General features: G+C 46.8%; 2 protein-coding genes and 1 non-coding gene across 10 annotated transcripts; 1 reads left to right on the top strand and 2 right to left on the bottom strand.

The window, feature by feature from the left end:
• Positions 1–19,437: 19,437 nt before the first annotated feature.
• kmr (pleckstrin homology domain-containing family A member kramer) lies at positions 19,438–84,177 on the bottom strand. 5 transcript variants are annotated; one of them, XM_089565252.1, is made up of 23 exons: positions 83,739–84,177; positions 82,801–82,850; positions 82,677–82,708; positions 81,780–81,916; positions 79,081–79,181; positions 76,076–76,191; positions 73,998–74,856; positions 72,440–72,797; positions 63,236–67,120; positions 62,836–62,945; positions 62,533–62,625; positions 61,653–61,768; positions 59,937–60,099; positions 59,574–59,717; positions 58,820–58,982; positions 56,548–56,666; positions 54,306–54,609; positions 52,835–52,896; positions 51,666–51,845; positions 47,747–47,875; positions 46,047–46,180; positions 44,367–44,509; positions 19,438–19,862 (listed from the first exon to the last, which is right to left on the bottom strand). In XM_089565252.1, the coding sequence occupies exons 2-23, from the start codon at positions 82,813–82,815 to the stop codon at positions 19,729–19,731; spliced, it is 7,497 nt and encodes a 2,498-aa protein (XP_089421378.1). In that variant the 5' UTR covers positions 82,816–82,850; positions 83,739–84,177; the 3' UTR covers positions 19,438–19,728. The 5 variants fall into 5 exon arrangements, with proteins under 5 accessions (XP_089421378.1, XP_089421385.1, XP_089421380.1 ...); XM_089565259.1 differs by having other exon boundaries at positions 56,554–56,666; XM_089565254.1 differs by having other exon boundaries at positions 72,440–72,794.
• A 26,987-nt stretch (positions 84,178–111,164) lies between these two features.
• Positions 111,165–497,025, bottom strand: LOC149371319 (dopamine receptor 1-like). Of its 4 annotated transcripts, none has more exons than XM_089565238.1 (6): positions 495,686–497,025; positions 347,887–347,960; positions 271,460–271,604; positions 195,943–195,971; positions 128,409–128,616; positions 111,165–114,359 (listed from the first exon to the last, which is right to left on the bottom strand). In XM_089565238.1, the coding sequence occupies exons 5-6, from the start codon at positions 128,472–128,474 to the stop codon at positions 113,013–113,015; spliced, it is 1,413 nt and encodes a 470-aa protein (XP_089421364.1). In that variant the 5' UTR covers positions 128,475–128,616; positions 195,943–195,971; positions 271,460–271,604; positions 347,887–347,960; positions 495,686–497,025; the 3' UTR covers positions 111,165–113,012. The 4 variants fall into 4 exon arrangements, with proteins under 4 accessions (XP_089421364.1, XP_089421366.1, XP_089421373.1 ...); XM_089565240.1 differs by lacking the exon at positions 495,686–497,025 and adding an exon at positions 425,169–425,786; XM_089565247.1 differs by lacking the exon at positions 195,943–195,971.
• On the top strand, positions 330,011–330,082 carry TRNAS-CGA (transfer RNA serine (anticodon CGA)). The gene has a single exon. It is a non-coding gene; the product is annotated as a tRNA-Ser (tRNA).
• Positions 497,026–576,716: the final 79,691 nt, after the last annotated feature.

Here is a 576,716-nt window from a genome sequence, read left to right as displayed (position 1 = left end):
TGGTCGAAATTTCCGGAGCCCTCCACTACGGCGTCTCTCATAGCCTTAGTCGCTTTGGGACGTTAAACCCCACAAACCAAACCAGAACAATGATTTTTTTCGGCATAATCCGCGTCAAGCAGTACTGTGTGTAACATTTTCTAGCATCTCGTATTTATGGTTTCCAGACCTTTCTAATGGTAAGCACCATTTGATAGTCGCGTGGCTCCAGACACGTGAAGCCACAAACTATAAAACACTGTTTACACAAATGACAACGTATTTATTAATGTTGAAGCATCGTGTATGCCTGCAATAAATAAACTCAATTCCTGTGTGCGCAAAAACTGAACTCATTTGTCAGATGCTTTGAATTGACAATGTTTCTATCAATTTCTAAATACATGGCCTCCTGTTAAGGTGTTTATTGTTTCTACTTTTGTACACGACAAGCGAATTGTTTGTTTCGAGGCATACCAAAGTGTTTTAAAAGAGTTGGTAACCGCCCCTTTTGCTCTGCTGAAGCATGTGTATTGTACGAAAAGTTGCGCGACAGCCTAAAAAAAATGGCTTCTAATGTTCGCACCCTGCTCAAGGTCCGAAATCATGTGCTTTTGTTTTATTTTACGGCAGGTATTGCGCGCTGAAGTTCGGAACTGTGGCACTTTTGATAAAGTTTATAGCGCCTATTTTTCTCCGTTAGGTGCCTTAAATGCAATTTTAGCCGCCTATTTATGGCGACTAAAACGCGCTTTTTAGTGCCTAAAAATCCGGCCTCTAGTTATAACTTATAAATGGGCTTCAATGGACCTTTTCATTGTGAAACGGCTGCGGCAACTAAGGCTGTCTGTTTGAACAGCTGGCGTACGGTGGCGCACTATTTTAAAGGAGTCAATTTAAAGCAGTTTGGCGCAATTTTTCCTATTTTTATTAGGACTGCACGCACTTCCTTTGTCAAATATACGACTTCGATTATCAAAGTGACTAAATGCACGTTTGAAATTAATGCTCATATAGGATCCCCACTTTGGCCTTACGGCACGACATTCGATTGTTGTCTTAGTTCGTTTGAAAAAAAAAAGTTCTCCAGGTTTGGAAGGCGACCACCCTTCGAGACATCTGTTTTCCCTAAACACTGGGCGAAAAATCTTTCAAGGTAACTCATTAGGCTGTTTACTGCGCACTTCTAAACTGGCTAAGAAGTAGCCGCTCACAAATCTGATATGGCACAGCCAGAGCCACAAATAAGACCGTTTGTGCCTAGCACTTAGGTTACGGCTCTTAAAGTATAGGCTATAAAGCAATTGGCGACTGGCACCCGTCTAATAACTTTTTCTTTTCTTGCTTCTGTTCTGGATGCGCCCCACATTTGCTCTATCTTCCGTTCGATCCGTTTATATTGCTCCTCGAGGTCCCGCATTAAATGCACGTGTGAATGATCGAGAGTGCATTCTTGCTTATTACGGATCGATCACCGTTTTTATCACCGTTATCGCTTTTAATACATCCAAATCGTGGCGCATTTAATCTATAGAACAGTAGTCGTATACGCTCTGTAAGTGTTTGTTTTTAAGAGGATGGATTCCTTCAAATCAGCGAGAATTTTTCGAGACGCACTTTCGAAGACTTTGGGATTCCTTAAAAGAAAGGTAAAAAAAAAGGTCGGACTCTAAACCAGGTGGAAATACCACGCGGGTCACTACCAAGGACACCTTGCAGCTGTGATCGCGAGTGAGGAGTGTACAACGGTTAATAGAGAAAACCTTAGCAAACTTCAATTTGTAGATGATGTTGTTAACCATTAGGGCTTTTTGGCGGGCTAGTTAGTCCATGAAGTCAAGTGAAGGAAACAGCGCAAAAGACAAAGACGTGGCACAAGAACACGGGCGCTATTATTATTATTATTATTATTATTATTATTATTATTATTATTATTATTATTATTATTATTATTATTATTATTATTATTATTATTATTATTATTATTATTATTATTATTATACTTTCAGCTGTACTTTCAGCAGCAGTTCCAACGATCTTATAAAAATCCTGCAAAAGTGTGGTCTCTGATTAAACACCTTCAGGGAAATGATGGGAACCTGTCTTGTTCGGACGTTTTGGTAGACGAACTTGTGTCGAAAGGTGATGATTTGAATAAGTATTTCACGCTAGCGACCGAAATGGCAGCAGCACGGCAAGGCTTGAAATGTACACTAAAAAATTCTTTATCAGCTTCCGCATATCTTCCAAGGCTATCAAAGGACGATCTTGCCAGGCTAGTGTTTAGCTTCCGACGAAACAAGCCCGCCGGAATAGATGGTATATCGGCTGCGCTGGTACAGCGGAATTTTCACGCTCTTTCGGACATACTGCTCTTCTTGATCAGCGGGTTTCTGGAAAACGCCGTAATACCTGAAGATTTGAAAACTGCTATCGTAAGGCCGCTGTTCAAGGGAGGACAAAAGAACGCTATCGAGAACTACAGACCGATTTCTATCCTGCCAATTTTATCACAGATTCTAGAGAAATTCCTATTTGAATGTATGACTTCCTTCTTAAACAAATTCAATATCATTTCTAACCGTCAATGTGGATTCATTAAAGGTGCACTGAAGAGGAATCTGAACTTGTCTTTTTGCCGCGGGAACTCGATCTACACGTTCCTAGCATTCTTAGAAACTGCGACTTATTGCCCTGTGTGGCCAATTTCCCTAATTAAATCGAATTAACGTCCGGCTCCCGCCCTTTTTTTTTGAATTCCGCCTCGTACGGTGGGCGGAGTCGACCAACGCGTGGAGTGCCTTTCACCCAGTCCCGTGGCGGCTTGCCGCTCTGCCATCGGCGGAGTAATACGTAGTAGTCCGTAGTAGCAAATAGTCCGCGCGTATTTTTATTTCTGCGGGCTTATTTTGCGGCTATATTATCTGCGAATGAAACTATTTATTCATGGAAACCTAAAAAACAAAATAAAGCGAAAGCAAAGCCTCCACGGAGCTGGCTGAAAGGCACTCCACGCGTTGGCCGACTCCGCCCATCGTACGAGGCAGAATTCAAAGAAAAGGGCGGGAGCCGGACGTTAATTCGATTTAATTAGGGAAATCGGCCATACAGGGCAATAAGTTGCAGTTTCTAAGAATGCTAGGAACGTGTAGATCGAGTTCCCGCGGCAAAAAGACAAGTTCAGAATCCTCTTCAGTGCACCTTTAAGGGAAGAGGTACTACTTTATTGCTTGAGGAATTTGCTGATGAGTTGTATGCTGCTTTCAATGAAAACACGTTTAGCTGTGCTCTTTTTCTAGACGTTAAGAAAGCGTTTGATAAGGTTAATCATGCTATTTTATTAGAAAAACTGTACCTTCTGGGCTTTCGCGGTCCTTTCTATGCTATTTTAAAGAGTTTCTTATGTGGACGTTCACAAGTGGTCAGAATTAACAGCCAAATGGAGCACAGTGCAAAGCTCCCTGTAAAAGCGGGTGTACCACAGGGATCCATTCTATCTCCATTGCTCTTTAATATATCTACAAATGATCTGAGTTCAGTAACCTCCAAGTGCTTGATTTTTCAGTACGCAGCCGACACAGTTCTGCTGACGAAGCATATTAACTACGAGACGGCGGTGAATGTGTTGCAGGAAAACATTAATTATGTCATGAAATGGTTTTCCAAGAATGGAATCTCGGTGAACATAAACAAAACCAAAATGATATGTTTCAGAAATCCTTTAAAGACGCTACTTATAGACAGACAAGTATTCTTGCATGATCATGATTCCCTTCCCTGTTGTTGCAAGCCAATAGAATATGTAAACTCAATCAAATATCTTGGTGTTGTTTTTGACAGCAGCTTATCTTGGCATGACCACTTGGCATATCTGTGTGCTAAGCTACGGAAGGTAACATGGTTACTCTTCAATATGTAGTCTTTGGCGCCGATGTCAGTGAAAAAAACTATAATTCATGCACTTGCGTACAGTGTTCTCAGATACGGCTTAACTGCATTTGCGCCATGTCCTTCACGCTGGCATTGCCGCATTGATAGTATATTAAAAAATATATTGAAGAGCATTGTGTACAATTGTCACATGCCATCCGGCACGGACGTCTTTCAGTTCCTAGGTCTTCCGTCATTTCATTCTCTTTTTGTGCAGACAGTTGTTCACCGGAATTTTTGGAATTCAGACTTTTTAATTATTAATACTCCTAAACGGAAGTTAAGGAAAACATTTCGTTATTATGTACCACGGAGTGTAACTAGATACGGGAAAGCAAGGCGCTGTGCTTATGTACCTGAAATCTTTAATAAATTACCGGTTGAAATTTTTGCTGCAACTTCTATGCGTGACCTAAAGATGCATCTGAAAGCCCTGTGTTGATCTTTGTATTCTTCTGTTAGAGTGAAGTTATGCTTAAAATATTCGTTATTTCATTTAATTTATTATTTTTTTTTATTTTTATTTTGAAGTATACTCTGGGTTTAGAGTTGAATTTCTCAATACTTACGCTGTTAACCTGTGTTTTCCTATATGTTTTTATTTTTTTTGCTCTCGCTTGGGTGTAACGAGAAGCGTTGCTATATCTATTGCCTTTTTGTACTCCTGGCCGTAACTGCCGGGCCCAGTCACTCAAGCCTCTTGTTGGCTTTGACGGGCCTGAACCATACTGTATCATCTACAAAGTGGCAATAAACATTATTATTATTATTATTATTATTATTATTATTATTATTATTATTATTATTATTATTATTATTATTATTATTATTATTATTATTATCATTATTATTATTATAGCACATGAACACACAAACTGCAACGGGGAGCTCGGAAACTAAAGGAAGAAAACGAAACTGACACTGAACTGTATGGCTCAGAAAAAACTGTAGGGGGCTATCGCAAGTAGTGAAGAAGTACATGTACCTAGGTAAGATGGATAAAAAGAAATCAGCTGGATAATAAGAATGGTATTGAGTGTATTTGGGCACACACTGCCGAGTCACAAAGAGCAACTTACCAATATCTCCCAAAGGGAAAGTATATAACTGATGCATCCTGCAAATACTCGCGTACATGGCTTAAACTCGAAAGCTAACGAGAAAGATCGAAATTCGATTAGGAACAACGCAGCATGCCGTGGGAAAAGTAGGATTAAGGAGACAAACAGCACCGTTGAATAACGAACAGATAACCACCGGCCTGTTCGGACAAACGAGCAGGTATTAAGCGAAGATTATAATGTAGCCGGGAGCGGCCGGGAGTTTGGCGGGGAGATGAAATTAGGAGATGTGGTGGGATAGGGGTTGGCGGAAGACACGGTTATTAAGAGATTATTGGGAGAAGCCGTTGGCCTGCAAAGCATGGGTCGACTTACCCTGACAAATGGCGGTGCTGATAGTAAGCATTTACGTCAGTTTTACTAAAAGGCACAACGTTCTTAACATGAGGACCAGGGCCATGTGCAAAGCGTTCATTTATCTCTGAAAAATTGATTTTCTGTGAGTGCACGCATGTATGCCTCAACTCTGCTTGTTCTATTACGCACTCCACGTGTGTTACTTGTGGCATTTCTGTAATTTTTCGTCTCTGTGACAGTTGCATTCATCTCACGTAGCCGGCGTCACTGTAAGGCGCTAGCGGGTCCATGCATTAATGTCATTAAACAAACTAGAAGAAAACCGCAGCAAGTTATTGCAAGGCACTGCCGTCTGACGCGGTGCAGATATTAGTTTTATATGTATCGCTATAGCGCCGTTCAAAATAAAAAAAAAGTGGTTGGGGATTAACAACCTAAACCGAGGAGACGTGCGAAAGCATTTGCTAATTCTTCAATTGGACGGGTTGAGCTCCGCCTTAAGGGTATAACGCGATAGCTTTAGTGGGTTATTGTCAAAATTTAAAATTGTTTTTTGATGCAGTAACTGTCTCGCGTATCTCGGTGGACACCGGAACCACGTTGTAAGGGGAGGGATAAAGGAGAGAGTGAAAGAAGAAAGGAAGAAAGAGGGGCCGTAGTGGAGGTCTCCGGAATAATTTTGACCACCTGGGGTTCTTTAACGTGCACTGACATCGCACAGCACACGGGCACCTTTAGCGTTTCGCCTCCATAGAAACGCGGCTGCCGCGGTCGGGTTCGAACCCAGGCACTCCAGCTCGGTAGACGAGCGCCTGAACCACCCCAGTAAACCATAAAACGTCACATAGACATCAGCTAGATATTTACGCTGGACATTAGACACCTCCACTAGACATCCATTTTAGTACCGTTTATGAAAAATCTACGTACCTACAGCATGAAAATTGGGGTCCAGTCCACGTTGTAAGTACGTAATGCCGACATCCAGCTCGACATTTATCAGATATTTGTGAACATGTAAGTACGCCCAGTCTACGTAGTCTAGACGTCTATATAAAGAGAATATGACTATACATAGATCAATACCCAGGTGAAAATTTCTAACTGGTTCCAGTCCAACTGTTTTAAGGGACACATTTCCAGTTGTTGCAACTGGAAATTTGTTCCTTAAAGCAGTTGCGACTGGAACCAGCTTCAATACGAGATGCAGCTGACACCTGTTACAATTCCAGATGGAACGGAGACCTACTGCATCCCAGCCACAGACTTCCCTATGGAGTCGTCGGGACGTCCAAGCACTCCAGCTAGCTCAAATACAGTTGAGTAAGCGGGTACATGGCCATCACGGGAGCCCAAAATACTGCAGATGACTTCCGAGTGCGTCAGTGTTTTATTTCGCTCGGTGCTTTCACTGAATCTTCTCATTGAGCATAATCGTCAGGTTTACAGCTGCGGTGATATCAATAATCTTCTGCCGAGCCCAATAAGTCAGGGTTGCTGCAAAAGAAAGCATAATTGTTCACTTTTACAGGTGACTAGAGAATGGCACAGCAACCACAACAAACAAACCCAGTAATTTACGCCACTTTTACCGACGCAAGTCTATGAAGCGTCAAAGGTTACCCTTGCAGCACTAAAAGGCAGTCGTGCTGAGCGGAGTGTGCTTGCACACGCACATCGGCACACCATCCGAACGCATGCCCACATTTCGGTAGTAGAGGACAGTTGCATACATCACCAGTCTTTGTTTCAATACACAGCGAGTTTGGCAAAACAGCCAAACGAGTGAGCGTAAAAATATAACGTGCCGATAAATGCGTTAGATGCGATAAATGCGTTAGAATTTTTTCATTACGAACGCAAAAACAGCATAAAATACACTTCAATGAGTGAACTGAGACTGAGTACGCACCAGGAAAGGTCATGATTCCAGCCGGTGAAAACGACTTGTAGTCCTAATTCGTACTGACGGGTCCACTTCGCCGAGTAGTAAAAGCAAGCAAACTGTCTTCCTTCAGCTCCATCAAGGAAAGAACTGTTGAACAAACTCGCCAGCAATAATAAGGGAATAATTAATTCTGTGTCGAGGTTCTTCAAACACAACGTTCACACGGAACACGATGAGAAATCGCACACGCCGTGCGCTCTACCACTGCCGCCATGGCTGACCCTAGCCTCGTGCGGAGTGTGCGAAACTGGCACATATTTTGTATCGTCTCTTTTTTATACTTACTAGTATGCTTGCTGTGGCACGAAAAATAAGTTCATAATTTTTAAATTATACCATATTAATTTTTTCACAGCTGCAATCACCATGCGCAGTTTGCGCTATTATTGATAAAATACGATACGAACTACAACGCGATGGCGACGTAGACAATTCACCGCGCTTTCCCCGCCGCCGCCTGTCCGCGGCACAGATACAGAACAGGCATATGGGCAGCGCATGTAGCACGAAGGCAAGATAACCAATTATCAATAGGGTAACGGGCTGGATTCAGAGAGAAAGCAAGCACAGCAGAGAGGATCAGGGCAGGTGGGCAGACGAGGTTCGGAAGTTTGCTGGGATAAGGTGGCCGCCGCTGGCACAGGGTTAACTGGAGAAATTTTTGGCCTGCAGTGGACATGATGATAAAAAGCGGGACTCAAGAAGTTTATTCTCAAGAAATATGAGGTCACACATTCAGCTACACAAATGCCAAAGCTTTCCTCAGTTCAACATTCCAATAGTTAGTTATCATTGCTAGCGCGATTAGCAGATTTAACACATTTCTGAGAAAAATAACTCCCAAAAATTGAACTGAACCAATTTTTGTACTTTAAATAGTTGGAAAAGTTGAACAAAACATGCTTAATTAAAAAAAAATGGTTATTATAGTCCTGGCTGCTGAATAACAAAAAAGTTTTCAGTGTGTACTCACTTTCCGGTGTGGTTGAGATAGCTTGCAGGCTGTAGCACAAGGTATAAATTGAATGTAAGAATAGTAATGAAATAACAATGCGAATCCTGACCAAAGTGACTGGCATTTCAAACCAACTATACGATTTCAGCAGCGCGAACACGGTTAGGAAAAGACAGAAGGCGGACAGGACAGAGCGCTGAACTATCAACTTTATTTGAAGAATGCCCAAGGCCCCGCTCTTAAATACACACGCCACAGAAAACGCCCACCTGGGGGATTTATCTAAGCACAACACAATCAGAGCGCGAACGAGTAAATTATCACTTTTTCCCGGGTTATCAAGGATACAACGAGCATGAGTGCTAACAAAGAAAAGACTAAAAACCAGTGAAAGACATGTAGAAAGCATGGAACAACATTCCTGTCAATGTCATTCCTGTCAATGTCATTCCTGGAATGTCATTCCTGTCATTCCTGTGTTTTTTAGCTTTTTTATGCTTGTGTTTTCTTCAGACCTTCACGCACCCTCAGCCCTGTTGTTCCATGCTTTCTACATGTCTTTCACTGGTTTTTAGTCTTTTCTTTGTTAGCACTCATGCTCGTTGTGTCCTTGATAACCAGGGAAAAAAGTGATACTATGCTCGTTCGCGCTCTGATTGTGTTGTGCTTAGATAAATCCCCCAGGTGGGCGTGTTCTGTGGCGTGTGTATTTAAGAGCGGGGCCTTGGGCATTCTTTAAATAAAGTTGATATTTCAGCGCTCTGTCCTGTCCGCCTTCTGTCTTTTCCTAACCGTGTTCGCGCTGCTGAAATCGTATGGATTCCCACCAACTAGCCCGCCAGATTGTGTTATTCAAACCAACTGCGTACAGTTGAGTCAAAAGCCTGATGCGTGTGCATTCAGATTTGTCTTTACTACTTCCCGTATTTTTCTTCTTTCTAGGTAGGATAATGTTGCCGTGAAGCGAGCACGAAAACACACAAAAACACAGGCAGCGCTGGTCATGCCTTCAATTTGTAAACAGCGATTTCCAACTTTAAATGCAGTAAGGCAACACAAAATATTGAACGATTGAAAAATATGGAATTCTTAATTTATATCTCACATTCCCAGGACGTTACAAGTAATATCTACGATGAGTCTAGTTAAGGTAGATGTAATGTCGTGGGTACGTCTCCAGCTTTTCCACGAAAAAATGTTGGTAAATAAGACGTCTGAGAGATTTTGCTTTGGTACATACGAGGGGGTACCCAAAAGAAACCGGAATAATTTTTTGAATCGGCACAGCTTCTGTGGTACCGCGTTTTGCCGCTAGGAGTGCATAGAACGAACATTTCAGAGGCAGTAAGCCGAGTGCCGTCGCTGAAGGAGGTCAGACTAGTTTAGGCAGAGTTTTAGAGTGACGACTGTTTTGTGTGAGTGTCGTTTTTGCAATGGCTGATTTTCGTGAACAGCGTGCGCCGGTGAAATTCTGATTTTTTCTCGAAAAAAGTGGAACGGAAATTTTTGAAATATTCAGAAAGACGTTCAAGGACGATGCTATGGGGACAACTCATGTGTTCCTGAATTAAATCCTGAATCAAAGCAACAGTCATGCCAATGGAAAACTTCAAATTCACCTCGCCTCAAGAAAGCTCGTCAGGTGAAATCAAACCTCAAAACAATGCTAATTTGTTTTTTTTTTTCAACGTGAGAGGAGTCGTCCATTCAGTATTTTTTCCGCAGGGTCAGACAGTTAACCAGGCTTTCTGCTTGTATGTTTTGAAAAGATTGGGCAACAGTGTTCGGTGGAAGCGGCCTGATTTGTGGCAAACGGGTGACTGGTTTTTCCACCATGGCAATGCCCCTGCTCACACAGCCCTGTCTCTACGACAAATTCGGACCAAAAATGGCATGACCTTTGTTCCTCAACCCTCATACTCACCCGACCTTGCCACGTGCTACTTTCTTTGTTTCGTAGAATGAAAAAACAGGTGAATAGAAAGCGTTTCGCTGATGTTGCTGAGGTGAAGAAAAAAACGACGGAGGGACTGTCAAGCATCACAAAAGATGAATTTAAACAATGTTTTGAAAAATGGAATGAAAGATTCGACAAGCGTATCATTGTAAGTGAAGAGTACTTTGAAGGATATTGAAGGTCTGTACTTAAAATGTGAACAAATAAGTTCAAACAAAAATAAGTCCGGTTTCTTTTGGGTACCCCCTCGTAGACGTTCAGACTTAATCTGGACATCTATGGGAGGTTTGTGGATTGCTGGGACTGAGCCACCGCGGTGGGTAAATGCCCATATATGCAGAATTGGTCGTTCTCTGCTTAACATTTATAGAGCCCGGCGAGTCCTCATACCCCTACCAGCGCAGTGGCGCAGCGGTTAAGCGATGCGCCACTAGCAGCAGGTGGCTGTTTATATCACAGCCACCGCTACGGATTGTGCGACCCATGTTGCTCTTCCCGAGCCACCTCTCGCGACTAGTAATTAATATAACTGCCAACCTGTCAGGGCAGGTTGTGATGACGCCACAAAGTCACGTGACCTAGGTGGAGCGACGCGCTCCTTTCATTGGCTACAGCTTGCCCGACGCTCCCCCGAACTTACCTGAGCAGCTCGGGTACGGTCAGGTTGGTGTGGAGCACAAGACAAGAGGCAAAACACATGACAAGATTCTTGCTCGCGGTTGTTACGTCCCGAGTAGTGCTTTCGCACTAAAATGCCGCCTATAGCTGCCAGCTTATTCATGCTGTGTCGGATCTGTCCATGAATTTTCCAGCACGACAGTAGTGCCGCGCCATAGACGCACTGTGTCGCAGAAGTCCCTTCGCTTGCATGTTCACTGAGAGGATCACAATGGCTTGAAGTTTAACGTCTCCGCGCGCCCTCTGTTCACCCAAGGATATATTAAAGGGGCTCTGAAAGGAGCTTTAATACCAAAGCGGTATGGCTGTGATGTCAATGCATTCCGCTTCACGAATATTGTCCAGCATGAATTTTTTAAATGCGCTTTGTAGAAGCTAGGTTATCTGTAGTCAACATTTGAATTTCAGTGTCTTCGCGCCTTCCTCTGTCCTCTCGCCACTCTTTGCACGCTGGAAGGTCGCCGCTCTCCGCCGGCCACACCCCCGGGGGCGGAGCTTCCTGACCCGCCGGTGCTACGCGACTTATTGACGAAGGCCATGGTAGCTTCTTGATGTCTTAAAGAATCTAACCAATAGTCATCTCTCAACTTGTATACGCCGGTGCGAGCGACCGAGGAGGGTGCGTGCATGAAAAAGTCGCCGGGAAGGGCTCGCCAACTTTCGCGCGTGGTTGTAGGTTCTTTGCTGCATATAGAGGTGTATTACTTAACTCAGGTGTTCATAACAGCACAACGCAGTGATTGAGCAAGTTGATGGGCTCTCTTCGGAAGGTGTTTTAGAGCCCCTTGAACGGTAACCCCTCGAACGCGGAAATCTGTTTCTGAAAGAGCACTCTGAGAGAGATGTTTGTTCATATCCCTTGCGGAATTTCACTTCCAAAGCTATTCATCTCACGTGACCACTTTTCGGGGCAGAAATAACAAGCTTATCTGCCAGCTATGAGTGAAAGGTACACACCAAGCGGAAATTTAGCGCAACTTTTGTAAATGTTAACTACTGTTCATTCGTGCATTGCCGTGTGGCGAGATTGTTTACATTTTTAATCTCTGTGTCCTATAGTGCGGCAGCTATAATCTGTGGAAAGCTCGGCAAGTGCTTCGAATGTCTCAACTTCCATTGCACCGCTACAATTTCGCTTTGTGCTTTTATATCCCTGGGTGTTTTTTGTTTAGGAAATGTACATAACACAACGTGTGAATATGGTATAGATGTAGTTCCTGTAAGGGTCAGTGTACCGCATCTTGGACGTAACTCGCTTATGAAGTTCTTACTTTTTCACGCATATTACAGGGTAGCCTGCTCCTCTCTAAGCAAAAACAATTCGCCCCACTTGCTTAATCAATAAACAACAAAGCAAACAGTCTTTACCGAGATGTCGCTCCAAAGAACAACTGCTCGAAAAGGAAGTTGCGAAGTAAAGAGAGAAACAGCAGACAGTGAGCTTCGTACAAACTTTAATGCCGACCACGACAAACTTCAAAACAGTCCAGCAGAAAAGGGAACACCGTGATAATCACAGTAACAGGCACAACCCTTCGGCATTAGGTATCTGCGCACACCTCCTCAATACACAACCAAGACGCGCGACTTTCAGCTGCATACGCTTGCGCAAGCCAGCATGAAGAACGTGGCTCTGCTAACAATCTCATTGGGATGTATAGGGTAATAGGCCGCAGCCAAAGCGGCCGCTTGAAGTTGCACGTAGGATTAGTCGTGCATCGACAAGTGAGGAAAGAAACTGCAATACTTTTGAATGTTTGGCGTAAACAGGCAGCACAACACATCTCGTAATCAACAGCTAAAGGCCCGCTCAACACAACACGGGCGATCAAGGGGCGAAAAACATCACTAGAAACCACAGGTGTCCACCCACGTTACACGAGGGAATACAAGCGGCACACAAAGAATAAATTAGCACTGTTGAGTTACTTTGAAGGTAAAATAGTACTCCTAGGAAGCTTGCTTGCATAAGGAACAAGTATCACATTGCGGAATTCTGCAACCGCACATGAGACATCATAAGGAAGTCTGTTAAGGCATGACTTAAAACTATCTACGCCAACTTTTATCAAAAATTAGAGGCAAAACTTCACGCAGCAGCCCAGCTATTTCGTCTATTAAGTATATGTTTTTCTTTTTTTTTTCAGCGCTTAAAATTCAAAAATGACTAGCTTAATTGAGTAGTGACTTAGGCGGACTCTCGCAAGCACTTATAATAGCCTCGATTTCTCTTATCGCACCACAGTGCAATACAATTTTTTGCTTTATGCGCGTTAACATAACGTCCCATATGGTGTCATACAACATTTTCCAGTCAGAAAGCAACTGCTTTACAAAGCGAAAACAAATATATTCCCTCTGAACTCTTTCGTCCCTCTTTAAAAAGCCTAGTTTTTGTTGGTACTTTTTGTTGCAAGCAGCCTTTCGGTGCATTTTAAAAACACGATGAAAATTGTGAAACACTCCTTGTCTTCTTGCAAGTCACCCTGAACGACTATGAATGAGCAATGAATGAATGAAATAAATAAGTGAATGAGTGAGTGAGTGGAGTAAATATACCCTCTGTTCTTTTCTTTCTTCTCACGAACAATATACGTAGTTTTTTATTACAAGATAATTAAGAAACAGTGTATTTAATATTTCCAACGTCGTACCACTGCGCTTAACTTCACCAAGCCATCCCCAGAAAAATGTGTTTGTTCCCACGCTTCTCTTTCAGAAGCACGCACCTAACTCGTTATCTTGATTCTTACACACAACGCGAAGGTCATAGGTTAAAAAGTCATACACCAACACGTTAGTCAAAGTTGCTGCTAACAACGAAGCAATACCCGCGGGCAGAGCAGGGTGGTCTTTTCGCTCCCAGGCACTATCTCCTGACGAAAGCAAAATGAAAAGGTCATTTTAGCGTTTGCCCTCACTACTTCGGTGTGCTACTCTAAAGGCGCCAACTAGCTATAACAGAGTTAAACGCTGACTAAAAATTCAACACTGTTTCGGATACAGCGATCAAAAACTAGACCAGCCTATATACACGGTATACATACGCAACGATTGGCTGGAATTCTCTAAAGGCAGTGAAGTTCGGTGAGACTACGTCCGATAAACCGGAACCGCAGCGTTGTCGCTTCCTGACACGACAGAGTGCCGGTCTGATCTCGCTAAATGCAAGAGGCTTGAACAGCGTGGGACAAAAAGAAAACAGATACATATACTTTGACAAGGAGAGGAAGTTCACCTCCGGTGGTGAAGTGGAAGCTCTCGGAGGGGTATGTACACATATATACACAGCACTTAAGGAACGAGCCAGTACTAAAAACGAAAACATGAAACCGTGATGAATATCACGTCTTATTCTTCCCTCCCCCTTTTTTTGTCTCGGTTTTTTGTGTCATAATACGCGCATGAGCATAAGAGAGAACAATGGACGTCCGTTTTTGCTTAGCGCAGCTAAATTGTGGAGGACATAAGCTAGTCCGAGGCTAAAATGTCGTCGCGCTGTAATTGAAGGTTGCTGCCCGCTCGTCTTTAGTGGAGTGCGAATGGTTCAAAAACCTGATCAGCTAACTTACTGTCGTCCCGTATGAAGTCAAAGTCCCAACGGGCATTTATCAGAAACACTGTGGTGTGCAGATAAGTTCATTCAATGTGTGTTATTTCATGCGCGTTGTACAAGCACGCCACAAGAAGAGCATTAACAGTAACACTGCTGACAAATCGTGTCCGCACACCGCAGTGGCTATGTGCTCCTATGATGAAGACAAAGTCGCGGATCGGACAATCAGCCGCGACGGGCTCATTTAAATAAGGGCAAAATGCAAAAGTCACCCGTGTACTGGGGATTTTAATGGGCACTAAAGACTTCCGTTTGCTCGAAACTAATCCCGCAACGAGACAGTGTGAAATTGCGCCCGCCGGAGCCACGTACATACGTGAGTACGTGGCTCTTACTCGGCTGGTTGATGTGCCTAGAAGCAGCTTACTGTAGCGCTCGCTTTGGTCACCTCAGTTCCCGAGTGGAAAAGCACCGACCTGCAACGTAAACAGTAGACGATACCAAGACGTCTCTTTTGAGTATTTTTTTTTCAGACTGCATACCTCAGAAGCATAGGCACGTTGTCGCGATGGCTGCCGTGTGGGCCCGCATCCATTTTATTGGTGAAAGAATTGCGGATTAATGGTCTCAACCAGCGGCTGAACCATGCATAGAGCACGCACATGTAGAAAAAAAAGCCAGTTACAGAAAATTAAGACATGCAGCCACTGGTCGCCGTTTTCAAGGTAAGCCTACCCTCTATACTCTTTGTTCTTTATCGCAATAATTGGTCGCTGGAATTTTTGAAGAAGGCGCTGAACCACTTGCTTTAGCTGCAGAAAATTACTCAACTGCTATGAAGGTAGCCAGAAAAGCGAGAAAATTGAGGACCAAGACTATTTTCAAGAAAAATATCATTGTATAAAAGTATCCGTAAGAAAGGAAGCGCCGCAGCGTCCTCTCCCTCTCTTGTCTTCCTCTCCAAGCAAAAAAAAAAAGAACACTTGTTCCAAAAAGGAATAAACAGCGAACTCGCTTGAATCGTTGAAGGGCACCATGGATTTCTTAACAACGCTCTCGCAAACCTCAAAAACGTTGACACCTTTCGCTCCCGTTGGTTTTCTGCATAACAGACAGTGGCACGACATTTTGTACACTTGAAGTTAACTAAATGTATGGACATCTGAGAGCTCAAACAAAAGAGGCCTTGAGGAGTACTTTAAAAGCCACTGTCAGTCACTAGACCGTTGCTCCAAACAGCTCATTTCTTGCGAAATTGGCGGAGCGAACGGCTAAACAGGATACCTTTGAACTACCACATCAATACAATAGGACCGAGCCTGTAAATCTTCGTCACCGCGTCACAGCATGGCAGGTATGATCGCTTTGGTAAGCACGACACTCACACAGCCCTCACAGAGCGATGGTGCTCCCCTGTAACAATCACTACCGTTTCTTCAATGGCCCCATAAGACAGCTAAAACTCAGGTGGCCTGTATCTGTTGTCGACGTACTTTAGACTGTCATGGCGTCGCAGTTGTCCTCATCTACTTGAAAGACTAGCAGAAAGACGTTGCATTAGTTACGCTTCTCAATCGACCCGTACTAAACGCGCGACTTCGCGTATGGAAAATACTCTCTGATTTTTAAAGCTCCGGAGCAACTTAGAACTGGAGGTCCAAAGTCGAAGCTTTTGAATCACCTTGTGCAACTTATATTCGTGACACGTGCCGTCTTTTACGCGCCCGTAATGCTGTGCGAAGCCCGAAGTCGAGTACAGCGCGAGACAGAAGCGACGCAAGGCGCGCAGCATGCGGGGCCACCGCTATAGCTACATAATATAAACTATACTGTTTGGTCAGAGCGCTGCTTTGTAAGTACTACAGCGGCGTGAGATCGTATGCGCGCCATGACCGTAACGTCTGTTTCATCCATACACCCCTTCTTGTTCAGGCTCACCAAAGCGCGTCGATTTGCTCAGCTGAAAGACTACCGAACAGTTCTCTCTGCAGTACTTTTACAGCACTTCTTGCAATGCATGTCGTCGGCTCGAGTGGAGGGGATGTTTTGTCAGTTGAATTGCTTAAGGCCATCTCTGACAATAAAGTCGGCCATAATGTAGACATGGCGTACAAGTCATTTTCTTGAAAACAATGGAGCAAAGCCACGCTTGCGGACGTGGGAAGTTCGCTCCACTGAGCAAGCCTTTTTTTCTCGCGCGTTTCGCCGAACAGAAGCGAGAAAAGAGCTTTTGGGGCACCGACGGAGCAGAAGATAACGAAGAGATCTCGATGCTAGCTCTAAGCCTAAATGTGTCAAACAAAGAAGCCTGTGGAGATTACAAGACGTAACGTGCTCAAGTGAAAATACAGCTGCGGTGTGTATAGAGTAGGCCTCGATAAGCACTGGCGCCTTCTGCTTTCATTGATTCTGCTTTTAAACAGACCTACAACGACTGGAACATCGCACAACTGACGGACGCGACAAAAGAGTTTCGTGTCGTAATACATTCGCTTCGATCCGCAGAATATTTCAACAGAGGCGTTATTCCCTTCTAAGTGGGAAAGCCAGTATTTGCTCCTACCTGCCTTACGTTAGACTTCGTGTGGAATTTTTCGATGTTCACAACAGCGGTAAATGTGCCAAGGCACGTCTCTGGTTTGGCTGACTGGCTGATCGGTGCTTAGTTTCCAAGCTTGCAATGAAAAAAACTCATCCCCTTATTTCCGTTGTGTACATACTGAATATACGAATTTATCAAGTGTGTTTAGCAGTTTCAAATCAAAAGCGCGCATAGGAACCACCGCGCTTTCGTATTGACTTTTTTCGAGCTGGTACGAATGGGCATTGACAGAGCAAATTCAATTTCAAAATCTGCGTTCAGATTTCAGTGCATATTGAAGAACTCCAGGTGGTCGAAATTAACCTGGAGCTTCTACTGCGGCGTTCCCCAGAGCTCACAATGTTGCTTCGTCAAGCAAAAAAAAAAAAGAAAAACTAAATTACTAATCTTTCACTGGCTGTACTTCCATGCTTGTTCTCATGAACGTACAGTTAACAGTAAACACTTGTGCGATTTGCTTATTAAGGCGGAAGCCTTTAATGCCTCATCGTTGTAAGCAGTTTTTTGCTTGTACAGGTGCATTTGCGCTCTTTTTTGTTTAATCAGCTGTGCCACTTCATCCACATGGCAGTGATCTTTCTGTGCAGGCAATCCCCCATGCCAGTAGGTGCTTGATGGAGAAATTAATTCCGGGAGTCGAAAGCTTCGCACACGGGTCGCGCGCATTAAACTGTCTGATCCTGCAGTCGTGGCGAATAGGGCTTCGCGATCTCATGCAGCAAATAGATGCGCGTCCAGTACACATGACACCTTAACGCTGCGGAGCTGGAGCGGCACAAGCACAGCAAAACCAAATGTAGCAGACATGTGACAGTTTGCCATGCCCGACACCCCGGGAAAGGCGCCCCGTAGAAAACGTTAGCGACACTGGCCAAACAGCATGTCAGTGCACGTTAAAGAACCCCAGGTGGTCGAAATTTCCGGAGCCCTCCACTACGGCGTCTCATAGCCTTAGTCGCTTTAGGACGTTAAACCCCGATAAACCAAACCATACCATGTAGAGTTCGCTAACTGCCGATTTCTTCCTCATCGAGATATGTACGGCTGCAGCTCCAGGTTGTAACTACGCAAGCTAACGCATAGCAAACTGCACATGTTGAGATCATACAGCAAACGCCCATTACCTGAGCCGCCAACTTACGAGCATCATGAATATTTCGCTATACGAACTGTGCCCAAAATATAAACCTGAATAAGAAGAAATATGTGACATAACTGTGCATGTGCTGCCGTCGGATTTTAATCGCTGCTCCACGGCTAGTTGGCACATTGTTTGCTCATATAAGGTAACATATCCCTCACAGAGGATAAGATTGTATACAGCACGACTGCGCTGTGTCTTGATAACCCAAAGGCACATATATAAAGATACGATCAGTGTGATAAGAGAACACCCAGCTCTTACTCAAGAACGAAATTCATGTCTGCTTATGCATTGAGCCTGAAAAGACATTAAGGGACGGTGCGTCCAGAAGAGGATTATTTTAGAAGAAAAAGCAAAAACCATGCTTCTCACTCCTACGTGGGAGACTCCGAGTGAATAAAGTGTTTTCTTTTATCGTGATCCTAAGTGCACCCAACGGAAGGCTGAGATATCCTTCATTGCCGGAAATTCGGTACAACACCCAGCCCGTGTCGCTAGCGGGCTATAGCGCTTCAGTGGACACTCGGTATTCAGTGTCATCCTCCCTTACGTCGCGGACACGGTGTAGTCGCGGATGATTTCAACGCATTGTTTTTGAGCGTTTAAAGCCTTCCGCCACGTTGTGGCACCCAAGAAAACTAGAAAAGCTTGTCCCGAATTCCTGGTAATGATCGTAACATTGCTGTGTATACTCTCATTCATACCTTGACAAAAGTGAACGGAACGTGATTACATCATGTAAATGCGCTGCAGATCCATTATCAGTTCAAGAGCGCAGTGCTTCAGTGCAGTGCACAAATGTGCCACTGGCACGCTCACACGTCGGCACAGCTTGACTATTAAATGCCATAAGGTGGAGTGGCCCTACCCATTCAACGTGAGAACTGTGGTTCGTTTCCTCACGGACTGAATCATACCACGAACAATGCCATTAACTGCGTTCCATGACGACCCTGCAAGAGGCGAGACTAATTTTGAAAATGGCCTAGTAATTTCTACCCGCTTAACCACAGCCACAATTTTCACGCCTTGGTACAGCCGCTACAGCGTAAGAGTGGCGTAGCCAGGAGCATTTCTCGACAGTTTGCTGATGCAATGTAAGGAATTGCGCAGTTCGCATTTCGTAGCCGGGAATCCAGCAGAGTTCATTATATACACTCTTAACACAAAGGGGCAAAATGGGAGTAAGCTGTCCTCTAGCACACTTTCTTTTATAAAAAAGAATGCGCTAGATGACAGGCTACTCCTTATTTACTCCCATATCGGCTTATTCGTGTTTAGAGTGCACTAACCATCCTCTCGCAGTATGCAAACGAGCTCTTGGAGCGACTTGACGCACGCGGCACTTGATGCATCAGGCAATGTACCCTCCTACGGTGGCCTCAAGAACAAGGTGAAGCTACTGACGGCGAGAAGAAAATGGAATTTCTGGCAAACAACACGAATTTTTGTCCCGTATGTACACGGCGTCGTCACCTGAGAAGTAACCAGCCTTTGCGCAAGGCAGGGTGAACACAAGGGTGTTGGGAAAGCAGACAGTTATGGCGAGGCTTGCGGTCTCTCATGTGAGGTAGTTCTCTCTCTGCTGGTACAGCGGCAGCGGCTGCTCGGGACTGGAGTCCTGTTCTTCCCTCTCCCTCTGCAGCGCTTCTTGCCTGAGCACCTCGGGGTCCAGCCGCTCCAGGGTGGCCATCACTGCAGCCGCGGGTTCCGTGCGGGGCCGGATTGCAGCGACGGGGAAAAGAGATAGAGAGATGGGGAGAGGAGAAAGAAAGAACGAGTAGCAAGAACCATGCATTTATTATGCACTCTTACCGGCACCTCTCCACGCCCATAGCACTCCCGGACAACAGTAAACAACGGGCAGTGCCAACGTTCGTAGACGCTCTCAAACGTTGGGCGGCACATGCAGTTTTAGATAGGAGGGAATGAAATTCACTGCTCAGTGATTACAGACAAGAACGAGAGAATTAATTTGAAGCGCCTTCCGGAAACCAGTGTTCGAGAGCAGACTACCTGCTAAAAGACACTGCGCTGAATACTTCGTCTTTAACTGGTTAGCCGCGTTACTGGTTAGCCGCGTTAGCCGCGTTAACTGGTTAGCCGCGACACACGTGTACTAAAGATCATGGAGGTCGAGAAAAATTGACGTAGTTCCTTTCTTTCGCTTCTAAAGGCTTTTCAATACGAGAGTAAACCTGTATCTTAGCCAAAACTAACGTGAACCATTTCTAAAAACAATCACTGAAGATCACAAAAAGTTATATGACCGTATACGACACGTTTTCCCATAGTTAGTGCGAACAGTCCCACCTTTGTAATCAGTGAGATCGAGCAATTCGAGCATTACGTATGCTAACTTTCTAGACATAAACCTGCATCATGACATTCTAGGACATCATTCTTTTGGTATGCACTGATTAAAGCTAAAAAAAAATACGCTTTCAACCGCAAACTTCCAAATATAGCAATTACTGCAGCTAGTCGATTTGTAGAACGCGGACCGGTAGATCAGCTGCATCGGCACGGGACGTGCTATCCGCCGCAAGCAAGCATGAATTGACTGGAAAACACAGTACGGGTGGGAGCTGCACATCTCCTATTCCCAAAGCAGGTAAAGCCGTGACTACGGACAACTTGAGACCCATCTCATTAACCTCGTGTGTGGGAAAGCTCATGGAGACAATGGTTCGGGATCACCTCTCTCCATACATGGAGGGTAAGGGCCTCTTTGCAGACACTATGTTCGGGTTCCGCCCGCACATGTCTGCACAGGATGTCCTACTCCAACTACACAGGGACATAATACGACCCACAGCCATGCAACAAAACGACAAGACCATTCTCGCCCTCGATCTTAAGGGGGCGTTTGACAATGTTAAACATGGCACCATACTCTCTAACTTGAACACCACTAACTGCGGGGCGAAGTTCTTCGCCTATGTCAGTGACTTCCTCTCTGCGCGTCAGGCACTCCTACGGATCGAGGACGAGTAATACGGCCCGTACTCTATGGGTACACGAGGTACACCACAGGGGGCGGTGTTATCACCGCTCCTTTTCAACATCGCCATGATGCACCTGCCCGGCCGACTGGCTCAGGTGGATGGCATAAAACACGCACTCTACGCAGACGACATTACAATCTGGACCTCCGAGGGGAGCCTTGGGGAGATGGAGGACCGCCTTCAGCAGGCCGCCTCCATAGTCGAAGCATATGCTGCCGACTGTGGTCTCCAATGTGCTCCCGCCAAATCAGAGCTTCTACACGTCAGGACAAACAAGGACAACACGTCTCTACACATATCTCTGTCGGGCGGTCCCATCAGAGAAGTGGCGGAGCTCCGGATCCTGGGTCTGTTCATCAATAACAAACTTAGGCCGGACTCTACTATAGCGAAACTCAAGAGCATAGGTGAACAGGTAGGGCGCATGATCCGCCGTGTTTCCAACAAGCGGGGTGATCTGCGGGGCAGGGACGCGCTACGGCTCGCCTATGCCTTCGTGACCAGCCGGATCCTCTACGCCGTGCCGTATACCTACGCACCACCAAACAACAAGACGAGCGCATTGACGCCATCATCAGGAAGGCAACAAAGCGAGCACTGGACCTCCCGGTGGCTACCTCCAACGCCAAACTGAAGGCGTTGGGAGTGGTAAACTCCTATCAGGAGTTGCGGGAGGCCCACCTCGTGAACCAATATACGCGGCTATCGCAGACGGTGCCTGGGCGCCGCCTGCTAAACCGCTTACACATCCAACACACATGCATACCAGAGGGGACGGAGAACATCCCGGTGCTGTGGCGCCACATGCTCTTGGTCGCTCCGCTCCCGCGTAACATGGACATGGCTTCACATGAAGGCAGACGACAAGCGCGGGTTCGCACGCTTGAGAGGCAATATGGTTATAAAGAGGGCGTCTATTACGTGGACATCACAGGGCCGTCGCCCGCGGGATTCTTCACGGCTGCCGTAGTCCACCAGGGAATGAATGTCGATGGGCTATCTTTTCGAGCCCCAAATTCAACACGAGCGGAGGAAGTCGCAATAGCTCTCGCTGCCGCCGATCCAAAATGGAAAACGGTAATCACAGACTCTCGCCGGGCCTGTGAACATTATCTTGCAGGCGAAATATCACCTCTTGCCTCGCAAATTCTAAGACGCGCTCTCGCCGATCCAACTCGCACAAAAGTGATCTCGGCTCCTGGACACCAGGGTCTACGAGGCAATGAGGCCGCTGATGCGGCCGCCCGAGCGCTCACACACCGGGCTCCTCATCCTAGCTCTCATGGCTCAGAAGCTCATAAACCGCTTCTGCGGTTCCGCGAAATCCTAATTTATTATTGCGACAGCCACCGTCTCTACCCGGCACCCGCCAAGGGGCTGAGTAAGGCGGAGGAGCGAACTCTGCGGCGCCTGCAGACAGGAACCCTTCTCTGTCCTGCAATAGCAAAACACTTCGATCCGAACACAGATGGGCGCTGCCCGCACTGTGGAGAGATCTGCGATATCTTTCACATGGTGTGGGCATGTACTCAGAATCATCACCTTCCCCCCTCCCCCACCCCCACCCGAGAGGCATGGGAGACTGCCCTCCTCAACTGCTCCACACTGGAGTCCCAAAGGGCTCTGGTCAAGCGGGCGCGAGACGGGGCCTCGTCATGCGGTGTCCCGGACTAAGGATACCGACCATGCAGCAGGGTTTTTTTTTTTACCCTCAAGCTCTCTTTGATTAAAGTTTTTCACCACCACCACCACCACATCTCCTCACTCTACGGGTAACCGGAGGACAAGCAGACAACGGCAAGACCTGCCATCGGGAGAAAGGCAGAACTGCCACAAACTCTTCGCTCTTCGCCGTAACAAACTTTAAATTACCTTCAAACCTTTAGGCCAGAGTCAAACACAAGCATGAACAACACACACTGCCACATCATAGAGCCACAATCAACGGTGACCCTGCTAGCAACTTACTTGCAGGCTGCAATTAGAAAAAGGTGGCAGAAAACAATCTAATGAAGGTTACTGAGGATAAGCAAAGTAATCTCCCAGACTAATGTAAGGGATAGTCCCTTATTTGTCTCCCAGGCAGCAACTTATTTATGAGCAGAAGTAAAGGCTGCTGCATTCAAATGAAAGTTTAGAATGACCTTGTTGTCGGAAGCATGTCATGTCCTATATAATCACCGCCACCAGGTGTCAGCTAAATGTAACCAGCCTTTTAAAAATCACGGGATGTCCTAGCAGTCTGAAACCAAATGAGGGCTGTTAAGAGTCGTGTGATTTAGTCTGCACTATTTTTTCGTTCTTCAAGGTTAACTAATTAGTTAACTTAATTACTGACTTGAGGAGCAAAGCGTCAATGGAAAAGTTGTACATCGCTTTGAAAAACAGCTGACTGAACATTTGCTACTCACGTAAAGTAGTTTTTTCACCGGCTTATAACCAAACTACACAATAAGAAAAAGCTTCCACGTGACAATGGTGCCACTTTAACGTCCCAAGACGCGCCTTAGAGAATAAAATCCTGTTTTTTTCTGAAGTCCTCCCCTCGATGAGACTTTGGGTGCACATTGGGGCAGAGATGTGAGCGAGCAGATGGTCACGTGATAACTTTCACTTAAGGCCAACAAATAAAGATACGTAGATCATACCTTGATGGAAACAGCACTACTAGCGGTTTTTCGAGGCGATCTAAAACTTTTTCACTGACACTTTCTTCATGAAGTCAATAATTAAAAGGTTAGCTAATTAAGCTTAAGTAATTAATTAACTTTGAAGAACGAAAAAATGCTGAAGACTAGGCAACGCGACTCTGAACAATCCTAAGTTAGTTTCACTGGACTAGGACACTTGGTCTTTTTTAAAAGGTTGGTTACATTGAGCTGGGACACCCATATAGTTTCAGCATGTCACAGAAGAATGAGGGTGGCTTATGACAAGGCGCAGTCATGCGTCCAGGCACTCCCACTGCTTCGACGCCCTGCGACGAACAGACAGTTTCAACCTCGTTTCACAATGTCGAAAGCAATCGACGAGCGCAAGACCGCGCCTCGCACTCTGCACAGCTCATTCAAGCAAGCTGAGAATCCATGTATACTTGCTCGAAGAACGGCCTCGATTACTGGTTTATAAACGTATTTTTATGAGCTAAAGCAACACTGTGGGCGGTCAGGCACGGCGTGATAGAAAGCCTGAAGTGAGCCACTTGAGGTTATTTAAAGGGGTTTTGAAAAGGGCTGTAATAAAGTTGCAGTATGCCTAGATGTTAAAGCACCCTACTTCGCAAATACTGTCCAGCAAGAATTTTTTTTTTAAAGCGCTTTGTAGAAGATGAGTTATCTGTAGTCAAAATTTGAATTTCAGCGTCTTCGCGTCTTTCCCTCTTCTCTCGTCACTCTTTGCACGCTGGAAGGTTGGCGCTCCTCTGACGGTCCCACCCCCGGGGGCGGAGCTTCCTGACCCGCCAGAGCTAAGCGGCGTATGGGCCGCGGCCACGGTAGCTGCCCGACTTCTGAAACAATCTAACCAATAGCCACCTATCAACTTGCATACGCAGGTACGAGCGACGGAGGGGGGTGCGAGCATGAAAAAGTCGCCGGGAAGGGCTAGCCGACTTTCGCACGTTAATGGGGGTTCTCTGCTGCTTGTGGAAGTGTATTATTTGGCTCAGGTGTTCGTGACAACACACTGCAGTGATTGAGAGAGTTGATGTGCTCTTCTCGGAAGGTGTTTCAGAGCCCCTTTAATGCACACCGAAATCTCAATGCACGGGAGCTTTATGCGCTGAGAGACAAGGAGGGCAGTGTCATTAGCAATACGGATAAGATAGTTTAATTAAAGTAGCCGAAGAGTGCTACAAAAATCTATACAGAGCCAATGTAATCAGGACGTAAACGAAGGCGGCCAGTAGCGCGCAGCAACAGATGATATGCGAAATGCGCAGCGCCATCTTTTGGCACTGCGAGAACTAGGTCAGCCATGTTGGTTCGGTCGAGAAAACGAAGCAGCTGCCTAGCATTGGGTTACAACGGCTGCGCTTCGTTTTAAGCTCGAAATGCCGATGCGCTGTTGCGTTGAGCTGTGCACTCTGCGAGGATACTACAATTCGTGCGGGAACTAGGTGCACTTCAGCTTTTAATTCTTTTTACTCTGTGCCAACGTTTTAATAACACCAAATGCCACGCGAGGTATCATGTCTCAGCACGCAGACGAATTCACAGCTTTCGCTTTCTGCGCTTATTTTTCACAAAACATTGCAGGTGATTTGCATTTAAATTGAGATACGGACACAGTATTTGATGATCAAAATTGGGAGCCGATTTAATGCCTTTATTAACTCTCCGATAGCGCATGGTCGGTCGGACGTGAACATATCGACACGTACTCCAACAACGAAATAGGTTTTTTTTTTTTTTTCAGCCGGCCTACGCCTGTGTTGCGCAGGCATGTAGCCCAGTCGAAGCGCTTTCATTAATTTGCTGGCAAATCGTGGCCATAACCCATGGGCACTCAGTGCGCTCCGTCTACAAACCTAGATCGTGCCGTGGCGAAATAAGTGTATCCATAGAACCATACACCGATTACTGCTCAGTTTTCTCTTGTTCAGTTGAGTTTATGCCGTTTTCAGTTTTTAGAAGGACTAGAAAGCTCTCGACCGTGGAGTTTCTACAAGATGCCAAGCATTGTTTTGGATTTGCGATCGCGCCAGCATGTTGTGTGTGTTAATTCATATTTGCGATGTAATATACACTATGCATAAAAACTGAGGTGAGAATGTTTTATTTTTCAGAAATCCGTACAGTTGATATCCGCGGCGACGAAAGTGGGTAATGTAGAGGAGGGATGCATTTCAATGTTGCAAAGTATGAAAGTGCGCTGAAAACGTCAGGCTGTCTGGTTCTATTTTCACTGTGGCAACAGCTTGCCACAAGAAGATGAGGACCACTCAGCGCTGCCGCGCTTCGTCGCCATCGCTGGTGACCAGGGCGTGAGACTCGATCGTGCTGAAGCTGTTGTCTCTTGCTGGCTTTTCTGCCCCGCTTCGCCCTTACTGTGGTCTGTGTTGGCCGATCTATAAATCTCCTCTTCACTTGGTGGAGGTGCCACGATCCTTACCTCCGACGTCGCCCTGGAACTCCACAGTCACTCGGTATCCATTCCCATGGCGGAGACGAGCCAGCAGCCCCCGGCCCCGCTTCCGCCTGTCACCTGCCCTGGTACCTTGCGTTAACGAGACCTCGCTATCTTCATTTGCAGCAGCGGCCAAGATTTAGAGGACCGGTTGCAGGCCTACGAACAAATAAGTGGTGCAACAAGTGGGATGACGCTGTCAAGCTGAACAACGTCATATTCGCCAATCTGTGGTATCGGAACCAGGAGTCGGAAATCACCACCCGCCATGCATTCGAACCCCTTTTGCTGGGGTATTCGGCCGCCTTGCTGTTCGCAAACTTCGTGCTGAGCAGCATTTGCGCTCACGAGCGCTGCAGGTAGGAGAAAGCTTCGCGAGTTACTTAGAGGACGACGTGGACTTACGCAAACGCATCCAGCCGTCTGTGGTGGAAGAAGGTAAGATTCGGTACGTCTTGAAGGGCATCGATGATGGTTCCTTCAACATGATCATCGCTTATAGTCCGACTACCATTGCGACGGTCTACGAGCTCTGCCAAATTTGACGATCTACGCAAGCAGCGTGTTTTGGGTTCGCCACCCGGCTGGCGCATCGCTCGCAGGACTGGCCACGGACATCGAGTCCCTCTGCGCCGAGATCACAAAGTTTGTTCGCGAGGAGGTCGCCCATCAGTTGACTCTGCTGCCCTATGTAGTGGAACCAACATCATTCCTTGCGTCGCATGTGGGACATGAAATACAGCGGCAGTTCTCAAGGCTCTCTCTTCCCGCCATCTTCCAGCTCCTGTCGCTGCTCCGTTGCCGTTTGCTGAGACCGCCCTCCCTACATCTGCCCCCGCCGCTGCGCCGCCGAGTTACGCCGATGCCTTCGCACCTCATGCACCCCGTTCTGGCGGAGCCTCGCAGCGATGCCGAAGTCGTGGCTCGCCCACGACTTCCTTTTACAGTTTCTTTTTACAGTCGTGGCTGTAAAAAGGAACTCATAGATCTCTCAAGCTGTTTATACAACTTTTTCCCTGACTTTCCTCGCAACACATTGTTACATAATAAAAATGGTTTGGTTAGTTTGACTTATGGGGGTTTCACGGAAATTAGCGGAAGAGAGCTCGGGAAATTTCGACCACCTGGGATTTTTTAATGTGTACTGACATCGCACAGTACACAGGCATCTAGCATTTCGCCTTGAAATGCGATTACCGCGGCGGGGATCGAACCCGCGTCTTTCAGGTCTGCAAACGAGCACCACAACCACTGAGTAGGAAATCCTCCAAGCTCCGCCTAAAGGGTATGACTTGATAGAGTAATGGGTTAATTCCCATAAATGCAGGTCATTCTCTACTTAACATTCATAGATCCCTTGAAGCCATCATGCCTCTCCAGGCTCAGTGGTCAAGCCATGCGCCACTGCACTGCGATGGCAGGCGCTCCCAGTGGTGGGCCTTGTGCGGATAAGGTTGATCTTGCCGAGTGACCAATCAACTTAACTCCCACCTGCCATGGTGGGTAGTTTTCTCACTATATGGTGGGCAACTTGCGATGATGCCGCAGTCATGTGATCTAGGTGGCCCACCTGCCACTTATAGGGTGCTCTCTGATAACCGCCTGCCAGAGACATGCCCGCGATTTTTCGTTTACAACGCGTACACCGGATTTTCTGCGCAATGCCGCCTTTAACGGTGTCGCGTTAAAACAACGCCTTTGCTTACAATATTAACGCGATGGCGTTAAGGGCCCTGTTTTTCAGAAAATAGAATGCCGGCGTTGCTAGTGAAAACTCACGTGCAGAACTCTGTGCACGCTAAAGATCCCCAGGTGGTCCAAATAAATTCAGAGCCCTCCACTACCGCACCTTTCTTCTTTAGCTCCTTCCTTTATCCCTTCCATACAGCCCGGTTCCGGTGTCCACAAGATGCGAGACAGTTACTGCGCTATTTCCTTTCCTCAAAAACCGATTATTATTGAGTGGACATACTTTTCTGGAATCGTCAGCGGTTGAAAAGTACAGTTTTTGTCAAAAGTAACCAGGCTGCACGTTTTTCTTCTCAGTCGTATATTAAAGCTATTATGCCAGCCCTCAAGCTCGAAATCTCTGTATGGTAAGAAGAACACCTGTTCTCACCTTCAAATAACTTTTTGATCTTTAGGGAAGCCGTGAGGGCTCTGTTATACGAATGAGAAGCAAACCATGTAACCTGGTTACTTTTGACAAACACTGTACATACTCGTCTTACCACTAGGGGTGCGCGAATATCCGAAAATTTCGAATAACGAATCGAATACCCTCCTATTCGGTTATTCGAATGAATCAAATAGTGAATGTTCAAAATTATTGAAAACAAATATGTGCTAGACCTTCTGAAAACCTCTCGAATAATTGGCACGAAGTTCCTGTAAGACTCGCCATAATTATAAAATCGGACCCAAACCGACGTCGCGTACCATCCTGCCAGGGTTCACCGGCGCGACGCGGTCCATTTGTGTAGCGGCGTTCAAAATGCTCACATGTGGTCTCTAGCACTGGACGACGCGGCATGGCTCAGGCAAGTTCAGCAAACCTTGCCTTGTTGCCTTATCTCTGAGGACATGGCTCGTACATAGCTGTAACCCACTCGAGTTTCTCGTTCGTCTGCAAGAGCAAAATGCAGTTTCCTACACGTAAAACTTGATGATCATAGAGTTACTATACTACCTTCGTGTTGCGACCCCTTAGTGTAGATCAGTTTTGCGTCCTTTAGTTACAGCACCGTACCACAGCACTTTTGCCAGCGCTTCAATGTTTGACACCATTGTTCGTTTTGTACGAATTTTGTGCAACTAGGGAATATTAGCACAAATTTTCTCTTCATATTCGATTCGGTTCTATCACTATTCGATTCTGTTTTTAGCTAAACTATTCGATTCGGCAACGATGCTACCCTATTTGTATTCGATTCGGTTTGGAAAAAGTACTATTCGAACAAGTTAATGACAGAATACACGGACCCATAGTCAGTGTGTGCAAAAAAAAAAAAAGGCTTTTTCGCGTGTTGCGTAAATCGCGAAATTCAGCGATAGCTAACATAAACGATGGCAACTGTTTTAAAGTTTTCAACCTCTGCCCCTTTCAGTACTTCCACTTAATTCCCTCCTTCATGGAAAGGACCAGTGGATGCACACCTTGACGGTTTTGAGGAGGATATGTGAGGGGAAGAGGCAGTTGGCATGTGGTTTGGTTTCGGTTTATGGGGTTTAACGTCCCAAAGCGACGCAGGGTATGAGGGATGCCGTTATGAAGAGCTCCGGATAACTTCGACTTCCTGGGGTTCTGTAACGTGCATCGACCATGGGCGTCCGGAAGGGGGGGCAAGGGGGGGCGGTTGCCCCCCCTTGGAATTACGGATATTATTTATGCACTAGTAGAAAACAACTACATAGCTGCCGCCTCCCCCATAACCGGCCATCGGGTGCACCCCCCTGGAAAAAGTTCTGCGGACGCCCTTGGCATCGACATCGCACCTCTAGCATCGACATCGCCTCTAGCATTCCGCTTCCATTGAAATGTGACCGTTGCGGCAGGGATCGAACCCGCGTGTTTCTGCTCAGCAGCCAAGCGCCATAACCTCTGAGCCACCGCGGTGGCTAGTTGGCATGTGGGTGGGGGCAGCTAGGACAGGAGGGGCTGAAGCGCAAGCTAGGTTTATATTGCCTCTTTTTCGGTGCACCGGCGTCGCCCAGACCTGGCCCGTGCACAATCGTCCGTAGCTTTAACTGGTTGAGTCGGATGACCTCGACTTTCTAGCGCAGCCTTCCGAGGAATATTTTGTTTGTCGCTAGCCAGTATTAATTGTTTCTGTAGCACTAAATTCTGCTTGTGTCAGCACACAGCTAGTTCCTTGCGCTTACTTTGTGAAAACAAACAGAGCGAACGTTCCCGGGAAAGGCACTTGTGTTCATAGCCCAGGTCATAGCCACTCGCGCCCATGGAGGGGAGCGCAACCGGGTGAGAAGGTCGGGGGCACGGCCCCAGCACGGACTGGATCTTTCTGCGCGCAACTGCCTTCGCACACCAGCTAGCGCCGATTTCCCGTATTACCAGTTGTTTGGTTTGGTTTATGGGGTTTAACGTCCCAAAGCGACTAAGGCTATGAGAGACGCCGTAGTGGAGGGCCCCGGAAATTTCGACCACCTGGGGTTCTTTAACGTGCACTGACATCGCACAGTACACGGGCCTCGAATTTCTCCTCCAAAGAAATTCAGCCGCCGCGGCCGGGATCGAACCCGCGTCTTTCGGGCCAGCAGCCGAGCACCATAGCCACTGAGCCACCGCGGCGGCTTATTACCAGTTGTGTAATCGCCCTCCAGTTTTTTTCTTTTGCATTAATTTCACGTGTTTTCGGCATATATTGTACCAATGTTTTTGAGCGTGAGCATAATAGCCTCTTTTTATTTTTTCATTTATGTGAGTGTTCACAAGAATAACTTATGCTGTCAACTGCCGTCAATTATTGGGGCAAGCTGCCTCATCAAGCTGTTCATCAAAGCAGCGTTTTCACAGCTGTTCCTTTCTTTTGTATTTAAGAATAAAAAAAAAACAAATACTATTATAATAAATTTCCATAGAGAAAAAAAGCGACTTCCCACAGCAGTTCCAGCAATGCCCAATAACTGGTCAATGAATTTCTCCCTAAATCCGCTATGTTGGCAGAGACGTCCACACAGATACAACTCAAGAACAAAGCAGCAGATGGCCCTCAGTGGAGGCCTTCAAGCCAAAGGCGTCCACCCATTGCCATGATGACGCGGTTAATCACCCTTGCTAGCGTGGCATGCCAAGAGGCTCTGGTAAGTAAGGATTAACTAGATTTATCACGATCGCACAAGTTAGTCGACGCCACTGGCTAGAGCACAGTTTTACAATTTTACCTAGACGGAAAGCTGTTGGTGCTGAACTTCATCCATAATGGAGGTGAAGGAATGCTGGAAAGATGAAGTTGCGCATTTGGCTTGGCTACAGCTGGGCATAAAACGTGAATCCTTCAAGGCAAACCTTGAAGAAATGATGAGGAAATTTCCATACTGAACTTTTATTGCATTAAATTCATTTAAGTGCAAAACCGACAACTGAAATAATTAATCTGCACACAGAAGAAGAGAGCATCGCGATAGTCGAGGTTTTCCTCATTTGTCTTCTTTAATTTTCCACAGAATGCTTGAGCTCTGTTTTAGTTCTTGCCAATTCTGTTGGCACGTCACTCAAATCAATGGGATGTTGCGGAATCGCAAGAGGTAGCACTGACCAGCTCTTGATCTATTACCTACATGAGCAAGAAGTTTGATTTGAAGCTGCATAATGCATGACAGTATTCCAGCAACTGGTAGATATGGCACTGCATTTCCATGCGGCACTGATAAACTCTTAGCACAGCCATAGACTGCATTAATTATGTAGCTTTTCATTACACCACTTTGCGCATTGTTTGACATCACTCAAATAATGTAGTGTTTCAAAATAAAAAGCAGGCATGAATACCATGCTTATTTTTTTTTTAACAGATTGCTAAAACCATTTGTCTTTACACAAAATAACATCACGCAACACGACCAAAAACGTATATATGCCGTTTGGTACTTCTGCTCAGCATCATCGTCCCAATTTTTTCAAGTTGCTACAATGTAAGTATCCCTGTCGTCGCACAAGAAGCATATCGTTACAGCGCAGTGATGTATTATCGAAAGGCTTTTACACAATTCTCACTTGCAGTGCAGTTGACCGAGACATGCACATTTTCAGTTTTTGCGTTTTGCAGCGTCGTCCGTTGTAACCAGCTCTGCAGCCGTGGTAGCGCGCTTCTCTAGTTGCCCGCTCTCCTGGCGCCGTTCCTTCCGCAACTTCCCGATAACTTAATTGCTCTCTTCGCTTCTCTGCCAATGGCACCCCTGTGCGGCGGCAATAAGAGTGCCAGATCGGTGACAGCGGATCTTGATATGTGCACCGCCCGAGCCGAAACGCATAGCCGCCACTGCAAACCGCCTGCCTATATGAATAGTTTATTCTCTGCCAGTTCTTTCTGAGCCATGGGTGAGGCAACCGGTGGAAGCCCTTCGTCTGCCCCTGCTGCTAAACGAGCTGCCAGAGCAGAGGCCCAGTGCCGTCGCCGTCAGAATCCAGAGGTGCGTGCCACCGAAGCTGAAGCTTACCGTTGCCGCCGTCAAATTCTTTGCCTCAATCTACCGAAAAGCTGAAACAGCTGATGAGCTGCGCTCAAATTTCGCATTAAGAAGCAACGTACTTGTCAGCAATTTTTTTTAAGGGTGCTCCAAATGCCATCTGTTAAGCATACCATTGATTAGAAATGATTTTGCACAAAAGCCATAAAAATGGATGGGTTTTTATTAATCACATTAGTCTTTCACACAGTCACAGCCTTCGCAAAACTCATTCAGGCTACAAGCACTGCACTTTGTTTCCCTTTAGTTTTGGCTCACGCACTTTAGAGCACAAATTACAGCTAGTGCAGTTTCTAGCAAGCAGAGGCATATGCATGGAAGACCAGCCCATCTAATTATTTTTGCCTTGCTGCTTGGCAGATGAGGGCATGGAGTGCTGCCAGAAGCAGGCGTTAAAGTTAGGGGAGGGAGCAAAGAGTCAATGCAACTGGGTGGGCAATGTAAGACCATGAAACAGTAAAAAGTTCTTTCACAGGAGGGCATGAGATGTACGGAGTTAAGAAAAACGGTGGGGTCAAGAAGCAAGTCACGCTTCCAAAATGAAATAAGCCATACTGAAGCACGAAATTCAGGCCAGTTAGCCTACCCTCTCTGTGCCTCTAGCAAGTCTGGAAATGACTGAGCTACGGGGAAGGGGGGATGCATGGCAACAACCAGGCAACACAGAGCCCTGCAAACAACCATGCTGTAAGGTTTAAAAGAAGTTCTTCTGTGAGTGCACCCCAAATACTGGTATGTTACAATAACGTTGGTACAAGGCGGCATAGTTATGCCCCACATGGTATCACAGCTGTTAGCCTGCACATGTGATAACTCAGTGGGATCGACTGCATGGTACCGATGAAACGCATAGTTCTGCGCAAATTACATAAAGAAAGGCCACGTATCAAAAATGAAAGGTAGGGGGAGCTTCTCCTCTGCTGACAGTGTGAGCAGATGGCCGGATGATGGGACATGTCTTTCCAGCAAAAAGCTTTGGGCCATCAGAGATTCTACCATGCCATGGTTATGGGCAAAGTCCCCCCCCCCCCCCCCCTTTACATTCTTGCTTCCTGTGCCGGTTGCGACATATACTGCAACACTCAGTGCAGGCAGGATGTGGTTCCAGACCTCTATAATCGTTAGGCTCATTAACAGGTACAATGCTGTTTACTACATACTGTATCCTGAACCATGATTCTACACAAGGCATTGTGCGGGCCTCGTGTATTGTACAGTGTTCAGCAGGACTCAAAAGTAGCCATGAGCACGTGCAGTGAAGACATCTGGTAAAAACTAAAACAAAACAAAGTGCAAAACCACAATTGTAACCTCCTTGTTAGTAGCCACACGTATACACAGTTGTGACCGCGTCATTGGCGCTTAGAGATACAGAAGCTGCGGCGGCGTGCAGGCTTAGGGCAGAGGTGGATAAGCAGGCTGAGACTTTACAATACTCTACTGACTTTCACAGAACGACCGATTAAAGCAGCGAGCGGAAAAAGTCGATGGCAATATGTAAAGAAAGCACTTCTTGATAACACTTACATCTGATAGTCATTACATCTGATAATGGCAGATGTGAACATTACTATTAGACTGCTGTATATTGCTCCAAAGCTGTTGCAAAAACTTTCTTTCATGCTGAAGCAGGCTAGGCAAGCCAAAGAAATAAATTGGCACATAGCGTTTTCATAGATAATCACCATTTTCAAGGTGCATTTTAAGTACAAATGGTCCTCCTCTAAGTTCACATAGTAGGAGAGCATAGTAGCAAGAAGTCAGGAGGGACACACCATGTGTGTTTGGAGCTTAGCAAGAAACACGAAGACATATACTTTTGCAAGTGCTTCATCCTGTAACGCATGCAATACTGACCTATTTGAGTTCATTACGTTCAATGTTGATCCCTTGTAGTGCTCAGTTATGGTTGACTCTGAACAACAGCTGTGCTGCTTGATGTACTGTCATATAGCTGCCGCAGGCAGAGGGCCTCAAGTCATGATCTAAGGCCTCTTACATCTACCTATTCAATTGTTTTGATTCGAAATAAATAGAGGAATAAATGAATGAGATCATTATCACATATAGTATACAAAAAGTCAAGCGTAATTCAACTCATTCGAGCATAATGAGCAATAACTGCTCACAGAAAAATGTTTTTTAACAAACTACACTGGAACTCATTTCAAACACTCAAGCTTAAAATAGCCAAGGAATGTTATTTCAAATTCAAAATTAAGTAGTAGACATCACAGATCTGGTTGGTCATCTGAATCAGAACAGAATGCAGCATAAGATTAAAGAGTTGTACAGTACCAGCCCACACCTACAGCTACAAAGGACTCTATCGATCTACATCATTAGCACATGTGCAACTAGTGTGTTATGCAAACACTGCCAGATTACAACACAGTAGAACATGTGTGAAGGGACGCTTAAATTATGCAAGGAAAGGTGGCAATTACCTGATCAGCGGGTGCAAGCAATATGAAGAGAAGATTAGAGGCCTGAATGGCCACTGTTATCTTGATGTCGCACTGTTTTGCAAGCAGAGAGGTGTATAGAAGCCTACAGGATCCATTTTTGAAGAAGGACATCTAATTGTGCAAGCCACCCCGAGAAGGATTAAGAGCAGTGGGCACCTACCACAACACAATTTGCGCGTAGTGATCACATTTCCCAATACAGTCGACGACCGAAAATTCGGATGCCTGATTTTTCGAACATGCTTGATTATTCGGACTTTTTCGCGGCACCGCGACATGGCCCATAGAGCCAATGTGTAATTGAAATTTCGGACGCACCGCAACTGACCACTCGATTTTTCGGATCTCGTTCGCACTCGTCGCCAGTACCCAAGCCGCCATATAATGTGTACAGTGGAACCTCATTAATTCAAACTGCAGGAGAGATCGAAAACTTGATCAAACAAAATGAAATTCAAGCTAAAAGGGAGCCTCTTAACTTGCGACGCTGAAATTCTGCGTGAGTCGGCACATTGCGCTCGCGTGTTTTCGAATTCGTACTGTCCTTGAATGTCTTCCGCCGCACAAACTTGAACCGTAGTCCCGGAACTCATCTGTGCCGAGTCTTCAGTCCCGAACACGGAACGCGAATACGATCGCGGAGGCTACGCGCACGCCGTGGCCTCCGCGATCGAAGCGCGCGGCGCGCCGCCGGATCTTATCGCGGCCGCGATCTGCTCCGGCGCTGCGCCGTTCGCGGAGGCCACGCGCGCGCACCGGAGCTTCCAAGTGCCGTCTATGGATGGCGCCGTGATCATTATCATCAACATTTTTCTCGGTCGCGATTTTCCGCTGTTCACATCGGCATCAGTATCGCCAGCTCCAGCCTTTCGTGGCGTGTCAGCATGCGTGTTAGCGGGTTCGCCGTGATAGTGGCTTTCGCGTGCTGCCGCCGAGCTTCACAGTTTTAGCGCAATGGGCAAGCACCTTAAAGGCCTACTTGACCGAAATTTTTCAAACCGTAAAAAGGTTGTTTTTTCATAGTACACCCCCGTATTATGCTACCCACAAAACATTACTCTCCAGTTTCAAGCAGTTACGGTGAAAAAGGCACGCAAAAATCGGAGTTTTCAATACCGAAACTGGAAAAACGGGCGCCATTGCCGCCCGCCGGAAGTGACGCATGTTTGAGACTACTCCGGACGGTTTCGGAGCGTCTGCTCGTTGCGGCTCGAGCAAAGCGCTGGAAGCGGTAGCGCGTGCAGCACTTTGTGCGATAAATACTCGTTATATGTGAAAACACACATCTTGAAACGGATGAAACGCCCTAGAAAAAGTTTTAAACGTGTTTTATTTGCTGTAGTACTAGAAAAGTCCTGGCTCAACCTCAGTGAAGATGATCGCGCCGCAATGCTTGTGAGCGCTGTTTGCCTGGCAGTATTCGATTACAGCTTGTGCAAAGTTCGGATATAGCGGAGGAAGGAAGCATATTCAAATGGAGGCAAAGTAGAAGTGCTTGTATTATAGAGCCGGCTTTTTTGAGCGGGCACGCGCGTGCCAACATCACATGTGCGCTCTGCTGTGCGTGCAATATGGTTGTTGTCTTGATAAAAAAAAAATGACCTGCGTTCTCCTTTTCCTTCTCATTTTTCTCCCGCGTCGAAAGGTATTCCTGCCTGTGCACAGAAATTTGGAACAGGTGTTGTGAACGCCAGTTAAATCAATAAAAACAGATGGATGTGTAAAAAGAGAGCTGAAGAAAATTAAGTGCTGCGTAATTAAGCGAAAGAATATGCCAGAAGCAAAATTTGTGTTGCAAAATAAATATATATTTTTCTCTTCGAGGACCGGGGCATCAGTGCGGTGCCGATGGTGGGCTGGTTCATTTTTGCGTGCCTCGGTCGGGCAAGCCACTGCGCGTTGCGAAATACATGTAGATTCAAATGAACAAAAACTTATGCGTTGCGTTCATTACAGTATTTACCTAGAACCACTTAAAGCCCGTGTACTGCAGGGACGGAAAGGTTTTCTAATCTTTTCAAACCACACAGCTGGGCAGAACGACGTGGTTGCCGAACCCCAGTCGACCGTATACGCCCACCGCGCAAATTACCGTAGGTGTCTCTAACCAAACATATAAATTTGATATTTATATGTTATGGTATTTATATGTTATGGATCACCAACTAGCCCGCACCCTTACCCTACTGAATAAAATCAAAATTCTTTGAAAAGATTATCATTCAAATAACATGCGTGCAGTTCTCTGGGGTCTTGGAGACGCGTCTCGAATGGTAACGCTGAAGCTTCCTGTAATCGACCTCAAATGTGAATGGCGTGAGGCAGTAAGAAAGTCGACGTTTTCAGTAACGCTTGTGTGGCCTTCCAGGATTCTCAGCCCGGCCTGCAAATCTTCGAGGCAGCAGATACACTCGGCGCACGACGGCATTATTTCGCATTGGGCAGAGCTGTACCTTCAATAAACGGGTGTGCATATGTTGATTCCTTTTCAGAAGAAGCAGACCTCTCCTAAACTTCTGCCTGGTGTAAATAACGTGCCGTCAAAAGGGCGTTGCTCGATGAGCAAAGCCGCCCACTTTAACTTCTGGACCGGCTTAGCTAGCTTGTGACAAGCGGTTCCCCCCTCCTCTTTATTCTCCCGATTAGAAACGCCTGAAAGCCTTCGGTTCGTGGCATGCTTTGCCGATCGGGCCAGAAAGACGTAGGTGCTCTGATGCATGATGTAGACCGGGACAGGTCTATTGACAAAGCCCAACCCACAAAAGGGGTTAGAGCGAGGCAGTACGTCAGTCACCCACCATTATCTTTCTTGAAGAAGAGAGGGGAATTCACGTTAAAACCTGAGCTCCAGACAGCTGACACCAGCTTTCTAGATCGGGGGTGAAGGGCAGTGGCCGAGAGGTATAGGTACATGGTGCTTTCCGCATTCCTCGTATTCCCTTCCGCGGCCATTGACTTCGTCTACATGATGCCAGCAGTTTATTTTTCTCGGATACTATCGAGCTTCGCGGTGAAAACAGCCAGAAACGCGCCAGAAGAAGAGCTTACAAGGGGCGCGCACTCCAGAACGCCTGAAACTGGCGAGCCGGCGATGCCGGTGTCTCAAATGTGCGTCATTTCCGGTCAGGTTTGTTAGTTGTTCAGCACACCGCTAGGGGTCTGCGTCGTCTGCTACAGAGGTTTTTGAACGCTTCTAACTAAAATTCTAGACGCTTCAGAGCCCTAATATTAAATATAAATATTGTTAATAACATGCACACTATATCGAGCGCAAAATTAGCCGAAGTAAAGTTTCGGTCAAGTAGGCCTTTAAGCTACACGGCTGGGAGTTAGCTCTCGAACGCGGTCGGTAAGCGTGCGAAGGGCGGGAAATTCGACGTGGCCGAGAAGTGCGTCCGATGATGGTGCAACCAAAAGAGAAACACAAGCTGCAAAAAGCGCGCTTTCCGAGTCAAGCCGTGCGAGTTTCCTGAACTGGAAGAGCTGCTCCTCTATGTGATGGAATTTCGGAACAACGGCTACGCGTTGACAGCGGACATGCTGCGCGGCTTCTTTTGGCATGAGCGTGCACCAGAGCGCAGCACCAGCTCAGGAGTCTAAATACTTCGCGAGTGACGGTTGAACGTAGAATAAAAATGTCGCTCATTCCTTGGTTGGTGTGTTTTTACTTAAAAAATTTTTTTTTTCGCATATCGCGTGTATGGGCCGCACCCCGAAAATTGGCCCCCGAATCTGGAAAAAAAAAGTGCGGCCCTTATACGCCTTTATACGGTATTTCGCGCGGCGAAATACAGTCATGAGGAGCTTTAGAATGTGTGTAATACAATTGGCCGCTTTCTCCGGCATAGTGGTAATAAGTTCGTGATTTTTTCGGTGAAATTTGATTTTCCGGACTGCCCGATTTTTCGGTCGTTTTCGCGGCCCCTAGAGAGTCCGAAAAATCGGTCGTCGACTGTACATTGCATAATAACCTACTTCTGCTCAGCAGTTTATAAAAAATTAAGAAACGCCCTCAACCACCTCTGCCTTATAGCTTCTGCACGCCACAGTAAACCAGCACAACCAAGCCTGAGCAAAAATAAAAGCAGCTTTCAAACAAACAAACAAAATATATGCAAACACAAGACCAATGAGGAAATTGGTTGGGCAGGGAGAAAGTTTGGGGAAGTGTTAACAGGGCAACAATAGTTGCAGCACAAGTACTAGCTTACACAGACTGAATGCGGCTAATGTGGGAAAGCCACCTTCTGGTAACTATGCTTTAATGGTCAGAGCCAACGGTTTGTTTCTGACCGAGTTAGCGAGTCTATTGCTGAATGCAGTTTTGAGACAAGTACACACAAACAAAAACAGAGTTAGCTGCTTTGGCGATTAAAAAAAAGTAAAGGGAAGGTAGTGAAGAGGACACGAAAATGTGCATATACATGATAATCGTAACGAAAAAATACTAAGTAGTAGCAAGCTTTAATTTGCACCCGTTATCGCTGGTAAAAGTTTCGCATGGAATATAAGGATGTATACTATTTGTAAATCTATATATATAAAAAAGAGCCATGCATTTGTCTGAGCAACAGCAATTTGGCAATACATAGAAAAAAAAATGTTGCACAGGCCCTACACATAGCACGCTAGGGAACAGATTGATGATAATAATAATAATAATAAAAAAGCGGTAATGACCCTCTTGTCCGCCATTGCACATACGACAGCGAAAGGCCACTCAATAGTTAATACAACATGAATACTACCACACAGTGGCCTGGCTTTCAGGCACAGCACTCCACTTAGGACGCTGCAACATGGTCACGTTGGAGGCGAAAAGAAACGGACAAAGAAAAGCTTAAAAAGAGGATGGCAGTTTAAGTACTAGACGCAGCTACAGCCTGCTGTAAAGATGCAGTTAGCTATACGAAACGCACAGCCGCGTGTGATGTCACACAAAAACGGCACAAACGAAAGTGAAGATCTGTCATTACATTACGACACACAAAGTCGAGATGTCTGAGAAAAAAAAAAAAGCTATAAATCACAACGCTGAAGTGAACTCCATCCTGTCATGTTTAAAGTATGCTTGGCGCTATGCACCACGAAAGCTAAGATAGTAAGTGCTAAGGCAAGTACCAAGACAGTGCACTTATTAATAAGCTGGCCAGGTGTCACCTCTTTTTCTCACCCTTAAAAATCTTGAGCAATAAAAGAAGAATGAAGGTAAGTGTAAGGTACCTTGAACCTTGCATGGATTGTGATTGCGTACAAGAATGCCACTAGCAGTACTAGCTAATAAAGGAAAAAAAAAAAAAAAAAACTGAAAAGTGGGTCGGACCTTACCTCAGCCACTGTGACAATTAGGCGAGCAAAAAGTATAAAAACAACTTGGTCCCAGCTTAAAATGCTGCAAAAATAATACATTCACCACGTAGGCAGATCTTGAGGGAGGCCAGAGACGGCTCCAGCAAACATGTCAATGGAGTGCAGTGACAACCAACAGAGACGTAATATGAGAAGGCAGGCAGTAAGCAATGCATGAGGAACTGCCAAAAACTTGGGTACCGCATAAAGGTCGACACAAAAACAAGGCAGCTGCAAGTGCAACTCATTCAGGTGGGAGGGTTTCATCATTTGCAAGATGCGATACCAAGTAAGGACATGAACAAGCAATAATAGCACGTAAAAAAAAAGAAAAAAAACGCGGAAATGAACATGAAATGATGTGGGAGGCCTGAAAATACTGACGGCAATACCCTGCCCTTGTGCGTGTGTTGTGCGGATGCAGCACGGATGCGGTGAGAGATGAATGCAGAGCTCGGGTGTGGACGGCAACGCAAGAGGAGGTGCAGGAATCGGATGCAAACTCCAGGACTGCGTATGCATGTGTGTACGTTTGTGCGTGTGTAGGAGGGGTGGGAAAGAGCAAAACAGGGAGACACACACCACTACGTGTTTTCCTGGTAGGTCACGTGCGCTGAAAAGTAAAAGAAAATAATGCACAGCATGTCATGCAAGGGCTTTGAAATCGCACAAAAATGAGGAAAATAGTAAACAACAAATCCCGGCAGTGACAAAACTTAAAAACAGATAGGTGGGCAATGCTTGCATGCACTGGTGAAGTATTTCTGGCCACAATTAACGACAGTTTTTGTATTTTTTCCTGTGTATTATACTAATAGCCTATTACAGTCCAACCCTGCTACAACGTTTCCGTCACAACGAAGCATTTCTGATTCCCCATCAGTGAACCATATATAAGGCACTGCAATTATTTCCCCCCACAACAAATGTTTTTTGGAGTGAGGTTATGCTTCAACAAGGTTTTTGCAAGTAAGCAGCCGATTTTTTATTTTTGCGCATTCATTTTATTTATTTATTTATTTATTCAGGTACCTACAGCGCCCGTTGAGGGCATTTTTGTACGGGGGATACAGTTGCAAAGCATACATTGTCATTTATGTTTATCTTGTTTGGTTTTACCAAAAATGGCTGCCAAAGTCAATGTGCTTCTGGAATGGCATTGCTGACACTCCCCGCACAAACGGAATTAATGTGCAGGCATGTGCACATAGCAATGTAATCCAGTGCAAGGCTGCCTTCGATGGTTTTGCTGACTGCTCAGATTCCATGCATGTTACTCGGTGGCCGTTGCTGCGAGGGGCTTTTGGCTGGTTTACTTTCTCACTCGCTTTGCTCACGAAGGCATGAAGGGAAATCAGTTGTACGTTCACTTCAATACCAAACTACTGTGTCTGCAGTATCAGGCAAAAATCCTTTATAGCAAGTGGTGGCTAGTTCCAAAGCACATTCGCTGCAGCTTCAGTACAAAGCGTGTTAGGCCTAGTGACGCTGAGAAGGTGGCGCATAACCAATCAACTTTGCCTGGGCTTGTGTCATAGGTGAGTGTCGCAACAATTTTTCTTTTCCTTTCTGGGCCAAATGTCTAGTAGAGGTACTGATGCATAAGTGGCGGAGTGATAGTGGTCCTAGGAGGAGTCTCAGTAGAATGGCGTGTGACCATATGTTAGTACTGCGTGTCGCAAAATGTCTCCAAAGAACCAGAGCAACCATACTTCTGACTCGTTCAGAGCATCGATTTTAAGGTGCACACGACATCTATTAAACTCATAGTGATGTGAACACACTTATGCCTTGTTGACACCAAAATGCTGTCTCTCTCAGGACGAAAACAGCGGCGCTTTTATAATGCGCGAGGCAAAAACAAAAAAAAAAACTTTATGCATTTTGATAGCCAGTGTAGCAGAAGCGTTTATTAGCCAAATATGTCCACCGAGTGAGATTTCTGAATACACAAAATGACGCCATGGCGCTGGTTTCAAAACAGTGAAAAAGCAAAGCTGGCAGAATTTTGGAAATAAGCGTTCATAGCGATTTATTCCAACCTGTAAATGTTGTGGTCTAAGTTCAAAGCAATGAAGTTTGAGCTTCAGCAAAATTTTTCACAGGTATCGCAAATTTGCAGCGGGGTTCGACTGTATACACTTGGGCCCAGGTTTCGAAGTGATGAACACACCAGAAATGAGTGCACTCCATGCAAACTGGTGCAACAGGTAGAAACTATGCAGTAGTTGGAACATATTGTTCTCATGCACAACCACACAGAGCACAATGTTGCAATGTCGTCATAACTGGGCAGAAACAAGCTGTCACATTTCACTGCAAAAACATGCAAGTACCATGCAACTGTTCTGATCTTTGGAGATCTTTTTGGAGATCTTTTTCCCATGGGATGCCACAAAACTAGCTGGCAATTCTTTAGAAGCAAACCACATGCTTCAAAAACTATAGCATTAACTTCTTCTGCCCAGAAATCAACAGATGACAAACATGCAAGTGTACACAGGCATTTCAAAAAAGCTCCCAATAGTGAGTTGTATATCCCCAAGCTTTTAGCCCCAATGTTGACGAGCCACTCCATCCTTCAACACTTGCTTGATAAAGCGGCCTGAGGCAGCAACAAATTTTTCAGCTGCAGAAAAACACATCTGTGTTCCCAGAGGAGAATTTTCTACCTCTTCATTGCCATCGGGTCGAGCACTATCACAGACCAAACACCTTTTTCATGTGAACACTTATCAATTTTACAACAGCTCAAACAGCTAAAAATAGAAATGAGAAAAAAGGCGGAAACAACCTTTGCTTCACAGCAACCAAAACCACAGAACCACCAGAGCATAAGTGTGCACATGGGGCACCATATATTTAACAGTCAAGGTCCTTACCATTCCACACAATGCATTTGGCCTGAACACCCGAATGACAGGGGCGGCATTTACTTCCAAGGTGCGAAGGCTGCTCTTAGATCGACAATAACCATCAGCATCAAAACTATTCTGGCTGGACTGCAAGCATCTCCTATTTTAGTCATGTGCAAAAACGGAAACAGAAACTGAGAGCCTATGTCATCACTGAACGAGGGTTTAAAGCCTGAACTAAATACTTTCTGTGACATCTATTCCTCTCTCTACAGGGAAAAGCGTCAGACACCACGAGCCATTTAGAAGGCACAGGTTAGTGCCAGTTAGGCCATAGCCTAACTGACACCTATCATTGCTAAAGGAAGCTCGTGACAATCTAAAAAAGCCACATGCCTGGTGATGTGTCAAGTGAGGTGGCGCTTCACTGATTTTGAAGAACTAACTTGTTCAAAAATGTCAACCAGTTAAGCATATGACCAGCACCAACTTGAATCTCACCTGGCATCAAAAAAGGTTTTGAAACTTGTTCTAAGTAGCTTTAAACGAGGCCTTCAGGACAAATTTCTAAGAAGAGCATGCGAATAATACCAGCTAAAAGAGTTCCACGGTTAAACAAAAGCCTTGCCCTTTACCTCGTGGAGCTCCAACAGCAGTTTACCACCACACCGTCATTTTTAATGATGCACCCTGTGAATGCATTGCCCTCTCCTCTTGCAAATGGAAACCAGTCAATGGCAAGATTCAGTTTTCGTGGCACAAAGAAGGCCATCCTGACGAGAATCCACAAAAAAAGATGGCCAGGAATAGGGGATATTCAAAATTCCTCAAGTGCGCTTTCTCGCATAACTATGTTGCCAAAAACAAGATGGCCGACTTCGCTATAAAGCAACAACGTGGGCTACAGGACAGGCGCTAAAGGTGTGGATAGAATGTAAGAAACATATTTTGGAAGAATCAAACAAAAAACTAGTCTTTCTTGCTTTCTTTCAGCAGGAAACGCATGGTCAGCCATCTTGTTTTGGGCAACACTGTTATGCAGGAAAGCGCACTTGCGGAATTTTGAATATCCCCTATTGATAGGAACGCAGAAAAACGCCACAGGAACAATTCACTTTCAGAACTCACACACACACAAGACCCTTGAGTGATTTGCTCCCCCCCCCCCTGAACACTGGGACTCACCTGCGACCATCTTGCTTCGCTCCATCACCTCCTTGGCAATGGTGTGGCTGAGGGCGAGGAGGTGTGCTCGACGCCGCTTCTCCTCACCCACTTTGGAGCGCAGGGCCTCCACAGATCCCCGAGGGGCCCCCAGGTCTTCGTACCTGCCCAAACAGCAACAGCCTTGCACCCTAGCTGCATATTTCGTGCCCTCTAGTAGGGCCCCTGGTTGAGTTACTTTTCGTGGAGTGTTGCAAGAGAAAGAGCAGCTGAACTCTCACTGCCGCATGCAAGTGGAAGCACAAAAAAAATGCGACAGTGAGTAGATTAATGCTGTCTTGCACAACACGCAAAAACTTGGCTGCACTGTGTGTGACATCATTGCTATGCTGCTGTCAGATTTTTAGCATTTATGCACCTCACTGGCTCAAACAACCAACATGTTGAGCACCTGTACCAAACGACACTAATAATTACCATCACTGATCTGCTAACTTCAGTCTGTGAAACCAGAGAAACCTTGAAACCTCAATACAGTCAAGCATACCAAACGCACTGCCAAATGGCTTTAGCTATGCAACTATGCAGCAAATACGGAAACTAGGCCATGTGTAGTGGGCCATGTGCAGCTTACCACATTGAACCTGTGTGGAAGTGTTACGCTCCATAACAAATCTAAATATTAAGTGCAAAATGGCCAGCAAGGTTCACTGGTCGTTTATTGCGTTGTAAGAAAATTTCACTTCGTAAAAATGAGTTATCAAATACAGAAGAAATAATACACAAAGTCGCGAAAAACATTCATACCAGCAAAAAAAAACAACCATAATCTGTGTGCTGAAGCCCGAGAGAAACCTTGAAAGAAAATGCTTGATGAAAGCATACATTTATCGCTGTGTGCCAAGACTCACTGCTCGCCAGTGTGCACTGCATTACTGGTGACTATGGTGTTCGTGATGTATGGTCCCTGTGCCCCTGACTAATGCTCACAGTGAGCAATAAGTGACTGGCGATCGTGGCACTGGAGATATACGGGCCATGCATCACCACTTTGTGCTCGCAGAAAGTACTGCACAAGTGACGATCACGACATTGGCAATGTACAGGCTGCCCACCATTGTTCATTGCTCACGGCGAGTACAGGATGGCTGGTGATCACAATGTTGGTGATGTGGTGGCCGCACAACCTTGAGGGTGTGGTCACGGCCTCTGGACACTTAAAATTGGTTTCTCTCTGAGAGAAAGACCATGCAGCGCGCATTTCTAATTTAGAGATGGCTACGACAAGTGGGCTAAACAGTAACAAAAGAGTGCATCGCTTTGAGACTGACGATGAACGGGTGTAGCAACATGTGGGTCTGCAAATGTGGGGCAGACTGTGAACGCTACCACTGTAGCCTCCATCTCAGCCCTATATCAACATTACAGCTTTCACTCTCTTTTATATCCACATCCTTCCTCCCATTACAGCATCTCTCTCCCTTTACACAACGCAGGGCTGGCCCTGAACAAAACTAAGTAGATCAAGATACAAGACCAATCATCTAGTCACTGCACCACTTCATCACAGCTGTGTTTGTACGAAAACTACAATTACTGCATACCAGCAACCTTTGTACCAACCCTTTCCTGACCATTCTCAGCTTCGTTTTTTTTTTCGCATCTGTGAATACATGGATATTTTGCAATGATGGTAAGTACCCGACAGTCTCCGTGAGCATCTTGCGAATGTTGGCTGCCTTGAGGCTTCTTCGAAGCTGCTCCACAGCCGACACATTCTCGGACTCAACCTCGATGTACCTCTCAGGAATGAGGATCTTCTGTGGTAAGCCAATCTGCAAGCACAGCAAAAGCAGGTGAGTTTAGAACTGTAACTACGAACTAGAAACAATGCTGTCATTGGCTGCCAGTTATCTCCAACAGACATGAAGGTGAGGAATACAGGTAGACAGCCCCGGTTGAGAAAAGTTCTTGGATACATCAAATAAGGTGAGAGTATTTGGTTAGCTTTCCACTGATACAATGTGAAAAGATAATCTACTATGAGCCACATCCTTCGTGGCTAAGATGAACATTTATAGTAACTGTGAACCACGGAAACTCTGTGAAACTTGACTGAGATTGAGGCTCTATGTTCTGGGGCTGCAGCAAATTGAACAATCAGGCAGCAATGCCACACTGCCTTCTTATGTAACAACATACAGTACTTCTAGGTGTTATCATTAAAGGGCATCTGAAAAGGTTTTCGAGTTCGATGAGCTTAATGGGAGCAAAGGTGTGAAACATGCAGGTAAAGCATGCAGAATGTTTGTGCTAGCTTTTGAATTGGCAACATAATTGCCATTAGGACCGCGATCGTATTAAGGCTTCCCTGCAGTGCATGGCATCAGGTAATGTCATCAATGAATTCCAATGCAAAACAGCTTACTCGAAAGAACACATACCACCTGAGGTAAAGCTAGCAAAAGCGTTGCTTGGCAGCATTTGATGAGACACGGCAAGGCATGGGCAAAAGCAGCGAAAAGCTGAAATTTCACCATTGATGATGTCATCACAGCCTCTCTGCACATTTCTGATGCTATGAGAAGAAGCGTGAACATCGTCATGGCTTTAATTTGTGATTTTAAATGCAAGCGCCAAAAACTCAGCATGCTTTACCTACAGGCATCATACATTCGAATCCTTGAATTTTGTTGAATCCTCAAAAAATGAGTTTAATCGTAATTTATGCTGACTGCATGGCTAAAAGGTCTGCAGTATTCAGTGATTTGAAGATGATAAGTTCAGGTTAAACCTGAGTATGTTACAATGTTCTACTGTTGTTTATGCTTGCTAGAAGATAGCAGAAATACACCACTACAGTTTTCACTTTACAGTTCTGTCAGTCTGCAGTCCCCTTTGTGGGAAAGCAAGTGAATGCCACGGTAGGAAAATCTCAACGGCCTCATCTTGCCAACAACCGATAACCTTTGTTCTGTATCATACTGAACAACAGCATAAATTGTAAAAGGAACTTAAAGTGGCATTTAGGAAATTGATTTGCCTGTAATTGTGAGCCTATTATAATAAAATATAAAGGGGACTATTCCCCAACAAAAAAAAAAAAAAAACGTGTATCCAGCATCAACATGTGGGGCACCACACTCTTTCCCCCAGCATAAACACAGGTGGAGCCCTTGTCGTTCTTACTGTGTATCTTGTTCCACTATCTTTATCTCCACCTTTATCATGTCTTTCAAGACCAGAAACTCAGCCCCTGTTCCACACTAAAGGGTACGGACATCTGTCTTTTAATCCATCTGACACGTCATTCTGTACGGCAACTGCACGCTTGCAAGCAAGGATGCAACAATACAAAAAAAGGGCTTTGTCCAGGCAGCAAGCGCAAGCGAGAAGCTCACCTGCATGTCGATGGTCTGCTCGTCGTAAACATCAGACTTCTTGATGGTGGAGCGCACTATGTCAGGCGTGTTGACCGTTCTCAGGCACCGCTCCATGTCCATGTCATCACGAGACCGCAAACAAGCAGCCTGCATTAGTGGCAATGCATGCTATCACTTGAAGCCGAAAGCAAGCCTCGTGATGTGAATGCCTTAGAATTAATAGGGCATATGGTACAAATGAACCCGCAGATTTCATCCTCCTATCCAATGTAAGGTGTTGGACCATCAGGCCAGAATGTAATGCGAATAGCACCTATGAACAAAACAGAATATTTTGCCTTCCTACTTTCAGCTATAGCATACAACGTGGTGAAAGAAAGTGAGGTGCTCCGACGGTGGGGAAGGGTGAAGGAACGGCCACTTAGCGTGACTGGATGAGACTGTTGCCACTAGAGGTACTACCACATATTCGGGGGCTACGCTCTATGCTGATTCTGCAGGTACTTCTATGAAGCAGCGGCATCCAAGTGAAAAAGTTGCAACTTTTATCAGTAATCAAAGGCTCCAGCCTTGAGAGGAGCCTGCTTTCAGTAATTAGATGCCTAATTCTGAGCAGCTAGTTGCTATCATGCCGCTTACTGTCCAAATACCTCCATTACTGACCGCGCCGATTTGTGTCGTCCGCTTAAGTAGATGACATACAGCGCTTGCTGCCTTGAAGCCCGAGCTGGAGGCACGTCTAAAGATTAGTTGCTTTGCCTGGCTAACTGCACAACCATTTCATGACATCACACTGCTGAGAGCAATCCCTGATATGGTCATGAGGAAGTTCTGCTGAGAGGTGTGAGACCAATTGTGGAAACGTCTCGTGCTTCTGAACTGCATGCACACTACAACTCCAGATGTGTCCTCTGACCTGCTGTATTTAATCTCTAGTGTAGTTGGCTACAGCAAGAAGTGCATCGTTATGTGTTACTATGGGCAAGGAGTGCGCTGTACCCAGCTGCAACAGCGGCTACGCATGTTGTAAGATGAAAGTGTCGCTATTCAATTCTCCCGTAGATAAAACTCTCCTGGAGGTCTACCATGTTCTCCAGTCCACTGAATATGCGCGAGAAAAAGTATTTGACCTGTGACATGCATTCTTCACATCACAATGGTCAGCAGCTAAGCCACACGCAGTTCTTGTTTCTGCGACATTAAGACGATCTTGGTACAAAAAGCTGGCTGTCAGGCAGTCAAGTTAGGTCCCTTCTCCAACGGTTTCTGTAAGTCTTCAAATGTCTAGCTGCACGCAGTAATGCAAGCCTGAACAGGTGCATCTTGATGAGATTACCTTAAGAAACTACATCTGTCATCTAGGAAAAGCAAAAGCTTATATACTTTGCTGTGGTGCTTTCAAATACTCCTACTGTGTTTATCGTAGCACCATGCGTCCCCAGCACACTACCTATCTTGTGCTATGAATACAAAAGCATATGCAACAGACGCCGCATTCGCTGCCAGCTGCGAACGCCGGCACCGAATGTCTCAATTTAGCATTTCATCACTGTATCCTATTTGTTTAAAATGTCCAAATAAATTCAGGCAGTCATTAATACTGCGGCATTTCAAGTACTCAGTTATTTTTCCGCTTTTCTGAGTGTGTGCATGTGTTCTTTTTTTACTCCAAATTGTTCTTGAGCCACTGCGTCTTTTATGTTGACGTTTCACGTTAATGTTTTATGTTTGTAGAATAGTGATAACATGAACCCAGTACCTTGTATTTCTGCTTGATATTATTGACCAATGTACCATGTTTTGTGCTGCTCCCCCCCTTATGCAATGGTGTAACCGAAGAGCCTGTAAGGTTAAATAAATGATGATGAATCCAGGCCGATGGTTTTTTTTTTTTTTAAACACGAAACTCTTAGGTCGGCTTAGGTTCGAGAATTTTGTCGTATATTCATAAAATACGACAAAAATGCATAAAATTGCAAAAAAAAAAAGCAACACGCAGGTGATACCCCCGGAAATGCTGACAGAAGATGGTACAGTAGCCGCTACTATCCGCAGCAGGTGCAGATAAAAGCACAAACAAGCATTGGCGACCCTTTTGACCTTCTTTGTGCGGTGGCGTGGGCAAGTTCCGCGGCAGTGCAGGTTTTTCACAAGTGGTTTTTCAGCGACATAATCGCATCAAGCAGACAGCGCCATCATAGTGCCGCCTTCAAGCAAAAAGTTGTGCTCGCCACAGAGCAGTCTTCAAACCTGCAAGCCGGTCGGGACGTTGGGGTGGACGAAAAGAACGTTCGCCACTGGAGGGGCAGCATGATGAGCTTTTTGCCTGCACTGCAATAAGGAGGAGTTTCACGGGTCCAAAGAGGGGCCACCATCCCGAAATGGAATCATCACTGGCGGAGTTCGTGAAATCGCTGAGGTCAGCGGCACTTCAAGTGACCACAGAAGTGCTTCAGGCCAAAGTGAGAGAGCTGGCAAGAAAGCTGGGAAGAGAGCAAGGCATTCCAAGGGACTAGCGAAACGCGCGAGCTAACTCCAACATGCTGCATCAAACTTGTGTTATCAGGAGTTGTAGCTAGCCGGATTGCTGCAGCCTTTGTTGCGCTTGTTCCGAAAGTGCAGCATTTCCAATGCCCTCGATGATACAGAAGATTGTGTACTGTACGAAGCGAACAGTGATGAGTGACCGGGAGCAGGTTTGTGAAAATAAATGCCATTTGTATGCTGCCCCTGCTGTTTTGCTGAATTGTTTTTTTTGGCCAGCTTACATTCGAGGAATTTTTTTTTTTTTTTTGGCCTTAATTTTTGGGTGTCAGCCCAGAACTGTGAATGGTCTAGATTCGAGTAAATACAGCACTGCAGAACATGAGCGCCTGGCGCTTCGAACAGATGAAGTCAAAGTAACCAAGTGCCGACATAAATTTTTTAAATGGCATGGTTTATCTTCTATACAGTTTTATTGTGCACTTCACGCATGTGATGCCAGAAACATTTTAATTGCGTGTACCATCAAATATGTGCAAAAGTTCAAGCAGACAATGTAGTTGCGTTTACCCTACCATTGCCATGACAACATGATCATGCATCTCAATAGGTTTATGAATAATGGCTGGATCACTAAACGGTCTTAAAAAGGGTGGCCACTTATCAGTCGTTCTTGGTGCTCTCAGGGAGATGAGATAGAAAAGCCCAGAGCTCCATAAACTGTGAACGAATGTGCTAGACAACACAGAAACTATGATAAATTTGCTCAAATGAGACCCGCTCCGTTTGAATAGTCAACATTGTGTTGTCGAACAAAATGCACTTAAATCATCCTAGGGTTTCCCTTGGTACGTGTGAAATAGCAGCAAGCTAGGAAGCAAAATACAAGTTGCTGAACTTATACGCCAGCTTTAATGCACGAGCAACCTAGCCCGAGATTTGTCTAACGAGTGTCTACTTGAAGTCACGGGAGAGCACATTTTTTTTCGAAGATGCACATGATGGTAGGAACACATAAAAAAGATATCACTAATAGTGGTAAAAAACTGTCTGCATGAAAATGGCGGAGAATGTGCTGCTAATGTGACTGTTCTCGAAAATATTATTCACTGCGTTCACTAGCAAACATGACAGAGCATTACAGTTGCAATACCAGCAGTGCTAAATTCGTCTGAAGCAGAGAATACACTGCTAGGTGAAGCATATTTACAGAAAAAGTTGCTGATTTGCAATGCACACAGAAGTGTACAGAGCGCCTGAAAGGGCTGAGAAAAAGAGTAAGGCAACATCAAAGTCAGTTCATCATTAAGGCACCAAAAGACTAGCCAGAACACTTGCTTGAAATGGAAAAGAAAAAGAGCTTGTGTTTTGGCATCCTTCGAAAAATGAAATTTCGAAGTAGCAATGGCAGCAGCGGAAGCAGCAGGCAGTAGCGAGAGATTGCCAAGCTCACCATTTTGGGAGGTGAATGCTGCTCCAGGAAAGGATGGCTCCCAGAGATGGTGTAGTGCCGCCGCTTGTTGCGGCGAGACTCGTTTTTGACCGGTGTGCGCTGCCCACATGACGTGCTGTCTGACGATGATGAACTGGTGCTCCGGTCTTCTGAGCTGGAGGTGCTGTCCTGAGGTGGCTTCTGCATATAGTTCCTTGGCTCTCAAGATTACAAGCCCAAAAGAGGTGAACGACAGATCAAAGCATGGTTTTAAACGTCAAGAAGAGAAGTCAAGGATACAAGGAAAGACACAGACAGACAGCCCCCACAGGAGCATACACAAACTGTATGGAGTTTCGTAGCCTTGTCAGCCAACACTAGTAATTTTAACTGAAACGGAATTTAAAATGTGTCTTAATTACATTGCACTCGAATTAAGAGCCTTTTAATATGCTTGATGTAGACAGGACCAAAGTTAACTTCAGTAATAAGAAACCAGGAGTACCAATTAAGCAAGTTTTAATTAACGAGAGTTCACTGTGCTGAATTATTCACAGGCCGTCATTCCCGAATTACTAAGTTTGCATCACAAACCATCCTTCCAAGGTTGCTTGCATTTGCAGAGACATTTCGACAAGAAGGTATTGTAAAATTTCACTCACTAACCTTCATATTGGAAGTGTTAGAAGGACAACAACAATTACATTTAATTTGCAGCAGAAAAAGTCTTCAGAACAGAATAGGCTTGGTCAGGTTGGTAATTCATTCTAACACAGTAATCATAGCGTGGGAACAACGCTTGTCCCATCTCATCCTTGTCTTGCGTTGTTCTCGCGCTATGATTACTGTGTTAGCAGCACAAAAGCCAGAAATGTTCAGCATGCTGCCGCTGGGAAAAACAAAGTCATGAAAAGCCCATACCAAGAACACATGTATCTCCCTTTTACAAGCACAAGTAACCAATATATATACTAAAAAGGACCAGACACAAAAAAATACAAGGATGGTTTGCACACAACTTTCTAAACAAACTACACATGTAGCACAGGCTGTCACATGCCATGAAAATCAGGAAAAGCACTACGATAAAATTTGTTCAGTATTATGAAAAATGCTTCAGATTAATTTCATTGCAAAGCGCACACGTCGAGCACATTTAGCTTTGAACTAAGAGGAGCTTGAGAGGTCACCTTTGTTTCGAATGGAGACTCATATGTTGATCCAGCAGTGTCTGCAGGAGCTGTTCTAGCTTCTGGGAAAAACAATAAGAACAAAAATCGAAAGATGAACACTGTACCTACCACAAATACCTGCTTCCAAAGCATTTATAGGCATCATGAAGCAATACCTACTCCATAGGCACACATTTGGGTCTTAAAAAAAAAAAGATGAATGATTTAGTGTGGTTAGGCCAAATATGAACTAGGGGCGCTCGCACTTGGGTTTCAGTTCGAGGGTCGGCTTAAGAGGGCAATGCGATAGCGGTGTGCTTTGGATCCATTACACATGGATGGGAGTAGATGAAGACGACGACATCTAAAGCACAGTGCGAAACTGGCAGTTAAACACGCAGGACGTTCAGCTGTTGTGATGACGTGGTAGTCTAATGCAGTGTCCAGCGAAGCTGATCTGCTCGCGCCACCGAGGGTTCGAAACCCACTCAAGGTCACAGTCAAGGTCAAAGTGCACAGTGGGCCATAAAGCCTGCTGGCAGGTTGCCGCCTTCCAAAAGCTTTCCACAAACAAATATTGGCAAAATCTGACAGGGGGTTTTAGTGCCAGCAAAATAAAAAGAAAAATGCTCAAGCATAAGATCGCATTAAACCATAACCACCACACACAATTCATCTTGACTGAAGCAGTACAGCTACAGTAAAAATCACATCCTTCTCTGCTCTGCCATTTCTCACATGTTTTGTTTTGAATCCATGCTATCCTTTTTCTTGAGAATTGCAGGTGGAATCAACATCACGACCTTGTATCAAACAAAACATAAAGAGAGAGGTTTCAACACCAAATGCGGCCATCAAAATATACTATTTAAGGAGAGTATAATGTAAAGTAGGGCTCTTAATCACAGACATGCTGACACGAGATGTACTGCGTCAGCAGAACAGCCTTGCAGACCACAGAGCAAGTGGAATGAATGCTTCAGTCACCTTAAGAGTGGAATGTGACAGCATTAAAATAGCTTCTGTAGAAGAACTTATGAGTGAGTCTACGCTCCCCGTGGCTGTGGAGACACTTCAAGTAGGCCATGGATTCGTGCCAACTGGAACTGCCCGACACATGTCGAGACTCACCCGACGAGCAGCTGCACTCTCACAGAGGGGCCACTGCGGCTGCCAAGAACATTACCCAACCTAAATGCCTCGTCCATTTCACGGTTGCATGTCCTCCCCTTGCTTTTCAGTTTTTAATTCCTGTGACGTGGTCGGTCATGTGACCTGATGACGTCATCGCTCTCTTGATCAATCAGTGACTTTTATGACTTACACAGGGTGCGAAATCACATGATGTGAAGTATAATGCTGTTGCATTAAAAAACCAGAATGCTCCACAACTACACAGCTATGTTCAACATCCTGTGTCTGTCAAGGTATATGGCAGTCCTCCTTGTAGGTATCTACTAGACTCACAAAGCGAGAACAAGTTGCGTACCATTCTCCTCCTCTTCCTCGTTGCAGAAGACAGCGTCACCTTCCTCGACCACCCAGGGGAACACAGAGTCGTCGAGGCCGCCCTTGCGGCGGTCCTTGCCTTTGTTCCGGCGCTCAGACTCGCGCTTCACAATGCGCACGGTCTTGATCTCTTGCGCACGGTCGCGAGGCAGCAACCCATAGAACTTCTTTGTCCGGTCGTCTGCCTTGCTGATGTCTTGTGTCAGGTAGGAGGATCTGTCCTCGGCCATCTCACTTGGCTCTGGGGAGAAGCTCGGGGACTCCAGATCGGCAATCTGAGAGGCCTGCACATAGTGTAAGCGGGCAAAGCATGCAGAAAAAGCCAAGCACAAGCCACAGTTCATCGTCACCTAGGAGTCCCAATAGTAACAAAACCATGTATATAACCTCCGGCTGATATTTCCTTCATTCTCAAACTTTTCTTTGCCCCGAAGTCATGAAAACAGCCAAGCTTACCAGCCTTAAGTTCAGATGGTAGGTTCTTCTGGTTTTCTAGGCTTCTAGCCTAGAAAGTGGACTAAATTTCAGAATAAGACTCTCCTTATAATCTAAAACATTATTTCTACAAGACCCAGTTTCTATGTGCTGGAGCCGTGTGGGCCATGAAAAGAACGGGTAGGCATTGACAAAGCTGCTAGCTGATATGATTCACATACCGTATTTACTCGCATAATATGCGCACTTTTTTTCCAGAAAATCCGGCTCAAAGTTCGGGGTGCGCCTATTACGTGGGGTAAAATTTCCGGAAATTTTTCGACTCGCAAAATTGAACACACCGCGTAAACGCACTCGTGTACGGGCCGCACCCCGTTTTCGCGAAGAAAATGTTAAAAAAAAAAGATCCGTGTAAGGGTCGCACCGAAACTTTCCACGACACACGCGGGAATAGCCTTTGGAATGCACGCGCCGAGGCTTCCGCGATCGGCTCCGGCTGCGCGCAACGGGCGCGGAGGCCACACACGTGCACAGGAGCTTCCAGACGCCGCCCACGGAGGACGCCCAAGGCCAAGCTCATCATCATCATCGTTTTCCTCCGCCGCGAGCTTTCGCTATCTATATCGCGATCAGCATCTCCAGCTCGTTTTTTTTTTGTTGTTGTTGTTGCTGTCAAGTGCCGGGATTTGCGCGATAGTTATCGTGGTTTATGGCTTTGCCGTGGAGCGTTGCTGTTTTAGCTGTTGCTGTTTTAGCTCGACGGGCAAGCACCTTAACAGCTACACGGCTGGGAGTTTGCTCTCGAACGCGGCAAGCGTGCGGCAGGTCGGAAAATACGATGTGGCCGAGAAGTGCGGCAGTTGCGACTGCGGCGTCCCTAAATTTTCGTACGTGACTCTATGCGCCGAGGTTTTCGTGGGCCTAAGTCGGGAACGTTTCCGGCCGGAGATGAAGCTTTCCAAACAGACGTTTAAAGTGAGCATCCCTGAAAACTGTGTGCGGCTGTTCTACGCGATGTCGTTGTACGTGCTGTGGGTCCGCAGCAGCTGCAACGGCAGCAGCACTAGTAGGGACTAGTAGTCAGTTCAGCAAAAACTTTGTTAAAATAAAGATTGGGAAGCGGGGGGTGGCGAGGCGTCGGCTTGCAATCGTGTAAATACAGTACTGATCACAGTGCGAAGTTCGGGGTGCGCCTATTATGCGTGGAAATAAAAAAATCTGATTTTTCGCGCCCTAACTAGGGGTGCGCCTATTATGCGAGTGCGCCTATTACGCGAGTAAATACGGTATTCAGCTCACTCAACACACATTGGTGAAAGACTAAATGCCAGCCGTGTTGTCCTCGGTCTACACAGTGGCAGGCAAGCTAGTTGGCATGTGACAGTTGAGGCCAAGGTCTCAGACGGCTGCAACAAATCAACGGTTATAATGATGGAATTGCAGGGCCCCTTTTATTTCGTTACAATGAGGTTCAACTGTGCGTCCAACAGGAGACATGAGGAGGTCCTTTGCTTTGGCAACTCTACTGAAGCTAAAGGCAGCAGAATAAAGATGTTGGTAAGTGCAGGACATGTAGTGAACACCCGTGCCTCTACCCAAGAGAATACTTCGAGCACTTCCATGCTAAGCAAGATTGTTGCATAAGAGCCAAGCAGCATCAAAAATAAACGGTTTTTAGAGGTTTTCATACACAGCAGTGTGTTTTTTTTCCCTTTAGTGCGAAATCAGACAGCTGGGCAGGGGATGACAAAATGTTCATACCAAGATGTTAAAGATAGTAAACTCACATTGACCACATCACATAACGATACTGGCCGGCTGTCTAATGCAAGGTTGCTCGTCACTGAAGAGTCCAGGTCTGTCTCGTAGTAAGTCTTTTGGTGCCGCTTGCGCTCCGGAACACTCGCTGAAAACAGAAACGAGAAGATGCGCTAGCACTCAGAACATACAACAAGCTTTTTTTATTCACTTATTTGAATTACATAATAACTCTGTATAAGAAAGACAGATCCCCTCATAAACACACTGACTAGAATACTAATGAGACCAGGACGTTAACACATTACAGACCAGCACTGAACAGTAGCTGCAGTTCCATTAACTAATTATGTAATGAAAACAGACAGGAACTTTTTTCTTTTAGCAGGTGTACATACCATGGACAGATGTTACTGAAAACAACACAACTATAGTCATCATGCATGATGCTCAAAACCTTATTTTCTCAGCTTTAGACATCTTGCCTTAACTTTTCCTCACTAATAGGCAGGCTGCTGATATTCAGAGCTGCAATTCATGTACAACAAATACTGCCTTAATTTAAGAGAATGCCACAACAAATAGGGTAAATGAATTTAAATGTGGCGGGTACGTCTTAACTGCCCAGTCTCAATACCAGTGACTGCTGCCCTAACATTGCACCTTAAGCTATTATGCAAGATTTTTTGTTTATTGTCTGTTCTCTTCATTCAGAGAATAATAAAAGAAGTAACTAAATAGACAAACCAAAAGTCCCTTTTCCTAGTGTGCACCATATGTATGCAGTTCCTAACAAGCTGACGCCAGAAATTTATGCAGCAGTGCTAGACACCTCATTAGAAGGAACACGATACAACCAAGTATCATACCAAGTGTAGCAGGCAGTTATTGTCTATCAGCTCCTAGCGTATTGTACTGCATGGGCAAAATTATGCAACCATGAAGCAATTCTTTTGGTTGACCTTTTTTTTTAATTACTGGCTATTAAGTTAGGGGCAGGCTCTTACATGAGTATACACGCTATAAGTTATCCCAAATAGCAATGACATCGATGCTGCAAAACTCAGCTGGCTCAGAGAGGTTTCAGCCACTATCTTCAAACTATACCTTAAAACTGTTATAGGTGCTCAGGCCTCAACTTTGTAGCAAAGTGTACTGTTATCCTGCTGTTGACGCACAAATGGCTGCTGGATGCCGGAAAGATAAAAGAAAGCTAGAAAGGAAAGGGGAATGGGCATTTAAATTGAGGCCACCCCTCAAAAAAGATTAGTTGAGTATGGCACAAGACTCCATGGGACCTTTTGCCAAACACAGCCAGTCACTGGTCATTGGGCAATAAAACAAAAAAATGTAGTCTATCTCATTGTTGAAAGTAGGTGCAGGCATGAAATGCATCATAGGAAAGACGTAGTGCATCTAGGACGGCTCATAGATAGTGATAGCAACACAGCAGTAGGCCAGGGCCTCAGGGCGCTGAACCTACTGCTGTTTTCTGATATCCAAATTAGGCAGTATGCGTGGCCTCCTCAGCTGTTTTGCAGCTTGAGGAGCCAGCGCCATCAGTCACTTCACCATGGTTGAGCGGTTTTCTTTTTAATGATGGGCAGTGCTCAGCGTCTCTCACCGCTTACGCTGTTTCGCTGTACGTTAGCACTTGGTCACTCTTCATCCCCTGTGCCATGCGTTTGGTAACCTTCGTAGTTTATATGCAGCTACATAAAGCTACCATTGTCAACATAGTTGAACTTTTCTATCTGACTCAACCACCTCAATTACATGGCCACGGTAGTAGGCCCCGAGCATTTGCAAGGGTGAAACGATAGATGAAAGGTGAGAAAGACAACGTGAGAACACATGGCATGAAAGGCTACCAGTTAAAACATTCATTGCATCAGCCTGCGGCAGGTCTAATGCGTAAGAAAACTGAGGTTCTTTCTTTGTGGCAGGGTTATTTTGCATCCTGCTGCTCAAGGTAGCAGCGTGGTAAGTTTTTTCGGCTGGCCATCATTCCAACGGATAAGTTAGGAAGTCTTCAGATAGGTTCTTCCCCAGGTTCGCTATGATTTCGCCTGAAATTGCAAGAATAGGGGCCAAAAGCATTTCATGCTCAAAAAAAGTGCCAGAAAGACACTTTGCAATTGCTGATCGAGCCATGTATCAAGGAACTGGACCTCTGACGTCTTGGTTCCAAGGGCAGAGGCTGAGCTGAACAAGCCACAGGCCCAGCATGTACCCAGCATGCACTTCTGGCAACAAGACAGGCTGCAGTTTTTGGGGCAATGCTCTATCTGCCATGCTTACCAGGAGGGCTCAACTTTGACTCGGCCGGCTTAGCCTTCGTTTCAGGCTCTCTATCCAGGTAGATGTTTGGGGACATCTTGCTCCTCCTCTGGAGCATGTCGTTCACTATCTTCTGAAGCCTTTTCAACTCCACCTCCAGGTCATCCTTGAGTGGACTGCCACACTTAAAAACAAACCAAAACAAAAAAACTTTTAACAGTTGCCTTGAGTTCATGACACACTGAGTGTCAACATGGTTAACACTGATTAAAGCTCCCTTCCTTGGCAGACATTTACTGTTCTACCTGTCCTGGGCACACACAGTCAGCAAGGCATGGCAGCCATCATGATAGAACAATACACTGGGTGTTTCATCTAAGATGTTCTGCAATTTTAAAAAATGCACTTTTTGTGTTAGAACAGCGTTTTTTTTTTTTTTTCAGCATAGCTAGCAGTGCAGAGCATCACAATACAGCAAAGACCTAGCGACCAGTCCGAATAATCATGCATGTCCGAAAAATCAGGAGTCTGAAGTTTCGGTAATCAACTTATTACACACAACGTATTTTAAACAGTCAGAGACAGACATGCTTTATTCGAAGGACTATTTGTTGTCCTCCTTGGTCCTGACTGGACGAGTGAGCTCTACCTTTCACAGTGCTGTAAACAACTTGTGAGCTGAAGTATGAAATCCAATTTTTTTAGAGACTGCCACAACTTAGACCCTGCATCCTCCCTTAATATGACCACTGGCAGCAGAGCTACAGCCACTCACCGAAGTGCTTTCAGCAAGCATCTTCTGGATGTGCAGAATTTCCTTCTCGACCAACTGCTGCTGCTTCTCCAGTGTCTCTGCCTCTAGGGTGTCGGCATAGGTGTCCTCGTAGCGGTAATCCTCGCCTTCGTCCGTCTTCTTGGTCTGAGGAAAGAGAGAGAGAAAAAAAAGAAATCAAAAGTGAGAAAACACTTGAGCAATTCACAGCAAGTTGGATTTGCTGAATTTGCTTGTATGTTTACAAGTGAAGATTAATCCCCCAACGTGCCCTTGGTACCAACGCAAGACAATCACAGACAAGAACAGTGCCAACATAAGACAATCGTGCAAACACAAGAGGAGCACTTTCAGTCGTTCCCAAACCTGTTTGCTCATGCCGGCAACGTTGTAGAGGCTGCCGAGCTTGACCATGTTCTCAACTAGGCTGATGAGAGGCTGCGTCAGGTCGAGGTTCCTTGTCAGCTCATTGAGGCTCCGCTGAAGACCCACCAGCCGCTGAACGTCTGCAGCGCTGCTCTGGGTGCCACTGTGAAAGGGGTTAGAATGGAAGCAGTTGCACATTTTCAAGCGACATAAAATTCTATAGTGCAGGCACCTTGACAAGGTAAGGACATTTGGGAAGGTATCGTGCCCTATGTTGATAACAGCACTGCAAAAGTCACAGCGTGGTCAACTTAAATCCATACAAAAGCATGCTTGTGTCTCTTGCAAACATGGTGGCAGTAGACAGAGAACTCACATGGAACTTCTCCAATAACCCGAATAGCCATGAGTACAAGACATGCGACCAATTACCATTCAAGGTGGACATCAGTCAACAACACCCACAGTGACTATGACTGTCTACAACATGCCTCAGCATGGCTCACAGAAAGAGCATACCTGCTCTACCTGCTTGAAAATAGGTCAGCCATGAAGGTACACCCTCTAAATTGGCAACCACACTATGGTAAGAATACAGATTTCTATTTTAAGAACTGTGAGATACGTCAATGCAGTCTGTCCAGCTGGATTGTACAACAAGGCAGATATGTACCTGATATGAATCAGTAATTAAACAATTAACTGAAATTAACAGATAAACTTCTTACTTTTTATTTTGGGGGGCAAGGTTATATTGCAAAATTGATGGCCATCAACATTGAAGGTGAGTCCTGTTTTTAAATTTCCTTAATCGGCAACGTGATTCGAAATATCGAACGTCAAAAATATGCATTTGAAACGACTTTGAGTTGGCTTTACTGCATTGAATATTTAAAAAATAGTGCCTCTCACATTTCTTATGGACAAATATAGGCACAGTTGGCGTTTATGATGATGCAGAAGATGCTAACTTGATTTTGGCGTCAATATCACGTTCAACACCACTTTATAATTAGGTAATGTGGGAAAGCCAAGTCAACAAACTTTTGAATGCACATTTTTGGCGATTGATAATTCGAACCACATTACTAATTAAGAAAATTTAAAAACAGGGCTCACTTTCGATGTCGCCGGCTATCATTTTCGCAATTCAACCATGCCTCCTAAAATCAAACATAAGGTAATTACTGATATATATGAGGTATGTAATGTCTGCTTTGCTATACAGTTCAGCACAACACACTGCACCAATGTGTCTCTCACAGTTTTTAAAATAAAAATCTGTAAAGGTAAAAAAATATAACCCTGTATATCAACCTGTCATTTCATGAGGAGAGAATAAAATGCACAGGCACTCTTGAAGCAACAGCCAACAGCCCACGACAGGAAACAGCTGAGGAAAAGGAATGACAACTGGATTAACGGCGGCAATATGATTTTTAATGGATGACGGGCATGGCACATCACCTGAGACTACCTCTACAGCAGTAGCAGCAGCATAAACTGTTGCTCCAGTACTAATGATAATGACAATGTGTCTTTGAAGCTTGCATATAAAAAGAAATCAGCTCCTAAATAACCAACCTGCCCATCTTCAAAACTTTTACTATCTTATGTGATCAGAAAATAAACAGCCAAATTATTTTTTTCTTTTCATCAATCCAGCTTTCTCGTAGAAAAAAATAGAGCAGAATTCTGAACTGCCAAAACACCGACCTCTGGACAAGGCTTTGCTTCAGTTCCTGCATCTCTTCCTTGCACTGAAGTTGGCACGACAGTAAATTGCTTTGACTTCTTCTCAACTGAATCAGTAACAGGACCAGCTCTTCATGCTGTAAATAAAAAAAATAAAAACATTAGAAAAAAAGCAGAGAAAACACAGCCAGAAAGCTGACATTACGAGCATAACACATGGAGCAGGAGGGTATAGGAGTTGAAACTGCACCCTCTGGCAACCTGTAAAAGCCCACTAGGATCACAGTACCCCCTAGAGTCACATCATACAGTACACTGCTATCTTCCAATGCCAGACACAAACATATCTTCCAGTGCCAGACACAAGCATAAAAGTGCTCAAGGGGGCCCTGAGGAGAAATTGAAGTTGGCCTCTATCGACAGACTCCCAACATCAAATAACAAGGCGGACACTTTCAATAAAATCAGAGATAAGCTTGACAAGAACAACACAGGAGATGCATGTATCTCAACCACTGGCTGTTTCCACAAGCAGACAGCGACGACAATGGGACTAATCTTGTAAATGGTTTCCCCAAAGCTAGGTAACACTGCCATTGGCTTCCAGATGGTGAAAACCTGATGCCACAAGTTTCACCTCAGTGGCTGGCAGAACAAATTTCACACTTTAAAGTCTCACTTTCTCAGCTATAAACGTGTCTTCTACACACAGCCAGAAAAAGCCACACAACTGAATTTTACTAAGAACAAAACAATTGTATGGAGTTGTTCTCAGTGCCGCTTTAAGCAGCGCAGGATCGCCAAAATTTAAATAAGCGGTAATAAAAAAAATGAAAAATTAGACGGACAAGCCACAAACTGATCTCAACAAGGATACCAAAAATGATACTCTAAAACTTACACTCTTTCCAAGTAGATCGCCCGCTGAAATGCTATGACTGAGGCTGACCACACTGGACGAATGAGCGGGCTCAGTGGTGCCTCTCGCAGGCAACTGTGGGGAAGCAAAAAAAAAATAAGTGCTTGAAGTCACAACACTAAAAGCAAGAGGCAAACCTCTACAGAAAGACTCTTTTATTATTTACTTCTTTAGAAATACTGCAGGCAGAAGTGCTGCTGAAGCAAGAGAGGGTCACGTCCAATGCAGTTACAATAAATTCTCAAAGGAATTTGCACCGATGCATTGAACATTGTGTGCACTCACGTTTTTTGGCTGAATCTCAGTTCCACGGGCATACAAGTTGTCAACGCTGTGCCTGTACAGATCGCCTTGAGCACTCGACTTCTGGAAGTCGTTTGACCAGCAGCGTTTGCCTGTGGGTTGAAAAAAAAAAGAAACAAACAAAATAGCATAAACAACGCAGAGAACAAAGGCTGTCATTTGCTCACAGCTGGATTTGCTCACAGCTGGATCAAGCAACAAAAACAAACAGCAGCACAAAGCCACTGGCTGGGAAATTGCGTCTGACATGCACACCAGAAAAACAAATGAGGCCATGCGGGTGGGGGGTATTTGCGGAGCAAGGTTGTAATGGAAAATGCTGGGTAAGCCTGTTCACAAAATGAGAAACAGCGAACTTGGCTTAAGGAGAAAATGCAGTTACCTGGATCAACTCGGGTGCTGCTACGATTGGGACAGGAGGAGGCATCCTCTTGGCGCTCAGGCGAGGAGAGCTTGAGTGACGAAAGGCTGGCGCTCAGTGAACCCACCTGCTGTGCAAAGTCGCCAACACCCCCCGCCGTCTTCATCGGCCTCTCAGGCTGAAGCTGCTGTCCAGGCGTCGACTTCCCCAGGAGCCTCAGCGGATCGTTCAGCATACCAGCAGCCACAAACTCTCGGCACAGGTCTTCACCGTCGTATATACTGTGTTTCGCCGGTGACACCTGTGGACTGGCTCCACTTAGAGGCTTCGGAGGCGACGCCTGCGTACGGGCACTCCCAAACCCCACATTCTCATAGTAAGGTTCATCCTGACAGTCCATCGTTATCACGGGTGTCTTGCTGCGGCTTGCATGATGTTCTGCTACTGCCGGCGAGCTGTCAATGATGTCTTCCAGCGAGCGGGACAGACGCCTTGGCAGCATTCTCCCAGGGCTCCGAGACCGGCTGCCGCTTTCTTCGGAGTCGAGTCTGTCGGGGGGACTCCCGTGCTCCTCGGACATGGCTTGGCTTTTCTCCGATGCCTGCTGTTTGCAGCGCATGTGACTGAGCACTGAGCGCGACATATGGGACGTCTTCTCGAGCGTGTGGCCAGCGACATACTTGTTGCGCTCTGCGTCAGAGAACTTGCGGGTGTTGGCCGGGTGGAGCAGTCCACGCAGTGTGTTCTCCAGATCAGCTGCCGACTGTGGTTCGCTAAGCGTCCGAGTGTGACTTACACCGCCCAGCGCCGCAGGAGTGGAGATCTTGTTGACCTTTCGACCGACGTGGTCCTTGGAATGAGACGACAAGGGTGTCACGTCACGAGTGTTGTTGAGCATGTTTGGTGCTGTGCGCGACTGTTGACTAGCTGGCCGCACTGGCGGACTCCCAATAGCCCCAAGTTTGTCGCCAAAGATGTCAGAGTAGTAGTACGGTGCACTGTTGTTGCTACTGTTCAGTGCCTTATTGGAGTTGGATTCTGAGACCACACTCCGAACTTCTGATGGCAGCACATCAGGCGCAGTAGATAAGAGAGGTGACGAAACCTGGCTGAAGTTTCCCTGTGTCGACATACCACGAGGCGGGGTGTCCGTACTATTAGTTTTTAGCACAGAGCTTGTCAAGCTTGAGCCAGCCTCACTTGAGCTAGTCTCCCCATCGAGGCTCTTCAACAAGCCAATGCTGGTGGGCCTGCTCTCAGTCTGGTAACAAGGAACTTTGGCAAATGCCTCAGAGCTTATCTTGGAGGTTGACAACGTGGTCGTTGTCGCAAACGAGACAAATTTCGAAGACTGGCTGGCAACACGCTTTTCAGACTCTTTCGAAGTGTCTGCACTTTGCATTGATGATGCTGCATCCTCTGCCTTTCTGAATGAGTATTTTGTGGAATGTGACGCGTAAACGGGCAAGTAAGGTTGTGCTGGAGACCGAAGAGGCAGGCCCGACATGTGATCGTTAAGAATTTCCTTCTGATAGCTAGGCAGAGACGATGTCGCAGTGTCAAAGTCAGCCCGACTGGCCTCATCATCTGCATCTGAAGCTCCAGAGTCCTTGACTTCTTCGTGGTGCAACAAGTCTGGAATGGCTTTCTTCACCAACTGCTTGCTTCCATCTTTTAGATAAAGCTCGTGGCTTTTCACCTTATCAGGTGGCTTGCTCTCGGGCTGCGAAGGCATCAGACGATATGGTTCTTCGTAAACAGGTGGGCTTTCCCCTTTAGGCTGGACAGCGTTCCCGGAACTGGTGTATGGCATTGTGTGCGACTCTTCCACGATCTGCTGGACTTGCTCGTAAATGTTTTCTGTAGAACCATCACTGCTTGATCCCGAGCTCTCGGCTTTCAGAATTTGGCAAGCCAGCGATGACTTTCCATACGACTCGTGCGCGTAGCTAGTGACAGGCAGCATGGGCTCATTGTAGACGGGCTCCTCAAGTGAACAACCAGGACTGAGATCAACATTCATGGAAACGTAGTCTGCCTCACTTGTCAGCCAGCCCATTGGAAGATAGTGAGCTTCGGTGGGCTTGGTTTGCAGTGTGCTGGTGGGAGGGGACTGCTGCGGGCAGTGCCTAAGCACAGGCGCGGGGTCAGACTTCGACACAGCCTCTTGGCGAAGCTGCTCAGCATACGCCGACTGGGTGTTTTCCTTGCTCAGCTCGGCGCTTCTGTGAAGGCTTGCCAAAATTGATGAGCTGCCATACTTAGTGAGCGAATCAATCTTAGCTGCATCAGCTGCACTGGTCCTGAACTCAACGTCCCGCTGACTTTCCGTATTGCAAGCCAGTGGTGTGGTTGTCTCACCAAAGCGCCTCTTGTCCTCCGCCTCCCAGTCCTCTTGGCCAATTTCGGCAGCAAGCTTGGGACTCTTCTCAAGGTCTTTAGGCTCAAAGCACTTTATTCTGTCCTGCACTATGTTTGTGGGCGGAGCTTCCTTTTTCTTTTGGTATGCAGCGCGCATTTCTTCAAAGCTGGAGCTTCCGATGGGCGTCTTCACTTCGGTAGCTTCGGAAAACTTGTCGGCGTCGGTGCCAAGGTCTTTCAATGTCGACTGTGCAGGGTTCTTAGAGGGGGGCTGACGATCCCTCACATACGTTCGATTTGGCCGCAGGGTGCCTTGGAAAAGCTCGGGGCTCTGGTCCCCAGGCGTCTGGCACTCACAGGATGCTTCAAACACAGAGTTGTTGCTCGTTGATTGGAAAGAGAGATCAAGGTTATCGGGAAGAGGCAAGCCAACGTCTTTGTCAAGTTGCCACTGTGGGCTTTTCGGCGTGGCCGAGCTTCTCCGGTAGCGGCTGTCAAATGTCTCTGTTTCAACTGCACCACTGCCACTACTCTCCAAGTCAGAAACAGAACCCAGAAGCGTCTTCGAAGCAGGCTGCTTCGGATAAAACATCTGCGAAGCTTTGTAGTAGTCTTCCTTTCTGATGTAAAATGCTTCCTCTTCATTGGCACTCTTTTTAGCAGGCTGCTGTGGTGGCCGAAGAGAAGATCCGGGGCTGTCTTTGTGACGCCACATATCAGCATTGCCATAGAGCTTTTCCTGAGGCACGCTGGGTCGTGTACTAGAGAGGCCCCAGTCAGATCTTGAAAGACTGCCCTCGTGATCTGTGGCACTGCGTTCATCAGACGACAAGCGTGCGCTGTGACGTCCAAGGGTACCTCTCAAGTCCTGAGCGCTGCCATCCTGGGCGGCCATGAATGGTCTACTGCGTGACGCGTTCTTCTCCTCAAGAAACAGTGAGTCGTCATTTTGCTGCCTTAACCGTGAGGAAGGATTTGGCGAAGAATAATCCCTCTGCCTGGCTTCCTCGTGCTCATTCACCTGCGGGATCCTTTCCCTGCTGACATGGCTGTTTGCAGCTGTGCTCTGGTTGCCTCGCTGCACGAGAATGTTAGTTGGGCTCAGCTGCCTGTCAGAATGGGTGTATGTGGTGGTGGTGTCGTATAAATTCGGGCGGCTGGTTTCAGCGTAAGACTTGTTGTGGTCTTCGCTGGAATACGGCTTCTCAAATGGACTGAAGGCACGTAGGTGACTCGTATTGTGAGGGTCGCGATGCTGACTGTACGAAGGTGGGGTTTCGCTGTGAATGTCTGCTGGGCCCTGCTCCATTCTTGTCAAGGACTGGTTCCAGTTAGTGCCCGCTTGTTCACGCTGCAAAGGCGGCTGCCTTTTGTCATTGTTTGGTTGAATCAGACAAGAGCGCAAAGGTTTCTGGCCTTGTGTGCCTGGAGGTGTGTAAGTTTTTTGCTGGTTTTCGTGAAAAAACTCGGGATCACAACGAAGGTTTCGCAAGTTTACGTAGTCCGGGCTGTCGCTGTACCTCACTGGCGAAGCCTTTGTGTGTTCTTCTCATTTCCGAATGGTATTAAAGAACCAGGGTGGAGGGAGTGGGAACAAACAAAAACAAAACACAAAATGGGTTCAGCAGAAGAAAACTTAACCATGCATTATGACCAACCACAACAACAACAAAACAGATGGGTGCCCTAGTACAAAACGTTATTACGAACAACACAGTGGACAACAGACCATGCTAGAACTGCAGAATTTCACAAACAAACAAGACCCAATCATTCTTGAGATTTGAATGGATGGGAATATGGGCACGTGCTGATGGCTATGCATGTGGCCAGCAACATGCATTCTTTTCAATGCAGTCAACAAACCAAAAAAGCTGAAAAACTTATTTTCCTTTCACTACAGCAATAGTGCAAAGGAGGAAGGAAAGAGCACATAAATATTTGGGAGTGCATTATTCTAAATAAAGCCTCACCTATGGTTTAATGCACCCATCTCTAAGTTTCAATTCTTCTCTTATCTTTTACTCTCCTAATATTACAGCATGGTAACTTGCTTGCTTAAACTTCATGTCATCAAGAAAACTAGGAAAAAACATAAAAGAGGCAATACACATACGCAAAATTGTCATACACCTGTCATGCAAATGACATACCACTGTCCCCCTTAGTTCATGCCTTCAATTTGCTGCACTGTTTAATGAGGCCAATAGTGCAAGTTTTTCAAGTCTGCCTATATGCATCTTCTTATGAACTGTAAATTTTTCACAGCCTTTGCTTTTATATCACCAAGTGCTAGCATTAAATTTTTGTAGCAAGATAGCGTCACTAAACGTTCATTCACAGACTTCAATGCAGCACAATTCAGTTCATAGCACTGACAGTTGAAATCAGAAGAAGCCACACGAAAAAGGCAATTCAGCAAACTTGAGTAACTACTTGCATGCATGGCTGCTGGGTGTCAAATCAAATGTTGCTGCTTACAGCTGGCCGTCATTCGATATATCAACACACATCTCCCATCGCTCTTCAACCACTTGTGTCACTCTAACAAAAAATAAAATGCTACAGGCAGCGCAGTGGACTGCATCTCACATAACTGCCTCATGTTTGAATAGAAACATACTAATGTATGTCATATGAGGCAAACTAAAATACAGTAGAACCTCGCTATAGTAAACTCTGTTATAGTAAAACTTCGGATAAAGTGAAGATACGGTCCCATTTCACCTTCCGTAGACGACTGTACATATTGTTTCGGTTATAGTAAAGATATTGTTTTGAAGAAACGGGTATAATAAAGAGTGTCTGGCCACGGCGATGTACTTCTTGAGGAATGATGACATTGCGGCATGTGCGAAGTCCAGGATCGCAATGCAAATAGACACCGAATGCGCTCTTTAAGGTGGCTTCGCCACCAAGCTAGAGAGGCGCGAGGAGAAGCCAACTTTTTGGCAACCTTGAGGCCGTGAGGGAAAGTGTGCGGCACGCACGGAAAAAGTAAAGTAAAGCTGGCTTTGAACGTAGAAAGAAGGCGTCACGGGTCGCTAATAAAGGTAAGCCAGTAAAAATACAGTGAGAAGTGCAAACGGGAAGAATAGGGCATGGGTTCCTAGCACAGCAGCGCGAAGCACGGGGAAGCAGCCCCAAGAAGTGGAGGCTCGGCGGAACTGCATAGGCGGTTTTGCCGCATTTCACTTTGTAGCGCGCATTTCTCAACTACTGCCCCTTAAATGATGCTGAAGACACAGAAGAAGACGTCGTATCATGGATGGCTTTGGTTTTCACATGGAATCAAACTCGCTTCATTTTTGTGGCCATGTTGTATCCGTGTAAATGCGGTACTTCCATGTCGAAAACGTGATAACTGATAATAAATAATTATCCCATAAATGGACGATAAGAGCAGGAAGTAAGGTATTTCTGAATGTTTTTTTTTTTTAAACAACAGTTCGTGCTTGGTAAGCAGCCAAAGAGCATAGTCAGCCATGCCATCATCAACAACTGATAGAGTAAAGACCTTGATATATAGTAGATTTCTGCTGGTCCGACCTACTTTACTGTAGAGGGGTCCTACTGTAAACCCAACGCATGTGCTTAGAGCTTCATGACGAAAAATAAAAGTCTATCTGTTCCACCACCTGATGAGAGACTTTTAGCACGCCTAGTCATAAGCTATACCAAAATGGACAGAGCAAGTTGAAGGCATACTAACAACAAGCAAATAGTAGAAGGCTACTATGAGTTCTCACCTTAAAGGAGTAAAGACATCAAATTTTGGTTGCATGTTTTCTTCTTTGCTATGATGCGTAAGACATCACTGTACATGGAACACCAGTGCTACTCACCTAAGACCTTAAAGGGACACTGAGGAGAAATTGAAGTTGGCTTGTATCGACAGAATACCAGCTCCTGATTACAAAAACGCCACTCATACTAACAACAAAGCTCTTGTAACGTAGAAACGAGCAAGAACCAAAATGCAGGTATCGCCGCCACAGGCCGAACTCGCAAGTACAAGCGTGATGACGTCATAGGACAAAGCAGTGTTGCTAGAACCAATGGTTCTAGCAACTCTAGGACCCGATAGGCCACAAATCCCTGAGGCGCAGCCAATGCATGCGCAAATGTCCTTGACGTCGCCAGATGGCGCCACGTGCCCGGCAGCTACGCACGCTCCTGAAGCATCGGGACCAATCAGCGCCTGTTTTCCGGCAGTAGGCGGGCTCCCGGTATTCCGCTAGCGGTAACAAGGTACACGGTATGCTAAATTTGTCTATTTGCAAGAACTTCGTAGACGACTTCGAGAAAGAGATCCATCGTAACGCTGGCAAAATGCCAGTGCAAACGTAATCGAAGCGACTGTAGCGACGGCCGCAATAGCCGATAGATGCCTTCAACGTCCGGCCGGCGGTAGCTTTCTTTTCGGCTGCTGCTAGGCCGCATTATGCTAGCCACCATAGCCGCACTGCTGGCAGCCAGAAATCACGGAGCCTGTGGTACGTCATGCGCACGTCATGTTTCACATCACTTAGTCCTGTGTCGTCATAGGAGAATCTCAAGTTTGAATCAGAGCGGCGGGAAAAACTTTTTCAACTTCGAATCCAAATTTCTTAGAAATAAATGCATCTTTCGCTGCCGGCCAAGTGGCAACAAAGCCATGACATGCCGAACTATCGGATTTTGATATAAAAAAAATATTAATAGTGCTCTCCTCAGTGTCCCTTTAAACAATTTACAACTGAATTTCTTCTTCCACCTGTTTCAGTTTCAACAATCAAGCGAAGGCTATAACGTCAAAAGGTTAGCATAGGTCTTGTGAGGCATGAAGGAAACTACAATAGAATTGCTGCTTCTCCACTTGTGATTCCAACTTTTGAGGCAGTCTGGCTTTAGCATTGCAGTGAAATAAAACAATGAAGCAGCGATTACATCGCAGTTGTTTTTCATGCCTCAAATGACCTATACTGACCCTTGATATCAAAGCCACCGCTTGGCTGTTGAAACCGAAACATGTGAGAGAAAAAAAATTTGATTATAAATTATTTAGTGATAGTAGGTGAACACCCCACAGTGATCCATGAATACAAATGTCCATGTATACAAAGAAGAAAACTGCGAGACATCCCCAAATTCGTCAGTCACAAATAAGTTGATGCGGTGCAACACACACACACACTGGAGTCAAGAGATGTGATTTTTATGTTGCCGCTAAGTCAGCTGAGCGCATTGACTGATCACACCCGTGTCACATAATACAGTAAATTCCTGTTAAGACAAACTCAGTTAAGATGAATTCTCGGATAAGATGAACAATATGAGGACATCTGGTTGGTTTCTGACAGAATTCAATGTAAAAGAAAACTGCTTAAGAAAAACTGTTTCGGGAGTTTTTCAGTTAAGACCAACGTTTGCAGAAACCTTGATACAAGGCAACCCTCAAAACAACACCATTTTCAAGCATTCAAAGCAAGACTGTTTCATGCCCTCACTGTTCAGTTCACTTCATGCATAGCAAAGAATAAATTTTCTAGTATTTGCAATTATCCTTTAACTGCAAGGCCATTTTATTCATTGTTTTAATGTAAAATATATTTAGGCACACCCCGCGTGCTCACATATATATTCTGGGAGCACTTCTTTTACGACACGCTTTTGATATGCCAAACGAATTTTTCTGGTTCCTTCAAGTTTTCCCAAAAGGGAGTCTACTGACTCAGTTTTAAATAGAATGTGCAACAACGGCAAAGCTAGCTCACCCCTTCGTGCTGGCTAAAAAGGAGTAGCTCAAAGTTCTTGGCAGATAGAAGCTCCGCTTCCCAAAGCGAAAAAGTTAAGCTAACGTAGTCCCAGAAGTATAGTGTTCTAAACAAATCTAAGCCAGACATGATTTCTGGGTGGAGTCAGAATACCTAACCAAAGCCTCTTCGCGACTGCATTAAAAGGAAAGAGAGCGATGGCAAATGGCTGCATGAGAGGCTGTTTGCTAAACGATTTTACTTCAGGGTAAACATGCTCCAATATAGCATAAGGACAAACTGTCATCAAAAGGCATGCCAAGTTGCACTCAGCCTTCTCCAGGCTGCTGTAAGTGCATCGTGAAGTGCACTAAGTATCGCGCAAAGGCTACACCAGTGCTCATCCCCCTCTGGCATGTGAGAGCACTATCAGAGAAAAGAATTTGACATTATAATTAACATTCTCGCTCACTGAAGCCACTGCTTTGGTTTGGTTTGGTTTATGGGGTTTAACGTCCCAAAGCGACTAAGGCTATGAAAGACGCCGTAGTGGAGGGCTCCGGAAATTTCGACCACCTGGGGTTCTTTAACGTGCAGTGGCATCGGCATCGCACAGTACACGGGCCTCTAGAATTTCTCCTCCAAAGAAATTCAACTACCGCGGCCGGGATCGAACCCGCGTCTTGCGGGTCAGCAGCCGAGCACCATAACCACTGAGCCACCGCGGCGGCTGAAGCCACTGCTATCATTTGTGATGAACGACACTAAAATTTCAAATAAACATGAAATTTTTGCCCTGAGGAACTACTAATCACATCCCATTATTTGCACACCAATTTGAATGAACTTCATTAAAAAGCTCACAGGATAGTTACGAGTCTGTAATGCTAATGTTCAGTGCTAGCAGGCATGGGGGATGGGGAGGAATTTCAGAAAACTGGATTTAGTTCGCCGGGAGGAGTGGGGAGTGGTTATGCGTTCGAAGTCCTTATCTAATTCTCTCAATCTCGAGGTGCAGGGGAGGAATTTGTTTATGCGTGGACGATCTACAACATAAAACTGGGGCAAGATTTACTAACAACTAATGCAGTGAAAGTTTGCAAGAACAGGCAAAGCGAAGCAAACTTACGGATCAGGTCTGGTCCAGGCGGCGCAAACGTCTCCTGGGCCCGGCCCACAGGTGCGCCACGCGGTGTTTCTGCGGCGAAGAAGTGGCCTCCTGGTGAGCTGTCCGTTGGCCTGGAGCCCTCGGAAGCCCGCCTCCGATACTCCTCGGGCAGTGGGGGGCGTTCGGGGGGCAGTGAGGAGGACGAGCTGGAAGGGACGGGCGTCTTGCGAAGCACGGCCGACTGCAGCTCGTGAGGAGAAGGCACCGTGTGACGGTGCTGCTGCTGCTGTTGCTGCTGCTGCTGGCCGGGCTTCTTGCAGAGGGGAGACTGCAGCATGCGCTGCTTCCACTCCAAAAGCCTCTTCATGGACTGTTCCTTCTATGCCAATGCGGGAAGCACCAAAAAGGTTTTTCACCTTCATCAGCAGCAGCACTGGCCGAGCTATGTACACTGTGTAACGAAGACCTCTCCAACTGATCACCAATTCACACTGCACTCCACCCTATTCTCCCCACTTTCCAAACTCAACCGCCCACCTGACTCTTCCGCCCTCCTGATAAAACAAGGAACCATTGGTTATCAGCTTTCCGCATTACATGACCTGGCTATGTCCACATCCTCTTGACCTCAACTAGGATATCATACGCTCCCATTAGTTCCCCAACCCACTCTGCTCTCTTCCTGTCTACTAGTGTTGCGCCTATTATAGTCCTTTCCATAGCTTGCCATGCTGTCCAACCTATGAAATTTTTTACGCATTGCTTGAAATGTTAATTGTGTTTCCAACCAGCTTATAAAAGTGAGAGCAAAAGAGAAAGCAAACTGTTTGGTGGCAAAAGCACACATGAGGATCTTGAAGTCAACTATTCAATCGTTAACACCCGTGCTTGCAAAATGGAAAAAGAGCTCAACAACAGCGCAAGTAACAAGCAAAGCCAGTGGTCACTCAATCTAGTCCCATAGTTTACGTGCTGCCCCTATTCATGCCCAGTGCCATGCCATATTCCAGTTTGCTGGTTAATGCAACGAAAACACTGTGAGCCCAGCAGTGGATGAGCTATCTTACATTGTTGTGTCTTACAGCAGAACACAGAACCAACAACACAGTGCAAGTACAGAAAACCAAAATGAAAATGAACTTGATGTACTGTCTTTGCCAAAGGAAACCAGGCAATGAAATTTGTTTGTCATCCGTATAGTGGAGACCTTAGGCACCCCTAGAGACCAGAGGGTTCGGAATAAAGGTGAGGACAAAGGCTCTCCTTGTATTACAATAAGTGCTCTGAAACACGGCTAAGAAAAAAAACCCCGTTGCCTGCTTACTTTTGACCATCACGGTATATGTTTGCTATGCAACCAGCGAATGTCAGTTCACACAGAGATTATATGCTAAAGACTAAATGCTGCTGGCTATTTTCATTTATGAAACAAATGGAACAGAAATCTACTACGCTTCCATTTAGTGGAATTAGGAAAACAGGTAGGCCAAAAAGAACCAATAGGGAAGGTCATTCTGCTTGACATAAATGAATTCACTTTGCAGAAAAAGTCACCAACTAGCTGCAAAACGGAACTCACGTGAGCTGCCTTCTTGCTCTGCACTGCACTCCCGGGGCTTCCCCCTGCCCCCTTGGCTGGTGATGGCGATGTCCCAAACTGTGGCTGATCATGAAATGCATTCGACTGTGGCACAGTCTCCATGGTGCGAGACCTCCACTGTTGCTGCTGCTGCTGCTGTTGATGCCCTCGCCATTCCCGCGCCTCATCCTCATCTTCCCAGTCGTAATGAGCCATGCTGGACTTGGGGCGAGGTTTTGTAGCAATGGCAGGAGCGCTCCTCTTGCGAAAATAGAGCTCCCCGTCGTCGTCCGCACCGCAGTCATCGTCCCGCTCCAAGAAGTCGGCCGAGCGGGGTCTCATCAACTGGTTAGTTGTCACTGAGTTTGCCAGATTGTCTCCGTAGTGGGCCGAAACGGGCCGACCTGCGTAGGCTGGCAAAGGCTCCTGGGCCCCGTAGAAGTCGTAGCCCTCGTAGCTGTTGTATCCGTCGTAGGCGCCACCGCTACCACTGCAACCGTCACCAGCATTTGGCGATGTCGCACCGTGTCGCAGAGGCTTTGGGGGCGCGTTGGCATATACAGGGTGGCAGGGCCGTTGTCGCGGAGCAGCGGGCGGAGGAGGACGTTGGTCGTAGATGGGGCTGCGGGTGTAGGAGCATGGATACTGATCTCCGCTGCCCAAGTAATGGCCGTCAGCCACTGCACCAGCAGAGTACGCCTCGACCTCGAAGGACTCGTCGGAGGGTCGTTGAGCATGATGCTGAAGGCCATGCCTCTGTGGCCCTGCGTGCTGCGGGAACTGGTAGTCAGGAGGTAGGAAGGCCTGGGCACCACCGGCTGCAGCTTGTGGTCCGTGAGGCGGTGGCAGCGCTTGGCGGCTGTGAGAGGAAAAACGACACCTTCAACTCCTGCATCATAACATTTGTTCCTTCATGAACTCCTTGTAGCTGCAATTCACAGACAGGCAAGCTGAAAACGGCGCGGTAAATTGCGTTTAACGTTCCGAAGCAACTCAGGCTATAAGGAACCCCGTAGTGGAGGGCTCCGGATTAATTTAGTCCAACTAGGGATCTTTAATGTGCAACGACATCACACAGTACACGGGTGCCACGACCGGCCTTGAACCCGAGTACTCTGACACAGCAGCTGAGCGTCCTAACTGCTGAGCCACCGCGGATTGAAACCTACCATGGTGGAATATATTTTGTGCCTATTTTCGATCACATGACCTCTTCAAGCAGGTGCTAAGAAGGGTACCACCCTTGACTATGTATGGTGAAAAAAAAGTGCATGGATCGTGGTTACCATTAAAAGTCCAGTTACTCCTAATCTATTCTCACACTGTTCTCACAAGTTTCTCTACCTTACCACTCCAATGACTCTTAAAAGACGAGCTGAGGAACACCACACGCCTTGGCTTTGATCTTTTCGTGCCTAGCATGCATGCAAAAATGAGCAAAGTTGCTTATATTCAATACATGCAACTGATAATGACAGTCTGTAGAGCAAAACAGTCGACTATACACAGCTACAGTACGATTAGTCCCAAACTAAAGTCACTAATAGGAAAAAAGAAAGGCAGGGGGAATAAGGCATGCATGAGTTCAGGTGCTTGGGGAACTCAAAAAGCACTCCAAAGAGCCAAACGGAACCCACTGCTCTCTATTTATCCCTCAATGTTACATCTGTACTTTTCCACTGCTTGCTGTTGCATTCCCGGAATTGTTCTCACCTGTTTTTTTTTTCATAAGCTTTCAAGCTTATGAAAAAAATGTTGTCAATAAGCTGCTTTTCATAGTTTGGTAATGTGCGGCTAATTTCTTCTTGTAGGCCTACAGAGATGTCCTCCCTATTTCCAGTATCCTATTCATTGTGCTTTTCAGCCAAGCCATCCTTGTGCCATTAAAATCAAATCATCATCATCTCCAGCACCTTACTTCAAGCAGTAAAATATTGTGTGTTTAGCTTACTATTTACAAACAAATTACGAATATTCCACTATTTTGTATTCTGAAGATCTCACACATGACGATCATAAAGTGCATAAAATACCCTTCACTTGTAGCTGAATACTTTCAACAAACGAATGCGCCTTACCTTCGTTCGGTGTCCTTTTGCATGAGAGCCGCAAGGGACATGGCATTCATCCACTGGCACATACTGGCATTGTTATCAGCAGCAAAATAGTAGGTCTTGGTGTTCTGGTGCTCGGCCTGAAATATAAAATGGCTGCATGAAGCTATGTGCTGGAACCGAAAAGCGTCCTAGAACCATGCATCCACCACTTTCACTGATATTTGCACACTCACATAAAAAAGCACCTAGCACAGTGACTCATTGTAGTGAAATGCACGAGCCGAAGCTTTGTCATTTTGGCTGACTTGTTCAACTAAACACAATATGCCCAGGAAATGGATTGAATGGACCTTGTTCCATTTTGGCACCAAAAGCACAGCCAAAAAATTAGGAGCACACTTCAGCTATGCCTTAAAGGGGCCCAGAAACACAACCTTAGTTGATTGTTTTGCCTGTTGATCGCATACAGTGAGTTACAATGGTGCTAACAGCATCGGTAACACCGCGTATATTCCGTTTTTTAATATTTTAATGTCCTCCCAAAAACAAATTCATGGCTATGATGGCGTCCCCACACAGTGGCGGGTTTTAGCAGCGGATATGACATCACCTGGCGCGAGCTTGATGATTGAACAAATAGTAAATATACTGCAAATTGTGTAAAGGAATAGAGACACATTTTGTCACCTGTGGGTGTTTTATATTAGATCAACAAAAACAACTTGTTCGTCTTAGATAAAAGCCCTGCAAAGCAAGTAAAATAAAAATACACCACCAGGGGCTCTGGCATGGAAACGACGCTGCCAGTCTCAGCAATAACGAGTTACAGAGAGCAGGCAACCATGGAGTGCAAACTTCCGCGACGTGCTCTGGCAGGCTGTTTTGATTGGTTGCGCCAGGTGCCGTCATTGGGAGAGCGAAATAGGAGTGGGAAGCCCCACCAAAATCGAGTTGAGGGCAGCGTTTTGTTTGCTTGTATTTTGAAATTTCTTCATTGAATAACTCCCGTTCCTGTGCGTCGATTCCTGTAATTCTTTTTAAGTCAGCATCTGTGTGACATAAAGAATCCACCTGAAGTATAGCCGGTATCCCCCCAAGCAGTGTTTCGCGGCCCCTTCAAGGGTAGACACGATAGCGCCTTCACTTTCTTTTTTATGTATGATGACATCAGTATGCAAGCCAAACACACTTTGCCGCCGAACACGCCACAATGTGTTCACTTGGTGCCCCTCTAACACACTTGAACCAATGACCATTTGTGGCAAATGCGTTGTGTGCCTGCCTGGCACGCAAAGGGCTTGGGTTCAAACCCCAATGCTGGCGAATTTCATTTTTCATTTGAAACTCCTGATATTTCCGTCCCGTTTCTGAGGCCTTTCTTCAAACCTAGGTCACGGCAACGGCTTTTCAACCGAACGAGTTGCATACATTATCATGTAAAATCTTCTCTGAATATGCCAAATTAATTGTAAATATAATGACAACAATGAAGATGATGATTATGACGACATAGCAATTTTGTGAGTGATCACAAAATGCTGCTCTGTTCGGCGATTCCTATACATGCACTCAACACATACACAGCGCCACTCTTAGAAAGACTATAGGCATAAAATTTTCGCTTGCATGCTTTCTTTGTAATGGCTGCTGCGGTGGCTCAGCGGCTATGGTGCTCGGCTGCTGACCCGAAAGACGCGGGTTCGATCCCGGCCGCGGCGGCTGGAATTTCTTTGGAGGAGAAATTCTAGAGGCCCGTGTACTGTGCGATGTCAGTGCACGTTAAAGAACCCCAGGTGGTCGAAATTTCCGGAGCCCTCCACTACGGCGTCTCTCATAGCCTTAGTCGCTTTGGGACGTTAAACCCCATAAACCAAACCAACCTTTCTTTGTAATGATGAGTTCTACATAAATACGCATGAATCACCTGGTGGTATTCCCCTAAGAGTGATAATTAATTTACAATTGAGTTTCTTCTCAATGTTGCTTTGGATTTGGTTTCAACAACCAAATGACGGCTGCAATGTCAGGGTTTGGGTTACGTGAGGTATAGAAAAAAGTGCAATATAAGTGCTTATGCGTGGTTCTAATTACCTACAATGATTAGTGTGGCCTCCTTCAAGAACAGTAATGAAAAAATGATGTATCAGGGATTATACTGAAGCTTTTTTTTATTCCTCACATCACCTGAACCCACCTTTGACGTCAATGTCATCATTCAATTGTAGAAACCAAAACACCACAAGACAAGAAACTGAATTATATGAACTACCTAGATGTCGTAGGCAAATATCACATGGTAGAACATGTATACTAATGTGTTATGCATCATTATAAAGAAGAAGACCTGCAACTAAAATTTGATCTCTACTATAAGCCATTCATGACGAGTCATATGCCTGCCAAAAAATTTCTTCCACCCCATCCAATACTAGTGCTCAGGCAGAATAGGCCAACAGAGAGAGTCAATTTCAGACAGCCCTCAAGAATTTATCTGCTGTCGGCAGTAAATACGCCTTACAGTTTCTGAAGGCTGTGACACACGAACACACACTGCAAGATAATTCATGGCAACTGTTCACAAGTGATTCACAAGTTATAGCTTCTTAAGGTTGGCATCCACTCCTATTAAAAACACTGACAGACAATTACGAGAGTCGCTAATGCGAAGTTTGAGTGCAGCTCTTTAGACGCAAAATGCCACTAGTGGCGGGTGGCATGCTAGGTTGTTAGTCACCCTCCAGCATCTTTTCCCAGCAGCCACCTACTAGGTGGCTTTCGTTCTGTTACTTGGACAACCGATTATGCTGACAACACCGACGACAACGCAGAATGCAGGAGCGAGCACCTGTAAAGTGCACCCAAGATAGTCAATGGGGTTAACTAAAGATGTTTAAAACGAAATCAGCCAACGACACAAACTCGAAGCAATGTCATCAAAACTGATTGCTCTGGAATAAAGTCGAAGCTTAAAAGACATGTTCAAAACATGATAAGAATAAAGGAACCAAGCTTCTCATCAAACATACCACAAATGAATGCTTCAGTGAAACCTTGTCATCGGCTGTGCATGGTCTGATTTTGTAGCTTGGCAGCAGAATGGATCCCAAGCATTTTTCTTCTTCAGAACCTAAAAAAGACAACATGTGTACATTGTTTAACTGTCAGCAAAAATTTCCTCCTAAAGAGGACAAAAGCAAAATAAAACAGATTAGACAATTCCACAGTCTTTGCCAGAAAAAAAGAATGAGGTCCCAGGACAAAGGAAGTGATGTAAGCTAGACACCGTTCATTAAGAATATTGCATGGCATGATATACTATCTCAAATTTGAATGTCGACAAGTACTGTGTTACTAGCACAACAAAAACTAACACTGGAAAAGTGGCGTCTGCCACTAGAGTAAGATATGTAAGCTGCAGTAATACAGCACATAGTTCACAACTAGCATTTAAATCAGATTACACAAAACATGAGATAAAACCAGAAGAGCCTCTTTCAAGCCCAGTGGCTAAAAACCCAGTCAAGCTTAAATAGACCCCGCGGTCAACTCCATCTAATTTTTTCTTCTTAATAAAAATCGATTATGGCTCTTTCTGGTTGTGCTGATTGATGTTTTCGAGGCACCAAAAGATGCATTAATTGATGAGAAAAAGGGCATTTAAAAATTTTCCTGTCACTCAATTCAAGCTTGTGAAGGCTTCATCACCCACACCCAAAAGACTCTGTTGGTTCGTGTAACTTTACTTGCAAAATTGGCTGGTGATGGAAACACCTGTATTTAATTTTATGGCCTTTCTGAAATCTCCATTTGCTGAGAATGCCTTTGTCATTAGAATGTGGTGATTTATCGATATGGGCCAACCTTAATTAGTCTTCCGTGTTCCTTTAACATTGTAAGTCTATGCAACGAAAACAGAACAAAATTTGCAAACCTTACAATAGGAGGTACTGAGAAAAACAGAATGACTTTATGGCTAAAAACTACCTGGCTAATTGCTAATTTCTGAGCTGGCTGGCTGATTTCTGAACAACTCATAACAATAAACCTGTGTGCACATCCTCCAGCATATAAATTCAAATTAATATCAAAATTCAGTATCATTCCATCGCCTGCTGATGTAGAAGACCACTTGTACAAATTTTTTGTCGTTCCACAGGAAGGGTAACCATTTGAAATGAGTAATCTTACAGTGTCTTCTACACCCCTGGCAGGTCACAGCTTTATTTTGCATTGAGAACAGTTTTCAGAAATGCAGTTTCCATAACACTGCGAGGATTCTATATTAGTTTCCGCAAACAAGAAAATACTACCAATATTGGTACACACAGCATTGCACTTGTGACATGCGATGCTAATACAGAGATTGTATATTACTTTCCGCACAAAAGTGAATACTACCAATACTGGTACACACAGCATTGCACTTGTGACAAGCAATGCTAATATAGAGATTCTATATTTCTTTCCGCACAAAAGTAACTACTGCCAGTATCGGTACACACAGCATTGCACTTGTGATATGCAATGCTAATATAGAGCTTCTATATTACTTTCCGCATAAAAGTAAATAGTGCCAGTATCGGTACACACAGCATTGTGCTTGTGATATGCAATGCTAATATAGAGATTTTATATTACTTTCCGCACAAAAGTAAATACTGCCAGTATCGGTACACACAGCATTGCACTTGTGATATGCAATGCTAATATAGAGATTTTATATTACTTTCCACACAAAAGTAAATACTGCCAGTATCGGTACACACAGCATTGCACTTGTGATATGCAATGCTAATATAGAGCTTCTATATTACTTTCCGCACAAAAGTAAATACTACCAATATTGGTACACACATCATTGCACTTGTGACATGCAATGCTAATATAGAGATTCTATATCACTGTCCGCACAAAAGTAAATAATACCAATATTGGTACACACAGCATTGCGCTTGTGACATGCAATGCTAATATAGAGATTCTATATCACTTTCCGCACAAAAGTAAATAATACCAATATTGGTACACACAGCATTGCGCTTGTGACATGCAATGCTAATATAGAGATTCTATATTACTTTCCGCACAAAAGTAAATACTGCCAGTATCGGTACACACAGCATTGCACTTGTGATATGCAATGCTAATATAGAGATTTTATATTACTTTCCGCACAAAAGTAAATACTGCCAGTATCGGTATACACAGCATTGCACTTGTGATATGCAATGCTAATATAGAGCTTCTATATTACTTTCCGCACAAAAGTAAATACTACCAATATTGGTACACACAGCATTGCACTTGTGACATGCAATGCTAATATAGAGATTCTATATCACTGTCCGCACAAAAGTAAATAATACCAATATTGGTACACACAGCATTGCGCTTGTGACATGCAATGCTAATATAGAGATTCTATATCACTGTCCGCACAAAAGTAAATAATACCAATATTGGTACACACAGCATTGCGCTTGTGACATGCAATGCTAATATAGAGATTCTATATCACTGTCTGCACAAAAGTAAATAATACCAATATTGGTACACACAGCATTGCACTTGTGACATGCAATGCTAATATAGAGATTCTATATTACTTTCTGCACAAAAGTAAATACTACCAATATTGGTACACATAGCACTGCAATTGTGACATGCAATGCTAATATCAGTACAGAATTACAGGGTTAAAAAGCAAGAATGCTCATTCACAAACCTTTGTAATAGAACAGGCAGTAGTCTGAAAGAATGCACCACCGCTTTTTCCACTGCTTTATTGTTGCTCCTTCAAGCTTGTAGAGCCAGCCCTTGATTACGACTTCTGCCTGGTTGTCTCTTCTGACAACAGGAGACCTGCAAAAATTAAAAATATGTTGTGCTTAGTCTTAAGAGCTCAGAATTCTGATCACTCAATTCTCACCAAACCTGCACAGTTTTGCACAAGCACAAGTCATTACTCCATAAAAAATCCAGTTTGATGGTCTAGAACAGCACTCAGCATCTTGCTTGATATTTCTCAGTAACACGCAAAATACTGAACTGTGACAAAATAAAACTTATGACCGGACTTAGTTCTTTAAAAATAGTGCCATCTTGGCAGTCTCACTGTTCACTGATTGGTACCATTACCAAAATAACTGAAGGAACAAGTTTGCTCCACTGTAGCTTGTGCCATGCAATGGTGACAGTTCTTTTGATCACAGGCGTAGTTACTGAAACTAACTGTGAAACACTTATGCACCGAGTCCAACATGTAATCTTTGCAGTGTAACAACGCAGCTGAATGAACTTAAAAATGCAGCATTTTTCTGAAACACTTCTCATTTTCAGAGCTGGAAAGTGACATGTTAGTGAGATAAGAGATGGAGAAATGCGGGTCAGTGTAACAGTTCCTCGTATGTGCACAAAAGATGTCACAGATTAGGGGATTTGCTCAAGCACTGGGGCACCCAATCAGAAATCGATAAGCACAAAACACTTATCTGGCAAATGCTTAACTATGACTTAGCTTTGCTGAAGGAATCAAATACTTGAACAGACCTACAAAAACTAAATTGTAATTAAAACATAATACGTTTATGACAACAGGCGGTGAAGGAAGTAATACACCAACCGTATATTTCCCGAGAACTTTCTTCTTAGGCTCTGAAAACAGCAAAAGACGGAATCGTGTCAAAAAGAAAAGCAGGCTTCAAATGATTGTCATTCAAGAACCAATCGCAAAAGTCAAAGCTTACCTTCCTGAGCTCCATCTTTAAGAGTTCACGGGGCGCGCACACACAGGTCCCTGAAAAAGTGACATCAGATATTGAACACATGTGCTGCGATCAATGTGCGGAAGCTCGATGCTTCAGAAGACACGGCACTTATCGAGCGTAAACAAACAGGGCTATTAGGTTCCGGATCGATACGAGACGGAACAGTGCCACAGAAACACTGCTGTCCGATTTCAACTCCGACAAAAATGCAGCTCGATAGATCTAAATTTGAAAATGAAAAATCAATAAGGTCTCACGAAAGTGCGGAAGCGATTATATTATTTCGTGAGAGAAAGGAATTTTAATGAGGGGGGAAGAACACTGTTTTGAAATGCCCGCCATACGGACTATCGAGCTGTCAAAGAGCGCCCGGCTAGGTCATATTTAAACCTCTCACTAACGGTTATTGAAAAATTCGTGTTTGCAACAAACACAGATGCTTCAGCTGGGCAGGCAAATAACGGCTGTCGATACGCTTGAGCATCGAATGCCGAGCAACTCGCAACCGCTGTAAGTGATCCACAAAGAACAGCATTTACTCGGGGAATGTTTTCAAGCGAAGCCAAAGCAGAGAAGCGCTTTCGCTTCAGGAACAAGCTATGCTCCCAGCTTCTCCGACAACGCACCACATTGTAGAACTGCGTTGACCGCCTAATGATCACAAGCGCTCGGGAGCATCTCCCAGCGCTGCCCTACTTCAGCCGAGCAAAAGAAGGCAGCGCGTAATACTCGCTCTTGAGCGCACCAAACCGTGAAGACGATTGCTTTAAACTTTCGCTAGCGTGAGATTTTCTTGCGAGGAAAACTAAGAACGCCCTGTCACTTTATTAGAAATAGAAACCGTTCCGGACCGGCTCCGGGAAGAAAGAAAGAAACCGCAAGCGAAAGGGCGAATTGGCCCCGAAGCGGTTCCTCACCTTGGAAAAAATCTTGCCGCCGCGGCGGAGGCCGCCGTAATCACGGCACGGACGGAAGCTCACCGGTGTTATTGAACCCGCGCTGCCACGCTACGTTGACTCTGAACTCCGCGTGGCTCGATGCCGGTAGTTGCCGGGTTCGTCACGAACAAGCATCACGCCGACGGTCGAGCGCAACCGTAGCGACATAAAACAAGACCGCAGACCTCACCAAGAAGAATTCAGTAGTACTGTGCACCAGTCCGACGACTCGGGACATGCCATGTCGCGTACGTAAGATCCGCATAAGGTTCAGCCAGAGGACTAGGACGCCAACTTGCTACGCTTGGGGTTGTTGACACATGTGGACAAAAAAGTCTATTTTACACTCGCTGGCTGTGACAAGCTGCTACTGCCAGCCATTATGAAATTCCTGGGGGCCCCTCTTCACTCCCTGCCTCCGCCTTTCGCTCTCTCTTGTTCCAGCATTTCTGTGTTTACGTACGTCACAAGACCGGTCGCGACACCTTGCGGAGGCTTCATTGACGATGCCAAACTTTCTCGTTCGAACAGCGCACCACAGAGGGGGCGACATAAGCAAATCGCAAAACATGGCCGTGAAGCGGAGATTGGCAGATAGTTGAGGATTACTAGTGATTATCATTGATTTAGGATTAAAGCGCTGCTGGAAAAGTGGATAAAGAAGTACTTAGGATCAACGCAACTCCTATGCGTATTCCTCCCAATCTTTATTGTGCAGAGTACCGGCAGGGACGGCGCCAGGGAATTTGTAATAGTGGGGTGGCGAGAGGGGGGTGGGGCTTAAGTTTTAGATAAGTATATTATGCTTCGTTTCGATTGCCGCTAATAATTATGAAATAAACAAAACGCTGCGATAGGAGGGAGCATCGTGCACTCGCTCTCCCGCCAAGGAGCCTAATACGGGCTCTATTACGTCTTCATGATCAGCGTCTAAACGCAGCACTCGGCACTGGCCCAGGAAATTATTGGGGTGATGCCCGCCACCCCTCGCCTCCTTCGGCGCCGTCACTGGGTACCAGTTGCTTCGAGGAGACTTCAGGGGCGCACTGTCAGTGAATGTGCGGTCAAGGGCGAAGCAGTGATTGCACACGTTGGCGCCGTCATTCAGCCTCGAAGTCACTACTACGATATTCTGCACTGCTGTTCATAAATAATAAATTGGTTCAGAAAGAGAAGTACACAGTAAACTGTCCCAGCCCCGGTGGAAACCTCAGCCACGGATAGTTGAACCTCGCTATAACGAAGTTGAAGGGGCCTGACGATTGCTTCGTTATAGCCGTAGCTTCGTTGTAGCCTGTGATGACTGAGTTTGCACGGGGAATCGTCATTCCTTCGTTATATTCATTATTTCGCTATAAACCATTTGGTTATAACGAGATTCGACTGAGTGGAACCTCGTTTTAATGAAATCGAGGGGGTCCCGCGACCTCTTCGTTAGCTGTTGCCGGTATGAGTAGGGAACGTATACATGTCGCGCGCCTGGTATGAATTGAGCCGAGCGCCCCCGACGCACCCGAATATAGGTACACGAACCGAGTACATCAGCTTCGCGCCTACGCACATCGCTTATCCGTGACTGTCCTGCATTGGGAATTCGGCACCCATAAAATGGGTCTTGGAGGAATAATGCCGTAGAGGACGGGGAAAGACCTATCCGCAATAGCCCAAATTTCTAGGCGCTGAAGCCGATACAGGCTGCTTTGAAAGAGTGTACGCGGCGGCAATTTTAACATGAACACCCGTCGTGGTTGGCTTGCCCCCATTTCGCACGTGCCACTGGCCACAGCACTTCACTGCATGACGCTAAATATCCTGTGAAGAATAGATACGCCATACCGAAGGCTAACGAAGTACGAACTGAAAAGGACCCTTTCAACTGCTTTGAGGTGAAATGTTCCATTCTTGCTTCTTCTTGTTTCTTGTCCCTTTCACAGCGCAGGCGGCGGCGTTATAGTGATTACTGTTTTCGAAAAGCGTAGACAGCATGCTCGGAGCTACGCCAAAGTCCTTCGCTACCTCACACGAATTTATACCCGACGCAACTGCTTTGAAGATGGACGCATTCTGTCCCCGGATTTTGTCTTGCGCTTTCGTTTTTCAACGCTGCCACTAATCTTGGTTTCTTGTAATAAGTGGGGCGTCTATACCGTCAAGCACGCCAAACAAACTGCCAAACGGGCAAACCATGCGACCACGCCGTGGAAGCGAAAAATTTACTGCACACAATACCTGAGAAGCACAGAGCGCTCGCAGCGGGCCGTGCGCAGCAAGGAGGTTGGGGTATACCTCCAATAAACTTGGCAACCCTCGAGGCGCAGCATAGCGCAGCTAGCCACGGGTACCGCTCTGCGCGACATCGTTCAGCGGGCTATGTGCATACCCACTTTTTGACGAAGATCGCGGTGCGTCGGCGTCAAATTTTTGTCGCCGACGCAACGTCTGGAGAAACGTACCATTCGGGTCCCGTTAGACGCGGCTCTCGACAGAGCAGATTGAGCGCGGTAATTTCAGTTTGTAGCTTCGGACGGGTACGAAAGTGTTGAGCACTGTTACTCAGCGCGAAATGGCCAGTGCGGTTCTCTTGGTATTCGTTATATCCCTTTGTAGTGATATTTTACTTCGTAAAAACGAGATTCACGGACTTCTACGGAAGCTTCCAAAGGAAATAGCCATTCCTTCGTCATATCAGTTATTTCTTTACAAACCACTTCGTTAAAATGAGTGTGATTATACATCTTACGCTGCGACTTTAACCGAGCCGTGGGGAAGGGATGAAAGAGGAAGCGAAAGAAAGAAGAGAGATGGAGCTGTAGAGTACGACTCCGGATTAATTTCGTCCACTTGGAGTTCTCCAGCATGTAATCGCATCTCACAGCGCACGGCTGTAATTACCCTCGCTCTCCTCCTACTTCCTTACTCAACCATGCGACAGCGGGCCAGCTTTTCAGCGTTCTGGTGGCGTTCTGGTAGTCCACGTAATACGGGTAATTGACGCTGAGGGAACGAGCACGTTGTCTAATTAACCCAAGCAATTTTTAATTTTTTTCTAGAGTGTGCTTTGGAAAGAGCGCTTAATTCTTTTTGATCAAGATATTTCTCTGTTCGTTAAACTTACACGAGCTACCAATTTCTCTCAGAGTCACTACAACACCACTTTATCAGCAGTCCAACGTATAATAAGGACTAAAATGCTGTTCGGATCGGCTTCTATCACACGAGGTCATCCGTTGCTAGGGGTCGGGTCCGCAGTGGTCTGCAGAAGAATGGCCTGAGGGGCGAGTTGGTGCATGATGAAATGAACGGCGGCGCAACAAGAAGAACACAACAAGAGAGGATCTAAACCTTCCCTCGATTGACCTTGCCTTTTCAAGCGCATTGTTTCCTCAGTGGTTCTTACTCGAAACATTCTTTAGAGTTTTAAAACATAATCAAAAGCACAAAGACAGGAAACGGCACCTCTTTCTGGTCACGGAAAACAAAAAAAAACAAAAAACCTTTGCAAATGCAGCAGTTGAGCTGGTCAGCTGAAAATAGGTCTTAGCTCTTATAGCGGTGTTCGGCAGGATGAAAAACGTAGGAGAAAACGAAGTAAGAAGAAGACGATTCTCTGAACTGCTTGCAAATGTTATGCTGCCAGCATTTTCCAAATTTGCTCTACAGGGTCGTGGTCTGACAATGTTTCGGGATGTACAAGCGTCACAATGAGAGGCGCAGTGAATTCGCTTGTCATTTGCTTCCCCGCATCTGAGCGGCGTTCCTTCTACATGTCGGAAGCTCGCAAAAGGCCGCAAAAAACGGGAAGATGGCAGAAGGTGCACAAAAAGCTGAGTGCTTGTTTTTATAGCGATAGATCCACTCCTTCGGGTACAACTGCCGATTTCGATGTGGATGAGACAATGACCTTCAATGCCTCACAAGGTCAAATCGAACTTAAATGCGTGGTGGTATGGCCCAAGCTGTGGTAGTATGACCACGTGATCATATGACTGTGGCCATAGATTACCTGACCTTTGACCTTGACCATGCCATTTGATTTGGGACAATGGAACAGAGCTTTCTCTCGTATAACTAGGTTCAAGCAACGTTGAACCCCAGCCATTTTTTGAGGAAAGTAAATGGCGCAGTATCTGTGTCATATCTCGGTGGGCATCTGAATCGCGCCACAAGGAAAGGGATAAAGGAGGGAGTGAGAGAAGAAAGGAAGAAAGAGGTATACCATAATGGAGGGATCCGGAATAATTTCAACCACCTGGGGATCTTTATCGCGCGCTGACATCGCACAGTCTACGGGCGCCTTTTGCGTTTCTCCTCCATCGAAACGTAGCGCCGGGTTCGAACCCAGGAACTTCGGCTCACTATCCTTAACCACTGAGCCATATCGCGGCGCCCACATGAAACCGGCATGCCTGCGTGTGGGGCCACAGAACAGAATTTTTCTTTCCTTGTGCCAGCTTCTCCCTGAGAACTGGCGTTCTTTGCTCTGAAGGCGGTGCTTCTAAACGGTTTCGCGAGCTGGCGTTCCTTTATATCTTAAAAGACTTCGCATCTTCCTTTCTCAGTTTCCTGTGGCGATCGAGTTCGCTTCTTTATAACCAAATAAGCTAGAATTGCACTTTTAGATTCCTCGAACTCGTTGGAAAATAGTTTTACTGCGCATTTCAAAGCGTTCTTTTCGTCGCACGATCCTTGCTCTCCTTCACGGTAAGATTTCGATACATCGCACGTCGATATGCTGCTTCCTTAGTGCTACTTCACTTTATCTATAAGTTCATCTGATGCGCTTGGACCGATCTGAGTAGTGAGAATGCCCAGATGTCGTCCTACAATACAGTGTTCCCAAAGTTACCCTGACGACATACCCTGACTCTGGCAGTTCATCTCCCTAGTAGCACAAATTGCTGATGAAACATTGTACCAATATTACCTTTTCAGGTTGCGTTAACGGGGCCATAGTGTCCTCCTTTGCCAATGTAAAGACAGCATATGTACAAAAATAATGCTGCAATGTTTTCCGCAATGTGGTGTTCTCATTTGTCATGTGTACTACAACACCTGCTGCAATAATTGACACAATTTGCCGTAATATAAATTTAGCATGAATATAACATTCTGGAAAAGTTCAGCAGACCTGTGCGAGCATACGGGCCCGCAAGATGTCACAACGCTCTGCAATGACCAACAACGAGAGCGAGCGACACTTCAGTTCCGCAATGCAGTACATGTGTCGCACGTGCACTGCAGTAGAGGAAGCCCGCTTACGGATGTGGCGAGCGCTGTGGTATGTGTGGAATGGAGGTGTTGTGTGCGCGTCTGGTTTTCCTTTCCCCGAGGACGGACGGACGGAGCGCTACATGTTTGTGCGCCGTGTGTTTGTGCGGTCTTGGCTCCACGGCTGGACTGTCAAATTTGACAGCAGGCCAAAGAGATAAGTCACAGCCGCTACTCAGGACAGTGCTGGACAGTGCGCTTGGGGGTGTATTTAGAAGCTAGAGTATTCCACGAAACCGGCAGGGTGCATCCTTTGTCGATGTCCCCAACGTAAGTGCTGCCGCACGCATGAAGCGACGAGTCGTCCGCCTTGCGCCTTTTGTCCCGGCTAGACGGCGCTGCTGCCGGATGCGAATACTGTCGTTTGCGGCGTTCCGGGATGACGTCGATTACTACGACAGCTTCGCAGGTGACAGGTGACCACTCGATAGCGCATGTCATTGTGAAGAGAGGCCCACAGGCAGTGAGGCATAAGATACGCGCGTTATCGGTCAGGCTGTGTTCGCCCGCCGACTGTGTATGCAAGGGCTCTGAGGTTTTCGGTGATGAAAAAGCGACGACGCAGTCTGCCTCGGAGGCGAGTTTTCGAAGAAACCTTGTGTATGCTGTCGTGCAGGATGTGGAGATCTTCGGAAGTGTGCGTTATAGCGTCCACCGGATGATATGGTTTCGAAGTAGCCTAGACTTGAAGAGGGAACGGAAGCAGCTATTGAAACGAGGTTAGAGGGAAAGTAGAGGAATTCAGGTTATCGTTGCAGAACAGGTATTAGGCTTAAACTGAGGACGCGACCCTAATGTTAAAAAAAAATGAACCATAATCTCACAGCTGTCATTACGGAATGCGCAGCAGAAGCATACGATAGGTTGGTTCGACAACATACCGGCAAGCTCTCTCAGGAGACGAAAGATCAGATTAAAAAACGCCAAAGCATGAAGCCGTCTAAACCCGCAGACAGAATAGAACTGGCAGCTAGCTAGTTATCAAAAGTTAATTAATTAGAGCAGGGTAGCTGACATAAGGGAGTTTAATATGGAGAGAGTTGAGCGTGCTCTAAAGAACGGTGGTAGCCTAGAAGCGGAGAAGAAGAAACTAGGCATAGGCGGAAACCAGATGTATTCGTTAAGAGTTAAAGACTACATGTAATTAGCAATATGGAAAAGATAGTTAAAGTAGCCGCAGAGTTCTACGCAAATCTGTAATCTGCCAATGTGATCAGAACGTTAATAAGAGAGGCAGTAGCGCACAGCACAGGGACATCCCTCCAGTAACGAAAGAGGAAGTAAAGGAAGCCTTAGGAGCAATGCAAATAGGAAAATCAGCTGGTGAGGATCAGGCAACAGCAGATCTGCAGAGGTACGGAGGGGAGATTGTGCTAGAAAAACTAGCCAACCTGTGTACGCAATGCCTATGACCTCGAGCGTACCAGAAGCTTGGTAAAACACTAACATTATCTTAATTCACAAGAAAGGAGACGTCAAGGACTTGAAAAATTGCAGACCGATCAGCTCGCTGTCCGTTGCCTCTGAGGTAATCGCTAATAGAGCCAGGGAACCTTAGACTTCAATCGACCAAATGATCAGGTTTTCGTAAATGATACTCGACAATAGACCATATTCACACTATCAATCAAGTGCTCGAGAGATGCGCGGAATATAACCAAGCTCTATATATAGCATTCATAGATTATGATAAAAGCATTTGATTCTGTCGAAACCTCAGCAGTCATGCCGGCATTGCGGAAATAGAGTGTAGAAGGGCCTTATGTAAAAATACTGAAATGTATCGGCAATGGTCGCGGAGAGAGAGAGCTCTTTAATCAAAGACAGATATTTTATCCGGCGGGAATATCCGCTGACACGCTACTCTGCGTAGGGGTGGGAATGGGGGAGTAAAGATGGAAGGAGGGTGCTAGAAAAGAGTGCGGTCATTGAACAGGGTTGCAACGCAATAGTTCACTGCATGATGGGTGCTGTGGATGAGAGCGAAGTCAAGTTCTGTGCATGTACAGGGTCAGTCAAAAGTTCCAAGGCCACAGGGTTTGCTTTCCGCTAGCATAGTTGGGCCGTTGAGGTACCCTCCAAGCTCAAAATATCTGTAGAGAATAAAAGAAGGATCGTCCTACCATCTGACAACATTGATAGCTTTATCGGAATCTTAAGTGCCAGGATATACTGATGAAAAGTGGACCATGTGGCCTGGGAACTTTTGACCAACCCTGTACATCGGGGAGATGAAGTGTTCGGGAAATTTAGTTTGTCTGAAACACCAATAGCGTCTAGATAGGCAAATATGAATATCATTGCATGTCGTTGCTGTCTGTAGCAGCCTAAAGGACCTAATTCAGAGTCCACTGTGAGTGGCACTTGGGCGACGGACTGCATGCATTCTTCATAGCGCGCTCGTTCGTTGGCGTACGCTGGACATCGAGAGATCTAGAGAATTTGAACGTTGCTTAGGGGAAAAGGGATTTCTTTTTTTATAATCTAGGGAAATTTCATTTTCTCGGAGAGTTTTTTTTTTCTCTCTCAAATTGGTAAGACAGTACAAGCTATTCGTTGTTTTTTCTCTACAACTGACGGAGGCCCGCAGAGCCCCGCCGCGCACCCGACTAAAGCCTGTTTCACATGGCAGTGAAAACGCTTTGCTGCTGCGGCGCAAAAGCTGTTTAGAGCCATCGCGGCGGCTCCAGCAGTCAGAGCGGCAATTCTTCCAACAAGTTACAAATTTTTCGCAGCACTGCGCTGCTCAATTTTCAGTCGCTTGCATGCGAACCAGCCTTTACTCGGACGTAATCGGACCTGTATTATCCCTTACGTGGCCAGTGGCACCCGCTGCTGTGACCTGGCGTGCCACCGCCTTCCCTCAACACGCGCGCCCCTTCCTCACGCTGTGTTTGGAGCTCACTGCACGACGAGAAATTCCTGTTCAGTAAGCATATCTGCCTGTTTATTTTGATAACTAGGAAAGAACAAGGGCGTCATTTTTGTTTGAGAAAGGAGCGCCTTGCTGGGAATCTTAGCTAGTCCAACTAGAGGAACAATTCCCAGTTCTGCCGCCGCGATGGCTCAGTGGTTATGGTGCTCGGCTGCTGACCCGAAACACGCGGGTTAGATCCCATGCCGCGTCGGTCGAATTTCGATGGAGGTGAAATTGTAGCTAGAGGCCCGTGTACTGTCTAACGTGAGTGCATGCCAAAGAACACCAGGTGGTCGAAATTTCCGGAGCCCTTCACTATTTCATCCCTGATAGCCTGGGTCGCTTTGGGACGTTAGACGCCCCAAAACCATAATTCACAGTTCCACCCCAACGAACAAAGTGAGTTGATGTCATATGAGGCGTACAAAATCTGTAACAATCACTGCTTCATTGTTTTAATTGACTAAAACTGCTACGTCAGTCACCGTCTAGAGCAATCGCAGCAAATGGACAAGCAGCTTTTATGTCGCAGTTTCCGTACATTCCTCAAGCGACCTCCAGTCATTTTGCACGTGGTATCCTTCGGCTGAAGTCGAAACCGACACAACGTGAGGGAAAAAAATTCAGTTAATTACACATGCCGATGCATGTTTACTAATATCTTGCGTAAAGGGGGAAAAAAAAAACATACACATACACGGTATAGAGCCGTTAATTTGTAATTTCCAAAGAGCGCTATATGGTTTATCTTGTAGCTTCATATAGAAGTTCATTTTAGATCGTTCGTTTCAAATTTACAGCTAATTTGCTTATCAACGTCTGGTAACAGGGTAGCTGCATGATAAAACTTGCTACTGAACTACGCATAAATGTACATTTTTTTACAATTTAACGCTAATTTTCGTATCTATAGGGAAATCTAGGGAATTTTTTTATTGCAAAGTGAGGGAGAAGCGGCGCTGGAGGTTGGCAGCACTGATTGAGCCGCAGTTGTCACAATACGGACTACCTGCATCATCGAAACGTGTCATAGACTGTTCGTAAGTGCAACATTAATACGAAGGCGATGACAAAATGTTTCTAGATGACGCAGAAGCCCGAGTGGTAGTCTTGATTTCAGCTATGGGTCGACGGATTGGAGAAATGGGTAATAATAACTAAGTTCCAGATGCGGTTCTTTTCATCCTAGGTGTATCGCTTGGCGAGTGGAGAAGATGCGCTTATAGTTACGACGCTGTAGACCTTTGCAGGCCGCTCGTATGCTCTCTCGTTGGCCAGGATGCCGCAGTTAGCTGGGATCCACTCAACAATTATACATTAGCCTTCAGCAACAGCCAAGTGGCGCAGGTATCCAATGTCATGAGAAATTGGCTGGTGATTTGTTCTCTTCAGTCTATAGGTTGGACAAGGTTTGTAGTGCTCCTTGCGAGTCTGTGACGATTACCCAGCGTCCTGTGTTATGGCGCAAGATATAGGATAGATGTTATTTTATTCCGTATAGGTCTGCTGAGGTGGAGGGTGTTCTACGCTGTAGGCGCCATGAAAGTATTTGGCCTGATGAGGGCACATATAAAGGCCGCATGATGAGGAGTCGTGAGAAGTTGAGCCTGAAGACGTGTGTGTGTCTTGCGAATACTGCTCAGCTAAGTAGATCAGAGCAGTTTGTAGCAGCGCAGCCTGCGGCATGCCGTTCTTCGCAGTGATACCCGGTATGAACTGCTTGTTTTCAAGAGATGAGAGTGTCCAAGGAGGAAAAGTTCTAGCCGGTAGTTTACGTGGCTGCCTGATGACAGGAAGGTGCGATAGCTGCACAGCTTGACCAAAGCCGGAATTGCTGTGGTTTATATGGGTTCGGTGCAGGAAGTGTTTTGTCCACTTGAAGTACATGACGTAGATGGTTTAGAATCGTTACCTGTGAGGCGATGACTTCGAGCGGGTGAGATCCTGCTTCCGCAACTATTCCTGAGATGGCAGAAGGTGCTTCGCGCTGCCTCCAGCGTCCTATTATTTGATGAAGACATTTTATGCAAAATCGGTAAACTGTGTCGCAAAGGACCATCAACATAGGCCTTATGAAGGGGAACCATAAAGCGACAATTGCAGCCCCAACGTGCTCCTGTCATGAACTTGAAGATTTGTGATGCTGCTGCTATTCTCGCACGGAGTTTTTTAACATGGGGTGTCCAAGAGACGTTTCGGTCGGTGACAGTACTGAGGAACCTTTAGATCCGTACGTAGTGTAGCACCTTTCCACGAAGAAGGAGCGGATATTTGGTCTTTTTTTTTCGTGGTGAGTGCCACTGTAACACTTTTTTCCGGGGGAAGATGAAGTCCTCGGGCAGCCAAGTACGTGGAGGTGTTTAGTAATGCTTTCTGAAGACGTCGCTGCGTGACGTGGGGCGGTTTGGATTCGCTCCAGATGCAGATATCATCTGCATAAAGAGTGGTGTGTACTCCTTGTGGTGGGTTTCGCGTTATTGCATGGCTGCAGAGGTACTATAGCCCTCCATAGTCAGCAATAAAATTCTATTAAGGAAGGGTGTCAGGCAGGGAGACACGATCTGGCCACTGCTATTCACCGCCTGTTTGCAGGAATCCTGGGTAGGGAATAACTGGGACAAGAGTTAAGGGATAATACTTCAGTAATCTGCTATTCGCTGATAACATTGTCTTGCTAAGTCACTCAGGAGACGAAATGCAAATCAAGGTTGATGAGTTATGCAGGCAGAGCAGAAAAGCAGTTTGTCTAAAAATTAATATGCAGAAAACTAATGTTCAGCAGTCTCGGAAGTGAACAGCAGTTTACAGTCGGTAGCGAGGTGCTGGAAGTGGTAAGGGAATACGTCTTCTTAGGGCAAGTAGTGACCTGAGATCCCAATCACGACAACCAATTAACTACAAAAATAAGAACGGGCTGGAGCGCATTTGGCAGGTCCTCTCGGAACGAGAATGACAGTTTAGCAATATCCTTTTAAGAGAAAAGTATACAGCAGCTGTATCTCACCGGTACTCACCTATGGGGCAGAAACGTGGAGAGTAATGAAAAGGGTTCAATTTCAGTTAAGGACAACGCAGCCAGCTATGGAAATGAAAATGATAGCTGTAACTTTAAGAGATAGGAGGAGGGCAGAGTGGGTCAGGGAACAAACGTGGGTCATTGACATCCTAGTCGAAATCAAGAAGAAATGGGCTTGAGCAGGGTATGTAATACCATGGTAATACGAAGGCAAGATAGTCTATCGCCCTTAATGGTAACACAATGGATTCCAAGGGAAGGCAAGCGTAGCAAGGGGCGGCAGAAAGTTAGGTGGGCGGATGAGATTAGGAAGTTTGCGGAGATACGATGGCCACAGCTGGCAAATGACAGGGTTGATTGGAGAGGCATGGGAGAGGCTTTTGCCCTGCAGTAGGCGTAGTCAGGCTGCTGCTGCTGATGATGATGGAGGCGAAACCGATACTGACGATGTACCGGAGCAACTAAACGGACGTCCGCGTCGAGGTGTGGCCGCTTGTCTTTCGAGGCGCGAACGCTTCCCAACCGCGTGCGCTGAGTGCACCTTTGTAGGGCGGCCGGCCAAGAGGACGAAACGCGCGCCCAGCGTTGCGCGAACCTACCTAAACCGCCACAGGCGGGCGCCACGTTCCCGCAGGCACTAACGTAACTTGAACCAAGGATTTAAAAAAAGCGGTAAACCGCAGCCAGCTCAAACCAACGATATATTGTTTGCCATCATGTGGCGCTCCTCAGAATATTTTTTTATTTCGCTTGATTAGTTAATTAACAAAGATGAATTATGCAAATTTTCAAATATTCATTTTAGTGCCAAGACCATTACGTTAGGTTGTAGAGCAGGTTTACAAACAACCGATCCAGTTTATTGTAGCATCGTATCTCCTACAGGGTCCTTTTTTCCAGCATCTAAAGAAAGCCCGCGAAATATGAAAAAATACCACGAGACTACGCTCGTCCGCTACCAAATTGCAGCGCTCTCAACGGCGTTTCGAACAAACGGAGCGTGCCCGCTGACCATGGCGAAGTGAACGGCCGCCGCTCTTAGCAGCGGTTTGACAGTGCGTCAGCACTTTCCGCAGCGGTGCGGCGGCCGTTCACTTCGCCACGGTCAGCGGGCACGCTCCGTTTGTTCGAAACGCCGTTGAGAGTGCTGCAATTTGGTATACAGCATTGAGTTTCTTACTATTACCTAGAGGGAAAGCTGGCGGCGCTGCACTTCAGCCACCATGGACGCTCAAAACATCATGGGGCGGTGAGCTACTTGTTGCGGCACAGTCGTAATTTTTTAGGAACACGGAGCGGTACTACTGAGATGTTTCATTCCGAAAACGCTGTTCGTGTGTGTGCAGACGACTTTCGCGCGAACGCAGTGTGCAAAATACCCTAGTAGTGAAAACACGACGACACACGACGCCAATAAAAGGTTTCACTTTTCTGAAATGCCATTAAAAACCTCTTATAATGTTTAAGCAACAACATTTTTTTGAAAATATATTTACTTTTAAAAGTGCACCTGTTAATTACGAAATATTAGTTTTTATAGTGTTCTTTACTGGGCTAATAGGAGAGCGAGTCATTTGAGAAAACTTTGCACTTAAATGCTTTTCTGCTCGTTTGTTGCAATCATTAGACAAGGTATTGAATGCTAGGATGTTTGTAGTTATCAAACAGCTTTATTTTTTTATTATTTTTTGGCCAAAAGTTGTAGTTCCGCAACAAGTAGCTCACCGCCCCATGATGCTTTGAGCGCCCATGGTGGCTGAAGTGGTCTCGAGGGGTCGCCATGCAAACTCCCATAGACGGGCTGCCAGCTTTCCCTCTAGGTAATAGTAAGAAACTCTATGGTATACAGTAACTCTAGTAGCGCACGAGCGTAGTCACGTGGTATTTTTTAATATTTCGCGGGCTTTCTTTAGATGCCGGAAAAAAGGACCCCGTAGGAGATACGATGCTACAATAAACTGGATCGGTTGTTTGTAAACCTGCTCTACAACCTAACGTAATGAATGGTCTTGGCACTAAAATGAATATTTGAAAATTTGCATAATTCATCTTTGTTAATTAACTAATCAAGCGAAATAAAAAAAATATTCTGAGGAGCGCCACATGATGGCAAACAATATATCGTTGTTTTGAACTGGTTGCGGTTTACCGCTTTTTTTAAATGCTTGGTTCAAGTTACGTGAAACACCCTGTATATGTCGCCACCCGTAGTGGGGACATGCCTCCGCACACGCGTGACTACGAGTATTTCTTGCCCAATAGCCGTACAGGTCAGTTGCGTCAAAATGAATGTTCACTAATCATTTTCAAAACCAACTTATAGCAAGTTGTGTTTTTGGTAGTGCTTGAGAATTGGGAAATTCCCACACCCTCGCTCATCGAGGACGAGAATCGAATGACTGTGCTAACATTGATGCCACTCAACGCCGTAGTGAAACCCGTCTGCGCGATATACGTCTTTCAGCTTGAACGACATCACCTGAAGTACGAACTCTCAACTCTTTCAGCTTTCTACATGTTGTTTTCCAATGTCTTTCTTTAAAACATGACCATTTATGCCATCTGTCCTCCGCTTATCCGTGCCCTCTAAGTGAACTACAATGCACTCCATGTGAGGGAAGCCAAATGCACCGAAACCAAAGAAAGCATAAGGGAATGTTTGTTCATTTTTGTAATTTGTGGCTTTGAGCAATTAGAAATTAAGGGTGTAATCAATTTATGGATGAAAGATTATTTACTAGAAAAAAAAAAAAAAACTCGCCGCCGGTGTGATCCGAGCTCACGACCTCCGAATTGAGAAGTCGTGGGTACGAATCCCACCTGTGGCGTGCGGTTGTTTTTGTACTTTATAATCAGTTATCATCCAGCCTTACATTGGTGACACCATTAATGCCCCATTGCTCAACACCACAAATAAAAAAACCCTCTGTGCTTTTCTTGATTTCCGTAACTATTGGCTTCTTTCACATGTTTGTCACAACGAGCCCCTCAGTTTCATATGCTTGTCTGCTAACACCATTTTACGAGGAGCGGGCAGGAGAGGTAGAAATACTCACAAACACGTGCGCTGCGCGACACCCCACTGTTGCCGTCCTCCCCTGGGCTGATAATCCGGCGCGCGCGGAGCAACGTCCGCGGCTGCTTAGCTACCGGTCAAGCGCGTGTTTGCGTCTGTACAACAAAAGCAGCAATGTTGTACGGAACACCAACGTCTTCTAGACATCACTGTTTTATTGGTTGCGGAAATAGTCGACGAAAGTAGAGAAAAAAAAAAAACGCCGCCTGTATGTACGCGCACCATGTTATGCGAAGGTCTCAGCACGTCTGCGGTGTCCATTTTTTCACCGCTTTTCCGCCGGTCCCGAGTAGCATTGGCAGTGGACGTAGTTGGTGAACAAAAAATAGTTGCGCCAACAAAAAGCTTAAACGTTACCGCACTTTGTGAACGAAATGCAGACAGAAACAAACCCACTGCCTGTGTCTAATATCGGGCGCGGAACGAAGCGCAGCGCGTGGGTTACCAAACTATACTCTGTGCATAATTTTAGGAGACCAAGTATTTGGACGGCCTTGGCAGAGCTCTTAATTCAGCAGTACACTATGTCAGGACTTCACAAATTTGGCCACAACTTCGTTTCGCCGCCCCACATGATCGTCAATATCGGGTGGGTGTAAGGATCGCCACCTGAAAAAAATAAACATGTCGTTAGTGCAAAAATACTAATTTAATTTGCACAGCATGCACAGGACGGTAAACTCTGCCTAGCATTGGAATAAATTATTCGACTGAAATCGCATAGAATGCACTGTAAAAAAAAAAAAGCCACACTATGCATAACCGTGCCAGAGATACAACAAACGCAGCGACTTGAGCAGTGCGCCGACCCGATTGAGATTGGAATTCTCAACACAGGTGCGGCGATTCTGCCTGTCAGTAAGTGGTAATAGCGTTCCATTAGCGTACCAACCTATTAGATCGTGTAATTGCACATTTTCTGGTATTTGTGCACCAGTGAGTGCTGGCGGGAGCGGAGAAGGCGAGAATGCGAATTGCTTTCAGTCAATTGGCTTGTATCGCTCGTAGTACTAACAGCCCTACGCAAGCGGCAGGTGGGGCCGAATTTCAATTTCATCGCGCGTATCACCGCAAACAAAAATTCTAATCATCAGAAGTGGATTCGTTTCAGTCATGTACTCGCTGTTTCCAAAATGTTCAGTTTGTAAACGGGGTACTCTGTCGCAAGCTCAGCATCTAAACTGTCACACTTGCCATGTCCAAGCAGGCAGCGAAAGCGTTCATGAAAAACTGCGCTCCACGAAAAACTAGATATTCATTGCTCTCCGCGATCTTGTGTTTCAACAAATTTTGCTTTCGTTTTTATAACATGCAACACCGTGCCGCATTTGCCCTACAGGCAGCCGGCGACAAAAACTACACGCGTGAACTGCGAGCATGGCACTCACCGATGCTGATCGTTCGCTGCGTCGAGGAAGGGTCGCCTGCACCCAGTTGGTTATTGCAGGAGCTAACGGCATAGCGCACACGAGGATGGACACGAGGCGAACGCCCACCCAAAATTTCTAGGCTTGGCAGGAATAAAACTGGCGAATGACACTTTCAGAGATCGCACGCTGGTTCGGCTGCAGCCCACGGGCTGCAAATTATCAGCCCACGATGGCGTCGGCGGTAGGCGGCGCTCGAGTAAAACAAACATGGCGGCGCCCAGGTATCGAAACTAAAATCATGTTACCTTGAGGGACCACCGGTTATCCTTTGGTGGGATAACGTGCTCCGCACATGCTTATTTCTCCTTGATTTCAGCTGTATCGCAACCTCGAGTTTGTTGCCTAACCAACTGTGGACCTTCCGGTGCCCCTTCCGCAACCTGCTACTCTCCGCTCATTTCACTTAGCCTTTTGCTGTGCTTTAAATTCCCGCCTAATAGGTGAATTTGCTGGCAAGCGGTAATTGTTATGCACCGGGTGATTTTTTGCAGAGAGAGCTGTTATTACTGACATTTAGCGACGCTAAGGACTTCACCCGACCGTAACGCTTAGTTTTTGACAGCCATTGACCGCGGCCGGACCAAAAGCCAGTGGTTTTGTCTTTACGTTGCTTACTCATAAAAACGCGAATCAGACTTCGACTAGTTGTTGAGTTATCTTACTGGAACCGTTTGCCGCTGTTTTCATTCGAAATAGGCTCAGTATTTGCATGCAAGTTATGCACGAGACTTCTGCGTCTGTTCGCGTTCTTTTGAATGAAAAGGTGGTAAAGTCGCGCCTCTGCTGTTGTGCTGAGCCCATTGCCGGTCAGGTCGGCAGTGTTGTCTCACAGGCGACTGCACTGTTGGGCGTTTGCTGTCACTGGATTTAAGCTATGCTAAGCAATATGCTTAGCTTAGCCAGACTTTTTTTTTAAGCTTTGCAGATTTTTAATTTAGAATGACTGAGAAATTCGCCGGTGTGATTTGTGCATGTGGATTGTACAGCACGGCAGACATTATGCACGTGAAAGAGCTAAACTAACTAAACTGACTAAAGTTAACTTTAAACCTTCTAACTTTAACTAACTTTCTAAAATTAACTAATAAACTTTCTATTTGTTTTGTTTTAGGGCTCAATATTGAGAAGTTGGAGGCTGTCATCATAGAATGCAAAGCCAGTTTGTGAATTTTCTGAATCAGTGTTGTCGTTGAAAAATGGAATGTGAAAGTGATGCCTATTAAAGTTCGCTGAGTTTTTATTTATCTTTTATTTATTTATTCAATACTGCCAGCCGCCTTTTGGTGGCCAAGGCAGGAGTGGGGATACAATTGCACAGTGCTTTGTCAACAGCAAACAACGACAGCAGTTAGCTTCCCGCGCGCCAAACTTTCAAAGAATGGCGTCGCTCACATTTGAATCCAGTAAATACAAACGAAGTCTGTGTATTTTATGATGTAGAAGAAATCAGTGTAATTTCGGCGGCAATACCACACGCATCGACCCCATTTTACAAATGTGCAACACGGGAGAGCCTACTTAACGAGCTTCCAAATACTGTATTTTTTATGGCCAACATTTTCAACCACAATGCCTGTTAACAAGTTTTAAAGAACTAGGCTCGCATGCGGTGTTGACAGCCTTAATTCCGTAATATAATCATAAGTCCTAAAATAAAAAAATAAAAATTGATTAGGAAATTTGCGTTTACTAGTCTTTTTCTTTAGCCCTATCACTTGCATAATGTTCACCTTGCTGTACAATCCACTTGCATAGACCCCCACCGACGTATCTCTCGCTGTTTTTAAAATAAAGATCTGTAAGTTTAAAAAAAAATTCACGCTGCGTACTTTCCCTCTGGGCATCGTTAAGCTGTTATTCGTGACTGAAGGGTATCTGCCGAATTCAACCGAATTATTTCTTATTCTATTATTTATTTCTCTCCCGCGTCTTCCTCTCTTCAGGGCACGTAGCCAGAATTTTTGGGGTGGAGCGGCCCAAATAATTTCTTGTACCAAATGCGGGGGGGGGGGGGGGGGGGGGGGTTGAATTGTTTTGGAAAGGACCGTTCGATCTGTCACCACCTCCCTCGACAGGAAGCAGGAGCGCACGAGGGTCATCGAACCGGCGACCTCACAATTATTGTTATAGCACAGCACACCAGCCCTAATTTCTCTTTCATCTTCCTTCTTCCAGCGCAGCCCGGCTGCCAGAAAAATTTGTACGGCGGACACGTCGTCGGAGGTCTGGGTCTACAAATATTAGTGCGGCACGGGCATAATATTCGGCGGGGGGCAGCGCAACGCACTTCAGCCGACGACGTGCCTTGAGTACATAGAGGGCAGGTTCTTTGGAAAGTAAAAGCAAAGCACTGTTTGCCGAGCTCAGTACGCGGTCACCAGTGCTGTGTCTGGGCGTTGAAGGAAGTGTTTCGAAGGGAGTGCCAGTGCTGAACGTATGCGCCTACCCATATGCTGTCCCACGCGTACATAATTAATGTATACTGTAACAAGCTTGCTGGATATCTCAGAAAGATTTAGCTAGCGGAGACGCACTAGCTTGGAAGTATAACGGACCACCCGCTGCTTACTGCACATGCGCAGTGGTAAGCCCGCATGCGCAGCTAGGCGCTATGCTAAAACTCCCTGCTGCGACATTTTCTTCTACCACGGCATGACTTCGCCTCGTGGTCTCGAAACCGGTTTTCCAGGGCTCTTATCGCACACGACCAGTAGTAGGTAAGGGCCCGCCACATATCCCACTTCCTCATACTGTAGCCACAATAGAAGGCAGAGTATGTAATAAAGACTCTTTTTCTACATCATAACGACTCTGTTCGTCATGCAGCTGGAAAAGGCGCGATGAGTGTGCGTCCGTTACATGCCTGGAAGCGAAACAGCGCAAACTGTCTCCTCCTGCGCGTGCACGGTATACTTGCAGAAAGCCTCGCTGTTTCACCGATGCTTGCGCATTGTGCAATTACAAGATGAACTTTACTACGAAGCCCGATATTCACATCATAATCATCATCGTCATCACCATCAGCACAATTCCTATCAATCATTTCAAACTGAGGTTGCGTGAATCTTTGAAATTTTCGAATAGCGAACTGAATATTCTCCAGTTCAATTCGCCGAACGATTAAATGCTCAGGTTCGAAATTATTCGAAACGAATCGAACACGCTCTCAAGTTTTTGAATTGCTTTCGAATAATTGGCACGAAGTTCGAATAGAGCCCAGTTTTTTTCAAACATTGCTCACTCTGTCATCGCACAACATGCTACCGCGATCGGTCTGTGCAAGAAGGAGGGTTCAGTGCCTCGACGCGATCCATTCATGCGGCGGTTCATAATGCTCATGCAATATGGCCTCCGAGACAGGGTGAAGTGGCAGGATTCACACAGGTTAAATACACCATGCCTTCACTCCCGATATCGGCAGCTATGGCTAACAACTCTCGTCCCTCTTAACTGATATGGGGCGCTAGTTTGTTCGCCGTCGTTGTGAGCAGTAAAAGGTGATTCTCTTGTATACCAATGACATGACGGCCGCAGTGTTAACGCTTCGTACTGTCTGCGCCTTGGTGTTGCGTCTTCCAACGGCTGCAGCTTTAATTCGATGAGTTAATGTGCCGTTTTGTATTCCTCTCGTCCAAATATTCACACAAGTGGCGAATAATCATACGAATATTCGATTCGATACGGTTTCTAAAAAAAATACGTATTTCATACGGTAGCAAAGTTAGCTATTTGTATTCGATTCGGTTTGTGGGGAATTCAGCAAGTAATGCAACGCATTTTTTTTATCGGCATATTTTTCTTAAAAACTTTTTAAATTTTGTATGAATAACCCTTGGATCTTTCCGCGTCATTTCTTAAAATTTCAGTCATTTCCATTTGAGGGCAGCGCTGCAGCCAGTTTTCAAAATAGCGTCTGCAACTGAAGCATGCTTCAAACACAGAGCTGCTATTGAATTGCTTTTGGCGGAAAACTAGACGATCACGAATATTCACAGGCGCTTACAGAATGTCAAAGGAAACTTGGCAGTGGATAAAAAGTACGGTTAGTATTTGGGCTAAGTGTCTGTCATCCCTAAAACAACGTCAAGAAAATCTTTCCGATCTCCCGCACACAGCCGTCGGACGCCAGCAACTTTGAAACGCGCGGACACATTTGTTCGATGTGATCGATGAATCAGAATCGAACAGCTCATTGTACAACGTGACAATACCGCTAGTAGTGCCAACACGTTTGTTCATGTGTTAGGGCATTCCAAGGTTTGTGCCGATTGGGTACGTCCAAGCCTAACAGAGGATCATAAACAACAAAGAAGGAACATAAGCGTTGAATTCTTTGCTCGTTACGGGGTTTGTGGTAATTATTTTTTGTTAATGAAACCGGCTCATCACTTCGAGCCCGAGAAAGAACGGCTATCCACGGTGTGGCATCACACAACGTTTCCTCAAAACGAGTTAAAAATAGCTCCCTCCTCTGGCATAGTCATGACTACAGTCTTTTGGGACTCTGAAGGGATTATTCTGATTGATGCACTCCCTGATGGTGAAACGAACAACTCCGAAGCCTACTGTAAATTCTTCAGAAACTGAACAAACCACTCATGTGTGCCGCCACAAAAACGAGAACTAAGTTTTTATTCTCCGTGACAACGCGAGGACACAGAAATTGGAGCACCCGAGAGCAGATCCCAAAACTTCGGTGAACTCCTCTTCATCCTCCACCCTTACAGCCCATATCTCAGACCTCCTGAATTACATCTCTTTAGGAACTTAAGACTCCTGAGGAATCACTACATCAACGATAAGGGAGTAATTGATGAGGTTTTAAAAATCGCCGCTAGCGGTAGCTCGCAACCGATTAGGGCGACAAACCTCACCACGCGTCCCCTTCCCCGATGTCGTCATTGCTCAGACGGGGTGAGCTTGAAGGCTGGCGTCGGGTAGGGACGCGCAGTGAGGTGTGTCTCACCCTAATCGGTGGCGAGCTGCTGCGAGCAGCGATTTTTAAAAAAAATATTTCTAAATTATACAGTGCACGCAGAGCTTTCAAATTTAACTCGAGTACCCGCAAAGAACATCTCTACTGATCTGTTGCACAAGAAAATGCTCATCGAAATCATTTCACGGTCCCTTTAAAGAGCGGTTCGTGAAGCTCTTGCGATCTCTCTCGTCATGATGCGCCCTTCGTTGACCTTGTGGTATTGATCTCAGAAAACAAAAATCTTCCATGTTTAAGGAGTTATGGAGCTGTTGTCGTGTTCACCTTCGCAGAACCGATTTGTCACTGACGTGAGAGCACACAATTTCTGGCCAAACTGACGCCGCCGACGGACTCATCGGTCAAGCGGCAATCAATACGTAGTGGCGCCTTGCGCATCGCTTTTATAAAAAGGAAATGAAACAAACGAAAATAAACAGATGTAAATCGAAGTGGCCGGCGTCTCCCCTCCCGCGGGACATAAAGTAAATCATAAACAAAAAAATGGCTGAGGCTTAACTTGGTTAAGCCTGGAGAATGCGAAGCATCATCGTGTCGCGTAATTTGGAGGCGCACAACCACAGCGACGGCGCGAGGTGGGCCCCCGTTTCTCCACTGTCGTGACGTCATCGTGTCACGTGGTGTGACGTCATGTATCACGTGATTCGGAGGCGCACAACCACAGCGACGGCGCGAGGTGGGCCCCCATTTCTCCACTGCCGTGACGTCATCGTGTCACGTGGTGTGGCATCATCGTGTCACGTGATTTGGAGGCGCACAACCACAGCGACGGCGCGAGGTGGGCCCCCGTTTTTCCACTGTCGTGACGTCATCGTGTAACGTGGTGCGACGTCATGTATCACGTGATTTGGAGGCGCACAACCACAACGACGGCGCGAGGTGGGCGCCCGTTTCTCCACTGTCGTGACGTCATCGTGTCACGTGGTGTGACGTCATGTATCACGTGATTTGGAGGCGCATAAGCACGGTGAAGGGCTGAAGTGGTAGCTAAAGTAGTATGCTTCGCATAAAAAAATTTCCGGGGAAACTTATGCTCCGCCTTAAGGGTATGAGCGATAGCGATAATGGGTTAAGGCCCATATGCGGAATTTGTCATGCTCGACTTAAGATTAATAGACCCCTGGGAGTCCTCGTAGCACGCTTGGAGCCGTGGACCACCGGTTAAGCAATGAGCCACTCCTACCGGTGGAGCTTGTGTGGCTCAGGTTGCTCTTGCCCAGCAACCTCCCGGCACCAATCATTAATTTAACTGCCACCTGCCACGGTGGGCAGTGTGCTCACTATCCGGTGGGAAAGTTGTGATAACGGAGCAATGTCACGTGACCTAGGTGGCCCACCTTCCTCCTAGCTTGCGTCTCTGGGGACTTTGCGCGAATTTTTCGCTCACAATAACCAACGACGCCGACGACCCCAACGTTGGATTTTCTGCGGCAGAGCTGCCTAACGTAATCGCGTCCAAAGCGACAAGTTGCACATGGAAACATAGCACAAAATATGCCGAGTGTTTCAAAAACGTGGCGTATCAGATACATCTTTCATGTGGCAGGCAATATGCAGGAAAAAGAGGCAAATGTCTGAATGACAGGCTTATGGAACATGGTCGTGAGGTGCAGAATATGTGCGGTAATTTTTTTGTCAGCCCACTTCCAGGGTGGTCAATGTGTGCCGCTGCTAAAAAAATGTGTTGTTTTAAAAATTAACCAAGACCGCTTTACCCGCAAAACCCCTGAGACTGAATGGATAACACTTTTGAGAAAGAGCTTGTGAGAGCAACGTCTGTGGCTCTCTCGTATCTGGGTAATATTTGTTGCTGGCTTGTCTCGTTTCTGCACTGACGGTCAAATTCAGAAAAACCACCTTTTGCCGTGTGCAGTAAACCATTGCTGGAAGTTTGCGCTTTGTGCTTGGGCCCTATCTGCCCCTTTCGCACAACGTATTTCTTTCTGTCAAACGCCAACAAGGCCAAGCGCTTATCCTTTACTGTCTTAACCATTTGCCATTGCGTCTACTCTTTTCCTTAACCCCAATCACAGCGTCGAGTAGGAGGCTAGACGGATGTGCTTCTGGCCAACCTCTGTACCTTTCCTGTCATAATTTCGTCACTTCCTTTCAGGCACGAAAGGACGAGAATGGAATATTTACCATGGATATTTACTGCCTCGCTAATCTTTACCATATACAGTGATCAGTTATAAAACAGAAAGCGCCCATTGAAAACAATAAGTATGGAATAGTATGGCACGACATGATAGGTGGAGTTCAATGTCCTTAAGCCACACATGGACTATGAGAGACGATGCAGTGGACAGCTCCGGATTACTCCTGGAGTTCTTTAACATCCAAATTGAAAAATTGGTATAGGTTTGAATGGGTCAGCAAATAGTATTACGGCACATTTGGCTTGGTGTTTTAGGATTAACGCCCCAAAGAGCCGCCGCGGTGGCTCAGTGGCTATGGTGCTCGGCTGCTGTCCCGAAAGACGCGGGTTCGATCCCGGCCGCGACGGTTGAATTTCTTTGCAGGAGAAATTCGAGGCCCGTGTACTGTGCGATGTCAGTGCACGTTAAAGAACCCCAGGTGGTCGAAATTTCCGGAGCCCTCCACTACGGCGTCTCTCATAGCCTTAGTCGCTTTGGGACGTTAAACCCCATAAACCAACCAACCAACCATTAACGCCCCAAAGCGCCTCATGATCTTAGGGGCACTGTAGTGGAGGGCCCCGGGTAATTTCGACCCCCTGGGGTTCTTAACTTGCACTGACATTGCACAGTACACGGGCCTCCTGCATTTCACCTCCATCGAACTGCGACCGCCGCGGGCGGGATCTAACCCAGTCGAATTCCAGGGGTTTTTATTTATTTATTTATTTACATGATACTGCAGACCTTTTTGGGCCAAGCAGGAAATGGTTACAGAGCATCTTACGTACATACATATGTTTAAAATTCATGCATGCAGATATAAAAGCACTCCGAGATACATCTTCGTCAATCAAGAAATTACCCGGGGCCCTCCACCACGGTGTCCCCAAGATCCTGAGGCGCTTTGGGACGTTAATCCTAAAAGACCGAGCCAAATGTGCTGTAGTCTTATTTGCTAACCCAGCGCACGGGCGTGTTTACATTTAGACTGAGGCGAAATGCGGCCGCCTTGGCTGTGATTCGATCCCGCAACTTAAGCACCAACAGCCGAACGCCAAACCACTGAGCCACCGCGATGGAAACGCGCTTGCGACACCACACACAAACGCGCGTCCTCTTCTTTCCGGCCACCCAAACCGCAGTAGCCGTTAATATCATTTCCTAATCACCGACGTCACTGCATCCGCGTACAGGGCCAGAACAGTGCGAAGTGGCGGTGCACCTTACTGTGCGGATGCGCACGCCGCAGTCCAAGCGCCGAGGCATTACTCACCGGGTAACGCGAGCGCCTTATGGTTCGGGCGTGCGAGTCTAACGGCACCCGGTGCACTGCGAGCGAGATTCGATGCACGTGTCGCACGTGCGCGCGCGATGGCGAGGAGAGGAGAAAGCGGCGTTGCACATAACGCGGTTGCAGTCGTAAGGAGGGTAGTATACGTGCGCCTGGCAGAGATCGATGGTCGCGGGCAACTTCCGCCACGCTCGGAGGCCTTCGCCGAACGGCTGTGACCGGCCTGTCGTCGTTCACGGGGCTCCCACCGCCACCACCGGCTCGCAGCCACCCTCTTTACCAGGACAGCAACCGAGTACTCAGACGAAGCGCTGCTTTCTTTGTTCTTTTCGACAACTAAAGGCGGCGGCATGAATGCATCGTTAGCTAACGAACTCTTTAAATAGATCCCAGCTAGGGTTTGCTGGTGTGAGCTGCGTGCGCGTGGGTACTAAGCAAGCAGTCGCTTAGTGTGTTTACAATGGCCCCCGCGTTGGCAATTAAGCCTGTATGTGCTCTATAACTGCTGCTGTATACGTTCTGTTCGCAGCCGGCCTTCACAAAATAATACTCTTAGCGGAAACTGGTTACCGGTCAAGTGGAAATTACCGTTGCCGCGAACCGATCAGAAGCGAGATCATGCCTGTGAATTGCATGCCTACGGGACGTTTGGTTTAGTTCTGTTTTGGAGGTTATGTCCCTGTGCGCCATAGCGTCTCCCGCAATTAGAATCAGCTTGGCTGATGTGAGATGGTAAGACTATTGGTTCTATGCAAATGGCAAAACATGGAATAGAAGGGAGCCTGTAATCGGAGCTGTTTTTTGGCCACGCTCTGAAACGCTTGAGTATGCCTCTTAGTTTTCACTCCAGTACGAACAATTCATGCGACGCGCGCTATGAAGTTCTAAGACCACGATAAACACTCTATTGCCGTTGGGCTCCCAGAAAAGCCGAACTCTGCATGCGATACGGCATTTCTCGACTGGTCCTAAACCAGACCTACTTTACATAGCTTAAAGCTACTGTGCATAAAACAAATATTTAAGAATGGTCTCTGCATATCAGCAGCGTCACCAGAGTCATATATGATAGCTTTTGATTTTGGTTGCCGCCAAGCTCGTACTGGACGCTGACCCGGGATCAGGCTGTCGCTCTAATGTGAGTAATGATTCGGCTTATAAACGAAGGTATATGTCAGTGACGCATTGCTTTCCCAACAAAAGGCTAATCGTTGCAGTCGCATATTCGTTAGACATAATTTGGTTATTTCAGCTACTGGTTTCTGCAAGTAAACATGCACCAGCTATATCCATCACATGCCTGTGCTCACAATTACGGGTGGTGAGCACTGCTTGCCCGGCGGCTCGTTTTGATGCCAGCGAAATCATAATGAACCGGCATAACTTACCTTTGAATCCGCCGCGAAAGAATTTTTGGTGTACGGCAGTATTGCGCCCTGCTTTACTGGCGGCATGACACGTACTGCGACGGTGTGTGCGATCGGCGAAATTTATTACAATTTCGATGAAGGCTTGAGGTCAACAGCCCTATGCGTCTCCTTCAGCAGATAAAAGGTGCAAGACATTTACTAACTGCACGTCTGGGAACATTCCTGAAGATAATATGAAGGCGCCAGAACTACAACTGCACCATACATGCCTGGAACGAACGGCAGGAGGGATAAAAGGTGCAGGGTTTGTAAAACGATGCAATGCGCCTCTGCGACGCTTCTCCATTTAATTCAAGGGTCAGAATGGGGAATAGTAAAAGCTGCCTTTCTCCTCTCCCCTCTTCATTTGATGCCTGCGAGAGAGAACACATGCGACACTGTGCGCAATTGCTACTGACTTCAAGCATTAAGGCCAGGTATATCAGCGAACTTTAAACTGCACCGCCACTACCTGATGCGCTGCGAAGCTGCTTGCATTTCCTCGAGACAGAAGAGCCGAAACCCTTGAGCGTCCTACTCCTTCTGGTTAAGCTCCGGACGCGTCTACTGAATTGCTTGAGTCAAATAGAAGACGTGGCGTAAGCTAGATTTGCGCAGAGTCAGAGCTGTTATCAGTATTTAAGACTAACGCCGTTCTTCAAGTAATGGTGAAATGTTTAGGGGAATCCCCCAAGGTGCAATAGACTTGTAATAAGGGAGCAAATTACTCACTGACATCCACCCGAGCGCAGCCATACGGCTACAAAGGAAAGCTATACAGCTTCCACAGAAACTTCGTAGTTGAAGAAAAAGAAAAAAAATCACTGATCCCACCTAGAGTTATTGATCAATTCGCGCTCGCCCTGCCACAGGCTTGTCGTCTCATTTAGCTCAGTTGGTAGAGCGACTGCTCCGGTGAAGCGGTGGTCCCGGGTTCGAACGCTAGGAAGAATTTTTCTATAACTAGTAAGTTTCTGTGGAAGCTAAGTATTTCAGTACAAGCTGTATAGCTTTCCTTTGTAGCCGTATGGCGGCGCTTGGGTAGATGCCAATGAGTAATTACTCCCTTATTACTTTCTTCGAGTAAACAGCGGTGGTAGTAGTTTCAGTTTGTTTCGTTTAAGTAACATGTCGCTTCTTGTGCAGCAGTGGCGAACGAATGCAGACCGCGCCACTTCGACTGAACTTTTGGGGGACGTAAAATTCAAGCATTCATGTACAAATGATCGCAGTCTGCTAGACGTAGGCGTATGTACCTTTTGCTATTGTTTATAGCCCTTGGCAGGATAGTTTACCATCAACACCAATTTCGACGGAAAGAAATATTCTTACTCGGCACCTTGAAAGAGCTTGGTATAAAAGTTCTCCTTACAAGTACTACAGGGGACATATGAAATGTAACTGAAGAGCTTAAACGCGACTAGCTGAACAAACCAGGCAGATTGTATACTTCCGTCGTTAATTATCACTTGAAAAGTAAGGGCGTTTAGAAAGTGTTAATGAATCCCGTTTCAATTCATTCTCCATCAGTGATTATTATTTGTATTGGTGCTTACAATCCATTCGTCCCCTTCAGGATGTGTCAGCTCCTTAGGACATTCCACAGAGCTGGTTCGTATTCTGCTGCAGCTATAGGTGAGCGCCGTAAGGCGTCCACAGCGAAGGACAGAATGTCTGCCAGTGAGAGCAATAACCGCCCAGTACTTTCTGATTTTCAGCTGTAAGTGAATGGTACTATAAGGGAACTAGTTTGCACCCAAGTGTATTCAGGCGACTGCGCATACGACGAAGAATTTCCATGTGCCCCGCGGCAGCGGTCACTTTTAACATAAGAGAAAACAAGACAGCAAAAACACTCATGTGCGACGTTAACAAAACAGGCAATCCGTTTATTAGGTCAAAGGACACGTCACTTGTCCGGTTGAGATTACTTTCTACGAGTTGTCACTCTGTAGGGAAAGATAGTCGCTTCTCCGCAGTCTCATCACGCGACGAGTGAATCGTCCACGAGCTGGAGTGCAACACGCTGGCACATGCGCACACATAAGGTCGCACGGTTAGGTGTATTTCTTCTTTCCTTTCTTTCTGACAAGAAACAATGACTACACAGGTTATTAGTGTATATATATGTACATAGGACGGGCCTCACGCCACCCCCGTACACACACGCACACACCACAATGGCGCGAACCAACCTTGCCCGTCCTCGCTTCATAGTAGAACAGTACCAGTGCGCACGGAGTACCGGCATTTCGTCCGCGGGATTTATCTTGCTTGATGAACCAACTATCGGCGCCATCTTTGCGGCTTCAGTCACTGCTAATTCTGACATGTAAAGAAACCAATTCCGTTCGGAAGAACTATGAGAACGTGGAAGACCTGCTTATTTCAGTTCCACGGTGTCACACCAGCTGTCACCACTTAGCTCGCTATGTAAGGATGAAAACAACTGCATCATCTGGCAGCAAGCTATAGGTGCGAACACTAGCATTCACTAGCCACCTCACTAGCCACCGGCCATCACGCGTAAGTCACAAATACCTCCCTTCTTTTCTATTCGAGAAACCTGGCATAAAGTTGCGTGCTTTGGTCACCGTGGGTCATCAGCTCATGGAAAGCGCGAACGGAATGCCGGTGGTCTGTGGCACGAGGTGTTGTCTGTTCAGTCGAGCTGCGGGTTAACTGAGTAAACTCTGCGCCCTGTGCTGCGTACATGGAACACGTGTGCGGCACTTGAAGACGCTCTGTGTGGCGTACAAAAAGTGGCTCGTGTCGAAGAGGCATACAGAGGATCGTTGACGGGGAACAAGGCATTTGGCGGCTTGAAACTCGTCGTTGAGTAGGCACAACTCTGCGAACGCAGCGATGGCGTTCGCAGCTGTCCCGTATATAGATTTGTGTGTCTCCGTTTCCGTGGGATGCCGTTACGTGATTCAGGCTTGTGTGACCGATTGTCGGAGGCTCGCAAGAGAAGTGGGCCACCTGTGACCGGGAGTAGTATTAAGTGTGCGCGCGCCTGTGCGCTGTAAGCCGACTAGGACAGTACAGATTTTGCCGAAGGGCACTGTTTTTGACAAAAGGTAAATCCCCGAAGGGCACATAGGTTCGCCTAGCGAAAGTTCGTCCGAGCGAGATATTTTTTCTTTTTTCACCGCGCGGTACACTTCGTCGAAAGATGCGGCACTGCTGAGCAGCAGGTACACACACTGCATCACGGTCACTCGGGTCTTGCGTCGATCGAATCTTTCAGCCCGAGAGCTCACGGTCGTGTGCTGAACGTCATTTTGTCAAAAAGCAAGTTCGTCAGAACCAGGAGCGGCACTCTACGGTCGGCCGGCCGAAAGTAGACGCTGATCGTCGTGACGTCTGAAAGGACCGTGTCCTCGGGTAGAGTTGGTGGCGCACAGGATGAGGTAGTATATGGCGGATGCAGGATTTCCCGGTCCCTGCACGTGGCCCGTGAAATAAATTAAGGTGCAGAAGACTCTGCTCGGCTCTTAAGTAGCGGCCAGTGCACGCTGTCCGGCACTGCCGTGATGTGTGGCCTACAGTTCATCCGTAGGTTCAAGCAACGGCCAGACAGCGCCGACGCCCTCGTCGATTGGCGGCCAGTCGCACAAGGCGTCCTTCGGCAGGTCCGGCGCGTTCAGGGCGGGCGGCGATACAAGGACAACATTCGGCGTGGCGGGCCGTCTCAGGTGCGTCACTGCTATATGTCCGAGATCTCGCCGATGCTCTTGACACTGATCTCGACCCGGGTGTCGACCTCGGCCCGGAGTGAGATGCGTTCGCTGGCAGCCACGTTGTTGTGTCGACACCCGCCCGCCGCGAGGCTGTTGGTCCTCGGTGTCTCGCAGATGGTGCTCCGCTTGGTGCGGTAGGAGAGGTCGCTGGGCGCTCGGGCCCGTTCGGCGAGCGCCTTGCAGCACGCATGGGCCGTGATGACCCGCCGGAAGGCGTCGCGAAACTCGGTGTTGAAGATGCTGTAGATGATGGGGTTCAGCGCCGAGTTGAGGTAGCCCAGCCAGGTGAGGAATTTGAAGCACTCCTCGGAGATGCACGTCTTGCAGAAGGCGGCCACGATATTGGCGCAGAAGAAGGGCACCCAGCAGCACAGGAACACGCCCACGATGATGCCCAGCGTGATGGCCGCCTTGTGGTCCATGACGTGGAGGGAAGACTGACCTCCCATGGCGCGGAACTTTGTCGGGCTCGAGTCTTTGTTGTTCACCACGCACGGCTTGGTGACGGCGCGGATGTTCTGAACGTGCCGCCGCGCGTACAGGTAGAGTCGGGCGTAGAGCGCCACCATGACGACGCACGGCATGTAGAAGCTGATGAGCGACGAAGTGACTGCGTACTCGGGCGTCAGGTCTAACGCGCACATGGTGAGTCCGTCCACGATGAGCAGCGAGTCCGGGTAGGGCCGGTGCCAGCCCAGGGAGATGGGCAGGAACGACAGGAGCGCCGAGAGCATCCAGATGCCGCAAATGGTCCCCAGCACGGCGCGCTTGGTCATCCAGCGACCATAGCCGAGTGGGTCCTTGATGTGCAGGAACCGGTCCATGCTGATGGCGCACAGGTTTAGGATGGAGGCTGTGCTGCACATGACGTCGAAGGCAATCCAGATGTCGCAGAACTGCGGCCCGAACGCCCAGTAGCCCATGAGGTCGTTGATGACGGCGAAGGTCATCACCAGTGAGGAGACCAGAAGGTCGGCCACGGCAAGGGACACGAGAAATAGATTGCCGAGCTTTCGCAGCCGACGGTCAGTGTAGATGGCGAGGCAGACGAGGATGTTGCCCGTGATGGCGGTCAGGATGATGAGCGACAGGAATGTGCCGATGATGTAGCGGCAGGACAGGTCCCAGCTGTCCAGCTGGTGACCCGCCGAAGGCACGGCGCCCTCCTGGAGCGCGGCGGTCGTGTTGTTGGCCGCCGCCTCGAGCGTGGGCAGCACGCTCGCGATGGAACCCAGGGTGCTTGCGGACGAAGGCTGCATGGCCGCGGAGGAGCTCGCATTGGGGAACCCGCTCGGCAACCGCTCTCCGGACACCTGCGCACGCAGAAGGACGGAGGCGCTCAGCGGGAATACGGTGTTTAACTACACCAAAACAAAGTGAGTTACGGATATGCGCAATATAGTTACGATCGGTTTGACACCAGCTCGATAGTGCATGCTGGCCGGTACAGCTGGCTTGTTCCTGTGCGCACTCAAGCACAGCTTTCTGGGACATTACTTTTAATTGTTAGGCAGTTGGTAATATTATAAGACACTGTTGATTGCTGATTTCGAATATGCTGATCTTTACGGTGCAACCATACGATTTGCTAAAAAACTGTGTTCATAAACAATTGAAGAAGTCGCTTGTGCAAATTTATGGGTATGTATATATTACATAACGTGTGGTCTCCTCTTGTAAACCGTGATGAAATTAGCCTGGCGTGTTGCACAGTATGATCGCAGCCTGTTATAAGAAATAAATCTGTTACACGCCAGCAGCCCATTCAGAGCGAGAAGTAAAGCGTTCACTCTCGTTCGGGAATTATTTGTTCGAAACGTTTGTGCATGACATGTACGCAAACTTGAACGAAAACTGCTGCAGTTGTGCTCTCTGTATAGTAAGTTATACACAGAGCATTAAGGGGCAAAAATAGCTCGCAAACTTTAAGTGATACCTTCTTTTATGCTTCTTTCAAGCAGGTGCTGCAAAAAAAGTAGAACAATGAATGTATAAAACCGAGCTTGAGAAAAAAAAACTTTTCTCCGTCGAGTAGCGCTTTACGGAATCCGTTATTGTTTATTCTGTCATTGTCATTATGTGAGGTGAGGTCACAAAAATGCAGAGAGCTCTTCAACACTACACGGTCCCATTCAAAGATTTATTTAACGCCACCGTACATTTTACGTTTCGACCGTTTAACTTGCCCAGAGAAAAAGTCTAAAGCAAAGAGAAAGATACAATTAAAGAAAGGAGAAGACAAAACAAAATCGAAAAAAAGGTAAGACAAACAAACGAAGGGCTTGGAGAAAAAAAAATGGCTGGTTGAAAAATGTGTTCCAAGTACGGCGAACTGGAGCAAACCGCAAGGGAATAAACAAACGATTATTTGCTGCCTCCGTGGCTGGGGGCAACGGACTGCCCGTCGAGTTCCATTATGGTCGAGAAAGACCGCAGATTTCCGCTTCATCCCGCGCATTTGTCACGCTCTCCCGAGAGAGGGAGCGCCTGCCGCCTGCTCAGCGGTTACTCGACGGCATACGGGGGATTTGGAGCATTACGCGAGCGCATGAGTGAGTGAGTGCGGACCGGTTCAGCGGCGGTCGGCAGCATGCGCTGGCCGGCAGAGTAAAATTTTTGCGCTTCTTTTCGCTTCAGAAGAGTGTACTACTACATCAATCTTGAAAAAACGGCTGATAAGCCGCACTTTGTGTGCATGCCGGCGGGTGCACTGGCGGCTATGCTGAGAGACCTTCCGACGCTCGAGCTTCTTCGTGGTAATAACGACGAAGATTACAGATACAGATAGATGATAATCATGATACAGACATAGATACATGTAGTAAATATAGATATATACTATGGACGTAATTACAGAGGGGCACAACTGATTCCGGTCCTCAGTGTGAACTGTAGCTGTTTCCTTCCTGTATGCATGCCCTTCTGGCCTAACGGGAGAGTCACTTTTTTTTTTGACACATAAACAGCCTGGGTAACCTTTCCACAGCAAGGGCGTTGTGCTGAAGTGAGAGAACCAAAGAAATGAAAGGGGCTCGAAAGTATGTATGAGAGGGAGGAGCTTGCTTGCGTAGATGGCAACGTTTTCACGAAAGGCCACTGCAGGCGGCCATCTAGCGGCACACTTTTTCACCATGATCGACGGGCTTTCAGAGAATACAATCACACGTGCACTGCAGGAAAAAATGTACACGATCGAGAGTACGGTGGTTAATACAAAGAAAATACGCCTACGAGCGCAAGCTAAAAAGCACAAAGCAGCACTATGAAGCTCAGCCGACTAGAATGTGAAGCGTTCGTTGTGATTTCTTTAAGCGTCCTCTTTGATCCGAAGTATATAGGAGTCCTGGTTTTCGGGCCGCTTATAAAGTGGACCGCGAACGCTCGTTGAATGAAAGGGTCTGCCGCACGTGGGAGATATTGCAAGCCGCTAGAGGACGAAATTTTTTTCTTTTTCAGAGGTAAATGTGAAGAAAAACGGCACGAACAGACTCGCTTTTCAAGGACAAAATGCGAAAACTGCTATGAGTGTGTGTGTGAGAGAGAGAAAAGCACCACAGAAATGAGGAAGGTGAGGCATGGTTGGCGCTAACGTTGAACGGAAGATTAGAAATAGAAGAAAGCAAGAGGAAGAAAGGGCACTGGGCAGCAGGTTAGATTGTGCGGCGACGACGCTGCAGTGAGTTTCTGTTTAGCTCTGTTTCCTTCCAACCGCATTAAACCTCTTCCGGGTGTGACTCAGGAAGCAGTCAAACCATCCACCCACCTGCCCACGCTCGTCACCAGTGTTAAGTTATACATTGAAGAGCCGTAGCCATGTTTGGCTTTACTGGACCTCAGTTGATTCCTTTTTTTTGTTTTTCTATGCGAGATTGACGACTCAGGCATCATTCGACGAAACATGCATTTACGGGGATGTTACGGTATTACGGTTACGGTAAGTCTGTATTGACGGTTGCGCTGAGATGGCCAGCGCTCAGCTCAGACTCCAAGGGCCCAGCTACCCACTGTCAACGTCGTCGTCGTCCAGCGCACCGCCACTTCGTCGTTCACGATTCGTTCACTTATTCAGTAACCACTTCACCGGCAACAATATGAATCAAGACCCAACCAAAAAAGAGTGAAACAAAAGGAAGTTGATATAAGATAGAACATCTACGACTGGTTTTCTCTCTGATGGCACCATACCGGTGCTTCTCGCAGGCTTGATGACAGGCAGGCTTGATGACACTTCTTTGCCCCTTTGAGGCAGGCGCCGAAAGCTTGCAGGCATGTTCCAAACTTAATGAAAAGCTGGTTGGCCTATTCGGGGCCTTTAAATGAGCGGGTCACAAACCTGGTGGTGCGACGCATTGACCGACCTCGACTCCAAAAGTGATTAAACTAAGTCACTGTTGCTGCGAGAGATTTGAACTTGCAGAATTGTTGCAGTGTTCATATCTTTGTGTTCACCGCAGCAGCTATTGTTAAGAACGAGCTGTGCACGCAAAAAAAGACGAACACAGGAAAAACTACGAAGGCTGAAAGATTGCGCTCTTCACGTTCTCATCGTTTTTTTTTTCTTCTGTGTTCGTATTTTCTGCGTGCGTAATTCGTTCTTAACAATAGCCATGCACCAACTCGCCCAGCGAGTTCTTCTCAACCACAGGAGCAGAACAGTTCTGGAATGTCGGTGTGCTGCATGTTTTGTACCGTCCTTCAATATTATTCAGGCAAATATAAAGGGAAACAATGTGCATTCAGGAGCCAAAGCACAGGAAAGGCTCAGTACAGGAATTCTAAGCTTTTTTTTTTAATCCTCTAACCTTCTCTTACATAATATCTGAAGTTCCCGTACAACTAGTTCAGTTATACAAGTATCTAGGCATAACTATTTCTAGCGATCTTTCTTGGAGCCTGCATGTTACTAATATAATATCGTCCGCAAACAAGACGTTCGGTTTCCTAAAGCGCCATCTTCATCATGCTCCCCATCATGTCAAGTTATTAGCTTATAAATCATTCGTGAGGTCCAAACTAGAATTTGCGTCGCCCATCTGGAATCCTCATCAAGCATATCTCATCAATGCCCTCGAATCTGTTCAGAATCGCGCTGCTCGTTTCATTCATTCATCCTACTCGTATGACATCAGTGTTTCGTCCTTAAAGACAGCATCCGGATTATCACCCTTATCGCTCCGCCATCGCATTGCCAGCATGTCTTTATTTCACAAATTCTTCCACAGCCCTATGCACATCGCACCTTATATTCTTCCACCCGCACGCATATCTCACCGCACCAGCCATCACCTACAAGTTGCCCGTCCACATCACGCACCGTCACTTTTTCTAATTCCTTCTTTCCTCGTGCAGCCGCAGACTGGATCGGCGTTCCAAACAACGTTGCCATCATCACTTCCCCAAGTCTTTTCACTGATAATGTAGAAACTTTCCTGTTATTGTGAATTTGTGCTTTTATTCTTTCCACCCCTTAGGTAACACCTCTTTTAAGGGGCCTTTAAGGTAATAAAATTAAATGAAAAAATGAAATGAAAGCGTGTTGTTTATCTCCATCTCTTCTCCCGCCTTCAGCTGAGATAATCGGTGGTCACGCTAACGCGTACTCTGCAGACGTATTCTGCTTGGGCTAGAGTGTCACTTTATTTCGCAGTACTGAGTTCTACGGCGACGCTACACTGATTAGCTACCCGCATATCTCCCCCCCCCCCCCCCCCCCCCCCATTGCAGGCTGCATTACCGATTTCGTTTTAGAGCTACCCGGTGCTGCTAAATGTTCGCTCTGCCGAGGGTATATCGCCCACTGACTTTCACTTTATGCACCTTCAAAAACATTTCACTAATTGGAGCTCCAAATATGCTATATTTCGTTGTACATCTTCCTACATTTTGCAGCTCTGGCTGGTACAGTTGGGCTCTTTGTCCAAGATCTATGAAACCACTTTTACTCCTGCTCCTTGTGAGGAAAATCCGAACAGAGCTCGATAAAAACAAGATGACCGCCTCATAGGCACCGTCATTAGTGCTGAACAGATGTTTCTTATTGTTTTTAGAGCATTATTAGTCTCAGAAAGAAGTGTCTATGGAACGATAGCTGCGTGTGCCAGGCAAGCTAGCGACTTATACGCGACGACTGTAAGGAAACAAACTAGTTCTCATCGATCGTGGTAACCATGGAGATGCTGAGACGACGGAGAGCGGCTCAGATGCTTAGGAGTGAGAAGAGCCCAGCTGAAGACGTCGATGTTAGAATATTTAATCTCGCGACTCCCTCTCTGGTGCAGCAAAGAATTAACAAACTTCACAGACTTCAGAAAGCAAGCATTTTCTAGCCACGGCAAAACAACGCAAAAAAAAATGAGATTTTTTTTTTATTCAAAGAAAAAAAAAAAAGAAACAGGAGAAAAAAAGCGCCAGGCCAGGCCAGACGTTTTGGAGCGGCTCTTCTGTTTAATAACACCGGCGGTTCGCAATTCTTCTCCGAAACAATTTCTCGCCGGTTTATTTATCGTTGTACCTCTCCGCTCGAAAAAACAAACAAACAAAACATTCGAGTGGCGCGGTCATCATCGGCTGCGAGACAGCGTAATACACTATGTTTGAGACTTCGCTGTCTGCACTTAACGCGTTGGAAATCCAGGGGCCCGGGTCCCCAGAAAAACAAGAACTAAACGAAAAAGGTAAAAGATGGAGCAGGTAGACAGACTGATAGCGTGAGTGAGATATAATGAAAACTAGGCCTAGCGGGGCACCAATGAAGCTATCCCCTCGCACGGCTTTGTTTTGTACTGACACGTGCATCACTGCTTGCTCTTTTTTGATGTCGTTTAATACTGCTTGTAACCTTTTTCTGTTTTCTTTCGCCAGCGTTTCAGGAGGAAGCCGAAGCAGAGGAAATGTGTCAGTGGGACGAACGTAATAGCGGCAACATGTCAGAGTGGCACACCCTGTGAAGAGAGATAGATTGCCCCGTACATTGGTTTCCTGAGCTGCTGATGCTCCAGGAGCTTTCCCGGCGACTCAATATCGAAGCAGAACCCCGGATAATAATTTGAGAGTTCCACCGTCCTAATGTTCTTCCGGCTTCACGGGCGTGCAGAAGCTAAAAAAAAAAAAAAACGACAGGGAAGCAGAAGCTGTAGGGAGGCGATGGAGCTCTGTAGCAAAGTGCAGACGAACAGACATATACCTCGGTCGTTCCTGTTATTCGGGCCCAGCCTTCCCTCCACGTTCTTGTTTTCCCGCTAATGGGCAAGCTTTTATCTTTTTTTTTTACACCGCCGTTGGAATGCTGCGAGGGCTGTCACTGAATTGCCATTTCAGGATTAGTTTTCTACGGCTTGGTGCTCAGCTAAAGTGAGCAGACAATGCCTAGAGCGCAGAGGAACATGTAACGTAACGTTGCTCAGAAAGCAGTAAAGTTATATTGCACGCTCTCTTGGCAAACACCTGTCGTTCGCACTCGCAGCCAACAGTGCACATACTCCTGGCTGCAATGTTACAATGTGCGATACACAAGCTGGGCAATACGGGCGTGAAGTTGCAACGACGATAAAGCGTGTTAGTCTTCATGGTTTCGGCGTTGTTACTCGCCGCCTATTTGGAGTGCAAATAGGAAACACTGCGAAGTACTTCAGCGCTCAGTTCCTCTTCTTCGCTACCCTCGTCTCAGATTGTGTTGTACACTTTCGGCGCAGCGTTGAAGAAGCATGCCGAGCGACAAATCACTCAAAAGCAGAGACAAGAACATTCGATATTTGTCGTAAGTCTGCTACTTTTTAGAAATGTAAACTGTCACTCACTCACTCACTCACTCACTCACTCACTCACTCACTCACTCACTCACTCACTCACTCACTCACTCACTCACTCACTCACTCACTCACTCACTCACTCACTCACTCACTCACTCACTCACTCACTCACTCACTCACTCACTCACTCACTCACTCACTCACTCACTCACTCACTCACTCACTCACTCACTCACTCACTCACTCACTCACTCACTCACTCACTCACTCACTCACTCACTCACTCACTCACTCACTCACTCACTCACTCACTCACTCACTCACTCACTCACTCACTCACTCACTCACTCACTCACTCACTCACTCACTCACTCACTCACTCACTCACTCACTCACTCACTCACTCACTCACTCACTCACTCACTCACTCACTCACTCACTCACTCACTCACTCACTCACTCACTCACTCACTCACTCACTCACTCACTCACTCACTCACTCACTCACTCACTCACTCACTCACTCACTCAAGTTAATAACTACATTTGTCTTGTATAATTAACTTCGTTCGCAAGCACAAACAGCAGCAAAAAGCGGGTGGGCCACATAGCACACCGCGTTCCCAGGCGTCTGTGACATGATCGTGCTGGATATCTGTATCACTGTTTTATGTCAGCAAAAAGAATCGAACGTAAAACCAAAAGGCATGAGAGCACAGCTGTTGTCCCACTCACACACTGACCGGGAATCAATAAACAGCAAGACATCACTGAGCCGGAGGTCCCGGAGGAGCAGAAACGCCCCAATGAAGCTGAATTGTTCGCGAAAAAGCAACGGCCCCCACGCAGGGCTGCGGACTGCCGCTCACCGAGGGGAGTCGGCCGTTGTGAACACAGCTCGCCGGGTAGCGCGCGTGACCAGCCTGAAGCAGCGGCCTCCGCGGAAAATGAACGCATAGCAGCAAAGCTATCTCCTAGTGGGCGACTTGGGTATTCCGGACACCGACAAGAAGTCTTTGAGGGTCCCTTGCCCTCTTGGCAGCAGAGAGGGGAGATATTGGCCGAGACAAAACGGATTATATATATATCAGTGTTACGCGAGTAGTACGAGTCAGGGGAGGCTCTGTTCTGTTTCATTCGGGTGAACTTTTAAGTTTTTTTTTCCCCTTTTCTCCCGCGTTCTGGCATCGCCGGAGTGTGCCGCTAAAGCGTGCTGAGCGGAAGCCCGCTAAGTTGCGGCGCAACAATCTCCCACGCATCGGACTCACAAATCTTTCTTAAGCGGTACTCCAGTGAAGGCAAACGGTAGCTCTCCGAAAGCGGGCAAAAACCGACAAAAAAAAAAAAAAAGAACGGACCTTGGATCTAATCTAAATGAGGGCTCTTGGCTCAAAAGTGGAAACGCTTCCTGCATATATGTTGCCGAACCGTGCAACCTGATATTATTGGGGGAAGATCGTCGCCACCAGATGAGCTCGGTCATGCGATATCGGGCGTACACGCGACGATGAAAACGTTACTGAAGAAAAAAAAAAGAAGCTGAGTGCGAAACTGGCTTTATGGTTCGATTCGCATCGTGTCATCGCTTCTTTCTTGGCTTGTTGCCAACGTAAGAACACAATGATTGGAGATGATCGGCCACAAGAACGGTGCTGCGTACGAAGAGGCCCTTGATTAGGGAAATAAAAAGCGGTCGGTCGCTGCATTGCTGCTTCTTGCTTCTTTGCAGTGCAAAGGATTTTGTAGGAGAAGCAGATTTATAAACTTAGCATTGAAAAAAGCTTAGAGACAATATTTACCTCTCCCGCAGAAGCCAAGTGAGGCCAAATGCTAATTTAGCAATAATGCTACAAAGGCACGGTACGGCAAATGTTGGTCACGCGAATTATGGTGATTCTACTCAGAGGCCAGTAATGCATCAAACTATAAAGAAGTTATTGTTGTTTGGCTACTGGCGCAAACTACAAGCACACTTGCTTCTTATAGGAATTGAAGCGCTTAGATTTGCTCAGATTATTTGTGGAGGAGATGAGAAGGCGCAGCAGGCTAATACTAAGTGCATTTGCACCGTGGATGTGGCTGCGTGCGCCAGGACCTTTAAAGGTTTTGTTATCGCAATGTTCACGTGTGCTTGATTACTCAATAACTAAAATTATTACTCAGCAATTGCACCATGGCGGTTCCCCTAACACATTTTCTTTGGGTGCAGGAATCATAACGGAAAGACAAATTTGGTAGGGGTTTAACGTAGTTTAACCTAGTAGACCTGCGAAATCAGGAGTTCATTCTTCAATCGGAGGGGGCACCTTAAATTCGCCTTAAGTGTATGGCGTGATATTTTTAGTTGGTTATTGCCCGTATATAAGCAGAACTGGTCACTGTCTACTTAACATTCATAGATGGTGGCGAGCCCTCGTACCACTACCGGCGCAGTGGCGCAGCGGGGTAGAGATGCGCCACTGCACTGCAGATGGCTGTTTCTATCACAGCCACCGGGAGGAATTGTGCGACCCATGTCGCTCTTGCCGAGCAACCAGTCGCGCAGCTGCCGCGACGCTCCTCCGAGCTTACCCGAATTACTACCTGAACTTACCCGAGCAACCTCGGTTAGTAACTCGGGTCGCTAGGCAACGGCACAAGTTCGTAAGTACTGTGAACGGAGGTTCGTACGGTGAATGTACGGTGAACGCACTGTGAACATACGGTGACGTGGTTCTCGGTCGGCGTTGGTGAGCGTGTAAGTGCTTTCGCAATAAAAGGTGAATACTGGCCTTCGCAGTCACAGATACGTGACCTTACAGTTACGTTCATGCACCGGCCAATGAAGTAAAGCATGCTCGTAGTGCGCAGTAGATCACGAATACCGTAATAATTGTCAACATCATTATTACAGTCATCATAGTCACCACCATCATGCTTGTTACGTTCGCCGCAAAGCAAATGCCTTTTACATTCATGTCCTGATAGTCCTGTCCTGTACCGCCCATACATATAACCGGAAATTTATTGACCATCTCTTCACCTGACTTTGCTGCCCCGTGCTCTTTTCCTCGCATCTGCATTCTCCGCAGAAGTCACCTTCCTGATTTTAGGTGGATTGCGTAAATCGAGTTTGCGCACTAACCCATGCTAGTGTTTTTCTATTCTTTTATGCTAGCCCTGTCGTTTTTCTTTCGACAGCTTGCAAGCAAAAGGCACACACACACACACACACACACACACACACACACACACACACACACACACACACACACACACACACACACACACACACACACACACACACACACACACACACACACACACACACACACACACACACACACACACACACACACACACACACACACACACACACACACACACACACACACACACACACACACACACACACACACACACACACACACACACACACACACACACACACACACACACACACACACACACACACACACACACACACACACACACACACACACACACACACACACACACACACACACACACACACACACACACACACACACACACACACACACACACACACACACACACACACACACACACACACACACACACACACACACACACACACACACACACACACACACACACACACACACACACACACACACACACACACACACACACACACACACACACACACACACACACACACACACACACACACACACACACACACACACACACACACACACACACACACACACACGCACACGCACACACACGCGCACACACACACACACACGCACGCACGCACGCACAAAGAAACGAGGGCGAAGGGATGGGAAGGCAAAGGTGGGAACAAAAGCGTGGAAATCGCTCGCCACTCTTTCCAAGTTCGACGCAGTGTGACTTCGCCCGGGATTCCCTGGCGGGTCTTTTCCCTGTCTGTATGCCGACCGCGGTCGTCGGCACTTTTGCCGCAACGAAAGGGGATGGTAATGAAATTCAAACTTGCGAGGAAAGAATTGAAGCTTTCAAAATGGCCCCATACAGCAGCGGGGCCACAGCCGGTTTATTATAGCCTTGGGGGCTCTCCCGGAACACGATGGCCGAGTCGTGCATATATGCTATCCACCGCGAAACGAGCCAGCTCCTTCCTTCAGGAGCGACAAAGCGCACGCGGAAGAAGAGGCTTTCCAGGGGATGGTGAGTCATATCGCGCAAAAGAAAGCGGCAACATTAAATGACGACGGGCTTTCCGTAAAATTACCTCGGGGAAAATGGCGCACGTCGCCTCCGCCGTGTTCCCTTCCGTTACAGAATTGGGGCTATAGAGAACAGCAATTGTTCTTTCAGCAATGGCTATGCAAACGAGTCCTGCGGTGGTTTAAGCGAAGGGCGCCCAGGGGCTAATGCGTGAAGCGCGAACGTTGTTTACCGCTGAGCAAGCATTCAGATCGTGGTCATGGCGCTCGCGCGAATGCTTTGGTTCTTTGCTGGGCAGCATGGATAGTAGCGCGTGCTTTCGCAGCGTTTCCGCGGCGCCCTGGGGATAATTACGTTGCCAAAGAGCTGAACAATGAGAAAGGCCTGAGTTGGTACGAGAGCTTGTGTTTTACTAGATTCTTTATTTCCCGCCCGTGTAATTGTGCACGGGGTTCGATACTTGCGGTATAGTGCGCGGAGGCATGATAATTCGCGACTATTCGCGCTAATTCTTCATGTAAATTCAGTGCAGACGATAATTGCACACAGAACTGCCGTTTTTCTCAGGCATGCACTCTGCACAACGTGTGTGCCTATAGCCATGGTTGCCATGGACCAGGACAAGGGAGGGAGGAGGGGAGGGAGTGGGGAGAGCAGATTTCGGGGGCTGGATTCAACGATGCTTACAGGCGTCCCGTTGCGCTGCCCTTTCCAGTCCCTTACCTGGCTTTTGTGCACTTGTTGCTGCTCTAGGAGGCTTCACCATCCATACGCAGAGCAGCATGTTCAGTTCACATGCAACTGCTAACAACCAAAACAAGTAAAAAATTGATAGAGCTAAGCATAGCGACTTTCCATTTGCCCTGCTACATATGCGGCTGACCTTGGCTCTACCACCTGCTGCTCCTCGGCGCTTGGCGATGACGTCATACCAGCTGTGCTCCCACTCACCACGGGCCACGCGTGTGACCACATGAAATATTCTTCATAAAACAGCACTCGCTGTAAAATGGCGGGATTGGATAGAATAGCGTTCTTTACCGCATAAACGTGTCGACGGAAATGCTTGTGTCTTAACAACCTTCAGCTGGCCACCCATAAAAAAAGCGTACCGAGCACCCAAGAAAGATTTTCTAAGCGCGAAAGCAATTCTTATCTGAAGAGATTGCTGTGCGGACGTGCAGCCTCCCATGCCTAAGTCTAAAATAACGGCATGTTCTATGTCAAACAATGACATCCTCCATAACGTGGCTCAGTCGCGCCAATGCAAATCAGCATCATTTACCATCCAGAGGGTATAGATCTATCTTCTCAGCCTGTATAGAATTTTCCTGTACTAAGACGTATGCGGGGATATTGATGCATTCACCAAGTAACATGTTCACCACGACCACCGCCGAGCAACATGAATGCATCAAAACTGTTCTTGTATTGTGCGTTCATTTAGGTCTGCATGTTTTTGTGTGCTGAGATTTGTTTGTCGCCGTTTTCTTTTATTTAATCCCTTAAACGTTCAGTTTACATGCAACGGCTAACAACAAGGAGTCTGCTGGTTGTTCCTTCTAACTGTTACAGAGATGCCTCTTCGTGAACAACAACAAAAGAATTGCTTTAAGTGTCTTCGCCTGCAGTTCATCTGTTTGCCAATTGCGTTTCACGGTTGGGCTATTTGAAACTGTGATGAAACTGGTCAGTAAACATTTGTGCGAATTAAATACTTAATGTTTGCAAACTAATTTTTGAACAACGACTAACGAATTGCTGAAATAGAGATGGACGCCAGCATGGCACCGTACCATGAGTCCTTTAAACCTGCTTTTTGAAAATAACCGGTAAAGAGTTGAAATTTTGAACATTTTTTGTAATAGTCCGAGTAAACATGTTGACACCTTGAAGGTGTTTTCCTGGGCACTGGAAGATGACACGTCGGCGCTCTACACAGTCTCCCAAAGACAAAAATGCATCGAAGGTGGTACCTCTTTCTGAACATACACCTCGTGAATTGCTGCGTGGCATAGACCGACATGCCGAACACGTTATTCATACGTATTTCTTGAGAAATTGTTCTATGTGACGCTAAAAATACAATACAAATAAGGTCTGTGTAAAGGTGGTGCCTATGCTAACAGAGCTGGGAGTTCAAATGGGAAAAAAAATCTAAAGTCTTTTCTTTTCCCAGTAGTGAAGGTAGTGAAGGAAACCAGTATTGCTTCATAGCGGTTCGAGTTTTCATGAATGAGTCACCTGCTTTTGTATGCGTGTGGCAGCACGGAAGAGGGTGATACAAAGAACGTGCCCGGAATTCAGTACACTCGAAAGCTCAGTCACTTCCAGGAAGCGATAATTTTCCAGACTGCACAGTACAACCACACACAGCAAGCGAGTGCCAAGTTAAACGCAAGAAACGCTGTCCGCAGGCTGAGACACGGAATATGATTTTAAACCTGAATATCTTGTCAGCCCGGTGTTGAACTGTGGCGAGATGACGAGAAAGTCCTGAAGCGAAAAAATGTTCTGCTTGGTTGCTCCCGGCGAGCCCGGGATTTGATTCTGGCGCTTCCACTCAGCGCCGAAAGCTTCGTGAGTTGCGTCACCTCGAAAAATGCATATTTTTTTTTATAAACTATAAACTTTTAGATTTGATCAACGAGTACACAGGAAGCGCTTTCGTGTTTTCCTCGTCCCCCCCCCCCCCCCCCCCCCCCCCGAACGTCGTATCAGTCACGATTCACCATCATATTTTTGCTCCAACAAATCGCTTCGAAGGTTCGTGGAAAACCATAATATATACGCACTTAAATCACCTATTGCGCAAAAATATTATAAAAAATGTACGCTTCCTCCAAATCATATTGCTTCAGAGAAAACAAACAGTATTGTTTACCCTGTAGCCCGAGGCGTTGTTGACTCTCCTTATCTTTACTCTTCCTCTCTAGAACGTTTCTCGCAATTTCCTGTTCGCACCGAGAGCTTCCGCGGAAACTTCTTGCTTGGTTTCCGCGAATCAGAATTGAAAAAAAAAAGAAGAAAATTAAGCATTCGTCTAAAGCCGAAAGTCCAAGATTTTGGTACTTATTTGTTTCACACATAAAAACACACAAAAAAATACAAGAATAATGAACTGCACAAATGCAATTCCTCGTAGTGCCCTGTAACGCAAGATTAAGCCTGTCGACTCCTTAGACCCGTTTCTCTCTGGGAATCCTTATATAGACTACCGTAAGATAACTGAGGTTAGATTGTGTTCGGTACTGCAAGGTTGCTTCTAGAGGCGTTTCGAATGTCGTGCGTTTATGGAACACTGCGATGTTTATGACGACAGTGCCCACTGAAACGCTGAGTGCATATAAACCAAACACAGCCATACATCAAGCACCGCAATTACAGTACTGCTTGTTTGTAGTGATGTTAGCGAGAGAGAGAGAGAGATCAACTGACCAGTATTCGGTGGCTGGTGACAGGCTGCTGCTGGAAGTTGGTGAGGACGCTGTAGAGCGGATTCATGGATGAACACCCCGGCTACGCACGGCGGGGCTCCTCATTGGGCCGCCGCCTGCTTGCGCGGCTATGGCTGTGGCTGTGGTTGTGACTACGGCTGTGGCTGCGGCTTCGGCTACGGCTGTATGGACGTAGCACGATGTTGCTCCTGCGAGAAACGGAGACGAACGCTTGCGTCAGGACACGACTACAGATTAGAGTTTTTCAGCCAGCTTGGAGAAGGTTCGCAAGGAGACAACTTCTAGACTTGCTCAGAGATAGAAAACTTTAAAATGAAGAGCTGAAATTTTTCAGGCGTGTGCACAGTCTTAGGCGAAAGTAGGCAGGCCACTGAACGTGTGGCCGCAGCTGTTGCTTAGCTTTGCGATAAACGCTTCGATGCGCCCCCAGTAGTCCTGAGTAAGACAGCCGTTGTCACTATTTGAAGCCTTGGACAGCTCAGCGCTAACCGGACGGTTCGATTACAAACCACATTGAAAACCGCTGCTGTGCGCTACGTGGCTTCAGTACTTCTGATCAAGGCCGTACGACCATTCATGGTATAACGAGTAGACAGCGAGACCGGAGAGAAAACTCTTGGGACGAAGAGGGCTTGTTGCATATGGACTCAAAACAAGTTATGTTGTGAATACGTAAAGCCGGAAAGAAACTTCAAGCGCTTGAATTAAAAGCGCAATTTTTTTTCCTCAGCGTTGCGAGCAAAATCACTGCAAAAGTAACTTGCATGCATGGTTAGTTTTTGTTGTACTTTAAAAGGGAACCCCAAAAGACCAACTGTTGGCGTGCGTGCGTGGCTGCGCGTGTGTATGTATGTGCGTGTGTGTGTGTGCACATCAGCCTTTTGCTTTCAAATTGCTTCATATTTGCAGTGCGTCAACGTAACGTCTCAGCCAATTTATGAATATCGTGCATTAAACTCTCAAGGGACAATAACGAAACCAAGAAATAGATGAGAACAGCGACATCTAATTTTTTATAAGAAATAAAAGAAAGCAATAAAGTATTGCGGTAGTAATTCTCCAACAATAATTTAAGTCTGCAACCGTAAAACGAGCAAAAAAAAAACGAAACAAATTTTATATACTCCGAATTTAGGCGAATATGCACGAAGCACGATCAGCACAATACGACATAACTTCATGCGTGAGGTCTAAATTACGGGATCGAGCAACGGGGTTATCGCCAATGTTTTATGCATGCGCAGCGCATAATATACGGTGCCATTTTAGCGGAGTACACTCTCTGTTATAGCGCTGCGAGGGATTTCGCCCAGTACTTTACGATCGCTTCTCATAATACGTCGCTGCCAAGAAAGATGCGTCACATGCGCCTAAACTCACAGTCGAGTGCTAGCCGCTTTAGCCCTGTTCCATGGTGTGTTTTCTGTCCTTCGTTCTTTTTTTTTCACTCCGAAACAGGAATCGCCATTGCATAATAAAGCGCGACGCACATGTTCCGTAAAAACCCAGAACGGGCACAATGCGGTCGACCCGGTTCCACTGACCTCCGAGCTCTTAAAAGGGGTCATCACGCCAATGTAATGAGATTTATTTCAATTCGAAACGCTGATAGGAACAAATTTTAAACTTGCGTTATTCTTCCTATCCCGGGGCTCTGACGCAATCACTCCGACTGCCCGCAGCGGTACTTGTTGAAAAGCGAGCAGATAAAAGTGATGCGTTAGCGCAACATGGCCGCGACTCCTTTGAGCTGGACTCAGAATACGTAATTTGCAGACGCAGTTACTCAATACCAATCTGTTCACGCGCTCTTCCAAGCTGCGCCTTCATGTTCGTATTCTGCAACCGAAAAATAATTATTTTACTCAGAAGCACCCCGTTCTTTCCAGCACTGCGGTAGAGGGAAGTAGACGTCAAAATTTAACCTTTTGCCTTATTTTTTTTTTCATCTAAAGTTGCAGCGATGTAATCGCTAACCAAGAAATACGGCACAAAGTTTTTAAAGCGACCTGCAAATTTTTCTTGGTTAAGCTTTTTTTCTTTCTTTTCTTCTCGTGAAGTGCACAAGTCATGCATGTCAAAGGACTCCTGCATTCTCCTGCATCCTGTGAGGTGGACTTGTGTGGGCAAATTCCTGCGTCTAGTTAATTTCGCGGTTGGTCATATTTGTGTCGTGACTACCGGAACGAAGATATTGCCTGCATGCAGCTGCTCTGCTTACGCAGGCAAACGCCGCGATATCTGGAACCGGCTTTGCGGCTACATAATCAAAGCGTCCGGAATCCTCTAAGTACTACTTGGCCCTATAAGCAATATTAGTGACCATAACAAAACTTTTATACAACCTCAGGGTGCAGACAGCTAGCACTCTCTGAGGCAATGCATATGCGGGCAAATTAATGCATCGAGTATAATTTTCATTTTAAGCCGTGCCACGACTGCCGATGTCGAGATTAAATTTGATGAAACTTAGTCCATTCAGTGCGCAGGGTGCACATATCGCTTTTTGAGAATAAATGGTGTTAAAAAGCATATGTAGAGTTAAATTATGCGCTGGTTTGCATTTTTGAGTCAGTTTTTCCACTTCTTTTATTTATTACGAGTGTCAAGTCCCTGCCTGGCCTAGGAGAGTACGGAAAACGTCTGGTCTAGTCAGATCTTTACTCTGGAACCAACGTCTTCATTCTTAAATAATCGCTACATTTTTCTCCCGGTCCGTTCTTCCAAAAAGTGGCTTTGTTTTCGACGATCCATATTCCATCGCTCCATGTGAGGTCACAAGACTTTTAACAAAACTTATGAGAGGACGGTGCCGAAAACTGCGATGTCTCGGAGGTTTCGTTCTCAGTTCTGAAGTTCATAGTGCACGCATTTTCCCCGCCGTTGTGAAAGACTGCGGGTCTTCGATGTCAAGCTTTACAAAGCCGGAAAGCTGGGCGCGTCCGGTACAATTTGGGGAGGACCGTATATGGGCAGACATCCGTGCATCGAACAAGCACGATGGCGATTGTTGTCGCATCTACACCTCTCTGACTGTATCTCCTTCTTTCGAAAGTTGAACGAAGTAAAGCTTCCAAGGAGCTAAAAAAAAAAAAAAAGACAACACGTAGCTTTCGTCAGTTGCATTCTTCTGCTTGATGTCCACAATCGGTTATTGCAGACAGATAATCGCACACAAGAAATCGCAATCCATTTCTTGCGTGCGGGCAGCTTCATGAGGATAGCGTCATCCGAGTGTGTAGGGCGGAGCTTACGTCGACCAATCAGAGAAAGATTGGCAACAGCAGGAGAAGAGGAGAGAGGAAAACTCTAATTGGGTACCAGACTGCGCCTCGATTTTTACCTCTTATTCGGACCCACGTGCCGGTCATGACGTCCTTGTTGTCCATCTATCTGTATAACTTAGTGAACGAGGGATGATCCCATCCGCCTTTGATGAGATCGGAAAGCAAATGGGAGAGGTTTCAGTCAACACGGAGACTTGGCGTTCGTTCATGGTCACCGGCAAACGAACAAAACATGACGGAGGGGAGGGAGCCAGAAAGTACAGGATGGAGGAACAGGACACAGGATGGTCGCGTTGTGGTGCCTGCTTCACAGTTCACCATGTTTGATTCGTCGTCTCATTAACATGAAAGCGGTACTGCGGCGACTCTTGGGAGCTGCGCTTCACACTCTAAGGGCATAGGTTGATTTGAAGACGACTGCTTGCATATGAACGACAGTTGGTCATAGCCAACTGGAGTAGGACAACTGACCTTGACCACATGATGGGCTCTATGTCAGCGACCTTCACCCGCATGCGCCTAGTGTTGCGGTCTCAAAACTAGCAAACTTCCAGACTCTAACACAGGAAGCGAGCAAGATCGGTCCGTGCTTTGTTTACGCGACGTTGCCGTCTTCCTGCATATTCACCCCATGCGAAAGCAAAACGAGTAAGGCGAGCGGAACGCGGCATCATCATCATCATCATCAGCCTGACTACGCCCACTGCAGGGCAAAGGCCTCTCCCATGTCTCTCCAATTAACCCTGTCCTTCGCCAGCCGCGGCCACCATATTCCCGCAAATTTCTTAATCTCATCCGCCCACCTAACTTTCTGCCGCCCCCTGCTACGCCTGCCTTCTCTTGGAATCCACTCCGTTACCATTAAGGACCAGAGGTTATCCTGCCTTCGCATTACATGCCCTGCCCACTGGACCGCAAAAGTGCTTCTTCAAAGCAGCGGCTTCAAACCACTCTGGAAGTAAATTTCATCCCGGCGCGTATACCTCACTGCCCGCAGGACGCGTTAAACCTAGAAGATCAGAAGCTCTGAATTCGCTCTACACACGTTATACACCCTTAAAACATATTAGGCAGTCTGTAGACTATCCACAGACCTTTGTCTACAAAGTCTATAGACTTTCTGTAGAAAAGTTCTATAGGCTAGTCTGTAGGCAATACAAACCCCATAGACAGTCTATAGACAATGTATAGATTTATGATCATACAATTTTAATGAACTTTTGTCTATAGACTGTGAATAGACTAAAGCAAACATCTATAGGAAGGCAATAGAGTCTATAAGAAGTCTATAGACAGTATATGGACCATTTTTATAAAGGAAAGCATTCTAATAATCAGCGTCAAGCGCCGACGGAGGCGATAACATCGCTAAAAAGTAGCAATGAAGGAAAAGGAGAAGACAGAAACACCAGGTGCACTTCTGTGCCACGTGTCGCTACATGCAGCGAATAAAAAGTGCCCCCCCCCCCAAAAAAAAAAAAAACAAAAAAAAAAAACAGCCGGAACCAAACGTATGGGCTGGAGACGCGAAATAAATGAGACATTAAATTAACTGAGATCAAAGAAACATGACCCTACACACGACTCGCAAGGAGGCAACGCGGGGCGACCCCGAGGGACCGTTATCACGACCCAGGTGCTTCTTTTGAACCAGAGGCTTCCAATATATACCCCCCAACCGACGCTCAAAGGCATTCCTGGCGAGCCGAAAACCTGGACGTATACAGAAAGCCATAATGCGGAAGGCAGTTCGTATGTACCACAATATTCGCTCTCTTTTCTAGGTTTGTCTTTCAAATTCGAACGCGATGAAGGCCGCCTTCTTGGTTTCTGTTGGCCGAAGGCCGTTCGGGGAGTGAAGAAGGGGAAGGCACGATGAGTCCTTCCATAGCGCTTGGACCACAGGCTCGATTCAGGACAGCCGGGCTGCTCTTTTCGCTGGAACGGCGGTGCAAGAAAGAGCCATGCACTGAACTTTCCTAGTGTTCGATGCACTTTGTTTATTTTGTTTTGTTTTATTCAAAGGCAACTGGACAGAGCGCTTCTATGGCTGACTGACTACAATATTTATTTATCTTATTTATTTATACGTAATACAGCCCTATATGGGGCTATTGCAGGAGTGGGGTAAACAAATCGTCAGTATCACTTCCTAAGCTGAAACTGATGCGATGGCACTTTCGAAGATGGAGGGAAGTAGCTAAATATTTACGAGGGGCGTTCAATATGATTTTGCTCCTAAGCTCTATGCCTTTTCATGCTAACTGGTGCAGTTGAAAGATATGGCCGTCAGACGAAAGTACAGAATCTAGTCTTGCATAGCAGCGACGAACTTGATTCAAATGGAACACCTTTTGTTTTAATTCTATAATTTAATGTTACTGGTTACGCCTAACTAGGTGAAACATACAGAGAACCCTTCGTAGTATGACCAGGAGTATTGAAATAGTTATGAAGAAAACGGGGTGGACATCGGACCAAAAGCAACGCACTTCGAAGAAAGCTTTTCCCGCTCCTATTTAGAGGCCAAGCAGGTGTTAACTAAGCAGAAAGCACGAGGCTAAGAATGGGAGAAAAGCTCTTACTTCTTGCTTGGATTTCCTTTTGACTCCATCCTTCTTACATAGCTTTCCCCGCCTTTTTTATTTTTAGTGTAAGTCACTCGGGCAGCATTCGACTTCCTCTTCCTAGTGTTCGCAGGTACACGGATATGGTTACATGTTGAGAACTCGGAATTACAGAGAGAAAAGAAAGAAAGGAAGAAAGAAAGAAAGAAAGAGAGAAAGAAAGGAAGAAAGAAAGAAAAAAGAAAGAAAGAAAGAAAGAAAGAAAGAAAGAAAGAAAGGAAGAAAGAAAGAAAGGAACAAAGGGAAAACAAAATGCACCGAGCTTTTCCCACGAAACGGAGGCAAACAATGGAACTGCTTGTGCGCGTGCTGAAACTTAGCTGTGTATTCAAATCTTACTTGGTGCTTATATAGTAAACAAATTCAAGGCTGCCAGCAGCCTGTGCTTAAAGGACAAATGTTTATGTTATAATGGCGTCATTTCACAAGGACGCGTAGAAAATAGAAAGGAAGCACAATAGCCTACCCGCGAGCCTATTCTGCTGCTATTCATGCATTATTGCAGGCTCGCGCTTCATGGCTTTCTTTCTGGCGAAGTCTTGAGGGAGAAAGTAGTAGCCACGGTCATTAAGAAGCGGTAATTACTTCTGTATTGATTACTATCCCGTAAACTGGCCTATTCAGTCCTTTTTACAAGACCACAAAAACAACCTAAATTTATTAAGTCCCCTTTACCCCCCTTCCTCCCTTTAAAAAGAAAAGAAACCTCTCAGGAGTTAGTATTGCGCTATTCCGAATATGGGAACGCGTTTCCACTATATGAAGAAGCCCGACTGGAAGCTTTCCAACTGGTTATAGAAGGCCCGGCTTACACCTTACTCTTGCGTCAAAGCGGTAGCCATTAGAAAACAGATTGCCTCTTGTCCCGCGACCTCCTTTTTGGAAGAAAAGTAAAAAAAGAAAAAAAAAACGTCAACGCGGACACCTTTACGCGGCGACCTCATAGAATGTTCTCCCGGGCGCTGATCCTACAGCGACCGGGCGTCAAATTTTCAACGAGGCTCTTCCTAGAAAGCCTTCTTCTAAAACCTATCCCCAATCACTTCCCCACTTGTCCCACTCTCTCCCCAAAAAGGTGAAATCGAAAAGAAAAGAAAAAAACAGAAGGAAATCGAGAGGAGCCATCCGCATAAGGCTTACTCGTTCGTCGGGCGTTTCTACAAAAGGGGAGAAAGGGTAGGAAGGGAGAGGAGAAAGGGCATTACTCTCATCCGGGCCAAGACTGACGCGTGTTACGGCGCTCACTTATTACAAGCCCAAAGCTTGAAAATTGGTTTTTCACCCACATACTTTCTTCTCCACTTCGCTCTTCTCTATCTCTCTTCCTTTTCTATCCCCCAGAAAGTTTACTATAAGAAGAAATGAAAATGCAGAAATTTAAGAGCTATAAAAAATTCCGAGCCCTATGTAGGGGGCGGTGGCTTTCCCTTTAAGCCGCGGCGTTCGTCTAGCGTCATCGAAACGGCAGCAGAGGCATCCATCATCCCCAAGACCACGGTGGCAGTGTCGAAAGCCTCTTCTCCCTTACTTTCTTTTCCCCTTTCGCTTCGCACCTCACTCTCTCACAGCTTGCCATGCGCTTTTATTTTCTATTTTTCTTCTTCTCCTAAGCCTTATTTGGATCAGGCAACGCTTTAAGCGAAAACAAAAATAAGTAAACAAAAAGAACGCAACGACGACCAGTAAACCATTTCCCCGTTTAGGCAACGTTCCCCTCCAGCAACTATAAGGACGGCTGGCAATCCTGAGCCGTGAGCACCTTAGTTTCGGCACAAGCCAGCTACGCTGATGGTGATGACAATGGCAGTGGTGGTTGAACGTCTAGGAACAACCGCGGCAGCTGCAGCAGTTTCTGCGCGTCGACCCTGCCACACCAGAAACAAAGCGAAGGCGTCGCGGGGGGGGGTGTAATAAACGGCCCGCATAAACCGTATGGCGTGCGGCCAGCGCGATGGTAGGCCACCGGCCCCTTTGGCATTCCTCCTTACTGCCCTCGGTAACTACAGGGAGGAAACCAGCATCTGGTGAGGATGGGATTGTGGACGTATAGTAGAAGAGAGTGGCTCGCCAGAAGTCCAACTTCACCGTTCCCTTTTTCCCACTGCCTCCTCTATCCCTCTTTCCTGTCCAGGTGGCTCCTTTCGGCTCTGACCTGGTCTATGGAGAACACACAATATTTATAAGCGGTGCCCGATGTGGCAGCATTGAGAACCCGGTAACTCAAGCCACGCAAATGAAAGCGCTTTTATCAAAGGAGCGATGTAATTCAGTTAACGCCGCTTCTCGAACATTGTTTGGTGTGGAGACGCACCCTGATACAATTCTTTTAGAGCGAAAATTCTACTTTTTCCGTACAAAGCTGAAGGTCATGTGGCTATGAAATTTGGCCTTCAAACCAGGAGGAGCGGAGCCTTGGCTCTGACGTCATGTCACGTGACTCGCTGCGCCTCACCACAGCTGCGTATGCGCAACCGACGGCACCCTCGCAACGGCCGCAAATCGCGTGACGCACCGTTCGCTATATAAAGCGTGTTGGGAGTGCTAACCTTCAGGCAAAGCCATGAATGAGCAACGTGCTGGAACTAGTGCTTTGACGATGTATCGTCGCCGTTGAGCGGAATCTGATGGTCTTTGCGATACGGAAAGGCGTCAGATTGGATTGGCAAAAGAGGGAGTCAGACAACGTGCCCGATTACAAGCCGAAACTGAATAGGAGCGCGAAGCTAGACTGGAGTGGACAAGCGGGAAAGTGAGCGTGCTAGACGAGAGCAGGAACGACCAGCTGAGGGTGCCCGTGCGTCTGCTTCGACCAGTGCGCGCGAACTTCACTCACTCACTCACTCACTCACTCACTCACTCACTCACTCACTCACTCACTCACTCACTCACTCACTCACTCACTCACTCACTCACTCACTCACTCACTCACTCACTCACTCACTCACTCACTCACTCACTCACTCACTCACTCACTCACTCACTCACTCACTCACTCACTCACTCACTCACTCACTCACTCACTCACTCACTCACTCACTCACTCACTCACTCACTCACTCACTCACTCACTCACTCACTCACTCACTCACTCACTCACTCACTCACTCACTCACTCACTCACTCACTCACTCACTCACTCACTCACTCACTCACTCACTCACTCACTCACTCACTCACTCACTCACTCACTCACTCACTCACAAACACACACGCGCGCGCGCACAGAGAGAGAGAGAAAGAGAGAGAGAGAGCAGTCACAGTATATTTTCACGCTCTGTTTGTCCGCACTCCTGTCCCCATTCTTCTGCCCCTCCCCCCCCCCCCCCTTCCCCTCCCTCCCCCACGCTTTATATTTTTCTGCAACAAGGCTCAGGCAGATTTCCATGCGGTGGAGCTTATTTGATTAACTTTCCCGTGGTTCAGTTTCAAAGGGAAAAACAGGGAGCTTATTTCCACAAGGAAGTGCTGGAAACTAGCGGGACTCTTCCTTCTTCCGGTGCGGTTAACGTAGAAATGGTTGCTCTTACTCGCAGGAAGCTGTTTCTTGGAATAAGAGGCCGACTTGACGTAATGAGTAAAAGAAAAGCATATTCAAGGAGACACTGGTGAAGAAACTATTCGTGCTGGGCCACTGCCCCACCTAACCACCTAAAAGTACTAGACATGTGGCTCGGTTTTTTTTTTTTGCCAGCACGACTGAATTACACGTTTAGTAACCAAAATTTAGTAACCTAGGCATACGATACGAATGCTACTCAGGTCCTACCATAATATATTCTGCATATACTGCACCGCACGGCTTCTTTCCTATCCACCATGTACTTAAAAACGCAAGCCAACACCGCCCCTTAACGCATGAAAATTTTACAGGCACTTTAAATAAAAAAGAACTTTTGGTTGAAGATGTCTCACATTTTACTATAAATTATCCAACCGAACCAGACAGATAACTTTGCTGAAATGTTTAGTTTCCATAATATTCTGCACTGCTACCAGAGTTTGAATCGTCTGTGTCTGTTCTTAACCATTTTTACTTTTGGAACATGTCTCCTATCTCAGGCCGGAGCTAAATCAATTCTTGCTTCGGGAAATCCTTTCGTCTCCCATTCTCGGCAAACGCAGGGGATTCCATCTGTATAGGCTGCAGCTTGAACGATGGGACACGGAGCGGCGCAGAGTGTTGTCCTTTGTCACGTCCCGGAGGCTGCCATGTCCTTCCAAATCCCAGAGCGAGGAGAGAAGCACTCTCACTCACCCACTACCCGACAACCACACAGGTCTAGAAAAGGACGTCGGCTTAGTCTCCGCACCACCCCGGAAATTCTTCCCCGTCGATACAAGCCCTTAACGGCCAGAATCCTAGGCCAGAGAAAGTTGGACGGGAAAATTCAAACTTTTGGACTCCGCAGCGGTCTCCGTAAACGAGGGGGACCATGAGCTGGATCGAGATCTCTACCGCCGAGCCGCTACGGGGCCCCTCGATGACCGAGGGAGCGGAGAGCGCATGCTAAAATACGGGGCGATCACGCAGCATTATAAGTTGGATCGTAGACTGGTACCCCCGCCAGACACGAAATTAAATAACAGACAGGCATTCGCGTGGAGGCGTCTGCAAACCTATACATATCCGCACCCCGTTATGGCGAACCATGCACATGCTCCCCGAGGCCAGGAGCGATAGGTGTAATCTATGTGGGGCGAGAGAGACCCTCGACCACATAATATGGAAATGCCCGCACTCTCCCGTGAACGGTGGGGGGGGGGGGGGCTTAATATAGGCAGTAGGGAAACCTGGGAGACCTTGCAGCGCAGTTTGGACCCTGAGCTCTAGCTCCTGCTCGTCTAACAGGCTGAAGATGCCGGGACTGAAGACCTCCCGGCCTGCATCTAAAGCCGCACCCCCTGCACCGTCGGCCGCGTGCCGCGGGGGTGGGGAGTTGCCTTTCTCTGTCGGAAAATAAAAGTTTTCACTATAACTACAACTAGGTGAAGTGCACGCACGCATAGTAGCGAGCCTCTCGCGACGGCGCCGAGCCACGGGATGGCGAGGAGGAAGAGTCTAGGCTTCCCGCCTTAACTTCTTTCTCAAGGGTTGTTCCACTCAAGTTCCAACTGCGACCCGTAGCATGTCCCACAGCTATGCATAACTATCAACTACGCATCGCTTTCATTGCTCATCTGCCTCTAATTCCTGGCTGGCGAGCGAACGCTTTCTTTCTCGCTTATTCGTGCAATTACTCGTATCTCTCTCTCTGCTATGCCAGTGACTCCCTTTTGCTCCCTCGCGCCAATGATTGTAGCCCCGACCAGCTGCCGAGAGGCTCGATAAACCGCAGCAGGCGTACTCGGCTTCATCGCTTTTTAGGTGTTCTTCAGGCGTACCCTCCACAGCCGGCGGCGTTATCTTCGACGTTGAGAAACGTATACCGGGAGCGACGTTGCTTCTCGATTTTTTTTCCTTTTTCGTTTTCGTCTAACGCTTTTTTTCTCCTCTTCATCGACAACCGTTTTTATGAGAGCGCGGTCTTCGCGAGTCACGTTCCCTAGCCACCCTTTTCTTCTTTATTCCCTGTTGCCCGCCAGTTCTTGTTTCGGTGCAGCAGCCGAGCCTCGTCGCTCCTCGGGGAGCTGTTTAGGGGAAAAAAGGGAGGCGCGGGAAATTAATAAGCACTTGGTGAGGAAATCGCCATCGCGGCGCTATAGCGGGAAGGGGATGGCGGCAATTTCGCGAGACCGCGATATGGAGACGGTCGTAATTGGGTTTCCCCTTTCCCCCTTCTTCTTGCCTTTCTCTCCTTCGCTCATATGGCATGTGGAATTGTTGTTTCACTCCTTCAGCTCCTTTTCAACCCCCTCTCCCATTTTTTTTTATCTTTGAATCTCAAGCTGGATGGGCGCTTGCGGGCGGCTTTTCAACGCTTCTGTAAGCGGTCATCTAAAGGTAGTCTTTTGAGAAATGGCCACAAGGACGGTTGATTGTGATGAATCCTCGGCTCTGGGATCCTGCCGAAGCAGTTAAGTAGTGACAGTGGCAAGTGCAGAAAATTCGTTGCGCTCAAATGCAAGGGCATGGCTGTTGGCTACGTGAAAGAATAACAGACGACACTCTAAACAGAAAGAACTAAAAGTGGAGTAAACTGTCCCGTCTTAAGGGAATGTGCTAGAGGACACTTTATTTACTTTTTACTCCCATACAAGCGCACTCGTGTTTACAGCTTAGCGCAGCAGGGCTCAATGCACTCATTGATCCGACAAGGAACAATATGTACGACACGGTATGTAGTCCAGAGCTGAACGATACCGTGCGCACCATTATCACGGATCAGTCTAACCGAGACTTGGACAAAGGAAAAGAAACGTCCAAAACTTCTCCACCTCCCCCCCCCCTCTTTTCCTCGAGAGAAGACCGGATTATCGGAAAGTAATAGACCCTTCCGAGGGTTGTCACGATGATACTTACTCGCATTGGACAAATGACAGTCATGAAACAATGCACGATGCGTATCAGCTCCTTTCGCAGGCTCGTTCAATTAGGATTCGTTGGAACCACTCTCAGGCATATAGTATTCGCGCCGTTTTAGAATCCCCCTGCGGTCGCCGCAAAGCCGCTTACGCACTAAAGCATGGATGCTGGCTCGTGCGAGGATGAAAAACGCCAATACTAAACCTCTATAGAGCGACTCTGAGCCCTTTAAACCGAGCGACGTGATTGCAAGGCTATCTGCTGGCTTTGAAAGCAGCCTAACGTGCATTCGCACGGTCCAAACCTTACAAGGACGCGAAAGCTCTTTGCAAAACGAAAGGATTGAACCGTAAACTGGCTTTGTTTTAGGAGCTCAGCGTGTGTTCGTTCGGAGAACAGAGATATTTATGTAATGGGCGTTCAAATTAAAGCAGGGTGTGGAGCTATAAAGAGAACGTGCAACTTTGGAAACACCGCCGCACGTTTAGGGCATTTTCTTCTGGCTCCAATGCAAAAGGAGCAAGTTTACAAAGGGGTTCTGCGTTGCTTGGGAAACTCAATCGTTGGAAAAGGATCTTTAAGCTTCCTTCCTAGTCTTAAGGCTTAAGCGAAATTTTTATGCATTCCCATAATGGACGCAGCTTGCCACAAATGCGACGGAGTCGGGTCCCCGTATGTCAGCGTTTAAAAAAAGTACCGATCATAAAAGCTCATGTGAACTTTCACAACGGCGCAGTCCAATGCAAGTATGAAGAGCGCATGCTATTATGGTGAACCTTTTAACCAAGGAATACGGGATGAGAGGAAGTGTGAATTAAAAAGAATATAATACTCGAACAAACATTACATGTTGGACTTACGGGATTTATAGCCACTCCTATGGTAAGCAATTGCAATGAACAATTTTTCGCTGATACTTTTAAGTACGTCCACACGTGCTGCAAAAAGTTCATGAAACGCAATATTAGCCAAAAAACTTATTTTCATTTCTATATTTCCAATCAGACCGAAATAGATATATGCAGCCTAATTCTGAGCACCAGAAATGCACTGCGAACTAATAATTCTGAACCAATGCAGCCTGGATGAAAAAAAAAAGAAGGATAATAATCCAAAATCGCTTTTCATGAACTTGAAGCAGCGATTGCACATCCCTACTCGTTGTCTTAGGTTGTAAGAAAACATCTGTATCGTTCCGATGCCATTCCCTGATGAGGTAGAAAAACTTGTGGTCAATATGTTCTATAGTTAAACTATACCTAGCGCGTCTATAACCAGGCAGACCTCTCCTTTATTCATTAAAGTCTCTCTATCTAATACCTAGCGCTGGTGTTAAAGTTTAATAAGTTATTGAACAACATTTACTTTATTAAAACCTAATTGAAAAAGCTCGTACGTGGCTGTTCAACCTGCAATAATTCCCTTCAATCTTGTTTTATGCCTCGTGTTTTTTTTTTTTTTGCCGCAGATGTACTTCTTTAGTTTGAGTTACTTTTCTATTCAGTGAATTTTTTTTCTCTTACATCACAAGTTACAGTCTTTGCGCCTGGAAGGCGTTGCCAGTTAAGCCCATTGTGACTTTAACGGGCCTCATCACTGATTTTTTTGCGTAAAATGGGGAAAACGTATTTTAACGGAAAACAAATTTTCTTGATGCATTTTCGACACTGTATAGTAGTGTCCAAACTAAAAAAAAAAGCAGTTTATAAACAGTAAGCGTTAAAAGCGGACGGCCTCAACCCGCGCCGGTGTAAACGTAAGCTGCCAGATCGAACAGCTCTCAGTCGAAAAGGCAGGTAAATGTTTTCCCTTACGGAGAAAGTGCGTGCAGGCTTGCTGGCTACATGAAAGAAAGACGCGCTAATTGTGCTGACCACGTTCTCACATTGGATCGCCACGTATATGCGAGACGCGAACGCGTCTTTATAAACCTTAACATATGCTAAGCGCATTCGCAAGTTAAAGACAGAAGAGTAAGACATCGTACACTCCTCTTCTTTGGGTGTCACAGACACGAATTCTGAACGGTTTCTTACCTCAGATGCTGCCTAGCATGCTTTGCCTATTCCGGTAGGATGCTGCCCTGAATTATAAGCAAAGCCAGCGCGGGAAAAAAACGCTGTTCACAGTTCATTGATACGGTTTTCGCAGCGGGCGAGAAAGAAGACTTAATTGCGAAAGAAATGGTTCGGGTCACTGAACCGTCGCTGAGCGTGGAAGAAGAAACCGTCGTAAGTTTATTGACTCCGGTTTCATGGAAAGAGGGGGCGAGGCATTAAATCTCAGATGCGCTCCAAGGTACTGTGCGTAGTACTCCTCACATTACTGCTTAATTTAATCAATTTATCTTATTTGCAACAGAGCTGCTCACCTAAGAGCACAGTATTAGAAGGAGTGGGGCAGAGGTACATGCACGTTTTGACAAAACAGCAAAGAGCAGACACTGCAGTGTGCGCTAGCAACAATATGGAGTAAAATCTCGAACTATTCTTTTTTCTGTTGTAACAAGAAAAAAATGCATATAACAGTAAAAAAAGATTAGACAGTATTGTCAAGAGCTCTTAAGCAGACACTGAAATATAAACAGCCATTCTGCAATACCTCACCTGACACTTCATAACGCGCACGGGTCATGGAAAGAAAAAGAGGAAGAGTTGTATGTCTTCGTTGCACAAGTAAATTGTTTGACATCTAAGGAGTGATAGCGTCGTGTGCGGCATCTAGCATCTAATTTTATGTTTGTACTTAAAGGTGCACTGAAGAGGATTCTGAACTTGTCTTTTTGCCGCGGGAACTCGATCTACACGTTCCTAGCATTCTTAGAAACTGCAACTTATTGCCCTATGTGGCCGATTTCCCTAATTAAATCGAATTAACGTCCGGCTCCCGCCTTTATTTTTTGAATTCTCCGCGTACGGTGGGCGGAGTCGACCAACACGTGAAGTGCCTTTCAGCCAGCTCCGTAGAGGCTTTGCTTTCGCTTTATTTTGTTTTTTAGGTTTCCATGAATAAATAGTTTCATTCGCAGATAATACAGCCGCAAAATAAGCCCGCAGAAATAAAAATACGCGCGGACTATTTGCTACTACGGACTACTACGTATTACTCCGCCGATGGCAGTGCGGCAAGCCGCCACCGGACTGGGTGAAAGGCGCTCCACGCGTTGGTTGACTCCGCCCACCGTACGCGGGAGAATTAAAAAAAAAAGGCGGGAGCCGGACGTTAATTCGATTTAATTACGGAAATCGGCTACACAGGGCAATACGAAGTTTCTAAGAAAGCTCGGAACGTGTAGATCGAGTTCCCGCGGCAAAAAGACAAGTTCAGATTCCTCTTTAGTACACCTTTAAACCGACGCGCAATTTATGGTGTATAACTGTGCGAGTAAATTTTATGCTTTTAGGTGTCTTCAGAATTTCAGGGGATTTAAAGCTTTTCTTCAGCAATGAGGCAGGCTTCATGAGCCAACTGTAGGAATTGTAAATTAAACGAATTCAATTTGTGAAGACCTTTTCAACTTTTGCAATATGTTTACGGCTACGCGGGCCGATATTAAGAAAAGAAACAAAAAAAGCATCGAGGAAGCGATTTTTTACGGTTTCAGAGTCTTTTCACGTTCTTTCGGTTATAACAGACGAAGATGATCATTCCGCACGTAGGATGCGATTAATGTTACTAATTAATTATATCTATTTGCCACAGAAAGATACTGATTAAGTCGGACGGCGCAGAAGCACCGATCTAGAAGTGGTAGCTTGGGAGTTGGCTGAAAAGCAGCTAAGGCTTTTAGATTCGAGATATCCAGGCTTAACCGTAGCTAAGCCACAGCCAATTTTTTTTTTATTTCTGAGTCCCGAACCTGAACTTTTGCTTCATGTAGCAGTGAAAAACTGAATATAACACTTTTAATCAGGAGAGAGGCAGGCAGAGACGGCTCAAGTTTATAGTGTTTGCAAATAGAGAAAAACGCGGAAATGAAGACTCACTCCAAGATCGCAAGGCACTCAGGAAATTGCTCAAATCTCCGTGAAAACGCAGTGGAGGAGGAGTAAAATGGAGTAAAGGTTGCCCAAAAGCGCACCATGCTGCACCACAAGCCGGAGGCCGCTTAGCCGCTGAATAGAAAGCAAAGTAGCGCTTTAAACTAATCAGCGAACATCACTCTTTTTTTCCTTTCCCAGCTCCGGTTGCTCTCTCCATCGCTGCTTTAACTGCGTACCCGTCGTTTGTTCAGTAGTGAAGCAAAAAAATGCATTAGTGTTGTACTCCAGAACGTACGAAACCTGAACACACGGAAACCAAAAGAAGCAAAAAAAAAAATAGAAAAAAGCAAGCAAGAGCAAACTACCAAAAAAGGAAGAGAAAGGAAATGAGTAGTTTCCGCGGGAGAAGTTATCGGTCAATTGATCCTTTTCGAGTTACAGATTTTATACCACGGAAAGCGTGAGAAGATTGGAGGACGGGAGATAATCACGTAGGCTGATGGCAGCAGACGGGTGTAAGTGGAGATCAATAGCCTCTGCAGCAGGGCAGATGCATCTCCTATTGATCTCCACTTACACCCGTCTGCTGCCATCAGCCTACGTGATTATCTCCCGTCCTCCAATCTTCTCACGCTTTCCGTGGTATAAAATCTGTAACTCGAAAATGACCCCTGTTTCACGTGACCTGCTGATTAGAATCCACTTGCAAACTCCAGTTTTTTCCTTTTGATTTTGTTGTGGACTAATATGCGTTGATCTGCATTTTCTGACATCGCACTTATCTCCTTTCGCACCAGTTGCTGTCAACTGACCAGCTACTAAAACGTGAAGTGCATTAAAAAAAATATTTTCCTGATTTTCGTGCCAGAAATTGGGCTCACCGAAGCATCACAACAATCCGCCTAAACTAAAAGAAAGCAATAAAGTCGAAATGATCAAGCCTTAATATGCGAAACTAGAAAACTCCAGCTGTATGAAATAATTATAAAGCGGCAGTGTTGCATATGCTCTTATTTTTTCAGTACTACAGCCGTATATAGCCGCAGGTAGTTGCCGTACAATCGTCAGCATCTTCTAGAGCTCTTTCACTGTCGGAAAAGGGAGATCACGAAATATTCATAGCTCGCGTAGCCGCATTTGGCGCTATACATAACGTATCCTGGTGAACCGATTTACATAGATAGCGAATCTGAATATACCAGGCTGAAAAATTATCCTCATCTTTTGAAGATAACTCTGACACTTACTTCTCTAATGGACACTCCTAAAATACGATGACACTCTGTTGCATTCATCTTTTATAGAAAAAAGAAAATTACTCTCGGTCAACAAGCCGACGAAAACTGCATTTAGCGCGAAACTAAAAAGCGCTCGTCCCCACATTACTACTGCCGGTCAGTTTCATATGGCAATGCGCCCACTAAAGCGAATGCTTATAAGTGAAGCCATTCTTGTGCCCACAACTCAGGTAACAACTATATCTCGCTCTACTAAATTGCTGTACCGCTTTACGAACCACGGCGTCTGGCAAAATCACGCTGCACGCGATCTGCTATTGCGTCATGCGCTGTCTGAATTCGAACTACTTAATATTTTCACCGGAGCGCTGCTTTTGTAACGCATTACGAAACTCCGCCGGCCTCAGAGTTATCACGAGCAGCGTACCCGTCCGGACTGTAAATTACGATCTGGCACGATCTTCCTAGATTGTGTGAAAGCATGAGACTCTGAGTGCCTCATCGGAACTGGCTACTGGAACTTGCCGAGTTCAATTTAAACCCAGGCCACACTCAAACGAGTCGAATTATCTTCGAGCGGTAGCATGCCGTCTCACCCGATGAATAAGCGCCCTTCCAGAAAGTAATACTGAGCGCCATTAAGCGGCTCGCGATTGAGCTGCACGTCGTTAACGTAGTGATGGCCGACCTTAACTGCCCGCATCACGTAATGCGTGGTTTTGTTAGTCGGTGATTGCGGAATCAGGCCCGCATTGGCCCGGAGTCCCTAACGAGCTGCAGTTACATTAAGCGCAACACCGCCAAAGAAGTGTCATTAATGACGCGGTCGTTAGCTAATGGCGCCGACACTTGATTCTGCGAAAACGACGACGTCTCATACCGATGTGCAGCTGTTGGGCGCACAGCGGAACGGCGCGCCTATCTGAAGGAGAACAAAAGGAATGGGAAGCATTAAATTACGAATGTCGGTTGATACTTAATGTAAGTGCTTTAAATAATGAACGGGCGGTTGTGGAGTGCGACGCTTTTACATCTCCCGATCGGCTAACAGGTCCAAGTGTCATCTGTGGTACACTGTAGCCGTAGGCAAATTGCGTGGTTCACAAGTTATTTCGAGCGGTGAAATTATAATTTTTCACGCATCACTCCAATCTAGTGGTGCTACGTGGTGGGCAATCAATCAATCAATCAATCAATCAATCAATCAATCAATCAATCAATCAATCAATCAATCAATCAATCAATCAATCAATCAATCAATCAATCAATCAATCAATCAATCAATCAATCAATCAATCAATCAATCAATTTACTAGAAAAATCTGACCGGTCACCACAGCTTTACAAAGTCCCAGGGGATCCTTACATGACAGTAGCGAATGTAAGAAAAACAAGTTGCTACTTTAACTCATGAAAGGTACACCAAACAATATAAGAGGTACACATCACAATCGCATTACAGTAAAGAAAAAGAGAAGGAACAACACTTTGGCAGTGGATATGCAGTATCAATATTACACTATGATACATACAAAAAATAAGACAAATAGCACAACAGTACGAAATATAAGAACACATAAGGCAAAAGAGAAAAGTGCAAGTTACAGTAGTACATTTAGGTTAGCAGTTTACACTTACATGTGCAAAAAATGAATCCTCAGCTTCTTGGAACTAAAACCGGCTTTGTGCTTAAACTTGCTCAGTGCATATGGTAGATTATAAGCGAATGACTGTACTTTATAGTTTGTTCTGAAATGCGGCACTTCCCTTACATCAGTGCTCCGAGTTTTAATATTTGTGCTCTATTATCGATTAAAACCCCGTACATATAAAGAAATCTTCAAACAAGTTTTTTTACGTCGTCCCTATGAAACATCATATTTACTCATTTACCAATTTGAAAGCCGGCGAAAAACAGTGCAAACTTCGCATGTTTATCAGAATAAGTCCATTATGGCAAAGCGGGCCTCGAGAAAAAAAAAATAATTTCCGGTTCTCCTGCAGCTCTGATAACTATTAACTCAACTTACTGAACTACTTTCATGCCCTAGTGCTCTGTTCAACAAGTCTCCGTTCACAGTGAAAAGTTTAGAATATTCTAAATTCATTCTTGTCATGCAATCAGACGGACAAGCTTGTAAACTCGTAAAGGTCGCTTGAAAGGTTGAACTTGCAACACGTAGTCCATAGAGCCCGCAGTACGCACCCTGCAAGTCTCGTCAGTGCATACTTAATGACAACGACCGCGCAATGGCGCCCCATAAATAACCACCCTCTCATAGTCGGAGTCGCAAAAATTAACTGTAAACCTTTGTACGGTACTTCCCTCAGGTACTTCGTAGGCTGACTCACTCTGCCTGAATGCGCGACATTCGGTATGGTCAGTTCAGCTGACAACTTTAATGTCAGGCGCTAACTGCGTCGTAAAGGCTTTTATCTGACGCCCATTCCGCGAAGCGTCGGAAGCCCTGCAGTGTAAATGCCGACGTGCGCTGGTCACGAACTTACAATCGCTCTAAGTTTACGTTTATGCGTTGTGAACTTTGCCTGCATCGCGCTACCCATTTTCACCCGTCGTTTCCTACTGAACTACATCGCTACCGCGTGCACTTCCCTTACAAAGCGTTATCCCTCACAATTATTACTGATGGCAGGTAACGACCGGAGCCTCATTTCCTGGGAGCACGAGCCTTCAGAAACACCCCTCCGAAGCACTGTTGCGCAATAAACAGGGGAAATGAGCATTCAGAACCGTGCAAAGAGTGAGGAGGTGTGCGACGCATTTGGTGACCTCCAGACTCTAAAACCAGTCTCACGTGGAAACCACGGAGCAAGCACCCATCTTCATGGCGTAACATGCCGCTTTATTCCTGTTCATACTATATACTGCGCTACCTGAAGGGCGAGCTACAACACAGATTATTTCTCGGATGTCAATGCTATACTGAAGAGGGACAGGCAGTTATGGTACAGCCTTTGTCAAAAGTTTGGAGCCCAGGGGGTTTTCTTTTGAGCCACACTGTGTCGTTCTTATTGGATCTCTAGCGCTCAGAATTTCCTGAACATGAGAAGATTTCTGGTACTGCCTCCTGCAATAGGTAGGACTTCAATGAATGCTCCTGGAGTCCCAATATAAAGCTTGGAAGCGAACCCCCTGGGCTCTAAACTTTTGACAAAGACTGTACATGACGTTTGCGGTATGGTCGTTTCAGTCCTTTGAGGTCAGTATCAAGTGCTAGTAGAAGATGGCATGAAGCCTCGCTGAACCTCCATCAGTGCCGCGCCAGACATTGAAAGTGAAAAAGAAAGCAGAGAGGAGAGAGGAGAAGGAAGGAAGTACGACTTGCCACCGATAAAAAAAAAAATAAAAGCGAATCAAACGGGACACCAGTAATCAGGCCGGGAACCGAACCACAGCTATCAGTAGTTCCTTGAAGTGGCGCTCCGAAAAACAGGCCATTAGCGATGTCTCTTGGGATGCGACAGAAAGGGCTAATACTACTGGCGGTGCTTGTAGGTGGGGGCTGAAAGCAATGCTCGCACTTCGCGATCAGAAGAAAAGGCTACGATGGTGGTGAGCAGGCCGAGAGTGATATTGATTGCGATTGCGAGCAGTTTCATGGTAAGTTGTGATTTTGGCGAAAGGCTATATCTTAAATATATAAAAAAAATTCTCGTCGTGACTGAATGGCAGTATGAGGAGGATTAAATGTTCCTGAACATCGATTTAAATTAATCCCCCTTTAATTCGGCGACGCATCTATCTACATACTTCGTTAGTTGAAGCTCAGACCTTCTGATAACTTTCTCAGTCCCTGGCACAGAGTTCATAAAATTCATAAAAAAGTGCTGAAGTTTTCACTTGGCTGAAGTTCGCGGGTCAGCATGACTCAGAACTACTCTGAATAAGTCTCGTTCACTACCTTGCGCTTTAAGCGCTTTAAGCGTTCTCCTTACTCGTTTGAATACCCTCTTTCCATGCGTTAATCCTCTGTCTCGTGCTCTCGTGTAGAGAGGAAATCATTTAACAGGCCGATGCAACACGACGATTCTTTATCTTCAAATCGAGCTATTGAACACTTCGGACGCTGACTTGCTGATACTGGTTACAGCAGTAGTGTCGTGTCACCCAAGTCACTCTTACAAGACGGGAATATACGCATTAATTGAAATTACAGTAGGGAACCCAACATCATCTCACTGGAGGGTTGGTTGGTTTATGGGAGTTTAACGTCCCAAAGCCACTCAGGCTATGAGAGACGCCGTAGTGGAGGGCTCCAGAAATTTCGACCACCTGGGTTTCTTTAACATGCACTGACATCGCACAGCACACGGGCCTCTAGAATTTCGCCTCCACCGAAATTCGGCCGCCGCGGCCAGGATCGAACCAGTGTCTTCAGTGCTAGTAGCCAAGGGCCGTAACCACTGAGCCACCGCGGCGGGGCTCACTGCAGGAACAGTCCATGGGATACTGGGCTAGAGGTATGCAGACACAAGAAGAAACCGCAGGGGACAATTAAGCGCCGCCTTAAGGGTATTATTACGCGATTGTGTTAGTGGGTTAATGCCCATCTATGCAGAATTGGTCGTTCTCTACTTTACATTTATAGATCCCTGGTAGACTTCATACCCTTTCTGGCACAGTGGTGCAGCGGTTAAGGGATGCGCCACTGCTCTGCGATGGAATCCAGGCTCTGCCACCGGTGGGGATTGTGAGAATCAGGTTGCTCTTCCCGAGGAAACTCTCGCGACCAATCATTAATTTAGTAGTCACTTGCGACGGTGGCCATTATCCTCACAATCCGGTGGACAGGCAGTGATGTCGCCACAAGGTCACGTGACCTAGTTAGCCTATCGACGCTGCTTCTCCGGAGTTTTTCGCTCACAATGCCGGTGCCGACAACGCCGACGACGACAAATTTTCTGCAGACTGTCAACCTGAACGCTATCACGTTAAAACAGGAACAGATTCAGGACAGCGACAACAAGTTGTCCAACGCGTCGCCGACGTCTTCAGTTTGAGTCTATTTTGCTGCGTATCTTCGAAGCGCAATTTTTCACAGATAAATACGAACTAGGCCACATACTCGCGTGTTTAGAGGAATAGCAGCGCCGGCTCTCTCCCCTGGTGTAAACCGGCGCCAATCCGCTTTGCAGCCACCGCACGCGTAAGAATTTATGGAACTTTTTCCCCTTGATTTTTCGCAGCGGCTGTTGCTCCCAGCACGTCTTGGCCGCGTATTCAAGCCAGAGCGCGATTAAACCAGCGAATTTTCCGCCTGCAGACGGACGCTAATTTATGGCGTCGGAAGCGCCTCCTAGCCGAGATCAAGTAATTTATAAACAGCGACGTTATCCCCGATCATGGAGAAAGGAAAGAACTCGGGAGAGGTGGTTACGTCACATTTTTTGAAGCCGGCGCCCCCTGCTCCCTCTCCACACTTTATCGCCTTCTCAGCACGCTTGCGCATGCGCCGCAGGCATTGCAGCAGACGACGCCGCTGCGCAAAGCGTTATTATTGGCTGCGCCGTCGGCCAAAGACTCCCAGCATTCCTTGCGAAAGCGCGACTTCCGGTACACTTTTTGGCGCGCAGCTCGGACAGCTAGGGCCTCTCCTGAGTTTTCCTTCCTATATGTCCCCGAGACACTTTATGATCACTGTAGTAGTCGCGATCCTTAATCAGTTACCTTGATTTTCCGACACTTTTAGAGGCCTCCGATATTAGATTCGCAGTCCGTGGTGTACTAGATTTCGCAAATCCCATTTCACGCTGTCCGAAGGAACAGATCTTATGGGACGACACTCCCTACACGGCACACTCTGCATACGGCATTTATCGTTACAAAACCATTTCATCACTGTTGCATCCCACATTAGCGCCGCAAGAACAACCGAGATAGCAAGAATAAGAAAACAGATAAGAGAGAAAAATGGGGTACGCTTTTGAATTGTTAATGTCGACCGCCAGGGGAAGGGAACGGTGCAGGCAGGATGATGCGTACGAGACAGCGACTGGATGCGAATACGTTATTTCCTGCCGTGCTCTAACGCAGAACGCGCTAGCATGCGCGACTTTCTGCGGCCCGGCGTCGTGACTAGTGGATTAAGGTGGGAAATTTCATGCAAGACGACCACACTTGGCTGAAAGTGGCTAAGCGTGCTCGGAATGCCAATACTGTCGACTCACACGTGCGAAGGGATGCGAGTTAGTGGGAGGGGCAGGCTGGGTTGTATTTACCTATACATGCTGATTTCGCATATATCTAATTCGTAATCCATTGTCCTGCGCTGTGGAGCATATTTGCGGTGTTTAGCTTGCGGAACTAGCATATATTGACGATGGCTTTGGGAATGGCGGATCGAGTTTTGTGAACTCGTTATAAGGGAGCGATCTCGGAGTACAGCTGTCTCAGGTTAACCTCTAGCCCTACTTTTATATTAATGTTTACAGATCTTTACTTTAAAAAAATTTAGAGATATGTCGGTGCGATTTGTGCAATGGTAAGGCCGACATTATGTACGCGGAAATTCTCAATAATCAGAAGGTTAATTAACGAAAGTAACTAACCAAATTTGATTAATTTCTTTATTTTGACTTTTTGGTTTAAGAGGGGAATACTGCGAAATTAAAAAAGTCGCCATTATTGAAGGTGTGCACAGCTTTTAAATTTTGTTAATCGTCAATGTGATGCGAAAAATCTAACTCTAAAGTACGCTTTTGCAAGCTTGTTGAGTTGGCTTTGCCGCGTTGCATATTGATGAAATTGTGTCGCTACGCGCGTACTATAGTCGCCGAAATAACGTTAACCGCTTCTGCGTCATAAAGTAGACAAACGGCATCTGTATTTGCTGCAACATAACTGCAACAAATACAGATGCAAATACAATTTGTAAACCTGCAAACCGGAAAGCCAGCTAAACGAGCCTTCAAATGCGCATTTTTGATATTCGATAGTTCTCGAACCACATTACCGATTAATATAATAAAAAAAAAACTGGGCTCTCTTTCGATGTCGACAACCCTTAATTTCTCAACGTAGCCTTGCCCCTCAAAAAAAGACTTAAAATTGATTAGTTAATTTTGTTCATTAATCGTATGATTATTGAGCTCTACTGCGTTCGTAATGTCCGCTTTGCTGTATGATCCACCTCTCTCTCTCTCTCTCTCTCACACACACACACACACACACACGCACACGCACGCACACACACACACACACACACACACACACACACACACACACACACACACACACACACACACACACACACACACACTCGCTCGCCCTCTGTTTACAAGGCCTTTTCGTAATGAATATCAGCGTCGCTTACAGCCAATAAGAATATTTCATCTGAAATATGTTAATTACCAGCAAGGTTCAACTCGACAAAACAAAAACAGCATTAGAAGCCGTGCGGCGGGCAATGTTCGAGGACCCCGGAAGGACTCTTCCCGCAAAACAATCCGGTGAAGACAGCTTTCTACGCAAACGGTGCTCATGTACACCCACACACATGCCGCCGCGGTGGCTCAGTGGTTATGGTGCTCGGCTGCTGACCCGAAAGACGCGGGTTCTATCCCGGCTGCGGCGGTTGAATTTCTTTGGAGGAGAAATTACAGAGTTCCGTGTACTGTGCGATGTCAGTGCACGTTAAAGAACCCCAGGTGGTCGAAATTTCTGGAGCCCTCCACTACGTCGTCTCTCATAGGCTTAGTCGCTTTGGTATGTTAAACGCCATAAAACCAAACCAAACCACACACACATTACAGCACTACTTTCCTGCGGCGCAGCTTAGTGAAAGCCCCTGCGCTCCGTTACGGGAGTCTGTCATTGGTGCAGGATCACACGTGAAAGCTTTGTATTAGAGTTCAGACTATTTAGAAATTGGCGGTCAATCGTAGCGTCTTTGAACAACAAATGGGCACCAGGTGAAAGGAAAATGAACAGTAGAACCTTGTTATAACTAAACGGATTATAAGCAAATAATAAATATAAAGAAGGAATGATGACTCTCCTTGGAATCTCAGTTAACGCGGATATAACGAAGTATTCGTTGGGCCCCTTCAACTTCGTTATAACGAGGTTCAATTTAATAATATTTCCAGAACTGTTGCTCACTGAAAAAGTCACTAAGGACTAATAAAAGCTGGCCTCTATTGCGTTATAATCCCAAAGGCACCACTCTCACCGAAATCGAAGCTGTTATAGGCTAATAAAGACCGAAGAAAGAATACAGGTGTCGCCACCACCGGAGGATTTCGCTAGTAAAATGTGCGCGTCGAAACCTATTTCGTCACGGATCACGGAGGCTACGCTACACCGCCACCATCCAAACCTGTGGCAATCCGTCGTTAAGGGTGTCACGAGTTTGAATCGACTGGCGGGAAAATCTTTAAATCAAATTTTTTCCGCGATAAATGCGTATTTTGGTGCCGGACAAACGTCACCATACCTAAAAACGATCAAAAATCAATGCTTACTGACAACAAATAATTGAATAGAATTGTCCTGAGCGTCGCTAACTTTAAGGCCATCAAGAGGGCGTCAGTGAAGACAAAAGTGCGCCTCTCCCCTGTTCCCCTTCACAGACGGCTTCATCAAAACGATTTCGAAATTATTTAGTCAGAGACCTATACTGCCTGTCACAGCGTGCACAGAGAAGTTCACCCCGATGTTCTGTTTACGAGACTTTATAGTCGGATACAACTGAAGAACGAAGCGGCATTTACCCGTCAAAGGATCCACTTTCCAGCCAATGACGTCTGCCGATTCTCGTGACCCTGCTAGCGTGACAATGCAGGCAGAGTACTTTGCACGACAGTGCAGGGAGGGGACTATCCCCTTTCATCCCCCATTTCTTGCATTGTTAGGCTAGCAGGCTCATGAAAGCCGGCCGACGCCATTGGCTGGAAAGGGGTCCTTTCACGGGGAAAAGCCCTTCGTTCATGAGTTGTATCTGACTATAGTAAGATGCTACGTCACCAGTGTTTTACAGCAAACTATTCACAGTCGAGGCAAAGAAAGGTAATGAGTATAGGCTGATATCTCTAGCGCCGTGATGAATCGTCCTTTAATCCGCACCACCCGTTACGTTGCTCAGCTGGGTCAATAACCTGAAGGGGGGAAAGGAGATGAAGAGTGGAGAAAACGGAGAGAGGAAAAAATGCAGATGACAAAGCAAATATGATGGATGTTGTACCGAGACCTGGGCTGCGCGTTTGGGCGTCGAACTTGAGCGAACCATGGCCTGACTGAAGAAATACGTCGCTAAAAAATATCAAAAGAAGTGAAGAAAAGAAACTGCGTCGTTGTTATGGACAGAGACACATGAGAGCTTACGCGACTGCCTGCGCAGGTCAGTGCCTGACAAAAGCGTACAAGGACTTACTTCCACGCTCATTAGCGCTTGAAGGAGGGGGAAGAAAGAAAGAAGGAAAGAAGGAAAGGAAGAAAGGAAGAAAGAAAGAAAGGAAGAAGGAAAGAAAGTAAGAAAGGAAGAAAGAAAGAAAGGAAGGAAGAAAGAAAGAAAGAAAGGAAGGAAGGAAGAAAGAAAGGAAGAAAGAAAGAAAGAAAGGAAGAAAGAAAGAAAGAAAAAGAAAGAAGGCAGATAAGAACCGAGCGGACTTGCGTTATAGCTCGACGACTCCTCCTATCCGTCGTTGGCATTATGCGCTGCTAAGGAGATAATCTCCAAAATAATCTCGCAGATAAAAGAAACACCTCATTTTGCAGAAAGTAAGAAAAGATAAGTGAAAGGAAACAGAATATTTTGAGAGAGGGAGTAAAAAAGGTAAAGTTTTTTGTTTCTTCTCTCTTCTACGAGTTCTGGGCGGATGACCGAACGGTCGTTACCGGTCGAAGCTCGTCAACGATCGTCCTTTTATTTTTTCCACGATGATTAGGAGCTTAGAGGACCAACTATGCGTTCGTATAGTGTATTTACACCGGCGCTTGGTGCCAGCTGCTCCTCTGCTGCAAGGCCTGTGCGCTTTACAAATGAGGAACGCTTTGAAGAAGGCAGAAATGTCCAGAGCCTTCCGTGCTTTCGTCCATTATATCCGAATTAGCGCCTGTTTGCCGGCAGCGCCCTCTCAAAAGGAAGGAAGTGTTTCGGCTGCAGACAACTTTGCAGGGACGCATTTCTGTCCTAATTGGCACCGAGTTTTGAAGTGAAGAGAAAACCGGCCACCGGAGAATTGTGCCTAACGAAGCCGATATTGCGATCGAATGAGCTTTTTCCGCTCCGGGAAAAGAGGCGACTTCAAAAAACTTCCGTTTATTATTACGTCTTTAGTATCTGTTGCCTCGTTAGTACTGCAGTTAGCCTCCGGGGAACCTCACTAGTGAACGTCGAACACGGATCGATCATTTCACCTTCATGATTTCGACAGAACGGCCTCTTCGTGCTGCCGCTGCCCAGGCTAATATATTATAGTTCCGAATCTTCAAATTGTCTTCTAAGACGCCTGCAGTCTCAATTATTCATCACAGCTTGCAAATAGACTTCAGGAAGTGAAAATGCACCCTGCATTGACAGATGCTCTGCTTTACTCGTGCAATCCGGAGTTTCTATGCTATTACAGAGCCCAAAGCGAGCTCCAAAATGGCTTTCACGACAGCTTTATGTTTTATTTATTTATTTCATTTATTTTCACACTACTGCAGACCCTCATTTGGGTCCAGGCAGGGAGGGCAGAAAAATACATTCACTCAATACACCTGCATCGTAAAACACAGAATAATAAAATTGTCTATTGTAGCACTTTTACAATCTAAAATAGCTCACAAAGTGCGTTGTCAAAATCAACAGCCGATATCACCTGCAGAGGCAGGGCGTTCCATTCGTCAGTAGTTCTCGGGAAAAAAAAAGAAAATTTAAAAGTGTATTCAGCTATTTCTTCTTGGGGATGTGTTACGCATTTTTTCCAAGATGAACAAAACAAAGAGAAAGCTGACTATGAAAAAGCTGCGTGAGCTGTGCAGCACATAAGTGCACGCACACAGGCATACGGCTTCAAATAAATGTAAACTGAACATAATTCAACACAGCAAAACGTTTATATTTGAATGATGACTTTGACAAGGGACTTCATGAAAACTTTCAGCTGATTTATTAGCTACAATTAAATTCTGTCTGTTCTGCTTATTTTAACACTGCCTATAATTTTTTTACATCAGAAATATGCTATAGCAAACGATTACCTTTATATACTCTTTGTTTTTGCAGTGATTATCCATGTAAACATTCTCCTTCTATTTTGGTGCCCTCGATGCATGGGCAAGACGAAAAGGTCGGCAATTGTGCATAAATAAAACGAATAAATAATTTGGGTAAGTGGCAGCCCGCTGCTACCCGAATCACGTCTGATATCTCCAGCAGCAAGCAACGAGATAGAGGTCCTTTCCCACTTGGCAACGGCAAAAACGTCTAATCCGACGAGTAATCAGCCAACGGCAACGGCTTATCCAGCTGCATCCTTGCAGGCAAGGCTTGAGCTTCTGCTCAGCGTTTGTTCACACTGCTCACGAATTACCTGCTTTCCGCTCTCCAACCACCTCTTTCGCCTGCTTAGCAAGGCAAGAAGCTTTGTTGACATTCTTTTCGCCGCACAACCTTTCGCTTCGTTCTCATACTCGAGCATACGCGTGTGTTATTACGCGATATTACGCAAACAAAAAAAGGAAGCAGACGAATAAAGCGAAAACAACTATAAGCTCGCGTGGTATCCACGGAAAAAACAGGCACAACGAGTGGATAACGCATAACGCGTCTAATGAGGCGCTTAAGAGAGCAGCTGTGTTACCTCGCTGAGGCTCGCTCACAGGAGCCCAATTACCGCCCGGGGAAACGGTCTTCTTCGTCGATACTAGTTCCTTGACTCCTCCTTTGCGGAACCCCGCTCGCACGCGGCGACGCTCAGCCAACGTGACAGGGGGTCACGCTATGTCGTGTGACAGGCACGCACAGGTAAACGAGCGTGCGAGCGAGCGAGCGGGCGGGCATAGTATATAGTACGAGCGAGTAGCCTCGTACCAGAAGCGCACGCTACCTATGCGTGAGGCTCCCCCCAGAATGAGTGAGGTGCCCCCTTTCGCGATGAAAGAAGGAGGAAAACTTTGTTGGACGTCTCCGGCAAAGGCGCTGGCGTGAGAGCATGCTGTGCTGGCACGAGCCCGCCCCTGACTGTGCGTCGACGGTAGGGCTCGGGCCAAGAACGAGAGCAGCGACTCGCGTGGTGTCGGCGGCAATTAACCGCTCCTCGACGACGTGCCCCGCTAAGTGTGCCGGAGCGAAGCCAAAGCCGTTCCTATGCGTGGGCCGCTTCTCTTGCACGCTAATAGGCGCGTTCGCTGATTTGTTTCTGCGTGTGTAGAGGGGGTTTGTTTGTAAGGAAAGGGAAAGGGCCGGCGAAATGATTAAGAAGGAAGATCCCCCCCCCCCCCCCCCCCCCCCCCTCTTTTTAACGCGGTACACATCCGCGCGTGCAAAGACCTTCGCGTTTACTATATTTTCCTTCTTTGTTGCTTTCGAACCCTGCTTGACCTCTAGTGTCTGCGCTTTCAGTATGAGTGCAGGTTAACCGTTCAGACGTTTACAGATCCAGCAGTTACATCGAAAGTACTGCGCAAAACCAGATGTCATGCTTTTACACGCGATAAAAAAAAAATTCTGAGGGAATTTGTGGAAGAGTTTGAGGGAGTTTGGTTAACAGCCGTGCCATGAGTTGTCGCATCCGAGTTTGGTTTAAGTTCTGGCCGATACAAGACCCACAGGAAATTTGTATTTTTGCAATGAAGTAAGTAGAAAGGAGTGGAAAACTCAAAACAAGGTTGGAATGACTGGCAACCTCACTCACCCGAACACCGTGGCAACTCATCGTCATCGAAGGTATCTTTTGACCTATGTGGCTGGCCCTAACCGCAAGTTAAGCAAAGCAACTCATTTTATTCAAGTGTTTAAAACACCTATTTAATTTACACCAAGACTGAAAACGTTGCTACTGTGAACCTGGACAAGGGGTCTTCTAAAATGCTTGAGAACATGAAACAAAGTTTGATTCCTTTTCTTCTTATTCTAAGCCACGGTGATAGAATGCAGCCATTGTCAACGCGCTATGAAAAGCAACATTTCATAAGGGAAAGCCGAAGCGAGGAAAAAGAACAAGCGTGGAAAATGACCTTTTCGTGTAGTTTTCTTTTTCTTGGTTCGAGAGCGAAATGAGCAAAATTGGGCTCGAGGTGGACTTGTGTTTGTTCAGAAAAAAAAAAAAATCAGTTTGCTCTTTTCATTCTTCTCTGCCGCGGACAGAAAATCAACTGCAATTCTTTTCATGGAGAAATATAGGAAGACATGTGGAGCGCCTACGAATGGAGCCCACGCCTTGGTGTCATCACACGTGCAGAGATCCTCGTATACACTGGAGGAGCGCCCATGGGCTCGCTAAAAAAACAGGAAAAAAAAATGGAGCAATGAAAAGCAAGTAAGGCAACGAAACATTTTGAGACCGAGCGGTAGAAAATAGATTCAAGCTATATTTCTCTATATACCCGCACACTTACTGGTTTTTGTTCGTTCGGCCTTTGTGGAAAATGCTGCCTGCGTTTCCGACGTTCTGCAATAAAACATGTGAGTAACGTTTTTTTTTCCTCCCTGTTCTTGTGCTGGATGATCTGAACTCGCAGCACATTCCATGGAATCAGACAGCACATGGTTTTTCTAACATAAATCACTGCCGCAGGCTTGGGAACCATACTTCCAAATGTTTTCATTGTTTTGGTTTTGCTTTCAAGGCATGGAACAGCAAACGCGACGTCTGCGATGCAGTGGCGTACGTCATCAACTTATGGGTTTCGTACTTCTCCGAGGTTCATAAAGGGGAGATACGGGCGACTCCTCGTTTTTCGAAGACATCGTGCACTCTTAAAGCAAATACGCCTACATGGGAGTAAAAAGTTATTAAGCTATCCTCCTATTGATAAATTCGCTCTCGCCCTACCATAAGTTTGCCGTCCCGGTTAGCTCAATTGGTAGAGCGACTGCTCCGGTCAAGCGGTGGTCCCGGGTTCGAACTCCGGACCAGGACGAATTTTTCTTTAAAGGGCAGCTGCAGCACTTTTTTGGGAATTTTGCGATAGTCAAGGATTCAAATCTATATAGGTTGTAGCTAAAGCTTGTCAAGTGTTTTCGCACTAGCATTTAAAATAGTGACGTAATCAACGACTGAGTTTTGCGCTTCTCCTCACTGCACTGAAGGAGTGCAGAAAAACTCAGCGTGACGTCACGGAAGGTATGATTTCAAATTACCGCTGTCGTCAGCTACACCCTGCCCTGACTCGTTAGACGCTGCCAAACAACTCTCGGCAGGGTTCGCCTTCGGTGGCGTTGGTTTTTTTCCTTCAAAGCAGGCATTTGTGGGTTGGAAATGTACCGATGCCTTCGATGACGTCATCATGCGCCCCCCACTCGGTGTTGTGCACTGCGGAGAAGCTTGAAGGGCGTCCGGATTTTCATTAGCGATTACTTCACTATTTCAAGTGCTAGCCCAAAAAAGACTTCGCATGCTTTACGTGCAGGTTTCACACAATCTACCCTCTTAAGCTCATTGATTTCCAAAACCTAGGCAGTTTCCCTTTAACTACGAAGTTTCTGATAAAGCTTGTAGGGTCTGCTCGCGGGCAAGTCAAATCTCGCGCCGTTCACCGCGGGTAGCCTCGGACCCCTTCTTCCCGAGTGGTGGGGCGGGGGGAGAGAGGCATGGAGAAAGCCTTTATAAGGCGAGACCGGAGAGGCTCGCGCTCTTGCTCTTGGACCAGCCCTGCCGAAAGGACCACCTGACCCAGCTGCCACGACGACGACCGGCCCCCCTGCCATGTGAGAATAAACGTTTGTACGAAGTCCTGCCTCGAGTGACTGCCTGTGCGTCCCCGCGCAGAGGAATTGCCCACAAATAATGGCGCCCAACGTGCGGCTTTAATTAACACCTTGTGGACGATTTCTCTGCCGATTTTGGGACGTGCAGCCAGACTCGTGGCAGGCCCTCTTTGTTCAGGGCCACGCCGGACCGATAGGGTTAAGGAGCGGGTCAGGCGGAATGTTCGCGGGGTAGCGACTTGTGTAGTGTTGTAAATTTGTTAGGGGTTTTGTGTTATTTATGTAGTTTTCGGGCGTTTTCTGTTGTGTATTTCCGTGTGTTTGTAGATAGATTGTTGTGTATGTGAATGTTCTTGTTGCCATGAGCAGTTAGCCGGTGCGGCCGGACAGTTAGCGCGAACTATGCCTCCCAGAAAGGATGTTTCGGCCACGGCTTTGGATGGCGGGGCAGCCGGTAGTGAGACGGCCGACGCGGCGGCCGTAATAGGGGAGGTGACTGAGATGTTTGCCGCATTAGCCCGTCAGCTCGGTTCGGTGGCTGGCGCCAACCAGGCCGCAGCATCGGTAGCATCGGCTACAGCATCGCGCCCGCGGATAAATATGGAGGTCCCCTCCTTTTCCGGGTACACGGACGCTAAATCAGTCCACGAGTTTTTAGAACAACTCGAGGACTACCAGACGGCTCTGGGCGCCCCAGATGACGTAATGCTAGGGCAGGTCCTGCCTGTAGCACTCGTCGAGAGCGCGGCGCGATGGAGGCGCTGCCAGCCGACTTTCCAGTCGCTGGCGGACTTCAAAGACCGTTTCCGCGCCGAGTTCTTGCCGCCTGATTATGAGCGCCGGATGCTGGATGAGCTCGCGTTGCGCACCCAACACCCAGAGGAAAGCCTCCTCGAGTACGTACGCGCAATGCAAGAGCTGTACAAGAGGGCAGACCCGACGGCAACCGACCGAGATCAGGTTGCGCGTGTGATCAGGCAGTGCCATCCACGCTTCAAGCCGTATCTGCGGGGCCGCAGTTTTACAAACCTCGAGGCCCTAGCGCAGGAGGCCAAGACCGTGCAGGCGGATTTACTCGCCGAACTGCGCTACCGGCCGCCCCCCAGGCCGGCCGAATCGCTGGAACCGGGATGCGCATGGGATGGAGGCCGAGAATGCGCGATGAGGGCTCGGCGCGCCGAGGTAATGGCCGTGGAAAATCAGGCGGAACCCCCTGTTGTCCCTCGTGCGCTTGACCCGTACGCATTCGAGCAGCGGCGTCGTGCCGGTCTCAAGCCTGGCCCGCATGGAGCGTTTTTCCGGGCGATTCGTCGGCGTCGACGGCACCGGAGCGTTTTTTTGCCGCCGGAGAGGGCGTTTTCGCCAAATCGTTGGGTTCTGTCGAAACAGAAAAAAACGTCGACGCCGCGCCGACGCCGGGAGAGGGCAGCGACAGAGGGCCAATGAGAGCCGGAGCGGGCGTCACGTGACTCTGGACGGGGCCACGCCGGCCGAGAGAGACGCGCTCGTGAGCTCTCTCTGACCACGGCCGCTCGCTGCGCGGCCGTACTCTGGCACTGTAGTTTGACCACCAAAACTGCGTCGTGCTTCCCGGAAAGACGGGCATTTGGCGCTCCGAGGGTACCGAGTTCTAGTTCACAATAGTACCGAGGCTTGGGCGTGGGGTTTCTCGGCCGAAACGGCCGAGGAGCGTGTTGTCTTTCGGAGGAGTCGCTTTTAGCTGGCCGCGCCGCGTAAACGGTAGCGCCATCTAGTGAAAAGAAGCCAAGCACATCAACGCTGTGTTGAAGAAATTTTTTATCCGTAATTACTGATAACTACGATGGGTGCATTGCGAGCCTTTTTTCGTTCCAAGAAGAAAAACTGCAAATAGATTAAAATGTAGCAAGAGACTAAAAGCTAGACAACTGCTTCACCAGGTGTCGTTCTTGCGAGGTAAACACACTGTATTTAGTTAGGCCCAGGAGCTTGAAAATCGCCAAATTATCTGAAAAACAAGGGCTAGTTATCGCTTATACCTCTAAGCGTGGGCGAGCTGTGCGAAGTAAAAGCGAACCGCTACCTTTTGAGCGAGCTATCGCGTCGAAGAATACAGCGGTGACATGTATTTATTCCGAAGTGGGCGAGCAGGGCGCAGCCATCTTGTCAACGTATCCCATAACGCGGCCGTAGCGCGCGCCGCTCGGCTGCTGAACATGCGGGAGTGAATTCGTCGACGCCGGCGCGGGCGTTGGGCGCGCGACGCGATTTCGCGGGTAAAAAACGCTCCATGCGGGCCAGGCTTCACAGGCCACGCGCGGAGCGAGCGTCAGGAATGCGCGGAGAAAGGGGAGAGCCGTCCCCAACCGCTTCGTGGAACGAGGGGTCCTCCGTCCACGCGGCGGGTGAATGACCGGCTTTGCTGGAATTGCAACCAGCCTGGCCACGTGGCACGCGAATGCCAAGCTAGGCGTATGCAGGGAAACGCCAGGCGCTGGCGGTGATGTCTGGTGGCACCGACCTTTCACCGTCAGCGGGAGAATTTCATGGTTGTCAAGGCGCTAGTCAGGAAAAGAACTCCCGCGCCGGCGATGGGGAGGCCTTTGTCCCGCTCGCCTGTAGAACTCAGGGAGTCGTTCCGCGCTCAAGCCCTTTTATGCTAGTGCAGTTAGCGGGTCGATGCTACTCTGCACTCGTAGACACGGGCTCAACGCTGTCACTGGTCGGTGACGAGGTGTACGAGGCCTGCCGGATAGGTAACATCCGTGTCAGACCGGCCCAAACCCCGTTAAGCTTAGCAGCTGGGGCGGCAAGGGCAAAGGGAGCAGTGCGTCTTACGATGCGTTTTGACGGCAGAAAGCGGAGACATCGCTTCGTCTATCTGCCTGGCTTGTCAATACCAGTAATTCTGAGAAGGGATTTTCTCTCGAGCGAAGGCATTGTGCTCGACATGGGGGAGAATGGCTATCGTTACAGCCAGCTCGCCCCCCTCATTCCCTTCGAAAGCGCATCCTTGCCCGGCTGTCCTGCACAAAAGGTGGGTGTCCACACCTGTGCGACAGAAAGGCAGGTGAGCTCCCTCGAGATGCTGAGAGACGGTGGCCCGTTAGAAGCGATTATTGCGTCTTTCTCAGGACCCAGTAGTCAGCGCCGAAGGCTCGCGGAAACTTTACTCCCGTTTTCGGATTGCTTCACGGAGAAACCGGGAAGAACCGACCTGCTTCAGCACGAGATTCAGACGGGTGATACGCGCCCTTTCAGGTGTAACCCGAGGCCGTTAAGTGCGCATAAGAGGCAGCTTCTCGACTGTGCCCTAGACGAGGTGATTGACACCGGTGCGGTGAGACCCTCACAAAGTCCCTGGGCGTCCCCAGTGGTTCTAGCGCCGAAGAAAGATGGATCGGTCAGGCTGTGTGTTGATTATCGTAAGCTCAACTCACTGACGCCTACGGTTGCGTACCCTTTTCAGTCGATCGAGGCTGTGATGTACGCGTTAGGGAACGCGAGGTTCTTCACAGTCCTAGATGCAAGCAGAGGGTACCTGCAGATTGAGGTGGCCGAAGGTGACATTGAGAAAACCGCATTCACCTGCCACCGCGGGCTCTTCGAATTTACTCGACTCCCGTTTGGTTTGTCTAACGCCCCGAGCACGTTCATGCGACTGATGGACATCGTGCTGGGCGATGCAAGGTTCAACTACGCCATGGCGTACCTCGACGACGTTGTGATATTCTCACAGTCGTTCGAGGAGCACCTCATTCACCTGAATTCCGTTCTCGATAGAATGAGACGTGCCGGTCTAACCATAAATCCAAAGAAAGTGCAGTTGGCATCGAAGAGAGTGAACCTCTTGGGCTTTGTCGTGGATGATGGCACACTGAGACCGAATGATGACAAACTGCAGGCAATTCTGAACTACCCCTGCCCCATGGATGTGAAAAGCTTGCAGAGGTTTTTGGGGATGGTTGCGTTCTACAGGCAATTCATCCCGCGCTGTTCGGAGCTTGCAAGGCCGCTGAACCTGCTGTTGCGTAAAGGCTCGAAGTGGGTCTGGGGCAAGGAACAGAGTGACGCATTTGTTGCCTTGGCTCGCGCGATAGGGAATACCGCTAGTCTGCGCCTCCCCGACCTGAACAAGCAGTTTGTCTTGCAGACAGACGCTAGTGACTACGGTGTTGGAGCTGTTTTGTTGCAGGAACACGAGGGCAAACTGCGCCCTGTCGCGTTCGCTAGTCGCACGCTCACATCGGCGGAGCGGAATTACTCCGTGACCGAAAAAGAATGCCTGGCGATCATGTTCGCATTGTCGAAGTTCGACATGTACCTAGACGGAGCGGTCTTCACCGTGCAGACAGATCATCAGGCATTGTCTTGGTTAAAGAGGCTCAAGAACCCCGCAGGCAGACTCGCGAGATGGGCGCTGACGTTGCAACGTTACGCGTATGCCATCGAGTACCGCCGGGGCAGCTTGAACAAGGTGGCCGATGCTTTATCGCGCGCACCATGGAATGCTGGCGGAAGCGCTTCAGAGGCGCTGCCCAGCTTTGTAAAAAGCGGCGTCACCGCTGTTGGAGAGGAGGAGAGGGCGGACGGGAGTGTCGCGCCCTGTTTGGAGAGAGAGGAGACGGACAAAGGTCCCGCACGGTGCTGTGACGGAAGGGAAACACAGCAGCTCGTGGCGGCGACCGCTCGCCTGCCTAGGAGCGAGGCAGAAAGAAATCTGTCTTGGGGAGTAGCGGTCAGTAGAGAAGAGCTGATCGAGGCCCAGAAAGCAGACGGTCTTTGCCAGCGGGTGCTGAAGGAGCTTGCGAGCAGCGCAGCTTGCACCGGGAACGCTGAGGGCAAGTACGACGCGTATCTGCTGGGCGATGATGGCTTGCTGCTCCGCTACATCCCCCAACTTGACGAGGAAGCGGCGATAGCATCCCCTTTCCGAGTCGTGGTCCCGAGAAGGTTGCGGAAACGGTTCCTGCAGTACTTCCATGACTCAGCGCTGGCAGGCCATGGCAGCGGCAGTAAGACTTACGACAAGTTATGCCGTGTCGCGACCTGGCCAGGCATGAGAAAGGATGTGCTGGGATACGCCCGTACCTGCCCGGTATGCCAGGTAGCCAAGCCTCGGGCGGGCAAGCCCGCTGGCATGATGAAGGCGGTAGTTAGCAACTACCCGTGGCAAGTGGTCGCGTGCGATATCATGGGACCCCTCCCTCGGTCCGCACGCGGAAACCAATTCATCCTGGTAATAACGGACCACTATTCCAAGTGGGTTGAGGTTTTCCCCCTTAGGAAGCTTGTGTCGGAACGAATTTGGGAAAAACTGTTGGAGACTTTCACTCGTTTCGGTTTCCCTTCCGACCTGATTACAGACAATGCTTCGTATTTCACAAGCAAAGTCTTTGTAGACTCCTGTCGGGCGCTTCAAATCCGCCACAGGAGAACGAGTCCCTACCACGCTCAGAGCAACATAACCGAGCGGGTGAATCGAAATCTGAAGAGCATGCTGGTCGCGACGACCGAGCAGCACAGAGATTGGGACGCGCGGCTGTCCGAACTGGCGTTCGCTACAAGGACAACCGTGAACAGGTCAGTGGGTATTACACCCGCTTACTTGAATTTTGGGAGAGAGATCGCTTTTCCGCTAGAGAATGCCCTACTCGACGCGGCGGGGCCTGCGCCCCCTCCGCTTTCGCAGTACGCGGCAAGGCTCCGGGAGCGCCTGGAGGCAGCGCAGCGAGCAGCCCGCGAAAACCTCGATGTGGCGCGCATGGAGCAGGCGGATCAGTACAACAAAGGTCGCCGTCACGTCGTTTTCAACACGGGCGACTTAGTACTCAAGAGAACGCACCCACTTAGTAACGCAGCGCGCGGTTTCGCCGCGTCGCTAGCGCACAAGTGGGCTGGGCCGTACGAAGTTACGGCACGGACTACGCCGCTCACCTACCAGTTGCGGTTGTTGACAAACGGCGAAACCGCCGGTCCGGTGCATGTCGCTGATTTGAAGGCTTTCCACCTTCGCAAGGACGATGGCTGCGAAGCGGTGGAAAATCAGCGCGATGCGGCGATCTCACCCCCGGGAGGACGAGCAGGTAGCGGTGCGGTTCGCAACCGACGCTACAACCTGAGGACCAGGTAGCACCCGTGTCTCTCGATCAATTATCACTCGCAGTGCTCTCGCCCTCTCAGTATGTCTTCTAGGAAGCTCCAGCGGACCGACGCCCGTGGCTCGGACTCCAGAAGGCAAGGCAGACCACCGTCGAACGGTGGCCGCCATCAAGGCGCGCCACCCGGCTGGCGGCAGGAGCCGCGCGAGTGGCGCAGGTTCCACGGCCGCGGTGGCCCCCACCGCCCGCCAAACCACATGCCTAACCACTGGAGAGCACCTCCCAGTGGTGCAGGCCAACGCAAGAGGGCCAGAGACGACCAGGCGCAGGGCCCCCCTCAGCACCCAGCCGGCGCTTCGGCCGCCGAGCAGCCGCAACCCAAGCGGCCCAGGGTCCTGCGGCACGTGGCCACCTGGACCACGGTCGCCAACGGAGCGGCCATCTCTTACTGCGCGCGGTCCAGGTGGCGGGACCAGGCGCAGCCCCTTCGCGGCGGAAAAGCTCTTGGCGGCTGCAGCGCCTTCCCCCGCTGCGCCACTGCAGAGGGGCAGCCCAGAGGAGGCGGCCCTCCGCATCCTCCAGTCCAGCCGCCCAGACCTGCTGTCCCCGGCGGCCGAGGAGCTTTGGAGGGCGCTGCCGGCAGGGCCCCCAGCGGAGCCAGGCGCCTCGCTCCCCCAGGCGGCTCGTGAGGAGCCCGTCCAGCCAGCGGTGAGCGGCCCCCCGGCGAGCACCCCTCCCCCCTGCGACGACTCTATGGACCCGGACCCGGAGGTCGTCGAACGCCTACTGGCGGACCCCGGGACGGACGTTTGAGGGGGGGGGGGAGATGTAGGGTCTGCTCGCGGGCAAGTCAAATCTCGCGCCGTTCACCGCGGGTAGCCTCGGACCCCTTCTTCCCGAGTGGTGGGGCGGGGGGAGAGAGGCATGGAGAAAGCCTTTATAAGGCGAGACCGGAGAGGCTCGCGCTCTTGCTCTTGGACCAGCCCTGCCGAAAGGACCACCTGACCCAGCTGCCACGACGACGACCGGCCCCCCTGCCATGTGAGAATAAACGTTTGTACGAAGTCCTGCCTGGAGTGACTGCCTGTGCGTCCCCGCGCAGAGGAATTGCCCACAAGCTTTATAGCTTTCCTTTGTAGCCGTATGGCTGCGCTCGCGTGGATATCAATGAGTAATTACTCCCTTATTGCTGTCCCCTAATGTACTCCCGTTTTAAATGTGAGTGCGCTAGAGTACAACCTGCTCTCCTTTTTCACATTCCCGTTTGAAGTGTTCTTACATTCTTTACATGTGACTGCAAAGAAACTTGGCTGGCATGAGATAGCCTCGTGCTATGCTTTTTGAGTCTATATTCGGGCAAGGCCGCTAAATTATTGTGCATTCCTCTAAAGAGACCGATGTCTTGAAACATCTTATTTCAGCTCCTGCCGCATTTTGACGGCGGCTGAAATTTTTCCCGAGTGGCGATTAAGTTACATAAATGGCTAAGGTGGAAGAAAAGTAAGCAATCCCCAAAAGGCATAGTCAGAAAAAAAAGATGTTGAAAAGCACAGTGATGCAGTTGTAGAGCTCCAGAAGAAATTCCGTCAAGCATGCATGGTCGCGCAGCAGATGGGAAAATGCTGCCTAGGGTCAAAACTTCACGGAATACGAGAAGACTAGAAAGATGAGCAAAAAATATGTTTTCCGAGGTCGGAAACTTATAATTAAGGTGGATAGCGCTGCCAAAACTCGTTTCGTTATTAACTGAAGTTGGTATACGTGAGAGCAAAAGCGGTGGGTTATAGAGCGTCCCGTAACCCGCACGCAGAAAACTTCGCGATAATCTACCCTCAAAAAAAAAAAAAATAGACCTTACGGGACGGCTCTAATTAAGGCTGAGTATACCACATCGCCATACTTTTGAGATTCGTTGATACCGGGGCGAGAGCAATCTAGTGACATGCATGAAGCTAGCACGATACGGCCTTGCAGCGAATCTGCTGATATGTTAGAAACACGCGCAGGCCAAGAACGCAGACTCCTCGGTTTTCCAAATTAGCTGCCACGTGTCGCGCTGGGCAGATTTTTTCCATGCAAGGTTTTCTTCAGGCACCCCATGTTAGCATGCAGCAATAAATAAGTAAATAAAATGAAGAGAACTAAAAAAAAAACAGCCCTAACAGTTTACTTGCAGCGTCAGATATACCCCGTTTCAATCCCCTCATCCCTCTTAGCCATCCCTCTTAGAACTTCCTTGTGGCTAACATCCGTGCCTTCTCTCGTTGTCTGAGACAGACCAAGCTAATAAAATTTGTTATCAGAGATAAGAAAATTCGCTTTGTACTATCAATAAGCGCTTAACTGCAGAATGAAGTTTTTTGATTTGCAGTGTAACCTTTGTCTTCTTATTATGAATGCAAAATGACTACGCGCTGTCATGGTGTACTGTCATGTCATGACGTCATGAGCGCGGTAAGGCTCGCATCAGCTCCTGCACGGATCTAACAGAAGCGGGTCGGGTTCAAACATCGTTGATCTTGTTGAGCGGCCTTATAGGATGCCCTGGTAGTGTTTGTCCGTCAGCACAGTTTCGGATAGCCCACAAGTAGCTAAGCTCTGGGATACAGTAGTACAGGTGGGGAGTTCAGAAATTTTGTTCTGCCCTTCAATTTGACCATCTTTTTCATTGGCTGCATGTCTATAGTGGCGCCAGCTCATGTCTTCGGGATGCATCATTCAGCCTGCATTGTTACAGTGTCCGCTCCTCTCTGAAGAGTACGCATTTTACGGTTCCTGTATTATTCTCTCCACCAATGGCAAGGTTGCCGACGGCAAAACAAAGGAATAAAGACGAAACAGATCAAATCAGATTACGTTGAAACACTTTCACGTCATTAAATCTGAAAGTTCTTTGTCCCATGCCTTCACGCTTCCGATAACGGACTGAGCATTGACCAGTCTCGCTTTATGCATGACATGGCGCGCGTTCGGGCGTCATCGTGCAGGGAGCCAGAGGCCAACAACGATATACAGGCTGAAAAGCAGTACCTATCTCCTGAAACAAAAAAAGCAGGCTGGCATGCCAGCGCACAGAATAAAGCTACACGTGCCGCCAAGGACGGTCATCTCGGAGGCTGTTAAGCTTCAGGGACAATAACCTTCGAAAGCACTCAGACGGTTTCGTTTCTCGTTGCGTATCGTTGGAGCTACACATTTAGCCGCTTTACGTCGTTGGTTAGTCTCAGCACGTGTCAGAGAAAAGGAAGCCTCGACGCAGCTAACTACGATTCAACTGCTTCTCAACTTAACAGATCGGCGTCGGAGCTGAGCTTGTCAAACGCTTGCGACAGCGCTGTCTGTCTGGGTTGTTTGGTCGCGACCACGAGGCAGAGTGTCGCGTTGTCTTTCGCCGCGTCCCGTATAGGTACCTCGTTGTAGAATGCTGCGGGTGAAGAGTTCACCTTAGAGGTAGTTGAACCTGCAGCCCTTGGGTCGTCTCATTCAATTGAGGACGGACTTGGACAACGTCTGCCAGTGTCAACTGCTAATTGTGTTATTTTTTTTCTCTGCTCCTACATCCAAACTTGCGACGACTGTTCTGTCGGCTAGCCGCAAACACTAATCTAAGCTGCTTGCTGATTGTTAGCACGAACTAAAACAGTTTGCGAACAAGCAGCTTTTTCAATTGTTTCATTCGAAACTTTGCTTATAGTTCAATGAAAAACGGAAGGAGAAGAGAGAAGGCAGTGAGGTTAAATGAACTCTTGGAAAGGTGTGCGATGCCTGCCAAAAACAAGAGACTCGTCGTCTGATCGACTGGTACGAAGGACGTCGCTTTCGACTGAAAGGATATCGGTGTCTGTTGAGGAAGCAATTTATCCATCGCCGTCTAGGGAGTCTTAGTCGAAGAGTGGTCCCCAAGAAGCACTGCTTCGAGAACAACCTTCGCACAACTGATTGCGCCCTTCACGCGTCGTCCTATGACCAGCAAGTCGCGGACACTGGCCGACTTGAAAACAGCCGCACTAGACTTGTGCCGAAGACTGTGCCCTCGAAGTGTGAAAAACGATGCGTGCTATATATGAACAGGCGGTCGCTACATGATGCCTGTCTAATTCTAAGGCTTGCAAAATAAGCCCGGCGCACTGCACTGAAGCAGTGCGATGCAAAGCGCGCTTAGTGACATTCTCGTTACCCGCGGAGTTGTGCATCGATCAGACGCACATAGGTAGTTAAGAAATTGTTTAGTTGGTGATGATGATGCTGATGCAATACGATATTTATGGATAGGCACTTATTCAACGAGGGGGCCCGCCCCCTTCTCCGAAGTCGCGTACAACCCCCCCACCTCGAAAATTACTCGGTCGCCTCCAAAAAAAAAAAAAAATTCCTGGCTACGTGCCTGTTTATGGAGCAAGTCGTTTATTGAGCTAAATGGTAAATGTTTATGGAGCTAAATGGTCGTTTCAGCTCTCTCAGCAATCAGTGTGTTTAGTATGGCGCAGTTAATCACTGGCTTTGCTCATACTGGTAGCTGTTACACATGCCCCCCCCCCCCCCCCCCCCTCCCCCCTCTTTTCGTGAAGACGCACCCAAGTCACGTTTTCTGAATAGTGCTTCCATCACTCGGTGCACCTGTAATACGCGAACGGATGCCATACTAATACCCCCTGTTAACGGATCGGCATCACCAAGATTTATGGGACAGTTGTGTGGAAAGTAGCAACCGGCTTTGCGGTCACGGAGAAAGCAGGGATCGATTAGCCTTAACCGCTTCCACGGTAACCGAAGCACGTGGACGCCCCGTGCGAGAGCTCCTGCGTCGAGTTACGTTAGGCTCTCGCTAAGATTGCTGCACGACGATGTTACGCCCCCGTAATGAGCACGAGTATGGCAGACGCAGCGTGCCGCACATCCAGTGCTAATGAGTGCGACGTGAGTGCGTTAATCGCACTGGCGAGTAGCGGACTTCGCCTGTACATGAAGGCACTTCGTACTTGCCGGAGACGGCTACGAAAAGAAGACAACAACGATGGAAATGAAGGCTGTACAAAACACATGCAAATAGACAAACAAATTCCTTACGACACCTAATTACCGTAAGCGTTGATGACGCGATAGCATTAGAAGCTGTTGACGCCTTTAGCGGAAGTGATGTCACTTCGTACCTGGTGACGGCACTTTCCTCTAGCCAATGGGCGAATTTTGCGACCAACACATTTTTTTTCCCGACGAGACATCTAATGCTGTCGCATTAATAAATAAATAAAGAAATCAAACCGGACGTGAATTTTGTGGGGAGGAAGAGAAAAGAAAGGAATAAACAGAACAAAAGTAACAATGAAATCGAAAGCATTTTTGCCCCGAAAACGCAGATTATGGCCAGTACACGCCCGTAGACGAAGACGAAAGATCACGTCATGCAATGAATGGCATTCGGAAGCAAGTGCGCCGTACTTGCGCACTGTCCCGAAAGGGAGCGAAAGAAAAAGAGTAAGACACGGAGACGAATGGGGAGACGAGATAACGGGCACTGCGCTATTGTCGTCGCGGCTGCCGGGAGCTCCGCTCACCACTTTTACGGCTTCTGACGAAAGATGACCTCCACTCCTTCGCTCCCTGCCTTCTCCTCTGCTTCTTAGCGGTTGCCGCCTTTTTTTTTTTTTTGTAGCGAAAATGTGGTTCTCTTTCATTGCCTAAAGCACTGCTCCAGCTGTCAGCAAGGGGCAGAAACCGAAATCGAAAAGCAAGTACAGTGATTGCAGAGAAGTGCACTAGAAGCAAACCCCCGAAGGAAATGCAGTGAAATGCACACTGAAAGGACGAAGCAACCGCGCAAGCCCCAGTGCTTAATGCAGGGCAGGACGGGAACGGGCACAAGAAAAACAAAGGTGAAAAAAAAAAAAGAAATCTCTCAGACCCCAAACAAAATCTACAGAGATTGTTTACTACATTCGAACCGGAGCAAAAGCACGGATTTGTGCTATACGTAGAAGACGACGGTGAGCAGGCAGTGCCGCGGGACGGAGCAGATGGAAGCTGAAGAGGACTACGCTCTCCAATGCACAGCGCGAGAGTGTGGTGCAGTTTAACACGAGGCGTGTTGGCTGCGACGATAGCCTAGTGGTCTCGCTGAGCGGCCCTTAAAGGAGATGTGTTCGCGCAGCCGCGGTTTCGGCTGCCAGTCATGAATATTGATTCAGTTTCTTTTCCTCTGTTCCATGATCTGACCTCTAACTCAGCTGAAGGTCAAATTTACACGGTCCGCGACTGAAGCCCGGGGTCCCTTAGTGAAGCTTTCGCTTAAAAAAAAAGATCAAGGAGAAGGTGGAACAAACACCGAAGGCAACAACTGAAGAAGAGAAAAAGAAACCGTGACACACACACATAAAGCAACCGCGATCGCCCTTTTCTGGCCACCACACGTGCCACGCGAAAACACACGATTGATTCCACCGAGGCACGCTCGTCGCGTGGCGCATAGAGCTCACGCACTGTTGAGCGAGTTTGACCACGAAACATCGGCCGCCTCCTGTCCCCGCCCCTTCCGCCTTTCCTTCCCTGGCTTCCTCCCACGCTCCCCTTTTTGTGAGCGGCCCCGACCACGAGCGCTTGTCGTTCGATAAATGAGCCCTCGGGCTCCCAGTGCCCCTAATGCTTTCCCCTGTGGTTTCCACTTCGGGACGGCCGCTAGCTGGCTGTTGGCGCCATGTCTACCTGCGGTGCTCTACGTCGCCGTGCCCGTAGGAGAAACGCAGGCAGGAGGGCAAGGAATTCGCGTGACAACTGGATGGCGACGGCGACGTTGGGGGCCTCCGCCGCTCGCGCAAGAGGGATACTTCTTTTGTGGCGCTAATGTTTGCTTCTTCTTCGTTCGCTTATTTGGGCCGGAAAGTGGCGTTAAGCAGGAGGTTGTGGTTCATACAAAGAAAGGTGATTAGGACAAGAGATTGACTACAGGAGAAGCCACCACGCATGTACGAATTCCTTAACAACAGACACGAAGGTCACCGGTGAGCCGTTGTGCGTCGCGTTTGGCATGTGCGGTGAGCACTCCGAAGCTGCCCGATGACAATGAGGGAAGCCATATTGGATGGTTCTTGGTTAAATTCTGACATTGCACTGCACGGTTTACTTCTTTACAGCACAGAAATGAGGCCGCAGTGTCCAGGGTTTGAGCCCCAGTGCTTGGGCTCTGTAGCCGAACGCCAGAGTCATCGATTGATACCGCGGTGGGAGATGTGCTTGGCATTTTCACACGAGTAGTTTGGACACGTATTTTATCGGTTTGTCTACGAGAAGTGCGTTTCCCGTTCTCTGCTGCCTTCGGTCACCAGTAAGGTAAAGCACACTGGTCCGTTTTAAAGCTTGCCATTTTAACCACAAGGCGAAGTCGAAGTCGAGACTGGATGGGTTACGCAGACAACGGTAAAGAGGGGTAGAAGTGCTAATAGGTTCTTTTTTTTTTTACCAGCCAACAGTTAAACCTTCCACAAATCAGTTCGTGACAGGTGCGCGATTAAACATTATATTTTTGCCACTACAGTAGCTGCTTCGCGTTTTCAACTGCAATCAGAGATGCAAGCGTTAGCGAGAGCCACTTCGAAGTCACTGCATTCTGTTTAAAGAGCAGTGAGGAAAAGCTTACGCCTAATCTGTGTGTTTGCTATAAGCGTGCACTTTACAAGTGCCGGAAGTAATCATTGCTGACTTAAGGTCTTTTATATATTCTACTGTAAGGTTACATTCAGCCCGCTGTAAGGTTATATAGCCTGCAAATAAAGCGTAGTTTATTTACTGATGCGTCTCGAAGCTACAGCGTGGACTGTAGCCTCAACCGTAGAGCTGGTAAAGCAGACTGAGTAGAATTAATTTTAATCTTACACTCAGCTGCTTAAAACAGCACGCCGAAATTTCAGTATACGGGCCATTTTCACATTTCGCGCTGTTGCGAATGCCCTCAGCACGGCTTGGTATCGACCCTGCAATCTCGTGGGCAGTAACAGAACGCCGTAGCCTTTCCATAATCGCGGTGGGTAGGGTATAAAGGCGGTTTAATTTATTAATTCGAGAGCATTATATAGCACCGTGGCGTCAGCAAAAAGTGTCCGCAAATTTTACCGCACGATTACGTCGTTCTCTTAAGATAAATGTGTGAAAGTGTGATTGTTACTGATAGTGTGCGATAAATGTTGCCCTGGGAAAATTTTGGTTGATGAGGTGTAATTAGTTAATTAATTAAACGCGAAAAATACACTTAGACGTCAAAACAGCCGTAGACGTTGATATAGTACACGGCCGTCAGAATAGCCACGGATGCCGATAGAGTATGTGGAAGTTTTGCTTTCGCATTGTTCCAATGCGGGTCGCCGCAGTGATCTCAAAGTTTTAACTGGCATATACGTATGTGGAGTGCGAAGTCGGGAAATTTGGTCCGTAGGCTATGAGTGACTGCAGGAGAATGCAGTAAAGGGCTCCAGATTAATTTCGATCACCAGGGGTGCTTTGGCATGCACTTACATCACGCAGCACAGGGGTAGTTTCTTCACACTTCGCTTCCATCGCTTTATTGTCGTCGCAGGCGGGATTCGATAGCGCGCCCGGTGCTCAGCAGTCGAAGGCCAAAGCCACTAAGGCATCTCGGCGAGTCTGAGATAAATGGAAGGAGAGCCTTTATCTGTAGGCTGCTGGAAGAATCTGCTACCTTAGTGTGAAGGAAGAGTGACCGGTTCTCCATTATGCTTTGGATCAGCGATTCAAGATACTCAGTGCGAGACATTAAAGATACAGCACGATGACATTATACCGCACTTCATCATTCGATGTCGCGAAAAAAAAGACGTTACTAAGATAGTTCTAAAACAATAGTGACCAAAAAGCAGTTTTTCTTGACTTCATTGGACGTTTAGGTCTCCTTGATAACTTTAATGTAAACAATAAGGCGCCTTCCGCGCAGGGCGGCTGCACGCTGTGACGAAGCTCGCGCAAGAAAGAGGCCGCGCGGACTCGTGAGGTGCACAGGTGGGTCGCCGAACTAAGGCGATTTGCCGGCGGTCGCATCACGAAACAAAGGAAATAGCATAAGGACACAAAATAAAGAAAAAAACGCGTCAGCGAACCGACGCAAAACTATTTCGACTGCATCGATGGGATCCAGTGGACGCATGTGGGAGATATACCCGGGGATTTCCTGGGATCGGCTCTGCAGGGACGGTCTCCCCCATGCGTTATACAGCTGCTGTCCTAAACTTAGTTTCGCTCCATCTGTTCTCCATCGTAGGCCGTTCCGAAATAGCCGGCTTGAGATAAAGTGGGCGCAGGCGGAAGCACAGTGATTCGGAGCATTGGAGCCCCGTGGGGGGGGGGGGGGGGGGGGGGGGGGGCTAGCATTGAGAAAGTACAGGCGCATGCGACTAGGACGCTATATATCAGACCGCTTTTCGATGTCCTAGATGACCGACGTGACTGTGATGTGCATAAGGAGGACGATTTAGCAAGCTAAAACTGGTTGTTCAACTACGGCCTCCTCCAGCCGTTAAGCTGATGGATTCTCAAGCGGTCAGAATGGATAGGCGGGAAGGTTATGATGGGCTCCGAGAAGAGAGGGGGAAAATGGTAGAGTTTGCGGCTTACCCGGTGGTGATTGAGGAAGTCGGGACGGAAGCGCATTAGGGTAAGTGACTGACAGGGAACGCCAGACCTCTATGTGACGTCGAATATAGCTGTCATGAGCGGGACAGACGCTGAGTGGGGGCGGGCTTACGGCCGTTGAAGGAGGGGAATTCTGAGCGCCCACCCTGCCGACTGAAGTAAGTGTCCAAAAAAAAGTGGAAGAAAAAAAAACCGAGGCAAAGGTTATGCAGTCATCTGCGAGCCATCCGAGAAAAACAGGAATGACACTAAGAAAACAAGCACTCTAAAGAATACAGAGAGGTAAGATCCTTAGGTGAGGAACAGCACGAGGCCTTCTGAGAACCGAGGTCGTTCCTCACTAAATAGAAAAAGAATAGGAAGAAATGAGAGACGAGCAAGAAACGGCCATCACCGAACGATCGTAAAGAAGTGCCTCTAACACCTACTTATCTGAAATCACGGGGGATTTCTGGCTTCAGGTTACCGGTCTAGCCCCGAGGAGCTTTGGTATTACCCCTAAGTTCTTTGGTAAAGGAACAGTGGAAAATGAAATACTCTTCGATGCCATCATGCACTTCACTTCGCGTCTCTTAAGGCCTCGCTGGGCGGGAAATAGGAACTTTATTAAAGCTTGACTGCACGGTAAAGAGCCACACACAGACGCACATAAAGAAAGAGAAATTGGGGGCTTTAACATATCACTACAGCTCGTAGATGATGTCACTGATGCCACGAGATTAAAAGACTTCTTTTATTCGCTTTAATTTTTTTAGGGGAGGGGGGCGGGGGTCGCACTGAAATACTCTAGTCGTCAGCCTTCGTTTCTTTCTCCTCTTCTTTTGATTTTTCGACATCCCTGACCATTTTTTTCGTTCCCGATGCAGAAACTTCTCACTTGGCAGAATTTTGCCTGCTAGTATTATAGCAGAGCAGCAAAAAGATATCAGTACAAACAAATGTTCGTTTACGCCGCATCACCTAACGAAGAAGACAGCCATAAAAGTTATGACGTGGCCTTAATCCCCACCTTTCTGCCTCCCTTCCCGAACTGAGGGCGCGCCCGTCCTTTTATTGCAATAAATAAATTCATTCATTCATTCATTCATTCATTCATTCATTCATTCATTCATTCATTCATTCATTCATTCATTCATTCATTCATTCGTAGAACAATGATGCTTCGACATCTTACAGGCGAATGGACAGATGGTTGTATGACACCTAGAAAGAAGAGGTTTCACCCCACAAGGAGAAAAAAGCAGCACAATCGATCACGTTTGAATGCCGGAGCACAGGCAATATTAGACTTGCCGCACCAGGCCACCCACGTGCGCAAGGCGTTGCACCGGTTACTATAGCTGCCTCCAGTACCCTCCAACAAGCAAGAAGATAAACTCACTGAAAAATAAACGTCCCTTTCGAGCGAAGGCCGGTTCGAAGGCCCCTCAAAATACACGTCTCGTCCCGGAGATATCCAGCTAATATTGCGAGCCGTTTCAGTGAGCAAAATAAGAGAAGCAAAGCAGGCATCAAGGGCATCCTCGCAATCGCACCTCAACCGCCGCGCCTCGTGACCGGCGACCGTGAAGCTCGCGCTGCGATTGTTCTCAAAAACTCGCAACGTCAGCCTGTCAGGACCCCCGGTGAAGGTCGCGGGAGAGCGCTGACGGCCGAGGCCCCATCGAGGGTTGACTCCTTTTGTCCGGCGATCAAAGCCTTTGCGCTTCCTCCTCCTCCGCCTCTTGCTCTCTTGTTTGATCGCTCGCCCTCCTTCTATTCTCGGTGCAGGCAGCGGCATCCGGTGAAAATCCACTCTGAATGACGTGTCTCGCCATCCGGACGGTGAAGTGTTTGGCTTGGTCGGGTGCCGGCTGCATCCGTGACGCAATGGTGGTGAGCGCCACGTGTGTGTGTGTGTTCGGGATGCCGTCTCAGGTATACTGCTGCAGGGTGAGGCGAGGAGAAGCAGTGCCGGCTTCGTCTGTGTTGAAGGCAGGTCTTTCGTGTGACGCACACGTCGTCGTCCAGACAGACGGACCGGCGCGCCCGCGTCAAGAGCAGCGTTACGCAAAAGAGCGCAGGGCCACCTTGCGAAAGTGCGGAGCGTTGACGCCGGTCGCATCTTTCTCGGGAGATGAGCGGCCTAAGGGAGGGGGAGCTTGTCCCTTCGGTTTTGTAGAGATGAAACGCCAGGCATCGTGGTGTTAGGGGCTACGCTGGCACATGGTGACCTTTCCTTTTGCAGGAGATGGCCTCCGGGTGGTACTTCCGGCGCACTTTGATAGGTGTCGCTGCGTTCAAACCCGATTGGCCACGTGGTAGGCCACGTTGCATGTCCCCCTCAGATGAGTACGTGGCCTGTTCGGCAGTCGCAGATGGTGGGTGCGAAGGAGCCGTTGAGTGGGCGACTTCACCTCCGTGAAGAAGAGGACAAGCTTGAGCATTATGGAAAAAAAATAACCAAAAGGTTGTCCAGTTTCAACTTCCCTACCGCTAGTCGGGAAACCAGGCTCGGCGCGCTGAAAATATCGCCATCGTACTTCGTCGTCTGGCCACCGCGACATTACATGCAAGAACAGGAGTCATGCCGGTTTTTCTCACTCACAGGGTACATTATTTGTATCGCCTATATAGTTTTTCAGTTTTTTTTTCCTACCACTAATAAATCCGAAGATGACAATCTCGAAGTCGTTCCTGGACGCCAAAAACGCGTACACAAGGATGTGACCGATAAGTGTGAGCACTTTTCGGTGAATGCTAAACGCGTGGTCACCCTAAAGAAGCTCCAACTGTAGCCCCGACGTGAATAACGCCTCTTACGCAGATAGCTTTTGTGTCTGTCTCGAACAACTTCAATGTTAGTAATGGTCTCTGTAGCCAACGTTCACTTGGCCCTGAGACGACCCCACACACATAAAAACATCGACAATAGTGTAATGAGTATTAAGGCGGAAGCCTTTAATGCCTCATCGTTGTAAGCAGGAGTTGTCGACAGAAAATGTCACGCTTTTCAATTGGTCGAAATGCTCGTGACGTCACAATGCGCGAATTTCAAATGGGCCAATTGTATTTTGGCTACTAACCATGCAACCAATCAAAGGGATCGTATAGTGATGCTCCAACTAAGTGGGAATGAGTTTAGTTAATTGCTTAATTAATCAATTAGCCTAATTAAGATAGACGAGAATGAAGAGGTCAGAAGAAAGAGGAAAAGAAAGACGCGCGTCGCAGCAACAACCGCGTCCGCGGAAGGAGACGCTGCTGAAAAAACATAAGTACGAAGCCACGTTCGCTCCACCCCCACGCACTTCCCCACTCAGTTCGACGTTGCTCGTTTCATATACGTTGTGTCGAACATCCTAGACAGTTCCAACATGTGACAGGTGAATGACAGAACACGATGGATATAATTGCAATAATATAAATATGAAATAGCCTAATTAACCTTTCTAGTTAGACCGCATAAATCAACAAAACCGAGAACGAAATTGGTCGAGTTGGGGAATCGAACCAGGGTCTCCGGAGTGCGACACGAGCACGCTAGCCACTCCGTAATGCCAGCTGAATGGTTTGGAATGAACAAAGGCGCGTCTAGCTAATACGGCGTCTTCGTTCACTCCCATCTTCCCCCTTTCCCTTACGGCGAGGTGCAGGTGTCCACCCAGATATGCGAGAAAGATACATTTTCTTTCCTCAAAAAAAAAATTTACCGTCCTGCAAGGCGTACAGCCGAATTGGCGATGGCGTTCTGTAGACTCCCTGGCAGCGTTGCAAGACACTGTCGCGTTCCACTCTTACAGACGAAGCTTAACATCTTAACCACACATCAGTGTTCAAGCAGACAGCCAATGGACGCGTCATTCGCTGGCAGCACTTGAATCATCATTCACAACCACATTCGTGTGCAGAATGCTGTACTCAGGCTTTCGCCTTGCACCACTTTAGTCGCCAAAGTGACTCCAAATTTTTGGACCACAAGCGAATAATTTGGCTAACAGTTCCAGTCCCGCTAGACATTTCTATTGCATACTTTCGGCGGGAGGTTGAACCATGCGCAATGAAAATTCTCGCAATACCATGCACACAGGTGTGACCACAGCTCAAGCGTTTTGATAAACCGGCAACGTGATGTGCACAGGTTAATCGAAGTACGCCTCTCTTTCGTCTTCTCTTCTCATTTCAGTATTTCCCGTTTTTTTTTATACTTTCCACCCCGTGTCTGTGATCTTTCTTGCTAATCTAGTTAAAGCTTATACAGGTAGCATGTTTTTGTACAGTTGAGCAGACCTGTAAGGCCTAGCGTACCTTGTTTCTTTTGTGAGCCTTCCCCTGCGTTCAGTTCAGGGTGGTTTTTTTTATTTATTTATTACAAATACCTCAAGGGCCCTCGGGTGAGGGCTTTACATGAGGGGTTACTTAAAGCAAGCATGGAAACCGCCAGTGAATACCTTTTCCTTAAATGCACACTATGCGTGTGCAACACGCTGTATCAGATATTATTTTTTTGGTAAAACAACAAAATGGATCCTTCGCTTTCTTCTTAAATAATTATTAGCCATCCTATCTGCATTTGCCAAGCCTTAGCGCTTGGCAAATGCAGATAGGATGGTAGGGTGTGCAGATAGGATGGTAGGGGTGATGGTAGGGTGTCCCCACGCTGGCACCTCCTTTGAGGGTGATGACTACGGTTGTTCGGTTACGAGCTGCCTTTTTATGCGTAGCATATTGCAATCACTCAGTTCAGCCCCTGGGCGCGGCCGGGCAGCCACCAAACCACGTGACGTGACGTCACGACAGCCGGAGGAAAAGTTGGGCCCCAACTCGCGCGGTCGCGCGCGGCCGCAGCCACCACCTGACTGCCGCTAAAAAAAAGGGGAAAAAAAGAAAAAAATATATAAAAAAGAAAAAAAACCGGCTGACCATGGTGGCGGTTGCCACCGCCCCGTTTCAAAGAGGGCGCTCCTATCCATCCATCCACCCACCCATACGTCACGGAGGAAAAGCTGCTGAGAAAATAGACTGCCGCCAAGCAATACCTCGCGCAAAAAGACCGCGCAATATGCAACGAATTCTTGGCTTAACGAAGCTAAGCCTGGGCAACATTTTTTGTTTCACGAGGTCTGCGCACACCTCTGGCATGAACTTAAAGCTTCTTTCCTGTCCGAAATAACACATCCATGTGCCCAGCAGCTATACTGGACGACCTTATCTCTCAGACAGCCGAAAATGCGACCTTTCAGGTTAATACAGCAGCGCATTGTAATTGGACTCAAAATGGCGTACACTCTAAACAGAAAGGAGTCAAAAGAGAGTAAAGTAGACTTCTAGCGCACACCTTTTATAATAAAGAATGCGGCAGAAGACAGTTTAACTGCCTTTTTACTCCCATATAGGTGTATTAATGTTTAGAGTGTAGTTGCCATCTACACAAGCGGCGAAGCTAAACATAGAGCCAAGATGTTGCAGAAACAAAGTGGCTTCTATCGCCTTGCCTGAACATAGTTGCCAACCTGGTTGTTATTTTGGCCGTCCGCGAAGCGTAACTTTTACTGCGCGAGAACCTTGCGCGGACCTTGTTTGTTCTTGAGGGATAATGAACGAAACATGTAACACTGTGCTAGCCTCCACGTTTGCCTCGATACACAGGCGAGATAGCCTACGCACGCTACGCGTACGAACAGACTCATAAGAACAAAGGACGAAGTTAGCAGACAAAGAGGCGCCGGGGAAAATGGGGAGAACACACTGCGCGTAGCAGCAAACGCCACAGTGCCGCAGCGCCCACCGGCTGACAGCGTATAATTTGGGAGAACCCGTGTTTAGTTTTCCCCCGCTTATTATCATCCATACATAATAAGCTGGACCCAGGAAACCCGCGGCTCGTAAGGAGACACTGCCCCTTGTTCTCGGTCGCTTCTTCTAATGACTCGATAGAGTCTTTAGGGAAGAAGTTCGCCATGGCCTTCGCTCGTATGCATATGAGCGGGCGATAGAAAATTACCGGTCATGAGAACAAGCAACTGAAGAAGAAGGAAAAAAAAAGAAGACCATATAATTCAGGGAGTAATGCAGAGAGCGAGGTCAACCCCATCCTTTCCTTTCATAGGGAGAAAAAGAAATAAAAAGGGGAAACATTTTCGATGCTACGATACAAGAGCAAAGAACACCGGTGAAAACAACGGTCATCCTCAGCGCGCAGACAAATTGCCCACCTCGGGGCGAGTCACGTTCGCGGAGCTAGAAGACAGCGAGCAAGCGGAAGGTTGCATATATATATATATATATATATATATATATATATATATATATATATATATATATATATATATATATATATATATATATATATATATATATATATATATATATATATATATATATATATGCAAGCGTTTGCACCACCTATACTGCTATATAAGCGTTGTCGTTAGTGCGGCCTTTGTCACATGCATGCCAGTCGTTCACTGCTTGCCCCTGAGGGCAGAGGTGCTGCCATTAATAATTTACGACGCGGCCGTCTCCTTCTTAGGTTTCGTTTCTTTTCCCGCTTCATTTATCGCCGCCCTCGGTTCGCGGACGTTAAAGGTAAGAAATAGAAGTGCAAAGCGAACGAGAGCGCAACGTGGTTTCGTAAGCGATGACGAGGAATAAGTGCGTGATACATTTGCATACAAGTCCGGTAGGCGCGTGGAGCGCCCCGGACGCCGGGAGCGCTATCAGAGTGGCTGGGATCCCGACGCGATGTGATTTATCATGCGGGAGGCTGCGACTCGGACAAAACGGAGAATGCTTGCGGGGTGAAGTTTGCCAGCGATTGGTAATTCGCTAAAATAAATTTACACATGCACAAGCGGGCGGGTATATCTCGAACATTGTCAGTCCACAAACTGCCCATGATGATGCGGATGACGACGTGATTGATGCATTAATGGCTTTCTAGACCGTTTTTATGCTACAGGGAAGGAAAGCTACTTCGTAAAAGTTTCACCGCTGTAACCTAGCATAAAATCTTTACGGCTGTATACGTAGTGGTTTAACTGTTATACCAAAAGTACAGTAACAGCGGCGTGATTTAGGCGTTGACGTGCTCCACTCTTTTTACTGAAGTGATACTAACCTGGCTACATTTTTATAAATTTCGTGATCCACGCTAAAAGCTCCGTGCTGTTAGTTTGTATGCACATAGGTAGTTGAAGGTTTTACCGGGATGGTAAACTTTTTCCGTCGGTTCAGTAAGTTTTGGGGCTCCTTTAAACAATTATTATTACGCATAGATGCTTAGCACGTACTCGGTACTACCGCTTTCTCTCGAAGTTTGTGACCTGATGCCACTGACTTGTACTGTTGCATCACTCTTTCAGAATCAAAATGAACGACACCGATGCATAACGTGCAAGGGAGAGGTACTTAAAGTTCTGACCTTTCTTCGCGTTCGCCTTTAAACCAGTGATACGTCACAACTGGTCATGATTCTAGTAAATCTCCTTGCTTGTATATTTAGCAATTTACCTCACTACCTCTGCACTGGCACAGAGTTATTGACACAGAAAGCCACCAGTGCTTTCCTAACAGCTATCACACTATCTGCAACGTGCCTAAACAATCTGTTGGCCCAAGAGAAGAAAAAATAAATGTTACAGCAATTTTTATGCTTCTTCATATTCGTCTTTTTAATTTTTGTTTGCCTTTTTTACCGTTGGTTAGCGTCACCTTCTTTTTTTTACCAGAACTGGTCACATGCATTGGTTAACAGCTGTCTCAACAAGCGACTGGTGATGACGAAGCAAAAAAAAATTAATCGACAAAGGAAGCGCAACAGAACACGGCCGCAGTTCAAGGCCATCGAATGATGATGACGTCAGAGGTCGGATACGAACCTGAAGGCATATCAGCTGCAGTCACGATTAACTTTAATCGTCTTGCGAGAAAGTTCTGCGGCCGTACTCCCCATGTCTTTTTTTTTTTATTGACCGCCACCAGAGTAATGAATGGGCGTGCACTGATCCCCGCAGCCAGGAAAGTGTTCAGAGGGATCCGTTAATTACTGACCGATGTCAACGCTATTTCCTTTTTATTCCTTTTGGAATGTTTACAAACCGCCAGCGCCGCCTTCCGGTTATCTCATGCAAGCAGTTCAACCGATCGCCCAAACCTTCAGCAGCGTGGAATACAACTCGATGCTCGCAAATGCGCTCCGCAAAGCTACACCACATACAAAGGACCGCAACACGACTTGAGAAATAAGTGCTCGCCGCGGGGTGAAAACGCGGAGGCGCCTCAAATCACTCGAGTTTAGGAGGAAAGAAAATAAAGCAACAAGAAGAAAAATAGCAAAGCAGGACGAAGCCGAACAAACCGAGATTACGCAGCGCCTTGGGACGCGAGAGTCGTTCCTCTTAATTTTCGCGAAAGTCGGCTCTGCCTCAGGACAAAACGCGTGAGAGGTCGCCACCGAAGCACGCCCGCTTGTTTGAAAAGTTTCCGGGTGCGTTGCTGCCCTCTCGTGTCGCTGGGACGCCGCTGTCGGCGCTGTCGGGGCGCATTTTGACCCGTGGCTCGGAAGAGAGAAACGCTCCAAGGGGCGCTGGAGGAAAAGAACGACAGATATGAAGACAAAGTCGTCATTTTTGCTTTTACTGCAGAAAGAAAGAAAGAAGCAAATAAAGGACGAAAAAAAAGAAAGGAAGAGAAATAAAGGAAGAAAGAAAGAACGACAGAAAAGAAGAGGAAGAAAGAAAGGAAGAAAGACAGAAAGAAATAAAGGAAGAAAGAAAGAAAGAACGAAAGGAAGAAAGACAGAAAGAAATACAGGAGAAAGGAAGAAGGAAGGAAAGAAAGTCAGAAATAAAGGAAGAAAGAAAGAGAAAGAAAGGAAAACAGAAAGAATGAAAGAAAGAAAGGAAGAACGAAAGAAAGAAGGGAAGAAAAAAAGAAAGAAAGAGAGAAGGAAAGGAAGAAAGAAAGAAGGAAAGAAAGGAAGAACATAGTTCCTGCGGGCTACGACTCCGCATGTTGGAAGACGAAAGCAATAATAATGGAAGGGACGCGAAGCATTCCCCAAAAACAGGGCGCTGCTGGGCAATGGTGGTTGAACAAAAAAAACAAAGAAGGAATATCACAATTTTACGAAGAACGGTGGCTTCTGAACGAATTCGCCAGCTCCACCCATACCGTCACCTTTCACTTGAGGGTGGAATACAGGATGGCAGGGAGGAGACGAGAGGGACTCTCTTGTTTCCTTATTTCCCCAACGGGCAAAAAAAAAAAAAAACTGTGCTCGATCAATATGACGCCCACGAGAAGATTGAAGAGTGACCTCAATGCAGAATGGCTGGAGTGAGGTGGAACAAGGCTGGAGCGGCCGCAAGTGCGAACCGAACGCTGGCTGTGGAACAGAACAGCAGCGAAGTGCATTGGAGGATCAAGACGGGAGGGGACAGGAAACCGCTCTAGGGAAATACGTCACAATGCGGCGTGCAATAAAGAGTCGGTAGAGAGATATGAGGAGCGCAGTATAGTACTCCAAGGCGCAAGAAATGCACCGATTCTGCATGAGCTTTGCGAAGTTAGAAAACCTGAGCTGGTCCAGTTTTGCAAATCGTTCCTCTTCGTTCCCATTTGAAAAGGGAGAGACACAACCTGTCGGCGAAACGCCTCGTCTGCTGCGTGTCTAGATATGACTTGAAACTGCTTTCAGCTCGACAAGCACTACTGTGAATGTGCAGAACAGCATTCATGGCTTAGACCGAACCTGATTTGGAGGAAGCAGGATGATAAAGAGAGAGAGAAAGGAATTTTAATGAGGGAAAGGTGGAGAGGTCGGCCGGTGGTAACATAGCCCTGGCCTGCTACTCCACACAGGGGAGAGGGAAGAGGAGGAAAAGGAAAGTGCGAATGAAGGCTGATGATGGCATAATACAATGAGTTTCTCGGGTGATGTCTACACACACACACACACACCACACTGGCTGGCACTCGCATCGCGGTGAGTAGACGCACATAAAACTCATAAAACTGGTGTCAGCAATACAAACACCGACACATGTCATTAACCATGTAGGTTGTGCACAGGCGGTCACAGACGAGTATCCAGGCCTGTTTCACACAAAAAGTTGAGCAGGGCCTTTGTCACACGGCACCAATCAGAACGTCTCGTCCTGGCGCCCAGAAGAGTTTCCTCAGAGAGAGGGCGAGAGTCCAGTCGTTTCACGGTCGCCTCCAATGTTGTTCTTTCAGCAGTATAGTTCGGGCACTCGCAAAGAAGGTGTCCAATAGTCTCTGGAGTGTGGCACTGTGCGCAATTTGGGTCACTTTCGATGCCGATCTTGTGAAGATAGTGTTTGGTGTAGGCAACGCCAAGCCGTAGCCGGTGGAGTAAAGTCCCATGACGTCGCACCACCATAGATGGCAAATGTAATCGTGAGCCAGCGTCAAGCTTACAGACGCGGTCCTGTTGATGACTCGAATCATGCCAGTGCGACTGCATTGCCGCTTGCATTAAATGCGCCAACAAGGCTCCAATGTCTGATCTAGAAAAGGCTATCTCAATGAAAGCACCATCACTATGTGCCATCCGAGCCTCGGCGTCAGCACGCTCGTTTCCCGCTATGCCGCAATGGCTCGGTATCCATTGAAACTTTATGATATGGCCGCGGTGGAAAGCTTCGGCTAACAAAACCACAATTTGTTGAACCAGCTGCTTGCATGCCCTTGGTTTTAGATAAGTTTGTACGACCTGCAATGCCGATCTCGAGTCGCAGAATATAGTCCATTGCTGCGCTGGCTGGTGACCAATATAAAGGACGGCTTCTCGTATGGCTGCCAATTCGGTTGCCGTAGAGGACGTTTTGTGCATGAGCCTGAAACGGTGACATGAGGCATTTCCTGGCACTAACACCGCTGCAGCTGAAGAAGTGGTCGTCACGGATCCGTCCACGAAAACATGCTGGGTGTTAGTATACATAGATGTAATGTATGACAGCGCCAGCTGTTTCAGTCCGACTGTTGGAATGTGCGTCTTCTTTGTTATCCCTGGGATTGTTGTCCGTATAGATGGTTTTGGTACTGCCCAAAGTGGCACCTCCGCAATCTGGTGTGGCGCGTAGTTCGAAGGCACCGCATTGCGCTGCATCCTAAGGGCTCTGGAAAAAGCTGCATCTGGACGCGCCGCACTAATGTTGGTCAGGGGGTGATGACGATGCCTGGTCAGATGCCGCAAATGCACACGAAGTGGCTCCTGTTGAAAATAAATTCGTGCTGGGCAGGCTCGGGCCTCATAAAATGTGCCCCATGTAGAAGTTTTACATGGCAAACCCAAGCATACTCTTAAAGCACGAGCCTGCGCGCTTTCAAGCACATGCAGGCCTGATAGTCTGACTCCCGAGAGAACAGGTGCACTGTATCTGAGAAGACCGACTACCAGCGCCTGGTACACATGTAGTAAAGATCGCTCAGAGGGACCCCAACATTTTCCTGCCATACACCGCACAATGCTTGCAAAGCTGTCGAGCTTTTTCTTGAGCACAGAAATGTGCTTCGTCCAGGACAGGTCACGGTCTATCGTAACACCTAAGAATTTGTGATGTGTTACGTATGGAACAATTTGCCCGTCGATTGTGACCGGATACCACGCCATTAACTTGCGTGTGAAAGCCAATGCTACGCTTTTAGTTGGCGAAAGTTCAAGCCCCTGACGGCGCAAGTACGCAGACGTAATGGAAACCGAACGCTGCAATCTTGCTTGCACTTGGGGACGCGTGACACTTGATGTCCATATGCAAATATCGTCTGCGTAGGCGGATATCGAAACAGTCTTCGGCAGTTGTTTGAAAAGGCCAATGAGCACGAGATTGAACAACGTTGGACTAAGCACTCCTCCCTGAGGAACACCACAAGCAACATGATGATCTGCTGTGTCTCCTTCAAGAGTCTCCATGTAGACTGTCCGGTTTGTCAAATAGCTTGCAATCCAATTGTGTAGACGTCCGCCTATGCCACATTCATCGAGTGCATTTAGTACTGCATCATGCTGAACATTATCGAATGCGCCCTTGATGTCGAGGAAAAGAGCAGCAGTCAACCTGTGACGCAGACGTAATGGAAACCGAACGCTGCAATCTTGCTTGCACTTGGGGACGCGTGACACTTGATGTCCATATGCAAATATCGTCTGCGTAGGCCCTCACACGGTTAAAAGGGGCACACGGTGAAAAGACAAATGCAAACAGGTGGGCGCAGAGGAGAACTCCAAATAACTGCTCTGATTGTAGCGACGCGAAAGAAAATGAGAAAACAGTGATTTTGGAAGTTCTTGCGGCGTTTGGACGTCCAAGACTTCAGCACCGCAATTTAAAGCGATAACAGCCACTGCGTCCCTGCATCGTCCGTCTCAAGAAAGTTCAGTCTAAAAGATCAACTAAACTCCCAGGAAATTGCGTAGCAACCTTTATGAACCAGTCACCTGGCGCAAGCGAGGTTACAACGTGAGCTCAACGAACCGTCAAGTTCAGGTCTTAAAATTCGGTTTTAAGACCTCAGAACTTCGATTGGAAACTGCGGACGACTTCACTAGAAACACGCGTTTGTTCGTAAAAGTGTGCCCTTCAATGAAGTCGCCGAAAATTGATTTTCAGACTTGAAAAGCAAAAAAAAAAAAAGAAGAGGGACTTACTGGAAGATAGTGGGCCGCGTACCAAAAAAAAACGAAGCTCCCGGAAGTAATGCTTCCCGGTTGTTGCCAGAGGCGTTTCCCTAAAATTCAATCCTATTTAACAACCTAGGACTAAAAGTTCAATCCTCTCTTTACACGCGAAGTGCAAGTTTACGGTAAATATACACGCTGAGAAAGAATTTGACAGGATCACGCAGCGTTCAGCCACTGTCTTCGAACCTTGTACCTCGGAGTTAGACGACCGAAGAGGAGCGATAATAACACCAAGGCAGAGAAGAAGCTTAACGCGTTTTAGGCGGCGTAAACTGCGGGCAGAGTTCTTCGCCTCGGGCGTCCGCGTCGCAGAGGTGATTGTTGGCGCACAGGGCGCATAATTTAAACGAAAAGTTGTGCACGGCGCTGGAATACGGGTCGGGAAAAAAAATATGTTCGCAAAGCCACAAAAAAGGGTGACGGGAAAGATAGCAGAGGAGGATGCAGTTGGGTTCGGAGGCTCCACCTCTGCCGAAAAGCATAACAAAAAATTTTCTCTCATCACAAATTTTTTTTTTGTATTTTGGGAAAAGACCTTGCAATAACAACGAACATTTGTGCAGTCAGCGCAGAATTTTCAGTAATATTACACTGCCTCTTGCCGTAACGATGACACTAGAGAAAAATACTGCAGTAGCATAAGAAAAATGAACAATACTACGTTTTCTCATATCTTCTGCACGATACTTGGGCCTTTTTCGACCAGGCTGTGGTGATAAAAGAAAACAAAAAGAAAACAGGAAGACAAAGAGACAGAACGAAAAACGAAAATAGAGACGACGAGAAAAGTTTAAGTCAACGATTCGGCAAGGGAAGGTAGGCAAAAAGGCAAGGGAAGCAAAACAAACTGACTGCTCCTGACGGGCAACACGCAGTACAGTTTGCGGAAACGACGGGTGCGGCGTCGCGGTGGTCTACTCAAATTACCGACCAAATCTCTGCGGCCCAAGCACGAAGCATAAAAAGAAAACAGAAAAGTAGAGAGTGAAGAACAAAAAAACAAAACAAATCGCTGCCATCCAGAGCCACACAAGCAAAATGTGTTGTAATCTACTTTAGTGCAACGCCGTCGTTTGTGCCGTCGCACTAGACGCGATTACTCACGTAGGCCCCCTTCTTTCTCGCTTTCTTCTCTGCATTCGCTTGTTATCTTTCTGTTCTTTTCATTCTATCTGTTTATTCTCCGAATGCTACCGGATTATGAGGAGCTGCGGCACGACTTTGCGGTTATTTCGTTCCAGCTGAGGATCACGCGACTATAGTTTAGAGCACTTCCGAAGCGTCGCATGGAGCTTGCAGAGTTCGGGAATGGGGATAAAGTGAAATAAACTACAGGAGAGATATTAATAAGGAGAAAGGAAAACTACGCGCGCAGGATGGTTCTGATCTGGCGTGCCTCAGCCAGCATGCAGAAATAACTGCGTTAGAGCCGGGAAGATTAAAGATCGCGAATAAAGCAGAGCCTGAGGCGACTCTCGGCGTCGAAGTCAGAAAATTGAAAGTCCCGCGGGCGGGATGCAGTCAGCGTCTCTTCAAGAAGGCTCTCGCGGAAATGCAGACGAAGTTCTTTCTATTTTATGCGAGGATAAGGTAATGCAATATTTCCATACTTTTCAGGGCGCCGTATTGGTAAGAGAAGACACGGAGAAAATTCGTAATATTCTGGTGATTATTCGACGCTGGAAAGTTCATATACGCGGCTGCCTCCCCAAATTCATCACGAGTGCTTTTCAGGAGGAGTTTTATTTTTATTCGCCATTATCGAGAAAGTTTTTGAGTACACGCAAGACCGCGCAGAACGGTTCTGCCTAAGTGGTAGAAGCAAAAAAAAAAAGAATGCGAAGGGAAGCTGTCTGTTTACTTTTTCTTCCAGCGCAAGCTTGAAGTTGCGGTTCGGGATTTCAGTCAGGTATTTTGCCTATAATAGCTGAAGTATGTTCATTCTAATTGAATCTAGAGAAAGTTCACATCGCAAGCACTCTTACACCAAATCCCTATCTTGCTCTCTCTCTCTCTCTCACACACACACACACACACACACACACACACACACACACACACACGCACACGCACACGCACACACACACACACACACACACACACACACACACACACACACACACACACACACACACACACACACACACACACACACACGCGCGCGCGCGCGCGCGCGCGCTCGCGCGATCCAACGTTTTACCGTTCGCTCAGCGAAGTGTCTTGATAAAGCTAAACTTGATAGGACCTACGTGAGATGAACTCGCTATGCATCTGCTTAATATCTGGCAAATAAATGTTGCCTAACAGTTAGAAAGACCATTAAATATACAAAACACAAAAAGAACACAAGGAGGAAAATCATTTGGAGCGACTTGCAATCGCACTAGCATATGCGTTTATTCCCCACAGACTTCGTCAAAAGAGATTGTTTAACACGTCATGTCTTTGAAGTATAGATTTGTTTATATCTATTCAACTTTCCGTTTGTTGCGTGCATATTCTTCTAGCTGCCGTTTGTTCTTTGGTCAAGACTTCACCGTACATACGGTGAAAGCTTTGCGACTTGTCAGATCTCCGATTACTAGAGCGGTCTCGCCGTACTGAAGCGGTAAATACGTCACCAACGATAACGGTACGCCTTTAGTGCCCACTATGGAAGACATCTGTTTACTTGTGAAATAGAGCATCGGCTGCTGTGAAGTAACACGGCACAAGATCGATTGCTTTTAAACACGTGCGAAGAGTTGCGTGGCCTCCTTCGGGCGGAAGCGTTTTCTATTATACTCAAAACAGAAAGGGGGCGGAGGGTGAAGATTTTCACAAACTGTTTCTCCGGCTGCCCGCAAAAAAAGTGGTGCAAAAAAAGAATAAAGAAACAGAAAAAAACATCGAATGCACTCCTGGTTCTTGGTCAGGTGCTTTTGCCTGGCAAAATGTTTCACTCTTGAAATGCAGACGAAAATAATGCTGCGGTGCTAGTTGGTGCTGCATGATGCGAGAGTCAACGCGAAGACCAGACAAGAAACACAAAAGAAGACGCACAAGGCATTCACCAACTCTAATATTACGTCTGAAATGTATTCTTGTGTCTCTCGTCTCGTTTTCGCGCTGACTTCTTCACATCCGACAATGCGATAAATGCGATAATATGCAACAAATTCAATTTATTGTCCTATTGGCGTCCATATTATTGGCTTCGCAAACAACGATTTCGAAGCGCCTCCCGATGTCACGGGAGGCATGGAAAAACTGCGATATAATCGCTGCTTCATCGTTTCATGCTTGGTTTAGTTTATTGGGGTTTAACGTCCCGAAGCAACTCAGGCTATGAGGGACGCCGTAGTGAAGGGCTCCCGAAATGTCGACCACCTGGGGTTCTTTAACGTGCACAGACATCGCACATCACACGGGCCTCTAGAATTTCGCCTCCATCGAAATTCGGCCGCCGCGGCCTGGATCGAACCCGCGTCTTTCGGGCCAGCAGCCGAGCGCCGTAACCACTGAGCCACCGCGGCGGGTTCTTCATCATTTTAACTCACTACAGGGCTGAAGCCAGCCTTCCTCAAGAGCCGAAATGACACCGAATATCGAAGCACCGCTTATATTGCAGTTTTTCATGTATCACGCGACCTCTCTTGGACATCACAGTCATCGTTCGGCTGTTGAAACCGAAACAGCACGAGAAAGAAATCGATTATAAATTATTTAGCGGTCGTAGAAGAATGCCACATGGTAATCCGTGTATAATAATGCCTTACGCCTCATTACAGAGGAGAAAACACGCACCCAGAGGTTAAGTGTCTGCACTCCTTTAACGCTAGTGCCAGACCTTATTGTCCGAAGCCGTAGTCGTAAGTACCTTTTCTCCGCTGATGGCGCATTTAATGGGTCCACGTGGAAAAGAAAAGAGCTTTCTTCATCCGGTTACGGCAAGCCGATAAGTCAAGTTCTGCTATTAAGGCCTCGTAGCTATTTGTACCAATGCCTTCACGTATGTTGGATGACGAACGTACTTCGCATTGGTTACTCCAAAATCACTTAACGCCTAATTTAACAGACTATCTTTCGTTCTATTTTAATCGCAAATGAATGCAACGATCGACGAAGGCTCAAATTTCCGGGAAGAAGACGGCGCGATTATGCTTTAATGCACAACCACTCTCGCATTGGAGCGCTCGTATTCCTTAGGCGCTTGGCGGACCAGGAAGCTTCACACCGGTAGAGTACGCGCTGTTTCCGAGATTGAGATCGCGTTATGTAACCAGTCGATTTTAGCCAATAAAACGATGCGCCCGGCGACGGACTCTATAAGAGGGCGTTACGCCGAAACGCGATTAGACAAAACTAAAACAAGAAAGTGAAACAAGATCCTGTCGCGTTTACAGCGTACGTGACCAGCTTGCACGATTTTGTTACCGATGCACAGGGCGGTGCAAATGAAGAGAAGAAGGTCACTTATGAGTTCATACATATGCGCAATCCACGCCTTTCGCATCTATCGGACTTCTTCCGGCATGCACAACGAAGCCACATGACAAATGATCCGCCGAAGGCGAGTCAGTATAAAACGCGGCGTCCGAGGACTTATTGCGCGAGCGCAGTAGCTGATGCTTTATCTTTTTATTTTACTCGCTGTTTTTAATATTTTCAGTCTTAGACACCCTCATCCCGGTATAAGCCAAGGCTAAGATACGGCTCTCTGTCTCTCTTTGGTGCATCCAGCGATGATGTGAAACTGCAATGACGTAAATCAAATTTATGAAGCCTATCTTTTGAAGAAATTTAGCTATTGGCAGCCTAAGTACCGCGCTTTTAAACTGCGCTTTATTGGTTTCTTTTGAAAGCGGCACATCCAAAGAGCCTTAATAGCTTACGTTTAGCGCAGCGCTGTGAGCAATCTTGCATGCGTTTGTTTTTTTCATTTCAGAGTGCATCAAGAATAAACGTCTGTAGGCGCGATAATTTCGCACCACCCTACTGGCAACATAACGGAGCACTTTAATGAGAACGAATCACTACAGTGGGAATAAAATCAAACTAACTAAGACTAACTAACAAGAATGAGACATATAGGTAAACCTTTAGCAAGTTAACGCGTAAACACGCGTATACTTAGGACCGTCTCTTGTACGTGCGATCTTGGGGCAAGAAATGAGGGCAATCAATACGCTCCCGCCATTTTTAGGCATATACGCCACGTTTTTTGTCAACTCCCCAGAAATATCTCCGGTACGGGTAGGAGCCCGAACGACCCAGCTGGTGGTATAGACGGTTGCCGTGGAAGGACGTCTGAGCTAAATGCACATTACGGAGTGGATCGATCAGGTGGCTCTGAAATGGCCTTGAACTGCACGTGTTTTAGTTCCTGGAAAATTTTCAAACGACTTCCAAACGCCGGCAGTCGTCGAAGCTCGTCAGACTTCTGCGAACTGCTCACTGATTCCGTAGGACCGCTGGCCAACTTTTCTGCGCATGCGCAATGCGCTGTTCGAGATAAGCCAGTGAAGCGAAGCGGCGCTGGATATAAATTGTGACGCACGCAAGTGCGTCAGTGCAACAAGGATACGGGTAGCGTGGAGAACGTTCCGCTATCGGGCAGTCAGTCATTCCTCCAATCGCCCCCGCCTGTCACTCATCACGATGACATCTGTGACGTCATTTCACCGCTGGAAGCCATGCAAACAGACTCGCTCTGAAAGAGCACTGTTCAGGCTCGGGGTACGGGTTGGGGGTGGGGCGGAGGGGGGAGTGCTTGCGCATTGTGCAGCAGCTGCGTTCCCCATGACTTTGCTCGGCACACCTGAGCTCGAAAAGCGCACGGCCGCAGAAACCGTCGTCCAGAAAGATTTTTTTAAAGAGCAGCGCGGCTCGTTCGATTGTAAGCCTTTTCCGGCGGAGCGTGTCGGTTGACGCCCCCCAGGTAAACAACAGGAGGCGCTTCACACTTGGCTGGAGGCGGTCCAGGGCTCAAGAAACAGAATGGGAGGACGCGCGCAGGAATTGCGTAGTCCCGATTCGCCCCAGACGACGAGGCTGCGCAAGTGGGTGAACGCCCTGTCTGCAAACATTCGCGCCTTTGGTTTGTCTCCGAGTGTGCGTTTTCTATGCAGTGGCGAAAGCTGCAAGATGCGCCCGCAACGCTGTTGCCGCTTAAAAGCGCACACGGACCTTTCATGAATACCTGAGCAGCGTTCATCTCACCCATTTTTTCCTTTTTTTCTTTTTAACTTTTCTGCTCAGTGCCGCACAGTTACAGGCAATTTTTTTTTGGCGCTGTCATGGTTAAGAAGCTGAATACCTATATTAAGTGTTACACGTTGTGCGCATCAAGCTTCCTAGAGTATCAGAATAGAGATGCTTTCGAGACGTGGGCAGGATAAGAGTCATCGTCCTTCCTGTGCACGTTATAGGTCCTCTTTTCGTTGTGCGAAGAAAACTGAGCTCGAAGTGAGACTCGACTTTTGCACCTACATATATGAATTATTTTTTTTTTGTCTGGCTATCTGGGCGATCGATGGACGATTTGCGTGGCCATGAAACGCCTCAGAAATTCGAAGCGTGGTTATACAGCGGCTGCTGGAAAACATGAAGTATTGGCAGTATTTAAATATGTAATGAAGGAAAAGTAGGAGGCTTTCTTACCATGCCGAGTTAACCAGTCTTTCGAAGTTCTGAAAAAACAAAACAAAAACAAAACAATGAGCGAGACTGCGTAGAAAAGCATTTACAAATAAACACTCAGCATAAACTTACGGAATTGCAAATGAAGACATCATTGGCTAAGTCAGTTCTGTAGCAGCTTCACACATTCGCCGATCCACGACAAGCAAAACGTCCGCGATGTTCAGTTACTGCAGCCACTTCACATCTTGCTTACCAATAGAGACGGCTCAACAACTTAAGAAGCGATCACTTGCGCGTTCGTGTGTGCGACCAGAGAAATACGCCATTTACTATCAATCAACATTAAATCCATTATTAAATCTTTGACATTCAACAGTCTAGATGCGATCTGAAAATGTGAATTGGAACCCGTCCCGGAACGAACGTGCTGTGAGCCTGTAATAAACATTTTGCAGTCGAAAGGTAGCATTATTACCCATTTACCTCACATCAAACTCCTGCTGGACGCTCAAACATGGCAAAGAAGAGAACGAGATATAAAAAGGTCTTTAGTACGACCTCCGATGTTAAAACACACAAGACAGCGCTAACGTTCTTAAGCGTGGCCTTTGATATTTGCTGGCAAAGCGGAGGCGCTGAAGACTGCCAGCGGTGGAAAAAGGCTCCAGAAGACAGCGCGGTTTCAAGGCGAAACTACGCGGTTTCGAATCGAAACCGAAACTATATGTTAGTGCGAACCGCCGTAGTGCTTGCGCATCTTTTCCCTTGAAGCACGTGCATTGTGGTTGAGGGCCCAGAGGCATACTGGTACTTTACCCTGTCATCTGTCTCCGTTCTCTCGCTATTCTTTGGACCGCCGCTTATTTTCAACACCGATGTCGCTGCGAGCGTTATCTCGACTCAGGAGCGTCACAGTCTCGTCTAGCGCCACAGAGACGCGACGCATTTTTGTCGGCGCTAGGCTTGCGATACGAGCGCTCCATTCTCATTTCACTAAAAGCTTGCGGCGCGAATGGTCCCGCATAAAAAAGTAGTGAGAGGGGGAATATTCGCGCGAACAGCAATGACGGGTATAAAAATGACTAGTAATGGCTGAAGAAACTCATATTTAAAAAAAAAAAAAAGAAGGCAGGTGGCGCTCGCCAGCATCGTCTCTATCACCCCTCCCTATTTACGTGCCGTCTGAACATCGCCCTAAAATCGAGTTGCAGAGTTTTCCACTCCTGAATAAAAAGCACGCGCCTCGCGGGCACAAAGAGGACGTCCATTTCGGGTCAGACGCGCCGCCTATAAAGCGTTGTGTAAAAAAAAAAAAACACAGCGGGGCCGCTGTCTGAGTGGAAAGTTAGCTCTCGCTTTTCATCGGCGGCGTGCCTGAGAGCCGGGCCTGTAGAGTTGTAAATGGTATCTCCTCGCGTGGGAATAACGCTCTCAATATTTTGCTTATTACGTCCGGTCTCGCACCAGCGGCTTTCACTCGACGTCGGCCAGGGCTTAATCTGGTTTAGTCAGGTGCAGTCTCAAGTTAGGCCGCGGGCTGAGTGAGAAGAAGCGCATTTGCGAGATGCCGCTCCTCAGTAGACTGACGCTGGGCACGTATAGTTTGGCGATGCGATATTTCACTCCTTCTTAGATTGGTATGTTTTGCCTATCGCTATGTTCCGCTAGTCTGCATGGCTTCCTTCGACGGACGATGCAGAAGTTTATGTTGTGTCGTATATATAAATTAGTGCTGGCATTCGCAGTTCTGTAAGGCTTCCACTTCTTAAACGATTGGTTTGTTGAGTGATTGGTTGATTGCTTGCTTTCTTGCTTGATTTACTGACTGACTGACTGGTTGATTGATTCAGTGACTTACTAACTGACTAATTGATTGATTGACTTACGGACAGATTGATTGACTGATCGATTGATTAACTGATTCATTAATTGAATGAATGAATGAATGAATGAATGAATGAATGAATGAATGAATGAATGAATGAATGAATGAATGAATGAATGAATGAATGAATGAATGAAGAGTACGGGGTAATTTCAATCATTTGCGGTCCTTTAAAGTGCACCAAAATCTCACTACAAGGACGTTTTCCCCTCTCGACCCGTCAAGGTGCAAACATCTAAGTGCAGTCTGAAGGAAAAGGTGCCGCCGTTTTCAAAACGAGTCCTCTTTTCTGCGTATCCAGGCCTAATTAAAGGCGTGTACCGTTCTCCTGTTTCGAGGACGACCGAAAAAGGACAGCGGATGCTCAGCTGTAGTTTCTAACGCATGCGTCACCTGATGGACGTCCTGTTGCTGTTTACACGTAAGCAAGGTTACTAACACACTCTGGTAGCAACACTCACTGTCTCACAATTTCAACGCTCTGCTTAATGCGGTGGTGGCGCCGTAACGTCATCGGCTCGGGCCAAGGCCACAGCCTTGGTGTCGTCCCTTTGAGCAAGCCGAAGACCTCCGCTTTCAACGGGTCATCTATTTCCCCATACAATCCGACTGGCGCAAGGCCGTGCTATCGACAGCTTCAGTTCTTTTTTTCGGCTTAATCCTTTCTTGCCGCTCGCATGCCAATCCAAGCATCTGACCTTGCGGAACGAGCATTCTTTCTGCATCGTCCTTCGCACCACGCTTATCCACGTCTTTAACGGCCTCTTTTGCACTTCCGTATCGTCACTGTTTCCAGCTTCGCGCTATCGCCGATTTATCTAAATTCTTAGGGCAACACCTTCCAAAAGGCTGCCATCGCCGGGGCTGCCAGAATTACGGACGAAAGGCGATGCTATCGCTAGCGGGGGGAGGACGGACGGCTGGGCAAAAAAGCCTTCGAAACTGCGTCGTGCTTCCGATGCAAAGCCTACATTTCATTCAGTAGGTCTTGCGATTGCGCGAGCACGACGTCAGACGTGCAACTCTCTGACGCCGGCGTCCCCTGTTTTTCGCCCCAGTATCACCCCGGTAAACTGGTGCACCGTTACCGCCGGCGACTTCGAGGGAGAAAATAATTTATGCCAGATTTGTATCGGCTGCGAGTTTCTCCGATATTGATTTGCACACTGAGACGTGCACCGTGAACAGAAAAAGAAAAATCGAAGGAAGAAATTCAATCCAAATCCAAGGAATCCCGGAAAGGACAATCCAAGGAAAGTCGACTCTGATCTTTCCCTCGGGATAGGAAACTCTGGCAGAGGAAGAGGGGAAAAAAAAAAGAGTTTGAGCCGAGAAAACACCATATCGGGATGGCTGAGACGGAAACGACAAAGCGAAAAATGAGCTGGCAGAGAGAAGGGGATTACTAGGCGTATGTATACTACGTATGTAAGGATCCCGCGTAGTCTTATATATAGCATGAACCACGATGGAGCCAGTGATCCAACGGCTTTTCTTTCGCTGCATAGGCGAAACTGCGCAGAGGTAGTCTTGCGAGATGAGCTCTTAGAAAGGGTCTTCTCTTCATTGCGATGAGATGAGCGAATATACCTCGCCGGTTGCCGACACGTCCGTACACTTGCAAGTATATACGCACGCACAAGCGCTCGTACTACATATGCGAGAATGCATGCGTGAAAGTGCTTGCGCGCAGATGGCAGCCGCCCGGCCAGCGTCCGCCGCCACAAAGACGCATAATCTGACGAGAGCTGGATGACCCAACCCCCTCTGCGTTCCCAGAGGTCGGCCGAGCGACCTTATCGCCAAGCATCCAATCCTTGTGCCAGCTGCTCAATCTAACGAGCTGCGATGGACTCTGAAGCACCATTTAATTCATAGAAGGGTCGGGAAGAACCGAATAGCTGAAGAAAGGTTAACGCCAGCCTGCGAACACGAGGAAAGAGCTCATTGCGATAAGGCCGCGTTGGGCGCCAGCTCAACCCTGGCAAAGCAAAGCAGGCAGCGAAATAGAGCCAGGAGCGGCTCTCGCTATTCAGAGTCGCCTGGTTGTCGCCATCGCGCGAGCCAAATGGCCGCTGCTTGGAGATAACACTGACTCTGTGCGGTATTCATATATACCCGCTCCTCGTAATCGCTCGGCGAAGGAAATTCTTAGCGGGGTGCTGCTTTTTTTTTTTTTTTTTGCAAGTGCGAAAGCACTATTGGCCTCATAACCTGGAAAATGCGTCAGTCACGTGATGCGAGGGAAATGATGGGAAATAAACGATACTTTGAATGAAGGTGACCTCGGCCAACCTAGAGAAATAAAATAAATGTTGCTGCAACTGGGTTTCATACCTGCAGGGGCGCGAACAAATCAGCTTCGCTGGCCACTGCACGAAAGCACTATGCTGTCGCCGCAACCGATCACACCTCGTGTTAAACTGCAACATACTCTCGGGATGTGCGTTGCATGTCGTCATCTTATCAACTTTCATCTGTGCGCAAGTCACGAAAGGAAAGGAAACGCGCGTTCAATAGCACTTTCAGACACGAGGTTTACTTGTCCAGCTGCTGCAAAAAACCTGCCTTCGCACAGTATTTGGTGGTTAGGAATGCTAAACCGCCAGCAATTTTTTCGCTTACATTTTTTCCTGAATAATTATCCACATCAACTAGTGGTCCCCGAGAAAGCACCGTTGATGGCAAGGACAATGAAAGAGTCCTATGCGCCCGCAGTCTGCTCCTCTTCAATAGAGCACGCACTTTTTGCCTTTGAATGCATTTCTTTTTCGGCAGAAGTGTCGAGTTGGCAGAAAAAAAATTACTAGGTCAAGCTCACGCTATTGCACGCGGCTAAACAATGACGCCAGGTAGATGCGCGCCATATCGCTGATGAAAGCGTGATTGGGAACTCTGTGCTTCAGTGGTTGCAAAAAGGAAAGAAGGGGAAAAGAGAGGCACACGCCGAGCGCACGTACCCGAGCCAAATATTTGTTTTTGTTGGTTGTTTCGTGCAGAAACAGCGACACTGTTGGACGAAAAACACACAAAGCCATTCGCACTGCAGCTGAACTTCCGACAGCCGAACTTCCGTTTTGCCATTTGTCGGCGTTCTTTTGTAGACGCTCTGCGTGTACAAAAGGAGGCTGAATCGGGGAGTGTGAAAGTTTAGACTGCAGTTAAGCGCCAGACCGGTGTCCCCGCGTTGCACTGACTGTCGCCGTCTGTGTTTGCGCTGCTAAGTTTCTTTGGACGTTTACCCAAGACTGCCCGCTTTTACTGCCGTCTTCATCAAGGCTATGAAAGGTTACCCTTGGTTAGCAGCAGTAAATGACAACTCCGAGTTAGTATAATCACAATGAATAATCAAGGTTAAGCATGCACAGAGTGAAAGGAGAAAGATTAGTGTTGCACACATACTGCAGGAACCACAAGTTGCAAACCCTTAGGTATTAAAATTCGAACCGGTTTACATTCAGTGCTGGACGAGACATGTATTTGCAAACAGTTATACTGTCGATCAGCATGAGCAATCGACCAGACCGAACTAATGTTTTGTGTACATGTATGATCGCAGTTAAACGAAACATTTCTTTCTTTTCCTGTCGTCCACCTCAGCGCAGAGTTGCATTTCAGAGAATCATCACTCAGGCCGACCTCGCTGTCTTTTATGTGCCAATAAAGCTCTCTATGCCTCCGACGTGAACATTGTTCCTCATGAGAATGATATGGGCAGCGATGTACTTGCGTGCAACTTCCCTGTTTACCGTACTTCGCGCCTCGTGTGATGGAAGCCGCTGACGTCACTTTGCCTAGTGCCTCTCACTCCCTATTTCCGTGATGGCATGAAGGAAAAAAAAGTATTCGTATTAGAGAAGGTTAGGTATACTCTTACACTAGTTCCCTTCCTCCTTTATGTTTTCACGCCTCTGTCGTGTTTATGTTTCCAATTTACTCGCCTCTTGACCCGGTGAGACTAACGAGGCCTTAGTAGAGAGCTGTTTAGGATGCTGCGGGTGCGGACGGAATCACAACCCATATCACGCGACTAATTCCCGTCTGGAATTCTTCAGCGAATAGAAAGCACATCACCTCCCCTCAAATCATCCAGAAATAGAATAAAAGCAACGCTATCGGAAAGAGTTGACTGGCCTTGAAGGCAAAGTTAAAACGTAATCGGCCCATTTGGAAATTGAGGTACTTGGAAAGCTGGGAAAGGTCCGCTATCAATCAATCAATCAATCAATCAATCAATCAATCAATCAATCAATCAATCAATCAATCAATCAATCAATCAATCAATCAATCAATCAATCAATCAATCAATCAATCAATCAAACAATCAATCAATCAATCAATCAATCAATCAATCAATCAATCAATCAATCAATCAATCAATCAATCAATCAATCAGCCCGACAAATGTCCTGCGCCCTTTCCAACTTGACTCTACGCGCAAAACGACATTTTCAATTTTTTATTTTAGCCCAAAATAGTGGTCGTGGTCGTGATTGTGCCACAAAAGAGAGCAACAACGAGCTTTTTAATTTTTTAATGTGCGTAGCATCATACTTTTAAATTGTTTTCGATAAAATGATCTATAACTTACATTGAATGCAGAAGAGGGTGACACGTAGCTGAATCGATAATGTAGGCGCGTGCGAGCCACATCTCAATTGCGACTTCAAATGAGGGCGAGAAGCACTGCAGAGTTTTTGTTTTCGGCAGGACGGCGTAAGATGATGACGAAGGCGAATGCATCACTCATCTCGACGGCCGCCAACGCCCACCAGGCCGGTATGACGGATCTGAGAAAAAATTGACAGGCAGCAGCGGCGTGGGATATTTCGACACCTCCGTGGCGAATGGGAGGAACGCCCCGACGAGTTGGCGCACCCCGTTCCTCCGATGCTAGAGGAACTGCCACGGAGCACGCAGACGCGGGCCTAGCGACAAATATTGCCTACGTCCCCGACTCTATGACGCAAGTTTTTCAAGGCAGATCGAAACGACGGGACGCGACCACTGCCCACGCTGCATAGTCGAAGAGGGAATGTAATTTGTATCTTCCCTGTATGAAGGCCGTGGAATATACTCGGCGAGATTCGCCCGGTCGCGTAGGGTGAGTGGACGATTCTTAGAACGCAAGCTAGTGCGACGACCTTCGTGCTTAAGACAAGGCTGTAAAATTACTTTACTGTATGTTTTTCTGAAACCCGCCCACGACGCGGGCAGAGCGCCGCACCTGTCGCACGCGCTCACCAATTCTGATAGCAAGTCTTCGGCTGAGAAGTGAAGCCTGGAAAAAATTGCTTAACTTTAACAGCGTAAAGGCAACAACATAAACGTAGTAGGGCCGACAGAACTGGAAATGTTTGTCTGTTGTTTATTTCGTCCGCTCCTATAAATTTTCACGTTTCTATAAATAGCACGTTTCTATAAATTTTTGGCTCATCGGTTGCCTTAGCGAAAAACAAAATAAATAAAGGAGGCGCTCAAGTACTGTGAGAGTAGTTTTATCGACAGGTGTGTAGGCGGCCATGTTGCATAGGTGCTATGGCGATCATGGTCATACGCTAAGAGTTCAATGGTACTCACTACGAACATTTGATGGTTCGCATAACAATCGATGAGTCATGTGTCCCATTAATATGATCACTGATAGTAAGTCGTGTCATCCATTTTTGGGGGCAATCATAAGTGACGTCACACTGGCCATGTGACCTCTCAGACACATGCCCGACGACAACGGCAAGAGATGACTGTCACGCAATGAATTTGGTGCGTATAGCAGCGCGATCTCCGCCCCGTAAGCCCTTAACAGCAGACACTGTAAAACAAGAAAATCTTTGAGGAACGTAACCTGGTATCACCCCGAACGGACTGGGCGTATAGATGTGTTTCATACGCGCGAGGTAGCAGGGGAGCGAGGCACCACCGATACCTCATCGCGCGAGCACTGTTTTTCTGTCAGCCTGGCGGTTTTCATGACATGTAAAAATAGACTACCTGCACGATACTGCTCGACAGGCCGCATGTATTCATCCTGTCTCCCTGACAGCAGTCGTAAATAATAACGTTGTCACGCATGCCTGTGTACACAAGAAACACCATCTTTGGGGGAGGAGAGGGCCTCGCTTTCTTTGTTTTACGATGGAGTCTGCAGCCTCGAACAGCCTTCTCGAGAGACAGTGCATGCGCGCGTTGCTATGAAGAGACTGGACAATGCCGTAACGTTTTTGTTTTGCCCAAGCAAACAAATCTTATGAGAGACTGAATATTTCTGGAGTTTTCATTTCATTCACACCGAACAACGTGTAAAAACAATACACGAGTGGGGCGTAGGACTCAGTTCAGTGTCTTTCTTTCTTTCTTTCTTTCTTTCTTTCTTTCTTTCTTTCTTTCTTTCTTTCTTTCTTTCTTTCTTTCTTTCTTTCTTTCTTTCTTTCTTTCTTTCTTTCTTTCTTTCTTTCTTTCTTTCTTTCTTTCTTTCTTTCTTTCTTTCTTTCTTTCCTTCTTCCTCTTTTCCTTTCTTTCATCCTTCCTTACTTCCTTCTTTTCTCTCTCTCTCTCTCTTTTCTTCTTTCCCCAGTAGCACAAACGGGGCTTGGAATTGCGGGCCCTCATGGGCCCGACACTAGAAGCCTATGGGGGCCCGATGTGGGATATGTGCGGGATTTGCAACTCTGCATCGCGCGGGACCCACAGGGGCAGCCCAGTGGGCTTGCTACATAGGACCAGCAGGGGACCCCTATGGTCTGCATGCATAAAAACGATAAAGGGGGCTTTCCTCGGTCCTTTGGGGGACCCATAGGGGCAGTAATGGGCTTCTCAGAGGGGACCTCCAGGGGGGCTTAGGCGGCAGTGCAGCGGGGACCCACGTGGGCTAGCCCAAGCAGAAAGTCGTGTACATACTTTCGAGAGCGTTAGGGGATGTCGGCTACTCCATTCGCAGTGAAATACGGGGTTGAAATGTAAAAAAAATCACCACCATGAACAAAAAAAAACCTAAAGAGAAGAGAAGCGAGGGATAGAAACTAGGAATGGGCCAGACGAAAGTGAAAGAATGATAACTGGTGCAACTTCTGATAGTTCTGCAAGGCAGTGAAGGCAGGAAAGATAGCGAACACAACGGACACTGCACAACTGAACTCAGAATGCAGCGCCGGGTTAAGCTGGCTTTTAAAAAGCGCAATGCGGTTTTAATATTGTGAGTTAGATTAGCAACAGAACGAAGCCGTCTGAAGTGCACTTGAGAGATTCTAGAGGCTAGATTGTTTATCGAGCTTCCTGTCGTACTTAATCTTTCCGACCTTCCATAATCCGCATCGAAAGAAGAACGAAACCTGAAATTACGACTAATTTATAGTACGTAAAGGTAAATAGATGATCAGGATAAGTTGCGCATATGCAGAAAAAAAAAACATTTTCACGTGTGCGCATCTTCACACGAATATGAATACGCACCCGTGCTGTGCATACTACCGAATATTTATCAACGTGAATTGTTAAGTGCAGTTAATCACGGAGTCTGTTGTTACGCTCATAAAGAAACTTGCGTCTGTCGCAGCAGAATTGTGTATTTATAATGCACGCGAAAAGCCCACTAAGCACAGGGAAGTGGCAGACTGACACGGTTTAATTATTCAAGGATAATGAATGTTTGAGATCTTGAAAACCTTGGCGGTTCATTGCTTAAAAATTTCACAAAAACCGGATACACATGAGAAGAATTTGTTTAAAAGAAGCAGAGGTTCGCCAGCTAAAAACTGTGCAACGTTTCAGAACGCTTAAATCCGTAAGTGTTTTAGGATAGGCCTTTGGTTGGACCAGGTTCAGCAACAATAAGAAATGTACGTGGCATGTTTCTCGGAAAGCAAACAACATTAATATTTCACGGAATGTTTGAAAATTTTTTTTTCAGCGCTTATTGTTTGGCAGTCTTTAAGTTTTTCGTATTTGTTTCTACTTCTGCGAACTGCTTCGATGTCAGTTTCGTACCTTTTTTTTTTACCTCCGTCTTTTCAGAGACGCGAAACAGAGTGTTCATCGTACGATTCGAGAGAAGTGGTTTGAAATGTTGGTAGCACGAAATACTCATTGCATTTTTGCCGTGCATTCGGCACGCACTGTCAGATGATAAGGAGCGGTTTACGAAAAAATGGCTGAGGCTTAACTTGATTAAGCCTGGAGAATGCGAAGCATCATCGTGTCGCGTAATTTGGAGGCGCACAACCACAGCGACGGCGCGAGGTGGGCCCCCGTTTCTCCACTGTCGGACGTCATCGTGTCACGTGGTGTGACGTCATGTATCACGTGATTTGGAGGCGCACAACCACAGCGACGGCGCGAGGTGGGCCCCCGTTTCTCCACTGTCGTGACGTCATCGTGTCACGTGGTGTGACGTCATGTATCACGTGATTTGGAGGCGTACAACCACAGCGACGGCGCGAGGTGGGCCCCCGTTTCTCTACTGTCGTGACGTGATCGTGTCACGTGATGTGACGTCATGTATCACGTGATTTGGAGGCGCATAACCACGGTGAAGGGCTGAAGTGGTAGCTAAAGTAGTATGCTTCGCATAATATATCCTTCAAGGGGAAAGTATATAATAGCTGTATATTATTCGTACTAACCCATGCTGCAGAAACGTGGAGGTTAACGAAAAGGGTGGATCTTAAATTGAGAACAGCGCAGAAAGCTATTGAATTGACAAGATTGGTGTAACTTTAAGAGACAGGAAGATAGCAAAACGGGCCAGGGAACAAACGTGACCTAATCATAACCGAGCCGAAATAAAGAACAAGAAATGGGCATGGGTAGGGCATGTAATGCGAAGAGAGGGCAAGCGTAACGGGGGGCGTCAGGTGGGGGGATGAGATTAGAAAGTTTGCGGCAATAAAGTGGCCGGAGCTGGCATAAGACACAGTTAATTGTGGGGATATGGGAGGGGTCTTTGTCGTGCAGTGGACGTTGTTAGACCGATGATGATAACGAGGAAGAGGGCAGAAGACTACACGCCCGAGATATGCGTGCGCTAAAGAAGCTTTATAACGGCGTGTTCCCTTCCGCTGGGCTCACTAACACGTTCGTTCGTTTGGACTGACACACGTACAGACTTCTTACGTTTGTTTTGAGCACTGGCAATTTTGTAATGTTCCGGTTTCATGCAATAACTGATGCTGCACGCGCCTTTCGCGCGTTTGTGTTATTTTTCTTTCGCCATTGTTCTTCAATTCTATGTTGAAACACTGCACTTTTATATGCTTTCTTTCTTTGTTTTGTCGCCATTTAATTTTCGTCGTCTGGTTCCTTGGAGCAGGCTGGACGTGTGCCTGTTAAAATAGCGGGTTGTCATTGTTTTGCGAGCCTTCCATCATGAACTTTTCAAGATTTTCCTCTTTCCTCTACTTCTACTACTTACACTACTGGCAGCACTAACTCTATTGTTATTATTACAATGATTATTATTAAAATAATAACTATACCATTTCTCGTACTAAGTTGATTCCTGTTCAACAGAACCTGTCCGCACAGTACCTGTTAGAAGGAAGATTACTGCTGTCGAGAACGTCTCTCATCGTCAGACAAATGCCGCACGCAAGTGCACTCTGTTATGCTTGTTCCCACCCAGCCAACGCACAGCAGCTAACGTTAACCATTTGTGGTCAAATAATATAACACAATTCCCTCGTTTTCCAAGCCCTACCTCTGTCCTTCTCTCTGTATCATTGAAACGACACAAGCAAAATAGAATTGTAAGACCCTGCGGCACCCATCTTCCGCGTCTGTGTTTCATCTGCAAGGGCGGAGGAGATGCAGGCTTTTACTCAATCCCTGTCCACTCGTGTGCTCGCACAACAAGGGACGTGACGCTAACAGAGACGCGCCAGGAGCGGACGCTGGCGAAATGGACGCGGCGAATTCATCCTCATCGTTCCGAGGAAAAGCGAATGACAAGCCTACAGGGAACAGCTCGTCTTGGTGACGTGGCTTCTCGAGGGCCGCTCCCTTGCCGGTCTCGGCGTCTGTCCCCACCGCGGCCAGCGAGAAAGGAAGCAAAATCACTCGGCCGGCGCGTGGCATGAGACAGACAAAAGAACTTTCGCCTGGTCCGGTCTACTTGTTGCGTATGCGTCCGATGCGAGAGATGAAAAGAAGAAGGAGAGGAAATAAAATGCAAGAAAGGGGCGGGCACCAGGGAGAAATGGAAGGGACGGGAGAGAGAGAGCGGTGGTTTGGGAGTACTAGGAGAAGGCGCTCCCCCTGGCGCCCAAGGGTGAAGACCGATCACCCTGCAGGCATCTTTTGGGAGCAGGGCGGAGTAAGTCATCGTTATCTCGCCTGCGACAGATTCGCGGTCCGAAAAAGCAATCCGTGACAGGGGCTCCCATTAGGTACCCGGAGCTTTTCCGCAACCATTGGGACCGACTGGTCAACGCGGCGAAATGCGCCGAATAAGGGAGACGCACTCTCAGAATTCATTCTTTCCGCCCTTCGGCAAATTAGGCCTGCTGCCTGCCTCTCCTTTGGCGTGTTCAATGGAAAAAAAACCTATTGGAAGCCCAAGTATACTTTATTTTTATAATTTGCTTGATACAACTCAGCAGGAATCAGCTTGACATATCCGAATGCACCAAATCTGTGAGGCCTTTGCGCTGGGTACGCGTTGGTAGTAACGTTGTTATAGTACGGTAGTGCAACTTCAGGACGTCCGCCATAATTGCCCACGCCATCATCGCTCATCAGTGAGCTAAACAGTCCAGACGGAACGTTAAGCCACAGCAATTTTTTAAAGCAACTTTTGTGCCTACAGCCTAAGTGAAATGATGCCTGCGCACTTCATCAGCCACTCCTGTTTTGTGTCGAAATGTAAGCCAGCCGTCAGTGCGACACGTTTGAATCGCCGGACAAAAGTGAACATAATAAAAAAAACCGCAGGGACACCCAATTTTATTTCGTGTAGGCAGGGCGAAAGATATTACCAGCAGTTGATGCTGTTACCGGTATCGACGTCACTTCCCTGCAGCCAATGGGAAACGCTCCCCTCTCGTTACGTCACTTCCCTCCAGCCAATAGGAATGCTTCAGTCTAGTGACGTCACTTTAGAGCCAATTGGAATGCTTCGATCTGAGGACGTCCCATCCCACCAGCCAATAGGTGAATTTTATGACCGATGATGCATTATGGCCGCACGGATCTTCTAATGCTACATCATTAAAAACAAAGAACGAAGATGGAAAGGTTCGAGCGGCAGGCGCCGCACCATAAGGTAAGTTAAAAAAAGAAGGAAGTAAGAAATTGCGCCTACCGTTTTGGATAACGTGCGAGAAAGTGAAAATTTTTTTTGCTCTATTTCTTACGCGTGTTGTCCTTCCAATCGCTGCGTGTTATTTCATAGCGCACGCACGCACGCACGCACGCGCACACACAGACACACGCACGCACGCACGCACGCACACACACACACACACACACACACACACACACACACACACACACACACACAAATATGCGACTGTTGCTTGTTCCTTCAGAGTAAGGACTATCTTTTCTGTGCATAAGTCTTGAAAGCAAAAGGGATTCGCTCTAACCCATCGCCTTCATCTCATTTCGTATTGCTAAATACAGAACGGATAAGAATGCACGCGCTCGGGACGACACGTGTTTGAACGCGTTCCCAACATTGCGCCTTCTCTTATACATTGTAGTTGATCTTTCCAGGCCTTAAGACGGATGACGAACAGTGAAGCTATGAAGACCGCGTTTTAATATGAAAATCAATTAGGGCCTTTCGAACGGTCTGAAAGTGGAGAAGGGATCAGAAACCTTTAGTGCACGCTTGGAACTCTGTACGGCATACTACAACGCCACCTTTTGCGAAGAGACTCCATTTTCAAGTTCCCTCAGATGATGGCACCATTAAAAGGAAAAGAAATAAGCTAAGCCTCAAAATTCTTGCTTTGAGCGAGCTCGGACTGACCCGTCCATTTACCCTCCACGTGCCGTCGGATTAAAGCTTTCAGAGATATCCTGCAGTTGATCTGAATAAAGCTGCTCTCTTGGCCCGACACGCTAACTACCCGCTCGCCATCATTAGCGTCAAGATGAGCTCCGGCTTTCTACTAACACCGGTTCCTGGTATATCAGTCTACGGCGGGCGCAGAAGTAGGGAAAACTTTTTGTATTACTCGCCCTACTTCCCTATTCCCCCACTCGGGCCTAAAAAAGTCTGTACTGCTTAAGAACCAGCACTGATGAGTTTACAAACTGCTGCTCATGCAGACAGCGGTAAACAACCAGACGTAAACGAACTCGCAGGGTACGTATTATGCCCCTGTCAAGCAAGCAAGTTAAGCGCACTTACCAGTAGTGTGCTTCGGTACCTCGAGTGACACCTTGGGCTACGCGGTGCTAAACGGGAAAGCAAAGATAACTCGTAGTAAAAAAAAAAAAAAAATGACGACAGAAAATGAGCGGAATTTATGAAGAGGTCGATGGAAAAGAAAAAAAGGACTCATAATAATTGATTGCTTACGCGATAGCGCAAATAAAACGAGGTTCAAATGTTTTTAACGATGAAAAAAAACATAAATAGCAGAAAAGCCAAGACCAGCCAAGACTATCAAGAATTGCGACAACAAACAAGATGGCGGCGGGCAGCCATGTTGTATCTGATATCGTTCCTTTGTTTTGTTGCTTCGCTTGTAGCTATAACGAATGAGTTTTTTCTAAAGAGAGTGTTATAGCATGTAAATAAAGTTGTAAGTACTTTTTGTGCACTATACATATTGTGCCTTTGTAGTCGCTGGTGGCGAGGCTACGCACTCAGTCCTCAAAGTGCGTTCTGTGAATGCACTCCGACATGAGTGCGCACTTTGGCGAGCGCACTTATGGACGCCGTTTAGCTGTGCTAGAGTGCTTTTAGCAAGTGACACTCTTCGTAAGTGCACTTTATTTTGCGCGCTTGACAGGGGTATTACTTTCGCATTACACCTCTTGAAGCGGACTTCCGAGAGGCGCAATCATTAAGCTCAAAACAAGTAAGCAACTTAATTGTGATATTTTGCCTTATTACTTTGTAGCTTTGCCATCCTTACGTCGCGTCGTAAGCCAAAAACAGAGAAAAGGGGGCAACAAAAATAAAAAAAAAACTATGAAGAGCAACGGCGTGGCCTATAAATAAAGCGCAGCATCTGGCTTTATATTTTTGACGCAAGGAGATTAAAGCAGAGGTAGAAGTGAATGTCTTCTCGTGAATTCATGAGAAGACATACACAGGAACCGATAGCATGATGGGATAGCAGCCACTCTACATACAGAACTGCGCGAAAACTGCGACGCAATGACGAAGGCGGTTACACAATTCGATTGTTTAGAATTTGAGGTACTCAGGACTAACGCGAATAAGCGCTTGAGGACACGTGTCCAGGTGAGGGTATGAACCGCGTCTGGTCAATTAGGAAAAGGAATGCCATCCGCAATTAAAAATAAACGAAAACAAAGGAGCGTCGCCTTTGAGAACGCCAACAACGCATTATATCGCGTTAAATTGGACGATGAGTAAACTACTGAATAAAGAGAAATCTAGTCTTATTCACGTAATTTGGCGGTATCAGAGAATGGACGATGATCTAATATATCACATTTAATGCGCGGCAGTATTTAACGTGTTCATATAAAGTGTTCATGCATAAGGGAATGTGATAATTTTTTAATTTTTTTTTCGTTTCAGCATTTTCACCAAAGCAATGTGAAAAGTGCAATATACGTATGTAATGACCCCTCAATTCTATTCCTTTCAGAAGGAACGTGTAAAGTTACAGTGGCATTTTAACACGCATTTGTTGTGGTGTGACAAGCAACTAGCAGGTCTTTGAACACCACAAGCCAAGACGCGAAGCCTGCACACATTGAACCGCTGTTTGTCGCTTTGAAGACTCATTTAAAGCAACGCGATGCCAGTCACGTATATTCTCAGGCCTTGATTTTACGCGGCATCGCGAGTGAATTGGCGTGCCGGGCATTTACGTCGGCTCCTCTGCCACTGCAAAGCATCAGCGACGGCTAAAGACGATCACGCGATAAAGAATTCGTCATGGGAGCAACGGCTATGCGACAGACAGCTCTCGTCGAAATCAATTAGGATGGCTACACACAGCGCGCAGAAGATGAGCCCGCCATGCTGTCTAGTCGAACAGACACGCTGGTGCCACTAGATATTGCGCGAGATACCTGTGGTCGACCTGCATCGCACGAGACTACTATTAACAGGTTGTGACAGATTTTGCTGAATTCCGAACACATAGTATACCTTCACCATTGTTAAAGAACCAGGCTGTTATTTATGCGGAATTTGCGCGACGCTAATCGAAGAGAATGAATTGTTCAACAGGGTGTTTCACCTAAGCCTTTACATAATTTTTAAAAGTAGGCGTTTCGAGTAGTAGTAGTGGTTTTTATTCTGTATTGAAAATGGAAGGTGAAATAATTTTTGCTACCCCGGCATCTGGTATAGCTGCTGGAAGCACCTGAGCTGGGGCTGCGGAAATAACGGATAGCAGGCAGTGTGTAGAAGGGAAAAGAAAGAGGAGAGGGGATAGTAGAAAGGACAGGGGGAAGGGTATACTGACAATAAATCTATTTACATATATACATAATAAATATAAATATATACACGTCGCACGCGCGTGAAGGTCTGGTAGAACACAGTACAAACACACGCGTACGACACAAAGCAGCGTTTCGAGTTCGCAGAGCGCTGTTCTCGGCATAGGATTGTCAGCGGTGTAGCACATCAGAATACAGCTAAGAAGTGCTAACTAGCAGGCTGGTTAACGAATTTTAAATAGTTAACTTTTGAATTATTACCGTTATGCTCAATAATTATTGAGAAGCGAGTTGCCCACCGTAAGTAATATCCATATCACTGTTTAGAATTTCGAAAACGCGGTAACCCTCGTTGCTATGACCCAATAAATTTTGGCTATTTCGACGAGTTGCGCATGCTGGAGAGGTTGCTTTTGCTTGCAAGCTTCTCGAAAGCGCATCTATTTTGGCGCGTTGTAGGCAAAATTTGTTCGGCCACAGCGTCGAGGGCAACCGCATTTTCGATATACTAAACTCTGATATGAATATTACTTACGATGGGCTACACGCCTCTCAATAATTAAGGAGCCTGAAAGTAATAGTTAAACAGCTAACTATTCAATATTAGTTAGCCATCCTGCTAGCTAGCACGCCTTAGCTGTATTCTGATGCACTACACCGCTGACAATGCTATGCTGAAAAAAGCGCTCTTCTAATTCAAAAAGTATATTTTAAAAAATTGTGTAAAACCTTAGGTGAAACACCCTGTATACCTGAATAAAAAGCTACGAGAGGAGAAAAAAAAATGACGCAGATATGAGGCAGTCATTGCATGTGTAACCGAGTTAGTAAAGCTTTTTGACGGGCTAGTTGGTACATAATCATATTTGAAAGGGTGTGCGCTAAAAAGACGTACACAGGAAAAATATAGTTAGTAAGTAGTTAATAAGTCGAGCCTGCACCTGTTTTGGACTCGCAACATTGCTTCTGGAGATAACAGGTTTTCGCGCTGCTCTTAAGGACTGTTGCGCACTTTGTAACGTGCACACGCTCGAGTTTTCTTTATAATATTTTTTCCTCTCCATCCTTTTAATATTTGATTTCCTTTCATCAAACAGTACAGGGTGGTCAAACAAAAGGTGGGTGTTGTTAACCCCCCTGCTTGTACCCCGGTCTACTAAAAAGTTTAGGAGGCAGTTCGAGTCACATTTGAGTCAATATGGCACAGTAATTGTTCTGTTACTGGCCTTCAGGCATAGTCAGAGAGATAAATCTTTGGGGCTATTCTACCATTCGCAGAACGGGCCTAAACAGAGCCGTTACTTAATTTTATTGCCAATGGAGCTGGTTAAGGGAAGAGACTGCGTTAGTGGAATGCTGGCGGGGTGAATAGCTATTGCGCCAGTTTAAGCGACGTGCTGGGCGGTAAAGTGATAAACGCTCTCCATCAACGGCAAAAGTATAGATTTCAGTATTGCCACTCACCCGGCGATATCTTGGCAAAGCAGTCCGCACACACACACGAACGACGATGGCGCGAAACCAAATGGGCCGCCGGTAACATTAGATGGAAATCACGAGGATAATCGGGTATATATACACCCTAGCATTGAGCCTCAGACTCGCAATACACACAGTGCTCCGAGTCACGCCATAATTCTTCCAGAGTTCACCCGTTTCCTTCTTTTCTTCTGCACTATTCTTCGATCGCAAGCACGCGCACACACGCGCGCTCACATCTCGCCAAAACCCCGCCGCCCGCGGCCGTTTCCTTAATCGCACCGGCAACGGCCGTTTGCCAAATCTCTAGGGTCGGCTCATCACCTCTTTCCAGGCCTCAACCGCATCGCACTGCTTCGGCCGCTTCTGCTTTGTATTCCAGCGGCAGCGGTTATACCGGCCGACTGTGGGCGAGGGAGAAACTACGGGGAGGGGGAGGGGAGAGAAGACGGGGGTGTGTGGTTATAAAGACAAAGGCATGAACGAAGACGACGGTTTAAGCAGACGACCGAGACTGGGGGTAAGGGAAGGCGACAGAGAGAGGAATGGGAGCGTTAAAATTCTAGCCCCGTCCGTACCCTGGCAGCAGCAGCCTGACCACGCGCAAAGTGGTGCTCACTTTCCCCTCCCCTGCTCTCCTTTTCCGATAACTGACCCGACAGACGCTATAGATTCACGCGTGTAAATGGAGCGCCATTCGCTCTGTCTACGATTTTGGGTTCAGTTGCTCGAGAAAAGGCCAATCTCCGCAGATGGAGGAGACGCCCTCAGCTGCATCGGAAGCGTGGAATTTTGAAATTGAAGCTCCTTCCCTTGTTGCTATGTTTGTTTTATTCGACAGGGAAAGCCTAAATGACGAGCAGTTATGCCGTTTGAATGGTTCGTCGTAGTCGTAACACGATATGAGCCTGCAAAGAAAAAGGGGCCAAGTGGGCGTCAGAGCATCACGGAAAGTTTCATTTAGTCATCTGAGTACATTACATTTTGGCTCGTTAAGCCTAGTGTAGAAAAGTGAGAAATAAAGGGTATTATTTTATTGTGATTATCAATCATGATATTACAATAGTTATTACTGTTCTTTTCGGTCAGGAAGTTGTGAATAGTCAAAGGCCCCGCTGGTCTCTGTCGGCTACATGCTACGCAGTGTGAACGCCTCCGCTATTTAAACGTCCGCGCCATGTGTCAAATAGAGGGTATAGGTGGGTGCGCTGAGTTAACCCGACTGTGAGACAACCGAGTTGGGCCGGCTGGCGTATAGAGGACATCGGCTTGTTAGGCCAGCCTATGGTTCCGCTGCCCTTTTGCAACAAAAGCTGCTGGAGCATAAGTCAGGCAGCTGTCGGGGCTTTTATGCATGGTACGTTTGCGGACGGAGGCATCGGCAACCGGGAGCACAACAGCCCGGGGACTACGGGTCTGTGTAATGATTTCTTTCGGGCAGACTAGAATTTCATCGCAAGAGCGTAATACCGTTGTGTTTTCAAGATGTGAAAGGGCTGCTGTTGCTGCTGCGACGGCTTGTTTTCTCACACGTTGCCTCGTTTGCAGAGCGTTCATTAGGTGACGAACGAAAATCAGGGGGCAAAACGCAAACAGACGCCGGACAAGCCACAACAATGCAAGCGGGGCCGTTGGAGACAGTTGACATGACAGCGAGCAGAGGGCGAGCAAGAATGAAATAAACAAAGGCATACGCGACGATATGATGTGTTGCGAGAAATCTGGGTTAGCAGGATTGGATGTACAATCGTGGGCAAAAGTAGGAGACCCTCCCTTCAAGTTCGTAATCGCGCCACTGTGCGTGGGGGCGTAATCTGACAACGCACTTCTGGTGTCGAGACTGGCGCAGTGGGCCCGTCTCGACACCAGAAGTGCGTTGTCAGGTGGCTCCCCCACGCACAGTGGCGCGATTACGAACTTGGAGATGGTCTGTTACTTTCGCCCACTTAGATCGCCGTCCCATTGAGGCTCTGAATTTGATTTCCCCGTGGCCTTCTGGAGGGTGGAGAGCCAAGACGGGTGGATTGGTGGGTGTGATGGGTGCAACCTCGTAGGTGAGACACGCATTTCTGCCGGTGCAACCACCGGAGGATGCTCGGAAGGAACAAGCTTCCAGGCACGGAGGGCGCCTGGAAGGTGCCCCGATCCTCTTCGATCCGTTAGGGGCGCTGGGGGGTGAAGGCCTCGCACGCACGCACGCACGCACGCACACACGCACGCACGCACGCACGCACGCACGCACGCACGCACGCACGCACACACACACACGCACGCACACACCACGGTGTTTTCACCGAAAGGCGACTCTACTGCGAAAGCAGTAAAATGAAAACGAAAATAGAAAGACTGATAAGCTACGCTGCTCCGCCTGTAATACATGAGGGCAGTGGGTGAAAGTGCAAGAAAGTGGCGCGGGAACGACCGGCCACGCCGCACAAGCACTCATTCGATATTCAAGAAGACCGCAGGGAAGGAAGCATTCGTCGTTATTTACAGTAAAACTATGAAAAGAAAAAACTAACTTCGTTCAGGCGGGAACACGAAGTGTTGGCTGCCCCTTTGTCATTTTGGGTTCGAGTCGTCTCTCGATTGCGCTAGCGCGAAATCACAGCCTCTGAACTGAGCACTGTGTACGGCTCGTGAATTGCGCCTCGCGCACGGATTGGCAGAACTTTCCGAAATTGTTTCATAAATCGTACTTTGTCTCCAATTTCGGTTGTTTCCACTACGTACGCTCGACGCGGTCGGAACCATTGTTTTAAATTCATCCATGACATACAGTGACAAAATGAAATTGGCTGCGATCTATCACAACTGACCAGAAAAAGATACAGATAGGAAATTCAAAAAGTTTCACTCACTCACTCACTCACTCACTCACTCACTCACTCACTCACTCACTCACTCACTCACTCACTCACTCACTCACTCACTCACTCACTCACTCACTCACTCACTCACTCACTCACTCACTCACTCACTCACTCACTCACTCACTCACTCACTCACTCACTCACTCACTCACTCACTCACTCACTCACTCACTCACTCACTCACTCACTCACTCACTCACTCACTCACTCACTCACTCACTCACTCACTCACTCACTCACTCACTCACTCACTCACTCACTCACTCACTCACTCACTCACTCACTCACTCACTCACTCACTCACTCACTCACTCACTCACTCACTCACTCACTCACTCACTCACTGAATATATCACTAATTGTGTTCCCATGTTAATTCACCAACCAGCCTTCTAACTCACTAACACAAGCTCCTCAGCGTCTAAGCCGATCGTCTTATCATGTCCACGCCGTCGATGACTTGGAAGCCTTAACTTCAAGCACGGCGCAAAACTTGCAAATTACGTTGTGGACTGCTGTCTGCCCTCCGAGAGGGAACTAAATAAACTACAAAGAGCACTGCATCACTTCGGGCGTTAGCAGGAAAAATGTCACTATCGGAGTACAATGTTTTCTTTCACTTGAGGCGACACTCGATGGAAACGTGAACGCGTCTACACCTCTCCCGGAATAACTACGAGCAAGGATGCATTCACCAAGCGTAAAATTGCACCAGGGGACGCTTCAATTCCTTCCCTGCCCAAGCTGCGTTAAAACTGTGCTAGCTCCCAGCTACGGACGAGGCGAAGGACCAGTTGATGCCAAGCAGGGCAAAAAAAAAAAAATGTGACCGCAGCAAGGCAGAAAGTAGGAACGAAAGCACGAATTAAAAAGAAGCAACGTAGCTCCAGACGCAAAGGTGTGCGAAATTTCTTTTTCGCCTTACGCGACGTCCCAGGAGCTTACTAAAGTGGTGCGCTTCGACAGGAAGACTTAAGTTGAGCTGACATAGCGAAAGAACGCTGAAAAAAAAAAAGGAGGGGGGGGGGGGGGGGGGCGAGGGGAAGGAAGTGCAATGTTTCAAATACAAGTCTTGTCAGGACAGTCTCACAGCTCGTCCGGGAGAATTTAAACTTGTTCTCTCTGGATACTCTAAATGTTGACAAAATATATCTCCCTCTCTTTTTAAACTTTGAAGCAGCTGCGACACCATCGTGGCTTCTCCCGACATTTTTTTTCCAATCGAGGAGCTCGGCCGTCTGGCCTTCTTCGTTTTAAGAAAAAGAAAGAAGTTTAAGGAAGCCATGGCTGTGAAATCGGGACACGGCAGCAATGGGGGACGTTTAATCCGGGAGGTAAAAAACAATAAACGCTACGCGAAATGATGTGGCTGAAGTCCTCCTGTAGTTAATGCTGCTTTCACGTTCATCATAATCTTGAGCGGATTCTGGACCAGCCAGCAGGACCTTGTGTATTCTTCGCATTTCGGAGGTTTAATTTCGTTTTACTGTTTTCGTGTATTTCATTTCCTTTTATTTTTTCCGTCTTACATTTTCCAGTATTCGCTAGCATGAACTCCGTTAGTGTGTTTTTTTCGTCGTAATTAAAAAAATATATCCTTCTGTATTCAATGAGATATAAGTTTTCTGAGACCTATGTCCCCCTAGTGTTGTTATCAGGGATAATAATCCGAGAAATCGCTCCGAATAATCGTCTACTATAAAATAAAGTGAGTGCATCTAGATCTGGTGCTGGCGGAAATGTCATATAAGCAAAAAGAAAACAAGACGAAAAGAGATCTGTTTCATGCTCCATTGCTTCGTTATTCTAGCGGAACTTTTTGTCTTGACGAAAGAAATGTAGAGAGAAAATTTTTCTTTAGGGAAACAAGGACTTTTAAACATTTGGACAGTTACGTTATGAAAAAGTATTTGCACACATTAAAATAAATTGCTCGAAATACCCAATAATTTCACTACATTTTCGAAAAATTGCTGAAACCGCAATATATAACAAATTTCTCCGTACTCCTCGAAGCCACACTAAGATAGAGAGTGCGGTACCGGGAATGAAAAATGAGCCAGTGGTCCTACCAATTTCTCCCAACGGTTGCGCGCTCTTCATATTAGCGATGGCTTCTAGGAGCAAGGACGACCGTTCATATCTCAAAGCGAGCAAAATACCCCTCACCGCAGAAAAACGCCTTAGATGCTCGGTTCTGAAAGTATACTACTGCACACCTATCGTACCGCTTGGGACGATGGTCACGTATTAAACCTTATTTCCGCAAGAACTAGCCTAGTACAAGGCGACAGACAGCAAAGCCTGAGAAACTGCGAGAGCTGAAAAGGTAGGGTAAATGTAGCATTCCTTTCAGCGCGAAGCAGAAACCCAGGAAATGCGGCAAATCGCACAAACAGAAGCTAAGGAACGCGCCTTTAAACCAATCAAGAAAGAAAAAAGGATTAAAAAAGCCGGCGGGGCCGGCTTCGTGTTCGTCGCCGCTTCGACGCCGCGTCGGTTGCCGGGTTTAGCTATCTTCGCTGCAAGGCTTCCCGCGAAAGCAGCGAAGCCCGCCGTTGCTCACTGCAGCCGGGCGCAATTAGAGCGACAACGCCCGCCCGCCCGTCGCCCAGGAAGGCACGGGCGGAGCTGGTCGCTTTGTCGGGGCGCTGTCAGGAATGATGGAGACGCGAGAAGTAGATCCAATTAGTGCCCGGACGTAAATAACGAACGCTAGACGAGAAAACAATACAGACGTATCGACGCGACAAGACGTAAACGCCGTCCACACGTTGCTCGCAAGCAGCAATTACACCCACGTTTACTAGGCGAGAGGCTGGTATAGCCTATCCGGCGTCAAGAGTGTTTGTACACAGGAGACGAGGGTGAAGAATGGCTGGCGGAGCAACTACGATCTGGACTGGTGCAAATGACACGCTGCCAGGGCACACTGTCTCGATTATCCGGAACGAGGGTGCACTTTGTTTTCGGCCTGCTATTAAAACATCGTCCGACTGCTGCTGCTCCGGTTACGGGATACTCGACTTGTCATTAGGGAGGCTGGGTGGAGAATCGAAAGAAGATTGTGTCATGGCAGGGAAAAATAAGATTATCAGAGAGTGACTTGTGCTGGCAGTAGCGAAAGCTGTGCGGCTTGCCGCTATGTTACGTTAAAATATCAATGAAATGTCGTGAAGTTAGACAACATGCTTGGCTTCGTTTCTCTGAGCGTCACTGAGCACTTAAGTAGCAGTAACACGCTCTGAGGACGTTGAAAAGCCAAATTTATAGTGGGAATACTTTAGCTAGGGATATTTTAGTAAAGTGACTACGAACAGCGGCTCTTTCGTGTTATCCTGCAATTGTGTCGGGTGTTGTCCGATCATATTTTTTCTAGGGGAGAAACTGTGGAAGGTAAATGAATAAGGAGGCCAGGCAGAAAGAAATTTGGTGCAGATTCTGAGCTAAATTCAACTGCTTGCGTTTAATGATGGGCAAGTGTAGAAGAGGTGTTCTCGAGCAAAACGGAAACAATGGGTATACAGACTGGACTAAATGTTTAAAAAGAAGCCACTGCAAGCCTCTGGAGCCCTGGACTGAGGGCCCACTCTAGAGCTTTAGCGACCATCCTCTTCAATAGACGTTCACTCACTCACTCACTCACTCACTCACTCACTCACTCACTCACTCACTCACTCACTCACTCACTCACTCACTCATTCACTCACTCACTCACTCGTCCACCCACTCACTCACTCACTCGTCCACTCACTCACACACTCACTCACTCACTCACTCGTCCACCCACCCACTCACTCACTCGTCCACCCACCCACTCACTCACTCACTCACTCACTCACTCACTCGTCCACCCACCCACTCACTCACTCACTCGTCCACCCACCCACTCACTCACTCACTCACTCGTCCACCCACTCACTCACTCACTCACTCACTAGTCCACCCACCCACTCACTCACTCACTCACACACTGACTCACTCACTCACTCGTCCACCCACCCACTCACTCACTCACTCACTCGTCCACCCACCCACCCACTCACTCACTCACTCGTCCACCCACCCACCCACTCACTCACTCACTCACTCACTCACTCACTCACTCACTCACTCACTCAATTAATCAATCAAGCCAGCGCAACAGTTTTCGAGAAAGCTTGAAAAAAAAAACATTATTACATTATTTACAAGAGGACATATGCTGGAAACGCAAACGCGGACCAAGTGGCGTGATTATTTCTCAGCTGGAAAGTTCGGACGGGAATCGCGAAAGTCTCAGCCTCGACGCGAATGTTGCGTGACGGAAGCTTCCTCCCAAGGAGAGGCCGCAGACGCAATTGCATCGATTCGGCTCTCCTTCTAAAGCAATAGGAAGCGGGATTGTAGAAGACAGGAAAAAAATCCATTGCGAAATGAAATACTGATTCCAAAGTGGCACGTTGCACGACATGCGACGCGATATGCAATGCCATGGGTTGCGTGGCACGATGGATACCAAGGCTTTCCCGCTACCTTCTATGAGGAGCCCAACAAAGCTGCGCAACATAAGTGAGCATAGGTCGAAAACACGGAAGTATCTAGGAGCTTTGCACTGGCTATCGAAACTCCGACTGGAGGGCCACGGAGTTGCGTCTCTCAAAGTTCAGGTCTTCACAGCCATTGGAGGGGGAGCAAACCTGATTCAATAATAGGTATTGTCCTTCAAAGACGAGGAATTAAATATCCCACCGTCATCTAGGAGCAGCATAAGCAACACGGCTATCCCCATCGTGGTGGGGAAGAAAAATTAATGACTGCGCCAAGAGTTGCAGCTGTCAAATCAAATGCTCTGCTGGGTACTCTCTTGCACGTTTGCTTACTGAAATGACTACACTTGCAGGTATTCTGTTTCTCACGTGTTTTTATAGGTACACGAGGACTTCGGCTCCGCGAATGTCGGCGCCTTAAAAACTGTGACACCCACCAGCTCTTAGCGCCAACTTGGCGCATGCACTCAAATGTTGCGCAGCTAAAATGACAAGTTTCTAGAAAAGAACTGGAAAAGAATCCTCCGCTTCCGAGAATCCAGTGGCTCCTGGGCTACTGGCTTGTGCTGCTGACCACCAGGGGATGGGTTGGATCTCGGCCGCGATGCAAGGAGATCAAAGTGGCAAGGTTTTGATGGATGTCAAATCACCTCAGGTTAATCTGAAGCCCTCGGGTGCGGCGTGCTTCACAGCCATACCCTGGGCTGTGACACTTAAAATCTAACAATTGTGTTCGGTTGTGGACTACTTCTCAAGTCAAATTATAACCGCACGTTAATCACCTCCTGTGCGTCGTTTTGCAACCATTGTTTTGTCAGTAGGAGTGACTAAAACCAGTACGACCGTAATCGGCTGACCACAGATTTAAAATTTAAACGGCGGAGGCCAATGCGGAGGTCAATGTTCCGAAGTGACACATGTGCTGCAGTGGCCGTCTTAGTGGAAGGCTGAGGATTAATTTAGACCACCTGGGGTTATTTAAAGGGCAACTTCATAGGTTTTAGAAATCGACGAGTTTAAGGGGTCGAATATGTGAAACTTGCAGGTAAAGCATGCGAAGTCCTTTTGGGTTAACATTCGAAACGGTGGCGTAATGGTGACGTCGATTAAAATCGCGATGGCGTTCAAGCTTCCCGCAGCACACTGAGCCAAGTGGAGGGCGGAGGGAACATGATGACGTCATCTACAGTACCTGTACATTTCCAACGCATAAATTCTCGCTTTGAAGGAAAAAAAAAACAATGCCACTGAAGGCAAACCCTGCCAAGTGTTATTTGGCAGCATCATACGAGGCACGGCAGGGTTTGATGGAGGGCAGCGGTAATCTGAAATCTTAGCTTCCGTGACGTCACACCGAACTTGCCCGCACTTCTCGGGTGCTTTGAAGAGAAGCCTAAAATTTGATCGTGGAAACACAAATTGAGCATCTCGCTCGCGATATCGCACTTTACGCCGCCTTGCGCATGCGCTCGGACAGACCCGGTGTGATACCGGGTTTAATGCAATAGGAATAACTTTTCATGTATATTGCCGTAGGCTTAGCTCCAACCGACGATGGAGCTCATCATCTTTGTGGAATGCCACCACATAGGCACGGGGGGAAGGGGGGGTCAGGGTACTCTTTGCCATTCCGAAAGGCATGGGGTTCCATGGCCCTCCCTTTTTGCACTCTTACTGACTACCACTATGATCTGATTTCCGACAAACCGGGTTTATTCCGGAGTTGAGGAATATGAAGGTGTACCTGACTCTTTAGGGATATTGCCAGGTGAGGAAGAAATCGCCACTTATATGGGGTGAATCATGCAGGTATATTGGCTACCGTTTGATCTACAGGTAAAGACACTAACGCGAACCAGAAAAGCGCTCAAGAAGCATTGAAAAAAAAAAAAAAACAAAGAAACGTACCATGCCAAGCTATACGGTAAGTCACCATCTTCAATGAATATGGTGATCGAAAATGGTGCACATCGTGACAAAACAACAGGAGCCTCGGTAACAGCTTTGTGCAGCAGGATAACAATTTATAAATATAGACTTCTGATGTGACAAATGCAGCTTGCGGAAACTTTGCCGCTAATGAACAAGCGGAGCACAGTTTCTGTCTCTTGTTTTACAAGAGTCGTTGGTTTGCGGACCTTATTTATGACCCTGTGCTTGAAACCCTTCCCTTGCCTACGCCCCCGCACTTCCCCTCTTTCCCGCGACCCTCCCTTCCCCTCAGCTGTCTGCACTGTTTCTATAATGAGTGCAACTTTCAAGCGAGGACTGCCTCTAGAAGGTCTGAATGCAAGTGAGCTCTAAAGTTTACGACGCGTCAACGGGTAAATTTTACAACGTGTCGAAGAGCGCCGGGTGTTTTACAACGCGACGACGGCTGCAGTAGCTGAAAACTCTTCGTTCAACATATAGCGCGGGTCATAAAAAGCACAGATCGCGTTGCTTTTAGCTAATGCTGGATTTGATGGGTTTCTTTTGTCGAATAGCGGCTTTCTCAAGGCAGGAAACTACCCGAGAACTCAGACAAAAAGGGCATTCTTCAAATTTTATTTCTCGTCTGCGATAAAGCTTGTGAAGACCTAGACCGAAAACGTTCGCCCTAAAGGATTCGTTTAACGGTTGTTACAGCAGCGTAATCGTTTAAGTAAGCCTGCCATCTAATGTATACATGCACAGTTGTTTCGTTGGGTTACATAGCAGTTTACGACTTAAAGCCTGCACTGCTCTGTACTAACGCAAACAGCACCGCGCGCAGGACGCAATCTCTCGCTAATAAAAAAAGGCATGAGAAGTCCCCTCTTACTGAGCAGCCCGAGCGCCTTAAAACCTCAAGTTTAAACTTTCAAAGCACCTTAAATTTAAATTCTTCTAGCGCACTGTGGTTAGTAGCTAGACAATGCGTGGTAAGTGATTCTTCCCCTTTATTTTACTGCCGGATGAAAAGAAATTGCGTCGTTGCTAGAAGAACTAATGACAGAAAGCAGTAAATGATTTAAAAGAGCGTTATTTTGTTATTTTGCCTAACCAAGAGTATATACAGGGAGGAAAGGGGGTGTTGAGGAGTTCTGGATTTAATGCACCCTTGTCATTAAAAGGGAAATATGTGCGTCAAACTAGGAACACACTAAAAAAATGAAAGAAATTCATGTCAAGCTGGCTTCATTAAGCTTGCAGCGAGAACAAATAAAGAAGAAAATACGCTGATTCACAAAAATCCCAAGGGCACTAACTCGTGAAGAATGAATGAAACTTTTAAAACAAGGGAACGATGGCTCTCAGCCGCTGTTGGGGAGTGGGATTCGATAGCCTGAGTCGATTTGGAACGTTAAACCCTAATAAACTATTAAAACTGCAAAAAACTGTGGAATCTTACCAGTGAAGAAAAAACAACCCATGGCAGATGCTAGAGAGGCTTAAGCTGCTTGAGAACATTCGCGAAGCAACTGCACACAAAAGTGTAACGAAAGTGTCAGGGTCACTGGGCACGTGATACGCACGTGCTGAAAGTTAAAAAAAGAAAGAAAAGGAGCCGGTGAATACACGAGCGCGAAAATAAAAAGAAAAAAAGAAGACTTGGCCGAAATGCGCGCTTTTGGCTGCCAAAGGTTCGTTTTCCAGCGAAAAGGAGAGAAGGAAGGGGAGGAGGAAAGCAAGCAGCGCTGCCTTTGTCGCAGTGAATGCAAGAGATAGAAAAGAAGCCACTTTGGACGCGCAAAGTAAGAGGAGTCCGCTGTCGAGACGGAGAAACAATGAGCCCCCCTCCCCCCCTGCTGGCAGACTACAGAAGGGCAAGCTCACACGCTCAAGTCACCTGACGCCGAACGCGACGCGTGGTAGGCCCTGTCGTCAAGCTATTGGTCTTCCCGGCGTCTCGTTTAGCGTTGCAGACGAAAATAAAGGCTTTCTAAACGGGCCGCCCGTGCGACGTCTGCTGAGAACTTCATAGAAGTCAGCAGTTGTCTAGAGTCGAGTCTTTGTCGGGTGTCCTCACACTTGTGCTTAATCGTCCTATATGTCATCTTTGAGTGCAATCTCATCCTCTAAGACCTCGTAATTATATTTCCCTTTTCCCGACTTCTAATGTGGTGACAAGGCCCGACCTCGGTTGATCAGCCGACCTCTAGGCTTTACTTTATTCTCTCTCTCTCTTTCCACCTCTCTCTCAAGGGCGTTTAAAGTGAACGAAGACATAACAGGTGCAGTTATAAGAAAGTCCTCATGTCTGCCTCTATGTCTATAGCTCGTGACCATAACCATTCCACATATTTGCGTCGCATAAGTGTTAAGAGGGCAATCTACACGGATAGGCCTGGCGGTTTTGACAGGGGGTAGAAGTCTCTTTGCAGGGTACAGTTCACGACCTTCGTGCTTTAAAGCTACTCAGACATAACCATTCCACATATTTGTGTCGCATAAGTGTTAAGAGGGCAGTCTACACGGATAGGCCTGGAGGTTTTGACAGGGGGTAGAAGTCTCTTCGGAGATCAGAATTTGCGACCTTCATGCTTTGAAGCCACTTAGACATCATCCGAAGTCCGCAAGGCTGAGATCTGTCGGCACTGTGCCTTTTAAGTAGTACATCTCCGTGCATTACTGCACGCCAACATAGGGAGTGAGGCGCACACAGTTAATTAACAGCGTTCCCTCTGCGGTTCGCATTGCTGCCGACTTCAGCCGAGCGGTCATTTTCTTCATTTTTTTTTCAGCTCACCGTGTGCATAGTTTTTTGAGCAGCGAGCACGTGTCAGCCGAGTAACGCCCCAGCTGTCCTGCCTGAGAGCTGTATGCGGTTGCTCGTAGGGTAAAGCCGAGTCGTTGTGCGGCTGTCACGTTCGGTAACGCACAGTATAAGCAACCGAAGAGCCCAAGTCTTGCACCGCAGACAATGAGCAGAGACACTGCACGGCCAGGGAAAAAAAAATGAAAAGACAGTGCGGTAAAAAGGCAGCCGTCCTGTACAATGAGTGAAATAAACACAAATGTAGACGCCGGAAGCCTACGCCATTTTGTCTTTACACGTCGCTCTGGTTATTTCGTGTTTATTTTTTTTGAATTTCTTTTTCGCCTGAGCCAAAGTTCAATGCATGAGTGCGCGCGAAGTGCCCATTCTGACTTTTGACAGCAGACATTCTCACAATGTCAACCCTTTTCCCCGCATCCGGTCGAAATTTCCGAACGGAGTCAGACGCGCGTCAGCTGATGAGGTGTGCGCTCGTAGTGGTTCCACTTCCGCCCCACCGTTTCGCTACGTTACGCGGCGGAGAACCGCATTTGCAAAAAAACTTTGCGTCTTGACGTAACGTCCGAGAAAATCGGAGCGAAATTTCTGATATTAAAGCTTAACGAACGCTATTTCGGGATAAAAAAAACAGAGCGTTAAGTTTAACGAGTCTTGTGCTTTTAGATGCGCCTTAATAATGTACAATCTAGCCCGGTTATAACGAAGTCGGCGGGAATCGGAAATCACTTCGCTATATCCGCTATTTCGTTATATGTGGACTACGAAAAAAATACAAACATCGGCATACCGATGTATTGCCGCTGAAAGAAGTCGTCCAGCGTCCCCTGAACACGTTTCGCGAGTGCGGACCTCAGGATTGCGGCTTCCATACCATCCAACTGCGAACCAAAGATCTGGTCGAACTCCGCGATAACGCGATAACGATAAAAATGAGCCACGCTTCCAACATGCACAATGCTGCCGCGCTTTCTCCCTGCCTTGCGCACCGCGGCACCGACATAAAACAATGCGCGCGCTGCCACACCTCCTGTAGACTGCAGTCCAGCCGTGGCGCCGACTGCCTGAAATAGAGAACCGAGATTGGCCAAGACGGCCGCTCTCTGCGACGTCATCGAAAAAAAAAAAAATCGTCTCTGTTCTTTTTTACATTTTTCCCCTGCGCGGCGTGCTCTACCGCTTTACGCCGTGACGCCGTTCAAGGACGGCGCAACACGAGACCGGCGTGCCATGCGATGCAGTGAAGCAACCTTTCGCTCCGCAGGAGAGCAGACGACGCCACGAAAGGACGCCGTCAGCCGAATTTTGCTCTTATTTTCGCGGAAAAAATCGCCTCAAGGACGCAAAAATGTGTTGATTGGCAGATTATTTTTCGGTTGGTATTAAATCTCTTCGTTATATCTGCTTACGCGCTCTTATTTACTTCGTTAAAACCGGACCCAAAATGTATTGAAAATGCAAAAATGGGATTGGGAAATTGAAATCCCTTCGTTATAACCGCTATTTCGCTATAAGTGGCTTCGTTATAAACGGGCTAGACTGTATTTACCTGAACGTAATGCAACCAAGAATGAAACAGTTCGAACGTTGTTAAGTTTAGTGAGCCTTAGGATTTTAGATTCACCTTATTACTGTATGTACCCGAACGTAACGCAACAAAGAATGAAATTCCACGGTCGCTTACACCGGCGCGAAACAGGAAAAAAAGTTATTCAATTATTCGATAATACCGATTGGATTCTAATGCGAAGGCTGACTTTTCAATTTTATGACTAGTACAAAAAAAAAAAAGACGCTACATTCGAGTAAGTATAGTAATTACTGTTGACATCAATAGAATGAATAAGTTCATTTGCCACTGACTCAAGCATTGCACGTCACGTGTCGTTTCCTCGCTTTTACTCAAGTGATGTCCAATTCGGGGAATTTTTCCTTTTTCATGCTATTTCAGGAGCAAGATTTCGCAAAAAAAGAAATATTTACCGAGTTTTATGAAATCTTAAGAAGGAAATTTCCTCATTCTTCGAAATTACCAGGGCAACCTTCTGCAGTTGATAAGGTGCCTGAAATAGAAACTGTTTGGAATAACGGGGGGAATTTTTGTTTACAGCATGGAGCGCGATTGTTTCGCTGCTGGCTCTCACTCGATATTAGTTTACTTGAGAACGAAAATCACAACAAACTAACCGTTCGCGCATTTCAGCCAGAATGCTTAATGAAGTGGCTTAATGAAGGTAATCTGTTGAAGCTGCTTTTTCTGTGTGTTTTTATGCCAGCGACAACATGTAGCGATTTTCTTCGTTTAGATGCCATTGAAATATAGAGGGAGACCCCAACACCTTTAAACGGGAGTTAGACGCTCTCGCAAGACGTTCTCCGTAATTACGAGGTTAAGTTTGCACGGTTAAAGAATTTGTACCTCAGCATCAGTATACGCTATCATGTAAGCATCTGAGGGCGATAAGACCGAAAAGCTAGAGGTTAAGGCGGAGATACTGGCTAAGTGCGGCACACTAGGCGCAATGGCGTATGAGCATGCATCGCCGCGCGACAGCTAATTCAGATTCCACACTAGTGTTACGCTTAGTGCCTCCGGGCAAACGGCAGCTGTTTTTTTTTTTTGCTTTAGCTTTACTACGTGACTGCGCATACTAATTTTATTTCTTATCGTTCGTATAGCATCACTTCGCTAACACGGCTCCGCGCAGTAGTTTTTAAATCTTTGCAACCGAATTCAAAGCCCAGTGACTCGCAGCAAGTATTAATGCGAAAGCCTTTAATGGCTCATACTGTCGTCCGATAACAAAGCGTGCCACATGCGTTTAACTGGGGAACTAAAAAAGATAGAAGAAAACCAGTGATCGCTTCAGATAGAGGAGGAAAAAATGAACCTAGAAGCCAAGATTGATGACTATAGATTAATTAGTTAATTAATTATAGGCAAAAATGTCGAAATTGCGTCGAAATAGTGCGGATGTCCACATAGCCACGGAACCAATGTGAAGTCACATCCACCAGAAGTCGTCACGGCATAGTGAATTTGATAGAACGCACGGAAAACGTCTTTACAACGAGAGTCGTATAAGTTGATTTTGGCGTCTTTATTAATGTTACCCCACATTTTACTTCATGGGGAAAGAAAAAAAATAGTCATAGCCATAGTCATAGAAAAAAAAAGTCATAGCCCTCTGAGCGAAGTTCGCGTGAAGTGGGCATCGCACATTTTACGGATGATCAGAATTCACTAACAAGTACGTTACCTGACCCACGTGGATATGAACTTGTTATAAAGACCTGCGGCTGAAGATACTTGAAAAAGGCGCTTGTTCTGTGCAGTTTTTCAAATCCTTCGACTATAGGCTTCTCGATATCAAGGGCGGTTATACACGGAGTTCCTTCAAGGCTCGCCAAAGAAACCCGGACAGGTTATTTCCACGTCCTGTATTTGTACATAGCGTATATTGTCACCCTCCCCTATCCTTTCTTACTATCGCTCCCCCTTTCTTTCCGTCTTCCTGTCCTTTTATTCACGCTAGCCGCAAGCGATGTCTTTTCGTTCCATCTTTATTTTTGTCAATAAATAGCCACCTACAACAACAAGCCCTTAAAAACTGGCCTTCTCTTGTATAAGGATGTCTTTCGCGGCCTAGTACTACCGGTGTTGAAGGACCTCGAAAGACAGGTCAGTCATGTTTCCTAGTAGGCTTGGTAACTAATTTCTAATAGTCAACTTTTAACTGTCACATTTGGACGCCTGGTAGCCATTACAAACTTTGTAGTGGGCCATTGACAACAGCCATATTAGTTTCTAGAATTTCGAAAACACGCACTCCCTCGGCACTGTGGCTATCTGGCGCCCCTTTCGAAAACCACGCGCTTTTGCAGTGCTCACAGCAACGCCCACCAGTATACAACACTACGTGGCTCACGCGCCACCTGAGCTCGAGGGCGTACAAAGTATGGATCGAATATACAGGGCGTTTCACCTGAGATTTTACGCAATTTTTAAAAAATAGGCTTTTTGAGACAGAAGAGCGCTTTCTTCGGCATAGCATTGTCAGCGGTGTAGTACATACGAATACAGCTAAAAGGTGCTAACTAGCAGGCTGGTTAACTAATTGTGAATAGTTAATTTTTGGCTCCCCAATAAATGAGAGGCGTCTAGCCCACGATAAGTAGTATTGCTACCGGTTTTTTGAATTTCGAGAACGCTGTTACCCTCGGCGCTGTGGCCCAACAAATTTCGGCTATTTCGACGAGTTACGTGCACTGGAGAGGTTGCTTTGCCTGCAAGCTTATTGACAGCGCATCTATTTGGGCACGTTGCAGGCAAAATTTGTTGGGCCACAGCGCCGAGGGTAATCGCGTTTTCGAAATTCTAGAAACTGGTATGGGCATTACTCAGTAATTAGGGAGCCTAACAGTAATACTGAACAGGTTAACTATTCAATATTAGTTCACCAGTCTGCTATTTAGCACGTCTTAGCTGTATTATCGTGTATTACACTGCTGGCAATACTATGCCGAAAAATGCGCTCTTCTAAATCAAGAAGCCTATTTTTTTAAAAATTGCGTAAAGTCTTAGGCGAAACATCGTGTATTTTTGTTCGTGTTTCTGGATAATTTCTAATAAAGTTGATTATTTGATTGATTCATTCATTACATTGCACCAGAAGCCTACGCAGCTGCAGAACGCAAGAGCGACAGCGAAATTCTGTTCAAAGACCTGACGGGAAGGCGATCAATGTACAACCAGTACTGCTAACGGAGATTTGTTGATCTCATCGTACGATCTCCTGTGCATTTCTCGTTTTGCTGTTAACGTAACACAGGGGCGATGCACTGCTCCTCTCTTGCTGGTCAAACAATGTGTCTTTTAATGCCTGTGGTCGCGGGCCAGGTGTGCAGTTATTCTCTCGCCGAACTGAGCGCCTATTTCATATCCACCTCCATCTTGCTCACTCAGATGTGTGTCGGGCTTTTCACAGAACGCGTGAACGAACGTCGTAAACCTTGTCACGTGACCCCTCCGCCATCTATGATGTCGGATGTTTTGTTTTCCACTCAGTCTGCCGCGTAGTAAATAAAACACATATACGCTTGAAGCTACGTTCTCTTCCAAATGACGCCATGCGAACTATATTGACATGCATTGGCAAACATCGAAGTACCCAGCTATCTGACGTCCATCTCTTCCCACCTTTCTTCCGAGGTATTGCGGAAGAGAGTACGGGAGAGAGGAGCGGTATTGCGTCCAAAGGTGAAGAGGTCGGCCGGAGGCTTTTAAAGCTACTCATTATGCAAGCCGAGGTAATGGCGCTTCTCGTTATCAAACTATAAAAGAAGCACACACACATCTGAGAAGGCCAAGGCTCTGTGATGGAAAATTTTGCCCGGCTTGAGTGCCTTCAAAGGCAGAGACGGCCCCGCCCGCCCCCGCCACGGGCGTCATGATGTTACCGATTTGTTTTTTTTTATTTTCTTGCTCAGCACCCTGCACGTTACTATATTAGTCAACCTCGTGCGCCGCAGACCACCCATCACCGTCAAGTTCCAGGGACCGAGTTCCTTAAAGGCGCACGAACCTCGCAAACACTAGTTTTTGAGAATGTATTTTGATGCCGGCACGGAGGGAACCGTAGGCTGTAAAGATCAGGACGGTGCACTTGAACGAGCGCAGGCGCCTATGCAGCGGCGGTCTTAACGTTCGTCCCCCGACCTGCTTAAGAGGGCGACGTCAATTTCGCGGAGCTCGCGAGTTTGAGATGCACTCGAAGACCGCGCCGCGTTCGGAGCCGGGGCCTTCGCATCGTGCTCGTCGAAGAAGCCAGGCACGCGGCCCTCATGTACGCGCTCACTGCTGCTGTTCCTCAAAGCGGCGTCGGCTGTTGAGGGTGCGGGAAAGGGGGTGTAGTAGTGGGGGGTGGGGAGAGACGGAGTTGTTGAGAGCAAACGCTTCGCTTCTTTGTCCCGAGGTCTGCTGACAGCCCGCACCGCGCATCTGTCGGCCTCATCGGCTGCGTAAGTTGCGTGCAGAGCCTCCTCGAGCGCTGTAGGGCATGTTCCCCGTCCAGTATGAACGTATGCTAAAGCAGAAAAGCTGTAGGCTACACACTGAACAGAAATGAGTGAGGAGGGAGTAAGCTGTATACCCTAGAGCCCTCCCTTCTATAGAAGGGATTACGACAGAGGACAGCTTACACAATTTTTACTTACAAATAGGCGTATTCGTGTTTAGAGCGTTGAGAGTTTAGAGCGTTTAGAGAGTTTAGAGCATTTAGAGTGTTTAGAGCGTCACAGATTCATGTGCGGTTGAGCTATTCTATTAAAGACAGACAAGACGCGAGTGAACGAGATGACGCAGGACGATGACTACTGTTGAGACAAGACTGTCTTTTCTAGAACAGCGCAAACACGCAATAATCTACGACAAACAAATTAGATCCGCTAGAAACCATGCGAAACAAGGCTGAGATATGCGAAAGTGCTTCAAAAGCAAACGTATTATTATCAAGGCACGGCCTTTTCGTCTATCGCAGCTTAGTTTCATCAGGTTAGCGTCAAGGAGTCTTGGGTGTTCCTATTATTAGTGGCGCGCGTGTGTAGCTCGCCTAATCAGCATTTCCCTCACGTGCGCACCAACAGCAGAACCAGCGCCCATGACGCCACGAGACTAACCAGCTGACACTAACCCGCCGGGAGGGAGAGACAGCCGGAGAATTTAGGGAGGAAAAGCTGAGACTGATTAATGAAAGGCTAGCCTGCTGCCCGACATTAATAAGCCGGGGATCGCAGGGCCGCCTAAACAAAGGACGTTGGCCAAAATTTATGAGCCACTTCTTGTTGCGAGAATGCCTCCTCATCCAATCAGGATCTTGCGTCTTCGTTCAATCAAGGGAACGAACAAGAACTCGACTACCGTGTCCCCTTCCTGACTCTCTGCCTTGTCTCCATGAACGTGTATGGTAGCGGAGAAGCTTGGTGGAGACGCCTCGCTTTTGCCGCGGTTTTTGTTTCGCGCAAAGAATGGTAGACAACACTGCTTGTCACAACTGGACAATATAGTTAATGGTGAAAGTAGCACGGCGGTTATCAGCAGGGCGTTACACTCTAAGCACGGATATACGTACGCCTATAAGGGAGTAAAACGAGACTAGTGTCATCTAGCGCACACCCCTTCTATAAATTAAAGTGCGCTAGAGGACATACTCCCTTACTACTCCTCTGTCTTTAGAGTGCAGGTTCGGCGTCACTGCACGGAATCCTCGATGCCGTGTGCGTAGTGCGAGCGCAGAGGCGCCTTTGCAAGGCCTCGGTGCGCCTCTCCCTCCCTCCCTCCCTCCCTCCCTCCCTCCCCATTCCCTTTCCCTCGCTCGCGAACGACGGGGTTTGTTTACGCGCTTCGGTCCCCGTTGAAACGAAAAGAGAAGAATGGACGGCGACGACTGTCGCGACGTCGCTGACGTCCGGTGAAGCCCTGCGTCGCCCGGACCACGTACACGGCCGGCATAGATCGTAGCTCAGAGCCAAGCCGTACTGCGCTGTTTGGCAACACGCCAATAAAGCAAGGAAACCGGGGTTGAAGTTTGCCAATTAAACGCTACTAATCCCGTATATGACTCCTGCGTTCCGCACTCATCGTTATAGGAGGTATTCACGTGACATCACGCACGCCATTTTGGCGTTCAACGCCCAGCTTCAGCTGTATAAGCCGGAGGTGGAGGGGGGGTGGGGGGAAGGGGCGGTGATAAGCCCGGTTAGACACGCACTGTAGCCTTTCGCCGTTTTGCATCGATGCCAAAATGGCGGCCACTATGGCTTGAGTGAGTATACCTCCTATACGTTCTACCACTTCACTTCCTCTTCCTGTGCGTTTTTGATGCATATTCGAGCCCTGAGTAGTCACCTTACCTAATCCGAGACATCTTAAACTCTCTGCAAACGTCTTCACCAACCTCAGTGCGGGGTTCTGGGCGCAAATGCCGCCCATAGGGGCAGGAATGGCGCTGCAGTCGTTTATGACGTGTTATGCAGGATCACGTGAGAATGCTTCACCGCGGCGGCAATGGGGCGACCAATTGGGAGATCTTCACGTTTTTTTCACGTTGTCCTTTGTCGTTATATTACGATAAACGGTAGTATTACCTCCAACGAAAGAGCTGCATCCATAACGTCTTTTTACTAGTGCAATGCTAAAGTTATGTCCGCTTCCTGGACCCCAGTCTCCCGGCTTAGGTACGTCCGCCTGCGACAGCTGGCCTCTCGCACCATTTTAAATACTCGGCTGCAGTAAGTGCGACTTAAATCTGGCAAACAGAGATGCATTTATACGACACGGCACAATGCTGAGGGTTGAACTTGCATCGGGTCAGCTTGCGCTCCTGAACGCGAAAGGTGAGAGATAGTCGAGTGAACGAAACAGCTAAATACCGAGACGTTCGATTTACTCAAATACGTACCGTTTCATTCACAGCCTGCGAGAACGCTTCATTGTCGAACCAGCGAGTCAGGTCTGACTTGACCTGAAACAATTAATTTCCTTATAGCTGGGCACCTCAGGAAGAATATACTACGTTCGGAGGCTTCACTGACGCATTTGTGCTCAGCCGAGGAGAACTTATCAATTATAGCCGCGGGGAGGGGGGACAGGGCACACGAGACCTTGGAGCACTTAACGCTACTTCACGCCCCCTTGAAGCGAAATCGAAAACCGCAAAAAGAAAGGATGGCTACCGCGACGAATCAGTTAAATGGAATAAAAAGAAATAATAAAAATGACGCCTAATACCTGTTGCTCTTGAGTGTTCGTTTTTGCGGAGAAGGCGCCTAAAAGAGAGGCGAGTTTCAGAAACAAAAATAATGAGAAAAGTTAAAGTAAAAATGCTAAGAGCAAGGAGAGGGGCGCGAGCAGTCCCTGGGCGTTATTAGAAACTCAAGGTCAACCGAGACGCCTAACGGGAGCCCCTCATAACGCATGCAAGGTGGGTCACCGATAACTCAAGAGATCCAGTAGCATCGCCTTCCTACGGCCGGCCTGGCTGACAGTCATTTTGAGCGCGTAGGTGCGCAAAAAGCATGGACTCCTGCTGTGCACCACTCTTACGAGTTCGCGACGCTCAGCTATGCTGGGGCTAACTTGGATAGCCCACAGTACCGGAAACAGACAGCCTGTGGATTATCTTTATTTTTTGTTTTTTCATCGTACCTTCAAGGTGCTGTAAATGCTGAACGGCAGACTCAGTCCCTTTCAGTTAAGCCCAGTTCACGTAGCTTCCGTAAAATCCGACGTGATCGCAACTCGTTAAAAGAGTGAGGAGTAAGAAAACCCTGGAAAACATCTTAAAAGAAATGCCTTTTTCTATTTTTTTGTTGAGGAAAGGAAATGGCGCAGTAACTGTCACACATATCTCAGTGCCCGAACCACGCCGTGAGGGGAGGGCGGAAGTAGGCAGTGAAAGAAGAAAGAGAGATGTAGGCGCCGTAGTGGAGGGTTCCGAAATAATCTCGACATCAGGGATATTTAGCCGCCCCTTCTGATTCGTAATTAAGACACTTTCAATCCCACGAAATTTCACCTGGCGTTACAGTGAGCGATTCCATTATGTTGAAAACAGCGCAACGAAATCGTAGGACTAAAGTTAGCGGGACGGTGTGTACAACGACAGCTCAAAAGCCAATAAAAAGGAGGAAATGATAATCTGCGTCTAAATACGTCGTGATAAAAGCCAGCGCTACAGTGTGTCTTCTTTTTTTTCTATCCTCGTCCTTGACAATGCTCAAAGCTCGCGCTAAGGTATCACTTGCAAACAAGTAACACAACAAGCACTACTCCAAGAGGTCAAAAGGGCACTGCTTGGCAGCATTAGCGGCCCCGGTAGCTGATGGCTCGCTGTGCGTGTTTGTTGGATATTTAAAAGGCTCATACAAATGTGCAGTCCGCGCACGTGTTTAGGATACAGCAGCGGTACCTTGAATCGCACGAGCGTCGTTTTAATGTTGGCAGCTGAACACATACACTCAAGCGGACGCCATTAAGTGAGTAGTCATTGTTTTCTCCGGAGATTCTTAGCCCTCTCCGCTGCTTCGCAGGTCTGACCGCCGCTTTGGTCATGTGCTCCGCAGCCGCTGGGGACTGAGGCAGTGGTTGTTGGTTTAAGTGGAACGACATGGAAGAGGCCATAGTCCTGGAGAGGACGCAGATAGGCTGATGATGATCATGACGTTTTTTCCCCTTCACTACAGGCTAGTAATGTCGTTGTGAACGTCTTTCCGCCAGAACTAACTAACAGAACTAACTAATAAAAAAAAAACAGGGGTTTGAGTCAAACGGATGAACTAAATAAGTATGACGCCCATTGCGCGCAGTAACGCAAGCTGTGGATGAAGTAGAAGTATGCCCATCAACGGTTCTGTGAAAGGCTTTAAGCCTGAGGACATCATCATCATCATCACCTAAGCACACGGAGAATAACAACAATAACGACGAAAAGACGAAGCTCACACTACTGCAGGCACCATGGAAAGAAGATACAGAGATATTCATTCAAGCTGGAGCGCTGACCAGCTTGGCCACCGCATTACCGTTATACCACGGTGCGATAAAGTGTCACTCTGCGCAGTCTTCTTCTTTTTACAATGCACTGAGGTTTACATAAAAGTTCACGGATAGGCGAAACGAAGTTGAGTGGTGTGCGATGGGGAAAAAAATAAAGCTAGAGGTGAGTCCGCGGTGAATCGGTGCTAGTGCGTACCGCGAACGGTTGCAGCGCTGGGGCAGAAAGATAACTCCAAGCCCCGACGGCGTCGGTTCATGGGCGAACGCGTCCAAGTAAACGCACGGCCGTGAACACTGAAGGAAAGAAGCAGGCCGCCAAAGAAGAATCAACAACGCCGCAGTGCTCCCAGCCAAGAAATACTGAGAGTTAAACGAGGGGGGACAAGTCAATGAAGAAAAGAAGAAGAAAAAAAGGCGCAAGCGTGCGATTCGTATACTAGAACTGAATTTAAAATGTGCCTGCAGCGCTAGCAGAGCTGCGGCTTTTCAAACTTTTCTCCTCGTATCATCGTAGCGGCTTTCATTTTGGCACGTGAGACGAAGAAAGAAGGATGGATAGACGGGAAAAGAAAACTTGTCGAGTCCGACGAAACATGAACCTGAAGTGCGTAGCCAGTACCGTTCTGTTTGTTCGAGACACTCATCCATCATACACGGGGGACGTGCATAAAAACAAAAGGTTTGAATGAGAAGAAGGTGGGAGTAGGGGGGGGGGGGGGGGTGTCAATAAATCAGCCGATCTTGGTGCCACCTCAGGGAGACCAAAAATCATCTCTCTGACCCTGTCTTTCTTAGCTATTTCCAAAAAAAAGTACTGAAAATAGCCTCGGTTGCGCGAGCTTACATGATCAACTAATCGACAATTAAACACACCATGCACAAGGTAATCTCTGTGAACGTCGATTCCAGACCGAAGAAGGCATCAGAGTAACAAGCGCGACTGCGCATTGTCTAGTATGATACCTGTGCTGACTTCGAGACATTTGAACTGGAGCACGGCATGAGCTCTGCCGAGGACGACGTTAGGCTCAAAGAAGCGGTTCTTCTGTAGCGGCAGTGCCAGTGTAACCTGCTGCACTCTCATGTCCAACATTCTCGGAGAAAAATTTTGAAAATGGTCAGACAATGTTATCTGAATATTCAAGGTGATGGTCCATTCTTCTGATATGTAACAAAATCTTTCTTTTAAACTGTGTCCATCAATCTGATCGAACAGTTAAGACTACCATAAAAACCAATGGGGAACGCTGTTCACGATAGCAAACGCGTTACTACAAAAAAAAAAAAAAAGCAAGACTGCCGTCGGGTGATCTGCGCATATATTCATTGTTATTGTGAAATCTCACATTATATGAAAAAACTGCGCTCATAAACCGTTTCCTGCTCAAACATCGTTTTGTCCAGAAATGTCGGGTATGTACCGGTGTAGCTGGCGTTGACCTGGCCATTTATGAAGATCATAGCAATTGCCTTCATTTCCAGAAAAAAACTGGCCGCGTACTCCCTTTAACGGGTGCTCACAGGCCAAAATAACGTCCCACCGAAATTAGGCGTAGGAAGAAGGCGCTGAAGCATCAGGAAGCCGCATGATATTTACGAGAACAAAAGGACCGAAAAAAAAAAAAAACACAAGCCGTGCAACTCGCGTTTAACTCGGTAAAAAACGAAGAAGCCCTTAGATTGGACAAATATCGTCCCGTAAACAAAATCACGCAGCCCGAAGGTTTAAGTTTGCTCGAACATCAGTCGATTAATGAGGAGCAATCAGCGAAAACAGAAACACACGTGTTATCGAGTCATTTCCCCTGCGGCGTCGAACGGGTCGCGATATCGAAAGCTTTAACGGTGCGCGAGGTAACGGTACCCGAGGGAGTACTTTCGAGGAACCGTCGTGTTATTTTTTTTTTCCTAACTCCAAGATCAAAGATATCCAAACTTACTTGCTTTTCCTAGGAAGTCGGATGGTGGAAGAAGGCACACAAGTGTGCCGTCTCTACTTGTCTCCTCTCGTCGCTGATGATCCTGGTAAGCAGCCTGAAGAAAGCGCAAAGAACTAAATCGAGGAGCCAATGCACACCGCTGAAAAGCGCTGGGATGTTAATCCATTCAAAGAAAGACGATGACTGTCGGTCTGGCTCTTCTAGTAGGTGATCTGTCACCGTTGTTTCAAAAGCATCCTCAAAGAACCAAGTATCCTGTACCACAGTGGTGAGTCGGCTTTACTGCACTCCGATGTTTAGGCAAAACACTTCGCACGTTTACGAGTCAAGTCACCGACAAAGCAGGAATAATAAACACCCACGAGCTCGCGGTCAGTTGCAGACACTCAGTGCCTATGAAATCCTTGCCATCCTCGGAGCCATTGCTAATAGGGCAGAACGAGAAGCTGCAGGGCTGACTTGCAGTTCGCACCAGCGGGTAAGTTTTCGGGGCTGCCGACAGCGGGACACTTCTGATGGCCGAGAATAATACTGATTACACGACACTCGGTCGAGCCGGTGCAGCCGACTGAGGTAGAAATCCTCTTCTCCGGGACACCTGCAGTCCCGAAGAGTGAGTTGGTCGCTCCGGTTCCGACAGGCGGCCAAGTCCCGCCTTAGAGAAGAAGACAATGCGATGCGGCGAAGGCGACGGTCACGTCAGAGCCGCCTCGACTCGTCGACACCGATGAGGAGCAGAGCGGGTGAGCGGCGCGGCCGCTTCTGGCGTGGTCAGCGCGCTGAGTGCCACGGCGTCGTCTCATCAGCCGCGCGGACGGCGGACGAAGTTGGTCGCTCCGGTGGCGAGGGAGGAGAGGACGGCCGAGGAAGAAGAATAAGAGCAGAGGAGGTACGCGCCTTCGGTGGCGAGGAGCGGCGGCCCGCACGTAAGACCGGTTGCTCATCGGCGCCACGCGGGCTGGCTCGCGAGTAGTGTGCGTGTGTGCCGCTCCGCAGCGCGAAAGAGCGTGCGGCCGCCGCCAGGTGGAAGAAAGAACGCCGCTCGCCGCTAGAGAGTGCTCGCCCTCGGTGGGAGTCGCGGGAGCGCTTTGCGCCGGAGCAGGACATCCCTTTCGCGCAGCGCGCGGCGCGTGTGTGCTTGTGTTTGTGTGCGCGGAGTAGGAGCAAGCGCCCCAAGCCGGCCGCGTTGTTCCTACTCCCTGATGAATGGAAAAGTCGCGCCCGCTCTCATTCTCTCGCTCTCATTGAGGCGCGAAAGGGAGAACGCAGCTCTTCATAGAAAGAGAAGTTAAGCGGAGGCCGCTCTGGAGTTTCGCGGATGAGCGACTGCGATGGTGATGAGCTCAGTGTTGGCGCTCGTCGGTGGCTCAATAGAAATCCGGAATAGAGGAACAGGATTGGAGAAGGGAGATGTGTGCTATGAGGGCATTCACTTTGGGGATTAACTGTTTGGCAGTGCGGATGCTGAGAATGTGAGGACGCACTCCGGCTGTGAAGTGCGATAAGATTCTACTATGTAACAGATTATCCCTCATCTGTGTGCTGTCCCAAAGGGCGCTAAATTAGACGAGCGAAATGGGAGAGCACAAAGGGAAAGTTTGATGGACTGATGGAAAAGCCGGGTGCGCGTCGATGGAAACGAGATGATGGTCGACTGCGTCTTTGCATGTGGGATTGAAGCAGCTATAGCTTCGGTTTCACTTCACGGTTCAGACGAAGTTGGGCGGATAACCAGCAAGTGCGTTGAGAGACGAATAGCGCGGCGGTCGAAGCACAGTGAAAGCACTCTCTAGTGCGAGATTGCCAATGTCACTGTGTTCAGTCCAGTAACCTGGAAGGCAGCATTTGCACGAAGTAAATAGGTTCAACCTACAATAAACTGAATAGAAACCTCCAAGGATTGCACGAGATAGAGAGGCAATACTAGGGTCCCTAGAAAGACTTGCAAGTATTTCTAGGGACCCTAGCAATACCACAGCAGCGTTCAGGCGTATCAAATCGAATAATTATACTTCGGCATGATTATCTCAGTTGCGTATGGTAAACTAATATGCTGAAGAACTGCTACACAAAAAGCAGTGATCAATTTTTGCGCAATTCTTTTGAAGCCGGAACGACCTGGTGAGGGCGTAAAAACACGAGCTAACCTTGTTTACGTCCCCCGCAAGGTAGCTTAGATCGAAGCTTTCAAATGGAGCGGCGTCTTTCTTCTTGCACCAAGACAAGTGCGGTGGGTTTTTTTTTCTGATTTTTTTATTTCAGATTTGCGGTACAGTAGATGTTTATAGGTTATATACACAGCAGGAGGCCCGAAAGTCACTTTCACAGACTGGCACCGGGTTAAACTAGTCTCATGTGATTTCTCTGCTATCAGTGTTCTTGCTCATGTCCATCCTTAGACAAATGCTTCGGGGTCAGTTATGGGCTCGGAAGGTGGAAAAAAAAAATGAAGCAGAAAAGACCTGACCTTTTTAATGCGTTGGGTGTCAGCTCTTCGTGTTTATTTTATTTATTGGTTCCACTCTGTGACTGCGATAATTTCACCGATGTCACACAGCTGGCCCCAGCAAAAAGGCTTATTGTAGTAGTAATAACAATATTAATGACATATTTGTTCAATTCACATATAAAATATAGGAAGCGAACACGCCAAAGCCTCATTTAGGCTCCTATAGGCGCCGTCAGGCTGCAGCAATAACCTCTACTACATTAATACAGATTTTCTACAATAATTATGGCACCTAATTGCATAATGGAGTAGATCATGAGGAGAGGCCTTTTTGCTGCAGTGGGCGCCACTGGGGATAATGATGGTGAATTTGTAGTGAATTCACTGTCATTCACTCACACTCGCTCTCTCATTCAATCAATCTCTCACTCTCTCGCTAACTCGATCACTCAATCATTCACTCACCTACCCTCACCCACTCTTCCTCCATCAATCACTGACTCAATCTCACTCGCCCAATGAAGCAGTCACTCTCTCACTAATTTCTTCATTCACTCCTTCTCGCTTACTCAGTCATCCATTAACGAGTTATAAATGCATTGCTGGCATACTAAAACTCAGCCGACACATACCGACTGACGTCCATCGCCTCACTTTGATCCGTCCCATTATAAATATTACTTGGGGCATTTCACCACGACTTTATATCTCAGGAATACAGATGACCTCTGCCTAGGTTTTAGAAGCGAACAAAAACTATGACACTGCTATCCTACGCCGTTTATTTTGTCTTTTGTAACTCACTTTTCTGTACTCTCAGCAGCAACGATTGATGTGCATCATGAAATGGCACGTAGTACGAAAAATTTTGCAACACAGATATGCGAAGTCATAGCGGAGACGCGATACAAGCTGCGGTCTCGAGACCTTATCTCTCGCCGTCGAGTCAATGACACGACCACAGATGCGGTTCATGTTCCCTTTGCTTTCGATTTTACGTAACCTTAAAAAAAAAACAGTTAAAAGCGCAGAGGTAGTTGCTCAACAGTGTCACTGAGAAAAAAAAAACAACAACCCATGGCCAATGATTTCTGACGGCACCCCAAGGCAAAACCTGCAGACATGCTCTTTTGTGTGTTTGTAGCGACCGCAGAAGCGAGCAGGAGTGTAAAGAATCGAAAAACGAACGTGCCCATATCCACAAGCAGACAGAATCTATGGAGTTCATGTTTTATTGACCGCAAGATTCAATTGCAGCTTGTCATTGACCTTCCTCACTCTGTCTCTTCTTTCGAAGCGGGGATCGAGTATTGATCCCTTCCATGTTGATTCAAAAAATGGCCTGTATATCTCGCCACCGAAAATAAGACTGTTTTTGCTTGCACAAATGTGAGAAAGTGTTGGCGCCTTACAAAGATGTCGACTACTTCTTTAAGATTGAGGTAAATATAGCAGCCATGGAACATAGAAGTAGCTGAGGCCACAGGCGAACACTTACAGAAATTCACTAGTGACACATGGTCTTTAGTCGCTGCGTAAAAATTGAAAAAGCTAAATTAGAAATCTGTTGTTTATGTACAAACGTATGTACTACACCAAAGAACGAAAACTCATTGCTATAATGGTGGCATGCTCAAGTGTCACATGACCAGTCCGCATAGCACAAACGCCCTTCTGTTAAATAAAGAGGGGATGTTGGCAATGACGCAGATGAAAATGTATAAGCTCGCTCCTAGTACAATCACGCGTATAAAGAGAACCATTGACCCTGTGGGGATATAAACCGCAGTCAATAAAGTTGTTTCGGACGAAATTATAAAGCCTGTCATGCACTGCTCACACTAACGAGATGTGCTTTAATGCGTTGCGAATGCGTGAAACGCCTTGTGACAAGGCGATCTGTGTGCGACAATAAGCGGAAAACCAGCTCTAAAATCATCGCACGCGCTACCCTAAATGTGCTTCACGAGACAAACTGCATCATACCATCACAGCTATGCAGTGTTGTGTCCGTAGCAACAAACAAACTCTGCAGCCTCCGCTGCAGCTGAGTAATGCCAGAACACTGCGGCACCAAGCAGTGAGGGAATGATTTGTCGGAGACAGCAGTAAGCTTTTCGTACCGTTGCTGGCGAGAACTGTTGTAGACAGACCACGAGGGGACAAATATTCTCCGCGAACGCTGCCCCAGTGTCCGACTCACGAGCGTTAGCTACGCGACCTTCAAGCGTTTACATCGGTGTGCTCAGCAAACGTGGGGAAGGCCAAATCCAAATATCCGCGGATGTTTCCTTTCCGGAAACATCCCTTCTAGGACACAAGCAGCGCCATGGATTTTGAACCTAGTGGATTTTGCGCTACTATTGCGATTTACAGCCACCTTCGCTGTATCTGGTATATTTCCTCGTTATGTCAGTTAATAAATTTACAAACGTGTGCATCACAACACGACGAATCGTTTGACACCACCCAGAACCCCATGCGACAAATGGTTTGGCTGTAATGGCCGTCTGAAGGTCCTCGGAATGCACGGTTTGGGGGAGGAAAGGTCGTCGGTGAGAATCCCACACATATCTTTGGTTTCATCTCAATTAGTAATTTTATCCTCAGGAACATGCCAAGCCATTTGACAACACTTGGAACATCTTTTGTGAAAATGGTTGCCCCTAAATTTTATTAAAATGGTGGTCCCGGGAGGGTCCCACTTCGATGGCCGCTATACTGGCACATATATATAACGGATGCAAAGTACACCAACCAAACCGAAAGTATAAGTACCAAGTGAGGCGCTACGCGCCCGCTGTTACTATGTGATATAATGCGGTCACGTGGTCACTGTTTTGGTCAATTTGACTTACACTGCATAGAGACGTGTCCTTGAAAATTAAAAAGAAAACGCCAATGTTATGGTACGCTTAACATACAGGGAAAGCACGGCCGACAACAAAAATTGTAGCAGGCCAGTTTGGTCACATTTCGCTTTAAAACGCGTCTGACGGGGCCAGGATTGACCTAGCGTTGTGTGCGGGTTGAGTGCAGGAGGTGACTGGAAAACACTGTGCACGACGAGAGACGCATGCCTTATTCATGGCGTTGTTCTGGATCATATACTGTTCCTTTATGACATCGGCCGGCACGGCACGCTCTCGTCAGGGCACGGATGTCTCTGTAGTGAAGATACCAACGTCCGAGATCGCACGGAGGTTCGCCGAGGTGCGCTCGCGATTCCGAATATCCCGAGACCGGGCAAGAAGATGCAGCCGTCAGTTCTTCCCCGGTAGACGCAGGTACTGCTATCGGGAACCGACACCGCCGCTATCGCTGTGGAACGAATGAATGAATGCCTGGGGCTTCCGTCGACCTCTGGTCGCTGAAGACGACTGGCGCGCTGCGCTGCCCGCCGGCAAACGAGTAAGCTACAGCGGCTACAGCTCGTACAGTTCCACAGAGACTTCGATTTCAGAGAGGAAAAAGAAAGGGAGACAGAGGAGGAAGAGGCAAGGGAAAGGTTAAGGCCTGTGAGCAAAGCCGGTGCTGGTGTCGTCATCGAACGTCCTTCCCCTCGCTATCTACTCTCCCCCTCGCAGAGACGCGAGCACGTAGGCCAGCGCTGGTGCTGGCGTCAGCGCCCGACCATCCCACTCGCGGTGCCCGGCCTGATTAAAAGGGTGCGCTGCATTTCGTTAGGCGGTCGCCTCCCGCGTGTACCGTCCGTGGCTATCAATTAGAGCCGCCGACGACGACCATGCTAAGTTAGGGAGGACAGCGCCAAGCCGGCAAAAGCGGCACAGGCAACGTGGCTAGGTTGGGCTTAGTTCAACGACACGACATGGTCAGTCGAAAGTGGAGGACGCTCGGGGACCAAACAGGGCGTCCCTTAATAGCTCTTTTAACCTTACACGGGAGCCGCAGCTCGAGGAATAAGCGAGAGGTCGAGGGTCAGGTAGTCTAGAGGAATAGTGATACACGTTCGATACGAGGACATCCTCGGCACAGGTGCTGAGAGTCGTCGGCGAGGGGCTGATTGATGGCATCATTAACATCCCAAGGAAGCCACAGGCAGATAACGAAGGACGGAAGGAAAGACGAGGAGATAAAATCACTGAGAGCATAAATCAAGCTCGGATGTGCACGAGGACGCCGAGGGTCAGATTCCGAAGTGTGGAAAAGTCCGCGACAAAAGCGTGGCGCAAATCCCGGACGCATGCAGTGCGTGGACCCCTTGGGGCACGCAGAAGCAACGATATGCGAGCCTACACCTGTACCGTAGTCACAATAGCGCCATATCCAAGGAGCGCCGCGCTGCTAGTGTGAAAGCATATAGTGCAGCCCCGGGCGAAAACGCATTTCGCGTTGCCGAAAGCGACGCATCGACGCGAAATTCTAGTTTTCTTCCTCTCCTGTATGTCACTGAGAGCGTAAAGAAAATGCATCGAAAGAACGAGAAAGAGAGAGCATAGCTGTATTGTTGAGCAGAGAGCTAAAGTGAACGAGCACCAACCATAGAGAGGCCGTGTGTGTCGCCTGTGCATTGATGTAAAAGAGAAGTGCGTGCGAAAAAAAAGTAAGAAGAGATATAATGGACTTAGTTTTTGTGATAAACGCTGGTCACGAAATGTAGACCTGTTTGCGACACCCTGGCATCGAACCCTTCGACCACTGCCTTGCTTTACAAGCATTTCGAGGTACGACGTTGCCTGTACATGGGCGGGCCTCATAAGCGCAGTGCGCATAAGCATTAATCTCTCCCTCGCGCAGGGGAAAGAAGGAAGGTGGGGCGGAGGGATACAGTGAGCTTCGCATTGCATTTCTCGTCTCCCTTTGCTTCGCCTTCGCATATATAAATTCCTCGCGTCGTTTCGTCACCACACTCAAGCCGCCGTTTCGACACCTCTTGCGAAACGTGTTGGTGTAACGCCTCTGTGCACCTGCCCCTGTGCCAATCAAAAGCGCGTCAGCGGGACTGAGCCAATACTCTGTTTTCCCCATTTCCCCATCTTTCTTTATTCAACCACTATAAATGCGCATTCTTCTTTTGTGGAGAGACCGAACACAGTGGGGAAGAGACGATCAGTAGGCAATGTGTGTGTGTGTGTGTTTGCGTGCGTGCGTGCGTGCGTGTGTGCGTGCGTGTGCGTTCGTGCTTGCGTGCGTGAGTGCGTGCTCGCGCGTTCTCGTGAGTTATCGTGCGTGCATGCGTATTCCGTGTGGACGAACGTCGCAATGGTGCCTTCAGCTAAGCGATGAAGAAAGGGCTGAAAACAAAAGGATAGAGATAAAGAATCGCCATTGGGGAAGGCTACGGATTGATTTCTATTACCTTAAATTTTTATGGGCACTCACGTCAAGATAGCTTCAGGTTAGCTTGAACCGTGACTTGAACCTTGTGGACCTTCGTATTCCGGGTAGACCCAGCGCTGCGTTTCGTCTGTTTCTATATAGTGTTGAGCAATTATGAGACTAAGCAAATGCTTCGCTGCTCCAGATGTAAGGATAGAAGAACAGGAATTAATTAAAAAAAGAAACAATAATAATAGAAGGTCGCTGAGGAAAGTTAAAGTTGGCCTGAATCGATAGATTACCGCACTCTAACGACACAAACGCTATCATTACTGAAAACTGAGCTCTTCATAAGCTAGAAAAGGTTAAAAATAGGAAACAAAGGTGTCGCTACCAGGGGCCGATTACGCGAGGAAACTGCAGTGCTCCGAAGGAGTTGTCTTTTTTACATGGATCCCAAAGGCTAGGCTAAACCGCCATTCACTTAAAAATGAAATGGCGATCACGGAGTTCTTTTCGGTGCAGACGTCACCAGTTTGAATCGATTGGCAGTAAATTTTTAAGTGAAAGTTTTTTCAGCAATAACTACGCCTTTTGGAGCCAGACAAACATCAACATAGCCATAAAGAGCCATAGAACGTGTTTGTACTATAACGACAGAACTTGGATGGGGCTACTCTCAGAGGCCCTAAGTCTAGTTTAGGGAGGCATTCTACTTCACATGGGTGTGAATGAATGAATGAATGAATGAATGAATGAATGAATGAATGAATGAATGAATGAATGAATGAATGAATGAATGAATGAATGAATGAATGAATGAATGAATGAATGAATGAATGAATGAATGAATGAATGAATGAATGAATGAGACTTCATTGGACATGAAGTTTCAGAAGACCTAGTTAGGACACGAAGACCTGTGAGGGTGCTGTCTGGATAGCACAATCTAAACATGAATACGCCTGTATGGAAGTAAAAAAGGAAGTAAGCGAACTACCTTTTATAAAAGGGAGTATAATATAAAATAAAATAGAGTTATAAAACAGAGTTATAAACAGAGTTATAAAATTCTGGAACTGCCAAATACGCGCGGCGTTTTCCGCGAACACACGCGTCAGGCGTTACAGCCTGAGGATCTTCCGTTCACGTTGGCTGTCCGTTTGCATGTACGTGCAAGGCACATAAAACAATGTCTTGGCATGAAATAAATGTTAAGTCAAGAGACAGCACTCATCTTCGTGTACTTTTCGTCTCTCCTCATTTTGTAGCTCTTCCGTTGGGACCATGAACCTATGGCAACAAAGATTGGCTTTCAGTTATTTTCCTCGATACGAGCCAATCTTTTTGCCATTGGCTTGTACCATCTTTCATAACTCGTACCCTGTTTTCTAACTGTGCCGTTAGGGTAGTTGGTGCATATTCTACTACGCGACCTGAAGCCAGCAAGAGACACTGGACAAAATGAGAAGGCGACACAATATAGGGCAACCTATGTTCATCTCTAGCGACTCCGTACTGCACGGACGAGCTCATAAGTTATTACGTGTGTAGATCTTACTATAGGTGCTCTCTTCCACACTGTAAACGTAATACAATAGAGCGGGTTAACTTAGACTTAATACAGCCCATTTTTTTGCACTTATGAAAGATGAGCCCGTTGTTTCTCTCCTGTGTTTTTATGCGATCGAGTTAGAAGCCTCTTGGGGAAAAAACACGAAGTCGGTCATAAAATTTGTCGATTGGCTGGAGGCAAGTGACAGCACCAGACCGGATCATTTTCGTTGGCTGGAGGAGAGTGACGTAACCAGACCGGAAGTGACGTTCTTCAGGTCAAGGCATCAACAGCTGCTAATTCTATATCATAGCCAACACATAATGAAATTTGAGAATTTTTTCGTCATCACATACATGGAATGGGGCATCGTCAAGAGCGTCGCTTCCATTTTGTACAACTGGTACCAGCCCGGTATAAAATTAACCACGAAAGCACGAAACAGTGGGGAGGGATGGAGGTGGAAAAGGTTCATACAGACAAGAAAATATAAAAAAAACCTGTCCAGGAAATGAAAAGCGCAGAAAGGCCCAAGTTCCGTCCCGCTGTGACTGGGCAACATTATTTTTATTTCTTTTTCTCTGCCCACACTAATATATGTGACTATCAGTCGCGCACCCGACAATCTTCGCACCTCAAATCTTGCATGTATGTGACGTCGACGGTCGTGGGCACAACGCGAACTCTCAAGGAGGCACTCACAACTTCCGCTGATAAGGATAACGGGCGAGAAAGCAAATAAAGAAAATTTGAGGGCGAAATCTCCTTCGAACAGCATCCGGCGTTTTCGGATCCTGCCTTCTTTTCTTCATGCGCGTATACTATATGTGTGATGGCCTACACTGCCTGCTAGCCCCTTTCTCTGTCCCCCATTCTCTGCGCCTGCCTCGCTGGCGAAGCGGATTATACTCTTGAGTTATGAATGTGACGTCTGTCATTGGGGTCGTCGCATTTGGGACGCCCTTCGCGACTCTGCTTCAATGTCGCCTCGACGAGTCTCCGCTTCCTTCGGACGTGCGTCGTCAACGGTAATAAGGTCTCTCGAGGGCTGCGTCGGATCTGTTCATCTCAGCGCACCTTTTCTGCGTCCTCTTTACTTTCTTCGTCCCCTTCGAGCACCTTTATTTTTCAAATACCGCACCTCATTTGCACGTACAGACAAAAAGAAAAGAAGAAACAAAAACGCAGAAAGTAGGCTTCTTCCGGTTATCTCCTTCTCGCCTACGTCTTTAAAGACGCACACGCAAAAAAATAAATTTCGGGGAAACTTTTTTTGCGTGTGCGGAGAGAAGATGACGGGAAGAGGGAAGAAGCTCTTTTCGATTGGCCTCGCGTCTCCTTCTTTATTTGTTTACTTTCAATATCCGCTCGTTCATCTGTTTTCCTTCTAAAGCGAGGAACCGGAAAAGGGTCCTTCATCGGGGCTATGAAAGTTTTCCCGCATAGTCGTTATGAGTGCGGTATATATGCGAGGAGAATAAGCAAGTGAGATGACATGGGCGGTGCGATGCGAGGAAAAGCGTAACTTGTTCGGAATCTAACCTTATTGACGACCAAGAAACGTGAATTCCACGCAAACGACGCACAGGGAGTCGCACGCAGGCAGACAGTATGCAGGAGAAAGGAACAGGCGCCTTCGCCTCCTCGTAGGAATAGCACTGTTCTCGATTTCCCAGCACGCTGATCGATCAAGAGCGCTGCTCAGATTGAGTTTTCGTTCCTTCCTTCTCCCTCTCTCTCTTTTGAATATGCGATGAATATTGCGCTTAGCAGGTCTGAGTTGTCGATTCGAAATGCGCTGATTGCAGTTTATTGTATCTTAGTGCCCTCTTGTATTGACTCGCTGTTTACACCATACAACTTCGTTCAAGTCGAATGCTGCTAACCATGACGACTGCCGGCAGCAGCCTTTTTCTTTTTGTCAACTTAAGAAGTTTGCGGGGACACGGTGGACGCAGCTGGCAAAGGACAGGGTTAAATAGAGAGACTCGGGAAAGGACTTTGCTCTGCAGTGGGCGCAGTTAGGCTGATGATGATGATGACCTATCGTGTTCAACTGATGTGATTTTTATAAGCGCCAGGCTTACAGTCTTTTTTTTGCTTTTCCCCTCAGAAACAGTGACCAAAGCAATAATAAGGAAGTATGAAAGCTATTCCACGCAAAGATTACTTGGCAGGGCTCTTGTGGTGTGTTCGCAGAACACAACCATGTACTGCTCCGGTTACATAAGCTGCTAAGTACGGCACGTTGCAATGCCAGATTCTAGGCTGCTAAGTCGATTCCGTTCCGCGCAGCAGTTTCGAGGACACGCCCTTACTGTAGTGTTTGCATTCAAGCGCAAATGCTTCGAGAAAATCTAAAAAAAGGATAAAAAAGCGCTTACGAGATCCAGCGGTTGCGTCCCTCCATGTGCATACATGCGCGTACAAGGGCACTGAATCTCAACCTTGCTTTTTCTGAGAGAGGCGTATTGGGCGCGCGTTTTCAGTTGGCCCTCAGGCGGAGGTGCCGTGAACGATGCAGCGGCTGTGGCGGCGGCACTCTGTGAGGAGTTAATCTCCGCTCTTTCTTTTTTTTTTTTTCAGGAATAAAAGCCCCGCGAAACAGCGAAGACCACTTTCGCACCGAGATAAGGCTGTGTACGAATTCAAGCAGCAACAGGTGGGCCGGGAGGGGGGGAGAATAGCCGTGAATGACCGACGACAGGAAACGCGGAGTGCACACTCCTCGCTAGACAGAGAAGTCACTAAGGATGAGTAGTAGGTGACGAAGAGCGCGAGACAAACAGAAACAGAGTGGCACGCCGGCAAGCGCGATAATGCGGGCGACGTATTCGCACGCGGTCTCCGTGCCCCAAGATGCGTGCACTTCACTAGAAGGAGCCGCTATCGCTGCGTTGGACAGTCAGTGATGACAGACCGGCGACTTGAATCCGGCGCACTAAGAGCGCTCTTGGCGACAATTTTGTCGTAGCACGAGCTTGGATCGTGTTATTCTTACTTTCCCTGCATGCAACCGTGTGTGTGTCCGTTGCGAAAATTGCATCTGCGCTGCTACGAAGCTTCCCAGTACCCGAATAAAAAAAAAGCAAAGAATACGCCAGAGAGACGTTCGAAACCTGTTTCGGGAGGATTCTTACGGGACATGGAAGAGCAGTGTGGAGAAATGGCCAGCGATTGCAAGATGCAGCTTACCGGTGCGGCTTTGCGTACGACCGCAAGCTTCCTTCATTCCTTCCTTATCTAAGTGTCCTTCCAAAGATTCTTCACATTACTTGTGCACTCCCTGTTCCTACACCATCCAGTTTAGTTTTTTTTTTAAATGTAACATGCTTCTTTTAGCATGTGTGTAGCGTCCAAACTTTACGTGTGTTAGGCTCTGTGCGAACATGCGCGTGTTCTTCATACCTGCAACGGGTTTCACAATGCGCTGAGGTAAGAAACTGTCTTTGTTATGTCACTTTCTAGGTGGTGTTAATCATATTAAACACCATGGACTTTGGGCTTTCATCTGCGTGATATGCCAAATGTTTCAAGGTTTCCTAGCAGCTTTCTATTAACAGAAGTACATACTTTGTATTATCTTTGTACTAATTTTGTTTCTGTTAACAAATGTTCATAGCATGTAAAACTTAATGCAATTTGATAGAGTCAATAGAAAGCTAATAAATTTGATACAGTCAATAGAAGGCTAATACGAATCCTAAAGAAAGTTAATCATTTTTGCAAGGGTTGGCACTGCATGTAGTCTATTTCACCTACAATCTCTACCGCTTCCTTTTCTTTGCTTCCCTTTTCCCAACTTGCCCACCTTGCTTGTGAATGTCTTGTATTTTGCGCTAACATTAGTCCCTAGTGCGAAGTTGGAGTTCGGAGGCACGTACCTCCGGCCGATCTCTTCCCCTTTCCACTCATTAAAGCCTTTTCTCTCTCTCTTTCTACATCATCGCTATTTCTGACCTCACTGAAGAGTGAGAGAGAAAGCAAAAAAAAAAAAAGAGGCAAATCGCTTTCCTGGAAAGACACGTGTAATTGTAACGAAACGCCCCTTTGTCGGCCATTATAAACACTTCAGAGACATATACGAAGCTTCGAAATCCAACTGTGCAGTTTCCGCTGCGGAGGCTACATACGTGCCAGGCTGCACACCGCTGCAGCAAGGTCGGATGCAAGAAGAAAAAGGGAAAGAAAAAGGTGTAATGAAACAGTGCAACAGCGTACAGGGGACCCCTCCTTGTTTCCTAGAGTGCAGGCCGGCCCTAGCGGGCGCTTTCCTTGCTTGGCCACCCACCGTTAATCCTAGCAAGAGCAGAGATCTCGTTCCCGTAAATCAGAGGCTAGACATCTTCGCCCATAGAGGTACCGCCACAGGGTAGTAGGTGCCCTCTGCCGGCCTACGTGGACGACTGCGGCTAGGAGCAACACCGCCATCCCACGCGAAAGGCGTTGCACCAGCGGCCGTTTTCACGTCTTGGTGCGCCTGATGTTGGCGAACACTTCATAGTGCCACTTTTTATGGCCGCCTCTTTCCTAACCCTGCTTCTTTTTTGTTCGCCTCATACGCACGCCTTTCTATCAAAGAGGAAAGAATGGACGGGTCAACGCGGATGAAGCAGAAGATAGCTACTCCGGTTATTGCCGCGTGAATCCCACCTGTCTACACGTAGGGAATTGCGCGGGGCAGCGAGATGCTCCAATTACTGGAGTTCAGTGACCCTGATGGTTTGTTTTATAGGTATATACAGGGCGTCACAGCTAACTTGAGCAGTGTCCGAAAAAAAGACAGACATTGCACTCGGCGGGAATGAAATCCTTACTTGACGGAGAAAACCAGCCTTGTCGGCGGTAGCCTCGATTAATGAAGCGCAATTTTGCTTAATATTTTTCATTTACTTATGTCTAGAGGGCCTGTTCTGAGAGTAGTAGGACTGGTTTTTTCCTGGGCAAATGGGCGGACGAGAGGCGATCTGCGCGTGTAGGATCGTTGAAGGGGGATATTGGGAATGCTGGGGAAAATCGGCAGTCGGCTCTCGGCCGTTGAAGAGAGCAGGTCGCTTGTACTGTGAACCCCTGTCGAAACGTCTCGTCACGCAGAATCATAGAGCGTTTTCTGGATCAGCGATACGTGATCAAATTTTGTGTAAATCTTAGTAAAACGGGCAAAGAGACTCACGACATGATTAAGGAGGCCTACGGTGACGCTGCCATGGCTCGATCAGGTGTTTTTTGAGTTTCACAAGCGTTTCCGAGAAGGTCAGGAAAGAATGGAAGTCGACGACCGCTCCGGACGCCTTTCAACCAGCAAGACCAAAGAAAATGTGTAGCGAGTGAAACATTTAATGAACAATCATTGGAGGATGAGTATCAGAATGATTGCTGATGACTTGAGCATTCTTCAAACCCAAGTTTTGGAGATCGTGACAGAAAACGTCGCCATGAGGAAAGTGTGCGCGAAGTTGGTGCCGGGAGTGTTGTCAGAGGAGCAAAAGGCCAACCGGAAAGCGGTCTGCCAGGATCTTCTTCATCATGTGAATGAGGACTCCAATTTTTTGCCCAGCACAAGGCGGCAACGCTGCCTCAGGCCCCCTACAGCCCCGACGTGGCACCGCCAGACTTTTTTCTATTCCCGACAATAAAATCGACCATCACGGATCGGTAGAGGCAGTTCAACAGGCCGTGACGATGGAGCCAAACAGTATTCCGTTCAAGGCGTTTCTGAAGGCGTACGAAAACTGGAAAACTCATTGGCAGCAGCGTGTAGGTGCGGAATGGTGCTACTTTGAAAAATTCTAATCGTTTGTACTATTCTCTTGAACAAATTTTATAAAAAAAATTGCTGAGGCTCAGCTTGGCTAAGCCTGGGGAATGCGAAGCATATTAGTGGGTAGGCTTGGTAATACATGGCTTTCCTTGGTTGAATACTTGGTCATTTTAATACAACCACTAGAAGCCTTCGTCGTGGGGGAAGACAACGGCATGGCTACAGCGGAACGCCGACTAACCCCGAGACGCGCGTTGGGTGAGCGCCTGGATTGCCACGGAAGCCGCGTCTGCCTGCCCGGTGGAGCGAGCGTTTCACCTACACCGAGTGTGAACGCGCGTTCGAAATGCGCGGGTGTGACGGCTAGGGGTCCCACGGCGACGGCGCGAGGTGGAGGCCGGCTCTCTCATCCGATGTCACGTGGTGTGACGTCACGGTGTCACGTGGCGTGACGGCTAGGGGTCCCACGGCGACGGCGCGAGGTGGAGGCCGGCTCTCTCATCCGATGTCACGTGGTGTGACGTCACGGTGTCGCGTGGTGTGACGTCACGGTGTCACGTGGGGGTCCCACGGCGACGGCGTGAGTGGTAGCTCTAGCAATATGCTTCGCATAAAAAATGAGTCCTACTACTTTCAGAACAGACCCTGTATATTCATTAGCTAGTCAACTGCTCGAATGAACAGAAAAGGTTCAATCGGAAAATTCAGCGGCGTCTAAAAAAATGTGGAAATTTGCTCAGTTTTTGTGAATATTTCATTACTATTAACATCCCTTTACGTATCCTGAAAGAAGCACACTTCACGAAAATAACGTACTTAGCGCAGAATCGTATACTCATTTCTCATGCTGAATAAGAGCCCGGTCTTCCGTGGTGCAGTGGCTGTCACCGTTGGCGCAAAAGCAGGATGTCGCTGGTTTCAGTGTGCATGGAGGAAAAATTTTTAACATATTTTTCAGCTTCCTGAAAAATGTCTTCCTCCTGTTATTTGGCAGCGGCTTTGCTCTTATTCTTCGAGCTCTTCCTTCTTTCTCCAGCGAGCAGTGCCACCCGGTACTGAGACACACCCGACCTGGGCCCGTAATAACGATAAGCAAGGTGCGGCAAAAGACGCAATGTGAGAGTGTAATGCCTAGTCAGTAAAAATTTTCGGACGTTGTCAGGCTTGTATGACAACCAATTGGTGGATCATCGGTTAACAGCCGTCTTATGACACCATGACGACACGGTGTTGGCATACCGAATAGGCCGACTACTTGTCGTGTGTGTCAGCGTCTTAAGCAGTAAAACTTTGCGTATGCGAGGTTATGTACACCATTCCGCCATTCCAAGGTATCTGCGAAGAGACGCGGTCATATAGAGCGTGATCTTTTTTATTAATTTCATTATTTTTTGCAGGCGGCCACTAAACTGCACGTTTAGAAAAAGCTGTAGTAAAAAAGCAAAAAATAAAACCTTAAACAACGAGGCCAGTAAACAGAAGGTTGACCGTGATGGCGAAGCGACTTTCTCTCGGAAGCCACATGTTTCAGTAGGAACAGCATGACGCCCCTTGTTGACAAAGTTGTTGACGGGAAAACAAGGTTAAGCTGTCGAAACTTATTAAGTGAGGAATGTGCAGAGCATGGACAAGCAACTAAAGAAAAAGGAAAATAAAACAGGAAAATTGATGACTGCTAGCATTCTCACGCATGGACGATAGCAAGACAGGACAGGTGGGCGACGCGCGCGCGGTGTTACTCTAAATCACGCCGTGATTGTTACAATACATGCGGGGCCAACCAGAACGAGTCAACAGGCCGATGTGTCCGCCCGCTGAAGAATAGGTTAAAGCGAGCTTGATTCAATTAAAGCTCGAACAGAGCCAACTCCCTTTGTGAAAGGGCTGGATTGTTTACTCAAAGAAACAGTGATATTTGGAAGAGTTATTGGTACGACTGAATAATAGGCCTCGGTACAAAGGCGCCGTTGCGATAGGCAGATGAGACGCCGAGGTGCGTAGCTCTGGAGGGAACGGTGCAGGAAAGGGGGGGGGGGGGGGGGGGGGCTGGGGAGGCACAGCCTTGCTCATTATACTAAGCCCGTTTGTTGCTAAGGCGGGCACAATTCACCCTGCCAATAGGGAGCGTGCCGCCGTGTTCAAGGACTTGATATCTGTTTGTATATTTTCACCTCGTGCCCGTCCCGAGACCCGTTAATCTCAGCGGTGCCGAACTTAGGGTTCCCGACCCCACGTTGGGCGCCAAGATGCGGCATCACTCCCTGTGCAGCGGCTTCGCCTTCGTGAAAGCCGGTGCGTCGCCCAAGTCGTGGAACAAAACGAGACGGGTCCTTAATTAAACCATCCTGGCTCGACGGCGCGCCGCCCATACAGTACAGCGTAAGGGTGCTTATATTAGGTAAGGCCGTTCCACCAGAGTGCGCTGCCGGCAGCGAGCGTCACGACATGTCACGTGCTGTGCTGCACTTCCAACAACGCTGAAACTGGGTTAATTGGTATTGCACGAGGCAGGTAATAGGCTAACGCTGCTAACGCAAGACTCCTATTCCAAGGAAGACAGATGGAGCAAGGCAGCTTTCTTCTGTGGTCGTGTAATTAACGATTAGTGGTTTTGCAGTCGAATCACTAATCAAATTCGCTGCCTTGTGTCATCGGAAAAGACTGATTACCCATTAATGCAGGAAGACAGGATAAAGATTGTGCTGCCCTTTATACCTCATCTTAAGCTAAAAGTATTGCTTGTCAACAATTTCAGTACACGCTGATGATAAGCTCATAACTATTCAGTAGTAGTGTTGCGTGTGCTAAGTCCAGAGGTCGGCACAGCGCGCATTTTCCGCCGGCCTCGAGACTCTTGATTTATCTTGTTTGATGGATTTGATGTACCTTTTTTTGCTTTTGTCGAAAAAGATTGAAGTACGGTTCACTTGACTAGGTATAACTTCGACGTGACCAACAAATGAGAAGTCACACCACGATCCGAGGGCGGCTCACTACGTTCAGAAAGCGTTATGAAATCTGTAGAGCGCATACAGAACTTCTCAGCAAGCGATATAACGCGGCAGCGGCAGCGTACGGGACCGAGAAGGACTGGGCTTTCGAGCTCATGTAGCAGTGTCGGCGCACTCTGAATGCACAAATACAATGTAGCGCGTTTTGTGCGAGCTGAAAACCACCTCATCTGGAGTGAGATAATGCAGTTCAGCGGACGTAAACTGAACACAGAACACCTGCCCCTATGGCGTTCGTCTCATACTGTTTTTAAAGGGACTATACACGAATTAAAGTTGACCTGTAGCAATAGATTAATGCGTTGCAATAAAAAGAGACCGCTTACTGAAGACAGACCTTTAAAAGGTATAGAAAAGGGCAAGAAATGAAATTGAGGTGCTTCGCAAGCGAATTCCGTAGACACCGAGAGAATATTTTTCGGATCTCTGAGGCTAGGCTGCACCTCCATCCGGAATCAGGCGCTGATCATAGAATCGCTTTCGACCTTGATGTCACGACTTTGAATCAAGAGGCGTGAAAGTTTTTAAATTCTATTTCCGCAGCGATAAACGCGTCTTTAGCTGCACAACAAACACTAACGTAGCGATAGGAAGCCATAAATTCACTTTTACACGCGCTAAACTAGGAATTAGTTGTCAAGTCCTTTTAAGCTGAACATGAAGCTGCACATAGGACAATTACCTACTGCTCGTTTGTCTAGAGTCGCGACATTTACAGTAAATGCTTTCGTTTTATACTTTCTTCAGGCAGTTTGTCTTTTCTGCCCACTTCTTTTCAAGCAGCGTTGACTTGGCATTCGATATTGCGCGATAAGTTTAGGAACATCTGAATTTAAGATCTAGCCGATGCCTTTCTTACAGAAGCCTAACGCCTGATTAGAAGAACAGTGTTTCGACCGAACGCAATTGTTTGGTAAAGCGAATTATTTCTCCTTTCGATCTGAAGCAGTGTTTTCCGCTCATTGCCATCGCTTCAGGTTAATTCGAGGATTAATGGTTCTAAGAAGAACATGCTGGCATGAATTCAATAACAAGTTGATTGCTTTAATTCCTTGACGTGAACAATGGCTTGATAATATACGGCTCGCATGGCATCCATAGAAACAAACAAGATTTAAGATGAGATGAAGGGCTGCGAAGGCGGGCAGAGGGCCATGATATCCGAAGCGTTCTGAATTTCGTTTTCAGCTACTGATTTCTTTTTTTCGTTATTTAGCGCGAACACAGCTTCCAGGTACACCGCAGAGGCGTTATACAACGCAGGACTGGGGAGCAAATCTTTACGTCACAACTCCGAACAGCTTTTGCGATTGAACGAGGAAACTCTCAAGATGACATCTGAGGGTCTTCAGATCGCAGGTCTGTAGTCAGATAGGTACTAGAGACAAGCCTAAAGGACGGACCAGTCCAAACAAAAAGAAAGATAGCAGTAAACGGCAACGACGAAATTAATGGTTGGATCCTGAAGGCCAAGCTGCTGGTTGGCATTGCGGGAAACTCAGGGCGAGACGTGGGTTATCGTAAATGGCTGACACCATCGCAGCGAGAGCAATAACGGCGCTTCAGAGGCTACGCAAGGAAGAGAGCTGCGCAACTCGTGATAGCTCCACTCACGTCCTCGCACACGCCCTGACCTCGGTTCTACTTTCTTTTTTTGTTAACGTGGTTACCTTCCTAAAATAGACTCCCCTACTGATCTCGGTGCACGCTGCACGGTGCTTTGGTAACTGATTAGATGTTCCCTTCAGCTCGCCTGTTTGGAGTGGCGTGATTGGTTAATGGCGGCGCATACCATGTGACGTCACAACTGTGTCGCTTAGTCCAATGTCATTGACGAACATTGAAACAATGATATATAACGCCTTTGTTCAGTTTCCCCCTAAGAAAGCGACAGGCAATAAACTGATTCCCCCCCCCCCCCCCCCCCATAACGATTTCTGTTTATATACGAGTAAAAACTATGAGGTGCATGCAACTCCTTCTGGTATTATTGGGATTAGAATAGCAATGTAGAAGAGGAAAAATTTCTGCGCGACTCATGTGAAGCGGCTGCGCTCAGCGCACAGTATATGCGCGAGTGAAAGGTCGAAATTTTGTCTAACTGACGGCTTCAAAAGGGACGGGCCCTCGTTTACGCCATCACTCTTAAAGGTACAGTGGGCCACAACACTATAGGCAGACCCGGGAATGAGCACAGCTCTGCAGCGCAATCCTTGAACTTCCAGGGCGTCTGTCATTTCACCTATTCGCCGGTCACAATTCCCCTTAAGAACGCAGTCAGGCTACATTATTAGTATGATTGAATATTGTTTCGAGTTCCACAGTGAAATGTAACTCGGTCGTGAAAGGCACGGGCTGGGAGTGGGGAGGTGGAAGGTATCTAAGAGGAGGGTAGCTAGTTAGTGTTAGGTTACACCGCTGAGATAAACGTAATTGTGATCGAAACAGGGTACTTTGGAGGCAGTGCGAGCCTGCAGAAAATTGCATATTTCTCGCTTTAAGACTTACTCAAAGAGAACTCGTGCGGCAGCATGCATTCTGGAGAGAGAGCGAAGCGCGAATGAACATGGTCTCTTCATTGTCTCCGAAAAAATGCTGCCACTAAACGAGTGGCAACAAGTAGCACTTTGGCAGAAAGCAAAACGGGGATGCCCTACACTTTGCTGTCAGAGTATTATGACATCATGGAATACTCGAAATATAGCGTTAAGGGAAGAAAAAATGAACGAAATCGTTAATGAAAGAATAAACTAAAAAACATTAATTTGCAGGAAGCCGCAACACTGTTTACTTAAAAACAAGTTACTCTGCATAGTTTCCAGGGAAACTTCCTCCAGTGTGCTGGAAAACGTGGCTGCACAATAGCTAGGGTTATTTAAGTTCTTTCTACACAGATGCTCTCTACAGAACACTGGTCCCATGGTGCTGGTCTTTTTAATGAGCATATTTGTATATTCATTTTCATTTTATTGTTATTCATTACTGCATGGCGGGGAAGGTATAATCACTCAACAAGGCTAAGTTCCAACTTTTTTTAAGAGCTAGAAAAGTTTCGTTAAATAATCATGCATATTAACTAGCGACATCTGCTAGTTTACACGAAATTTTACGCTCGAGTTAAGTTTAACCAGATCCGGTGGGTACGTCAAGAGCGTTAAGAGCGCCGAGCTCAGCGTGAGGCTTAAGAGCGTTACAAGTGAGCATGGACGCTTAATCCAGAAGGAAAAAAAAAAACGAACCAAGTATTAAAGACGCAAGACTTGAAGAGGGACACTTGTAGTATATACTATAAACACATACACCGTCTCAGGAACTTTGCGAAAGTACATTTATCATACAGTGTCAGCGCAATCCCCCCGACGTCCCCGCAAAGCACGCGCGCCGCTGTCCGAAGAGCTAACGCAACACCGTTAAAGCAGTTACACGCCTGTCGTCCAGTGTGTTCTTCAAGAAGAACCGCCCGAGCGGTCATATATCATCTCGGCACTTCTTTTCGAGCTGAGCGTAATAAAACATGATAACGCGGTTAATCGCTGCGCGATCTGGCGGCACGCAGAGGAGTTCACTACGCACCAACACGCACACACGGGCGCAGGGGCACAGCGTTCTGCGGGGCTCGAAACGCGGTGCTTATTTTTGCACGAACTCGAAGACGGCGACGATGTAGAGGCATCTCGACTGCGTGCGAGAAGAAGATAAGGTTCTGGAACGTCGTTCAAGAATTCACTTGCAGGCTAAACGAGTTTTAAAACAGGCAAAATTTCACAACCGAGCTGAAGTATGCACGGTTGATGAGTGACCGGGTTTCTTTTCGGTCGTTTTATTTTCTTCTGTCGGCGGAATATAGAAAAGATAGCACCTACCTCGGGATACGGGTAAGTCTGCTATTTACGGGCTGTGTTTTACTTTGTGTGTCAAAAGGTTAGGTGTGCTCATAAACTGACGACACCGACAGCTTCTGCATGTCTTGCACACGTGGGACTAAACGAGGCACGCGTCGGTGATCTTTCAGAAGATGTGGAATCGGTCGAAAGGTGTTGCTCGGGTTTGGTTTATGGTTAATGGGGGTTTAAGGTCCCAAAGCGACTCAGGCTATGAGGGACGCCGTTGTGAAGGGCTCCGGAAATTTCGACCACCTGGGGTTCTCTAGCATGCACTGACATCGCGCAGTACACGGGCCTCTAGAATTTCGCCTCCATCGAAATTCGACCGCCGCGGCCGGGATCGAACCCGCGTCTTTCGGGTCAGCAGCCGCGCGCCGTAACAACTAATCCACCGCGGCGGCGGTGTTGCTCGGATGTGGTACGAGAGCTGCTGGGACGATGAAATTGTGTCACATGCGTCTGTATGTATAACTGATGTTTGTTAGATTAACAGCTTCTGACAGTACTACAAGCAAAGAATGAAACGCGAACAAGTAAACTGAGGTGGCAACACAAAAACACCAACGTATTAGCTCCTGCATTGGAAATACAAGCGAGGTTGAATAACACTTCCAAGAAGAGTCTTCGCGCCTTCGAAATTAGAATAGTATGAGCTAGTATTCAGCTTCACCTGGCTAAGAGCTGCGTATTTTTCAGACCGCGGTTCAGTAGTCTTGTTCGCGTTTCATTTCTTGCTGATAGTACATAAAAACTGACCACACACAGGTGGCCCTTTTAGTGTGAAAGAACTACTTAACGCGGTCCCAACCAGGGATCTTGTGTGAAGCCTCGGAGTAACTCGCGTAAGCCCGGGTAGGTTCGGAGGAGCGTCGGGCCAGCTGTAGCCAGTGGGAGGGTGATCTTATCCAAACCTTGCATAGCAACGGTCAGTGAAGAAATAAAACAAATACCGCCACGACTGGGTTTACAACCAGCGGCGGTGCGAACGGATCAGCTTCCCTGGCCACTACACGAGAGAAATATGCTATACCGCTGCAGCCGATCACGCCTCGTGATAAACTGCAACACACTAGAGAGCTGTGCACTGCACATCGTCGTCTTCATCAAGCTCCATCTGCGGCGCCAACCGATCAGATCAGCTTAACCTCGATCAGAGCTTAAACTGAGTCCAATATCGTCGCTAGACGTGCCGACGACCCAGCAAAGCAAGCACACCCATGAGCCAACCAGACTCACTGGTTGCATGGGGCCCTGAAACGCCGTTGTCTGCTCCTTCCAGCTGTTCCCTTAAATCCCTCGCCATCCCTCTTATGGCTCCCGCTGAACCAGGGCCGTTTGTGTGGCTTCAGCGAGAGAGAGAGAGAGAGAGATAAAGTAATTTAAATGCAATCTAGGAGGATTACTTTCACGAATGAGGCATTTGACGAGTCGCATTAGTATGAAGCATCAGTCGTGGCCGAACATTCTGGCTTCTGCACATACTGCACTGTGCTTGACCTTGGAGCTTTCCAGGACGGTAGCAAGCAACAGGGAAAGAAGTATCAGAAGCAAAAAAAAAAAATGACAGCGACGAGGGAAAGCGTTTTGGGGCCACTTTGAGAAATGGTTCGCGAGGTATGTAAGGTTTAAAGAGAGATAACACAACACACAGGGAGTGTAGAAAGATTGACGAAGACGACGCATCCGGCACGAAGGCGTTTCACCGGAAGGAGACAGAACGGCGGTTGCGGGCAGCCGGCGTGAGCAAACGGTGCTGCTTGTGACAGCGACCGTACGCGTGTCGGGGCAATTGGGACGCGTGGAGTCGTCGCTTCTCCTAATCTGTTCCCCACTCGTACGGGGGGCGTCAACCGTGAGAGACAAATCGAGAAACGTCCCGTAAAGCGTGGGGGGAGAAAGTTAGCACGCGCACGGAGAACTGCGGGAAAGAGCGCGCAGCGAGGCGTATTACACGCTTGTTGACGACATTCGGAAATGTGTGCGGGACATGTGGTGTACGCTGCAGCAAGTTAACGAAGGATGTACGCGTGACGACGACTGTGCAGCGCTTCGGAGCCTCTCCTCTAGTACTTCCAAGCTCAGAGGAAGAAAAAGGAAAAGTAAAGAAAGCAAGAAGAGACTGAAAGAGGGAGGGAAATGTAGAAAGTAAAAGTAGAGGAGGCGACATGTCGCGCGCGTGCTGCGACACTTGTAAAGAGTCCGCGTGGCGGTGAGAGCAACCCGCAGCGAGGCGAGCACTAGAGCGCGCTGTGGGAGAAAAAGTCAGCACAAAGACAAACAGGAGACGCCGCAGCAGCAGCAGCAGCAGCAGAAGTCGCATCAAGAAGGACAAGCAGCGCGAAGGTGCTGGTAGTGGGGCTGGCGGAACGATCGCTGAAGTCCCGCTGGGTTCTTCGCGCTTTCAAGGCGACGTGACCTGAGCCGAAACGTAGCCAATTTGAATCAGGGCACGTTCGGAGATCGACCGTCGTCGTGGTGGCCTGCGCCGTAGCGGGCCAGTCTGGCGAAGGCGCGCCTCCGACGCCGGTCTTCCCTTCCTTGCCATAACCTCCTCACTGCTATCCTTTCTCTTGTTCCCTTCCCATCCTCCAAAGCTCACTCTTTCTCCGGCTCTCATCAAACCAGCATCGCGAGCGAGTGCATGCGTGCGAGGGGGAGAAAGAGAGAGAGAGTGTGAGTGTGTTTGAATGTCGGCGAGGGGGCGTCTTCACTGACGCTACAGCAGCGTCGGACCGCTGCAGGCAAGGAAGGTGCTGACTGCTGCTTGTGAAGCACTTCCCTCTAGCGACCTGTTTTGCTCGCTCTCCAGTAGTTGCGTATCGTTGCACTATATGCCCTCTAGCGGTTGTGAGCAGCCTACCAAAGTCGGCGTCCTCAGAGCGGTGCGTGACACGGCTCACGTGTCCATAGGGTACTCGCCGCGACTTTTTCTTCGGCGCTCTTTTAATTCCTCTTCCTGGCGCTTTCATTTTCTCTCACTCGACTCTTGGATTTTTCTCTTTTTACGTATTTTCGGCGTTCTTATCAAAAACAGGCCTCCTCTTCTGCCGGCCTCCTCCCCTCCGTTCCCTTTCAAGCCAACGAAGTCCTTGAAGAAAAGAGGGATCTGGTACTTTCTCAATTATTTGTATTTTTTTTCCTCTAGAGTCTCAAAAAGAGCCACTCGGCAGAAGGTGAGAACAAGGTCGGCGGCACACTCCAAGCGCTAGCTCATTGAGGCGCGTGTACGGGTCGTCATTAAGTAGCCTCATGAACTCTGTTCGACCTGAGTGCTGGCGCGAAGTGCTGCGAGACTGGTACTATGCGGCGCTCTATACATCTCCTCCTCTATTCTCTCTTTCCTCCCCCCCCCCCCCCCCTTCTGTCGCAGCCACTTCCGAGTCGTCGCGCTGCAGTTCTATAGTGATTGAGAAACCGCAGAAAGCCGATGTCTTTCTAGTGGCCCGTGACGAAGGACCTGGGAAGTGCAGCGTGTTTTCTGGCACGCAGAATGAATGAGATAATAGACGGTAGGTGCATGAAACTCGCGCAAGTCGCTGAACAGGACAGGAATAAAGTAAAAATAAAGTAAAGATGATTCACGTTGCACAGATGGGCAGGTCGTTAGAGACCTGACTCCTCCATCGGTTTAGCAACCCATTTATTTTGATATCGATCGAACGGCATACGGTTCACGCATTCACGCCGTTTAAGTATGAGTGACAGCCACGTAAATTTCAGTGGTGATTGAAACCTTGTCGTAACTTCCTTTTTCTTCATCCTTGCGAACTGCACGGAACGAATGAGGATTTTCATGTACTATCGCAGAATAATTCTGATTTTCCCAAGGGCAAAAGGTGTCAGCCAAGCAAAACATTTCCGTTCTTCATTCGAAGCGCAGACAGTTATGCGAACAGCATTGGCAAGTTTCCAGAGGTTACCTTACGGTTAATTTGCAGTCATGTTCCTCGTATGATATCACTTTGCTTATTTTAATGCAAAAACGTCTATATCTTCAATTTCCTGCTCGCGCGAATTTCTTTTCGTTCGTCCATCGGTGGACATTTCAGTCCTTTGTAACACACGGCTGAAAATTTACGCCAAGGCTTGCCTGGACATCAACAAACACCCATGTGTTTTTAGCGTGCACTGTATGCGGGGACATGCAGGTAAGAGGTATAGGTTATCAATACCATCCAGGTGAGCTTGGGAGAAAGGAAGAAGTGGTAGACAGTGAAGATGGAGATAGGCTCGGTAAGGTACGTGGGCTCCCGTAAGAAGAAAACCTGAGGAAAGGCGCTGTAATACAAGTCCGCGGGTTCACATCTCAGGACACTGGATGAACAAGAAAAAAATAGAATGCTATATTATCCAGGCGAGCTTGGAGGTAGAAAAAGAGAGACAGAGCAGACAGTAGACGAAGCAGGCAAGATATATTGCTACAGGGATAGTGCATTGCAAGGGCTCCCATACAGATCCATTTATAAATGGATTTGTATGGGAGCACTTGCAATGAGATTGCAATGCGCTTAACTTGAGATGAATAAGTAACTTCGAGGTGAAAAATAAATGCCTGACAGAGCTCTTGCCAACACCTGTAACCACCCAGTCCGAGCACTCGATTAGCACTGATTCGTCTTTACAGGCAGCGATTATCGTGAAAAAGTTGGCAATCACGCAACTCGTACGCCCTTTTCTCTAAAGGGCTTCATATAGTTATATACAGCAAATATAGTTAGAATATGTTGTTCGTAATAAATTCGCTATGCAGAAAAAGGCAGTACAACCGAACTTCATCAGAAGCGTAAGGCAATTGTGATCACATTGCAGAACAAGGCACATTGGCTGTCATTTCCACAACGATAGCCACGTGGCCAAGTTACTGATACTTTAAGCCTTCTCACCTACTGGCAGTACTTGCCAGCGAGAATAGCGGGTTTGTTTTTGTTTGCGCATTTATTTGTCAGCTATGTGCTTTTTGTTGTGTTTCCTTTGGTGCAGCGCGTTTAGCTCGCTGTCATTTACGAGTTACATTGCTCTCTTATGTTGTATTCCCGTTGTTAATTGACATTTTCGTTGTTTTCTTGTTTCCTGCCCAAACACGCCTACGATTCGAATTCTGTAAACCACTAATGAATACCAAAAATGCTGCTGGCGGTACTTGAAAAATGAAATATATAAAAAATAAGACTCGTAAGTTGCGTTCGGACTTCAGCTTTAAGCGTAGTTACTAGTGAAGAGAGGACACATGAAAATAAAATATTGGGCAAAAAGCGTACTTGATTGTTCGCGCATGTATACATGCGTGTGTGCATCGTTGTCAGTAATCCCTTCAGAAAGAAGGAGCCATGTGGTTGAATAAGTACTGGCTTTGTGATATTTCGGTCTTGGCCACAAAAAGCCTGTAGTCAAGACTGGTGAGCGCATTTCGCATACAGAAGTACAATCCAAATCGCTGAAACGAGGTTCGCATTGTAGCCCCATCTCTGAGAGAAAAACGGAGACAGTAGAGACAAATTGATCGCACGCTTTCTTCTCACCTTTCGATGGCGAGCTCTCTTTCTTTCATCCCCCACCGTGTCTCAAGTTTCACGAGGTGCACGCAATATCTGCGGTATACCACACGGACCGCATTAGAAATCTAGGCGCGTCGAGCCGTCTACCCGATTGAGTCGCCCGTAGCTCTGCGATTTCCATTCCAATTCTCCCTGCAGCTGCATAACACGGCCTCTTTCACCACCATTGTCGTTCACACAAAGTGACGCACGTGGAAAGAAAGGGTCGTACCATGTCCCGCTGGCGCAACCCGAATCGACTAATTCTCGGGTCCAGTTACAGAGGCGCGTATTACGGGCTAGAGTGGCACCACTGAGAGAGATGTACGTGGTCGATAAAGGGCTGTTTCCGCGATGGCGATAAAACGAATGCACCACGCATCGTGCCGAGCACGGCGCCGGCGAACGTCCGATCCAAACACTTTACGATCGTTGGGACCCGGGTAAGATAAAGAAGAAGCGTTACCCTTGAGCTATATGCACCAGATACGTTTACTTGCGGTGGACTGTAACGTTTCGGCGCGGCCGAAAGAGTTACAACACTGATATGGGCTTTCTTTGCATACTCGTCGGGGAGACAGGAAGAGCTCGTATCTGAGCTTCTATTATATAAGGCTTTTTTCAACGGTCATGAGCAGGAATCAAGTCAACGGAAGCTGCCGAGGGGGATTCACTTGAGGGGCGCTGGCTGCGATGCATGATTGAACGCTAAGCTGAACAACGAGAGAGAGAGAGAGAGAGAGAGAGAGAGAAAAGAGAAGAAGGTCGTAATCTCTGACTTTTTCTACCCTTACAATCTTTCCCCTCTACGCTATTGATGGTTTCCTTCTAAAAAGTTGGTGAGTAATCATTCGCTGCCTCCGGTAGGAATGGCAAGAGAGAAAGAATGATTGGTTGGTTGGTTTATGGGGTTTAACGTCCCAAAGAGACTGAGGCTATGAGAGATGCCGTAGTGGAGGGCTCCGGAAATTTCGATCACCTGGGGTTCTTTAACGTGCACTGACATCGCACAGTAAACGGGCCTCTAGAATTTCTCCTCCAAAGAAATTCAACCGCCGCGGCCGGGATCGAACCCGCGTCTTTCGGGTCAGCAGCCGAGCACCATAACCACTGTGCCACCGCGGGGGCGGAGAGAGAATGAGCCGGAAAGAATTGGTTTCGTTCTCATTTTTTGGTTTTGCCTTTGGCGACACGAAATTACATTTCATAGTGCACACTTTTTCTTTTTTAAAGAAAATGCAGCCTACAAGCAGACTCATCGCTCTGTTTACCGTTTGTGTGGGCAACGGAACGGCAGCTTTTAAACAGCGAAATCACCACGACTCTGTGACGCCGCGGAGATAGCCCCGGTTTGCTGGATCTTGTCTCAGGTTTAAGCTGCAATGTTAGTCTCGCGGCCGTGTCTTTGACTATTTCCCGCGCTTCTACGTAAAAAGGAGAGAAATGAAGACCTGACGAGAGTACACGTCCTGTCGCCTAGAGTGCAGGCCATCTTTGTTTCCATAAATTTGATGTTGACAAACGCTGCGAGGAGAGCAACACAACTAAAAAAAGAAACACATTTTGCGAAAACCTTCACAGGCTGCCATATTTCCCAGCTGGATACGTACGGCCACTGGAAGCCCATGAGCTGCGTCGGAGTGAGGACCGTAGTTCTGATCCTGGAGGGTCACGGAAGGACTAATAGTGTACAGGTCCGAAACGGACTTTGTTGCTTATATATGTTCAACTGTACTCAAAAATTGGTTCCCTTAATCTTCCTCAAGTCCAGCGCTAGAGCCAGTGTATAACAATGACGAAATAATGAATTTCGTCAGCCATTATGATATTTAGTCTGGTGCGGTATGTGGTGGCTGACGCCCCGAAGCTACAGGTGGCTGATGAGCAACGCTGTTGTAGAGAGCTCAGGATTCACTGCGGTCATCCACACTCTGAACGGAAAGGAGTAAAAAAAGGGAGTAAAGTTGTCTTTTAGCGCACACCCTTTTATTAAAAGGAGTGCACCTGAGGACAACTTTACACATTTTTTACTCCCATATAGGTGTACTCGTGCTTAGAGTACAGGATTTTTTAACCTTTACTGACATCGCACAACACAAGAGCGCTTTTGAATTCCGCCTCCATCGAAACGCAACCGGCGCGGCCAGGATTCAATCCTACAATCTCGTATTCAGGACCTGAACGCCATAATCATTGAGCCATCGCAGCCGACAGTCACGCCTGTTTGTGCATAGACTCAAGCATCACGGTGAGCTGCGCATGACATTGTAGAGACATGACGCCATGCTTAAGTCTTTGTTGAAACCGGCTGCATTGTGAAGAACTGTTGTCGCGAGGGGTATAGAAATGCAAATTACCTTAATCTCACGGATAAGGCGTACCCTGAAACACGTAGTGACAGTAAGAAATGAGACGCCACTGAGCGAAACACAAACGCCTCTCGGAAGGCCGCTTTCTCATTGAAATGCAAACATTGTTTTAAGCCGCGCCCAGCTAATCTCGCCGGTCAGCGCTCGTGAGGTGTTATTTGGGTCAGGTTGCGCAATGCCTGGCTATATACGATGGGATGGGAGAGGGAACGTGAAGTATAGCACAGGAAGAAGTGACCGGGAACAAGTTCTCTATGCGAAGAGCTGTGGAAACGAGAGAGAAACCTTTTAATAAAGTACTGCACCGTAAGAGTACAACCAGTTGGACATGCAAGCCTGTAATCGCTTGAGAGCGGATGTAACGTTTTCACTCAGCAAGAAAAAGTATTAGAAAGATAAGTAAATGGGCTGGAAACTAAAGTAGCGGACAAGAAGGGATCTTGCGAACGGCTCAAGGAGGATGAAACCGAGCTTTAACGTAGACTGATAGGCGTAAATCCATCTGAAAACGTGTCGAGAACTACTAAGTTATAGTAGTCGCGTCTGGGAAAAGTATTTTATCTTTCCTTTAGCCTGGAAGCAGTTACTGAAGAACGCTGATACCCTCTGTAATTTGACATGATGGAGTTGTGAAGTATCGATTGCCGCAATTTTTTAATTCTCCTGAAAATACATTATTTTTAAATGTTTTACCGTCGCTGAGTTTCAACTCCAAACGCAAACTTTTGCAACCATGCATCTTGTGAACGGTTCCCAACCCGGAATGCCGGAAATTTCCTATATATACGAGGTCTGTTAGAAAAGTATCCGACCTTTTGCCAAAGAAAAAAAACTGGCATAACTGGAGCGTTGGAAACCTCATCACCTTCAAAGTAGTCTCCTTGGGACTCCACATACTTCTCCCAGTGGTGCTGTCATTGTCGGAAGTATTCCGAAAAGGCCCCTTTCGGAATGGAGTTTAGCTCAGCTGTCGTTGCAGCCATAATGTCCTCTCTTGTCTGAAATTGCGCTCCTTTAATTGGCCTCTTGATTTTGAGAAACAGCCAGAAGTCGCAGGAGGCCATATCAGGAGAGTAAGAAGTCTGTTGGACTACAGCAGTCTGGTTTTTCGCGAAAAAAGTGTGAATTTAGTGCGAGGAATGTGCAGGAGCATTGTCATGATGGGTGCGCCAATTTCCTGTTGACCTCAACTACGGCCTCTTGCACCGCACAACACCACGCAGGCGACGGAGGACATCCCTGTAGTATTCTTTTGGTCAATGTTTACTTTGTGGGGTGTGTACGCATGGTGTGCCGCACAGAGGGAGTCAAAGAAAGCAGTCAGCATCACTCTGACATTGCTGCGCACTTGGCGGGCCTTTTTATTCTTGATGACGTGGAATGCTGCCATTGTGACGACTGGGATTTGGTTTCCGGGTCGTACCTGTACACCCAAGACTCGTCACCAGCGATTATGGTGTTGATGAAATCGGGGTCACTGTTTGTGGAATCCAGCATATCCTGTGAGACTTCAACACGAAGCTGCTTTTACTCCACCGTGAGCAGCTTCGGCGCGAATTTCGCCGCATCTTTCTCCATGGCAAAATTTTCGGTGATAATGGAATATTCAGAAAAATTCGTGATGTCCACCTCTTCCATGATTTCTCGGATAGCCACACGATGGTCCCGCGTCACCACAGCGTTCACTTCGGCAATGACCTGGTCATTTCGGCATGTTGAAGGCCGACCGGAGCGTGGCTCTCTCTGCACCGATGTGCGGCTGTCTTTAAACCAATTGCACCACTGCTTAATCTGTGTGCTGCTCATAGCATTCTCACCGAAAGTCGTCTGAATATTCCGAATGGTTTCCACTTGGCTGTCACCTAGTTCCTGGCAAAATTTGATGCAGTAGCGCTACTCCTGTCGCCCCGCCATTTTCCTTGCAATAAAAAACCGACGAGAGCACTGCGCACTGCCTCACTCAAACGCTGCGTACCAGTGACTGATGCTATTGGCAGGCGAGAAAAAATTTGTGCATGCGCACGAAGGTTCAAGGTAGGCTGGTGCAAGCGTGCTTGTTTTGAAATCCATCAGGTGTTCATAAAAAAAAAATAAAGTCGGATACTTTTCTAACAGACCTCGTATATATATATATATATATAAGTCATCAGTAATTGAAAAACAACAGCAGTTTATACGTTTACTTTAATTGAATTAAATCCTCTTATGTTTTTTGATTTCTGGTGACTTTATCCGATATTGATCAATCAGGTGCCGAGAAATCGCTTTTGTTATATATAAACAGAAAACAATTATTGCGTGTTATTGTTAATTTCTGCGCAGTTTCTACCTCTTTACATTTTACATTTCAAAGGTTCACAGAAATCCATCCCTACACTTCGTTAGAAAAGTTTCGTTCTGAAAACACTGCAGCGCGCCGCTACGTTCTTATCGTATACGTTATGGGTACTCACATTAGTCCCGTTCGCGGCCATCAAAGCGATTTTCTCACTCAGCTATCCGTCATATGCGGCCTCATGCGAGAAGTTTACAAAACATTGCTGTGATTGAAGTTTCAGTCGCTTTTTTTTTTTTTGCCCGCTACTTTTTTCATCTGGCAGGTTGTCATCCAACACTGAATATCGTTCTCATTTCATAATGCACCGGCAGCGAGTTTAATGGCACAAAGAACAGAAATCCGCATTGCTTCCCGACGTACATGTGACCTCCCGTTTCGGGCAGGAAGTGAGACCATTCGCTGTTAGGTCAGAGGCGTATAGTTAACCGCGTTTCGAGATGCGAAAGCTTGACTATTTTATTTGTGTCATCCTTTCAGGGTAATACGTGTGCAAGCTAGTGGGATACGTACAGTCTCCTCGGGAGCTGTTCTGGCATGCCATCCTTCTCTGAGAGATGGAAACGCACACGCGGATAAGAAAAAAGAAAGGTGGGCAGAAAACATACGGGGCGGAAAGTTTTTCCCGCTCAATCTCATCTCGTCTCGTGTGCTTCTTTACGGTGCTCTCGTGCTATACGCCGAGCTGTACATCTATCTTTATCTTTGTTTTTGCTTGCGCATCATATTATCCTAGGAATGCATCTTCAGGTAGTGTGCCGCTTACCGCCAGCAGAGCCGTTGAAGGAGTTTCGCAGGGCCGAACCACGCGCTTGGGTCAGGGTTGGAAGGAGGGCAGAGGGTGTTGGCAATTTCGCTGTGAGTCGGCCTGAACCTTCAGGAACTCATCTCGACTGGCGTAGCCGGAGCTCCTGGAAGAAGAAGAAGATGGAGACCATGTAGATGTAAAAGAGCATGTAAAAACACATAACGTATCACAATGGAGGAAAAAAAAAATGGGCAGAATCGCAGCTGAAGCAAGGAAGCATAATGTTCCTGATCGGTTAGATAGCACAGGGAGTGTTCGCTTCAAAATTTATGTGCGGAGCTGTGCGCATATCCCAAAGGCCGGAAGGAGATGCCGATGAAATGCAGCGCCGGCCAAGTCTGCTTATGGAAACTTGTCGGTCTTCAGTATTCATACAAAGTTTCAGTAGTTAAAAAGCAGTTCCAAAATTACGAGAGGGCCGAGCCATCGATGTGTAGAGATCGTTGCGGACACATCAAGGGTCGGTTGTTTCAAACAATAAATTAATTGGGAGGGACACGTTTGTCAGTTAGAAGAAAGCTGAACATTTCGACACAAACCCTTGTCACGTTTGGTTGAACTTGTAAAAGGAAAGACGCCACCTCCAATCGAAATTTTCTTCATTCAAGCTCAACGTTTCATAGCCAACTGGACTCCTTAGGGGATTTGACAACGAATAGCACAGTGTGCAGATTTAAAAGTCTGAAATTTGAAAGAAGGCAAAGAGGAAAAAAGGGGGAAAGGGGGGGGGGGGAGAGGGTCTGTATGGGAGGGGGTGGTGTAGGGGACTGAGGCGAACCAGACATGCTCCAGAACGTCGTTTTGGATTCAAAAGCAAATTTAGGATTTGACACGGCACCTTGTTCCTTTATAAAAGCCTCAAGGATCCTTCAGACTTCGCGTTGCGCACAAATCTGCCACCTCGTAATTGAGGTCTTGCCCCATAGGGAGCACTCGCGATCAAGTTGTTTCGCTTTGCTTGTTCATCTCACATTTTGCTTCTACCCTTTTGTCAGCTCTTTCCTAGCAAAACTCAATTTCATCTGAAGTCAGGGACTTAACGAAAGCGTCTGAGCGGTGCCTCAATTTAATCTACACTCCACTGCACAGTGTTCTGCTGGCTCGCTCAAGCCAGCTACGAAGCAAATAAGTATATACGGAGATAGCGAACAGCTCGAGCTCCTCCCAAACTGGCCAAGTCGCTACCCTTGCCTCGGTCACGAACAGAAAGAGAGAAGGTTAGAGCCGCAAACCGCCAACCCACTCCAGGCAACGCCAACACCGGGGTCCCGAAATACGCCGTTTTCTTCCCACGGCGCTCTTCCCAACCGCAAATTGTTTCTTTCGCAAGGGCGGGAACGCAAAAGAACAAAGAAACTTCGCTCGGGGCTGGCTGAGCTAAAGGCAGGTGGTCAAGGTAGGACCCATCCCGAACCGGCGCTCTCCGTGTTTCAAGATAGCTACAAGCCGTGCGACAGCTATTTATTTTGCTAGCTCTGTTTTTCCCGCTTCTTGCCGCTGTTCTCGTTGCTTAGTTTTGTTTGGGTCTTCTCGTGTTCTAGTTGCGTTTTGTCCCAGAGTGAAAAGAAAGGATGAGAACCAAAGAAGCAGACAACGCGAGAGCGGGCCGACTGCAGTTTACGAGGTCCATTCAAAGTAATGGGCTCTCAAACATTTATCCTTCTACCTCAAAGGGTGAAAATCGTTTTTGGGAAAAAAGAGTTACTGGGCCGAAACCCATGGAAATAAAAGAACGAAATCGACACTGAACAGACAAAGAACATCACGCGGGGCAGCGATGGCCACATAGTATCAAGCTGACTGATTGGCAAGTATATACGGTTCACACTTTAGAAACTACACAAGAAAGCTTAGGAAAAGACGTGAACCAGGCCGACCGGACAAGACGTGTCTTGTTTAATATGTTTCCTTCGCATATTTTACAATCCTTTCTTGTGCGATTGCTATAATGCATCGTAATGTTTTACGTCTTCATTCCTAACTGAGTATGAAAAGCGACCTTATGATGGGCTTAAATAAAAACTTCGGGTACGGTTGTCGATGTGAGAACTGCCGTCCGCCAATAATGGGACGAATTTTCCAAGATGTGACCACAGGCAAGAATGGTACTGTGATTGGTCGCAGCCTCGGCCGGACATCAATTTAGGCATTCGGACAGCGACAAGCATACCTTCCTTGCTGTTATGTCTTTCTAGGTATTCCTTTTCAGTTTCATTTTTCTGATTCAAATGTTGATGGTCAGCATCATATCTTTGATACTAAAGTTGCAGAAACACGTTGCTTGCCCGCATTACAGGGTGCTTAGTACCCATTGACAGTGCGGAAAAAGAAGGATTTGGATAGAAAATTGTTATGAAGGGTCGTCCCTGAATGAATGGTGCATGTTATCGCTTCTGTAGTGAATACGGGGCCTTAGTGAGGCAAAAGAAAGACGCAATGTGTATTTGAGCCCCCAGATCTTTTTTTTTTTTGCCGCGTTTCAACCGCCGCGAAGGTGTATCACGATTGCCATTCCCGAAAAATTAAACGCATTTCTGCATTCAAAAGGCCGCATGTGATACCAGAAGGAACCAGATTTGTTGATGGCGAGTTACAGGCGCAGTACAATATGAACAAAACTTATTCTATTCTATCGCGCCACCGTGCAAAAGCTGCGCGTTGCATCTCCTGGTATCAATCAATCAATCAATCAATCAATCAATCAATCAATCAATCAATCAATCAATCAATCAATCAATCAATCAATGAAATGGTTATTATAGTTTTTACACCCTTCTGTTAGGCCATTTAAGATTGATCTTCGGACAAAATTTAATAGAAAAAACAGTGGTTTCTATGAATTTGGTGAAAAGGAGTAGCCGGAGCCGCTATGCGCCACCAACCTCTCCTTTCTTGTTCATGTAAATAAAAAAAATACAGTGACAGCAATAGCGAAGAAAGCGTGTAGACCAATGTGCCGTGATGAATAAAGGCAGAAAAGTCTGGCGAGCTTGGAAATGCATCAACCACAGCTCGACGCGTCAGACGCTGCAGGAATTAACGCATATGCAACTTCGAAACAGATTCCTTCATGGAAAATGCCGCGACACACCTGATTGTTTTTCTTTTGTTGTCGAAGCAAAGTGAATTTAGATCCGTGGCAAAACCATGTACAAGGCGTGCAAGGCTGCTTAAACTCTGAATGAACCTAGGAAAAAGGAAGGAAAAAGCCCAGCTTTGTCGATAGTGAGTGTCAGGTTCAGTGCATCAGAAATAATGATTCTGGTGATAAATGAAAGCGGCACTAGAAAAGCGAATTAGGAGGTGTGTTGCGTCGAAATGTCACTGATGCATATCGCAGGTAATTCTCTCTATTTCGTTTCACAATACTCAGGTTTAGTAAAACAGCATCCATAAATGGATTAGAATGGTGGTGCATGTGTTTATGAATAAGTACCGCAGCGTGTACAGAAGACTTATCTATTACGGCGAAGGCTGCTAGGTAGAAAGTGAGAAAGAAAACACCTTTTAGTCGCACATAAAATCAAGGTTGCCTTGTGTAGATGGTGCGAGACGATAGGCTAAGCTTTAACTCCATCTATGTCAAAAGCAGCCTGGTGCTTCTGGAGTCTAAGAGGATATAGGGGGTATGGCACGTTGTGCTGTGTGGCAGAGGTTGTAAGCCACAGCAGTAAGGCACCGACTTAGTTTCGTGTTTTACGGATAAACAGAAGAGCGCACGACAATATGCGAGACGCTAAACCTCAAAAAAGAAAGAAAGAGATCAAGGCTAGTGAACATGGCCTGTGAAAAGAAATGCAAATGGCGCCATCAACATTCCTGGATGCAAACAATACGAGAGACGCCACCAAGCACAAGATGAGAAGAGGGCGCTTTAGAATGCAGCGGACCTCGACGCTATTGCTTGAAATGACCTTTCACGCCATCTGGTGCTGTCGGATGCGGATGGAGTATAGTGGTACAATGATGAAGGTCTTACGCCTGCGAGAATTTCACTCATTCCGATGGAAGCGACAGCAATTCCATATTCGTTTGCATAGAAAAGAACCTCCTCCTCAGGTGCTATGCACCAGGTTGACTGAACATGACTTGAAAGTGAGCGAAGATTTTTGTTATTCGCACGAGAATGAACGTCGTGAAATTTTCTTTGGAAGTGAACTCTCATTCAAGATAGTGATGGTATAAGTTCATAATTTATTATGGTCTAGTAGGTTAGCTTTTTCATGATATAGTAACTTTGAGAAATCTGAATTGCAGTGCTAACGTAAATCATCGTCGTTGCACTAAACTGTGTAAAAAAATATGCTTTTGAACACCGTCCACTACCTACATGGAATTTACATGCCATTCAGCTTGAGATGGAGATATTTTATATCAATATTAAACTAAAAACGTCGGCGTGCCGCCACCCAGTTGGATCTCCCAGCTATTTATTGATATGGAAATCCGTCGTGGTCACTGTCATCAAAACGAAGCATCATCCGAGTAGACCAGCTGTGTTTCTGATATTAACCATTTTTTATATACGCAAGAAAGAACGCGTTGCCAGGTTCTGGACTTGAGCCAGTTCACACACCAAAAGAGATCTACAACACAGGACACGAGCATGTCAGCACGAAGCCCAATGTAGGCATCGCACCGACATCTTTGTGCCTTCTTTTGCAAGGAGCCCATTGTCGAACCTACTCAGTGCCAACAGTGCTATGTCACGGCAGTGTGAAGAAATGCGTTCGAGCTATGGGACGCTGGCTGTCGTGCCCAGGTGTACAAATTCTCAGCGTCACCGGTACAAATCATCAGTAGTGCGCAACCGCTTTCAGCACTGAGCCCTGTCAAATGAATAAGTGTACAGTTACTCACTCTCTGATCTGCAACTCGTTGAAGTTTTTCCGCAATCAGGTGAAGAAGAGTGATAGTGATAGGTGATCAGCAACCTCCCCTCTCCCTTTTTTCCCTTCCTCATGAGGGCGCTACTCTGTGGTCCACCATTATGACATTCTTTTTTGGCAACCAGGCGAAAATGGGGAATTTGCGTTACGAAGTACGGTGATTATCCGGCCAGATTCACATATACAATTATCAAAGTAAAAAAAAAGAAAGTTTGCTCGTGCATTCACCATGAGGCCAAAAGGAATAGGGGGCCACATTTTTTAATGCGATAGTGCTAAAAGCCTCACCAGGGAAAATAAAAAAATGTGTCGTTGATCATAAAATTCGCCTATTTGCTGGAAGGAAATGACCTCACTTCCGGAAAAGGAGGTAGGAAGTGACGTCACTTCCGTTAAATAAGGGATCAAGCGACGTCACTTCCGGCAAAGGCAGCAACAAATTTTATGCTATCGCATTGGGATAATTAGGTGTCCTTGTGAATTTTTTTAAACAATTCTTAACACGATTCATTCTTCTGCCTTGATGGCACTGGTCAGCCTTAGCTTTGATAGCAGAACTGGCACGTGACCGACAAGGGTTGCTAGTTCTGAGCGCTGACGTCTGAGAGGGCGACTGCTAATCGTAGAAGTGCAGAAAGATGATACTCAAAAACAATACTCACAAAATACTGCCCTCCATAAAAACTTAGATGGACGAGATAAACAACGTGGATCAAAGGAAAAAAATGGCGGCTCGTCCGGTGAACCACGTCCCTTCCAATTACTACCACCCGGTTTCTCGCCCGCCAAGAGAGGGTTAGCGAACTTAAGCGAATGAATGCAGCAAAAATGCACGGTATCGCAAACGCGATGAATATTAACACTGCCCTTCAGAGGCGAGAGCGAAACGAAGGCAGCGGGATGGCACATTGCGCGGGGTCCCAGGAGGAGGGCGGTGGGTTGAAAGGCAGATGAATTAGCCCTGGGCCTAAACGCTTCCGCTGTCCAGTTCCGGGCTGGGGAACGCAATTACCGAGTCAACGGCATGGTAAATGAAACGGGACTGCTCTCTCTTCCGGACGCACGCTAGTGGAAGTAGACGGCCATCTGTATCCTCTCTCGAGGGAGCATACGGAAGTGAGAAAGGAAGGCGGAAGGAAAAGCAGTTTCAGGCAAAAATTGGTTAGGAACGACTTACTCTTTGAGCGTAATGATGAGTTTAGTGTCATTTATTCATCCCCTACGCATTGTTGACCATGCTGCTTGCTCCTGTACCTCGTTCTATCAATTCAGAACCACGGGGACACTTCAGTTACCTTAAGAGTGGAATGCCATAGCACTAGATTTCACACTTCTCGCAGCTTCTGTTGCAGCTTCTGTATTTGCTTACGTAAGTTTCTTTGCAATTGCCGGTCCATCAACAGCCTATTCGAACTGCTAGCTGCAGTAGCAATTATGCGCTATGCTGTGACGGTGCAGACATTTAAATATATCACATTTTTTTCTGATTTTTAATTTAGATTATACCTATCTCGACCAATCAGTGATTTTCGTGACACCGGACAGCTCGGGTTGCTCCTGACGTGAACTCTAATGCTATCTATAGGTTGCTATCTAGACTAAACTTGGCTGCCCACAACCCGGTCACGTGACCTCTTCGACCTATCGGGGTGGCCATCAGGATAGGTTGTGATGACGTCGCAAGGTCACATGACGTCTCTCGGTCAATGAGCGAATTTCATGACATCGGAGGGCAGATTTTGCTCTTGACGTGAATTCTAATGATACCGCCTTGAAATAAGTATACACCTCATGGTTCTATCGTCTCTCTAAACAGCGTCTGCGCTAACGACTGATTGCTGGATCTTGTTATGCTTGTTTGGTTTCAAACCCATGCTGTAGACGAGAGTTCCACGGGCTAACTACTCATCAGAGGGGGGGGGGGGGGGGGGGGCTGTGTACCGTTTATTCCAAGGGATCAGGAACGGCTACGCTAGATAGAGAATTAGCGTCGACATCGCATTTTGTACCGTTTCTTTCCCGGATCATTTTCTGCCCTTTTATCTTTGGTAACTGACGACTTTGATGATAGTGCTCACATGAAACTAAGACGCAATGTCATTGGTCGTCTCCGGTACCGAAGACAGGTTTTCAGAATGGCAGAGGGACAAAATAATGAATTCAGAAGGGAACCGTTATATTTGACTGCCCCAGATTTTGAGACTATAAAAACGTGACACAGTTTCATAGAAGGTCTAGACCTATTAGAATAAAAAAAAGGATTACTATATGTAAAGCGTGGTTTCTGTGGCGGTCGGCAGCCGGCTGCACTGAACAGATGTCTGGAGAATCAACCAAAAAAAAAATCGTTGCTCTGACAAGTGTAACGTATTTGAAGTGATGCGACAGAGAAGTTAGTCACAATACGAATGTTTCATGCTATGGAAACCTGCAATAACTGTATGGGAATAATTTCTTGATAGAAAGGGGTCGATGTCCATTAACCACTAGAACTGAGTAGCGCCACATGCTAATGAGACTGGCGGCAGTGAGGCTGGCATCAAAAAGTTTCACTACCCAACACGAGCACTCAATAACTTCTCACCGTGAGCTTTCAGAAGTTCCCGGCCCGAGACTATGCAGTCTAACGGAAAGGAACAAAAAACTTTTTAGCTTCCTAAAGACGGTGTTAGACATTGTGTTCTCTCTGGCTACCTTGCACAGCGTGAACATTTAGAGTCATAACACAGAAGTTTTACTAATCCAGATTCAATGCTAACAGCTCGCACAACCCAAAACCCAGCTGAACACATTGTCGTTGGTCAGTATATAGACGCAGATCTGCACCAACACACTACGATGCCCAATACGCAGGGAAAAACTGCATTACACAGCTGTTGCCGGAAAAAAAATGTGGGACCTTTAATCAAGACAAGGATAAATCACTGTGTTCGCCATTTTTCGAAACTCCCGTTCAGCATGCAAAATTACTAGCTCTGGCTGAAGCAACCGTGCTTCAGCTGTAGTGGTGACACGAGGGTGGAGTAAGGTCCAGGATTAAGACATGTAGGGAATATGCATCATGTACCTTCTGCCGGAACTTTGTGTCCGCATTCGTAGGGTGCATATGTATAGTGGAGCTCATGGCCCACGTGGCTCCACGTACCGTTGCTGGACACGGACATGTGCATTTTTTCAGCCCGAAATAAATCGATGATTTAGCCCTTGCTTGTGGTATGTTGCTCGTCGGGTGAGACCATAGCTCGCGGTGCCCTATGCGGGGCGCCAGCACGCGTCTCACAGAGCAGTTCGGCGGCGCCCTGCTGTGGCGAGGTCACGCCGACCGTGAAAACCGTTGTTTCGGCGACCAGGCGAGCGGCCGAGACGTTTTTGGACCATGACTAGTGAAGCGGTGTCTTCCTGGCTGTACAGAAAACGTACACGCTCCCGCTCTCGAAAAACTAGTGCGACACGGTTCGGCACGTGCTGGCGGGCGGGGGGGCCTCTTATTTTTGCTAACGATAGCACCTGGCGTGAGTGGCTGTATCACCCGTAGCGCCGTCATTGTGCCACGCTGCGCTATACTTAGCTTAGTGTTGACTTGCTGGAGCCGCCATGACCACATCTGCATTATAGGACGTTACTGTAAAGATGAGCTTTTCGGGTTAGCGCGTTGCCGCGCTAACGGTAGCGCAGAATTTTGTTCACTGTTCCATGGGATTGGGTCGTGGGCCACCATTTTTGTTAGGCCTAAAGAAACCGGTGTTTTAACCCTTCGTTGTGATGTGCTACTGGTCGGATGGGACCATGGCTCCAGAACCCCGTCCTTTAGGAGGAGTGCTATATATGTGAGTTCGTACGGGCGTGTGTGTGTGACACGGAGCATAACCACGCGGCGCTAATCAACTCACGACGCAAAGGTTTCGATGTATTCAGCTGGCAGACACGTTACCGAGGAACTAGTAAAAGGCCAGAATATCTGTGCTTACCAGCCCCCGATTCTATTCAAAGTTGAGTTCTCATCACTAAGGCAATGCGCATTTTTGACAGGCCGGAGGTTGACATCAAGAGCAACCAACGGATAGCACGAATATAAGCCTAAGACCCGACAAAATCCGGTTTTGAATGCAGCCTGATTTAGTACAGCTTCCGACGCTCCAGCTTGGCTCTGGCATAAAGGATTTCGTGCAAAGCGTTCACTAATCCTTAAACACTTTTTAGGACTAGACAGTCTCGTCTGTCACAGTCAATAGCAGCATTAGAGTGGAATACTCCTCGTGATGTTGCTACTGTGAGCGTAGAAGTGTGCTCCAGTTATGCTTTATTTATTACAAAACCATTTCGTGCAGGCATCACGCGCTATAAGCTGCTTATTTGTACTCGGAATGATAATCCAGCTTAGCAGAATTCTCTCTTAAGCAGAGCCTTGGGCTTAAAAAAAAATAACAGTTTCTAACTAGAGAGTCTAGTGGTAAATGCAGCCATCATATGCCATTTATTCGGCCCGCAGGGGGTGAACTGTCTTAGAGAGCGGTGCTTAAGAAGCGACTCAAATTCGGCGCTTCAGGCAAAGCGCAGAGGTTATGCAAAATAATGCTAATTTCACCAAGTGCTACGTCTCCTGACAGCCGACTGGGGTACAAGATTAAAGTTATGGCTGCGGTGTTGTTGTTACTTTAAAAGTTTTCCTCCTTTGCTCTGGGATAACGAAATTAACAGGAAAGCAAACAAAGCGGTAATAAAGACTTACCGATAACACCCCGAAAATATCTCGAATTTTATAATTGGTCGGCATTCAGCTGAAACGACTTTGTAATACGTATGCGCACTGGAGTGCTATAGCTCCTGTGTGTTAGCATTGCGTGCGTTGTTCTTTAGGATGGAGATCGTGGTAATATCTTTTCTAATGTATGAAGGATAAGCGTTGTGCACGTACACACCTGTATGAGTGCGTGTGCACAATGAAATAAATGCGTCTGCAGTTCAGGAACTGTGCCTGTAGTACGTTTTAATACGCAAGCAATGAAAATTCGGATAACTGTACATTCCTGCACAAAAACGAGGTGACCACGCTAACTGAGAGAACTGCGTGCCAGCGCTTTCTGCCGATGCAGCGTCTGTTTTCAAGATATGCATAAGGTGCCTCACCAAATATGTTAGCCTGTTTGTCCACACACATCTGCCAGGAACGCCTTCGTACACAGAAAAACCGCAATCACCGCCATTCACGTGGCCTCTCCATTTTTGCGCACGATTGTAACGTTAAGCGAAGTATCATTACAATTAATCTTGTAACACGCACATGCTTTGCCTCTTGCGAAGCCACGGCTACCAAGGATCTCTGCAACTTGCTTCAGAGCAAGACGTCAGTTTCATGGGACGAAAACTAACTGCGCATTGCAAAGTGCGGCAAATCTGTAAACAGGAAAAAAAAGGAAACAAAACAAGAGGCCCGAGATGAGACGGAGGAGAGAGACGTCCGCGCGACTGCCTTCTTTGTATCGCTACGTACCGGTGAAAAGAGAGCAACAGCTTGTTTGATAGTAAATCACGATGCATTTTCCTCGCAGTGACGGCGAAAATGAAAGCGCATGGCGCAACTACAAATACGGCTGCGTTCATGGACATGCAAAGTTCGGAGGCCGTTGCGTCTCAAAGCATAGGCGATCTGTGTTATGAGAACGGAGAATAAATGCCGCATACTTCCACTATACACCGTTGGGCTGGAAAATCTGAAGCCGAGGATATTGTGCTAAGATATAGAAGGCAACAGGCTTAACTGGGGTGTTAACTTGCAGACGTATTTATAAATTTTCTGGGCTCTCGGAGCTGTCATTACGTTGACGAGGTAGAGGTGGGAGTCTTGCAAATGCCACTATATTAGACGAACCAGAGCAAGAACCAATGACTCACTTTTAACGCAACTTAAAAAAAAAAAGCCCTTTTTCTTCACGTGTTGATCTCAGATCGATGTCCTCACCCCTCAGCAGCACTGCGTAGAACAATGAAAAGAGAGAAGGAACTGAAGAGACGCGTTGATGAGATTTAAAGAGTTTCACAACAACTCTTCGTGTTCTAATCAGTGCTGGCGCACGCGTAGGCGTGATAAGTGCAAAAGCGCACATTGAGATTGGTTCAGAATGGTTGAACTCGCGACATTTCCGAAGCCTCCGCTGCAGTATAGCTGCGTTGCGCACACAGCGCGCATGAATATTTCATTGATCCGTCCGACGCGCACGTTTGCAGTCACGGGGTTTATTCGGAACAAAAGCATGGTATTATTAGATTGAAGCAACATCGAGTCCGTAGTTACGCAACACTACCGTCTCTGACACGTCGATGAGAGCGCAGACAAGCGAAGGACAATTCTGGACGCAATATGCATGATTAGAGTTTAATAACCACGCTGTCTGAAAGTGACTGTGATGCATATTACTGAACGGTACAGATATTACTTCTGAGGCATGCACGGGCGCGTTGGGCTTCCTACGAGCATCTAAGGGCTTCAAGGAAGAGGAGTTCAGAGAGATGAAAGTTGAAACATTTCGCCGCTTAAGATTGAGAGGCTGATTTGGTGAGAAGTTGCCATAAGGACTTATTCTTGGTGTATGCTTGGTGTTTGCTTACCAAGCGTGCTAAGTTTTGTTGTTGGGTTTTTGTTTTAGATGCGCACTGTGTCGGGTGGTCCGGATGCTCCCCTCTAGCGCCTTTTCAGCTGTGCAGGGAAGCCGATGCTCGTCTTGACCGCGAAGCCTAACGGGCGGGACATCACCTTTGCCGATACTTCTCGCCTTCTTGTTCTTCTTAAAACTACTTCTCCTTGTTCTTCTTCTTCTTCAATGACGTCACGGAGTGATTACGCTGAAGGTTATCGCGGATCATGTCCCTCAAACAACTCCTCGCTGTGAAAAGGAAAGCCAGGAACAGCTGAGCAAGCTTCTCATATGAGTTTCCGTCTAATAGTTTTCGTTGATGTTGGTGCGCACTTCATCCGAATCTACCCACCTTGCAGCAATTTTATATTTCCTTTTTTGTCATTGCGTCTGTACGCAAAGCGCTAGGAGAGAAAGAAAAAAAAGTACATTATTGCGAGATTTGGGCCGAATAATTTTCAGGCATCGCTGTGCAGAATCAATACACTGGTGATTACGACAAGGATTTCTCTGCATTCACATCGAAGGAATAGAACGGAACGATGGCAGAGAAGGCAGCGGAAAGGGGGTTGAGGAGGGGAAGGGAGGATGAGGAAAGAGACAGCTCTCATCAGACACGAGTTTAGCTAAATGGAAGAGCACGACGAAAGCGTACGAAGCAAAAGTGTGGATGGCAAAATCGCGCGGCTCATTACCGCCATTTCGACTAGGAGGCCACGCTCGAGAACTCTGGAACAAAAAAAAAACAAAAAAACAAAACGAAACACAAATATAGAAAGGCGCGCACCTCCCTTTCCCCAAACCCTTCCGCGCCTCGTCCTCCGACTTCCACCTTCTTTCCTTCTTCTCAGCGCCCGTCGAAGCAAGACCGCTTCATCATCCGTCCTCGGCTTTCCATCAACCGAACGGTGTTCGCAAACAATCCACGTTTCCACTCATTGGGCGCCAGAGGAGACAATGGCACGCGCCCTCTCCCCTTCTTCTTCACCTTCCCATCATTCGCTCTTTATTATCTAATTTTTTTCTTTAGCTGCAATTCATTTCTTTTAAGATCGTAGATAGCCGACTCGCACTTCCGGCTCCTTTTCCTACTCTCTTTTATATTTTTTTGAATTTTCAAAATTCGTTTTTTCTTCCCGGTTGCATCTCAAGACTTGTTTGCCGCCCGTCGTCACGCATCGCACGAGAAGTTGGCACCCAATTCGGCAGATATTCCCTCTCGGAGTTCTCGGAGTTCACTATTTCCTCGCATCTCCCGTTTTTCTTTTTTAAATTTCAAGGATCACTGCGGAATTAAAGGGCACCTTTCACCTTTCAACGCGTCCGCGTACGAGCACAGAGCGTTAGGTTTTATTCCTTCCTTTTTTTATTTTGTTCCTTCTATCGACGCACTAATCGAACGGTGCAGAGGCACCACCTCTCAGCGGGGTTGCGACGACGGGAGAGAACGGTGCCCTCATTAATTAGGATTTAGATCCCCTATCTATGGCAACCCACGCTACTACTGCTCTCCGCAGGATTGCGCTGCCAATGGTGGCCTACTGGGAGACCAGAATAGAAGGTCGTAGTTGTAGTCGTAGCGGCACGAATGTTTGCCACGGCATGAGATGATTAAGGCAGTGCAGTGAGGAAAACGAGAAAGCTGCTACACCTAACGAGCCCGCAGTTCGCAAAGCAACCGTTAATTTTTATCGACGGTCAAGGACGAGGCGAGGGTGGGACCAGCAGTACGTCTTGCTGTATACACTTGGACTCCTCCTTCCTACCAAGATACTTAATCTAAGGCTGACACGATGGACTTTTAAGAAGGGTAAATCTTAATTGCTAGAAGAGAGAACTTGACCAGAGCTTTATAGATGATATGCTTCCCATGGGAAAATTTGTGCGCTGGAACGTGTGATGAGCGTGTAAAACCGCTGATTAAGAAAAACTGCAATTTTAATTTAATGGACCTCATTGTTCACGATGCCCTTCGCGCAAATATTAAAGAATTCGCTCTCTGATGATTAGTTGCAAGGGTATGTGACTGTTTTCATACCATTTCCACCCAAAGCTCAAACAAGGCTGGTCCCTTTCGCGCTCACTCTGCTGACTCGCAAAGCCGCTGGACGGACGGACATTCTAAAAGTAAATCTTTGCGAATGTTTGAGATTTTAACTTGTTGGTTCTTTCTTTGTGATGACAACTTAATAATCTTTTCTGTAGTTCGTTCTAAGTAGCTATGGTCACATGGAATTCATGATTTGAACTTGAGACACATATCGCAAAATATACCGTGTTCTACTTCTCATAATTTTTTTGCCAAGTTAGGGCTAAAAAACTCCCTGATATTTCTAGGAGATAAGAATTTTAAAACGTGTATATTTATTGGTTTTGTATAAAAGCCGAGAAGAAAGCGTCGGGCATGTAGAATGAGCACTGTGGGTAACTCAGGGAAAGTCGATCCACCACAAAAGTAAAACAAGACCATGAAACGGCTAATTGGCTGCTCACTGGCGTAATAGATTTCGAACATCGACGTCTCTTAGAAACCCTCAAAACTGCACGCGTACACTGAGTCAGCACTTAATTACTTCAGAAGCACCAGGAAGAGTGCAGAATGAACGAGAGCATGAACTTTCTTCTATTTTTCGGAGGGAAGCACCAGCTTATAAGGAAGTAAGGGTTCTTTAATTATTCTTATTCAATACAGCTTATTCGACAAGGGTCGTAAGTTGTTTTGTGGGGCTACCTGCAAACTCCGCTGTCTCTATATGTAGAAACAATGGCGCCCCAGTACTGTGTTTTCAGCGGTACAAGGATAAACCGGGAATTTTTAGAGAACTAGCCTATCGTTCATATTTTTTTTTATTTTCTGTTAGGGCTTTGCACTGCATACGCGCTAGCCATTGTCATTAGTGCGCCGATACCCAGAGTGGCGTATGAGCCCACTGAACTATCGCTGCATTACTGCGTGCAGGTGCTCGAGGATAGCACGGGGGGAGTGAGTTGCTATGATGCGTTCAGGGAAGCTAGAGACGAAGGGGGAGCGTGATGATGAAGTTCGCCGCAAGAAGGAGAAAGAACGCTTTTGAAAGAGAGAAACTGGCGCTGAGTATGTGATGAATCGTAAAAAAAATCACAACCATGCCTAATCACGTTATATGTTGGCAAAATGGTAGCATGAAAAGATGTTGGTCCGCTAACACCACTTCCCCCTCCAGCCAATGGGAGAGTTTTGTGACCAACGGCACCATCCACCCCCCCCCCCCCCCCCCCCTTCTCATCTCCTCGCGACGATACTTCTAATGTTATCACATTAATAAGACGAACGACGCTACACCTACGAACCGCTCCAGCAATTATTCATATATCTAGGTGAGGACAGAGTTCGACCTTTTTTTTTCCCTGGTTGCTTAGTATCTCGAAATTCTCTGCGCAGCAAATCTGTACCGGCGAAAAGACAAATTAATATTAATATGCTATTGCTTTGATTAAGGGCAGGTAATCTGTCAGTTGAGTATGCGTGCACCACTGGCACTTTTATTTGCTCATTGTTTACAAATAAGCGATTACATAAATGCGAACATAACTAAGCCTTAGCTGCTTCTATTTTCATCAAACGACGAAAACAGCAACGGCGGCGTTGTATAGGCTGGCAGAACGTTCGATGAATACAAGTTACTAGTTATACACCCGGAGGTATGGAGGCTAACTTGGAGCAGAATAAACACCCACAATACCGGCTGTCTTTCTAGCCCCTTGCAGCGTGAGTGGCGCTTCTTGCTGCGTTATAATCGTTAGCCATGCAAGAGTAAAATCATTGTCTCTCCTTGTGTGCTTCCCAATAAGCCAAAAGACATCTTTCGCAGGAGCTTCCCAATCGCTTTGGACTTACGGGTGAAGCCAGTGCGCGACTAAGTTTAGAAAAAAAAAACACACACCTGCGGACACTGCTTTATCGTTTTCAGCCCATACAGTTCTGGCACGCCTTGATGGCTTTTCTTCTCTACTCAACGTTCGAGCCGACAGGAACGCGCCAAGGGAAGACACATGGAATGCTTTGTTAGAGCACACCCTTATAAAAATGGTTTATAGACTGTCTATACACTTTTGTAGACTCTACTGCCTTTATATAGGTATTTTATTTTGTCTATTCATAGCCTATACACGGCCTATAAACAAAAGTCGACTAAAAGTGTACGGCCATAATTCTATAGACTGTCTATAGAGTTTGCATTGCCCATAGACTGGACTATATCTATAGGATGTCTATAGAAAGTCTATAGACTTCATAGACAAAAGTCTATGGACTGTCTATAGAGTGTAAAGAGGTTTTTATGAGGGCAGTGCCAAAAAGACGTTAGCTAAAGGGACAGAAACACAGGACAAGCGCTGTCCAGTCTTGATGGCACACTACCGGAGCAGCGCACTTATGTTCAAATTCCGCTCCTAATCCCCATCTTCGAATTCCTCTCGCTCTGTCCCCAGATTCTCCGCCATCTTCGCATTTTCTTCGCATCCAAAATCTCGGCCAGTTGTCGCGTTTCTCAGACCGCCTAGCCACCGGCTGCCTAACTTCTACCTAGTCAGGCGCCTTTGCCTAACCCAACTCCCCGCCGCGCCCGTCACAGCCGGTGCTTGCGCGGGCGTTTGACTCGCTTTTCCCCCTCAAAAATAGCGGCAGCGCATCTTTGGCAGCGCTTCGAAGAGGCGACGCACGTGGCGGCCGCTGCTCGAGCCAGCTCATTAGTTCCGAGCGCTACGGGCCTGCCACTGTCTCGTGCGTGACAACGGCGCCGGCAGCGACGTCTTCGCGAAGGCAGCACGGATGAGACAGTAAGCGGCGTGCTCTCACCGGCCTTTATTTTCAAATCTGTCCGGGTGACAAATTTCTTCCGTGCATCGCCCATGTGCCGACGCGTCACGGTGAGAGTTAGCAAAAAAAAAAAAAAAGAGGAGGAAAACAGCACCACAGCGAAACCCCACTCTTAAATCGGCTGTTCTTACTTCTTTTGATGAGAGTGAGAGAGAGAGAAAGGTGAACGGAAAAACAGAGAGGTTTAGTAGGCGTGCCCAGTATGCTACCCTATACGTGGGAAGGGTATGGAGGGTGCATGTATGGAGAGGCTGTCACCAGAATGCGCTACAGGCAACCACTTTTCTTAGAGAAGAAAAATTACGCAGCTGACAACATAATACAAGAGTAGCTATGGCCAGTAATACGCAATACAATTAGCAACAGAACACGTTAGTAATTCCAATCGGTGCTGGTATTGGTGCGTGGGGTTTAACGTCCCGATCTGACACATGGCAAAGAGGGGCACCGTAGTGTAGGGCTCCGATTTATTTCTGACCATCTCCGATTCACTAACGGGCAATGTCATCGCACAGCACACGGGCCTTTTTCCCTCTTCGCCTCCATCGAAAGGATGCCGATGCGGACAGGTTTCTATCCCGTTACCTTGGGGTCAGCAGCCGAAGCCACTGATCCATCGCAGCGGTTTGTAATGCTAACTTATGAATTGCTGAAAAAACAACCCTGTCAACCTTCTTATGGTTTCAGACATTAAACAATCATAATCACAGTCACATAAGCACAACGTACTAAATTTTGAATCAGCAGGTGAAGGCAAAGATGCAGAAGCGGACCACAAAAGGGCTGTAGTCCCTGTCTTCAGCTGCGCTTTAAAAATTTGTTAAGCTATACCAACTGACCCAACAGACAACTTATTAAAATCATAGAGGCAATATGCGAGAAAAAAATGACAATCGAAGAGTATCGTAATTTATCAACATAAGCGTCCTTGTTTTTGGACTAGTTGGTACTTGCCCAGGAAGTGTATTTTAACGCAGAAGGGAATCCACACTTAGGACAAGACACACAAGACGAGCGAGATCTTGTGTTCACTGTCCATAGTACGTGCTTCTTTAGAGCTAGAATAATTTTCCTAAGCATGTATTAACAACTGCAACAAGATCTCTTAAAAATATGTTTCTTTAACTGTACGCTTTTTCTTCTCTCTATGTTCTCCATTTCAGACCCACTCTTTGGCTCTTGAGAGAAGCTCCGGTGAATGAGGGATATGATGTTTCGTGTCTACACCGTCAATCTTCCTGTTTCCCGTACGGTCTGATACTTTTACGACTACCACGTCAGCTTCATTCTTCCTCTTGATCAACTCTGTTGTCTCAGCCGATGGTTGCGATGGTGGTGCAATGTTAGGCAAACGTAGCTTACTGTAGGTTTCTGGCATTTCTTCCTCCTGTCCGCACTCGGTCCTCTTGATGTCCCGTTGCCAAAGGTCCACCATCAGAGGGCGCTGAAGAAGCCGCACCAGCTGGCGCGAGAATTGTCTCCGCACAGCAAAGCAGACCTCAGTAAACAACGCTTTTTCCTTTCCATCGGAAGTGAGTAGTCGCCCAGTAGCATGCCTGGGGCGCATTATCCCCGAAGCACAAAACCTGTCAACTTCTTCATTCTCGCTGGGAAGTAAAGGTCACGTCTTGCCCCCTCATTCCTTTCAACCCGGAACTCTCTTCTTCGCGAAGACGTTGTAAAGGAAAGAAAAAAAAATGGCTTTGTGCAGGCTAGGTGCGTCTTGGGCTCCTTCATGGGAATATTTCAATGCCTTTCTTTGGAAACTCTTGCCCCAAGTAGAGCAGAATAGCAGAAACTTCTTTCAAATGCTAAGGCGCTTCCTTTTAGGACGCTCGATAGTTCCTCTGTCAACATATCGATCCGCGCCGACGATTCTGCTCTGTGAATACCATGAGTAAGTACTACTCCTTCTACTTTCGCGAGAACCTTCGTGGCGTGTCGAACTGAAGGTGGTCGTGTTCATTGTGCTCCGGCTCTTACTGTTCACAAAAGTTTACCAAAACCCGCTTCACTGGGACCAGCGAAATTGTGAGCGTGACTACAATGCTCAACACGGTGCAGCGCTATTGCTGGGGTGCAACGTTGGCATGACGCGATCGCGTTTAAGCAACTCCGCTGAATCGACGTGGTCGGCAAACGGCAGTTTTATTTTTCCGTTACACCTCTCGCAGCAGCCGCTTATACGACGGCACCGCGCTATTCAAGCAGACTTTCTTGCTGAACTTTTTCTGTATCAAATATCAAGGAAACAAAAATGACGTCACTTCTTATGAAGGCATGGACAGCTGTGATAGCATTAGCAGCTGTCCATGGCTTCATAGGAAGTGACGTCATTTCTGTGACGTCACTTCGTCAATGACTAACACACGGCACTCGTAATAGTAGAGGCAGACGCAAATACTTCTACAGTGTTCTCGAAGTGGAGATAAGTAGCAGGAATCAAACTTGGGAAAGGCTCTATAGGAAAAGACGCTTTGTAACCGTATTTATATATCGTTAGGGTTTCGGGGAGTTTGCGGCATTCTAGGAGGCGCAATCTGTCGCAACAGAAAAAAACTGATGACGGAATAGCTCTCAGACGAAACGTTTACCTTGTAACCAATGAGAAAAAGAGCGGTGTTGCGATCACGTACTGATCAATGACTAGACGTCATCTCCAGCCATGCAGTTGAGTTATGGGCTCTATGTCACTGATAGCCGGCCGTCTCCACAGAGGGGAAAAGATGTAGTCCTCTGCTCGCTCCAGTTCAGGGGCGGACGAAAAATCGGTTTAAAATTTTTGAACTTTTCGTTTCTTTGCATAGGCTATTCCTGTTAGCTTTCCTCCCTCTATACAGTGAAAATAAGCTAAGATACAAAGGTGGCTAGTCGCCTGTGTATCTTCAAACTGCAGAGTATCCATGTGCTCTGCTTAAGAAAAGCACCAGATTGTCTCTTGTTTGTCCACCTGTCCTAATGCTTAAAGGTGCACTAAATGGAATCCTGAGCTCGCCTTTTTGCCGCGGGAACTCTTCGATCTTCATGCCCCAAGAATCCTTAGAAACTTCGAATCATAGTTTAACATCTCTGCCTTTCCCCCTCTCTCTGTATCTATCTATCGAATCATAGTCATGTGCGGCCGATTCCCCACTGAATCCGATTAAACGTCCCGACTCTTCCTTTTTTTTTTTTTAACTGACCTCCGAGAGTAGGAGGAGTCAACCAGCGCGTGGAGTACCTTTCAGCCAGTCGCGTGGCGGCTCGCCGCTCTGCATTTGCGGAGTGATACGGAGTAATGCGAGGAGTGGCCTACGCAAGCAGACTCCACGCGTATTTTTATTTTTGTGGGCCTTATCTGCTGCTATGTTGTCTGCGGCTGAAACTATTTATTCACGGAAACCTAAAAAAAAACAAGAAAAAAGCGAAAGCGAAGCCGCCACCCGACTGACTGAAAGGCATTCGCATTCGACGCGCTGGTTGACTCCTCCTATACTCAGGTCAGTTAAAAAAAAAACAAAAACAAGAAAAGGTGGGAGCTGGGACGTTTAATCCAATTTAATAGGGAAATCGGCCGCACAGGACAGCAATTCGAAGCGTCTAAGAATTCTCGGAGCGTGTAGATTGAGTTACCGCGGTAAAAACGCGAGGTAACAGTCCTGTTTAGTGCACCTTTAGCAACAGCACGCCGATATTTTAAAGATTGACAACATGATGAGCCTTATATAACAAAGCGTTACGTACAAAAACGCAAAACAACAGAACAATAAATATCTGCATCGTTTGGTGATAGATTAATCGATCGATTGGTTGATTGACGGATTGATGTATTTATCGACTGACTGTATTTCATGTGCGAAAGCAATGGCTTATTATGCGAAGCATATTAACGTAGGTTTCGGGTCTTCGCGCGACGCCCGGCGGTGGCCACCATTGACCTTGAAGTGAGATCACATGATGTGACGTCACGTGATGACGTCACACCGGCTGCAGATGGGGCCTCATATCGCGCCGTCGGACGTCGCCCGACGGAGGCCTCCACGCTTCGGTTCGCGCCGTCGCGCGCCACGCGGCGGCGGCGCCACCATCGCTGCATCACGTGATATGTGACGTCACGCCAGGGATGAAGCGGCGCGCGCCCGCCGTCGCGTCAGTCTCTGCCCGCAACCGCGCCAGCGTCTTTGCGCCGGGCGTGTATGCGGTCAAGATGCCTCCAAACGCTAAGGACGTTAATAATAAGAATGCAAAACGAAGGCTGCTTCGCAGCCACTGGGCTTAACCTTGATAAGCCTCCAACTTTTTTTCAAGTATTTCGCAATCCGACGAACAGCGCGTGCGAACCACTGAGCCATAGAACTTGACCCAAGGTCAAGATATCGATTTACGACAGGACTGAAAAGCAAAAAAAAAAACAAACAAACAAACAAAACAGGAGCTATGACATTGAAACGTGGCGTCAAATGATGAAACTATAATTTCAGCCTATACAGCTCAAAGCTTTCGGACATGAGCCGTAGGCATAAACTCAATAAACAAACGTAGAAAAGAAATGAAGGGAGGCGGAGAAAGCGTAGAAGCGGCAGCAGGAACGAGGCCCTCATTCGACGGCTCACTCATAGGGCAGCCGAAGCATTGCCGCATTAAAAACGGCGGACTTTGCTACCCCATACGCAGAACGCCAATACAAACGAGAACACACAAAAGTGGTTTGGAGGGACTGTGCCAAGCACGCCAACAGAGAGGCAGCACAAGAACGCCAACCGCACCCTCCTTCCATCGAACTGTCTTCTCCCCTCCGAGACCAGAGGCGTCTTCCGCCTACGGAAGGAATCCTGATGGATCGCGTGTCGTCGCCAACGAGCTGTCCCGAGTCGTGGCGCAAGTCCCCCAGAGCGAATTCAAGCCACGCTCGCCGCAGGAGGCGGCAGGGCGACGCCGCGACTGCTATAGCAGCGAAAGTAAAAGGCGCCGTGCTCTAGTGCGAGGGCATATTGCTTCCGAGGGAAAGAGCAACCAGAGCTTCGTTTCAAGGGCCAGTGGACAGGACATGCTCGCTCCCGCAAATGAGCCCGTCACGAACATCGTGCAGTGTATGCAAAGTTTGACGAAAAGCACGTCATGACATGAAGCAGTATGCAAAAGGATACGTGCAAGACCTGAAGAAGGAAAGAAAGTGGACGCGATATAACGTATTCCGTTTTATAAAGAAAAACCGTGTTTTTCGGCCGTGTGCTTTCGCGCCGCGACGCTATACTTTCACAATGTTTGACCGCAAATCACGTCGAGCCGCGAGCGCAGTTTTCTAGAAAGCACGTGCTTTGAATTCCTGATGTCACTTGCCGAGACCGCGGTAATGTAAGAGAGCAGGATAGATAAAGTGGATAGGAATGAAGCAAGCTACAACCACGCGGCGTTAGAAGTAGAGTAATGTGGTGGGCTGTTAGGGTTGTTAGGGTTGTTACGTTCGACGGGCTCGAGCGATGTGCTCTAGGCCTCTGAGAGCTCCCCGGTTCGGCTATTGGCGGCACGGCGGAAAGGCGTGTATGGCGAGATGTAACGGTTCCCCGATGGGTACACTCTATAAACACGAATACACCTACATGGGAGTAGAAAGGAAGTAAAGTTGTCCTCTAGCGCACATACTTTTTTTCAAGGGTGTGCGCTAGAGGACAACTTTACTTCCTTTTTACCCCTTTCTTTTGAGAGTGTACGGACAAGCTTTTGGGTGCAAATAAGATGATTTCTGCTCCTTGCCCTTGATTTTAGTGCAAACGCACTATTGGCCTCCAAACCTGGAAAATGCGTGTGTGTAGGGAAACCTCTGAAGTTAGGCACGTGATGCGGTAAATGGCGGGAAATAAACGAGACTTTGAATGAGGGTGACCATCGCCAACCTGGTGAAATAAAGCAAATATTGCCGAGACTACCCGCGACTATCTGCGAAGGAATTCGAAACCGCGACGGGGTGAACAGATCAACTTCGCTGGTCACTGCACGAGAGCACTAAGCGGCGATAGCATAGTGCCGATGGCATAGTGGTTGTTCAGGCACTACGCTGTCGCCGCAGCCGATCACACCTCGCGTTAAACTGCAACACACTCTATAGCGCTGTGCACTGCACATCGTCGTCTTCGTCAACTTCCATCTGTGCGCAAGTCACGAACGGAAAGCAAACGCGCTTTCAATCGCGTTTTCAGGTACGTGGCATTGGTGTCCACCTGCAAAAACCTGCTTTCGCACAGCATTTCGTGGTTAGCAATGCTAAACCACCAGAAATTTTTTTCATCGGTCCTTGTGAACCGACGTTTTCTCTGGAGGTCAGTCTCTGCCTCTAACTTGAGTGGCAATAGTCGCTTTTCTTATAGCTGAGCTATTTATTCTTTGTTTTGTTTTCATTGTGTTCGTGTATCCTGCTTGCAAGTTCACATGCAGCAGTCATTACTACTCTACTTGCTTGATGGTGCCGTCCAGCGACTAATAATTTCAAACGGTACTTTCACCTGTGCACCATGTTTGGAAAGAAAAATACCTGCTAACGAGTGTAATCAGACCGCGTTAAGGATTTGCAACACATTTCACCATCCTTCGTATTTATCACTCCATGCGTAAAGAAGACTACGGTCCATGGTGCGTAGTAGCCGCCGCGATGGCTCAGTGGTTATGGTGCTCGGCTGCTGACCCCAAAGACGCGGGTTCGATCCCGGCCGCGGCGGTTGAATTTCTTTGGAGGAGAAATTCTAGAGGCCCGTGTGCTGTGCGACGTCAGTACCCCAGGTGGTCGGAATTTTCGGAGCCCTCCGCTACGGCGTCTCTCATAGCTTTGGGACATTAAACCCCATAAACCAAACCAAACGAAACCAAACCATGGTGCGTAGTAAGGCACACAGAGAGCAGAAACAAGTAAACTGATTGCAGGAGGCAAAACGAGTTAAAAGTTAAAAAATGGAATACAGAGAGAAAGAGAGAGAGAAAGAGTGAAACGAGCATACAGAGATAAGCACGTTAGAGAGAAACATACAGAGACAAGCAAGTCGACTCGACAAATTGCCCACGGGCAGTTTTTTTTCCTAAAACTCTTCCATCTGTATTGCAAGATGAGAAAATAATTTGATTTGATTTCATCTTTATTAAAAACATGAGGTCATGGAAGAACGCAAGCAAGTGAGTGCTAGACCATAAGTAACCATAAAAATACATGAAGCTTGAGAAATTCTGTTCCCCCATCTCCCCCACAGTTGGTACGTCGCCCAACTCAGATAATCAGAATCATCACCCCTTGGCTTGGCGGCTAATGTATGACGTCAAAGCAGAGGGCGCGAACTCATGCTTAGGAATAAGGGTTAGGTATTGCGCGAACCCACTTGTACCCTGATCCTCCCCCCCCCGCCCCCCTTCCTTCCCGAATGAACCAGATGAATTTACGCAGTTGTGTGCATTCCATTTATGTAATGAAATCGTGGTAGAGAAATCGAATTAACGAACGTGCCGGGAATTGGAGTGCTGCGCAGACGACGCATACTGATAACTCGTAAGTTTGCGAGCCAGTCAGGTTCTGGAATGATTGTGCGAAGACTAATTAGGCTAACCGCCAATTACATTAAACAGTGAGGGCCGTTTAACAGGAGACGCGATAAGATGAAGATTCGTATTGAAGTGGAGGCGGTCTTTCGATAGATGGTTATTTGCATGGGATAATTTAATAAGTGACATTTAATGATGAAACTAACAAAACTATTACCTCTAACCTAATAATGGAGCTTCTGCAGCAAATATTCGCTGGTTTGCCTGACACGCGCGATCCTAAACATTACTAGATTAAAAACCTTATTTATTGAATCTGTACGCCTTACTGCACGGGATACTAAAGAGAAGCGTAGCTGGACGCACGTATCGCTGAAGGCGTATTTTAGAAGGGATGTATGCAAGGAACGGTTCTGCATTATGAAATACTTCAAGACACTCTTAGTCATGTGAAGTGCATTTCTGAAAAAACAAAAAAGGAAAGAAAAAACGAGGTAAAGTGAAGTGGAATAATTCAAAATTGTAGGAGTTACCGTATCGAAGCGACACATTCGGTGTGAGGGACGCCGTAGTAGAGGGCTGCGCGTTAAGCTAGACCACCTGAGGTTCTTTAACGTCTACTGACACCGCACAGCACACGGGTGTTTTTGCGTTTCGCCTGTATCCGAATACGGCCGCCGCAACCGGGATTCGATCCCGTGACCTTGGCATCAGCAGCTGAATGCCGAATCCACTTAGACACCGCGCCAGGTAGAAGAAGTGAAATGGAAGAGAATTATAAACGTTAAAAAGGAGACAGTGTATGAAACTTCCCAACCGGACAAACTCGCCTGCTGAAAGATACAGTTATTGCTTCTCGGTCATATAACTGCTTTTTTTTTTTTTTGCCTTGAGCGTTAGCAGTGGTTCTAGCTTCGTATATTTTATTTTTCCGCACTTTTTCTCATTCATGAAATGTAGCGCTCGAAATGCAGTTGGCATAATTCTGCTCTAAACTTATCGGACCTGTTTGTACGAGCAAATTATGCTGAGCGAGTCGCGAATATCAACAGATGTAATTGAAACGTGTTTCCCCTCCAGTGCTAGTTTACACAACGTGAATCCCGCAGTGATGTTCCAGTTGGGAAATCTTCCTTTCTTCTGGGAATTTGAGAAGAAGTAAGGTTTGGCGAAAAGGAAATTTTTGGGGAATTTGTGGGCATTTCAAGAACCAAAATTGTCTCACTTTTTCCACATTGACGCTGTTTTCAAGTTGATACACTGACAAAAAAAATCCCCAAATAGGGATTTTCGGCTGTAATGGGAAAAAAGTTCTGGCTACGGTATGGAACATCAACTGGAATCGAGAAATGCAGCGGAAGAGTGCATGCTGACTAGTGAGATAAAAAGCAGAATAGTTACAAGGAATGACTCCGAAGCGAGCCATAGCCGCAACCTATTGGATGCGGAACTGCGAGAAGCCGAGGTAGGGAAATAAACTGACCACGAAAAAAAAAAACACAAGGCGGAGGCCTCATAAGACTCAGCACATAAAATGCAAGTCCAGCATTCTTGGCCAAATACTTTGAACATTGGAATTCTGTAAGTTATGCCTATGAAAATATTGAATGTAATGGTCCATTCTTCCAATATGTAGCAAAATCTTTATTGTAAAGTGTTTCCAACAGTTGTATCGAACAGTTAAGGCTGCCACAGAAAACCAACGGGGCCACTTTCAGAATAGCAAATTCGTTATTAGAAAAAAAAAAATACAAGACTGCCATCGTGTTATCTGCACATATATTGATTGTTATAGTGACCTTTTGCGTTGTGTGAAAAAATTGCGTTCATAAACGGTTTCCTTTTGAACAATGCTTTTGTCCAGAATTGGTGGCTAAGTCAGTTTCCTGCTAGAATGTGGAGCACGTCCCCAACGCGAGCTTTGTTTGTCAGCAGTTATTCTAAACTTATTGCTAGTTATCACCAGGGCGACGTCTCGCCTTCTGTCCAACCTTTGCTTCGGCTTCGCTGATTATTAAGTCGCGGCACGGTCAATATTCGCATGTAATATGACTTGCAACGCAGCTCCAGTGACCGCTGTACGAGCACCGCTTTACAGTACTTGAAAACATCGAGGTGCGCATATCTAATGTAAGTTGCAGGGAGCCTTGTGTTTCGACGGCAAGCATGACTTCTAACTTTTCAACATGTGCTTCGTGCTGCGTGCCCCAGCGTACATTGAGTGTTGTGGTTCATATTGAGTATAACTGTACATGTGTTCACAAAGCGCCTTGTGCTGTGCAGTGACGCAGCCTAGCGCAATGACCCGTGGCCTAGCCATCAAGTAGTCCATGACTCACCTGACACGTTTGTACGCGACAAAGAAAACCTTGCCGCTCATAACAGTTAGCAAATGCTAGCCTGCAAAGCATTCCGTACGTTCGAAAAGCGTGCAGAATCATCAGATAAGTAGTACCGCGAAAAGAACGCTATGTAGCAGTTGTTAAGAGTTTAGTTAATAATGCCGAGCCAGCTGTCATTCATGGTTAACATTATAAGCTTGTTGGTGTTTTAAATGCATTGTTTGTCGCGTGCCGATGTTGCGTCGTATTGTGTGCTGTTAGTCATTTCCTGTGAGATTTTGTTCCCCAGTGCGAAAAGGAGCAACCGGTGCCCCTTGGCACCAAACGCATGTTACATGCCGATCTAAATAAGCAAAAAAAATGAGATGGGGCTCAGGGTTCGGATGTTGGAGGTATGAGAACGTCAGCCTAAGGACGGAGCTATGAAGACGACTGGTGCTCATGAGCCAGTTCGTCCTGCCCATGGCTCCGGACTTCCGGGTGACATTTCCCATACCTCCTAAATTCCCGCTTTTATTTCTTTTATTTCATGCCATGTCTTCTTGGGGTTTCTAATATACTCGTTCGCACCCTCACTGGTGTCTTTCACCTGATATACACCAGCGCAGTAGCTCGAAGCGGCTTCTGAGCCTCGCTTAATAAAAGTTCCATCTATTTTCGTGCTATTTTTATGTGCTACTACCCCCCCCCCCCCCCCCCCCCCCCCGCCAATCTCTTGTTTATTGCCTCACACGGCGCCTTTAAGGGTACAATAAATGGTGATGATGATGATTTTTGCTCGAGTGGCGCAGCACACGGACGTGAATTTAACTTCTCTACGGTTGCTCACGTGAACCGACGTAGACTACCCATGAGCATGGTCACCACATATCATTAATAAGAATACTCGACGCGGTGGCTCAGTGATTAGTGCGTTCAGCTGCTGAGCCAAATGACGGGCGTTCAATCCCCGACGTAGCGTCGGCGTTTGTGGACTGTGTTACGTCAGTGCACGTCAAGGAACCCCAAGTGGTCGATATCTATCCAGAACTCTTCAATGCGGCGTTCGCCATAGCCCAAACATGTCGCTTTCATATATACATGTATATATATCATATAAATGCATTATATAATACACCATATACCTGCCTATTATTCGGAATTAAAGATTCCATTTACAAGCGAATTCCACACGGCCTATCTCGCGCAACTTGCGCTCAAAACCGGGAAGCGTGTTCCTGACAAACAACTGCTACTCAGTGCCTCCCGTACGCTTGAGCAAAACGAGGCCGCGAAGCCTCTCCATTCTGGAAGCCCCATCGGTTGCTTCCACCCATGCACATACGTGGGCATTGTGTGCTGCCAATCAATACCCCCTGCACAAAGCGCCGAACCACTGGCAACAAAAAAAAGTAACAAAGAAAGCAGTGCGCCAAAGTGCGCCAGTGTTTCTGCCTGAGTGTGTTGATAAATGCTAACGCCCTGTCCGAGACAACAGCGGCGCCCAACGAATGGCGGCTTCCGCTCGCAATACATCTTCGGCCGGTCGATTGTCCGCGTGCGGAGAACTCTTTTGAATCCAGCGATGGACTAAAAGAAAGGGAGAAAAGAGCCGATGGACTTAAAGACGAAGCAACAACCGTTTGGTTTGGGCGCACAGTCATCTGTCTTGGTTTCATTGCGTGCTGGAGAACCGCCACCACTCTTGTTGCCTCTACATTGACCGCAGGCAGGATCCGCCCCTATCGCTGCTTAGCCTTTTTCGGCGCACGTGGGGTCCATTTGCAACCGGCGGCTGACGAACGAGCGCCTTCTACGAGTCTCACTAGGGTCGACGTAAAGGACGTCGAAACAAGAAGAAAAGAAATCGAGACGTCCGTTCGTGACGAAGTGGCCCGGATGTAGAAGAAGCGTAGGAGGAAGACAACAGGGGCCCGGGAATCGCGGGGATTCTCTGAGCCGAGAATATCGCTGAAACGGCGAATATAGCACAACGGGCGCGCTGCGTCATGGGATGCCTTGACCATTGGAGGCCGATCTGAGTGCTTCGGGTTCGATACCGCGACCCTTCGTCGGGCCTTACGCGTTTCTGCGTGAACGTACTGTGGGAGATTCTTGCACAGCGATGTTTCGGTTAAGTTGGGGATGAACGATCTGGGAAGTCGTTCGAAATTAATCCTGGGAGTTTATTTTCTGCTGGCAGGAAGTGCTCATTTGACATCTACAGCGGCTAGGGCGACGTCTGAATTAAGCCTTGCGGGGCATCCGACGGCGTCCGTAGCGAGCCCCCGATTACCTTGCTTGTCGCGCCCTAACCCTTAGGCAAGATCCCACACTTTCACCGGTGACGTACCGTCTGGAATACCTTCAAGGACCTTGACCACTAACTATTATTTACTTATTTAAAATATGCTGCAGTCATTGAAGAGCAAGCAGGAGGATAATACAGGTCAAAAGAAACGCAATTCCGTGCCACCATGAGCAAGCAACTGCTGCGCAACTACTGCGTGCTCCTGAACGTAACCCAAATCATGTGTCACGCTCTTCTCGCAAAAAAAAAAAAAAAACATGAACCAGTATACCTCAAGAGTCATCGATCTAAGGGTCACCCGCGCCATATACGTGCGTGCACTGTTTTGGCGTCTTGCTTCCCATGACAGCTGCTGCACTGAAATGCGACACAGCTTTAACTAGTATGCCTAGTGACTTCGATTTTTTAGTATATGCGAAGACATGTCGGCGCGACCTGTTGTCTGCGCTTCACGTCTAGATTGAGCAAGGCCAGCGCTCACGCTTATAGGTTTAAGTAGCAACTCAAGAGACTTCTCTTTTCTAGCCCTGCTTTCCCATGCCTGAGGTCTTAATTGCGACGCAAGCCGCTTACGATGCGCTTGCTGGGAGCGCGCATATTCTGAAGGCTGCATATTAGTATGCAGTGCAAGAGAGGCGTTGAGAAATATTAATTTACCGAAAACCCGAGGCTGGTCTCCACTAACGTACAGCCTGAAAACGACGCTTCTGCTTCGTGCATGCTCTTGACTCAATGCTCGACGTCTTCGCTCGCCCGCTTGTGCGGCGCGCCGTGAATAACAATTCGCCCCATCAGCGTGGTGTACGACGCGGTGTGTTCGCTACGGTTCATTCAACGCCACTCGGCCGTGCTACCGTCGCTTTCACGTAGCGAGGGGCGTCAGTTTAATAATTTATAGCTTACAATCCAAGGGCATAGAAAGGCCTGCGACCGTTGCTATATACAACGTTGCGCAAGGTATGGGCGCTTAAATATCGGCCACGATTATGACGACCGCAGAGTTGAGACTTTTCAGCTGTCTTAATACGCCAACAAACCTCGGAAGCCTCTTTTTCTTCATCTTTAAACACACAGGCGCACATTTCATTGCACAACACTTGTTATTTCCGCAGGCAGATATTGTAGAGAAACTTCCCAACGGCTATATTCGTGTACATACAGCTACGGTGAGGGAAATTACGATCCCGGAGCCAGGTTCCGTTCATTTCCTTTGACGATGGATAAGACTAATGAGGCGATGACCGCAGCAACAGGATACCGCTGCAGTGTCATCTTGCGAAGGTCAGTGCGCTGAAAAACAGCCGCTCATACGCACATACGCTCGCCCACCTGCCCGCGCTTTTTGTCAATAACCTGCCTACACACAATATTGACCCGTCTGCCCACCCATGCAACACTAGTATTACTGTATCCCTCCCCGCTCACATACGTACTATCGGGGACAAAACTTGTATACTACATGAAGTGGGAGCCGAGCTAAAGCACGAAACATTGAAACGAGCCAAGCAACATGCCTGTTGATAATAAAGGTCACGCACTGGCTGTCTCGATCCCAGATGAGCCTGTAGATGGCGTTGCAAACGCAGTTTTCCGTTGCTCCGGCTCCCGCCGCGTGTAGTGTACCTTTTTAATCCCCGATAGTACATATTATGGCTCCAGAAAGAGTGGGATATCGAACTGCATGAAGAGATATTGGCGTGTGGATGTGACATTAACGAGAAATCACAAAGCCTATGTAAGTTTCTCTAAGCTGTGTGATTGAGGTGTGACAGTAGACTGACACCACATCCTAAAAGGACAGCGCAGCGTTACTTGCTATCACAAGACTGCATGTAAAGGTCAAAGAGCGCTTTGATGCTATGGGAAGCGCTCTCAACTAAAGCTTATTAAACTAGCATTTTCTGGCTCCTCGGGGCTTCTGTTAATTAATCTCAGTGTTACCTAACAGAAGTTTAATTACCGACCGCACAGCATTGAGGACAAGCTTTACTATTACGCCAACACTCCAGCATGGAACAGAAGTCGTTTTTATGTGGCCGGATCCACGACAGTACTTTTGTGCAGCGCCGCGAAAACTGAGGGCGTCAGAAAATCACGCGTGCCGCGATCAAGCAATTTGGGAACAACTTCATCCCGGATGCGCCGACTGGGTAGTTGCATGGCACCCAAAAGCAAGGTAATTAAAAATAATATTTTTTTTAGGAGCTCCTCTTTAAGAAATGCGCGAAACTGAATGTGTAATAAGACAAAGTACTTAGTTTGCTGAAGAAGTGCTCCTTGAGCAAGTTGGGAGTCTGAGGGAGTTCCATCTGCAAGATTGCTTTGTTTGTTGCTGCTACGCCTTTGCTAAGCAGCTATTTAACCGGTAATCATGACCTGAATGCACCAGTGTTACGCGAAGGACGTTCAAGTTGAATCTATCTGGATTTTTTAAGAGTAGCTTGGGTTTTTATAACTAATAGCATTGGGTTTGCAGACCAATCCATTTGGTGATCCTCCGGACTGGTGGTGCTCTGACGCGCTCCTCGACGTATCAGCGTCCCTGGTCAGACGTAGGCCTAAACCTGATATCAGCATTTTTCTCCAGTAGTCACTGAAGCTAGCAGACGTTACACTGTGCATCAGTTCGTTTCGTGTTTTCGGGGCATCGTTATCGCGAAGTTCAAGACGCACTTTTGAGTCTTCCCCGCGCAGTCCCTAAACTTATACCGATAGCTATACTGTAACGGCTATGTTCGTTAATGACTTTACCACGGAGTTCTGCGTACAGAAATCTCGAAGCCATACTTCTGTGGCATTCGTCCGAGCGGTCGGATAAATCGAACCGTGGAGACACCGTATATCGACTTCGACGCACTCCTGCCCGGTTTCAAAGCCACTGCAGGCATTTGAGGAGAACGGGGGCATAGCGTTGCACTCTTTGCCTACTTCTAGCTTCCTCACACCGCTTCTAATTAGCGGTGGCTGCGCCCAGCCAAGCTATGGGCACAACTCTAGTACTCAGAGAGCCGAGTGAAAGAGAGAGGGAAAGAGCATTCGGCTTAGGTGGGAAGGGAGGCGGAAGGAGAGAGTCGAGGCCTTGGTGGAAGCGGAACTTCGTCCCCGTATCGAATTTCTGGTTTCCTCCTCCAGTGTTTCTATTTCCGGAATGTACGATCCACGGGACGGTGTTCGCTGTGCATCGATGGAGTGGTCTCCCTTAAGGTGAGTAGGAGTGATAAAAGAAAACGAAGAAAATAGAGCGAAAAGGGACTACTGCCAATATATATATATATATATATATATATATATATATATATATATATATATATATATATATATTGATTCTCATCCTTTCGATCTTATACCGCACCGACGATCGGTAGACCACGGTGGTAGTTGAGCCGCAGCGATGTTCGAGCAAACGTCGGAGGGCGAAATCAACAGAAAAAAAAGAAAATGTAGACTACAACCTTAATATAGTCGTAACAGTATCCCACAGCGACTGTGCAGACATGCATAGGCTGTAGATGGGGAGAAGTGGATGAAGGCCTAGAGGTCAGGATACATAGAGGATGCAAGCTGGCATGGTGAAAGTGCCTTTATTAGAAACAGCAAAATCCTTTTCGCCCGTTATGTCGCCGCGGGTACCCTAAGGACACCGATGGCTGCGAGAAATGGCGCTTGACTCGTGAGATCCCGAGCCCAGCAAAGCGGACTGGAATTTTGGCAGGAAAACAGCACGTCATATACTGGTAAGACAGCGTATTCACTCACGGTCAAATGAAAAATCGGTCCGCCTTCGATGGGAGGCAGTTTCTAGCGAAACGCAGCCTAGATGACTTCGCAATTATGTCTGACGCGTCAAAGTTTGTGCAAGTAGGTTATAGGTATTGGAGAACAACAACACAGAAAATGCCAATAACTATGTCGGCAGCATTCGCATCCTGGCACATGGTGCCTGTCAGTGTACGATCGCTGCAAGCGTGATACCCGCTGCTTAGATGCTTGCTCAACCTTTTACGGGGCACTGCGCCGTATGATACACAGCAGACAGTTATTTGCGAGCCCGTATTTATTTCTGTGTGCGTCTCTCTGCAGTCTAACTGCATTTTCATATCGAACAGCAGTAGTACACCATTGTCATCATCAGGTAACCACCGATACGTCATCATCAGGTAACCACCGATACATAACACTATCCGGCCCCGCCGCGGTGGCTCAGTTGTAACGGCGCTCGGCTGCTGACACGAAAGACGCGGGCTCGATCCCGGCCGCGGCGGCTGAATTTCGATGGAGGCGAAATTCTTGAGGCCCGTGTACTGTGCGATGTCAGTGCACGTTAAAGAACCCCGGGTGGTCGAAATTTCCGGAGCCCTCCACTACGGCGTCCCTCATAGCCTGAGTCGCTTTGGGACGTTAAACCCCCATAAATCAAATCAAATCAATAACACTAGAGCCGTTCTTTTTCTTGTTGAATCAGCCCATGCCACTCGAGTGCCGCGTAAAGAAAACACTGCGAAACATTACAGGGTGTCGTCTTTGAATGCATGGAATTCTGGCTTTCCTAACATCGGACTATTGTCACAGGCTATCTTTGACTTCGAATAGTGCATCTTGTAGTTTATTTCTCTTTTTCTCTATCGTTTTCTCAGACCTTGAATATATTAGCACCTTAGGAACCACGACATAAAGTTTCCAAGCTGCGCCTAAGCATCTTTATTACACTAATATGGTGCATTCGGCCACTTTGAACGTGGAAGTCACTTGCCCGGTGTGCTATAAGCTTACACTGCCCACATCACTTCGGAAAAGTCAACACCAATTTTCCACATCTTGAGAGTGGAAGAAAAGGGAGAATTGCTGACAGAACGTGTGAAAGCGATAGTATTTTTAAACGTAGAAATGCCAAGAGAGTCAACTATCCGTCGCATTGAGGTCTGCCCCGTACGGATGCTTTCGAGCTACGTACGGCTGCTCTTCGGTCACATTCTGAGTGTTCACGGGGAGCAATATTAGATTTCAAAACACAAACGAATTTCTCTGTTTATTCTCTCCTCTGTGTGCAATGTATGTACTATCAGCGTCAATTGAAACGCGAACAAGCCAATTGAAACGCGAACAGCAAAACTCGCAGATATTATACTAGGGAGGCGAAATACATGAGCAGTTGATCTTCCCCTCGAAGCCGAAAAGACCGCTTTCCGAAATGTTAATAGCCCACGCCTGTATTTCACCTCCAGCCTCTAATATGCTTGATTTTTTGTGCTCGCGTTTCAGGTGTTTTGTTCGCATTTCATTTGACGCTGATAGTACGTACGGCACACTCTTAAAAAACGATGCGGTGCTTACTAAGGCAAACCTGTTAACAGCTTTTTGCATATATAAGATCTTGCGGTTCGTAAACGGTGCAATAGTAAGCGTTATTAAGTCAAGAAGCTACCCTGTAAGCATAAATAAAAAGTAAAAAAGGAGTAACCTGTCCTCTGGTGCATTCCCTCTTAAGGGCAGGGTATGCTGCCCAAGTCCCGGAGTTGATTTATATTACTAAATTTACGGAGTGCTTATTCTTGGCAACGCAGGTGTATTCCCACTACAGAGCTTAACAACTTGAGGCAGTTAGCAATGGGAGGCCGCTTTCAAACTTGTCACGGAAGGTCTTAAGGTTAGGAGATGGAGGAGGCTAAATCTCGGTTTAAATCTCCGTAACTGCTACAACTTGGCATGTCTTGGTTGGTTTATTAGGGTTTAACGTCCCAAAGCGACTCAGGCTATGAGAGACGCCGTAATGAAGTGCTCCGGAAATTTCGACCACCTGGGGTTCCTTAACGTGCACTGGCATCGCACAGTACACGGGACCATAGAATTTCTCCTCCATTGAAGTTCGACCGCCGAAGCCGGGGTCGAACCCGCGTCTTTCGGGTCAGCAGTCGAGCGCCATAACCACTGAGCCACCGCGGCGGCGCAAAGCCAATAGATCTTAAGCGGAAGCCGATAATTAATATTTTGATAAAAGCTATAGTTGGCAGTGCAGCCATAGTCTTCTGAATAAAAGTCGCGGTGCTTGCCATGAAAAACATAGTAAATGCTTGCCATGTATGTTGCTATAGGTGCTTATAGTATACTGTGCTTGCATGGTGAGTTACTATTGCGATCAGCGGAAAACAACCGTGAGAGGTTCCAGCGGTGTGCTGACCACAGCGCATGAACTTAGGATGAGAAATGTATCGGGGAAATTAGGCGCTCTAAAACGTGCGAGGCAATTTCATCAAGCGAGCAACTGCAAGCAGTAGGAACAAAGCTGCGGGTAGCCGCATATCAGGATTGACCACGGAAACGCGACACGCTCACTGCGCACGCACGGATAATCTTTGCCTCGCATCATTTATCTCGCCCTCCGCAGCGGTGGCTCAGTGGTTATGGCGCTCGGCTGCTGACCCGAAAGACGCGGGTTCGATCCCGACCGCGGCGGTCGAATTTCGGTGGAGGCGAAATGCTGGAGGCCCGTGTATTGTGTGATATCAGTGCACGTTAAACAACCCCAGGTGGTCAAAATTTCCTTAGCCCTTCACTACGGCGTCCCTCATAGCCTGAGGCGCTTTGGGACGTTAAACTTTAATAAAGCAATTAACCAATAATTTATATCGCAATTCGGGCACTTCGTTCGGGGCCAGTGGCTCTTGCCCGTTGAAGAAAGTTAGTCAGTTAGTTATATGGGGTTTTATGGCGCATAAGCAACTATGTTGAAGAAAGATGCCGCCCTTAATTTATGAACATGCAGTTGCAGAAGTGGGAGATCTACCGGAGTACACGATGTTGCGAACATATTTAATTAAAAAAACTGGGCTGACTACAGTATTCTCAGCGTAATTTGTCGTCTATAATGTTTGTTGTCAAGGGTTAAATGAGCGCTTGCTAGCAAGGTAGTTAACGAGCAACCCGAGATATTAAACGCTAGTAAATGTGGATGTTTACTAACTCTGTTATCAAGGGAGTGTAGTAAACAAGTGGTAACACGCAATCCGAGTTACTAAAGACCTCCACTTACCAACTTTTTGCGGATTTCTTTAAGGATGTAACATAAAAGCAATGGTAGCTATTCCTTTTCATTTGGGTTCACTGCTCTAGTTCAGAAAGCTCATTTCTGGCATAACATATGAAATACTTGTGATCAGTCTGCAACAACGTTATAAACATCTTTGAAACTTTAGCCATACTGAGCATTCCATAGGAATGTTCTCGTCATGCGTCTACTCAATGTTTTCTACTTCAGCTATGAATCGGCACTACATCATTCATCTTGCTAAGTAATTACCGCACTTGCTGGCGGCGTTGCAATTGTGTTAGTAACTAATTAGTAAAACGTTAGCCACTCTCCGAGAGATGTAGTAACGGCTCCTGTTACTAGCTTTATCTGTAAGTAGCACGACTTTTTTTTTCAGAGAGCAGGAGCCTAGCCATCAGCAAGGCGTACTGGTTAGTCACGGACAAGAATTTCGCACTGTTGTGTTTCGAGTCGGCCACTGTGCCCGCCTCGTGGTGAGAGACGGACCTTTACAGATCTCTTCACTGGTCATAGATGCGCCTGCATCGAATAAATAAACCAGCCCTCGTTTAACATTTCTGGTAGAACGACAAATACAAAACCTCAGAAAATGAACCGCGCAGCCGTTCTTTCAATCAATGAGCACCCTAGTTCGATTTCAGGCCCCAGTAACCTGAAGCTTGAAACGAGGTTATCCTTTTCCAGATTCCTTTTCATTTCTGCTCAGCAGTGACCTGAGTTACAGAAATGGCCGGTGTTGCATTGTTGGATGGTCACGGCCTCGGCTAAACCCGGAGACGGGAGGAAGGCTTTGGCAGACGGGCAACGACCTGCGTCGTCGATAGTGCATAAAGGATGTCCAGAGCGAACGAAGAAACAAAAAGAAAAGTATCATGACACTCAAGCGCTCCCGAGTGATGAGAAAAAGAAACAAGGAATAGCGAGAGAAAGCGGACGAGAATGGCTGCGGAAAGCGCATTACCCTCTGCATTATTGCTCTTTTTACGAGGCGCCAAGGTGTTCGTGACTGGCGTCGCAACGCATTTTGCACAGACACGCGAGACGCGGATCAATAGATGCGGCTTTTCCCATCTGCGTACAATGTATACGGACGTAACAAACCCAACAAGAGGCCATCCAGTCGTTGTTCTGCCGGTTTTGTGTCCAGGGCAACAACTTCTCGAAGCACGCGTGTGGCACGCGGGCAGGAAGCGCTGTCTTTGAGCGGAAGGAAGGAAACGCAGTAGCAAGAGCCCGTGACACGCGCCCCTTAAGAAGCAAGTGAACTGCTATCGCGACTCCGCGGCGCGTTCCTACGAAGGACTCATTGCTGCTGCCGATGGGTTTTATTTTCTTTATTTCCGCCATGCAGGAGAATGCAGAGAGAGATTCCGAAGGAGGGAGCAGGTGTCGCGTTTTGTTTGTGTGTGTGTTTGTTGACTCCACCAAAGAGCTGAAAGTTCTGAGGTTAGTGAAACAATGCAGGGAGCAAACTCTCCGTGCTGAACGCTCTTCTTGTGCGGAATTGTGCCAAGAAGTATAGCACACCGTCCCTCAAGCGGGAAGCTTCATTCTTTTCACCACGCGTACTGTGCGACTTTCTGTAACATTGGTGAAGTCACTGCAGCCACCGAGTCCGCGATAGTACGTTAAATGAATGAATGTTGAACCGGTGTATGTTATGGTTTAACGTTCCAAAGCGACTCAGGCTATGAGGGACGCCGTAGTGAAGGGCTCCGGAAATTTCGACCACCTGGGGTTCTTTGACGTGCGCTGACATCGTATGTATGTATGTATGTATGTATGTATGTATGTATGTATGTATGTATGTATGCATGCATGCATGCATGTATGTATGTATGTATGTATGTATGTATGTATGTATGTATGTATGTATGTATGTATGTATGTATGTATGTATGTATGTATGTATGTATGTATGTATGTATGTATGTATGTATGTATGTATGTATGTATGCATGCATGCATGTATGTATGCATGTATGTATGTACGTACGCACGCATGTTTGCATCTATGTATGTGTGTGTGTATGTATTATACATGCATGCATGTATGTGTGTGTGTGTATGTATGTATGTATGTATGCATGTATGTATGTATGTATGTATGTATGTATGTATGTATGCATGTATGTATGTATGTATGTATGTATGTATGTATGTATGTATGTATGTATGTATGTATGTATGTATGTATGTATGTATGTATGTATGCATGTATGTATGTATGTATGTATGTATGTATGTATGTATGTATGTATGTATGTATGTATGTATGAAATTTCCGGAGCCCTACACTACGGCGTCTCTCATAGCCTTAGTCGCTTTGGGACGTTAAACCCCATAAACCAACCAACTATGTATGTATGTATACATGTATGCATGCATGTATGTATGTATTAACCGACAAAGTATAAACAGATGCTTATGCAGTGCGAACCGATGTTTCTGCTGGTCTATATGTCCAGCCAGCCTGGCCGTTGGTGACAATAGGTATGAAACACAGTCAGTGCGGATACTCACGAAGAGGCATACAGAATCCTTAATACAAGGCATACGGTTTTAATTGTGGCGGGCCGTTGTGTAACCGCACAGTTGGCTGGCAGTTTCGTAGCGCTCAAGATGTGTGGCCTTGTTTCGGGTCTTGGTCTTACGGAGAACATCGTGGCAGTTATTCATAGGCAGTTTAGAGCGTGTACAGCCTTCCTCAAAAATATGTAGGCCGCCAAGCGTGTGTCTTTGCTCAGCAGAGTGGCTCATTTCGCTTCGCTAGCGTTCTGAACTTCTCAAGGGCGAACTGAAGCTTGTAATTCCTATTTCAGGGCTTAAGGACTCTAAAGGTTCAAAAATGACCCTGAAACAATACAGCCATACCACTCTCGACCGTGATCTGACCAGCCACAAGTCCCTTTGCATCATCTCTTGCAATGCCTATTTAAATGGCCTTGTTCTTTTACTAATCTGTTTACATTCCGTACTGTCATTTCGCGCACGTTGGGACAGTACAGAGCTCCATAGACCTTCCAGAGGCCTCACGAAGTGGGCGTGAAGAAAGCGTGGTGGTATATACATTGTTTCTGTTTTTTTTTTCGGGGACGGTGCACATGCGAACACATCGTCACGCTGTTTACGAACTCACAGAAGGAGCACGGGGATTTAAAAAGAAAGGTAACCGGCAAAAAAGAAAATAAGAGAGCCGAAGCACAGCTATAGGTAAACAAATTCGGAGCTCCACCTTTTCACTCGCTCCAGCGCGGCTTACAAGTGTAACAGCCTGCTGACATGCACTAATTCGCGACTAAACAGCTTCCACTGTTTTTCTTACCGAGTGTACGGGTGGCCGGGGCAGAGGACATCCTTGCTTATGTTTAGCGCCGCTGAAACGAGCCGCCCAAGCGTTTCTGTTTCTTCCCCCGTTCAAACTCGAACAGAAGCTTGTAGCGAGCTCAGCTTATTTTCGGCTCGATTGCTCTTTTGGCCCAGTTCGAACCCAGAAATAAGCTGCTCTTGCGCAACCGTTTTGCTCTCTGACTTTCAGTTGCTATTGATACATAGGCGAGCCACGGTATGCGGTTGTTTACAAATGTTTCTGACCCGACACGTCGTAATAGCGTGACGGTTCCATCGAGAAGAGTTGAGTGGGCAGAAAGTTAAGGACGCCGTCAGCTGCACGGCTGTAACGAGCAACGCTCGCGAATGACTAAATACGCCCGAGGCCGCAGTTCTCCCATTGCCTTTGATCGCGAAGCAAAACAAAACAAAACAAAAGAAACCTGCTTCATCAGCTGAGGCTTTGTTGGGCGTGAAATGTGCGATGAAAGCAATTACGCAAAGAGCGCGTTCTTTGTCGCCGAGCACAAAATGCTGGCGCAAGCCGGAGGTGAATCAGGTCATTGTTTTCCCCGGCATGCTGTTTCATCTGTATAACGAATTCCTTTTATATGGTACACAGGAACTACACAATGCCTTCGCAACCGGCTGCACTGCACTTTGCTAGAAACATATTGAGGTGCCAGGCCCGTCGCCTACTGTCTTTTCCGGCAGTTCTTTTGATCTGAACCGACAGGCTAGCTCAACTAGTCAGCAGTAAAGGTGATATTAGTGTGTTTAGTGTGTAGTAGTCAACAAGCGGCGCCGCCGACCGATGTTATCAGGTCGTTATCATACTCGGCGGCACACATGAGCCAAAATCGGAAACAAAAGGAAACTTGAAAGGATTTCTGTGCACCCACATACAACTTGGTGTGGGTGGCTTCGCTGTGTAATAACGTATGTTGTACAGGCTGCACAGTTGCTTGTGCAATTCTAAGACTGCAATCAGACGCAAATATAGGAGCTCAGTTGTTTAGTGTCAAGTAGGTTTCACTACCAAGTTGACACTCCTTGTTCGTTCCTTTGCTATTTGATCGCTCCTTGCCGGTCTGCACATTCTATTCTCTTAGTGTTCCGGCTTCCAACTGCACCACTTTTACTCCCTTTAAGAGGTTCAGTGTTTCGCTAAGCGACGCCGCAGTCTCCTTCGTATTCCTGAGGGAAACTGCTTTGCTTCAGCGCGTTCAACCCCCTTGCTCAAGATTTAGACTGCTCTTTACTTTGCACAGACTAGCCTGGTCAAACAATTAGACATTTAAAGTGCCTCTCTGGGCAGTCTTGTAGCTAAGTAAGCTTATCACAGACGGACATTGTATCCTTCAAGAACCAAACACTATATCTTAAACTAATTCGAAAAAAGTAGACGACTTCTTCCCTTTAAGAAGCAAAGCGAAAGCGGTGAACGGAACAGTTTTTCGTCGCGTATGACGTCATTGCCAACGAGCAAATTTTGCTTTTACGGCGAACGCTGTTCAAGAATTACATCCAGCACTCGGCCCCATAAAAAGAAAGAGAAAGAGAAAACGACCTTGGTTGTAGAAATAACTAATTTAAAAGCAGAATCGAACGGGGCACACCCATAACGGCGCACGGGTACAGGCGACGCGGAAAAGAGAAAAGAACAAGTCGCAAGACAAACACAGGAGGAGGTAAAGGACAGTCATCGAGGTGATATGAAAACTCGCCCGTTCAGCAAACCGGTAAGTCGATGCGCCGGTTGACGTCGGCATTGGCGCGGAGGCGTATTTGTATTCGTCAGCCGATCGGGATTTTCTTGCTTTCGTCGTCTCCCTGCTTCACGGATGCGTCGCCTTCAGCGCCAACAGCAGCAACGTTGGAGCAGCTGAAGAGGATCCAGGGCAAACACACAAACGCTTTACCCCGACCTTTCTTGTGCCCGAGTGTGCTGGTTTTGCGTCTTGCTTCTCCTGAATTTCTTACTGCATTTCCCCGTTTCCCTTCTCAATCCCTAGCGTCTCCCTCTCTTCCGCCGTTCCCGTGTAAAAAAAAAAATGTGACTGAAATGCCCGCGGAAGGTTGCATAAGCGTGAACTAAGAAAAAGATAAGTATTCTCAAAAGGAAAAAAAAATAAACGACAAAAGAAGAAACTGCTTAGGGGGGTTGTGCTCGCAGAAGTAAGGCAGGGTAAACAGGATCAGGGCGAAACAAAAACACGCCAGGGTCGGAACGGGAGAGGAGGAAGCTCACGAAGAGGCGTCCGTCGTCGCAAGTTGACGGAGGAACGCCGAGACCTTTCTTTCTTCCTCCATGTTTACTCACGTCGTGGTTGGGCAAGTAGCGAAGACGCTTCGGAGTGAAAGAAGGAAGGAGAGAGAAAGAAGGGGAGAAAAGAGGCGAGTAGGGAGGAGGAGGGAAAGGAGGGTAAACATAAGGAGCAGCGAAACGGCCCCAAGCAAGCAAAGAGGCACCACGCTAAACCTCGCGGAGAACGTCCGTCGACTAAAGCGCGCGCGCTCAACTAATCTCTCCCTGCACCTTGTCGCGCGTGAAAGGCGGGCGGCGTGCGCTGGATATAGCAGCTACAGAAAAAAAAAACAAAAACAAAACAAAAGAGGAAAACAAGGGGGGGGGGGGGGTAATCTCAGAGTGCCGAAGAGAGAGAAAAAAAGATGTAGAGCAAATGGGTAGAAAAACGAATAAAGGACAAGGCCGCGACGGAGCAGCGGGGAGCAGTCGCCACTTTAAAGTGCCGCGCTCTCGTAGCAACTTTAGCTGAGGCAAGCGCAAAACAGAAATAAAGAAGAGAAGAGCTTAAAAGGAGCATTAAGCATTGCGTAAGCACTTCTCTGCTCCTGGCAGGAAAAATGCAAAATAAAGCGCCAACGAAGCGCGTTGATAGAGTCGAGAGTGTCCGCAACAGCTCAGTTAAGAAAGAAAAGGAATAAATTGAGGTCCGCGGCCGGGCCACATCGAAAGCAAACACCTCGGAAGCAAGATCAATTTGAAGCACCGGTGAGGCTCCCACAAAAAGCAAAACAAAAGAGGCAAAAAAAATGGCAGCGCTGTCCAGGAAGCAAACTGGGGCGGCAGCCCGCTTGGCAAACACCGAGAGGAGCGGCGGCGCTTAGAGGGAAACTCCCTAGTAGCCACTCCCCCGGCTCAACGCACTAGCTGCTGCTGATAGAGTACACTTTTTTTTCCCTGTTTTAAACGAAGAAGTCGCAGGGAAGCGGTGTAGACAGAGAAGAGGCGGCAGATTAGAAGCGGTGGGTGCAGATTAGAGAGCAGTGAAAAAAAAAAAAAATTATGAGAGCAGAGTAGAGGTTGGCGGATGACGGCGGGATAGCAGGTAGGCTAGCTTTGCTTGGATGGCGGAATCGCCCTCGGCGTTGCTAAAGTGCTTTGTCTTGTAACAGAGGAATTTTTGCTGGATGCAGTGCTGAGGAAGCAAGGTAGGGACAAACAGTGAATGAAGCAGCACGGGAGGGAATTTGCTCGTATGTGCGTTTGAGGTTCACGGTAAAGGACGCGGAAAACTTTTAATCTCGGCTCGCACGCTTCAAGAACAAGGCGGTAGGGCGGAATGAAGGGAAACATTTAAGAAAAAGAAGAAGACGACTGGTGTGTGGCTTCAACGAAAAAAGAAGCAAACCAAGAATAAAAAAAATACAACGAAATTATCAGTGAAACCTAACTACATAATGTAATGGCAAAGCGATAGTATTAGGAAATGGTCATTCCTTTACCAGAAGTGGCGTCCCTTCCAATCTGGGGACGTTACTTCCGGTCTTACGACGTCACTTCGCTCCAACCAGTTTGAGTTATCCTGTCTGGTGGCGCCACTTTTCTCCAGCCAATGAGAAATACAAGAAAATGATCAGTTAAACCTAACTACATAATGTAATGGAAATGCGATAGTTTTAGGAAATGTTGATTCCTTTACCGGAAGTGACGTCCCTTCCAATCTGGGGACGTTACTTCCGGTCTTATGACGTCACTTTGATTCAGCCAATTTTAGTTATCCTGTCTGGTGGCGCCACTTTTCTCCAGCCAATGGAAAATATTCGCTCTGGTTACGTCGCTTGCTTCCAGCAATGGGCGAATTTTATGACCGACAACGACGCATTCAGGCGTCATTAGGCATCTGATACTCTCGCATTAAAGCGTCTTTCTTTCACGTCGTTTATCAAGAGATCATTTACGCCGGAGGCCGGGGATACGACAGATAGTGCTCGCGCTTCTGCAAGTTTGGATGGAACTCGTGTAGCTTCTCTGCGGTGTCTCCAGTGGATATCGCACCACCACTACAAGCGTGATGTCGTGAATCTCGTATCGACATTGCAATCGTCTGTTGAGCTCTCCTATAAGTAGCGAGCGACCGAATTTCACGGTCGGTTAATGAACAGCAGGGGATACATAGCTCCAAGGCCACAGGAAACTCGAGCTCGACGGCATACTTACTGTGTAATTAGATACGTGTAAGTAGATATGTTTCTCTCCCTTCTTGTCGCTGCGTACGGCTCTCTGCTCACTTCTGAGAATGTTTCTGGCTATCGCGGTACGTTCAAGTGTGGTCTTGTGCACGTGGCCGCTAATTTGCATGTAAACGACACGTATCAAGTTACTCCGCATTCGATTCACGTTCCCGAACTTGGATGCATCTGGTACCGGACTGGCCTCCATGCAGATGGTTGCTTCCCTCAAAACACACACCGTCCGCAGGTGATGGGATCAGACGATTCCATGTCGTGTCTGCTGCAGCGTTGTCCTGAGATTAGTAGATAGTAGATTCGTCGTTATTTATGTCTTCTCGGCGATAAAGCTAGTGAATATGCACAAGACGTTTAGGCAAAGTCGCAGTGCGCAGAAAGGCGGTGCCGTGACAGCCTAGCCGCAGAGGGGTACAGCCGAATTTAGAAACACCGATGGAGCAGCTGATTTCTCCTCATGTGCGGTCGTCGGTTCTTTAGGGCGAAGAAAAATTGCTCTCCACGTCAACAGCTCGTTTGTCTTTGCTCAGGACGACTCATGTGAACGACGTGTCTGTTTTGACTGGATGTACGCCAGTGCAAGGTGTCTTAGCATCTACGAATCAACCAGCGCTAAACCTCCTGCCACCATGGTTGCTGCTGCACAATATTTTTAAAGCTATAGACAGCGGTGGTAAGTTTTGAAAGAGTGGTTGGAGGCCGAGAAACTGTGACATTGTTAACGGTTCATGACAGCAAAGTAAGTTGGCGCATCGAATTCTTCATTGCGTAGGGGCCATTCGAACGACTGCCATGTGTGATAAACCTTTTGCTATTAATCGCTCTCCTTCAGAATAGCTACAACGATTTCTAGTTACGTACCAAGCAGGCGGTGAATGGACCAGGAAGCGTACGCACCACTGATCAAAGAACCGTTCTCCGCGGCCATAAAAATAAAAATAAAGAAAAAAAGTGACAACAAACGACTATGGGAAAGCACACGGATCCGTGCTTCAGTTCTGCTACCGTCGTTAGTTCTTTTGTTGTCTGTCAAACCCTGCGACTCCATGCCCACAATGCAAGGATCCAACGAACAGATTCACCGAAGTTTACCGATAACGCGGCCTGCGGTTCTTTTGGTGTTTTTATTATCTGCGTATACAGCTGTCATGGCCCGGCAGAAGTCTTTCGCCCCGAGGACTGCAACGTACGTTCCCGCGACCAGCTATTGATTCAAGAGGCTGACATAGCATTGCGAAACTTCGCCGCTCCAAGACAGCCAAGCGACTCACACTTCGGTAATCATCGACTGCTGTCGATTCCCTGCGTAGAAAAGTGACAGAAACGTACGTCGTGGTCGTCGGTTCAATACTCCGACTAGTAATCGATGATGATACGTCTGCCTGAACACTCTGCCGGCGTGGCTTGACAGACACTCATTGCGCAACCCAGAAAAGTTGCGTCGCAGGTGAGAACATTCACAGCCATTTAAAACATCGGCTGTGCTGATCATTGATACCTTTCGAAACCGTTTTCAAGATAAGTTAAGTAGACGCGATGTCAGATCGTCGTATTAACAGCGAGCGTGTGAAAGGCACCTTTTTCTTTTGCTGGCATAAAAAGTACCGAAATAGGCACAATCGTTCGGAACGTTGCCTGTTTTTGCATGTGCCCTCTTTCACGATCGAACATCTCAAGCAAGCCGCCGCGGTGGCTCATCGGTTATGGCGCTCGGCTGCTGACCCGAAAGACGCGGGTTCGATCCGGCGAACAGCGGTTGAATCGATGGCGGCTAAATTCTAGAGGCCCGTATACTGTGCGAGCACGCTAAAGAACCCCAGGTGGTCGAAATTTCCGAAGCCCTTCACTACGGCGTCCCTCATAGCCTGAGTCACATTGGGATGTTAGACCTCCATAAACCAAACCGAACATCACAAGTATCGTTCGAGATTGCCTTGCTGGAAATTTATGTGAAGAGTCTTGACGCAAAATAAAATGTGCCGGACAGGGTAGCAGGTGCAAGGCGGTTGGCCTCGACGCCATGATAATAGTTCGACGCCTTTGTAAAGCCTTCGAGGGGAATTTGCCGCTTCGTTGTTGAGTCGTATCCGGCAAACGCTGTAGCAAGCAGTATGTGCTGCTGCGGTGTCTCAGCGCTAGTGCTTGTCAACGGCGCCACGTCGGTCATTGTAAATGTTTTGTCAGGGGTTCGGTCAAGGTGTCTTCCTGAACTGCTGTGGGGAAACTATGGACCTTTGTAAAAAAAGACTGCGCGCGTCACCACATTGCTGACCGGTATATTTAGTGCACATGGCGCAGTCAAGTAGCAAGTGCTAGGACGAGCGTTCTTCACTTGCAACAGTTAAAAGAGCACGAGCTTTGAGTGTTCTGCGTATTTTCTGAGTAAGCGACAGAAAGAAAAACAGAAAATCTTTCAGCATTTGCAAAGCTACTTCGTCGATAGCCGCTCTCTTGGAGTACCTCGCCAAAAGCAAAAACCACAGTCAGAGCTGAGACTGATCTCCGGCCGTCACGACAAGAGGGGACGCGTTCCGAATGAAAAGTACGGACGACAACAGCAAACAGCGGGGACTGCTCATCTTGCGAGCAACAAGATGGCTGCCAGTCACGGGAACTTTCGCCGAGGAAGGCCTGGGGCTGCGCAAACACGTCCGCCGTGAACGAACGACGACAAAGGCGACAGAGACGAAGCCAGCCTGCTATGAGCGTGCTTTCCTGTAGTGTTCACAGAGTGGTCGAGCAGGAGGAGAGAGAGCGATAGTGGAGGAAGAGGAAAGTGGGGGAGGGGGGGGGGGGGGGGTCATTGCGTGCGACCCAGGGGCGGCGAGAAACAAGCGGGTCTGTCAGGGCCGTCGCCGCGGGTCGGCTATGCCGCTGTTTGCCCAGCGAGCCGCTTCCTGTCAGCAGCGCACGATGACTTGGGCGACGACGAACGGCGACGCACGCTGCACGACAAAGCCCCATGCGACGGAACGATGGATGCGCTTACCGCGTCGACACGGGGCAGCCGTTTCCGGAGCGGCCGCGATAGCGCAACGACGGCGGCCATCGTCTTCACGGGGTCTCACCGCTTCCAGCAAAAAGGCCAATGTCGCCGCCATTGCTTTCCGCCTCCGTTCGCCCTTAACGTTCTCCCATGCGTGCAAGCCTGCTAATGCTGCGTGCCTTGCAGCTACTGCCGCCGACGCAGCATGCCGTTTCAGCTGCGTCACGCCAGGAACGCGTGGACAAAGAAAAGCAAGTGCAAACGGCAGCCGCAAAGCGTTTAGCGGAAAAGGTTTGTATTCTTTTTGTCACGTGCAAACACCCCATCGCTTCAAGGTCCGCTGCCTCGGTCGTCGTGCTTTTAGTCGGCTCTTTTCTTCTCGTGTCCCGCCTCCAGCCCATGGCAGCGGTCGCGGCCATTGTGGAGCGTGGTTAAACACCGGTGACCACAACGTCGGCAATTGCTGCTAAAAAGAGGTGTTTCGTAACCACCTCGTTCAGTCAGCTCGCCGGCGACCCTTTTTTGTTTTTTTTTGTCCCGAAAGTGTCAGACGAGAGACGAGAAAGTCGGGTAGTAGGTGGCTCCACATCTGCGCGTGGGATGACGCATGGGCACGGTATTCGAAAAGCACAGCGCCGTAGTAGCGGATGCGATGGGCACTGCTACTATATGTGGGCCACTATGTTATGCGTGCTTAGCGTGCCTCGGATGCACACCGCACCGGACGGGAAACAGAAGCAAGCTAAGAGTAGAAGTTGAATGGCGAAACTCTTATTTATTGCTCTGGTGAGAAAGCGAGGAAAGATTGACTAGTAAAGGTGAAGAATGAAACGCCCGTATTCACCATCAGAAGAAAAAAAAAAGTAATGGAACAGAGCAAAGCACGCCGCTGTTCTCGTGGTAGTCATCAACTTCCTTTTTCTTAGATGTGCAGAGGGATTTCTTTCTCAGCACTTTGCCCCCTCGCTAACCGAGGTGGCCGGCGGCAAGTGGCAGGTGTCGGTGCGGACTGCGACGACGGCGTGAAACTGAAGAAGGAGATATTACGCGCTAACGCTCTAAAACAGCGGGAGAAGGAAGAGAGAACCGTAAGACTACGCTGCGCATGCTGAAGCTAACGTAAATCTTCAAGTTTTTCAAGTAACCCAATTTCAAAGAAATGCACGGATACAAAGTTCAAGGCAATCATGTGCTGCTCCGAAGGGCTCGCAAAGAAACCTCTATATGACTGCTGGGAAGCGGAGTTGTAACTGTTTTTTGTTCCTTATTTTCTCAAATACACAGGTTGTTCCTCTCATATATGGTAGTTAAACGAACAAAATACGCTCTGCTGCTTCCGACGAACCCCAGTTCTCACTGCAGGGACTGGTGACTTGACCTTACTAGCAAAGAAGACACTTATAATACTACTGGCAAGCACAAAAGATGGATTTGTACAGTGCGGATTTGCTTCGAGAATCTGAAGTTGAGGGATTGACCTTCATTCATTCAGTTTGTTTTCAATGTCACCAAAAAATTACTGAATGCTCAAAGCTGGAGAATTCAGAGCCACAAGAGCGAGCAAAGCAACGTGTTCAAAAGGCTACACACTTTTATAGCGTCGATAATAGGGATAGCAAAAAGACAGCGATTAGATGCCATAGTCGGCTCAAAGAATCTAAACACCAGCTTGCCTTCAGCACCTACGTCGCAACCATTTAGAGCGAATCAAATTAACTGGAACGTGCTACAAACAAACGAAGCAAGAGTAGCGCTGCAGCGCAGACACAGCACGCCGGGATTCTTTCGTGGTATCTTTAAGTAACACTTTCATCGAAGTCACGTTTCCACGGGCATTCTCTCTATCCTGCCACTGTAGGAATCGGTGCAAACGCTGAAGGAAATGGCGTTTCCCGCAGGAGGTGCGAAAAGTAGGAAACCTCCTTTAGAAGACTCTGAAGAGAAATCAGGAAGGCGACAGATAAATGGCGTCACATCAAATATTCGAAGTCGCAAATGCACGTGCGTCTCCTCTAGGCCCTATATACCTTTGAGCGTTATCTGATGTGCTGGTGGTGAATCAAGAGTCGTATACTTTCTCTGTCCCCCTTTCGTATGTCTCCGCACTATGCCCGGTAGGGAGACAGCGATGGAAAGAGAACCTATATGCCAAGAAAAGCAGGCAGTTCGCCGCAGCCGTGATACTGGGTTCTACTACTCCGAAGCGGCGATGGGCAGACAACACAATTTTACTATTATTGTACGATGTGGCTGAAACTGGGATGCGGACAGATCAGAATGAGAGTGCACGATCTGAACAAACGAGAGCGCCACCTAGCCCGATCGCAACCGCTGGTCGAGATATGCGCTGCGTAAGAATATTAGTTCAGCTTGAGAGGCCCTGTGTTTCATAACCAAGAGGAGGAGGAGGAGGAGGTTCTTGTTTACGGCTTATTACATTCGTCATGGCTATAGCCACGTCAATGGTTGCTTCATAGCCCACCAATACGGAGAGTTCAATGTGCAGGTCATGCGATGAAGATCCAGGATCCCCACCCAACTCTCAACCCTTATACACTATATCTTCATTCCCGGCTTGTTGGATCTGGAGCTGGCTCTGTGCGATAAGAAAAATAATCCGGTAGACCTTTAGCTGAAGGACGTATGCAGTGAGCACATTTTCGTGTTTGTTTATGAAAAAGTAAGGAGAAAAAAGCGCGAGACATTCCTTGAAAAAAAAAAAAGTACCTCTAATCTATAAATACAGGTTTGGTCATTGATAAGTGTCAGGATTAACATTGTGAAAACTATTAGAAGGATAAATTGGGAAAGGCTAACTCTGCATAAGTACGCGCGTCCATAAGTGTCGGAATGCTCCCCTTTTGCAAAATGCACGAAAGTGGGAAGAAGATGTTTTCGACGCCACTTGAAACGGTGCTCCAGCAACAAGCAACAGCGTCGCCGCCTCGGTCGCTCGCTGCTACAAATGCTGCAGTTGCACGTCTTTCATCCCTGCATCCAGTGCAATTCGCAACCACCGCACACCTCTGACACAGTGTGTCTACGCTACAGGCGCCGAGCACAAGCAGCTACTGCTAGAAGCTAGAATATAAAGCAAAACTCAAAAGTTACTGAAGCGTGCAGAGCCACGGCCGGACGTCAAGAGCGCGCACTGTTCTGCTGCGGTCCGGCCGCGGCAGTACTTGCGTCGTAGGAGCGGACGGGAAGCTAGTGCGTTTCGCGAGTCGCATGGTTCCCGTTAATTACAAATCTGACTTCGATTGCGCTCTGTCCTTCGCTAGTCAGTCCTAACTGCGTCGATGAGGAGCACACAAGCAAAACGATACTTTCCTCCATGAAGTGAGCATCAGCGTTTTCTTTGAACTCTCCCTAAGTGAAGCGCCAGAATCACGACGGAACCGCACCCCTAACGTCTCCTACGGAAGTCTTTCAGAACAAAGAGCCTCTAATTAAAATATGCGCGTGTCAGAGCGTGTACCAACGCGAGGCCTTTGTAATGGGCGCGTTGTTCACCGCCTCTAATTAGGTCTGCTCGCAAACGCTGGCAACCGGAAGCCGCACCACCGCTCTCCATCAGGAACTCTAGCCTCCAATTAGAACGCAGCTTTGTGTTGCTGGGCCCCGCGTTTCATTTACTCTCCTTCGCTCACCTTTATCTCGGTGTCTCCCTGTTTCCATATTCTCTCGCGTGCCAACAAACACATTTCTTGACGTAACAAGTTGCAAGTCTTTTAAAAAATTTATCTTAAAGGTCGTGAAACCGTATCCAGGAATCCTGGATAAGCGCATTTTTCGGCGCGAAGTTCTTTATGAACGCAATTTTTTTTTCGAATATCGCAAGAGCACACCATAACAATCAATATATCAGCAGAACCCTCCTCAGGACGCTTGTAGCTTTCCGCTACTTATATGCTCTCTAGCCGTCGTTGTTAACAGTCGCAAAACATTTTTCTGTGCAAGGTACATCTTATTCAATTGTACAGATGTAGTTGTCACCCATATTAATGGATTATAATTCAAATAAGTCTTAAGGACAGTTGTGTAGAAGTCTAACTTTGTTAGACATTTATTATCCGGAGCCGGCTAATCATTCCGACAATCTCAGATAACTTTATTATTAGTGCTTTGAACCACAATTACAATTATAATAGTGGGCACCTGCCACCAAAACTTTCTCTTTAACTTCGTATACAATCAGGCTCCCCAAAAACGCAAGTATTCTGTTCCGTGGAAATGGTTTCTGTCACACAGGCCCTTCTTTTCTTGATAACCTAACCTAACCGAACTTGGCATGACTTCGTCTAAATTCACTAACCAAGGAAAAGAGAAAAAAGAATCTTCAGGAGAGATTTCAAGAATATGGATCTTATGGCATGCGCTTCCGAGTTCTTCCCGGTTAAAGTTGGAACAAAGACCTAAGCAGTAAAAGCGTCTACATGAACGTCCTCCATCTTTCCGCAATTTTAAAAAAGCAACAAAAAATGTGATGCACATCTAAGTAATTTGAAAGAAACTGCAGTCGTTTACGGACGACCGTAAATGTTTGTTTTTAACCCTCTTTTTAGAGATTTTGCCTACGGGATTCCAATACCGGGCTGCATGCATGCATTAGAATACAGAATTCGTCCCTAGCGGCAACGCCAAACTCGTAGAGGAGATGAAAATGTTTAGTAGCGACGTCTCTGCAGAAAGCCTTTGAGCGCGCTCTAACGCTCCATATCTCGCTCAACCATGGCGTCTGCTTTTTGTCGTATAGTAAGCGCCGGGAATGAGCTCATAAATGCGGTCGCGTTTTAAAGGAAACCGGAGCAGCGATATTAGTATAAGCGTTTATTTTTTGTATAGCGGTTCCACGCATATATCTTATCAAAGGAATGCCTTCAATTTTCCGTCCTACTTCTAAGTGACGTGGAGGTAGCCATGGTTCGAAATGGCTGTTCACACCATAGCATTGGCAAGACAGATTAAATATACCACACATCTGGCGTTAGTCTCAACCGACGCATTTCTCGAATATAGCACTGGCCACAACGCTGTACAGATGCCGTTCGAATAAAAAAAATATGTGGCAAGGCTTTAACGTAGATAAACCGAGTAGACGTGCGAAAGCATGTGATTAGCCTGTTTGGCTCATGGTTTTGCTCTCCTGGGTCATCGGCACATTTGGAGACGACATTAGACTCAGGTTATGCTCCGATCGAGGTTAAGCTGATATGATCAGTTCGCGCCGCAGATGGAAGCTGATGAAGACGACGACGCGAAGTGCACAGCGCGAGAGTGTGTTGAAGCTTAACACGAGGCGTGATTGGCTGCGGCGATAGTCTATACTGCTCTCGTGAGTGGCCAGCGAAGCTCATCTGTTCGTGCCACCGCGGGTTCGAGACGCAGTCGCGGCATTATATATTTTACTGCACCCTAAAGGTAAGGTAGGCCACAAGATTTTTGTTTGAGTTTTAACCCGTGAAGTGAGTGCTTTCGTACTAAAATTGGTTCCTGTCCAATGCACTCTAACTCAGAAATGTGTTCAAAGGCCTGCGTGCCACACTTTTTCAGGACACACTTTTTGCGCTCGCGCTGTAGAGCTTGTGAGCAAGGGGAGATCCTTTACATGACAGCGGCACTTTAGTACATGATCACCTGGACAACAATAAACGGCGCCTGTACGTTCTTAGCATACATTGCATATATCTCGAGATGGCGAACTGTGCGTCGGGCGTAGGAGGGATATGGGGTGAAGACATGACAAGAGCAGACTTAAGAATGAACTTTTTTTGAAAGCACCTTTTTCACGAAAGAAAGCTTTTTTGAAGTCAACTTTTTGTGAAAAGTTCCTGTGAGTAACGTTTTTTTTTATGTGAAAAAAGTCCGATGGGAGGCAATGCATTTCTGCAGCAGTCGCAACCACGGCTTCTCTGGTGTATATGTTATCTTTTTGTCCTTGTGTGAAAAAAAAATTGAAGATAAGAATTTAATTAAAAATAGGTTCAGTTTATCGCATTCATCCTGCGCAAATTGCTGCATATGAATTCACCCGGTGAAACTCGTAATCTTCACGTGGCGCTGCAATATGCTTTCCAGCACTCGACGGCAAGGAAACCAACGTCGCCCACGGCACCGCTAACATAGTGTAGCCAGTGGCCCGCATGGATTCTTTGACCAACGGGGCATTTTAAAGGGGATCCGAATGAGAAACCAAAAAAAAAAAGAAGTTCATTGTGAGTTTTGCCAGTTGTATATTCAATTCACGTGAGGACAAATGATCCTTTCAATAAATCAAAATAGAGGCAGGCAAAATTGAGAGTAAAAAAACACTAAATATTTGCAGCCACTCACTTCTAAGACAACTAGACACAAACGTGAATGCTCTCTAACAGATGTTTTTGATTTAACTAACGGTTTTAAAAACAGTTATTTCAACCACAGAGCGTCACTGTGAAACTTGCTACGCTCCCATGTTCTTGAGGCTGATAATTTTGTAGAGCAATTGGAGCTCCTGTTTTTGTTTGTTCAGTTTTTTATTGTTTAATGAATGCAGTGTTATGCTTTATTCCACTGATTATCTACATAGTGTTAACTCTTATTTCTGTCTGTAACGATGCTCGACTCTTTCTGGAATTGCCCTTGCTGCTCGGGCTAGAATAATGGCCTGCAGTAAGTTTAGACAAACGAAGAACAAATAAAACTACGAGAACACAAAAATCAGAACCCGCGAAGGGATCTAGTTGTTTACCTGTTTTTGTCTTTGCTCTGATTCCCCAGTTTTCTTCGATTTGTATCGGGGCTATGAATTTGCGGCATGCGAAGTGCTTACGCCATTTCTGCACTTCAGTTTCCTATATTTGCTCTTTCTCATTTATATCTCCTCTTTCCTTTCCGCCGCAATTTCTTTTGCTTGACCTCCCTACCTTTTCCTCTCACCCTACATTTATCTGTCTAGCAGCTTTTGTACATTAATGCTGATTGTTATTTTCAGGCGACAGTGTTGAATGCAATTGTTTTCTCTGCCAGCGAAGTAAAGTATATACAAAGAGCGAGCGGAGTGTCTTGTTACACCCATGCGGACGATCGGAAGGGTTAAGCTCGCTCTGATTAGCAAATGCGAGGCAATCAACGCGCCAGTGGGTTAATTATGTACGTGCCTGTATGCTCTGCACACATGCTTACAGCTTAATCTGTCGCCAAAAGAAGCATCTTTCGGAGGCAAGTGTATTGGATGTGAGGCAAAATCAGCAGTGCGCACCGTTATCTTTCATACTTTGTTTGCTTACTTACATGACCCATCTCGCTGTTGTCGCTTCTGACGTAATGCGAGGGACGGAGAAAGCTGTTTGCAAGTTGACTTAGCATTTGCTTTTTCAATAAGCTCGTTTATAAACAGCACGCTTATGAAGCAACTAGCAGGTGGGAGTTACATTCTATTGCTCAGAACGGCCCCTTCCACAAGCTATTCAGTACAAAAATAAATGAACTGCAAAGGTAAAAAGGAAATAGAAAAATGAGAAAAAGATATTAGCAAAAAGAATGAGTGTGCGCATGGAAAACGCATATTAAAAAAAACAATTATTTCTAATATGATTCTCTCTCAACGCAAGCGTGTGTTGAGTAACCAGAAGAAGTGAAGACGAATCAATTCGGGCTCCACTCGAAAAAATTGGCGGGGGCTTAGCTTTGGTTAAGCCTGGTAGGTTGCGAAAGCAGTGGGAAGAGCGCGGCGCGCCGTGCCAAGCGGCCGCCGTTACCAGACGAGCCGAGTTGGTAGCCCGTCTTTCATCCTGGTATGACGTCACGCTGTGACGTCGCTATGCATGGTATGACGTCAGGGGTCATTCTAAAGGTCAAACGTGGCAAGTGGCCGCCGCTACGCGAAAGGCCGTTCTTGGGAGTAGTATTGCTTTCGCAATAAAAGTCGGCTTGCGCCTCTGTCTTAAGCGCTGAACAAAAAGAAACGGGTGATATATTGTTCTGCACTCAAGCCTCAATATCGGTGGAGTCACGTAATACTGAGCAGCGATGGAGCAGAGGTAGAACATCCACATCGTGAGCAAGAGGACCACGGTTCGAATCCCTGTCACGTCGCCGTAATTCTACACAGGAATAGAAAATGAAAAATCTGAGTGTCGAAGATATTGAATTACCAGGCCTGGGGTGCGGCTAACCCCAGTGACCAGAGCTGACAGTGCACCCTCTCACCATAACAGCAGTTCGCCACCTTTGTGTAATACTAGACCACCACTTCCTATATGAATACGCCAACTGATTGCCAGCGCTGGATTTAGAACAGTTGGAGATAAACGTTAATTGTGAATACCTTAGTAATCTGCTATACGCTGATGATGTTGCCTTGCTAAATAACTCAGGGTATGAACCGCAAAGCATGATGAAGCGCCTAGACCGGAAAATCAAAGAACAAAATAATAATGTGCAGAAAACTAAAGTAATGCTCAACGGTCTCGGAGCGCAACAGCAGTTTATAATAATTAGTTAAGCATTGGAAATGGTAAGGGAATATATTCATTTAGGTCAGGGGGTGACCGAATATCCGGACCACTCGAGTGAAATAGCTAGGAGAATAAGAATGGGGTACAGTGCATTTGGCATGTACTTTCAGATCACGAACGGTAGTTAACCAGTATCCCTTAAGAGGAAAGTACAGGTATATGCAACTGTATCTTGCCGGTACTCACCTATGCGGAAGAAACGTGGAGGCTAAAGGAAAGGATTCAACTTAGACTGAGAACAACACAGCAAACTATCGAAATAAAAATGCCAGGTTTGATGTTAGAATACGGGAACAGAACAGAATGGGCCAGGAAACAAACGCGAGTTGATGACATCCTATAGTCGGATACAACACAAGGACACAGCAGCTTTTCCCCGTCACAGGATCCCCTTCCAGCCAATGGCGTCGGCCGATTGTCAACACCCTGCTAGCGTGACAATACAGGCAGCGGCCCCACAATGAAGAGGGAGGGCTATCCCCGACCATAGAGGCAAGGGGTTATCCCCTTTCGTCTACCACTCCCTGCATCGTCACACTAGCAGGGTCATGAGAATCAGCCGAAGCCACAGGATGAAAGGGAATCCTTTTACGGGGAGAAGCTGCTGCGTTCTTCATTTGTATCCGACTACAGTCGAAATCAAGAAGAAGAAATGGGCATGGGCAGCGCATGTAATGCGAAGGCAAGACAACCGATAGTCTTCGAGGGTGGCCGACTTGATTCGAAGAGAAGGCAAGCTAGCAGGGGCGGCAGAAATTGAAGCGTGCGGATGAGATTAGGAAGTTTGCAATATAAGGTGGCTTAAACTGGCACAGGACAGGGTTAATTGAAGAGATATGGAAGAGGCCTCTGTCCTGCAGGGGGCGTATTAGGCTGATGATGATGACATCGCACTGAAGGAAGTTATTCAGCCACCGCGGTGCCTCAGTGTCAGTGGCTTTCGGCTGCTGATCACAAGGTCGCGGGTTCGATCCGGGGAGCGATGGCTGTATTTAGACGGACGCGAAATACCAAAACACCCGCGTGCTGTGCGATGGCAACGTACGGCAAAAAAGCTCGAGTGGTCTAAATTAATCCTAAACAGTCCACCATGGCGTTCCTCATAGCCCTTTCGTCGCTTCGGGACGTTAAACCCAACAAATGAATCCAAATGATTCGGTCAAAAGGAAATATGTAAATCACTGACTGAAAACTGCAGTCAAGCATTATTTTTCTACACAAATTTGCCTTCCTCTTTTTAAAATTAAGTTTTGAAGGTGAAGAAATTACTGCTCGTAGCGAGCGCGAGCATTTCGCTTACGAAAGCATGGAGAACAAAATGAACCAGAAATCTTTGTTGGACCGAAAAGCTGTCCTCAATAACATGAAAATAATAATCAGGTTGCTCCACATCGTACGCGGCAGTTGTGCTGGGTTCGATGTCCAATAGAAGTAGGTGCCCACAGTTTTTCCAGTGGGTACAAGTTTTCCTTAGGCCTGGTACTCCGGGGTTAAATGCGCTGGAAAATGGGCCGTTGACCCTCACCTCCCGCAGACCAGACGCGTTAACCTTGCCGTCCATTAGGAGAACCTTGCTCTGTGCCATTACATTCATCATAATCATAATCGATAGTGAGGATGCTGGTGAAATCTTTTGGAGGTGAACTGAACACGGGCTGTAGCATTCACACGCAGCGAGCTGTTGCGCAGTGAAAGTATTCCGCTGGGATTTCACTCAGGGTGGCCATATCGCACGTTACCAAGTTGAGGAATCCCGATACGCGAAATGAATAAAAAAAGAAAATAATACTTGCTGTGGCCTTTCTTTTTCGGATTTAGGACAGCACAGACACTCTGTTATAACGCGACACCTCTCTTTTACGCCTCCGTAGTGAGGGAAAACCCCCAAAATTTAGTTCTTTCAATCCTGACATTACAGTTTCTTCCACGAGAACATTGCCTTTCACGATCGCTTTCTGCATCTCTTAGCACATGTCGACTATTCTAGACGAGTCACAAACGACGTCACTGGTCCACGCAATATACTTTTGGGAAAAAAAAGCACACTTCGCATTAAATTTCGAAACGAACAGATCCGCCCCTCGCGCCTAGCTTCATCCACACAGTCCATGCAACGGCATTTGGTAAACTTTAATAGCGAGCCACGCTCACGCATTCCACGTCATGGTATGCACACCGTCACGTGGGTGTACCATCATTCAGTCCGGAAATGGAAAGCATGCGCGACAGAACACGAAGTGGGCAACAACATCCCGCACTACACCTTTGGCTTCTTTCTTTTCCCTTGGTCCGAATCCCTGAGAGTCTGTGGGCGGATAATCAAGTGCCTGAAAGCTTATTTCGTAACAGACTCGTCGGACCATACCCACAGCGCTCGCTGCTTTACACTGTGCGTGCGAGCACGCGTGGAATGTATGCATACGCGTGTGCGGGGCTCCCCGTACGCAACGAAAGCCACTGCTCCAAACAAGGCGCGGATGAAATCCGCGGCAAATCGCGCCGTTGGAATGCCAGTGACCAAGCGCGCTTGCGTTGTAGGAATCGAGGTGGTGGTGGTGGTGAAAACTTTTAATTGATGAAATAGAGCTGGGAGCCACAGAGTGGCCCCGCTACATAGTCGGCGTCCCTAGTCCGGGACACCGCATGACGAGGCCCCGTCTCTTGCCCGTTTCACCAGAGCCCTTTGGGACTCAAGCGAAGAGCAGTTGAGGAGGGTAGTCTCCCATGCCTCTCTGGAAGGGGTAGGGGAAGGGGGGAGGTGGAGATTTTGAGTACATGCCCACACCATGTGGAGGATATCACAGGTCTCCCCACAGTGCGGGCATCGCCCATCCGTGTTAGGATCGTAATGTTTTATGATTGCAGGACAGAGTAGAGTACCTGTCTGCAGGCGCCTTAAAGTTCGCTCCTCCGTCTTACTCAGCCCCTTTGCAGGGGCCGGGAAAAGGCGGTCGACATCGTGCTGTGTGGCATGTGCTTAATTAAATTAAATCGTAGTAGGGTTCGCGAGTAGGAGGAGAGCCGTGAAATATCTGACCGGTTTCGTGGTGTTGCATGTGGGAGAACGCTGTGTGTGCGCGATCAGGAACAGAAAAACTACACACACCTCTTTCGTTCTATTTTTTTTTTACGTAAAAAAGATAACGAGAGCAAAGCTTGGAAAAGGGCATCTAATAGCTGTCCTCTTTGCATGACTACTGCGACATAGCTCTAGACGGGAACGTTCTCTACAGAAGCCGGGAGAAGGGCTGTAGTGCCTAGCCGACTACAGAATATCAAACTATCACAGCCACGTTTAGACAGCAAAGTAGGCCGCGTGCTACCGAATGTCAATGCTACATGCCTGTTGAAACATACATGATACTTGGCAAGCGTTCAGTAAATAGCCGAAATGCATCCTAAAAGAGGCTTTAAGGTAATTGCTTAGCAAGGGCCTCGGTTCTGGCAGCCATGATGCCATAGGAAGCATAAGAGGGTTCTCACACAGCTTCCACTCTCGCCGTTAGATGACGTTCTACGTCACACCAGCGGTACCACAGGACGTGCTACGTCCGCCGCTTACGAACGCGGGTGGCGCTGATGAACACTCTCAAGTTAGGTTATTTGTAAACATAAATACCCCCGAAAGCAGAAGACTTGACAGCCGTCGCCGTAGCTCAGAGGTAGAGCACCGGACGCGAAATTCGGAGGTCGTGGGTTCGGATCCCATCGGCGGCATGTGGTTGGTTTTTCTTCTGCTTTTCTTATCAATTAGCTTTAATCGATACCATATTCAGGATTATTATAAATTGATCAACACCACAAAAAAATTAATAAAATACCCTGTGTCCGTTGGTTTCTGTGGCTGTTGGCTTCTCTCTCATATTTAAGGTACAAAGATAGTTACATCCCTGCCTTCCCTCTTCATCTTTATCTCTCTCTCTCTCTCTCTCTCTCTCTCACACACTACAGAATAGTTTTCGAGTACTGAAAGAAACCTTAAAAAATACGTTTTCCCCATTCTTTAAAAAAGAAAAAAAAAACCATACCAACGACCGTTTCCTCTTTTCCAGGACAAAGAACTGACAACGACACTTATGTTACGAGACGCCATGGTGCCCCCAGAAAAAAGCCTTCCATACCACTGTCACTGCAAAATGTAATTTCTAGACTTCTTCTATTGGAGTTGCTACAATGAGCGAACAATTTTTTTGAAGAACACCTTAGCCTTTGCTGTTTAGGTGTCGGATCCGATCTGTGCCAATTGTTTCTGTCGAATGAGACCAGAACAGCAAGCTTTTGGAAAGTAAGATTGATCGAAAAGTAAAAAAAAATCTTTGGCATCAAACAAAAGGCGTCCTTTTCATTCCATGACACTTTGACATATAGTGTAGACGGAGAAACGGTCAACCGTGCTGGGGCCAAGAGAAGGGGAGTGTATGTTAGATGCGAAAGGCTGCGTCTACACCTTCGGCTGACACTGCTGTGTCGAACGTGTCTAGCGTATCGACCAAGAGTGCTAAACGATATACCTATCACTGTGCGGTTCTGCGGCAATTGCACGAATTAAGGCTGCTCTAGATTCCTACCGGGTGTCGGTGGTTTTATAGTAACAGCCACGAAAAACTGGGATGATACTGACGGCAATTATCGAGAACATTTCTTCAGAATACGATCATGGCCGGTCACATGGATGGTATCAGACGAATGTATGTATGCGTGCTTCCATGCGTCGAGGCATTTCGAGCTTTGTACCACATAAGCCGATTAACTTGCTGAGCGTCAAAATTTGTTTTAGTTGCGTTCACTTCAATAGTTTTCGTCCACAGAGTGAAAAACGTCGAGATTAGTTGCCCCATACCGCGCAAAAAATGCTGCACAGACGACATTCCGTCATTACGCTTTCTTTGACGCTTGATTTTATTTATTTTGAAAAAAACAAGAGGAAAAACCGCGGCTTTTAAGAGACATTGTTACCGGAGATGCAAAATTTTTTAAAAGAAATGAGCAGGTACATATCTTTCGTCCGGTGAATTCATATGCAACGCATCGCCCGTCTTCTCAAGTTCCACCCTTTACTAGTAATAATTATTTGCGCAGAGCGTATACTTTCAGCCTTAGAATAGAGCCTCCGGTACCTAATAAATTGCTTCAAAGCTAGCTGATGACTTTTGCAAACTAAGACTATAATATCAATATCTTTTTTTGTAACCGAAAGAGCTTCTCCTTATTGAAGCCCCAGAGTTTAGTTGAACCTAATAAGTCCCATTTTGTATCATTCCTTGCTCCCTATAACTTCAGCAAGCTGCGCAGGAGATATTTTTCTTTGATTTGCTTTGTAGTCTAGAGCCAAGTGTTTTCTTAATTAAATGCTTCGTAGTCATATTCAACCGCTAGCTGCCACTGAGCTTCATGCCCACATTTTTTAAAGTGCATTCGCACGTGTACGTGATTTTCTGTTTCTTGTTTGATTCATTCTGAGTTAGGTATTGCCACAGTATGTAGGAACGGCATCGTTCGAGACTGCTATCTTCATAATCAAACTACACCATTGCAGGCGTGCGGCTCATATTCCCGTCACAGGTTATTGCAGAAGCATAAAGCAGTCGTCGAGTGGGATGCTCGTAAAGATTGGGAGCATTGGCTTTGAAGCAGCAAGAACAAATAAAAATAAGATTCCATAGACCATCTTGTTCACGCCAATTTGTTCATGAGGAGCGAAATACGTGAAAACCATCTTGACAAGGATTTTAGTGCCATTTTATGACCTCGGTATGACGGCACAGGTAGAATTCCTGCTTAAAACGAAAGAGAAAATAAAGAAAAGAAAAGAGAAAGGGAAACAACCTGATTAAAGTTGAGTGTTTTTTATGTACTTTTTTGGCTGGGAATCGAGTATTGGGAAACATATCTAACCGCTATCGCCCGCGTGGTTAGGGAACTGAGAAAATATTTTGCTTTTTTTTTCCCCCGTGGTCAGAGCCATCAAGCGTGCGAATTTATGTGCTTGGTCTGAAAACTGTGCAGAGGAAGAGCCGGAAGCATTTTCCGCTGACGTCTGCGTATGGAGAAAGAAAGAAACGTTTTGAAATCCTTGGTGCATGCCTCCCGCCGCGAAATATTGAGTGCATAGGTACTGTGATGCAACATGTTTTTATGCATAAAGTTTCTAATCATTTTCGGAACCATTATTCAGGCTTGCTTTTACAGTTAAATCTTACTTCACAACCATACGAAAACATATTTCCTTTTTCTTAAAGATAGAAGTTTTTGTAGTCTGCGTTAGCGCGTTTTAGACTAGCGTGATTAATGGAACACGAAAAAAAAAAACTTCAAATACTGTAGCGAGATTAAAAATAGCATGCTGTTGTTTCTTTTCTTGCCACATCGACTTTCTGTTTCAAGTATGTTCTTTCTTTTGTTGTCTGTGTCAAGATTTTTTCTGACTACGACTTCATTTTTGAACAGTACTTATGATAACGTGCTAAAAGAGTTATCTGCTAGAAAACGCAATGAGTCAAAGTACAAATACGTGATTTCGTAACTGTTGAATATTTTTCTATTTAGTTGTAGTTAAAGGACAAAACTTCCGCGACGAAGATGTTTCTGTTCTTTCTACTAGACGTGGACTTCGTCAACAAACCGAGAATAACCATGAGTATTTTTTTATTGTAATAGTGTGCCTGCTGGCAGAGAGTATTATCTACAAAAAATGAGTGCTCACGCGTGACGTGTGTCAGTACTTCGTGTGCATCTTAATCACACCACACCTGTCAACGTTGTCGTTTGCAGTAAAGAGTTCCCCAAATAACTCGGCAGGAAAAGAAATGTCTACTGTATCAATTACAGGTGTATTTCGTTCAATATAACATAAGGGTGCGCAGGTTTTGTCTGTAGACGCGTGGTAAAGCATTGTCCCTGGAAACCGCAGTAACTGGCTGACGAAAAAAGTGAAGCACCAGCTAAAGGAGCTTGAATAAATGATTACATCTCTACTGTGCGTCCTAAAGAGATATATTGAGGCGAAAGCCTTTAATGGCTCATAGTGTCGTCCGTTAGCAGGTGTCACACCTTTGGCAGCGTTTAACTCGTGTTTACTCGGGAACTAAAAAGATAGGAGAAAACGAATGGTTGTTTCAGATAGAGGAGGAAAAAAAGAACCTAGAAGCCAAGTCTGATAACTGTAGACTAATTAATTCATTAATTATAGGCAAAAATGTCGAAATTGCGTCGAAATAGCGCGGTCGTCAATATAGCCACGGGAACGGTGTAACGTCTCATCCACTGGAAGTCGTCACGGCACAGAGAAAATTGCCACAGAATGGTCGGAAAAACGTCGAATTTTTGTCAAACTAGATGAAAAAATGCGTAATTAAGCGGAATTAGCACTTAAGATCCCCGAAAGATGCATAATTTGGGTATCGACGTAGCCATGGGAATGGTGTGACGTCACATGCACCGGAAGTCGTCACGGCATGGTGTCCTCGGCTTGCGCCGCCCAACACTTTAGTTGCCAAAGTGTCCTCGCAATTTTTTTAGGGGCATTTTTGTGACCTTCCTACAGTGGTGTTCCTCATATTTTCCTCACGTTTACTGGCTGGTTTTCACTCAGCAACCAGCAGAAATTATTCGTTTGGACGCGATAACACCGGCTGCTGCTGAAGATGAAAAGTCATGACGCCCAGCTATGCATCCAAAGCAGGCGGGCATGACGTTTATTATTTGTGACGCTGGGATAGTTAATGACGTACAGTGGAGACATTTCGCCCACGTAAAACCCCAGGGACTTGGCCTTTCCGACTTCATAATTACTTTGTTACAGCGCACGAAAACGGCTGCGCGCGACAGGTGGCAATCAGCGGGACAGAATGGCGAAATAGCATCGTTGGAACTATCAACTTCTGCAACCTATCTAATGCTGCACCTAAAAATGTGACTGCAGGTGACTAGATCGTCGCCGCTGTCTCCGCTTCCCTAATATTTCTCCTGATATTTTAGATGCATATGTGCTCTGGGATCATTACACAATTATTTTTGCTGGAATCAACAAATAAAGCTCATTAAGATGCTAGCAGCAGAGAGCATCAGCTACCTTATTCGGCTAGGCGCAAATGCAATTCATAAAGGAGAAAAATTTGTCATTTTTATTCGCCAGTGAGCATTAAAAATAAAGAGCAGGGGAAATTCTGCACACGTATCTTCTATTCTTTCCAAAAAGTTGAGATTACTTTAAATTTTATTTTTCAGTAGTTTCAGGAAGTGTCACGAATAAACTTTTCAACTGTAGGACTAAAATCCCAAAAGCGGATTGGCTGGGACGTCAATTGGGAGATCGTTGTATTTTTTTTCTTTACTGCTTTTAATAAGACGCATGGCTTCCTAAAGCACGAAAACAAGAATCTTCCTGGCAGTGTTGCTTCTGCCCCGAAATACGGCGAAATATTTCGGACAGAATGTTAAAACGAAGCGCGCACAAGTTATCAGGCAGCGTATAGGTGGTTGAGGCGACCCGCACACATGACACAAAGCGCACAGGGGAAATGAAAACACGCAGAATGTTTTCCAAAAAGAAAAAAAAAACGAAACAATCAGCGATTACCGCCCCACTACTGCTTACTAAACGGTCTTTCTAGAAGCTTCCTCCTTTCTCGTTGAGTTTTATCTTTTTCTTTTCCCGTTCGTCTCCTCTCGGCTGCTGCTTTATCTCCTCTCATTCACTATCACCTCCTTCCGAGACTCATCGCACTTTGGTGTCGTCCTTGGCGAACTACGTCCCCCGTTCACTTCGCGTCTACACTCTCTTTAGCGCTAAGAGCTGCAGCCACAGTTGCGTGCAGTGCTTTGGAGGCTGAGGGGACTTGCCGACACTGCTAGCAGTCAGCAAACAACAGGGAGTACATTCGAACGCTTCTTCAATCGCAATCATGGCGGCGAGTTTGGATTTCTTGGATTCGGTTCTGGTTTCCTTCACTCTGCGAGTCCTGCTATACTAATGCAGAATTGCTTTAAATTTCCGTTGCCTGCTTACTGGAGAAGCATTCTCCGCGTCGCGTTCCCAGACTATATCGCGCGTCGGGGCGGGTTCACCCGATCGCGCACACGAAGCCTCCGCCGTGTGGCACGCAACGAGCGAGGCGGAGTTGTATACCCTGGGGTGCAGTATACTCTCTTTCTTTTTTCTCTCTTTCTTTCTCCCCCACTTCCCCTCTCTCGGCACACACGCACTCAGACAAGGCGCCACGGAGGTCGCAAGCAACGCGAAATAACCGCGATGCTCACGTCTAGGGCGTGTCGAGTGGACAGCGGGCTTTAATGGAAGGCATTAGGCTCACTTCCGGCGTTTGGGGCACCCCGGGGGTTGCGGAAAGATAAAGGAGAGAGTGAGAATGGAGGAGGAACCTCAGGAAGATGGCGGGCGGGCCATAAATGAGCCTACTACTCGCTTAGGGCACGCACGCTGAAAATCGGTGAGGAGGAATAAAGAAAAAACTGGCCAAGCGGCAGCAACCGGTGACCTTGCTCGGGTTGTTTTCCTCTTTAATCCGGCCTGTCCCATGGTCATGACGTCTCGCGAAGGTTTGTGTGATGTTCCTTTTTTCTCTGTTTATTTCATTTCTTTTCCTTTACTTTGTCCTTTTCTTCTCACTTTTGTTCCCATGATCGACGCCGTGAGGTTGGATGCGAAGCAGCGTAAATACGCTTCCGCACTAACGGTGTCTCTATATATGGCTGTTGACGAGGGATGTGTCTACTCGCGATTAGCGCGTTAGTATAGCGTCAGCGGGGGTGGCTTAATCATGGCTATGAAGATGGCCTGCCTGCTATGAGTCTCTTTATTAAACGAGCGCTCAGTCTCTGTCCATCTTGTGTTAGACCGCAAAGGGATAGACCCCTCTACAAGAAACAAAGAAGGAGATATTCACTGCCGCAGGAGTGGATGGAGGTCATTCAGACTTGCTGATAGCTCTGCACTAGCACCATAGACGCAGTTTGAAAACGTCGGCCCGCAGCCTTAGCTAACAACGTGCTTACTTTCTTACACGAAATTTAACTGTGGCGCTCACCACTGCTGTAAAACAGGCAAATACGTTGTAGTGGACTTGCTTTTGATGTTCAAAATCGTTGGCTCTACGGACGCTTTAGACTTTTTAACCAGGTACAGCAGTGGCTGCGACGTTCGGCTGCTCAGATCAAGGACGCGGTATCGACTCGCTGCTAGGGCGGCCGCATTTCGGTAGAGGAGAAATGCAAAACCGACTACGTGCTGCGCGGTTTCAGCGCGTGTTAAGGAACCACAGGTGGTCGAATTTTACCCTCAGTCTTCCGCTATAGCGTCTCTTACAGCTCTTGTTCAGCTTAGCGACATTAGGCAGCACATACCTACCTCGACATTTCTACCATGCAAGGCCTTCGGTGAAGAATAATCCAAGAGACGGCAGGTTGCAGTTAGGTCAGGTTACGAGCAAGCAAAAGTGCGTTGGCGTCTATTCCGAAAGCATCCAACTTACTAGCCAGCTGACAGACGCTGAATGAAGGCGACAAATGTTTCATTTTTTTGAATTTGTGGGGTTCATCAATGGAAAATTAACAGTGTAATTATTTCATCACTACGGATAACTGAGTATATAAAAGATTAAACGTAACGAATGCGCTGAAATAACAAGGCAGCAAGGTGCAAAAGTTCGGAGTAAACAATCCAGCTGCGTCTTCCTCGAAGAGGCTGAACAAACGCACTTAGGCGCCGGAGCGAAATCTGCTGAGTTTAGGGCAAGGGTGTCGCCTTCTCGGCCCCGTATCGGCTTTTATCCCGACAACCGACGACAGGCCCCTGCTGGGCTCCTATCGCGCGCTGTCAGCGCCACGCGGATGAGTAAGTTGCCGCTCGCGGCGCGAACTCAAATATGCACCTCCTCTTTCTCTTCGACGCCGCCCCGAACCCTCTGGCGGTGACAGCGAGCGTGACGCAAACAGTTCCGTTTTCGATTGAGAGCTGCCCCACCCTAGTTTGCTTGGCTGGACCGGCCCCGCCTTCTTTTTGCTTCCTATGCGTGTTGCTTGGTAGCACAGAAAAGCTTGCCTTGGGTCCTCCCTTTCATGTGGGTTAGCTTGCACTTCGCAGACGTGCTTTTCTTTTTGTGAGCTCGCGCTCGCGTAATTCGCTGTTCCGCAGTTATTCGTAAATGAAAGCAGCACATACAGTGTTTGCTTGTAGCTTCGCTTCTCAAGGTTGGAAGAATAATGAGAAGGGAAGCAACAGGTGCTAGCGGGGTAAACGATAGGAGGACGTTTAAATTCGGGCACGCCCAAGGAAATCTTTCAGTTGATGATTGTTTTTTCTAAGCAAAGTAATATTTCACTCGTTGCATAGCTATTGAAGGGAAGTTTTAGGAAAGCGAATGGCGTTTGTGGTTATGTTGGAAAAGTAATAGAAAGCGAAGAAAAATATTTGTTCGGGTTGCGGAAACTAGTATTCTGGCGAATGCGGAAGCTGGAATTTTCGAAGCACGCGTTAGCCGCCCATTGGCGGAGATCGGAAGCGTGCTCGAACAATGCAGCTGGTCACTGGCTTACGCCCAAGCAGTGGACAACCAAGAAAGCAAAGGCATCCGCCATTAGCATGCGAACAGTTCTGCCGGTTATTGGGTCTCTGATTGCTCCCACTTTTCCGCCCCGCCCTGAGCGGTTGGTTTCATTGAGGTGAAATATACAAAGCCAAGCATCGTAGAAAGACGAAGAGATAGGCCTGCTTTCCGTTTCAGAAAATAAAATAAACGGCGAGAAATCCAATAGGCCACTAAGATAGGCTCGCATCATGTTCCGGGTAGAGCAGTAAATGCAAAATCCAGGCTTCCAACGCGCCTTCGCTCCCTTAAGGCCGGAAAAAGAGCAAAGCAAGACCGCAGATCAAAGCAGAGAAAAGTAGCGGGCGTGGCGAGAACAGCGCTGACTGGAAATGGAAATCGAATTGGCGGGAAAAGCGACGGACGAGTGGGGGAAGAGGAGCGCGTTGAAAGAGGCTTGAAACCGAAATCGAACACCGCCGCTCTCTGAACTCTTCTCGCCCTTATATCCACGACCGTTTTGCCTTGCCGGCGCGGCTGCGGTTGTGATGGGTTTTGAGCGCTGGCTTCTACTTGGCACACCCCGTGCGCGGGAGCTGATACGCGACTACATTGCCGCTTGCAAATGAAGCGAAGGTTGGCATCCACCGCGAAGTTATTGCCGCGAAAGCTCAGAATTCTAGCGGAGTTCGCTAAGTCAACACCGTGGACTTTGAGGCACGCAACAGGGGACGACTGCAGATTAACTTCTACCGCTTGGAGTTTTTCAACTCTCTCAGGATTCTCTATATGCGGTCGTTTTTGCATTTCGCTTTCATCGAAATGCGGCCATTCTGTCTAGTATCAAATCCCCCCCCCCCCCCCCCCCACACACACACACACACACACACATCGTGTTCTCTGCACAAGTGCGTTTTATTGACTCACTGATATCGTGGAGAGAATTATTAGACGCCCCGTGGCGCGAAAATGCATCGTCGGTCGCAAAATTCGCACTCCAGCTGGAGGGATGTGACATTACCAGAGCGGAGTCTATAATTGGCTGGAGAGAAGTGACGTCACCAAATCGTCAGTTACGCCACTTCGGGTAAAGGCAGCAGCAACTGTTGTGCTATCGCATTGCCAACACATAAAATAATTGAATTTTCTTTACATCAAGCGCACGCTCTACTAAGTAATCGCCAGTATTGGCTAAGTGCTTAAGAGGCGCACTTGGCAACGACGACCAGCACGGCGGGTGCAGCGGCAGTTGAGGATGCCACTTAATAGTGCGGCTCGCCTTGAAGTCGGCTTTTGCGTAACCTCAGAAAACAGTTCAGAGCATTTTTCCGAACACGACCAATTCGTAATACGCGCACGCAACCCCGCCGTTTGTGTAACACTATGTGTCATGATTGTTTTTAACGAACGAAATTAAATTTTAAGCGCAATGCTGGAATGCTTCTATTTGACCTTTTCAGCTTCTCCTAGACGTCTTTAAAACCACAATCATACGTCGTCTGCTTTAAATGCAGGCGCGACCTGAAAGCTAGAAACAAACCACGCTCGAAAACGCACACGCCCCACCACGCGCGGAAGCAGGCACAAAAAAAAGAGACGAAAGGAGCGTACTTTTTTGTGATGCTTGTCGGGTTCCAATATTCATGCCAATATTTAATTTAGTAATCAATTTAGGCCAAAGTCGTTGCTTTAAGTCCAAGCTGGGTTATAGCTAGACTCAAGCGCCGCAGGTTTTGCTGCCCTGCGGTGCCTAAGCCGTGGAGTTTGGTACGGCGAAGTGTAGAATTAAGAGGCAGCTTTTTGCTTACTATGTGCAAAACGAAAAGAGGAAAAAAATAACGCTAATAAATGTTCCAGATGAGGTTCAGAAGACTTAAAATATGTCTTGAGGCTTGGATTAGAGGCAGTAAGGTGGAGTCTCGAGATGGACCCTTGAAGGCGTGTGCAGCATGGGAGCAACAGCCAAGTTTTCCTTAGAATAGAGGTTGTATCGCACAAGAACGTTGTGCGAAGGAAACTGCGGTAACTGAATGGCACTCGGCCAAGCCAAATATGCAGGTTAGCCATCAGACACCCGAAAGCGCGGGTGGCCAGAGCGGTTCAGTATACCGTGGTTTGAAAGCTTGCAATTTGCACGTAAGGACTGGACATTCGGCTGTTAAAGACACGTATTGATTCCGGCCTACCACATCCTTGCGAAAATAGCAAGTTGGTTTCGTGGGCACTACGGGTTGTTGTGCGCGGGGAAAAGAAATAACCTTCTGATTTTCTATTTCTCTATTAATTTACTTTTTTTTGTTAGGCATCTTTGACATGCATGTGAGTGGAAAAGTTTCCGTTCTCTTTTCCCCATATATACGTTTTTCTCCTATTATAACACCCTGAGCTGATATTTTAAAATTTAAGCAATGACAACAAAAATAGCACGGCTGACCCCGAAAGCTGTCAGCAAATAGTATAAAATTCCAAACTGCCTTTCACTCCGGACAAAATGCGCTCGCAGTGAACGTTATTAGACGGTGCGCGAGCCTACGCCGACAGCCATTTCGGTCACGGCCTCCGAATCGCTGCCTGCACCGAGGTTCGGCACTAAAAACCGCGCAAGGGAGCAACCAGGAACACCGCTGTCACACACACACAAAAAAACAACAGAAAGCATCAGCGAGTGCGTCCTTGTTTGCAGGTTCACTTTCTTGCACGTTTCCCTACCTGCAGGTTACTTTGCTTGCAGGTTGCTTTCTTTCGAGTTTCCTCTCTCGGAGGTTTGCTTCCAGCGAGTTTCGGGGCGCTTAAAAACAACAAGGCTGGAGGGAGCAACGCTCAAGGTTGCGCCTGCCTGTCGCGGGGTCGCGGGTGGCTCTCCCGCTACAAGGGAATCATTAAAATCGATGAACGCTTTTTCCGGGGCCCGCGTGGTTATCGGCAGAGCAGCACGTCGTGCGCTGAGCTCTGCCTGTGCCGCTGACCCGCTTTCTTTCTCGTCGTAGCCGCAGGCTGACGTGGATGCGCGTTGCGGGAGTCTCTATAATGCGGTGTGTTTGCACGGAGAGACGGATCGAAGCCCCCTTGAGCGCGCGTGACCAGGTGAACCTGGGGCCAACAAAGTATCAATCGTTCGAGCTATACGCGGCCGCTTGCTGGGGACGAAGGAAGGGGAACAGTTTGGTACGGCTCGTCGAGCGGCCTAATGAGTCGTGGGAGAAACAGCTTCACGCTCTGACTGACATCCCTTTTGGGAGGTTAAGCGGAAAGCTATAAATATAGCAGCCTATAGTAACAACGAGGAAGGGATGAGATAGTAGGTAATAGAACGAACGACAGGGACTGCTCAGGGCCTGGCGTTAAGGCACACCTTACCACAAGGCCTTAGCCTTGGAAGCGTAGCACTGCAAAGCGAGTGTGTCAAAACGTCTTGTTTTCCTTCATTTTTGTTACGGGCGAGGAAGACTGTCTTCTATTATATAAATGATATACGTAGGATACGAGGTGTGGAGTGCGAACGAATTGGGTGGTGGTGAAAAACATTTATCAAGCGTTAAATAATTACAGAGAGGTGATTGGGGTACGGCCCTATTGGCCCCTTTCCCTCACAGTGCTAGGTGGAGCACCATTCACGGGTCAGGTGCGTGACAATATTAAATAAAAGTGGCATATAATGTCTCCCTTATTTTCAAACAAGGAACATTCTAAAGTACATTGCAAAACAACATTGGAACAAGTGACATTGCAAAAAAAAGCTTTAATTTTGCTTTTTTATTGATCATCTCAGAAGAAATGTGTAGCAAAATTAAACATCAATGAAAGATAGAGGGAGCCCGGACCAGCAGTGCTTTGCCGCTTGAAGCCAAAGAACCGGACGTGTCCAGTCTCAGTCTTCCCAGACCTTTTCCCGTTCTAGAGCGTTAAACAGTGAGGCAGTAGTAGTCAGCAAGGCAGAATTACTGGCTTGTTCGGAAAAGAGTTGGGTCTGAAGAGCGCTAGGATGGCCTGTACTGCACAGCTCCTAGACATCTGGATCCCACCAGGTGGCTAGTGTGTCACTGTACCGATCAATAACAAGCACAAGCACGTGCGAGGTTCTTCAAAAAATAGGGGCTCGCCAGCATAGCATAAGCATGCCCGCGCCTACACATGAAGTAAGAGCATGCACAAAAACAATATGATAGCGTAGCTTATAGATAGATATATGATATCACGAAGCGATAGCTTTCTCCACCTCACGTCAGAGGCGAGCAGATTCTTCGCCTATGGTTTCGAGACACGTCCAATGTTGGTGCCTTTCCAATGTTATTTTTGTTCGCATAAATCCCTCCATCCATCTGCCGCCATCCATCTCGAGCCAGCGCGTGTCTACCGACAGGTGAGCTACGCAGGTGTCTGCTCGGCGCGCCAACTTCGAAACAGATTGCGCTCTGTCGAGACGGGACGAGTTCGGGGAATACCGGAGAGGAGCTGAACAAACGTCGATAGCGGAGCTAAGTGAGAGGAGAGCTTTGCACTCAATGCGGCGTCGGCAAGAGAAGGTGCAAGCCATCGGGTGGCCTGCGCTCCTCTAAGATCATAAGCAACCCCAGAGAAGTAGGTAAGGCGCACTGCCGCATAGGTTTTGCGATCGCAGCTGCCCATCGGCACTACGGAGCAAACATTTTTTCCAGGAATCCGCTAATGCATACCTGGGGCTACAGCACTTAGCTGCTGCACGCGAGGTCGAGAGTTCGATCCCCATATTGGAGACCTCGAAGCGTGCGAACACTGTACACGCTTGCCACAATTCCATCTGTTTCTCAGCGAAAAGGACAACAACAAAAAACTAACAAATTCATGATATGATCATTATTCTGTGTTATTTTGTTAATATGTTCTGTAGTTCTCGGGCACTGTGATACACAAAACACAGCCCACGCCCCGCTACTTGGATCTTTTTTATGCGGGTATTCGTCGGAGCCTGGCATCGCGGTGCGAATGCGCAGTTCGGGCTTCTCGGTAGCGCGCATGCGCAGATGGATTCTCGCAGGATCCAAACGAGGAACGCGATATGCTATAACTCTCTATTAGCGATAGCTCTTAAGATGGGGAGTACGCAATGTTAGAAAGTAATTCTTTGAACGCTTCAGTTTAAGTTTCAGTTCGCGAAGCTGCAGTTCACGTTTACTTCAAAGATTCGGAGGCCGACCAATATAGCCAACTGGCGCTTAAAAATAGTTGATGACCTGTTTGCGAATGCACTCAGCTAAAGTTTCGACAAGCCACGCAGCATTTGAAAAAAAGAAATAGCCTTAAGAAGTGTTGCGCTTAATTCGCTTCCACTGCACTGCACCTAAAATTGTAAGACGCAGTACAGCAATACGGCGTATCACGGCTAAGGTTTCAAGCCAGCCGTGGTTCTTGCGCCTTTGGAAGCTGCAGTCTGGCACTAGCAAACAAATGCGTCACCCAGTGTGTTCAACTCTCAACGTCTCCGACAGTCGCCGGTGAATGGATTTTACGTTTACGTGGGAAGGACACGAACACACAAAAAGAGAAGCCTTCTTCTCACGGAAACTAATATTTCTACTCTCAAAACTGATTTCTTGAGGAAAGGAAATGGCGCAAGAAATGTCTCACATCTCGACGGACACCTCAACCGCGCCGTAAGTGAAGGGATTAAGGAGGGAGTAAGAGAGGACAAGGAGAAAGAGGTGCCGTTGTGGAGGGCTCGGGAATGATTTCGGTCACCTGGTGTTCTTTAACGTGCACCGACATCCCACAGCACACGTGCGCCTTTTGCGTTTCGCCTCCATCTAAACGCGGCCGCCGTGACCGGGTATCGGGGTAGCAGACTCATGGCTTTTGTCGAGCCGATAGAGACATAATTGAATGTCCACTGCTAATAGAACAGTGGCGAAAAAGCGTTCGGTGTAGAGACACAAATGGTTAGGAATGACGACGTAAGGCAATTGCATCGCCGGAAAGCTTCAAACATCACTAGATACTGTGGTCAACCTCGGTTGTTGATAGAACCAATCGAAAATCGGGCATCGACAATGAAGAGCAGAACCTGGGTTGCGAGCACACGGATAACGAATTGTACTGACCTCTGTAATTTTTAATTTAGCTACTGAGATGCACTACCAGCGTCATATGAAACGCGAACACTACCTTTGAAATACGAACTGAAAGTCAGATCATGTTAAGAAGGGAAAACTCATTAAGAGCGGAAATTAATTTTGCGTCGAAAGGGCGAAGACTGTACTTTAGGAGTTTTAATCAATCGCACGTGTATTTTCTCTCCAGCAGCTAATATAATGGTGTTTTCGTGTCGGAATTTCAGCTTACTTGCTCGGGGCTCATTTGACGCTGATGGCACCTCCAACTGATAAGCACTCCAAAATGCGTGCTGGTGGAAAACGACTTACTCGGTTGTCTGAATCATTAGAATCACAGCTTCAGCAATAAAAACACAATCTCAATTCACACTCCAAACTTCACAAAGGCTTCCTAAGAATGCAGTTGATGCGAAAAAAAGAGAAAAAACTGGCGCTATCGCAGGAACAATGCGGCAACGTGTCAACAGCCAGAGGCGCGCGCCCAGCAATTAAAAACTGCACGGCAGTTGCGCACTCCCTGTAATGGACACTCATTTAAACAATCGCCCACGCCCGGAGCGAGTCACGGTCTCAAGCTTTCAAGACGGTACTCTCGCTATAGTTCTTGGGCTTTCCTGCTTTTCGCGCAAATCGTGACTCTCGAGGGAAAAGGCTCAGTCCAGCCGCGGGCCGCTTCTTTTTCTTATAAACACTTCCAGATGCTTCCAGTACATCCGGCACGGCGTGCGCAGTCGGCTCAAGAGCTTAAGTCCCGGGTCCCCGAGAGGAGAAAGCTAAAGGAAAGCACTTAATGCCGCACTGAGCTTTTCATTCTCAAACGGCAAGTATAAAAATGGAACGCAACATTTGCTGGAAAGCAAAGCCAGATAAGGTGCAGGAAACATTCATGGAGCACGCTGTTGTTGTTGTTGTTGTTTTTTTACTTGCTGAACTTGTCTGCGAGGGGAAACAGTTGCGGAATACTGCGCCTCATGGCTGCACTTGAGTCGGCACTTAAAATCTAGTCCTTGAGAACTGCGTTCTTATCCACCCCCACCACCATCCTTTCTACTTTTTATCCGCAATACAAGGAAGATAGCCTGCATTTATTTTGAAGAAAGAAAAACTAGAACAAGAGATTCTTTGTCGGGGCGCGTCGCTCTTCAAGTTGCTTTTGTCTTGAGTCGCCATCTCCTTTGTCTCACATTTGCGAGATGAGCTCGCGAACGAGGCTTCTACGATTGGCGCGATGCATAAGTATAGCGCAGTTCTGCTGATGCCTGGGAGCAATTAAACTGTAGCAATTGGGTTCACCAGACCGAACAGGCGCACGCCACAGAATCGGAGCTCTTGAGAAAAACTGGCAAAACCGCCCTTTACGAAAGCTGGAAACGAAAAGAATGCACATACGAAGGGTTGCGCCAAAGCAACACTTCTTTTGTTCGTGCTCTTCTAGCACTGAGAGTTTAGTACCGTAGTCGGTTAGCTTCATTGTACCCAAGTGTTCGAAACTTCGGAGACTGCGTAGCTTTGTAAGCTTTGTCAAAGCCTACTGGAAACTGTTTATAGCGTTTCAGAGGCAGTATAAGCAGCTTATGTTACTGCCTCGGGCGACGAGGACTTCAGTCGGAATTCAAAATTTGGATCCATTAGGCTGCAGTTTCTTCATACGTAAATCCTTCGGAGTTTAGAGACTGGCAGAGTTATAGAGCTCCAGTTAGGTTAGATTAGCTCTGAGGAGTATATCGAATAACTGAAAGCTGCAAGGCCTTTAAAGTAGGTCTTGCATTCTAATGAGCCTCTATAATTGAGCTACCCGGATGTTTCTTAACCCACTATTCTCCCGGTGATATATCAGCTTACGCTGAGGTGATCTGAGCTCGTAAATTTTTCTTCAATAATTACTATTTCAAACCACTATTTCCTGCTCTGAACCGACATTATTTTTCTCGCTTTTTGCAGAATTTTCCGATCCAAACTTGCTCTCTCGGCGTGCCTTAGAATCGCATTCTGTGTTTATCCCGTTCTATACCTACTTAAAATAGTTTGTATAGCAAGCGACGTGTGGTCATGTTATGTATTCGTGCTAATTTTTGGCAGAGCGCAATTATACATTCTTCAGGAATATTTTCTTAGCCTAACTCTCAGCACGCTATGCGGAAATGTGCCTGTCGCGGCTTTCGGCTCAGTCTCCTTCATTAGTTGTCGAATTAACAGTGACATTGAATACCTAATAACATTTCGCTGTCTCACTGGTAAACTTAATTAATTAGCAGGAAAGATAAATATGGGAATGATTTTTTGTTGTTTCCGAAGTGAGTGACTAACTGATTTACGGACTAATCTAAATGACTGAATGAATAATATATCCACTGACTGGATAGCCGGCTGATATAGAGGTGGACCCACTGACTCAATTATACCTCGTAGCTGCATATGAAGTTGGTGTTCAAAAACAAATGAACATGCTTAAATGAGGAGGATTGAACAAACACGGACACTTGCGGTAGCTGTTCCCTTGAGCGTGCAGATTTGGATGAGAGGTATAGGAGCCAGGGGGGGAGTCGTTGTTATTGTTGTGGTTGGCTTCTGGTGCAGTGCCATATAAGCAATAAGGAAGTGCAACGTTGCCGTCTACCATCCATATTTCTTCAGTTCATTTCTTCATTCGCACGCGTTGTTTAAGTCCGAGGCTGTATCTCCGTTGTTTAGCTATTTTGTAAGGCAGGCTTACTGGTTCGGTTGGCGTTTTCTTTATATCTCATTAAGAGACTTTTACTTTCGGCCTTCTGTTGTTTTCTTTCTTTTTGCATATGATGCTGCCCTTCTCAGAATTTCAAACAAAATCAGTTTATTTCAGCGCGTAAGTAGAAATTAGCAAAACCATGCGGAGGGTGATGCCTCGTAGCCAGGGTGTAAATTGTGCATTTCGCTGCCACGGTGCAATCACACCGTATTCAATGGTTGTTGGGTACCAATACTCTACAAGAAAAAGGGTTTCAACAAGGACAAGAACTGCGGAACGAGCGTGTTCGCCTGCACTATTATTTGCGAACCGTCCAAAGAAGGCGCGGAAAGCAAGGGTTTCATGAAATAAGAAGCTTTTAGGTTATTGATCATTTTGGGTTGATACGCCTTTGCCGAACCGCTGCTGTGCCAGTGATTATTGCTATGGTTACATGAATTTTGAAACATGGCTCAGCGTCATGAGGTCAGCTTAGTCAATTTCATTGATTAACTAGCGCTTTTTCACGCTACTGCCTGCAAATGTAACAAGACTGATGCCTTCAGTAACGGTGTGCAGCAGGCATTGGCAAGTGCGGGTGGTAATGTGCGCTGAAGAACTACGAGGTTGCGGAATAAAACGTAATAGACATTGCCACTCTGCAGGCGGAGGAAAAGAGAAGTCACTATAATTCCGCTGTTTTTTGGGGGGCTAACACACAGTGATGGTAGTACCACGTAAAGGAGTGAGTACGCGAAGCTACAGGCGGTATTCACCACAGTCAAGCGACACGTCCTACTTCAGAGGTCAACAGTCCATTGAATGTCAAATTTTCTGCGTGAACTGTAAACCAGAGACTGACGAAGGATTTCCTATTATGAATCCCAGAAAGCTCAGCCGTCTCTCAGCTTCGGAACTATTCCAAGCGACTCAGATATTTCAGACGAATCTTGACATGCAAAATCCAAACACCTGTCTACAATATAAATTAATTATATAGAGCACAAGTATTGTGGAAATATAGAATGTTTATACGCGTATACAATCTTGACCCAGGTCAAAGAAGGCCCTGCAGGCCATTCCCGCGTTTTAGCTTCTGGGCCTCAACGGGACGGGAAAATACGCGTCAATGCAAGATGACTTAAGCAAGGCGCGGAAAATCGAATAATTGGTCGAGACTGCGACGCTTACCAAATTCGCGGCCGTACAACGTCAGAACTTGGCCACCTCCGTTACTGCCATGCGGCTTGACACCGTGCGTTCACCTGCAAAGGAAAACAAATACAGAACATGTGATGTAGCAACTCGTCGTTACTGCATCAGGATAGATCAAACAAAAACTTACAATCGTATGTAGTGTACGGCCACGCTTTCTCTGCTTCCTCTATCATTTCACGGGACTGTCCTTTATCAGGCTTCTATTCAGCTCTGTTCTCAAACGGCCCGCGTCTTGACCGTAGCCCGTGACGGAGCAGCATAATTAGCTAACTGAAGCGTAAAGAAGGGGCCTTGTTCGGCGACAATGCGAAGGCCGCGGACTAGATAACATAGTCACTTCGAAAGGGCGGAACAGATAGGCGGCCTTTTTCAGGTCCTTTCGTCACCAAGGCTTTCGCAACGAAGGGAAATAGGGACGGCTCCAATGAACCGCGAATTAATGTGACCCTCGTATTCCGCGTTGCATCACACGGCTTTGGTGCAACCGACTGAGCCTGGTTTTGTAGAAGGGGCAATAATACATCATTATTGATCCCACAATGCTGTGTATGTCACCGTAATGCTTTTCTGTTCCTGAAAAAGGATGTCAAGGATGTGAGCTTTATCAGCATTATTTAGGACGGCGAGCGGGATCCTTTTATCTCCCGTGAAAAACAGAAGGCTTTCGTGAAACTTCTGCGAGCAGCACGCGAAAGTAGGTATTTTTGCTCAAAGGCAACGCCAATAGAAGGAGAGAAAACAACTGCTGATAGCTGTACACACGTTCGAAAGCGTTTTAGTGCGTTTTAAGTATGCACCTGGTCTAAGCTGAAATTAAAGTCCTCAACAGCAGTAACCTTTAAAGGCAAGATGATGTGCTGGCTTTTTCTGCGAAAACCAACCGGATTTGGGATGGTGTAATGAAGACCAGTGGATAACACATAATCGAGATGAACAACCTCAAAAGACAGGGGACAGGGGCAGTAGACTTCAACGTGTGGATGTTTTTTTTTGTTTTTAAAGGCTGATTCCACCGCGTACGTATTGATTCAGTAAGCTATCTCTGTAGTAAACATTTAGCCTCGGAAACATGCAAGATAGGAGGCGCTCCCGAAGTGCTTAAAATTTTAGGACACTAACTAGACGGCTGCATGTGAAACTGGGGCTACGTTCGTCCAAAAAGGTAAACTTTCGTGTCCAAATATCAAGCGAAAAGCACGACGACAGTGCGAGGTTAAGGTTATCAGTATCTGCAGGTAACTGAAGAAATAAGGCGGTATATTTGTCTATGCGTATGTAAAAAGGTGGTATATTTCACTATCCAACATCACTGTACTTTGCATGTTAGGCCAGGCTAGCATTGCCTAAGACATTAAAGAGGGTGTTAGGTATGAACGTTACCAGCTTGAATAAAACGAACTTTTCGGCAAGTTGGTTGCTTTGCTTGGACATAACTGCAACGTGAAAAAAAAAAAGACAACTACATAGGGAAGAAAACACTAAAGACACGGACAAACGCTACAGCGTTTGTCCGTGTCTTGAGTCTTTTTTTTCAATGTGATTGTCTTTTTTTTCGCTCTGGAGTTATGTCTAAGATCCCAGCTTGAAACATGCCCACTAAGGTAGAGACGCACATAGTAGTAACAGTCGTTAAAGTATAAAGGGCATGAACAAAGATTATAAAGCATTCTCTACCATTTCATTCGCACCATTTCGTTCGGTGTAATCGCGAATCCATTAAGCATGCGAATGCCGCGAACAGAATTCAACCAATAAAACACGAAAAAAAACGAAAAAGAAAATAACCATGTAGAGGGTCGCTGAAAGCAAATACGCTTCGCTTAACGCCTTCACGGTAGAGATAAAGATGAAAACGTACAGCGACACGTACAGCAAAAAATAAATAAAAATAAATAAACAAATATCGCCGAGGTTGATGTCCTAAAATGAAGACACCAAGCAAACGAAACAAAACAGCAAAAAGAAAAAAGGCAGTCCCCAAACAATCCTCTCGACAGGAACATCCTGTATCACTCAGCCCTCTCGGTCTCGGCGAATGCCATAGCACGTCCCGAAGATAACAGCACCGTTCGCAGCTCGAGACACCACGGCGTGATGGGTATGATGGACGAGGGTCTCTCGCCTACAAGTCCTTTGGGAGATAGAAGAGAGAGAGAGAGAGAAAAAAAAACACGGGCTACGGCGCGAGGTTCAGAAAACACAGGGCGGCTTCGACGAAGCCACGGTGCTTTTTGGGCAAGGACGTGTGCATTAGGCATGCACGAGATCGGAATTCACTTACTCCTTCCCCCGAGGGGTATTCAGTTTGCGCCCGTTGTTTCTTTTGCTTCTCCTTTATTCTACATCTCTCCTTTACAATTTGCGGGCGAGATAACATTCGTGAGAAGGCCCTCGTAGTTCTCTTTACACAGGCTCGCGGCCGTGCATTAGTTTGATGAAAGATGTGGCAATAGCGACGTCGCGCTGCCCTTCTTCACAGCCTGAGCGGCTCTAAGGGCGGCTTTGCCTGCGGCTAGCGCGCTCGGTGGAAAAAGCACGCGGCAGAAAAAAAGAAAAAGAAGGTAGGAATTGGAATAAAGACGTGGCAAGGACCGAGAACAGAAAATGTGGGGTACAGCCTAAGTGGATCTGTCGTGCGCGTTTTTGTGTAGCCTTCAGCCGGATGACTGGGGCTTTTGAAGAACCGCCAACAGAAGACCAGCGTATTTGTAAAAAGACAGTGTTGTGCTCGGGGTTAGAGGTAAGGCCGTGTGTCTTGTCTCCTGGGTCCTGTGTGCCTTCCCTTCGCTATGAAAATGTCTTGGTTAGGGGAGAGTGCGTCAGCTTGAGCGTTCGGATAGGATTGTGATTACGAGCGAGAACTGCTTTAATAGAGTTTTGGTACAGCTGTACCATGTGTAATAAGGGTGTAATTACCCATTGGCATCCACCCAAGTTACTGATCAATTCGCTCTCACCCTACCATAAGCTTGCCATCCCGGTTAACTCTGTTGGTAGAGCGATTGCTCCGGTGAAGCGGTAGTCGCGGTTCTGAGCCCCGGACCGAAAAGAATTCTCCTTTAACTGCGAAGTTTCTGACAGAGCTGTACAGCTTTCCTTTGTAGTCGTATGGTTGCGCTCGGGTGGATGTCAATGAGTAATTACTCCCTTATTACAAATCTACTTCACCTTGGGGGATTCCCCTAAACATCTGACTAACTCTACTATGTATCCGTCACCGCTATATCTCAATGCACTAGATGCACGCGGTCAGTGAGCGCATGCTTTAAGGCAGTGCTGCCGCACAACCAATACTGTTATCGAGTCTGCAAGGAACTGCTTGTGCGCATGCTGCACGCCTGCACCTGGCTTCTGACGGTAGAAGTAATGGTAGGCGTAGATGGTAACAGTATTCGAAGACTCTCGTTATTCGTGCACTTTGCTTGTCTATTCTGTTCGGATCAAGCCTCGCAGCGATGCTCCTCGGTATCAGGATTCGTTAACAGTCATAGTACCTGAAATCTTGCGTGGCTTCTGATAATATCCGACGGCTCCGTCACTCCCTACACTCCCGCTGTCGCCTTAATTCTCGCACCATGGACATGCATCTATTATTTAAATCACCCTGTTACAGTGTAACCATGCTGTGCTGTTTCCTTTTCTAAAGTGTACTTTGCCACCAGTCCGCCAGTACGTAAAGGGGGACAGAGACCACTCAAGCTGCAGACAAGCAGCTTTCACCTCGCCGCCTTTATTTGCTTGTAAAGGGGCCAGTAAATGAAATAAATTGATATAGCGAGTACGCGTAAGCCTAATAGCATAACGTCGTCAGAAGCCGTCTCACCGCACTTCGCAGAGCACAACACGTTGATAGCTGGCAGGATAAGTCACTGTGAAATTAATTAATACTCACTCATTACCACGGTTGCGTTGATTTCCTTAGTGATTATGCTGTCTGAATGCCTCAGGATACTGACTTAGCACCGTTCCTGCTAGCCGTGTTGCGTGTCGAGAGGCGTAGTAGCGTCAGCGCGGCCTGTTTAGACTAAGCTCAATTTGCAATGATTGCATGACGGTACCGCATCTGTCGCTGCCCTGTGCAAAACTGGAGGGGGAAAAACTCAGGAGGTACAATCATGTGACAGTGAACCTCCTTTGTTTCATTTCCTCCTTGCATACGCTACTCGTGATAGCGTAACTGCCCACAATTTTTTTTTTAATGGCGATTCATTCGCGCTTGTTTCATTACTTCCTTCTTTCTTGTTTTGCTGTGTTGGTTGGTTCAGTCGTTTGTGCGTTTTTTCGTTCATTCTTGCACACGGTTAGACACCTGTAAGTACTGAAGCGCTGCAGTTTACATGTTAAAACACGCTGGGTACGGTGACTTTCAGGGGGGATACGTCGAGTGAAGTGACTGAGAAGCTGAACAAAACAGAAAACAAATAGATACATTCATAGTAGATCGATCCGTAGGACATTATACGCCAGAAGGAAAAGGTTGAAAGCTCATCTTGTGACTTTAGTACAATTCTTACGTCGTTGGGATTCCAAAGGTACAACATATTAGCGTGGCAATATATTCCAGGGTGCCGATGATGAAGTAGGCTTAATAAGAACCGAGTTCTTCGTCCGCCTGCCTCAACCTCACCACCAGGAAGGCGAGACCGCCTGGGGGTGAAATAATATTTGCCAAATTACTGAGTTACCAACTAATAAAAATTTTACAAGCTAGGAATTAACAGACCAAAGGTGTCCGGGTAGGGCTAAAGCGTGAATAACTGATTTATGCAGAGGTACTACAAGAGTATGGAACAAATGTAGAGAATGTTTGGCTGCGAGAAATCACCAAAAAAAAAAAAGAACTCTGTGGGACTCAAACAAGCTCCCAAGAGCGCACAGAGAGCTGATAACAGCTGACGAGGACATCGGTCAAAGAATGACGTTATCTCATACCGCCATATTACGAGCAAATTTTGTTTGGCTGACCTGGATATCTGTATTAATACTGTTATCGCTGTGCGAACGGACGCAGTGCCACAAGTAGGTGGTGCGCGCCCCTTGCCTCTGTGGAATTCCTTCGCGCGTGATCACCAGGAGGCGACGCGCGGTGTTGCCGGACGCGGACAGCGCGATCCATCAGAGCCACCTGCAACAAAGCGTCGCGGAGACGCCGGGGCGGGCGAGAGCGCCTTCTGGGAGCCTCGGATAATGTCGCGACGTTGTCGACGATGATCGGTTCACCGCTGGCGACTAGAGCACCGCTACCAAGAGATAAAGAGCGAAGAGAGAGAGAGAGAGAAAGCAAGGAAAACACCAACAAGACTAGCTGAGCCACCTCCCCGGAGCCGTACAAATAACCAAGCCGAAAGTGAGGAAAAGAATCAGCAGGCGAACGCTGCTGTGAACAGCAGCTGTTCTGGGATCAGCGTTCGTCAGTCGGGCGTGGTATGGGTTTGAGTGAGGAGCGCGCGGGCTCGTGCCGAAATAAGCGGTACGCGGGAATCGCAGTGAACGATGAGGAGGGCACATCAACGGGACGGCAGGGAAGGTATAAAAAAAAGAAAGAAAAAGACGGGCGAGTGGAATCAAAGAAAGAAGGACGCGACGTTGAGCGAAGAGACGTGCGCAGTGAGGAGGAAAGCGATGGGGATGAAGAGGTGGCAGCAGCACGACAGGAAGGATCCCGGAGCTGTCATCCTTGAGAGGCGAGATGGCCTTCAGCCGTCGTCCGCCTCCATTGCCCGTTTCTGCTGTGTTCGCGCTGCAGAAGGAATAGGATCAAAAGAAGACAAGAGAACTGCTGGAGACGCTGAGTATACAAGACGCCAAACAAGAGGGAGGGAATGATGGAGTTGGGAAGAGTGAAAAAAAAAAAAAGAGTACACCATTGAAAAGTGAGCCGCTTCCTGTTTAGTTTGCGGATTTAAAGTTCTTTCATTTCTCTTTCCGATGGTATGGTTTCTTACCCTCAGGCTATGTCAGAGATTGTTCTGTTATCCTCTATGTTCGCATCTTACCAGGCCCTTCTCTTATTTCGTCATTTGGATCTGTATGCTGACGGTGGTGCGATGCTTGTTCAGCACCCACCGAGAGAGATCAGCAACAGGGATGACTTGGGTGTCATTGAGTGAACGAGAGAGGAAAATGATCATTGAAAAACCGAAGGTGGTGCTTTATAGCCACAGCAACAAGCTGACTATAAAGGAGTGAAAGACTCGATGAGAAAACTGATGCAGCATTATCTCGACATGCAGCATCCACAGATTCCGCCGTGCACTCAACGTCTGCGTCACGTTAATAAAATGATTACGAAATAGCGGGAATACGAAGCGCTCGACTATACACTGCTCATGCGCGTTCTCGACTTAGGTACTTCGCGTACTCTATGGTTTTCATCCAACACGGAACGCAGTAATGGCGCTGGATACATTCTCCACTACCAATCTCTGAACCCTTTATCCCTGTAGATAATGGTGACTTGCAGGACACTGTAGCTTTGTGCGCGCGTTGAAGTTGACAGTATCCTTATAACGATTGGCCAATCCAATGTTCTTCATTTCCTCGCCCCATCTCCTTAACCTCGTGTGTCAGTCCATAGATAAAAAGGTTCTAGACCGTTTTCAGGACCACCTTGAACTCATATCCTTCTTCCCGCACGCACACGTTGGCTTCCGTTCTGAGTTGTCTACGAAGACTTCTTCCTTCTCCTCCAACACACCTTTCGTTCCCTACCCTAACTGCCCCTCACCATATGCCAATCGGGAGCACTGCCTTTTTAGTGCCCAGTAGCTCCCCCCCTTCAATCTACATGGAATACCTACCTGGCGTCGGACCAACCGTACGACCAGCGTTCTCTGGAGCGCCATGCCTAAATTATTTTGAGCGCTTAATATGTCGCTCTTTCATCAAGTCATTCTCTTTCTCCTTTATTTCACCATGCAGCCCTTGATTGGTTCTCTTCCTAGATTTCTCTTGCGTAAGACGTATTCCAATCGTGCACAGCGCTTTATGCGTTAGAGCGACTGAGGTTGCTGCTGATAGCTCCTTTCGCCAAAGTTTCACCTGGCGTCGACGCAGCACTGATTGGAACCTGGCTCACTGGTTCGCAAGAACAACGCGTACTTTCATTTATTCGCCCCGAACATGAGCCAGCAGCGAAACTGTTTTCTCGCCTTTGCGTCTTTATCACCTGTCACCTACAAGACCGCGGTAATCGATCACCTTCCCACACCTACAGTGCTTCCGCTACCAGCGTTGTCAGCCGTGCTTGTCAAGTGTTATCCGCCATGCATAAGCTAACTTGACAGTATGAGTAGATGGATGAATGAGGGAGCACTTCTGAAACCAAAAATAAAAGGAAGGAAGGAATACGCTCAACGCCTGACGCCTTGAGCGAAGCGTCCGATATCGCATTCCTTAGAGAGCCTCTACTGCTGTGGTTGGCTGCGACGCGCTTCATGGGCTCATGAAGGATTCTCGTACTGCAGCACCTAGTCTGCATGTGGACCTAAAAGTCGCATTGAAAAAACTTCGGGTTTGGTTTGTTCATATATGGGTGGGAAAAGTTGAAAGCTGGGCAACGAACTAATTATTGTACCCCGTGCTAAAATATCGAATACAGAAATATCTTTCTTGCAGAGTTCCTTACACCAGCGAAAGGCTCACACAGCAAAAAAAAAAAAAATGGTAAAAGGGGACTAAATACGAATTTCTTTGTCCATTCTTAAACAAAACTTTTTTTTCAAGCACAGAGAGAGTAGTTAGGACCTCTTTATGTCTTCATGGAACCTTTATTACGATCTTCATAGTACGTCAAAGATGAGAATTTATTTGAAGGATGAAATCAGTACGGACACCAAATTTTGGTGCCATGCAAAACACGTAGTATTGTTTCCGGAAATGGAAGCAATACTTCCACCAAGTACCAGTTGCCTTAGGCACGAACGGTATTTGTCCTTAAAGTTTTAAAAGTGGACAGATTAACCGTGCCGAACCTGTTGATATCAACAGCGGTGTAACGTAGATATGTAGCCTTAAAATGTGATTCAGTATGAACGGTCCCGGGAGGCAATGAACGCTGTCACTGACTTCATGAAAAAAGTTCACGACAGTTACAAACTATATATGGAAATCAGGCAATAAGAAGCGATGAATTTCTGTAGACAGCAGATAGCGGTGGCTCCTATGAGCAATTATGCAAACTATGTGCAGCTATACAACTAGTTAGAACAGCAACGGGCAGTACGTCTGAATAACGCTGGGGCTGGTGGCGATTTCAGCAAGTAGTAAGGTTAAAGAGCTTCGACGCCCTGCGAGCTGCTTGTCCGGTATTTTCGGGCAGCGCATCGGGCCTTTGCGCGTGTATTATTTGCGAGTTCTACGACCCTCTAAGTTTGGGAATTGTCTGTAAAGGCTTCAATGCTAACGCACGCATATAAACGTTCAGAACGGTAGGCGCGTTTGGTGTCCGTCGTCCGTCATACCGGCCAGCTACACTCACTCACTCACTCACTCACTCACTCACTCACTCACTCACTCACTCACTCACTCACTCACTCACTCACTCACTCACTCACTCACTCACTCACTCACTCACTCACTCACTCACTCACTCACTCACTCACTCACTCACTCACTCACTCACTCACTCACTCACTCACTCACTCACTCACTCACTCACTCACTCACTCACTCACTCACTCACTCACTCACTCACTCACTCACTCACTCACTCACTCACTCACTCACTCACTCACTCACTCACTCACTCACTCACTCACTCACTCACTCACTCACTCACTCACTCACTCACTCACTCACTCACTCACTCACTCACTCACTCACTCACTCACTCACTCACTCACTCACTCACTCACTCACTCACTCACTCACTCACTCACTCACTAATTCACTCACTCACTCACTCACTCACTCACTCACTCACTCACTCACTCACTCACTCACTCACTCACTCACTCACTCACTCACTCACTCACTCACTCACTCACTCACTCACTCACTCACTCACTCACTCACTCACTCACTCACTCACTCACTCACTCACTCACTCACTCACTCACTCACTCACTCACTCACTCACTCACTCACTCACTCACTCACTCGATCGATCGTTCGATCGATTGCTCTTCAATTTTTTTTATTCCCTAACCCACAAACCCATCCGGTCACTCACGCATTCATTAATTCATTCACTCACTCACTACCACTCTCATGCCCTCAGATCAGTGTTGTAGGCGTTACCGAAAAAAAGTAACTAAATACGTTACTCGTTACGCTAAGAAAAAAAGAACGCGTTAACGCCCTACGTTACCTACAAAAAAAGGTAACGCGTTACCGTTACCGTTACCGAAAAAAAGTATCGCACGTTACTTTGCCGTTACTCCATGGCCATAAATTTTAATCAGTGCGTCTTCGCTGTAACTGTGACCTATAACTCGTCTTCTCTGCAAGGCTTGTTTTCCAACCAAAAGATCTCAAACCCAGACGACACGCTCATATTCTTCAAGCAAATGGAAATTCCGGATGGTCGCACTCTGCTTGCAACAGAGTCTAGGCAGGAAAAGGAGGGAGGCCGTCCTTAGTCACAGTGCTGTGGGGAGTGCGTTGTTCCTTGTTCTGGCTAGGGCAGAACGGGGGGGGGGGGGGGGGGGGGGGGGGGGGGGGGGTATGACTATGACGGGAGAAAGTTGGAGAGCGACCGTGTTGTTCAGCAGAAAATTTTTAGAAAGTTTAGTGTGAGGTAACTTACTACTGCTGGCACAGGAATTAACAAAGACCCATTTCCTTTTTTCCTTTACTTCGGTGCTACAACCGGTCGAGTGCAATCCCCTTTTCTGTGCTGTACCATTGTACTCTTTCGATGGCTCTCTTGGGGCCATCTTGAAGTAAAGTGGCGACATTCTTTTAGTTTACTCAGAAGAGGGAACTTCTTCCACAAAGAATGCAAGAGTGTCGCCTGGGAGCGAGACCTTTTTGCTGGAAAACAAGCTTACGGAGAAACTGACTTACAGATTTCTGCAAATGGTCCATTGGTGGCTCGGCAAGCGTTCACTCTTTAGAGAGTTGTGTGTGTGAGTGGTTTGGGGGTGAAGACAAGTGTGTGAATGCGTGTTGGTGCTTTTTTTTTTAGTTGAGTGCGTCGTCAAGGGCAGGTGTTTTCTGGCATGCATGCGAGCCGGAACAAGAGTCGTCGAGAGCACCCGTAGGTTTTGTTTATTTTCAACATCAGTTTCGGCGTTTTTTTTTTTCTGAAGAAGAGGCGGAGGGTGACAATTGAAGTAAAAAGTAACTAGTAACGTGACACCTCACGTTAATGGAAAATTTTAACGGAAGTACGTTACCCGTTACAGTTCTGAAAAGGTAACAAGCTCGTTACTAAGTTACCGAAGAAAGTAACGCGTTATCGTTAACGCCGTTACCGCCGCCGCGGTGGCTCAGCGGTTATGGTGCTCGACTGCTGACCCAAAAGACGCGGGTTCGATCCCGGCCGCGGCGGCTAGAATTTCTTTGGAGGGGAGGGCGCCACCAGCGCCACCGTGATCGGCTGTGCGCACACCGAGCTCCAGCAAAATCACATCTACGTCCAGGTTCCTGACCTCGGATCGCCACCAACCGTTCTACAGGAGCGCTACTTCATCGCCTGTACGCCTGGTAACCAAAATTCCAAGCGTTCTGCGCCGTTTTTTGGCACATCAGCATCTGGCTGGCCGCCCACGCCGGGCGCGCTAAGCCAAGCCTACATCTGCACCGCCGGGGCAACGCCCCCCGCGCTCGCCAGCATGCTCGCAGCCGGAACGGCGGGGAGCTCGCCTAGCCAGTCAGCAGCCCAGGCGCTGAATCACAAGCACTGTGCTCCCGCGGCGCCCCGGCAAGCCACCGCAGCCACGATCGTCATGAAATTTGCGAACCACCTCAACCTCGGCAACACTTTATTCCCTGTGCTCTGTCGGTCCGTCATGGATTCCGCCCGCCTAACCAAGACTGAACGTGACAATACCTACATCAAACTCCGCACCTCGCAAAACATCCTGGCCATCGATACCCACCGCCCAGCCGCTGCGGACAAGCTGCTCCAACTCAAGCAAGTTTCACTGAACAACATACAGTACGAAGTCACCTCGTACGTAGCTAACGACCCCCTTAACGCCCGTGGTGTTATACACGGCATCACCATGGACTTTACCGAAGACGACTTTGCCGCTAACCTTCGTGTTGACGGCACCCGACTCCTAAGCGCCCGCCGTCTCGGACGTACCAACACACTTCTGCTCACCGTCGAAGGGCCCCGTCTACCACGCTATGCCGTCTTCTACAGCGGAGTGTACCGCGTCTACCCGCAAAAGCCGCACAGCAAACAATGCACGCATTGTCACGCCATAGGACACCGTGCCGACGTCTGTCCTAACAAGCCTAGCCTTGTTCGGTGCTCGATTTGCAGCCAACCGTTTCCTCCTGACCAAGACCCAACGACTATCCCACACGAATGTGAACCACACTGCTGGAACTGCAAGGGCGACCACACACCGTCTCATCCTGAATGCCCCGCAAGGAAAGACGCCGACGCTGCAGTCCTAAAGTGGCACCGCGCCCAACGACGCCATCGCGCCCGCGCCGCCCCTCCACCCCCTAAAGCCGACGCGACCATCTGGCCGCCCCTGCCTACCTCGAACCGCTACGAGGCCCTTCAGCTCTCCTGCAGCAGCAGCAGCAACAGCCCGGGGCACGAGACCGCGCAAAGAAGTCAATCTCGAACCAAGCCCTCTGCCAAGCGGCCACCGTCCACCACTTCTGGTGCGGCAACCAGCACCTCCACCTCCTCTACTAAACCGCAAGCTTCCGTGATGCAGTCACAGACTCCACCAAGTCACCAGGTGAGCGGTCCATCTCCCACATCCATCGCACCCCCTCCCCCGTCCTTCCAAACCCGGTTTTACTCACGCCCCTCCACACCTACTCCACTTTCACCCCTCCCTACCGACAACGCTATTGCTCTCATACAGCAATCCCTTGCTCCCGTCCTATTGGCCTTACAACAACTGACGGCTCGCGTCGAGCAACTAGAGCACCATCTCCTCTCCCTCGCGTCCTCTGCCCCACCCTCTCCCGACGCAGACTCCAATGCTCCCCCTCGAAAGCGCGCAAGCGCCCCTCTAGTGCCTAACCTCGACACAATGGAGGAAGACCGGCATGATGAGTGATATCATGCGACACACATCCCCACCCCAAAACCCTCTAATTATTTGGCAGTGGAACTGCCGCGGTTTTCGTCGCAAGAAAAATGCCCTCTTGCAACACATGCAGATTACTGGCGTTAACCCAGACGTCATCGCACTGCAGGAAACGCACGGTGCCTTTTCTCTGCCAGGTTACGACCATTTTACTCAGCCAAGTATAGTCATGAAGAGAAAAGGACATCAAACGCCCCCTCCTCCGCCGACTTTGACGGTTACATACATACGGCGCACGATACCCACCATTCAGGAAGATACATCCCACCTCAACTCCGGGACGAAAGAGCATGTCCTGACACACTCCACCTATCAGGGTCACCGTATCACGATTTTAAACTGCTACTGGACTCCCTCCGACTCCAAAACCAGCATCCCACCTTTGCATACGGCCCTTCCTGCCTCTAATGTCCCTACTACTTTCGTCCTTCTTGGTGACTTCAACTGCCCACACCCTGCATGGGGATACGACCGTACTTCAGCCTCCGGACGAAAACTCGACCGCTTCGCCAGTATTCATCACCTCACCCTCCTGAATGACACGTTCATGCCTACACGTCTAGGATGTGGAGCACAATCCGACACAAACCCCGACCTCGCATGGATTCGCAGCGATCTCCGCGCTTCTTGGAGTAATACGGGTGACACGATGGGGAGTGATCACTGTATTCTTCAGATAACGCTCACGTCCCAGCGACCCTCCAGACCACCCGGAACACATCTACCTCCCACTATGCTCGTAGACTGGCCAAAGGCTCGGCCGGCCCTCGACTCCTTATCAGTCTCACTCGAGGACCCCGAAAAATGGTGTAGCGCCATTATGGAGACCGTCTCCCAACACACCAAACATATCCACCGATCTCCCGACTATCCATACATTGACACACACCTACTTGGGCTATGGAAACAACGTCGCCGGGCCATAAAAGCTTGGCGCAACTGTAGATCTAGCCACGCATTGAAAAGAAAAGTTGCTGAACTAACGCAAGCAGCCCAAGAATACGCTGACCAACTAGCCACGAACAACTGGCTTCAGCTCTGTGATGACATGGTCGAGAGACTCCACACTCCAAAAGTCTGGCACATTATGCGCACCCTACTTGGACAGGGTAAACCTCGTAACACACTTCAAAAGCTACAGTTGGCCCTCTCCGTCTCACAAGAAGAGCTGGTTGAGCAAATCCGAAATCAATTTTACCCATCCTCTACTTCTCCTGCCAGCTCCCCGTCATACCCTTACACCGAAGAAGAAGCAGACGAACAAGGAATGAATTCCGACTTTACATTCGCCGAACTTCAGGCTGCTCTACGCTCCCTTAAGCGAAACACAGCACCCGGCCCAGATAAAGTTACCTATGGTATACTCCGTAATCTCCCCGATTCAAAACTAGACGAACTTATTCAGATTATTAATACTGTTTGGCGCTCCGGGAAAATTCCCGCTGCATGGAAAGAGGCACACGTAATTATGATTCCGAAACCAGGAAAATCCTCTGCGCTCATCACTAACCTCCGACCTATATCCATGACTTCTTGCCTAGGGAAGCTGATGGAGAAGATGGCCCTTACCCGCCTCGAATGGCACCTGCATACCAATCGCTGTCTTGCTCCCACTATGGTCGGATTCCGCGCCCACGTATGCACACAAGACATTGGACGGCAAATCTATGAGGATTTGTACGCCTTCCCAAGCAGCGCACAGCTTCGAGTTTTGACCGGCGTGGATATCAAAAAGGCTTTTGATAATGTCGCCCACTCCGCAATTCTCACCAACCTGGCAGACACTCGCCCTGGGGTCCGCATGTTCAACTACATCAAAGACTTTCTTACAGACAGGACCCTCCGAATCATTGGCCCCGACGGCACACCTTCCGCCCCCTTTCCCCTCACCGCAGGTACACCACAGGGATCCATTCTTTCACCTATGCTTTTCAACTTGGCAATGAAAGAACTGCCCCGAAAACTCGCTGAAATTCCTGGCCTACGCCACGCTATATATGCGGATGATATCTCTCTCTGGTCTACCACAGGAAACGCCGGGGAACTAGAATCCACTTTGCAGCAAGGCCTCGACGTCGTTCAGGAGCATGCACGCCGCATAGGTATGAGTTGTTCCGCCGAAAAGTCGGAATACATCGTGGTTTCTAACGCTCCTCAAAAAACCGCTTCTTCCTACCGCGAACTCATTCAACTCTCTCTCGCGCAAACCCCTATTCCCCGACGGAGCCACATCAAGATCCTTGGCTTCACTTTTCAACAAGATGGCAAGTGCAACGTGTGGCTTAGCCAACTCCTGCAACAACTGAACCAAATTCGCCACATGCTGTCCCGCATATCTCGTCAAAAGCATGGACTCAGAGAACACGAACTCCGTCGAGTTATAGAAGCACTCGTTTATTCGAGGGTCATGTACGCCTACCCCTATCAACGCCTCACATCCTCTCAAGTAAGCAAACTGGAAGCCTCTCTGCGTCGCTTCACTCGATTAGCCATGGGAGTTCCCATCTACGCCGCAAATGCTCTGATCGCAGAAGCCGCCATTTTCAACTCCCTCGAAGAACGCGCAGCAGCACACCACCGAGCCCAGATACACCGTCTCTCTACCTCCGAGCAAGGCAGAGACCTCCTCAGCCTTTTCGGACACACCACTTCCCAACTACCCCCGCTTCAACCATCTGCTCCCCCGTGGAAAAGCCTCCCGCGTCTTACTGTAAAACCCATTCCACGCCACATGTCTCCAACGATAAATCCCGGGCGGCGTGAAGCACTGGCGAACCATTTACCCGTACTGGGCCACGACACTTACTATACCGATGCCCATATCCTCGAGCACCAAGTAGTTACTGCAGTAGTCGGCCCTCGAAGCACCTCCACACATCTCCACACAGGAGTGCCCTCCTCAACCGACGCAGAAACTCTGGCCATAGCAGAGGCGATTACGCTTCACGACCACCTGTCCTCCACCATCACCATACGTGCAGACTCTCAGGCTGCCATACGCTCATTCAAATCTCAAAAACTCCCTCCCCATATCCTAGACACTTTGCTGCAATACCTAACAGCCCACCCTACGCTCCATGTCCGCCTTGAATGGATTCCTGGTCATCAAGGTATACCGGAGAATGAGCTTGCTCATGCTCTGGCCCGTGAAAAAATACCACCGGGCCCTCCGACTGCCTGGCCAGCCCATTATAATCCCAAGGCAGACCGCGCTACACACCGACAGGACCGCCGCGAACACCATCGCAATTTGCGGCACATGCGACGAACCCTTCCGTCACCCTCCCATTTCCTTTGCCGTGCTGACGCCTCTCTAATTCGACAGGCACAGACTAACTCCCTTCCCTGCGAACTGTATTCCCACTATATCCTTCATAAACCTGGCAAACCCGCCTGTCTCGTGTGCGGAGAGCATCCCTCCAACATTCATACATATTGGTTATGCCCCCGCGCAACTAACTCTCCCACCATACCTTCCTCGCATACCTTGCCTCCCCCCTTTCACCTCACGTGGGCCCGATGGACCGCTCCACCAACCTCTCTGCAGCCCACCCTCTGGCCGCTCCTCGCCGCCCACATCCGACGCATCCAAGGGACACGTGGCCCTACTCTGCCACCGCCGATAAATAGCGCCCACCAAACGGGCAACTAAGAAGGCTCGGACTTGAGCTGAAAAATAAAAGTTATCTCTCTCTCTCTCTTTGGAGGAGAAATTCTAGAGGCCTGTGTACTGTGCGATGTCAGTGCACGTTAAAGAACCCCAGGTGGTCGAAATTTCCGGAGCCCTCCACTACGGCGTCTCTCATAGCCTTAGTCGCTTTGGGACGTTAAACCCCATAAACTAAACTAAACTAACGCCGTTACTTGTAACGCGTTACCGACAACACTGCTTCAGATGCACATTAACTTCTTCTCTCAGTCAGTCATTTTCATCAGTGAGAGTGAGTACTCATTGCACGTGTTCACCAGAGATGACAGAGACAGCGCGGCCGACTTTCGCGCCCTATGCGTCATAAAGGTCAAACAAGTGACCTGATGAAGAGGCTCCAGAGAGTGGAGTACACAACACCGGAACATATAATGCAAATAAAACTCGGCGGGCAGAAAAAAAGCCACAAAAGCAGCCCAGTAATGCAAGTGGTAGAAGGCGTGCTATTGCGCCCACTTTTCAACGTCGCGCACTGAGCGGACGTGTGGCGACTGCCGCCCCATTATTAAATATAACTCCTCCCACACACCGTCTCTTACTGATTTTCTCGGCAAAAACGGCAATTCACGTTTCAAATAAAGCTTCTCTGTTTCGTACTTTGAAGAATGATCATAGAAACCCCTCTTCTCCCATGGGGAACATACTGGGCTCGGGTACAAGCCTAATCTCCCAGCGAACTTTTCGCGCTTGGGCCTGCGCAGCGGCTTTCAAGCCGAACGAACATGGGCGGCATTACTGCAGCGAAGCTGACTGTTCCTCCCTGAATGAAGTGACGTCGTCTACCCGCTGCCTAATCGGATTAAGCGATTTGCCTTGTCACCGAGAGAAAGAAGCCAGCGGAGCGTTTAACTATACGGCCCATATTTCGCAGGCAATTTATTCGCAAACGCGTCATTTCCGCTCGAAAGGATGCACGGGCGCTTACTGCGGTCGACAACGCGAAGCTCAATTTAAACGACGGCAGGCTCCCTCCGATGGCGAAACAAGTGAAAACGAAAGTTCCTGTGGCAATGATGAGCTCTGCTGCGCCCGTACAGAGAGATTCCGTTCTCTAAGCGTGTTTGATTTTGACGTTGTTCTCGCAATATGAAAATGACAGCGAGATTCGTTGAAGCAAGACTACTTTTCGCGCTTCTTTCTCTTACTGCTTTCTGTTTGCTATGTTTCTTGCATGTAAGTTTCAGTTAGGGCGCAGTTCAGTGAAGCGTCATTACCGAACTCCATTCTTCTATCCTTCAACGGTTATCTAGGTAAGCCAGGTGAGTCGATCGGTGCAGGGCTTCTGGGTCGTCGTTCAGCAGCGGTGCGCGAAATTGCGCTAAGGGGTGAATTCGGATGAAGAAATGCAGGTACGCTTTCGTACTGCCACCGTTGCTTCCGACTGCTGCACTGTCTTTTGTCGTTTTCCTTTTTTTTGCGTAGCCCCGCCTCGTTTTCCTGCGCAGACCGTTAGGCCTAGACCCGACGATTGCACCTTTCGCTTCCGTCGTCATCTCCGTGGCAGCGGCTCTGACTAGATTGGCCCCAACCGGGATAGGGCTAAGAAAAAGAAAAAGAAAAAAAAATGTCTCGCCTCAAATCTTACTCCGCAAAAAACCTAGCAGCGGCGGCGCCCATGTTTCGGCGCGTCAGGTGCGTGCGATAAAGGCATTCTTTCGGAGAAGGCGGTTGGTATTGAACGCGAGAGAAAACATGCCGTCAAGAGATGATGGTAGATATAAAAGACGAGAATGATGAAAAAAAAAAGGAAGAACGGCCTGTGCCGAGAAAGCACAACTGGCATTTGAAGCGTGCCAAACGAAGAGAGGTAACAGCAGCATCGATCGCAGATCACACTGATGTTATACTGCGGAAAGCGGTCACCATTCGTCAATTCACCCGTAGCGACAACTTTAGCGCCATTACCCGCACTTTGCAGTGGCGTCTGCCCTTATAGGGATGCGCCATGGTTTATGCATGGGCGTTATCTCGCAATTTTTTTCCTTTTAATTTTGCTTTTCGCTCGACCGGTAATATTTCAACCATAACTTTTGATGCAGCAGGCATTTCGGTAGCCAGTATTTCAATTTTATCTCCATAATGGAGGACTGTGACAGAAGACACGTTTGACGTGCTCTGTGGGCTTTTTTTAAAACGCTAAAGCATATAGCGGGGCGGAACCTCTAGTAAGGTGACCTGAAGACGGCATAAAGACTGTGGGTTCGACTCTGAGCTGCGGTGGACAAACTTCGCTGGTCCCAAAGTCCAAAAAAGTGTCTTAGGCACTAAATAGGAGTAGTTTGGCCCTATCACTTCCTCAACGCTTGTAACCGATGCATTCCCACTCAGACGTGTAACTGGAAGTACAAAGCGGAAAATGGGGGCCGAAAAAAAGAAAATGAAAGTAAGCTTTTTTCTTTTCCACGCACCACAAGCCGTAAAAAGCTGCATTCGACCACACGCTACCAAGTGGAGTTAAGAATTACCAGCTTTCTCTACGTGAGAATCCCTAACTATTCGCTAGTGAGAAAAACGTTATACGAGGAAGTGTGACAGAAGATGCTCCCCGTAAGTCGTTCTTGCTAAAAAACAAACATATGTCATCAGCGCCTTTTTATTTTTCGAAAAAGAAATTAACAATAGATTAAAACTGCAACGAGTAAATCTTTCAGCCTTACGCCTAACGAAACGAAAGTTCAGGCCTAACTGGAAAGCAAAAAACAAAAGCGTGATGATATGTGGCACTCAATATAAAGAAGTGGTCTAACCGTGAATGGGGTGACTGGGCTAACTGTTACTTATCCATTGACTGAAGACAATATATTTTCTAAACTTGTCTTGCTGCTGTAGCCAAGTGCAGGGTAGCCAGCCGCAGACAGCTAATGCCAACCCTGTAGTCGTTTCTTCCGTTCGCGTTGTTACTCGTCTTTATACTGAGCTCTCAAGCGCAAGCATTCGGTCATATAGATGCACGCACTTGGTGACGATAACGACAAAAATAGAACCAGGTCTCTCGTGCGTACCGCCCACGGAGTCCTCGGGAATCTAATGTGCGCCGACAAAATGGAAGCCTTTCTATCAACGAAAAGGGTGCCTACGCGAAAACATTATTCCGCAACGCCAAAAACGGTGGTGCACACGAGACCAGCCAGGGTCATCCCAGTAGCAGCACTCCGCAGCGCCGTATCACCAGCTAGCCAGCCGCCATAGGCGCATTATAGCGAAGGCATTTCTATGCGTCGCTTGCCTCCTTTGTTGCGCCGTGGGCGAAGCACGCCAATAGAGGCCCCCTGGAATTCAGCGAATGCCTCTGGAAGTTGGGCAAGCGGGGTAGAATGGAACGCGCGCGTGTTATGAGAGCGCGCTTTGAGCGAAAAATTCGGAACCTAAACTTTGTACCGCTTAAGGGTAACTTTAGAGGTAGCGGGCTCTCTTTGGCGACAGCGCCAAAACTCGCGCGGAATTTAGGCGCTAAAATTTGAGGGAAGCGCGTGTCGCGTGAGTGCGTGTTTAGTGGGCTGTGCGCGCTCATTTTTTTTGGCAGTGCATCTAATTAAAGCGAGATTATTTATTCCTTATTTTTTCTTACTTTGCGTATCTGCACATGCGAGGCCCGCGAAAAATGCGTGAGGCTTGGTTTATGGTTTATTCCAGAACTGGCAGGAGTATCTTTACGAGGCTTGGAATTCATTTTCAACCTACGAACAAAGATGCTAGAACAGACTTGCCGCGCTTCTATAGGGCGGCCCTACTAATCAAACCACTTCCCATAAACATGCATCACATACACCATGAGGGTAGAAGACAAGCACGAGCCTAAGCCTTACATAATAATTACGGGCAGTGCGCCGGAACAACTTATGTAGTTGCGGGAGAATACAAACATACGAATGCCTTTGTAATTCTGGCTGGGAACGAGAACGGTGACCACATCGTCTTGGTAACAACCAAAACCAAATCCTCTGAAACGGAAGAAGAGGCAGCTATAGCCTTCTCCCTAGCGCATACCCAAGAGAGCATCATTCCTAGTGACTCCAAAATGGCTATCAGTGATTTCTCAAAAGAGCGAATTACAAACACCTCCCTTAGAAGCCTTCACGCCACCAAATGCTGAGCAAATTAATTCCGAACTGATATGGCTCCCAGCCCATAAGGGCAACCGGAGAACGAGGCAGCCCACAATAAAGCCCGAGATTTCGTCGACCGGGCAGTGGATGAGTCTGGCTCCCTGAATTTCACGAAGGACTCCATGATCACATATCATGACCTCACCAATCATATTAAACTAGAGAGGAGAATTTTCCCCCCTCCGGACAAAAGCCTGACTACAGAACAAGAGGTTACTCGGCGTCGTCTACAGACTAGATCAATAAGGACGCCATCACTCCTCGCGCACATTTATCCTGATCTATGCAACACGAACTGTAAACACTGCGGCCAACGAGCCAACTATGATCATATCCTATGGGATTGCAAAATAGAGCCACCTCCGGGTGGTCTGGTTACCGCTTCTTCTCTCGAGCGGTGGGAGACCGTGCTGGCTAGCTCTGACCCCAGAACACAAGCTCTGGCGAAGGAGTGGGCGGACTAAGTCGTCGAGGGCTATGTACTCTCGACCGCTTAACGCGACCTCTTAGCACCAAGCTCTTTCTGAGGAATAAAATGTGGGTTTGACGTCCCAAAGCGACTCAAGCTATGAGGGACGCCGTAGTGAAGAGATCCGGAAATTTCGACCACCTGGGGGTCAGTACACTGACATCGCTCAATACGCGAGCCTCTAGAATTTCGCCTCCATTGAAATTCGACCAACGCGGCCGGGAGCGAACCCGCGTACCAGCGGAGAAAACATTTACTGCCGACAGTACAAAACCGATCAGTCTATTCTTAGGCAGCTCGCAGCTGGTTGTCGAGGTCGGTGCTAACGCAGCAGTCGGAGCTTCTGTTCCATTTTTCTCGATTAGTGGTGTTTATATGTGCACTTTTATTCTCTTTTCGCTTCATACTATTTCTCCTGAAATCAGTATTTCGCGTCGTTCACACTTCAATGATATGGAGTAGCCGAGATACGCAGTAGTAGCTCAGCCTGTCTATCAAGAACAATTTAAAACCGAACAGAATCAAAAGAGGGTGGCATTGGCTCGTATTCCTTCTACCGGTGAGCGACAAGGCGTCTTAAGAGGCTTCCGGATTACGCGGTAAATTTATGGTATGAAGTTTCACCCCTGGCCACTGACTAGAAAGGGCGCGGACTTTTAGAAAGCAGTCATTAAAAAACAATTGCGCGTGGCGCCTTATTTGGGCTAAATGCAATCGTTATCTTCAGCTCGTGACGTGCCTGCCACTTTTTTCGTAGCTGCTGTAGTGCACTTAACGAAGGTGCTCACTGAAAGAATGGGCCCCTACATTGGACTCTACTTCTTTCTAGCTTTTGTAAGCCTGCAAAGAAACATAATCTTGCATAGGAATTTGGTCCTCATTGGTATGGAAGTTTTAAATGATGAGTTACCTATAGATATCTCTCCCTCTCCGCGCATGATATTGAATCCCACTAAGTCAACACTAGTCCAAAGTCTCTCGACTACAGGTCGACTCTTAACCTGCAGCGACGTTTTGGCAGTTAAAAGGCAATTAGCCGTCGGGAAGACGCCATAGAAGGTTGTCGGCTTACTTTGGATCTGAGTTACATGGTTTTCGAGCGGCGTTTAAAGTTTCTGGCACTCTTTGTACTTGAAGGACATCGTAACTAGTTATTGATAAGACTAAGAACCACTCTTCATAACGTTCCACCTGCAATCTCAGGAATACAAACGACATAAGAAACTGGCAGAACCGTTCAAGCTTCCTATTAGTGGCTTGCAGCTAAGTATGCGAAGGGCGCAAACTGCGTTTCGCTTCGCATGGAAAGATGCGGAGATGGGCGCCTGTTCATAGTCATAAAGATCTTGTCTTTATTGTGCGAAGCTTCTGAAGTGTGGATCCAACACATTTTGAGACGTATACTTATTGCTTCAGAGATCTCTGCCTCGTGTAGAAGCGAATATTCAAAAGCAAATAAAAACGAAAGAAAGCAGAAGTCGCCATTTTACGATACGAGACGAGGAGGTGAAATTATGGGCTTGAATTGAGAAGTTAAGGCTGCTAAGTAGCGACCGTAAAACAAGTGAAACTATCTCGTATAATCAGGCTTTACCGCGCTGTCGAAGCAGTTATCGCGACTAAGAAGATACCCTTATTCAGTCTTAACCTTTTACGACCAGCTGACTTGAATTACTGTGTCGTTAACAACGGTAGTTTGCGTGGAAGATACACCCTGCAGGCAAAGTGAGCTGATCCCGGCGATAAACTGAGAATAACATGTCTGCTTCGGTGTAAAGTTTACACGTCTACGTGAGCACTATGCCAGGTTCCTGTAATTATCAGGTGGTGGTGGTGCGGATATGTGATATCGTGAGAGCGCACGTGAGACAGTCGATATATAAAATTCAAGAACGCGCCCTACCGTAACCGTAGAAGCAATGACGGCATAAATTTTTAAGGCGGACGGGAACGCTATCTCCATCTCTACCGAAGCTAGGTTTAAAGTATGAATGAGTAGCTCGTAAAAACTGCTTTGCATAGGGAAGGGTTAAACGAAAAAAACAAACAAACTATAAACCATCAACCAAGAATGAATTCAGACTTAACATTCAAATTTAGAAACAAAAAAAAAAGCGCAATAACGCACGCAGGCGAGTAGATAGGAACCGTGTTACGCCCCAGGTATATATATTCGGGGAAACACTCACGATGATAGAAGGTTATGCATGAAAGCCATGAAGAAATAAAAAAAATAAACAAAATGTCATTCTAACTACAAATAAAGCATCTAAAAAGTCACATAAGGAAGCCGGAACTTTTCGCGACGAAGGAGGCTTTGCGCACTTTAACAATGTATGCTTTTCCCCCTTGTTTAAAAGACTCGAAATAGTTAAAGTTTGGCGCTACAACGGTTCTTCCCGAGAATAATATATGCCACAAGGCTGTTTGATTACTTTTGAATAAAAATGTGGCCTTAATATAGCGCATCAACGTAAGGCTTAGAGAGAATGAGTAACAGGAGAAACAAATATTGAGGAGTTCACTAAGCGAGTCGTGTTTATTCTGGGAAAACCGCAAGAGACTGTGCGGAAAATATTACTTCGTTTGTTTGAAACCACCTGCGTCACCTCGTCTTCATGAAGTTATAAAATAGGATACAAAAAACAAGTGTTGCAATGAGTGTTTACTAAATATACTGAAAGTGATGGATTTCTTAAAGCAGAACTAAACCATATACAGGATGTTTCACCGAAGACATTACACAATTTTTGAAAATAGGCCTTTTGAGTTAGCAGAGCGCTTTTTTCGACACAGCATTGTAAGCCCGTGCAGTACATTAGACAGCTAAGACGTGCTAACTTGCAGGATAGTTAACTAATGCTGATAGTTACTTTTTAATACATTACTTTCAGCCTCCTTAATTATTCAGAGCATGTAGCCCACCCTAAGTAATATCCATACCTGTTTTTAGAATCTCGAAAACGCGGTTATCCTCAGCACTGTGGCCTAACAAATTTAGGCTATTTCGACGAGTTATGTGCACTGGAGAGGTTACTGTGCCCGGAAGCTTCTCGAAAGCGCATGTATTTTGGCGCGATGATGCCAAATTTTTTGGCAAACCGTGCGGAGTGTAACCGCGTTTCAGAAATTCTAAAAACTGATATGCTTACTTTTTGTGATCGGCTACACGCCTCGCGCTAATTAAGGAGCCTAACAGTAATAGATAAGAAGTTAACCATTCAATATTGGTTAACCAGCCTGCTACTTAGCATGTTTTAGCTGTATTCTGATGTACAACACCGCTGACAATGCTATGCCGAAGAAAGTTCTCTTCTAACGCAATAAGCTGATTTTTTAAAAAAATGTGTAAAATCTTAGATGAAACACCCTGTATATCGCCACAGGCCTATGTTCATAGTGAGTCATCAGTGGAAAGTAAAAAGTGAGCAATCATTTACAACTTCGTGCTGCGTTAGTCTTCTTTCAGGGAAAATATAGGGGCGATAAAGAGGATTGATGTGCAGGAAACGAGACACGAGGAGTACGTCGTCAGGTGGCGCCCGCATGCAGTGGGGCAGGGTTCAGGTGGGATCAGAAACTTTTGACACCCACTGTACATGAAATACTGCTAATGCATATTTGTTGCATCGCACCGCATTATAGCCTATTCATTTTTTTTTAATGTACCGCCTCTGTAAAAGGTAGGGAGGCAAATGTGTTTGCCTTTAAGCCACCATGTAGCGGGGTTCTTGGAGAATATGTAAAAGTCCGAATTGTAAAAGTCCGAAGGGTGAGAGCGAGTGCTGCTCTAACCGTCCACTAATCTGGAATCCTGGCGATTCAAAGCGAGGCACACAACACGAACAGGATCAGTGGGCCTTGGATAAAAGCTGTACATATGCGACATGGTATTGTTGCACGATCGTTTAGGCCTCGCTGAATGCTGAAAAGGGCAATCGCGTGACAAAAGATTGCGCTGTGGACTACACTGGGTGTTCAACTGGATTCTACCTTCTGCACGGATTCCTATGTGAAACAACGGTCCATGAGACATGGGCCAGTACAGAAGCCTCATAACCGTCTCAGAGCCGGTCGCACATCGTTAGTATACGCTGCTGATATTCCGCGTACTACTTTTGCGCACAGTAGCATTTCTAAGCGCAAATCCACTTTCTCAGCCTCACCCGAACGGCCGAGGGTACATGAAAAGAAAACAACGCTGACCAGCAGAAGCAAAAATTCGAAACACGATGCCGAAAGATAAGCTCCGCGCCACCCACAACGTATTCTTTGCCGAGCGGAAATTAAAAGATAAAGAAACGCCCTTAGTTTCTTCCTCTAAAGCAAAAATTCACGACGCATGCGCAATTAGCTATGCAACTGCAGCCGGTGTCAGCTGCGTGCGCGTAAATATAGATGCACGTCGACATCGCTCGGACCTTGGGGGTAAACAGCCGGTGCAGAGACGAGGATGGATGGCGGAGGCGTGCTGCTGCTACCGACGCGCGCTCTCCTTCAGACGGATCGGCGTACAGTGACGTCGTATACGTAGCCAAGTGGTATCTTTTTCGATAACGGGACGGACGGGTGGGTGCATGCCTGTGCTGTGTCCTTGAGACATGGCCGATGGTATCAAGTGCGGCGGTACGGGCCCAGACGGCTTTGACATCCTAACTTATATATGCGCGCTCCTGTAAGATCCGACCCGTTCGGACAAATCGTTTAAGAACCATTGCTCGGATTTTGAATCAAATTGAGTCTGACCTGCGCATTTTGCTTCGCAGGGGGTCCGCTGAGGAGGAGTTGTTTTAAGTGCACCCAGGGAAGAGAGATTGGCAGCTTGTAAAAAGGGGCGAAAAACGAAGTTCTGGCCAAAAATGTCCAGGGGCGGTCACAAAATTTCTGTCGTGCGAAAGAATTTTCTGATCAGGTAGAGGGTTTTCTTTTCGCGATCACACCTCGCCTCTCGGCTTATTAAATGCTATAATTGGAACGATTGAATCAGTTTCGATTACTGATCACTTATTGATTACTTGAATTGAATTGATCAAATCATTATAATCAATCATTTGAACAGCTCTTATAGAATTCTCTTACATATGACAATTGGTGGTGATGATTATGAGTTTATAATGGTTCAAGCTCAGCTTAGTCCAAAGAGGACCAAGGCAAACATTTCTTTATTTACACAAGGTTGGGTCAAACATCAGTTTCCTAAGCATTTCTCCCCAGAAATGCGGACCATCAGGCCAGGAGAAAGCTTCTACTCGTCGTTTCACCGGTGGGCACCCGGCGGCTGTGGGGATCGAACCCGGCACCTCCCGCATGGCACGAATAAGAGAATTGATGTGAACCGATTTCCTGTCTGCAAGCTAGTAGTCTTAGCGCAAAAGATGAAGCACTAGACGGGCTCGGTGGCTCAAACCGGCCAGCTGATAATGACATTGGCAACTGCTCCACCGCTACTCTTTCCTGGGCAAAGTGGCGTCACGCAAACACACTTAAAATGCACTAACGACCCACTGCAGCTTCCACAGGAAGGACTAGTTAGTGAATGAAATGCGCCGACGATTATTGCTGTCGGGCAGAAACCCCGAATTATTTATTGAAGGAAAAGAAAAAAAGGAGTGACGAATGCCGCATAACGTAAAGATGAATGCAGTGCTAATTTTTTGTTTCGAAGAGGGAGGCAAATTGCATAACGCTGTTGAAGCGTGCTTCTCTGTTATATCAGACCGTCTTCGTCGTCATTCTCATCACCATCATCCACTTGTGTGCACTGCAGTGGAAATGTTTTTCCTTTGATTTCTAATTCAGCAGTCACGGCCAGCCGGTCACAGCAAATCTCATCTCTTCTCGCAGGCTGACGGCGTGACTCTAAGGGTGAGTCTGACCTGAATGTGTTACCGGCGGAAAGCATCCTTTTTATTTTTTTTGTTCCCAGCACCACACATGTGGGTCAACTCCGTCTACTCCTCTTGACTGCAGCTAGGATACCACGATGTCGCCTTTCATAGTACGAATTCTTTTTCTCTCCTCTCGCGTGATCCGTACTATTTCCCCGTATTTCTTGCGTTGTTATTAATCAAATTTCAATATGTTTCGTTAGCCGCTGAGCTTCAGTACACAGCTGGCGGGACAGATCGAATTTGGGCTTTTCTTCTGAAGAACCCTGATAAGTGATGTTGGGAACTTCTGAGCGCCTACTTAGTTTACTACAACTCCTTCTTATTCTCCTGCCAATTTGATACTGATCCCCGTGATCAGCTGCTTCTACTTGAGATAAATAGTTTTACCTTTTTATGCTTTTAATACCTAACCTGTTAAACTAAACAGGTGGTTTTTCAGAGGCTGTGATTATTACTTTCGATTGTTTTTTATATCTGCATCTGCCATTCTACTTGTCCTTTTTTTATTGGTCGTTAATCGTGAGCTGCGGTTAACCTTGCGACCTACTTAATCGGAGAATTAATGGTTATTGAAGTGCTCCTTCTCAACTCAGACGTCTTGCTCTTCCCAATACAACGTTATGAACAATTCTTCTTGTGAAAGTTTAATGAATAGCAATACGTGTGCGGCTTAAAATAATGAAAACTAGCAGCATTAACGCAGTGGAATTAGAAATTCACGCAGATAATAAATTTTGATTGTTTTTCATCGCATTCAGCTGGAAACAGCGATATGCACGCAATAATGTGGCAGAGGTTTGCATTCCGCTGAATCTGTACAAGCAGCGCAGGAAAAGAAAAAAAAAACGGAAACCACACCCATGCGGCACGTGAGCACGGCTCCACTCTAGCAGCTCAAGCCCGGCTTCGAGGAGCGCCGGGAGAACACAACACCGTCCAAAAAGTGGGACATCGTTTCGCTGTCGTGATCTACCGGTATCAAAGCGTTGATAAGCGTGCTTTCCGGTCTAATCAGTATCAGCCTGCACTTCTTTATGACGGTGAGGTTAGGTTCTTTTAGTGCGAAAGCACTACTTCGCGAGGTCTAACTGGTTCACAGAGTTTGTGTGAAGCTTGACCTTGAAGGACCTTGAAGGCCGCAACTGGCAAAGGACAGCGTTAATTGTAGAGACATGGGAGAGGCCTTTGCCCTGGAGTGGGTGTAGTCAGGCTGATGATGATGATGATGACCTTGAGGGAGATCTTGGACAAACCATAAATAAGATACTGCCACGACTGGGATTCAAAGCAGTGGCGGCGCGAACGGATCAGCTTCGCTGGCCACTGCACGAGAGCTCTAGGCTATCGCCGCAGGCGATCAAGCTTCGTGTTAAACTGTAACACAAACTCGTGCTGTGTATTGCACATCGTCACCTTCCTCAACTCATGGTACTACCGAACTTTTATGCACACTCTGGTGCTGTGCATTGCATATCGTTGTCTTCATCAGCTAATAGTACTATAGAACTAATATCGTCGCCGGGTGTGCCGACGACCCGGCAAAGCAAGTCTACTGAATTGAACTATGTCAAAACCCTACCATTTCTTTTCTTCACATCACCCAGGTCCTTTCGGTGCGTAGCGTTGTCTAGCGCAGCTTCAGAGAGCCCGAGGCCTGTAAGTCTTCACTGGTGGTCTCATTGCTCTCGCGGAACTTTGTAATAGCGCCGTAATTGCTGCCGTAATAGCGCTGTGTACCACGTGTGTACCACATGTTCGATTATTTGTAGACGATACGGCTGGTCTCAAGCTGTTTTGTTCTGCTGAGTGCAAATGACGACTTACGAATCTATGTAATCTATGTGATTGCGGCCACCGCTGGAAAAGATCGAACCCGCGTTTTCGGGTCAGCAGCCGAGCACCATAACCACTGAGACATAGTGGTGGCTGTAAGCAGTCGACCGAATAAGCCGACGATGTCTTCGGGAAAGTCGGGGGAATTGGGCGGTGCTTGATGTATATCGCTTTTTGACGTTGCAGTGTTTGCGCAGACAGAATCGAGCAAAGCAGAGAGCAAGCCAAAAGAAAGCAAACCAGTGCAGAAACAAACCAAACAAGCAAATCAGAACTCGCACACAAAAAAATTAGGCTAACCGGTTTTTTCCAGGAACTGATGATAATGTATGAGAGAAACGCGTATTCCAAGGGCCAGTTACTCTGTTTCTCCCAGTTCCAAAGCCACAGAAAACATTTTAGGACCGGCGCTCCTCGCCTCGTTGCTTGCTAAAACTTAGGGAGTGCCTTTAGCGTCGACAACAGAACAACAGGACAGGTTTCCCTACTATCCCGGTAAAAGCATAGACGTTAGAATGCTTCGCTGAAAAGTTTGACTTTTTATTGAGCTCGAAAGGCGTAATAAACGAGGGCACGATATTTGCATATCAATTTGAAGTATGAAATAATAAAGAGCAATCAATTGCGTATCCCACTTCACAACGCTTTAGTAACTGCCGGGCTGCTTTAAACCCTACTCAGTATTAGCCAAACGAAACCCACATTAAGACAAATTTAGCGTTTTTTTTTTGTAAACTTCTATTTGTAAGAAATGATGAAAACGAGGCACCAAGAACCCGTGCAGCATTGCTTGCGAATTATCTTCATCGCCAATTAACAGCACAGAGAGAATAGATTAATTACGCTGCTTCCCAAATGAACGCGGAACGATGTACGACAGACTTTTACATAAACCAAAGGCCCCTTATTGCCCGCAGGGAACAACACGTCGGGTAAATTTGCATAAGCAGAGTAGGTGCGCTGGCTCAATGTGATCAGAGGGGTCCAGCCATACTTCACACAGTTGTGCTGCGACAATGCCGTCCAGTAGCTCCCTATTTTTTTAGGTGCCCAGCAAGCGCATAGGAAAGCTAATGAATGCAGCGTAGGGAACTAATATGTTGTGCTACGCCCAATGGACAAACGTGTAAGGGGGAGGCGACGATCCCCTGGGATGTATACGGGCGCCGTTTATCTAATAACTCTATCGCTTGCCGCCCACCTCCAATTTTCCTCCCTCTGAATACAGCACGGATAACGTTCTCAGAAGTGGGGATATGTTTTTCGGCGAAAACAAGTAGGGTTGTTATAGGAATCCCGGACATTAGTCCGCGGTGGGCTAGTGATAATAAAATCGAGGTTAATAATAATAGTGATAATAAAATAAAGCGCATAGGTGTTCGAGGTATTTATGAATTGCTTTGAGATTAGTTGCACCGCGATGACAAGAAGAACGAACTTCGCAGAGCACTTGCCGTTTTTCCCAGAAAATAACGTTATGCTGTTTTTTTCTATTTTCATGAACGAGAAAGATTCTCCTGTTGGCGTGCGCTTAACGATAAGACATACCCAACATTTCTGAAAAAAAAAACATTTTTGAGCGGGAAGGAGTTTATGAACGAGATTTTTGTTTATCAATTTTGTTATATCAGTTTAGGCAAAGAGCATGCGCCCTATTGTGTCATTGATGTTCTTGTTTTTTTTTGTTAAATATTCTTATGTTTCTTCATGTCGCTATTAAGCAAAGTGCCATTTATGTCTCGCAGGTTGTGCATATGTATATTGCATGTAGGATTATATAATCATATGATCCGATCGTGATTAGGTTGTAGCCTTAAGGTGATATGTTATGTACTACTGCCTCTGCTGCGCCCGGCGAGGCACAGACCTAGTCAGGAGACCAATAGTCTCCTTTTGTCTTGCCTCGTGGGCAATACTTGTATTGCCTAAAATTGAATAAAATAAATAAATAAATAAATAAAAAATATTGCAAGATTTCTCTATAACAAGAAATATTTCCGCAGATCTCTAACAAACTAACTTCCATTTTTTTTACAGTCATCAAAAGCGTTCCCCACTAGTTTTCTATGGCAGTCTTAACTGCTGGATGCGAGCTACGGTAAAACTTTAAAGAAAGATTTTGCTACATATCGGAAGAAGGAACCTTCAATGTATCCATAACAGTTCTTTAAAATTTTCCAATATTCCAAATCTTTCTCCAGAAATGTTGGACATGGCACAAAGTTCGGTGAGCTTGCGTGCGGTCTTGGCTAAAGCCTTGTTTACTACGGTCGCAAAAATTACGCTCCTAAGAAAACCAGAGTTATAATGAGTCTATTTGCTATCTTCAGTATTCGCGACACAAAACAAGCCACCTGAGAGGTTTGCGCCGATCTGCCAACAATAACGCCAGCAACATTAATTCAGCAGCTCATGTATGGCGCAGTCTGTTCAGAGAACGAGTTATGCTAAATGGAAATGCTATTGGTCTGACTTCCGCCTTAGCTGCAGATACATTGCAATCGGGGACCGACCGCGTCCTGGGAGTGCCACAGAAGAACTCCAGCGCTTTCGAGACGTCATTACATCCAGTGACGGGGCCTATTTGATGGGCCGAAAGTGCGACATTAACTGGGAACTTCTTTAAGCCTAAAAAAAAAAAAGAAGACGGGGTGTTGCTTGGAACGTACTCTCCAAGGAAAGTAGAAGTCTCGAAGCACAAACAAGGACAAGTGCAGGAAGAGAGGCATCGGTTTGCTGATCGAGGTTTCGACAAAAGGACTTGTCTTTTTCAGCCGGTAGACAACACCGTTTGTCGAAACCTTCGTCTGTGTACTGAGGCTCCTCCTCTTCTCCTTGTTGAATTTGTGCTTTAATATTGATTATCAAGATTATACGTCGGTTACTGCGAGCAGTTTCTGCTACTTTGCCCTGAGGTATTTCAGAACATTCATGCCCATTCATGCCACGACTTGGTAAGTCGTGTGCCTCCAGAAAGATAAAAAAATTCCAGCATAGGACGTGCCTGCATTTGAAAACTAGTGCGCCTTGGGGTAAAGTAAAGGAAGGGCGTAATCGTTGCGGCCATTCTCAGAAATAAATAATGCTCCGAAATACTGCCAGACGCCTTTCTTTGTTCCAGTGATCATTTTAGGATGACTTTACTTCCCGCTGCTTGTTTCTAAAATGAAGTCGAATTCAGCTAGCTCTATATACTCAGTACCTTCGCCATGTTCGTCACCAGAACATACATATGACTGGTACAAAAACACTGAAAAAGAAAACAAACTGAAATGATGTGTACAGGCATACAAGTGTGCGGTTGGTCAGAGGAAAACAAACCATCCAGACCCAAAGCAGAGAGGCGACTTCAGAAAACTCCGATCTAGAGCTCGCATGTCTATCAAATACCGCAGCGCATTCTTCGCTGCTACATATTCATGATGCCCTCGAAGTCCAGTCATTTTGCATCGGCGGAAGGTTCCGCCCCACTATAATATATTTACTCGTACGCAGAGCAAAAAAAAAAAAAGTGCATTGTCGGGCCTCTATACGAGCCACATTCCGCGCGCCTCTGTAGTCTGCATCCACTTCACGACTTGGCGCGAATACCGAAACAATTCTCCCCGCACAAAAAGAAACGCATTGTAAGAACCGGGTCTGCGCTGGTATGGCTTGCACAACTTGTAAACTCCTGAACGCCCCAAGTTTGAAAGTTTCTACTTCGAAAGCGTAAGAAACTGTGGTTTCGAGTACAGCGGTATAGCATCGTGACTATAACCACGCCTCAGCTGCCGCTATGCCGAAAGCCAGCACGATACCGCGAAGGACGATGGAATTCCGATGGAGGCGGATCTCGAAGAACTCTGGGCGCTGGAAGTGGAAGAACTTGCCAAAGCTCCGGGTTGTCTGAGCTACGATCAGAGTTGAATGACACGAAGAAAAAAGACGTGGACGAAAGGGAAAGGAGGAAGGAAGATCAGAACGCCACTGAGCTATTTTGAATCTAGTCGCCTTCTTATACGTGCGACTACTAGATCCGCCTTACAGGCTACCGTTCTCACCTTCTCCTGATACCTTTTTTCCTTTCTGTGGTACTGATGATTCAAACCACGTAAGATATCAGGAATGGTAACATTCTCGGCACAAACCGTGAGCTATGTCATTCGCTACATTCTCTTCCAGCCTATTGGTTATAAATAACATTACGGTATGTAATTAGGAAGGGAACATTTCTGTGCTAATTGGAAGGCGGCGAAATACAGAAGCTCTTAATAAGATCGTTCATCCTCACCCCTAATTTTTTTTTGGAGAAGCATTGCAGTAGTTACCAAGAAATCTTCCGTAATCGTCAGGGTGTCGTTACATGTTTGGCTGCTGCAGCGTTTGCAGGTTAGTGCTGTCTGCAGGTGTCAAAAGTGGACATAGGCTCGACTCGAAGAACATAGCTGTTTCGCACAGCCTCACAGTATTGAGTTCAAAACTTCCTTTGTAGCTTTTCTTTCCTAAATTTACTCACAAGCTCTATTCTGTGTAAGATGTATCTCTGCACACCATGTAGTGACAATCCAAATGAATCAGGGTTTCTATTCCCATGGGCATGACGCATTTATGCTCAGGCCTCAGAAACATTCCATTTACTTGGTGCAAAACAGATAGTCTTTTGTAAAGACTGTGTATACGAGCCCCAGTTTCGAAGGCTTTTCTGTTCTATTATGTTCCAGTTATCTTCGCGTCTCTACACATCTAGAAGACGGGAAAAAGATCGTTGCATAAAAACATTGTTGATATAGTCTGCGAGGGCCTGTAAAGATTGTGCATGAAGCAACAGAATAAAAAGAAGAGCCACACAGAACCTGAGCATCGATTCGTTTTTTTTTGTTCGCTAGCCTACCCGTCTATTGTATCACTTCCGTCTTCTCCGTTCGCGGCCATCTGAAGAGTCGAGATCCCTCCCAAGTGCCGCTCCATTAATGCCTCCACTATTCAGTCTGCTGCTTAGCCAAACCAGCAGCGGCAGGCACTCCGACAAGAGACGGTACGGAGAGACGGCGTCGGGCCTTTCAGAGTCAAGCACCACCACGTCGTTGCGGTGTTCCAGCCCTCCCTCTGGCCGGCCGGCGGGCCAGTAGAAATCTAATTGTGGCCGGCGTGCTCTCTCACCTTCCTTCGCCTCTCCCTCTCACCTCTACCCATACTGCTCCCCTTAAAAGCCGGAAGCGGAAGTAAGGTACACACGCACTCTCGGCTGGCGCCAAGAGCGCACAATCGATGCATCTGTCTGCATCCCGCAAGCCACACTCCTTGCTCCCTTCGCGACCACCTCTTCCAGCCGCCTTCCTCACAGAAGGACACCAGAACTGCAGCGCCCACGAGCGGGCACCCACACGCACGTGCGGTTGCTGCGTGCCTTCTCGCACCCCTTCCCGAGATCGTCGCAAGGCGACACGGCAGCCACAACGCGGTTTCGGAAGAGGAGGAACCGTGGTGTGCATACTGCTGGCTTGCTGACGGCACTCTACCTGAGGGCGAAAGTTGATTAGCGAAATCGCGTTACCCGGGTGGGGGGGGGGGGGGGGGGCGAGGAAAGTGAAAGTCTGTGCAAGGAAAAGGGTAAAAGGCGACGTAGGCATCAAAAGGCAAACAAAAAAGAACAAGACCCCAATAAGAAGGAGTGAGCCACGAATAGAGGAAGTGATTCGACTGAGCATTGCGAGTGGACGGTGCGGGCACCGGCTGGCAGCGGGTTTATACGTATGTATGCACCGCTGGAACGTTGCGTATGCCTGGCACGAAGTGGCATTCGCGAGCTGTCGTAAGCCTTTGACTCTTTGCTGTCCCATTCGCGCTCATGCTCCCGGTTTCAATGCGGGGAATGCGTCACGTGTCGTCGCCCGTGTGTCGTTCCGAGCTGGAAGCACAAGCGAAGGCACGCCGTGGCGAGATTAAGTCTGGTTTATGCAACAAGCGCCTGTGTTAGGTGCCCAGGAGGCGATGATGAATCGTATCTTTCACTGCATACCTTTCGCATCTTTCTCGCGTTGGGGCTGTTCTCACCGTTATTAAAGTACGAATGATATCACGGAATACGACTCATTATTCCACAGTGTGTTTTCTCTAGCATTAAATACGCAGGAATTGAAGGCTGCATTTATTCGCTGAACTTGGAATGAAGTCCAAAATTAGGAAAATATCGTACTCTGGGGATGTCTTCCCGAAGTGATTTTTACATGTTTGCTTGCTATTGCTACTGGGCTCTGCATTTATAGTCTTTCACCTGCCGAAATGCTTTACAGACTTAATTATCATCAGCCATTTAGAGCCAAATGGAGGAAGCATATGCTTAAAGGAACACTGAGTGTGATTGGAAGTTGGCCCGTATCATTAGATTAACGCTCTCGTATGAAAAAAAGGGCACTTCTATTGAAGGGCACATTGCTGTTATGAGGTACATCAGATTAAGAATTGAATACAGGTGTCGCCACACCCGGCCGTTTTAGCTAATAGGCAGCGGGGCGTGGCGGTAAATTTGTTAGAGCAGATCACTGGGGCTATGCAACACTGCCAGACTCTTCTGGCTGGTGATCACTGATTCCTTTTAAGTATCGACTTCACGAGATTGAATTCAGCGCCAGGAAGATTTTTGAACAAAAAGTTTTCGGTAATAAATGTGCCTTTTGCTGCTAGCCAAAGATCGAAATATCCAAGGAAGAGCGTCAGAAGTACTTGTACTAAGAACAAACATTGAACGAACTCGTTGCCGGTGTCCTCTTAACATTCACCAAGGCTACGCCCAACCTGTGTTTATATAAAAGGTTAAATGCACAATAATACTCTCACTGAGATTTCGCTGCGCGTTAAAAAAACCGGGATACTATAAATTCACCTGAAGCTCGAAAACAAAGCATGCAGCCTAGCTTACCACACATCATTGCTACGGTACGTAACAACTAGTTAACCATTAACCAATAAACATTTCTGTTCAGCTCTTCTGAACACGTTTTGGCACTCATCAAGTAAAACATGCCTCATTCGATCCGCGAATACAAAACGCCCAATTCATGCCTAGGTAAAAGCGATCATATTAAACCAGAGCGGTCCCTAACTCCTCTACGGATACACATAAAGGGCCGCAGCTTCGAGTGGATGGACGGTGCCAGTGATAAATAGAAAACAGTGATTTTTGCAAATTTTTAACGTTGATCTGCTATGGCCACTCTACTGCTTTCGATGTCGCAGAGCAGAGACTGAACGAGAGTGCTGCACAGCGCATATTTCCTTAGCACTTCGCAAAAGCGGTGCAGACGCTGCAGCTTTCCGTCTTCGGAAAGCACGTCAGTGACTCCGGTAAGAATTGCGCCATAAAATATCCGTTTAGAATTCACAGGGCACTGCCGGCAATTTGTGGTCGCAGGCAGGTGCGACGCGAAGCACTATCAGTGCCATGCCAACTTCGAAGCTCAGAAGAGGCGAGCTTAATTTCAAAGCAACACCAACAAAAAGTTCTCCGTACTTCTCACTGTCTGTTGACAGAGTGAGCTACGTAGGTGAGCACGCCTCTCCCCCCCACATCTTCCCACCCTATACTAACATGCTGCCAGGACCATCCGATTCACATGACCACAGATGACTCTTTCCCGAAAACGCATATTCAGTCTCCAGCGTAGCACAGACTGAATCACTGATTTGGTTCACGAAATATGCATCACGTGATACCACGTCAGGGATTCGTGGTAGCCCATTCGCTTCAAACACAAACTCTCATAGTGTTGCTCTTTTGTGATAGAGTACACGCGGTAAAAAAATATGTAGGAGAGCAGTCCACGGTACAATGAAAAAGATCGTACTCCCTATAATGCCAAAGATAATAGTGACTGCGATGCGGAGTACACATAAATTATGGTTTTTCTCAATATAGTTGCTCCTGATAATAAGTATACGACAGCGTACGTTTCATCTCACAGAAATTGAGTGCCGGAAGTAGAGGGCTATCATAAATTGTTTTTTTTTTGCAGATTTTTTTTGAGTTGTTACCGTCAGTGCTTTGTAACTTTGGCTCCTCTCAGAGACATATTTAATTTTTTTCCTTCTCAGAGCTTTTTTCATTGCAGGTGCAATAATATGTCGTGATCAAAGGTCCCTCCGTCTTCGCTTATTAAGCCCCAAAATGTTCAAGAAACACCATTCGCTGACTGTGAGAAATACAAAAATGAACGACCCAGAAGGAACTTTCGGAACCGGCTGAGATACAAACGCGTTCTTTTGCAGCTTTACATATTTCCCTCTGGCCAAAATGCGCAGTTCTGTTTTTAGCAGTAGTCCTCTTCAAGGGGCAACTAACCAGTCTCCGCCTGTCACCGCCTTTGAAAACGTAATAGGTTTTGCGAAACCCAATATGTGCCGCCGTAATAGGACAGATACGCGACAGCATTCATTATGGAGGCTACGGTTCGTACAAAAAAGCTCACACTCCCTGCACCTTCTTCTAATTGAAAGGAGTGCAAATGATACTTGCTCCACACGGATCATATAAACTGAAAAATGTTTCTTGTACACCGGTCGCTGTAGAAGAGAAAGCGGTTATTTTGAAAGAGTGCAGGTAAGGTTGATGACCGTGTAGCACGTTAAGAAAAAGAAGGGAAAAAAAGGGGCCAAAAAAGAGAGCATGCTGTGAGAGGCCGTGGTGAAAGAGAACCCGTGAAGTGCTCGAAGACAAACGCATTTAAAAAATGCGCCGGTGTTCGCTAAAGTTCCCTGAAAACCTTTCATTCTTTATTGCGAAGTCACTTCGTGTAGAAAGTAACGTTTTTTAAATGTCGACAGATCGTTTCAGCTTCCTGTCTTCGATTCCAAGAGGACACGAAACAAATGACCCCTAGGTCATGGCGCCGTGATAGCACTTTCATAGCATAGTTCAAAAGAAACGGTGATAAGACATATGACCGCTTCCGCGAATCTGCCCCGCTCCCATTTCTCAAGAACTGGTCGATGGATTGCACCTTAAAAGCGCTGCCCATACACGAACCCGGAGTAGAGTAGCTCGAATTCTTCGGCGTGGACTCGCTTCTAGGTGATATTGAACAACCTCATTCACTGTGGTTACTTCGAAGCTCGCTCGTACATCCGGGAACAAAAGACTGTGTCAAGTGCTTAGCACCATGAGTAAAGCCCTTGCGAAAGCTAAGCAAGGCTCACCGACGACCTTGAAGCGCCTGTGTCACGAGCAGACGGGCGGGGCGCGATAGAACGCATGTCACATTCGACACGTAGGCAATGGCTAACACGAAATGCGTCGGCGGGCTAACGTCGCCACATGCCAAGACCATAACGTACTACAGTGCGTCTCGTCATGGCTGCAGCGTAAACATAGCAACACGGGATGTCGTCGAAGCCCTTTACGACACAGTGCAGTGCAATTGCAGTGACGCGTTCACTGATGAATGAATGTCCCCTGGGCACGTCGCTTCATCTGCTGGAACACAATGCAGATATGTTATTGGAGCAATCGGTAGACGTGTTCGTGGCAGACTAAGTAACAAGAAGCAGCAAAAATTACAGTCGGGGAGAAGGGTTGGCTATGGGTGTGAATCAGTTCCTCTCCCGTTTTCTACTCCGTTTTTTTTTTTTTTATCTTCGTAGCAACAGAAAGAAAAATGAGCAGGTTACTGTGCTTTGCAGGCAATCGCTTCATCCCAGATACACTTGATGTGGCAACTGCCCGTGATCCATTAGAGCAGTTTATTGAGATAATAAAATCTCTCTCTTTTTTTTTGCTCAAGCGGCAACGCCTCAGCATTTCCGAAGTTGCAACGTCGTTTAACTGCAAAAGCTTTTGTTTTTGCGCGTGTCATTGGAAGCTGAGCACGAGAAAAAAAAAAGAAACAGGAAAATACCAATATTTTTTACCGTAGCGCAGCGCATTCATGGGTAAGAAAACTTGGCCTGATTCCGCACACAAATAAAATAGGCTTATTCGAATTTTTATTGCCGCCAGTGTTTTTTGAGCGCTACTGAGCAACGTAGCAAACTTGTAAATTACTTTGACTACTAATTTTGCAACGAAGTAGCGCGCATGTTGTTGACAGGTCAAAGTAATGTCTTTTATTTGTTGTGTGCTCATTTTTCCTTCTGGAGTAGCAAAAGGGGTGCAGACATAAAAAGGTACAGAAGCCCCTACATCACGGCGACAGTTGAAGCCCTTGTGCTGCAGTAGTTCAGATGCGGACACTATTCAACGAAGCATGCTACGCTGCACACATTGCAATGAAGGCTGACGTAGCAGAGATCAGGCAACGCTGTGTGCGCGTGATATTCCGCACCAGCTATCACTACCATCCTGCACGACTTGCCTACCGATATATATACTGAGTAACACGCAATTGTGATCAGAAGGCCATAGTGCAATTCATTTGCAGCCTATCCACGCCTGTCTGGGATGCTATATTTACAAAGTGCACAGCTCAAAATACAGTACACTTCCACTCAGGTGATCCTTGTTCTAAAATGAAAACAATTGAGTGAGATCAAAGCAGATATTGGCACACCATAGTCGGCGCGTAGAATGCACCGGAAATCATCATCATCATCATCAGCCTGACTACGCCCACTGCAGGGCAAAGGCCTCTCCCATGTCTCTCAAATTAAACCTGTACTTTGCCAGTTGCGGCCACCGTATCCGTGTAAACTTCGTAATCTCATCCGCCCACCTAACTTTCTGCCGCCCCGTGCTATGTTTGCCTTCTCTTGGATTAAGGACCATCGGTTATCTTGCCTTCGCATTACATGCCCTGCCCAAGCCCATTTCTTCCTCTTGATTTCAACTATGATTTCATTAACCCGTGTTTGTTCCCTCACCCATTCAGCCCACTTCCGATCTCTTAACGTTACACCCATCATTTTTCTTTCCGTAGCTAGCTGCGTTGTCCTTAACTTAAGCTGAACCCTCTTTGTTAGCCTCCACGTTTCCGCCCCATAGGTGAGTACCAGCAAGATACAACTGTTGTAGACTTTTCTCTTGAGGGATACTGGAAAACGTCCATTCATTATCTGAGAGAACCTGCCATATGCGTTCCACCCCATTCTTATTCTTCTAGTTATTTCCCTCTCACGATTCGGATCAATGGTCACTATCTGCCCTAAATAGGCATATTCTCTTACTATTTCCAGCATCTGAATGCATACATTTTTATACATAGTTTTATGTCTATGGCATTTTATAGAACAATAGCAAATTTTAGACTCGGAGAAGACTTAAAAACAACATTAGACTTAAAACACCGCCAGAGACTTGGTCAAAAGGCTTGAACCGCCGCATTACACTTCTTCCCGTTTGTATCTTCAGCACAAGTCCCGGGCTGGACTAAGTTAAATGCTGTCAAGGACAAGTGTATACGCCCACTCCCACTCGCTCAGTCATTAGTCCCGGTTCACGTGGCTGTTTCAAATTTCTCAACCTTGATGTTTCTATGCAGTTCGCTTGCATACTTACGCAAGCACACCTTTGCATGATTAATCAATACGCAAGATGATCGCCGACGGCTGCTCCTAGGCATACGACTCACTTAAGGTGCAAAATCCTACCATTTGTAACTCACGGTCATTACTGATATAAAAAGTGAGCGAAGAAATTAAAAAAAGAAAGGGAAGCTAGAGCCAATCCTCCCCTCTAACGCTGGACACCTCCCCGGTTCGAAGGTATTGATAAAGGCGCCAAAGTTCAATATGGCAGGCGCTTACCTTGTGTTCTATGCAGTGCGGTGGTTGCTACAGGATTGCGACAAGAGAGGAATCTTAAGGGTGCTTCCACGCCGTACAAAGGCTTCGACATCACACCTTGGGCGTGATTAATCCTCGGCTGCTGTAGGGTTTCATTTGCAATGAAGCTACCGCGCAGCTGTGTTGCACAAGGAACCAGTTTGCCGCCTCCGCGGTAGCGCGCCGCCATCGTTGCGTTCGTTGAGGTCCCCGATTCCCGCGGGCGTTAACAAAGCCGTGGAAGACTGCAAGCAACAGGCGAAAGGACTGCCTGAATACTAAGCGGCGGCAGGTGTTGATTTATGTCTCTGCCTTGAGGCATAGTTTTTCTTTTCGCTGGCAAGATCCGTGACGAATGACGCTGACCAAAGAACCCGCGATGTCTTTGAATCATACGAAATCCGGTGTTTGAGAACACTGTACCCTGTGCTTGAAAGGCTGTAGGTTAGAAAGGAACCCGGCCGCGATGAAAAATATTGAACGACTGGACGTTTGGGTTAGAATGGACTTGACTTTACGGAACTGCCCTGTACATTGTACGTGTTGTGAGTGTACCTAATAGACCTGAAAAGGCGGAACACGGTGCTCGAAATCGAAGGCTTTGCGCTTCAATTCATCTAATGTTTCATTCCATCCCATCAATGCGTTTAGTTTTTCACAAAAGTAATGCCGGAATAAAAGCGAGAAACAAATTCAGTGCATTGTACAGAAACAACCGGCTCTTTTGGAGAAAGCAGAGAAAGATTCCTCTCCTCCCTGATGGAACCTCAAGGCACCTAAGGGCAGGTATAGTTCCTCTCATATGCCTTGAATCAAGAAAAACGTAAGCTTTCTTTTCTAAAGTGTCACCGTACAGTTGAGTTCTCATTATTATTGTTATATTTTATGGGAATTTAATAGGAGTTTCACTCACTACAGACTGTCATTTTTGTAGGGACTCAGTTAATCACTCCAGCCTGGAGAAAACCATAGGGGAGGGGGTTTTCTGTCATGTTGTACAAGCGCAGAGAAAAAGAAAAAAAAACAAAAAAAAAGAGTTACAGAGCGTACCACAAAGGCATCCACGAAGCAACTACTCGGAGTGGATTTAAAAATTAAAGACCATTTGCATTATGGGCTGTTGCGAATGAATGAAGCCTATATTAGTTTATTATATTGAGGAGGTTTAACACTTTACTGGCCAGTGTCGCAAAAGCGTTACATATCATTTGCAGACCGCATATATTCAATGCAACGCTCAGGTTGAATACAAAATTTTATGCCAACATTTCGTCAGCAGCCCGTGCTTTCCAGTGAGACTGTTTGGCGTCGCTGTAAGCAAAAATGGGGGATTGAATGTGCGACTACTAGCCAGTGTTGAAAAATTCGTCTTCTGTCTCTTACTGACAACTGTTGCGGAGAAAATAGCAAGACATTTGTACGACAAAAATTGTTTACTATGTCCGGGCCTTCGCTGTGGTTCGAGGTCTTCAATTTGATTTTTCACGCCACTGACTGCTTTTTTCATGCCAGGGTAATTGTTGTTAATTTGCCACATACTGATTTCTCAAATTTTTACCAAGCCAACAAAATCTAGGTATTCGCTTCTGAGTGGCGCTACATTAGCTAGGATAATGGGCAGTCAATAACTGCTTTCTGTGACTCTCTCATACTTAGGGCATTAAATAATCAAGTGAGGATGGCAAGTAAAATGAACCCAAAATCCTAATCTTTTGGCTTTCTTAAGGAATGCCAGGCTTCATAATGTTACGTGGCGGCCAGGCGAGGAATCAGGCGTGATGAACGATGGATGAGAAATGATTTAATCGCCGCTGGCCTAGCGCGAGCGCTCTGTCCCACGCCACTGCCAGCTTCGCCATCTTCATCACAATACGTTCTCCGGACAGCGTGCTCGTATGTGCATTGGAAGGCACTTTCAAAATGGCGCCAACCACATCAGGGCACTCTGTAAATGCGGCGCGACATGAGGAAGGCATCGCTTCCGCGGCTGTTCCTTGATGGCGAAACAAAGCGGCAGCTTATAAATTGCGTTTTATTTTTCGAGCCTGGAAAGAACATACTTCAATAAAAATTTCTACGTTCAAAAACCTCAGTTTTGGGTGTTCTGACGCCTTTTGTTAGTGTTGGCCTACAGTTTGACAAGTTTTTAGCTTTCACGAAAGGTGGCTGCCACTTTCGACTTTCAGATTACACTTGCAAAGACAGAAATGTCTCGTTTATCTGCCAGTGAGCGGAAGAAGAGCACGCTTTGAGCAACCAATGAGTCATTCGAGATGTATTTTATAACGTGGCGCTACACTACGTAGACAACACCCTGATAACAAGGACAGATATTCAAGAGTTTCTTCCGAAAGCAAGCAAGAAGAAGAAGATGAAGGAATTTTTCAGGAAAGGTTTCATAAGGCAGTTCGAAGAAACGACGCTGAAGACTATGCACCAGGCGCATTTTAGGCTTGTGGTATCGTGACGAAGTTTTTAAAGTTAATTTCTGAAACCATTATATTAAGGCGGAAGCCTTTAATGTCTCATCGTTGTAAGCAGGAGTTGTCGACAGAAAATGTCACGCTTTTCAATTGGTGGAAACGGTCGTGACGTCACAGTGCGCCAATTTCAAACAGGGCCAATTGCACCTTGGCTAGTAACCATGCAACCAATTGAAGGGATCGTATAGTGATGCTCCAAGTAAGTGGGACTGAGCTTAGTTAATTGCTTAATTACTCAATTAGCCCAATTAGCTTTACTAGTCAGGCGATATAAATAAATAAAACCGATTAAGAAATTGGTCGAGCTCAGGAATCGAACCCCGGTCTTCGGCGTGAGAGACGAGCATGCTATCCACTGCGCCATGCCAGCTCGATGGTTTGGAATGAACAAAGGCGCGTCTAGTGAATACGGTGTCTTCACTCACTCTCATCCTCCTCCATTCTCTTCCGGCGATGTTTAGGTGTCCACCGACAAATGAGAGACAGATACATTTCCTTTCCTCAAAAACCAATTTACCGACGAGCGAGGCGTAGAACCGAATGGGCGATGGCGTTCTATGGACTCCTTGGCAGCGTTGCAAGACGCTGTCGCGTTCCACTCTTAGGGGCGAAGCTTAACATCTTAACCACACATCAGTGACCACACTTTAGGTCAAAAAAGTGCCCCGTGAATTTTGTGAGACAGTTACTGCGTAATTTCCTCTCCTCAAATACAATAATTCATTTTCTTCATTACGGCTCCTCTTTATCTATCTTCTTTCACTCCCAATTCCTCCCTTCCTCTACTTTGCGGTTCAGGTGTCCACCGAGATGATAGAGAATTACTGCGCCATTTCCTTTCCTCAAAAAGCGTTGCGTTCAAAGGGTAAGGCATCGCGCCGAACGGGTGGTGGCGTTCCGTGGACTCCCTGGCAGCGCTACAACGCGCTGTCGCGTTCCACTCCTAAAGGCGAAGCTTAAGCGTCATTAATTAGCAGTTAATTAATATAGTCAGGCATTAATCAGTAATTACCCATTAATTAGTGATTTGTCATCACTTAGTAATTAGTACTCAATTATATGTGACGCCACCAGTGCCACAGAAACAGCGAAGGTGGTGCGGAAAACGCTTCCGCCTCTACCCACTTTAGACAGTCAAAGTGACCCTGAATTTTTTGCGTATTTAACAAATATTTTCTTCACAATAAATAGTTGATTCACATAGATTCTCCATAAAATTTTAATACGTGCCTGATTCACGCAATGAAATAAAACAGTTGTATTTTGTTGGAAAACGTATTTTCGTGCAAATGTGTGTCTGCTGGTAGTACAAAAACTGATTCGCCAGTAGTAAAATATAACGATGTAACGACAGAAACATTTAATATAATTTAGTTCCGAAGATAGCCCATGTTTGGGGCAACAGTTTTGTTACTGTAGCTGAAGCAACTAAATAAAAAGGGTTCCTTAATGGAAATAAGGCCATACTTTTATTTTTTAATAACACCAGTGTTCTTCACTATTGTTTGACACTTTGTAGGCTTTATGTAGAAGCATATTGTAAGTGCTGTGCAAAATTTCAAATTGTTTGCTTCACCGCATGCAGAAATAATGTAAAAACCCTGCCATCACGGAGGCGAAAAATCAAGAACCGATGGGTTCCTTGTAGAGGGTTTGCTAGATTTATTCTGATAAATTTGTTAAAAGACTGACTACTTGAAGCAGTCAACAACAAAAAAGATGTAAAACCCCGCTGAAGTTTTTCTGGAGATCTAAGGCGAAAATTGAAAACAAGCCGCATATTACTTCGGGACAGTGCATCTCCAAATAAGCACAATAGTTTATGCACTTTGTCGCTCGCTCACTCACTCACTCACTCATTCACCCACCCACACATCCACTCACTCACTCACTCACTCACTCACTCACTCACTCACTCACTCACTCACTCACTCACTCACTCACTCACTCACTCACTCACTCACTCACTCACTCACTCACTCACTCACTCACTCACTCACTCACTCACCCGCCCACTCACTCACTCATTCACCCACCCACCCACACACTCTCACTCACTCACCCACCCACCTACCCACTCACTCACCCACTCACTCACTCACTCACTCACTCACTCACTCACTCACTCATTCACTCACCCACCCACTCACTCACTCACTCACTCACTCACTCACTCACTCACTCACCCGCCCACTCACTCACTCATTCACCCACCCACCCACACACTCTCACTCACTCACCCACCCACCTACCCACTCACTCACCCACTCACTCACTCACTCACCCAATCACTCACTCACTCACTCATTCACTCACCCACCCACCCACTCACTCACTCACTCACTCATTCAACCACTCACTCATTCAACCACTCACTCACTCACTCACTCACTCATTCACTCACTCACTCACTCACTCACTCACTCACTCACTCACTCACTCACTCACTCACTCACTCACTCACTCACTCACTCACTCACTCACTGGGTGCGTTCCAATACTCCCAAGTAGACGTCTACTTAGACGTCTTGCAGGACAGCGGCCATTTTGAGACTCGTTCCAATTTTCACGAAGCCGTCCAAGAAGACTGCTTCGCCGAAGTCCACATCGATGCAGGCTAACTTCCTGTCTAAAGATGGCGGAGCAGTTGGTGCAGTCAGAGCTGAGTGAGCCGTGCTCTTGTCGGGCACTGGAGCCCGGAGACGCACCATCTTTCAAGTGTCAGTCATTCCGTTAAGTTGATTTTTATAGGAACTGGTGGCAAATAAAGCCGTCTTTGTGGACCTACGATTATATTTGTGAATCGAGCGAGAGGAAATCGTGCGGGTGAGATCGTCTGCTATGCAGGTGAGATCGTCTGCTGAAGCGGTAGCGATGAACGCACCATTATTGCAGAAAAAAAAATAAAATAAGAACTAGCAAACTGCTAACAGCGCGTTTTTAACTTGTTTTATTAAGAATTTTTAAGAACATAGGAGTGCAACTATTCCCAAATGTTAGTTCAGTTTATATGCCGCAAGGTGGCGCGTGAAGTAGACACGTTCCAATATGTAGACATGTAGACGGCTTCCTAGACGTCACACTAGACGTCTTGTCGGACGTCTAGAGAATTGGAACGCACCCACCCACCCACCCACCCACTCACTCACTCACTCACTCACTCACTCACTCACTCACTCACTCACTCACTCACTCACTCACTCACTCACTCACTCACTCACTCACTCACTCACTCACTCACTCACTCACTCACTCACTCACTCACTCACTCACTCACTCACTCACTCACTCACTCACTCACTCACTCACTCACTCACTCACTCACTCACTCACTCACTCACTCACTCACTCACTCACTCACTCACTCACTCACTCACTCACTCACTCACTCACTCACTCACTTTCGAAGCGCTAAAAAGCAAACAAAAATAATTTCTCGCCGTTCATGGACATCGCCACAGCCTCATTCTCTCCAGTTCTCAGCACACAAAAGAATGCAAATTCCTCTATCAGACATTCCATTGTCTCCGAACTTGCTTGAAGAAAATCGAATGAGGGCCTCTCAACGACCTCCAGCGCAGGCGTGCGCAAAAGCGCGTGCGTGTGAGAGGCATGGTATTCTAAGCGCGCAGCTCCGAGAAACAACACTTTGTTGCGTGTGGTCCGCCGGGCCCGTCATTAGCCATTCTTCGCGAAGCACCTCGCCACTTCTCTAGCCATTAAAGCTCGGCGAGGTACATAACAAAGAAACAAAAGGAGCACGAGATAATAAAAAACAAACAAAAGGCGAAGTCTAGAGCGACGCGGGGACCGAGCACTCTGCTCACGCCACTCCCCTCCACCAGCCATCAGTACTTTCTTTGGGGTTTCTTACAAATTCAGAGCCCGTCCGTAACAGCTCGTTTTCCTTTCGAAACGAAGTGTTTTTCGTCACTCTAGGCCCCATGTCACGCACTGAATTCCCGAGCACACTGGCTGACCCAGCCAAGGGAGGAGCATAATGGGCATTGGAGTGTTTTGCAGGAGACGGAAAGCGATAGGTAGGAAACGTGGGGAAATGTTTAGAGAGAGAGAGAAAAAAAGAAGAAAATAGAGAGAAGAAAACATGGAGGTAGGTGAAAGCACTGTCTGCGAGTGCGTGTGTTGGCGCATTTCGCGTGCTTTTTGAAAAGCGCAGCGTTCAGCGATCTTCGAGCACGGTTCGTCTCGGTTCAAAGAACTTTTTTAAACGGAAAGAAGAGCGGCCGTGAGTGGGATGCCGGGCAAGACTGGCCCGTCGTCACGCGAGGCTTTGCCAAGTGCCCTTGACTGGAGAGAAGCCTGTGCGCACTTTTTCTTTTTCTTCTGTCATTATTGTTCGTTGTCGAGGCTGTACTGAAGTATGAAAACTATACACACGCGTAACGTCAGGCCGTACTGCTGCCGAAGCGCATAACCACGGACTGCCCACCGGAGGCAAATTATTCTGCCAGGGCTTCTGTCTACTACTTCTTCCTATTCTTTGAAGCTCACCTAGATAAGACGGATAAACTATCCTCCTACCTAGGCGCCCAAAAATGCACACTTGTAAAGGTATGATTGTTCTCTATTGCTACTCAGGTAAGCTTGGAACTGCTTTGCTATCCACAGAGAGCTCTGGGGTGCTCAGGAATCAATGTGTTGAAATGTGGAGTAGAAATGCGAAAATGCATTTTTGCATTTTACACGCACGCACGCACACTTACACGCACGCACACACACACACACACACGCACACACACACACACACGCACACGCGCACGCACACACGCACACGCGCACACACGCGCACACACACACACACACACACACACACACACACACACACACACACACACACACACACACACACACACACACACACGCACACACACACACACACACACACGCACCCTCCCACGTAGAAGAGAGGAAGCAGGCAGGTGTTCTTTGAACTGCTGTCGGCACGTCGAGCTATCTCGCGCTCCCATTCGCTGCGTGCTTTCCGGCGAGGGGCCGGCAAAGGTGAGCGTTTACGCTGGTGGCGAGAAGCGAGCTTTTCATGTTAGAGTTCTTTCCAGATTCCCAGCATTCGCGCATTAAAAGTATTATCACGTGCTCTTTGACCAATTACGAGCACGAACAGAGAAGTAGCGCTGCCACTCTCTGTGCGCTTGCTCTATGTGCACACAACAGTCCCGCAGCAATGTGGCGAAGTGCTGGCAGCGCATATCGAAGCTTCCCGCAGACCTGTGCAAAATGGCTGTGGCTCAACTCGGCTGAGCCAGGTTATACGGAGCGATAGGCAACCGAACCAGAGGCCGATGTCGACGCGGAGACGTTGGCAGCATCCGCTGCCCTTTCCCGCTTGATATTAAGGCGAAAGCCTTAAATGCCTCATACTGTCGTTAGCAGACGCGTCGGCAGCCGTGTCGACAGACGCGTCGGCAGATTCGTCCGCCTTTCGGCGTCACTGCTTAAAAGGCTCAAGGTTCCAGCATGAATCCAGGCGCATCTAGTGAATGCATGGGCTTCATAAATAAAATAAAAGGAATAAAGTCAAGAAAAGGAAAATAAAAATAAAATAAGAAAATAAACAAAAATAAAAATAAATATAAGATTTGGAAATAAAAGTAAAAAACAATAAAATTATGTAAAGGAGCAAAAAAATAAAAAAAATATGAAAAATAAAAAGTAAACAAAAACAAACAGTGGCCAGGAAACGCTTCCGCCTTGAAGCACTTTAGAGAGCCAAAGTGCCCCCTGAATTTTTACCCTTGTCGCCTGTGCGGCTGCTTCTCCAGACCTACCTCCCGTTCATCGGTTTCGTCCACTTGACGAGCCCGCTTTCCCGGCTTATCTCTAGCCAACGCGGCTTCGTGACGCCCTCTGTCGTAGGAATCGCTAGAAGCAGCCCGGCGCCTCCAATGCCCAGTCGAACAACTCGTCCCGGTGACCGGTTCTGGCTCCATGTTTCCGCGGTGTCTAGGCGGTGAACTCTGGCCTCTGTTCAGCATGAGCCAATCACGTGGTTAGTCACGTGACGCAACTGGCGATAATGAGCAGTAGGAGCGCCGGTGGTAACCGCTGAGACAAGTCACGTGGTATGACGTCACAGCCACACCTGCGGCGAGCCTCCAGCTAAGGTCAAATCCAAGCGTCATTTGTCCTTCAGCTTTGCATGCTAGAAATGGAGGTTATCGCTCCAAAAACCGCCTAGCAGAGTTAGCGCGACTGTTGTAGTGCGCGGGATTTTGATGTGCGATGAACCGTAATCCTTCCAGAGTTGAACTGGCTGCCTGCAGCCTATAGCAGATGTGTTACTGCGGATAAATAAATGGCTTTCTTTTCAAAATTATTCATATGAAGTACAGGGTCGGTCAAAAGTTCCCAGGCCACAGGGTCTGCTTTCAAGCGGCGTATACGAGGGGGGACCCAAAAGAAACCGGATTTTTTGTATAAAAACTTTATTTATTAACTCTTGCGCAAAATTCCTTCAGTCACCTTCAAAGTACTCTCCATGAAATGCGATGCACTTGTCAAGTCTTTTTTCCCACTCTTTGAAGCATCTCTGGAACTCTTCAATTTTGATATCGTGCAGTGCCCTTTGCGAAGCTGTTTGTACGGCCTCCATATCACCAAAACTCTTCCCTTTAGACTTTTCTTCATTCTCGGCAAGAGAAAAAGTCGCACGGGGCTAGGTCTGGTGAATATGGAGGGTGGGGAACGACAGTCCATCCCCGAGAGGCCAAATAGTGGGTCACTCGTAAGGCCGTGTGTGCGGGGGCGTTGTCGTGATGAAGGAACCAGTCATCTGATCGCCAACGTTCCTTGCGTTTCCTCCGCACACCCTCTCGCAGACGTCTTAAAACTTCCAAATAAAAGTGCTGGTTGACAGTCTGGCCAGGGCGAACAAATTCTTGGTGCACAATGACACGAACATCACAAAAGACAATGATCATTGTCTTCACATTCGACTTCAACTGCCTTGCTTTTTGTTTTGGTCTCGGAGAGTTGGGAGACTTCCACTGGCTTGGCGCTTGCTTAGTTTCTGGGTCATACCCCTAAAACCGATTCTCATCACCTGTAATGACTTTGGTCAAGAAGTATGGATCACTTTCAATCTCTTTTTTTAAATCCTTACTCAAATTTAATCGAATGTTCTTTTGATCCTGTGTGAGAATGCGAGGAAGAAATTTAGCGGAAACACGTCTCATTTGCAACTGCTCAGTCAAAATTCGCTGACAAGAGCTCCAACTCACCCCTATCTCTTCTGAAATTTGGTCTATCGTGAAACGACGATCTTTGTTCATTTTTTGACGGATTTTTTCAACGTTTTCATCGTTTCGCGACGTTGAAGGACGCCCAGAACGAGCATGGTCTTCGACACTCATCTCACCGCGTTTGAAGCGCCCAAACCACTCGAAAACTTGTGTGCGGCTCATAGCATACTCTTTAAAAACCTGCTGCAACATTTGGTAATCTTCCATTGCCGATTTTTCAAGCAGGAAACAAAACTTCAAACACACTCTCTGTGCTTTTAAATTCGCCATAAAGATTTCGCAGGCGGAACAAAATAGCTGCAAGCGAAACACAACACTACGCTCAAATGTTTGCCTACAAATTTATGTCGTCTGCACAGCTGTTTCGTGAAGGTCTCCACTAACCCCATCTAGCGGTAGAACTCTCTACTACGTCTACGAATGGCAGGGCGCTCTCAGTTCGGTTTCTTTTGGGTCCCCCCTCGTACTGCCACTTACGATAGCATCAAAGACATCAAGTTCTCAGAGGTGAGAATAGTACTTCTACTATCCTCTACAGAGATTTTTGGCTCCAGGGGTGTCGTAGCTGCTTAACTATAGCGCTTTAAAGCAGACCCTGTGGCCTGGGAACTTTTGGACGACCCTGTACATAATGTCCGCCGTGTACAATCCAGCTCAACAGACCGCACTGACGTATCTCTCACAGTTTTTAACATAGTAAAAGTAAAATCACCTGGCGTATCACAGAAACGCAGAAAAGAATTTCCCTTTCACCATTTTACACTTGCATCCAGAGAGAACTAGTTCTTGTCATAAAAGAGTGGTTTTAATGCTAACACGCTTTGGAACACGTGCTTAACCAGAATGGTGATCCCAGAGTTTTGCCTAATTCTCCAACCGGACACGAGCAACGATGAGGAGCCGGCCTTGTATGGACATGACCGTCCGAAACAACAGACGCAGTACCGTCCATCGAGTTTTTGTTTATTTCTCCTTCGGGCAACATACAGGTATTGCCCACGAGGCAAGACAAAAGGAGGTGCTAAACCTCCTGACTGGGTCTTGTCCTCGCCTGGGTACAGCAGCAGGAGCGGTATTGCATTACACAACAACAAAAGGCTGTCTTTGCCATCGCTTACAAAACAGACGCATCATAAACAGTTCTTGTAAATATATACAGACAAGAAAAATAATACGCTCTAAATCATATTCAAATTTGATACAGAAATGCAAAACAGAAGGGTTGTTCGAACCGTAAACATAACAGTACATCAAACGGAACCAGAAGTAAGCATTTTGTCGTCTAGGACACAACGTTATACAAAAAGGAAAGACGAACAGATGCGTTTTAAACCCCTGGGCGTGGAACTATTTTTAGCAGCATCTATTACAAACGGATGAGAATTACACAACAACATGATTTGGTGCTCAATTGATTGTGTTCCGTAGTTAATACGAGGCCTATTTACCACAAGAGAAGTCTGACGCAAGCTGTTGCCAGTAGATCTATTTAGGTACGTGTTAAAAAATTAATAAAATTTGTTTTTATTTCGTTAAAAATAAACATACATATTTTGAGTTCATACATGGTTTTCACAGGGATCATACGGGACTGTGTATTTGCCGAGTTCACCTTACATTTCAACTCATCGAACATCAGAGTATACTATGTGTCGTTAAAATGGTACAAGCCCCTACAATATCAGAAAGGTATGCTGTTTGAGCTTGCAGTTAATGATTACTTCACAATTATGCTTGTGAAGGAAAATTTTTGCTGTTTTCGTAGTATTTTTACTCTAGACCTGAATGCTCAAAAGTCATTTTCAGCTTTAGTGGAGAAATAACACAAAAAATTGTCTTTTTCAAACCGGTTTTTGCCTTTGATATTGAAGGGGCCTGTACCTCTAATGGAGCCAAAACATTCTACGATGTCAAAAAGAGGGATATTAGTCTTGCAAATTATGTTCGCGGCAGTTTTTGTAAACGACACCCACCCACACACACAAACGCGCACGCACGCACGCACGCACACACGCGCACACGCACATACACACACATCAACAGACACCCACGAGTATACACGTTTAAACAAATTGAAAAATATGATGCCGAGTCGCGCTAACCTAGCCGTCGTGTGTGCATTCATATTTAAGTATACAGTGAGCAATGTTCATATCATTTTCGCCTGCCTTTTCGTATACATCAAGAGGAGTGCGTCGACGCGAAATAAGATTTTGGAGCTGAGCGCTGAATAATTTGTTACTAATTTGTTACACCAGGGCTTCCTTTCGTGATCCATTTCTGCAGTTCACAAGTGCTAGAACCTTTACATAAACAAAGAGAATTTCTCCTTCATAAAGCATTAATATCGAGCAGAACGTTATATAAGAGAGCGGGCTATGCTCTGCTATGCTCACAGAGTCTTGAAGCAGCTTACGAGAAAATCTAGGCGTAAGTTAAGGAAACTCAGGGTAGAAAAACGATAGAGCAGCTAGGCCATCAGTCCTGGTTTACGCCTGCCTTTTGCCCTGTCTGCTTGCGCCTGGTCTCCTCCTTGAGTCATGTGCTACTAGTCCAGGTGCCTTCGATTCTTATACTGACATGACATTCCCTAATTATTTTTAGGTTCAAGTAAAAGCGCCCTAGATTGTGGCCTGCGACACCTTTGATCGTAAAAATAGAGCAGTGACCATTTTTGCCATGGTACTAAGCAGATTTTGGAAAAACTGTTGCTTGTGCACTGCCGCGGGAAGTCCAGGTCTCGTCCGTTGCTGTGAACGTGTTAGAAGTTTTAGATAAGCGATCAGACAGGCTCCTCAGCTCACGAGGTTTTGAACGCGTTGCCTCTAATAGCGCCCAGGGATGTCCTACGATGCCCTCTCTAACTTTCTGAAATGATTCCGTGCTTCTTGGCTCTCTTGGCTCACAGTAAAAAGGTAGCGGATCCTTCTTTTAAGAGGGACGAACGATGGCGAGACAACAAGTGAAGGCCTTTGCACTTTTAAGTGTATACAGCTGGAGCCTCTTGAAACCTCTGGAGCGCCTGTGTTCAGAAGCTGTGAACTTTGTCTGAATAACCACCGAAAAAAAAAAGGAACACATAAAGCAAGGTGGGTTTGCTCACTACGTACAGTCAGGGACAAAAGTCTCCGGACCACGTGTTCCTCTAACGAAGCCGATAGCCCTGCTATTAGTCGGCGGCTGGAGACCACACTTGTGGAGGTAAAAGTTAAATTTTTGTTCTTTCATCTCCATAAGTGCGGTCTCCAGCCGCTGTCTGATAGTAGAGCTATAAGCTTCATTTGAGGAACACGTGGTCCGGAGACTTTTGTCCCCGACTGTACCTGACGGTACTCCATCATGTCGGACTAACGTTCCCGGGCCGTCGTATCCGGGCCGAAATTGTTGAAAAGCCGGAATACGAGGGATGGCAAAAAAGAGAATGTTTAGAATGCCCACATCGCATTCTGAATGAACGTCCCACAAACGCAACACGATAAAAAAAATAGATACTATTTTAACCCTTCACCTCATCCGCACTTAGCTCCTATGAATTTAAACTCGCTTCCCGTATACACAGGACTGCAGTACTCTCTTTCAGTTGTACTGGCTTTAAATCCTGCTTACCGCACTACACGAACTTTCATCCCCAGTTAACTACTGCAAATTTAAACGGGCTTCCCGTGTACGAAGTACTTCAGTACTCCCTTTCAGTTGCACTGGCTTTAAATCCTTCGTACCGCTTTATACCAAATCTGTGGGCTGATCTCATATTTTTTCCACTCCACAGCTGGCAAAATTTTACCTTGTGTTGATTAGTTTGTTTTATACTTGTCTTGTACGAGTTCATGCTTTATGGCTAGAACTGCAGCAATGAAATTAATGCAAAATATACAATTCGGCCCGATCGCAAGGATGCTATCGAAAATAAAGACAGCAAAGGATGGTGCAAGTTAGGCGCAAGTATAAACAAAGTGCGGTCAAGCAATATAGCTTTACAAAAATTACATCGAACTAAGGATCCGGTGTGGCCTTAATCTAGCCGCAGCCGTCTGAATAAATAACGTCCACCCTCAAAGGAGCTTAGCGCCGCAAGATGACGTAGAAAAAGTAGGATTAAGGTGCCAATCCCTGGTTGCCCACTGCATACTGCCTTCCACAAATTTAAAAAAGGGAAAAGGAAGCAGACATAGCGCGCAGGCAAGAGATGAAAATAAGGGAGTAGGAACTCTGCAAATCGTGTTTCCCAACGTGGCAGCCTATGTACACAGTCGAAATACTTGCGCGGGTGTCCACGAGTGTAGCACGCAGAAAATATGAATATTTAATCGCTTCAGAACACCAAGGGCTTACGCGCATTAACAAAACCTAAAAATAGTCGTTTTCCGTTAATACGACCCCCGTTAATGCAGACGACTCGAATTATGAACAGTTTTTCTAGGACCAAACGTTTTCAATGCATTTACGGCTTGTTGGTACGGAAACTCGCTATTTAGAGAATGGACAGGATAAAAATTCACAATTCCTATTGGGGTCCAAGAAATTTTGGTGGCATTGATTATGGACAATGATGATTACTAAATCTCGATTGCATCGACCAGACGTTTCTTTTCTTGCATTCAGAGTGTTGGAAACGAGTGGAATGTAGTGAGAAAATGCAAATGCTTGAGTTCGGGCTTTTAGTGCGAAAGCACCAATTTACGAGGTGTAACCGGCTTATCGAGTTTGTGAAGCTTGACCTTGAGGGTGACCTTGGCCAAACCAAAAATAAATAACTAAAATAAATGTTGTCACGACTGGTATTCGAATCCGTGGCGGCGCGAACAGGTCGCGCTGTGCATTGCACATCGTCGTGTGGTTTGGTTTGGGTTGGTTTATGGGGTTTAGCGTACCAAAGCGACTCAGACTATGAGGGACGCCGTATTGAAGGGCTCCGCAAATATAACCCGCTTGGGGTCTTAATGTGCTCGTACATCGTTTATTGTTTATTGTTTATTGTAATACCCACAGCACCACAAGTGGCATTACAGTGGGGAGGAATAACACATCATACAAACGAAAAAAAATTTAACAAAGTGCAGCACATACAATGCAACCATGATGCAACATTAATACAGCCTAAAAACAGCATTCACAGAGATGAAGAGAATAAATCACCTGACGTAATTAATACCACCTCTTCAGAGAGCCGGTTCCAATCTCTTATAGACCTAGGGAAAAAAGCATATTTGTACATCTGTGATTTACTGTTAATTTCCTTAACTTTTAATCGATGGTGACGGCGTAGCGAAATATAGTTTGGTGAATAGATGTACAGGTCACTGTTTATGCCAGTATTGGAATAGTAAATACTATGAAAAAATTTTAACCTCAAACAATATCTACGTTTTTCAAGCGTCTTCCATCTCAGCTAGTTTTTTGCACGTGAAACGCTAAAGCTCCTGGTATAGTTGTTAAAGACATATCGGATACCCATGTTTTGTACCCTCTCAAGTTTATCTGTATCCGTTTTATGCCAAGGGTCCCATACTGCGCAGGCATATTCGAGACCCGAGCGAACGTTTGTCACGAAAAGTAACTCTTTTGTTTCTAAAGGGAATTGCTTGGTGTTACGCCTTAAAAAACCAAGAACGCGACACGCCTTTCCTGTTACATAGTCGACAGGTCGTCTCCAGCTTAGGTTGGAGGTTATGAATACGCCGAGATATTTGTATTCTACGCACTACGCGGGCGTCTAGCATTTCGCCTCCATCGAAATGTGGCCGCCGCGGCCAGGATCGAATCCGCGTCTTTCGAGTCAGCAGCCGAGTGCCGTAATAACTCAGCCAGCACGGCGGCTTACACATTCTTCGTCTTCATCAACTTATACTACTTCCGGACTAATGTCAGCGCCAGAGGTGCCGATGACCCAGCAAAGCAATACCAGAGGCAACACGGCTAAACATAGGCTTTCGCACGTCTACTCGGTTTAGCTACGTTAAAATCGTAGCACTTTTTCTCGGTGGCAACAGGCTTCACAAAGCTCACGCACCTTGCCATTTGCCGTATGGCATGGATAGTTGTGAAGAAAGCTCTCTCTTCAGCATGTGCTACGATGAAAGCCGCACTCAGCAGCTGTATGCTGTCTGAGCATATAAGTGCACTAAAGGGTCGTGAGATGTGAACAGTCGCAGTAGGAGATACGTCATCATGCCATTGGACGTCATCGTGGTTCTCGCAGAATACTAGGCGACTAAAACTGCACCACGTTGTTTGTGGCTACTAGGATAATATTGTGGCGACTAGGATAATGCACTTGAAGCTCCCAAAATTGTCTAATTTCTATTGTAGTGCACACCAATATGCACATAAGCAGACTTAGGTGGGCCACAAATGTTTTTCCTGAGCATTTGTTTTTCTTCAGAACTCGTTATTACGGACGACTCGCTTTATGGATAGTTGCTCGGAGAAACTAGTGCCCACATTAACGAGGAACGAATCAACTACCAATAAATCATTAATGTTAAGAGTGAAAAAGAAAAAAAAGAAAGTTATATGTTTGTTTGCTTCTCTACACCTCTACAGAGCCAGAAAAATTCCTCTTGTGGCGGCTAATACGGATTTGAAACCACTTTGCAACTAGGGCAACAGTAGACGCAGGAGGTAAAAAGAACAGCTAGTGCCTGAAAGCAAGAGAAACCTTCCGACGATTAGAGAGAAAAAAAAGAATACGGTTGGAAACTAACAGGGCTGAAGAACGCGAAAAGACTGAAGAGCAAGGCTCTGTCTCTATGCGACAATTTCGCCCAAAATACTTCTCTGCTCTATCGTTCTTCCATTCAGCTCAACCAATTCTTTCCCACTTTAGCATAATGCCTATAGTAATCCAGCTCCTAAGCAGGATCACTAACCTGCTAAATGGTGATTAATGATAATCAAGCGATGAATGCAGCGTTCACAACAGGCCTTCGCTTTAAACTGAACGTGAGTGATCACCTGATACGACGCAAGGGCTACTACGAAAACGAATAGTGCAGACATTCCGCAGCATGCCAGAAACATTTGGTGCCTGCTCCGCTTTACTGGAATCCTTTTTTTTTCGAGGGCACTCCGCAATCCCGCCGTAGGTACGGAGAGCTTCGCATTCCCGCCAGAACAGACGAGCGCGACAGGTCATACATTCCAGCACCAATCACTGCTTCGATGCCCCTGTATAAGTGAGTGCAGTTTCTTGACTCGATATTCTGGCATAATGTGTCACAGTCCATCACAAATGAGCTGTGTTGCAGTTGCATGCTTATAGCTAGTTCAGACAGCGTATTTACCTCGGGTCGCGCTAAAATGACCGAAGTTTCAACAAGAAGGGCACTCACGAAAGCATCAACGCGGCTGATAGCTAAAACTGGAGGGAGCACCTAAGCTCCGCCTTAAAGATATGACACGACAGTATTAAAGGTGCACTGAAGAGGAATCTGAACTCGTATTTTTGCCGCGGGTACTCAATTTACACGTTCCGAGCATTCTTAGAAACTTCAAATTATTGCCCTGTGCGGCCGATTTCCCTAATTAAATCGAATTAACATCCGGCTGCCGCCTTCTTTTTTTTTTTTAATTCTCCCCGTACGGTGAGCGGAGTCAACCAACGCGTCTCAAAATCCGCCTCAAAATGTGAAGCTTTAGCTTCTTAAACGCGAAAATTTGATACGCATCCGAAAAGAATGCCCTACCGAAATTATTTCCGGAATAGGCTCCTTCACGAGTCAAAGGCTTTTCGTTATTCTCTTCAGCAATAAGGAACAGGTTTTTAAATGACTTGCAAAAGGCCTAAAGGAGACTGCGCTGCTGCTAAGAGAGGGAGGACCGTTTCACACGCCACAAGTGCCATCAAGAACACGGAAAAAGCGACGACCCTTTTCGTATTCAAATAGGCCCAGCCTTCGGGCTCTCTATTGACGGTCACAGCGTTGAATGGTTCATTACCTGCACGGAACGCAAGCTTTTTCTTGCTGCTTCTTCCTTCTCTCGCATCCGCGGCTCCTCTCTACTTGTTACTGTGTCTCGCTCAATTGACGTCGCGCATCCCATTAACGATGCACGCGTGAACATTGTTCTCGCCAATTTGCATCGTACTCGAGCCTTCGGTACGTGGCACTGGTGCCTTTATTCGATTACTCTGCTAGGCATGAATGCAGTTGGCCGGCGTACGCTAGTCAGGCCGCAATGGTAGGATTTGGCGTCCTCTTTTTCCGGTTCATCTTCTGCTGTCAGTCGTTTCCACACTGACGAGACACGCCAATGACAATCAATTCTGACTGCAGTCTACTTTAACTTCAGCTTTATTTCTTATTATTATGTGCACACCTTCAAGGCGGTTCGACAAAATAATCAAGGTGGTAAGGTTGGATCATCATGCTATTAGGCGTACCATCCTGCATTTACTTTCATGCTCTGTTGTGGGCTGCGTGTTGATTGCGTATCTGCTGCGTACTCAAGCGAATGAAGCTGCAGTGGAGGGGGGCTCACCTGCGCTCGAAAAAACGTTTATTGGATATGCGATGCTTCATTTCCTCCTCATCGAAGCATGTACGCGCTTCGGGCGCAGTCATTTCCGGAAACCAGGCAGTAACGCCTTTCTAGAGTGAGATTACCCCAGAATAAAGCGCAGCTGTTGGGATGCAAGTGTGGCTTAAGTCGAACCTCGGCATAACAAAACGGTTTATAACGAAATAATGGATACTACGAAGCAGTGACGATTCCCTTTGGAAGCTCGGTCAACACGGGCTGTAACAAAGCTACGGCTATAAAAAAGTAATCGCCGTGCTCCTTCGAATTCGCTATAACGAAGTTCAACTGCATTAGGAACACGTAAGAAGGTGTGTTCGCCTTGATGTTTAATACAGAGAACTCAATATTTTGTGAACAAAACGTCTGTTTCACGATGGAGGGAGGGAGGGGGACTTTTGGTCTCCGCAGGATATAAGCGCTTTGTATAGTCAGCGAGAAGGACCTGCATCAGCACTCAGACGACAGTAACGTTATTATTCTCTTTGAAGCTCGGAAATGATTAAACCGGAAGAGGGAGGAGCATGCATATTCATACTTGGACATGGATATTCGACAAAAAGGAGCTGCCACTTTTGTGTCGGGAAAGAAAAAGAAAGAACAAACACGCCAATGATCGAATTCAAAAGAGCAGTAATGGTAATAGTGTAATGTAACCGGGAGTATACCCATCAGAAGCTCTGTCACTATTGTTTCTAGCTGCCGAGATCTCATTTTAGGGAGAAACAGGTGTCGCTGTGACCTTAATTTTGTTTTCCAGTTGAATCCCCACGTAGCGAGGTAGTAACTACGTTGTGACGTTCTGCAGCGCGCAGCTACACCATGACGTGTTAGCATCCCCCAACCTCTGTAGATGGGGGAGATGCCGGCTGCCTGCATATTTCGCGAAAAAAACTCAGTGAAACTGCCGTTTGTTGTCCTTGGCCCGCTGACATTGTAATTTGGCATGCCGCATCAGTTCAGCGGTACGGGGCCAACAGAACGCGAGACGCTCCTGAGAAGCCACGTCGCAGCGGCTACTGCTTAGGACGTCGCGCATTGGTCGGGTCAGTCCGGCCCTCCGGCAATACCGGATTAAGTTAAAAATAACTGTTATCATTAGGAAGGGTGATATTCATTCTCAGATTTTGTGTGGAGAGAAAAATTAGACATGTTGTCCAAACGTAACTGAAATTCAGCTCCCTGATTTGATGAGCCCCTGTTCTATAGATGCTCATCTGCCGTGGTGGTTGAGTAACCATAGCGTTCTGTTGCTAAATGAAGTCATAGGTTCGACCCCGACTACGGCGGTCCCACTTCGATAAATGCAAAATGCACAAACACTTCTGTAACGGTATTTCGGACTTGAGAAAGATCACGGCCGCACTTGATCTGAATGCGCGCATTCATGCTATGCGTGCACTACGTTAGGCAGCCGCGCTTGAAATTAGGAGCTTCAAGGTGAACTCTGACAGCCAAGCCCTATACGCGCAGTAGACGTCTGACCCGAAGTGGACGGGTCGCCATTACGAATTTAGCACCGACCACGAAGCGCGCGTGTTGAAGACGGCGATGTATTTTAATCACGACCTTCTCCTCACACACCTCACGCGGATCAACGTTTTACGTATCAGATTCGTTCATCTGTTCCACTGCCCATAAATCGCACCCACGTTATCGGGATCGAGCCTGAAATTTCCCAGGTAGGTACCAGCGATGCACCCGATGTACAAAGAAAATTAAAGCAGTGCCGTTTAAATCATTTTAACGACTTTGAACTTCTCACGTGGTACGGGACAAGAAAGTCCAAACACGGGTCAAAAGACGCAGCGCAAGCCTAAACCACAAATCTACGACCCTGGAATACGCGAAGGACACAAGATGTGTAAAGGGTCCATGCGGAGTTGACTAGGCTGAGTAGGTCGTGAGAGGGTTATTTCCAGATTCAATGGAAAACGCGGCGGCAGTGTCTTCATTGCAGCCGAATAATCGACTTTACATCTAAATGCCCCGAGCTCGAACCAAAGAGCTGATTTTATTTTCAGCAGCCACAAATCGTGTCGACTGCAGGAGGGCTCGAGCCGTACTTCGGCTACCCTCAGAGGTCAGCAGGGTGCTGTCAACGAAAGCTGACACGATTCAGCCGCTTAGGAGCAAGGCTAAGAGGCGACCGGATGAAGAAGTGACCCCAGCGAGGAGAGGAAAGAATTACAACTTGCGGAGTTGGGCAGAGCGAAGTGTGACAACTCACGCGGGCTCCCCTGAGTTATGTGACGACAGAGGAACGGTGTGGGCGATGAATCGCTTCCAGATGTCGTCATCCTGGGTATAATTATACCCTATGACGACAGGCACGTCCTTGAGTCTAGGAAGGAGCGATACAGTTCATGCAGTTGCGCGATGTTTTAACGAAGCGATGCTTTTCGGATAAGTCTCGAGCTGATGAAGGTACTAGCTCGGGATCGCCCCCCGACCGATTTTCACCAACTGAGCCGAACAATAAAGAGCCAGCGTATCGATCCTGTCAATCTTAATTAGATCTACAAGCGTCTTTCGCCTGGACGAAGACCTGTAACAGCGTCTCGAGAAGACAGCGGGGAAACGTATCTTTTTTTTTCGTGTTGCTGCTAGGAATGGATGAACTTGGAGAATATAAGCGTGAAGGGAGCGCCTCATGTCCTGGGTAATTAATGGTTTACATGTTTGGAAGTGAGTGAGTGATGGCCTGCTTGTGTGGTCTCAGGGTGGCAAAAACATGCTGCGAACGGATAAGGTGCACATACGTTTGACCCCGCGACCGACCGCGAGTTGAAATGACGTCGCTTAGTATACACAAGCTCTGCGTGAGTCCGCGCGCCTGTCAGCTTCGATACAGGAGCTCATTTTTTCTCCCTATACCGCTCGCGTTCCATGGTATTAGGCGTCATTAAAAAGCAATTGCCTCGTCGCTATCGCGATTTAAGTCCGCCGCCTCTCGCCACCGCCGAACGGCAATGCCCACCAAGGTGTATGTTGTGGAAATGGAAATGTTTTGGCGGTCGTGTCTCTGAGCCGGTCGTGTCAGCTTTCCCCAAAGATAAAAAATGGAGGGTAAGCTTAGGCTGTTTATCTGAGTGTGTGGGTACGTGTTTAGTGCTGTTGCGTCGAACGGCTGGGGTCTGCGTACTAGGGGCTAGAGACAACTTCACTGATTACATGTTGGTTGCCGACGTCTTTAAATTCATTTGAAGCTTCTGTGTTTTAGGTTCACTTCTGTTACTCGTATTCACCCCTTGCGACGGTGTGCTCATTGACTGACAAATCATATTTCGATATATAACATACAACAGATTTCATCTTGAAACTAATTTTTTTGCAACACCAGAACTACCACAAAACCCATATCCCCTTCGACACATGACAATAAGAGCACCAAAAGCAAGAACAAATTACGGATTCCAAACGATTAGATATCAAATGACTACCTTTTTGAATGAAAACAGAAATTTTCATGACCTCCTCCATCAATGCAGAACTCAAAAAATATACAAGATAAAAGTTATTGCACTGTTGACTACATGACTAACCGGTACATCCTGTGACATATTGTAAATTGATAACAGTTAACATGATTGTATATATTTTTTCCCTTTTTATAATTCCCTGTAACCCAACAGCACGCATCTTAACAACTTTGAAGATACCTTAACATTGTTGTACAGTGTTCTTTGTTTTTCTTTTAACATGCCAGCAAGTGTAATGGCGACCGCTACATTTACTGTATTTGTTTATTTTGTGTGTGTATGTGCCGAATGCAGTTTGCTTACCCCAGGGAGGAAGGCCCTCGTCAGGCACCACGCCGTTTGGCCTCCTTCCTGAAGTGTATGAGACACACTTCGAATAAATACTTTTCAAACATTTCAAACTTAAAAAAAAAATAACTGGCCGGACTGACGGCACGAAATATGCGGCATGCACTAGAACTATATTTATTCTGCCCTGCGAGCTACAGGGCCTCTTGTCTAGTGCCGCGGCGTCCACTGTGCCGTGTACCGAGCTGCACAGCAGATGTACCCGATAGGTGATGGCTATGCTTCGAGTTTAAGCGCCTACAGCTGGCCTTGTTCCTGTTTATCATTTTTCAAATACGAGACTCGTGTGTACTACCTTAAAGCAAAATAGAGAACATAAAACGTTCGCCTGGACTCTGCACCGACTGAAAGGACAAAGAAAAATGTTTTTTCTTTTTAAACAGATGCACCCTCGAAGGGAAATGATAAACACATGGCGCAAAAACGTGCAACGAAAACGCGTCGTTGGCATCCTCGTGCATCAACATCGGCTCTGCAGCGAAGGGCACAAGCTTAGTTCGACATGCGGGGGAAATCACATTAAATGCATAACGCTTTCACAGGCGGCTTATTGGTACCCGGAGTAGAGGACGAAACGATTTTATTGGCAGAATGACATGAAGCTTTAAGGAGATATCCGGAAATATTCATACGCCAACGCCATCAAATATTCACTCGCAATGTTCATACAATCAAATTTGTATGCCCCACGCGTGCCGGAACCTTAAATCGCGCAAAATATTTTCTCAAGAAAACAGTGGCCGGGGAAATAAACAATTTGATTTTAAAGATTTGCTTCTTCTCAGTTTTTCGCGATGCAACAGATTCTTCTGAAATATTTACCTGGGCTGGCCGCTCAGCGATTAGTCCTTATTACTGTGGAAAGAAACCTAGGGACTTGACATATTTGCTATCATCACGTCGCTGACCTCGCAGTTAACACCTTGAAACTTGGAAGAAACCACCTAGGCGCAAATGATTTCACAAGGACACAAAAAGAGACGAGGAGACAACGGACAGGCGCCTGTCCGTTGTCTCCTCGTCTCTTTTTGTGTCTTTGTGAAATTATTTGCGCCTAGGTGGGTTTTTCCAAGTTTCAAGATGCAAAACCAACTAGCCCGTCAACATGCCTTACTGAGCAGTTAACTCCGCTGCTAACAATAATAATGATCATCATCTCGGCTGTGTTCACTCCAGAAAAAGCACCCCCCCCTTGAGCTGAAGTTAATCCTGTCCCGTGCCAGCTGCAGCCACTTTATCCTAATCTCACCTGTCTCCCTGATTCACTGCCGTCCCCTGAGGTAAGTCCGCCTCCTCTTGAAATCCATTCCGCTACCCTAACAGGCCATCGGTTATCTTCCCCTCGCATTACATGCCCTTCCTACACCCGTTTCCTTTCTTTATTTCGGCTAGGATGTCCTTAACACACGTCTGCCCCCGAACCCACTTAGCTCCCTTCCTTTTTTTTTTAGAACTACCGCTACCATTTCTCTTTCTGCAGCTCGGTGCGCTGGTACTGCGGCGAAATAACATTACACCACGGGGCCCCTACTTTCCCCGGAAGAAAACGGTGTAACGGGACTTTCTATATAGTCTCAAAATGAGCAGGTGTCCGGAATCATCCCCTCTATCTCTGCGTCCAGACACGGGCTTCTTTGTTAACTGTTCTGAGCAGCACAGTACTGAATATTTGAGGCTTTCTCCCAGAATGACCGTCCTCCTCCCCTTCTATCCTCAATGCTATGCCGACAAGAAGGCTTGTACTAAAACGACTAACTAATAATACCAGGAAACACAAACTGAACAAGGTAGGGGGAAGACTGAGAGAGCTGAGGAATTCCCCTTCCAGGCACACAGACTCAGCGCTTGTAAGGCCTTACACATAATTGATATCCTGGCTTGAAAGACGCTCTGATATGAACCAGAAGGCTTGTATGAAAGTGACTAACTAATAACACCAGGAACACACTCTTCACGCTTGCAAGGACTTAAGGCCTTATACATAAGTGATAACCCTGCTTCAAAGAACGACGACGGCCGAGAATCGTTCTGAACGTCTTCTTTTTGTTTTGTTTTTTACTTAGTGCGTTCCGACTTGCCACTCAAACCGAGCCGGCAGACAGCCACGCTGAATTTACTGTGCCTCCTTTAAAAAAAATCTCAGCGGACGGATCGTAGACTGCCTATAGAGTATTCCTATACTGTCAAAAGAAATGTACGTTAGGTGCAGCACTGTTTTTGTCATGCTTTATAGAGACGGGAAGGCTTAGCTCAAGAATGAAACCATTCACTCCTTGCACATCGTCGTGGCTGACCAGCTATTACTGCGATCAGCTGCTGAGCCCTAAGTCATAGGTTCGAACCCCGCGGCACCCGCCTCAACATTTTTATGAGGGCGAAAGGCAAAAAAATGGGTGCGTTGCGTGTTGTGAGTGCACCAGAGACGGTAGAAATTATTCCGGAGCCATACACGTCGGTTCCTCTTTTTCTCTCCTTCCTCTTACGCCTTCCTTTTATCCTTTCCATCACGATACGATTCAAGTGTTTAGTGTGAGAACGACACTAGCTGCGTCTTTCTCTCGCTCATACAACCGCACAACCACACCAGATTAAAATGGCCTGGCAGAAGCTCTGAACGTCATAGCCGCTTTAATTTCCTTTCTTCGCATTCATTCATGTGCCAGAGCAAGGAGCGTCGGCGTAGCTCTGTGAGGTGCTTACGGGCCTGAGGAGGATAATGTAACAAGACAGCGTAAAAAGCGGTAATAAAAGAAAAAAAATCAACAACTGTAATTGCATTTGTTACCGCAACTCCAGAAAGGCAATGTCGCGAATTCCAGCAGAATGAACGATTGAATATCGGTTTCACGGGGGAATCCCCATGGGGGACAAAATTGCAGTATTTATGGTTTATGGGGGTTTAACGTCCCAAAGGGACTCAGGATATGAGAGATGCCGTAGTGAAGGGCTCCGGAAATCTTCGACCACCTGGGGTTCTCTATCGTGCACTGACATCGCACAGTACACGGGCCTCTAGAATTTCGCCTCCATCGAAATTCGACCGCCGCGGCCGGGTTCGAACCCGCGTCTTTCGGGTCAGCAGCCGAGTGCCGTAACCACTGAGCCACCGCGGCGGATGCTAAGCGAGTTTGTGCGAAGCTTGACCATGAAGGTGACCTTGAGGAAACCTAGCACAGCAACCATAGCAACAAAATGAAACACTCATTTAGGAGCTGCTTCCCATCAAAATCACACACACAAAAAATAAAAAAAAATAAACACGGCCCTTACAGGAGTGTATACGGTATTCTGGTTATCGCCGAATATTCCGCATATGGAGGGAAGCCTTGCAGAAAAAGTTTAAAGTGCAATGAAAATACAAAAAAAAGTAAAAAAAAGTCGTCATTCCTCGCGCTTTCATTCTCGAAAGCATACAATGAGCGAGAACACAAATCAATGCTTGACAACTGGGGACCATTCCCTAAGTAATAAACCCAAATGAACTACATCATCTGTCCATAGGAAGGTGTGAGCTATGTGCTTATGCAAATCAAATAACTGTTTTTCTTTCTCTTCCATATTGATTTAACGCCTGCCGGACCAATGAACAAAGCGAGAAGCACTCTGAGGGATCGTTCGTGTAAACATTTGCGTACAGGTCGGTTGCGTACATAACCCACCGGGAACACCTCCACAACAAAGGTCCACGTGCTGATGGTACGCCTCCGCCAAATTAGGGCCTCGTTTAGTCCAGCAAATAAATGCTAATGCGCCTCAGAAAGTCGTCTTCATCGAGGACGACGAAGCTCAGCGGAGTAGCGCATTGAGCCATCACAGCCCGCATGAAAGGCTATGAACGCGCCTCACAGAACGCGCCGTTGAGTAAACAAATAACGACGGGAGGAATTGTGTGTTTTGACTATGGAAATGCAATTTGCGAAACTTGTCGATTAAGGCTTCACTATGAAGCGCAATTCCTTTTCTTTGTTAGCGTTCATCGGGTCCCCATTTTGCTTCAGCGCCGCCAGCTCAATAGACAGCTGTCTGCAATCTCGTAATTAGATTGTTTTTCGTTCTGGCATTCACCTAGAACCGGTACTGAATGAGTCGTGCGTCCAGGCACCCTCGGAAGGCAAGCACAATTTTCGTACCAGTGAGGAAATATTTTCCTAGTTTCTCGCACATTTCTCGCTGGGACTTTTCGTTAACTGCATCAGTGAACAGTAGGAACAATAATTTATTTTTTAACGGGAACGCAGCTTGTTGGACGTCAATGACGAAATTGCTGGAACTTGTCTTCCACCATTACCCGCGACACGTAAGTCGGTCAGCCGTTTTGTGACTGGGCGTGCGAGGAACATGGTCGTCAGGCTGCACTTTACATGAGAAGCAGAGCGTTCGGAACGCTCGGCTTCATAGCAACTAGCGTAAGCTTTTTCACAACCAGTGCTGTTCTTTTCATCCTAGAGTGTTTCTCAGGCCAATCAAAGTTAATGAGTGTTTTGCATAACCAGCATTTCGATTGCGAAACTCCTCATGGTACTAGACCTGCCACCGACGCCGACCAACCTTTCAAAGCACGGCTTACGAGGCGTTCCCTTGTACGCCTGGCAACAACCAGACGCTAGAGACTCGGCCTTTGAAAGTCAGTATTCCCTAACTGTTTTAACACGCAAGAGGCCACGTATTGGGCCGGAGCTGAAGCACTGTTCAGTTGGGACAGCCTATTGCGAGGAATGCGCCGGTCAATTATGAAACGCACGGACGCAAAGAGAAGGTTTGTCCTGAACCGTACCTCCCGAAGGCACCTCGTGGTTCACGAGACTTCTTTAGAACGCAGCTCCTCAAAAATGCTAAAATGTCGGTTCAGAAGGCAGCTCGTTCTTCGATTTATGCTTTTGTTTTTTTCACTTTCTTACATTTTCTTTATTTTCACTTCAGATAAAACAAAACGTTTGCGAAAATTGGTAGGCCAATAGCTGAAGCTAGTATGGGCCGCCCCATGTACCCGTTTGTTATTGCAGCAACAGAAGATACCAACATGAAACTCGGTTATAAATGATGAGTGAACAAAGCAATAGCGAGCAACGCTCAACAGCAGAGACAAAAAGATTAACAAACATAACCCGCAATCTTTGAAAAGTAGAAGCACCTAATAGAAAACAGGAAATTGTTAGCCATTTTAATTTCAAGTGGTACACTATTCTATACTTTCGCCACTTAATATTGAATTCTCTCTTTGTTTTTGCTCACTTGCGGTGCCGTGAACTCATGCAGAAGGTGTGGAGTGGACAAATATTGTTTCCGGCAGATGGGTGGTGGTGGAAAATTAGTTTATTGGTCAGCTTGAGGGGGACTTCCGGTCTGGGAGTGGAGCCCTTAGTCCACGGCCTCAACAGCCCTCGCGGCCGCCGCAGCCAGGGCGACCAAGTGGCGCTGATTAACCACGTCGGGCGACCGGAGGGCACACTCCCAGCCAGCAGATGCAGCCCAGTATTTCTCCCCCCGACGTAGTGTTGTGTCCTCGAAAATCTGGGACATACCCACGACGGAATAGGCCGCGCAGTGAAGAACTCGCATTATTATCATTACAAGCGCGTCTAAGAGAAAATGTACGAAAAATCCTTAAGTGAAAAAATTCAGACATAAAATAACTAAATAGAACGAACGGAAAAGAAAGGTCGGCGTTCAAACTACACAATTTTCCAGCTGTCTCATTCGTATGTCGCTTAATTCTCACACTCTGACACGGTTGCCCTAACAATGAAATCACGCGGCCTTTTTTGTTTTCTGGATGAATAGAGTATTGACCACTCCTGCAAACTGATACGAACAACGACGTCAGGCTGAAGTCGAGGTTATTAAAATAAAAGTACACAGCAATTGCGTTGCAGTGCGATTCTGATCGGGTTACTTCAGCTTTTCGCCGTTGATTCAAATATCATCATGCTCCTGTAACACCGCCTCAGTCACCCCCGTCAACCGCGGCTGATAATGAAGTGACAAAAATGATATAGTGCGTCGGTCGATGAACGCGTACTTTGATTGAAATGCAAAGCTGAGCTTCGAAGAATTGTATTAGAGTGTCACGCCGTCCGAAGGAATGGAAGGAGGTTATTGCAATACCGAAGATTACGCCGAACTTGGCAATCCATGATTAGGGTCGTATACTTATGAACCTGCGCTGGAACATAGGAAACCGCACTGTCGCAATAGCTTTAATGTAAATGAAGCCTAGCTATGCTCACTTTTCTCAGCATCGACCACTTTGAGCTATCAATCCTTCTGGCCTTACTGGCCTGGACAGAAAGAACACCGAAATAGTGCAACTGTTATGTCAATAGTACGAACAATACTAATAAGGTGGAGTGTACTGCTGCACTTGTAATGAAGATAACATGTCTCGCCTCCCAAAATTTCCAGGAGTAAGGCAAATGTGAAGAAAGCACCAGGACCAGTGATGAAGGTTGTCATTTTAAATTGAAACTAAACAATGCCTAGTGTACGAAGAGTTTATGTAAGAAGTATCAGCCGATACTAGAGAGTATAAAAAGAAAAACGCGAAAATTCTTCGCGCAACAATAAAGTCTTCTTATCTCTTCTAGTGTGTGAACGCTGCGCTAAAGACAGAAATGTGAAAATAAATCACAAACACAACGCGTGAATTCTCTGCGACTGACGCCACACAATGGTCGCCATAAATTTTAAAACAATTGAAGCATTGATATGATTTTGTCTTGCATAAAAATCCGGTAGTTCTATCACACATACAGGATTCAAAGAAAGCCTATCTCCCCACCCTCCTCTTGAAAGCCGTTAGGCTAGTTTATAAGAGCTTTCTAAGGCTATTTCATGCAGGGTCATGGTATCACATAGACGCCAAGAAAAACTGCTCTAAACGACACTTAAGTCGGAAAGCCGCAAAAGAAAAAAGAAATACAAAGTGGCTAAACAAGAAAAAAATCATCGTGCCTGCCGTGCGTTGAATAACAGATTGGCATCGTAGAGGGCACTGTAACAGCGATAATCTTCTACACTGACTACGCAATCAGTGAATTGCAAAAGCATCAAACAAAAACTTAATCAACAAAACCAAAACAAGTCATCGGCCTTGTCCCCCATCCGAAGCAGCATGCACAACGCTCGCATTCCGAAACGAAGCTAAGTTTAAACAACGCTGAGAATGTTTCGCGCACCCTTGAAATAACCTATCTCGGCGTAGGTCGATTGGAGATACCCATCGTAAAAGGGGTAATAAATCGAACCTTGCTCTAAGGTCTGTTCCTTTTTCTTTTCTTTACAGTCTGTTTCCACTCATACGTTCCGTCTCCACCTTTCTGCCTGGTTTGCGCTTTCCATGAAACGGAATGATCCCTGTGCGAAAAAAAAATATATCGAATGGAATCAGTGCCTAGAACTGATAAGAAGCTCAAGATAAAATTAAAACATACCGGGACCAACTGGGCGTTGGCAAGTACAGGTTATTGAATAAGCTATGAAGCGGGATCCAACTCGACCGTCGGTTGGAATGGAGAGCGATTCTAAACAAAAGATTTATCTTGGAACGGAAGCTCGATGTGCATACCGCGAAGTGCGCCCTTGGAACAGAGGAGGTCGCGCTCTGCTTCTTATTCGCCTGCGCGATAAATATGCATAAGAGCACGGTTGCGCTTTTATGAGAATGGGTATTTCCATAGCGTACTTCGATAACGAGGAATTCCTCGCAAGCCTGGGAACGGAACAGAATCTAGCCTCTGAAAGCAACAAGCATCTCCTTGAACAGTGACCATCTAAAAACTGGAAAGCAGCCAACAAAAGCCAATGCAAGTGATCGCTTAATAGGAGGTTTATACATAAATTAGCGTGGACAGATAAAAAGAAATAAAGATAATATTGTCCAGCCCATACAGAAGGTTTATATACATAGCTTATAGTCCAACTAGAAAAAGAAACAAGATAAATGTGTCCCAGCGCGCCCCGCTAGGTATAACGGGCTTATAGCGGGAACGCACAATGGGAACATATGTTAGAAAGGGCTTTAAAAGGAAAGAAAAATACACAAAATTAGGGTGGGCGAATAAAAGGAATGAAAAATAATAGCGCCCAGCCCGCACCGCTTAGAGCACAACGGGCTTAGAAAAATACACAGTGGGAACGCATTCTACCCTGTTAGCGAAGCTAATAAGGAGACGTAATTAATGTTTTTCTTCTTAGCAGTATAATTGTTTTACTGGCCGCGTTTAAGCCTGCTGATTCCAATGAAGTTCCTTCAAGCCATGTCAAAAAGAGGAGGACCTCCATACATGTTCCAATTAACAAGCACTAATTAGTGAGTGCTTTCTAGTCGAACAGTATTTGGTGAGCCGCAGGCTTCGAGAGCTTGCTTCATTTTGCTTCGTAAACAATACGGGTGTTAGCGTTTCAGTCGTGCTATTCAGAAGTTGACACGTGTTTCGTTGCTTCTACGCTTTGCATTTGCAGCATAATGCGAAATTCCATTAGCGGCATTAGTAGGAGAGAAGGTACGTATTTGAGAAGAAAAAAAAAGACGAAAAAAAGACGGCCCGCGAAGAAAGCGCGCGAAAGCAGTTGTGAATTGGCTGTTATGAACTCTACGTAATGAGCTGAGACACGCCAAGAACTTTCTCCTCTCAAACAAAACACGGCCTCATTGTTTATGTGCGCGTGGCGTGGCTTAAAAAAGTGGGTAGGCGCCGAGGCACAAAACCACCGTCGGGCGAAACTAGTCGGGCCGTTGTCGCGAAGAAAGACAAAAAGGAGCCGGCAAAGTAGGCGACACGACCGCAGCTCACGAACAGGTGCCGGCGAGAGGGCAATTTCACGCGTCAGAGACGCCCCTAATGAGAAAATCGCGGGTACACAACGCGGGACGTAAAAGAGAGAACCGACTTTTCAGCTTCGATGCAGGCAGACAAAGGCTTCGAGAAATGAATTTCACTGAGGCTGGCCGATATTGCCATTGATTTGGGATATGAGTGAACGAACGCCGCAGCTTGCATCGCGACGACGTGGATCTTGACATGGGCGCGAAGGGCTGCCGCGTATGTTGTGGATTGTTTGTGCAATGTAATTTAAGTTTAGTTTGGATGCGAGTATAAAAAAACTGGGCTACAATCTACACATTTCGCAGAGTGCTGAATGGGCACGTGTTGATGGAAGAAAAGTGCGCAATAAAAATCGGATATTGGACCAGGCCATGTGAGCCCCGCAACACGCTTGGTACTTCAGCAATAATCTTTTCAGAAAAGAAACGTATCAGCAACTTGGAAGACGTAGGGACAGCAGGAGAAAATGAAGAAAACAACAAATTATCAAACAGATATAAAAGGAGTAAAAAATGCGGTAGGCCTATGCCCAGCTCTCCTAGACATTAGTGTTCCTATGTAAGTATACACGGGAACACAACTAGACACTAGCAAGTAGCGCCATTTGTTGGCGCTGGTAACGAAGACCGCGTAACTCAATGGGGATATTTGAATGGCATATTATTAGAGGTCCCGTTCTCGAGAAAAGCACGCGTCCGTCCGTCCGTGTCACGAAAAAGCAGGTGGCAATCCGCCAACAGGACGTGCGGCAATGAAATTAATTTAAATGAACTTAAATGCAATTGCCGCCTGCCCAACGGGCCACTGCGTATCAGCTGATTGGTAAAGAAACAGAGATCCTCCCGAAGAACTATTTGCGCAAAAAATGAGCCTTAGGGGAGCTCGGGTCTTGCAAGCCTCACCGGTGGCTGTGTCTAGAAGAGCCACCTACCGGGGTAGTGGTGCATCGCTTAACCGCTGCACCACTGCGCCAATAGTGCTACGGGCATTACCCGTGATCTATGAACCTGGAGGAGGTGGGGGGGGGGGGGGGGGGGGAGTTCGGGGGTTCTCTAATGCTATCGCATTCTACTAGTAAGGACAGGTCAAGCGTGGTCAAAGTTTTTTTAACTTGCCACTTTGAGAAAACTATGCGGGAAGATTATGAGCGAACATGTTTATTACAAAGGCCTGTTCTTCCTCTTCACTGACCTATGAAATGATTCCTGCTCTCTCGCCGACTAGTTTAACGCCAATAGAAAATTAATGGGGTGAACCACTGATCCCCATTAGGTGGCTGGTTGCCGCTTTCCCGCTTTCCGAAGCGGGCGTTACTGCAGCCACCGCAGGTTGGACGGCATTTCCCGGAAGGCCGGTGTCTGGTGTGTATTTCAGCGGAAAAATTCGCGTATTTCGCCCTTCAATTTTCAGTTTTCTGCGTAGTTCTCGTGTAATGTCTTGCTGTTATATCAAAGGAATAAGCAAGCTGAGCGCGAGAAATGTGAGCCTTGTTTGGAGAACCCTGCAATTTCAGAGGAACCAAAGTAAACAGACAGGCAGGTCACACCGAGCCACTGCGAGGAGATGCGTGCATAAAACATTACTTTCTTATCTCGTTCGTGACGGAACAGAGCAAAACACCGGGACAAGAGACAAGCGCTGTTTAGGCATCTTCGGCCATGGCTCTCAGAAGGAGCATGCCCTCCAAAGAGAGCCAACACATCTGGTGGTAAAAATTTTTTCCGGATGCAGAGCGACATGGTCCGTGCTCGGCACATGGCGTTGACGACGAGGGAAATGGGAGTTTGGAAGTCAAGAGTGAAACACTGAAAATAGCCTGAGGTACTAGAAATGAAATCAGCCAGGACAGCAGTTTGGGCTTGTTGGTTATTCATTTGTGACGGAACAGCGCAAAACACCGGGACAAGAGACAAGCGCTACGCTTGTCTCTTGTCTCGATGTTTTGCGCTGTTCCGTCACAAATGAATAACCAACATGCCCAAGCTGCTGTCCTGGCTGATTTTATCTCGTTCAGGCCTTCTGAGCGTAAAGGAGCACTAGTGGAATGACGATGAGGCTAAGGTCATCTTAAAACCGAATTTTTACGCAGCAAAGAAAAGGTGTATGATGGTGGAAATCCTGACACTCGTATCTCGAAGAGCTGCTCGTTATACAACTGCTGCAGTTTAAGTTGGGAGTTGCAGGGTGCCGATGTCTCGTCTCATCGACGGTGGCGATGTTTATTGATTTAGGATGTCATTTGCCTTCCAGACGTGCTTTCAACCTAACTACATAGCACATCCACGTTTGACAGCTGCGCAGCGCTAGTGAAACGACTGACGAGGAAGACTAATGCCCCAGCGCGGGCCTTTTTCAATGTGCGCTCCCCGAGAGGAATTGTGGACGAGAGAAAGAGGAACGGAGGACAAGTAAGGGCTGCACTCCCTGTACATAAGTGCGTTTGTAATTTCTCCTATGCACCCTGGCCAATCCCCCGCCGTGGGTATGTGCCATTAAGCCTGAGGATATCACCATCATCATTATCTATGGGACAAGTGCTCTTAGAAGAGCATCCCGAATAAAAGCTTATTCAAACAACATTTGGGGCAGTATGAAACAGTACTTGATACTCTCTATTGCAAGAGCAGAACCACACCACACCACACCACACCAAACCACACGAGATCAGACCAGAACAGACCAGACCAGACCACACCAGACGACACCAAACCAGACCACACCACACCACACCACACCACATAAGACCAGACCAGACCAGACCACACCAGACGACACCGAAGTAGCCGCGCCCTTGCTCCGGTTCGATCGAAATATAATTCAGGTAAAGTGGCCACTGCTAAGTCGGCTGCCTGGTGAAGGTTTCCATCTATTCTTTCTAAAATTTATCACCAACTGATGGTATAACTTTGGGCATAGTGCTCGGGAACGTGCATCACAATAAACAGCAGAGTTTGCGACGCTAGCGCAACGGGACGACACAGAGCTGAGAAGACAAGGCTCCGTACGTGCTGTGTGTAGCGACGTCCTGTCGTCTGCTAGTGTCGCAACATTGTAATGCAAGGGACCCTTATTTTTCAAACGCCTTTCCCGAATACTTTGTTGGTCTCCTCATGCAGTTGAAGACGCAACAGGTGGGCATTGACGTGGAAAAAGACGAGAACGGTGAAAAGATGAAATGCCAAGGGGAAAACGAAAACTGAAAATGAAAAACCGTGCTGAGGTCCGATTTCGTGCACTGCCAAAGGCTGAATTTTGGGTCGAGGTCACTAAATTCCGGTAGCTTCACTTTCGGACGCCGGATGCGCCGTCCAGCCCTCTAGTGGAGATCAGTAGGGTGAACCGAACATTCAGAATTCTCGCTGTGACTGTTAGCTCTCAGCTCCGTGCGGCAAGCTATGGCAGCCGTGTTAACTAAAAGCGTTTGTCAATATTTCCCGGGAAGCTAAAAGCGTTTGTGTACATTTCTTGGGCTTTGTGGCCAGTTTAGTTGCTTGCCAAGCTGAAGCGGAGGAGGAGACGTGAATGATGAAGTGCGAGAGACATTACTAAACAGGTAACTGCCTGCGCAAGGGCTGTCGCGGTCATGCACGCCCGTGAAAAGATTCGTTAACATACACGAAATGCACGTCAACGCACAGCCGCCCACGCGCTTTAGTAGTGCCTCCAATCTGATGCTACTTTAAGAAAAACTTTGGGGAAGCATTGGAAATATTACACCAACGTTTCAAGAAATGTGTATACACTCCTCCGCTGAAAAACCAGGAATGCAGCACAAAACAGCTCGCGTGACTAGCAATGAGGGCTAGGATTACAATGACGTCAGGGTAGTTTGGAGTGTTTCTGTCCATTATGGAACCTAGCATGGGTACCTTACCATATTCTTACCTTAGCATATTCTTGTTCCTTCTTTCCACGCACCATTTCCGAATGGAACCGACTGCCAAGCGATATCACCAACCTGGTATCTTCAGAATCTTTTTTGTCTGCTGTTTCGGCTCATGTATCGCAGTAGCGCGTCTAGTACACAGTGTATTTCGATTTCCTTGTTTTTATTCTGTTCACTTAGTCTGTCTGACGTCGGATGATTTGCCTGTACTTTTTTGCTTCCCATTGGTCTTATTGAATTTTTTTCTCGTACTGTAATCGCCCTTTGTTGCTGTTATTTGGTTGTTACTACTTTGTAATTTTTTCTTTTTTTTTTTTCTTTGTGCACTCCTGCCTTGACCGCCAAAGGGCAGTCGGCAGTATTTATGAAATAAAATAAATACCAACTGCTCCCGGACAACATAGTTCCCGCTGTTGCGGGTGCAGGACTTAGCTGCAGTCGCCGTGCGCGAAGTTTGAATGAGCATGACGAGGTGTTTACGATCATTATTTCAAAACCGCCAGTTTGCTTTGCCGAGGGGCAAACTCCAAGTGAATTTATCGTTGCTAGAAGATGGCAAGAAAGAAAAGCAAGCAGGTGTAAATTTAAAGAATGGTATACACAGGGATTTTTATAGTATTTTACCGCAGTTATACTCGAGACGTTCCAAATGGAACCGTAAGTCGGTCTCTCCCCTGCTAACGTCATTACTTTCATTAGCGGCAAAGTTAAGTACGTAGAAATTCATAACCGCCGCCCACTCATTACCATATTAGCATCTGTAGGCCCGTGACCATTAAAGGAAGTGTATGAGAATAGTTACCAAAACAAATGTTTCGATCAGTGCCACACCACCTTCTATGGAGACTTTTAAGAGCTTCTATTTAATCCTAGATTGTGACCCACGTAAAAAATCTTGTTAACATCATTAACGAGGATATCAAGCGGAAGCATCCGCCGTCGTCGCCACCTTTGAAACCTGAAATTTCGGCCCCCTACGCAGACTACTTATCTGCCCTACCGTACGCGCATTAGCCAGAGTAATCCCAAGAGTCGTCACATAGATTGACAAGGCGTCGAGCTTATTTCTTGACGCGTAATGCGCTAACCATCGCTGGATGGCAATGCCAGAGAGTGTGCTGTCGATGGAGACAGGCATTTGGTACAGCGCTGTAGAGGTGAATGAGGGAGGAGTAGAGAGACGGGAATAAGGCGCGCGAGAGAAATTGGTTCTCCTAATGAAGAGGCCTGCGCGCCACTCGAAAGCCTGCAGTCTTCATCCCAAGCACGTCTTCTCCGGCGAAACACCTGAACGCTTCGCCGCGTCGCACTGAATACGGCGACTCACGGGAGCGCCTGGTCGCCGTCGTCAGACCGCTCATTAACTGAAGATGGGCTGCCTCCGCAGATGGGACCCTGTACCCCGGAAAACGTCGCACATCCTCCCTCATTCGAGGCTTCAGTCGAGTGAGCGACCAGTTCATTTGTCGCCACGTAAAAGGACAATGCTTTACATATGACCACGCCTGTGACTGCTAACCAAATGTCTTCGCAATTTCCCGTCTACGCCTGTCTTTATTTTTTTTCAATAATTTCATTTCGCCGCGTGTAGTTCATGAATGGGAACTTCGAATTATTCGTCCGAGTAGGCTTCTATTCGAGAAGTGAACGTCAATTACTAGAGCTTAATCGCCAAGACCACGGGCCGTTAAACGAGCTTCGAATGCAGAACTCCATTTCACGCCTGAAAGTAGGCATAGACAGGGAGTCTGCTTGCGTCTCCACTACCTTCTTAAGTAGCCCGCAACACGATTTGCATGTGCTCTAGAACAGCGCGCGAAAAAATTTTCGAATGACTTTTTTTAAAGAACCTTCTCAGTTTTCGGAACCTCCAAAATGCATCAACATCAGACTAAAGGCAATCAATTTTGGGACCATGAAAGTTGCGGAAGAACTGATAAATATGCCTAGATGTTAGCAATCACAAAATGAACAAGGGAGGGGAAAACCTCAGGTTGCTTGAGCCAACGTTTCGACAAGGGGACTTGTCTTCGTCTGGGCCTTGTCTTTGTCTTCGTCTGTTAGCAGAGTTGTTTGAGAGAGCCCGTTGTACGAAAAGACTCTTTGAGGTTCTTCCATTGCTGCTGAAACCGTGGTCAGTGGTCTTACGGGAGGTGTTATGATTAGATTCGAGGACGATAGCCAACAAATAAGCGGCGCGACCAATCCGTCTTGCACAAGCGAGCAGGAACTGCATGGCGAAACTGCTCTAATACAGTGAGCATATTTTTTCTGCTACAACTTAGCGACTGGTTTCAGAAAAGCATAACACAAGCCCAGTGCAGCAGCCGCAGGATTATACGTTCAATAAGTTTATTAGTTGAGGAATTGTCTAAAGAATGTGGTTTAGGTCGTTAGCGGGGCAATGAGCTACTACATCAATAAACGAAAGTGCACGGTAATAAGAGCGATAAAATGACTCACTTTTGAAGTCCCAAGCCTGTCAGAGGCAGCCAAGCACACTTCGCAAGTGAGCTCTTGCAAAATGCTTTGTCTAGACGTACCGTACTTCTTTCTCGTCACTTGTACTCAAAATAGTCCTGGCGCTGCGGGTGAATTCTCGCTTTGATGATCCCGCCCTCGGCTTTCAGAGCGGTAAACTTCACGCGCACAGCACGGCCTGCTCGTTCATCGTGGTGGTGCTGCCAACAGTGAGAAGACTCGCAGCGCAAGGCATGCTTCGAGGCCTCTTGCGCACGAGCGAGTCATTGCCTGTCTTGCGTTCGCAACGCGCTGACGGAGGGTAGTGCCCTCGCGATCAGCGAGGTTCATAAACACCGACAGAGAACGATAACAACCGACTCCTCGTTCGCTTGTTTTCAAGCAGCTGAAACGCGAGGCCAGCTCCCCGCGGAGTTCAGGATGTTGCTTGCTTTGTTCGAGGCACAAGGTTAGAAGTACAGAAATTCATCACATGCGCGCACAGTTGCCCCCTTCCACATTTCCATACGAATGCTCGAAGGCGCCATCTTAGTCAACCGAGTCTCAACAAGAAAGAGGCTGGGAATAGTAGCGGTGCTACATCTGTGTTGCTCGTTTAGTCACGTATGCAAACGAGACAAAGAGAGAAAAAAAGCGAAATTTTCTAGTTGAAACTTGAAGTTCGAAGCCAACTGACGCAGTTCCCGTTGCGTGGCCTCGAAATCCCTTTCCCTCTTCTACGCGACAGGGGGTCTGTGCAGTGACGTCAGTCTGACAGTCTGGGCTGAGGTGCCCGGGAGGTAGCTCGCAGGGAGCTGGGAGTTCGAAACAAATAGTGCCTCCACCGGTAAACAGCCACACAGTGAGAGAGAGTATGAGTGCAGAGAGAGAGAGCACGGAGCCTCGCACTTTCAAGTTAGTGAACCAAAGAGTCAGAAGAAAACGAAAATAACAGCAAGCATCTGCTGTCTCTTCCTCTACCTCCTCACCCGACTTCCTACCCTCTCCGGGTGGCACGCCTCTTTGACGTCAGGGAATATTTCGCACCTGTCTTCGCTTCGGCGCGGGAGCGACGTATAGGTAGCACGAGCTTGTCGCTGTCGCAGACAGCCAAAGGCCGGTGGCAGCAGGATGCAAGAGCCAGCAGTCGCCGTAGACAATGGGCGACGTGGCGGCCCAGGCGAGCTATATATAGAACATCGTCCCGTCGCTGTCTGCATGCATCCGTAGGAAGTGCGCCCGAGTTCCCTGAGCCGTTGCCTTTCTCCCTGCTCTTTAGCTCCTTGTCTGGTATGAGACGCGACGGCAGCCAAGATTGGTACCGGCAATGAATGGGAGGACACACTTCGAAAGCACGTCGGGCATACGGCTGCATCCGCTGAAATGCTTTGTGTGGAAATCGCATGGGTGCGCCATCGTTCCGTTCATGCAGACGCATTGTCCTGGAGCGTTTGAAGACGGGTCTTACTTGGTCGAGGTGTTTGCTTGCAACTTTACTGGCGACGGGGCTCTCCAAAACCTGTTCATCCCAACTCTGTACCAAAGTGGCCATGCGGCTCCGATTGTATGGGGGCGCGATTGAAAGCTGTGGCCCATGAAGACGTTGTCGAAGCATTAAGAGTTGTCTGTATAGTCAGTATATGAGTTCGAACAGGAGCTCGGGTCTAAAATTCATTCTGCAGATCTTCTCTGACGGCGCAACGTAGTTTCTCAAGCATTGCTGATTGTAGTGATTATCTACTTTGAATTCCTCTCTGCGTGTACCCCTATGCAATGACAAGTAATGCCAACGTCAACATACTTTCGAGGCCCTCGCCTGTTACTGCAATGTTGATTTTGATGTTGATGTTGATGCATGAACGCTGCCTATCAAACTGACGCCCTACTTCGAGAAACTACGCACTGATGTACTGTGGAGGCGCCTTGTTTAGGACATGGTAGCAGTGTGCAGCAGTCCAGTACGTGCATTTCCGTTGCAAAACCACCTGAACATGACCGCGTTCTGCAAAAGGTGGCAAAACGTAGGACGTTTACAAGAGCGGCATCCCGTGCTGCCAGTATAGAGGTGCAAAATGGTGAAGCGTGGCTGTAGTCTCTGTTTTCAGATACAAGCTGCCCCAGACTACTGTCTGCCATCAATGATAGAAGGAAGGAGGGAGAAATATAGTTCTTCTAAGCGTGTGCATAAAAAAAGGTAAAAATGCTTGTGCACACCGACCGATGTTTCAAGAAGAGGACAAGTTGTCTTGTGGCAACATTGGTAACCGGACCGAGGCCTCCATCCTTTATTCAGGTCGGTCTGACAACTAAGTCCTTCTAACGTGCAAATCATTGCTTCCTGCGGCTAGATTTGAAAAGGCACGACAATACCAAAGAATTATGGCGTCAATTTTGTGGCCGAATTTCTTGAACGCCTTAGCTGCAGTGAGCAGCACAGAATTCAATAAATCAATCAATCAACTTTATTCAGCATTTTTTGTCCTAAAGAACAAAAAAAGAAATGCTAGGGTAGGAGCAAAAAGCTACAAACGCAGTAGCTTGACGAGGCTCCCACCCCTAATTGACAAGGCCAACAGACTGTCACGTTATTACATATATACATATATACATGCAGAACTTAGAACCAGCTAAAAAGAAAGTATGCAAAGGAATGTACAGTAAGACAGGTGCTATATCTGAAATAGTTTTGATGTGAGAAATGAACATGTATCTGTGTTAACTCGTCGCAGACTATATATACATATTAAGATTACAATTCAACGCACAGAAAATGAAAGAAACATATCTGGCAGGAAAACAAAAAAAATCGCGTCAGCAGCTCCAAGGGCCAAATACAATCGTGTGTACACAGGTTCACGTAATAGAAGCAGGAAAATAGACGATGACAAAAAGATATAATACATCCGCTGTACAAAAGCAGTTTGTGTCGGAGAAACATAATTAAACCTATATGTCTTCAAGAATAAGGTATTTCTGCTACTTGTATTTGCTAAGGTTATGTATGGTGTCTTCAAGAATAAGGTATTTCTGCCACTTGTATTTGCTAAGGTTATGTATGGTATGTAGGTATGTCGATAGCATCGGCTTCCCGTTACATATCTGTCAGGCGACGGTGAAAGCTTCCGTGTGGTTCTTGTACTGAGGTCATTTAAATCCGCGCCCGGTGACTGCATGCCCTCCCGAGAAGCGGTCGCAGACTGCGGGCCCCCTTTCCTAGTTCATAAGTAAAACACGAAGCAAGGAAGACTCACACGAACTTATATTCCAAAGCCCCTGCGTGTGCTCACACCACATATTTTTGCTATCAACTATTTGACAGATGCTCGTTCAAAAAGAGCAAGAGCACACTTGAAGTCGTGAAGCAAAGATACATAGAATGTATGAATGTTCACTGTGAAACTTTTGACAACGAGATTAAGAAGAAGAATTAGAAAAGTGTAGCGCCCACAAGACTGCGATCGATACCATCCTGACGCTGCTGCTTGCATGGAGCGATCAGCAAGCAAGGAACGCTACTCATTCCCTTTGATTAGCAGAGACGAAAGCAAGGCGAACACACAAAATTGTAGTGGATTTTTCTAAGTGATAACTAATGAGTATATTTTTTAATTATTCCGTCCTGCTAGTTATACAGTTATTTTAGTTTGTTTTAAACGAATGTAACTGCTTGCGCTTGATCTTCCGTGTACATGTTCTTCAGACTACATTTGTTGTTGCTCTTGAGTTGCATCCTGCCTCTGACACATTCGTAAAGCTGAACATAAACCGGCTAACGATGGCAGTAAGCTTCATCCCATTCTGCCTCGGTTCGGAAAGGTGCCTCGCATTCCTTCGGAGCAGTGACAGCGTGTTTGCGTCCATGACACATGCCTTCTCTCACTATGAACAAAAAAATGTCCTTCCGCTTTCCCCATGCACGTATTTCTTCACATTCTTCTTCCCTTCGCCCAGTGCAGAGTAGCCAAACAGAGCACCTCTCGCTTTAACCTCACTGCCTTTTCCTCCTCCTCTCTTTCTTAATGGATGTTCAAGTGAAGGGGTTTTGATCAGAAGAGCCCGCCGCGGACGCCCAGATGTTAGAGCACTCGGATACTGAGCTGGAGTACCCTAGTTCGAATCTGACCGCGGCGACTGCGTTTTGATGTAGGCAAAACGCGAAAGGCGCCCGTGTGCTGTGCGATGACATCATCATCATCATCATCATCATCATCATCATCATCATCATCAGCCTGACTACACCCACTGCAGGGCAAACGCCTCTTCCATGTCTCTCCAATTAACCCTGTCCTTTGCCAGTTGCGGCCACTGTATCCCCGCGAACTTCTTAATCTCATCCGCCCGCCTAACTTTCTGCCGTCCCCTGCTACGTTTGCCTTCTCTTGGAATCCACTCCGTTACCCTTAAGGACCAGCGGTTATTTTTCCTTCGCATTACATGCCCTGACCAAGCCCATTTCTTTCTCTTGGTTTCAACTAGGATGTCATTAACCTGCGTTTGTTCTCTCACCCACTCCGCCCTCTTCCGATCTCTTAACGTTACACCTATCATTTTCCTTTCCATAGCTCGCTGCGTTGTTCTTAACTTAAGCTGAACCCTCTTTGTTAACCTCCCCGTTTCTGCCCCATAGGTGGGTACCGGTAAGATACAGCTGTTGTATACTTTTGTCTTGAGGGATATTGTGCGATGACAGTGCACGTTAAAGATACCGAGGTGGTCGAGATTATTCGGAGCCCTCCATACGGCATATCTTAATACTCGCACCATCCTCCATACTCGCACCATCCTCCCTTCTTCCTTCCTTCCCGGTTCGGTTGAGCTTTTAATTTCCTGATAACCAACCATTTTGTCCAGAAGCTCACGGCGATTTACAATGAGGAAGACAACACAGCTGCTCGAATAATGAGACTTTTGAACACTATGCAGAAAAAAGAATAAAAATATCTCTGTAAGCAAGCATGCATGCACAGATGCTTAGTTCGTGGGCTCCGGGATTTCGCGACGTAACAACCTAGCTGAAAAGCAAGAGTATGTTCAGTTTCTCGCAGGTTGCATGATTTGACGTGGTAGGCGGGAAAAATGTAAGATACGACAAGAAAAAAAATTGCCTATAAACTCCTTGTTATTGAGAGGCTGATAAATGTTTATGCCCTGATAGTAAATTTGCTTACTGTGATAGCCACTGAAGAGAAGAAAATAAATTTGCTATAGTACTTGCGAGTGAGACGACGGTTAAAATTTTACACACAGAAACAACGTTGGCACCACTCCCTAGGCGCACGTGTTTCTTGGCACCACAAACGAAAACGTTGTTAATGACGCGTGGTCACGTTAGCGTGCGTTTAGTCAGACAATGCAGAGAGAGCCCGGCATGTAATTGTTTCACCAGCACGAGATCTCAGCAAGACTGGGGGCTGCCGTTTCAGTGCATCGATTAAGGTATTTAAAAAGCAAGAAGACGAACAGAAAACACGTACATCGCACGAGCCAGACACACGAACATAAAATGACGTTTATACATGCACGCAAGCAAGACGTTGTTTTTTTAACGATCGATATGAGTACACACCGGGTTTAAGACGGCAGACAAGGAGAACCGGACGGTGCTGCTTGCGTCAGTAGTATGGATTTCCCCCCAGCTGTGGCCGCGTTCAACAAGACAGGGTGGCAATGCTTGGTTAGCGGTCTGCATTGTGCCTGCGTTTGCTCTTTATCGGCCTTCAGACTGCTTGCCTCTCCTGTGTGTACCCGAGGGCTGGTTAGTAACTTGTAAGGCCAAGAACGTTCGACACCGAAAAGAGCATGTCGTGTGCTAAAGGTCGGGGCAAGTGCTTGGATGAATTGCGTTATTGTTAACTGGGGCTTAACTGTGTCATTGGTTTTTGAACGCAAAACAAAGCTACAACATCCTTGTCTGGATGAAAAAAAGGTTTTAAAAAAGGTGACTTTATTACCAAATGTTGTATACTTTTCAAGAGAAAAGTATACAACAGCTGTATCTTACCGGTACTCACCTATGGGGTAGAAACGCGGAGGCTAACAAAGAGGGTTCAGCTTAAGTTAAGGACAACGCAGTGAGCTATGGAAAGAAAAATGATAGGTGTAAGGTTAAGAGATCAGAAGAGGGCGGAGTGGGTGAGGAAACAAACACTGGTTAATGACATCCTAGTTGAAATGACATCCTAGTTGAAGAGGAAGAAATGGGCTTAATTGGGCAGGGCATGTAATGCGAAGGCAAGATAACCGCTGATCCTTAAGGGTAACGGAGTAGATTCCAAGAGAAGGCAAACGTAGCAGGGGGCGGCAGAAAGTTAGGTGGGCGGATGAGATTAAGAAGTTCGCGGGGATACAGTGGCCGCAACTGGAAAAGGACAGGGTTAATTGGAGAGACATGGGAGAGGCCTTTGCCCTGCAGTGGGTGTAGTCAGGCTGATGATGATGATTACCAACATTGCGAGCAGGGTCTGATCTTCGTCAGAGACTTCGACTCTAAAACCAGACTCTGCTCGCAATGCTAGAAAAGTTGTCCGTTTTTTCACCATGCGTCAGTCTATGTGCTTGTATGCTTCACAAAATCGATACGAACTTCAATTCCTGTACATGTAGTACGACATTCTGGATGCTCGGGGTCTTAGTGCTTTCTTCAGAGACATTTAAATGGTTGGGCAGCTGATCCTATATCCGGGAAACCATTCCTATCCTTTCGAAAGGCATCCCACTTCACAGCTTTTCTCAAGTGCGGGGAACTCCGGACCGATTAAGGATTTGTGCCCGGACTGCGGTCGAGAAGATTCCAGACGCTGCTAATCCTGAGTTGTGGTATGGCAGTAGGCAGTTTTCACTAGCGCATACCACTTTTGCTTGGGAGCAGAGGTGCGATGGGAGCAATTCTCGGCTTAGTCACGTATGTAGAAAACGAACGAAATTGTGCTCACATTACACTTATAGCTTTTCCTTAATACGTGTGGCATGCGCGCCTGTAAACAGCTAGAGAGTTTTGCACAACACTGGCTGCACTCAAGTTGAGTCGTTCAGGTATAGTGTGTTCAGGTAAAATAATTGTATGCCCAGACTGAGGTCCAACAGGAGTGGTACTCACTCTTATTATTGCACTCTTCACTGCTTTTTTCTACTTCTTGGTTGCCTAGGTGTGCCGTATTTTTATGCTTTAGTTATGTGCTCTGCAATGCCTCTTTTCTTGGTTTCTTAGGTGCGTTAACTTGGCACTGTTTTCTTAATGTCTGTACATACCTCACATACATAAAACATTGCATAACTGTAATGAATGCCACGTTAAAAAAAAAGCAATGATAGCATATAGTGCTCTCATGCAGTGGCTAGCGAAGCTGATCTGTTTGTTTCCGCCGCGGTTTCGAAGCCCAGTCGCGGCACTATTTACTTTATTTCTCCAAGGTGGCCAAGGTCACCCTCAATCAATGTCTCGTTTCTTTCTCGTCACTTTCCGCATCACGTGATTTACTTCAGAGGGTTCACCACACACAGCCATTTCCAGGTTATGAGGCCAACAGTGCTTTCGAGCTAAAAGACTAAGGTCCGGAAAACTTGGTTGCAGTTCACATATGAGGCTAAATATGTGGTTCTTTTACAGGCATATACCGTTAATGTTAAAACAGTAATGGTCTTAAAACTTGCTTAAGAAGATGACTCTATGTCAATTATATTTTATTCGGACACTTCTATTCTAGCAATGACAGTTTAATTTTATTTGTTAGCTATCCTTGTTCTCTTTAGCCTTGCTCATTGCTTGAACCCGTGCCAGATGGCCGCTGTCAGTGGTATAGGCTACTTATTGAACTTAATTATAACTGAACGATTGAGTTCCGTAATTCAATAAACATTCGAGGAGACATTTAAGCTGCCTTTTAAGGGTATGATGCAATAGCGTTAATGGTTCCCTTCAGCTGCCTGAGGTCCTCTTTGCGCATCACTTCGCCTAGGTTCTGCCTACATGCCCACTTTCTCAAGAAGAAAACACCTATATGGGAGTATAGGGGGAGTAAGCTGTCCTCTAGCACACATCCTTTTTTAAATGGTGCACGCTAGAGGACAACTTTGATCCCTTTTTACTCCTTTGCGTTTAGAGTGCGTTATCGGTTGTTCTCTACATTCATATATCCTGGGGAGTTCACCTACCACTCCTGGCGCAGTGGCGCAGCCGTTAAGCGAAGCGTCACTGTCGCGTCAGATGGCTGTTTCAAGCACAGCCTCCGTTGGGGCTTGTTAGACCGAGGTAGCTCTTCCCGAGATACCTATCGCGACCAATAACTAATCTGTCACCTGGCACGGTGGGCAGTTTGCTCACATTCCGGTTGGCAGGCTGTGATGACGTCACAAGGTCACGTGACCAAGGTGGCAGGTGGGCCACTTGCATTTTTTTTTTCAACGCCGACAATGCGTACGCCAGGTTTCCTGCAGAACGGGAGCTTATTTAGCGCTGTCGCGTTAGTAGACACCATTAGAATACCGTGTACATGTTACCTTCACCGCTACCGGAGTACCGGGAGCCCGCCCACAGCCAGTGCGCACACGCTGATTGGTGCCGATGCGGCAGGCGTGCGCGGAGCAGCGGGGTATATGGCGCCATCTGGTGCTCTCAAGATGATTTACGCATGCACAGTGATGGCCGCCTCAATCACGCGCGCGCGACGGGGCTTGCTCAACCCCGCCGCGCGCCGATCCAGGTGGCCGTGGCGCACTAAAGCGTGCAGACGGTGGCGGTAACACTCTACACGGTATGCTAACGTGTCTAATGAGAAGAGAAGAGAATCGGGAGGCAGTGAATTATTGCTCCATTCGGACCAAGGGATATTTTAGACGACATCCCGCTTGTGGCTTCAGTCATGCGGCTTATCTTAAGTAAAGACAAAAAAGAATCAGTCTCCAGACTGTGCTTCAAAAGTCAGCATGCATAATTCCCCCCCCCCCCCCCCCCCTTTTTTTTTCACAGCGTCAACCGTTTCTTACACCCTGAAACCTATGCCCTCGTGGGCAGTCACAAGAGGTTGATTTTGAAGGTGAGCTTAGCATACATCGAAAATACCGCCCAGTTACGCGTAACAAACGAATAAACGCGGGATAATGTATTTAAGCAGGGAGCAGATAACCTAACAGGAGATAAACACACAATGAAGGGACACTGACAAGGGGTTGCTTACCTGAAACTAACACCGTGGCGGAAATAATTGGTCTAGTAGTGAATTAAGTTCAAGAGGGCTAAAGTTTATCTACTTTCTGGAAGCAAAGCGCATCGATTTTGATCGATTCGGAATATAGAAAACAGTTCTATAGGCTGTGTAATTCTCCAAGAAAACTTCATTGACCTTTCTCGACAGCATCGACCTTCCACTTCCCCGTCTTAGGCAACAAGGACTGAGGTTGCAAATCAACCGTAACTGCCACGCGCGTTTATCGAAAAGTGAAAAAAAAAGATACTAGCAAGAGTACTGATCGAATCGCCGTAGCGGCGAAGTTCAAGAGCACTTGGAGAATAGAAATGACGCACACAAACACACACGCACACTCCTACGCACAGCCACGGCATCGCGGCCGAGTTTGCGGCGTTTCTTGATGGTCGTCCTTGCTTCGCGGCCTGTCGCAACCCTGAGTACCTAAATGAGTCACGTCCCGCTCAATGCTGGATCGAATAATGGGTGGAGGCGCAGCGACGGCTGCTCGGTTTCGAGAGTCCTCGGCTCATTATCGTGCTCAACTCTGTCTTCCTAGCGGCGACGACCCGATAACGGTCCGGTGAGTAAATTTGTTCAAGACGGGAGGAGATGTGTACTAAAACGGCAACCAAACGTACCGCCCGTCGACGAGTGACGCAACGCCGAGCGCGCGCGGGTTGCGAATAATACAAAAGTACACGCTTGCGAGGTAGTTTTCGGTTTCCATTTCTGGTGAGCCTGCGGTATCTATCTTTCTGGACAGTTTCGTGTTGGAGCGCCAGATTATACACCCACCTCCGCCGTACAAAGAAGTCCTGAATCTGTCTCGCGACCTGTAGATGTGTGTGTGTCTAAGAGCTTCAGACGCACACAGCCGACATATCACATGACGGTAGGCTCCGGACACGGTCTGTACTTTTCATTCTGCACAAAACTGGAGGCTTATGATTGTACCGCATGCCCGACAACGCATCGTTTATCTTATGTGGCCTCAATCAGCCGAATGTTTCAGTACCGTGTGTTATGCGAATGGGAGCAATGAAATGTAGGTAAGCCCATTCCACATATCTTTCTTGCAAATTAAATTATGCGTCTGTTTTTATTCACTACTATTAAAAATAAGCCAAGAATAGAATGAGTCCCAAGCGTAGCTTGTAGGCGTTATTCTCTCTTTAACATAAGATATTCAATAGCGATCCCCAGAGATTACCAAAGTTATATAGCCTAGTAGCTGGTCATTGACATATTAGGTGCTCCTGTCATTTCTTACTTCATTTCCTCTCTATTGTGTATTGCGAAGTTAGGGATAAATGCAGCGTCCGCGTCATCAGTATCGTCATTTTGCTTCCAAAGCATCTTCCGAAGACTCTTAAGGCTGTCTGTGGACGCCATTCATCACCAAGAAGAGCCGAAGGCAGCGATTCCCTGCTGCTAAGCAAAGCTTAGAACAGCGTTACATGCGAGAGAAGAATAAGAAAATAGGTATGTGGTGCTGAACACGATGGGCAACATGGCCGACTACGCCTCTTCTTGCCAGAAAGCGCTGGTCTAGCTGACCGGCGGCTGTTACACAATGGGGACGACAATCTGATTCCGAGCCCAAGTCGACTCGGTGAACTTTTTCTTGGCTTCCTTGCCCGTTTTGCGCTGCCTGAAGCCGTAGAGGTGACGTCAACACGAAGCACGCAGGAACAGAAGTGCAGTAAGAACAAATACAGCGTATCTATGTCAGCGGATACGACGGCGATCGGGGCAAAGCAAACAGGAAGCGCTCATCAGATCGATGTTCTCTACCCTTACAGTCCCGGGCTTCTCTCGTCTCTTCAAGTGCGTGTTGTGCAACGCACGCTCACTTGATTCGGCGAGTTGGCCCGGTCTACTCGTGCGCTGCGCCTACGTAGCGTACGCCCGATTTTATTAAAGCGAAAGCTTTACTACTTTCACTTTCAAGCCTTTGCGGTGCGATGGCGGTGCACATGAAATGACCTTTCGCGTGACCTCTGTGTGACGTCACGCCGAAGAGCTGGGCGACCATCTCGCGCCGTCTGCGAGTAGTGGCGGTGCCACCACCGGCCGCCTAGGATTAGATTGGATTAGATTACATTAGATTAGATTGGATTGGATTGCATTTGATTGGATTGCATTCGATTTGATTTAATTGGATTGGATTTTATTGAATTTGATTGGATTAGATTAGATTGAATTGGATTAAATTAAATTAAATTAAATTAAATTAAATCAGATTACATTAGATTACATTACATTACATTGGATTGGATTGGATTGTATAACCGATGCATCACCACAAGTCTAGCCACAAGCACCACCCTCAGCTACACTACCAGCTGAACCATGCCGTAGGTACGGATATTGCTTTCGCAATTACCGGGCTTAACCAAGCTAAGCCACAGCGAATTTTTTTTCTTTCGGCCAAAGAATCGGTGATTTTGTTACGTAAGGCATGTTCGTTCCATTTGACAGCATCATGCAGTTATTAATGCTTCCTATGAAGGGGTCGCATCGTACGCGTAAAATGACGTCATTACCACGCTAATAGGTCACAGGGCCTGGTCACGGGATGACTCGGTCACGCATTAAATTAGATAACATGACCGCTGTTCAAATGCTCGATGCTAACGCTGCGCTCTAAATCATATTCGTTTTATGAACTGAAATCTTCAAGGACATCCAAACTCTCGGTTCTACTGTTTCTTTTTTATTGCGAAAGCAATACTAGTTGCACTTTCAGCCCGTCGCGTAGCGAGGCCGGTAGCTACCAATGACTTTTAGCATATTGGATTGGATTGTATAACCGATGCATCACCACAAGTCTAACCACAAGCACCACCACCAGCTGCACTACCAGCTGAACCATGGCGTAGCTACGGATATTGCTTTCGCAATTACCGGGCTTAATCAAGCTAAGCCACAGACATTTTTTTTCTTCGGCACAAAAATAACTCTTGAGGGTAAGAAAAGTAACTAAAACATAAAAGTACACGTCCAATACAAGCTTGAAGAGCCAGCACTGACGTAATGTGGCTCCAATTTCAGAGCTAGTTGTATGCGAAAGTGGATTCGGAAAATAAGACAGGACAGCAAGATGTGTTTTGGAGATTTTCTTGAACAATATAACCAGGACACCACGTGAACGATCAGTCATGCGACCGGTGACAATTGATAATATCACTTTGCTATGCGATGACGTCTTTTAATAGGAACGAGGACCATCAGATTTCGGGAAAGGAGGAAGGTCTAATGCCGAGGTCGCCGGGTTTCCGCCGTCGTCGCATGCAGACACGTGATGAGGAAGCTACTTGGCGCGAACTACGAGATCTCCGCACAACAAGCCTCAAAAAGCTCACCGTGCGAAATGGTTTCCTTATCAAATTTCTAAGCTAAACATTAAAGGCAATAAAATAACATACGAAGGCGATTCAAAGAGTAAGATAAAAGCTCGCACGGGTGTCGTACTGCACTAGTTGTTAAAATTTTCATTTGGAGACATAGAAAAAGGCAACAGCCTTTTAAGCAGCCCTTAGAGGGCGTGTCTATTGCTTCAAACCGTCGAAATATTGGCTGTAAGTTGAATGTACTCACTTAAACACGATCAAATGTTAAGCGCGTAGTGTTATCAGGTTTTTGTTTCAAAACTAGTGCCCCTCCCCAGCAGAAATTCGCAGTCAGCTTGTTGACGTGTTCAGTGTGCTTCTGTCCAGTCACGGCAAAGGGCGTAATTTTGGTACGCTTAATTTGACGTCATATGTGCAAGGTCCGCAACAGCCCGGTCAGCCAGGACTATCCTCAGCTGATGAAAATTTCTGTCGGCCTGACGCTTTCATTGCGGACGATCGCCAAGTTCGACTTGACGATACTGGTAAGGAACTCAGTATCTGTGCGGAATGCTTCCATAACATCACTCATGAAGTATATACTGGGCTACCAAAAATATATTAACGGTGAGATTCTTGGCAACTAACAAAAGGGCAGACACTTAACGCAAATATCTTCTATGTAGGCATTGAAGCATGAATAAACATCCGTAGAACCATCACGACTACCTTGAGAAGTATTATGTGCAAGAGGCACACTACTGCGTATCAGTATATCTGCTTGTGCAGTATAGTTTATCGACGCGAGCTATTGTTAGTTCAGTTTCTGAATAACCCTAGTAACCGCATTTAAAGTTGGTTTACTCTGATCCAAGCTAAGCTCCATCTCTTGCTTCTCTAACGAAGCAAGCGGCTGTACAGCTGGGCAGAAGGATCAGTGCTATCGAAGAAAATATCAAGCCAGCAGTCCCCTGCGAATTTTTCCATACTGACGCACGCTCTCGCGAGAATTACCTTGCACAAATGCGGACGCTCCATAAACGAGGAGAAATCTCCTCCCGGTGAACGGCAATCGAGCGAGGACCGTTCAGTTTTTTTCCACGGAACGAATACGAATACTAAAGTCGGAGACCTCGGTTTAACCGGCGGGGTCCGAGAGGCCGAAGATTTATAAACGCTTCGATCGGGAGATTAGGCGTGACGAAGACGGAGCGACGTCCCTGGTGACGCTGACCGATTGGGCTCGGGAGCCGTAGCGGTGCAAGCAGCGGTGGCGCTAATATCGTTCGATGGTTCCGGACGGCGGTCTCTTTCTTTCGTCTGCAAGTGGTCTCGCACCAAATGCTCAGACGCGTGGGCCACGGGCGCTGTCCATTCGGTACATAAGAAAGTCTTAACAGAAGCGACTGCGAAACGTTTTCTATTCTGGGTCCCTGATTCGATGCTGGGCCCGGATTCCGAGGGCGGCCTCAGGGTCCGGCTCGTGCGTCCAGGGGACCATAGGCTCCCGTGTGCGGAGTACTGGCGGAAGCTGATTCATCAGCTCACTGACTGCTGTTCCCGCCTAATAAGAAAGGCAGCGGATCGTTACCAGGCGAGTACTGAAACGCCTGAGTGAGTTGCCCAGCGATGGAACGAGGAGCCCGCCATTTTCTGTTTACGGAATAAGGCTATCGGCAATATGTCCGCGAAGTCGCTGCAGGTAGCCTTGGCCTGTCGGCTGAAAGTAGCGGGATCGGGGTTCCATAGATAAAAATAGTTTTCAATATTCTGCAAAACTCAACATTTCTATTCTTTGGAACTCAAGGTTTGTATTGATGAGGGAGAAAACACAATACTGAATGCAGATAACGATAATGATAGCGATGTTTGTAGCTGTGGCTGACGATTCCTGCGCTGAGAAAAACTGTCAAAAAGCGGATTTGACAAAGCCGACAGTTGTCAAGGAAATGAAAAATTTTGTTTTTTTAGCAGTTGTAGTTAAATTCATGCTCCCGGTACCATAAACTGCCGGCAGGGTACGCTTTAGTGTGTGCTCTTCGGATGCTGACAAAACCCTAACTCGAAAAGAAAATAAAATTTGGTTCAGTGTGAAGCGCAGATCACGGAGAATCGCCATCACTTTTTAAGACGGAGTGGTTTGCTCGGTTTTGCTCGAATGTAAACGTCTACAATTAGGCACTTTAATAAGTGTCTACACAACTCATATGTCAGACTACCACTGTTAGTGTATGCACACTTGGCCGCTTTTTAGGCAGTTCTGGCACTTAAAGGGGCAGTGAAAACGGCTCCTTACATGGTTCACTGGCGTAGATAAACTTGATGGTAGTGCCACGGACACTTTCGAGCTTTTAAGCAGATTTAGTCAAATTTCTTCCGCCGCTAAGAATTACCGCCAGTGGGCTTCTTTGCGAATTGCACACGACAAATCACGTTAGTTGGGACATAGATCTGAAAAAAAAAAAAAACTGTAATAGTCCCGTTAAAGCCTCAGTTCTTGCGATGAAAGCAGCATCAGCAGCAGATGACAGCAGCAGCAGAATTGGTTAATGCCAGAAGGCAACTAGTTAACCGGGATGCTGTAGCTCATGCGGAAAAGACAACATGAAAAATAATCTCGCATCTTGAGTATTATATTTTGATAGCGGCTTCTCACAAAACGGTAATACAGTCGGCCGGGGTGTTCTGTGCCTTTGAATCCTATATACAGCAGAAAGGTATGGAACGCGTACAGAGTGTAAAATTTTGTTGTTAACAACAAATTCCAAAATAGCTTACTCCACAACATGCACGCCAAATGAAAACTTCGGTGTTTTTTTAAGGCCTACCCCTGAAATGCAACCCTCTAAGCAACACTGCGATGCAAGTCTCTGACAACATCGTGTCGAAACAGGCAGGAGCGGTGACGGCCAGCCAATCCCCCCAGCACATTGGAGCGTTGAATGAGCGCGCCAGTCGTGTCTCCGCCAGGCACGACAACTCATGGATTTGAGTACGAATGCTAGAGCAAGTGCAACATACGCTGTGACGAGTCGTACGACGTAGATCAGCGCACGCGGACTGTCCGTTCATTGCGCGTTCGCCAAGTGGCCCAATCGAGACTCGTCAAGCGCCTTCCTGGAAAAGAATCATCGATTGTGATCCGTAGCACAAGCGGCTCGATTGATCTTACAGTGGACAGCTCCATTTCCACATGCGGTACTCAGCATAAAAGCACCAGTTGGCTGGTGTCTTCAACCTCGGCGAGGCAGTTCAGACGTGCAACCTCCTGTTGTTTGATTCCACTGTTTAACCAGTATTGTTTCATGGTTTTCACTGGTATGCGGGCGGATAAAAGCGAAACTTCACGCAGGTCAAACAGCGAACGGAGCGTTTAGCGGGCTACCAATTTACAATCAATCAATCAATCAATCAATCAATCAATCAATCAATCAATCAATCAATCAATCAATCAATCAATCAATCAATCAATCAATCAATCAATCAATCAATCAATCAATCAATCAATCAATCAATCAATCAATTCAATCAATTCAATCAATTCAATCAATCAATCAATCAATCAATCATATAATAAATGAATGGATCAATCAACTTATCATTAGGTGTGTAGGCCTATTTATTCAACGTGTGCAGGAAGAACCATGATGTAGAAGTACTGAACACAAATGTAAAAATTAACATATGTTGTACGAAAGGTGCTACACGCGGCAGAGTATTAGGAGTGATAAATAATAATAATAATAATAATAATAATAATAATAATAATAATAATAATAATAATAATAATAATAATAATAATAATAATAATAATAATAATAATAATAATAATAATAATCATTTGGGTAACCATTTTTTCATGTTAGAACGTACACGTCGCGTGCCTAAAAACTTGACCTCACGAATAAATAGCAGCAGGAAACCTAAGTGGAGCCATTACAACAGGCCTCGCATGCCGGAGGTGCAGGGTTCGCTCCCCAGTGCCGCAGGCTACCCACCGGTGATAAAATGGGTACGAGCTTTCCCCTGGTCTGGTGCTCGACTTCCTTATGGTGAAATGCTCGGGAAGCGGGTCCTTGACCCCACCTTGACTAGAAGAAAAAACCTTGTGCCATGGCGCTCGTTGGCCACAGGTGCTCTTGCGCCGTAAAAATTCATCATCAGCATAACCGTTACAACAAACCCGGAGTATGTACATGACAGCTGCATGCAAGCCTGCCATCGTGACATGTGCGTTTTAAAAAAGGCCTTGGCCCAGATTAAAAAACAGAATAGTCTGCGCACGTGCAGGTAAACAGCACGGTTACATCGGTAGGAAGCGGTGAATAGAGTGTCGGCTCTGTGGTTTAATACGCGAACACCTGAAATAGCGATACTTTTTGGACTTTCGTTAGTCCAAGCACAATGAAAGGTTTGGTTTGGTTTTATGGGGTCCCAAACCTGCTCACGCTATGTGGCTCGCCGTAGTGGAGGCCTCCGGATAATATTGATCATCCGGGGTTCATTAAATTGCATTAAAATTGCACACTACAAAGGCCCCTATCATTTTGCCTCGATCGAAATGCGTCCGCTGCGGGCGGGATCAAATCTGCGTCTTATGGGCCAGCAGTCGAGCATCATAACCATTGAACCATCGCGGTGACCAGCAGTGAAAGGCAGCTAGCACAAGAAAAGAGGCAGGGCATGCTGCTTTCTTTCCGTGGAGCGCAGTGGCAAGAACTCTGTAGGAGCCTGTCTCTACTGAATAAGTGACTCTACCGGCCTATGGAAGAACCGAAGGACGGCTTTTTTTCGCTAGGGTTCTTTTTCCTGTTCTTCACTTTATGGGTCATCTTTGCTATTTCTAAGGTTTAGGGACACCTGAGTTGAAACCAGGCCGCGGCGGCCACGATTCGATGGAGGCCAAACGCAAAAATGCGCCCTGTACTGGTTCATGTGAGTGCACGTTAATTATCCTCAGGTGGTCGAAATTTATCCCTAAAGTACGGCACTTCTTCCTCCTTTCTCTCTTTCCTACCTCCCTTCCCTCACAGTTTGGTTGAAACGTCCAACGACACCTTTTCTTTCGGTGACGGTAACACACAGCGACAATTTTCTTTCCTCGAAAAAATTTTTAAATTTAGCGCTAACATAACATGCGCACCTTCCCAGTCTTTAACCCGTGTGGTTCACAAGCAGTTATTCAGAGAAAAGGAGTAGCATATGTGAACATATTCTCCAACGAAAGGCGTTCCCCAGCACTCCTGCAGTTCTTAGAGTGTGCAAGTATTCTCTTCGAATTAAGGACGTTTTCTCTCTCTCCACAAGCCGTGGGCCCTTGGCAGAACAAGGATAGCCCCTTGGGCCTAGATCAACGCAGATTACCTATAAGGCGCCTCTAAACCAATTGGTCGAATCTTGTGCAAGGGTGCTTCACAAACTGTACAAAGATGACATTTTCATGCGACCGTGGCGGCAACCACTCATGGCGGCAGCGGTCACTTAGCTCCGTGATCTGACCGCTCCTTTTGCCGCCTGCGTTTTGCAGCAATGGGTTCCCGAGGGGCCTTCTTACTCTTAAACTGCAGCGCTCTTGGTCAGCATCGAAGCCCGTGCAGATTCATGCACTTTCTGCGGTCTGCATCCATGTGAACAAGGAGGTCCTGGAAAGCTGGCGCTCTCACGAGCAAGGATCTCTGTCACGTGTTCTATACAGGATAGTGCGAAATTCTGGGAACTTCTCAAGAAGTCGGCTTCTTCCTGAACCTCGGGAAAGGAAGTCACCAGGGTCTGTTTGCAGACCTTGAAGTGTCTATTGCAGCAACGTTGAGATGAAGCCCCGTAGCAACAAACAGCGTGGCTCTAGCACCGGCTCTACAGAGTTCACGTGCTTTCTTACGCCTGTGGCAAGCTGAGGTGCTTCAAACTTCTCGCCAAGCTCACACGTACGTCCTGACGCAAGAATAAATTTTTGCCGCGTTTTGTGCCTCTCTTTAAGGGAAGGTGATCCCCGTGGCCTGTTCTCCATCACCGGCCATCAGGTCGGTTTTGATGGGCAAACTTTCCGCCGCGATAAGCTGCAGAAGTAGTTTGTTATTCTTCCACGAAGTTGTTGGAAGAGGAAGTACCTCGAGACGAGCGGGAGAGGGAAGAAAGGAAAAAAAAAAGGAAAGCCGAGGAAGAAAAATACACTGTACAAGATAGTTAGAAGAGCAGGCCAGACTGTGAGAGGGAAGAACTTTGTCAGCGGTTATTCGACCCTAAAGGTTTGGCTGTATACTGATAACGATAAGAAGAAAAAAACAAATTAAAGACCGGAGGCATAAACTCTTAAAACCAGTCAAACGAGTGGAGCAGAAAATGCAAAAAAAAAAAAAGAATTAAGGTGTGCTATAAGTACAGTCTCGGTCACGAGGCGGACACAGCTGCCCAGCCACACAAACACCAGTCGCAAGAACGATATAAGTCCAATATCGATTGCGAGTAAAGTTATCTCGGCAGCGTGGTACGGTTAATAGCAAAGCCGAAAAGGAAGCCACTGGATCGACAAAAATTGGCCTTCTTGCTTCTTGCCACGTGGAAGACGGGAAAGAGTGGAAAAATCTGATAGAAGGTGAAGTGAAGCGCCGCGGAAAATGAAACAAACAAAGCACAAACTCAAACTCTTGTTTTCAAAGCGTGAGAGTCCACGCGATAAAGCACTCGACTGCTAACCTCTACAACACTCTTGGTGGAGATTCAACAATCGGAGTGCGGGAGGCAAAAAAAAAGAGAAGGAAAACATTAGCTCAGGGCGTCGATGAAGGACGGTCTCCCTTGCGCTTTTGTTACGGAAACTCCTCAAACAGCGGAAACAAACTGGAAAAACTTTGCAGGAAATATTGGGCCTGGGGTGCAGTATAACTAGAAAGAAATAAAAAAGCGGAAAATGCGTTGTGTCGAAAGACTGTTTTCCTTTTTTATTGCTTCCATTTTTAAGCGGCCTGAATGGAAGCCACGCTTTACTGCTATAGATATTTGAGAATTTCATAGGGGCGAAGAAGGCATCCTGCTTTGCGACGTTGTGGTCGGCCTAAACGCTTACGGTTTTCCATAGTAATAGTCCTTTACAAATGCCAAGTTTTAGGGCACGTACAGCCTTTGTCAAAAGTTTGGAGCTAAGGCGGTTTGCTTCTGAGCCACACTGTGTGGTTCGTAATGCATCTCCAGCGCTCCAAATTTCCTGAAGGTAAAAAGATTTCTGGCCGTGCCTCTCCCAATGGGTAGGGCTGCCCCGAATGCTTCAGGAGTCCCACTACAAGGCTTAGAAGTAAACCCCCTGGGCTCTAAACTTTTGACAAAGACTGTACCTTCACATGTAAGTACACTTCCTCGAGAAGACGCCTCATTTTACGGTTACTTCTGGCTTAAATGATTTAAATGGCTTAAATGACAATACTACGGCACGAAGTGCCGTAGTATTGTCCTCGACTTCACAGAAATTAAGATACAGAGAGCAAGAGAGAGAGAAAGGGGGAAAGTTTTAAAGATGAGCGCAGGTTGAGAGGCTGTCCAGGGGCCGTGGGTTCACCTTGTATTTGTGGTGATATTTCGTTTTGCTCCCCACGCCCCATAATCAGTATCCCGTTGATTTTTGAACCTCAAATTTTTTCGTTAAAGTACACGTCTCTTGAGCTCTCCCTGGTGCTGACCGGATATATTGGAGATATAGTTGTCTGTCGTAGTAGAATTATTTATTACTGTGTAAAATAAATAATTGAATCTGGTCGAATAGGAGGGCATCGTGCACAGACATATTGGTGCAATGTGTTGACATAAGACACCCTTCTTTTTTTTATTTATGCTGTGAACCCTTGAAAGCTTCCGTACAGAAGTGGGCATACATTTACTCTGATTACAAGGACAAAGAAGATAGCCTACGTTTTGCAAAAGGGGTACTTTGCAAGTAATTGTACATAATACGCAACAAACTTCCCGCTTTCTCGTGCTTTTAGAAAGGAGGGCAGTACCTGCGTACGCAGAAAAAAAGAAGAAGCAAACACACCAACTCGTCTTCGCTACAGTTGAGAAAAGACTATATGCTGCTGCTTTCTTCGACATTGGAATAAGAAGGTTTGGTTTATTGGTTTATTAAGGGTTTTAACGTCCCAAAGTGATTCAGGCTATTAGGGACGTCGTAGTAAAGGGCTCCGGAAATTTCTACCAACTACGGTTTCTTAACGTGCACTGACATCGCACAGTACACGGGCCTCTAGAATTTTGCCTCCATCGAAATTCGACCGCCGCGGACGGGGTCGAACCCGTGTCTTTCGGGTTAGCAGCCGAGTGCCGTGAGCACTGAGCCACAGCTGCGGACTGAAGTAAAAGGAGATTTACGAAACAGGAAATGAAGATTGGGCTGGTGATTGCGAGATAAAACCAGCCAAGGTAAAGCGCATATCTCGTAACGAGTAACGACGTGGCATGTCAGCTTTCTCATTACTCAAGATACCACGCAGGGGTGCCTCTCTTGCTTCCTCTTTTCAAAACTCTTCCACAGCGATAGCTTCTCCCCGGGAACCATAAAAAGCGCGCTAAAGACTTTAAACTAAGGTTTCAACCGACTGAACGTTGCCGGCTTCAACCGGGGCCGTTTTTTCTCTTTTTAGAAACCGAACAAATAGAAAGAGATTGGCTGCAATGGCGACGCAAAATGAGCGCATCGCGGCCTCTTGCCGTAGTCACGGTACGGTTTGCTCCGGTGGAACGGAGAACATCGACAGAAAAGGAAGAGAGTATTGATAGGAGGACTAAGGCTTTAAGCTTGCGCCAGGGACTTGCAATAAACTGCGGCAAAGAGGAGCCTAGTGTTTACCCAGAGCTTGAGACAGCGGCTACGAGCCTAATCACGCGTTGAGAAGCGGTGCCGACGAGAGTTAGCGAATGCACACAAGAGCATATATATATATACATAAAGGATACCACGAACCTCCCAGTATTCCTCCTTTCCATCTTGTCGTCCTCCTCCTTATGCTGGTTGAACTGCCTCGTCGACTCACTTTCAGTATGCAAAAGGATTCACTTGAGGGTAGCGTGTCCGCGACACCAGCGGCTGCGTGTTATTCTTAGCTGGCGAGAAGCTCGTGTCGTTAAGCGGGTAGCCTCCCCCGTCCTCTGTGCATGAACTAAGGACGAGAACTGCAGTGCCTCTGAAACACAGACACCGGCACGTTGTGCAAGCAAACCATACGACGCGGAGCCAACGACCCGCGAGCTTCTGGACATGGAAGCAGCGAAGGACACACCTAAGAGTCCACTCGTTCATGGGAGTCGACGCATATGGGATATGTGTACTCCCCTGTATCCATGATGTTCTTTTCATTCCCAAGGGCCCGCTGTGCATATGGTGATATTTGCTTACACAGTAGCTGGATAATGAGAGGCTTGGCGAGACGTCCCACTCCTCCAGTGGTTGGCTGGGAAGAATCGTTTTGAATATTGTTCACGAAGGGTTTACTTTCAAAGAATACGGTACTACTGTTCACTACCTTAAGAGTTTTCGAGAGTTTCCAGGGTTTGGCTTGTCAGGAAAGAATTAGAGTCGATGAATCGGATTGATGGGTCGGAGTATAAGTTAGCAGTAATGTTCCCCCGGACGTAGCAGCAGCTACCACTGACGGGTTCCACCCTGAGAGCTTGGCGGCGTGATCGTCACCTCCCACCCTATCTTCGTCTTCTCTCTACCATTTTCCAGTCTCTTCCCCTATTCTCTTGCTTAAAGTAGAAAGGGTGATCTTCCTCTCTCCACTTTATCACCTGCCAACCGATGCTTCAGGCCAACGACAGGTTTTAATGCAATAGCATTAGAAGCTTCATCGAGGGAGAAATGAATCAATTCCCATTGATTGAGAGGGGAGTGACGTCATCATCTGCAACAACTATCACCATAAATTTATCCGCAGATATCCGGTCAGCAGGCTTCAATTTTTTTGCTATTAACATTTTTAATATCGTAAGAAGCATTCCGCATTGCTTTTCTATGGCAGTCTTAACTGCTGAATGCAAGCGATGGAAACAGTGTAAAAGAAAGGTTGTGTTAAATATCGGAAGAATGCACCATTACCTTCAGTATTTTTATACCAGCACCCTAAAATTTTCCAGTATTCGAAATTTTTGTCCAAGAATGTTGGACATGGGAGTCACCCGAACGCCGTCATGTTGGATCAATTGAAGCGCCCCGTATTGGTCGTGAAAACCACCAATAAAGTGCCCGCAGCGACCAAAGCCATGCTTCTGGCTTCCAGAAACAAATCGACCAATTCCAGGACATTTTGAGGAATATTTTGCTACCGAATGACCAGAAATCTCACGAAAAAAACTTCCGGCCAGCGTCTTTATTAGGTGAACACTAGGGAAGCAAGTAATGTACTACTTCATCACCGTGACATGCATCAGATCACGGATTTCGCTTCTCCTGGGACAGCCGGTTGTTGTGACACGTTTCTGCCCGCGGAGTAAAACGCAGATGTCGCTTGGACTCACCACTGCATGTACTGAGTGCTGAATGCCATATACAACAGCTGCTCTACGCCAGCGCAAGCCAACGTTGCGTTTTGCAGCAGCTTGCACGAGTTAATAATCCGCAGCGAGCGAGCTGTACACATGAAAAATTAAGGCCTAGGTAACAGCGCGTGTTCAGTCTTACACTTCCGTCATTCGTGCAGCAGGTGTTGCAAAAAGGATTGACCAAACCTGCTTAGTTGGGCGCAGAGGAATATCTTAATGTAAGCGCGGTGCAGGCAGAAAGAGGAGGCTTTGAATACACAGCGCAGTACGCCTACAACCTACTCGTGCGTGTGCGAGCGCGACTGCCAACAGTACATTCATTCAATTGCACCTTTCGCTTCGCTGTGGGCTGCAGGCAGCTCCAACGGTGAATTCTGTGTAATCATAGAAAGGAAAACTTGAGTTGGCGTAAGCGGCGCCTGCAGCGAATCCAGAGCTACAGATTTCATCCGCAGTTTGTTATGTTTTCATACGAAGCAGACCGAAACCTGCAGGTGTTTGTTGTCTGACGACAACATATATGATTCGGGCCCATCGTCTTATTACGCCGCAGACCACAAGTAGCTGTGGCGTTACCCTCTAGAGGCTTTCCCACACTGATTTATCAAGCGAAAATATACGTCCCATATTTCGTGCAATTCTGTCTTGAATTTGTTTGAACACCTTCAAATATGCTTCCCCGCTTGTGCCAATGATCAGGGAAACGAGTGTGCGGAAGCAGAAGCAAAGCGCACAAAGACCAGTGCAGTCTTTAACACCCGATATCAGGTTCATTTCTTTTTCTGATTTCTGTGCAGAGCAACTGGAAGACGCTGCACAAAACAAGGAATTCTACAGAGCCGCTTTCCAAGGTTGTATCAGGAAAGACATTTCATGTAAAATTATGCGTCACATGCAGCGTGACACTGCACGTCTTCTACATGGACTAATGAAGGTGGTGCTTCCACGAGGCGGTTCTTCTATTTAATTGAACGTGCGGACTCTCCAAACTCTGCTGCTTGTCAGGGCCAAGAAATTACGGGGTCACGTAACCCCGCTTTGTCCCGTATGTTTACAACGACTACCAGCGTCTTTCGCTTCACTGGCGCATCTTGATAACAGGTCTTTGTCGGAGCAGCTCACAATAGGAACTTGTTCAGAGGCTTGGAAAGCTCTCTTGGCGGTTTGGATTTTCCTTTGCTTCCTGGGAGTCGAGAACCTTGACATTATGCTCTGATCAGGAGCGTGATGTATACATTTAGAAGTATATTGTCCACATAGTCACCAACCAGAACTGTCTTTCTGCGTCTCTCCTTCATTAAAATCTCCAAGTGCAGAGTTATAGGCTGTAGCAGCACCATCGCAGCCATCTTCGGCGTGCAGGAAAGTGGCGACGTTGATTAGTTTACGTTTCAAGTGCGTCGTTTTCTCTCAGTGTTCAGTTCGAGCAATGTCGGCCCATGCCGGCTTGCCACCTGTCTGAGTTAATATAGCCTGTCTACCTAGACCTGCGTCCCTTATTCATTTCATAGGAACGCGGCACCCTTAAAGACACAAGGGGGTGGCCCAAACTCTCCGAATAGTGCTTGAGACTAACTATGAGCCGTTCTTTGCAAAAGAAAAACACTGTGTGATCCTATTATCCGATTTATTTGTCTATTTTGCCTTCGAATGAGCATTCTCGCGATTTGTGAACGATAAAGCGTACAACGGTTGCTGTCTCTTCTTCAACCATTAGAGTAGCGAGATGCCTGGGCACTGTTAAGAAGTTTCAATAGGCGTCTGCGTTTTTATGCCTGCATGGTCACTGGTTGGTTACTGCTTTCGCATGCCGCTGTTAGCTTGTGAGCAAAGGAGCCTAACGGATTCGCACGCATGGCATTGAGCTCGCATAACGTGCAACGGGGAGAAGATTCTCAGGACCGCGTGATATTCAGGCGAAGCCGACTGCGCTATTATTAGTTACCTGTTGGAGGCTGTACTTGTGAAAGTGAAAATTCTCTTCTTTCACCTCCACAAGTGTGGACTCCTGCCGGTGGCTAAGAATAGAGCCGTTGGCTGCGTTTACTGATCACAGGGTCCAGAGACTTATATCCCCGAGTGTACAAACCGTACACGCACTTGGGCGAGCAGGAGCTTGCTTTCTACACGGCGTGAAAATAGGAAAGAGCCCGAAGTCATGAAGAGAACCGCTTCTACATTCTTCTCACTGTAAACTATGCGTGATCGCAAAGGTGCATGAGTCGGTAGACAACAGACAAGCACAAAAGTTTGGCCTCAAGCCTAGACAGTTTTTTTGCATGGATATATAATTGGTAGAGGACTCGGCCAATGCAAAAGATACGCAGCCCACGAGAGCAAGTCTTAGACAAGTCCCGCAGGACAGAGCCACGTATCCGCACTTTTCACACTCCTTCACTTGCTTTCAATGCCCAAGTCTTGGACTAGTCCTGTGATTTCTTCAGAGACCATAAAGAAATATCTTCGCCTCATCTGTGAAAACACATACCTAAAGTAGTGTAACATTCTACTGCAAGCTATTAATTATGGCCTACGATCCGCACCAGAAAATGAGGAATTGGAAGCAATATAGTTAGTTCTGGGATTTTTTAGACCCAGATGGATAGAAAAACGCGGTGCATAGGAGTTCTTTTAAGGAAATTTATTCCCGTTTTCCTAGCAAAGATTCCTGACGTATGGCTCCTAATGTAGCTATAAAGATTCTTAATATGGGCACAGCTAAAGCATACTTGAACTCCTGAGTGCGAATGAGTAGCATACTAGAGAATGCCGTTGGCCGGTAGGGCAAGGAATGCCTCTGATTGACGTTAAGTGCAGCGTGCGACAGGAATTTTAAACCGAATTAATGGCACTGACCGCCTGGAACTTGCTTTTGAGTTCGCGGGGATTACATGAGTCAAGTCGATGAGTCACGTCGGTATCATCGCCTTTTGGGAGTCGGCTTGATCTATACAGCCGCTGCAGTTTCGGTAAAAGTAATCTCAGTGACAACTGTTTCCAGACACCACCATGCTATAAAGAGTTGTTCTGAGCGGCGTGGAGTCGCACGGGCTTAATGCGAAAGCTGCAATTGTTTTCAGAACCCATGTCACCTGCAGGCACCGTCTCCGCGGATGATGCTTAATTTAAACGTATGGGTGTAACGTCTCAGGAGTCTTCAATAATTTATAAGCTGCGATTTGCATTCCAAACCGTCCTAATGTTTCTGCCTCTGTGCTCTGTGCGTGTGGGTGTATGTGTGTATATGCGTTCGGTTCTCTCGATATGTAATTTTTTTTTACTTGAAAAGCATGTCATAAATGTCGAGGTCAGTGTTGATTACAACACCCCTGTTAGCCTACTTTCTCGCGAAATAATTTCATCAGAAGGCAAAGCCGTTAACCCTGTAATGATGACAAACGTTGAAAATTGAATGAAGCAGAAAAATAGGAGAACATGAAAAAAGAAACTAAGCAAAAGAAGATGCACTGATGTCTAAACGCTGAACAAAAAACTTAGCGCTGAACAGTGATGACTGGCAAAAGGTTAAAAAATTAACAACAGAAAAACGGACAACACTTCGTATAAAAGAGAACTTAAAGGAGCAAAACGTGCGAGCGCTGTCCCGTGGAATCTCATTTTCTTTGTTTATCCTTTCTCGTCCCTCTCCTTTCAGAACAAGAGAGATGATGTGCCTTTTCCAGTTACGGTTATCAGTCAGTACCTTGTCACTTATCAACTTCTCTGTGGTTTGTCCGCTTTCATGTTTCTAAGCCTAATAATAACAATAAGAACAATTCGTTTGTTCTTCTAAGGCGCGTACGAAAGCTTTGATAGCACTGCTGAATCTTCTCAGGAGTTGGTTGAGCGTGGCCCCCCAAAAGACCGGCCAGCTGGTACTCATAACCTTCCCGAGCTGATTCTAGCTGAACAAATGAAATAACGCTGCCCGGAGCCGAGCCTTGGCGAGCATGAATACGATAAGCGCAGCTGCAGAAAGAGTCGACGACTCGTTCGGAGGTTGACCTTCCGGTTATGAGTCCCTCAAGGGGTGAGCCCACGTGTTCGCGAGCACATCCTCATATCTCGCGTACGTAAAGAAACTCCAGCCTGTTCATTTAATAAAAAGCTGTCGATGCCGAGCAAAGGTGCAGCCAGCCAGACAGAGCCGCAGACAAGGCGCTCAATGACCCGGAGTACTGTGCCTCGGCGTGCGCATGCTGTCGCTTTCCTTCTTTTCATACTGTACGAGCGATTTGTGCGATGTGCTGTTGGTAAGGGTCAGAGACATCGAAAGCTCAGGGCACTACTGATTCTAGCCTCGAAAGTGAGTAGTTTTTCAGTTTGAGAGTAGCGGGTACCCCCAAACCAATGACAGCAACTTGGGGAGGACACGCGAGTATTAAAACGCGTATTCTACGGTCGTCCACGCAGGAACTGACGTCTTGGCGTTATTGCTTCCGCCTCTTCCGTGGAGCTGAACTCGGCGAATCATGCAAACTGTCGGCGGCGATGTGATAGGCGAGCAGTTCTGCTAGAAGGACTGGACTGCGGAAGTAGGCTGTAAAGTCCGCTGAAATTCCTCTCGTAGTAATCCATATTGCGAAGGTTTTCAAAGAAGCTCTTTTGTGCGACTATGACACTGTGAATAAAATGACCAAGCAAGCTTTGCAGAACATGCATGACGTGAAAATCTCCTTGTCTTGCTTGAGTTGTTTAGGGATCAATCGCGCTCTTACGCTTTGCTTTGCAGGCCTCGAGTTCCCAACGCGAGGTATTTCTTGACAAATTATATATAGAAACAGGCAAGTTACGTAATCATGACCACATATTACGCCAGAAAAGGCAATTACTGCCTCAAGGAAAGCAGCGAAGGATCTCGAGAGGAGGTTGCTCGATTATAGGACGAAGGGAAACGCTCCCGACTAAAGGCGTATCGGCCTCGGTGAAAAGGCAAAAGGGAAAGACCTCTGAAAGAAAGAGAAGGTACGAAGACTCGTGCGTGCAATACAAAACACGTAACTCGTAACAATCGCCTTTCCTGTTCAAAGTTTCTCTCATGTCCGCAAAGTAAACATGCACACAACTCCGAGCGGGCAAAGCACGTGCACAAACATTCAGAAAAGAATTTCGCGAAGAATTTGATGGAGGCTTTTATCACTGGCGGCATCGACGTCTAGTGTACACAAGCAGAAAAAGATGGAAGAATACCAAAACGTTGAATGCGATTGCTCGAGGGCTTCGTTCGAAGCTCACACCGAAACGCGTCGATCAATGAAATATTGCATAGCCCGAGGTCCCCCCATTTGTCCAGATGCATCCAAGCCTTTCCTTTCATACCGCGAAGCATTCTTCATTCCCACTTTTTTTTCCTTTGTCCCAGTACAAATGGCATGCGACGCACCTGGGCAAGGGGGTAATTTCGCGGTCACTGAACTCGCGCCTCATGTGCAGACTCCAAGCACGCGGACATTTTTTCTTTGCCCGCTTCGCACCTTGGCGCAGACTCTGCTCGCGCACGAACGCGGACGGATTACGGGCGAGGAAAGTGAACCTGAATGCACGCCGACGGAACATGAACACGATCGCACATACGGGCTCGGAGGCGCGCGCGGAAACACCTCCAGCATAACAAAAAAAAAGCATACTTTCCAAATGGATAATGATTAATATACGGCGCGCGAGCCGACAGGGCTGCTCGAATTACGTGAGGATTAACCCTGCGGCAGTTCTCGAGACCGTACTGAAATGAGGCGCATGCGCCAAAAAAAAAAAAAAAAGAGAGAAAGGGTGCACTGCGGCTTCGCGAACTTTTTAATACAGGGCTCCTGGTCTTAACGCGTGATGGAACGAGGGCGAGAGTGAGACATCCTGGTGGACGGTGTCGTTTCAATCGAGCTAAATATGCGGTTGGTATTCAGGGAGCTCATTTTCGTCTGCGTTTCCGTCCTTCACGTTGTTGCAGAGTTTTTTTTTTTAAACTGGGTAGTGCTTTAACATTTTAATAATCAACAGGCTGAATCTCATAAGCGAAAGTTTTTTGCGCTAGATTACGAGGCCTTAATTTAAAAACATGCTCTGCAACAGGAACTCATAAAACGAGTATACGTACGCCCAGGGCTTATGCTGCAAAAACACGCCAAATTTTAACCACTGTTGAACCCAAACGCAAAAAAGAGTCAGCACTTGAATTTCTTATGAGACTGTATACTCACGAGTTTGTTTTTCGATGCTGGATTATTATTCCGTTTTTACATTCCGTACTAATAAGTCGCACCTGCCGACGTATTTTTATGCAATGGTGTGTAGCCAGCCCTGGCTTGCACTAAATAAACAAAATACGCACGGCTAGTTCCGCCACATTTGACTAGGAAACACTGTAGCTGAAGTTCAGAGTATCTGTTTGCATAAGAAAGCAAATTGCAAGACGGCTGTGACCGCTACAGTGATTACGCTCTTAAATCGATCCGAACATCATAGATTACTTTTCCTTTATTTCAAACTTTTAATCCTTACTTTATCACCGTTTGAAGCTTTTGTGAACAGAGCCACGCATGCGTTCAAAATACGGAGGGATATTGGCCGCACACAGTTGAAAGAAAATAATAATGACAAATATGTATCGACCCACGTACAGTCGCGCCAAGCAACCAACGGCGACTAATAGATGAAGTGAACTATACGAGCCACAATTAAGTGCGTAAAAACATAATTCTTTCTACTTTCGGGTTTGATTTCTCCCTCTGCTTCCTGCGACGACCGGCGGGCGAACAAAAATGTCGGCTTAGTTATTGTAGCCTATAGTCAAGCGCCTGGGTAATCCTCATAAGCTTATTGTATGACTTTGATGAACAATGAAATTAATTGCCCCGTAAACTTCTGTTCCTCACCCTGTGCGCTCTGTGTTTCCTTTATTAATCTAACATGAACTCGCACGGTTTTATTATCCTGATCAGTGTCTAATTAGAAGGCAATCCGCTTATAAAGTTACAATCCGCGAGTGCTTATCGTGGCAAAAGAGTGTCAGTAGCAAATGCAGTCAGATAAGGCCAGCCAGAAGTTTATACCTTACTCATTAAAAACAGCCAATAGGACATAAACGCAATGATAACGCTCCTGCTTTCCTTTCAAGTCATTATTTTAGCTAAGGCTGCATGAAAGAATATATTTAGAAAGTAAGGTGACAGCAGGATTAAAAATGGGGTGGTGGTGGTAAAAACGTTTATTTCCTGTGGAAAGAGGGAGTTACATGGAGGTTGCTCTGGGGTCAGGCTTAGTGCCCTTCCCGTCACAAACACTAAGTGGTGTTTTTTTTTTTTTTGGCGTAGGCATGTGTTGTGAACCACTCGTCGGTACAGCTCGCAGCTGTATTCCATGCGTTAATGTTAAATATAAACCGCTTCGGATTAAATAAATAAAATAATAGATTTTCTGATATAATCTCGGTATATGTCGGTATTTCCATGTAAAACTTAACAGCCGTTTGCAATAAAGCTTCAGCACAGAATGCATTAGGTAACGGCGGTTCAAAGAAATATTTAAGTGGAACTATGGCAATTACTCCGCCACTTTTCAATGTTCTCAGTGGAAATATAACCTTTGTCAGAATTCATTCCTTTTATGACAAGAGCAGAAGTACCAGAATGTTTTTAGTTTTTTTATCTGTTTGAAGAGAAAGCAAGCATGTTCTGCCCTTGTTCGGTGATGCAAACTTCGTTTTGATTATGTTCTGTTGCCTTCTGTGGTGACAGCCTTATTGATTACTTTAATTTAGCTCTTCCAAAGAAAAGAAAAGGCTACCGACAGCGTGGCATTTCGGAAGAGCATGGTTGTTTACTGTAGTTATCGCACTGCTCACAGCATAAACACGGCAGGAAACAATTCTTGATACAAATTTGGAAGCACTGTTTACCTGGGGCTTATGGACGCGACGCAAGGCGAAGTGTTGGCCACAGGCACTGTATACTGCACGAAAAATATTGCCTTCAGGTTGTACTTTACCTTTGAAGAATCTGGTATTATTTAATGAGTGGCATAAATAGCCAGCACCTTTTACGCCATTTATATGCTGTCTTCTCTTGCAAAATTTTTTTAGACTGTTTATAGACTTCTGCCTATGAAGTCTATGGATTTCAAAATAAAAATCCTAGAGAACAGTCTATAGGCGCAACAGACATCCTACAGAAAATCTATAGATTTATGGCCATACACTTTTAGTAGACATTTGTGCATAGACAGTCTATAGGCTATGAACGAAAAGAAATACCTATATGACAGTAATAGAGACTCTAAGAAGTCTCTAGAGTGTCTATAGACCATTTTTGTAACAGTTTTTGGTTTGTACCAGTAGGGGCACTTCAAGTCGTTATTTAGTGTTTGGAATAAATCCATCCTGGTACGGTCTTTCTTTAAAAGCGGTTATTTCAAGAAGATAAGTTGACACAAAAATATTGGGCTTCTCTGCGTTCTATATGAAGACGCAAGGTCATTTGAAGCGTTATTGTGTGCCTGTGTGGACGGAGGATTCACGTCGCTGCTCCTTTTTCTCTCAGAGGAAAAGAAACAATTAACCACGGATTTGAGCCGTCCGCACTTAAGAAACAGAACTCATCATATGTGAACGAGATATCTGCAACTACAAATTTAGCCATGGCGGTTCTATATCGCCAGGCAGCCTACCAATAGTCGAGATCGAAAGCTATTAGTCGCTTTGTGTTTCACGCTACTGTTTAAAACTGTTGCTCTTTAACTTCCATCGTATTAAACTCTATGTATCGCGCTACTGGTGGAAGACCTCAGAAGAGGTCACAGTACGTTGAAACTATCTCGCAGTCCAGAACGCTACTACAGCGAGATCTGCAGAAAGTTTAAAGAAATCATCCGTTCCTTTAGCATATGGACTTCTTCTGGAATAACTCGGAGTCTGTATTTAATGACGATTATGTTCTTGATCCGACGTTTCATAGCTGTCGCAGCTGTAGCTCTCACGCGTGACATCGCAGATGATGTCAAATTACCCTTCCATACAGTTAGCCATAGCTCCCGCAGTAAAAGCTAGGCTGACCAAAGGAGGAAAGTCAAAAGAGTAGATGTGCGGGATAGTTGGTTCTTCATGGTAATAAAACAGTTTAGTTTGGTTTGGTCTGTTTGGGTTTAACGTCCCAAAGCGACTCAGGCTATGAGGGACATCATAGTGAAGGGCTCCCGAAATTTCGACCACCTGGGGTCCTTTACCGTGCACTGACATCGCACAGTACACAGGCCTCTAGAAATTCGCCTCCGTCTAAATTCGACCGCCGCGGCAGGGATCGAACAGACTTATTTCGGGTCCGCAGGCGAGCATCGTAACCCCTGATCCACTACGGCGGTCCGGTAACGGAACAGTGAAGAGTGCGATGAGTAATGTACGAAGGGAAAATTGCGCGACAAATCTTTGCAGCGCACACCTTCTGTTACGCAGCTTGTTCGAAATCCATGTCCCATTTTTACTTTGCGCATTTTAATCGAATGTAGTAAGGCGGCTACAGAAGCCCTCGTACAGCCATACGCTCCGCTCGAATCCGGTTTGCGCATGCCCATGGCACCGGCTGCCTGCAGCCAGCCAGAACTTTTTATACGCATCCATCTTCATAATGTCATGTCATTGTCGTTTGCCCGACACTGCTGCGCGGCACACAAAGCAAGAAAATGGCGTCCGTTGGCTCCGCCGCTGCCGCCTGTGCTGGCGCCGTGATGCGCCGCGCATACCTCCGACCTTTAAAAGCGTTGGCAAGCGTGACAAATGCACAAGTTCTCGGAATAAGGCACGAATTGAGCCCTTAGGGAAGAAGTTGGCTGTTGCGAGTCGCGCCTTCTTTTTCTCCGAACACCTTGCGTCCTGTTGAAACCACCACCAAGGTTTGCTCGGTTTACCAAGTCAATTTAGTGCCAGTGAGGCTGCGAAGCATATAAGAACGTTGAAAATATCTGAGTTCCACGATTTTTATGAAAAAATTGCAAGTCCGTTGCGCGTCGCTTAAATTCCCTGTGTGGTGATGGGGCTTTCAGCTGTGCTCGCTGTCGTAAGCACTCGAGGTGACCTTGGGCCCTTTTAATAAACAAGGTTTTACATAAAACAAAAACAAGCTCGACAGAAAATACGGTGAAAGGTTTATTGTCAAAGGTGGTCTCTCAGATCAAAAAACATTGGTTAGTCTTCACACGTTGTATAATCAGGCAGTAATTACTTATTGGCATCCACCCAAGCGCTGCCATACAGCTACAAAGCTACGAATACTCCACCTTGAGGGATCCCCTAAACATTTGACCTAGGTGTCGTATACGTGGACTTGAAGGTCCCAAAGCGATACATGGGCTATGAAAGCCGCCCTAGTCGAAGGCTCCGGATAAGTTTCGACAAGCTGGCGTTCTTTACCGTGCACTGACATTGCACAGCACACCGGCGTTTTTGCATTCCGCCTCTTCTGAAATGCAGCCTCCGCAATTGGGATTCGATTCCGCGACCATGGGCCCAGCACCCGAACGAGTAGCCGCGAAGAGACAGCGGTGGGTAAAAGTCCGCATTTAAGCCACATTTACTCGTTATCAAGGCCAACACAACCATTTCATCAGCCTCACAATGAAGGGTCACACCATTCCTCGCGTATTGTCCTGCCGGATTCTTGGACCTCATACCCATGAGTCCCCTTATCAAGACAATGTTACTACAACCGTAGACTTGGCCATCAGCCTACGCACATATTCCGTCGCATTGTCAATAAGCACGACGGGCTACGCGAGAGTGAAGTTAGGCAGTTAGTTCACGCATCAGCTCTAAGCAAAATTTTATATAGAGTGCCATATCTCACTAGAGTGAGGTTGCGCCTCGCGCATTGTACAAGACTGCCGGTAACGTTTCCATACATACACCCACTGAGCGCTTACACTACACAAGTTTTTTTTTTTGCCCCTGGGAGACCTCACACAACAACACCGTGACCGGGAAATGGCGCGTCTTTCTAGCACAAAACAAGGTCACTGGATACTAAAACAATTTGTTGTTAAATCTATTGACCTCCTTCTCATTGCCCTTCTTTCCGCTCTGCCAGATAACCTCCGAATTGCCCCCATTCCAAAAACGTTGCAGCCCATACCAACCCAGGCAGACGTTCCGCTAGAGTTACCAATCATGTCCATCCTATTGATTCGACGATCGTATACACAGACGCATCACGAAGTCACGTTGTAGCAGCTGCTTATTCAATTGCGACTGGCAGCCTTGTGTCGACACACACCCTTGGTCCTTACACTTATCCCCCTCGAACAGCCACCCTAGAGACCCTCCTGGTAATTAACAGTGTTCAGCACCTCTTCCTAGTACCCCCTAACCCTTCAGGATATACCATATATACCAATTAAATGCAGGATATACGGGAAATTCATAACCGTCGGATTCGTACACAACTGCGGGATGACCTGCAAACAGCTCGCACCTAACTACGTCCCCACACTGTCACACTGAGGTGGATTCCTGGTCACGCTAGAGTCCCAGGCAATGACGTGGTGCATCGCCTTGCCCGCGAACTTAACAGCCGACGCCTGGGATTCCCTGGCCTTATCCACCCACGTGGGGCACACTCTTCACTACAAAAAAAAAAAAAGTCTTCACAATGACAACATTAGCTAAACTCCTCGTGCACTTCCTGTTCCGGACAAATCTCTTACCGCCACTCAACTACTCATTCTTCGACGCTTACTTCTAATACACTCCTTACCTCCACCGTAACCGACACCCCCTAGCATTACCAAATTGTCCCGAACCCGATGCGGATTTGGAACATTTCTTTTCTCCTGCCCCATTGCTATTAAGTCTCCTCGGTTCCCATAATCTTCTCCCTCAACGTGGCGGGCTTGGCTAGCCTCGGACCGGTTGACGGATCAGTTGGCCTTGGTTACCCTGGCCAAAGACATCCTTGGCGCTTAATATTGCGTTACGTACTCTCTCTATATATATACTTCCATAAAACTATGCGAAGTAGTAGGAGGGAGGGATATCTGTGAAAATTCGCTTACGAAGGCAAGCAGTCGAAAAAAGTAGCAGCTAGCAATAAGTGAGGATGTGGTATCGCCGTGTCGATGACTGGAAAGTACAAGTAGTGGTTTAAAAGCACTTCCGCACAACGTCAAATGTCTGTGTCAGATCATGCACACAGTAAGTAGATTAAAAATGTGTGTGGAAATATATGTGACTGTGCGGTCATTTCGCCTATGTGTTGATTTACGAGGAAGAAGCGTGCGCACAGAGAAAATGGTGCTGAGGTTTCGACATCAACAGGAAACAACACCGCTGCTCAACGTAAAGAGCACAGCTGAAGGTGACGGCCTCTAATGGGACCTCTGAAACTTTCGGCTACCTCTTAGAGCCTCATTTGAGCATTGTATGGACACCTCACCGTGAAATAAAGCTAAAGTTTCCAACCTCTCAATAATTTGCTACACTGTATCAAGAAGTGACATACACTTCATTTCTCTTTTGTTTTGAGAGATTTACGACCCGCACTGTAACAATATGTATTTCGTGACGCTGTATAGTTAGAAAACGTGTCCCTGCATGACGTCACGATACATGCATGTATGACGTCACGGAACGCGAAATATTTCGAGGTCTACGTTATGGAATGAAGCTGCGCTTATGGCAGTCCGTGTACGTCATGTACTTTGAACAACTACTCACAGGAGTAAAATCATGAAGGGACTCCTCCTTGAAATTGAGTGCATCGAGGGTAAGCGTCCGTAGTGAATACGCAAGGGCAACCTAGCAATGGCTCGATATGTGACAACAAAAGAGGTGACATTGCACTTTGATTGAAACGACTCAATAACTAAAACTCCAGCAGTGCAGTGTTTACGGGGTGGAAGAACGGGCAATGCATTTTATCATGCGCACTTTTGTCCCACCCGGAGCTTATATCGAAGTTGGTGCGTCAATAAAATGCCCTCTGTAACAAAATTACGCCAGTACAGGAGCGGAGGAGCTAATTGTTAAAAAAAAAAGTTACTAGACTCCTGAATTGCTATACCCTCAAAAATGATACGAAGCATCGACGGCAAACTCCCCTTGTAGACCACATCAGAGACTGTTAGACCTGCGGGAGCGTTGTGGACTGACAAGACTGTGTAGAAACGTTCCATCCTTCTCTGCCACCCTTAGAGCTTAAAATATAACAGCTTCCCGGAATCAGAACAGGTCGCGTGGACATTGACAAAGGCTTCAACAGTACAGTTCCAGCGAATGCTCATTTTGAGTGATAGCTAAAAGATCAAAACTGCTGTCTCTAAGCAACAGTATACGTCGTTGTTAGCGTTATAGGGCCCCCAATATCTCTATGCTACATATTCCGTTATTCGTGTTATCGTTGCAGGCCTGTTAACGATAACGTTCGGAACGATCGTGAAACTGTAGCAGCCAGCAGGAGACACCCTGGCGTGAGAACAGGTGTGCATGTGCTGGTGCTCATTGCGCAAAAGGTACTCTAGCTACCGACTTTCTATTACTTGACTGCAATCATCGAGAACACGGAGACGTCGGACGACACTTCGTAATTTTTTAAATTCCGATGGCTTCAACTAAAAAAAAATTAAATCGGATTGAGCACAAAAAATACTATAGGAGTTAGAAGTTAGGTAATTAAGGAAAGCCTTTATACAACAATGAACGCGCGGATGTATTGAAGTGCACACACCCTCCCCGATTTATTTTATTTTACAAGAACCTCAGTACAAACACTGTGTTCTGAGTCAAGTATAAAATTAGTTCATTCATATTTTGAATTAACTTTATTTTCGTTCAGAGTTTAAATAGCTTCGCAGCACATCTATGTCATGCATCTGGCTTCAGTTTTCTGTGCCAGTTCGCATGGGGCTATGCTTTGAGGCACGTGTTGGAAAAGGCTGGTTGAGCAATGCAAAGTGATTTAGAATTCTTGCACGGCAAAGAAAAAGTAAGCGCAACAAGTGTCCTTTTTTCGACGCATACATTAGGGTGAGGGTGGCTAGGGAAACCTACTGGCTTCAGTTGAATTTGTGCAGAAAAGATTTGTTATTTTATCGCTGTAGTGGCATTTTGGTTTACGTGCATAGAAAATGAGATCTGGAAGGTGGCTGCGACTGCGGGCATCAGGATTTGCAGCCCTTCGCAACAAGAGTCGATTGCCGAAGGGTCGAAGGCAGTAAGTGCAAAAGGGTGGAGGCAGCAGCAGCTGTGTGCAGTGCACCGTATTCTTTCGTCTCCTAGTGTGCGACGCTGCAAATACAGCTGCATAGACGCCCTCATAATGAATCCTCAGTCACAGCCAGATGGCTAAGTGAGTACAGCCGTGGGCGCTGATGGAGCAAATCTTAGCCGATCTAGACGCTGACACGTCTACAGGGGCAGAAGCTTGCTTCTATGCACTGACTATTGTGGCAGACTGTTTGGCAGCGATTAGAGTGTTAGCGAGTTTAACAACGACTGGACGAAATAAGCCCCGGCCCTATGTTTTAGGACAGCTCAGTCACGGGGGTGATTGGACAACTGCCACTTAGAATTCCATTAAAACACAATACATCAAAAGCTGGCGCTTAGAGAAAGAACTGCATCCAGATTGCTGGGCGGTGCGATTTTCACTGTTAAAATCAGTCCCTTCTGTATGAGGCCCACTCCACATCGCCCTCCGGGCCTCTCATTAGTTTACTATGATTGAGAACTCAAAAGGTCGACAAATTGGTGTTTCGAGGAGTAAACGTCCTATAAGAACGGTTACAAGCGCCAGATATGCTCGAAGAGAGGGAAAGAGAGATAAAGAGGAAGAGGGAAGGCAGAGATGTTAACCAGAAGTGTGTTCTGGTTGGCCACTAGGGTCAACCAGGGGTCCTCCCTGCACTAGGGAAGACGGATGAGGGGATTGAAAAGGGAGAGAGAGAGAGAAGATGCGAGGAACACAGCCACAATTTGTCGCTCAAACCAGGCGCCCTTAGGTCAATTCTTGGCTGATGAACTCAGCTGCAGTTCCAAGTTGAGCTGAGCTGCAGGAACTGGATGTAGCGCGTCCAGTACTTGCAGTGCGTTTTGTGCGGCTGGCGTGCGCAAGCTAGAAAGCAGAGCAGGCACGACATTCATCAAGGACGTGAGCATTGCACTCGCAGATCTTGGCCGGCCCGGATCGTGGTTTTTGTCTGCATCACTCGCAGGTGTTGCATACTGGGAGCGCGACAATGTCTCTGACCCAGTGGCCGTACAAGGCTTCTGCAGTGGCGGTCAAGTGATATCTGAGGCAGTAGGCCCGACATGACCAGACATCACGCTCGCTTGATTTAGTGCGGTTGTTGGAGCCGGCGGACAAGTTGCAATGACGCTTGGGGCCTTTCCTTCAAATGTTGTTGCCTTCTTTGAGGTCCTTCGGTGGCGTAAGCGACGTGGTCGCATCTTTGCAGCGGCCTCTCTGTGCGTAGCATGCACGCTCTCGCACCATTTGCTTCAGTACAGCCCATTCAATCTTTAGACGGGCGCAGTTTTGCGAGGCTGAGTCGTGAGGCCATGGCAGTTGGCGCACTTCAATGCAGTCGCGCGGCCAATATCGGCGCTGTATGGCTCGGAGCATCTAGGGCACACGATGGAGTTGTTGCAGACGCTGCTCCAAAATCTAAAACTCAAATTTGATGATGGTACAAAATACGGAATGCTTCATTCACGTGGTTATTTCTCTATTTCCCGGTTAATATCTGGCAGTGGGCTAACTTGTCATATTCTTTGTAACTTTTATTTTAATAGATAAAAGCGTTATTATTGTTATTATTATTATTAAGCAGGGACACAGGGAGAGCAGAACTGTACGCTTTTCAATCCCTGAACGTTGTGCAAAAGATATTTTGCTAATGCGGAATGCAAGTGACCGTGTTGCTAATTCATGCAGGGGGCCTGCCAGTAAAATAGACTTTGACAAAAGCAAAAACGAAAAAACGCAGAAACCATGTTAGAATTCAAGATAGAGACAAGTAATTTGCACCCCTTATCATGTACCAGCAGTGCTGGTAAAAATATCTCTCAAGCTGTTAAAAGCCTCTCTGAGCAACGAAAATAGAAAGAAATACTAGGTAACAGCTGCACAATGTCGATCCCTTTATATCCATCCAATATCGAGCGTCTAGGCAAGAATCACTGAACCCAAAGTGCATCCGTTGACCTCACCAGAAGCTGAGCAAGCTAACTTCTATTTGTGTGCGCTCTCCGCTTCGAAAAGCACGTTTTGAAAAACACTCGTGACGCCTACAGTATGCTGCATTCGGGGCATAAGCGACGACTGTAGATGTCCCTTTCGATGATGCCCGCTAGTGCAACGCTGTTCTTAGGCAGCAGGTAAAGGTGGATAGCTTTCGGTTACTGCACAACGTGACAGCGATTACGGGCGCCGTTTATTCCGGAGAAGGTTCCTAGGGTTCCGGATTAAGGAGCTTCGGATTACTTTTGGACACCTCGTATTCATCAACTTGGACTCGCATCGCACAACACTTTTGCGTTTCGCCTCCATCTGAATGATGCGCCGAGGCTGGAACTCTATGCCGAGATCTAAGACTAACCGTCCGAACGCGATAGCCAATGACGTGTTGCGGAAAACTTGTAGTAGCGTTGGCTATATATCATAATATAAAGGAAAGAAAGCAATCGATAACATTTGTTGTTATACATATTGCTTTCACAAGACAGCACATAATTATACAACTTTGGCCACTGTTTTCCTGTATCACTGCCAGCACAAATTTTAACTCCATAATCACATCCCTCGCCCTCTTTTTTTCGTAATTGTTTCCCTGGGAAACACTGGTCGCCGTTCAAGTAATTGCTTTTAAACGCCCTAGGCTCCGATTATAAATACCCGTCCGCGTGACTGTTGATGGGACCGCTCTGAGGGCGAGCACTGAGTAAATTCGTTGCTCTTGACGAAGCCTGATCATTACAAGAGCGACTCCAGCGAGCACGTTGGATAATGCAGATTCCTTGAGGCTCAACTTGGAACACGGTTAAGAAAGAAATTGGAAACAGCGACGCACTTCCTTTCGAAACTTTTCCTTACCAGATATCATGGTCGTGGTTGGAGCTTGAAAGCTAACGAGCGAGTGAAAGCCTTGCTTCTTTTATCGCATAACGAGCGATATTGACTCGGACCCGCAAAGAACGCCTTGTTGCCAGGCTTCGATTCCCGGCGGCGCATCGATGCTTGCCCCTGACTGCTGTTAAAAAGCTCGTTCAGTATTACGCTCTAAGCAATTGACCTGTTAGAAGTCATGACTTGCCAACTCGAATAGAACAAGAAGTGTATTTGGTTGCTGATGGGTTATACGAATGAACATAGAAAGAAAGAAAGGAAGAAATAAGGAAGGAAAGAAAAAAAGGAAAAGTAAGGATGGAAAAGAAACAAAGAAGGATATAAAGGAAAGAAAGAAAAAAGCAAGAAAGAAAGACAGAGAGAAAGAAAGAAAGAAAGAAGGAAAGGAACGAAGGAAGAAAGAAAGGAAGGAAGGAAGGAAGGGAGAAAGAAAGAAATAAAAAAAAAGAAAAAGGAAAGAAAGGAAGAAAAGAAAGAAAGAAAGAAAGAAAGAAAGAAGGAAAGAAAGAAGGAAAGGAAGAAAGAAAGAAAGGAAGAAAGAAAGAAAGAAAGAAAGGAAGAAAGAAAGAAAGAAAGAAAGAAAGAAAGAAAAAGAAATAAATAAATAAAGAAAGAAAGAACGAAAGAAAGAAAGAAAGAAAGAAAGAAAGAAAGAAAGAAAGAAAGAAAGAAAGGAAGAAAGAAAGGAATAGTCTTGAGTTGTTTGTCATATCTAGGAAATGGTGCAAGAGAGGTCGCAACTTTCATTTCTGTATCAGATCAACGAGGCCCTGAAACAGGAGTAACATTCTGGCTGAAGCTAGTTGATGTCATTTGTCCCAAGTACTGTTAAGAGATGCATAAAAAAAGATGGAAGAAAAAAAACCACAGATTCGCGTTTGCAATGATCCAACATCAGCTGGCTTCTCATAGCGTAGTTGGATTACAGTCGATATATTATAGAGGGGATGCTACAACCACAACGTGGCCTAGTGGCTAATGCATCCGCCTCGTACTCAGAAGATGTTGGGAGGTGCTGGGAGGTTCGGGTGGTTCTGGGCGCATGTGAAGATGTGAATTTTACCGGTGGATGCCTGAAGAAGCAATTTTACTCGTGAGTGCCCGGTGGCGAGCTTGTGGACGCCGACGCCAAAGTCCCAAACTGTGGAAACAGCTATAAACAGATAACGTTATAACCACAAGGCCGTGCGCTTCAGCGGAGGACAAGGGGTCAGCGCATCCGCCCCGTACGTGCTGGGCTCGTAGGTGCAAGATGCACTTTTACCGGTGGATGCCCTGTAGAGGGCTGTGCGGACGGCACCGTCGAGGCCACATTCTTGAAGAACGAACTGAGAATGGTCAGACCTGCAAAAATTACCGGCTAAAATAGGATACGGCTTAGTTAAAATATTCAATGAGGGCTGTTATGGCCAATTCCCTCTCTACGGTCAAGTAAAACTCTAGTTTGGGCGAGTTGGTTCATGATGAAATAAAAACTGGTATGGCGCAAGAAACGGGGACACAGAAGGCACAAAAAACACAGGACTGACGCCAACTCAGACTTGAGTATCTTGCAGACGCGCCTGACGTGCCCCCAAGATGGCTGCAGAACACCGAATAATGACTGAACCTCCAAGGGAACTATTTTCCGTTTCAAGCAGTAGGAGACCACTCGAGACTGGCACGTTGAGACAGCAATCAGGTTGAGACACGTAATGGCAGGTTCGGTGCGGAAGCTTCGAAAGAGGAAAGGGCCCATTGTAGGAGAAATACGGTCAAGTAAAACTCTAGTTTGGGCGAGTTGGTTCATGATGAAATAAAAACTGGTATGGCGCAAGAAACGGGGACACAGAAGGCACAAAAAACACAGGACTGACGCCAACTCAGACTTGAGTATCTTGCAGACGCGCCTGACGTGCCCCCAAGATGGCTGCAGAACACCGAATAATGACTGAACCTCCAAGGGAACTATTTTCCGTTTCAAGCAGTAGGAGACCACTCGAGACTGGCACGTTGAGACAGCAATCAGGTTGAGACACGTAATGGCAGGTTCGGTGCGGAAGCTTCGAAAGAGGAAAGGGCCCATTGTAGGAGAAATATGGTCAAGTAAAACTCTAGTTTGGGCGAGTTGGTTCATGATGAAATAAAAACTGGTATGGCGCAAGAAACGGGGACACAGAAGGCACAAAAAACACAGGACTGACGCCAACTCAGACTTGAGTATCTTGCAGACGCGCCTGACGTGCCCCCAAGATGGCTGCAGAACACCGAATAATGACTGAACCTCCAAGGCGCGTCTGCAAGATACTCAAGTCTGAGTTGGCGTCAGTCCTGTGTTTTTTGTGCCTTCTGTGTCCCCGTTTCTTGCGCCATACCAGTTTTTATTTCATCATGAACCAACTCGCCCAAACTAGAGTTTTACTTGACCATATTTCTCCTACAATGGGCCCTTTCCTCTTTCGAAGCTTCCGCACCGAACCTGCCATTACGTGTCTCAACCTGATTGCTGTCTCAACGTGCCAGTCTCGAGTGGTCTCCTACTGCTTGAAACGGAAAATAGTTCCCTTGGAGGTTCAGTCATTATTCGGTGTTCTGCAGCCATCTTGGGCGCACGTCAGGCGCGTCTGCAAGATACTCAAGTCTGAGTTGGCGTCAGTCCTGTGTTTTTTGTGCCTTCTGTGTCCCCGTTTCTTGCGCCATACCAGTTTTTATTCCCTCTCTACGACCACATCCCTACATTTTCTATGTTTTTCTCTTGTTTCTATCTCTTCTACTCTCTGTTTCTCATTGTCTTCATCTTCTTCTTCTTCTTTTTCAGCTCAGTAAACATTTCCTTCTCTTGACTTCTTCTTCTCCTCCTCAATAAACTGTTCTTCGTCTCTATTCTTCTTCCCCATCGCCTTCTCTTCTTTCTTCTCATCTTCTGCTCTCTCTTTCTCGGCTTCGCTTGCCTTGCCGTGCGAAGCCAAGGCTAAAACTACAATTCCTGGAACTAGAACGACAAGGAATTTCAGTTGAACGACAACTCAGGGTGGACTCCCATTAACAGCTTTCGTAGTAAACGTAGGGTGTTTTTAATGTGTTTGCTTTCACCCTTCGTCGCTGCGCTACGTGATACACAATGGGTAGGCTTCCTAACATCCCTGACTTTCATTCGTGCTCGCTGTTCGCAGTCGGTGGTGTCATTTAGGGCCCAAGGAAAATTCACCAGTGTGGCTAACGAGTCGAGTAGTATACGCCAAGACATCGATATAAAGTAACAACGCAGCGGTTTAAATGATTTGCACTGCTTCATTCCATTCATTGCCGTCGAAGGTTTTGCGCTTTCTTCGCAGCTGCGCTCTTTTGGGCTATGCAACTACGGTAAAAAATCGTCAGGCCGGACGGTTTCCATTCCAGTCGTGCACTGATGCACCTATGGATGTCGTAAAGTTCTAGGCCTTTCTAGTGCAAAGAGAATCCTCGCTTTCACCTTTTAAACTGTTTTCGACCTCAGAGCTCGTGTGCGGTACATGACAAAAAAGCAAAACACGTCACGTAATGACTTTTGACAAAGACTTACTTCTAAAATTCTTTACTGTTAGCTCGCGCAGCTACCTCACCGCTAGTGTTGAATCGAAAGCGTGAGTTTTTTTTTTTTTTTGAAGCTGCACAAACGAGTAGAACAGCTTAGCCAAACTGGTTTTGTCCTGCAAGTTTACGCTACGCAACGATGGTATTTTTTAAGTGGTCCTTCGTTGGCCATCTTTTTTGCTATGTGTTCTGCGCTCTCAAGATACCGTAAGCACTTGGCCAATAAAGACTGTGAGGCCTACAGAGTCCAATATTTCTTCGGAGTAAAAACATATTCTCCGCTCCTTTCCTATTATTTTAATTCTTGCCGGGCAGCAAAAGACGCACTTTTTGCGTATATAATTGGTTTTAAAAAGCTATCCTGCCGCTCGAATTAAACTCATGACATCAAGCCCAAAAATAACCCAATGATGTTTGTTTAAATGTACCCCCGTTGATAAAAGTAACCAAGCAGCAAGTTTTTGCGTCTCAACCTTATAACGAAGCCTTTACGGCATTCCTAAAAACAGAAAGGTGTCAAAACGTGAGGACAAGGGTTCACCTTACTTCACACAGATTCACAGCTTAAGGGCTGCTGTCTGTGCTTCGCTACGCGGCTAAGAAAGGAACCACCGTTGCCCGGTTACTTGTTGCAAAGACGGTACATGGTATAGACTCTTTAGACATGGTACATGGTGTAGACGGTACATGGTATAGACAGCTTATAGACTCTTTGATCCGCACGCAAAAAACTACCTTGACGCACGGCAGTTTGCTTTCGAAAACGGCGACCTTAGGCGGCACCTATATTTCGCTTTTTTCCACTTTTCAGCTCATCAAATCTCCATTTGAAGTGAATCCGGTGGTGGCTCAGCGGTTATGGTGCTCGGCTGCTGACCCGAAAGACGCGGGTTCGATCCCGGCCGCGGCGGTTGAATTTCTTTGGAGGAGAAATTCTAGAGGCCCGTGTACTGTGCGATGTCAGTGCACGTTAAAGAACCCCAGGGGGTCGAAATTTCCGGAGCCCTCCACTACGGCGTCTCTCATAGCCTTAGTCGCTTTGGGACGTTAAACCCCATAAACCAAACCAAACCAAGCACTTCATTTTTCTTGTTTCCCTGAAATGTGAACACGCCGACGCCGTAGTGCGCCAGCGTAATACGCTCGCATCGTGGATGTATAAGACGGGCCTGGCTTCGTCTCCGCTACATTCCACATGAGGTGTGTGCGGGGATAAAGATATTATGTGCTGTCCAGTGTACAACGCGGAAAGGTGTGTGTTGTTCGGTTCCCTTAAGAGTAGGAACTCTGACTGTTTCCTTCTGGACATTGTTTACCCGCGCGGAAAACAGTAGTGTAGAAAGGAGGCTTCATGCATTCTTATAAACTTCCTCCAGGACTCGGATCTGGACTGCAGATAGTGACAGCACGAGTTGACTATTGTGCGTATAGCGATGTAGATCCGCCAGGTCTGAGGTATGTGCCTGATCTGTGGACCTTATTTAACATTTAATTATCGCTACGGTGGATCAGTTGCCGGTATAATTCGCAAGGCTAATTCCACCTGTAGCTTGCAACAACCTCAACTCGCACGCCGCTTCGAGCGCAGTTTGCGCAGCTTAGCGAGAGGAGAGTGGAGAATTCTGTCCGCACCTGACACATGCGTGACGAGCCGCGCAGGCGCAAACGCATGCTATGTCCGCGGTGCCTGCGGAGCTCAATAGGGATGCGGCATCACCCCAATGAGTAGGGCGCTTGGGAAATGGCAGGCGAATGAGGTAAAAAGTCAAGGAGAATTATTTTTTTGCGGAATTACGTGTGCACAGGAAGACTGGATGAAGCGGAGCGTAAGCGTCTTCTGTGGGACTCCTTTTCAGTTTTGGACGGAAAGTTGGGAGTAAGCTTTCGATGAATTGAGTAAACTAGTGCGGCAGGGAGTCACAGCCAAAGCAACCGCACGAAGAGCGAAAAAATAGCTGCGGCGGCCACGCTGACGGAAGTAAAAGAACTATGACAGGAGGGCAATCTGACCGTCGCTTTAAGTGTTGAAGTGCCACCCCCCCCCCCCACACACACACACACACACTCACTCACTCACTCACTCACTCACTCACTCACTCACTCACTCACTCACTCACTCACTCACTCACTCACTCACTCACTCACTCACTCACTCACTCACTCACTCACTCACTCACTCACTCACTCACTCACTCACTCACTCACTCACTCACTCACTCACTCACTCACTCACTCACTCACTCACTCACTCACTCACTCACTCACTCACTCACTCACTCACTCACTCACTCACTCACTCACTCACTCACGCACACACGTACAGTCTTTGTCAAAAGTAACCAGGCTGCATGGTTTGCTTCTCATTCGTATGGTAGAGCCCTCATGGCTTCCTTAAAGATCAAAAAGTTCTTCAAAGGTGAGAACAGGGGTTCTCCTTACTATACAAAGATTTAGAGCTTGAGGGCTGGCATAATAGCTTCACTATACGACTGAGAAGCAAACCATGCAGCCTGGTTACTTTTGACAAAGACTGTACACGCACGCACGCACGCACGCACACACACGCGCACGCACACACACACACACACACACACACACACACACACACACACGCACGCACGCACGCACACACACACACACACACACACACACACACACACACACACACACACACACACACACACACACACACACACACACACACACACATACATACATACATACATACATACATACATACATACATACATACATACATACATACATACATACATACATACATACATACATACATACATACATACATTTGGAACCCATAGATACTCAAGAAAATGGGATTAAAAGACTGCATGGAAAAGGGAGGTTGCCAGCAACACGTATAGGAAGTCACTCTGATACTTCAAATTATTGGCAACGCACATTTGTGAAAGCGTGTGCTGTCATGTCTACTGGTCGTGCAGCATCGTTTTTCTTGCAGAGCATTTCGATATGATCTCTTCTATCATCTATTGTCCACGTTCGCGTTGCTAACCAGCAGCATTGTTCTCTTATATTTAAGTTGTGTATTGGGACTACAATGGGGCAGGTAACCTTTTAAGACGCTTATGTGTACTAGCTTCCTATTTAGATTACGTGGCATTTACGTGCTCAAGTGCGAGCGGCATTATTGAAGCTGTCGTGCGGTTAATAAAGATTTGTAACGCTGCATTACGAACAGGTTTAGGCACTTGTTCAGTAGGTTCTTTTTTTTAATCTCTGCTTCGCAATCAATTATATGCCCGATGTTCAACGCTCGAAGTCACAAAAAGCGTGCTTTCCAAAGATTTAAATGTCGGCACCTTTGGTAGATGTTCACACAGAATTCCGAACGCCCTCTGAATGTCAATGTTCGTTGGCCTTCGTCTAGGGAAGCGCATCAAGAAAAGAAAAGAAAAAAAACAACATCAGATTATAAAAGAATATATGCCTGCGAGCGGTCAGTATTTCAACACGCCTTTTGTTGAGGCGCTAGTTTTCTTTTATATACATGCTTGGGCAGAGTACTCGAGAGCATCGCTGTCGAAAATCACGCCGCAGCTGCGTGCTTCCAGTTATCCTTGTGAGTAAACCGCGAACGTGTGAGTCAGCCGCTACAAACGTCGCAAGATTTCGCTTCCATTGCTGCGTCGTGTATCTCTCGAGATTTTCAGGCAAGTCTGACGATGTTTATATAGCCTGCGAAGAATGAATAGCCAAGAATTCATATTAGCCAACTCAAAGCTTTCCGAAATTGGAACCCTCCCTTATGGTATGAACCATCTTATCAATACTAGTATCTAAACATTGCAAACTGGTTGCTGGTGGCTCAGGGTGAAATGAAGAACGTTAGGTCATTCAAAGCCCTTATTAGTGAAGCGAAATGGTTGTTTACCAACTTTGCAGATTGCTGGGAACAATCAAGGGATCCAGAAAAGAGAAAAGCTCGTTGGACAGAAAAACATGCACTGTATGCGTTCCAGGTATGCGTTCTAGGGCACTGTTAAACTTTCTCCGGCGTATCCGCTTTGTGAAGCCATTAACAAGCTTGAGTACAGGTTTCTGTGCAAGCAAGTACCTGCCGCTCCCTTAGAAACAAGGTAAACAAACCGACCACAGAGGTACTGTGGCAACGCAGCTACAACGTGCTAGTTTTGTATAAGACAGTCGTGTGCTATAAACCTTCGCCGTTGCCGGCGCCGAAACGTGTCGTGCGGTCCACGTCGAAGGTCACACGTACCACTGACACGCACGCTGGCCAGATAATGTACTGTCACGCAATATGGCTCATAGATGCCGAGCATTTACCATCGTCCTTGTCAAACGTGCCGTCCAGGCCCCAGCCTTGTCGTGAATGGCACAGCATAGAGATACATATCTCGTTGAACTCGAGCAAAAAGGGTAGTTATCAACGCAGGTCCTCAATTCGCGGCCCGTGTGGAAAAAAAAAAAAAGGACTGAGACCCTCTGCCAGCACGTACGATTCGACGCGAGTGAGCGCGCGCACGCTGCCGCGAACACACACGCGAAGCTTTCGTTTACACAGTACGACTTGAAAATCATGAAAAAGATTACAGAAAGTTCCGTTTTTGTTGTTTTTTTGTGACGGCGAAATGTCACGCTCTTGGCATAAAAATACGTGATTCCCTGTCTCTGCTGTAGGCTGTGCATGCGCCGCGCTCAATTTGTCAAGTGCGCGCGAGTGTTGGAGGTCCGTGCTGCGGTGCTTTCGCCTGCTGTGAACGCTTCCTTAATGCTGCCACGCCAGCTTATGCTACTCTGCAGCAGGCACAGAGTCAAGAAGGAGGCCGCCTAGCCATCTTTATAAAACCTTTGACTGCTACACCCGCTCTGTATCCTTTCTCAAGTACTCTAGTTTTGTTAACGCAACTTTTACGGAAGGCTGGTCGAGTAACATGTTGCACGCGTAGTCAACTAAGCACAGAACACCTTTTATTGTTTCCTTACTGACATTATATTAAGCCAGGAGGTACCTTTGTCTGCTTCAGTCTCAGCAGAGGTGCAATGTTTCATTTTCACATTTTTAAAATTCCTGCTTTCTCACTTCTTAATAATGCTGACTTCACAGCGTGATCGCAAGTTTCCTTATAGGGTCAGTTTACGTCCGCAAAACCAACAAAAACAAAAAAGAAGAGGTGCTTAGGTCCGCCTAATAATTCTTCATATTATGATTGCGCACGTACTTGCATTTTTTGTCTGGTCCTCAAAGCTAAATAATCCCTTTGATGCTGCTTTCATCTGGGCCTGTTTCTACAGAGGCCCTTTATTTCGTCATTTATTCGGTATTTCACCGTTACAAGCTGCAATAAACTCTGCATGCGCAGCCAAGGACTCATTCGAGAGGGCTGCAAGGGCAAACACACGTCCGCGCATTTCCTTGCTATCCACCTCCCGCGAACGAGACAGGTCGAAGCAACTCCGAATCGAACAAAACGTACCAACCAAGGCGACTCCAAATCCCTGGAACGTAGCCCCTTACACTCGGAACGATACTTACTGCTAAACACAGAGTGCCTTTAACGAGGTCCACAGCGACCTAACGGCCAGAGCAGATTCGGGGACGCAAACAAAACTCCTCCGGGAGAGGTCCGTAGGCAACGAGTGATTTGGCCGTGGACGTTTGCGAAACTGTCTTCCACGCTGACCACGCCGCTCGGGCTGCGCCGCGCCCAGGTTCGAGGCGATTCGTCGAGCACTGGCAAAAGACGCGGGTTAGCGCTGGCTTCGTTCAATATAACTGCCCCCCAGTGCACATGCCTTTCTACAATAAAAACAAAAGCGCGTGCGATAAAATATTTTTGCTTTTGGAAATGAATCTTTCTGATCTTCTTGCTTTCTTTTTTCTGCGCGAGCATGTGGCCAAATCAGCGCGAACGAGGTAGAACTGCAAAGGAGGAGCGTGCTTTATTGGCTAAGAAGAAGGCGAAAATTCCTCGGGCCTCTCGAGAACGTTAAGCCCGTAAGAGGGTGTTTGCGATTTAGGCTTGACGAAAGAGGGACGTTACGAACGTGCCTGCGCATGTCGGGCTGCTTTTTCAGATGCCGGGGGACAAGTTGAGCAGGCGTGCAAAGAAGGCCGGCCAGGAGGAAAAAAGAAAGTGCGCAGTAAGCGAGTACTAGCTCTCGTGCTCTTAACGACAAGGATAAACTCTAAATAGAAAGGAGTAAGAAGGGCCCAAGCTGTCCTCTAGCGCACTCCTTTATGCTACTCTCTAAACAGTAAGGAGTGAAAAGGAAGTAAGCTGTCCTCTAGCGCACTCCTTTTATACACTCTAAACAGAAAGGAGTCAAAAGGGAGTAAGATGTCCTTTATGCTACACTTTAAACAGAAAGGAGTGAAAAGGGAGTAAGATGTCCTTTAGCGCACTCCTTTATGCTACTCTACACAGAAAGGAGTAAAAGGGGAGTAAGATGTCCTCTAGCGCACTCTTTTTCTACATTCTAAATAGAAAGAAGTGAAAAAGGAGTAAGATGTCCTTTAGCGCACTCCTTTATGCTACTTTAAACAGAAAGGAGTAAAAGGGTGTAAGATGTCCTCTAGCGCACTCTTTTTCTACATTCTAAATAGAAAGAAGTGAAAAGGGAGTAAGATGTCCTTTACGCACTCCTTTATGCTACTCTACACAGAAAGGAGTAAAAGGGGAGTAAGATGTCCTCTAGCGCACTCTTTTTCTACATTCTAAATAGAAAGAAGTGAAAAGGGAGTAAGATGTCCTTTAGCGCACTCCTTTATGCTACTCTACACAGAAAGGAGTAAAAGGGGAGTAAGATGTCCTCTAGCGCACTCTTTTTCTACATTCTAAATAGAAAGAAGTGAAAAGGGAGTAAGATGTCCTTTAGCGCACTCCTTTATGCTACTCTACACAGAAAGGAGTAAAAGGGAGTAAGATGTCCTCTAGCGCACTCTTTTTCTACATTCTAAATAGAAAGAAGTGAAAAGGGAGTAAGATGTCCTTTAGCGCACTCCTTTATGCTACTCTACACAGAAAGGAGTAAAAGGGGAGTAAGATGTCCTCTAGCGCACTCTTTTTCTACATTCTAAATAGAAAGAAGTGAAAAGGGAGTAAGATGTCCTTTAGCGCACTCCTTTATGCTACTTTAAACAGAAAGGAGTAAAAAGGGAGTAAGATGTCCTCTAGCGCACTCTTTTTCTACATTCTAAATAGAAAGAAGTGAAAAGGGAGTAAGATGTCCTTTAGCGCACTCCTTTATGCTACTCTACACAGAAAGGAGTAAAAGGGAGTAAGATGTCCTCTAGCGCACTCTTTTTCTACATTCTAAATAGAAAGAAGTGAAAAGGGAGTAAGATGTCCTCTAGCGCACTCCTTTATGCTACTCTAAACAGAAAGGAGTAAAAAGGGAGTAAGATGTCCTCTAGCGCACTCTTTTTCTACATTCTAAATAGAAAGAAGTGAAAAGGGAGTAAGATGTCCTTAAGCGCACTCCTTTATGCTACACTCTAAACAGAAAGGAGTGAAAAGGGAGTAAGCTTTCCTCTAGCGCACTCCTTTAAGCTGCACTCTAAAGAGAAAGGAGCGAAAAGGGAGCAAGCAGTCCTTTAGCGCACTTCCTTTTATAAAAGGGAGTACAGTAGATTACGGCTTTCTCATTTCTTACTCCTCTCTGTTCAAAGCGTAGCCTAAAAGAGTGCGCTAGAAGACAGCTTACTCCCTTTTTCTTTTTTTTCTTGTTTAGAGTGTAGCCTTTTTAAGAGCACGAGAGCCCGTAGTCGCTTATTGTGCGCTTTCTTTTTTCCTGCTGGATAAAAGGGAGGCGATAGATGACAGCTTACTGCCTTTGTATTCCCATGTAGGCACAGTCGTGTTTAGGATGTAGTTTGGTTTATTGGGGTTTAACGTCCCAAAGCAACACAGGCTATGAGGGACGCCGTAGTGAAGGGCTCCGGAAATTTCGACCACCTGGGGTTCTTTAACGCGCACTGACATCGCACAGCAAACGGGACTCTAGAATTTCGCCATCATCGAAATTGGGCCCCCGCGGCTGGGATCGAACCCGCGTCTTTCGGGCCAGCAGCCGAGCGCCGTAACCACTGAGCCACCGCGGCGGGGCGTGTTTAGGTTGTAGGTAGACGAGTAAGAGTGAATATTTAGTTAAGAACGTAAGCTCTTTATTGATCGCAAACGAGGCGAAAAGCGAGAGCGAACGAGCCGATTTCCTTGCTCGGTTTAACGAGAGGCCAATATGGTGGCATAGCTTGTTTCATGCAATGCTGAATACAAAGCGCGACAGTGAGGGGTCAGCATATGACGACAGTGACTGAGTACTGTCGCAGTGACGAAACACCTGCCCTGACTCATCCAAGAGAAGTGTTCGCACCGGGCGCACGCTTCAAAGACAGATCATGTACGATTTCTAAGGCGGAAGTTTGTGCCTGGAAGCATGCTTTAGATTAACACTCGTGTTGTTGCTTATTTACTCAGTGCTGTCAGTGTGTTGTCCATGTTTCCCGTTCCTGTAGAACGAACAGCCAATGCGGATAGCGAGATTGAATGGTCGCTAGGCTTTACTTTGAATCAGAAATTCCCTTATTGGACAATATTGAAGTGCTAAAAAGCACACAAGTGAAGAAAACACTCAAGACACGGACAAACGCTGCTTGAGTGTTTTCTTCCCTTGTGGTTGTTTTTTTTCGCGCTTCAGTTATGTCTTAAGCTAAGCAACCAACTAGCCCAAAAGCTCGTTTTACTAAAGAGAAATTCGCAGCCTACTTTATGTTTGTTTCTAAAAATTCCCAAATTTGCGCTTATTTTAGAACAGAGGGTGTGCGCGAAATCTTGCTCACAAACATAGGAACTACTGCGAGTTTAAATCGTGGCTTGGGTTAACAGGGAAAAAGGGTTTGTTCCATCGATTGTAGCCTGATGTCTCTGTTTTTTATTTGGCCGTTCCTGACATGTACACACAGGGAATAATATGCGTTGTGAAGGCAATGTTTTTTGACCATTGGGAAAGTTTACAAAAGAAAAAAACAAAAGCTTCTCCTTGATTGTTCCTCTCAGTTTTGTCTGCATTGAGAACCGCTGCCCATTAGGTTTCCTTCAGTGATTAAAGGTGCCACAGCTTTCATGCTCCCCCTGAACAACGTTTTTACTTCAATCTGGTGGAAAGACAGAACATTTCTCAAGGAAAATTAAAATCCGTTTCCAAAGCATATTTTGTACTGTAGACCTTAATAATAATTAAAATGATTCGAAAAAACTCTACGAAGACTTAGTGGAATTTTGGGAATGTCATTGTTGCGAAGCGCTTGTAAGGTGAAAATCGCAGTGGATGCATGAAGGCCGAGTATCACCTTGCGCGCGCCAATTATACGCTTTACATTCTTAACTACTTTTCGGTACATTCTGGTAAGAGCGCTGGCCTTCGTTGTAACAATTGCGGATATCCGCAGCAAAACCACTTTACCCCATTCATATAGGCTTTAAAGCAAACAACTGGCAGTCTACTGTAACTGTCCCAGCTTGTCCTTGGTTTTGTGTTCCGCCACCGCTGCGGGACGGTTTGCTATCTAGAGAAAAAGAGAAATGAATTTTAACGAGAGGAAAAGGTGGAGAGGTCGGCCGGTGGTAACATGGCCGTGGCATGCTACTAGTCACGCCAAAGCGTTATCGTGTGGTTCTGCTTCTCTGACATACCTAAAAATTCTGCACAAAAACATTTTTAGCAACGCCATTGTTTCATTCATCCTTAGATTCCACTATAGCAATCAATATGTTCGCAGATCTCCCCTCGGTAGACTTGCATTTTATGCGCAGCATATTACAATAGGTAACCCAAGCCCTTCGTGACGGTGACACGCCGTGCACACCACGTGACACAATGACGTCACGACAGATGAAAGACGGGGCTCCAACTCGTGCCGTCGCTGCGGTTGCACGCCGTGCAGACCACGTGGTATGGTGACGTCACACCACGTGACACAATGACGTCACGACAGATGAGAGACGGGGCTCCAACTTGTGCCGTCGCTGCGGTTGCACGCCATGTGAATCACGTGGTATGGTGACGTCACACTCCCGCGCATTTCGAACGCGCGTTCACACTCGGTGTAGGGGAAACGCTCGCTCCACCGGGCAGGCGGACGCAGCTTCCGTGGCAATCCAGGCGCTCACCCAACGCGCGTCTCGGGGTTAGTCGGCGTTCCGCTGTAGCCATGCCGTTGTCTTCCCCCACGACGAAGGCTTCTAGTGGTTGTATTAAAATGACCAAGTATTCAACCTAGGAAAGCCATGTATTACCAAGCCTAGCCATCAATATGCTTCGCATCTGACTAGGCTTAACCTTAGCTAAGCCTGAGCCATTTTTTTTGCTAATAACGTTTTTGCTGTCGGCAAAAACGTTCCCAGTTGATTTTTTATGGCAGTCGTAACTAACCGATGGGAGCTAAAAACAAACTTTAAAAGAAGGATTTTACTGCGCAATATAATCGACCGTCACCTTCAACATTTCCATAACATTACCTCACAATCTTCCCAGAATTTAAATTGATGTCCAAGAAGGCTGCACTCGGATGACTGCAAATTAAAATTATTCCCCTTCAAATGGCCTACTACACAAGGCGCCTGCAGACAGGTACTCTACTCTGTCCTGCAATCATAAAACATTACGACCCTAACCCGGATGGGCGATGCCCGCACTGTGGGGAGACCTGTGATATCTTCCACATCGTGTGGGCATTTACGCAAAATTCCCATCTCCCTCTTTCCCCAACCCCTTCCAGAGAGGCATGGGAGACTGCTCCTCGCTTGAGTCCCAAAGGGCTCTGGTGAAACGGGCGAGAGACGGGGCCTCGTCAAGCGGTGTCCCGGACTAGGGACACCGACCATGTAGCGGGGCCACTCTGTGGCTACCAAACTGTATTTCACCAAATAAAAGTTTTCACCACCACCGCATCAGTGGTCATTCCTAAGCATCTCGGAAACACACCTTGGCCGTGAGATTCAGAGCACTTTTCTCAGCTTTTGAAGTACAACCAGCGTCCAAAAGCGTCGCTCGCCCTGGTGCCTGTTCTTGCCTTGAAAACCGCGTAAAGCCAAAACGAGACTTTCCCCCGCCTGCTGTGCAGCGAAGGACGTGGGAACAAAGACGGGAAGCAACACGACGCCCTTCTGCCAAACGCTGAGTGACGCATACACTCACACGACATCCATGCCTCGCATAGCCGGCCGGGAAAGTACAAAGCGCTGAGTTTATACAGCAGCGCATCGATCCGCGAGTTTACGGAAGGTAAATCGTTGCCGCCATGAGTGGTGGCTACACATTTAAATCACTCCAGCGAAATTTCCCCGTGCTTTGTTACGCTGACGATATCTCTTTTTGTTTAAGATATTTAAACATATCGCGGGCCTTTATAATCGTCAAGCAGGAGACTGGTGCAAAAAGGAATACATACTCTGGCGCGCGATTTTACGATTGGTTGCGAGAAAGCCGCGATAGCAGTATTAGTTCGATATTTCGCTTTTAAAGTGATAGCCTTCGCACGGCGTTTTTGATCTTTATTTCGTCGTCGCTTTTAGTGCGAAAGCGCTACTTAACATGGTTCCAACTCAGAATCTTGTGTGAAGCCTCGGAATGACTCGGGTAAGTTCGGGTTAGTTCCGAGGAGCGCCGTAAAAGCTGCAGTCAATGGGAGGGTGACCTTGAGGGTGACCTTGGCACCCTCAAGTGTGACATTGGCATCGTCAAGGTCCCTTGCTTTTGCACGTCAACTTGATTGAACGATGTTAAAGCCCTACCACTTTTTTAGGTGCGCTTCTGAGCGGCCTTCCGGTGAGTGAGGTATCTGAAGGGTGGGGGTCTTGGTAGGTGAAGGCTTTCTGAAGGGTAGTGGTGAATGGTTGGAGCTTCTGGAAGGTTGTGGTGCGTAAATGGGTGATAGGGTCGAAGTTTATGGTAGCCTTCGTACCTCACGCCTTTGGCTTCGAAAGGTCCACGTCTTTTTTTTTTTGGAATGGTGCTTCTAATAATAAATGATATAATTAACTTCGTAATCAGTAGATTTAATTATTTTTTTATTTTTTTATTAGTAGAAAGAGCGAATATTTTTTCTTGAAGGCTATCTAAGACAGCATCAAGGAGGCGAGTTCGTCATTCGAAGAGGAATGCTTGAGCAGCGAGAGATGAAAACCTTCCAAGTGGTGCGAGAGTGGAGAATGTGATGCATGTTCGGAAACTTGTTGAACGGGTTTCCAGCAAATGCATGCCAACACTGACAGAGCCATATGCCTTCACACGAAAGGTGCCAACACGAACAGGGCTTGCTCATGTTGTAATGGAGTGGCATTGTTTTTGTCTGGGAAGAGTAATTGAATATTGTTAACGTTAGGCACAGCTTACCGCGTACTAATGCTTTATTTTTCGCGTGTGATTCTAGCCGCAGCTGCCAAAACCCGGAAATTAAATGTGGGGAGTCGGACAATGTGAAATCCTGGCTGCCGTCGGGAACACGTTTTGAATCTATGGCACTTTTATTCATAGCAATAACGTCTGAGATAGGAATAAAATGAGAAGTTTATTTTATGAGAAGCCTCAGTTACGCGCCCCTTGAATCACGATTGAGGAGGTCCGCAGTTTTGTCTCGGTGAAAACTGCACCTACAAGAGAATAAGTAGAAAGCGCCCAATTGAGGAGAATGAGAGTTTTTGCACGTGAACTTTTTATTTCTTTGTCCCAGTGTAAGGGGCAGGTACGCGTTTAATATTGGCGCACCCTGTGTAGTTTTCGGTCCTGCTGTAGTGTGGAGGTCGTGCGGTATTGTGGGGTTCGAAAGAAACCCGGAAAAATGCTGGTATTTACGCCGAGGCGTCACACTGTTACGGAGAATTGTGCAGGTTGGATCCGTGAGGAATAAACAACTAAACGAATACGACGTGGAGAACTGACTGAAAAACAGGAAGTGGCGAAACTCACATGCAACAGTGGAATATTTGCTGCCCTGGCGCAGTCTAGACATGCGTGCGGCCTCTCCCGACGTCTGCCAGTGAAGCTCAGTAGAGAAAACCGAAGCGCATAGTAACACCTTTTTTAGGAATTGTGATTTTGATGGTAAATCGTAAGACTAGCGCAACGCAGAGGCGAAAAGCAGAAAGGTTGGGCAGGAAGCCATCGATTCTTATAAAGTTCTTTGGGATCATGCATCCTTAATTTCTCTACCGTTTATGCCATTCAACGACCACCGGAGATTCCAGCAAGAATGACCGGCACTCTCTGCGTTGTTTATCGACCTCAAAGCGAATAAAGACGCTCTTGAATTTCGTCGCTAAGAGAATAATCATGAAGATGGCATCAGGGAAAGAGAGTTAACTGTAATAATGAAAATAAAAAACATCATAAAAGTATGAGACCTCCACAGCTCAGAGCTGAATAGAACAACGCAATGATACAGCAGACATCGGGCACAAAGAAGAACGCGTGCTATCATCTTTGAGCCGTACACTCTGTTCGGTCCATATGTGAGGCGCCGTCTGGAAATCAAATTTTTACGAGGTCAACGCGCGATCCGAGACTCGACTCGCCAATTATTAATGACATGCGACTAGGACCAAAAGCGTTTGCGGAAATCGCTTCTGTCGAGAAGTGATTCCAATGCGACGTACGCCGATTGCCTGGTGACAGCAGCAGCTGTGGTGTCACAAAATCCCGAAATGCCGCGGGGTCTGAAAGCAGCACTTCAAGACGGCCCGAGATCCTCCTGTTTGCCGCAAGCGTCGTTCCGTGTTTTTTTTTTATTTAGATGCTTTATGTGAAGAAATGTTGCAATACGTTGCTTTAGCCAGCTACTACTCCCTCTCCCCTATTCCCTGTTCCTGCCCATTCGGCTACTGCACCGTGCGCAGCTGGTTCCGGTCCTAAGCGATTTGAAATCCCCAGCGGAGTTTGGATCCGCGTCTGCCACTGGAGCGAAACCCGCGCATGGGCGACCCACGTTTCGACGAAAGGTCTTTCTGTGCCAACACGTTTTCAGTTTGGTCGGGAAACGTTTTCTCTGGCAAGAACCGTCACTAGGGCACAGTGATTGCGCTTAACGTTTGGATACAGCCTGTTGGGTGTATAACGAAGCAGAATCTTCAATTCTTTATTGGAAGCAATATATATGGCCTTAGAACACACGCAGCACGCGGAACATTTCAGTGGAGTCGTATTTTTGCTTGGTTTCTGAGGAGGGGAGTGGCGCAAGTAAGCAAGATGTCTGTGCAAAAGGGTTCCTAATGCGCTTTAATAATTATACATAGGTCGCTTTATGAGCCTTGCTTTGAAGTCGGCCCACTTTGAATTAGTTACAGCAAGAGGTAGCAATTAGTTGCAGGAAGTGCTGGAGAGTCGCCATTCGTAGTACAAGCTCCGCGGCTTGAGATACAAACGGAGGCAGGGTTTCCGTTGGCAACTGTGCTTTCCGCGGACTTTGTTAGCGGTATGATGACCTCGGAAGTTCAGGTCGAAGTAAAGCGGAAAATACTACTGGAGCCGAGAGGAAGCAATGAAAGCTAAACCAATAAAATTTAATTCTTAACTGCTGTTGCGCGTTGAGAAAAAATTATTTCTGAAGGACATCACTGTCATCAGGTATAGTCTCGGTCAAAAGTATTCACGCCAAACGCGTTTCGTTTGAGCAGCCTAATTATGTTCTAGCTCAACTCTCCGTACTTCTACTAATTATGCCATCGCGGTGCCATTAAAGAGGAAAGGGCCTCGAGGTTTTAGGAGACTACTTCTTACCGCATTACAGAACCTTGTTGCCTCATGTGTGATTTGAATCCGCCACAACACAGAATATTCCAGGGGGAGGAGGAGGAGGAGGAGGAGGAGGAAAAATCTTTATTTACGGCCAGCACTAAGGCACAATGAAGAGGGACATTCGATACACAACAAGCAAATGCAATATCTAAATCGTACCTTATGATCGCCCCAGATGTGGTTCGTGGCACTTTTAACAGGTTCCTCCAGCTGTCCCTGCCACTCTTTTGAGTTCCCTCAAAGTTCCTTCGATATGCCTGGAGTTCTTTACAGTCACCGCCAAGCTTCGCCTTGTTCAACTGAACCACTGAATCAACTTCCCTGCGCTTAAATATCTTCGCTGCGCTGCCCAAGCTCGCTGCCCTGCACATGACCCGACAACTCTTGCTTTCTGCCGCGCCTTGTCCCTCGTCATTAGTGGCTGCGTGACTTATTGCCGGCTTCCACACCCACTTCCGCGCCCATTTTCACGAGTTTTTGCCCAGGTAAGGGTCCTACGAATGTATGCCCATGGGGGAGGGGGGGGGGTTGACGATGCGCGTAACGGGTAGCGTACACAAGCTTTTGCTTGCTGAAACAGAACAACGAAAAACAATTTTATTCATTTCGTGAGTGTTCGTGTACGCATATAAGAAGCTTACAAAAGAAGACAAAAAATCATCTTATCTCGTATGTGTGCATGGATGCATGCGCATATGAGCGACCACGTGTTTTGATTAAGCCCTTTCATAATTAAACCGTTCTCATTAAATCTTAGTGTCATCGGACAGGGCTCAACGTCATATCTTCTTATCGTTTCTCGTTTCATAGGGTGTTAGTACAGACAGGATATTTATTTCAATCACAGAGCTCATGCGTCGGCTCACTGAGTCGCATTTATAGTGAAAGGGTGTTTATTTTGTTATTCACATTGGGCGCTAGCTCATTACTCTGAAATAAACTTTCGAACTCGGTACCTATTTAAAATAGTTCCCAGTGAAACTTTACATTGTGAGCGCCTCCACTTTCGTCACTTTAAGATCGCACTGATGGTAGAGCGTGCAATCCGGAGGATATCAAGCTTTAAACTGGTGCGCGAATCGGAATATAGAGAACGAAAATTAAAAGAAAACAAACAAAAAGCGAGCAAAGGAGATATGGAGATGAGAGATAAGCGTACCGCCGTACGGTCGCGTGCTGACTTTGCCTGCTGGCCGAGTTTCCCTCAGCGGTTTTCCACGAGATAAGAGCGACAAAGAAAGCTGGGTCGACGGGGCAGATAAGCGCCCCACGGAGCCAAGCGGCTACTGACCCACTGAAGCTACGGTCTCGTTTTTGTAATGGTACGGAACAGGGTGTGATATGAACGCGATTAAATCTTTGGTCACAGATAATACACGGAGAACTTTGGACAGCAAGCACACGCTGATCGACGAACGCGCACACCTTCACAAGCCTTCTGGGAAACAATTCTTGCGGCCCGCCGCCGCAGAGATAACGGGCTAGCCCGCCACTGTTGGCATGCTCATATCTTCGTCGATACTGATGGCAGTAAGACAGGCAGTCCTATAATCAAACGATTGCTATGATTAAACAATGCCGAGAGCAGTGATTGAGCGACACGATCAGCACATCAATGGTGTTACGCAAAAGTCGTTTATGTAAGCAGGCTGTCTCTTGGTTGGAGGTGCATGGTACTCGGATCCGATCGCAGCTCCCAAAGCGCCAATTTTTCGTGGAATAAAATTGTTTGGAAGCCTGACTGTTGCAGTTTCGGCGCTTCCCGTGGAAGTGTTTACAACCATCAACCTGCCGCTGTAGAATCGTCATGTTGCCCCTTCGTTCTGCTTTCTAGCTTTGCTTGTCTTCATTATTTTTTTGATTAATTATTGTTTTTAGACTGCGACGTAAAAAACGTGCTACTCCGACTGGGAAAAAATACGTCAAAATATAATGAGCTAAATGTATAAAAAAACGCGTAAATTATTCAAGTTGGCATGCACTCGACTTGATTAGCAGCTTGAAATGACTGCTTCAGAGTTTTTTTTTTTTGACAGATACAAAGTGACGGCATAAAGAAACATCTGCGTTTGGCTTTTAAAAGCCGCTGCCATCTACAGTGCATAGCTAGAAACTGAGAAGCTTATGCACCACTGCGACTGGTTTAAGAAAGAGCGGCCTCCAATGCAATTCAAGAACAATTCGACGCACTACACAAACAGAGTATGCTGTATTTACTCCAAGCTGGCCCTGATGGTAGCAGCACATCGCTGGCTATGATGGCAGTGATGGACATGTAAACGACCAACACTGAGCAACTGACTCGTCTAAGTTCGCCTCTCCCTAGAAAAATGGTGCACCTCATATCAGGAGGTAGTTGCAGTGGCCGTAAAGTTTCCCAAGACAACTGTTGTGGTCGTGTCATGCTATGTAAGGCCCGCCGGTGGAGCTTCCTCCCGCATTAATCTGGGGTGGTTATTAACTCTGCGACGACAACACCCAGGGTGCCCTATTTTAGTCGGTGGTGACTTTAACGCCCCTCACCCAGACTGGGGATACCCCACTTCTAGCCCCCGTGGTAGGCGTGTGCGGGACGCCTTCGCGGATGCGTTGCTTGTATTACTCAACCATCCCGATTCAGCAACGCGTGCTGTGCACCATGCTCGCAGTCCAACGTATGCTCCGGACCTTACGTGGTGGTCCGGTCCCGGCACTCCCTCGTGGCACCTGGAGCCTGACTGCTGGGGTAGTGACCACCACCCTATCATCATCGGTCTTCATCCGTTACGAGCCCGCCGATTACGCCGTAGGTGTTCTGTGGTCAATTGGGACACCTTTCGCACCACGCTCGAAGATCTCTCTGTGCAGTCATCTACACTACGTATGGACTGCATACAAACTGCGCTCAACAAGGCTACAACGGTCACCTGGACAGACGTCAATCGTCCGGCGCCGGATGTGGGTCTGCTTAACTTGTGGGCTGCTCGCCGACAAGCGGAGATGGCAGCTTCCCGAGACTCGACTTCTGCACAAGCACGCACAAGGCTGAATTACCTTACTGCCAAGGCTCGCAGATATGAACGTGATCTATCGCGAAGGCAGTGGCATGCGTGGTGTGACCAGTTTTCAACACAGTCATCGAATGCTTCTTTATGGCGAACATTTCGCGCTATGGAACATGGTTCTCGTCGTCCTGACGCAGCGGCCACAGCATGCTTCGCTGCTAACTTAGCTCCGGATGATTTCGCAAGAGAAGCAGCGCGGAAGTTTTTTCCGAAGTATGACGTGTTGCCTCCAAGGACCGCAGGAGCCTCCTTGGCTGGCATTCCAGCATATGTCGACAGGCTTCCATCTACAGCCGACGCCGAGGGTATCGCAAGCCCATTTTCCATGCCCGAGTTGCTTGCAGCAATAGATGAGGCCCGTCGGAAGACTGCACCCGGCCCGGACTCCATTCCGTACGAGGTGTACAAGAACATGAGTTCCGCTCTACTGCCTCAACTCCTCGCCACCATCAACAAGGTATGGATAGAAGGCGTCGTACCAGAAACTTGGAAATCGGCTATTGTGATCCCCATCCCAAAGCCAGGGAAGCCGCCGACAGACCTTGGTAATTTCCGGCCTATATCACTTACGCCCACTTTGTGCAAGCTTACTGAAAAGATGCTTGCCACACGCCTGTCGTGGTGGCTTGAGCACCACGGTTTCTATCATCCCGCCCAAATCGGCTTTCGAACGTCCATAGGTACAGAAGATGGATTGGCTGTCTTGGCGTCATCAGTTCTAGCATCAACACGCAGCCACAATGTGCGTACCGTACTGGCCATGGACGTTGAAAAGGCGTACGACAATATCAGTCATGCTGCTATCCTGGAATCACTTGACATGCTGCATTTCCCCGTTAGAGTGCGCAATTTTGTAAAATCCTTTCTGGAAGGCCGACACTTTGCCATACGCCTCAGTGGTGAGGCCGTCGGATCCTTTGTGCCTCTTCGCGGCGTGCCCCAGGGATCGGTACTATCGCCAACATTATTTAATATTACTTTTATCCCCCTTGCTTGGCGCTTACATGAAGTGACTGATATTAAGTTTTTATTGTACGCTGATGACATCACTGTGTGGAGCACCCACCACGACCTGTTGACTCAAGCCTCCGCCCTACAGTCAGCCCTAGATATAACGTCGACTTATGCCTCTTCAATTGGTCTTCAGCTTTCAGTGAGCAAAACTACGTATGTGTCTGTTGCCAACCGCTGGGGACGCCGTAAACTCGCTGCGACACCAATTCGTCTCCATCTATCCGGAACTCCACTTCAAGAAAGTTCGATAGTCAAAATATTGGGCTTGACGATTCACGAGTCAGGAACAGGGACTGCTTGGCTGTCTCGAGCTAAAAAGCAAGCGATTCAGGCGTTAGGTCTGATTAGACGAATTGCTCCTAAAACAGGCGGCGCCCGCTCTCATGTTGCAAGGCAGTTGGTGCGGGCGGTTGTGCAACCGCGCCTCGTGTACCAAGCCCAATTCCAGCATTTGACGAGGGCTCAGTGGGATCGCCTTGAAGCCGTAAATCGAGAGGCAATGAGGGTCATCACTTGCCTTCCCCGCATAACCCCGATCGTGGCGCTCCAAGAACATGCGCAGCTGAATACTCTAGATGAGCTGGTGCAGCAAAGACGTGATGCTCGCCGGCTTAAGTCTAACCTTACACACGCAACGTCTGCACTCAGGGCGTATGCTTCCTCGCACTCCATTCGACAGCCGCCTCCGCCAGTTCTCCCTCCCTGGCATTTTGTGCAGCTAAGCGATAATAAACCAACAGATCTACGCCGGCCATCATCTACCCTCGCGGCGGCGTCGTTTCGCGAACGAATTACACAAGAAGACGCCCATCTGCCGCATGGCTCCATCGTTTTATACGTTGACGCAGGCATCCAGGCTTGCGAAACCACTACTGCAATTTACTGCCCTTGCAAGCCTGCCCTCAACAAAACGTCTAGGTTTCGCTTCCCAGAACCTCCTTCCTCCTTCTGTGTGGAGATGCTTGCCGTTCAAGAGGCACTATGCTCAGTGGCCGCCGTTCCCCTACTACCTACGGCTCGCATTGTCATCCGCACCGACGCTCTTCAAGTCATACGCCTACTACGACGTGTCAGTCGCACCCCAGGCATTTGCCAGGACATCCATCGTCTCGCGGCACGCATCCCGCAGCCAGTCCGAATACAGTGGGTCCCACGAGACCTTCTGAGTTCGCAAAGCCGTGCAGATTCTGCGACCCACCTTGTGACCCCAACTTCGTCTTCGCCTCGAGTCCTAACACTGGATGACACCACCCTCCTTTTAACAAAAAAGGAACACCTCCGGCGCCGCACACGTGCTCTAATCCCTCCGTGTGCGGTAACCCTCCCCCGTGGTCTTACCCGTGCAGAGGAGGTTGCGCTTCGGAGGATCCGGGTCGGGGTTGCCCTAACTCCAGCCGTTACACGAAAGTGGCCGCAATTTGAAGGTGTATTTCCCCGCCCCGGGTGTCCAGTCTGCAAGAACAGAAATCTTGAGGCCGACATTCACCACCTGCTGTGGGTTTGCCCGGCGCTGAAGCCTACAAGAATTCGGCACCTGGCGGCAGCGGGTCTTTCGCCCGAGAACAGTGCGTCATACACCGCTTGGACACAAGGACCTCATCATCGTTCACTGCTCGATTTCATTAGATCAGCGAACCTTTACTCATTCATTTAGGCATCCTCATTTATCATTACATGCCGTTTTATGCCCTGAGGCAATAAACATCGCATTAAAAAAAAAAAAAAAAAACTGACTCGTCTTTCTGACTTCACGACAACCGTTACACATGCGGAAAGTAACGCAGCATCCGTTTGTTTTTGGGCACGTTTGATTTGCAGCATAAAAAAAAGTTCGAAGCTTCTTCCTTAGACCAGGTGACTCGTAAGGCTCTCGCCCCTCTCAAAATTCTTTACTCTGATATCTAAAGTAAAATCTAAGCAGCGAAGTACAATTCCGGAATGAACTTGTAATAAATAAATATTAATTTTTTTCTAAACATGTCTGGCGAAAGAAAATAATTCTTCGACTGAAACGACGACTTTTTATGAGCATTATGTTGTTTTGAGTTCTGCAGTGCAGAAGTTTTTAGTGCACGAGGCATTCGTTCACTTTTCATTGCTCCTGCGGGCCGCGCGAGTTAAAGAACCAAGGGCCAAAACTGGCATACACACAACAAAAAGCAAATAACATAAGCTCTTAGGTATAAAAGCACGGTTTGCTCCAATTATGACACTGGTTCGTCTGATGCAACGACGACGACAGATCGCTAAGCGGAAGGACTGCAAGAAAGAATATACGCATCGTTCGCTTCAGCGCGAGATCTGCGTAATTGGGTTTGCTAAGAAAAGTCCCCTATCACTTCTGCCCTTGTGAGGTAGACTCAAGCCGTGCGCGTGGGGGTCAGCAGCGTCAGTGCATAATGGTCACAAAGTTTACAAAGGAAAAGCCTTTGTGAGCAGCTGCTGTGTGGGTGATTTGGTTGCTGTAAGGTAGTAACGCTGTCAGAAACTTTTAACTCAACACGCGCTCTAGATTTAGAAAATTGAACATTTGCCTGCATTCATGCTGGTAATGAAAAAATGCTAAGTACAAGCACCAGGAAGCGTGACTGCCATGTGTTCCAGCAAACTTAACGAATAGACGTAGTTGCCGAAATAAACTGCGAAAGCTAAACTAAGTAACTCAACGTGTCTCCGCGCATATAAGAGTTTTCTTTGCAATACATTTTTTGATGTGAAGCTGTTGAAGACCTTCCCCGACTTTATACTAGAAATAGGTTTGGTTTGGTTTATGGGGTTTAACGTCCCAAAGCGACTAAGGCTATGAGAGACGCCGTAGTGGAGGGCTCCGGAAATTTCGACCACCTGGGGTTCTTTAACGTGCACTGACATCGCACAGTACACGGGCCTCTAGAATTTCTCCTCCAAAGAAATTCCAGCCGCCGCGGCCGGGATCGAACCCGCGTCTTTTGGGTCAGCAGCCGAGCACCATAGCCACTGAGCCACCGCGGCGGCATACTAGAAATAGAAATAAGCGAAATAAGCGATAAAAATAAATATAATAGAGATACAAATAACTAGAAAAATATACTTTAGAATATTTGTAATAATTGCCGCACTTCCATCAAAGGCTAACGATGAGGGTTTGCAAAAAGTTGCAAGGTGCAACATATGACTAACAAAAGTTACTGGAGTGGATCAGCCCACACAGGACTGAAAGCAAAAACTTAACTACGAACTTAATAACTTAACCCTGTTTACATCTGCCGACAGTTAAAAGCTGCTATAAAAGCTGTGTTGAAAAAAAAACGTAATTAGGAAAATCGCATAATTATGGTGGTTCTTGCATATTTATTAAACGGTTATTACATGCTCAGAACCTCTCTAGTCAGAAAAAAAAATATATGCTGTTGTGAAACGAACAGCAAATGAGGTAGTTGAGCATCAAAATTTGTAAGAACGGACATTTTAACATAGCTGGTGCGATAAGAAAGAAGGAAGGGAAGAGACTTTAATGGATAATGGAGAGGTGGTGCGATAAGAACATCCAGACGCCTAGCTGGGGCTCAAATATTCCTCCTCACCACCACGAATCACACCTATGAAAAAATGACAAATGTAACTGACCTGTTTCACAACGTTGCTTTTAAAACAGATATGAAGAAGCCGAAAAGAAGAAAGAACGCACTGGAGTTGCAGGCATAAGTTTCGTGCATATTCCTTCTAGGCATACGCACGAAACATTTAAACGACCGCTCGAAGAGAAATTGAACTTTTCCGTGTTGCAATGCAGCGCAGCTCTGAAAAGAAGTGATAAAATGCCACGATGTGTTTACCGCGAACACGCCAAAGAATACTAGTGTTTATGCACAGCTCAATCTTTGCTTTATTTTTTAAGCGGCTTGAAAAATGAAAAATTATCCTCTTTTCAAGTTCTGATACGTTTGCCTGCTGAGTTTCGCAGGGCCTTAAAGGTCATCAGTGCTGTGCGTGCTCCCATTTGAAGTCTCGTATAGGGAGAGATTTCTTTTTCTTTTTTTTTTCACGTCAAACCTGCTGTTGCATACTTCCGGGCGATAATGAATTCTCGTCTTGCCCGCGTTCTTACAAAAATTTTTTAGACAGTCTATAGACTGCCTGTATACTTTTGTCTGTAAAGCCTAGACTTTCTATAGAGCAAACCTAGAGGAGAGTTTATAGGCAATACAAATGCTACAGGCAGTCTATAGGCAGTCTATAGATTTATGGCCATGAAATTTTAGTAGACTGTTCTCCATAGAGAGTGTATAGAATATGAATAGATAAAAACAAATATCTATAGGAAGGAAATAGAGACTACAAGAAGTCTATAGACGGTCCATAGATACTTTTTATAAGGGTATTCCACTTTTATGACAGCGGCTGGAATGGCAAGAACTCTATATGCGCGTCCTCGGTCATCTGTACACTTGGAAACCGCCCAAATATGCGAGTCCTTCGTGTCCTGGCGTCATTGCCACAACTACACACCTGTGCTGTTTAATATTGCTCGTCCTCCTTCATGCAGACGAACGTAATGAAGCTTTGTCGGAGTGCAATGGCTTGCGCCATGCGACGCGCACGGATGTTATTAGCCTACGCTTCTTTTAATTTTTCGGCCGCCTGAGTGCCCTCAATCCACGCGATTGGCCAATTTGAGAGCCGGTTGATTCCTATGCGTACGCACGCTCGACTATATCCACCATTTCTTGTAAAGAACACGATGAGGAAATTATCCAGCTGATGCGCAATGAAATCAAGCACAAAACGGCTAGGCCTCGCACCCGTTTCCAAGGCAGCTTGGAGCGAGTGTCGATAACTACGCCGAGGGTTTGAGTGAAATTGCAGTTTGTAAGAAGCCTGCTGGTGTAACAGTGGTTTTTAAACGGCAAAGAAGGAAATCTCTTGCAGGAAACAACAACATAGAGAGTTAGAGAGAAAGAGAAACATATCTGCAGGAGAGCTTAAAGGAGGAACTGATTGACCAATGCCGCCTTAATGATCAATCAGTGCCTCTAATAACGGTGCGATCTAATAAGATTTATAAAATAATGTTTCCGGACTTACACTCTCTCTTCAGTGAGGTTGCACCTTTATTACAAGCATTTCGTCAAAATTGACCAAATGTTTAGGGGAATCCCCCAAGGTGGAGTAGACTTGTAATAAGGGAGTAATTACTCATTGGCGTCCACCTAAGCGCAGCCATACGGTTACAAAGGAAAGCTATACAGCTTTCTCAGAAACTTCGCAGTTAAAGAAAAATTCATCCTGGTCCGGGGTTCGAACCCGGGACCACCACTTCACCGGAGCAGTCGCTCTACCAATTGAGCTAACCGGGACGGCAAGCTTATGGTAGGGTGAGAGCGAATTGATCAATAACTCGAAGTGGGAACAGTGTTGACCAAATGTTTAGGGGAATCCCCCAAGGTGGAGTAGATTTGTAATAAGGGAGTAATTACTCATTGATGTCCACCTAAGCGCAGCCATACGGCTACAAAAGAAAGCTATACAGCTTTCTAAGAAACTTCGCAGTTAAAGAAAAATTCTTCGTAGTCCGGGGTTCGATCCCGGGACCACCGCTTCACAGGATCAGTAAACCGCTTCACCGAGCAGTAAAATAGTAACGAGGTATTAATGTAATCTGCGATCCTCGCAACGGCCCGTGTGCGCGTGGCGGATGGAGGCGCATTTGCTGTCGACTGACTATGTACTGCTCGCATCGCTGTTGCCAGGCCAGAGTACCCCGGTTTAGTTCAGCGTTTTGTCCACCTGCGCCCACTAACTCATTCTCGGCATGTATTTCCTCTCCGACCATTCAGCACTGACCGACTGCTCGCAGGGTGCCCTCCAACTCGAGCCCCCACTACTCGACTCCGAGCACGTCGCTGCCGCTCTCCGCTTGTTCAATGCTGACTGTGCTCGCCTGCCGTCTCAAGCCGCCTCCTTCGTTGCTCTAACCTCTGCCCCTGTTCCCGATGGCGACTACCTCGTAGCGCTTAGCACTGATCTCTTGTTGACCCGCAATGTTACCCTGCCCTGTACCATCGCCTCCGTCAAGGCGAACGCTCTGTCTCCACCATTCCTCAATTTCGGCTTCCCTCCTCAAGTTCTTCCCTAAGGCATTTGCGTTGCTGCGATTTGCCCCTCGCTCCGTGCCACGCCACTGCTAACTTTGTCGTCTTCTAGTCCGTGACAATATATAACAACGTGGATGCGAAGAAATTAGTAAACGTATAAAAGGATGTCTGTGGTTTGGTTTGGTTTGGTTTATTGGGATTTAACGTACCAAAGCAACTCAGGCTATGAGGGACGCCGTAGTGAAGGGCTCCGGAAATATCGACCACCTGGGGTTCTTTAACGTGCACTGGCATTGCACAGCACACGGGCCTCTAGAATTTCGCCTCTATCGAAATTCAGCCGCCGCGGCTGGGATCGAACCCGCGTCTTTCGGGTCAGCAGCCGAGCGCCGTAACCACTGAGCCACCGCGGCGGGAAAAGGCTGTCTGTGGTAAGCCAACATGCGCAAAACCGTGAAGTTGTGTCTTCTGCAACTATGGAATGAAACCCTTCGCTTGTGTTTCGTTAAGCCATCCTCAAAATACCAATTCGCTTATGCTGGGTTTGCGGGGACAACGACACAAGCGTTCCGAAGCAGTCGCATCTCACAGCTGCCGTCCAGCTCACGGAGGCGGCGTTAATCAGTCAGCCGTCACTCTTGTACGTCACTGTCACATGCGAACACGGCCGTTGTCCGCGTTATTTTACGTTCTTACAACTTGCAACTCTAGCTTCAGCTGCTGTGCTATACCGTTCATTAGGGGGGACTCGCAAGTGACCTTTTCGCCGATTTCTCTGCCATTGTGAAACTAGAGAAAAATACCAGCGCTAAAGCATGCCACCACAGAAGAAAGAACGATACAAAAGCGCTAAAAAAAATCAGTGCTTTTGTCTTGTTCTTTCTTCTTCTTCGTTTTCTTTTCTGTACTTTAGCGCTGTTATTCTTTCGTAGTTTCAAAATGCACCAAATGGCCCGAAAGGAAGTTTTGATTAAATATTGTAAAGCTACGGGTGGAAAAGCTTTCCTAAACAAATTTCACTTTAACAGAAATTTCCGTAGCGGTGGCTCAGTGGTTTTGACACTCGGCTGCTGACCCGAAAGACGCGGGTTCGATCTCCGCCGCAGCGGTCGAATTTCGATGGAGGCGGAATTGTTGAGGCCCGTGTACTGTGCGACGTCAGTGCACGTTAAAGAACTACAGGTGGTCAATATTTCCGGAGTCCTTCACTACGGCGTCTCCCATAGCCTGAGTCGCTTTGGCACGTTAAACCCCATAAACCAATGCGAACCTAACCACTTTGACAAAAATGATCTGTGCCTTGTGTATAACCGTTCGTAACTACTAGTGGAACGGTGCTATCGGTTTAACCTAATCTACAGCCATAATCACTGCCAGCCCAATATCCTTAGTCGCAGGCAGCACACCACAGAAACGTAGTCCATTTTAGGGAGTCACCATTCGGGAAGCCGTAGATTTACACTTTTCAGTTCGATCAAGCGAAACAGGCGATAGTGTTAGTGCATACTCGAAAACAGGGGGTTTGCGTTATTGCTTCTATTCTCAAAACATAAAAAAACAGCCGGAAAACAACTATGTATGTAGAAAGTCCTAATTTACCGCTCTTTGGACCAATTAAAACAACACCAAACTCTTTCCCATCCTTCCAACAAATTTATGCCAAGCGTTTCGGCGCCAATAGACGGCGTGGCCAGTCGCCTATTAATCGCGGTTTAGTTTCGAAACATCCTCGCACTTGCTCAACGTATGCTGCGCGCCTACTTCCGGGTGTCTGCTGAGTCATTTTTTTTTCCTTTTCACTTTCACTGTTAAATCTTTTATTTTTTTGTTTTTATTTTCCACGTCACCAAAGTTCTTCACGATTGTCGAGTGCGCGCGAGGAAAGCACGTCAATGCGAGAACCCACCTGCTAATTTCCAGGCGAGGAGGTGAGAGGGCGGGTGAAGAATCCGTTAGATGCCGACGTCACGACGCACGCAGATGCTTCCTCTGCGTTTTCTGTGCACTCGCGAACTCGGAGGAGAGGTTTCAAGAAGACAGCGGCAGCAGTAGAAGAATAGCGGGCGACAGCAGGAGTGAAATAAAACAAGCCGACGGAGTTCACACCACGAGCGAAGAAGGCGTGCCGAAAGGACGTGCGCATCGGAATGACTTCAGGACCGATGTAGCCGTGTGGCCGTCGGGCGTCGCTCGCGAGACATAGCTGCTTCTTTCTTCACCGTCTGGATACAAGCTTGCAGTGGCGGCGCGGCGGAGAACGTTCACTCCGTGAGCACGCAACAACAGAATCCACAGCGCGTCGAACAAGACGCGAATTCGCTCTGAGTTAATGAGCGAAAGTTGTTTCTGCGAGCGCTCTCACTAAAAACGACTTTGCACTTTTTCTTCGCCTACAAGAGCCGACATGCACTGTCGTCCGAGGCGCGCACACGACAGGATGATAACGCACTGTTTGGGAAGATACGCAAGAGCCGAGCACAGCACGCAAGCCGATTGAGCGAGTCGCTGTTGCACGCTGAACGATGTGTACTGGTAAAAAAAAAAAGAGTCAGCACGCCGAGTTTCCTGAAGATAAACGAAGAAAAAAATCACGCACAAAACAAGAAGCTGAGAGAAAACCACATCGAATTCACAAAGGGAGCACAGAATGCCACAACAAAAAATTAAAAAAAACTACAGAACTGTTTGTTCTCGTCGGTCGTACTGGTTCTTCGCTGAAGTGGTCTCAACTGCACAATACGTCACGCAGGAGGAAAAGTGTGGCGGCCGCAGGACACAACTCAAGCGGACCAGTTTTGACCAGCTGACTTGTCCCGTCGTCTTAGTTTCACTTCCTCATCGGCCCAACTCCGAACTTTCTTTGTCTGGTCACAACCTTTCCTTCATATGACGGTACCACCACCAAGGAGCAGCGCAGCTCTCACGATCTCTCCTCTTCCCATGGAATTTGCCCCGGCGCTTGTCCGGGCAGCGTCGGATGAACTATGTGCTAAGAAAAAAAGAAAACCAAACAGAGTCCGTCGAATTCGTAAACTGTTAAAATGACCGCGAAGACGAGATGAACGTACACGCAGGGCGAATGCCTGTTTGCTGCTCCACCCGAGGAGGCTTCTCGCAGCGTCGCTGACGGCAGCGACGTATCACTGTACGACGTCGCGCTTCCTCCTCTCTCCGAAACGCACGCAGCAAGACGCCGACGTCGACGCGCGCGCTAAGCGCCAGCAGCAGCTGCCGACGCACCGTTGCCCGCCGAACACTGATCGCCGACCAGCAAGCGCGCGCCGAGCCCGCGCGCGCGCGAGCGCTCTCTTCGGAGCGAAGCCATCGTCACGTGGTCCGCGAAGGAACAGAATGGGGGAGGCGCGTTCAATCTTTCTGTTTCCCGCCGGCTCCCGTTCTTTCTTTTTAGCGGTAGAGAGGAAGAGAACGAAGGGGCAAAAGTTGACGGGATCGCTCACGATTGCGCCCGCTCGAGCTCGCACCGTGGGTTCGCGAACACTGTCGTTTTGGCGCGGTCGTTTAATTTGCGGCTTCCATCACGCCGGTGTGTCGCGCCCTTCTCTGGCTGCGATGCAGTTTTGCCAGAAAAAAAAGAAGAAGAAAGAAAATGGGGATGTATAATTTGCCGTGGCGCATAATGCAATCATACGTGGCTGGCACGTGGGTGCTCTGATGTGTGTAGTGTCCCCATACAATGAAGGCACCTGTACCACAAGGCCCCCTTTAGCAGCGCGAACAAAAACACGCGTCGTGACGCTTGATGAAAATAAAGGGAAAGGGGCGAATTATGCAGCCGTGTGCCTGACGTGTGTAAAAACAAAAAGATAACTTCAGGTAAGTATTGCGAATACAGGAACAAATATTTGCCTGTTACTAAATGAGAAAGTGTGAACTGAAGAGTGGCTAGACTTGCTGGCGTGGTAAAGGTTAACTGTGCTATCTTTTACCATTATTGTGTGGCATCAAGGGGAGGCGAGAAAATTTTGCGCGCTTTCAGCCGTATCCCGGTGGCCTGTTTGCCAAATGCAGCCGGTACAGCCAGCGATGACAGCGCCGCCCACCGGCAGGTAGCAGCCACATTAAGGCTGGTTATAAATATTCAATCAGAACGACGGCTTGACATCGCCGCTATGGCGCAGTGGATTAGAGGCACGTGTTGCGTATGAAAGGTCGGCCGTTCGATTCCCCTCTCTGTACTGTAATTTTATTGTTTCTTTAAATTCATTTTTTTTCTCCTTTCCCTTCTAGGTCACAAATCGTGATGCTTAGTGCAATATAACGCCGTTTAAGATTTTCAAAACATTTTCTGCCAACTTTTTTAAACATTATTCAGAGCGCTGCAATATCAGTATTGATTTTAAACTAAATATTACATGGTCAGTAACAATACGTTGCTATAGACTTTTAAGCATTATTTAGGGATTATTTATCCCTTTTAGGTAAGGGGTTGAGACAATTTTCAGTCACCGTGATCGATTCACCGTGCTTTCAAGCCTTGTGGCTGTAAAGGCTGCAGTTGGCAAATACGCATCCCGGTGAGGTAGTGGAACCACCAGTGAGTAACTCAAGTACAAATAACTCGGATTTCTTGCTCTAGTCCCTCAAATGTCAGATCTTCTGGATTCCAGGGTACCTCTCAACGACGGGCAATGAGGCGGCCAACACAGCTTCTCGAGCTCTCCTCCTGCGAGCATCTGGCACGCAGCCTCTCTCTCTGACACTATTAACCCCGCACCCTTACTAAGGTACGTAGAAATTACGGAGTACTATAAAATCATAAAAAGGAAATATTATTTTCCTCACAAGACCCTTAGCAAATTTAAAGAGCGCATAATCAAGCGGCTACAAACTAATACTCTGCCCAGTCCCTACTTAATGAGTTAATGGTATCCGAACACACACGATCCGTCTTGCTCCTTCTGCGGAGCAGTTGGCACACTTTCACACAGTTTGGGAATGTAAAGAAAACCCAGACTCGGACAGCAATCCCGGCAGTTTATAGCCACAAACTCCTCGACCAGAAATCGTTGGTTTAGAGGGGCCGGATTATGAAGGCGACCAATCGGTTCTCCTGCACAAACCACCCAATATTTATGCTCTTAATAAACGTTTTTCCTTCCGTTCAGCTTTCAGTAAAAAATAGAAGGAGCTGTAGCTGCGCTTTTCTTTTAAGTGAAGTGTTCTGACGAAAAGAAATGTCTTATATCTGAATATTGCATAAATACCACAGTTCAGCTCGAAGTGTCTGGTTATCTTCTGTTTTGAGGCATGAAGATAGTTATTTCTCTCAAACACAGAAAAGTGCCCAATGGAGAAGAAATGAAACGTAGTAGAGCAGAACGTTGGACCAGTTGGTGTAGCGACATCGTGTGTAGCGACATCGTGTTGCGCTCGTGTGTGTGTATGTGTTTCTCCCTCCGTCGTGTGTCATTCTGCGCAAAGTTTTCTTGAATATGTCGCTACGCCAACTGGCCCAACGTTCTGCTCTACTAAATTTGTCGCAAACTTTAGCACGACACGTCGGAGTAAATGTAAAGACAGCTGCTCGTGGTACTCAACCAGACAACAATGATGGCGCCGGCGTTGTGTACAGGGTGTCTTGGGCATACACGCTGAGAAACTCCCGGAAGGACCAATGTGCGAAAATCTAGTCGTCTGATTTGCTTAAATGTCCGGCGGTTAACCAACTGCGGCTCACTCTACGGCATGCAGACCAATTACTCTGCGATGCTCAAAGCGTGGAGTTAGCGGGGTGAGAAACCTATCATTTCACCATCGGCACCCGAGTGCGGATTTCATAAGTATCCCCAGCGTTTTCAAGCTCACATGGTCTGGCAGCTAGACTCACAGTTACCACAAAGTCGCAGAACTGGCAGCTAGCATTGAAGCACAATATATAAAGCAGCCTCAAGATCTATATAATTAGTTCAGCACTGCATGGATTAATTTCTTTTTAATGCTTTTGTAGTTGGTTTCAGGGAGCCCGAAATTGAAGCTCAAAGACGAATTCTTGAAACTGGAATCTGGTCGTCTATTTTCAGTTTACCGCAATTAGTCCTTGCTCGAGGGACCAGGGTTTTTTAGTTGTCAGAATGATTATTTCCTACGTTGATTATTTGGAAGAATGACAAGTAAACCATTGCTATTAATGTGTTGAAGCAAGCTAAAAATGCGGACCCGGTTAGCGTTAAATGAATTTTGCTTTTGAAACCATTGTGTCGTTAGTTAAGTTCTGCAGTCTGCCATGGTAACCGTCGATGCCTCGGAGCGCATTTTTCTGCAACGTCAGCTTCTTTTGATAATTAGAGGGTTGAGGTACTCCTAACTAGAGAGCAGTAAGAATACAGAAATCACTGTGCGTATAACTCTAACGACAAAGATAAAAGGTCAATCATACTCTAAAGACAACCGAGTGTTTTGTGTAATTGTGTGGTAAATTTAAAATGTCATATATTCAGTGAACCAGACCGAGACGCCAAAAACTTTCTGAGTTGTTACCTTCTCCAGTTTTGCGTTTACACACTTGATAAGCATTGATAGGTTTGCAAATTACGTTCCTACATTTTGACAGATTGAAACTAAGTATATTAACCTGCATCAAATCATGTAACTTTACTTCGAAAATCTTCACAATATTTTCTAGTTCCTCCAAAACCCATTAAAAAACTCATTTTAACGACCATCACATGCGTTAGACCCTTAATGGTAAGTACTAAGTACAGTACTTTGGTACCGTTTTTATCTCCCTTGTCATTGCGACAATCCGATCTCTTACATCACCATTCATATGTTCATCGAGAGTGAAAAAGCTATCGCTCCTTCCATATCTTTGTAATCTTACTTATACCTAACCGAATTTAAGAACCAGCGTCTGACTGAAAACTTGACACGCAAGGGGAGGTAACATGATACATAGTAGGAAACGTCGTCCATCGTTCGCATGTTGGGGCAAGGAGATTCGAAACAACATTTTATCTTTAGTACATATTTAACCCTAGCGTTCAACATTGCTGGTCTCGAGTCTGTGGCTCCTTCTCTGGTAGCTGATTTTATAAACATGAACTATTAAAATATATAGTTATCTGCATGGTTGTAATCTTTTAATTGTTATATAATTGAATTCACACGTCTAAGGTCCTATATTACTACTTTTCGAAAATATTGAAGCTAAAGACCAACAGGAAAAGCGGCAACTTTCATGTGTACTTCACAGAGTTACAACCGCTCACATGCATATTTACCTCAATTATCTCTACTTCTTTTCCACACCTCTTCAGGGGCACTTAGGAATAATTAGTGATTTGTGCTGCGGAATTGGTTTCTGCGCCTCCGTTCTAAAACTTACAGCTGCAACAGTGGGACGGGAGTTGACATAACTGTTTTAAAAAACCGCCATACTGAGCTGGGCTGGAAGCGCTGCCTGGTTGCACAAAAATACAGGAGTGTCGACACGACTCGGCATGTTTGATAAGCGAGCGTGATACTCGAATAAAACAGCCGATAACAGGCCAAGTGATGAGAACAGAACGTTGCAGATGAGAACAGAACAGAACAGAACGTTGCAGATGAGAACAATACGGAAGGCATCCGGGTGAACAAAGGGCACTGTTGGACTTTGAGGACCAGCACGGGGAATAAAGAGAAATGGACTATTTCCTCTGCAAGCTGCTTCGAAGCAGCTATTGTTCCGGACAAGGAGTGAATACTGCTGTTCATTTGCAGCGACCAGCAGCAGTGAACTGCAATTACCTTGTTGTTTACCGTTTTACGAAGCGTTGTAGCATATCTACACTTGTGTCCGATATCATATCTGATTGCCTATTTCTAACTGACAACGCCAGTTATTGCCTCCAGGCTATGTAAAATTGCGCCGTTCAGATTTCTTACGCCATTGGTTAGGAAAGACGAGATGGCTTGCAGCGATGCTGAATGCAAACAAAGACGGCACGTTCTGCCACCTCAGCGAGGGGCTCCGGGTGTCGCGTTTTTCTGTGTGTACTCTGCATTCGACGACAAAGACTTCTGCAGCAGGAAATAAAAGCAGAAAACAAAGGGCAAGGCTGGCTTTCACGTTGAAATGGTACCTAAGTAAAGAGTGCGCTGGTTGCTTGGCTAGTTGACTTGCTAAACGTAGTGAGACAACTAGGTATGGACGAGGACCAAGGATGGTTTGGCATACCAGGCTTCAGGTCCCATCTAAGCCTTCACTTCTTGCTCCGACCTCCGAAGCATTCCTCAATGGTGTACCCTGCAGACTAGGTTCAATCAGTCAATCAATCAATCAATCAATCAATCAATCAATCAATCAATCAATCAATCAATCAATCAATCAATCAATCAATCAATCAATCAATCAATCAATCAATCAATCAATCAATCAATCAATCAATCAATCAATCAATCAATCAGTACAATACGCTAAATGAACTTACCAACGCGGTGGTGGCTCAGCGGTTATAGTACTCGGCTGCTGACCCGAAAGACGTGGGTCCGATGCCGGCCGCGGCGGTCTATATTTTGATGAAGGCGAAATTCTAGAGGCCCTCGTACTGTGCGATGTCAGTGCACGTTAAAATAGCCCCACGTGGTAGAAATTTCTGGAGCCCTTCACTACGGCGCCCCTCATAGCCCGAGTCGCTTTGGGACGTCAAACCCCCACAAAACCATGAAACCAAACCAGTGCAAAACTCGAAAAGGAAGCAGTTTTAGAACTTTGGTCCGGATCGGCTGTGGCTCGCAAAGGAGCAGAAAAAAAAAAGACTGCTGCAGAAACCACTGCATTGAAATGCGAGATTATTCGTCATCGCACGCACGTCGCAAGTTATTATGAACAAAACGAAGCAATTTTTTGATTTCGAGTAAACTTTATTTACCCATACTCTCGACATTGTTGTTATTTGCTTGTGTGGTTCCTAGTATAGAGACTAATGCATCGAAAGCAAGACTAATGCATCGAGCCTCCTCTTGTGTTCTTCGGCAGTTTAGCTAGCGCGCCCTTGTCGGGCGGCCCTCACACCTGTGTTAGGCTCCATTGTTTTGCATCGTCCTTTTTCACTGTGCGTGGACTGTGCCGGACGGCTGCGCGACGCCGTTTTCTTTCGAGCAGCTCCACTTTTATGAATGGTGGCCGCATGCGAGGCCCCAACTCGTCTGGCGGGACGACTCATTCAAGACCGTTACAGCAGCTGCGCAGCGACTGGTCGCCCGCTCGGCAGGGAGCGTCGGCACGCCGGCGGTCTCACCGGCCACATGTGCACATGCGCGGCGCTCCAGTCATTCCATCTGCAGTGAGCGAGCTCCGTTATGAGGAGATATGGGCGTATGCGTTGCGAAATCTTGGAAGAGTAGCTAAAGAATGGTTGGCATTAAAAATAAGTTTTAATGGCACATGCTGGCCAGATGATTGTTGTATAGCCCTTTCCCCTGGCTTAGACCAGAAAGCCAAAGGAAAAACAGCAGCTGCGTGAGGAGGTGAAGCAACATCAAGAAGGAAATGACCGGTTCTTCCAAGTTCATCGTGCGCAACTCGCTGCCACCATCCTCCCCTTTACGCCTATAATATTTTGATTATTCTTTTTACCTCCATCCGCATTCACCGCGCGCTTTGCCTGTACATTGACTCTTCAGAACGTACACTGGTGCTGATTGCGCAAACTGATCTTTTTTTTTTGTGATGCTGAATATTCTAAATACGAAATAGGCGACATTCTAAGGCAGTAGCTTGCCGACGTTTCCTTTCTCGACGCGATCAGCTATGCCTTTTTTCTTTGATTTTTTCGATCACGAGTGACTGTCCTTGAATGGGCCAGACTGGAATACTCTGCGAGAACTGTAAGCTATGTGAATAATTCTGTGTGGGAATCTATTCATTCGTAATCTAGATGGCGTCACGATTTCGTTCCGTAGTAGATCATGCTCTATAGAACCTGAAAAAAGAAAACTGACCTTCAATATGACGAATCAGACAAGTCACTCATAGAAACCATATTACCTTAGCGTCAAAACGCACGCGTGCATCTTTTAGTGAATTCAGTCTGTCGTCCAAGGAATTGTAAAGTCTGAATATTCAGCCTCATTCGTGCGACACAGAAGAACGTCGCGGCACTATTGTCCTCACAAACTCTGCGTCGTTCAATAAAATTTTCAGAATTAAGCTCTTCACCGTGCTGCATGATTCCAACAGATCAGAACAGCGTGGATGAAACTCGGCTGGTTTCGCCTGCAAAGTTTTCCCACTCAAAGATATTGTCGTGTGCGCATTCGCGCGGATTTAATGCGCCCGTGCACGCCAAACAACATCAGATAAGTTTTAAGCTTTCTGCCGATTGAGTAAAACAAAGTGCATTGAGACGAAATTGAAAATTCGCCTGCTCAGTGGTTGCTGCCAAAACGCATCATATACGAAGATACACTCTACTAACAGTACTTTCTCCTATAGTGTACGAAAGCTGTACAAAAAGAATATTTAGTTCGGAGCACTGAGTCAAGGAATTGTCGGTTTTAGTGAGTTAGTTTTCTTGCTATTTAACCTGCAGCTCTGATACGGGTAACACTCAGCTCCAGTGTGCTGTTTCGGGCGCGATTATACTGGAAATGTGCCTTCTCGTAGCGGCAATAACGCTCTAGAGCTAAAACGTCAGCCACGTGTCAAGAGTTATATAAGAACAATGCGACAGACTTTTTCTTTTGCTGTGCGCTTCCTTTAGACACTTTCGACAATGAAATAACGCCTTTCGCGGAATGGTGCGTGCTTTTTTGTGTTTTGAAAGTCCACTGCTCAATGCGAGACTCAAGGATGAAGGTAACACAACCGCTGACTTTCCACTAATAAATCTGTCCAAAAGCAAAGCATAAGTTTATATAATAAAGTGAGTAGCTTCGCAAACTTGTCGAACACTGTCGGGTTATAGAAAGAGAACAAACAGAGAAAACCCTACACAAAGCATCAACCCGCAAAGCAAAAGCAAAGATATGTCGACAATATAGTCTGATAAAAAACCGTCCTGCCAGAATTTTCATCCCTGGACCACTGAATCAAGAGCTTAAACGTGATTTGGTGGACCGAGCCTCTGACGTTCTTGCAGCAGCGTTTTTCCTGAATACTGCTGTCAGCGAACTCGTCACGGCCTGTACAGTGAGTCGCGATACTATCCAGGTGCCAATTGTTTCAGACCAGAAAGATGGTCTCGCAAACTCGCTGCGATGCTACGTGCCATGTTGCTTACTCTCAGCATATGAAACAATATAGAGCTTTGACATCTTTATTAATTATACCATGTTTGCCTCCTCTAAACTATGGCAACGAATGGCACTCTCGAGGTAAAAAAAATTGGTTTTTGCTCGCAAAAAATGTACTGACAATAACTACACGAAACGCGAAAAACACGTATAAGACCTGGCTCTGCTAAAAGTGCATACAAACAACAAGCACCCCCCTCTCCCCCTCCCTCACCTCCCGCTGTCCGCATATTTTGCTTTACAGTCGACCACTTTGTGTTTTTTTAACGTGCACTGGCGTCGAAACGTGCCCGTGTATTGTGCAATATCACTGCACGTTAAAGAACACCAGATAATCTAAACTAGCTATACCGGAGCCCTCCCCAACGCTGTTTGCTCCGCTCTCTCTTCCTTCTCTCCCTGCTTCATCCCTTAACTAACTGGACGATTAATGGATTCACCAAGAAGTTTGGTTTGGTTTATGGGGTTTTCAGCGTCCAAGTGCGACTCAGGCTACGAGGGACGCCGTAGTGGAGGGCTCCGGATAATTTCCATCACCTGGGGTTCTTTAGCGTGAATTGACATCTCACAGTAGAACAGGCCTCCAGCATTTCGCCTCCATCGAAATGCGACCGCAGTGGCCGTAATCGAACCCGCTTCTTTCGGGTCGGCAGCCGAACACCATAACCACTGAGCCACCGCGACGACACTATGAAGTGAGTAGTTTACTGCTTCTTTCCCTTCTTGTAAAAAAATTTTTCAATTCTTTATACAGTACTAGTTCTGGAAGGCGAAGTGAAGCCTACATTACGGAAACAGAACTGCTTTGGATTAGTTCAAGGACTGTACGCATCGGCATATTCGGTCATGCTTTAGTGGAGTCGGCGTCAGTCTATTCGTTATATGGCACGTTCAATATAAGGCTTTTAGGATTTTCAAAAGGAAGCGATGAGCTGTACACGAAAGCGGTCTTTTCACGTCGCCTATGCGGCTGTGCGGTTTGACGCAGCAGCTGCGTAGGGCTTTTCGTTCCGAAACTTCCTAGAGTTGGGGTCTCATTCACGCATACCGCGGGCCGTAGGCGGCCTGCAAAGCATTGTAGTGCGCACTCCAAAGATCTGACCTTTTTGTTTTTCCGGAAAAACGTCATTAGTACTCCTTTTTTCTACTCTTCTATGATCTTTAGCGAGGAGACATGCCTGCAGCCGTAAACGGAAACTACTAGACGTCTGTGCCTACGTCAGTAGTGAGCTGTTCGTGAGAACGGCCTTTAAACTTTGACTACAGCAGAATACAAACAAAGAACTAAAAGAAATAAAAAGAAATTTCAGTTCACAAGTCGCCCTCTTTGAAGGAGCTCATTAGTATTCGCGTTTTTCTTTGGTTGATTTTTGCTTTGCGTTGCTTACTTCTCTGCCTTGTGCCCAAACCTTCTTTCCCCTATCTTACTTCTGGCTATTGTTTCGTGAAGGACAAAACAAGAAACTATAGAGAACGTTGACTACATTCCACTCAGTGTGAAAGCCCGTTTTTGTACTGCACAGAAGACGACGATGAGGGCGCAGTGCCGCCGAACGGAGCAGGTGGAAGTTAATGAAGACTACACTCCGCAATGAACAGCACGAGAGTGCGGTGCATTTTAACCCAGGGCGCCCAGGGCGTGTTCGGCTGCGGCGATAGCCTAGTCACGCAGCTTACATACATCGCCAAAAAAAGAACTGCACACAGAGCGGACACCAGGATCAAGATTTCTGACTGCCATTCGAGACCGCCAGATCGCATGCAAGCCAAGAAGCAACAACACTTCAAGTGGAATCAGCTCCTTGTTAGCATCGAGAAACGGAACACCTCTGGGTGTGCGCGGGAGATCTTTTAAGCTGCGTGATATCCTCAGGAACCAAGGTTTCTGTGATGGAATCGTTGAAATGGTGGTAGCTCCAATTAAAATGAAAGAACATAAATTTTGATGTCATACCAACCGACACGGTTGGTGTGCTTCTATACTTGTTGCAACATATATTAAAGAAAAAAAAATGCGGCGATAGCCTAGTGGTCTCGTGCTGATTTTAGCTGATTTCTCCGCGCCGCCACGGGTTCGACTCCCAGTCGTGGATATTGGTCTAATTTCTTTTATGCTCCCGAGGTGCGCATACAATATGCGATTTTGCTAGGATCTGTACGTCTGGATTAGTTCTTTCGCACTAAAAGTATGCCAATGCAGTCCGTGTGGCGAAATGAGTTAGAGACCTGTGGCGGAGAGCAACAAGCGAGGAGGATCGCTGTTCCCCTGTCACTTTCGGCTAGGGAAGCCAAAGAAACGCTATACGCAACACCTTGTTCACACCTAAATGAGTTTCACCCTCGGGGTTTCGCGCCCGGGGTTTCGCGCATGCCTAATCAAGCGGACTAAGGGAGCTGGAAATTTTGACACGAATTTTTCGGAACACTGGCATGCTAGGAGAATTTTACCAAATGGAATAATCTAGGAATGCGGCCGCCTCTATGTTTTCATATATTTTATGTATGCACGCTAAGAGCAGCCGCTGCAAGGTTGCTAATTTTTTAGCTAATTAAAAATTGAAATTGTGTCCGCCTGTTAGCATACGCGGCACGCAAAAACTTCTTGCGCTACGCATGGTTGGATTTCAAGATATACTGGAAGTGTAAGCAGAGTCCTGTAATGGTGTAGTTGCGAACACTGTCTCTACGGCACAGTTACGAAATAAAGACTCGTATAAAACATCGAGAAAATAAGCTGCTGTGTTGGCGCTGGCGCCTGTTCGGATCTCACTGAGGGCTAACATTTTTTAAGGCTTTCTTTTTAGTGCGCCAAAACTAAGGCTTCCAGTCTCGAAGAAAGCTGTTTTCTGTTTGAGTGTCTGAAGCGAGCGAGGCCTGCAGAAATAAAAAAATTATGAACGCGACTGCCCTGCGCCTTGGTTTCAAACCCGTGGCGGTGCGAACAGACAAGCTTCCCTTGCCACTGCACGACAGCACTATGCTATCGCCGCCTTTTTTTCAACGTGGTGTTTATTACAGTGATGCTATGTTTTTGTACATGAACTATGTACAAACATTAGGAAAACAGTGACGAATCCAGACGATTCATAGCACGACACACCTAAGGAACCAAACACGAGAAAACAGGAAATGCAGAGTACGTAATCAATACATAATACGACACACCTAAGCAACAAATCACTAGAAAAAAAACAATGAAGAGCACCGCACTAAGAGTCAGTGCTGCCCTTCTTAGAGCACTGTATGAGCATAGACTTCTTTTAAGTGTGCAATCATTCTACTCAAGTGCAACCGATAATCTCTTGTGTTTAACTGCCCCTTTCTCGTGGTGCGCATTGCATATCGTCTCCTTCATCAACTTCTATCCGTGTGCACTGAATCCAGAACTTACCGCCACCGCAGTGCCTTTTTAATGCGGCAGTGTGCCTGCTTGCATAAAGGGTTATTTACACATAGAGATACACGCTGGGCTCTGGAAGGAAGTCCAGTAATGTTAAACAGTTTCATAAGCTTATAGTAGCTACCAGTAAGTTTACATTCACCGATTTCGCCAATCTTTGCTTCAAGCCTGACCTTGAAACCCTAGCCTCGAACCGAAAGCAAAATGAAACGCGAGATGCTAGCACACATACTTCGCATTTGGCTAAGTTAGGTGAATCGGCTGCATTTTTTTCTCCCGGTTACTATTCAGACGGGAAAGTTCTGATAAGTTACGCTTGACACTAGATCTTAGGTTCTTCGTGTTTTTCGTAAGATATTGGCCTGATTGTGCCCAGAATAGGAGCTAAAAGTTGTGCGTGCATAAAAAGCTCAAAATGAAGAATCTTTTTCCCCTGAACGATACAGCGTAGAACAGATCGTTTGACAGCAAGAGCGGTCGGTAGTTATCTCGAAGCAGCATCAATGACTACCAAGACAACGTGCGCATTTAATTCCGGTTCAGAGTGGACGCAACACCTGAGGCTGTGAAGGGGCCTGGCATGGCTCCAAAGCACGTCCGAAGCTCTGCGGCCTACAGCGGTTGACCGGAGCGACGCGGACAACCAGGTGTCGTGCAATATCCGTAGGCAGGTTGTAAACATTACGACAACTCGTGGCAACTCGGAGTCGACTAAAAAGGAAGAATAATCATTTCGAACGCGAATATTATTCCGCTGCCTTTTTAGTTGAGCAGAATGCATTACGTAAAGTACGGCATATTCCGCGACGAGTTAAATATCTTTAGTCATGTGGCACCGTCAATGCGCCAACTTTTACGTGGGCTTTCTTTCGTGACAAGGATCACAGCGTATATTGATAGGTAAATAATAAAAATATCTCGAAATTGCGTGGAAATAAGCCAGCATTCATTGAAACCTTAGAAAGCATAAGGGATTTTTTTTATTTGTGCTGTGCTGTTATTTGTGCGTTTCAATGGCTGTTGGCTCACGTGAAACATTAGTCTTAACGAGCTACTCGTTTCCTCTACCCTCTTTTGCTCAAAAGATTACGGGAAAGTATTGTAGGAAAATTTAATGCCCAGAACTTTGGCAAATCCTGATATTTAAGTTAAAACGCTGCTGTATTTTTTTGTTCGAGAAAAATGTAACGGGATTCTTTCGAGTGCTTTCTAATCTTTTCTGCAAAAAGTATCGAGGGAGAATATCTATCACCCGTCGCACCCATCTGCCCACTTTCGAGTGCCTGGCCACTGGAGTACCTTTGGGACATGAATGCGTACGTAAGTAATGTTGCTGCTTTTGAAACACTCGATCAGGGAAGTCCGTGTGATGAAGTGGTCTTCGAGGGAAATAAAAAAAATTCGACCTTCAGCAGAATCAAGAAAGTAGGTTAAAGACGTTGTAATTTAAGACCATCTCTCTTAAGGTTACTGCGTTAAGGCTGTCGTTCGGCAGAAAATACGTCGTCATCCTTCCCACAGGGTGGCCACACTATGGAAAACCTGGGGCACGAAATTCTGCTCTGCCTCGCGGAACCTGCCCTGGTCGGAAAAATTGGCTGTGGCTTAGCTTGGTTAAGCCCGGTAATTGCGAAAGCAATATCCGTACCTACGCCATGGTTCAGCTGGTAGTGTAGCTGGTGGTGGTGCTTGTGGTCAGACTTGTGGTGATGCATCGGCTACCACAATCAAATCCAATGCAATCCAATGTAATCCAATCCAATCCAATCCAATACAATACAATACAATGCAATCCAATCTAATCTAATCTAATCTAATCTAATCTAATCCAATCTAATCCAATCCAATCCAATCCAATCCAGTCCAATCCAGTTCAATCCAATCCAATCTAATCCAATCTAATGCAATCAAGATCAAATGAAGGCCAATGGTGGTCACCGCCGCGGCACGGCAAAGGCGTGAAAGTGCAAGTAGTATTGCTTTCGCAATAAAAATGGGCCGATCACGTGACCTTGGCACGCAATGCTATGTCACGTGACCTTGTGGTGTCATCACAACCTACCTAGCGGATTGTGAGCAAACTGAACACCGTGGCAGGTGGAAGGTAAATTAACGATTGAAGAGCCCCACCAGTGGCATCACCTGCCATCGCAGGGCTGTGGCGCATCGCTTAACCGCTCCACCACTCTTCCAGGAGTGGTATGAGGACTCCAAGAGATCAATGAAAGTAAAACAGACAATGACCGATTCCTTATATATGAGTATTAACCCATTAATGATATCGCGTGATATCCTTAAGGCGGAGCTTAGTCCCTCCACCAATTCTTTTTCCAAGTATTCAGTTATATTCACGCGAACGGACAACAATATGTCTGCACACTGCAGTTGCAAATTTATGTCGCCTAATGCAGAGAATAGTGATCGAGATGCAATATAAAGATTACAACAGTGTCCAAGGCGGGTTTTGCTTTTTAGTGCATTTGAACTCGTATTGGCCATTCCCCGCATTTAGCCGTTGTGTGTCTGTCTGTCTGTTTCCCGGTCTGAAGCCAATTTTAGAGCAGGCTGCTCACCTGCCTACCATGATATACAGCATCTCAAATAATCGTGAGAGGCTGCTCGGAAAGAGCAACTTGGATCGCAACCTAATCCAAGCACCCCAACTGTCATCGATGGCAGCACCTGCCATAGAAGGGCAGTGAAGCATCGCTTGATCGCTGCACCACTGTGCCAGCAGTGGCAGGAAGACTCCCAGGAATGTGTGAATGTAGATAATGGCCCATTCCGCATATATGAGCACTAACCCGCTGTCGCTATTTGAACAACTACCATCCGTGAACATTGGACCTGAACACCGCTACTGAGGTGAAAACCAAACCTCTAGCGGACCTAATTTGCATTTGGTCTAGCTACACAAATCGACCACATTTTTTTTTCTCTAAGCACTTGCCTTCCACAGTTAATGGTTTAAGCGATAATATTTATACTTCTATGAGCTCACCGTCTCTAGGTCCGCTCGAACTTGATTTAATGGAATATTGATTTAATCCCTTGTTCCCTTCATTTGATGATGTTTTACTGTGTAATGTAGGTCGCCGCGCGAGTACAGCTTAGGAATTCACTTAGGAATTCACTACCCTTTATCGTTCGTCGCTTGGGCCTCTAAAATTTAAATATCCCCAACATTTAAAATTCAGCGACCGAATTTCCTCGCTTAAAGTCTGGATTTTCTTCGACTCTGGTGCAGTTGATCAATGGCACCATTGACCCTCATTCAGGCGAAAAATAGACCAATAAGCGCGAAGACGAGAAGTGCTGCCATCTTCTATTAGGAAACCGAAACTTGCGCAAGCGCGGGCTCCTTCAGTGTTCGCTCAACAATGACCTGTTCCTTGAATATGCACGAACCGATCAGTCTTCTAGGAGGTGGCATGATAAGAATTAAGCGCTTCGGGTCAACGATTCTACATTATTTTGTATCTTGGTGACAGCTGCCGTGTCCCAGGCATAATACCCCTTTGTCGATCGAGAGCTTGAGCCATGCGCCACATTTCAGAGGTACAAAGTTGAAACACCGATGATGTGCGAAAGCCTGCGCTTATCTCAAGACTAGAAAAAGATGGGGCTTTGCGTAAGGGGACTAAGTGAATTTCAAAGGCCCTACTTAACAAGGAGTTTTTCGAATCTGCCTTGCAGGTCGGTGACATGAGCGCATCTATCTTTCTTTGAGAGGAGTATGTGAAGCAATACTTATCGGGAATGCATGAAAGCAAACGTGCAAAGTGTTCAGTGGCTATCTCTGTTAGACTTTCCCAACCGTCTTTTATATAGAGGTTTGGCTGCAGAGGTGTTCTTTCAGCACTGGATTTACTCTTTATATCCCCTGTTCCTTTAAGCTGTACGTTGACCTCTCCAGAACATGCGCATTGAGTGAAGTGAAGCAGCATTTTTGATTTCTGGTTCACTGGCTATCTGTGACTGGTGACGGCTTGTGCAGCCAGGAAAAAAGAAGCGCGTTTACGTTACTAAAGCTTTACGAATTAAGGCGAATTAAGGTGCACAACCTGTTTTCCAGAAATGCAAAGCTTTGGCTAATCACAAAGACCAGTTAGTCAGGGAAATAATCGAGGCAGCTTCGATAGCGAGTCTGCGCGACGATTGTGTCAGCACGCCGTCTGTTGCTTTGACTAAGAAAGAATTTGAAATGTTAAAAATGTGATTATAAATCTCTGATTATTTATCTTATGTTTTTTTGTTTGGACGCTTGAACGATATGGTTGTGACGCATTTGTTGTGTTTTTTTGAGGGGGAAGAAGGTATAAGAAGCAGTGTTTCTTCGAAATAAAAACCAGTTGTAAGTCAGCGCTTGTCTCTTGTCCCGGTGTTTTGCGCTGTTCCGTCACAAATACCGTACCCGAAGCGTTCTAGGAAAGAGCGCCACGCAGAAGTCGCTCGGCTCAAACGCCAAGAACCCGATGTGCGACAGCAGGAAGTAGTAGCCACTAGGCAAATAATTGAATCAAAACTGCCGATTGGGCGAGTTGGTGGGACATGATTCGAAATGACCAGCCAGAGAACAGACGGAGACAAGAGAAGAAACACTGACGACCAGGCCATCCTACAAAAAAGACCGAAGTTCGCCTACGAGCCTACCACCAGCCGACCTCAGATGCTAGCAATGGTTAGAGAAGTTGCTGACCATTTCTGTGACAGAGACAAGGAACGGCTCATCGGGGATGGTGTAGATTGCGTCATCCGCAATGTGAATCGAGAGCAAAAGGCTGGCCCCCCGTTCGCAAAAGTACCGAGTCGTCTGACTGCAAATGACCGTTTTGCAGTCAGCTCCCGTCCTGTCGTCAGTGTTTCTTCTTTTGACCCCGTCTGTTTTCGCGCTGGTCATTTCGAAAAGAATTGAAGGTCCAGCAATTCGAGAACAGCGTGCCGAAGCCGCATGCCAGTGATCGGCATCTAGGCAGAATCATTTCACCGCAGTTCCAGCTCATCGCCGTAGCATCTGTTCCAAATTCTCCTCTGATTCACTTTTGTCCAGCAGAGAGAAATAAAAGTCATTGGTTTGGTTTGGCTTATGGGGTTTAACGTCCCAAAGCAACTCAGGCTATGAGGGACGCCGTAGTGAAGGGCTCCGGAAATTCCGACCACCTGGGGTTCTTTAACGTGCACTGACATCGCACAGTACACGGGCCTCTAGAATTTCGCTTTCATCGAAATTCAGCCGCCGCGGCCGGAATCGAACCCGCGTCTTTAGGGCCAGCAGCTGAGCGCCGAGAAATAAAAGTGAGAAATCAGGACTGCATGCGTATGAAAAGCGTTAAATCGAAATCCAGACAAAAGTTTTGCACGAATGCCTTCCATTACCTTATCTCAAATCCTAAGTAATTCTTTTTCTTTTCTTTTTTGGATTCCTGAAAAATCCCTGATCGAAAAACAGTGTCAACCTAAATGTGTTTGGCGGCGTCAGATTCAGAGAACTGGGTCAGTCCTGCGACGCATATCTGGAGAGAGATCAAGTTGATTCCAATTAGAACACGCTTTGACGGCAGCAGAAAAGAGGAAAGGTTTCACCTCCAGTTTCTGTCACATCAGGTCGAAAGCCGGCGGAACATATGAAGGGCATACGGGTATTGAGAACAGGAACAAAAAGAACAATGTCTGCGCAAACTCCCATTTAGTAAATTATTAAGAAGGGAACCAGAAATGAAGTATGAAGAAGAAAATGACACAGCAGGGAACCAAACGATTGCGAAGAATACTAATGAGACAGGAAATGCTGTTCTCTGAGCTTTACTAATCTGCCTAGTCCTTATGAGTAGCTAACCAGAGCGGACACTGGTTATAAACGGACTTCTTGAAGGTTGTGCGCTGATTCTAAACGTTTGCCTTACCGCAGTCTCAGGGGCTACTAAAATGCGTCGGGAAAATTTAGAGATGGCTAGGCTGTAAAAAATGAAATACGGGAACAAATGCTTTAACATATTGTAAAACAAAGCAATGCTGCATTTGGGCTCGCATGAAAAAGTTGGAAATATGCAGGCATATTTTCCGGTTACCGTTTGGTGACAAACTGCTCGTGATGCACATTCGACTTGTTAAGTAGTTCAAGAGACGACCCGTTTGTTAAAAACACGAAATAAGCCAGTTATTGTAGTAGAAAGCATCCGCTTGCCTGGAACATTTCCCTTACGTTCTATATGATGCAAAATGCAATAAATAACACCCCAGTAAAAGATCTCTCGTTTCAAGACTGCAGCTGTGAATTCCTGTACAGAAGTAACGCATGGCAAATCAGCCTCGTTGAAAAAGTGTCAGTAGCTAACGCTTTACTTTATACCTTCCAGTTATCACAGGAAGGATTTTGTAGAAAAAATGTGCAGCATATTTCAACATCTTGTATATATATACTGTATACATTGGCAATAAAACTTCTTTGCTTCACGGGCCTATTCCATTGGGCTTATATGAGGATACCGCCGAAGGAAAGTGTTATACTGCTAATTTGTTGGTTGGTTGGTTTATGGGGTTAGTCCCAAAGCGACTAAGGCTATGAGAGACGCCGTAGTGGAGGGCTCCGGATATTTTCGACCACCTGGGGTTCTTTAACGTGCACTGACATCGCACAGTGCACGTTAAAGAACCTCAGGTGGTCGAAAATTTGTGGTATGTGGAATTGAATGTCCTAAAGCAGCACATTGGCGACGAGAGATGGGGCAATAGAGGGCATCGTGTTACATTCTTCTTATTCGAGTGGAATATATTATGCATAGGTGGCGGAGTACGAAACTAGAGAGTACGAAAATGACCCAGTCAACAGTGCAGTTTCGATGCCTTAAATTTAAAAGGTAGACTTTTCTTCGCGTGTTAGTTGTCGGTATTTGAATAACGGTAGTTCGTCTATGCGACGCGACCAGCTTCCGGCCTTTAAACCTACACCTTGTCACATATTCCGTGTAGAAGCCTGGCAAACAGGCTATCGCAGTGCAGTTCCAGCTCCCTAGGGGCTAGAAGAAAATGGCGCATGCTGTAAATATAAACGTAAATGTATAGTGAGAAAACGAATAGCGTAATAACTGCTGCCCTGTCGGTGGGCACTCGCACCATGGCCTGATGGAAGGGGCGAAGGAGGGTGAGAAAGGATTGAGGAAGAGACAGAGAGCAGTGTTGGTCCGGATTATTTCAACCCCCTGATATTATTTAATGTGCACTGACATCGCACAGAACACAGGAACTTTTCTGTAATTCGCCTCCATCGAAACGTAGCTGCCGCTGCTGAGATTCTAATACACCATATCGCGCCTAGTTGCTACGACCTTTGAGCTGCGTAGGAGGTCGCGTGTTGCCGAGAGTGAAGCTGAAGTGCCGTTTTGTGAATTGCCACGTGCAGTTAACAGGATTGTATCGACTTCCGAAAAATTTGAACAATATGGCAAAAAGTAATAAGGCGAATCCACAGCCTGTAGTAACAGCGATGGAGACAGAATGACACGAGACTGCGGCTGAGCTCCGTGGCCTAGCAGATCTTGGACATAACGTGGACAAGCACCCGCAAGAGTCGTTAAATACCGCTGTTACAATTCGAAGATAAATCCAATGTCCTGAAAAATTTTTAGAAGAAACCGGGCGCCTACCTTCTGACTGTCCGGTCGTGTCTTACAGATAACCAAGTTACACCTCTGCCTTCGTCCTGTACGCGTGGTTACCTGTACAGCACGTAAGACAACGGTGGAAATCGCCGTGATCAACAAATGAAGAACACAGCGGTGACTATGTCAGCATTGCCTTGTACATCCATGCGGAAGCAAGAACAGAACCCTTGCGATTATGGCATTCAAAAGGAAAAATATTTACACAGGCCCCATTATGTCTCTTCTCGTACTGATCATTGCTTTAAGATTTTGGAATAATGTGAAAGATTTTGGAATAGAACTAATATGCATGCAAATTCATTTTCTTTTAGTTCTCTCAGTGAATGGAATCGCCTTTCAGGTCAGCAAGTGTGCTGTATGAATGAAGATATGTTTTTTCATCATTGTAACCCCCCTGCTGTAGCGCATTCAGGCTGAATTAAGAATCAGAGCGGCTTCAGCGCTCTTCAGCCCTTTGGTCACACAGTGATGGTTGGGCGGATGTCTCAGGCCTCTTAAAAAGCATACTGCTATCCTTTTGAAGAATTACTTTTGAAGAATTACTGCTCCTCATGGGCGAGGCTCTCTACCACCTCAATTACGAAGGCGTCTTTATGCGATGGAACCCTCTGAAAATGCACAGAAAGCCCTCTGCTGTGCATTTGGTGCTCCAAGTGCAGCGAACTGAGGCAAAACCTGTCAGACGGGTTTTGAAGCTTTTGAAGTGCAAATTTTGAGTCCGTCATGATTATCACAGGCTGAGCAAGGAAAGACCTAAATCTTGATAAGGCCTCCCAAATAACAAGGCTTCCAACCACCGGGGCGCCAAAGCACGGTGAGCTGAGAAGATTAAGCAGCATTTAAACATGGTATGTGAATGGCCGCTGCGCTTGTTCCGATAATCTTCTAAGTCAATCACTCAAGATGAAAAAACAACAAATATCGTTGCTTCAGCCTTAATCAAAAGCAGCAGGACCGGGCACCATGGCGCAAAAAAAACTGATAATAATGAAAGCACCAAATAGCGGTCCGCCAGCGACCGCTACTGCCCGCTTTTTCTGCCAGAAGCGGCCAACCTAAATCTCTGAATTCCTTAACCTGAGTACTCCACAAGCGTATCAGAACCATACCACGGAACTACTTTATGTCCCTCGGTAATTCATTCCGGACATAAAAGACTCCCGGTTATAAATTCTATGCCTCACGTGTCCTGCGAAAGCGTACATTATAAACTTCAGTCAGGATGAGAATAACTCCAGCTTCTTCGGAGAAAATGCTCCTTTCATTGTGTCCTTTTTTTTTTTTTACACCCAGACAGCTTCCTGCTCTACTCCGGATCTCTTCAGGCTCTTTTTGTTATTTTAATGTTTCAGGCTCTTAGCAGCATATCCTCCTTAACATTGAATAGAAACTCTTCAGTCTCCAGCCCTCATTTCAATTATGTTCGTTGTTTTCAGGATCTTCAATAAAACATTTCTTTTCGGTGCTTATTTTTTAACGTTTTCTGTCGTTGCAGTAACGAAACATTGCGAGCCACTCAGCTTTCAGTCATTTCCAGTCATAAATAATGGTAGCTGTTTAGCTACCGTCCTAATCCCCGAAAGCAAACGGTTGGCTTTTTCGGTTTTGGCAGGCTGCGCAGCATTTCTGTAGCACATAAAGACGACCCAGACTTAAGGTCTCCAGCCCCCAAAGAACCGAACTACTTAGTTTGTTTACAGTAATGGAAGACCTCCTTTGGCCGCCAAGCTTACGCAGCACTTGCATTTCTACCCTCCGGCAGAGCGGGAAAAAAATGCAGGCGATAGAGAGAGACAGAGAGACAAAAGAGACAGAGAGGCTGAGAATAAGATATAAAATAGTGTCTACAGCACACGCCTGCTTTCCAGCGACGTCTTCTTTCTTCTCCTGCTCTCACGCAGTGACAGCCGTCGTAGCAGCATATAATTTTCCCGCTTCGGCGTTGCCGCCAGTTCCCAGGGTGCCAGTTCAAATTAGTTCTTTCAACGAACCCATGTCAGCCACACCAAACAATGCGCGCCTGGTTTTCTTTTCTGGAGCGCACAGCACTCGTATCCTGACCCCATTTTTGTTCTCTGCTGACTCTATAGATGCTTGCTGTCGATACTAAGGGGTGTATATAATGACACACTCGCTCGAGGAGCTCCCGAAATGGAAGCAGACGCGGCTTTGGCGGAGTGCATGGGGGGAGAAAGAGACGGTGTAACGGCACAGACACGCATAAGAAAGCATTGTCCCCATTGTGCCAGTTCTGTAGCGAAACAGAAATCTATTCTTTTCTACGTTGTGCTTGGGAGAGCAAACTAAATCTGTCCGACTTCACTAGTGCAGACGTACCGAGTGGCTTCGCGAGGACAGAAAAAAAAAGTGGTGTGCATTGTAAACATTAGCGTGGCAGTGGCGCTCTTGCTTCGGAAATAAGATACGAAGACGTTAGTCAACTAAATCGAATGACTTTTGTAAAATTGTTTAGTTCGTGTGATTCCAAAACGTGGCTGTGAGCTGCTGAACTCTTACTCGTTCCTGTAATGTGTGTCGTAGTACGGGAAAACGAACATAAAGGAAAGGAAAAACCTTCGCATTGGGGCCAAAATACAGGGGAAGAGAACTGGGAAGGGACGGCGCTTCAAAAAGATTGCAACAAAACAGTAGGCTGTCAAAAAAATTGAGGTTTAAAAAAAATTGACAGGCGATAATAAGTTTTGATGCGATGAATCAGCGTTAGCAGCATTAGTTCTACATTTCGCTCATGCATAGACCACTTTACCATTGCGTGTTTGAGTTTAATTCCGCTGTCGCTTGCCGTTCTACGTTTTTGCGTTCTTCTGGTGAGTGCAGGCTTCTAGAGAGAGAGAGATTGCCACTCGGTGATAGGTGGAGGATCGTAAGTTGGAGGTGCTTTTTTACCTCTACTCCCGATCTGTAGCAATACAATAGGGGGTGTTTTGGCGGAGGCTTCATGCACGCAGGCACGCACGCACGCACGCACGCACGCACGCACGCACGCACGCACGCACGCACGCACCCCCCTCTCCCTTCAATACACACACACATAACGACCGCGGCTTTTTCGACGAAAGTGGGCAATACTGTTTACGTAGTAAAAACTTCCGCTTTCAGTGGGATTGGAACCAACGCCTGTGTAAACATAGCCGCATCTTTTATACCATTGCTTCGGACCACTGGGTAATCACCGCAGCCTCTCGCGCAACGTGGTTACCGTGGAGCACCAGAGGGTGCAATGATAAAAAGAAGTAGTAACATTCTAGCACAGGCCTGAGAGAAGGTGTTTATTTCAAAAAGCTTGCCAGAAGTAACAACACGAACTTCGCGCTACGGACATTTTCTCCAGTTGATTATTTTCCATGCTGAGTGGTTACCGATAATATACATGCTTATGCGATGTTTAGAAGGCTGTTACAATTCAAAAGGTTTCTGCGCGCAGTACCCACTGAGGTATAGCCGAAGTCTGCAACCCGCTCTCTGACGTCACAAATTTGGCGGCTACTGTCATTGCATTTATAATAAATGGCTGAGACAACCCTACCATTTTGTACACTGAAGAGCATTCATAAAGTGAGCGCCTAAATATTATCAAAAACAAAGCTTACAGCTCACGTTACAGGCTAAAACACGCGGATTATTCATTTTGCACATGATGTTTACATTTTGCGTAACATCCGGAAGAGAGTTCATTTAGAGAAGTTTTGCAACTTGGCATACACAGGAGCGGCAAATCGGTGCTTACACTAATATTGCTGCTGGCCATGCACTTAAACTTGCAATATGTGTTGAACACTTGAGGTGCATTAAGAATGCACCTTCAGTGTTCAACACATATTTGAAGTTTAAGTGCATGGAAACGTGCTAGTGGCATGTACCACTTCCTCCAAAAAATATGTGCGGCCTTATGAGCAGGACACTAGTGCTCTTTTTCTTTAGGAGAGAATACAGTGGCTGCTGAACACTACGCCGACATGTGAGCTTGCATTCCAGCCTCCTTGAAGACTTGTACCACCTTCAGCACGCTTAGCAAGGACGCTCGAGCGCGCACGTGTCCTCCACTGACGTTAGCGCCGCTGGCCGTCGGCCGCTTTGTCTGGGACAGTATTAGGCTGGAAGCAGGGCATGAGCTGTCTCCAATCGCCGCAAACACACCGTGAAGCATCGTCTCGGACTCAGCGCCCATCGCTCAGGGGCTGTAATATCAGTGCAGAACGCGCGATCGAGCGCTCTTGTTAAGCGTGCTGAAGACGATACACAAACAGCAGTCAAAAAAGGAGCAATCATACATTATTACTGTGCACGCAACAATCCTAGTGTTTCAGCGGCACGAAAGAAACCGAGACAACGCAGGTGGATGTAGCGAAAACCTGTTGATCACCCTATCCCGAATCAACAACAGCGGCCTCAGCCACACCCGAAGGAAGCTCGCAAACAAGTTGCCGGCCTGTTATCATCTCGCCGCAAATCTGATATTTCTGTGGCTTGTGTTTGTGTATTTGTGTCTGCGTGCATGCTTGAGAGCGGATGCGCTCGAGAGCGAGGTAATCCGAGTGACAGACGATCATTTTTCGGCAAACAACCTTGCTGCCTTTGCCTCGCCATGTTGCCGGCATTAGGATCGCGGCTTAATCGCGTGGCCTGTCACGAGACAAAAGTAAAACTTTACAAAAGCCTTGTACGAGACACGATAAGTGGAAACATTTTCCAGGCATCCCGTGTCGGTTGCCAGAGGACGAAAGTTGTTTTCCACTTCAACAACAATCATACAGGAGTCGGCTTCGGGATACAAGTTATTCGACTCATGCGAGTTCCATCGTTCTTTTCAGACAAACCAAACTTTTTTGCTGCGCAGTGGCAAAAGAAAATGACTTGTTACAGCTTATTGAAAGTGTCCGCGGTCTTCTCATCGCTTTTATTAATTGTTCTGCAAGCATTCTTGAACGACAGTGCAGCGTTGAATAAAACAGGAAATACTTAGCGTAGACATTTCTTGTAAAGCCTTTGCCAAAGGTATTAGAACCATAGGGATTTGCTTCCAAGCAGTGTGTGTGGGGCTTTTGTAGCATTCGTTGTAGACGCAACCTTGAAGAGATTTAGAACCCTAGGAATGCATAACAAGCCGCACGGCGTAGCCCTTGAGCCAACCTAGTTGGGCGCTAATTTTGACAATGTGTACGTACGGATTTTTAGCAAGCTTAATGGCGAGTGATGTTTGATGTCATAGCCGAAAATTCTCTCATTAAAACACAAAAATTCACTTTGTAGCGAAAGCTACACTACGCCAGCTCTTCGAGCCTTCAGCGTAGCACCCCTTGAGCTCCTTGGAGGCCCCGTGGCCTTGAGCCGGTTGGTCACGTGGTGCGTCTCTTATTTCAATCTTTCCTCTCACATTTCTTTCAACTCTGCTCTGTCTGCGCGTAGCAGCGATTGTGGCTCAGTCCGAGTCAGTGGCCATGCCTATGCACTTTCGTTATCATCCTCCTTAAGTCGCTGACTACATAAACAACTTAGAAACATGGCGCATCAATGACGACTGGCAGTACTGCGAAAACGCGGTGCCAAGCCTTAAGGTCCAATGTGATGTCATGAAATTTCATGTGGGTTTGTTGCACTGAGTTCAATATTATTAGGGTAAATTTGCAGGTCCACCAAAGTTCTTTTTTTTTGGAAAAGCGCACAAAACAGCACATTCACAAATGGATGTTTTGAACTGTCGTGCGTATAGCCCCAAACTCGCATACAGAGGATTATACTGCTCGAGATGAGTTAAGAAGTATGTGGCTGGTAGGCGATCCACGAGTCATTCGGGATAACACTCACACTAAGTTTAATACTGCTAATAGTTAGCTGTCAGAGTTTTTCAGTGTTGTCTGTAAGATTTTCAAGAACAATCGTTTAACGAAAACTCGATCTTGTTGATAAACAACATGAGCCAGTTGACTAGCCAATCCATGTCTTCACTACAAACAATGTAATGCAATATGAAGTAACCTTGGTGCATGAACAGTTTGAAAACGCTGTCTAGCGGAACGAAACGACGGTATTGGGCCGACAAGAGTTCCTCTTCTATTGCTCTTTAGGACGATTACATGATCTTCCACAATGCTTACAAAGCCGCACTAGAACTCGGTAAGACGAAATTTTTCAAACATACATTACATGACAAGCTTTCATTCTGGCGTAATGGTATACCTCGTCTGTTGACTCTTTCATGAACTTTATTTATTTATGTATTGCGTCTAATGGGCAGCCTTCGTTAAAAGTATAGAGCCGAGGTGGCTTTGATTCTTGTCGAAACTGAACCTCTCTACTTAGGGCAGGTAGTGACAGCTGATCCAGATCACGAGAGGGAAATAACTAGAATAAGAATGGGGGCAGCGCTTATGGCGGGGGGTTTTGATTCTGCGTGGGACTGTGCGGCTCGTAATGCATTCCCAGCGTTCCAAATCTCCTGAAGGCGACAAGATTTCAGATCCTGCCATCTCCGATTGGCAGGACTTCCACGAATGCTACAGGAGCCCCATTACACGGATTAGAAGGCAACCCCTTGGACCCTAAGCTTTTGACAAAGGCTGTGAATTACTGTTAACGCGATAGTATTAAGGGTTCTCTTCAGTGTCAAACTTGGCGTCGGCGGCGTGTCGAAAAAAGCTGATCTCTCACCTGCCACCTAGATAACGTGACCTTGAGACGTATCACGACCTTCCCACCGTTGCATGTGAGAGTTAACTGATTGAGTGGCCACCGGAGGTTGCTCGGGAAGAGCAGCCTGGGGCTCACAAACCTCACCGGTGACAGTGTTTGAAGCAGCCACTTGCCGGGGCAGTGACCACTCCGCCACAGTGGTACGAGGATGCCCTGCGATCGATGAACGTAAAGTAGAGAATGACCAATTCCACATATATGGGCATGTCGGCAGAACCTAGGCGACAGAGATGATACACCTGCGTGGGAGGGATCTCTAATGCCATCGCAATGTACATTTAAAGATAGGTTAAGCGTTCTGGTATGGTAAAAGAAAGAAGTGCCCGTGTCTGGGAGTGATATGCAGAGGACTCCAAGCCACTGAAGAAAGCCATTCGTAACATCTCTTAAGGCTGAGCTTAAGTCTTCCCCGAAGTTTTTTCGCGCTTAACTCCGTTTTTTTGCAAACACTTGTTTCATACTGCGCGCCATGCACTTCCCGTCATTCAGCCTGACGAAAATATGCCATAGAACTTATTCTGGTAGGGTCACGCTGAGTAGCGAATATTATCGAATATCTAAAAGATGGTCCATCCAGTGCTCTGGCTTAACTCAAAATCATACTCTTCTTTATTCTTGTATTATTTTGACAAAACTTTCTCAGCGTTCTTTCGACGCCGTCTACACCCTGCAGAAGGGAAGACCGTGAATGCGATGCCACTCCACAAATCTGATAAGAGCTCGTTGTGAACTTGTATCATAAAACAGCTCTCTGCCCCCCACCTTCCGGGTCCTGGAACATGTCTTTTTGATCAGTTTAATCGAATGGGACTGAATTCTAACACCTGCTGAAAATTGGTTTCTTAAAACATCTTTAAGGCTCAATTGCTCTCTTTTACTCACCTGCTTCATCTCATTCAATATCTGTTTTCATGAGCTGACTGGACCTCTTTACTTTCCCAATGCGTGAAATAAAGTGTCATTAACTATACTGTCCGCATATTTCCGAAACTGAACCTATCTACTTAGGGCAGGTGGTGAACTAGAAGCATAAGAATGGGGTGGAGCGCATATGGAAGGTTGTCTGAGATCATGAATGGCAGTTTGACAATATCCCTGAAGACAGAAGTACAAAACAGCTGTATCTTGTCGGTACTCACCTGTGGGGCGGAAACGTGGAGGCTAGCGAAACGAGGTTAGCCTAAGTTAAAGACAACGCATCGAGCTATGGAGAGAAAGATTATAGCTGCAATGTTAAGAGACCGGGAGCGGCCAAAGTGTGTGAGGGAACAAACACGGATTATTGACATCCTAGTCTAAATAAAGAAGAAGAAATGGGCTTTGCAGGGCATGTAATGCGAAGGGAAGATAACCGCTAGCCCTTAAGGGTAACGGAGTGGATTCCAAGAGAAGGCAAGCGTAGTAGGGGGCGGCAGAAAGTTAGGTGGGCGGATGAGATTAAGTTTGCAGGGATAAGGTGGCCGCAGCTGGCAAACGACAGGGTTAATTGGAGGGACTTGGGAGAGGCCTTTGCCCTGCATTGGGCGTAGTCAGTCTGATGATGATGACGTGCGCACGCACACGCACGCACGCACGCACGCACACGCACATCCACGCACGCACGCACACACGCACGCAAACACACACACACACACACACGCACGCACACACACACACACACACACACACACACACGCACACACGCACACACGCACACACGCACACACACACACACACACACACACACACACAACACACACACACACACACACACAGGTGGGCATTTCAGTTTTCTGTTTACTGAAACACGGTGACTTTTAACCTTTACAAATTTTTATTTTAAAAACTGTGAGAGATACGGTGGGGCCTATTGAGCTAGATGTAGTGCAAGATAAACATTATGTACCTTATATAGATCAATAATTAAACGATCAACTAGTATTAATGAATAAACTTCCTTACTTTAATTTTAGGAGGCAAGGTTATATTCCGAATTTGCTTGGCTGTCAACACCGAAGGTGAGCACTCTTTTTAGATTTTATTAAAGGCAATGTGTCTGGAAATACCTAACGTCATAAATAGACATTTCAGAGCTAGTTGAATTGGTTTTCCCGCATTGCACATTTATGAAATGGCGTCTATTGTATTTGTAGGCAAAAATACAGGTGCAGTTGGTGTATTTACTCATGTAGAAAACGTTAGCTTGATTTCGGCGAAGATACCACGCGCAGCGACGCCATTTTATAATTTTTTAAGGCGAGAAAGCAATTTCAACAAACTCTCAGACACGTAATTATAACGTTAGATATTTCTAAACAAACTACCGATTAAGGATATTTAGAAACAGGACTCACGTTCGATGTTTCGGCCAACAACCTCGCAATATACCCTTGCCCCGTAAAATCAATATTAAATAAAGTTTATCATTAATTTAGGTTAATTGTTCGTATATTATTGATCCATATAATAATAATAATAATAATAATAATAATAATAATAATAATAATAATAATAATAATAATAATAATAATAATAATAATAATAATAATAATAATAATAATAATAATAATAATAATAATAATAATAATAATATATGATACTAACGTCAGCCTTGCTGCACAATCCAGCTCAACACTCCGCGCCGGCGTATCTTTCACAGTTTTTAAAATAAAAATTTGTAAAGCCAAGGTAAACAGAAAACTGAAATGCGGGTCGCTCTACTCACCTTGTCGTATGTTCGCGCTTCTTAGTATCGCTCATCTTTTTGTCTTCAACGCTGTCACTAAGACTTTCTTGCTCCTCGTACCCCGCCGTTTTTTAAACCTAATGGAGACCTCACGTCGTCCCTTTTTTCTTTAAGTTCTTTTTCTCCCTAAAACACATCCTTAAACCTGTCACCATCCATATCCACAGTGCCGACGTGCCAGCGGGAGAACGTGTTCACATCCTTTTCAGGCTACCATTCCTACACCGAGGGAGGTAAAAGGCTTCGTATTTTCTTGGTGCATTTCGTATGTCCTTCGTTCTTACTCTAGTTTTTCACGAAAGAAAAAAATAACAATAAAGACGTGCAATGCCAGTGGCACATGCTTGAGCGCTTAATCAGGCCAGCATCGCTGGCGCTGCTATGCGCGATTTAATGCTGGAAGTCTTTTGGAATTGCACAGGTATATGACGTGGGTGCCGAATAGTACCCTGCTGTACTTTTTTTTTTGTCACGCGTGCGAAGAGCGCTATTTCGGGCGCCATACTGCGAGAGCCATTCTGTTCGTGCCGGCAAACTTCGGCGCGGCTCGGAAGAAAAGCTAGAATGATCGCTATCGCACGTGTGTCTGCAAAAGTGCTCGCGATTAGGCCTCGCTTAAACTTCCTCTTCTGGACGCTCAGTTCAAACCATTGTCCACCTTTTCAAACCAGTGGCATTCTGCCAACGCCGCACTAGCAGGTTTGGAGGGCCCCAGAACTGCACTATAAACTCGAATACGCCTACATGGGAGGAAAAAGGGCTGTCCTCTAGTGCACACCCTTTTATAAAAGGAAGTGTACCAGAACACTCTCTTGACTGAGGTAGACGACAGAATACTCCTTTTCTACTCCTTTCTGTTTATACCGTCAAAGGATTTCATTTGCGCACACAACGACAGTTAGGGAGTTATGAACTACTCTGTGTTGCTAATACCCCTTCGTGAGTATGCGCCGTTTTTAAAGAGGGAGGCTGCAAAAATGGTAGCAGCAACAACTCTTGCTGACTGACAAGTGTCCTCATTGTGGTGCTGCGCCAGACCATGTGTGACGAAAAACACTTGCTGTGGACTTGCCCGGCTACAGCTTCCGTGAGACGACGCTTCCTAAAGAAGGTAGGCCTGCGATGGGACGTTGCAGGCGACTACCGCAAGTGGACTGATGATAATCGCTTTATCATGAACTTTTGCCACTTTTTAATCGAGGCTTGTTTACACTCCTTCTTATAACTTTCTTTCCCTTTATGCCTAATGGCAAACACCTCGAATAATAATAAAAAAAACTCTTGCGCCGACAACGGCAGAAATGGGAAAAAGAAGTCAGGAAATTGTTGGCACCAATGACAACTGTCTCGGCCAGGTGCATCAACTCGTCAGAACACGTGCTTTTGCTCATGACTTGTTCGAATAAAGCGCGCAAAAGGACACGGGCAGGTGAAGACGACAGGCGCGCACTTCTAACTAAAGTTTGCTTAAAAGATCGGTGGAAATGTCATGGAATATAAAAGAAAACAGAAAAGAAGAGAAGCTTGGAAGACAGACGAGCAATACGAAAGGTCTTCTTGTCACATCGTTATAAGGCACATATAAGGAATATCTATTAGCGAAAGAGCAGCGCTCAGCGCGCGCACTTACACATTAACTGCCTGTTGACCTCTAACATTTACAGCGTGATCTGCGGAGCATGTCTGCCATTAATCGCACATTTCTCGAAGTCGGGAACGCCGCCTTCGAAGACACAGTCGCGGGAGCAAAACGCAAGAGTTATACGCATTTGTTATAGATTGTTTTGATGCGCGCGCAAACGTCCGTCTAAACATCGTCCACTCTGGCCAACATAGAATTGACCCCATCACAAAGGCAGTAAAGTTACCAGGTAGTCCATACCCATACCTTAATGATTAGCTTGTTTCAGTGCCGGTCTTGGAAAGAAAAGTGGACAGCTGGACATCCGGAGTCCGGTTTAATTTGCTCCGCAGTGGAGTGACCGTACATGGTCTGTTCTAGGGGGTAGCTAGCTGAACCTTCTCCTCAATTTCCTGGACTCGGTCGGTCGAAAAAACAAATGTCTAACTCTAAATCTCTTGGCGATAACCGCAACGGCACGCGTCTCTTAGAACGCTGTCCTGTGCCATATTCATCTGTTCCATGATGGAGGATCCGGACTCTTATGACAAACCTAAGTTCGCCTTTATCGAGAGATTATCACATTCTAATGAAGAGGTTGCTTTCACTTACACTACTTTCAAAGAAAATTAAGATACAGGTATCACCGCTACCGGCCAGTCGCTCAAGCAAACCGCAATGATATCAGAAGTTTTTTGATGCGGATCCAAGATTCTAGGCTACTCAGAAATTCACTTCCGAACGGTGATCATAGAGCTCTTTTGTATTCTTGAAGTCGCGAGTTTTAATAGAGTAAAATAAAATGTCCCATTTTTAAATCCAGTTTTAGCAGAAATAAAACCATCTTTCTTTGCCGAACATCAACATAGCCACAATGAACCGGGAATCAATCTGTACTGAGACCAGATATTCTCAACAGTTATTGTTCTCAGTGTCCATTTAAAACGGTAGGGAGGTAGGGTATAAGGGCGCGATTAGGCCAGCTGTATCACACTGCCGGGGCAGAAATTGGGGTACGCAGCGGGAAGATAGGCGGGACATGGAAGCGCTGGTCCATGTGTTCCTCCTTTTGTACCGTTGCTGTTCACACTGCGTACCACGAAGTCATGCTAACTAGCCCAAGCTTCTGTTTCACCTGTTTTAACTGTTCTAGTCGGTCAAGATCAGCTGCTGGTACAGCAGATTCAGCCAAATGAGCAATTTCTGTTCGGTCTTACCTAGAATCACGTTCAAAACCACGAGTTCACACTTTGGGAATAAGGCCGAATTACGCGTCCATTCGACGGGACTGAGCGGAAGGTTAGTAGCTGTGACACTGAAACCGAAAAAGTTGCGACGAAAGGAGGAACTTCAATAATATTGCGTAGCCAGGCTACATGCAGAGCCAGGCTGTAGAACTTCCTACATTGTACTGGCTCATGGAATAAAGCCGCGCCAAGTTCGGTCTGGGAACAGTGTCTGTCATGCGAATAAGCTCGTAAAAATTGTCCAGATATCCGTGGAGCCAACTTCGTGCGCATATATTTCATGGATGAGTAATGTCTTGATATTTTGGAAGGGCGCTTTGTTTCTCCACATGCACTGCTTCATTCTGCCCTGCTGAATGGGACAAAATGCGAGATTTGTAAGCGTTTCGTATCGCCAAAATTTACTCTCTTACCCTTTATTTGGCCTTTTTGTATTTAAAGAGTGTGATGCGAATGCGGCAGTCAGTAATCTGGAAATGTTTGTTTGTTAACACCCGTGAATATTAAAAACAAGGCCACGATATGCAAACTTGTGAGGCGTCTTAACGCGACAGCGTTAAGCAGCTCGTGTAGCAGAAAAACAGGCGTCGTAGTCGGCGTCGTTTGCCCTGAGCGAAAAATGCACGAAAAATCCCCCAGAAAAGCAACCTGTAAGGCAGGTGGGTGACCCAGATCACGTGACCTTGTGGCGTCATCACAACCTGCCCAGATGATTGGGAGCAAACTGCGCGCCGTGGCAGGTGGCAGTTAAATTAATGCTGATCGCGAGAGGTTGCTTGGTAAGAGCAGCATGCATCGCACAAGCTCCGCCGGTCCCTTACAAAAAAAGTTTTAGACAGTCTATAGAGTGTCTATAGACTTCTGTCTATGAAGTCTACAGACTGTCTATAGACAAATCTTAGAGAACAGTCTATAGGCAATACAAATGCCACAGACAGTGTATAGATTTATGGCCATACACTTTTAGTAGACTTTCCTCTATAGACAGTCTATAGACTATGAATAGGCAAAAAGCAATATCTATAGGAAGTCAACAGAGTCAATAAGAAGTCTATAGACTGTCTTTAGACCATTTTTATAAGAGGTGGCAGCACCTGCCATCGCAGGGTAGTGACGCATCGCTTATCCGAGGCACCACGGGTATGGGGACTCCCAAGTACCCTTAAAGTGGAGCTTAAGGGCCCACTCCAATATTTTGCCCCACCCTGCCCTAATCACATCATTTTCTGGTCTGGGCTTCTTCATACGCCTGGCTGCCCAGTCACTTTGGAAACCTGTCGCATGGTTCTGACAGGCATCCCTACCTTAAAATACGCTGCATGATGCTGCAGCTTATATTTAAAGTAGAAATTAAAGTTTGTGACTGCGCTGTTTCTCAGTGACGAAAAGGCTCTGTCCAAGTCGGCTCATCGCTACAGTTATTTAGAGAGAGAAGTCACGTGGTAGCGATGTGAGGAATGGAACACATCTTTTAGTGCGAACAGAGTGGAATGGAGGATGGCGGAACACTCTTGCAAGAGAAAAAATAAAGCTGAGAATTTAGCTGTGTAATATAATTTGCCAAACCCCTACTGGCATTGCGCTGGAGTGATGTTAGGTGCTTGTCACCAGGTATCACATAAGATGTATTCAGAACATTCGTCACTCTATGGCTGGAGTAGAACAGCCTAGAGTAAAACAGCTCACTTTGAAATCCTTTTCCGTACAGGCGTTTTTGATGCGGTACCATGCAAGCTCATGCACCATCTAAAAATGTACTGAAGTGAAGTGGAAGTTTTAAGGCAGCAACTTCTTCCACAGTTGAGGGGCAGGTAGTGAGCACGTGGAAAAAGTGAGCTTGTGGAAGTAGCCGGCTTGCACTAATCGCTTCCACTGCACTGCAAGAAAGTCGCCGTGGTGGTTCAGTGGTTATGGCGATCGGCTGCTGACCCGAAAGACGCGGGTTCGATCCCAGCTGCGGTGGTCGAATTTCGATGAAGGCGAAATTCTAGAGGCCCGTGTACTGTGCGAGTCAGTGCACGTTAAAGAACCCCGGGTGGTCGAAACTTCCGAAGCCCTTCCCTACGGCGTCCTTCATGGCCTGAGTCACATTGGGACGTTAAACCCCACTAAACCATGCACTGCAAGGAGGGCAGAGAGAGGACATGAAGCTCACGGCCAGAACACTAGAGAAAGAAGTTCCGGGGTTGTCAAAGGATTGCGTCGTGTTCACAGATCATGATGTCAATCAAGCGCAGCTGCTTTTCATGGAAAACTAGGAAACGTTTTTCCGTTAATACGATAAATACATCTGCCACTATAGCTGTGCAGTGTACGGAAAAAACAATCCACGGAAGTTCTGGCAGATAATAAACCCCGCTAATCATCCTGACATTACTCTTACTAACGCGGAAGGCAGCAGTGTTCCAGTGGCCGAATGCGCCGAACTTTTCAATAACGCATTCACATCCGTTTTTACCCGTGAAGATCTCCCTCTACCTCCTGTTTCTGTCAGCACTTCTAATACATCAATGTCCGAAATATTTATCAGTGAGACCGGTATCTTATCCTTACTAGGGAAGCTTAAAACAACATCAGCATCAGATCACCTTGGCTTTAATAACAAAATACTCAAAAATTCATCTTCTGGTATTCACCGCATCTTGTCCGCTATTTTTTCACAATCTCTATCATCAGGCGTGATTCCGCTGGACTGGCGCCTAGCTAAAGTTGAGCCAATTTTCAAGTCTGGCGATCGTTCCTCACCACTAAATTACCGACCCATTTCATTAACTAGCACTGTTTGCAAACTTCTTGAACACGTAATTCACTCGCAGGTAATTAACTATCTTGAAGAACATAACATTATCTTTAAATATCAACATGGGTTCCGTAAAGGCTACTCTTGCGAAACGCAACTTGCCGGATTCATTCAAGACATACATTCATCGATTGATGCTGGCATTCAAGTAGACTCCATATTTCTTGATTTTTCTAAAGCTTTCGACAGAGTACCTCACAACCGGTTATTAATGAAACTAGCACTGCTTAATATTCACCCTCTTGTCATTGCATGGGTTAAAGATTTTCTGTTTTCCAGGTCTCAATTTACAACTGTCAATAACCACAATTCGTCTTTCAGCCAAGTACACTCTGGCGTCCCACAAGGAAGTGTGCTTGGCCCCTTACTTTTCCTAATATTTATCAACGATTTACCGGATTCCATTTCTTCCCGTATCAGACTTTTTGCTGATGACTGTGTAATTTATCGCAAAATTTATTCTAACACCGATTGCCAATCCCTTCAATCTGACCTGGATTCAGTAACAGCATGGTGCTCAACCTGGCTTATGCAACTTAATCATTCAAAAACTAAATTGATGTCTTTTACTAACCGAATGTCTCGAATTCAAACAGCATACTCCTTAAATAATAGCTCACTCGAGCTAGTCACCACGTATAAGTACTTAGGACTTCACCTTCATTCAGACTTAGCATGGAACCACCATATTAACCTTATGCTTGCATCTGCTAATCGGTCATTAGGTCTCTTAAAACATAACCTAAAGCATGCTCCTCCTCACCTCCGTGCTCATGCCTATACCACTCTAATTCGACCTAAAATTGAATATGCCTCGGCTATTTGGGACCCTTACCAATCTTACCTAATAAATAACATTGAATCATTGCAGAACCGCGCCGTTCGTTTTATTTACTCCGATTATTCACGTAACACCAGCGTCACAGCCTTAAAGAAACGCGCAGGTCTCCAGGATTTATGTCTCCGCCGTAAAATTGCACGACTGTCACTTTTTCATAAACTTTATCATCATCCATCACTTCATAACGACTTTTTTTCTTTCCCTACTTCGATTTTTGACCGCCGCGATCATCCCTTTAAAGTTAGACGTTTCACGTGGAGGACATTTATCTATGCGCATTCATTCTTACCACGCACAATATCTGACTGGAACACTCTGCCTTCACATATCGCAACCACCACTGATCCTGTTAAATATTTTAAACTTATATCTTCAATAACTACTGCTTAACTCTTCGCATACATTGTTATTTTATTTGTTCATGGCTTCCTTTTTTGCAGGGTTTGTTACTAAAAAGATTCATTGTATTAGTGTTTTGTTTGTATAATTTTAATAATGCAGTAATCTTCGTTCTTTGCCGCGCTGCCATTCTTTTGATTCTTTTGCTTACTTATATGTCATGCATAGTGTCTTATTTGTGCTTTTGATTGATTCTTTTGCTTACTTATTTCATCCAGTGTGTCTTATTTGTGCTTTTGTTGTTTGTTTTATATTTGTGGTTTTTTTTTTATTCTGTTCAATTGCCTGTGCCCCCCCCCCCCCCCCCCCCCTATGTAATACCCTCTCGAGGGCCTTTAGGGGTATTCTGTATAAATAAATAAATAAATATTTAAGTAGCAGTATTTGGCCAAAAAGCTGGTGTTGTCCTTGTGAAGCCTCTACGAGTGAAGCCTCTACTCTATACAAGTATAATACTAAGTTTAAGGGAAATAACCTTTATATAATGTAGTGGGAACAGCAAAGAAATTACGGGACTGCCTTTCCCTTATGACTATTTCAGTGGATTAGGTTTGATAGGGTTTTGGTCAACTATAAACCTTGTATGGGAAAATTTGAAAAAATTGCTTATGGCCCTTAGCAACACATCACCAATGACTGCGTGCTCCATGAATGCAATCAAGAAATCCTGATTAACTTAGGAGGTAAAAAGAGCTACTTGGCCAGTCATATCTGCTTTCTCCAACTCCTTAATGTGCGATATGGATGTGCGTTCCGATACTGCTGCCTGGATTACGACGAAATCGGTGCAAGCCTGCGAAATCTGTTATTGCAAACTACTGACGGCAACAATTAACTTTTGCAATAATTCTACAAACTGCAGACGGCAGCCAAAACCTTGGGAAATATTTTATAACCCATGATGCACAGAAAAAAAAGGATAATGTTCTTGTACCTTTTGGAACCAATTTTTATTTATGTTTCTTTGAATTAATAAGGTGTGTCCAGAATGAAAAGTGGCCAGAAAAAAGCTTGCACCATGTAATGCCTTGAAAACTTCCAGTGATACAAGCTCTAGGCAAGGCGATTTTTTTGTTAGGGGGGTGGGGGCAGAAAAAAGTCTGGTAGCTTTCATCGCTGTGAGCTGTATATCGTGGTCTTAATCGCATTTCTTCGGTTCTTTTTCTGCTCACAGCTGTTTACGAATGCCCCTGAAGAGTGGGCAAAAGGGCTGGGTCGCTTCAAACAGCAAAATGGACTTTGAGGATGCAGCTAGATACGTTGGATGCATTGAGAAGTGGGAAAAACAGGCAGGCGATCAATGCGATTCATGCGACAAAGTATGCGTGAGCATTAGTGTTCCCCCGAAGGGAGCAGCCGGTGGAGCCAGTACGCGCTACAAGTCGCGGTGCTGCTGCGCCGACGCGGCGGCATCCGACCAAGGCGAAGGTCCCAGCGTCGCGTGTAGCATGCGGTGGTGCCACCCACTCTTCGCCACGTGGTCAAACGGGTCGCTACACACCAAAAGCGGCGAAGTAAAGGAGAGCGCGTTTTGAAGCTAATGAAAGCGGCTGATGATGGGTACTTCTCAAGACTCGAGTGCGTCTATCGCAATCTGTCAGCTGCCCTAGAAAGCACTACGCCTCTCCACCGATACATTTGGTGCTTAAATTTACTTTCTAAGACGACATAGATTGTCAGTTTTTACTCCTTCAAAGTTTCACAGTTGCGAAATATTCCTTCAGTTATTTTCTTATTATGTGCCTGCGTAAAATATAAGCAGCGTATGTGTAGCCATTAAGCGTCTTCGACGTTTCTAATCTTCCACCAGATGGGCTTTGTCATACAAGACAGTCTGTTTCGTATTACGCCAGGGCTAAGCCATTACTGGATGAGTATCTGCCCCATAGCTTTATAGATCTTCCTTTGAGTGGCACGGATAAGAAGACGATAAAGTGGACAGTGTCGCGGCACGGAGCGCTCACGCTAGGCCAACCGCCATTAAAATCATTCCGTCGCCATCGGTCATGTAGTCCTGTCTTCATCAGCTTGCCGTTACGCAACAATATAAAAAAGCTTTGTAATTATTATGGGGCCTCGTTATTTTCTGGCTCCGGAAAATCATATGACTACAGATCATTATCTCCGGTAATATGGTTACGAAGCTTTTATTTACTTATCGCTACATTTTCATAGTGTTCGCACGTTTTAATATCATTTCACAATTTTTGACACCAAGAAAAAGGCGGTGATCTAAAAAAGTTTTAACCGGATTAAGAAAAGGCTGTTTCATAACGCTTATATTGCTGCATATCAGTGGCAGAAAAATATCCGGCGCTAAGCTAACGTGGGCGGGCTGAAGGTTTACTAAAAGGTGCTTTTGAGGATCCCGGGAAAAAAAGTTTTTAGGGCGCACGTTTGATTCGGTAAAATGGTTTTATGAGGACAATAAAACGGATGTACGATTTTCTTCATGAACACATAGGAGATTAGACGTTACGCAAGGACATAGGAGCATGGTAATGAGCTGAGCAAAGCGTCACGAGGTGTAAACATCCGCGAAGTTTAATGGTCTAGAAAACATAAGAGGGCTTTTTCTGCATAAGTGCCTCAGGGCACGGGATTTAACGCGTATTTTCGAAGTACGTGACTAGCGACGCTGTTTCTTTGAAGCGACCTGTTTTTTGTAAATATCATGACAGAAGAAATCTAGAGCAATGCTATTTCTTTTCAGTGAGGGCTGCTTTCTCTCTATGTGTTACCATTTGAAGAACTGCGAACATCGTGATAGCGTTAGAGCCGTCAGCCGTGTAATGGTTACCCCGTCAGAGGTATACAAGACATGCGGTACATGCTGTGGTCTTTCACCGGCTTCTGAGCTTCCGGAATCAAGCAGGCTTACTGCTTGTTTCAGTGCCGTGTTAAGCCCGGGTATACTGTGACACCGAAGCTCGAGTACTCAAGATTTCACCTCGCGCAATTTATGACACTCCACTCCTTTTTGCTATATCGTGAATGGTGCAGTGTAGCGGAATAAACATTTTCATATGAGATTCCTTGTCAACACGCTGTGGTATCATGTGTGGCATGATAGGATTAACAACCACATCATAATGTTTGTGTGGCAAACTACCATTTCTAACTTCAATCATGTTGAGGTTCGACAAGACTAGAGCTTCATAAGCCAATTTTGAACACATTAAATCAGCGCAGGAGGCGAACAGAGGCCGTGGCAATGCTGATATGGTAAGAGTACCGCTACCATGTCAAAAACAGGCAATTCACAAATTCGAGTGACTATAAAGCAGGCTTTGCAGCACTGGCGGTAGATTATTTTTTTCAAGAATCGCTGTCTTTTGCTTGGATTGACATCGTTTGCCCAAGAGCGCTGCCATTACGCGCACGCTTTGACGTTGGCTACGAATGCTTTGGAAAGTATGTCTGGGTCAAAGCTTAGAGAGTGTCTAGACACAAGCCCACCGACGCACACGGCCTATCCAATGCCCTGTCGACAAGCCGTGTGATGAAGACGATTAGAACACATTCTTGGGACCAATAAACACCAGCGAATAAGCACGACAGCAACTCTTGAACCCTGACCAAAAGCTTTTAGTCCAACACCGCGGGAAGGCAATGTTCCTTTCACCCGGCAGCGTTCAAGCGTGGTTTGTCCTCCTTCCGTCTGCGAAATGGCATTGTCGAGAAGAACTTCGGCCCCAACAAGACCGCATACCTTCTTGTCGTTCCCAACAGGCTTCTAGAAGAAATTCTGCAGGTTTTGCACGATAAACTAACAGCTGGGAAATCTCGCGTTCGCACGTGTCCTTCGCCGCATTCAAGACAAACTCTACTGGCCAAAATTTCTTCAGACGTCGCAAGGTGCGTAAAAACCTGAACAGACTGCTAGTGAGGAGCCGGAAGGACTTCGCAAGTCAATCTAGCCGTCGACAAGGCTTTTCCAGCAGATCTGTGTAGATTTCCTTGGCCCTTCCCGAACAAATAGGTAATAGCGGCTGCCGTCTGCCATACCAGCTACGCCGAAGCAACAGCCATACCAAACGGCACAACTGCTGAAGTCAGTTTTTTGTGAAATGCATCCCGCTGCGACTTGGCGGGCCCGAAGTGCACTTAACGGACAGGGGAACAGCGTTCACTGCAGAGCTAACACAAACCATCATGCGTTACAGTCAGACAATCCACCGGAGGGTAACTATGTGCCATCCAGAGAGAAGCGACCTCACGGAGCGCTTACGCAAGACGATCGGAGTCATACTTCCCTTTTATGTCGACGGAGAACACAAGACCTGGGATGTCGTCCTCCCCTACGTCGTCTTCGCCAGAACATCGCAGTGCAGAAGACCAGCCAAGTGACGCCTTTCGGCTCGTCCATGAAGGAGAGGTGTGTGTGTGTGTGTGGGGGGGGGGGGGGGGGGGGGGGGGGGAGAGAACAACGGCCACATTCGATGCACATGACTGAAGAAGGCAACCTTGACGTCGCCGCCTACCTTCGGCGAGCAGGATTTCGACGGCTTGACCGGTTAAAGATCAAATACCAACTGCGCATAGACGCTCGACACTACATCCTACGGCTACGCGACACAAAGCACGAGCCAGGTGACAAAGTGTGGGCGGGGACGCGAATCCATCGCCGAGGACTTAGAAACACTCACGGCGTTATATCGCACCTAACAAGACATTTCGGCGATTATGTGAACTTTACTATGAAGTCGTTGCCGATGAAGCCACAGCACTGCAGCAGCGCCGCGCACGTTGTGAAATTGTTCATGTTGGGCTTCTAAAGCCTTATTAGGCCCGCCAACGGATCAATAAACGCTTTATTTTTAATTTTCAGTCTCTATTTCTCTCCTGCTTTTTTTTTTTCGTTTCATATCATCAGACCGATACTTCTTTAAGAGGCGCTAATGCCGTAATGATTTGTTTATTTTACTTATTATTTGGTTTATTCATTGATGCTCACAGCCGCTAACATGCGGCTTTATCACTTTGTTTTTGACGAGAGATGCTACCAGATTTATCCGGAAAGTTTGTAGCTGGGCGCAGCCATGTTCTATGTTTTCCGAGGTAGCCGTAGGCGATTTCCGCGCCTTATTTCGAAAGTTCTCCGTCAGCTTTAGGTTCAGCGCGGCCGACAGCGGCGGGGATTCTGTTCTTCAACGACCACGGAGCACGCTGGTTACTGTCGCCGCTTCCTCCTCCGAGTTGAGTTTTTTTGGGGGCGCAAGTCAGCCGAATAAAGAGTTCATTTCAGTGCCATGCCACAATGCCTGTATGTCGCCTGCGGCACTGTCACCACCCATGCGACACTATCATCATTCGTTATTGCCAGCATCACCAGTACAACTGGACCCACTGCTGGACGGAGACCCTGAGTATTAATCTTCAAATAGCCCTTTCCTGTGCCAGATGGCGCCACCTTGCCCCGCAAACTTCCTTCTTCTATCCGCCTTTGCCGTACCCTGCGCACCGCTTTCATTCTCATGTCATCCACTAAATATTCGTAAGAGACCATCGGTATCTGTCGTTTATATTAGGTGCCCTGCCCAGGCGAAACTTCCTCTGCTTCAATGTAGAGTACCGAGCAAGGCTGGGAAACAAAAGACGGCTATACTCGTGCAACACACGCCCCTAAACCGTCTACAACGGCTGAGGTGAAAGGGGTGGCCGCCTAGCAAGGGTCAAGACCAGTGATGTGGATGCTATATATCTGTCGAGTTGCAATCCCACCTGCCTCTGAACGCCGTGGGTGCCAGCCACGGGTACGTAAATAGGGATCTATGCACGGCTAAATCTTCATTTTATGGAATCGGCAAGGGTTCTTCGGATCCAAATAGGATCCGTAAGACAGTCTGTGCTGCGGTTTAGGAGGCAACATGACGTTCCACGGAACAAGCAAAGATCCCCTGAAAAGAAGGCCTGCGTGTCACATGAGGTGACGTCACCCAAACCGCCATTCAAAAGTAACCACGTCCACCAAATTCCTCTTATTCACAGTAACAGAGGGTCGTTTCATAGCTTGAGAACTTAGCAGGATTTGATTATCGTGGAACGTCCCTGATCGCTTGTTACATCGTCAAACCCGTAAGCTAGGGGCAGCGCCAGCGTCAGTTGAAAGACAGCAGCCTATCGTTCTACCATGACAGAACTCTCGCATACGGAGATAGAATACTGTGTGCGGTTTGTGAATAGACTTAGTTCATGAAAGCTAGCATAGAGTAGAATGTAATGAGGCAATGCAGCTTATCTATTTTCACGCAGCCGATGCGTCATTCTATATACGCGTCACAAATACTACAAGGAATATGTTTTCATACCGTTTTTGGATGTGTTCTGCAGCAGTTCAAGACGTTGAGGGTCTCTGTGGCCACGCGTATACTGAATGGCGGCAGTTGTGATGCTCCTTCCCTCTCTGTTCTTGTTCCTGACAGGAAAGAATGTTGATGAACGTACAGGATGCAGAACATCTTCCAAGTTCTAATTTGCTCGATCACATTACTCGATGACAACTTCTGGAGAAATTAACTGTGTTTGTGCTCTCCTCACGTCCATTCTTCGTGCAGTTGTATATTTGCTGATCATATGAACAACCTAGCCTAACATGATGTCTTACTTCAGTTAACTGTTCATTTTTACTTACAAAAATTAAACCAAAACGGAAGAACATGCGAGAAAACTACTTACAGCTGACTGCCTCGCAGACAGACTCCCGTTTCCCCCAAAACAGCCTTTTTTAATCCCTCTGTCCCCGCCCTAGCCGGGGACGACAGCCAATTGGGTAATTTCCCGAACGCTGCATCAATCAAAACTTGGGGAAAGGACGACACAGCAAATCAAAGGTATGAAAAAAAAGTATTTCTCATCGAACGCTACACGCGTCATTTTTCTCACCACTAGCTCAGCAAACATCCTCGCTTTCCGACGCCTCGGCATATGTACAGAATAAAAAAAGACAAGCATAGTATGTACACAAGTTCGTAGAAAACTGGCCTCCGATGGAGACTACGTCATCACTTTGTCATCCCCGAAAACCCTTGGGAACCCTCGCATACAATGTCGGCGAGTGAACACAGCCTGTCCGACAAAGCCTTCTTTGCCTCCATTGCCTGCCCGCCTCACTTCAGAATGACATGCGCTAACAAGCGGTCATTGTCACCTGCGAAGCTGTCGTAAGTAACGACTTGTTGAAGATATGCCCTACAGGAACGGCCTCAAAAGACAACATCCGCATCCGGCGGCGGCGCCGTCGAGTCGGGACTAAGGGCACAAGGCGGACGCTCCGTTGCTTCCCACGTGCGGAAGCGCTTGCGGTGGGGACATTAACAAAGGATGCCTCTTCCCGGTTTCATGGAATAACGCGCTCCTCGAAGCCATCTCCATACCCCGCCAAGCGAGCTGACCAGCGCTGTCTTTAGTAGCGGCTGCGACGCGTCTCTTTGTTCTGCAAATTTGACAGTGCAGCCACGGGGTTTGAAACAAACACAGGCGCGCACACACGCACACGCACACACGCACACACGCACACGCACACGCACACGCACACACACACACACACACACACACACACACACACACACACACACACACACACACACACACACACACACACACACACACACACACACACACACACACACACAGCCGCCGCGGTGGCTCAGTGGCTATGGTGCTCGGCTGCTGTCCCGAAAGACGCGGGTTCGATCCCGGCCCGTGTACTGTGCGATGTCAGTGCACGTTAAAGAACCCCAGGTGGTCGAAATTTCCGGAGCCCTCCACTACGGCGTCCCTCAGAGCCTGAGTCGCTTTGGGACGTTAAACCCCATAAAAACCAAAACCAAACACACACATACACACGCACACACGCACACACACACACACGCACGCAAGCACACACACACACACACACACGCACACACACACACGCACGCACGCACGAGCAATCGCACGCACAATTATGTGGAGCGCTCAGTCCGTAAGCGGGGTGCAGGCTCTGGGTTGCGATCTACGTGTCGCCGCCGTGCGGTCACTTTAGGCGATGTACACAACTCTCCCACAGAGTTATGCAGAAATATGATGAAAAGGAGGAAAGTATAAAAAGACTGGTAATTGCATCTGCAAAGCGCGACGCAGATGGACCAGCCAGACTTGTCTGATTAGCATCTCATGTACATAGTTTATGATTTCTGCATTCGGGTGTGTGGCAATGCAGCACCTCAGTAAGAGCGTCGCGAACATGGCCGCGCCGCTCGAACTTCCTTCCGTCCATACAGACGGACTCCATATTTAGAAACACAGGGGGCGCTCACGATCGTTGGAGCCAGCACTGGGTATCGTTTTGTGTGGTACGCGGTTCGCTTATCGTGGCGTTTAAGAGCTGCTTCCCGTTTAAAGCTGTTTAGGCTGTTTAGTTGGAACGATTGTATATGCCAGCAAAAGTAGCCCACACGGCATCATGCTCGACTGCACGTAAAGCTTGTCCTATTCGGATAAAAATCCATTTGACTGAGCTCCCAGAAGTCTCCGACTGTATGCCCGTCATCACAACACACATTTACCGTGATGTTTTTAAAAGGTATGAAGTTCAAACTGGCGCTGCCAACTTTGTCATAATTGTTCTTAAAAGTACTCGCCGGGTGTTAATGAACGGCCGCTTTCACATGTGCACTGTGAAAGCAGAAAATAATTTTGGTAACGTTTTCTTGACATGTGTTTTTAAGGCCACACTTCCGCCCGGCACCCCCTGCTGAGAGAATATCTTTCACGCGCCTATTCCGAATCTTCAAAAAATGCATTAGCGTTTAAATGAGTCTATACTTACACAATTCATTTTGGGGTGTTTTCGGCTTGTTTTAACAAACGGACGACCTCATCGGTCTACTGTGAAACAAGAAAACTACTTTGAAACTTTTTGTTTACATGCTTTCCTATGCGGCGTATACCAGCTGTTACCGCCACCCGATGACAGCAGCGCCACTGCATCTTGCTTACGTCATAGACGGGTGTTTGTGTATAGTTCGTTAAAATTGCTTTTTTATGTATTAAAGTAACAATATTTTGAATGGATTGCGATTATTGACACATTAAAACTGGACTGACTTGAGGAAGCGATTGAGAAGCCAAGCGAATGTCCGTGCGTCTTCATTTTCTTTCTCATCCAACTCAGTTACACAGCCAAAGGCAGTGCAGTTGAACTTGTTTATAAAAAAGTCGACGAAGCCGCATAATTTATCTTTTATAGACCGTTGCTTTGTTATAGCAGCACGTGACCTTGGTTTCAGCCTTTGCCGTATGCCAGCGGGCCTACCTGCCACCATGTATGCGGAAGACACCATAGCCGGCATTTAGCGTGCCGCTGATGTACGTTGCGGGAGTCTCCAATACGTGCACCAATTAAAATGTCAGCCGTGCCAAAACACTCTGATGTCGCCCTCATGTGCTTTATAACCTAGAAGACGGGTCTTCAAACAATGATGTCATAGAGGAGAGGGGGAAACCTATTCATAATATTAAGCTCTCTTTCGTAGGTGCTGAAACCGTTACGGGCCGCTGTAAAAGAGGGTGCGCGGCGGAGATTTCGTCTGGGACCCATTTTGGTTGGCTTTGCCACACAACTCACAAGAACGTGGGTCAAAACACTTCTCTGCATGACAGTACTGTCGTGCAAAGAATGCCTACGTCCGACCCACTGCTTTGATGATAGCCGCCTTGTGGAGAGCGCTAATTGTTTCTCACTTCCATTTCCTCCGCTTGGCTCAGTGAAAGAACCGGGACCCCAATAGCGTCATGCACACCGAGCGAACTGGCAAAAAGGCTTAAAACATGCGACCATTCTGCGAAAATACAAGCTGAACTGCACCAGTAACCCGAGAACCAGAGCGCGCTAGCAGTGGGCCGTGTGCAGCGTGAACACTGGATGATGCTGATAATAAAGCATTTTAAATGCAAGTGAAATTAGTGGTCGGTGCTGCTTTTCTGGGAGTCTGTTTGATCTAGCAGCCGCCTTAGTCCTTTCGGTCAGCTCCTCCTGAACTTTAGGGTCTCAGCTGAACAGCATTTCCGCTCAATCGTCGGTTATTCTACTCCTGTAGAGAGAGGCAAATGAAATGAGCTTTAGTAACTCTGTCGGGGCACAGCATGACGCAGAGAGCCATGCGCACAGCGAAGCGTGGAATCATTCAGCAGGCTTCGTGCTCGATTATCGGCGAAGAAGGGAGTGCCAGCGTCCAACCATGCACTGAAGCTGAAGAATTGTGAAGACAAACCCTTCATGCTGGCCCCGCCTCAGTCCATATGGTTTGCGCAGCGTTCACACGAGCAAATTATGCAAGGCGGTTTCAGTTTCCCACTTCGAATCATTACAAAAGTGTTGCTAGAAACTGGTACATACTCTGTGCGAAATAGCCAGTGGTGTTCATTTGATGTTCATTACATCCCCGTTTTATAAAATATTACATCGTAAATACCAGATATCACATATATGGACTTCTGTGGGAACATTCAAGAAAAATGACTATTGATTCCTTATATACATTAATTCTTTATACACTGTTTAATTACATACAGAGTTGACTGTACGCGCAATGGTGGTCGAATGCAAGATAACACATTCTTGTGTTCAGGAGTCTGTCCATGGACGGGAGACTAGAACTTGCAAACATGCGGCGATATGAGTAGAGACAGCACGATCTCGGGACGCTGCCCGCTTTTATTTTGTCCTTTTTATTGACCCTCTCAAAAGACTGAAAGAACGCACAAATGAAAGAAAGAGGGAGCCTGGACAAGCAGAGTTTTGCCGGGCTTAAAGCCAATTTAAGATAAACGAAAAGGAGCAAAGTGGTAAAAAAAAAACAAAGTTTTAAAGAGGAAATGTTTCGTATAAAAAAAGAAAAGAAAACAAAACAACGCATTAGCCTAGAGTGTACATTACCAACAAGTCATGCCAGTATACAAAGAGAAGGAAAAACAAATAGGAGGACACTTAAGCTCCGCCTTTGTGGCTATGACGCGATGGCGTTAATGATTCCCGTCAGCGGCTCCTCATGCCCACGCAGACACAGACACCGCTTTCGTAATACGTGGAAAACCACATAATGTCCACATAAACCCATCTTTAACCAAGTGGTATGATTCTGTCTGGGTGGCCTAGAACATTGAACATAATTTCATTGTGATACATACCAACCTTAAAAAAAAAGCGCTTGTGGCCCAGAGGCAACGTGTCTGACTGGAAAACCACGGGTGAGGAGCTCCATTCCCAATCACTTACACCAATTTCATTTTCAGTGCATTTCATTTACGTCTTGTACTTACATGTCCTAATGGCGTTTGAGTGTTGCTGAAACCTTCTAATCATCAGTTTTCTAGTGTATTAATAACATTTTACTCCACAGCTCCACGTGTGACGTCACAAGCCTCTCGACCAAACCGGCTTTTCCGCACACACTAACGACGATATCAACTACACTGGCTATTTCACTGAACAAAACCCTTAAAGATATCGCGTTTAAAAAGAGAAGACAGGAAGTAGAAGAGTAACCCCAGGCGAGGTAGTTAGGTGCCACTAAACGGGCGGTAGGTAGCAGAAAAAACACAGGAAGCAAAGAACCACGGTAATGTGCCAGAAGAAAAGAACATGAAAAAAGCACACGGTAAAGAACGTTACAGAGTTCGAACATTGAGATAACTGCAAAGCAATGTAAGTGTGTGCCCGCACATTAATTCCAGTCGTCGATCCGGCGTATTGCTCTGAATCGATCATGGAGCAAAGCCCAGAAGGTGACTGCAGAAAGCTGTAATGTAATAACGCTGCGCTAGCTGCTAGCATGGGATGAATAACCGGGACCAGAAAGGTGCTGCTGCAATTAAATGAAACTGTGCTGAGATGATTCTACTTTGATACAAATGCGATGAAATAATTATATGATTATGCGCTAGCCATTATCATTTCATCGATTAATACATGCATAATTTTATTTCATTATAGCGAAATTATAATCACTTATCGCATGACAGCTGGCTCTGCATTTTTTGCGTTACCACTTTCTCTAAACGGCAGTAAGTTCTATTCTAGAGGATTACGCTATATACTTTGCGTTATCATTGCTCAATCACTTACTGCAGTTTAAATCAAGTACGCCCCCCCCCCCCTCCGCATGTATACAAGTGGATGAAGGCACAGTCACGTTTAACAGAATTTATTTACTACGGACATCACTCATGCAATGTCAGTAGTGAGAATCACGGTTATATTATCTGAAAAGTAAATTGTTAAGTTGGTTACGGTGTTCACATCCAGCGACCGCGTCAACATCAGATCGATACAGGTGTGTGTCGATGTTGTCGATTGGTCTGGATTCGTGCTATCCTACACCTAAATTGAAGTCACTGGTGACGAAAATGCGGGACAAACATCGCATCGCCGATGTGTTGCCTGCTTCTCCAAAAGACCATCTTCAGAGCCATCGATGAGCGCTGGCTCTTAAAAGGCAACTGCATATGTTTTAGAAATCGACGAGTTTAAAGGTGTCGAAAGGGTGAGACATACACGTAAATCATGCGAAGTCCTTTTATATTAGCATTTGAAATGGTGATGTAATCGCCGATTGAAACTGCGACGGCCATCAAGCTTCTGCGCAGCGTATAGCGTCATGTGGGGGGGGGGGGGGGGGGGGAATCATGACGCCATCGAAGGCACCAGTACATTTCCAAGGCATCAACGCCACTGAAAGGCAAAGGCCGCCGAGCTGTATTTGGCAGCATCCAACTACATACGACAGGGTGCTGTTGACGGCATCGGTAATTTGAAATCTCACCTTCCGTGACGTCGCATCGAGCTTCTCGGCCCGAGTTCTCTACTTCTGGTTAGCCGTAGAGCGCCCCGAGCTCTGGGGGAAAGAGGAGCGTCTCGAAAATTACGAAACATTATTGACCATTACATATTGGGACGTAGGCTCTTACCCACCCCACTCCCTCCCTCCCTCCCTCCCTCCCTCCCTCCCTCCTTCCCTCTTTCCCTCCCTCCCTCCCTCCCTCCCTCCCTCCCTCCTTCCCTCCCTCCCTCCCTCCCTCCCTCCCTCCTTCCCTCTTTCCCTCCCTCCCTCCCTCCCTCCCTCCCTCCTTCCCTCTTTCCCTCCCTCCCTCCCTCCCTCCCTCCCTCTTTCCCTCCCTCCCTCCCTCCCTCCCTCCCTCCTTCCCTCTTTCCCTCCCTCCCTCCCTCCCTCCCTCCCCCGAACTCAAAAATTGAATAATAGAGAAGCTGTCGCGTGGAGGCGGCTACAAACTAATACATTTATGAACCCGGTATGGGCGTACCACGTGTACCCAGAGCTGAGTTTGCATGATAGATGCACACACTCAACGGCGAGAGAGATCATCGACCACATAATTTGTGACTACCCAAATTCTGCCGCGGCGGGCAAAAATATGGATAGCAGAGAAGCCTCGGAGACCCTGCTAAGAAGCCCGGACCCCGAGATTCAGCGCCCCCCCACCCATCTGGCGGAAGAGGCCGCTACGAGTCAAGGACTGCCAGCCAGCCTATAACCTCGGAAGCGCAACTCCCCGTCTCCCAGGCCTGCGTGCGGGGGGCGGGGAGCAATGTCTTTCCTGATGGAAATAAAAGTTGTTCAATCAGTCAGTCAATCCGCACTCCACTAATGCTGTGAGGAGAAGCCTAAAATTTAATCATCAATTGCGTCACTTTTAAATACCAGCATAAAAACCCTTTGCATGATTTACTTGCAGCCTATATAGATTTAAATCCTTGAATAGCGCGGAATTCTCAAAAAATGGTGCAGTTGCCATTTAATACAAAGTTTCCTGGCCTATGAGCATCTCGGCGCTGTCAACATCAGGCGTTCGCAACTTGGTTTTAAGGAAAAGGAAAAGGCAGTGGCTATCACTTCTACGTGGAAGCCTCAACTGTGCCGTGATGGAAGGAAAGAAGCAGACAGTGAAAGACGTAAGAGAGAAAGAGGAGCCGTAGTGGAGGGCTCAGGATAAATTTTGATTGCCTGGGGTTCCTTGATGTGCACTGAGGTCGCAGAGCACAAAAACGTCAGAAACTGCAGTTGTCGCTTCGGAGAACGCGGTTGCTATGAGTTGAGTCTTTTCTTTCAGTCTTTCTTCTGGCATCGCTTTCAACTCTGTTCTGTCCGCACATGGCGATATCAGTGCACGTTAAAGAACCCCAGGTGGTCGAAATTATTCCGGAGCCCTCCACTACGACGCCTCTTGCTCCTTTCACCACAACCTTCACGCGCTCCCTCATGGAGCGGTTCAGGCGTCAACTCAAATTTGAGAAAGTTACTGAGCCAATTCGTTTACTCAGAAAAAGGGTGAAGGGTGTAGTTCCCCAGATGGAGTCAGTAGAAGGGCCTGTGCGCTTTTCTCTTCAGTCACAACGGCCACTCCCCCGTAGTGGGTATGTGCCATTTTATTTCAGGCCAACCAACCAACATTCTGAAATATGCTTTTAATGATAATTAATAATCATACTGTGCAAACTATTTGTAGAGAATATAAAGATATAAAATTGTGTTTTTATTTTAACACGTTAATTCAAATTTAATTTAGCTTATTGAAATCAGAAACAGCTTCCTTGAAATTTTCGCAGTTATATTTGCCTACCTATAAAATTTATGCCTATACATTTTATGTTAGTCTTTAGATAAGTTGTGTAGAACGCAGAGCAAAGCGCTGCCTTTATAGCTTATTTATAGTTTTGGATAAAAACATCCAAAGTTAGCAAAAGAAGCTCCCCGTGCTCCTTATTCGTGAAATTGAATAAAAAAATTTGGAGTATACAAATAGTAAAAAATAGCGGCCCATGCTCTACGGAAGTAGTATATTCAGCACTTAAAATATCAAACACTCCAAGTAACACATTTTTGCTCATTGGGAGCCAAATTTTGGAAAAACAAAATTTCGGCTGCGTGCTGGAATTCATCTGTTCGCGATCAGGATTTTTTGTGTCCTTCGAAATATTTTTTCCAGAACAAATAACTGAAATAATTGAACCCCCCCCTCCCGCCGCGATGCAAAAATATTATTTATATCCCAGACAGCGACCAGCCATCCGTTGCATGATCTCATCTGAAATCGCCCATGCCCATGTGCGAAATGCCATCCAAAATTTTCAGCAGTATTTTTCACAAAATTTTCCCTGTTGCCACTGAGATTACTGTTCGGCCAGGCATGACCAGACATAGAAGAATGTAACAAAACCCAGAAATGAGAACACAGGCACATGCAAAAAGACAGAGTGCAAGCATTACTTTCAGATCGCACCGGGGTAAACAGAAAAGCGACGAGCCGGACAGCTGTCCGGGCACAACAGATTCGCCCGATAGAGGGCAAGCACTAAAACGTTGCTCGGAATAATAAAAAGATAGAGGGGCACCTAAAGACCTTGTAGAAAGTCGGGCTTAGTCTCAGAAAAACAAGAACAGAAATCTTGTGCCCCATTCTTGCCTGGCCATGTCTCCAGCTTCTGCTGAGGAGAGAGAGGCCCTGTTCTTCGGTGACCAATCGTGCTCGCTGCCCCGTTCAGAGCTAAATTGTCTACTTTTATACTCTGCTGCAGCCCTATCTGTCCCCGCGGCATTAGTCCCTACGCTTTGCTAGAGGAAATTTAAGCTTAGAGAACAGAGGAAGTGACGTAAGCGAAAAAAATGATAGTTATTGTGCCTCAGAGAAGACAACCTAGAACACGTACCAGATTTCTCATATAGCAACCCTAATCAAACGCTCGCATTGTGAAGAAGAAAAAAGAAAACGATCGATGCAGCAGCCGGCGGATGGTAATAGAAAAAAGTAATAGGAAGCACTTGGTGTCGTAAGTTCACAGCATAGAAAGCCCGGTCACTAGGTATCATACAGACTGGATAGGTTCAACCATGCCTAGCGCACATCGGCACAGAAGCTTTTGGAGGCCATGGACTGTAACGACGTAGTAAAAAGGACTTAAGCGCTTTAAGGAAACGCCGAGTATTTGCAATAATGTGTCTAGTCTCGACATGAAACCCGAGTTTCGAGTGGCATACTTTGGGCTAAGAACATGTATGCGTATATGAATTCCTTCTAAGACTGGTTAAAAAGCGCCCATTCGTTTCACTTCATGCGAAAAGGTTTTCAACTGTGTGATGTTTTCCATGCTGCAGCCACTGAAATTCTATTTCATGACATCTGTGTTTGCCGGGAGTGTCAAAAGAGCAGTGCGAAGCTTTGCCATTTCAGCGCAACATCGAAACGCGGGGAAATTGCAGCCTGAGTTACAAAATTTCGATTGCTCCGATTCTTTTCCAATAAAAAGCATTTCGGTCAAGCAATCAGGCCCAAATAAGAAATTGTCCTTGCCATTGCCCCTCGAGGCCTTTTTTGTCTTCGACACGCCTCCTTACAGGCTGTATTCTTAACCTACAAAACAATTCGCCGTTTGCACACAAAAAAAAAAAATGACGTGTCAGTGACAAGGCTGACAATGCGACGTACTGTTAAGCTCAAGAAGAACTCCGCTTAGTAGCTAGATTTTTGTCTGGTATATTGGCATGTATCGATGTATTTTTTTTTTCAGGACTAAATATTCTTCTTGTCTTCTCTCTCGGTTTTATTCAATTCGTCGGGCCGTACGTACATCCACCCATCCGTCCATCCGTCGGCGACTGGTTCCTAACACAGCAGTCTTGCGGGGACGCTCTAGAAAAAAAGTTTGTCGATGAGGTAAGAATGTTTAAATAGCGTCACTTGATGGTGACAGCACCACGAACGATGGACGAGTAGACTGAAGTTGTTCTTAAACTATTTATCGGGCGGTCTTGCGTCCACAAACCACTGAACAACTCGGTGGTGGCGATAGCAACGAATGCGATCGACGGTCGTCGAAGTAATGAAGCACCTCCGCTCTCAGCCGCGCTCATTTTAAAGCTGGCTAATAACCTTTGAAACAAAGCGGTAAAAGCAGCTACAACACTCTCGAAGAATGTAGAAGCGGTTGTGTGTCGCTGCGATCATTTAAAACAAAACTGGTCTCATCTGCCGTCCCAAACAAAGTGATCAAACGGTGTGCCGCCGGTTTTCAGCCTGAGCATACAGACGTGCAAAACTTCGCGGCATCGCTCCCCTCACAAAGAAGCAACGGCCCGATGTTTTACAGGAAACAAAAATGGTGCTCAAAATTAAACACTGCGACAAGAAAAATAAAAATTCAGTATGGAAACCCAAAGTGCCCAAAATAAGGTTTCAGGCGTAAAACATGCACAACTTCTGGGCGTGGTCACCGCCGCTAAGAAGCCGTAGCTCTATGGGGTGGCCTAGCAGTCAAGCTCTCTGATTTGAAATAATCTTGTACCTGCCGAAGTCGGCGGTGCGCTCGGTGCGCTCTTGGTCCTTTATCTATAACCGGGCAAGCCATCGCGCTTCTGCGCGTTGAAGGTAGGCGGCAATGTCGATGTTTTCTACAACGGTGACGTTTAGGAGAATAGCGTCAAGTGTGCTGGTTGCTTCCCTGCTGTGGACAAGTTTAAGTGGTGTCATCTGGGTGGTCGCCTGCACAGCGGTGTTGTACGCAAAGACGATGTAGGAGAGGTTGGCAACTCCGGTCATGTGCTCGGCGTCCACATACATGGCGAGCATGACAGCGATACTTTTGTTCAGACGCTTCGTAAGTCCGTTGATCTGCGGATGTCTCGTAAATTCGCCAGTGGCTTGAGTGGCTGTGGTTCTGAATGACTTGGTAAGCTCGTCTATAATTGCTGTTTCCTCATCTGTGGTGTGAACTTCTGGGGCGCCGTGCGGAAAAAGATCCGCTGGAAGAAATCTACTGTGACTTCCGCCGCAGTATCACTTGGCACAGCTTTTGCTTGCGCGTAGCGAATGAAGTAATTGGTCGCCGCGATGCATCGTGTCCACGCGGAACGATTAAAATATTTGGACGTGGCGACGACCCTTGTCAACATATTTGGTAGCCGCCGGCGATTCCATCGGGAAAAGAAGAGGCTGGATAAAAGCAGCGGCCAGCGACAATGGCGACGGAGGGGCGGCGCAGCAAATAAACCAAGTTTTGAAAAGAAGGAGCCGACGGGAGGAACAGAAGCTCGATCGAATCTAGCGGACGAGACGATCGGAGGAGAGCATGGCAGATGACCTGGGCGGCGCCACGACCTGCGAGCCCGGGGTCAAGCCGTTGCTTGAGTTCCGCCTCCTCCAACGAGTCCCCACGCCCACGTAGAACGACCAACTGAAGATGAAAGCAGCTCAACTGCAAAGAATGGCCATCCTCGCAGCGCCACACATCCAGCCCCAGTAGCGACGAATCCAATAAGTTTCTGAAGCGACATCAAGCCAGTTTATTAAGCATGAAATGCTTTTAGCCCCCGTTGTCGGCAGTGTGGTGACGTCACGCCGAGACCGAGAGCCATCATCCGGGCACTGAAATCCGCTCATCCGGGCTCTGAAACGAGAACATCCGGGCACCGTACGAGACTTAACGAGATTTAACGAGACTCTCTAAGCCCTCCTACGCGACCGGCATGCAAGCGCCGGTTGGTCTCCAAAGGAGTAAAAAAAAATAAGTGCTGCCAGTGCCTTCTCAATGTTTATCAAGATATCAGTCGCTGTGCGTTTGATAATGCACGGAATCATAATTTCTGATTTCTAATAACGCGTGCAAAAAGCACATAAATGCCACGATACACTTCGTTGTCATACGTGATCTCTTAGGGGCTTCGCGCATCGAAGCAAAGCCGCGCAGGCGCACAGGGGCCCGGGGGAGAAGCGCTGCGTTCAAAGGGCAAGGCATCGCGCCGAACGGGTGGTGGCGTTCCTCCTTTCCATTACGGTGTGGTTCGGGTGTCCACCGAGATGGCAGAGAATTACTGCGCCATTTCCTTTCCTCAAAAAACCTTGCGTTCAAATGGCAAGGCATCGCGCTGAACGGGTGGTGGCGTTCCTCCCTTCCTGTACGGTGCGGTTCGGGTGTCCACCGAGATGACATTAGGCCCGTAAACATTTCATGCTTACTCTACTCTCGGTTACGGGAGAGGCAGAGATTTTTTAATTAAATTTATGTAAAATTCATTCATAGAGCCTGTGCTTTCATCTCCTTATGCCCAGTGTCGACCCAGAACCATTTAAGAAACCGGTTCATCAGAGAAGTTTTTATGAAGGAAGGCCCGGTAGAAGCCCTAAAATATGTGGACACCTGGACTGTAGCGTGAAGGAAGGCGTTAAGAAAGGAGTAAAACTCAGAAAAAAAACCACGAATAGAGAACGTTTAGGCTAGCTTTCAGAGAATTTCGTCGTTCACACAACAAGCGTAAAGAATGTCATTTCTCGCAAGAAGGCAGCAGCCCGGTGTCAACTTTCTCTTTGTGCTTTCCATAGTGACAGTTAAAGACCCATTAGAGGTGCCTGAAATCAGAGACAATCGTGTTTCGTGCTGCACCTCGAATAATGTAAACTTAGAAGCGAAATTCTAGTGGCCCGTGTGCTGTGCGATGTCAGTGCACGTTAAAGAACCCCAGGTGGTCGAAATTTCCGGAGCCCTTCACTACGGCGTCTCTCATAGCCTCAGTCGCTTTGGGACGTTAAACCCCAATAAACTAAACCAAACCAGAACTAGTCAAAACTTTCTGCGCGGAAGCGCACGTGCAACTCCAAATACCTTCCGCAGCAAGAATTCCTCTCATTTGCTTCGAGGCAGGCAACCAGACAGAGGTTGTTACTGTGGTTTTGAATGTTTTATCTTATTCAGTAAGGATGATTATGCAAGCTTGGTTCACTAAAGTGAAACAACAAACACCCCACACTGCGTGGCTTGCAATATACAGCAATAAGGAAGTCAGGCTGCTTCCCGAAATAGAAAACGCGCTCAGTGAAACGGGCAGACACTGGGCGGTTTTGTTGCTGCCAAACGGAATCACGGGTCGATGGCACGCCATGTTTGCTAGGGCATACAACAGCATAATCGGAAAGCAAATACTGGCATCCAGTGGGGACTGTCTCGGGGGAAAAAGGCTCGGCCCCATGATTGCGTGCTGAAGACCGGAAAAGAGCAAACCCAATTTCGCTTGACCGACTCGTGATCAGGCTTGCGAACAGGGAGATTACGAGGATCCTCCGTTCGGATTGGGACCGACCAGAGGAAAAGCGCCTAAGATGCGATGCAAGATGGCTTGCATAGGCTTCGGTTTGGGAGCTTAAGCCGAGTGCGCTGCTGCTCATAGCAGGCTGACGAGATGGAGAGACTTCCAGAACGAGTCGCGTGTCGAGTGCACAGCAAACGCTTGGATGGACGAGCCACTACAGACAGGGAAATCTTTGTAGCAAGCGGAGGATGCAATGGCTCTAGCAGCTTTTCGAAAAAGATTTAGTAGAATGAAGAGTGAAATAATCGCCGCATTAGACTGAACACCCACATTCTTCTGCATCTCCAACATTCTTGGACAAAAAATTTTAATACTGGAAAATTGTAGAGTATTATTATGGAAATACTGAAGGCAATGGTCCATTGTTCAAAAGGGTATCAAAATTTTTCTTTCAAACTTCTTCCATCGCTCGTACGGAGCAGTTAAGACTGCCGTGGAAAACCAATGGGGAACTCTATTGACGATAGTAAAAACGTCAATAGCAAAAACATGCAAGCCTGTCAAAGAGAGATTGCGGATATATTGATTGTTGTAGTGAAATTTTACAATATATAAAAAAATTGCGTTCATAAACGATTTATTGTTTCTTTGCTCCAGATTTGTTCGGTATCACTAGTCTTCGTGTAGGTCAGCGGTGCCGATTGGCGTGCGAATTAAGACGAATACTAAATGCGACTCCGGTCACATTACCGGAAGAGGAGTGGAGGGTAACCTACACAAAAATAAAAATGTAGCTTAGATGCTGTGACAGTACTTACATTCCGGACCTGCGTATGACAGGAGAGACTATGCAGTTCTTGCTTTTGAGAAAAAAAAATAAAAACTTCGAAATTTTTTTTAATCGACAGAATTTCATTCTGCATTGCGGCGGAATCAAGGAGAGCGACATTCAGCTTCCGAGGGTCGATGTGGACAGAAGTGCTTCGGATGGGCTCCCGTGGAACCGACCTCCAGCGCAGGAATCTGACCACGAAGCAAGCCGTGAGGGATATCAGTGTATTCCTTGTCGCAGCGAGATCACAACTGTACCCGAGCAACACCCGAACATTAACGTTTCGCCAGATTATTGCCTCATGAAGAAGCGAGACGAGGGCCGCCCACCTAGACCTAACCGGAAGGATTCTACTAACACGGGAGTGACCACAGCGCTGCTGACCACGGCAGCCCACTGCACTTGAGCTAAGCCGAGACGTAGTCGGCACCAAGACTAAGCATGGTCCACACGGACTTCTATACAGCCGCCTCGGTCGGAATCGGCTCTGAAGACACCCAAAGGCCAGACAAAATGGAAATGAACGGCGCAGTCGAACGCGGCCACGAACCCGACGGCGCCCACGACGACGGCGGAGATTGGATCACTATGGCTCTAGCTGTAACGAGTCGCCTGCCAGACACGAACAATAACGACTACCACGACCGGGGGATCACGACCAGCTCGCGCCAGCAACCAGGCCCACGTTCGAAAGCCACGGCTTTCACCACTTCCGACGCCTGGCTACAAGGCTAGAAGGCCTCGATTTCGGGAAGTGGCAAACTAACCAAGTCACCTGAGCGGTCGGCCAGTCGGTCCGTCTTCAGGCACTTACGCTTAGAATAGGCAGTGGTTAGAATCTAGCTGCGACGAACACGCCAAACGTGGAGATCGCTGAGCACATCTGACGGATAACGCTTGTACAACTAGGCGGCAAAAAGCATCAAGTCGCTGCTTACGTGGCAGCCCCGACCTGTAGTGCATGGGAGTCATTGATGTTTTGTTGAATTCGGCAGCGCTAAAGGGGCAGTTTTTTTCGACGAAGGGTAGAGAAACTTACTGCCTTCGCCCTCTGTTCTTCGTCCAAAATACTGTCCTGTTTAGCGCTGTCCATTTCAACATGTCGTACCCACTTGCCTTAATCGTCGGTGTTTGGTCGTTAAGGGAGTCGTCAAAGCCCCTAGGCGAACAAATGGCCAACCCACGCTCCCCGAAAGCATCGCCCCTTACTATGGAAGAGCCTATTGCTACTGCTATTACGGAAGAAAATTTCATTGCCTGCCTTACCGCGTGCTACATCAGATATGCAGCCTCTGCTTCAGGACGGCTGGGGCTCAGGACGTAGTACAGTCTTTGTCAAAAGTAACCAGGCTGCATGGTTTACTTCTAGCTCGTACAGTGGAGCCTTTACAGCTTCCCTGAAGTTGAAATGGTCGTTAAAGGTAAGGACTGAGGGTCTTCTTACCTTCCAACACCTTTTGATCTCTAGAAAAGCCACAAGGGCTCCACTATACAAAATAGAAGCAAACCATGCAGTCTGGTTACTTTTGACAAAGACTGTACGTCTGCTCCGCATAGCGAGCCTCGATGTAGATATTTGACTACGCATGCCTGCAGATTATCCTGATGCAGCAAACAGCATGACGAAGATGACTTGGTTTGTCGTCTGTGCACTCTTGATGGCATAACTAACCTGCGTGTATTACAAGAGAAGTCTGTGCTCGGCAATGCACGCTGTTGCCAGGACATCTGGGAAATTTACTGTGTGCCAGCGTCCCATTTGAATGAACCTCGAAATTGTCGATGACCATCGATTCAATGTCCATTGAGATTGCCTGCGCGACTGGGGTATTACAGGGATCGAAAAGGCGCTGGAGAGAGTAAAACAATTTAGTTACTCCAGCCGAGCTCTCTACAACATGTCCAGTTACGTGAGTCCGAGTCAGCCATGAAGAAAACTCGTTTTCTCTCTAACTTGGATTACGCAGGGGTTTCAAGGGAAAATATTATCCCCGCGACATCAATTATATTTTTGTCTCAACTTGTGAAACAGAGAAAAAACTTTCACTCAGCATACATTTTCTCGCTATGCTGTTCTGGATATCATCTTGTCAGCTTCTTATGTAAAGATTCTAATTCTGCACTCCCATTCAAATGCCATTTTTTTTTGTTAGAGAGTCAATACATCGTTTTATGTCACCGCGAATCGTCACATGAAATAGGAATGGGACTGCTTATCTATATTGGGGCACTGACTCTTTACAGGCACCGTTCATTACACTTCACGATACGCCGATGTTCACGGGAAGCTTGATGCGTGGCCATTTCAAAATAGTTTAAATAAAAAAAATCAATATGTACCCACGTAGTTCATCTCGGTCATCCAATAAATTTCAGTTCTCAGTTTGGTCCACACGGGACCCAACCGTTAACCTTAAACTGCCGTTTGGCGAACACTTAACGCGGCAGCTATCTTTAACGCAGCCATCTCTCTTTCTGGCTCGTTCATTCATCTCAACTGGAAAATCTGAGATGGTGCTCAGATTTGCTTGGTTTCTTGTAAAGCGGTGACCAGACACGTGTACAACAGTCGGGATGTGCTAGGGCACTTGGCGATCGAGCTGTTAAGGAACAAGTCTGCTTTCTGTTTGTTCTCGGCGTCACTATCAGGACCGCACCAAATGGAAACTGCGGGAGCCGAAGCATCGTTCGTTTTTGACTGTGAAAAGAAGTATATGAAAGTCAAAGCAAAATCGAAGTAAAAGCAACTTTCAAGAGTCACGGTGGTCGCCGCCAGTACAACTTGCACTCCCGTCAGGCGGTCTGTGAAGGTGCACGGTATCTCGATCGTTCGTCCTTTCAACAGTTTCCCAGCTCACGTCTCTGGTCTGGATCCAGCCTCGTTGCTTTCCTGTTGTCTATTTCGTTCTCGCTAATCGCCCAGATCTTCAGAGACTCACGGCGCGGTGGCTGCGACTAATGTGGCCATTAGCAAGCAGAATGAATGTGCGTGTTTACGAAGCAGACGCATGTGCCGACGTGCCTTGGCGACTGCGCCGCGGCTCTTGAGGAAAGGGAGAGGGGAGAAGGGCAAATGAGAGGGGGAGATTAACGCAGAACAAAAAGCGGCGCGTTGCCACTAAACCAAGAACGTGAGAAATGAAGGGAGCCGTACCCTATTATAGGAGGAGAATGTTTCCATACGTTGCTTGGTATGAGGCTTTCACTACGACTCATTTCCAGAATAGCGCTATTGTTGGCTCCGGCTGTTGTACAGAGGGAGCTTCCAAGTCGCCTTGGGATGAAGAATCTGAAAGGTAGATCAATATGCCGCCTTTCTTCTTCGGAATTTCTGACTTCCCCTTAAACGCCAGAAATTATGGCACAGATGCTCCTTTGCTATCTGCGAAATATCAGCCTTTGTCATCATCTATTAATACGAGAGCGGAGGAGGAAATAAAAGCGCTGTTTAAGAAACTTGGGGGGGCCTTGGCTCCGGCGTGGGCCAACTTTTCGCATGAAGCCAATGTCTGTTTTCTTGCTACATGTGTGCGAGAAAAAGTGAAGTTTGTTTAAGGGTTGCGCGTTGTCATCTTCACGCCCACATGAAATATGATCTCCAGTCAAGGAACCGAAGTCAGAGTTGACTGCGCCTTGGCACCTTAACAAGCGAAAAAACGAAGGAAAAGTGGCATTTATTACTGGTTGCACAAGTGTTTACATCCCCGTTTTTGGATGCTGCTACTATTTTTATGGAACGAAAAGTCCCACGTACCCGAACGAATATTTTTCTTATTTTTTTTAGCCATGCGATACCTTAACAATCTCGCTGAGGCTGAGACTTTCAATATAAATACTTTTCATAAAGCTGCAGTAGAAAAAAAAATTGAAGGAGAGGCAGATGCTGGAAAAGCACACAGAGTTTCATGCAAAAAGTTGCTAAAGACTCCAGTTATTGGGCACGAAAGCCATCAGCACGAAGAATACATACGTACCACAGCTATCTGAACAGCAGTATGCAAAACTAAATACAACTTACACTAATCTCTCAGCAAGTTACTACGCTTACAAACACCGCAGCGTTGCTGCACTATTTTTCTTAATGACGTGACAAAAGAGTTGGCAACTTTCCAGTATAATAAGGATCTGTGCGATTCCTTGTTCCACCCCTATGTATTTTGCAAATTATATGGGTTACGATGCACTAAATTTGAGTGATCAGCAGGAAATACTTTCTCTAAATTTCGTCCCCTCCGCCAGGAACTTAATTTGGGCCATAGCAACTGGAGTATCCACAGTATAAACAAACTGTACACCAATACTGGTTGTGCGTGTTCAAAAACCTTTCTTCATTTTTAATCACCTTCTTTATGTGGCGTCTCTCGCGGCATGTCCTCATGGGTGACGCTCATCAGAAGCAAAAATACTGCAAAAAACAAGAAACTATGACTTTTGAAGTCGCAAGTTGCTGTTTTATTACTTGGCTCTTTGCTACAATGTTCCTTCATTTGCTGCAGAGATTGTATGATCCTCAGTTCACATGCGCTCGCCGTCCAGGATTCGTTTATTTTTGACCTCTGTGTTTTTTGGAACACACGCTCCCAAAACAAGCAACAATAGAAGAGCGAATGTAAAAACGCAAGGTCAGGGGTATGTACTTAAGTAGTAAAACAAAGACGCGCGACAGCTGGTGGAGGCAAGTGGCCGACTAGACTCTTCAACCCTACGGGTAACATTTCCCGAGGCTTCAGCGTGCTTGAAGAGGAGTACATCGGGCTCAGCATTGTTTGTCTATAGCTAGAAAAAGCTTTGTCCAGTGCTGACGTCTTGCTTCTTCCGTTTTCCCCGCTGCCTATCGAACACTGCCCTGGGGCAAATCAGCTCCTCCGTCGCGCTGTCTTTCATGTCTACTTTTCTTTTCGCGCCCTCAGGCTGTTCTCAGCTTCTACTCGTCTCCACTCCCTGGGGTGCAGGCACAAGCTTCTTTTTCCTTCTGATTGCACGTGATCCTCTTGCACGTGCTTTTGGCTACGTAAGAACTTACTTCGACCCGTAATCCATGGTGTAAGCACAACATTATGTGACAGCTAAACCAGTACTAACCGTCGTTCCGTTGCTAGCAATGATTGCATGACCAATAGTCTTGTGTGAGAAATATGCTAACGATTTTGTTTTAAAGCCTGAGTTTAATCGCTGTTCCACAATACAGACCAATTTGAAATGTACCACTTAGCCGGCTAAGCACTTCCAGCATGACTACAACAATGCGAGACAAAGAAGAGACAGACAGGAACCTTGTTCATACTCTGGTGCAGGTCGTCGTCTGCGAAAGTCATGGAGGGCTAGTAAAAAGCAATTATGCTGCATTCGGTGTGCAGCAGCAGTGTAATGAATATACTCCTAGTGCTCTTTCTATGATACAGTAAAATTCAGTACAATACCCCCGTGTTTTTAACCCCAATGAAATACAAAACAATTTTTATTCAACACCTCAATTATGTTTGGAGCACGGGCAAAACGCCAAAAAACGCAGCAGGTTCCCGCAGTGCTATTTTGGTGAAAAGGAGGTTATTACCCTAGCCCAAGAGAATTAGATGATCAATGCATTACCGCTAATCCTCATGAGAGAGGACAGAGCATAAAGAACGTCTCACGATGTGGGTGTTACGTTATAAGGAACGACGAAAACACCAGTGCTGTTACTGTTGTTGAGTTTTTGAAGGCAAAGCACAATGAAATGACTTACATTTATTGCAATCACTGTTAACCAAACACGAAAAGCCCGGTGTTTTTATCTTCCTGCAAAAGTGAGTGAAATTTATGACAGGCCGATCTGCGGGAATTGTGTGGACAGAGTGTATTGGTCATTTTTTTTTTATTCAGACCGCGTTTTACGGTGCGCCGGAGGATTACTCGAGTGCTACGAACAGCATACCCATACAATCAGTTCCGTGGTTACAACTGCTCATTCTTATGTTAAACTTCGGTGGGCAGTAGAACTGTCCCAACACTTTTTTTGTTGTATTGTTACAGGAGATTTGGGCACTCTGAGAAGCGTTGGCCAATATACTCGCTTTGCTCGAAATTAAGCTTCAACTAACATGAGTGAACAGTGGGGAAGTGCAATGCTGCGAAGATTTCAGAAATTTTTGCAACCTTGCATAGGACTAAATCCGCAATTCAAGCAAGAATTGCGTTTGGAACTAATTGGTTGGAATCCTCAGTTACAACATCACGAAGGCAAAGCACGGACAGAAAGTCAAGCAAAAACAGACACCCAAAGACCAAAAAGCGACGCCTGTGAATTACTGAGCAACTACAACCAGGCTGGAAGGCTACGCACCCATGCCTAACAATTCTGGACAAAAGCGTTTCTGAACGGGAACCAATTTATGAACGCATTTATTTTATATTTTGTAATATTTTACTGTAACAATCAAGATACACGCAGATCACCCGTCCGCGGGCTTGCATTTTTTTGCTATTAATTCTTGTGTTGTTGTCAAAAATGCTCCCCATTGGTTTTCTATAGCCGTCTTAAATGCTCGATGCGAACGATGGAAAAACACTACAAGATTTTGCAACGCATCGGAAGACTGCACCATTACCTTCAAACTTATGACAATGCCTTAAAATATTTCAAATAAAAAAAATTGCCCAAGAAGCTGTACTTGCCAGAGGAAGACAAAGCAGTAAAAGTTTTGCCTGTTTCTTCACTCATTCTCTTATATGAACAAACAGCATTTTTATGGTCGTCTGATACAAACAATTTCATTAAGACTTTCAGTTCAATATTCTCTTTTCAAACAATGAAGCAGTTGACGAAACATGCCTTTGAAGGGAACGAGGAAGCCACTCATTCCACCTCAAGATCGCTAATCTCATTGGTTAAAATAAATGTTTCTCTTTTCTTCATTCCTTTCTTTGAAGGCATAAAAATCGCATAAATAATTTAATTCTGCGTGCAGCACAACCACAAGAACTCCTTGGGAGAAGAAACATTTTGACATCTCAAGCATAAATGCCAAACTTCTCCGTCGCAAAATGTAGATGAGGGCCGTCATACGTTTGTAGGCATTTCAAGAATCCGGGTCACTCCTTCTCGCTGTTCAACCACTGTATGGCGCACGCTGTCTTATGACATGACAAAGAGCTTGAGTGGCATTGTGTTGTATATCACCTTAGTAAGAACGCGCTGAAATTCAAAACTTAACGCCGGTTTCAGCTAATCAGGCAACAAATAGGGAGAGCAGTTTAGTAGAAAATACCATAGGCAATCTGCAGCAGCCATTAAAACGTCTCGGAAAAAGTTCTGAGAATGCATTCTCTGATGCAATGGACTTTGCGTGTTGAAGCATGCTATCGCTTGCTTTTTAAACACTGCGATTATGTTAGTGCGTTAGCAACAGTTGAACCCCCCCCCCCCCCCCCCCTCATTGATTTTGCCGATCTTTGTATGAGGTCTGCTTGACCTTGAAAACCGGGACTCGGACAAAACCCGAAGCGAAAACCAAAGTGGTAGTGCGATTAATATGCGTTTGGCTTAGCACGCTAAACCGTTCTTCATTTTCTTGGTAAGGCTTAAGCTGATCGAATTTTTCACAACATGAATCCGAAAGTCGAGCTCACCAATCGCTGCATTACGGTTTCCCCACAAACTGCCCTAAAAGAATAAAGGTAAATGCGCTAATCAAGTAGTCCATTTGGTAAAATGCACTGATAATCATTCCTGTGTTAGGAGGCGGCTGGAGATACGTACGTAGCTAATAATATTATGAGCTCAACGGTCATTCTAGAGGGGCTGATAAAAATGCAAAAAGAAAAGAGTAATTATACTAGCACAGAGCCCAAAAATATGTAGAAATAGGAAGGAAAACTTTAAGGAAACGAGAAAGAGACTTTAAAATGCATGCACTTACCCGGGCTCCTGCGCCTGTATACCGGGTGTTACAAGTCGAACTAAAAAGGAGTGTGCACCTACTGACCTGTGCAAAAATGATTAAGGCTACCTTCATCAAAGAGATGAAGGCTATCTTTACTAATACTGAGTCGCGATCACTGATGTGAAAGTTCTTGAAATTTCTATTCGGGACCATACGCTGGCAGATGCGCATCTATAGTTGAGCTAGTCAGGAGCGGTGTTTGAAACCGGTGAATTTATGGTGAGTAAAACTAGAACTTCAAACATCATTGTGAGTGGTGAAGACATTCCGCAGTCGAAAGGTCATACTTCTCTAGATATGACTTGAATTGCAGCATCAGCGCTTCTTAGCGCTTCCTGTTCACAAAGCACAAGTTTGCGCACGTGGTTAGAGAGCAGAAACGTAGTTTTGCAGTTAAGCGAGACAGAAGGCAACGCGGAAGCCTCCGCCGTGTAAAGAGATTTCTGTAACTGATGAGGTTTTATTGCTTGGGCGCTACTACTCTAAGTCCTTTTTACGACAGGCTGACCGTTTGGAGTGGGCCGTGCCGCACTCTATTCATCGAGTGGGCTCCAATGGGAGCAAGTTATAAATACAAACGAGCAGAAAGGCAGTGAAACATATGTAACCAGAAATATACTGGAGCCGTCACACAGAGAGCTATATACTAGTGCATAGCCCCGATAAAGTACCACGCGCTTCTTCGATATGCATTGCCTGTCTCGGTTGACAAGAACTAAATTGTATTGTTTGTTCAGAATTTCGGCCTAGATCGGCGTGTGCTGTCCAACTCCTATGAAAAATTTTTTACACGTCAATCTCATCTTTAGGCTATTCAGACGGAGCGTAGTTGGGGAGTGTCTTGCGTAGGTGAAGTTGAGTACATCTATTGCAGCCTTCTCATAGAAAAATACAGGAGCATAACGTTTTGTACAATGAAGACAAGCTATCAACGTTGCTCGAGGTTACGATAGCCGCAGTTATGAAAATTTGCATGAAAGGGTCTTCGGGATGGGAATTCACTGCCGAATTGCAAAAAATGCGTTCAAATTGTCTTTCGTGCTTTTGCCCCGACCACGCGAAGCTTAAATAATGTGCCAGCGTCTCGTGTTAAGAACGATTATTACAAAATACTGGTGAATGAGTCTTTTTCTGACACCAGTTTTTTTTATAACTGAGTTTTAACAAGCATGTAAATGACAAAATGAAAGGACAGCTTAATCCAGAAGGTGACTACTCTCAGGTAACATAATGGCGAACATTTCTAACACCCTGCCTTGACAACAAGAAATGAAAATCAAGACTACGCGTGAATTATTGTGGTTAAATAAAACAAATTTTTGTGAATGTTTTTAAAGGTCATGCTTAAAGCATAGTGTATTTATCGCTCGGTTAGAAAACGGGGAAAGCTCAGCTTAAATTCCGCACAAAAGTTCAATGGTAATGAATGGAGAGTAGGAACTGTGTGTTTTTACGGGCGTCAAGTAGCTGCAAGCAGAGGCCAATACGCCATCTATTGCTTCTTAAGAGCAAGAGTCAAACCACGTAAAGCATGCGGAGCGACACATCTGCACACGCCGCTACCGGCTTAATGGAACAGAACAACACGAACCGGACCAGCATTGCTACGCAATGCGTTCCTGACAGTTTCTCCCAAGTGCGTTCCCATTCTCGGTTCTGCCCTCGCAGGCTCTGCCTTTCTATGCAGAGATGGCGACGACGCCGTTTGGGCGAGTTGCCAAGAACAACAATTCGCGCTCGTCTCACCTCGCGGGCCGGAACGCGCAGGCAGTCAGTCTATGTCCAGCAACATCCAATCCCAACAATGTCTCTGGCGCGTGTCGCAGGAACGTTATTCCCAGCGCCACACGCAGTCGACGTCCTTGGCGCAACCTACGCCGGATTTTCGCCGAGTAAACGACGCAGAGGGCTCGAGGTTGAGAATTCAGAAGCTGTGCTCTCTTTTTTAATACATTTAGCTGTGCTTTCCCTGCGTTTCTTTCAGCTAGAAACGCAAGTGCCGCTCAAACCTGGGCGCATATGCTTTCGTACGGGTGGTGTCATCCGTGCTTGTCGTCTGCTGCGAAGCGGTGTTTTGCCTAACCCTATGCGAAAGACGCTGCCGCTTCTTCTAGTTCTTTCCATTTTAATATTCAAGAGCACGCTCCTGGAAATGTGTTTTTTGAAATTGTAGACATTCGTTTTTCTTTTCGTCGCTTCAGGGCAGCCTAATTATTCGGTTTCTTATCAAAACGGACGTTCCACGTCGATCGTGCGCATCCTAGCATATGCGACGATCAATCAATGTCATTCGCATCGGGCGTCTTTGCACTTGAAGGGGGTGTAGGAGATATAACTGGACTGGTTGCTGTAAGTTATCATTTCACGCACGGTACCTTTTTTATCATTAGCTCTGCAAAAAAGGTACCTCTTTTCTCCCAATAAACTGAACTAACCTCAGAGTGCCAAATTTAGACACGCCGCTTATGTAGCAGTAAAATCTAACAAAGAAATCTTTTCACACCCTTAGCAGCTCACCTCACTGAAGGCAGTCTTTGCCCTTCCCTATTAGCATAAATGCCTGAGATTGAAAGGGTGAGCAAAAAAAAAAACGTCCGTTTCTGACAGTCTGTCACATATTATAAGGCAGAATGGAAGAGGGGTTTGGGAGTTCGTGGAGGTGCTTCGGCCAGTTCGCCAACTAACCGATTTCTTCAGGGTACTTGGTCAAAATGGAGCGCGAGCTATAACAATAGTCTGACGCTTGAAGTACGAACTCGTACATTTTTCCGTTTCAATTTTCTCGATTCCGGCAATTACTTTGTCCAGATTAGACGCAGCTAACAGTTAGTGCGCGAACTTAGAGAACACAAGGTTCAATGAGCCCCCAAACTTTGAGCCCTGCCTACGACCGAAGAAGATATATGACTAGTTTGCCAATAATGCCCACTCACTATTACACTTAAATCCCATGAGCACTGATGGCACATAGACGGCACCTCCGACTCCCTTGTTCACCTAGCCCTTATCTACGTGGCACTTGTCAATGTTCCAATCTTCGCGTAGCGTTCATCTATGTTTGTTCACGTGGCCATTCTTGTCCATATGGCCCCTGTCTACTTGGCTCTCATCCACGCGTCAATCAGCCATGTTGCCCTTGTCCTTGCGGTTCTTGTTCACCAGCCCTCTTGTGCACATGGCTATGCGGCACGTGACCTTTCCCCAAGTGGTCCTTGCCAAAGTAGCTTCTGTTCACACGCCCAATTTCTAAGCGGTCCTTGTCCACGTGTGGTAGTTATGTACGTGGCTCTATTCTGTGCATGCATTCTTAACGTGGCACTTGCCCAGGCATCTCTTTTGGATTCAGACAAATGGGCCACGTAGGAATAATAGACAAGTGCTTACTCTCCCGGTCCAGATGTCTCCAGGGTGCAGATCCACCTGGAGATTTGCAATGAAGGTTGTGCAAATAACGATTGGAGTTCTCGGTAAACATGCATCGTGGTAGTGACCGCTACGCCAGTGCTTATTAGGCATAAACGAAGTCTTGGCAGAGCTATCGCTGAAAACCTACCTTCTAGGTCGATGCCTCATAAGGCATCGCCGCCTCCATGGAGGTGTTTAAACTGCCATCGAACGACTCTCTCGTTTGGTGAGCCGCTCTTAACCTCATCCGTCATATTTAAAAGGCCAGGGATCGGTAGGTTCTTAACCTCACTAGAGTTCAGGCGAAGCGCAAAAAGTAAATAACGTGTTTGGACAGATTTGTTTCTATACCAGAAGCTAAGAAAGCGGAGAGTGAACCTCATCCGTTATGATGGAACAACCATTCCTCATATCTCGTTTCTCGTCACGTTCGCAGTGAAGCGACCCGCTGGGGAAAGTGGAACGAAAAGCGGACTTCTCTGTTGCGACCGCCGTGCTTTTCATGCGGTCTAAACGGGGCATTCGATCGTTCTGACGAAACGGCAGTGTCTCGGACTTGTTGCTTCTATTGGGAGCAATTTCTGGAAAACTGCGCGAAGGGCGTTACTGCGCTCGTGGTGGTTGTCGTCTCGGTAGAATCAGGCCGGTTCGTTTCTGCCTCTTGTCCTGTTTCTGTACATTTAGGTTGACGTCTTTAAGGTTCACCCACGGGCAGCGTCCTCGGTGAACTAACATGTGCGACGAGCTCCTTTCATAAATTATCTTTACTACTTCACCCTAATACAGGCAATAAATTAATGTCATATATTTACACGTGGCAAAGCGGCACAGATTAGGGAGATGGGTCTTGATGGGCGGCACCAAAGTCATTTCGACCAGGTGGATTTCGACCAGGTGGATTTCGACCAGGTGGATTTCGACCAGGTGGAGATTTCTGAGCCGCCGCGGTGGCTCAGCGGTTATGGTGCTCGGCTGCTGACCCGAAAGACGCGGGTTCGATCCCGGCCGGGGCGGCTGAATTTCTTTGGAAGAGAAATTCTAGACGCTCGTGTACTGTGCGATGCCAGTGCACGTTAAAGAACCCCAGGTGGTCGAAATTTCCGGAGCCCTCCACTACGGCGTCTCTCATAGCCTTATTCGCTTTGAGATGTTAAACCCCATAAACCAAACCAAACCAAACCGATTTCTGAGCAGCACCGAAATAAGTACCAAAGTACCGCCTGCATTGGAGTGATACCAACGCGCTAAGGTTCGAACCGATGACCTCGTGATCAACAGCAGAACGCCTTTGACACGCGTGCGCCCCGGAGGGTATTCAAGAAAGTAAAAGTGTTGTTCTTGAGGTTCACGCTGAATTGAACTTAATGCCTACTTCCTTTCCGCCAGCCGAAAAGTCGAGGTTAATAGGAAACTGGAAATTTGTACTCTCTGCACTATATCTTAGCCAAGTTCAAGACCGTCAGCATCAAGTGCACATGCGCACCTAAATCGAGATTTCTATTCATTTTTGGCGCTGTAGGGCTGTGAAGGACGTGAGCGCTGCTAAATTAAAGGCTTTCACACATCATGAGAATAAAGATCTCCTGATCTCCTTTTCGTGAGAGCTTTTACGGGCGTCGTGAAAGGCGCACGTACGAGCACGCAGATAGAAGCCACGATGAAGACAACGAGAACTGTACACCCTGGATTCTGAATTCATAAATAATTATTGCTAAACTGTAAAATATTGCACACCTTTAGGAAGAATGCACTGACTGGCTTATCCTTGCAGCTAACAAAATAGGAGCTACTGTTAAACGTGCACCCGTTCTGCACCCTACGATTTCATTATCATGCTGGGGCGGGTGCATATGGCGAAAATATCCACCAAGGTGCTGGGTGCTAGATTCAGGAATCTAAAGCTGCCTTCAGCTCACAAAGCCTTCATCTCACGGAACTAACAAAAAAAGACAGATGCAATATCACACAGGCTATTCATTACGGCTTCATGTTAGGCCTTGCAATTTAGTACAGAGCAATAACGCTGCAAAAACTGTTCGAGCTATACTTAAACTCTCATGTTTGCGGCTTCCCTGCTGGAAATAACTTTTTGCGACTGAAACAACGCTCGCTCTCAATGCACAGACAAGAGCAGAGGTCAGCGGAGCACGCTGTACTGGTCTGTACGCTCTACGCACTGCTTAGAGAATACTGGCAGGTGCTGTGCCTGTAAGCTAGAGCAAGTTGCGTATGCGAGTTTGGGTAGGACAGAGCATGTTTATTTGGTGCAAATAAGACAGAGATGAACGCTGTGACAAACGTGGAAAAAGCTTCATCTCCCTCTGTGCATTCTTGTATTGGTTATAAGTTACCGCTTGTACTTCATTTTTTTTATTACAACTACTCGTAGCGAGGCTCTGGCCGCAGAACAACTTGCAGTATGGCATCCTCATTCCTTCGTGCCTACGCTTGACTGCTTCGTTGGTAATCTGGTAAAGAGCGTAAAAATATAAAGAAAAGGCAGGGAAGTCGAGGCAACGCCGATCAGCAGGCGATTGGTCTCTCTTAAATTGCACAGGTTGTAAATGGGAGTGAAAGACGACGATGTGGAAATAAATGGCCAATGAACAAAACAACACTGGTGCTGTCGTCCCGAAAGCGAAGGTCTGCGGTTTCCATCTTGGAAGTAGCCAGACGGCTTTGATTTCATGGCGGACAAATTGGTTCTTCGCTCGGGTGAACGGTAATTTCGTGGGCTGCACAGCTCCCCAGCAAGACGATCGGTTGAAATGATAGCTTGATGTTGTCATATTGCGTGGACGTCATCACAAAGATGTGAGTGGGGCCCACAAAAATGAACAGCCAGGTGCAACAACTACAGCAATTCGGGCGCGCTACTTTAAGTTTAACAGAGAATGCGAATTTTGGTTTTTCTAAGCACTCTTCAAAGAACACTTTATATCTTCTGCCAACGTTGCACTGAGCAGTAATAAGTAGAGTAACTTCTTCTCTTATTGTTGGTGTTGCCATTGGATCTTTTAAAAGAGTAATTTGGTCTTTGGGAGCAGGGCTGCGCCTGATCATTACCTATATGTATAATGACGACAGTTTTTTTAAATTTTTCTCTACACGGCCTGATAACCTATCGAGGACAAGTGATGTTGGTAATAGACAACTTTCAAACAATATAGTACAAAGCACCCAATGTTCCAACTCCGCCCTTCTTACTTGCTGACTGTCCACTCTCAATTGAGATACCCCTTTTATTGATTGCAAAGTTGCATTACCATCTGCTGCAAATACCTTTATCCAGGACACCAAGCACACATCGGTTGCCATCAGGCGAGTCTGCTCGGGGATCCAACGCACTGTGGAAACGCGCGATTCATAAAGAGTAGGCTTGGCCGCTCAATTTTCTTTTCTTACCCTTAGCATTGGCTTTTGGTGACTTGCCCGCCGAATACGCAGAAACAGTTCTAAGAAACGGTCCGGCCGTGTCAGATTTGTTTTAGTATGGTTGGGACTCATTAATAACAATTACAGAGAAAGCCTCCCTGCCATTAGAGCTTAACTAAAGTGGGCTGATCAAGCACCGAAACCGAAGTCTATCGGCATGTAAACCTATAGCCGAGCACCGGTTTCGGTGTGAAATAATGATTTTCTTGTTCTTTGACCTTACTGAAGCCAGATACCAGTCTCAATCTTTTAGCGCCGTATCGCATGGGTTTCTAGAAGTCATGAATGTAGGCTATACATCGGAAGTTTAGCCTTTACCACAACCACACTTTGATCCTCAATTCCTGGTCTGGTGGTGCCAATGGCAGTTGTGCCGACATTCCAGCAGGAATTTTGCATGTCTTTTATCGGGGGTCAGAAAATACACTGTGCTGCTATCTTGGTGCGAAGTGCGGTGAAAATGCTCTTTTTGCTCTTTACAAGTACAAAAAATAACCCCTATCTACGAGATATCGAGATGCGTCACAGCACGTACTTAAGTCTCCAACTGACAGTATGCGTCTTGTATCAGCACCAATTTGTATTTGGGCTTACGCAGGCGCGAGATAATCTATGGTTAACATATCGTGCCCTTTCATTGACGACGAGGTCCACCACGTGATGCCAACAGCAGCCCAGACCTCCCTAGGCGACAGTTGCTAAAAAAAAAAGAAAACACGCGGCCTGTGGCATTGCCGATAAGGCACAAGAATACACGAATAGCACTAATTGTCGGTGCGCGCTGCTCGGTGCCATCGAAACTTGGCAAGCACAAGCTACTGTTTTAGGTGAGAACTGTATTAAGCTATCCAGCCGTGATACGTGGAAGTTTTATATACGGCTGTATTACTGGGCCTTATGCAAGAACTTGCTCACGAACGCTGAAATAAAAAAAAAAGAAAATGTCAGGCCTCACATCTAGCCAGCTCGAAGATTGTATTAGTCCTTGAGTGGAGCCCACGCCATATAGCTCTGAAGAAAGACGCATTTCTTTCAATAGCGAGCGCTGACATTCGACGAAATGGTGCGGCAGAGGACGCAAGCGTGGGCACTGCCAATTGGCTGTGACACGCTCTGAAGGTTTAATCAAGACGAGCTTCGAAACGCTGTAAATAAAACGGTGGCCGCTAAATGACTGATCGCGGCACACCGTTTTGATAGTCATGCAGTACGCCGCAGGCGACGTTACGGCTTTTCACTCGAACTAGAGTTTATACTTGTTTCGTAAGGGGCTTGATGGGCTAGTTGGTGTTGGGCTTGCGCAGCGTGTGCATATATGTGTGTGTATGTCTCATGCTTCTGTCCGTGTCCTCTAGAGCTGATTCTTTTAATAAATGTTTCGTATTCTCAAAGGCAGAAAAAACCTATACCTACTAAAAGAACAACAACAACATTGTGGTATATATATACTTGAAGCAAAAAGGCCACCGTTAAGTAAAGAAATACCAAACAATTTTGAACAAAAGCATTTTTGAACAAGAAAGAGCTTATGAACACAATTTGTCGATATTGTGAGATTTCACTGAACAATGAATACATATAACCGCAGATCTCCTTTCGACAGGCGCCGCCGCGGTGGCTGAGTGGTTATGGTGCTCGGCTGCTAACCCAAAAGACGCGGGTTCGATCCCGGCCGCGGCGGCTGGAATTTCTTTGGAGGAGAAATTCTAGAGGCCCGTGTACTGTGCGATGTCAGTGCACGTTAAAGAACCCCAGGTGGTCGAAATTTCCGGAGCCCTCCACTACGGCGTCTCTCATAGCCTTAGTCGCTTTGGGACGTAAAACCCCCATAAACCAAACCAAACCTTTCGACAGGATTGCATTTTTCTTGCTATTTAATGTTTTTGCTATCATCAGATGCGTTCGCCATTGGTCTTCTATGGCAGACATAACTGCTCCTTGCGAGGGATGGAAAAAGTTTAAAAGAGATTTTGCTACACATGGGAAGGATATGCCATTACCTTCGATATTTGCATACCAGCACACTGAAAGTTTCCAATATACAAACTGTTTTAAAAGAATGTTGGACGTGACTGGACAGCCATATTGCCGCATCACATAGTAAGCAAAGGACACAGTCCAGACCCGCACCACGAGTAGCGCTGATAACGAAGTTGCAGTTTTGTCACAAGGGCGAACGTTGAACTGTCCAGCATGAAAGAGCAAGCTGACCCTGAACCGTGGACACACAGAAGTAGGAGGAGGTCTGGTTACTGTCACGTGTCCGATAGGCAAACATGAGAAAGGCGCGCAGTACGGCACCTCTGCCCTGCTCCCTACACGCCTTCTCTTCTTTCTTGTCTTACTCGTGGCGCAGCAACAAGCTTCTGCTTTTCTATTCAGGGGCACCTGCCACCCGCACTGAAGCGGTTGTGCTGACAGCCGATATGTCTTCGAAAGACACCGCTTGTCGGGGGCCATCGGCAGTCGCCGGTACTGTTAGTCCGTACACGCGACTTGTTTACCTCCAGATAGAGCGCGAGCGGCGCAACCCATACGGCACGCCATTCGGGATGCGCACCGTGACGCACTAAGTCGCACGTGCTTTAGATTTCTAGACGCCGATAAGACCGGTCTCCCGCTGAGCGATACAAAGAAGAAGGTCAAAGAAACCGAAGAAGTCTAAGCTGATGAATGCACGTTTCGGTGCGTTTACCATGTTCCACGCAGCGTTCATGGAAGCTTGGATAGGCTGCGCGTTGTCAAGCCCGCGTTCAACGATTAGATCAACTGGCAGCCACACACAGAGTCTGTGCAGTGCCTTCCACGTTTAAAACGCCCTCCAATATGCGTTGTTAATGTAGGCTTCGTCGCTATTAATTTTGTAACGGCTCCATCGGCGCGTTATTTTTCGTCTAGGACAGGGCTGACCAGACAGGCATATGCAAAGAACCATAACTTTTTTTTTTTTTTTACGTGCAGAGCCGCAATATAAAGGGGGGCAAGACATATATTTTATTTCTTGCAACACGCATCATTTCGCGAATCCTCCGCAGCATCGCGCCAACTGGCAACACCTGCTAGAGTCACTAGAATACTTATCCAGTTACTCTAACAGTTGCCTGCGTGCGCCTGTCTTCTAAAACATCAGGCGAGCTGTCTTTAGAGGTAGAATGGGAAGGGGGTGGGGGGTATAGACGTTTGCCACTACTGGCCTTGACAACTGGAAAGCATGCGACATTCTCGACCTAAAAAAATGGTAAGGACGATTATGATTTTCCGTAAACCGAAATTTGAACGCAGCTTTGTTGGTGCCTCAGGCTTTGTAGGCTCACATTTTTTTTTTTGCTTTGCTCGCTCATTGGCACGTCAAGCGACGATATTAGTTCGATAGCAGCATTAGCTGAAGAAGACGACGCTGTGCAGTGCACAGCGCGAGAGTGTTCAGTTTAATACGAGGCATGATTGGCTGCGACATTAGCCCAGGGCTCTAAGTTTCTATAGGCTCATTGTTTTGCTTTACTGGGTTGCTGGCACGTCAAGCGACGATATTAGTTCAATGGTAGTATGGGTTGAAGAAGACGACGATGGGCTAGACCCAAGAAGGGGCGGTCAAGAGCAGCGCTCTAGAACTATGCTTGCGAATATTTGCTTTTAAAAAGCTTAGATGCCTGTAACCAGAAGCAGCGCGAGGCTCAAGCGGTATCCAGGCGCTAAAATACCTAATATCTTTATCAGTAACGCAACGAAAGATGGCAGGCTTATAAACTAGAGGTATTTACCTGAAAATGTTGAATAGACGTAATCCTTCATGTGTCATACCTCAGTTATCACAAGCAAGCTGTGCTCTCTGCATTCTTAAAAGCAGGATTTAATGAAGTCGCCAATGACATGAACCTTCGGCAATTGCACAGCGTAGTGTTTTAATAACCCATTAGATTTCTAAAAAAAAAACATAACTCCCACAGGTTTCACCAAGCGAAGCATGAAAAAACTGCAACTTGTTGAAGAGAGTAGAGTGGCCTTCGTTTGAAAACAAAAAAGAACCTCTTTGAAAATTAAGAGATATTGACCATTCATATTTGACAGTAGACTCAATTTTTTAAAGGTACTATAACGTGGCCTGTACAGCGGAACGCTTGCGAATTGGCGAATCACTTTCAAAGTGATCAACAATGCCTTAAGATTACCCCATTGTCAGAAAATGACTCATTGTCGCATTAAAGTGATATTTTAAGTCCATTTTTAGTTTCAGCAACTTCTGTCGTTTAAAAAACACTCGAAAAAAATCGCGCCTTTGCCAACTTTTTCCTCAAACCAAAGTTGTGAGCAGGAATGAAACAATTATTATAATTCATTTCGAGGTGCGGTGTTTGTATAGCATCGGGAACGGAGTAAAAAGCCTATGTGACTACCATACGCATTCCAATTTCCCTAGCTGCGTTCATCTGGAAAATATACAGCGATGAAAACAAGGTAAGTGCGAGATGATTAGCATCCGCACTTCCACTTGCTCAGCGCTAGTACGTGCTGTGTCCTTGCGTTAATATTTCATAAACGGTACCACATAACGGTAGCCTTTACGAGATAAAAATCTCTTTCGCATGGAGTCATAACGTCATTCTGATCATGTGGGATATGTGTAACTCTTAATGCAGTACTATGCCCGAGTGCAAAACTCTCGCCGCGACCGTGGTTGTGTGAACACAACGTAGGTATAGGACAAGATGTCGGGCTAGTTGGCGTTGTAGCGCTTTCAGAAGAGCATATGAGTACGAGAAGAGAGCACAGAAAGACACGAAGACAAACATGCATGCGTTGACCATTTGAATCAATAACTAGAAATTATTAATTAATTATCCGGTAAGAAGCATTCGTTTTACACTCTACAAATGCCGGATATTTTTTTTCGTATGAGGTTGTGGTGTTTAGAACACCACAATGCTTCGTATTCTGTATCTTTCTATAGCTTCGTTCCGAGTTTTCGCGAGCGCTCAGAGGTTTTACCTTTAGCTTCACACCTTCATATCGCAAGCAGCCCCACATTAGACGGGTTTGTTTTCGCCGTCTGCATCGCTGTCGTAAAGTGTCGCAAGCAAAGTCTAAGTTGTTCACCTGCTAGGAAATGGAATGTCACTCGCGTGCTTCATGAACACATCGAGCACCTAGAGATCTGCGATCAGCGGTCACTTATTTAGATAGGCCCGAGTGAAGGAGGTGGGGTGGATGATGAAGTCTATGGTCTTTTGTGCAATTGACTTTCGTGTCTCAGTTTTGTCACTCCGCGTGGCTTTTCGCACATTTCTTCTGTTTAATTGTTCTTCCACCTATATTACTTCTTGTTGCCGCCACCTTTGCTCCCGAAATATAGCAGTTTGTAAATGTTCAGCTGTTAGTCAGCACCTTCTGCATTTTCCTTCGTCATAGCTATTTATATTCGTAATCTTTGATGAACTGTTCAAAAACTTTTTTGTTTATTTCTATTTTTACAAACATGAAAGGAAGACTAAGTTGATGCCATTGCAATTCAACTGTCTGAATCGTGTTAAGTCGAGGAGTTTAAAAGTGAAAGTAATTCGAATTAGGGCTACTTTCGGCTTCAATGTGGATATCACAATTTATAGAAAGTTTGCCAGAGAACCCTTACAATACGTTGCAAATATCCCCGTAACAAAACAGCCGGCAGGTGAGACGAGGTCAGAGATACCTGCTTTTATTATGCTGTGGCTTGCTTAATGCTGCGCGCCATTTCTGAGTCTGAGTATCAGATTCCTTTCCAGTTGCGCTCACCAATACTTCCATACGTAGAACATGCAAGAACACGCACGCAGAGACGTACACAGGCGCGGACACAAACAGCAACTAACTCGTATCTATAGCTGTGCGGCTACACGCCACGCGACACCGAAACCCCTGTTGAACTGCATTGCATAACTAGTTTTTATCAGTATTTTCTCTTGCGGGAATTCCCCTTATGCATGTCGCAATAAATCTTGTTTGTGCGCCTTGACTCCTCTGGATGGCTTTCTTTGCTTCTGTAATGTCTGTATTGCTTGTGCTACTGCCTGCGTGCTCCCGACAACCCGCAATTCTACCTGGTTTTTATCCAACATTACTTTTTTTTCTCAAAATACAGGACTGCTTTGTGGGCTGTGCAGTGCCGGCTCTATCTGCACCTGCGGGCGACGTGCAGTCTAGGCCTGTGGAAACTCCACGCCACTGCATGTCGCCAATCTGTGCGTTCCAAGTACGCACTCTCAATTCTGAATCAAAATGCAAGCCAGGAATCTCGGAGACCTTCAACACCGATCGTGTGGTTTCGCAGCGATATTATTTTCTGAACTTTAGAGCCAGTGCTTCATATTCAACTATATGTCACCCTTTCCACATCCGTCGCGACCTCGCTGGCTCGTCTCTTTCGAGAAGTATGGCGCACATCTTTTCTTTCTCTTATTGTGCTTTCTCTTCGCTTGTGCAGGACAGTTTAAAAGAGCCGGAAAGCAATAAATCATCCAAAAACAATGATTTCGTGAAAGAAGAATATTTTCAGCGCACCTCCTCTGCTGCCTCAGATATTCGGCGTCTTTGCGAGACACTATTTTTCTTTCCTTTCTTGAAAACATGTCCTACTTGACAACTCTCTCGCGGTCTGAGGCGTGATTCCTGTGAAATGATGTTTTGTCGCGGCTACGTTCTGGTTAAGCCGCAAGTCCCACGCGATCCGCGTACCTTTCGCTTTTACAAGCCTGGGAATTTATGTATTAATTTTTTATTTCTCTGATACTGCCATTCTTCGCAGAAGGCCTTAGGCAGGAGTGGACATACATTGTGTCGATACCAAAGCAGAAAATAAATACATTTTGAGACGTGTCATCGGGATCCAAGTTGCGCGTAGCTTAGTATTTTCCTATTGAACGCCATGTGTCTTGGTAACTTTTTATTATTTTTGTCTTTGTGTCATAAATATCATTATTTCCGTTTCATATATACCACGATAACTACTATGTCTTTCTGGGACTTCATAAATCATTTTTAATACTAGATTATTTCTTTAGAATATTCGCCGTTTACTTTATCGCTTCACGCACTGCACGCATGGAAGAGCTGTCGTGATGTTTCGTATCATTAGTGCAAGCAAAGGATGACACCGCACAATATGTGGTGAACAAGGGGTAGCCGGGTGGTACCTGGTATTTAAAGTTTGTTTGCACACTATGTGACAAAATTGTTAAAAACTATTGCAACGTGGTGTAGAAATCCCTGATAGGTGCGTATTGTTAACTGTAGATTCTAATGGTACAGAGCCTACACGAAAATTTTCATTACAGGAGCACTCATTTCGATTACTGGGCATAGTCCTAAATCCGACCATTTCTATTTCGGAAGGTTAAAGAACAGAACACATTTCAGCTTAGGCGGCCGTGTGCCATTGAGTACAGTGGTAATGAAGCATGAAGTATATTGGAGTAGTAGAGCATTCACAGGCCTGAAAATACGCAATCAGAAGCAATCTCGCCGCTTACGCATTTGTAAGTTGTCTATGCTTCGTTCTGAAAACTTCCTTAATATTTACTACCTTTACATTCCCCACCTGAGATGTACAGCATGTCATCAGCCTGACATGACCAGCAGAAAAAACTATAAAAGTGTCACAAAATTAAGCTTTTATTTCGGGATTTATTCAAAGTAGCATTAAAAGGTCTGTTTAGAAGGTAATAAAAAATTAATTAAGGCAGTACAAAATAGCAAGAACAGTGACAACCTAACGCAAGAAAAACGGACAATATTCTACTTTGTATTGTGAGAAAATTAAAATATTCCATGCGCAGGTATTGCCACGAGAAAAGAAATAAAGGGCTGAGTACAGGTAAACCTCTAAACTAAGCAAACTTATGGCTCTGAAATTGCGCCGTATGTGTAATGAATAACAAGAGCACATTGGCAATTAAAAAAAATGATGGCACACTAGGAGTGCAGTTGTTTTCGTCTTGATATCTGTCTGGGTGAATATTGTGCGGAACGGGGGAGAAGTGGATCCGGGAGCTGTCATCATGGAGGAGTTTAACTGCGTGGTTAATGGTAGTCAAGACGCGCGAGAACATCGCAGTCCTGACGAGGGGGGGACACGTGAAGGGTTCACCGTAGGCGTTGTGTTTGGCTTGCCCTCTGCGCATGTGACTGTTCGTTAAGCGTGTTGTACTTCTGAGAGCAGGGAGTGCAGTCGTGCGTTTGTAGATCAGTAGCCCTAGCGTGGTCTTCGTTGTCTAAGGTATAGCCGCCTCCAACTGGCAGTGGCATTCTTTGATAAGGTTGTGGTAAGGGAGATGATAAGTGAGGCGTGAATGGACTAAGGCTTGTTTCAATGTAAGGGTGTCTGTCTCTACCAAGCCGCATCACCAGTTCGACACGCACCGTAACAAGCGCATGACCACGTGAATTTGGTGCTAGAGCAACTGTATCGTGAAGTCTGTTTTGCCGCTGTTCTTAATGCAGAGTAGAGTGGGAGGACACAGTTCCTAACCTTGAGGGGATTAGGTTGTCTGCGGGTTTGCGCAAGCATGAGTGTACCACGAGCAGTTCAAACCTCTCGGTGGAGCATGTAAAGCCCATGCGCTTCGCGTAGAGTACAGTAGCATTATATAT

The sequence above is a fragment of the Amblyomma mixtum genome, chromosome 1 (genome assembly GCF_055824585.1).
Source record: "Amblyomma mixtum isolate Tamu chromosome 1, ASM5582458v1, whole genome shotgun sequence".
NCBI lineage: Eukaryota > Metazoa > Arthropoda > Arachnida > Ixodida > Ixodidae > Amblyomma > Amblyomma mixtum.
Note: the sequence above shows the minus strand (reverse complement) of the source record. Positions and strands in the feature narration are given on the sequence as shown.

Coding starts and splice junctions, on each gene's coding strand:
- kmr (XM_089565252.1), bottom strand. Junction 79,182..81,779: donor CTGCCTGTTCTATTACAAAG/GTTTGTGAATGA, acceptor TGTCTTTTTTAG/GTTCTGAAGAAGAAAAATGC. Junction 74,857..76,075: donor CAAAAGGACACCGAACGAAG/GTAAGGCGCATT, acceptor TTCCTCTCACAG/CCGCCAAGCGCTGCCACCGC.
- LOC149371319 (XM_089565238.1), bottom strand. CDS start 128,474: ATGAATCCGCTCTACAGCGTCCTCACCAACTTCCAGCAGCAGCCTGTC. Junction 114,360..128,408: donor TCACCAGCCACCGAATACTG/GTCAGTTGATCT, acceptor CTGCGTGCGCAG/GTGTCCGGAGAGCGGTTGCC.